The sequence below is a fragment of the Morchella importuna genome, assembly GCF_003444635.1.
Source record: "Morchella importuna strain M04M26 chromosome Unknown Morimp01GS005, whole genome shotgun sequence".
Lineage (NCBI taxonomy): Eukaryota > Fungi > Ascomycota > Pezizomycetes > Pezizales > Morchellaceae > Morchella > Morchella importuna.
Window position 1 is genome coordinate 790,156 of NW_025763402.1, and position 557,501 is coordinate 1,347,656.

Sequence of the window (557,501 nt, forward strand, 5' to 3'; positions counted from 1 at the left end):
TTCCGGTTGTCTCGGGATTCATATTCTTCTCCGCTACTGATGTGGTTGGGTGGTAGCAAACGATCTAACACCACTAATATGTGCAAGTAGAAAAGCTCCCCCCCCACCATCATGGCCGTTACCTCTTAGGGTATTCTTATCATATCAACCAAAAGAGAACCCTGGTCAATGCACAAAAGAACACATGACTTTGGCTTTACGTCTCCTGCTGCTATGGATTGGTCAATTTCATACAATTTATTATTGAGCAAGGGTTACCGATTAAGTGACCCATCCAATGAACGAAATGAGGAATCGACCTCACTAGGTGGAGGGAGAAATCATTGGAGATGTTCTCGATTTGGCACGCCTTTTTTAGTGATATGAATTTTCCATAGTGCATCCAATGTAACCTATCGTATGTCTTCCATATCATACTTACGGGATGACCTTGCATATTGTGGCAGCTAGATTTGAATGAGCCGAAGCTGAACCCCAATCGTCGACGTATCGGAGGTTCCCTGGTATCAAATCAGACCAGATTGCATCGCAGTTCAAGGGTTGGCCGAAAAACCTTTTCTTCAGACTGATTATTGGTGGTTTCCCCTTGTCCGTCTGGACGGAGAGAAATACGAATCCCCGGACGTGATGGACAAAAAAAGCGGTATCTTTGAGACTGACTAGTACTTTTCGGAATACATCATGTATGTATGTATGTATGTACCTAGGCCTCCATTCTCTGGGGATGTATTTGATCGTGATATCCGGCCATAATACCCCTCCACCAAATAATTCGCCGCTCCTCTCTATTTATTTACTACAGATTGATTACCGTGGATATTATTACAACTAATCCCTGATCTGCAGCAACAGCAGCGTTAGCAGCTGATCAAATTGTGAAAGAATACGAGACGAGGCTCGATGAGAACTTAATTTTGATCAATGCGTGAATGCCGTTTGCAGGATCGAAAACTGATACATCCTCGATGCCGCCGTTAGGGTATGTTAGCTAGCGCAAAAAAAGTTCACTGAGGATAAGAAAAAAGTCTGGGAGTAAGCAAGAAAGCAAGAAAGAAATCAATACATGCAGTACTGAATGTGCTAGAACCTGGCGGTCGCCCGCATAGTATCGCATATTAGAGCATGTCGAACACACAGACGTTGCGGGCCAAGACGAGCTGGTGGGGGATGTGAGACTTGAGTGCGAGTGAAACATTGATACATGTAGCTTACATACATCCTAGTTTCCCCGGCCGCAGAAGCTACAGTCGCTCACCTACTGATGGCGGATCCTGTCTGATGGTTCTGTTTGCAGTAATTTGCCCTTGGCGTCCAAAACCTAACTCTTTTACTGGCCTCAAATCCCTGACCGCCATCAGACAGGATCCGCCTTCACCCCGTGAGTGACTGTAGTCGCGTGGGAAAACGTTGCATACGAACGTAGAGGTTCAAGACATCAAGCAGTGCAAAAGAGAGAGAAAAAAGTTGTGGTGGTGGTGACCCAGCTGGTGGGGTGTGCCGTTACGTCGTGCGTTACCCTATGTAATTAAACAATTTTTTTTTTCTTCTTTGATTATTGTATCTTTTTTTTGATATATTATTTTGGCTCAAGCCGTTTTGTGGGAGCCCCTCCCTCATCAGCGGAATCAAGATGCTATCATCAAGTTTCCTTTTGATTGTGGGACCTTGTGGGACCTTGCATATGCAACGGACAATTGGGCCCGGTTGTCGGGTTCCCAGCTCTACGGCGCGGGAATGGCGTTTCTAAACACGAGGGAGGAATGTTTGCTGCCGGTTGTTGAAGTTCACAACGTACGTACCAAAGAATCTTGTCCAGTCCATTTGTTTGCCTGTATGTCGATGATATGATGATCATGATGATGCCGGCCTTGTAGCCCCAATTGTAGATGAAGTCGGAGTGGGGGAGATTTTGATTATGGAGGGGCTGGTTATTTGAGGATTCATCGAATCATTCTAGGCGTCTTATGACTCCAACAAGCCACCTACATCTCGATTCTGCTTTTGGTTTACCCGTCGTCTCTCTCTCATCTCTGTTTCTCACATCCTTGTCCCTTATGCCTCTATTTACATAGGAATATAAAACCGATGTTTTTTCATACTTAAATAGCTGGATCCGTGGAGCGATGATAAGCCTCTTCTCAGGGTACATCGGAAGCCATCTCTCTCCGAACGCTCCTCGCACTACCACCCGACACATATTTCCCCTCATCGTTAGCTTGGGTACTACAGCTGGAGCGTGTCATTCAAATTCCCAGTGTTTATAGAGCGGTCTTACGTTTCTATCCTCGTCTTTTTATCATTGTGATCACTGAACCTATATCTTAAACCATTTACCAGGTTTTAGCAACCCAAAGATATACGGAACAGTCTACATCTAAGAATCAGGAGATAGGTATCGAAGGTGTATTCGATGAAGTACTTAGTTGCTTATTGCTTACTGGCTGTAACAGGTTGCGTGCTCGTACGGCCTGTTTTGGGAATTTCTCCCACTTTCAGTTGATCATTGGAACGATACCTGCCAAACCTGGACTCCGCCAGTAAGCGCCTTTTAATCTACAATCCTGATACTATCTCCTCTTGGCGGTCCGAGAGCTGGGAGGGTTACGCCAGAAAGGTCTTACCATTTTCTATTTTTCTCACCCTCTTGTTCTTTTCTTTTCGTCTTCGTTCCACCTATTTCCTATTTATTTATTTTTCTGCCCCTTGTTAGCCCATGGTGGTGAATCGGTGGTGTCGGACGTTGCAAGGTTTCCTGTCTCCGGGCTCTTGCTTTTTTCTCGTGCATGCGTGATCCAGCGTTTTGAAGCGAACGCGGGGAAACGAGCTAGCCTATAGCTAGCGATATTAGGGCTCATATCAAGTCATTATCCATCCGAGAGAAGCGGAAAGGAAATGCCCATGGGACGCCCATGGATATCACCTCACAATTACCGGATAACGAGCGGGCCGTGCAAATGTGAGTCCCGCTACCGGAGCAATTGGATATCTTCGGTTGGTCTGTCAGACGTTGCCCGTCCAACAACCAACGTTGAATATTGATTTTAGTTCAAATCCCTGCTCACCATACCGAAAACGTGGTGTATATCACATTATTCCGGCTTCCATCTCGGTTCTACAGTCGATTGACGAAAATTCCATGACCCAACCAAGCTGTCGGTACTACCATTTTAAATTCAGGGGTCCTGGTTCTTTTGTTTCCAAGGGTTTCTCCTAAATTGACATCCCATGGCGGGCCGGTATGCTTCTTGTCAGGTGCCCCCGCGTATGCCCTCCGAACGGGGTACCTTTTTTTTATATCGGCGCAGAGCAAGTTTTCGACGACGTCTATGCCTCAAACGACGACAAAGTCAGAAACACAGACCTCACAATAACCTGTTGCCGTTACTGCAAGAGATTGATTTCGATTACACGCAGGTTTAAAGTGTGCGTTTGACAGATTTAGAGGGTCGTGTTTCCAAAAGAAAGACCCACAAGTAAGCGGAAAGGCACATTGCATTTCTGGGGACATTTTCCGCCCTAGTGCCAGTTCGATAGTTATGTTTCTCACTATCGTGTGTGGTAGCATCTCCTCATGGTCTTGAAAACTGCTCTCCCTCACTTCTGCCAGAAGATATAATAATGACAGGAATGGCCCATGGATGTGCTGCTTCGGAGCTTCATTTTCACTGGAAGAGATAACCCTGAGCTTTTAATTCCGAGAGATTTCTCAGTGATATCCTTTGTTATATTTATTTGTCCCCAAGGACCTTCCTTGCTCTGATCATTCCTGTACTTTGTCTTTTATCAATCTTTTTTTTTTGTTCAGCATCGGTTCTTTATTTCGTTCAAGCAATCCTCGAAACAGCGAGGAATGTTGCGCTGACGGTGGGCAATACTTTTTTGTAGGTGGAACGAGTTTTTTTCTGATGCGAAGAGGTCAAGTAGTGCGACGGACTAGAAGTCAAACCGGATCTCTTCGAGGCCAACAGGCAAATCACAACCAACAACAGCGACCAGGACGCCGCCGCAGAGCAAGCCAGTCAACTGTACAACTAGCTGAGTCCACCGAGCAAGTTCAGCCAGTAGAGGCACCAACAATTCCATTACGTCGATCTGCGCGCCTTAACCCAGGATCAGCCCAGTCACTTGCAAACAGAGCAGTCGAGGCCGAAGAAAGCAGACTTCAAAGTCGCCGGCGAATCCGCCTTCGTGAAACTCGTAACACTCGTAACTCGACTCACAACCTAGATCGCATCGACCCTCCTACCCCCACAATCATCGGCGAAGAAGAAATGGCAAGACGTTTCAATAACACCCACTCCCTCGACGGGTCTGGAAGAAGCTATTCTCTTCAAGTTGCCGTTCAACCACCAAGAGTTGCCCGGGCTGGTGCACCCCTGTACCCGCCTTTGGCGATACGGGTTCACATCTGTGATGTGGAAACTGGAGAGGAAATAAGTGGAGAAGATGAATTAAACAATCTTTTCGCTCAGGCCACTCTTTATGGCGAGAACATCAATTCGCCACCATTAGCGCCACCCGACATGTTTCTTCTTTCCGGACGACTTTCAATGTCTTTGGACCTATTGAATGATGCTCCTGGAGAATCCGATGAAGATGCTGCTCCCCTCAGTCGGCAGCAAGGTAGCTACGTCATTTTCCCTGATCTGGTTATAAACCGAACCGGACATTATCGCTTGGGTGTCAGCCTCTTCAAAGTTGGAGGAAGTAGACGTGGCAGATCCTCCGAAGACCCTCATGGAGGCGGGACATCCTTAGAGGAAGCAAAGAGCAATGTAATCATCGTGCAAGAAGACTCTGCACCCGTTGAAATAGGTAATCTTCAGATACCGTGCAGGTATAAGTTCCAGGCGCGCTAATAGCTTTGATTAGATCCCGAAGAGCAACAATTTTTGGAGCATATCAGAGATCGTGGCATTATGGTCCCATCGCCACCTTCGACATAGGTACTGAGTTGGGGTCAAGGTTTGCAGCTGGTATAATTGGATATCTTGGTAGTATTTGAATTATCCGTGAGATGCGAGTCCTGATGACCCTTGTAATGGCGCAAGTTGTGTACTTATGGATTATAAGATAAAGGGTATCATGTCGTTGTTTTTTTGGTTTCCTGTCGATGGTTCTTGTTTTTTGCCATAATTCATTTCATATATTTTTCAATTTTTACCCAATTCTTTTTACTTCTCTTAGAATTGGTTCGCCGCGAGGTGTCTGGAGTCGAAGAAAGGAGATTGTTGTTCCATCGAAGATTCCAGTCCGAGTTAGTAACATTTAGAATAAGCAATGGTGCATAAGAGTGGCAAATGCAAACCCTTGGGTATATTTCCCTTCATCGTCTGGTTTGTTATCTTCAAATGTTTGTTGATTTATTTATTTTGCTTTGTCGTTTGTTGTTGAAGAAATCATCTCCCGCTTTTCCTTGGCTGAGGTCTGCACGGGAGGTGCAAGCCTTTATGCAGATGCATCTGGCGTGATTGATCGATCATTTCGTTCCGTGTACGGGTATTTATATGTGTCTGGCCGTTATATCAGTTCGTTTCTTAAGGCCCTAGGATGTCGGGGTATATGCAGGTCTCGCAGGTTGCAGCGGAACTTAGGGTCATTCTTCCCGAGAGATTCTATGCAGTCAGAAACGTTTCCCTCCAAACAAATCAAGTAAGCAGCTCCTCCCCTTTCGTAAAAAAACAAATGGATGGATCGAAGCACAAGGCTCAAATAATCAAGGGAGAAACAGGGAGAGGCGGAACCGAAAGGGATCATGTGCGTGGCACAGCACATTATAACAATGTCAGCTGTCAGCTACGTAGGAATATCTCATGCGAGGTTTTTTTTTTTTTTTTTTTGTTTAATTCATTAATTGCATTCTCATGCGAGGTTGTGGGCGAGGTGATTCCTGTATTGGTACGGACGGGACAAAATGACTGGAAAAAAAACAAGACTCGGGGTAAGAGGAAAGATGGAGCGAGCGAGGGCTATACATTCGGCAAACACCGCATGTTGTATTGACCGACGACTTTATCTATTAAAAGGCAGGTTAATTTTCCACGGCTATATATATATACGGGGAAGTAGGTACATAGCAATATGAGGAGGAAGAATTAAGTCAGGTGCAGCTACCGGAGAATTTATACACAAAAGACATACCAGACTGGGCCCCGTGCATAAGATCCGGTTTCTGGAAGAGAGGTAGCGGAGACGTCCGTAAATGACACCGGGGTCTCGCAGCACTCAATGCTTAGGTGACCCCACTCAATTAGTATATCATGGTGTAGTTTACTTAACTTTCCCTATAGGAACATTGTTGGGACGGCAAATAATGTACTTATGGGGGGTAGTCATCCTTATGGAAAACGTAGATCAACCCAATAAATAGCCCTTCTTAGACCAGAGTCTGTATGCATATAAGGTATGTATTTCCACGCAGAGATGATATTTGTGCCTGTTCACCTGAGTTAGTTAGATGCTCGATCTCGAGCTCGTATCAAGGTTCCAAATAACTGCATTAAAATAATTATTGATGCAACCCTCAAGAGAGGAAGAAAAAGCCCTAATTAAGGTTGCTTTAGAACAGCCTCGGAAGACAAAACCACATTTCAAAAGACCTAACCAACTACAGTCGCTCACCTACTGACAGCGAATCCTGTCCGATGGTTCTGTTTGCAGTAATTTGCCCTTGGCGTCCAAAACCTAACTCTTTTACTGGCCTCAAATCCCTGACCGCCATCAGACAGGATCCGCCTTCACCCCGTGAGTGACTGTATGTAGTGAGTCTAGATGTTAGTGCATCATCCAGAAACATTAAATTGATATAAACAGTTTCGCCTGGTACATGAACCAACAAGGATCGAAATTGGGTTCGCTCGTGATTGTTAAATATTATCAATTGAACGCTCATGAGTGAAACGTGCCAAAAACAAGCGTCCACCTGGGCAACTGAAAAGTAAGGGGTTAGGCGTGGGGAAGCGTTAAGGTTGTGCGGGTTGTCTCAGAATTGTTTGCTTGTTGTTTTCTAGAAATCTAGACGGGACGAGATATTCCAACTAACCCTGTTGCTGATCCCCAGCCACTTTCGGGTTATTCCGAGTCTGATGTTACACATTGAATTCATGGACAGTGATGTAAGTACTCTCTGCTTGCTTTATCTTTGCCGGTGGCGTGTAAGAAAAACTTTTTTTGGGAGGTATCTTCGAACAAGAGTTGATGGGAATGTCGAATGTTGTTGAGTGATCCAGAGCAGAAGACCCTGCTGGCCTGGGGGGGGGGGGGGGGCGATAGATACATGTATGTCAACGTTAATTGTTAGTGAACCCTTAAACCCTTAATTCCGCCTAGTACTAGCGACATAAAGGGTCAAGGTACCATGAACTTGTAGAAAACTGTCACATCTAGCCGCCCATTCTGAGAGATCAATTGCGTAAGTCGAATCTCTGACCCCATAACACTTGTTGGCATTGCCTACCTGGGACCTGGTAGGGGAACATGATTCCGGACTGCCGGTGTACTGACCGGCATAAATAAAAAGGATATGCCTGTCCTATAGCCATGTACTCCTCGTGGATTTCAGACACAAAAGATAAGAATCTATTGGGTTTATAATTTTATATATACACATGTGGTACCTTACCCTGGAAAAAGAGACCCTCGATCCCAGAGGAAAACAAACACAGCGATGACGATGCATGCGGTTCACCGCAAAACCCCCGAACGCTACCTATCCGTATATGGCTAGCCTTTTTTCTTGATGCCTGAGAGCAGGGGTTCATAGATCAACTTCGGTTTTGGGTGTTCGCTGGAATCGGAGAATATTGTCAATCGGCGAATTGATGCAGCGTTTTATTTGGCAAAACTCAGTAGTAGCTGAGGTCCGCGAAGAATCATAAGATGTCACACGCACTAGATCCGCGAAAAGTGGTCGAACGCAGGAGATTGTATTCGGTGTTGTAAGATTGTAGTTATGAAAAGAGTGACATAGACTTAAGAAGGACAGATGACGTTTTGGGGAGAAGAAGAAGGTTCCTGGGCTGTTTTAGACATGTATGCATCCACCTGCTAGCGTCTTTTGCATGACGATTGTCTCCACTCGATGACCTGTCATACCTGTCAAACTACATGTAGCCCGTGTTGCATACAGGTCCCTGGGCTGGCGTCATGCACATTCTACATGCAGTTCTTATCACAACGAAATCCAACAGCCTGGGACTTCTTTTAGGTTGATGTAATCGTCGTTGCGACCGATCTAGCCCGTACCTTAAAGCTAAATATCTCTATTCTGCTTTCTGCTGGATCATACTTTTATGAATTCTGTTTTTGATCCTGCTCCTAGCTATAGCCCCGCAATGGGAGTAGCCTTCCGAGAGGGGTCTGACACATGTTTTAAACCGGAGTCACCGATGGAGGGCTGCTGGTGGAATATGATATGTCTTTGAAGATATCACGGAGAGGCCTTTGGAGGGCGGAGACCCAGGAAGATTCCTCGCCGGTTGCTTCTTCCCCGCTATATGCAACCAAATGTTAATTCACCCCGCTCACGACAAGCACCGTATCCGAACTTATGCGAAATCTTCTACTCTAACACACAATTCGCAATTGCTGGATTAACAATCTGCTAGGTCTCACATGCTTCGAAGTTGGTCTCCTCCACGGACTAAGGGGTCCTATGTAATATGCCCGAGGTTGCACAAAGTTTCACTGCCGAAACATACCCCCGCCGCGGCCTGGAGATCAAACGAAAGATATCAACGGGGATCTTGATAATGATACAATTACAGCCGCGGCCGGCCGGTATGGCCCATGACGGCAGAACCCGGAAGTTAGAGCCCACATACACACAGCCCTATTTACTCACATATACAGCACCTCTGCCTGCCATTTCAAAGCACAGCACATGCCAAAACCAAACGCCAGCACTCACAATCCCAAATATATTCCAAGCCTGTATAATACGTTACATGAGATATCATTGACTCACTCCACCCCAGCCATCCATCCATGCACCTCATCCCACCACCCCACCCACCACCCCGCCACCCCACCCTGTGATCATGATCACAAACCCTCACTCGCCCTCCGCCCACGTGCCAAAAAAGTTCATTTTAGTTGCAACATTTAAATTTTATTTTTTGTCCTTTAGCCATACCCATTTGCCACGTTCATTCAACAACGAGCAGCCCCTCATCCTCTGGCGGCCTCCTTCTACTTACTTACTGCTTTGTTAGATCTATGGTATCAAGCACATCGCAAAAAAAAAAAAAAAAAAAAAAAAAGAAAGAAAAGAGAAGGAAAAGGAAAAGAGACACTAAAAATACAAAATACAGCAAAATATTAAAAAAAAAAAAAAAAAGAAAAGAAAAGAAAAACGACAAATCCCCTCCCACAAGGTCATCCCCCATATATATATAGCTAGTATACAAACGTACATGTACCCAACACAACACAACACAAAACCACAAAGCCACAACCCGGCCTCAGCAACCCTTGAAACTAGACAACATAACCACAACCATCAATTAACTACATGTACGTGATCATGAGGTTTTTTTTGCTTGGTTTACATCTTTTTTTTGTGTGTGTGTTGTTGTGTTTCTCAAGTATATATGTAGTAATGACAAGTTACCCATAATGCATGAAAGTAAAGCAGCCATCCAATCCAATCCAATCCATCTAGCAGCATGCAGCAGCAACCAAACCAAACCGCCATACAAAAAAGTAGTAGTAGTAGTAGTAGTAGTTAAAAAAAAAAAGTTAAGAACCTCCCCTCTCAGGATCAGAAAAGAGAGAGAGAGAGGGGGGGGGGGGGGATGATAGCTTATTATATAGCCAGCCAGCGCAGGCAGCAGCCTGGACCAATGATGATGATATAGCACCGGCGCAACATACAGCCAACCGCCCCGCTTGCCCCCAAAAGCTACATAGCCGTGAAAATGTACAAAAGAAAGAACAAGTAAGAAGACTCGTAAAGCAGACAAGACCCCTCCCCTCCCTCCATCCCCCCCCCCCCCCCCCGGGTCTGGTTAATCGAAGAAGAAGGATAAGGTTTGGGAAAAAAGTAAAAAAGTAAAAAAGTAAAAAAAGAAGCACCAACCAACCAACCAACCGACCGACCGACAGACAGACATGCATGGAATGGAAACCCCGGCCCCCGTGAGGAAAAACGAAATGGTAATATGAAAAATGAAAATGAAATTGGGCGGGCTGAGGGGGGCTTGTGGGGGAGAAGAAGAAGAGGAAGGAAGCAATCTTGCTGTTGAAGGCTAGAGTGTGATGATGGTGATGATGATGTGCTTCCCCGGCTTCTTCTTGTCCCCTAGAAACCCCCTCCCGGCCCGGCTCGGGCCCGTATAGACCACAAATGCAAGTGCAAGAAAAGGAAAGGAAAGGAAAACCCCCGATTAAAAAAAAGAGAAAGAGAAAAAACACGTTATCCCCCATTCCAACACCCTCTGCCTCCCTCTCCCTTCATGCCCTCATCCCCGTCCACATCCTCCACATCTGGGCATAAAAAGCAGGGGGGAGCAGATTTAAAAAAGAGTAAAAAAAAAAAGAAAGAAGTCGTCAAAGAACGTAAAAAAAAGGATAAATGCCGAATCAATAAGTTTCCCCCACCCCAGTCAACTTCTTCCTCCTAACCCCTACCCCACCACCACCCACTCCTCCCGTCGCCGTCGCTCCCCCAGCACCAAACACCCCATGGCCACCATACCGCATCGCATCGTCACTCCCATCCGTACTACTGCTGATCCTCCTCGCGCCAAAGTTCCTCCTCGGCAGCCCGCTCGCCGGCTTCGGAATCGCGCTCGTGCCCAGCCCCAGATTCAAGCTCAGGTCCTTCCCCACCGTGTTCCTCCGTGCCGCCGGCGTGATGTGCGGGAGCTCTGTGCTCTTATTACCATTGCTGTTGTTGCTGTTATTGGTGTTGTGGTGGTGGTTAGTGGCTGCATAGCTATCTATACTCGCGCGATCCCTCCGGTTCCCGAACGCTGCCATGCCGAACTCGGCGTGGGTGCCCAGGCCCATTGTTGCTGCGCGGGTCGGGGGCGGCGCAGAGTTGCGGCTGGCGGGGCGGTGCGGCGGTCGCTCGGGGACTGACAGGCCCGTGGACGAGCAGGTGGTTGCGGATGCATTTGACGCCCTGCTGGCCGGACGCTCGATCATTCCGTTTCGCCCTCCGCCTGGTCGTTCCATTCTGCTGCCGGGGCGGTCGAGGGCTGCGCGGCTGGCTGGTCGCTCGGCGGCGCGGGAGGCGGGGCGGTCGGGCTTGGTGTAGGAGATGCGTGTGGGGCGGGTGAATGTGTCGCTGCCGGAGGTGGCGGATGATGTGGTGGAGGGTGAGCGGTGCTTCTTGGGCGAGCGGAGGATGATGCCGGTGCCGGCGGTTGGGATGAAGGAGCCGGAGTTGCGGGGGGTTTGGGCTTTGGGAGGGGTGTTGTTGACGGGGCCGGGAAGTTTGCTGCGGGCGTGGTGCACCCGCTGCTCTAGACGCTGCATCTGACCGATGAGGCCGCGGATCTGGTGTAGTGATCGTGAGGGCGGCAGTGGGATGGCGGTGTTGATGGCGGTGCTGAACGACGGCCCGCGGTTCTGGCGGGACTTGGGGAAGTGGCGGGGCCGGGGCGTGAGCGAGGGGTCGTTAGCGTTGGAGGTCGTGGTCGAGATCTCAGACATTGGTGGCGACGGCGGGGTCGGCGAGTGGTCCGACTGCGGCGTCGACGTGGACATTGCGGATGCCGTTGTGGGCGTGGTGGGCGAATGCGAGGTGACGGATGACGATGTCTCGGACATGGGGGACTGCAGGCTCGGCGGGGGCACATGATGCAGGCTGCCGTTTCCGTACCGCGCCGCCACGGCGAGCGTGTTGTTGAGCTTCTCCACCGTGATGTCCTGCTCGACCTTCATGTCTGATATCTCGTCCCTCAGGCGCTGCACCTCGATGCGTAGCCCCTCGCGCTCCTGCTCGCCCAGCCGGATCTCCTCCTCGAGCATGACCCCGCGCTCGATGCCCATGTTGTACTTTTGCTCGAGGTCCTCGAGCGAGGACTTTACGATGCGCTCCTGCCGCTCAAAGTCGTCGTTGGTGACCTCGATGTCGCGCAGCTTGAGCTGGATGGCCCGGTTCTGCTCGCGCAGCGTGGTGATCTCCTTCTGGAGAAGGTTCTGGGCCGAGTTGGCTTCGGCTTTGGATTGCTTGTACTTGCTCTGAACAAGGTAGGTTTCCCCCCGTCAGCTAAACCTGGAATTTGGCTGTTTTTGGGGGGAAACAAAAATTTTGGGTATGAAAAAGGGGAGTGAGTGAAGAAATCTATATATATATATATATATATATAAATTCCAAACACGCACACACACAGGACGTACCTTCCACTCTTCAACTTCGTACCGCAACGCCTCATTCTTGTTCCGCAGGTCCCGGTGCTGCTTCTCGCTCGCCTCGAGCTCCTTTTCGAGCTCCTGCTCGAGCTCCCGCGACGACGCTTGGAAGTCGGCTAGCTCCGACTCGAGCGTGTGGATCTGCGACTTGTAGAAGGCGAGTGCCTCCTGGACGTCACCGGATTCGGGGTCCTTGGACGGCATCCTTGGGTGGGGGGTTATCGTCTATTATGTATATTGTTGTATGTTGTATGGTGTATGTTGTAGGCTGCTAGTAGTCGTTCGTTAGAGGATCGTGAATCTATCTATGGTCGTGTATACGTGATGGTGTATGTGTAGTGTACTGTACGAGATGCCCCGATAGCGTAAGAGGGGGGGGGGGGGGTGTCGATGGTTTCGGCGGTGTTGCTGGTATTGGAGGTTGGTGATGGTGCTTGTGGTGGTGGTGGTGGTTGGTGGGTGTCGAGAAATGATGGAAGTGGTTACTGGTATGGGTATGGGTATGGGTAACGGTAACGGGGGTGGTGGTCGTTGGTGGTCGTGGTGGTGGTGGTTGTTGCCCAGTTAGATGTTTTGCCCCCCAAGCTAAGTTAAGTTCAGTTCACTTTCCCAGGGTTTCGGTCGGCAACAACTAGTTGGAGAGAGAGAGAGAGAGAGAGAGGGCCTGGGCGGCGGACGACTCGCAAGGAATTAGGGCGATGAGATGACGACGGCGGACCACGAACGACGTCGACGTTCCCGGCGGAGGGAGTTCCCACGGGCTTGTCTCGTCTCGTCTCGTCTCCTCCTATCGCTGTGCTGCAGCTATCTATTTTGCGGGGCCGGGGGGGGGGGGGGTGGGTGAGGTGGGTGAGGTGGGTGTGGTGGTATGTGTGACAGTGACAGCGGCGGCGGCGGCGGTCGACGTCGCTACAGTACTGGGGGAAGAGCGAGGGAGCGAGAGAGAGCCTAGGGACTGGACTGGACTGGACTGGTCGTCGATGGGAAGGGGGCAAGGAAGGGACCGGCGGTGAGTGGATTGGTGGGTTAGGGAGGGAGAGGGGGGTGTTGCTTCTATTCGGCCGTAGTTAGTGGTTTCCTCCCAGGTGGTGGTCGACGACGTCGGTCGGGTTCGCCGGTACGGTACGGTAGATGTTTGTCCGTCGTGAGTTGGCGGGGCTGTTAATTGTTTTGTTGTCTATGGGAACTGGAACTGGGAGTGGGCCTTTTGGTGGTTGTCAGGGGGGGTGGGTTTGTTTCGATTCATCTATCAATCTACCCTCGGTGCTGGTGGTGGTTGTGTTGGCGCTGCGATATTTACGATAGAGGGGATCGAGTCGACAGAGGAGATAGAGACAGCAGAACTTGCCTGCAGAATGAACCTCGTTTCTCTGCTCTTCTGTTCTCGATCCACCCCCGATCGGTGCTGTACGCTGCTCAGAAAACGTACACCACCACCATCACTACTGGCACCCACTTTACGCGATCATGATCATGAGCATGAGGATTTGGCAGCTATCGTATCTGCTCTAGCACCTACATGTAGCCAGCCAACCACAGCACGCGCGCCGCGCCCCGTATCATTTATATTGCACGGTGTTGCGGGCGGAGAATTCACACAAGCAGATAAACGCAAGCAGACAAAACGTACTCTACACAAGCAGACGGTTTGAGTAAAAGAGTAGATAGAGTAGTTAAGGCCGGTAAATAACGGTCGGTCCCTGGATTCAAGCATTCTCGTTCTTCTACATACATATGCAGCTTTATTTATTCCCATCCCAACCAGTCTTGTCTTGTGCTGTCTTCCAACTCTCCCCGACCCCGGCGCCTGCCCCCAGCTCGTGATCCAAAGAACGAAACGGGGGTGGGTGCATTAGGTAATCAATGATCATGGATTCACCGCCGATCACGCACCGCTTGCGGATTTCACGTGAGGGAAAAACATTTCTTTCTTCCTAGTTGAGTTGTCGGGGAGACGAACCTAGCGAACTCACGGTCCATCTCTCTACTTCTGCTCTAGTTAGTGCAGTGCTCTGTTCCTGCGCAAGTTAGGTGGAGGCCCTTGCAGAGGATGCGGCGGAGGGAAGATGAAGGTGGAGTCTGTGCTTTGCGGACTGGACTAGTTGGTAATAGGTAGTAAGAGGATGGATGCGGTATGTGCTACAGTTACGGATGGGGATGAGGTCGGGGGAGTGGAAGTGGAAATGGGAGTGGAAATGGAAGGGGGTGTCGGAGGCAGGGCTTGCTTACTTACAAACATTCAAACAACGAGAGAGAGGGGAAACAAAGGTTGGTAGCAGAAGATACAAACACCACAGGACACGCGCAGATGTAGATGTAGCAGCTATGATAATGATATAGGCAAAAGTGAGTTCACATACCACATCACATCCTCCATCACTCGCTCGCAGGGTATGACTCTTATCGTCGCTCTAATCAATCACACGTCCCATCTATCTGTCTGCCTGCCTTTTCTGCACTTCACCTTTTCACTACCAGACCACGCGGGACGGCTGAGACATCACATCCTTTCTTCCTTTCTTCCTCCAAGCGAATGAAATGCAATGTGCGGCTGTGCCAGGCAGGCAAGGCATAAGCCCCCCGCATATATGCGCAGGAAGAGGGGGACCGTAGATAACCCCAACTTCTAAGATTCAGCCTTATTGTATCAGTCCCGAACGAACTCGAAACTGAGTTTTGCAGTTTGACGACTCATTATATGTGAACCTTCCTCCTTGCTGCCAGGGCGCCAGTACATACATAGGTAGCTTCAGATCATACAAGGCTGTGTACCCACCACCAACCAGCCATATGCGGAAAAGGAAAGGGATCGTAGGGATCGCTCGCTCGCTAGAACAAGGTTACAGCCAAATGCAGGACCCGCGCAGCCATATGATATCATTTGCATAGGGCTATGTAGAGTATATATTGTATGGTGTTGTTGTTGCATTCAGTCGGTAGGTGAGGTGAGGTACGCCCAGTACAGTACACACCACACACCCCGCAAGGATAATAAAGAGCATTCTAGAGTAGCGAGAAGGCGTAGTTACTGACGGACTGCCACTGCTGCTTCGCCTTTGAATAATAAGTCTTGAGTCTTGAGTCTTGAGTCTTGGGGGGAGAGAGTCTTTATATATTGAACTCTGGGGTCTTTTGCCACTATTCTATTGCTCTGTCTACATACATACATACCTACGCAACTACTACTCTGCTGGGCCCCGACCTACTTTGCTTTTTCTTCTACTACTACTACTACTACCCCTCCCCCTCATCCCCCTCATCCTCCTCCCCATCCTCCTGCCAATCAACAGCTACTCTACCGCTTCTACCAATCAACTATCTCCAACTCCCACTTACTTACCTACCTACTTACTACTACTACTACTACTACTACACCATATCAACCGTTATCAACATGTCGGACCCTACCTCAAGCAAACCGCAACTACCGCAGGTGAACACACAGGTAAATCCACAGGCCCCGCCGCCCCCACAACCCCAGCAGCAGCAGCAGCAGCAACCTCCTCAACAGCAGCAACAGCAGCCCCAACAACCTCCTCCTCCACAGCAGCAGCAGCAGCAGCAGCAGCCGCAACTCCAACTCCAACAGCCGCCCCAGCAGCAGCAGCAGCAGCAGCAAGGAATCCCCTATCAGCAGCAGCAGCCATACGGCAGCGGTCCCCCCTCACCCAGCAATCTCGCCCCACAGGTACCATACCAGCAGCAGCCATACGGCAGCGGTCCCCCCTCACCCATCAACCTCGCCGCTCCCCAAACACCATACCAGCAGCAGCAATATGGGAGCGCGCCGCCCTCACCCAGTAACCTAGCGCCGCCCCCCACCGGCTCGCCACAACCCGGGTACGCCCAACCAGCCGGCTATTCACCCGCCCCGCAGCAAGCCGGCTACCCGCCCACCATGCAGCAGCCCGGCCCCCCCTCTCCGCAGGGCTACTACCAGGGCTATCCCCCCGCTGCCGCCCCGCAAGGATACCAAGTAAGTCCTCCTCACCCCGCACCGCCGGTATCAGCCACTAACCCACCGCAGTACCCCCCGCCACAGCAGCAGCAGCAATTCCCTACCTCCCCACAGGCACCCTACGGCTACCCCACGCAATACGCAAACTACCCCCCACAGCAATACCCCCCGCCGCAGCCCACCTACGGCTACCCCCCGCACTCCCCCAACCCCTACGACCCCGCCTGGCAGCAACCCGCCTACATCACACCCACCATCACCTACCCCGTCAGCGCCGGGTACACTGCGGACGAATGCGCGCCCCCGCACTACAATGCCCAGCCCGACGCCGACGTCATCGCGAAAGCGCTCACGCCCACCAGCGGCCTCGGAAACCGCGACGGCGAGGAGGCGCTCATCCACATCCTCCCGTTCCTGGCCCCGCCGCAGCTCGAGTCCATCCGGCAGCACATATTGGCCAAGAACGGCGTGCGCGTGGTGGACCTGGTGGATAAGGCGCTTAGTAATGACTTTCAGGACGTGGTGCGCGCGGTGGTGCTGGGCCCGCTGGCGTTCGATGCGTGGTTGCTGAAGCGTGCGATGGGCGGCGTGGGGTATAAGGCGGTGTATATGGATATGGTGCTGCTGGGTCGGCGTAACGGTGATATCAAGGCGATCGAGGCGGCGTACTACCGCGCGCATGGGAAGCACCTGGTGGAGTCGATTAAGAGCGAGCTGAGCGGGCCTGTCGAGGCGCTGTTCAGGAATGCGATTGAGGCCCGCAGGCAGGACGAGAATGCGCCCGTGGTGGAGGCGGCCGTGGAGAAGGATGTGGTCGAGCTGTATACGGCCATGGTCGGCAGCGTCGAGGCGCATGTGGTGGCGGAGATATTGGTCACGAGGAGTGATGCGCAGATTAGGAGGATTGTGGAGATGTATAATTCGAAGTATGGCGTGGGGAAGGAGAAGAAGCTGGAGGATGTCATTGTGAAGAAGTTTAAGGGCCATATGGAGGATGCGTTGCTGTATATTGTGCAGGGCGCGAATAATAGGGCGCTGAGGGATGCGAGGATGTTGGAGAGGACGATGAAGGGTGTTGGTATGTTGGCCCGATGTTTTGATATGCTTTTAGAGGATGCGGTGGCTAATTCGTTTTTTCGTGATATATAGGTACCAGGACGGAGGAGCTGACATACCGCCTTGCGATCCTGCACTGGGATAAGGCGCACCTTGAGGCCGTGAAGGCGGCGTATAAGGCTGAGTTCCCGAAGAGGACGGATCTGGTCGCGAGGGTGAAGGGAGACACGAGTGGGAATCATGGGAAGATGTTGGTCGCGTTGATCGCATAGTTTCCTTTCTTTGTGGGGGCTTTCTTTTGTTTGTTAATTTCTATTTCTATGGAGTTTTTGATACCTGGGTTAGACGGCTAGGTTCATAGGGGTTAGTTATGGGGTTTTCTCGTTTTTTTTTTGTGTGCTTGGTATCAATGGGTTGCCAAGGGGCGCGGGGGGAGGGGGGGGGGGAGGTCTCGTTTGTAGATATATAGCCGTTTTTTGTTTTACTTTATGTGCTTATTTTATTACCTATCCTGATATCGTAGTCTCAAACCTCTCTCGTAGTCATGGGTCGTGAATATTATAATTAATTGCTTATGTCAGCATGCAGGAAATAGTTAGGTAGTTGAGCGTTGCATCTCCACCCATCACTCGCTGGCTATCGTTCGCCGTTACCCTAATAATTGGTCGCATGCCAACCTTATTATATTTCTTTGCACATGTTTTCTCCAAAAGACCATTAATCAACCCTTATTCGGCTCTAGTTGGGCGCCAAATAAAAGGATTATGGCCGAAACAGGCCAAATTTAGGATCGTTCCTAACTTGATCTTCGTAAGTAATTGCTAGCTAGTGCGGTATGCCTAAATCACGTGCCACAAGGTGAGAATTAATTATAAGTACTAGATGGGGGCCTGTCGCGCCCCTCTAGCTCTTTCTTGCCCCCCTTCACTCTCCTGCACGCAAAAGAATTGATTCGACACGGAAAACCATCGGTTATATTACGAGTAGGAGAACGAAAGATTAGGCTGACGACGACGACGAGGGGCAACAGAGGTTTATATAACGCGGACCGATAGCGTATTGACATTTGATTTTTTTTTTTGGGTAAGTTGTGACGTACTGGCAGAGCTAGAGATCAATTTGGTACAGTTTTTATTCAAGTGAATTTATTTAATGAATACATGTAGGTGTTTTGGATACGGTTTACATACGAAATGGCCTCGGCGGACTCGTCTCGGGTTAATGATCATGTCTCAAGCGGCTCCTCCTCCGGCCAGGGCGCAGCGCCGCCAGCTCTGTTCGAGGTGGTGAAGGTATATCCTTCACGGGGTCCAATGACACAGTATCGGCTGGCCTCGGCGACAACGTTTACCTGCAGTCGCTGCCAGCGTCAGAAGACGGCGAAGCTCGTAGCGACGCGGAATGGTCAATGGGATGCCCTTTTGTGTAATGGTTGTTATGGCTTTATTATCTCGAGGGAGTGACGGTGTTGAGATATATTGGGGGGGGATATATCCCCGATCGCGAAGCGGAGTAGTACTACTGGAGGATTATTATGGAGGCGACGTCGGGAAGTGATTGTTTTTTTTTCTCTTTTTCTTTTGATTTTCTTTTCCCCTGTTGTTTTTATTTTTGTCAATTCGATCGGGCTACCCCCACCACTAGTACTCTTTATTTCTCCTTTAGTCTTCTTTTTTACTTGCGTTTATGTACTCCACTTTTGGGGACTATATACGAATAAAGCATCTTTACCGTCAGCGCAACTACACTAACCCGGAGGGAAGTGCCACGAGAGTGGATTTATGTACTTATCGTGAATTGTGGGGGGCCCCCTGGGCGTAGTGAAGGAGGGGGCGAAGCCACTTGTAGCCGGGGTAAGATTCTGTCCTTATATGTAGTTGCTGGAACGTGGAACGGTCGAAGTCCTAGCGCATATGAGTTAGTAAGCGGTCAGCGAGCGGAGGAGGAGGAGGAGGTTGGGGTGGAGTTTGGATCGGAGTGGAGGTGGAATGGAGGTTGGTGATGGTGGCCGTGGGTGGTGGCCCGGCGGAATGGAGGCGGAATTAATAGGGGCGCAGTGGAGTGGGGTGGAGTGTGAGCGGGTGCAGTGGGGTTGGGGGCTGTTGAGCGGGGATGCGGGGAGGTCGCAGATTTATAAGAAAGGGAATCGAGTTGGCCGGTTGTGAATTCGTTAAAGAAGTATATATATATATCTAGTATTGACGGGGGAAGAATTAAGGATCAATAGGTTCCTTTTATATGTAGCTAGCACTAGCTGCAGAGTCATATCATCACCGAGTCATTATGAATCTTAACACACATTGGTATTGGGAACAGATGCATATGGCAAAGGGCAACAGCTCAGGAGTGATGGTTAGATCAAGTCGGGACTTTAGAGCGCGTGCACCTGGGCTTTAATTAGCTATATATATTCTGCTCGCTAACCTGCCCGGTGTGTGTGCAGTCATGCGGTATCACTCGAGTTACATAGTTTATATATATATGTACCCGCCGGGGAATCGAATCGATGAGGCCGCCGGTGCGGCGCGGCGCGGCGAGTTTCCCCCTGAATTAAGCCCGCTCTGCCAACCGGCCAGCTGACAGCTGAGATCCGGGGCAGGATGTTGTGGTGTTTCGTAGTTAGCGCTCCCGGCCTCATCTCACACTCTGAAGCTTAAGGTCTTGGTGATCGATCCGCGACTGGGTAGGTATTTTAGTCAAAGACATGCAATATGTAGGTACGTACACGTCGTTACTCTACTCTCTTCTACTCTGCTCTACTCGATCTGCCTGTAGAATGGGTGGAAGGGTTGGCGGCGTGCGGGAAAGTGTCTCGGCCGTAATTAGTGTACCTACACTTCCTGTTGGTGGCTGCGCGCGCTTATTGGTTGGTACGCGGTGGTGAGATTGGCCGTCATTTTGTGGGTGTTTCAGATCGGCCGGCCGACCGGACGGGAGCTGGCCCTGGATGGATGGTGGATATTGGTTGGGTAACGTATGTACCTATTGGGGGAGGTATTTGGGCTTGGGGGTTTTGCATGTAATTGTATTTGAGATTTGAGATTGACATTGTCTACCTAGCTAGCTAGCTGATGGATTTGTTTTGTACTGCTATTGAAGGGTCGTTTCGGAATTCGGATATTAGTTGTATTCGCGAATCCGGGGATGACCCCCACGTGCACGCTGGTGGGTATTTATTTCAATGGGCGTGGAGTTTGGGGGGAAATCGAATGTTTACGTGGGGATATCAAGACTCAATGTTTGTCCAAAAACTCACAAAGGCGTAAAACTTCAGCATGGTGGGTTTTTTTTCTTTCTCTACCCGCATATTCTGAAAGATCTCAATGTAGGTCCTTGTATACTAACCACAGGTACGTCTGGCGTTGGTAATGTAGATCGATGAGCATGAGGTAGATTAGAAATAGGACTAGGTTTACGATTCTCAATATCCGTTCCAGCGCTCGTCCTGGCAGTATACTAGCGCGTCGGGACCACATAGGGCATATGTTAGAGCCATATAGCGATCCCATCCGCGGAAGCTTGTTTTTTGTATCATCGACTATCACTCGACGATTGTAGCAACTCCTGCTTGACCTGAGACTAAAAATATTCGTATTTCTAGCTATCAGTACTTCGGGGTTGGGGATAAGTGAGAAGACACCTTCGCCCAGCCTCCGCAAGCAGGTATTTTCTCACTTACCCCTACACCCAGAGTACTAGTACATGTTCTAGGTACGAAGGCGGGGTTGGAGTCTAAACACGTATGGCTACGCGCGGCGGGTGTGTCGTGTGGGGCCGGGAACAAAAAAGTGGATTTGTTTACCTGAGCAGGGGTCGAACGCCGGCCTCGCTAGCACCCTCGCTGTCGTACTTGTTTCCTTTCGAGGGCAGCCCCAACACATTCGACACTTATGCTACAGGACCTGGGTAGGGCTTTGTGCTGAGGGGATGGTAAAGACATAGCGTTCTACAGGTATATGTATACTATGTAAGATCTTGGCACACTACCAAGGTGATGTAAGTTGAATTCAAGTATTACTACATGTAATTTCAGCGCAACACCATCCAACATGGGCGAGTGGCTGGTCTGCTCGTGGTTAGACTGCACGTGCTCGTCGGGGTTAGACACTGAGTGTTTAACCAGGGTTGGGGGTAGCAATGCTCAATCAGAAATAAGTCTTTGCAGCGCCTTTTGTCTATCGAGCCTTGTGTTATTTCTTCTCTTTCTTTCTTTTCCTTTATTCCGGCGTGAGGTCGAGCGTTTAGACTGTCTATTTTGAAGCATAAATGTAGCGAACTGTGTCATTTATTGCAGAGCACTTATACCGAAAACAAACGGTGTAATTTTAGCTAGACCTTTTCCGTAATAAATAATATCGGCCATGATCCTGATGCATGCGTGAGGAGGTAAAAAATCTCCCCCGCCATCAGAAATTTCGAAACTCCAACACGAACAGCAGTACGGAACGTTAACACAGCCTATAACGTTTTATTCGGGCTGTTTCGTCTGTCTGGGGCCTGAGCGTATTTGGGGTGTACTATTATCTCGAGAATATTGCTCTGGCTCTTCTACTCTATTGCTTGCTTGGATGACTGGATGAGTATATGACGGACTTAAGGAGCGATAATCGGTAGAGGACACGAACGACACGCGTCGCTGGGAGGTTTGGCTGACCGATCCCTTGCTCACCTGTTGGCCAAAGGACAGGTCATAGTGGGCACCGTGTCCTTGGTAGCTAGTAGCTACATGGAGTGTGTTTTCGCCTATTTCCTTTTGTGTCTTGCTTTCTTTTTGTTCTATAGGCCTACTTTATCTCCATTCTTATACTATCACTCGAGCTTGTCTAGTTCACGAACAGAGCTTGAGCCCAGTTCTATCCTGTGATTCACAGATGACCAAAGTCTTATGCTGAACTCCAAAGCGCCTAATCCGGTACTCTACCGCACAGCACTCAAAGGAATTACCTACTAGCTCGTGTAGAAACAGGATTATTGTTGGCGGTGAGTTTTGTCGTATGGCAATCGAACTTAATTTGAACAGGGCTGACAGCGTCACAGTATATCACTCGGATGTAGTTACAGAGTGCTACATGCCAAGACCAAGGACAGACAACCACCAAGACGACCATGCAATACCGACTTTACAGTACAGTGAAATTTGTGGGGCGCCGAAATTTTAATCCTGGTTTACACGGTAGCATAGTGGCGGATGGGATTTAGCAGCAGTAGTGGGATGTTGGGGGTCAAATCCGGGCTAGGGTGCGTTTGAATTTAATCCCATAGGAGGCTTCCTTTTTTGCTTCTTGTGTCTATTCTGACTGCCCCCGGAGGGGGGGGGGGGGGGGAAGGGGTCTCCGTTAAACCTTTGACCTAAAAGGATGGTATGCTGATTGGAAATTGCTGGAATAGGGCTTCAACCGGATATTCACTTGAAGGATTTTTTCTTCTATTTTCAGCAGGTGGGGGCATCTAGACTCACCTCGAAGGATCGCTCCTAGATGACGCCAGAAACACCACAAATATCTCCTACCTATATTCAAAAGCATCTATAATGCATAATAAAATCCGGACAATTCGCACTGGCTCTCCACGCCCAAAAAGAACATACCTACACGCATATACACTAACCAGCCCCATTAATGCTCCTCTCCCTCCCCCTCGAAATCCTCTACGAAATCGCCAACACCCTCCCCTCCGCCCCCCTCCTCAACCTTCTCCTCTGCTCCCACACCCTCACCCGCCTCCTCCTCCCCATACACACCAACCTCCTCGCCACCCACGACAAAGACCACATCCCCGCCCTCTGCCGCGCCCTCATCACCGGCACCCTCCACCCCACCCTCCTCCGCCGCCTCCTCGCCCTCCCCACCCTCACCATCAATACCCGCTACCCCGGCCTCGCCACCTGGCGCTTCCCGCACCTCCCCACCCGCGACCCAACCCGGCGGCGGCACTGGTGGTGGACGCCCGGCGCAACAGCGCTCTATATGGCCGTGCAGCTGCGCGACGAGCGCCTCGTCCGGCTGCTGCTCGCGCACGGCGCAGACCCTACGATTAAGGCTGGGGGCCGGCGGAAGAATAGTCCGCTGTATGAGGCGGTTGTGCCGCGGGGGGCGGGGGCGGGGGGCGTGGGGTTGGTGTTGGCGAGGCTGTTGGTGGAGGCGGGGGCGGACGCGGCGGATTGGGTGGATAGGAGGAGGGGGAGGAGGCCGCTGTTGCATGTGGTGGTGGCGAGGGGGGATGTAAGTATGGTGAGGCTGCTGTTGGAGTATGGGGCGGATGTGGGTGCGAGGGAGGTGGTGGGGGGGAGGGAGAGGGGCGTGTGGGAGTTGGGGATTAGGTCGGGGGTTATGAGGAGAGTTGTGAGGGATGCTTTGGAAGACCGGGGAATGCTGGAGGTAGGTGGTGGTGGTGGTGATGGTGGTGGCGGGGCTAGGATGTTTGTGAGTTAGAAAGTAATATATGTAAATATATATATTATCATAATCAGTTACTAGATGGAATATATATGTATGTAGGCACGATTAACACAATAATGCACTATATATATAGCTACACATAGTAGTTAAAGCTGTGATTTCGTGAACTACTGAGCAAGTATATATCTAGTGTAAATATTTCACTCCATTAATACTTATAATAGCAGCCCTCGATATATACTAATAATTACTCGCTTGTCAAATAACTATGTATTTGCCCAACCAGCAAAACACACCAAAAATCGAGGTTTTCAACAACTCATAAAAAGTCCCATAATTATACCAAAACTACAACGACCGAGTATAGTATAATTTCGATAAGGGAGATTCATGCTTCAAATTCTTGGCCCAATTGAGATACTGGTAAAGGTGGAGAGGAAAGCAATAAAAGGACTTTTAAGACACCCTTCGCCTCGTTCTTTATGGATATGGCCTAAAAGTTGCCTGTAGAGTCTTTCAGGTGTCTAGATAAAAGATGAATAATTTCAGGGGAGATGGGAAAGATCTCGGGATTCTGTGTGTTTTGCTGGTTGCGCAAATACATACTTGATATATGCGAGTACATGTAACCACTAAACTGAATGCTGCATACGTGATATAAAGAAACCTAAAATCCCGAGGCTTCCCCCCCCCCCCCCGGGATCTATTAACGAGACCAGCTAACCGGCTTTCCGCAGCCCGATCGAGACCGCCCCGTACGTTAATTCTCGACAGGTGTTGATGCCTCCGAGTGATAATCTATGACGCCAACCATTTCTTAAGCCCGTCCGAGTAAAGAGACCCAAACGGCCCAAGAAACGAAATAGCCTCCAGATCCGGTCTTGCCTTATCTTGCTAGCCCCCATGTGCCGTCTTGTTTCCCCCAAATGTTTTGAGACTTACTCTTGGGACAACTACATTATGTAGTCACATAACCGTCACTGCTCATCATATCCCGGTTTCGACATCTATAGAGAAAGCTTTCTTGACCACCCACCCCCCCCCCCCCCCCACAGCTGTAGCACATATTTCTTCCATCCTTGTTATGTAGTATAGCTACAATACACGGCGGCGAGGACCTAGCTAGATGCATGGAAAAAAAAATGAAAAAAAAAAAGTAAGAAAAGAAGAAGAGAAAAAAAATCACCCACTCGACATCGATAAGTTGCAAAACGGAAAAAGGACAAAAAGTTCACAACACCGCCTATGGGCCTCGGTTGCTACGTCTTTCTACGTCCGGAAGGGGGGTTGAACGCTCACGAGTTCGGTACAGAGTGTGACCTCTATACCGCTGGGCCACGTCCAACCCCATGTTCACAATGATTCCTTTGCTGCTGTTAGCTGTATGGGGGGCTCGTACGTACGCTAGCTTGGGATCTTATCCTTATCAGGATCCGGATGGGCTCCACACTACTTTACAGCCGGGTCACTTTACCGTCGAAGCGGGTATTTCTATAAGCCTGATGCGCAGAAGGAACGCCTTATTATAGTCTTATGTCACAAATACGCCCAAATTTAGCCTGTTTTGGGCGTAATCGTGACCGGTACTTAGGATTAAGTACATTATATCACACTTTATTAAGGCTTTTCCTCGTACTAAGGGTCACAAATAGGTAAGAATTAGGGGAATCCGTAAGATCTAGTGGGACCTGGCGGCGCAAAATTAAGGTTTCGTGGATTAGGGTTAGGTACTTAGCAATATCACGCCGTCTATATATGCCTTCTGCATCTTCCCATCTCCATCTACCCCCACCCCCCACCCCCCGCCCCCTTCCCCCGTCCCCCTGCATCAGAGTTATCATCAAAACATGCGCTAATCAGTGAATTGAACAGCTAGTGTGGTCCACGAGGACGCTCGAGGCGAGGTTTAGGGGTGTCCTCGAGGTGCCTCGTCCTCGTTGGCCTCTGTCCTTGTCTGTCCTCGAGGTCCGGCACTGTGGTCCTCGAGGACGATAAAGCAATGACCCGATAAACCAAAAAGGTGATATTTCTCAAAATGAAGGTATACTTTATTCATGACCTCATCCGATTAGGGCATATTAAGTGTGTATTATAGCCAAGAATTGTCCTTGGAAGTCCTCGAGGCGAGGTCAGATATTGTCCTCGAGGTTCCTTGTCTTTTTGGAACACTGTCCTTGCGTGTCATCGAGGACCAGTCCTCGAGGCAAGGGCACAAGGACGCTCGTCCTCGTGAACCACACTGTCAACAGCGAATCCAGCAGCAGCAGCGAATCTAGCGCCAAATCCAGCACCAAATCCAGCACCAAATCGAGCATCAAATAGAGCACCAAATCGACGCCCAAATCGAGCGCCAAACCGAGCACCAAATTCAATCAATTGAGGTTAATGGGCAGGTAGGCAGGTAGACAGGTAGGCAGGTAGACAGGTAGGCAGGCAGGTAGGTAAGTATGCGGGGCAGGTAGGTAGGTAGGTAGATAGGTAGGCAGGTAGGCAGGTAGGTAGGTAGGCGGGTAGGCGGGACGTAGGCAGGTAGGTGGGTAGCCCGGGGGGGGCAGGCGGGGCAGGCGGGCGGCCATCGATGTATATAGTGTCAAATTAAGCCTTATCACATATCATAAGCCTTCGTTTTATTAAGGCCTTAAAAAATGATAGGTTTGGAAGGAACTTAAATCTTAATCTCAAATAAGCCTAATATCAGGATTATAGAAGTACCCGTCCCGACCCCTGCTTTAAGTGTGTAGGTAAAAAAATAATCGTTATATAAGGCTCAAATAATCATTAAATAATCGTTATGTAGTTGGTAATGCTTATTTTCTGACTAATTGCTTTAATAAGCTCTTGAATGAATAATCCTTAGTCCAGACCATGATTATTTGATATTAAAGGTTTATTTCTAGATAATAATTACATGTATGTACTTGTAGAGAAAATCTGAAAGCTTAAAGATAATCACTCACCTCCCACTCCAGCCTCCACGTCCGTCCCGTAGGGGTTGCATGCAATTAATGAATTAAATAAATTAAAAAAAATATATATATATAATATAAAAAAAAAACCCGCTCGACATTAATTTACAAAACAAGACAAAAAAGGAGCAAAAAGTTCACAACACCGCCTATAGGCCTCGGTTGTTACATCTTTCTACGTCCGGAAGGGGGGTTGAACGCTCACGAGTTCGGTATAGAGTGTGAGCTCTATACCGCTGGGCCACATCCAACCCCATGTTCACATTGATTCCTTTACTGCTTTTAGCTGTATGGGGGGCTCGTACGTACGTACGCTAAGCTTGGCGATTTCGTGGTGTTATCCTTATCAGCATGGCCTGGGGCCGGATGCGGATGGGCTCTACACTAGGCCCGTTTGGCAACGGGGTCGGTTTGTTAAACTTTTTAGGGTGGGGAATCGTGAACTTATTGGGAAAGTTTGGAATGTTTAGCAAGCCATTCTGTCTAGTCGATTCGCTCAATCAAAGTCTGAAACAAAAAAAAGCAGCTTTGAAACGATACGTTCCACTCCAGCCCAGCCACATTCGGTCAACTTAACTTAAATTACCAAACGGCAGGTAACCCACTGCAATGTTCTAGAGAGCAACTTGTCCTCTCCACATAGGTGGCCCTTTGGATATGTCTATTTCAATGCCTTAAGCTGCCAAGCGGGGCCTAACATACAAGTGTTACACACGTATAGCAAAGTACAAGTACCCACCGTGTGCTGGGACACTCTACACCCCACGCATAGACTAAGGTCTGCATCCAATTAATGAATTAAACCAAAAAAAAAAAAAAAAAAAAAAAAACTCTACACCCTACGCGCCCTGTACGGCTTCCAACACGCCAGCCCACTTACTCACAGGCATCTAGAATCTCAGGCCAAAACATTCGCAAGTCCTCAGAAGCAGGTGTGTTAACTGGGACGACGAAAAGCGTCTTCCACTCCGCCAGAAACTCAAATCCCATGAATGCCAAGACTGGTCGAGTGATAGTCTGTGAATGCAGGGTTTCTTTATGATGGCCATTCGTGGCCGGTGGGGGGCGGAAGTGTGGGGTGAAGGAGGTGTTGGGGTAGTTCTCTTTCGCTGCGCAGGAACTTCTATGATTGGGACTACATAGAGTATTTGCCACTGCTTTGCCATTTTCTGGGAAGTAGTAGAGTGCTTTAGTATTCCTGGCGAGTGTAATTACATGTAGTGGCTACTTATGTACGCGTTGGAAATAAAAGGTCACCCTTGTTGCAGACAGGCCCCGGTAGCTACTTATGGTGTAGTGCTTGGTCGTATAAGCACGCCGAGACTCGGCCTGTAGTTGTTGATGTCTGTCTAGAACTCGCGAAGTTGAACTATTCTATACCCTTAAGTACTTATTAACTTGCTAAGATCCTATCCGGCGAGGGGGGAACTTCCAGCCATACCTTTGTTAGAAGTCAAGGCTTATATAACTACATGTAGACGTGTCACCTAGACCTTTGTATGTATATATAAATTGATACTAGAGTAGACTTTTATCCTCCTTTGTAATGGAATCACCCATCCTATTACTACATGTAAGTATCGTGTCTTACTATAGGCCCCCGTCCTCTTCCCCCGCCTCTCTCCATTACATTTAATTTGCTCTTTCATTAAACATGCATGAGACATGTATGCAGTGTTCTATCACATAAAATACCTGTACTTACTTGAGATGATGATGTCAAGTACACCCGTGTCTAGATAGTTCCCGGAGTCCCCCACCATGGCAACGGGACTCTCACGACTGAATTTACCACGATCAGAGTAAACTTTTATACAAGACTGAGTAGGATAACTACATATAGAGAGAGTGTGTAGATTAAGGATATTCCAAAATTCTTTGTGAAGAAACACTACTTTGACCCCGTTGCTATTTGGGGGCTCCGGGAATTACTTAGACACGGGTGTACCTCACTACAAGTATGTACATGTAGGTACAGTACTATGCCGAGACCCCCCCCCCTCCTCCCCACCTTATCTCGAGTATCGATTTATCCTTGGCCATGGATCGCGGCGGACTTTGCCTCGGTCATCGTAAGCACATAGCAAGCCAGTGGTTGGCGTCCACTACATGTATCTAAATACCAACTAGCTACGAGTACTTACATACTAGGGTTTCTCCCCTTATCCGCTCTCTTGGTGCTAAGTATAAGATAAATATATGTAGAGAAAATCCGAAAGCTTAGAGACCCCCAATCCAGCCTCACCGTCCCGTAGGGGTTGCATGCAATTAATGAATTAAAAAATAAAAAAATAAAAAAACACCCGCTCGACATCAATAAGTTATACAAAAGAAGAACAAAAAGTTCACAACACCGCCTAAGCCTCGGTTGCTACATCTTTCTACGTCCGGTCCGGAGCGGGGTTGAACGCTCACGAGTTCGATATAGAGTGTGAGCTCTATACCGCTGGGCCACGTCCAACCCCATGTTCACATTGATTCCTTTGCTGCTGTTACCTCTATGGGGGGCTCGTACGTACGTACGCTACTAAGCTTGGCGATGTGTTATCCTTATCCTGATGGCTTGAAGAACAACGAGTGATACCCTATGACACGAACATCGATGAGGGGTAGTTTAGTGGAATAGGTGTTAAGACACGTTACAACGGCTAGGTGGTTGTGACCGGTCAAGTACATATATCTGTTAGTTTTGAGATGCTATAAAGTTAAGCTGCGGCATGCACCGACTTGATCCAATCATCATCCTCATCCACCCGAGAATTAAGAGCAATATAGCCTAGGCCTCTATACTAGACCTCATAATCAGATAACACAAACCTCGCTCACCAGCAGCCTGAAACCGACCATTGATATCCATGATCGACGTCGGTTGAATTTCGCTTGCTGCAACTACCATATATATACATTTGTGTGAGCGTTTATTTTGTACCCCATTTCTCTCTAGCTCTCTGCAAGTAATGGCAATGAAAGAAGGACATGTACAAGGAAACTATTGATAACGCCCCGACGCACTGTCTAGTAGTAACCCCATGAGGAAGAGAAAAAAAAAGGAAAATGAAGAGAAAAATATGAAGGAAAGAGGAGAGATGTGACGACCAACAACCGACTAACCAACATACATAGCACACAGGATACCGGACAGGACAAGATGGGATAGGATAGGATAGGACAATCGATGGTAGGTAGGAAAGGATGGTAAGAACAGATTATGAACCCACCCCGAAGAGCCACAGGTACCCGTTTTACTAACTACCTGCTTACCGAGCCCACCAGAGCCCACCAGAGCCAGTCGATCCAGAGCCTACAAAAAAAAAAAAAAAAAAAGAGAGAAAAAGAAAAAGAAAAAAACACACAAAGACTACAGTAACCGGGTCCGCCATTAGGGCCCACTATTCATTTTATCTATCCCCCCTCTTCCTTTTATCCCCCCCTTCCTCCCCCTGCTTTACAAAAGCGCCTTACTCCCCACACTCCACACCCCCGCCGCAGTCCCCACCATCATCGCACTCCACGCCATCGGCTTCAGCCCTCTCGTACTCTTAAACACGGCCCCACTCAGCACCCCGGCCAGCACACTATTCGCCGTATCATGCTTGCCCCTAACATTTCCGATCACCGAGTTGATGCCATTATACACCAGGGCCAGCACGCCCCCCGAGTTTCCGAGGAACGGCCCACGCCGCGTCATGCCATTGAGCACATAGTTGAGCTTCAACCTCGGAGGCGCGGCAGGAGGCGCCTTCTTGAGCCCCTCCATGAGTCCCCACATGCCACCAGCGGACAGGCCGAGGAGGTAGACTGTGCCCGTGCCGTAGCAGAGGTCGTCGGACCAGCCACGGGAGGGGAGGGCAGACGCGGAGAGCGGTGAGAGGGCGGTCTCGTCGAGGTCCAGGTAGGAGAGGGTTGATGAGAGGCCGGCAAGGGGGTGCAGGAGGGTGGGATCGAGGGCGGGGGTGAGGAAGGAGGAGACGTCGCTGGAGGTGCTGGGGTCGAAGGTGGGGGCGGCGGAGGCGGGGGAGCTGGTGAAGGAGGTGGTGGGCGCGATGTCGCCGGAGTCTGAGGGGTGGGAGGTGCTGGAGGAGGATGAGTGGGCGGGCGCGGGGGTGGATTTGCGGCCGGTGATGGCGTCCCAGATTGATGCCATTGTGCTCGTGGTGGTGTATTAGATGTAGATATGGAATTGAGTGTTCCTTTTTTATTTTATTTTTTAGCTGGCTTATCTGCCTGCCAAAGAGAGAGTGGGTGTGGCTATTATAGATATCTCGTATTGCAAGTGAGTGAGTGGTGGTGGTGATGATGATAATTGGAGGTGTGTGGCGATGGAGATGTGGGGGGGGGGGGGGTGATCGATAAACAGACCCTTCTTCTTCTTCTTCTTCTCGTTCGTCGTTCGTCGTCCTTGATCTCGGCCAGCTGCTTCGTCGTTGTGCTCGGGGTCGGGGTTCGGGGCGAAAGAGAAAAAAAAAAATCCCTTCACCCGGAAACAGCCGCCAAGCAATGCGGCTCTGTTACCCTGCTCTCTCTCTGCACGCCCCACCAAAGAGCAGCTTCACCCCGCCAGCCAGCCAGACACAACAGACAGCAGCAGAACGAGCAATTCTTCGATGGCAGCAGCAGAAACGACAAAGGCTCTGAGAGAGCTGATAGAGAACCACCAGCAGCCACAGGACGCACCGCTGAGTGAAGACGTGCTGAGGAGTGTGCGCGCCGTGCTGATCAAGATTAAGAAGCCACAGCCAGCAGCCACAAGCACAGACACAGAAGCTGGAAAAGACGTCAAGTACATCATTACCCCCCAATCCCCACAACCCCTCTCTCACTCCCACAAAAAAATAGAAAATAGAAAATAAAACTAACAACCACCTCCCTCCCTTCCTCCACAGCACCCCCGATACCAATACCAATACCGATACCAACATCTTCAGCACACTCCTACAAACCGCGCAAACACCAACCCTCACGCAGCCCCACCGCGCCCTCATCTGCGACGTCCTCAGCACCTACCTCATCCGCACACGCACACCGCCCTTCCTCCCCCTCCCTGCACATCCACCATCACCATCATCAGAGCAATGGCCGCACAAAGCAGCAGCAGTCGTGATAGCATACTTCGACGACGCGCAGTCGGCGCTGTCGAAAGCGCTCAAGGACCTTCTTGGCAACATCCTCGCCGCGCACCCCACCCCGGAACTGTTTGCGCAGCAGCTGGCGACGCAGCTGCTGGCTGCCGCGGGCGAGGGGAGGGGCAGGAAGGTGGGGTACTTTGTGCTTGAGACGCTGCTACGGAGGCGGCTGGTGAGCGGTGAGTTTGTGGTAGGGTTGGGCGGTGGTAGAGATTGGGATGGGGGGTTGGTGAAGGTGTTGTTGGGCGGTGTGGGGGACCGGACGGTGGCGCCGGTGATTGGGAAGGCGGTTGTGGCGCTGCTGGGGGCGCGGAGGAGTGAGATGGCTACGGCGGCGGGTGGGAGTGGTGATGATGAGGAGACTTGGGTGAACGAGTGGAGGGCGCCGTTGGAGTGGGCGATGGGCGTGGAGGCGCTGAGGGGGAATGTGCAGACGTATGTGCTTCCGGGGCTGTTTAGGCTTTCGCCTGCGGGGTTTAGGGGGTTTGTGGAGGGGCTGGGGTTGGCGCGGTTTTGTGGCCGGGAGGAGGAGGGGAGTGTGGTGGTGATGGAGGTTGAGGGCGAGGATGGCGAGGGGAGGGAGTTGATGAGTTTGCTGTGCTGTCTGAAGGTGGGGAAGGACCTGGGGTATGTTTCTGAAGAAACCGACGCCGAAGCCACAGAAGGGGCCAAAAAGAACCAAAGTACCCCCCCCCCCCCTAAATCTCAACTTCACGAATTACAGCTAACCACCCCGCTACCAGAATCCTCAAAGATCACCGTCCCCGCATCCTTCACCACCCCGCTCCTCTCACACCCACACCCGCACCTGCGCCTCGCCGCATTCACGCTTCTAACACACTCCCCCTCCCCCACAACCCCGCTCCCGTCCTCCGCCCTGGCAGCCATCAAGTCCGCCCTGCCCCACCTGCACACCGAGACCGACGCCGAGGTCCGCAACCTCACCACCCAGGCCATCCGCACGCTGCTCGAGCGCCTCGCGGCATCGTCATACCACATCACCAAGCAGTCCACGTCCAGCCTCCCCGCACACCCCTCCGCCGCCACTACCCTAACCGCAAAAATAAAAGAGATAAAGCACTTCGTACAATGGTACGTCCACCACCTAACCACGCAGCTTGCGCCGTCAGCGTCATACCAGCGCACCACAACGGCGCTAAAGCTGCTCACTACACTGCTGCTCTCGGGCCTTGGCTCTTCCTCCGCCTCTACCACGCCACCAGACCCAAAGAAGCACCTAAACTGGCCGCCGGCAATAACGACCGCAGTAACAATCTTCACGCCCGCGATGCGCCGCGCGCTGTCAGACGCACTCTTCAACCCGTTCGACGACGTGCGCGCCATGGCGGCCGACGTGCTGCTGCTCGCGCCGCCGCCCGACCACGGCGCCTTGGAGGCACTGTTCGCCGCCGGCGTGCAGCGGATGAATGCGACGGGGCGGGAGAGGGACGCGGATGGTGTTGCGAGGGTTGTTGTGTTGCTGTTTGAGGCTGGCGAGGAGGGGGAGGGGGGAGAGGTGGTGGTGGAGAGGGTGCTGGGCATGCTGGAGGAGTGTCTTGGTGTTGCGCGGCGGGACTTTAGTGCTGCGGTGAGGGGGCGGCCGGTGCATGGGTTGCTGGCGGGGTTGAGGATGGTGTTTGAGCGGCGCGGGGCGTGGGAGAGGGGTGTTGGGGGGAGGGGCGTGGTGGAGAGGGTGTTGAGCGTGTGTGGGGAGGTGTGGGCGCTGGTGAGGGGCGTGCTGTGCGTGGATAGCCCTGAGGGGTGTGTGCTGGGTGTCGGGGAGGAGGGGGAGGAGGATGAGGAGGTGAATGGGCAGACGGTGATGAGCTATTCGTGGAGGGCCGTGAAGGAGGCGAGGTTTGTTGGGCCCCTTCTTCTTTTTCTTTGCGTTTTTGGTTTTGGTTTTTGGCACCCCTTTTTGGCTGGTGTGCGTTTTATGAATGGTTGTGTGGTGGTGGGCTTTTGTGGCGCGTGTGATCATTACCCCTCTTTGCGTGCATCATGAGATATCACTCCGCCCCTTCCCCATTTCTTGCGACCAGATCATTGGCCCTGTTCACAACCCTCAATGTCCATCCCACCCCACCATCTCCCGCCCCTCCCCCAGAACCACAAACACCCACTAACTAACACCCCCACAGCTCCCTCCTCGCCACCCTCCTCTCCCACGCCCCCTACAACCCCACCACCCCCACCATCTCCCTCCTCCGCGCCACCGACTTCCCCCCCGCCGGCGCCCTCCTCCTCTCCCAACTCAGCCACATCCGCCACCGCGGCGCCTTCTCCGCCGTCTCCCCCTCCTTCACCACCCTCTGCACCACCTGCATTACCTCCCCGGACGCCACCCTCCACCCCCTCCCCGCCCAATGGCTCGCCTCAAACCTCCACCTCATCACAACCTCCTCCTCCAAGATCACCCGCCGCTCCGCCGGTCTCCCCTACCTCCTCATCGCAGTCCTGTCCTCCGAGCGCGACCCGACCCGCCCCCTCCTACAGTCCACCTTCGCGCACCTCGCCTCCATCGCCGCGCGGCCCGCGCCACCGTCGCGCGACGGCGACAAGATCGACCTCCCGCAGGTGCACGCGCTCAACTGCATCAAGCACCTCTTCACGGACGCGCGGCTGTCGGCCGCCATGTCGGCACACATCGGCGCCGCGCTTGCGCTCGCCGTCGGCTGCTTTGCGGCGCCGATCTGGGCGCTGCGCAACTGTGGGATTATGCTGTTCACGGCGCTGCTGAACCGGCTGTTTGGCATCCGGCGGAGCAGGAATGAGGATCGGTCTGCGTTTGATACGCGTGGGTTCTTTGGACGGTATCCGAGTGCGGAGAGGGTGTTGTTGGGGGGGTTGAAGGGGAATGTGGAGGCGCTGGATGGTGGTGGAGATGGGGGGGCAGGGGGGCTGGTGGAGATGGTGTATCCGGCGCTGTCGCTGGTGGCAAGGTTGGAGTATAGTGATGGGTTTGAGGGGGAGATGGCGGAGTTTGTTGGCTGCGTGAGGGTGGCGATGGGGTGTCGGGTGTGGAAGGTGCGTGAGATGGCGGCAAGGGCGTACGCGAGCCTTGTTGGCGGGCCTGAGTGGCGCTGTGTTATAGAACAGCTCTTGCGCGAGGCGGGGAGTCAAAGGATGGGCATGAATGGGGCCCATGGGCAGCTGTGTGCCGTGCGGGTACTGCTGGAGAGGAAGGCGCGCAGGGGGGAGGATTTGACCGCTGTTTGGGCGGCGATGGACGCAGTCTTTGAGGCGTTGGTGGTCGCGAATCGGTGTGCGGTGATCAAGGCTGTGTGTTTGCAGATCATCACGGATCATGGATTGGCGACTGGCGCGCTGGTGGAGGGTCATGGTGTGTAGCCCCTAAAACCTGCGTTTTGATCATTACCGGCCTTATTATCATTGACCCTGTTTGGTCTGCGATCGATATACTAACATACTCCCAGCTCTCCACGGAAAAGTTTTGAGCTACGCTAGCACTGCGGAAATAGCACTCGCCGAGATCAACAACGCCGGCATCGTCGGCCGCACGCTCTTCAAAACGCACCTGACCGCCTTCATGGTCACCAAAGCACTCCACCACCCCACCCCGACAGGCATCACCGAACTGCTAACCCTCCTCTCCAGCGCCGACGAAGAAGCCGCCCTCTCAACCACCTCCCACCTCCTCTCCTCACCCCGCCAGCTAGACCTAACCCCGTGCGAAGCCGCCCTCCTCGACGCCACCCTCTGGACCCTAATCACAGAACACCCCTGGCACCAGCTGCGCACAGCAGCACTCACCCTCCTCACCCGCTACGGCACCAGCACCGACACCGCCCTCGAGCCACACTGGCGCACCACCCTCGACCTTGCCACAACCCCGCCCACAGAGCCCTGTCAGCACGCGGCCCTGTCGGTCCTCGGCCTCCTCACCGCCCGCGTCTGGGCACACTACCAGCACCTCCCCAACAACGACGACGGCGCGCAGTGGGCCGAGTGGGCCCTCGCACAGCTCATCAAACTTGTCACTCCCGCAATCCACGAAGACCAGCCGTACCCGGCGCGGGAGGCCGCGCTGGCGGCGCTGAGGGCGCTGGCCCCGGTGCTAAGCTTCGACACGCTGGCGCAGTGGCGGTCGCGGCCGGTGGCGCTGCGCGGCGCGTATCTGGCACTGTATGAGCTGCTTAATGACGACGATGAGGAGCTGCGTGATGGGGCGGCGGAGGTCGTGTGTGGCCTTCTTCCCGCGGGGGCGGGGGCGCGGGTGGCGTATGTGCCACTGCGGGCGGGCGAGGCGCTGCTGGACGCGATGGTGGGCGTGTTTGGTGGGGAGGCGGAGTTTTTCGATGATGTTGTTGGGAGGGTGCGGGGTGGTGGTGGTGGTGGTGTTGATGTGGGCGGGGAGCTGGAGAGGTTGTTGGGTGCGGGGACGATACTGTTTGCGCGGGAGAGGCAGAACTTGTTTATTGATGGGAGTGAGGAGGCGCGGCGGTGGGGCGGGGCGTTGGCGGGGTTGGAGGTGCAGGAAGGGGGCGGTAGAGACTTTGTTCTTTGGACCGTGGGTGGGTTGGATGCTTTTGAGAAGAAGGTAAAGGAGAAGGGGAGCGAGGGGGCGTTGGGGTGGCTGGCGGATGAAGAGGTGTTTGTGCTGGCTGTGAGGGTGGTGGAGGGGGTGAGGGTTGTGAGGAGGTGGTGGGAGAGGGAGGAGGTCGAGGAGGTGTTGTGGGGGATGGTGGTGAGGGGGGCTGAAGCGCTGGTGGAGGCGTTGGGGGCGGTGGGGGGGCATGAGACGTTGAAGGGGGGGTTGAGGGAGATTCTGGATGGGTAGAGGGTGGTGGGGGTGGGGTGGAATTGCTGTATATAGTACCAACTAGATGTTAAGTAGATAGTAGATCCATTGCTTGCCGTAGTAGAAATTCTTGTATTATAATAGTACTATCTCTATATTCGTTTGTGCAAATGGGGATGATGGTAAAGAAGTGCAGAAAGGGGTATAATGGCACAGCTTTTTGGAATGCATACGTGCTCTGCAATAAGACATAACATAGTCCACTATATTCCAAAATGAAAAAAGAAAAGAAAAATGTACAAGTAGATGGCTGAGCTAGCTAGCATTCGAGTCGGCATCGGGGGGTCAATGGTTCCGTCTCATCTATGAGTTACCATCCACCAGATTAATTCATTGGTTGTATATTGGGCTCATGCAGTAGTACTAGATTAGTAGTACTTGTAGGCATGCACGAAGCTTCAAGAAAAGATTATCCTGTTCTAGTTTACTTTTTAAAAGTTGGAGTTAAAAAAAACGGAAAAGGTCTAAAATGACACAGCTTTCGGTAGACGTGCTCTACAATAACACATGAATGCAAGATGACACAGTTCGGTAATCCAAAATGAATACATCAATTAGTATACGAATTGGCTGAGCAATGATAATATCGAAGGGTCGGGGTTCAAGTTCGATCTTCATCTTGGCACACTGCCAAGCTAGCTCAAGTATCACTTTAGGCACAGCATCCACTATAGGCGGGTGGTCTAGTTGATAGACTGCTCGTCAACACCGAGCGTACCCAGGATACAACCAAACACATAAGGTCCTGGGCCCAAACCAGGGGTGGGGGTAGTAGCGCAAATTTCTCAATAAGTCGTTGCAGTACCTTTTGTACTTTTCTAGAAACTTTTGTTCTCTTTCTCTTTTCCCGATTGTCTTTGTACTCTCGGCGTGTCATCTTGCATCATGTGTTATTGCAGAGCATGCATACCGAAAACTGTGTCAGTTTAGGCCTTTTCCGTAAAAAAGATTGGTGACAAAAAGTATTCGTTTCTTTACCAGGGAATCGAACCCGATAAGGTGGGGAGGGGTGGGTGGTGGTCACGCGCGGTATAGTACTATACCTACATGTACCGTAAAATACTTGTAGTGATGTACTTGAGGATGATCACCATCACCGCAAGTAAATATTTCCGTGACAGAATACTGCATGCTTCATGTCTCATGTTCAGAATGTGATCGTAATGGAGAGAGGCGGAGGAAGATGGTGAAGCATAGGAAGACACGATAAGTGCATGCATGTAATAGGCCGATGGATGATTGTTATGTTCCCATTATGGAGGAGGATAAAGGCCTATCAATTTATACCTTTAAAGATCTGGATGACACGTCTAGTTAGGTTCTAGTACTAAGAACACCTTACAGAACACGTATCTATATACATATAGTATTCGTTTCCCAGAATATCAATGAGACCTCGCGCTCCACATTGTTTGTTGAAATACTTCTTCAGCATCTCGGTAGCACGTGGCAGAATTAAGGTTCGCTCCCACTATCTAAGAAAAATCCTAATTCAGTTTACTCTCTTCTCTTCTTCTCTCCTCTCTGCTCTCTCTTCTCTCCTCTTCTCTTCTGTTCGCAAGCCCCTACCCCGCAACGTATCCCTGACTTCGATCGATTAATTTATCGTACTCTAGCGGCCAAGGAGAGCAAGGTGAAGGATTAATACTCCCCTCTTTTTGATACCATCTCTATCGTGAGATTGCAAAGCAACATGGGCTGACTCTAGGGAAGCAGGTATCTTGTGCAGATGCAGCGGCTATATGGATATCCTCTCATGTTTAGAGAACGAGGTTACCGCATTAATTCGTTCGAACGGTCGGTCACACAAGACGTTGAAATTCCCGTATTTGGTTATTTGTCTTGAATACGCCCCCTAATCTTCCCTCATATTAGCTTGAAAAGGCAACTTCGACGTCTTGTGTGACCGGCCGTTCGAACGAATTAATGCGGTAGACCCAACGGCCAGGGTTCCACAGGGCATATCACACTAACGCATTCACCACACACGCTGATTGGTCACAACTAATAATTACTACCAACAAGGCCTAGCTAAGTGTAGCCATATATTCCAACTAATAAACCATCCAACTAATTCCCCTCCATGAAGGCCTTATGCTTCTCCCCCCACTCGCCTCCCCTCCACCTACTCAGCGCCGGCCTCCCCTCAATGACATCCCCCACCGCCCACGCAATCCTCTTCCTGTCCATCTCCTCCGTGACGTCATTATCCGGGCAGACCACATAGAACTCGCCCTTCTCCATCTTTATCGCCAGGCGCTCAGCGACCTGGTCGGCTGTCCAGGCGCCTGCAGGCTTGTCGGCCTTGCCGGCGCCGGTCATGCCGGTGAACGTCCAGCCGGGGACGAGGAGGTGCACGGAGATGGGAGTCTCCTTGAGGTCGAAGGAGAGGTGCTCGGTGAGTGTCTTGACGGCCGACTTGGACGAGTTGTAGCCTGGGTTGGAGGGGGGGTTGGTGATTCCTTGCTTGCCTGCGTGGGGTGGTTAGTGTTGAGCTAGCTGGTTGGATAGCTACCTGGGATGTGTGGGGGAGACTTACTGCCGAGGATGACGATTGAGCTCGGGGTCGAGTTCTTCTTGAGTGTTGGGAGGAACTCCGCAATTCCGTTCAAGACACCGAAGATATTGGTGTTATACAGCTATCCACCAACCCCGGTCAGCATCTTCCCACCAGCATCAGCAACCACCATACAGACTAAAACTCACCTTCTTAAAACTTTCCACATCCTCCCAGTCCGTCTTCGGCCCCACCCCCGCATTCAGCACCAAAAAGTCCACCTTTCCTCCAAACTTCTGGTTGACCTTCTCCTTGACACTCGCCCACGCGCCCCGATCGCCCACATCCATCGTGACAGTCTCTACATTCTCCTTCGGCGCCTCAAGGGTCCCCGCCGCCTCCTGCAGCAGCGGGCCATTGACGTCCGTCAGCACCATCTTGAGGTTATGCGCCGCACACAGGCGCGCAATCGCCAGTCCAATACCGGACGCGGCGCCGGTGATGACGGCGATGTTTGATGCGGCGAACACTGGGTGAGGCATAGTTTGTTTATAAGATTATATGGGTATTGTAGGCAATGGGTATATAATGGAGGGAGAGATGTGTTTTATTCGGAAACGAGGGCAGGAGAGGCGCTTCTATTTATTTTGCGCTTTTGTTTGGCGCGAGAAACTGACTAATAATTATCTCCTCTTGCCGGCGCTATCACCGTTACCTCCGGCCGCTGCACTGACTGGAGATCGGACATACCATACACAGGCCGGCGAGTGAGCACTTGTGATCTAGATCTCTTGGCTCGCGGTTGATGTGACGTGACGCGGGATGGCCTCAACTCGAACGTTCATTCGTGTGGATCCCGGGCATCATCATCAATTAAAAGACAAAAGGGTTAATGATAATCCCCGCCCCGAATAGCTTGGGGCCTGGGTCCAAGAGGTGAAAAGGAAAATTCGAGAACCGACCTTTGAGGAAAACTCCGATGAAACCCCGCGCCAAGGCTTGCTGAGAAAACACGTGCGCTGCTAGCTAGGAGGTAAAAGTAACGACACTCTAAGAGAAATCCTAGCGCGCAGCGCCGCCTACTGTACTAATCCACAGTTCCTTGCTCAACATCGACTTGAAATCATACAGTACCTGTATGCATACTACCTCAATACTAAAGTCACTCGATATATAAAGTGTCGCCCTTCCAATCCTTTCCAGTACGCTATCTTGACGACTACATGGGTTTAATTGGAAAAGATATGATCGAGGGCACATATTCTAAAAAGACATATCCCGGGGGCACGCGGTCGAGGACGTGTTTGTCGAATCCACAGTCTGTGGGGGTTATATAGTTTTTAACCTCGCAGTAGTAGAATCATCGTAAATGTGGATAAAGAAAAGAAAAGGCTGAAAAAAAAAAAGGTCATGAGAAAAGAAATCTCACAATTCGCATAAATATAAAACTAACTGCACGTGCGTAACATATAAAGAAAGTGCAACCTAACTCTCCGAATCGTAATTCCCACATATAAACCGAACCTGATACCAAAATATAAAAAGTAAATCCCACCAAATACATGACTGTATGAAACGTCAACATAAGGGTATCTGATAAGCCGACCTGCGACTTTGCCTGTCTTCAAAGACTCAACTCTTCGTTGAATAGTCCTGCATAGTGAACGATTTTGGTAGGTGGTCGTAGCCGCTTCATATATATGACGGATAGTACGTGCTTAAACGCTCGATAATATGAGATGGCCAGGCAAAATCGGCTGGAGTCTTTCCATCGTTATCTTTTGCCATAGGATCGAATCCCTTCTCCAGTAGCAGCGTGACTATTCTCTCTTCTCCGTATTCAGCTGCAACATGCAACGGAGTCCTTCCATTGTTATCTTTTGCCATGGGGTCGACTCCTTTCTCCAGCAGCTGCCTGACTATTGCCGCATTTTTGTATAGAGCTGGAGCATGCAGCAGAGTCCTCCACCGCTATCTTTTGCCGTGGGGTCGACTCCTTTCTCCAGCAGCAGCGTGACCATTTTCTCATGCTGGCACCAAGCTGCGCATGCAGCATGCAGCGGAGTCTTTCCATCGTTATCTTTTGCCATAGGGTCGACTCCTTTCTCCAGCAGTAGCGCGGCTGTTTCTTCTTCTCCGTATTCTACTGCAAGATGCAGTGGGGTCCTTCCATCGTTATCTTTTGCCATAGGATTAATTCTTTTGTCCTCTAGCAACAGTTTGGCCACTGCGTAGGATTCGGACCAAATTGCCACGTGTAACGGTGTTTCATTACCTTCATCCTTGGCGTTGATATTTAATCTTCTCCAATTCCAGATGTTGCTTGGCTGATCCAGCAAAAGTCTTACTATGGCCGGTTCCTCACTGTAAGCCGCCAGATGCAGCGGTGTATACTTCATCTCGCAAGTGCTAGAGTTGATGTCTCTCCCGCTATTTATCAACTTTCGGAGAAGACTAGGGATTCCGAATCTGCACGCGATATATACTGACAACAAAGGTTCATCACCAAGTTCCTTAACTGCTTCCAGCCACAAATTACGGACCGTGGAATTGTCATCAAAGAACGGACTTTTGAGGTCAAACACTTGATCAACAGTTTCCACGGATTGTTTGGCATGGGCTGTCCAAAACCTGATCGCATACGAGAGAAATGGATCATCTTCTGATGATGGGTAAGCTCAGGGTCGCTCAAAATAGTCCTTCTTTCGACTGTGAAGGGTGTCTTTTCCATGTAGTTGAAGCAGATGTTCGTGAGATCTTTTTCCGCCTCTCCTGGTGGGCACTGATACCAGGTTGGAGTGTCTCTGTCAAATTCTTGTAGCATAAAGTCTTTAGCAGACTGATGCACGAGGTTGATGACTCCATTCTGTTCATGTACCAGGGAACTATACACCCTAATAAAATCCTTCAAGGTTTGTTCGAACTCATTGACGGATTGACGGAGATCTGAGGCGAATGACAATGCAGTAGCCAGCCCTTTGATGTTGAGTGGTTGCTTTGCAAAGGTGACCCATATTAGGATTTGCTTTGCGTGCTGGTGCGAGGCTTCAGGGATTTCGTTCAACAGTCTCTGATATATGCCATTTAAATCACGCGGGAGTGTCTTCAATCTGGCTTTGATAGCCCCGCTGGTAACATCTTTTCTGAGCTCCTTCATAACCAAGGACACCCATAGAAACGTATTATCGGCCTTTGCTTTCAAGGTATTTCGTACTTCCTCGACATCCATATAAGGCTTCTCTTCACTTAGGTGTTCGATCTCAAAATCGATGAAACGGAAGACGTCGTTCTGAAGCTTCTCGGTTTTAAAGTCGAGGTCGATTTTGACGAATCGTGTTAAGGCTTCTCAGATAAGGGGATAGTTCCTGCTAGTAATAATAAGTTTCACAGAAACATCTTTCGGATATTGAAAAAGTCTCTTGTTGTGGTCGAGAAATAAAGTGCGAGAACTCTCGTCGCATTCATCAAGCCCATCGACAATGATGTACAGCATGGGCATATTTTGATCTTTCAGCATTCTAAGGAAAATTCTCCACAGGCCCAGGAATGACGTAAAAAGTTCTGCCCCGGTTGACTTATATTTTTCGTCATTTTCAATGTATTTGAGGAGTTCTGGGCGTCGTTGTAGCATCTGGAAGAGAACTGCTCTCATAATACATACTGCTATGTTTCGATTGCTGTTTTTGTTGTCACAGAAGAAATAGACCAAAATAGCGTCCGGGGTTTCCGCGGATGTGTTACTGGGTTGTAATTGGCTGTTGATACAGTCTATCAGGAAAATAGAGAAAACTGTCTTCCCTTTCCCGGGGCTGCCGGATAAGTGTAGGAGAGAAGACCCTGGGCTATTAAACCAAGAGTTATACTCCGGTGTGTTGAGAATCCATTCGCAAGTACCATCTGAACGTTTTCCTTTGTATGCAACAATTTCTTCCTTGTCGTCTGCTGGATCGGATAAATATAGTTCTTTCTTTACTTGGTCGACTATATTAATTAGACTTTGATATTCTTGCTAATAAACTAATAAATATGACAGAATTGCATATTGACTAACCCCTACTATTTGAATCTTCCCTTCGGTCGCTTGTCGCTTCTACCGCTTTTTGTCCCACTCCATGAGCACTTGCTACACAGTTTTGGCTACCGGGAGCACTGGTGGCAGCCCTATTCCGTTTCAACTCTTCCCTGATTCATCGTCTGATTTCATTCATGACCGTAATATATCCTTGATCGTTGTTGGGCACATTTGCTGTAAAGCGATTTGTCATGTATTAGTCAGTACAACACGTGATAACGTGGACAATCCCTTTGTAAAGGTGTTCACGGCGGAACAACCTTATAGCTAGCTCGCTTTTTTCTTTTTTCTTTTCTTCCTTTTTCATCATCCGTCGTTAGTATCGTCAGAGAAGTTTCATTTTGATTTCTCCCTGGCAATAAATAAGATTTTATTTATTTTGTTATCGAATCGTCGTAAAGCCGAAGACGAAAAGAAACAGAGACTGAACACAAATAAAAAAGAACCCGGCCAACATCGTTTGGATCACTGAATTTCGTCATATCCGTATGGTTTGCATATATGGGGTAATTCGAATACGCTGAAAGTATTGCAGAGTTCTTAGGAACAATCTATCGAAGGATAAACTTACGTCAGTTATGCATACAAAAATTAAAACGAAGCACAGGGTTGGCCTACCTCGCCAATGCCTTTGACAGGAAGCTCTTCGTAAAAACAAGTGATTTTTATTTTTCGACTGTCTGGAAGACCATTTACAACTCTGTGGAAGTCTTGCTGTATCCTAGACAGAGCTTCTGAGGCTGGTGTCAATGACATGAGAATGTCCTTGTTTATGTTTCTAAAGAGCTTTAGAAAGTTTGCGCCAATGATAGCCATTTCTGCCTGATTTGAACCGCCGTGGGGTGTACCAAGGAATGCGATAGCGGTTGTAGATCTGAGGATTTCCTTAATGTAGTCTTCATGGCTGGTATTTGAGTTCAATAAGCACTTGCATGTAGTAAACATAAATCAGCATGCCAAGTCCATAAAACGTAGAATTAAATAAACTAAAGGTAATAAGATTGTACTAACATCCTCGATGACTAGCCCCCCAAGACTGTGTCCAATAAATATTATCGGACACTCCATCTATCCTCGCTTTTAGTTACGAAATCCAGTCATGATGAAGCGATATATACTTACAGTGTCAGTACTCTCCCTTATGTTTCCAAGAGCTCCAGATAACGCCTTTGATCAAAGATGCGGTTCTGGGACGCGGGTTTCCAAAAATTCACTACATCTGCGTCGTAGCCAAAAGACATGATCCGGGCATTACTGATCGATTTAGGAAGCAAGTCTAATGGCCAAAAAACACTATCTCCATCGTTTTTGGGCTTTACCGTCCATGTCGAAACTCGATCGCCTGTTAAGCCATGGACAAACACAATGCTGATTCGACAATATATAGTATCAGTCAGGACCATATGGTTACAGCTCAACCTACCCGGAAAGAGAGCGTATCTATCCGAGCGAGATTACCATTTACTCAACTTTATCCTGTACAGGGTCTTCTAGTAAAATATGGCATCCGTATTTGTGACCCGTTGTATCGCTGAGACTGTTCTTATTAACAAAACGTAATTGGAAGTAAACCCTAGGTAAGGTATGAAACTCACCCAACCTCCGCTATAGCTTCCCTTACTGTTTCCTTCTTTTTCCTTTTCAATCTTCTAAAGAATGACATTGTTGCACCGGCCCTGTGAAATCGCCTAATTTTGAATAAGAAGAGATTTAACCATGCTGAAGATTGTAACTAGTTCGAAGTCGGGGGATCATCCAGGTTTATGAGAAAGGCTATCCGCTGCGCTGGCTACAAGGCTGAAGAGGGGGGGGATCAGTGATTGGTAGCATAGACAGGAGCTTGAGAGAGTGTTGGAATCGAACCAATGATACCAGTAAATTATGCGCCCAGTATTTCAAAACTCGAATAATCCAGCGAGACTTAGTAGCCTAGGCAGTATCAGGCTAAATGACTTTGCCACTGGAAGGAATACTGAAATATGGGATCCTGGAATTTGCGTATATCAGCTCACAGGATGATAATATATAGAGCTTGAGCTTGATCCACTGAAGAATAAGCTCCATATCTAACTAAATTATCATAGCCACCGTGGTTATGAAGCTTAGGATCCGTTTGGTTGCACCAAAATATCGTGATATTTGGGCTAATAAGGAGAGGGTATTAACATATCTAGTAACGAATGTTCTTTTTGGGGTCAAATATCACGATATTTGGGTGCAATCGAACGGGCCCTAATAAACGAAATCCAGAAGTCGCATCTTGTCTGTAATTAGTGACATGTGGAACTCTGTTATCCCATTTGTATCCCTCTTAAGGTTCTCTACCAACCAGAATAACAGTCAGTCGGTACCTATTCTTGGAAATCCTTTAGCAATTACGTTTGAGGATACAAAAAAAAACCCTTTGGTTCGCATGATGTAAGAAACCCCTATAACTATGTATGTACTGCACCATCTCCGATAAACCTAGATATGCAGCTGACAGTCCCCCAGTTTCCCACCTCTTTATGGATATTCTACAGAAATACCTATACACCCTCAAACTTTGAACATTGGCCGTACAAAAGCGACGAGACATCCCTGCTATATAAACAACAAAACGATTCATTGCTTTTTACCAATCAAATCCCAATCTACTCTACATAAAATCATGATGCCTGATCAGGGGCTGGCGTGATGGTATCTTCATCATCAACTAGTATCTCTGCAGGCTCTCCATCATCCTGCTCTGTCGGCTGAAGGAAGACCCCGCCACCACCACCACTAATCTCAGCCTCCGGATCACTTTCATCCATATCCTTGATAAGTTCGTTCCTCGGCTCGGTAAATGATAGCTCTACTGGCTGAGGCTCGACTGTGAGCAATGAAGTCATCTCAACGCCTAATTCTTCCGAATCGTCAGGCTTCAAGGGGGAATAGGCAGGTAGCTGCTCATCGAACACTTTGATGATTGAGCTTGGCTCTGTGTTCCAGAGATTTCCGTTCCCAACTTCATCGGAATAAATTGTCGAAAATCCACCGACTCCACCGCCCGACGACCTGCGAGTCCGGTCGTCGGATAGCCCACCTTCCCCCGCCCGGTTAGGGGACGCGTCACGTGAAGATTCTGTCTCATCAGCTGAGTCCTCAGAGGTACCTTCTAAAGCACTGATAAGTCGTTCGTAGTGCGGTCCTCCCAATGGATGACTAGCGCGGCGACGATAGAAAAGAAGATAAGCTGCCGGTGTGATGACCTTATCAGCGTCGAGAACCTCTCGTACGTTTGAATCTATTTCCGTTATTAGTATAAGTAAAATAGTTATAAAAGGAATCACTACTAAAAGTTATACGAACCATCACAGTAATACCACTTATCGTCAATCCAATTCTTGGCATAGGCCGTATAATGCCCGCCACCCAATCCACCATAGTGGTTGTCAACAGCGATCAGGTCGTAAATTAATCCATGATCCTCTTCTTTCAATCCAACCCGATTTGATAAATCAAGGCCTTCGACTGGGCAGTCAATCAAAACATCAATCTTGTCCCTGAAGTTCCTCGAGCTTGAGAATCGTTTGAGATGGATAACAAGAATATCAGGGCATTTCCACAGCTCAAACTTTTTCGTGGCTTGTTTATGGACTTTGCATCGTGGACAATACCAAGGATCCTCCTCCGAGAGAACTTCGTCCTTTGCAAATTCATCTAAGCAGTCCTCAAGATGTATACCCTTGTTTTTACGGTCCTCCCGACGTCGTCGCCGATTGTAGAGCTCTTGGTCATTGTAAACCGTTATGTTACCCCACATCGCCCTGCCACGGAGGTCGTCTTCATTCTTTCCCCCGAAGATAGCATCCCAGCCAGATCCAGTCCACTCGCAGATAAGCCCTTCGCCCCATCTGATAAGAGGGCTTTCGTCAAGTATAATAGGGCTGGGCGTTCTTGAAGGCGTCTTTAAAGCCTTAACAGAGGAGTTTGCGCTGCTGTTGCCATAGAAATTAGAGCCTATAACTGGCCCAAACGCAACATTGAATGATGATCTCGGAAAAGAGCTTTCCCCCTCATCATCACTAGCATCTTGCATCATATCTCCTTCGGGTTCAGGAGCGTCTTCAAAAGTATCGGTATCACTGACGCTTTCTGGATTAGAGTTTCCACCCGTTGAAAAGACAGTCGGCTTTCTCGGAGGAGGGGTGGGTGGGTTATCTGGGTATAGTCGTTCCCTAATATCAAGAGAAGCATCTAGCGATTGCCAACCAGTGAGCAATGACGCATCCCCTGATTTCTTTTTGCTGACCTTAACGTTGAAAAGTTCTTGCAATCCGGTTGGAAGGCCACGTCTATTGGTGTTCTTGGGGGGTCTGCCTTCGGCTTCATCAGCATTTTCTGAATCCTGAACAGAACCTGCGTCTTTCATGGATACATTGACAAATCCATCTTTATCATCCTCCTCTTGCTCATCATCGCCAGCCACCTTTTCCTTCGGCTCGTTCACCTCAACACCTTCATTCGCTTCCTCGTAGTCTTCAATGTCATCATATCTTTCTTGCACATGTTCGTAAAGATTCCGGCTGGTCAAAAGCTGGTATTTCTCGACAATCTTCGACATAATTGCGTCAAGATCCTTGGCCTCCTCTCTGTTGACTACAATGAAGAAAGGGAAGGCAAATCCTTCAAGATTCGTCGATCGACTAAATTGGCTCTCTTTGTATACCTTGTTAAATACCGGTACCAGCAACTTTTCGGTTTCTGGGGCGCCTGGTTGCGGCTCTTTCTCTTCGTCTTCAAACTGGTAACTTGAAGAACTGCCATAGTAGAGGGGTTTCTTGGGCTTTTTAGTTTTGCTAGGCCAGCTTGTAGGTATATCGTCGAGCTCATAGAGATAAGCGTCATCGTTATGCTGGATCTGATCAGCAACGGTGGCCGAATCGTCATAATGTTTGAAAAATCTGTTTTTGTAAACCTCGGACGCCATGATCTGATGTTTTCATACATTAGCAATTCATTCCCTCTTCAACCTAAGAAAAAAAGAGAGAACTCACCATCCGGGGGTCTACTCCCATCTTTTTCCCCACATATTCCTTAAGCGATTTTATGCTACCATTCTTATCCATCTCCACTGGGATTTTCAGAAGTTTCCCTTTGGAATCATCCTTTGGAACGAAGAAGATCTCTTTCGACCAAACATTCTCTACAGGTAACGGGAGGGTCAAGTCCATGAAGGGGTCGAATGTAATGCTGACTTTCTTGCAATCAGGGCAAACAAGAGTACTTTGGTACAGACCCCCGAAGAGGTCGGCGACAGCTGAGTCGTTTCGCTTCTTATATATATCCCAGTGTTCTGATGCAAGTTTCGCAATGGCCTCCATATCATCAACCATCTCGTCTGTAGATTCCGGCTTCTCAATATAAGGTTTCTTTTGAATACGGTTCAGATCCTCATGTAGGCCATCGAGGAGAAACGCGAGAAATTCCTGGGAATCCTGTTGCCCATATCCCTGAAATGATGGCCCAAATCTGCCGATGGTCGTCTTAAACTCTCTTGGAGCGAAGGATGCAGGGCATGTTGGTGAAAAAATATTCTTCAGTAGACTTGCATACGCTTTTGCAACTTTGCCATGATGCGCAAGTGGATTACCGGGGTTTAATTCTTTCTCATATTCATCCGCTTTTTGATTGATTATTAGTAAATTCTATCTTTCATCAAGTGGGTATAAAGGTGGCATACAAATAAAATATCGAGAAAGCTCCTTCACGCTCCTTAAGCACTGTAAAGCACTGTTCATGTAACAGGTGTTTCCGAGGTTGCTAAGGCCACATTTTCCCTGTGGCCTTCCCTCCCGCCTCCCCCTGATGACAGTGGCTTTCGACGGGGGGCTCTTAACACTACTTGCAGAGGGGCTTGAGCTCCTTGATGTAGTCTTTTTTTTGGATACCGGAGTAATAGCAGCGAGTTTCCCGTGACTTGTAACTGTCACTGTCTGGCCAAATCTAGTGGCTGGCTTAACATTTTTCTCGCTAATCCATCCACCTTCCGAGCTCTGCTCTTCAACAACAATAATCCCCCCGGCTCCAACGCCGGCAGTACTGAGGCGAAGGTTGCCGTTATAATTTGCGTCATTCGAAGAATCTGGGAGTGGTATAAGCTCCCGCTCACCCTCTTGCAAGTCTAAAAATTGTTGTAAATCTATGACCAGCTTCGCGAACATTCCTGGGCTTTTCCCTTTAGTGGGCTTCTTAGCCTCTTGCAGGATTGCTTTAGCCTTTTCTTCTGAAAAATTTACTTTCCATACTCTAATCCTTCTGCTAGGCTCCACATCCGCAAGCTTTTTAACCTTCTGGAGAAACTTCTGATATTTTCCGGCTTTCGTTGCCATGAACTCCTTCGGATATTGAGACTTCTCATTTTGTAAGATATCTTTCGTGATAGCTGCGCTAGGGTCTCGAAGTTTAAAAACGGTAAACTTGGGCGGATAGTATTCACATTGGAGGTTTGGCTCGTCACCCGGTTCCGAAGTATTTACCACTCGCCTTTTGATGACTGGCGAGCCTGGAGCAAGGCCATACCAAGAAACCAGTGAGTCCCAAACGTTTTCCGGGACAATTTCAAAATCCTCTCCATAAATGCCGGGTTTGATTGGGATCAACTCTTCTGACGGGAAAATTTCGTCATCTAGATTGCCTGCTAAACCACCAAGTTAATTTATGCCCATTTCTGCTGGTCGTTGGCTGGTCCCCCATGACAAACCAAAAAACTGAGTGATCTAGAAGAAGACATACTTTGATCAGGCTTTGCCTCCTGTGATGCTTCCACGAGATCCGAATTATCTATCGGACCTAGTTCCCCTTCATCATCCTCCTTTGACAAGGAATTGCCACCTTGATTCGATTGGATGAGCCTGTTCAACCACGGCCCAGAGATGATGTACCACACATCGCCTTCCACCATCTTGGGTTCTATCTTTGCTTGAAACACCAAGTTGAACATCTCCTCGGCTGACGGCCTAGGAGCCGAAGTGATCGAAGTTGCAGCTGTTGAAGGAGCAGCCATCTCAGATGAGCCAGTGAGCACATCTAACATATCCACGGAGACTCCTCTCCTTACTTCCGGGGTGTCCTCGTCCATGGGGTCAGCTGTGTCCTCGAGACTGTGGGGAGCGGGGGTCCTATTTGGGGCCTCTTCGGACTTTAGCCGTTTGGCGGGAGATTGGGACCGAGCAATGGTATCGGTGGACGACGATGTTTGTGCGGAAGGGTGGAGGAGGAGGGCAGGCGATTCTACGGGTGCGGGGGGGCAAGTTGCCGCGTCGCTTGAATCAGTATCCATATCTGTGGTGGAAGATGAAGAAGGGTTAGATTGTGATTGTGTGGTCAGTTGCCCCAGTTCATGAGGAGGAGGGGCGGCGGTATTGTGGCAAGCAGTAAGAAAAAAGAGAAGAGTATGGGAGTAGAGAGGATACGTCTAGAGTAAATAGATACCTAAACCAAACACACGCAGGGGAAGCGAACCTAAAATATCCCCTTGGGCTATCGTTGTGGTGGTAGTGATACCAGTGGTTGCTGGGGGGGCTGTAGTGGGGGTGGTGACGGGGATTGCTGGTGCCTGGGAGGAGGGGTTGACGCTAGCAGCCTCTGGGTACGTGAAAGGCGATGGCGGATGAGAAGTTTCACAAAAAGGCGAAGACGAAGAGGATGGGGATGATGAGGAAGAAGAGGAAGAATAGGTCGGGGTGGTGGTGTTATTGATGGAAAAAGAAGGCGAGCAGTCTTCTTCTGCTGCCGCCGCCTCCAGCTTTCGTTTCCGCGACGTGGTGGAGGAGGCTGAAGACGCCAGCTGCCCGCGTGGCTGCTGCGTGGAAGACGTTTTGACGATTGAAAATTGAGGAAACTTTGGTGTGTGTGGGGTGGGCAAACTGACTTCTACAATGGTTGTATGTAGATGGATAGGTGGGATGGTAGGTTGGCAGGTAGGTAGGTAGTGGGGCCTTAATATCTTACTTGCTACTCAGGTATTGAGCGAATGGGAGGCGCAAAGATAGGCGTATCGTATCGAACAGAGATGTGACGGCAGCAGCAAGAGAAGAAAAGAAAGTGAAAAAGAGGATATTCTAACAAGAAGGAAACCAAGGCAGAAGAACGTCACTAAATGTAGTGCTATGGAAGAAAGAAAGTGAGAAATGCACGGTCTACATGGTAATAATAAGCTTTCACCGCCCCCTCATAGAAAAAATACATGTACCCTACATACATCATACACACTTTCCCCAGGCGGCCCGTGGCCACTATGTTTGGCATACACGCACATACTTTCTTCCTCGTCCCTTCTATGAAAATTAATTGTCATCCTTCTCCTTCCTTCCTTCCCTTCATGGACCACAGCTTGGTAATTGATGTGGGTACAACCATGCCAAGCCAGATCCAACAAACCGACAAACCTCACTTACTGTTGGACACACAACAAACCTCCCCTTACTCACTCCAGTGTGCGCACAGAAGATATGTGTACCTACTGTACCTAGGTATCATATCATGTATCCAAGGGGCGTTTGCTAGTTGCATTCTCGGGTACAACTATTTCGAACCTCTTCAACCAGGGGAAACCGCGGCTGTGGCCGGAAGATCAACATAACCGGACACATGGGCCTTTCCGGTCAGCAAGCTAGCCTCTCATGTGTGTACAAATAAAAGTATAAGAGACGAAAGCATGTATGGATCGGGATCAAACGACACGATCATGTTCCTCACTGGTCCAGGGAGAAACCTGGGGTAGAGCAACCTCGAGAGTCACAGAGCACACATAGGTTGCACAAACCCTTACAAGGGTACACACACACAAAATCGCGTGGCCTTCACATCAATCCCTAGGATTCACTAGATGAGAGAAAATCATATATCTCAACAAGCAGCGATAACGTTGAGTTTGATAATTCACAACGGGGAAGATAAATTATGATGTGCTCAAATGCGCTAGTAACTGCAACAAATAATCACGGTATTCGCCGACTGTTAGTTGGATGTCTGAGGTGGCGCTAAGCAACGTTGGTATCACATCATGGAGGATCACTCGCCAAATTCAGCCGCAGAGAAAGATTACCGAAACAACACATCTCCACAATCCACAAAACTTAAAACAAGGGGAAGGAGAGAGATTTCGTCTCTGAAGGCTACGGTCTAGCTAGATATCTGCCGCGTACCCAACGAGATCAGACCTTAACATCCCCTCATCTCGATCAATCTACCATACTACACGGTTTCAGATCGACTATCAATAAACTTAGGCGCAGATAACTATATATCTAGGCTAAGCACCAGCGATAGGATACGAAAACTTAACTTGTGTCAAGGAGAAGATTCGAGAGAAAGCCAGTTCTTCGAAGGAATCAATCACCCAGTTTAACCACCCTTAGATAAATACTAGCCTGTCTTGAGAATTCCTCGGGAAACCTAGTCTTCGTTTCAGCGCGCGCATTACAAAAGAACGGTGATAGATGCGACGGGTGCGGAAAGCATCTGCGCAAGATGTCAAACATCCAAACTATATACCTGTCGAACAAGCGGAGAAATTCAACTTGATCCAGAGGTACCCGTGATATTAGGGTAAGTCAAGCCTTCAATATTAAAAGTTCTACGCTACAAATACTATGGCAGTTGGTACTATGTAGGGGCGAATGATCCAGAGCTCAGAAAAGGATATACTCAACCGCCACAGACCTGAAAGTGCGGCATCATCTGTATGGGCGAATAAGACAAGATACGGTTCAACTACTCATCTATTTAGATACCAGGCTAGCCATCACTCGACATCATTATATAAGTACCTTACCGTCGAAACGCATACAATTTGGAGCCTTATTCAGTCGGCTTATCCAGATCGTAGGCTCATAATAGCCTTATGAATCCAATAAGGTTCAAATAAGTATTATTTAAGCATGTTTTAAGGATGAAATAAGGCTTAAAAAAGGATTTTTGTACTGATAAAGCTATTGTGAGCCTACGTTCTGGATAAGCCGACTGAATAAGGCTTAAAATTGTATGCGTTTCGACGGTAAGGTATATCTTCAAAATACAAAGGCCACGCATTATCAGCACAATTGTCTATACTCCGAGATTTATGGACGATACAACGTCATTTAGGCCCATGGAGGTTTTCATGGCGTTTTATTCCAGCTTTGTACTATTCTATCGAAAGTGTTTATCCTAGATCAATGGTGGTTCAAACCTTATCATACGTGTGATCATGAGGCTGAGAAGGCCATATCATGCATCATAAGAGGCGGTGCATTCAATCACCACAACGTCATGAACCATCACTCGAGACAAATGCTACCAAAAAACATTTGATTGTGTAGCTCAAAACATAAAAAGCTACAGAAACGAATTATTGCTATCTTCCTTGCAATTGACCAGGCCCTAGGGTACATGAACAAACGCTACCTAAATCAAGCCGTCTAATTATAAATTGGATCCTAATATCAAAGGACCGCCCTGAAAACCACCTATTCCTCCCTCCCCTTCCTCTTCCTCAACTCTAACTCCACACTTGTATTGGGAACCTGGAAAATTCCCACCGTAGAGCTCTTCGGCCTCTCGACCATCCCTGGCTGGAAGCTAATCTCATAGTTGCAGAGTATATACGCCAACACGATCTTCATCTCCGCGACCGCAAAGAACCTCCCCGGACACGCACTCGCGCCATGGCCCCACGACAAAAACTCCACCGACGTGCTCACACACTGATTTCTCCCGCCGGCCATATCCACAAAGCGGAAGCCATCATAGACATCCGGCCTATCATAGCACGCTCCCGAGCGATTAGCGTGCATTACAGGCTCCGCAACCCACGACCCCCTCCCCACGCGGGTGCCATCGCTGAACGTGTGCGAGGTGATAACCTTCCGTGGGGTGACCGCAACATTAGTTGGGCTCATACGCAGTGTTTCACGGATGACGCTGTCAAGCCTCTTCATTCTTCCCAGTGCGCTGCCAGAGAGCCCGTCCTTAAGTGCCTCCTCAGCCTCCTCTCGCAGCAGCGGCTGGTAGTGCGGATGCACGCACAAGTCAAAGAGCACCTGCGTCAGCGTTCCCGCCGTCGTATGTATCGACGCCAGGTTCAGAAAGATGAGTGTAAACGCCATGTCCCGAAGGCTCGCACCCTTCGGTGCAGCCTCCAAGATCCACTGAAACGCATCATCCGGCTTCTCGCCCATCCCCCAAGTCCCCTGCCGCCGCCTCCGCTCCGCAAAGATCGGGTCCGTATATTTCAGAAATGCCCCCAACCTCCGATCTCCCCAGCGCATCCACCACGCCGCTACAGGCCTCACAAACCCCGGCAGCATCTCTAGCCGCCCCGCCGTCGCTATAATCCCCGTTGCGAGCGCCGTAGTTGCCGCCATGAACTTCGCATCCCTACACAGCTCCGCACCGACCAGCACGCGGTTCGTCGCCCCGCTTCGGATCTCGGCAGGAAATAAGGTTATCATTTCTCCCCGGCAGCATACAGGCCGTGGGTTACTCTCGAACTTAATGACAGTATTTACTATACATGTACTTTCCCGTCGCACGCTGAATCTCTATTCTGTCCAAACGTTCCACAGAACCTGACGAGTGATCACCCATGACACGGCTCCCCCGCCCCGCCGGGATCATGCAGCCTGGTCCTGGGCCCATAACCACATTCACTAGGTTTTGTGCACGCGAGTTTCAGGCCCTCAGCGCATCATATACTCTACCAGTATCTACAGCAGTAAAGACACACATAAATTGGCTACATCACGAGGTATCACTCGCCATGTGAGGCTATTCGATGTTCTGCTACCCATTGTTTAAGCGGCCAGTATCCGGTCTAGCTATGCTCTCCGCCCCGCTGTGTTTTAATAGAAGAAGACAAGCGGGCCCAAACCGCTACATCCCCAGCCTTTGCACAGGAAGATCGAAACCACTAGGATATACACTACCCCACTCCTAGCGAGCTGTATACAACAAGGCGAGACCGGGTTCCACGCAGCATACATACATACAAGTACCTGTCAACCCAAACCCAAGGTGCTAACTGATTGTAACCAATCCAACATTAATTAGCCTCCTCATTAGCCAGCTAGTGGACAGCCCACGAATTAACGGGGAGGAAAGTCACCGCCAATCCCCTGGCCCCGGCACACTTACGTATCTACGCTCTACCAGTTTCCAAGAAACACATACTACCAAGTACTTAATGTCTGTACGTACGAACATGTATCTAAATTGTCGATCCTTACGTGAGTTGGATCATGAGATATCACTCGTGTGTATTATGAGTGGTTGGAATGGGGGTACACGTAGGTTATAGATAATAAACTACATTTACGTCTGGTATATATGACTTAGAATGTATTCCTTTGCGGTTGATGGCTTTTGAAACTGCTTATGTTCGGGTGAGTGTTAACGTTTCCTTAAAATTTAGAGGGATTCTATGTTTTATTTAAGGTGTTCACTTGTTACTACAAGTACATGTACTTAATAAGAAAGGATAATTCTTTGGAACCCAGTTGATGTATAATATGTTTCGGCCTTGCTCATTTCGTTGGAAAATAGTTGATTAGGACCATGGGTTAATAATATAATATCACGTACTCTTGTAAACTACTATAAGGTTGTCGCGCTACTACTCCTCTTCAAATTAATGTAATCGACAAAAGCTACTATAAATTCCCTTCTGCAACGCTATGTGTTGACTCATCCTCTCAAATGGACCATTCAACCTCGCAAATACATGTGTTTCATCAGCTTCCCCACGTCACCCGTTGTTAATTTATTGTACCGGTATATATAGAATATTTGTAAATTAATATTTTTCTGTTTAGAGCTACCTATATTCAAATGTACTCTCATTACAAAAAAATTGCATTTAAATAACTGTAAGGTTGCATGCAATTAATGAATTAAACGAAAGAAAAAAAGGAAAAAAAGAAGAAAAGAAAAAAAAAACTCCGTTGACAGGACGTGAAAAAAAAAAAAAAAAACACGTGAACTCTTGCCGCTCAGCAATGCCGAAGTCTCTGCGCAGTTTATCGTAACTGGCAACCTTCTCTGAGAACGGCGGCGAACACGAAGGCTAGTGGGGGCCGGTAAGGCACCTCCCTATATACAGACCTTCACTCTCACTTAAAATGCATATAACTAACCCGTTAATGCCAGGTAACAAAAACCGCACAGAATCTAGGGAGCTTCTTTATCCCACAATAGGGCGTTTTCGCAGTAACCAGCAATCTCCTCCATGGAGGGGATCCTGACGAGGACCAGGGCGGGGTGGGTAAGGCAACTCCTTATATAGTCTCATAAACTGCGATATCTCCATTTGGCGACACCGGGACGGTGAGCCCCCTCACCTTGGCCCATGCAGGCTCCTCGTAGCTCTCCAACATATCCATTTTCCACTCGCCTACCCTTTCGAGCACTATATCCTTGACCCTTCTCTCCCACGGTGCACCCTGACAGCCAAAGCCCCTCCTCAGCATATCACTGAGCGGGTACGATCCCGCAAACTCCCAGTCCAGCACCCCAGCGATGCTTGTCCCGTTCATGAGGATGTTACTACCGTGCATGTCTCCGTGGATTAGCACAAACGGCTCGACGGAATCTGCCTTCTCAGAGAGACAGAATGCCATGCGCGCCTCCATTAGTGTAACGATAAAATCCATAAGTTTGATGATCTCCCTAGTGATCGGCTCCCCATGCTTAACGGTGCTTATACTAGTATAGTACTTCAACTCCTTGTCGTAACTGGCGAGAACATAGTCATTGATAGAGTCGTATGGGCCAATGTCATAACACTCATTGGTGTAAAGCTCCTTCTATATCGACACAACACACACCACATTAGCAACGACAAAAAAAGGACAGCCAAAGCTGGTAGCACATTCTACACACACATACCCTTCCTGGATCAGAAACTCTCGAATACTCCACAGCAGGACCAATTCTGCCTTCGCCTTCGAGTGTGATACCGCCAATCTTTTTAAACTCGGTGAAAATCTTTGCCATCACGACACTGGCCAAGTTATCGCAAGCAACCTCACGCTCTTCCTCAGAATACCTCGGCCACATGTACCTGAGCGTATTACCAGGGATGAATTCCATCGCGACGAACGGAACCCCAATAAGCGTATCACCGGCATCAAATGCATACACCTGTGGAACCGGAATACTCGGGACATGCTTGCGAATATACCTGAGAGTGGCAACCTCATTCACAAGACTAACCCTGATTCCCGAGCCTTCATCCAGCCCGCCTATCGGGACCCGAAAAACCATGCGTCTTGGCTTTCCCTGTGGAGGAGGAGGATGAAGTTAGCTTATCCAACATTCTGTGAGAGTATGGGATGTATCTATAAAACTCTATACTTACATCCGGCCCATTTGTGGTCAGAAGCCATATAATATTAAATCCACCTTTCTCCAGGAATTCAATGCTAGGATACTTCTCTACTCCAGTATACCCCGGCCAGCCGTAGGACCCACTGGTATCGCCCAACGTAGGGCGGAAATCACCGTCCGGCCCAGGGCGAAGCAGGCGAAGCAGCCTATATATGGCCGCTGTCGGTGCTGGAGGATTTTTTTCCCCGCCACCAGATTGATCGGAAGAGGATGAGCTGGATTGGGACTGGAGATGAGCCTGGGCCTGGGGGTAGGCCCGGGGCTGGGGGTGGGGGTAAGCCTGGAGGTCAGCTTGGAGCCGGAGGTCAGCTTGGAGCTGGAGGTCAGCTTGGAGCTGGAGGTCAGCTTGGATCTGGAGGTGAGCTTGGGGTTGGAGGTGAGCCTGGGGCTGGAGGTGAATTTGGGGCTGGGGGTGAGCCTGGGGCTGGAGGTGAATTTGGGGCTGGGGGTGAGCCTGGGGGTGAGGGTGAGCCTGGGGTTGGGGGTGAGCCTGGTGATAGCGTTGGATCCGCTGGACACGATACTCGAGGTCACGGAAAATTTGTTCCCGTTCCAGGCGGCGGATCTCCGTCTCGAGCCGAATCTGGTGGCGGGCCAAGTGAGCAGACGGGGAGAGGGTCTGAAGGCCACCGGGCAGGAAGGTTATATAATGGTCATTGGTGGGAATAAACTGCGAGGGGGTGCGGTTTCCCTGGCGGGAACTTTCGCCAGGGTGGGCCATTTTTCAGGCCTTTGAACCACCAATTCCCTCGTCAGATCAATGGGAAGATCAATTAATCTTGAAATGGAGATATAAAGGTGCCTTCTTACTAGGGACCGATCGTGGCAATCGGTATTGCCTGATGACAAGATTTAATGTTCTCCAAACAACAACATAAAAAATTAAAGAATGTTCTTCGTGCTGAGTGGTGGAATACAAGTGGGAGTTATGGGACTATTTAAACCCACTCGCTCACTTCGATGTAGTAGAGTTGACATCATGGATTATGGTTCGGAGAACATGCCAAGAATAGAATTGGTAATGATCATTTCCTCCAAAAACGAAGTTCCCCAACCACTCCCAACGGAAGAGGTCGCAAATGGCTTCTCATGACCTCTTTTTGCGTATTGGGTGACCGCATCCTCCGTGGGGATGTGTGAATTCTGCGAATATAGAGTCAAATCCCAAATATTCGACAGACTAGCGAGGAATTGCGGGAACTATTACGATAGATCGATCAAGGAAACAAATCTTGGATTTCGGTAGGCTGTGATATCTAACTATGTCATAGCTCGCCGGTGAGGGGGAAGGGGTTTCGTGAGAGGGGGAGGTGGTGGTTGGATTATAGCTGGTGACCTCTAGCGTTAGGCTTCGATCTAGCTGGCCTCTATAATTGTGCTTTGTGACTGGGTTTGTGTCAGCTTGAGTCTTGTCGCTGGGTCTTCTGTGTCTATTCACTAACTACTTGACTATATACTTTCCGACGCAAAGAGGTTATGTCATAACATGTTAAGCGACACTAGGATAGATGACCGGTAAGTGAGTTGTTCAAAGATTGATTGCAGAGGCTACGTCGTTGCTGTAAACATTAAGGGGAGTTAAAAGAAAGGTAAAAAAGTAAAAAAAAAAAAAAAAAAAGGTCGGAACTACATAGTTACAGCGTACTCCATCTAAGTGATGAGGAGGCTTAACCAATGAAATGTCTCTGCTCTGATTCGAGTATACGTACTTCAGGTGTCAGATCTAAGCAAGAGTTCAGAATAGATCTTAGTCCTACGGGATCGAATCGACTGATCAGGAGGAAAATAAAACAAAACCTTTGATGATGTGATGATAGGAGAAACTTTAAGAGAAAAGCGAGATCTAGCACAATAAATAGTCTAGCTAGCAAGGACACCGTGACCCTTGTGACTTGTCCTTTGTCACAAGCACTACAAAGTACATGTATGTATATAAATACCTCTCCGCTTACCTACAACGTATCTTCTTTGCAATTTAATCAAAAATATCCTCTTTTTTCTGTGGGGGGGCATGATATGGCCTTGGCGTCGGCCTAAGGCTAGCTCTGCGCGCTATATTTGTTATCGAATTGATCCCCAACTGCAATCTGACAGCTTTACCCCGTGAGTGAGCGTCCTACGAGTAGATCGAGATTTCCTATAAGCATATCTGGTCCTTGATTACTTACGGAGACGTAAAGTAAATTAAACGGCGGAGCGAGTTTTTGTAAAGTTACCTTAATATGGCTGTAACATATTGAGGATAGCTTGGAATGTTATGGGACAAGTATTGATGATGACTAGTGCAGCTGGCCTTATATTCAGTACATGCAGTCATGATATTGATTACCCGTGTGAGAAGGACTTCAGGTACGATCTCTACAAATGAACACCATGAGAGTTTAGCACATCATACCTTCCATATATGGTTAGTAATCATTATATTTAGTAAATATTGGCTTGGCCATTTAAGGAATAAGTTGAATCTACGAGTACATGTAGTTAGCTAGTACCTCCTGTGATCATCGAGTGTTAATCTTACAGCCTACTCACCGCGGTGCAAGAAAAGAGGTTACTTGTGATCCGGAGACGTACATAAACTTTGATACTTTACGTCTTTTGGGGGTAATGTCCCCCAATTGAGGACCCAGGTCATGAGCGATCGCGACATCTGAAGACTTTTCTGTAGTATTAATAGATGGTAGTACTAGTTAGTGACATGATCGATATCAAAATTTACTCTACTCTAACTCAATCGCACAATGACTTATCTATTTTGAACACTAGGGGGAAGCACCCACGCTAGTACACACCGCATAGATCCTCATATTTCACATACATATAGTTCGAAATCCACATGAATTGATTCCCGGGGACATTGGTATATCTAGATCTGAGAAAAAGCACAAAGGTCTAGAGACAGGCCCAGACACAAGGCAGACGAACCAGAACACCAAGGCTTGATTATCAGTACTAGAGCTAGCGCTGCAGCGCGGCCCAATGCAATTAATGATTTATCGATATCATTACATATAAATCCACCCGCCTTATGGGTACAAAAGTGACGCGTACGTACTCCCACCCATGGCCATAGGATTAATTTCCTATATATTCATATAGAACCCAGGGAGATTTCGGCGACGTGTATGTATCCACAGAGTGCGTACGTATATAGTCTCGTACCCCTCCCCTACTTAGCAGCAAGCTGCGTAGAGGGGCCGGCGACGAGCCTAATGCGTACGTACGTGAGAGTCTATAGAAAGCGGATACTTTACGTATACCTTCTCACAGTACTCCCTGGATATATACATGTACGTATATCCCGAGAATTACAGCTATAACACCATGCCTATAAGGTGACTTCCCCTCACTACCCCTCTAAGAGATACCTTCTGATTATCGGGAAAGTTGACTGCAGTAGTGTACTCACGGTCACCCCGGAGGGCTTTGTTCGAGGGGTGGTTTCTAAGTACTTTGGTCATGGAAATATTGAGTATCGAATCTCGATCATTAAGGTACTATATATATATACTACAGTCGAATCGCCCTACGTACAAGAATATCGACCTCTATAGTAAGGATAATCGTTTTCCAAGGAGTATGGCGTAACTAGAGGCCCATTGTTTTATATATTGAATTAAAGATAGTAAGTAAATGGCTTTTTTCTTGTTATAATTATAAGGATACACTTATCCCTTGCAATTGGACTCAAAATAGTGACCAAACTACATGTAGTACATGTAGACATGGTTATGTATGCTCAGCTGCTGAACGCAGCATACATGTAATTACCGTACTTCGTTCTCTTCCTGAAAGGTGGAGCCATTTCCTTGGAATATAGAACTCTGTAGCTAGCGTTTTATATAGTTTGCGGGAACTCAAGCATAGAACAAACAAGAACTGCGTTCAGTAGAAAATGGCTCCTTCGATTATTTCGATTGGGACTGATAGAGAAACGAGGGCAAGGGGTTCTTTTTTAGATATTAACCCTAACCCTGATAACCTTCCGTCCTATGTGTACCTACAACCTCGATCATTGTCAATCCTTCATCAAAGAATATGGCCTGAAAGACCTATAGGCCCCGACATGGGGGAGACATACTGGCCAAAATAATGAGCGAGAAGCTAAGATAGTTCAATCTGCAATTGTAGGCCGGCCAGAGCTCTAGAGCTCCAATCGATATCACACATGCCCAGGAGGAAAAAAAAAAAAACGGGCAATAAATACACAAAAAGTAATTCTTGGGGCCATCCGCCTCTTACCGTCTACAGGCTCTCACGGTTGAACCCATGACCTTCCGGTAAGGGACGGTCATGGTGGCTCAGGCTCAACCCACGCGGTGTAGCAAGACGAGGAGTCTACCACTAGACTACTCGCCGCATAACTGTCAATGGCCGGGAAGTAATACTTAAGGGAGTGAGGGTAGAGCGGGCTGGGTGGACACCTAACCCTGCAACCACGAACCTATATACGGGCCACCCACTTGTGCCCTTATAATTATAAAGGAGATTCGCCTGTAATGGATGAGACAAGACAGAGACAAGAGGGTAAAGGGACACCATTTAGCACCCGTCTGCCATAAGTATTCAGATGGAGAAGATGAAATAAGTGAGGGGAGAAAACGTATATGTTTAAGAGCTAGGCACATATATTTCTACGCTTTGCAGAACCACCAGTCGATCACCAGAGCTACATGTAGGCCAGATCATTAGCACATTATGTGTCAAACCCCCTTACAACAGCTACGTGGTTGTAACCAATGAAGATAAAGATATACTAATGTGTGTTTGCTTGGGAACTCTAAGTTAAGCTACGACGACCTGTTTCATCTCTATCACCATTCTTCTCATCCTTCAATCCTTCAATCCTTCAATTGATTAATCTCCAATCGTCCAAGCAATGGAGGGAAAGAGCCAGAGAAATCTTCTCGAGACCAATGCATGCACCTGACAGAAAGAACTTGATCACGAAAAACCCCAAAAGGATATGGATATAATACAGGAAAAGCTACTAGGACCCTGTCCCTGCGTCAAAAGAAGAACTGAGAAAAAAAGGTCAATATATACAAATTAGAGCTCCCTCCTCCCTATCTACTCCTCTGCCCCTTCGTCACTTCACCCACCCTCTCATCCCTCTTCCGCCATCTTGGTACCTCCCCCACCCTCGTATCCCTCCTCTGCCCTCCCGTCATCTCCCCCGCACCCCCATCCCTCCTCATCCTCCTCAGTATCACCCCCTCCGGACTCGCCGTCCCCACCACCTGCGCCCTCATCGACGCCTCCTTCTTCGCCCTCTCCCTCTTCTGCCTCTCCCCATCCTCCACCACAAACATCTCCTTCCCACACTCACACAGCCTCCTATTCGGCACTATATGCCTATCCCAGCCTATCCTAACCTCATACAGCCTCTTACCCCACGCCTTCTTCACCACCTTCATGATCTGCTCCAGATCCAAATACCCCAGCAGCGCCGCACCAAGCTGATTACTCTTCAGCGGCGTCTCCAGCGCATCCGCCGGCCGAAACACTGGCGCAAGCCGCACGCGGAGCGCGCGCTGAATCACCCGCGGGTCCACATACACGCCCTCCTCTCTCAGCCGGCGCGCCAGCTCAATACCCCACGTAAACACGGGGACGCAGCTGTTCCATTCTTTGTAGCGCTTCGGCAGGCGCCTCACAAACGCCGACGGGGGCCGCGGTATGAGCGGCATTTTCTCCGGGTTGTAGACACGGTACGTGAGGAAGCCCCACTCGACGATAGACTGGAAGAAATGATGGTCGAATATGATCCTGAGGGGGTTGTGGCGGCTGATGTCTGCCACCTCCGTGGGGCGGATCGGTGTTAGTTTCTTCTGGGCCGCTGGAGCGTCGGCGACGAGCTCCGCGACGGTCTGCGGGCGCGGTCTGGGCGGCGGGGTGATGGCGGTTGCGTAGCGGCGGCGGGTGTCGGGTGCGCGCGTGGGGTGGTACCAGTCCAGGAGTGCGAATGCGAGCGTCTCGATGTCCTCCAGGCGGCGCATCATGCCCAGGCGCTTGAAGATCTCTTCCCAGAGGTGGGGCTCGACCTTTGTGACCTCGCTGCGGAGGAGGGAGAAGAGCAGGCCCATGACGAGAAAGGTGTCGTCCTCGATGTACCATGGCTGGACATTTGGGTAGTGGCCGCGGCGGCGGGGGCGTAGGAGGGTCGAGATTAGTAGCTGGATGGAGGGCGTGGAGATCAGGGTCGAGGAGAGACGCATCTGCTCGAACCTGTGGAGGGCTTCCTGTAGGCGGCCGCGCGAAAGGTCCGACTGCAGGAGGACGTTGCTGAGCGCTGCGTCGGGCGGGCCGGGCAGGGGCCTGGACAGGAGCTCGTCGAAGGACTGCCAGTCTTTTGCTTTGATTAGGCTCTGGAGAGCTTTCGAGAGCTCGGCCATGTTCCGTGGGTGCCGGTACGCGGTGGGATCTCTATACATTGGAGATTGCTCTGGTTCATCTTCACTGACGTCCAGCGGCATGAGATCACCTTCGAGGATCTTGATGCCAATCTCGGTCAGCAGCCAGACCGCCTTGTCCTCCGCGATGTCGAACCTCTTCGCCGCCGCCTCGACCGTATGCCGGCCGACAGTCAGTCCCACGGCAAACGTGCACAGATACCGATACACATCCTCCTTGTCAATATTGTGCTTCGAGATGACCTGGGCCCAAAAGTGATCCCCCATGGCTTTCGTGTCAAACTCGTTCGACCGGGCCAGGATGAACCGCAGCGCCTCCATCTTGTCCGGGCGCGCAAGAATGATACTTGTCAGCGTGCTCTCCCTCATGGGCACGTTCATTTTTACAAACGAATACATAAGCTGGTGCAGCTCGTTGATGGTCCCGTACCTTGCCACCCACGACACCAGCTCGTCCGCCGCACTGGTATCCTCGGGCAGGTCGTCAAACGACAGACAGTGCTGGTGCCACCGCACGGCCTCAGGGTGCAGCGCAAGCTTACACAGCGACGGGATCATGGTGGTGTACACGCCCGCCGGCTTCTTTGTCGTTGCATGGATGATGCGCAGGTACGGGTGGGCGTCCGGGTTGAGGGCCAGCACCTCCGCAAACAGCTCAGGCAGCGATCTGGAGGCATGCCGCTTGCATAGGTTGTAGTGCCACTTTCTAGCCTTCACCGGGTCGGTGACGAGATAGCGACCGACAACAGCATCGTAGACGCCGTTCCAGGCCCTCCCGGCGCGGGTATCAAGCTCCTGTATATACCCCCACACAACATCCATGAATGCATCGTCCCTCGCGGCCGAGCGCAAAAACACATCCCACAGCTCATCCGCACTCGCCCCCTCCGTCGGCAGGTCCATCCTCCGCAGCCGCAGGCCATCCCAGATCTCGCGCACCCCCGCGTCTTCATACAGGCGGCGCCGGAATTTGAGCAGGATCTGCCAGAGCTTTATGTTCGTGCAGTACTCGGCCGTGTCCACCAGTCTGTTCTTGCCCAGCGACTCTGGCGGCGCAACAGACGACTCGTCGAGCAGCTGCGAGAAGCTGGCGATGCGCTCGTTGATCTGCTGCCACTGCTCAAACGACAACTCTGTGTCGGCCAGCGTGCGTATCACCTCCACCTCCGGGGGCGTCTTCTCCTTCTCCTCCTTCTCCTCCTCCTGTTGCTTCTGTCCCTTCTTTTGGGACTTGCCGCGGGGTTTGAAGTGCTTGTTGGTCTTCCGGAAGCCGTCCCAGTTGACTCGAGAGGGCTTCTTCCACCGCTCGTCGTTGATCATCTTGTTCTGCTTCCCGTCGCTGCTGCTGCCGCCGTTCCCGCTCACGCTACTTGCATAGGATCTCCAGCCATTAGTGCCAACTATGGCTGTAGTTGTAGTAGAAGTAGTAGTAGTAGTAGTAGTAATAATAGTGGTAGTGGTGGTGTTCCTCAGTAACGGCCGCGTGGGGAGGAGTGGTGGCCGCCGGGAGACGGTGCTCTGTATCGCGCGACGCATAAACGGTGACCTGAGCGACGGGGACGCATGCGTGCTACTCAAAGAGTGCCTGACTAATGAGAGTATATTAGCCAGCAATTAAACACTAGTTTGTTACGGCGAGGTCATTCCCCGGCGCTCTGTATCTGTATCTCTGTGTGTATATATAGGTGCGGAGAGGGGGGGGAGGGGGGTGGTGTCTGTAGAGGAATTGATTAATCTATTGGTGGTGGGCGATGGTGGCGGGGTTGGAGATATATATATTTTTTTCACAAACTCCCCCACGATAAAAAGAAAGTGCATGACTTATGTAATCATTGTGTAGTGGGGTCGCCAGAGCCTCAAGTTACCCAACCCACAAGCCAAACCAAACCAGACCAAACTCAACCTCACCTCCAACGTCAATTCTCACCACTCCCACCACTCACCCATCTCCCACCTCCCACCTCTCTCCAATCCCAACACAATGTTCGGTTTCCTCCGCCCCACGCAGCCACTGAGCGGCGGTCTCCTCTGGTACCCCCTCTCCTCTCCCTCCTCCCCGCCTGCACAAAAACCACCCACTAACCCCCCCACCACCAACAGGAAAATCCCCTGGCGCATGTCGAGCATGCAAAAGTACCGTCACCGCCAGCGCCTGCGCCGCGTGGACCGCCTCGTCGAGTGCGTCGACAATGCGCTCGCAAAGCAGGGCATGACTGCGGCGGCCGTCGAGCGGTGGAAGATGGAGATGCCGACGGAGGCCGAGATGGAGCCGCGCGACAAGTATACGCTGTTTGACCGCAATGCGAAGAAGTACCGGAAGGGGGTGCATAGTGAGTGGCTTACCTTTCTTGTGTTTTGTCTTGGTTGGGGGTGGTGTGGCGGTGGTGGTTGGCGGGGACGAGGGGCGGGGATGAGGGGGACGGGGGGTGAGACGGGATGGTTGTGACGGTGGCTAACGGGTGTGTGATTATCAACAGAGGTGCCGAAATGGACGCGGGTCAGTCAGAGGGTCAATCCACCGGGGTACTAGAGCGCGGTGGAGCTTTTCTTTTGTCTTCTTTTTTTCCTTTTTTTATATTTCTTCAATGCTGTATGTACATTGCATTACACTACATATGCCGGCTCTCCCCCCCTTTTTTTCTCTTCCATTGCCCTTTTTTTCATTTTTCCGGTTCGCCACGACTCGATTCGACTCAATGGCATGGCACAGCATGGCACGGCACACGTACAGCATGGGATGGGATGGGATGGGATATGCATGCTGCTCCTCCTCCACAGAAAGAAAGAAAAGAAAGGAACAACAGCGTTCCGAGATATGATATCCTCGGCCGGCACTCTACGCGGTGGTGGTGGTGGTGGCTGTTTCGGGGGTGTGCACTCGGCGGGAATGATTACTGTGCTGTGGGTAGGTAGGTGTATCGATGCCTATTTCGGATATATGGGATATGCGCGGAAGGCGATGGGAATTGGCGTATTGGCCCAGGGGAGAGTAGAGGAGATGTGGATGTGATGTGGCTGCTTGTTGGGGCGTGAATGGCGTTGAGAGTCTATGTGCTGTGCTGTGCTGTCTTTCTGGTGAACCGTGAATGGGGGAGTACCTAGAAGGGGAGTACGTGGTGGGTAGGTAGAGTAGGTATGTAGAGTTGAGTCAGTAGAGCAGAGCAGAGTACCTAGAGGTATTAGCAAAACGGAAACGGTAGAGTATCTACATACATGTAGATGTAGATCCGGAGTATGTAGATCTGTGGGGAGTAGGGATGGTAGTCTAGAGTAGAGTAGAGTACATACTCCACGGCTCATCACTCGAGCAGTGCACAGTAGAGCTCTATCAAACGGCCACTCTGTCAATCCCAAGTAGAGCAGATCAGAGCAGATCAGCATCTTCTCTGCTGCACATACCCAATTCCATCTATATATGTACTCCTACATACTCTACTCACACCTACCCAATTCCGCAATCTATATACTCTACTCTACTCTCGAGTATCTTCTAGAGCACTCTACGAATAGACACCTACATGCTGCCATGTACCCCAACATTACCCATCCACCAGCAGAGTACCTACAGTCTGCACTCCACATCTGCCTGCACACCACACCATCCTACTCTGGGCACTCTACTGTATTCTACCAGCTACTCTATTCTACCCACCTTGCTAAACTACACGTGGCGGGATGGATAATCCAGCTGCAGATCTTCCAGAACAGCACTCTTCTCTCCTCTCCTCTCCTCTACCAGCTATGTAAGCTACTCAACATACTCTACCCAAGTACTCTAATTACCCGCATACATACAATCTACCTAGGGTACTTACATGATACGGGGTAGATTCTCAAACGCCCACCGCACCCACCCCACCGCACCCATCCACCCCATCCCAAACCCAGCTCTCATCCCACGACAAAGCAAGAAAAAAGAAAGAAAAAAAAAGAAGGAAAAAAAAAGGGACCTCTTCCGGATCCACAGTCCTCATAGCGATAGGTCCACCACCAAACCAACCCATCCAGCACCAGCAGTACCCATCCAGCAGTACCTACCCACTAACCACCACCAGCGGTACCAGTACCAGTACCCATCCAGCTCTGGCTACTCTGCATACCACCAGATGCGCCGCCAGTCCAGACCGCAATCCCCCAGCACCAATGCAACCCCCAACCCAGGATTCAGTTCGCGGGTCGCGTCCCCGACCGTACCACCCCAAAACCGCCAATCCAGAATCTCGGCGGGCAGCCATTCGCTCGCCAGGGGGTGTGCAAGGCGGGCAGATCTGCAGTAAGGGCTGCACGTGAGATGAGGCCATGATGGAGTGTTGGTAGAGGAGGGGAGTTGAGAGGTGTCAATGACATGCCACGCCGGAAAGAAAAAAAAAAACACCTCAACCACCACCACTACGACCAACCACCACTAGTAGCTGGATGAGTGTGTGAGTGGGTGGGCGGTCGACGCAGCGTAGCGCCGGCGGGAACAATTGTTTCCGCCGTAGGTGAATGCCAGTGGGTGGTGATTCACCGGCTAGTATTGTAATGTGCCCAGGCCCAATGGGTGGATTGTGTTTGTGTTTGCAGTTTGGATAGCTAGCTAGCAAGCTAGTAGCTAGGCAGCTAGGTAAGCAGGTGAGCAAAACAAAAGTTAATATAATGAAACAACACAACACGGCGGTTGCGGTTGCGGTTATAATACGTGCGCATACAGAGCGGGGATTCCAGGAGGAGGAGGAGCTGGTAGGTGAGGTGAGGTGAGGTGAGTGCGTGAATTGAGGTATGTGAATACCTACGTCGGAGAGATATGTATGCGCAGGTTAGTGATATGACACAGTACCTCAAGGTCCAAGACAAACATCTGCAACATGTTCAAACAGCACCTCCCTACTTACCTACAAGACAAGACAAGACAAGACGACAGCAGTAACGCAATTAATTACAGATTAGTTACAATTACAATTACTCACAACGCTCCACCAAACAGCAGAAACAGCGTTTACGTAGTATCTAGAGGTACGGATGCAGATCAGCTACAGTACCTACATCAGTAGATATAGGCCATGCAAGGCCAAGCACCCATACAACTTCTATAAACCCCGAGCTCTGTTTCATGACGTTGATCTGGGCGGCGAGGTGGTACCTGTGTAACGGAGGCAGTAGAGTAACACCACACTACATATACTTTACATCTGCATTAAGGGTTTCTGGGCCATGTACCCCCAAAAAGCTACTGGAAATGATAGGGCCGCCCGAAAAACCGGATCACCGCCCCAAGCCTCGACATGTCACTCGCTGCCTAGGTATTTGTATTTACATATGTAACTAACATGATCACCGCCACCGGTCACCGTCACCCTGAAAGCTTAACTCCCCTCCATGATCCTCTGCCTACTCTAGAGCTAGAGCTATAGTACCTAGTGCTAATGTAAATCACCATGTAACTAGCAACCCAAGGCAAGCGCGCACAGAGCCCACAGCACGGTCCAAAAAGCTTAATAAAATAATAATAATAATAATAATAATTGATTGACATGACATCCATAACATTCATCAAAAAAACGTTAAGCGTTAAGCGTTAAAAGCGTGATCAGATCATTAATCCCACACCCGTGACTAAAAAAAAAAAAGAGATAAAACAAAGGCTACCAAACGAGCGACTCGAAAAAAAAAAAACAATCCCCAATCTTTTTTTTCCTCTCCGGTCTTTTCTCCCCGATTTTTTTTGTTTTCGAAAGGATTCCCCAGGCCCTCCTTCCCGGCTCTGTCCCCCTCTCCAAGCTGGTTTGGGGGGGGGGGGGGGGCCGTTCCAATATAATAGTAGTAGTAGTAAGTAAGTAGTAAGAAAGTACAAGCAACCCGCACCGCGAAGCCCATCTAGAGAGAAAAACACAAAGCCAAGATGCGTTCCAGGGCAGTTTCATTAAACTCCTTCCTTGCATTCTTTCTGCTGCGGCCACATATTGGAATATAAGAAAGTAAAATAAAATGTGGTTGATATCAAAAAACAGACCAAATCGTAAAACTCCCCCCCCACCCCCGCCCCCAAACCCTCTCGTCCCCCTCTTCAACCCTCGCACTATTGCTGAGGAATATCCAAAGAGGAAGAAAACGGGGAGGAGGATTGAGGGCGGGGGGAGAAAAAAAAAAAGTACACGAAAGGTATATCGGAAAGAAAAAACCCAGCCAGAAACCGCGCCCAACCCAGTACCCAGGTCCCCCGGGCTAAAGAAACCGCGTTCTTTTCGCCAAAAAACCGTAAGGAGAAAGTAAGAGAAGAAAGGGAAAAAATAAAGGCCGAAAAAAGATATAAAAACATAATAAACAAACACAGGAAGTGCCGCCAAGTCCTGTTTCCTTTTTTGCTTCCCCCTAGTAATAATAGTTGTAAAAAGCGAAGGGAAGGGAAGACAAGATAACCTTGCCGAAAAGAGGATTAATCGCCACCCCAAGGTGTCAAAATGAGTCAAGTATGAGTCCGATGATCTTATCGAACAAAGGAAAGAAAAAGAAAATATAAAACAAATACCAGCCGCCCAAAAACATAGGAGATATATAAGAACAGTCATATCGTCAAAAACCGGACATAAAAAAAAAGCGAGCAAACCCCGATGCTCTTCCTGTTTCCCTCATATAAATCATCCAACAGTCATAAAATCCTAAACTCTCTGGCGCTCATAACTCCTATGTGAATAATCCGCGCTGGTTGTCCGGCGATCATAGTGATCAGTTCCCCCACTCAGCTGAGCATGCAACTGCTGCTGCCTCTGCTGGACGTACTTGTATCCTATTGAATACTCAAAGTTCTCGTTCTTGTTTCCCACAGAGATTGTCCTCGGAGAGTGGCCACCATTAAGCGACAACTTGACCGGCACGCCCGCCGGGTACCTCATAGTGAACGGCTCATCCGAATCCAGAACAACCAGCTCCTCCCTTCCACTATCATGGCTGTACCCACTGCTTCCCGAGTCGCTGCTACGGTTGCTGTGGCTATTCTGCATCAAAGTCCCCGCATCCCTACGAGTGACAGCACTATGCTGATGATGCTCATAGTACCCACTGCTACGGTGATGGCTGTGGCCATGGCGTGATGAACGTGAAGGCGGCTCATCATCAATAGCACAAGTCTCCATCGAGCGAGAAAGCGACGACGGGAGTCTCGACGAGTGCGAGCCCGATCCCTGCGAGTTGCTGCTGTCCCTTCTCCTAATCGGCTGCGGCGTTGCCATTCTACGGCTCGATGTCTGAGCGGCCTGAGGATCTGACTGGGCCGGAGGAACGGAAACGCTTCTGCTGGGAACATCCTGGAACTGTGACTGGCTGTACCATGACGAGGGCCTCTCGGAACTGTGGACACGGTTACTTGAGCGGCGCTCGCGGTGCTGCGCTACCTGTGGGTGAGTGTATTCTGGCTGGGTGTAGTACTCGCTGGAGTCGAGCACAGCTGCACTTGCCGAGGCACGCATGCTACCTCTACGGCCCGTAAACGCGGGTGGAGGCGGCAGGGAGCTATACTCAGGCTGGTGGTAGCTGTCAGAATGGTAGCTGTCCGAGTGGTGGCTGTCCGAGTGGTAACTGGGCTCCTGGTAGTAGTTTGGTGCCGGTGGAACTGGGCTCTGGCTGTATGGGTCAGGAGTGTAAGAATGTCCATATGTAGCAGCAGATGCTGACGGAGGAGCATAGGGCGAGTAGTCGTATGAGTGGGATGAAGAATGCACAGATGTGTCTATCGGAGGAGGAGGATACATCGAGGACGAGTACGTTGGTGGGCATGTTGATGATGGGGCCGGCGCCGCTGGAACTGGTGATGAGGAGTGTCCAACATATCCAGAGCTGCTGTAGGTGGATTGCGACCACGATCCACTTGGGCTGTGCGAAGATGTTGTTGCTGAAGCGCCTGCAAAAGTCGACAATGGTCTCGGGGGAGGAGGCATCGCTGACTGTGTCGACGACCTTTCCCTTCTTGACGAACTTTCACGAGGATCAGTGGCATACGGAGCGTGGGTTGGGGCACTCTCGCTGTAACCATCGTACTTTGAATCGTACTTTGCATCGTACTTTGCATCGTACTTTGCATCGTACTTTGCATCGTACGTTGAATCGTACTTTGAATCGTACTTTGAATCGTACTTTGAATCGTACTTTGACGGATACGGGTAAGAAGCATACGAAGAAGACGAGGGCGATGAAGAGTACGTAGCATGGTACGGGTGCTCTGGGACACTAGCAGGCCAGGCACCACTGTTTCTACTTGGGGAGCTAGTCACAGGCTTTGAAGGCTTTCCACAATCCGCACAATCGCAATCATCCGCACCACCGGTCGACGTTGACGGCGAGCTCTCCCTGTATTCCCTCCTCACCGTGTTGTAGCTGCTTGGGATGTTCCGCGGGACGGTTCCCGCCGATGCCTGGGCACGAGAGAAGGACTTGCTTGAAGATCTAGTGAATGCCGGGAGTGCTGGATTTGATGGGGAGCGGCTGGGTCGAGCTTGGTTCCTTGATGGGGTACTTGGTGTTGCTGATTTGGGTGGAGGAGTCTCTCCTGGGGTGCTGGCCTCAGCGTGTGATGAGTATCCAGAATCCGACACATTTGTACTCTCTGGCTCATAGCTGGTTGAATCAGCAGATATCGAGTTTGACAAACCCGAAGCACGCTTTGTTGTTTGTCGTCTTGTCAGAGGGATGGCCTCAGACAGCTCCGAGTTGTAGTCCTCGACATAGGGTTCCTCATATACAGCCATTGGTAAAGATCTGAGCTATTGGAGCTAGTTCGATGGTAGATGAGAAGGGTTGCTGCTGCTGTGGGGGGGGGGAAAGGATAGAACTTTAATATTATACTAACTACGCGAGGTGGATGGGATAGGCTATTTTGATAAACTGATAACGGTGACTCGGTATCGGTATCGTCAACGATATCGATTAGAGATGCGAGGGGTGGGGGACGATGGATGGATATAATATGGTACACGGACGGCTGCTGCTGCTGCTGTAGTCGAGGTAGAAACAATGAATCCAAGCAATCAAACAAGCAGCCAGACCGATAAGGGAACGTATCGGTGATGTCTATGGGCGATGATTGAAGAGGGTGTGCTGTGTTTGGATATGGGTGGTGGGTTGGGTTGCAAGATCCAGTGAGAGCAAGCAGTTGGAGGGGGGGGTGGTGGAGGGGGATTGGACTAGTTATAAACGACGATGGGTCGCAGGAGGAAGATGGGATGTGGCTTCCTTAAGGACAGTAACCTTGGGGCTTCTGGAACTGGAAGGGGATTCCAACTGCAAGAAGAGGCGAAGGGGGATAGGTAAGGTAGGTAGTAATAATGGGGAGTAGTTTAGTGGGAGGGGAGAGAGGGTCTACAAAAGTAGTCGCTTAAAGATCCACCCAAAGAATTGACAGGGGTTATGGGGTGGGATTGGTAGTAGTAGTAACTCTAGGGTAGTAGTTGCAGTGGAAGGGCGGATACGGAGGGAATAGGAAGATGTGTGAGTGATGCATTCACTTGGAGGGAAAGCAGGAGAGGGGACGGAGGAGTAGTAGACAGTAAGAAGAGGAGGGGATAGGTTGTGAAAGAAAGTACGCATCACCTGCGGAAAAGTGACGACGATTGAAAAAAATTGTAGAACCAGACAAAGCAGGGCAGTTTTTTTTTCTCTTACTCTACATGCCCTTCATACATACGTGCGGGGACCGTGCGGGCACAGGTGGGTAATAAATCAATTAAAAGAGTCCAGTGATAATAATTTGCTGAGCAAAAAAAAGAGAGAAAGGTGGAGTGCTTGCTTCAAACTGCCTACTCTTGATGGCCTGCTTGATTTCACCAGTGGATGCGTTGTTTCGTTCACGCCCTTGTGTGTCTCTAGTCACTCGACAACCCAACCAGGGAACCGCTCCACGCCCAGCGTCCAATGGGATGTGGGGTAGTGCAGTTGAAAGGGTCTGGTTTCCCTTCCTCTTTTCGTGAGGACGGGGGTGTGGGGAGTGAGAACTAAAGACAGAGAGGGGAGGAAAAAAAAGTCTTGGATCGTCCACGAATCGGACAGTGGTAATTGAGGCTTGAACTGTGTGTGCTACATATCTCCCATGCGAATCCAGAAAACGGGGCTGCTTGCCTACATACCTTCCTTCCTGCTACTTTAGCTGTGTGGGTTGACCATCCACAGCAGACAGCAGAACTGCGCGCGGTTGTGTGGTTCAAGGCCGGTGAGACCAGAACAGGGAAAGTGCAAGGGAAAGTGCAACCTCAACCACCTCTCCTGCTGCTGGCCGGAGTACTTTCGAGACTTGTCCAAAACCGGGCCCTTGACGAGGTTTGAGAATGAGGGAACACGAAGAATATCAGCACACATAGTTGCAAGTGTTGCTGGGGTGGTTGTGGTTAAAAACGGTCTTGATGACGACGTTGAACTGGGGGGAGCGAGGGGATGGAAATGATAATTCACATTTAGTGACTGAGGTTTCTCATTCAATCGATTTTTACATACGGAAAGTCAAAAATAAAAAAATAAATTTTTTTAAGCGGCCCATAACCATTTTGAAAAAAGGGTAAAAATAAAATAATAAAACCCGTCGTGCAGCGCGTAAAATGGCCCATATGGCAAGTAAATTCTTCAGAAACGAGATCTCTCAACAAAAGGCAAAAGGACGCCCGGATGGGTGTGGGGGGTTGGGTTACCTACCTGCTCACGGCATCAGAAAGGAAATTTTCAGATGCAGTGGGAGATTATTCCTTCTCAGAACCGCATAGCTAATAATGGAGGCAGGCAGGCAGAAGTAGGTACGTACTTACATCGTACATACTAGGCGTAAGGTACTCTACGGTACATACAGTACTCTCTACAGGCGGTACCTGCCCTCATTGACATCCGCTGTCGACGTGGCAAGCGTCCGTTGGAATGGACCAGTCGGATACCCTTTATGATCATCGGCTTGTCCCTCCCCAGCTTTCATCCCCCCGTTTCCGTGACAACCACCTACTACCACCGCTTCGCAAGCCCGCCTTTGTCGCCCACCCCCCCCCCCCCCTCTTTCCCCTCCTCCTCCTACTCCTCCCCGAACTCAGCTCCTCAACTCTCAACTCGTTGGAGGGAGGGAGGGCGAGCTAGACCTCGTCAAACATTATCCATGTCATATGAGCAGTCAGCAGAGACGTCAAACTAGGACTAGGTTTATCTGACCCCCAGCAATCAACTGCCTGCGCACTCTCGCTCTCTTCCTACACACCCCAATTGATCCCGCTACGACAGTGAGAACCCAATATTTTTTTTGCCTCCCACGCGCCACATCCATCATAGCTCTCGACTTCAGACTGTTGCATGTAGATTGCAAAATTTTCTAATGCATTGACGCACAGTGCAGGGGAGGCACCCTTAAGGTTACATGCCAGTACATACTGTAGTGGTGGTGTGAAGATGCTGCAACACAGTAGAGTAAGTAGAATTGTAGAGGAGAGGAGGATATACCTACATAAGAAGCTACCAATCCATAGGGCATTGCAGAGCGACCAAAGAAAAGAAAGATATAGGAAAAATGAAGGGAAAAATCAATTTAATCCAACGAACCTCCCCCTCCTCCTCCGCTCCTCCACTCCCCATCCCCGCCCACCACCTGCCCTAAACAACCGCACGAGTAGCAAAAAACCCCCATAAGGTGACAAATGCGAGAAATAAACAAAAAATCCTCTCTACCTACATTACATACCTAAACGAAACGAATCACAGGGTAAGCCATGGTCCATCTCTCTCTCACTTCTCTCATGATGGCCGAGTTCCGAACACGACGAACCCTTCAGGGTGTTTCCTCGTTTGTTCGTCGAGATATCATTGGTCGCCCTAGCCAGTAAGTCGGATGAACACGGTGCAGCGAGCAAGCGCGGCCAGGCCGTTCCGTCGAAACTTGTTTGTGGGTTCTTTTTTGTTTATTCGTACTGGAACCAATAGTCATGAGACCTTCGGTGAGTAAGTGATAATCTGACGAGTATCATATCATCCACCATCCCCTCTCAACTACACCTACTGGACGAACGTCGAGAAAGACGTTTAACGTCTTCTTTTTTGGGGGGGTGGGCTTCGCTAATACCCGACACGCAAATGGGGTGAAATGCGGACTGTAGTCTATGATGTAGTATGCTGCCGTTATGTGCATAATTATAACTCTACCTACATAAAAAGCCCATGCTCTAGAGTAGAGTAGTTACTCTACATGAACTTACCGGTACCTACATAGAGTACCCAGAGTATGGTATGAATAAAACCTTCACACTATTATCCTCAAATCGGGCATATCAAATCCACCAATACTACACTCCCACCACACTGTGGCTGGAGTCGAACTCAAAGCCCCAAAATTAAATTAACTCCCCATCCATCCTACATGCCACATAGAGATTACAGATACTCTATGTCTCCACCGGGATACGGAACTCTATTTCACTCTCTCCCTAGCAGCTAGGCTCACTCACCACTCTCCGTCCCTCGCCTCACGAATTTCAAACACAACCCGCGATATTATCTCTCTCATGAGCAGGTGGCCGTTTGCACCCAACCCCACTAATTGGGGGCCGACCAATTAATAAATCCAAACCAGCAGAAAATGAAGATCTCTCCGAAACAATGAAATGAAGCTGCTACATACGGTACTGTAGCTACATGACACTTATATGGATCGCCGAGTCGCAGATCATTGAGATATACATACCCATGCCACCACCCAATCTCGCTCTACTTATCTAGAGTGCTCAACCCATCACAGTTAGTGCATTGCCATATCCCGCCAAACATCTGTAGGTGGTATAATATCCTTGGCATTGGCAGTCGTTCCTCTACCCTGTAAAACTTATCCTCCGAGGCAAGGGTGCGACCTCTATCCCCCCCACGCGTGCGGTTTCTATTATGAGAATGTTTGGTGGTCCGGAGGTTACAAATCGATGTGGAAGTGTGTGTGTGTGTGTGTGTGTGTTTCCATTTCTATTTGTATTCTGTAGAGTGGCTTGTACATGCACTTGTACCGGTACATCCCACAGATATATTTGTTTCGCAAAATAGGTTTAGGTTTATTCGTGGAACCCAACCAATTAAGCACACTCACCGGAAACAGAAGTTACAGAACAGAAACAATCTCTCGAGCGCCCCCGGCCGGATTCGGATATGTGTATCTATTTACTATTTACTGTATCATATCGGATCCAGACACTTTTTTAATTTCGTTTATTTGTTTACCACCAAACATGCCAGCCAACCAATCTCCGCCAGTGAAAAAGGAAATGTGACCTATGCAAGTTATACCAAGCTTCATGACATCTCATCTCTCCATCACGTCCTGCAAGATCGGCCGTTCAGATGGAAAGAAAGGGCTTCTGCTGCTGCTGCGGTTTGGTTTCTTATGTTTATCTTGATCAAGTGTCTATAACTACTGCCGTTAAGGCTTGTGACAATCATTGACGTCGTCGTTGTTGAGGGTCAATGACCGGTCTCCCGATTCTTGCAAGATACGGTTGGGGTACCGGTGCATATGTTCTATCTTGACGACATCTGTTCCTCGGAGGTCCGGTGGTGGTGGAGTGAGTATCAGGTATCTATCTACATGGTATACGTAGGTATAGTAGTTCGCCTCACGATACTTGTTATACGTTTTCGTAACCTCTGTCTCCACTCTCACAAGCCATGACAACGTCTCTCAAGTTACCAGTACCTACCCTGTCTGCGCCTGTTCAATAAACAATCACGCAACCCTGTCTCGCCTCTTCCAATTCTCTCTCGGCAAATGTGTAGCTACCATATCGATAAGGCAATAATGTTTCGTTCGGCCTCCGAAACACATTTTAACTCCGACACGCGATACGATACGAGTTCGCAATCTAATCCTACTCTCTATCTGCCCTTTCCCACATCATTAGTGCAAGAAGGAATGCAAAGTAAGCTTCTTCCTCTTCTTCCATCATCTCATCTCGGCCGAAGGCAAAGCAGAGAAAGCCCACCACACATATCAACCCGTAATGGCCCCGATCCGCAACATCTCCATCCCGCCTTTTTTACTCTGTCTCACTCTCCCACCCACTCCAGCATCCCCGCGGATGTTCCCCCCACAAACAAAGCAAACGCAAGAAAGAAAAAAACTTTCCGATCAGATCGGAACAGAGGCGGCCGTCCCACGAATCGCAGCCCTCATCCGACCCCCGGCGGCGCACACACACGCACGGGAAGCCGGGCGGGACGCGCGCGCGCATGATATTCCCCAAAAATCGCAGTCAGGTGACTGCATGGTTTGTTTGCTTGGTTATGTAAGGCTGATCCGATTTCCGATTAGATAAAAAGCGTTAGTAGGGCCGAAGCGGAAGCGATAACGCTAGCCAACTATTGAATGGTTTGGCTTGTAAGAAGTTAGAGTAACCTAACCTGACCTGACCAACCTCCAACCTCGACCCAGTTTCAACAACCACCTGCTGCACGCACTGTGATGAGATGGAAACATGGGGTCAGGGGCTGTATGGGGTATGGGATGGGGTTGAGGGAGAGGGAAAAAGAAGGATAAGGCGGAAACTGAGCTCAGGGCTCCCTAGGACAGGAAACTGTTGTATCTCAAGTAGGCAGAAAAAGGGCCCTCCCTCCCTGCGTCCCTCTATACTATGCATTTGTAGTAACCTCAATTAATTAATATTCACGATCATACTTACCGCCCCCAAAACCCCCCAAAAGCGGTCTTCTCGCCGCCTCGGTTGTTGAGTTTCCTTACATAAGGCGTGTAGCTGAGTAGAGTAACAGTAGGTAGAGTAGAGCCAAGTTATCTGTCCAGACCTCACCTCATGCTCACCACGTCAGTGACACGATCTACATTCCTCTCGTTCTCTCCCCCAGAACAAGAACAAGAACGAGAATCTGGATAGAACAGAACATGTCCTCCCCACGTTTCTGTTTCTGCCCTTCTCCGGACCCGTACGTCTTCCATGCATCCGGAGAGCCACTCTCCCTACTTACAGCCATCATTATCAATCCATGCAAGCTAGCTAGACCCTTTCTTTCTTTCGTCATGCTTACTTGCACCCAGCTACTGTACCTCTACTGCTGTCTCCCAATTGATTGATTGATACGCGCAGACGGCGGATCCCGACATTGGCCCCGGCCCAATTCTGCTTGTCCTCTAATCCTCTAATCCCCAAACTCTTCTGTAGATACCAATCTGTCCTGACTGACTTACTGAGGCCACTGGCTAGGTCCACAATTGCAATCAATTAACGCGGGCTTATGTAGGTCGTAGGTGTCCATTGTACCTTATTAAGCCATCCACATATCCCCAGCCTCCTCCATCAAAATCTCTCCCCTGAAAAAGGCAACGCAAAAAAGTAAAGATACCTACATACATACTCTTCTCTCTGCTCAAACTGCTCTGCTTGCTTAATTGCCCAGTGCCTGCCTGCCCGGCCTGGGTAGAGTAGAGTAGGTGATGAGTTGGCATCTCTCTTCGTCCATCCAACATGGAGAAACCCTGAGAGCCGCATCCATCCGCCTTCCCCCCCCCCCCCCCCCCCGGACCCATGAGCCAGCCGCCTTTCCAGAAGCGTTGCTCTAGCTACATCTATCTAGCTTGATAGCTCGCCATGTAGCCCTTGCAGGGCTCGCTCGCTCGCCACCCCGGACGCGGAGATGGCGGAAAAACCGGTCTTTGGATGTTTGTTGGTGTGGGTATGCTATGCCATGCACCGGGATGAATTGAGGCGAGCGACTCGAGAGATGATCTGATCTCACAGCCAGGAAACCAAACATTGATCTCCGGGCCGCTAGCTAGCTTCACTCCCCTCCATCTATCCATCTATCCATTCACCCATCAGTACTGCAAGAGGAGGACACCCCCCCCCCCCCCCTCTTCCCCTCCTCTCCCCGCGCGCGCAAACGCAACGCCTCCGCCGCCCGGCCGAGAATTCCCGGGTTGGGAGGTGGTTAGTAGTGTACGGATGTGAGATGGGCCATGTGAAATTAAACGACCCTTCGACGTGGTCCGAATGAGCTGCTGGCTAGCTAGGTGGGTAGCTGGTCAGTGAGTTAGTGACCGGTTTTTTTTCTTTCTAGCTGGCCATGGATGGTTTGTTGCATCACAGGGCTGTGTCTTGGGCGGTGGGTGGTGGATGAGTGAGTTATCGATAGGCTGTCATCGTCATCTGGTTTGCGGACTTGGTATTGGGTGTTTTCTACATAGTAAGGCTACATGATCAAAATTGAGTGGAAGAAGAATAGGCATAGAGACGTAGAGTTACAGTAGGTAGGCTCTAGAATAGGTAGATAGAGTAGGTACTCTAGAGGACCAGTGTTACCGGGTATCAGGCATTCCTCGTCTCCCCAATCTGGAGCGGAAATGTCTGGCTTCAGCTTTGCGTGACCGTGGTGCCCGGTTCTGTAGCTAGAGCCAGTGGACATATATCCAATTCCTACCAGAGTAGGCTACTGCTACAACAGCAATCCATCTACATCTACATCTACATCTACATCTACCATCTACCTGCGTGCAAATCCACTCCTGGGCTCCACTCCGTCATATCATTAATTGCAACACCGTCACCGTCACTGTCACGGGGTAGAGAACAGACACCCGGTACCGGCAACTCCAACACGCACGACAGCTGTCACATCACCAATTAACCCCCATATCTTCACTTTTGCTATTAGAATGTTCCGGATGGCGCCTGTGTCGTGTCCAGAGACGCAATTATGTCGTGCGTCTAGAAGACGCTACTCTGCGCTGCTGTACCAAGAGCGCGCGCGTGATTGATATCATATCGATAGCTCGGTAGTAGATCATTAAGTAGAGCAGAATAGGGCAGAGCAGACAGATGGAGCAAAGCAGATGGAGTAAGCGGCGAGCTATGTAGGTTAGCTGGCGGTCGTTGTTTCGCTATGCATATGAACGGCTTCATGTAGCGTAACGTCGTCTATTACTCTTCATCCTTCCAATTTCAAAAAGTGAAAGTGAGGTTTCATCAAGACAAGCATGTCAGTCAGCCCCACTAGAGTAGACAGACGTAGATGGTATGCATGTACGTACAGAACCACACTATCGTGGGGTCAACTTTATCTCCACCACAAATATGCCACCATGCCTTACCTTATCTCTGTGCTGTCCGGTCACCGACTGACGTACAGTGCAAACACTCACATTGGCTCTGCTGCTAGAGTACTGCTGCTGTCCTATGTAGCTAGCTACTTAACTGTAGAGTACGGTACTTGTACTAGCTGCTTACAATACCTCGTACTCTGTTAAACCTACTCCAGCACTCACTCCTTCGCTCACTCCCTCACCAGCACGCTACCAATCACGCCCTCGCAGAAAACCCCACAGCCTACAGGCCAGGCCAGCAGCCTGGCTAAATTCCCGTCACAACCAGCTAGCTAGGCGGGCAGCAGCGCAGCTCAGTATGTCGATGTCGCTCCCGATCTCATCTTTCTATGCGCGATCGCCGTCACTCAAATGAGTGACTGACTGACTCCATGTGACGTGGTAGAGTCTGATATGATACGCGGATACACTCGAGCACAACGAGTAGAGTAGACGACCCCGAGAGGTGAAATGAGGTGATGAGGGATACAGTCCGGATGTTTATTCTTAAGCTCCCTTCTTTTTTCTTTTTTTTGCTTTTCTGGCAGCGCCCCGCGAATTGTTTGTTTGGTTCCATGGTACGGCCCGGTTTCGCAGGAGTGATCTAGTTAGTGGCGGGGTTGCGGTTGGGTGACGCATGAGGCTCTGTTAACTGTGTGTGTGGGTGTGTGGGTGTGTGGTGTGTGCGACTCTGGAGGCCGGGGCTAGGGTCAGGCCGCTGTCATGTCGCCGCCGGCGCGGCCGGGTGGCTTTAGACTAGGCTAAGTCGTAACTTGACTACAGCAACATGTAGCACCCGCCTACAGCTCACGATGGCCGCCGGGGTTCGGGAAGAGGGGAGCGGGGAACATCCTAGTGGAAGCAGTATGTAGAAACATTTATTATGCAGACAAGCAAAAAATTGTGTGCACAGAATAAACACTTTCTCTCCAGACTGTTTGTTTCCCTTGAATTCTAGCTAGGCTCTAGACATGTAGGTAAGTATGTAGCTGCACCAGCTTCCATTCCCCGCACAGATCGAAACAATCGCTATATATCAAGCAAGCTTTGGGCCACCTGAAACATGACTGTGCTCAAATCCTCCACGCTGCTGTTCTCTTGCTCACAAAACAAACATGCCGATGCCCGGATAAAACAATATGTATGTACATGATGTATGTACCTGAGCATATGTAGAGACGTATCCAGCTAGCTAGAGAGTCAGTGTCGAGCACCTACGAACAATGATCGCGAACAACAGTAATTAAGAAGCACCGGATAAATGCCCAACCCAGATCCCCCGATCTCGAGCATCTGTCCAATAGGCCTCTACTCCACCGACTAACTCTACCAGGCTATTCTCCATCTTCATCTCCATCCTCCCATCCATCTTTCACATCTTGGAAAACGAGTGATCCTGTCTGGCGGGTTTGGTTACTCATCACCACCACCACCTCATGCATCACAAGAAATCACTCGGGTGGCTTTTTCAAAGATTTACCCGCACCGTCACTGCAGCCCTATGCTAAAATAGCCACCATAACCCCCCCCCCCCCTCTCTACCCCAGTACGCGGGCTCAGGCGCAGGAACGTCGACGCTCCACGATCTCCCAACGTTGCTGGATCGTACATTGCTGGCAGCGGCCGGACGCTGGGAATCAAACGTCCCGCTGCGCTGTTTATCGTGGTGAAAATCCCTCTCCTCCATATCTCCTCACCTCCTCACCACTACCACCACCTCCTCTTCTTCCTCCGCGCCGGCTCCTCACAGTCTCTCCGCACTGTCAAATACCCGTCCTCCCGTTCTAACGTCGTCCAGCTATGTAGCTAGCTGTAGAGCAGGCCGGTGTATAATATCCAAAGGCTAATGCCAGGCACCCCGGGAAGAGCAAACAAGAATAACGAATAAAACTAGATCAGATCTGAGATTTCCATGCGCTCCCGGAACGAGAGTGCGTGGCTATCGATCTTAGCTACATACTCTCTACCCCCCCCCCTGGTGTATTCTTCGCTTAACAGTGTGCCCGAGAAGATTTTTCCCATCACTTAGCTGGTGGCGGCGCTGCCAATTGATAGCTCTAGCTCCATGCCGGCAGCTCAGGTAGAGTAGCTACATACACACCTATCTTGGTGTCATAGAGCAGAGCCCTCCCGCATCTTCAACATGAGGATATCCAAAACTCCTCCTTGCCCTCCTCCCTTCTGGCTCCTGGCTCCTGCCCTGGCATGACTGTCGGTTGCAAGTACCTATTATCGCGCGCGCTCGGGACGAGAATCCTGGTTGCGGCGCCTGGAGGTAGTTACCGGGATGAATGTCTGGGGGAGACAGACGGTGACACTGTATTGGGTTTGAGCTTTTACCCCCTCCCCGGACGAGACGGGTGCGGAGTGTATGTCGGTGGTTAAGAAAACGGCAATATATCTACTACAACTGGCGTAGTGGAAGAACGGCCTTGGTCTAGAGTAGAGCTCCCGGCTCTTGGCGTATATAGTTTCTATGTAAAAAAAAAAGCTTCTTCGCAGAGCGTAGGAAATATGCCGGAGGCCCAGGTCTGGTGGAGCCGGGCCGGATGACAGTGTTAATGGTACATATGGTATAAGTTATAGATCGATGGCCAATGCTGATCTACCCGATCGAGTTATGAAACTTGGTTCCATCCTTATGTTCAACCTGAAGCACCATACGGCCACCTAGCTAGCTAGCAACACAGAGAATCCGGCCCGATGTGCTACACAGATAAGCAAACCCGCTCACAGAAGTTCTGAGACAGCTTCTCTGAAAGTGACAGTGCCAGGATATGCAGTGTTCCAGAATGTTCATGACAGCTGCCTCGGCAAAAAATTGGCCGTCTCACCGAGGATCTATAGGCCAAGGTTTCGTTTTTCCAAAGTGCCCTCAACCTAGAAATAAGCTTTGATTATACAGGGGATGTATACTCTCGGTACAATACGGAATGCCGTTCTTAATATCAGGGATCTTTTCACATGACCAATAGCAAGGCGAAGGGCAGTGTTCACAAAGAGTGGACATGAGAGTGAGACGTTGCACAGATGTCAGACTATGTAGAAATCAGCCCGAAGAACCAGCATGTTCCTGTTATTGAAATAGATATACCGACGCCATGAGCCCACGTGTTCCAAAGTCATCACAGGAATTGATGAAATGGCCGGACCAAACTAATAACCTTCTAGCGGAACGATATCGTGAGGTGACGAAAACTAGATTAAACGATAGGAACAGATGTCTATGTAGCTAGGATAGCTACAATACGGCACGAAAAAACAGGACGAACTATCTTCATGACGTGTCCTGTCTCACTCGCATGAGAGCCAGAGAACAGCGTACGCAGACAGAGTGATATATCATGACGCACCCAATCCACACTTCCTGTTAAGCGCATACCAGCGGGGCTCACTCGCTTCCAATAACTCGTTTATAGATATCTTAGCTCTGTGGGAACTGTGGTATTCCTCTCTCCACGGTGTCGCATATATATTCTCGACACTCGCCACAGCGAATCAATGCCGCATGGCGAATGATGAATGCACACATGTAATACAATACCCCTACCGTAAATATGCAGACACAAAAAAAAGGGTCCGTACCCCCTCTCCTCCTCCTTCGAGTAGCAGACACGTATTTTAACAATGTACTCCTGGTTTCGATATTATCGTGTGTCCGTGCAATCCTTGAGATTTTGTGAGGATCACAATTTATCACTCGGGCCTTCTCTCACCGAGTTCGGGCCTGCATATATCCGCTTACTAAAATTGGAGTTTTGAATAGCACTCCACGCTTTGACGTGCATTGAAAAGATAGCAAAGAATCTTTGCGTTCCACGAGACTTCTATCCCCCTGCAGCACTCTTCGCCGATAAGGCCTTGAACTCTAGGAGAGTTAGCTCCACTTAGTGGCAGACGAGCTAAGGCCTTGAATGAGAATTGGTGACGCATTTCAATGACGTGTAGAGTCCATAACCATATCGCGATAGTTCAATGCAGAAAGCATGGAAGTATCAGGCCATAGCAAGCGCCAAAATAAGGCCTAGTTAATTTCTTTCCGTCTGAGTTCATGTGGGGGTCAGTCTACCTACCATCACCATCTCCCAGACCACCCGCCTTCTCATGCGGTCCCAGCCCCAAACTCATACAGCTCTTACTTTAATTTCCATCTAGCGCTAATTCTCGCCCCGGCTCGTGGCGGTTCGGTCTTGTCTTTTTGGAGACTAGGCTCACTCTTATCTGAGTGATAGCATATGATCCAGCGCAGAAATAGTGAAATTTCAAACTGATCCCAGATTCGTTGCCGCCTTCCTTGACTTGAAAGCACGCTATCAGAATTAGTATATACCTACATATATTTTGCGTCCAATCGGGAACCCATGGTTACAGGTCGATCTAAGTATCTACGATTACCAAATATTGACGGGGTTTGAAACAGACTAAAGATAACCTCGATAAGACTCGTCTCATATAAGATTTAGTCTCATGGTTGGGATCCACTGTCTCGAGTCAAAGTCATGAGCCGGCTCGTCTCAAGGGGAACACTAGTACTGAATTCCATACGAGTGGTTGAGATTCTCAGTGAAGTAGCTATAAGGAATTTGATCAAGCCTAGCCAGACATTCAAGATGCGATAGGCAGTAAGGTCGGATCAGGACAGGTCTCGGTTAATGTAAGAGCTCGATCGATCGAGCCACAGTTATGGATGGCATCTCAATACAATACCACCCGGTAAGAGAGGAGAATTCGAGTGAGGAATATCATTTCCCATAGTACCAGTGACTAAGAGATACTTAGGTAAAGCGCAGATGGCTGGAACTAGTACAGTGGAGCTCCAAAGGTTTCAATCATAGCCCATCACTCGATGAATCTTGCCGGTGGTGACACATTTCTGGATATTTGTACTGTCGGCCGCAGCTAGCCCCATGTTTGGTGACACATCTAGAAACAAAGGGTTAACATCACATGAATTAAAGCGGTCAAAAGATTTGATCACCTAGCTAGTAAGAATGTAATTAAAGCCTTTGGTTTGTTCCTGTGCTAGTTACCTCAAGATAGTGTTGCTCTCTACAATATGGCAAAAAGAGAAAGACATATACTAGTTACTTCCCTGAAAAGCTAGAGACTTTGGTGATCTCGAATAGATCTTTTGGAAAAAGAGTGGAAGGTCTTGGTCCCCGGGAATAGCGGAGGTCCCAGCATCGATTCATAGGTTTGACAGTCTATAGCTCGGCTTGACGAGGAGTAAGAAAGTGCGTAACCTTCTGGTGTCATCGATGTTAATGGTGATGCACTGGTTTCGATGGTTGGAGGTGACTTGGTGGGGATTTTGAATAGTACTCGGTGTTATGAAGGTATCTGAATTGATGATGCTTGAATTCGAAGGGTGGGTCAGGTACGTCTCTATTGAATATAAACGGGGTACAAGAGCCCTTGAATTCTTCAAGGATAGTACGTAGTGAAAAGTACTGAGACGTAATCTAGCTTCGACATTTATGGCACCGTGGCCTTTTCCTCACCCAAACAGAATTTTTGAAGTGTTTCTCACCGATAAATCCCTTTACCTGCATCCTCTTAACTCACCACACATTATATATCCGAACAATACCCTACCTTCTGTCAACTGCCAATAGTACTGTACAGTCCAGAGCTACAATATACCAAATGTAGTAGCTACATACTATCAGATGTCAGGATAAAGCTCGGTCACTCCAAGGTCTGGATAAACCAAGGAGAGTCTCTGCGTATGGTGAATGCTACTGCATCATGACATTCAAAAGTTCTTTTAAATACCTCCTTTGTTGGAGCCTAATTACATAGGACTATCTATATACCAAGCGTACGTCCCTCGCTTTATTTATTGGTCTACTCTAGTAGATGGATAACAAATCTTTTTACTGTAGAGAGTTATTGAATGACACCCACAAGAGAGGACTAAAGAGGAAAGAAAGAACCTAATCAAACATTCTTCAAAGTTATCTATCGCTCGATATCTTTCTTACCATCTGCTCTTCTATGCAGGTAGCCAATCTTCTGATTTCTAGGGACATTGAATGCTGATCAAAAAGAGATAATAGTGAAAGTACAAATAGGTAAACTGAACAGAAGAGACAAAAGAAAAAGCACAAGTCATCCTAAAGCTTCATGGATGTGCCTATCAAGCGCCTATTTGATATTATCTACAAGAATTTATTATCTCCACAGCTGATCACTCGGTCGTCAGAAGCTCCACCAACGACCTCGTAACCTTTCCAGCATCGCCATCAATAGCCACCGCCCTCTCTCCATCCTCCAGATCCCACTCCACCGCCTCGCTCCCGCCCAATCCCACTCTCACCAGCTTGACCCGTCCCTCACCGACTGTCACCAGCCTCTCATCCTCCCACCTGATAACACCAGGCGTATTGAACCCCGCGCCCAACTCCAGCACCACCAACCCTTCCTTCAACGCGCGCCTCTTAAACTCCACATACCGCCTATTCGACTCCACGAATGGCACCTCCGTGAAGAAGCTCCCTCCACGCACACACAGGAACATCTCTCCTGCACAGTGCTTACACCTCGGGATGGCCTCCTCCCACCCGTCGATATCCTGTCTTATCGCATTCGCCACAGTATCCAGATACGGCATCGCCTTGTCAATAAACTCCTGCACCGGCCAGTACGCATCGGGCCGACACTTGCGCATGCACTGCAGAAGCTCATACGTCCCCTGCGGCGTCGCAATCCTGTCCGCGCTGAAGCCATTGCGAAAGAACAATCCATCGGCGTTCGACGTGCGTATAAACAGGTTTGCGCTCTTCTCGCCGCCCTCGCCATAGAGGGCTGTAATGAGCTTGCGCAAATGCGTGTACACGCTGTTGTCGACGCCGCAGGGGGCAGTCCAGCCCCGCACAAAGATGATGCTGCAGAAGTAGTAGCCCCACTTGGCTGCGGGCGACTCCCACTCGTCGTATCCGAAGAAGTCGTACAGACAGGTGAAGCCCTTCTCCCACATGCCCTGGAAGTTCTTGCGGAAGAGGTCGTGCGAGGTGAAGTCGAGGCCGTCGGAGGCGGAGAGGCCGGCGCCAGCGGTGATGAGGAGATTGGGTGCGGACTTGAGCCATTTTGCGGCGAGCTCTAGGGAGGGGGACGTAGTGGCGGGGGGTGTGAGGAGCGCCGGTGTGATTGTAGGCTTGGGGAGGAGGCTGTTGAGCTTGTCGATATACAGACTCAGGTCAGTGGCCGTAAAGACGTTGAACACGACACGGTCAATGCTGGTGGCCGGGTTCTTGTCGAGATACGCCAGCACTGTGTCGACAGCGACGTTCACTGCTTCCTCTGGAGGATATCCAAACAGGCCCGTACTTATACAGCAGAATGCCACGGACTTGCTCTCCCCCTCCCCGATCTGGAGGTCCTCCATGGCTTCCAGACAGCTCCAATAGCTCCCTTCCAGGTCCCTCTTCTCCTCCTCCGACACCCTCGGCACGCCCGCCGGCCTCTTTGGCACCTGCGGCCCCGCCGTATGCAGCACATACCTCGCCGGCAGCAGATACCCCCTCGTCACCTTGACCTTCCCATTCGGCTCCAGCTGTCCCTGCAATCCCATGATCTTCGCACAATCATCCCTCAGCCGCGGGCCCGCCGCATAATGGATGACATTATCGATACACATATGGCCAGGCGTGAAGCATCCCAGCATCCTCTCATTCGCCGCATTCACGATCGCCGTGACGCCGCTCAGGGCCGTGATGTCGCCGCGCCACAGCGCAATCTTCGGCCGCGCAGGCAGCACCACGGGAAGTGCGGCGACGGCCGTCAGCGCCTTCTTGCGGTTGATGTATTGCAGGGTGCGCTCGACGTCTACGAGCACATTGGCGGGCAGCGGCGGGTGCGGCTCGCGCACAGTGAGCAGCTGGCGCAGGAGGCTTGTCTTCTGGCTTAGGTCGATCTGCTTGATGTCGAGGGCTGCGGCGCGCTGGCCGTTGCGCCGGCGGTAGTCGCTCCAGAGGTGGGAGAGCGCCGAGTCGAGGGCTGCGGTGGCGGCGGTGCCGGTGGGGATGGGTGGTGGGGTGAAGGGGGTGGTGAGGGAGATGACGGAGCTATATTTTGAGAGGGGGAGGAGGCCCGGCATGGTGGGTGATGATCGTTTTGCGGGTTTGGGTGTGTGGTGGGGCTGCCTGCTGCTGCTGCGCTGCGGATCTTAGCTGTGTAGGGTAGGGGTATTGTAGGTGCGGTGCTACTATTGTACTTTTCTAGTAACTCTATAATTACTTATCGTGGTGCTCTGCTCTCTGAGATAGACCGTACTCTACTGCTCTCACCTAACTTTATAAAGTAGAAGTCCCTTTCTTATAAGACCCCACGTACCATACCGTACCCAGAGTAGAGGTTTGTATGCAGCCCGGCCCGGCCCTTATTGAAATCTCTATTTCAAAGCGTAGGTTTGGGATTATGATATCGCTTATTAATTGGATTGGTCGACACCGTCAGCATACATAGGCAGCTATCTGAGACCTTCTGAATATAAACGAAACAGGGCTTAGGGCTTGAAGCCTTTCTATGGAATACCCCTCCCCCTACCTTTTGAATAAACCGATTTATCGGGATCTAGGATATTGGATATTAGTCGGGCAAGGTTTAAGAGTTATATTGTAGATTTACTACATGTATGTACAGCGCCATGCCATAAGTCATGGGAAGGCGCGAGGTCGCAACGCCTGAACACAAAATCTTTCACCACCACCGATGGCGCCCAGAGACCATGTATCCCGCCAGACAGCTAGGAGGGAATGACCAGCCTCCCTGCTGTGGCAAAAAAACCGGAGTCTTACAACTCTGGTTGGAGGAGAATAGGGTAGATGTTCTGGAGGACTGGCTTGCCTATTCCATCCCATTGAACATGTTTGGGTGCACCTCAAGAAGCTTTACCATCAACAGTACCCCCATTTGGCATATGGTACTAGATCACCTTAAGTATTAAAGCCCCTCGTGGAGGAAGGTCTAATTCATTGCTGGGAACTGTTACCTGATGATTTATTTGGTAGCTAGTTGAGAGCATGCCTAGGAGAATAGTGCTGTTATAAAGGCAAGGGGTTGGTACACAAGATATTAAATGTCAAATTATTTTTATTTAGCTACTATTTAACAACTATACAAAAAACCAGCTCTCCAAAGAATCAATTGTGGTTGCTGGGTGGGTAGTCGTGGTGGCCCGGGAGGTTGCTACGCCGCGCCTTCCCATGGTTTATGGCCTAGAACTATACATGGATACTTTAGGTTGCAGTTCCTACCCTACTGTTAACACTGACCGTACGGATTAACCGCGATACAACTTCACAGAGAAGCATAATTATAAGGCCCCTCACAATATACGCCCTTATTACCTGCATGTAGCAACGGGTTTGTGTAGAAGCCCAAACAGCTGGGTTATGGGGTGGGGGAGTTTTGGCAAACCATTCCGAAAAGGCAGATAGTAACTCATTTTAGATATTTGAACTGGTGCTGTGGCATATTCTTCAATGGATGGTCAACCCCAAAGAAGTTTGAGATAACAAGCAACCTATCCTGACAGACATGTATTCATGTATTCAAGTCTAGTCTCTACATACACTACAACCCAGCTACATAAGCTACACGTATCCAGCCAGCTAGTCATAAGCAGAGACTCCTACCATCCCAAACCCGAGTGAGTTCTGATGACCCGAATATTACCACCACACCACAATCACGCGCCTACACAAGTAGCTATCAACATAATCATAATCACCACAAGCACCCCACACATCACGCAAATAACCCCCATGACTCAAATGCCGTAGTTTATGTAGAAATTCACCCTTTAATTCACCCCCGCTCCCTATACCCCCGCCGCCGCCGCCACCACCCGCTAGACTACCAGCGCCCCATATCATCCGTATAACTACAAAGCCATGAATAACCACATGATTTCGGACATAGCTCTGATAACTCACTACACGTCGAAGAGAGGAAGGAGGAAACCCAGAAAGAACAACCACAAAACCCTAGTTATGCATAACGACAAACATTCATGAGTTCTTCCAGCATGAACACATACACAAAGAGAGAGATAAACAAACCAAATGGCTAAAAGAAAGCTGTTTCACCCCAAGACCCGCCCCGCCCCAAGAAAGAAAAAAAGGAAAGAAAGAAAAGAAAAGAAAAGAAAAACCAAGTGTCCGAGAGTTTTATGCACAAGAAGGAGTCGGAAAATATCGACGGCATTGATAATCGACGGTAGATCACAAGATATAGGAAATTCAAGGAAGGAAAACGACAAGAAAAAACAGAAAACAACCCTACAAAAACCGCAACTCCCTCACACTACCCATATCTACTACCGCTACCAAGTCCTATCTACCGCCCCTTTCCTTGTGCACGTTCTCGAACGCCATCCTCATTCCAAAGCTCATCTGCCCCGGATCCATCGCCTCAATTCCCAATCCGCCGCCCTCACTGCCCCTTCTGGCCCTCACCCCCACGCCCGGCCGGTACGAGAAACTGCTCACGTCTGGGTCCAGCCCCGTCCTTCCGTCAACGCCGCCTACCACGCTCTCCAACGCGCCGCCGTAGTCCTCGTCGTCGTCGAGTGCGGCCGCGGCCGCTACCTCAGCAGCATATGCAGTCCGATACGGCGTGCAGTCGTAGGCCGATGGGAACAATGAGCTGCGGCGGTAGCTAGCCACTGAATCGCTCTTTTCCGACGAGCCTTGCTCCTCTGGCGCCGAGAATGAGGTCGGCGTCGCTGCTAGAAGGTCTGCGGAGTCTACCTTGCGCATTGGGGTAGAGTGTACTTGTGCTGCTCCTGATAATGGGGATCGACCGGGCTTTGGCGATGAGCGGGACCCAGCGATTGGAAGTGAGTTCTGGTGGTCGTTCTGGATGACGGGGAGCTTGGGGCTACGTGTTGAGGATGAGGACTTGGCTACGAATGCGGCGGGGCTATGACGGCTTATTGACATTGGCAGGCTTGTTGCGTTCGGGCTACGGCTTAATAGAAGGGTGTCGTCTTCGTCTTCCTCTTCTTCTTCGTCAATGGCAGTCCGTGAGTCTTTGCCTTTCCCTTTGAGAGAGTGGGTATCATCTTCGGGGAGGTCGTATTTTACGATGCTCCTTCTTCTAAACCGTCCACCGGGTGTGGGGACGAATCCGCTTTTAGGCGGCTCAATACCCATGCCGCCGTTCCACCCAAAGGTTGGCAGCGATGAGGCAATTGCCTGTACTTCTTTTTGTTGGCTAAGGAACGGCGATAGAGATAGAGAGGAGCTTAGGGAACCCCTACGAGCCCCTCCCGATCCCGCTCTAGGGAGCCCAAGACGGGGACCAGGCGATTTTCCAAAAGTCAGGATTGGATCTGAAGCGGACGCAGGGACTGAAGGGAATGTTGGTGTAAACGATGGGAGCATAGGGAATTTCGATGCCGTAAGGCGATCGTTCGTTTGTGGTAGCGCAGTATCTAATAGTGCCGAGTAATCTCGCTGTGGCGGGGAGTTATCCACAACTTCTGGTATTGTCTCGTCCAGATCAAAGAGAGCTTCTTCATCGTCATCATCACCGGCCCCATTAACTTCATCATCTTCTGAGTCGAATCCTGGCGCTGTTGGCTTGTTCCCATTCGTCGTATCCAGCCCGCCGGACACATTTTTGATACCCAGTCCACTGAATGCATCTCCACCCTGGACGATAGGTGCACTATTGTCGAGTTTCGTGGGCACAACCAGCTCATCACCTGTAGACCTCTCGCCTACATACTCTGTGACATTCTCCACCTGCTCTACTTTGCCAGCTGTCTCTTCAAATTCTTCCTGGTCTACTTCCTCAACATCTTCTCCCTCATATTCCACGAAGCCATCCTCATCATCAAACGGATAGTCTTCCTCCAAAGTCCAGTGGACCTTCGTAGACGGTGGTGGGCTACTGCGCGAAGGAACCGAGTTCTCGTCCTCGAACAGGAACGTAACCCGCTTCGGCGATTTTTGCTTCAACTTGTTGAGCGTACCCGTTGAACTTCCAGAAGAACTCTTTAGCGACGAAGCGAGGGGGTATGCCGGCGATGTGTTTCCTGTCCTCGACGGCGGACCTGGGATAGTTGCAAGCTTCGGCATGACAGGTTGTGGTAGCGAAGTCGGGCTATCCTGCGGAGGGCTCTGTCGAAAGAAGTTGTTATCAAGCAGTGGGAGGTATCTAGGAGTGAAGAGGCCCGCGGCTTGCAGTTCCTTTTCAAATGGCGGGGAGGTGGTAGCACTGCTGTCAGCGCTGTTTCCGTTCAGACCTGGCTGCTTCCGGTTGTCAGGGAGCTCGAGCTTCAGCGTGTCGTTGAGCTTCGAACCGCCGAGGTCTAGCGGGATCTGACACCCAGTGCCAGTGCCAACAGTTCCAGAAGTGCGTCCGACTTGTTCCTCATCACGGGTGAATCCTTTATCGTTACCAGAGAACGATGCTATAGTTGTTACTGCCGCCGCGGCAGCATGTGTCGTCGCATCCCCGCCATTCGTGCTCTGTAGTTGTTTCTGCTCTGCTCTCAGCCACCTCTCCAGTTGCCTGTACTCCTCCTCCTTTGCCGCCTTGAACGCCTCAATTTCCGCCTCAATTTCCCTTCGCTTCTGGTCGAGTCGTGCTAGGAGCTCGATTTCTGATGCGGGTAGAGAAGGATGATGAGGGGGGGAAGGGTACATTGGTTCTCGGGAATCGCCGGGGGGTGGGATCGGCGGGGCTTCTGCAGGGAAAGGGTTAATACCCAGGAGTTGGCTGACTGATGGAGGCGATGGCATTATGTATTTTCCCTGATTGATAAAGTTGGGGCTGTCGGTTGAGGGATGATCGTTGAGTTGAGGGTTGGCTGCTATCTTGGTACGTAGCACCCAACGTAGGCCCCAGACTTGACTTGACTGGCTATCGGGGTGAAAATGCAGCCAGCCTCGTCTGAGCGTATCGTAGAGTTCTGTAAGTAGAGAGCGCAGGGGGTGTGGGATGCAATTGAGATGAACAAAGTGGCGATGAGGAAGGAGAAGATCACCGGTGGTTTGGTGGGGAATCTGGTGGTATGGGCACGGTTGCGGAGAAACTCTTGTGTGGTGTGGGGGGGTTATTGTAGGAAAGGTTCGTTCGGCGCCAGGCTATTGCGTGCGAGTATTCCAACCCAAAGCCCCGCGAGAGGCAGGAGAGCGAGATTGAAGTGACAATGAGGTGACAGTGGTGAATTGAACGATTGATCAAAAGTATAGTAAGACAAAACAGCCAGAGAGAGGGGCTGAATTGAGTATATTCAGAGAAGATGAACGAAACCGAGAGAGAGACGTGGAAATCGTCTGCGAGATAGATAGATAGATACAAGAGTTGAACGAACGTTCTTCCCGTCTTCTCCGCAATGAAGTCAGAGTGACTAACACACAGGACAGAGCAGGATTGGACCAGCTCTTCTCCCGCCGCTCCTCTCTTCTACCTGTGCTGGTTGCTGTGGATTCCTGTCCTCTTCATGTCTATCTGTCTCTCATCCACTTACTGCAGTTGGTTACTCGAGTCGCATGGGTAAATTGGAATTCAGACGACCAATTCCAGCCAAGTACTGAGGCCCTTTTGTTCGAGTAACACCACTCACTGCCTATCTGTAGACTCGTACTCCTAGAGTAGAGCATGTAAGTGGGTTCTGTGCAATATCATGCATAACTACTTATACTCTAGGTATCAGAATTAGTATCTCCTACAAATATCGGGAGAATTGAACCCTCCCTACCATTCATCCATCAAGGGGAATAAGAAGACAAGAGTCAAGACAGTGCTGAGATGAGGTCATGAATAATCCGGCCCTAGATGTTATTGATCCCCAGAGCAAATGAAACCCTTGAAATGACCGTGCAGCAGAGAACAAGTGCACGCGAGCTTAGTTGGATAGACATTTCGTACCACCACAAGCCCTTACCAGTACACCACCAGCTGAGGAATTGAGCCTCAAGAGTCACCAAATGCTGTCCTACATGCATGTACCCACATATCAACCAACTAACGGTGGTCGTTCCCTGGCTTCTTCCCAGGGCAGAAGGCCGATATGCCTACAAACATCCCCCCACACTCAACAGCACCTACATAGGTATATCAAAACACAATATAGTCCCTACCTACATACACATGACATACAATACATACGGAGAGCGCTCACCGCAGAGATGCTCAGCCTGAAATACTACCTGGTTACATCTCACGATCATACCACTAAGGAGCAGACTGTGTGCTCTACCCTTAACTCCCCGGATAAAAGCACAGAGATGCATAGAAGAAAGGGAGAAAAACCCTCAAAAAAAGAAGCTTCCAAAATATGCGGAGAATTATCTTCCATGCGGCTCCCACGCAGAGAAAAGAAAAAAGTTTGAACCCGGTTGCTGCTCTAGGACCCAATAAGGTGAGACATGTCTCAGTATGTAGGTTTCTGGCTGTGAACAAACGCGTCTACCGAGAAACTGGTTGGTGAGGCTCTTAAGCTTGGTTCCAGGATAGCCGCGCGTGCGGCTGGAGTTCTGACCAAACTGCTGGAGCTCGACTTCTGGATGCAATGCCCTCAGCTTATATATGCTTCACGCAGAGCTGATACCAGAATGTGCACAATGTGCACAGTACAGTCATACTTCCGCAAACTCACATCACCTCGCCAAAACAAAGAGGTGTGGTGGTTACCCCGGATCTTATCTGATCTCCCCACATCTCCCCGAAGTACCGAAAATAGAACCACGTCGATCGGAGCTTATGTTCGCTTTATACCAAGGGTTCACTACTGTGATCTACACTTGGCGTAGTCACTCTGACGTTGGCTGCGCGGAGAGGACACCGATATTAGTATAGGATCAACAGGGTCACTAACAGAGTGAAGAAGGTAGAGGAGCTTTTGGGTTTCAAGCGGTGAGCTTCCTAACGACAGGATCGAAGGAGTGGGGTGTCGGGGCTGGGGGTATCGGGGTGTGCCTTTGAAACTACAGAGTTTTGGCGGTAAGGACGCGTAAGGTGAGTTTCAAAGGTGAACTCCGGACAGTATCCCGAAGGTTTCGCCGCTCCCCGTTGACTACCGGTTGTACTCTAGAGGGATGCGTTTTCCGGACCTGAGGAAGGAAGCCAATGATATTCTCGAGTGACAGTCTATGAGTAACTAAATGCTTGGTAGGTGCTTCCGGAGAGGATGACTTCAAGCCACGGGCCGAATTAACACTTATGGTGTCAGTACTTCAGAGAGGAGATATGTTGTCGATATTGAATTTTTGTCACTACATGTATTTACCAGTTGGGGCAAATGGAATGATCGATCTTGGGGTTCTATCAGTAACCACATATATCCATGGCTCCACGTACAGCTCCCCATCACCCCTTCCAGATAATTAACAGGTAACACCTACATGTAGTGTTCTCATCTTAGCTTTTAGCAAAGCTCTTTTCAAGGAGTACCCGAGTTGCGCTCCATCGTATATCGAATAATCCTACCAAGTGCAGCGGAGCATATCCAGGTCCGAGACGTTATATGATGCGAAAAGTTGAATTGTTGATGTGAAGGATATTTTATAACGAGGCACCGCGTTAACTACATGCAGATGTGGTGAAAATCTAGCCTCGTGCCCATATACTACAAGCAGCTTGACGTTTAGCATAGGACAAACCAACAGGGGATTCTAGTCTTCATGCCACATACGTGCAAGGATTATAATACCAGTACCACCTTTGCCTACCACTCATCAGCTTAAAGTTAGTCTTCGCTGTCTTTTCTTTTGCCCTCTAGCCTTAAAACCCCGCTAATTGTAAGGATCTGCAGTTTATTTCTTTCTGATAGCGATCATCATATGCATAATTGCATGAACCTTTGCACATACCCATTTTCTCCTATTCTCAGACATCATAAAAACAGGTCCACTACGTAGCTCACCCTTTACTGCATGTGCTTCTACCACCCGTTCGCCCGCCTGTCGTAATCGCAGTTGGTATAACTCCTTTAATATACTCTTGTCACTTCATGCAACCTCGTCAATCAGAGCCGCAGTTCATCAATCACTGGGACACGGGCTCAATACACGTACTAAGCTAATCGTAATGGATATGTAATACATGATATACTACATGTAGCTTATGAGTCCTCTCTCCGTGGAGCATATGTATGGTCTCAACACAGTCTTGTACCAACTGTCCCAATCAGGTAGCGAATATGTTTGATGGTTGAAGCGGGGAGGAGTTTGATCGCGAAGTTGAAGGCTATGTATAAGCCGCCCTGGATGTATCTTCTAGGCTCTCGTAGGATATGGTCTCTGCGCAAGATTGAAATCTACAGCGAGTGATAATACATGACGCTACGGATTAGATGCCGAAAGGCTAAAGATTTTTTGGTCTACGAACTCGGTATAGGTATGCTAAAGAAAGATATTTTACTGGCAAATTCATAAAGTAAAAAAACAAACATCTTAGAGCTATTAACACTTTTTTCGCTGCCCTGAATGCACTTCAAGGGCGAGTGATGGAGTATGATTGAGCCTTGGCAATTGACCCAAACGTTTCGGGTTTCCACCCAGGCCCTCTTGTTGGAGCATCGAGCACGTGGTACCAGAGGATTCATGATAAAAATACGCTGAAATTAAAGTGAGCTATGTGGCTGCTCTTATATATCTGGCTATAAATAGCAGTGTGGGGGCAAAAAAAAGACCTGAATTCACTAGTCCCGTGACTTACCTCTCTCTCTCAGTGTTGCATATCCTTCCAACTACAATGCTAAGAGATAGTCTTGATGTGACCTGGCATCTTCCCTAATAACATAGTAATTTCCTTCCAAGTATAGAACTGCAGGTGTGTACACAGCGTAGGACCTCGAAACCAGGGCAACACTTCAACACTTCAAAAAATCCCCAACTCTTCCGTACCAGCAACGCCGATACCCTCTGCAGCTTGTCCGAGATTTCCTTTTACTGTTCCCCGGACACAACACCACAAATTCCCAAACGCACATTTAAACGCACCAAAATCCCCCACAACACCAGCACAAAATGAGTAGCAAAACCCGACCTATCGACGAGTACCGTGCCAGAAAGCAGGCACTAGCAGTCAAGGAAGCCCTTCGGAAGGAACCCCCAGAGAAATCTCCCTGCCCCGTATTCTCCCTTGCCATCTCGGCTGGCCAGGCAGATTCGTGGAGCGCCCCCGAATCTGAACAGACAGTGGTCATGGGAGCAATCGACGACATTTGTCGTGAGATTGGGTGGGAGCTTGCGGGGGGCATGACCGCCCTAGATGCTGTGGAGAGTGTGGTTTACACACTGGAGAACCTGGGCTATTTCAACGCGGGGAAAGGCGCCACCAGAATAGACTCTGAATGCCCTCCGGTTGGTTTTCGAAGATTTGCTTGTTCTTTTACCTTTATTGGAGAAATATTAATGCTTTTTGTATGTTTATAGTGCAGTGCGGCCATAATAGGAGGAGGGCAGAGGGCAAAGGATATTCCTACAAAGCATGGGGTTGCTGTAGGTATCCAGTCGTTTAAGAATCCGATTCGTGTTGCACGAGCATTCTTGGATAAGGATCTTAGGGTTCGATTTGGCGAACAAGCAAATGAACTTGGCTGCAAGTCTGGATGCAGGAGAATGCCGGACAATTACTTTGTGGAGGCTGACGAAAACTGGCTGGATTCGACTACTGTAGAGTTATATCGTGCACCATATCTTCCAACCTTCTTGGAAGGAGTAGGTGTTGTCGCCATGGATAAATATGGGGATTTGGCAGCGGCTGTTTCGAGTGGTGGGCCTGCCGGAGAAGCTGGAGATCCTACAACTATGCCTGAAATTTGTGCGGGATTAATGTGCGATAATAATTGTGCAGTTGTCTGGTAAGTTACTCAGCCTTTATTTTTTGATAACGGAGTAACTTCTTTTGCTAACTGACACAGCGCTGGTACAAACGAGGACCTCATGGAGTACGAGCCAGGAAGAATAGTGTGCATGCTTAAGAGAGACCCAGCCGAAACCATCAAAGGAGCTGTTGACCAAGTCTTCGACTTTATGTTTGAAAAGGATTGCAACCCACATTCAATTATTGCCGTTGATAGGACCGGAGCAATAGAGATCCGCTCGAATGCCCGTGTCCATCTAGTCTCAACTTGTTCTAACCTTGCTGGTAGCTGGACTCGGATTCATGGGAACTCGAACCCAGTCACTCCTCATCACCTCATTAGATGTGACGCTTTTCTGGACGCGGGCTTCACGCGTTACCCAATCTGCGAGGGGCAAGTGGTGGCAACGTTGAAAGACTGTTCGAATCTTTCAGATTTAAACTACGCCCAATTTATGCAAACCATGGTCTCGATTTGGGGTATGTCATTGGCCCTTTCTGCTTCCTTAGGCGCCCCCTTCATTGGACTGGCCTGCAATGGTACCGGGACACTTTCACTCCTGCCATTTGAAGACAAGGGGGAAAGCTGGGCCAGAAAGCACTACGAACGAATGCAACGTGACCCCAACTCACCTTATCTAACCTCCAAGAAGGGCGACGATATATATTCAGCCGGGCTCACCGCTATGGTCCATAAGAAGCTGGGAGCCGCTGAACCCAAAGATTTCAGCTTCAAAGGAGAAATCGATGAAAATAACTACTATACTCAAGTCATCCGTGGCCAGGTCCCGCACCATCGAGTCTGGGAGGACCACGAACATGTTGCGTTCCTTGACCCACATGGCAGCAGTGTTGGAACGACTATTCTAGTCCCACGAAAACAGATCAAAGGTGATGTGTTTTCTATGAAGTCCGCCAATTTCGTCAGCTTGATGAAGGCCACTTACAATGTCATTCAACTCTTGAGAGATGGCCTGGAAGATGACAGGGTGGGTGTCTTTTTCGATGGATATGACGAGTTATTCGCCAGCGTTATTCTCATTCCTACGAGAGACCCCTTCAAAGAGAACTGTGCTCCGAGTCGAGTAGGGGAAGCCCAGTTTTACGATGTTCATCCAGGATATTTATCAACCCAGATTGGGCGGAGAATCCAGGGGTTTTCAGCCTTGACCGATTTAAAAGAAAACTATCTCTATCTAGAAGAGAACAAGAAGTATGAGAAGGATACGAAGAATGGGAAGAATGCAAAGGAGGGAAAGGAGGGAAAGGAGATGAAAGAGACAAAGGTGTCCCTTCTGAAGTCTCAGAGTAGGAAGGTTTCATCGTTGAGACTGGTAAGGAATAGTTTAAATCCCCGATCGATTACTGATACCAGGACTTAATCCGGAGAAGTTGTAACTGACGATGCGATTCGATGTCTAGTCTTGGCCTTTCAAGAAAACCAAGTAGATTTGCTGCTAGGTTTAATTAGCTATAACTTTAAGGATAATGTCACTGGTAAAGAAACTTTGATGCCACCTTAATTGACGAATATCCAAGGTTAGATTTAGTCTAGGAATAAGGGTTTCAAGGAATAGTATAATACATGCAGCTAGCTATTTCTATAGGATAAGATCAGTACCAACTCTCACCTTGGCCCCGCTCTCGTATCTAGTGACTTTGAACTCAGTCAAAAATACATGCCCTCAAGGAGGTCAGTCATTTCCTTGAGGGTGATTGTTTTCCTAAGCTAAATCAAATCTGATTTTAGGTGTGGGGATCTAAAAATCCCGCTACATGGCGCAAGTACCTAAGGATGTGACATCTTTCATTGTATTGAATATATAACGGTGAATAAAAGGAGTAGCGCTTCGATAAAAATCGTATAGGCATCTGCTTACTAAAAAAAAAATAGGGCAAACCGTATAATCGAGTGATGCCCCATGAACTTGACAAGCAAAACATGTCTTGATTAATTGTGGTGAGAGATAAGCGCTTGTTGGTTGATAAAGAATAGGCGTTCAAAATATAAGATTTAAAATATATCAACCTTTCAAGAATTGTTTTTTCATAAAATTGTCATGTTTCATTCTCGGGTGAACTGAAAAAAGCCCACTATTTGCGCTCTTTCTTAAATAACAACAGTGCAGTCCTCTTAATAAAACTGAGGAGATGCTTTTATGGAAACAGTTGAATTTTTTTCAATAATATGAGCCTCCACCTTTACCCGTACAGTGATTGGGTTGGTTATCTGACCACAATCTTTTCCACCTCTTCCTTAGCATTTTCCCAACTATCCAGGTTCTTACGGGCCCACTCAATGTGACATTTAGCGTATACAATCTGAATGGATATATTGTTAGTCTTGGTAAAAGACGATTGATAAAGATTGTAATTACCATCATTGCTCTCAAATCTTCTTCCTTTCCTCTCTGGAATCGCCTCAAATCTCTTAATACGCCTTTACTGGCATCTTTCACGTCTCCCTCGGCCACCTCTTTTGCAGCCTCGAGTTGACTTAGCTGTTCGCGCGTTTTCCCGATGTTGTCCCTTCTGGTTCTTTCAGGATCTACGTCAACAATTCCGTGGATCGCATAATTAAGCTTCCCGAACCCCTTCGCTAGAAATCCACTTCCGCCAGCTATACCACCTCCCATAATACCAATTCCACTGGATGTAGCAGAAGACGGAGCACTATAGGAAGAAGATTTTCTGTGAGCGTGTGAAGTCGATGATGATGCACCTGCAGAGGAAGATGATATGCTATTTCTAGACGGTCGGGTGGTTGATTTAGATCTCTGCGGGGGAGGCGAAGATTCCGAATGCGTAGGGGGGAAGTCACCAGAATCAATGCTTTCCACGTCATCACCTGAGAACCCACCATCTACGCTACCACCAGAACCTCTAGACTCTCCATTGGAAATATCGTCACCATGGAGATACTGTTCAATTCTTTTCGCTTCCTTTTCAGAGCGTTCAAGACTTTGTAGCAGTAGGCGTTTTTGCGTCAGTAAGTCTCGTGTCATTTCTTCTTGGACACGCTTTAGGAGTCTGTAACGGAGAACCTTTTGAACTACACCGGCAAACTGTGCTGACTCGCGGAGAGGCTCAGCAAAACCAGAGCCAAGGACCCTGGCAAGCTCTTCTGTTGCAATGTAAGAAGAGTCAACCGCTTGCCCAATTTTCTCAATTGAAGCAGCAAGATCGCCAGTTTCAGATAGCGAGAAAGCGTTGTAGCGAGCGCCAAGTTCACTATAGTCGAGAGAAAGTTCACTTAATCTTTTAAGAATACGGCGATTGACACGCTCAATAGAGCCAGTCAAAAGCGATTCGTATGTTCGGGTGGCAGCTTCATAGGTAGTAAAGTAAGGGTCAAGCTCTGATTCTGAGAGCGTGTGGTTGGGTGGCGGGAATTGTGAAAAAGCTTGACCTTCACGGGGGCCATGCGGTGTTGAGGGAGGAGAGCTTTGTTTGAGCCTGGCAGAAGCTGAGGGGATTGGGAGAAAGGCGTGCCCTGGTGAGGGGTTTGAGGGGTCGAGAGGCGGAGCTTTTAAATGTTGTTTCGGCAGATTAGAGATTGGGGGTGAGCTCAATACTTCGCTCTATATATATATTGTCCGAAGTTAGCAGTGCATTTCTGGCTAGGGAAAGTGTAAATACCCAGCTGGCATTAGAATCTAAGAACCTCTGAAAGACACTATCTTCCCGAATCTCACGCATTCTAGCGCAACGGTTCAAAAAGACCCCCAGCATACGTTTCCGGTGATCAATGATGTTAACATTTTCTTTAGCGCTCGTGGGTGCGGCTACATAGTCGGAGACTTGATGTTTCTCTGGTATGGGGGGTACGATAAGACAGGGATGTAGCAGGGCGAGATTCTTGCGAAGAGATTCGAATTCGGAGTAGCGACGACGAACTTCCAGGTCCTGTAGTGTTGGTCAGCTTGAAAATTTCAATCACACCCATGTGTCGATCGTGCCTCTTTTGAAAACTTATATCTTGGTGAGGGATGGAGTTTTGGAAGCTATCAAAACATACCCCGGTCCTAATTGTGTACACAATGTAACCACCACTTCCTTCCGAGTTCTTCCCCGCGTCGGCAATCTTGATAGCAACATCCTTATTTTCCATTAACATTTGTTCAACTCGAGAGCCATAGCCTGTGGGCTTTCTTTGTTGTCTATACTCCTCTTCTTCACCTTCATCGTCATCGTCGTCTTCTAGATTGTTCCGAGGTGGAAAGTCATCCTGAGAGTGTTCAGAGGGAGCCTGGTAGGTTAAGAAATCAGGCGGATCAGCACCGTGGGAGTCGTCTGAAGCTGCTGGAGATAGTCCAGGACGATGGAACGAAGAGGTAGATGACCGGCGATCATAGGAGAGGGGGTTATTGTCCTCCCACATTGCTAGTGAAGGGGTTGTCAAGGGAGAAGCGAGCGAACAGTCACAGTTGTATGTAGGTAGAGATAAACGATAAGCAGTGAGACACAGACTTTGAGAATAGCGTCTCTGAGCTCCTAGGAAGGATTTCTAGCAGCGATGAGGTGAGGTCTGTGATGTTAAAGATGTTGGTGATAGTGGGGGTGTTGAGGCTGTGGTTGTGGTGGTGACGTCGCTATGTAGAGCATAGGGGGGTTGAGGTAGGGATGCCGAAACCCGTGACAAGTGGTAAACGTACTGGTAAACCCACATCCTCATCGATCATCAGTTTAGATTTTTCGGCAAGCAAGATTACAGGTAGCCAATAGTGTTGGAAATCACTCCTTGCTCTCTTAATAATCCCATTCATGTCTAAAGTACATGTAGCCAGTATATTAAGCACCCAAACCATTTTACTACGTGAACATACATAAGGTTCACCGGCATCCCAAGAACAAAATTATATTAAAGATCTTCCTGACAGTATACATATACTCCAGTACATATTAGACATGAATGTATACAAATGGGATGTAACTACATGTACCGGTACATGTACATGTAGCCTAGACCATATGGGACTGAATAAGCCTTCTAGATTTCCCAGATTTATGAGCGTCTCGGAGTAAGGAGATGTCGACGCTTCGTTAGGCTAGCAGGCTTTGTTTGCTGTTTACATTGTAACTTTGGTAGTATCTATACTACATGTACTCTATTGCCATTCCATTAACATAAAAAATCCAGTTCCTACATGCCCAAACAACAACCACATATGTACGCGCCACATCTCTTCTTCCCGTACATCACCCCTGATCTTCTGTAAAATTCGGGTCATTTGTTTCATCTTCACTATCAACAACACTCTCCACTGTCGCTCTATACTTAGATTGCCCCATGGAAAAGTTTGCCATATGCACCTGCTCAGCTCTCTGCATACCCTGGAACTCATGTCCAGCACCTCGCATTCTTTGCGATTCCTCTGTTTTGACCCCACGACGCCTTATACCCCTAGTGTCAATCCGTTCAGGTAATGGATTTGCTATCCGTGGGGCAGCAATATTTTTGGGGTTTTGAGTAATTGTTACTGGAGGAATAAAGGGTTTTCCACGTGAATTGCTTACATGAGGCCCCCGAGAAACAGTACTGGCTGATGATTTTCCTGGATGATAATGTATTGTGACCTCTGAAGTGGAGACGTGATTTTCTCGACGGCCCTGCGAGTTGCCGTTTGAGGCTGACCCTGGTGAGTTTTGGGGTGGCCCATATGATATACCAACTGTGTTCGTATCTCTTAATCCTACTAACATAGGCGTTCTAGAAAGGGAAACAGCCTTACTGCCTATATTTCCGGGGAGTCTTGAGGATGCAATTTGATTGTCGTCGCGGACTGTGGTATCATCAAGAGATGGCGACGCGCAAATCACATCGTAGCCTAATGTCGAAGAGGAGGACATTGAGTTGGGGACAAAATGAGTTCCGATTTTTCCGGCCTCAAAGGATTCGATAGAGCTTGCTACTGGGCGATATACAGAATCTAGATCGTTGAGTTCAAATCTATCTCTAGATTCGCGACCTAGGATACCAGCTCCAAGGAGATAACCAGCCATACTGATAACAGAACTAGTATCTGAAGCTACAGGTGAGCCTAGGGGCCTGTAGTAAGGCTTTGAGGCAACAGATTCTGAAGATGAGCTGGAAGGCGAGTGATAATTTATGACTTCTTCTGAAGTATAAGTTGTGTTGACATTTGTTGGGGAGCTTTGCGAGTCTGCCCTAGAGCGATCGCTGATTCGAGTATTCATATGTGAGCTGGAAACCATAAAAACATGGGGAATGTTGTTTCGAAGAAGTGTTGGAGAGATTGCCCCCGAATCAAGTCTGATAGGGGAGTCTGAAGCGATATCGGGGTCACTTGCTCCTATGCTAGTGTTCAATGATATATCATCAGACCATTGGGGGCTTCTCTCTCGAGAATTAAGGTTGGTTGTGAGCGAGTTCGGTGATGGGTTTAGTATAGGTGTAGATTGACGGATTATGGAATTCATTACTAGTCCCACAGGCACTGGATCTTGCGCTATATCTATATCTCCAGAAGAACGGGGTGTGGTAGAAATTCTACTTTGACTGCTGTTTCGCCCAAAATCAACCAATGTGCCAGGGTGCTTTAGCTCAATCTTGGGCTCTATCGATTTAGCACCGCCCATAGTTCTTCGGGAAGTCTCAAATTCCTCTCTATCATGAATGGCGTTGTTAACATCGATAGATGTTCCATGTGTTTCCTCAAATGAGATCGCGCTGATGTTTTGGTAGATATTGAGTGGAAGAGGCATAGGTTCTATAAGGCGGGCAGAACTGGATGACGGGGGCGCGTTGATATCGGAAATGAAATGTCCTGGGGACGTAAACTTTGCAGAATCCAATCTCTCGGACGAATGAAACCTTCTATCCTCACGTTTGATGTCGTTCTCAGACACAAACTCCCGCAATGGCCGAGTCTTAGAAACAATTGATTTACGAGGTGGAATGTGGGATTTTTCTGGGTATGAGACATCAGAATTACTATCTTGGCTCGGCGTCTGTGATTGCAGGGTTCTTGTCCTCGAACGTTTTCGTGGCCGAGTTCGTGTGTAGCTCTGGCAAGGAACCGGATGATTATCGGAATCTGGTGGGCTTTCCTGAATGAACCGAGAGGGAACCGTGAGATCAAAAGGTGGTGAGTTTGTTTGTTTTCTTTGTATATATGGCGCCGGGCTAATTGAGTTGGTTTCTAACTTCAAGACTGGTGCCTCTGACCGCCTAGTTTTACTCCCCTTTTTGCGAGCTCTTCTAGCGCTGCATTCAGTCCCTAGTCTGGTGCCTCTGACCTTTGTCGCCCGTTGCCGGTATCTCCTTCCATGATCTTCCTGGAAGTCATTATACTGTTGACTTGATATTTCTTGACGATGTTGACTTCGACCTGTTCTCTCATTTGGGATTGTATTCATGGTATGCGTGCTCGTATCTTGATATCCGGGGTTACCTCGTGTCTGACTCTTGGGGCCACCTATGGTATCTATATCACTACTGCATTTCCCATGGGTGTTCCCATGTTCCGATATCGTACACCTGGCCAAATCGCCGCAAACGCTTGTACAGAAAGTTTCTTCGTCATTTGGACTCTCATGGTTACTGTTGGAAGATTTCTTAGTTCATCTGAAAAAGAAAATTCTTTCTTCCAAATAATGCATTACATAACTATGACAAATCTAGTCTTTAGGGGTGGATCAGGTCTTTACTAACCGTCTTCTTTTGTAGCAAACGCAGTAATATATACTGACAATCAAGCTGGGTAGTAGGATTCCAAAGATTATACCAAGGCTTATACTGACTGCACGCTTTGAGTCGGCATCGTAAGCCTCAGTGAGCTCACGAGGGAAAATATTGTAGGATAGGGTAGTAAAGCTAACTGAGCTAGGGAAACGGGTAGGTACAGGCATAAGTGGCATGTTCTGGGGATACCGGGGAGACGCAGGAGAGTCTTGTGATAAATCCCCAAATTGGAGAGGGAGTCCACTAAGGTACTAAGAAGTACTCCCGAAGTTATTAGGAAAGAGAGCAGGATGAAAGGAAATAAGGTGAAGTACTGCCAAATAATTCTTTTGGATAATGGCCTAAGAGGGAGGAAAATACGATCTCAACCAGTGTAGGATCTCTAGCTTTATACCACCTTTATGTGAATATAATCGATAAGACAAACAGAAATTCGGTCACGACGTGTCCCCAACACCTCCTGCCCCGCTCGATTCGATGCATTTCTTACTTTACGATCAGGGCTTCAACTTCCCGGCAACAGACATAGTGAGAAAAAACTTGTTCACAGCGTAGGTGTGTAGTGAGGATTGGTTGGTGAACGCAATAGGACTGTATAACAAGGGGAGGAGAAGCATTAGGTAAGTTCCCGCTTCCTTGGTGAATCAAGCGCTGTTTGTGGGATATTTAAGGCATAGGAAAGCACGTGGAATACTTGGGATGGTCATTGATCCTACAGAATGTTAGCTTTGCCCGCCCTATAGAGGGTACCGGTGAAATAAGGGAACTTGCAAAAACCTCGCTGAAGCTCCTGCCTGAGTCTGCACTTACAGCGTGACTTCCTGTGTTTGATGTTTAGGGTGCGTCTTGGACTCAGCGGTGCGAATGGAAAGGTTCTATCGTTTTTTAAGTTTCCTTTATCCCGCCTTTTCTGGTACCAAAGACAATTATCCTGAGGACAGATATTTCTGGCTTATCAAAATGGCCTAGCTAAACATGTGAGTACTTCACCACCAAAAGATATGTACTGCTAAAAAACTGTCAAATTAGAATCGACCACTAACGAAAACAGAACCATCACATTTTACTAGAGGTTTTCGAAACTCGCCCGATCAGAAAGATTATACCGACGGAAGTCTAACTCCATTTCTAGTGGTTGGGTAATATTTAAAACAAAAAGGTTTCCAAAGCGCTGCTATACAGATAAGAACGTAATTTTCTTAACCGGGTGGTATATATCAGTGTCAATGATGGAACATGCAAAGCAATGTAAGCATACGTATACGTTGTGTAAACAATGATGACAAAAATGCTTGAATCTAGGATAGCATAACATGAGCAAATTTGATGTAATTGTGAGTAATATATAGTTGCACTAAGCCCTATAGATTACCAGTTTCTCTTGCTAAGAAATTCTTTGGGTAGCTTGAAGTTTCTTTTAAACTCATCGTGCATATTTGAAACCATTTCTATGGAAGTCCACTAGTTATTGACCCCTATTTGGATACACCACCTCCGATCAGCTCATGCGTCCACCAAGTCTCACATGAGATTAATTCACAACATATTTCAGCTCACCCCGGACCATCCCTTCTTCTTAGCTTCTCAACGTAAGTGCTGCATTTCACTCTGTTATCATTCTAGGTGCCCTCATTATGGCTAGGCTCCTCGAGAGCTGCGTTACCTTGCCAGCACTCTCTAACATATCCCCCCTCCTCCGCTGGAACAGCACAAACGGTTTCCCCATATGCAGAGTGCCCATGCACTATGCTTATAGGAACCCCACGGCCATAAGATCCGGATGTATTAGAAAGCTCATCACGTGCGTGGATCTCTGCATCGCTTGTACCAGCTTGATTATCATTATCGTCGGGGAGTACCTGCACCGAAATATCCGTGGGGGTTTCTGCACCTAGTTCCGAGAACTGAGGTGTCTCAAAGGATGAAAATGAGCGAATTAGCCTGCGGGGGTTGCTGGAGATGGAGAAAGCAGGGCTCATTAGTGTTGTTTGCGCCAGTGGTGGGGTCTCTAACTGTTTTTCTTCTACTGAATCAGTAGATTTAGAGCGCAATGACTTGTCGAAGCTTGAGAGGCCTGTTATGAGAGAATATGAATTGTGAGATGTCTCTTCGATGGCCAAATCCTCTGCACAGGATCCCGAAGAAAAACCTTGCTCGACTCTATCAACGGAGGTCTCAAAACTTTGTTTTGAAGATCTTAGCTCTCTTTCATCAATGCTTCCTTGAGCATCCTCGGACAATGACAAAGAGATACTATTCCTTCGGTCCGAAGGGGAAGGAGAAAGGGATCTTCCAATCGATCTGGCTTGATCGTTGTTCGATATCTTCCGGGTAGCGGCGTTGGAAATATGTCCGTGGATTTCATGATGGCAGGTGAATCCAAAGTCCCGGATTGTTTCTTTTTCGAGGCCTCTTCTCGATAAGGAGCTAGAACTTGAAACCCTTCTCAAGCCGCAGGCCATCGCTTCTATTACCTCCGTATGCCTTTCGCCTTCATTTTCTACCTCTCGGCATACAGCACCACCACCGTCACTATAATCCTCGTTATTGTTTCCCCCTCCATTCTTCTCTTCATGATCAACCGTATCTAATCCTCTATGAGGTTTATTCATACGTAGCCAAAGTACGAAGCCTAACGCAATGAGAATAGCAGGCAAACCAATTGAACAAAATAGAAGGATGGCCTTCTGGCCAGAGTTCCACGAAGCCCATGGGCCAACTACTGGCTGTGAAGGCTCAAGAGCGTCTCCCATTGTTGGTTGGGGAGTGGGTAACCCTGATACCGTCTGAGAAAAGCCAACATGTCCTTCTGATACCGGGCCTTGGGTTGGGGAGTTGGTGCTTTTAGCGCCGGAAATATAAGTAGAAGGAAATTTTATAGAAGTGAGGGTGGTAAGCACAGGGACATGTGTTGCTTGATCCTCAGCAGTCGACGGGGCTCCTGTCAGAATCGACGACGTGCAGGACTCCGATGGAATAGGAAAGGTAGATAAGGATTCAGTATAAGATACCTCACCTGAATTCCTGCTTGCTGGCTTACGTGTTCGAGTTGAGGCTCTTGTGGCGCTGTGAGATTTACTCCAAGCAGTTTTCGAAACTCCGGTAGCTGCTTCGCTTGGTATGATCGTAGGAGTATTGTTGGGTTCGGATATCATTGATGCGGTATTTGTAATTACCGGCGCGGCTTCAGACCAATCCATACTCGTAGCCGTAGGATCTGAAGATAGAGATGAAAGAGGGCTACTTGAAAGGTTGTCACTAGGTAAAGAAGGCCTAGGTATACTGGACGATGAGGGGTTCTCAGTCAGTTATCGAGGATGGCCTGCGCAAGTATTATTTAGGATTCGAAAGGAAGGTGTTTGTGAAAGATTGCTCTCTGTCTTTTGTCTGCATGGATAGTATATAATTCGTTCCGAATATCTCACTACATAATATATATATAACGAGTTGGAAGTCACTGCTAGGTCGTAGAATGATGTATGAAGTTCCTCCGAATACGTATATACCCATGGAATTGTTCCATTGTGCATGTGGTTAATTCCCGTTTCTATGGAAAATGGATTAATAGAGTCGACAGAAGTCAGGGTGTTATTCAGGTAAGTAGGCTTGCTCCTTCTATTCATCTATCTTAATAAAAATCACGTGACAACCCTAACGAGTGACACTTTATGAAGAAGTTGTCACAAAGATCTTTGGTTGCGTAGATGAGCTTAAGGTCTACAAAATGTCAGATAATTCATGCTGAACCGTTTAGATTTTCGAATTTATTGATTTTAGAGCTAAATCCACATACTATCTACTATTTGTGAAGGTTCTGTGTTAATTACTCCAAGTTCTTCCGGATTATCACATACAATGAATAGGTTGGTTGAGATATGAATACTTTGTACCCAAAATGTTTGATCTCTGCTCACTATAAACGACTACTCATAGTGACGTACATCTAGTACAGCTAGGAGATCAAGAATTAAATTTCAGCATCTCCTGAAAGTTTTAATGAAATCTGGCTAGCAGAATCCTCCGGCCCTTATAACACTCTACTAGACGTGTTTCGTTTTGTGTGAATGATGTGGTATAATCCAATAGGTATATATAATAGAAATGATAGACTGAAAACCAGTTCTACAAACTAAGAGACCTACAAGTATACAATTGACTCATTTATAGGGACTGGACCGGGTCCTTCAATGGGCATTCAATGTAACCCCCCATCACTCCATGTCCAAACTCAGTATTAATGGCCGACAAAATGAGATGAAAAATTAAAGAACTACATAATTTCGCTCTAGCTGTGATTCTTAGGCTGATTGAGTCATCTTACCCATATTTTCGCTTGTGGTAAAGTACACGAGCAGTGCATCTGAGAATCATGATCATATAAGATCAATCATATGCACACTTGTACTCTACTGTATGTAAATTGCCTCAAGGAGGGACCGTCAAGCTAGATGATAGAAAGCCAATATCATAGGCGTACCAAGTAGTGGGAATTCATAGCTTTAACGGAAAAGATCTAGAATGACATAGTCTTTCGGTAGACGTGCTCTACAATAACACATGATGCAACATGATACAGCTTAGGGTTCTGCTTTATTTTGGCACACCACCAAGCTAGCTCAAGTATCACTTGCAGCGCAGTATCTATCATGGGCGAGTGGTCTAGTGGTTACTAGACTGCTCGTTGGGTAAGACACCGAGTGTTTGGACAAGGTCTTAAGTCCAAACCAGGGGTGGGGATAGTACCGAATACTTAGCAATGAGTCGGTAAAGTATCTTTTGTTCTTTTTTTATTCTACCTTTCTAGCGAAATAAATTATGAGGCTATTCTGATTTTGATTTCTCTAGGCGAGGAAGGGGTGGGTAAGGTATAATTTCCGGTTTAGATCATAGCGAACTGTAGTATTTTTCATCAAGTGTTATTGCAGAGCACCTACACCGAAATCTGTGTCACTTTAGACCTTTTCCATTAATGAGTCTCCCACTCTATTTTTTTCTTCTCTTATGTCAGATCAGAAATGAGTGTTGCATCGTGTTTGACCCAATGGCGAAGAACTGTAAACCCTTACCTAGAGCGAGATACAACGACCAAAAAAGCGGATGGATCTGGTTACCATCTCTGACAGAACACTGCAAGGTTAGGGTATGACTACAGTATTGCTATGGCATAATATTTAGGATCGCGATTTGATTCGGAAATTTTGCACAATTCCGTATTGGTACAGCAACTGTTACATCCTCTTTTTGGCATTGTAGCTAGATCGGCGTACATATGAAGGAGCTAGATTCGCCAGGGGAACGCTGTTTATATATATATGCGCAAATTAGTCTTTAGAGATTGTGAGGTAAGGTGGTTTGTCGTGACGATTGTCTGCGATTAAAGTTGGTTTCTACCAACTTGATATGGTGCCTCCTACTGGCTACATAAATCTTAAAAAACATAATGGACACCCTTTAGAACATACTTAAACAGCTCAGGCAGATTGGTTGCGTATTAGTTTCGAATGGATAGGTCAAGTTTGGCCAAATCCGGGTTCAAATAATGTAAATTGTACCCTCCTCTATACTGCTAGAGCGGTTGGCGCTGTAGTACCCTCGACTGCCTTCCCCTTCTTCCTAGCCCTCAACTTCCTGGCCTTCCTATCCCTCTTCTTCAGGGTGGTCATTCCCGACTTCGCCACCTCCGCATATCGTACATAAAAGGCCTCCAACTGCCCAGCTTCCACTACTGTGGAGAACTTTACTTTCTTCGCCTTTTCCTGGCCATCGGTAGCGCGTATGAGGAGCTGTAGGGGCGCGTCGGGATCTATGGGTGCAACGGGGGTTTTTGAGTCTTCAGAGAAAGGGATCAGAACTTTTTGCGTAATGTATACGGAGTTCTTCTCACTGGCGGAAGTGGACGTAAGGAGGGAGGTAAGTTGCGCGAAGAACTGCACGGTGTGTTAGTGGTTACGTTTCTTCTGGCCTGACGAGTAGCGGGGGGGAGTGCCGTGCCTCATCGTTGGAAAGACGTCCTTGAGGTGCCATGGTATGTGTATGCGTGAAATGGAATCCCCGAGGCGTGAATTGGTTAATTTGAACCGTTTAGCTTCAGCTGTGGGGATTGTTGAAGGGTTGGGGGGGGTTGAGGTGACGTTTAACGAAGGTTATCGTTATCTTATCTACTTAATCTAATCTCGCATTAGCCTGGTTACCAACTCTCGTTAGTGATACTGCATGATAATAGAGACTTTGCGCTGGCTGCAGCCCGTCACAGAAATGCCAAGAATTTTAGAGCCGGATCTCTATTTCACTTTGCGCTGTGAATGCAGCTGTTGCCACTAGTTGCGCAGCCTAGAAGTGTTCCTCGCCAAGCATTCCCTCCTACTCAAGACAAGTCTTGCAAATCACAACATTTGTTTAAATACCCCCAAAACATGTCAGTGATAGATATGCTTCCAGGCTATCTTGAGAATCAAAAATCTTTTAGATTAGACAAGTATTGGTCGAGCTGTGAGGAAAACACGGAGCGGAGGTCTAATTTGGGGATTTGGTTATTGCTCTGGCTTCAAAACAAGAGCTGGCTCTGCTGAATAATTTGGTCACAATGCCAAGTGCTACTAAAATGGAGCTGGCTCTCCCAACGCAAAGTCTCTAATTCACTTTTTTACTCGTATGTACCTGCTTATAAATACTTCTTTACTTCTTATAGAGATATTTGCCTTAAAAGAATATATTGAATATAGATTTTCGGTTCTGACCGTATCCTTACCGAGAGGCGACTGTAAACTCAACCTCAGCCTTACCATACCTTTGAGAATCTCCAATGGCCAGTTAACACTCGAACTGCTAGACTCGTGCACGTGGCCGGCCACGTGGGTGACCGCGCTTGGCAAATACCTTCAGACTTTGACATCGGATGAAGTGTTAACAGTTCTGTGTGGCTTTTACAGTGAATAAAAGGCAGCAGCTAGATGTATTAAGAAATTGATATTGAAAGGGATCTAGGAGCAGGTTTCGATTTATGACATCCTGTCATTGGGGAAGATGATCTTCAAAACTACGTAAACATTACTGTGGTTCTTAAAGAAGCGATGGCACTAGGTAAACTCATGTTTTCCAGCTTTCTGAAAGAGTGAGAAACCCCAGATCATGTAGAACCGCTCGGGATACTAAGCACATAATAAATCTATATAAATTAATTAATAATTTGCTGATTTCCTTTCTTACTTTTCATACATAGCTAGGCTCGTCTATAAGCCACTCAAATAATGAGCAATTTAGTTAAAGATGCTAAAAAAAAATACGCTTGATAGTATTGTCGTGGAAGTCCTTTTGTGGGGCTAGCTCTCACCTTAAGAAATCATCGGTGTTCGTACTTCTGGTGTTGCACGAAATACTAGTAAGGATAGCCGAGACACAGCCTATCACTCGGCTTTATGCACAGCTTAACCCGATTGGGCCAGGTATTATCAGAATATAAACCTAAACACCATAGTTCACTATAGCATGAGCGGTCCTAAGACTCAGAAAACCAGTGTTATTCTCTTTCAGGAGGAGCCCTGTAACATCTATATAAGTACGTACTAGATAAATAACGGCCATTGAGAGCACTTGGGTTCGATCGTGAGATCTCCTTATAGACGATATTATGGGGCCAGATCTTTATGTGTATGGGAATTAAAACTAACCAGAGACTCAATAGCTGTGACAACTTTGGAACCGTGGGATAGTGTAATTGATCCATCTACTGCATCCCTCCTGCAGCTCGCCACCTTCCTCTTAGCTACCCCACCCGAAAGTTCTAACTATACACGCAATTTTAAGTACAAGATCAAAAACAATACCTTGCTTTGACCACTGAACATACTAGTCATCGTCTGTGTAGTTGTCCTCTACCAAATCAGCAAACCACGCAAGGTTAAAGTACAACGAGTTCTGGCCATAGGGTCAATAGATGTACGTATATTAGCACATGCTGCATGTATCTTATCTGTATCCCATAGCCAGATATCTACTCTCAAGGCGAAGCAAACTGACAAGGCCGCATTTCCCTCATTATAGTCAAGCAATTTCCGTTTCATTTCAGCGCTCATTGCATTACCATTGTCCCCCACTACTACATGTAACTTGCCGTGCGTTAACATTGTGTTGCTGTCCATACGGAAGCGCGCATGTTTCACCGACGGGCAACCGCGCATACCAACAACCACCCAATGTAAAACGAAGCGAAAACGGCACTGTAAGCTTCCCCTAATAGCTTCAGGGGCTAATGTAGTCTCGGATGAATATTGTAGGAGGGAAAAGGCTATTTAGATCGTAGAGCTTCCCTCAAGCCATCCGTTGGCCCTCAAGCCAGTCTTTCCAAGAGAGAAAGAAAAAAAGCTTACTGCTGTTACGTCGCACCTCTTAGCTTTTAAACTTTCACATCGAGAAGTCAGAAAACATGCTAAGTTTCTCGTTACTGCCCGCCAATATCGCCTTTATCATTTTCACCCTGATTTTCACTTCACACAGCAGTGAGGCTACCTATGGAACAAATAATACCGAGTATCATGCGGAGAACTGCTACGAAACAGCCCCGGAATGCGTTGAGAGTTTTGATACGATGGTGGTCTGCGGGGTGAGGATACAAAACCCGATCAGTGCTTATCTCGACACATCATTCTTTACGACTACACAGTTGGAATGTCTATGTACAACACGTGGATACTCAAGAAACGCCATAATGTAGGATCACATGCCGTTCTTCAACTTTGACTTCACATCTTACCAGGTGGCCATCGACTGACATTGTATGAAAACAGCTGTGCTGAATGTTTTGGGTACAAGCCTAAAGGATGGACAGAATGGTGCGCAAAGTCAGAAATAAAATCGAAAGAGCTTCCAATGGGTACGGTTATTGGTGCAACAATAGGCGGGTGCTTCATAGCTTCCGGGGTTGCATTTACAGTCTATTTATGCGTACGAAAAAGAAGACAGGCAAGACGACAGAAAAGTGGTAAAACGGAAATGGATGAGCATGGGATAGTGAGACATCAAGACCCATCTGTGGAATTGGACGGAAGCGATAGCAGAGAAGAGTTGTGGTAGCCTTTGTTCTGAGCTACTTGGGTTGATCATCAACGTAGAGCATCTAATTTCGTGTGACATATTGTTGAGGCAAAGGCAATCCAGAGAAAATAAATACTCTAACAGGTGCCTGTAATGATACGTTTTAATACATATCTAGAGAGTTGTAGCATGTATAAATACCACTCACCTCGATAACTAGTGTGAATAATCTAGAAATCCTCTCGATAGTTTAATGATCAGGTCATACATGTTTTATCTTTCCTATCCCTGCTCTTCATTTTTTGCAAAAGACCGATACCAAGAATACAGCGATGCGCCTAGCAGTCGAGATAGCACTCTATCCTCACTACTACCCACCATTTGATCATGCACCCCCACACTACTCGAGCCCTATCACGTCTCTAAAACAGCGTGTGTCGGAGCTTTCCTGAAGTAATGCTAATGACACACTCATAATGCGGGATCCCACCTGTGCCAGATTTTGTGCTAGTAAATATGCTCCCGCAAAGGCACAATACCTCTGCAAGGTCCCAGTATTGATGCACACGATTGATCGGCGCGATTTTTTTCTGTATGGATACTAATTTTTGCAACGTTGCTGGCGATATCAGGGACACTGGACGCTGGCCTATCAAGAAATCCATGAAAAAAACACAAGATGTTGCCAATTGGTGCGACTATGGGAATAGTTGTCAGGGTTGTACCTATTATTAGTGGGAGGCGCTGCACCAGGTTCTGTATGGAGGAGATCTTGTGCTAAAGGGGTTTGGGGGGTGGGGGGTAATTCACAAAGGGTTATTGATTGGAGGGATATAAGATAAGTTTGGAGATATTGCTAGTGCGGTAGTTAGGGGCGAGAGTTTAGCTACACGGCAGACTTATCTCAATTAATCTTTAAGTCTCTTTGAGTATCATCAGATATATATAGGGTCTGTCAAAAAATAGATTCCAGTCATCTGGTTCCAGGAAATAGCTTGGGTAACCTTAATGACCCCAAGACCGCAGGTATAGGATTTCTTTGATTCAGTCAACGTTGCGGGGACATTTCATGAAGGTAGCCCCTCGGAACTGTTGGGCTACGTACTGAGGGCCACCCACTCACAGAAATCTTTCTTGTTTGGTTCACATCCGTATCCGTTATCGATCAGATAGCGATGAAGAATTCGCGGGGTAATTCACACACAAACATCCATCTTGTGGGGCCTTCTGCGCATTTGGTTAATGATATTCTTGACACGATGGCGGCTCTCTGTCTCCCTATCGGAAGAGTAAGCTTCATCATAAATCCTATATCCACAGAGCCTCTGTAATATTACTCTGGTATGATCACTGGTTAGGAAGGTAACGGTAAAGTGCTCCGCCATAACTGAAAGGTTGCATGCGAGTATGAACTAAACAAAAAAAAAGGTAACGGTAAACAAGGTTTGATAAGACACAGGCCTAATGATAGTGCTTTTTATCCTCGGGAGATCTCCAAAATCAAAGAATCTTCAGTACATGTACGTATGGTAGGGCGGGGTGAAAAAGCTGATGTAGGAGGCAGAGTGGGGATATGTGGTGTGGTTATTTGACTGGTTTGTCTGAAGGGTGGGCTAGGACTTGAGCGGGGCATACATGCCACAATTGGCCCGGGGAGGAGGGATGGGGGGGTGGGGGGGATGCAACTCCAACCACAACTGGACGGGGGATACATGTAAAACAGTAATGAAGGAACAAAAGGAGTAAATCAACATACGTGTACTTACATGTAGCCATCATGACCTCTAGGATACCATTCTCATCCTCAGCTGCAGGGGTGAGCATGAACCTGTGACCTGATAAAAGACTGACCCGATCTTCCACCTGCGTGAATGCTAACCCACCAGGCTATATCATTTTTTTGCACTTCCATCTAAGAATTAATCGTAAACATGCTGGGGTCAAAGTTAGATTAGATTTGACGAACGGCTAAGATCACCGAGCCTAGAAACGATACCATGTACTCAACAGCTAATAGAACCTTCAAATCTGATAGATGCTTATTGTATACATGTAGCTTTCCTTATGGAATGGTACATGTTGTTATTGGCGTGTAAGTATCAAAGGGCACTTCCTCAAGTCCATAGTCGACTCGCATAACTTTGATCTAACGTCCTGAATAAATCTTTTTAGAACAAAACCTTTTAAAAATACCATTTTTTTAATCACCAACACTTGTCTTTCACGATCTATGTGAGACACAGCAAGCTTTAAGGGCAAACATACTGTTAGATCGCGATTATGTCAGGATCTTCTTTTCTTCCTTCAGCCAGATAATAAAGACGGGAAGAGCAGACAAAAGAGCAGAAGTGGAACTACATCCCACCCGAGGAGTTATTTTCCTCTATAGCCAAACTGATGAAAGTATTCTACCCCGGGTCGTAAACGATACAACTCAGCTCCTAGATCATGTTTACAAGCCTTTTCAGCCGAAGATCTGATGGCCTTTAACACTTGTTTTTTGGAACTAGCTTCTTGGACAGACTGTTAGAGAAATAATGGAAGAATTTTCTACATTAACCGATCAGATATATATGACCTCGATCTAGTGATACATTCTTGGAGGTCTTGTGAAAGATGGCTTTCTCCCCAGAGCTCGAAGAAGCCTTCCCCTATTCCCTCTACCGAGCTCGGTGGACAAGAAAATAAAAACTTCTCGAGTATATATACTTGCGTTGCGATATTAACTCAAGATATTCGTTTCCCATAGTAAATTATCAAGTTTTCCGAGTGAGTTAAATATGATTCAAATGTACTTACGAAACGAAGCTTTGAAAGAAATGAGATTGATATAAATGGGATTGAAAAGCAAATTGCATTCTAAATACATAACAGAAACGAAAGAAATTGAAGAGACAAATTATTTTTACAAGCACATACATATGAAATCATATGGGGTTTCCGTCATAAACGCGCTGGAGCTGCCGGACGGAAAAAAGAAGAGTACGCATAACCGGGGTCGGGCGCTAAACACGGTTTCTGCGGGCTGTAAGATAACAAACTATATGTACTTGATCCGACTCCGAGAAAATGTAGACACATATCCTAGAGCGATGTACATACCAGTCATACCCATACCATTGTAACATGTACTTTCGACCACAACAATCACTGACTGGCTATCATTTTCACTTTTTAAGGTCAACTTTGCTTTTGGGCAGTCGGGAATTTTGTGACAAGAGTGCCGTCCCCCCAACAGCAGCGGCAGTCGAAATTAGTAGAAATTCTCAACGAGAATTGCCTTATACCATTGGATAGTGTGCAGCTACTGGGCTAGGATAGTTCATTGCACGAATGGAAGAACATGGACATATAACTTGATCAAGGTGATTAATATTCATCCTTTGCCATTCAACCCAAGTCTCTATCCCTCACCGACCAACTCTCTATCACCACCTCGCAGTACACCAAGAAGACATGAGGGAATTGGGAGAAATGTCGATGGGTTTGGTCCATTGGGCATTCATGTGCAGCTGAAGACAACGGTTAAAAGTACTAATGACTTTACAGACTCAGACTTGATTCAACTAGACCCATCCATCGTGTACACAGGTATCCGGATATGAGGTAAGTGATCGTCGGTCCTGTGAAAAAGAAATGGAGTCATTAATTATTGAGATTAGAAACTCAGTTCTCTGAATGAGTCAAATATAGACATGACCAAAGATCCTAAGCTGTCCACAGCCCCGAACCATGTACGACGAGCAACCATCTATACCCGAGAAACCATCAAACATATCTCCTCCTACTGTCTCTATTAGTCTTCGAGTCCCGGCGCCTTGATCAAGGATGATTCTCTAACCTTTTACACCCAAACAACTCCTATTGACCTCCAAGAGAGGTATATGCAGACTTTCCATGCTTCTAAGCTTTGGTAACTGGAGGATCTACAATAACGGTGACAGGTGGGCACGCCTGTATCTCCGGATCATTGTTATTTCTCTTCCTCATGATGGCTAAGGCAGCACAGGCACCGAGACCGATCATGGATCCCCAGATGAGAAGGATAATGAGGACGATAATGATGCTGATGACGAGGATGATAACGTGATTTCCCAGCATTTTGAGTGAAGAAGGGCGGGGTGGTAGCTGAGGCTGTTTGGGGGGTGATTATTAGGGATATCCGAGATTCGAGGCTCGAGTGTGGTCTTGGATGGTTGTAGCGTGTGGGAGGTGGGGGGTAGGTAAAGACCAGACCGGCTGACAATGTTGTTTCTGTGTACACTGGCCAGCTGGGTGTGCGCGTGCCAGTGACAGCGGTTGACAGCGGTTGACGTTGTGTAGCAGGGGCTTCTGCACTACGAGATAGGAGCATTCCAGATTAAGAAACTAGTTTCTGTAAGATATATCGATAGTTAATAGAGTTTCCATCGAGATCTTGCCCGAAACCTATAAATTTCGCCATGAACACCATCGAGTGATAATCTATGAACAACTGTGTCTCTTATACTACTATAAATTCAAATATATTTATTAACCTTAGAAGCTAGTGAATCTGAAGAGCGGTATCTGAATTTGAAGTAATCGAGTCATTGAGGCGCTATAGTCGGAGGTGAAGAACGCATTATCCAGCCACTAAATGTACCCTTTCCATGTAAAGGCAGAACCAAATCCTCCCGTACATTCCAGGTAACCTGACAGCATTAAATCTTATATTAAAGATGCACAATTACAGGTGAGATAGATTGAACGCTTAGCAAGGGGAATAACAAATTTAGGTTTCGTTAATGATGTCGGGGTCTCAAGCTCCTTTGACCAGGAATAGAGGCTGTTGGGAGCCGTCGAGAAGGCAGAGCGGGGATTCTAAGGGACTGGAAGGGCTGCTCCATGTTCTGTCTGTACAGCTGTTCGGGAGAGGGGTTCGAGGGTGTAGTAATTCCGGTACCATGGCGGTGGACGGTAGAGGCGTCTACCCTACTGCAGTCTCAGTAGGGAGATTTATCTCGGATTTTGATTATCCTTGGATATCAAAAAGTTAGGTATATTAAGTTTGATGTTTTACTTTACCAATATCTCCTAACTAGAATTCTTAGTATAGCAAGAGGTTGGGGGAATTTAAACGAGTACGTGGTTTTAATATAATCACACTCAAGTGACTGGGTGGGTGGGCGGTCCATTGTAAGTAAGTTCACACTAATGAAAGTTGGCGTCATAGCGATTTATGTTGTCCTTTCAACACCTTACCTTTTCCTTACCTTCACATTCACTCACAAATCATTCTCCTGCTTTCTGATCTTCGATCATCATCCTGAACATTCTCTCATTTTATTGTCTTCATCCTGAACCTTCTCTCGACGTTCTTTGTGAAAGCTGCTCATTATACTATTTCTCAGTTGGAGCTTAGACGCCCTGCTAGCTGTCCAAGAAGCTCTGTAGTCTTCAGACTCCGTTTTTAAACACTTTCGTCCATCAGGTACTCAAGACCCATTTATTCCTTTCCCAACGCAAACATATTCATCTATTCTTCACCGCTACTCCTATTTCACCGCCACCTAAAAACACACCCACTAACACCCCCTAGAACCACAAAGAAAAGATCAATGGCCCCACTACCCCCCACCTATCAGGACCCCAAGCTCGCAAAGCTCCCCTGGATGGTCTCCAGCGGTGTAGCCTTCGTCATTATCTTTGGCACACTAGCCATCATCAGCTGTATCTTGTGCGTAAGCTACTGGTACTACGTCAAATGCAAGAATTGGGATGCCTTCCATAAAAAGCTCAGCAAGCAGTGGCGGAACGTCAAATTGTGGTTCTGCTGCCAGTATGTTAGACATGTAAGTTTGCTTCCTTCATCCTTCCTTCCCAGCAAGAAATCAATTAAAATCTCCGTGTGATGCTAATAAAGTACCTGCACGGATAGCCGAAGCACCCGGAAAACGATTGTCATCTGTTCACCGGACCCGACAGGCTTTCCGGCAGACCAAATTGGAGCCTTGCAAACCCCTCAGGAAATGCTCCTGGTGAGAACGAGAATCGAGAGGCGTTGAGGAGGGCGGGACTTGTTGTTTGACCTGTGATGCTGGAAGCATCCATGAAGCTTCATTGTGGATGCTACATTTGGCACCACAAGGTGCTGGTTATTCGTTTCTTTAACTTTAGCTTTGTTTTTTCTGGCCATTTTTCTTTTTATCTGGAGATCCATCTAGCATGTCATGTCACTGTTATGTCAGAGGATGTCCTAGCTAGCTGGAGCTATCTTGCATGCGGTTTATAGCTGGAATACATTTGCTTATCTACTTTAGCAGCTCTCTTCTTCCTATAGTCATTTTAGCGTTTGAGGATAGAGGGAAGGATAAGCGACACGTACATGGAGCTAAGATGTATTTACAGAACTTCCGACGTTGCGAAGAAGGTTGATTGATTGTTCCGAGCAGTCATTGCACTAACTACATGTACATGTGTTGGAGGGGGAGACTGGTAATCTTGTTTTTTGTTGTATACAAAACAAGCTTGATCCAGGCCCGATACTACATGTATGTACATGTAGATAGAGTACATGATGGCTATTTTTTCCTCGGTTATTAAGCCCAATCATGAGATATCACTCGACAGAATATCCACTAACCTTTTTCGGACGAGAGACCACATACATATACGTTGTGTTATTATTGTTTGGTAATAGACGAACACTACATGTAGATGCAACACATATTAAATTAATCCCCCGAATTTTCATCTAGTTTCAATGATACAATGATTGATTTTTATTCAGGAGTGGGAGAGCCCCTAGTCTAATATACATGAGATCAAAAGAGCCCCCTTCCTTTCCACTACTTCGACGCCTGGAGGCCTAACGTACCCTAAGAGATATTGATCACAAGCATCACTTTGTACAATTGTTTAATCACCACTATCATAAATCACCACCCTCAAAGTACATTAACGATGAATGATAAACTCCAAGACCACGGACCCGTTTAAAGGATTTAAAATTTACTCAAATATATAGAGAACAGCCTCTACTAGGCTTCCTCTACTCTTTCCCACTTCCTCCTCTTAATACCAACGGTAGCCGTTCCTCCTTCCTGCCTGCGCATGCACACGCCGACGGACCATCTCAGCCCGGCTGTCCAGAAGCCTATGCTGGCTATCTAGCTCGTCAGCTTCATCCCACTTCGCTATCAGGAGCCCTAGTTCCACGAACTGGCACGGATCCGGGAGGAATCTGAAGGCGATGTGGTTAAAGCCCTTCCTGTCGCGCAGGCAGAGTCTAGCTCCTAGAGCAGTCCCCAACGAGGCCATCCGGACGATTGCCGTCTTGAGGCCAAAGTGCGTCATCGTCGGGTCCCTACCGACCACGCAGTACTCGACAGCAGGCATGATAGCCTTGCTCTGCCTACTGATCATGGACACCAGCTTCTCCCTATTGACCCAAGAGGGGAGCCCGGTGATTTCGAGGCATCTCGTGGCCCCCTCGGACTCCATCGCCATCACCACATTCGGCTTGATCGGCTCGTGGCCTCCCTTCCGTGACGGAATGACATCCACGAAGCTCCGTGGGATGTGGATGGAGCGTCCAGGAACGACTCCACCTCCCCAGCAGATTCCACGGTTCTGGTTGACAGCGTCTCGGTAACGAGCTGCATCATCTCGGGAGATAAAGTAGATCCCAACTACTGTTCGGCACTCGCCATCGTGGAAGTCGATGCGCTCGAGTGGTCCACCACCCAGGTGCGTGCCAAGCTCTGCAAGGGTGAGGTCCGGAGGGAGGTTCTTGATAAGAATGCCTCGACCGTGTGGCTCGACGGACTTCTTAGACCGGTTCTTCTTGCTCGACTGTACCGAAGACTTGACCGAAAGCTGGCGCGGAATAAATGGTGCGGCCGACGCAGAGAGGGTGGTGGTAGGAACAGTGGGGATAGCGGAGACATCGAGGTTGGAAGAGACGGTTGAGGAACTATCGGAGATCGAGGAGATCTCTGATTCAGAAGGAGCACCCCAAAGAGAGTCATTCGAGCGGTAACGTTGCACTCTGGTGTTCTTATCACCTCCATGTTCTGGTGGAGGAAATTGCTGGCTCGAACTGCTCCACATAGCTCTGCAGCTGTTAAACCGATCATTGACCGGCACAGATTCCTCCAATCTGTTGACCGCAGGAGTGAGATTGAGGGCAATCCCTGCTCATTATCGAGATCCTGGACTTTTACAACTGTTCGGTGAACAAGTTGATTCCATGCCGCCATTGGAAAGTCGCAGACTCTCAATGGCCGCCGATCAACCGACGTCAACAATAACCATGTGGGGTCGACGCTGGCAATCAGTCTGGCCACGTTGGGGGCGTTGTTAGCGATAAGGAGCTCTGCACTCACTTTGCCGAAGACTCCTTCTAACAGTTTTATCATATTTGGCTGGATGTCAAGCTGCTGTTGGATCGTCAAAGTGAATGGCCTAGGTGTCGCAACGTCAAACCTGTTGTAAACGGGGTTCGCGGGTATCTTTGAGGATGCTACAGGGACACTCGCGGCAGGTTGGTGCTGGGAGAGCTCAGCATATAGTTCAAGCTCTTTGTTGAGGTCGTCCAACGGACCTGGACTCTTCACTCGAGACCCTGACTGGTCTCTGCCGTGTGATTCACTGATGTACAGGAACTCCCCACCTTCTGCGTGGGATTGTGCGACGGATCTGGTGTGTTGAGAAGATGAATTCATATTCTTTATACCAGTGCAAAAATCAAAAATCGCAGTCCCGGCCTTAACACCATCGTTCCCAGATTTGTACTCAACAGCTCCACTCCCAGTTATACCTAGACTTGTGAACCCTGAATTGTGAACTTGTGAGACCGCATCAATTTTTGAGTAAGTATGACCGACGTTATTAGAGGAGCTTCCATTATTTCCGTATATTTCTTTAAGAATACTAAGTGCTTGTGGTTGAGATCCTAATTGTGGAGAAAATAATTGACTTTTGTAAATTCGTGAGGTTGAGATATCGACTTTCGGCAAGGAAATCCTAGGAGTTGAAATGGATTCGCTTGTTGAGGTGTCTTCTGAGTCGGAATTGTCAGGTACATCATTGCTGTAAATTTCTTTCGGCCCGATAGTCTTTGGTTGAAATTCCAGCCCCGTCGGACCTTCCTCAGCCTGTGAAGTTGCTATACCGACTCCCGCGGAGACCCTCTCGAGGGAACCAATATTGAATGTTTCATCAAGCAGTTGAGTTTCTCTAGGTTCGGTATTTGGCTTCTCGGAGAAGGGGTGATTTTGAACCCGGGGAGTACTTGAAGTGCTGATAACTGCACAGGTGGCTCCATTGGTTTCTTCGTTGTCCTCTGGAACGGTTCTCTCTAAGCTAGACTTAATAGGACCGTGTCCAATGGTGCTTCTACCATAGATGTGATCAACAAGTGTACTTCTTCTATCTTGGATATTAAAAAGCACTGAGTTTTGAGTCGGAGAATATGAATCATCGGTATAACTGCAAGTGTCTGGCGTAATCTCGAGTTTGGTTTGAAGAATATTTCTAACATAACTAGAATTATTTAAATCATGCCTAAGACCACGATTGCCCTGGGTTTCATGAAGTGGTTTGTTTTCTGCCTCCGGAATCTTTGACTCCTGCGAGAATGGTGAGATTTGAGACCGTATATGAGAATTCTCAATATAAGTGTGTGTGTCTTCCGTAATCTCAAAACTGTATTGGCCTCCAAAAGTAGGTTTCACAAGACCAGTCTTTCGAGCATCGTGACCAAGAACGTTTTGGCTAGAATTGTACGCGCCAGAATTGAGTCTACCATCGTTGTTGGTGTAGGATCCGCCGAGAGAACTGCTTTCTTTCCCATAGACTTTTAAGTTGTCCAAGCCCGTTGGAGCTTCGGTTGGTCTAGTCGAATCTTCGATGTCGTTCTGGACGTCTGTTATCGTTTGTTTGGCTCCAAGAACATTTTCGACCGGACTAAACTTGCTGGAATGATCCTTAGAACCACTGCTACTGTCATGTTCATTGATTGGCCTTCGTGTCTCTTGGAATTTTGGATCATCTAAGAGCGCTGGTATTTGAATCTGTGTGTTTGAATTAACAATTTCGGTGTGGGTGTCTGGCATAAATTGTTTAGCTTCAAAAACAGTTTTAGCAAGGCTAGACTTTTTAGTATCAAATGGCCATGTGTTTAGTTTGGTTTGAAGTTCAAAATTCTGTAAAAGGGTTGTGCTTGAGGTCCTTGGAATACGAGGTCCTGAATACGTGCAAATACCGTCTCGGTGTTGATCAGAAATCGATTTGCCAAACCTTTGTTTACCCAGATCACCACCGCCAACTTGTTCGCCTTTACTTCCTTCTCCTGTAAGGTAAGTATCTATCTCTGGAAGCCTAGACCGTGAAGCAGAATCATTGTTTTTCATGTAGATGCGCAGTGGTGTTTCGAAATCCCTTCCGGATCCAGAAGTGTTTTTACAAGAACTAGGCTTATCAGACCTGTTTTTAGCATTGCCGCTACCGTATACTTGCTCCGGTGGCTTGAGATCGTCCGTCCGAGGGGCATATTCATCCAAAACTGTAAACTGTGGATCAAAAATCTCGACTCCAGCGAAAAGAACCTGCTTTTTGGCTGCAGTGACATTATCTCTCGAAGCTCTGGACGGAACAATCGTACAACCGGAACCTTCGCCGATTTTCGCCCGAATATTGGTTTTGTCCATCCCACCTACGACAAGAACTAGAGACCTTCCCGAGATCGGACTATCCTGTGGTACAAGGAGCTTAAAAGGGGGCTAGTAACTAGCTTGGAGAGAGTTTATGTGTGTAACAATGTGCAGCACAGGAGAGAGTAGTACGGAAAGAGGTTGATGTACGGAGGGAAAACTAAGGGACGGTGGGGATTAGACTGTCTGCATGGACCGGTCATAAATGTAGGTGTACGTGTGGCGTGGTGGCGCTAGTTTCGACTACCACTAGTACACCTCAGGCCGTGTCAGTTGGGTTAATTTGGTGTGTGTTTTCGCCAATCCGGTATAACAAATATACCAAAAGTAGCTAAGCTTCACTAACTCCTGTTTAGTAGTTTACATATTGATTTATACACGAGATTGGTTAACTCGAGAGCAACAGAGCTCATCACTCAGTGGATATTTTCCAATAAGTGCATTTATTCGCATATAGAGCAATAACTGAGAGGACCGTGTACTTAGTACATTTTTTGGAATGTGATTCTTAGTTGATTCCATCGACTGCATACATGTACATGTATTATTACTGACATTATAAGATTTGATCTATACTGAAAATGTGACGTATAATAATATTTGGAATTGATTCCGTTATATGGGTTAACTCAAGCTTCATGCAGCATCCATGGTACCCACATACACCCTACGAAAATTCCCTCTAACCTAATTGATAATCTACCCGTAACCTTAAACGATAGCAACTAGGGTATTGTATCCCGCGAAGAGCCATTCTCGGTGGTGGATACATATATATAAGGACAAGATAAATGTATTCTTTTTATCCTTGATATCCTCTCGAAGGATATATAGACTGCCTCAGCTCATCAGAAATGTTGAAGAAGTTGAAGGATACGATCAAAGACATCGTAGGAAACCAATACGCCAGCCAGAATCAGCGAGTGATATATCATGACGACGATCAACAACGAACAATTTGTGAGTCGAAGCAATTCCTGCTATTAGTGACCACATGCAGGCTATTTAATTTCTATTTCATGAGTAAAATAACGTGCTAGTACGTGTTTGGGCGAGGGGGGCTGCCCTAACCCCATACTGTCAGATATCTGCATTGAGCCCAGGCAGTCATAGGCCCACACTGAAGGAACATCCATTCTTCCCTCTTGACTTCGTTCGTCACACTCTTTTCCCCATCTTCCTCATCCCACACACCCGTTCACATCATCTACCTCATCCCCACCCGTCTCTCCTTCATCCATATTCCGTTCTAATCCATTCTATTTCTGCTCCATCTCGGAAATGACACAAATGTCGAAAGGAAACAAGTACACGATTCCACGTCGTAGGATCTCCAATAATCGTTCAGCGTATACTGCCCCAGGAATTACCCCTACCCCACCAGGTAGAAATCCAGGCATCGTCTTCGTTCCAGCTGGTGCTAGTGCTGTTCAGACGTATCTTCAGCCAAGTGAAACAAGCACTCCCGTACAGGGTTCATCTGCTGCTAACAAAGACGTACCTAAAGCATCTATCAGAATGATTCTAAAGCGTTCGAATTCTCCTTCCTCCAAACCAGCGGAAATCTCTACACGCGGGTCATCAGGGGATATATTGCTACAGGATATTATGAAGGAGATGCATACTCACTCGCTGGAGCAGAATGAAACACCCCATGTGTCTCCGGATCTTTCGGTTCCATTGAACCATGACATTTCTTTTCATCCTTTTGAGTCCAAGCTCTGGGTCAATTTTTACAAGGCTCCGCCTCTACCAGCCGAAGATGAGAAGTGGCCAGATTTTAGAACCAGGAACAATGCTATGCTAAGTGAGTCCCCTATCAGTCTCCGAATTAGCTCTCTGTGCAAATATTAACATGTATGAAAATTCAAGATGCACCAATTCTAGCAAGGTCTGACATGTTACCTGATCAATTGTTCGAGCATATGAACCCAAAGGGTCCCACACATGCACCAGTCAAGGTCGAAACCCAAGTAAAGCATGCTGCACCCGTCAGATCGTTTAGAATGCAGCCGCTTGTAAACCCACTACTGCAAAAGCCTTCCCGTGTGTCACCAAAAAAGTCCAGCGAAGTGCGGGGTAGTGCCCAAGCTTGGAAACCCCCACCAGCGTTTGTCCCAGGCGTACCATTCCAGGCAGTCACCACCAATCCTACGACAACCCAGGAAAAGCTTTCTACTCCTCAACTCGGCAGAGAAGTTGGAAATAGCACAGCAGGCTCCATACATATCGCTGATATCGATCCAGCTATATGGCGTGCAAAGTCTTCTTCTACTCAGGCAGCTCCCATGGAGCCTTACCCTGAGAGCCACTCCAATCCACCAGCTCCAAAGCATTCTAGGAGCGGTGTGAGAAACCGGCCCGCGGCAACCCCAGATGTTTCTGTACCGATGCGAGGTATCCCATCAATGCCGATGATGGGGCCTGACGATCAAAACTTCCAGATTGAGCCGCGCGTCTCCGCGAACCCCAACTGGACGTCGGGTTACTATCCACCACTTTTCCAGCAGCAAGGGGTGGTGAGAAATAGCCCTGAACAATACTTGCATCCCGCCAATCTAATTGGTTCATCCCCAAATACATCAAGAAACAGATCAGCCTCCAATGCCGCTCCAGTCCTCCTCACCTCTACTCGTGGCGTCTACATTCGAGGTTTGCCAGCCAATATCACTCGAAGCCAGCTCTGTGCCAATATTCGAGGTGGTGCTATCGAACGCTTCACCCTCCTCACTGTAGACGATAAGCTTGACGCTGCAGTCTTCTTCATTACGACTGAAGCTGCTAAGGCTTACAAGCAGTTTACCAATGGCGTCGGGGGAATTTGGTGGAACCCCAAGGACCATCACAACTCCTTTCCTTCTTTCACTGCATTTATCGGCCCTGAATGCTGCGGCTACGACAGGCTCTCCGACTCTGTCAGAAAGGCAGTGGATAACGAAAACGCAACCAGATGCGTTGTTGCTTTTGGGATCCCTGAGATTTTGAGCATCGAGGGCATCATCCAACGTTTGCAAAGAGCTATCCATCCACACAAGGTCGAGATCGAATCGTTCACCGATACCACGGCTGTGGTTGGACCTGGTGGGCCCGAGCATAAGAGGATGACGATTATCAGGTTCACAAGCATCACGATGGCCTTGAGGGCAAGGAGGTACTTTAAGGAGACGTCTATGTTCCAAGGCATGACAGTGCATTTTGCCCCAGATGAGTGTGCTGGGCCATTGAGCGAACTCTCCGTGAAGTGGAACAAGGAGCTCCATACGTCAAACTTGATGCGTCCATCAAGACGCAACTTACACGGAGAATTCGCTGTTGGGATGAACGAGCTGGCTAGTCGGATGGATGGAGCCGGAGGAAGAAAAAAAAGAGCCTAAGCAATCCTTTGCTTATCCTTCACTTTTCAACGAGCCTTATTCCCTGCTCTTGATAGTTAGAGCTATTGTATTCCTATGATTAAAAGGTTATTGTTTTCATTTACTTTTATCCGTTGTTTTTCACAATAACTAAGGTTCAAATTTTCTCTAATTTCTTCATATTCTTACTTCCTCGTTTGATCTTACTTGCTCGTTTGATTTGGGCTTGTTCTAATTGTTTTACTAATCTTCTTCATCTCTTCTCCTCTTCTTAGGCCTTCTTACAGCTGGCCCGTTTCTCTTATCTCTATGGCTTCCTTTAAACTTTCCCTACCTTTTTTTTTGCTACTTTTTCCACCAGGTCCTCAAGTTTCTCATTTTTAACTATAATGTCATCTTTTCGTCTTCTTGAGTTTCGACCCAGCATTTACTAAAAGTCTTTCAAACTATATTAGCGAGCGTATATATATTTTTTTCTTTTTTTGTTAGGTAACTAGGACTGATATTGAAGGAGAGTGGGACGATGACGAGTGTAAATGTTAATGGCATAATGTTCATAGAGCGGGATGGAAAATGATATCAATTATGTCTCTAAGATTCCGAAGAAAATACGCAATTTTACTAGGGGAGCTCAGCAGAGCACCGGAAAAGGACCGGAAAAGGCATCGTAACTATATTCATACTCCAGATAATTCTTAAGTGCTACGCACATATCATGATCAAAGAACGATGTATAATCTAGCAATCATAATTCATCGAGTTACTCTACAATTCAAACAAACGCCAGCTCAACTTCATATTTGATTCGATTTGATATCCTGATCTCTAGGCCTTCCAGCTACATTATGATATATCATCAGTTAAGGAATGAAGTAATTCAGTGCAACGAAGCCAGCAATAACTTTCCGAGTAAAGCCGAACATTAACCACCGAAAGCATCCAATACTTTCCAGCTTTTGAACATAGATTACTGAACGAAGACTCTAGTACGATAGTAAGGAATGCTTGTACCTATAGTCACAATTGGGCGAGTCATAGATACAAACTTAGACATTACAATAATCATACTACCATGATCTCTTTACTAAATAGAATTTCCCTTGAACATAATGTGCTTTTCTCCTGTGCTCTTATTGCTTGGATGCCTTGAGCCGACTTAGTTTGAGAAGGCTGCATGGTGCCTCGGCGCATCCGTCTCGATAGGAGGTGACTTTCCGTCTGCCTCATAGTGAGGCGAGCCACATGGGGCGCGCACGGGAGCCTCGGATATTTAGCAACGCTCCACTGCAGTTCGAAGGTGAATAGACCCGTATATCTTTCCGGCTGTGTGCATGATTATAACGAAAGCTCATGACTCTCCGTGTACACCGAGTAGCGTTACACCATTCTCCCCTCATGCTCAGTGACATGCTTCTTGCAACCCAACTAGTGAGGAGGGTCTATTATAATGCTCTGAAGCGCGTTCTTTCATTGATCGCCGGTGCTAATGACTTCTCATTTCGTTTATAGGATAGAGGTCTGTGTAGCATTGCGCCAAGATAATGTGCACTTAAATACGTTTTTAAGGCCGTTTTCAAGGGATTATTGCAAAAAAGCAATTAAGCATAGATTCATGCGCGAGTGACAGTGTGTGACCAGGACACATGTTACCCGGCTTGAACCACACATCAACTGCAAATGCAATCTCATAATTTTATTGAAACGTGCACTGGCTTCTTTCCATCGAAGATATGTTTGCCAGATTCAGTTCGTCGAGTATATGTGTCCTATACCAGACTGTAGCCAAAGCTGATAATCGTATTAACATACAGCGCTATAAACCACATATACACACAATGGATCCGGATGCTTACATGAAATGATAAAGCAATTCAACCTTTCACAGCTCAAGAAACGCTAAGCGTCATACGTGTATCCCCTAGAGGGCATACAGTATATTTTTCCTGTCCCTAACCATGAGGGCCCTGGCATCCCTGTAACGCCAGTTAGTCTTAACTCTTCCCGCCAGAGATGCACACAGTGCTAGTACTACCACCTGCCACCAGGTAAACACGTACAAGCAGGTGAACACCCAAATTTCAAGCAATTATCCTCCCAACCTCAAAATCAAACCCAACTATTTCCATCTACTCACAAAACGCTCATCAAGATGTGCACTGTCACACCCACCATCTATACCTGCGGTAAGTCCTTCCTTCTCAAGATCCCACCGAGAAGCCTCCAACTAACACATATTCCTAGGATACCAGAGAAAAAAGTTCTTGCCCTGTTATGCGTGGATAAATGTGTATGGACTGCTAGGTGTGAAATGTCCTTACCATTGCATCGAAGGTACCATATTGGATGACGAGTCATGCTTGAGTAAGTTATATATAGTCCTACTAGCAACGAACTTGAATGGCGGCGCTGACGTGTAGGTATAGGATCTTCCTGTGTATGGCTTTCGGATCGGAAGAGGTGCATGAACCATTTTGCCAGTTGAGGAGGTCGAACGCTTCTGTGGTTCACTGCGCGACAGGTCCTAGATTTTTATGATGGAGATAATAAAGATCGTGGTCTTTTCCCTCTAGCGTTAGTTCTATTTTGATGAAATGATGAGCTCACCAGATTATTAAATATTATGTTATCGAACTAGAGCTATTCATCAGATATAGGTATCTACTTTGAGAAAAATGCTAGCACGTTGAAGGAACAAGCAGTGCTCAGCCGCTGTATCTCCTCATTCAACTTTTGAATGTTTCGCAGGCCAGTGGATTACCCATTAACACCCTCTCGTTATATGAAGGTCGGATTCTAGTAATTATTCTTAGCCTAAACACCAACCGTGGTAAGTGGTCTGCATAGAGCCTTAAAGCATTGAGAAACGGTTCTGCCCTGTTCATAAAGATGAGAATTCTCTGTATCTTTGACAAGTGATAGTTGATGTATGAAGCTCTGTTGGTTTCTCCGTAGACTTAACTTCTCTTCATGGTCTTTGTTTTGGATAGTGAATTTAATGGGTTTCTCATAGTCTCGTACCCAGCCCGTTACTTGCAGCCCTGCAGCTGGAAGCATGGAAGTAGACGGGTTGGGGACGAGCCTAGGTTTTTCATTGTTCAGACCCAACTCGACCCATTCTGAACATGTTACTACAATCTGTACTCTCAATTTCCGCCTGTTAGTTTTTTTCTAGAATAGATGTAGCTATATGTGTTCTGTGCTGGGTTCAGGGTGTGCAAGAGCTATTCGACAGAGGTTTTCAATTGTGTCCCTCTGTATGACACTTGTTAGCAATTAATTAATACCCTTGCGTGCCAAAAGATGAGCTGGCAACACCCAGAACGTGAGTAGGTAAAGATGATTTGTGGATTTTTCTGAGCATTGTAAGCGACAAAGAGGTTGACTTGAGCCCAGGTGGCTGCTAGGCAGTGCAGACTGCGGCCCTTGGCGCTAGTGAAGACTGTGGACCTTGGCCTGTCTTATTGAGGTAAGACCGAATGGGATGGAGATACATAAATCTTACACAGGAAGATGTATTACAATTAATTTATTGCAATTAAAATTTCTCACTCTTTTACTTTATCTACTTATGGTGCGCCCACGCTTAAAGGTAGCGGATCGCGACGAAATGACAATGGCTTATAACTTTGTGACGAAAAATCGTAAAAAAAAAGCGTAATGATAGAACTCTAGTACTAGTGATGAAATTTAGTTCTATGTTTGCAGAATTTTAATATCTGTCTGGGTTGTAAAGCCTTAGGAAGTTGAAATTGTGTATCTTTGTATGTAAAATGCGCCAAGACTGAACAAGTGGAACAGCATTATACCCATTTATACCCCCAGAAAAGCAAACCTGACTGATCCGTGGCAGTAATGCAGCAGAATGGCTAGAAATGGGCCCTCTTATTGGCCCATGAGGCCCTATTGCAGCCACAATTGTTCCACTTCCGTATGCCACATATCACCTTTAAGAGTGTGCGCACCATACATATTACACCCCGCAGCAAAACGACTAGAACTGTTGCTTATAGAGTGGCTACTGGAGTGGATGATAAAGATATCTTCCCGCCCATTGATTGTAGATAAGATCTAGAGAAATAAAGAGATCTATGAGTCAAGGTCACTCTGTCTCGGCGTCTGCTTTAAGGGTGGGCGGCATTTTTTCATTTGTCTCGCTCATGTAGGCCTGTGATTGTGATCCCGACAGCTCGAGTATAGGTACCCGGGCCCTTTGTATGTACCTACATGTATGTGTACCTACATGTACAGCAATAGGTAATAAGTGATGGAACGCCCTGAGAGTACAAACACTTAATATTAGTGGCGTTTACCAAACAGGTATCGAATCGCTGTGCTCAATCACTTATTACCTACCCTGTACATAATGGTATCGAATTAATTAACATGGACTCTTAATACGCCAGATAATACGGAACACTATGTGTACTCCCTACCCCCAACTTAAGATATAACAAATATCTGTCCCGATTCAATTTATGGCCCTTTGGGTTTCATTCCCCTAACGTGCTGTTACTTCAAATTGTGAGATTTTTAATTAAACAACGTACACTCCATTTCATCGCTAGACCGCTGCAATCGTTCAGCCTATTCTACACATTCTCGACCATAGATAAACCAAAGGCCAACGTCCCCTGATGGCCCCAAAGCTTTCGTTTTGTAAGATTGTCCCTAGGTCCCTAGGTTCAACGCAAAAAAAACGAGGACAAACCAATATTGTACATGGCCAAATGGCAAGAAGAATTAACGCTGTAGAAGATCAAACTAGCTAGAAGTTAATTCTATTTTCTCCAATATCTCCTAAGCTTTAAACACTCACCTTAAAACCAACCGTACATAAAATCTCCTTGAGCCCACCCATTATACGCTTGATCTTCAAACCATGGACGCATTGCTGGTTCGTTAATGTCGACAGAGCCGGGTAGAATGATATCTAGATCTGTGGACACTGATGTTTCATCCCTTGAACTCTCCAACATCGCCACAATGGTAGTAACGAAGTTGTTCCGCTGGTTTAAAAGAGGTGACCTGTTAAGACGAACCCGCCTGTTCTTCAGGTCCTCCAAGAGGGAGGTATCCCCCATAAGGGAGTGTATCAAGGCTGTATGGTTATACCTACACGCAAGGTGCAAGATATTCTTATCATTGCGCATCTCTTCGTGGCCAACGATCCAAAGAAGGATCTCATACCGCTAGTCTAGGGTAACTTTCGAGCTAGAATTCCCACCTGCAATTTTCTCACGCATGTAGCGAAGTACAGCCTCATCACAGGCGCTTCGACCCCAGATATTGCGCGTGGTGAAGAGGGAATGGGATGGATAGTTGGTTAATATTTTAATCATGTCCAGTCGTCCTTCATGGATTGCTACATGAAGCGGGGTCCGCCCCCGGATGTCCAGGTCTGTTATCCAAGCCCCCGCTTCTAAAGCGCGCTCGAATTGCTGCATATCACCTCCCATGATAGCATAGTGGAGGATTCCACCCCATTCCTGGGCACGTCCTCCGGCGAAAAGCTTAATTTTGAAAGGGTTCCGGAGAATTTCATTAAGAATTTCTTTGGCGGGATTGGACGGGTTTAGAAAAACGCAAAAGTCTTGGGCCGCGTAATGCTCTGCAAGAAAGTTTGTGACCACCCAAGCGGTTTCGGATCCCTCCATGATGACCCTACGTAATAGCTCCTCATCCTTGGCAAGAGCTGCCTGATAAACCTTGTTGATCAGCTTTATGTGATTAACATCCGTCTCGAACTGTTGGACTATATATTAGATTCCGAGTCACAATGCAACAAATTTAAAGGAAGGACTTCGAAGATTAATTGCCCACCTCTATAACACTTGGACGCTTTTTTTCGGCACCTCCTAGACTATCTAAGAAGTACCGGCTGGAGCTGTCTCCGAATAACCTCACCCTCCAGCATAAACGACAGCTACAATCTGCATTAACAATCAACCCTCCAGGGTTGACTGGGTTGTCTGACAGGCTATTCTCAGCGCCGAAACCGATTCCTTCCGACCCTATCATTATGAGAGCGGTATGTCTACCGCGCAAACTGTTAATAAATTTAATCATTTACGTCCTTAGTCACGATTTAAGGTTACGAGACTCGGATCTAGTTATTAGAATCATATTGGCCCTCGGTCAAGAAATGAAGTCATTACCAGATTTAATACATACAGTTTTGACGTGAAATACTAATATAATTAACAGTGCGCTGAGAAGAAAGAAGCCTTCTGACAAGGAAAAAAGACTCCTGCGGACGAAAAAAAAAAACGAATAAAGATTAGTCAAACAAAAACATAAACAAGGGAACATATCCTGAGACCAATGACCTCGAGATGGTTGAGGGTCTTTACAAAGTATGAGTATCTTACGATGATTAAAGAGCTCAGAAAGGCAGCTCTTCTCGGACAGAAGTAGGAGAAACGGACCCTCACTCGCCAACGAGCCAAAATATTGAAGCACGCCTAACTCGAGATGCTCTTTCTTGGCAGAAAGTATCCCTACAGCTGCAGAAATAGATCTTTTACAAGTCTAGAAGGAAAGAACATTCCAGGTCAACCATTGATCAAGAGAAACATGTGGGCCCAGAGTGACAATTTACGTTTTGGTACCAGAGAAAGTTACGTTCTAAGACTGGCTGACAACTATTCGTTGCAAAAGGACCTTAAATAAAGGCCTCTGTTGAGAAATCAATATTTAAGCGTACGAGGCCTATCATGAAACGTTAGTCAAGGTCAAGCTTACATTTTCTTGGACTTAATTTCTCAACTCACTTGAGGGAAATGGAAACACAGAGTTTGAAGGGGAAATCAGGGCGGGGTAGAGAAGTAGGTCGGGCGTGGGTTCGAACGCTTCGATGAGAGGGAGAGTATTTTGTTAATTGCGGTGTATCGGTGACCTCGTACCCAGTCTAGTATTTTGTGGTTTCTGTGCCAAGACTTTCTGGGGATGGGATCGAGCTCAGTGTATCGGGACTTTTCAAACGAAATTTCGGGGAACGGTTTAATTGTGTGGTTCATATGTTTGTGGGGTTGGGCAAGTACGACTAATCAATATTTGTGACGCTGAAACGGAATAGGGCTTGAACCACGATGGGTTCTGCAAGTAATGACACTTTTTCTTTAAGAGCCTCGACGACATAAGCAACTCTAGGTCTCTCACCCTTCCATTTCCTATCAGAGAAATATCTGGACTTTGAGAAATACACTTTTGGAAAATCTTTGATACAGTCAATTTTTTACGAAAATTATTATTAAAGCTTCTTTTAGCGGTAAATTCTAGCGTGGAATCACAGTTTTAGGAATCGAATCCTCGGGCCTTATACACTGTAGTTATGATAAAATTTACGCAGTTTTCGTCGCATGAGAAAACTCACACTTGGCCGGTTAATTTTTCTCTCTTGGTATACGTTCAAATGCTGGAAAATTTCAAGAGCTAGTCTAGAAACAAGTTTACTCCTCCTTAGAAAGACTGAGGGGCGCCACATCAAAGAAGAATCGCTAGTTTATAGCAGCACCTCTCATCAGCTACCAGCGATCGACAGGCTAATGGAGTTAACACCGCGACGCATACGTGGCGGGTAGTAAGTGCTGCGTCGGAACCACCCAAAAGTGGCCATACCCCTCTATATTTTGGTGAGAATCTTAAAACACCGGCGTTATGGTTCCTGTGCACCGTGCATATGGACAGGGATAATGGTCGCGAGTGCGACATAGTGGATCACTCGAGCTATGAGTGTTGCAACCATAGGGCTACGCAGCGGATTGGTGCATCATGAAACCTCTAGCGCGAGGTTTGGAAATGGAAGGTTAGGCTAGAAGATCCGATCCGCTAAGTGGCGTGCTTTTTGACGAACTAGACGAGGGTGAAGGGGGCCAGTTAAGAGGATTAAGACGTTAATATTGCAGAATGTCAGTACTAAATTCAACCATTCCTAATTCTCACCTTATCGAAATATGTCAAGGTTAGTGGGTGGTCAGTTTTCCCACAACGTAGTGAAGGACCCGTCTCGAGGGAGGCCTGGTTAGGTTGGGTGAGTGCCTTTCTGCCCCGGAATGCAATCCCGTGCCCTCCCGCTAAGCGAAAAAAAAAAAGGCTTCATATTTTTTTCTTCTGCTCCTATCTCTTTCACGGTGATCAAATTAAAAGAAATTGAAAAGATTGAAAAGAATGCAGACTAGTGTCCTTCCATATTTGGCTTCGTTCAATGTCGGGTACTCCTACAAACATAGTTCTTATCACCAATAAATAAATATAACCCCAGATGAAGGAGCAAAATTCGCACCTCCACACGCACTAAACACCCGGTCGCGAGTAACCAACATTGCTCCGGCAATACAAAAACTGTGAGAATCGAGTGATATTTCATGATCTGACCTGCACAACCCACTACGGCCACAACTACCACCAGAACCTACTGAGAGCCCACCCTGCGGGCTCCAATAATATCAGCACCCACCAACCACAATACAACAGCCAGGACCACCAATCAACTCAGACAATCAAGCGAATACAACACTACCTGCAGAGCTCATCTAGGACCGCGCGAGCTGCGCATCCTACGATACTTCATGGCCTCGGGCCAGGCGGACTACATCCTATTGGGCCAATCGACAACCGGACCATACAATCGCCTTTTACATGTTGATAATGAGTTAAGGATGTCTAGATGACTGACTCTCTCGCATTTTGGCATTTAGCTCATAGATGGGACTTTATTGCTTGCCTCGGGGCGAGGAAATTCAGATGGGTTGACTATCAAGACCAGCAGTATCTCCCCGTACCATAATAAGGATGGAATAAAAGGTGCATCAAACTGGAACCCAGATCCCGATAAGGCATTCACTCATACCCGCGGCGCGATAGCGACACTAGCTAGCCTCAGACCTGCCTGCGTGCTCTGGGCGCGAGAGGGTTCGAAGGAGGGGTAAATAGTTGGTGCCAGAGGTGGATGTACCGCCGGGGATAGAGGAGATGTTAGCGACAGTGGGAGTCGGGCCTCTGATCGTGAAGATTATGGGTGCTTCGTCTGCTGGCTGTATTTCTGATCCTCTTCTTCGATCTCGTGAGTCGATGTGGGCTTGAAGAGCATATTCATGAGTTCTGCGCTATATTCATCATGCCAATGGTTGGAATAAATCTATCCAGGAGAGATATAGTAATAGCATTTAGCTATATTGAGGCAGGTGGAATAAGGGGCTTTATTAATACTCCTCGCTGGAGATATCGATTCTCGCTATTACGTCGAGGCGCAGGGGATGTTCTAATATAAAACGAGGTCCCCTCACTAATTTTCCGGGTTGACGATCGTGATCGACACGGTAGGCGCTCTGCAAGATGCAATACCAAAGCCATTATGCAGACCTCCTCGGGTTCCTGCAGCATGCAATAGGTAGTCAAGGGCTGACAAAGGGGTTTGGAAACTTGAAGCGAGGGGAAAGATGGGTTGATGGTGTTTCTATCTACTGCAAGCAGCTCCACGCCGAATTCTCAACGACACTCATCTACCCGGAGATCATGGTCATATATCAGATGGGATGAACACCCGTGCACAATGGATATAGTTGGGATCTCTGGTAATGATTCAGTTCAGATCTATTGTTGAGATGTCCGTGCAGCCGTTGTCTTGAAATTATGATGAGGAGGCCTGGGATAATTAGAGGGGTGAGGTTGAAATTGAGGGTTTGTTTGGCGCTACGTTAGTGGCCGTAGGGCTAGGGATAAAACATCTCTTCTATCGAACGTTCTATCGACCCCTGTATCAATGCTTAACATTGGCGAGGGTATGGTGGGAATCCGGGGAACTATTCGGCAGCTAAGCCAACTAGATGGTTACTTTACGGGTATTTTAGACATGTGTCTGCTGGTGATCTCAGATCGTCTGGAGTAGAGTGCCTCCAGAGAACCGAATGTTGTTTGCAGACGCAGTCAAACTGGATTTACCCAGGTCCTGGGTGAAGGAGGAAGACGAATGGAACGGACACAAGGGGCCAACGTGGTATGTACATGACAAGGGAATGATGAGAGTATTGGGTTAGTATTCATTTATTCAGTCGGAGATCCACGCGTATAACCGAGCCACGATCGCCATCATCTCGGAGTGATGAGAATCCTTCTCTCTCTCGACATCTCCACATCTCCTCTGCCCTATCATCACCGGTTGTCGACAAACATCCAATTCACCTCCCCATCCATCATCTGTTCATCGTTGTCACTATACTCACTTTTGAAAACTTTTGTTCAGGGTTAGGGTCGCTCGCAGTAATTGATACGTCACGTTCTGTTGAGCCGCAACACCACCACCACCACTCCAAGTCGAAGACTCGATCACGAGTTCGCCGGGTCCACGGGTTCGCGTCTCTCAAACTACGACCTTCTACTAAGCTCATCCACCAACCATCTACCCTCCATAATGAGCACAGTACGTCTCCTCCGAATCCCTCTCCACCGGAGCAACCCCCCCAACTGATCACTTCCTGCTAGACAAAAGGGACACTATACCTCCAGCGCCTTGAGCAGGCGCGGTGCAACGGCCAGTGGGATGAAATCCCCGAACTTGCCAGAAAGGTTCAAAAACATGCACCCGGCCGAAAATGTACCTCCTCACGCCCCTCCCTCCCTCCCGTCTTCTGGGAAAACAGAAACTGATTCAGAACGCCAGGCCTTGCCTTGACAGCAGCTACGGAAGCAAAGATCCATCAGCTACTTCCCCCACCATTACCTCATGAGTCACCGTCAACAATCGTCTCTTATATCGTTTCTTTGGACGCACTGCAGGATACGCTGCAGCAGGAGCTGAACCGAACTCCGGAAGCGGCAATAAGGTTGCCATCGCCAGCGGGAGGTGGGCCTAGCTCGGTCGCGACGGCGGATGATATAGTGGAAGCAAGGGTGACGGTTGCCTGGGCCTGTATGTTGAAGGGGGAATGGGAAGATGTGATTAGGGTTATTCCGGGGGCCCGGGAAGTGTCGGAGGAGTTTGTGGGCGTGGGGAAGGTGAAGGATGGGTACATTGAGATTGCGAGGATCAAGTCGCTGGTTTTACAAGGTGCGTAGCAGTGGTGATGAAGCGATGGAACCAAAAAAATTTCCTTTCTTCTCTGGGCCGTTCACCCTGTGTGCTGGAATGTAATATCTGTCCTGGCTGGACGATCTCGGGAGTTTGTTTTGTGGCTTTGTCGATACCTGGAGATGGTTCAGACAGCAGGTACGGACTGTGGTGGCTGGTGGGGGGCTATTTTGGATGTCTTTGTGGTATTGACTTGCTCTCGTAGGAATCGCTCTATCACATACAAACCCCAAAGATCTCTCGATTCCATTGCAGCTCTATAAAACCGCAATTCGCCAGGCAGCTACTCTCCCCACAGCATTACGTGCTTCACCATCAACTACAGAGTGGACTGAGCGAGCACTCTCCCATGCTGCACTCACGACATATCGATGCTGGTTGGAAAATAACTCTCCAGATATTCCTCTACCGCCAGCAACTGTTTGTCATACCACCCCACGGAAGCATGAGAAGCCCCGAGGCGAGTGGAAAACGGACTCAGAACAAGCGACACCATTATTAACACCCACTGTGGAGGATGCGGAATCAATACGTGCGGCGATCGAGAAGTCACAGGTCGATGAAGCAACTGTTTCGGGTGCATTCAAAGCGTTTCACAGATTCGTTTCCGATCTCCCTGGACAGAAGCAACCAACTCTCACATCCCCTAGCCAAGGAAGCGACCCGCTCAAAAATGCAGAAAGACGAGAAGTGTATCGCCATCACTTTCGTTTTCTTTCGGTGCTGTTATTACCACTCACCCATCCAGATGCACCTTATCCCAGAGTACCCCTCAACGGCTCTGAAAACGCCTCTACATTATCCCTAGCTCCTCCTCCTGCTCAACCAGCCGGCGCCCCTTCTCAGGTCCGCAATGAGTTGAATTTAGTACAAAACATCTATGAGGCCTACTTATTGAACACATATTCCTTTCCGGCTGCCGCCACCTTTCATCAACCCATTGGCGAGTTTGTCGATATTGTCTGCGAAAACTGGCGGGTCGCTGGGGGATCGGGTCTGGATGCCGAGGCTGTAAGTGAGTGTCTATACCGTGCCGCCACAAAGACGTTCCATTCGCCGCGAATTCTAAGGCACTTGTTTTACGTCCTCATATCGATGGGAAACTTGGCCGATGCTGTCCTTTCGCTCGAAACGTATCTGGATTTGAGCGAGAATGCGGCCGAGAGAATTGCGAAGGGAAAAATTGAGAAGGATATTGACTCCCCTGCTATGGTTCTTACGACTGCAGCCGACGGGATAAGAATGCTCACAAAGTATCTTGGAGAAGGCGCAAAGGCCTTGAAAATTGCGGGAAGGTGTGAGAAGTGGACACGCGATTGGAAGGTGAGGGATCCTTTGGTTCTTGGGATTGTGTATCGGGGTATTGGAACTGCGAATGCAGCGTGGGCGCGGCAGACAGTCATGGGCGAGGAAAGGAGCGAGATTCTTTTGTTCGCAAAGAAGGCTTTTGAGAAGAGCTTGAAAAGCGATCCTGAAGATGTGGACGCTTATTACGGTATCGCAACGGTTTATGCCGACCTTGGCGATGCCACTGCTGCAGTAAAAAATTTGCGAAAGGCTTTGAAACGAATTGGGAATACTAGAAGGGAGCGGGGGAGAAAAGCTGCCGTTGGTCATGCCCTTTCAGTTCTGCTCTCTGCGCAGGAAGGGTTCGAAGAGGCAGAAAAGATATGTGCGAAGGCTTTGGTTCTTCTGTCCCCGTCAGACCCTACCACATTAAGCGTAGACGAGAAAACGCTTGCACTGGAGCTACAAATGACAAGAATGGCACTCCAAGAAGCCACTTCAGGGCCATTGTCTGCTGTTGGGGGTGCTGAAGCTCTCTTGACACTTTATAACCGTCTTTTCCCACCACCTCTTGTTCCGCCGACATCCGAATTCTCCTCAGAGCCTCCGTCGACCGCTAAATCAAGCCGTAGACCCTCCACTGCTTCCCGCATCAGCAGAATATTCACCATGAAGCCCACATATGAGAAGCAGTATTCCATCTCTGCGAATGACCTCTCTACTACGCCAGCACCACTTGGATGCATCCCTCCAACACGCCCCGGGACTGGCAGGCCAGATTCCAGCAAATCGCAGTCCGTTCGCGTCCGCCAGAGATCTACATATCGCGGTGCGCCGCGAATTCGGGTTACAGCAACCGAGCCGATAGAAAGCATCCCACCGTCCTTGGCGGAGATCCAAGCTGCGGAAAGAAGCCGCAAGGGTAGGAGGTACTCGGTGAGTGGTGGAACCATCAGAAGGTCAAAAAGTGTCAAGAGTACATACTCGGTGGTTGGCACAAGCGTCGAAGATGAAATCCCCCCATTGCCTAGTAGCACCGATATTTCATCGCCGGCAACACCGACGACGAGTAGCGGCGGGGACGAAAAGAAGGAGGGCGCGATGTTCAGCGTGCTGAAGAGTAAGCTGCAGAGAGTCCACAGCAATGGCACCTTCTCTCCCAGCGGCAGCTTCACACCCAGTCGCAGTGGTACCAGCGGAACTTTCACTGGAAACGGGAGCGGGACATTCACGCCCAAGACAACAGGGACTGCCACGCCAGTCTCCGTCTATGACGAGAAACCGCAAAAGAACCTCCCAAACAACCTCCCCCGCTCCGCACTTCCAAATCCCATTGCACCAATCCCCGCCACAGAAACACCTACTCCTACTCGTAACATCTCTCGCCCCGTGTACCTCCCGGAGCCCATCCTCCAAGAAGCAGCTGAGCGCCACCGCTCAGAAGACACACTCCGAACTGTCTGGCTCTTCATGGCCGCCCTGTACCGCCGCTGCGGCTGGGCCAGTGACGCTCGGGATGCCGTTGAAGAGGCAGCCCTCATCGGCACTCCTTCCTCCAGCGATGCCCCAAAGGAAGGCGGCTTTGGCGCCCGCATCGGCACATGGGGTGGCTGGGGCGAGCTGCAAGGTGAAGGGGCTGTCAACGTGGAGAGAGCGCTACAAGCTCTCGAGAATAAAGATGTGTTCAACGCACAGCGCTACTTCGAGGCCGCGCTGGCGGCCGACATCAACTGTCCTGGCGCGATTGTTGGGCTCTCGCAGCTCCTGCTTGGGCTCATTCCTGCTGAAGAGGCGCCGGTGGGGAGGAAGGAGACGGTGCCGTTGAAGTCATTGAGGGAGCTGGAGGAGGAGGCGGTCATGAGGGCGGCGAAGCAGTCGAGGGCGGTGACGCTGTTGAGGGCGTGTACGGAGAGTCCGAGGGGGTGGGGGTGTGCGGAGGCGTGGTATTCTTTGGCGGAGGCACTGGAGAGGGAGGGGGATGTGGAGGGGGCGAAGAGGGCACTGTGGAGGGTGGTGGGGATTGAGGATGCGAGAGGCGTGAGGGATGGGAGGGTGGAGGTGCTGTAAAATGGGTGCTTGCATGGGTTTTGGGTTCGGGTTGGGAGTTTTAGATGGGTGGTGTTTTTTCATTTTATTTTTTCCTTTACTTTTTTTTTCTCTACCTCTTTTTTTCACCTTTTAGTAGTTTCCCTATAAGTTTTTTTTAGTTCTTTTCTTTATCTTTTTTTCTTTTGTACTGCAGGTAATTAGTTAGGTAATTACGGGAATAAATGGGTTAAAAAGGGTGATGCGCGCGGTATCTGTAGTTATGTGGCTTTTTTTGCTCTTTCTTCGTAAAGGTGTAAATATTATGGCATGGTGTGTAGAATAAGATAATAGAGCTCCTGTACTACCCTACCCTGGTCAATGAGATATTTGAGGTAACTCACGATCGGATTTCCCTCCCCCCCCCCCCCCCCCGCAGTTTCTAGTAATTGCTATTTACTTTGGTGCAATCGATCCTCGAGGCGCTCATGCTGACCATTCTGTGCATATATTAATACTGTACTAGATTCATTGAGCTAGTATAAGCAGAGCATATGTACTTAGATATAGAGGAAATACAAGCCGGCATTTATGTTCGCATTTTTGCCTATTCCAGAGCTAGAGAAAAAATCATTTTTATGTTTTTTTGATCACTGACGTCTCTAACATGATAACCAGGATTGTATTAGCGTCAAAGAACATTCTCGGTGATTCACAGGTCATCACTCGTATTTTAGCGTGATGTAATTTTCAGCATATTAACCATATCAACTACCGCTAACTAGATCCCTGGCTATATTGATCCCCAGACAGAACACTTGGTACCTAACTCGCTATTAACTACAGGTATTATTTCAACAGTGGGCGGAAATATCTGTATAGTTACGCCCTGAGAGATAATAATCGATTTTGGTTCCGGCCTGAAGGTCCAGGGGATCGATAGACATATGTAAAGAGCTATAGTTATATGAGAGAGTGGGTTGATGCGCGTTCCACTATATATACCAGACTGTGTCTATGCGAATTCCTAGTTGTCCTTATTCAAATCGAAGCCTCATAGTCAATACATTAACATCCACAAATACCGTTACTAAACTAATAATTTACAAGCGTATAGTAAATAGTTATAGTTATCTGTTAGGTTCGAAGGGTGAATCCCATGTTAATTCGACTTGATGGAGACTGCTCAGAAATCGATGATTTGGGGGGTGGGGTGGATGGAAGTAGGCGCATCACGCTCAATCACTCGCAACATACAGCTCCTGACGCTCCAGTAATCCATAATACTTGCGAACAAGTTCATACCATCCATCGCCGTAGCCTAGTGGTTACGGTATCGCCCAAAAGGGCAAAGGTCGGTCGTTTGACCCGGGATACCTCTCCTTTTGCTGCTCCGAGACTCAGAGGGTTGGTCGCGGCTACATAGGCGACCCCTACCACGCCCACCCCGTTGCTCTGCCCTACACTCTACCTGCCTGATTCCAAGAAAATCAACCAATCATAATACTTCCTGATCACAAGGAGGAAGATTATACTATTTAGACACCGTCAGTATCTCATCACTTCGCCAATATTACTAATTCGTACAGAACCAAACAAGGCGGCAAATGCGCTTCATTCAGCACCGTCGCCTCCAAAGCATAACCAGTACTACCCCTGGTAAGCGTACATAGTACATACGACACAAGCCACAACACCAGCCGCAAATACTTGGTAGCCGGGGAAACCAGCTTACACGCACCTCCACCTGAACACCTCCTCCGCAGAACAAGAAACTTAGGAAAACATCTTCGTTGTAACTCATCTCTTTACCTCTTTGATCGGCTTCACCCACCATTAACATCTGTTCGTGCGAGGGATGCGGGCAGAGCAGGCCTACATACAACAAAACTATCCAACCTCCATACCATTTGACAGATTTTCAGGGCCATAAGAAATGAAAAACTATCCTATACGTATACGTCCTGAGATTGCGCCCACGTCCGGGCTCGGTAATCCAGATGCAAATTCCCGAATTTCAGAGTCTGCATTTATGACTAGGTCTATGCGCAGCCTCCGTGATGGCACATGGAGTCTAAAAGAATCGTCATTAACAGAGGTACGTAAGCTTTATGAAGAAATTTTTAAAGTCTAAGCTCACCTAAAGTCTATTAGCCTAAGAATAGGCGTGCACTCCAAGTACTTCTAGAAGAACCATGGGTAGGTAAGCTTCGTAACCAAAATTTCCAAAGTCCAAACTCATCTAAAGTCTATCAGAATATGCCTCCATCTACATCTCTGCATGACCCCCCGGCGCGCCCAGACGAACCAACGCTGCACGAGCCACACAGGCTTGGTAACGAAAGTTTTCCATGCCAAAAATTATTGAATGATGCCCGCCCCCAGTGCCCTCCTGCTAAGGGATTTGATTATTACAAGTTAGAAACCGAGTTCTATGATGACCATGTGGTACAGAAGACGTATCGATGGGAAGTTGAAAGTAGTAAAAGAATTTGGGAAAAATGGACATGGAAGCGTCTCTGGGTCATTGGGGCTGGGGCAAGTGGTGAGATCTGGCTTGAGGAGGAACAGAAATTGGGGGGATTCAGGGCGGTCAAAAAAATGCCCCGGCGATTAAAACCGGATTTCACTCGAGAGCTGCTGGCCTTCGTTAAGTTAAGAGAGGTAAGTGTTCTTGCATGCGGGATCTATTCGCAGGTCTCAAAGGTCATGATTTTTCAACCGAAGGTAACCTGTATCACCTAGCACCCTCACCTATTCGTGCAATTTATTGGCTGGTACGAAAGTAGAGACACTATATTTCTCGCCATGGAATATATTGGGTACGGAAACTTGGCGGAATATATGAGGAGACAAAGCAAGATGGTAGATTTCGAAGTGAAGGAAATCACGAAACAAATCTTGGAGGGGCTGGAGGTCCTTCATGGGAAAGGAATTTGCCATCGTGATTTGAAGCCTGAGGTGTGTGATCATGACTCTGCCCTGAATAACTATAAACCTTTATCAAGGCTGGGTTACAACCTTATAGAGATGCTGATGTGAAGTTGATAGAATGTTCTGATGGCTTCTATTCATCCTATTTGGGTCAAAATTACCGACTTCGGGATATCGAAGCGGACAAAAGACACTCTCCTACGGACTAGTTGTGGAACCAGTGGATATCTTGCACCTGAACTCCTGGGGATATTTCCTGGAAAAAGAACATTCACCCACGCACTTGACATATGGTCATTAGGCACCATGGTCTACGAAATGTGCACTTCAATCAAGCCGTTTCATTGTTTGGAAGATTGTGCTGAGACTAACGCAAGTGTTGACACTGGCTTAGAGAATTTCATAGAAGAGCCCTTGATTGACATGGAGTCGCTTATCGAATATTGTAAAGGATCCATAGACCTTCCAAGTAAAGCCCTAGAAGAAGTTAAAATGAGTGTAGAAGGCATAAGCTTTATCAAAAGCCTTCTAACTGGAATACCGGAAGACCGAGCAACTGCAGACTGTGCCCTTAAAAGCCCATGGCTGAAGGGTTACACTGGTTATTGGCTGAAGCTCCTGGAAGCCGAATTTTCAAGTCTCGGTGCAAATTTGGATCCAGCGAGGAGAGAAGACCTACTATTACGGAAAGCCGGTAAAGTGGAAATCATGAAATATTTATCAACTACGCCGGTGAAGGTATTCCCAACATTGTTACGGGAAGCCGTAGGGAAGGGACATAACATAGCTACCACCTTGCTCCTGCGATCTCAAAGTTGCAAATCGATAGACCCATTAACCCGTGGAATATTATTCAGCTCAGCAGCAAAGGCGGGACATCTGGATGTAATGAATACGCTCGTGCATTACGGGATGGACATTGGTGCTCTTATTGGCGGTGAGACCGTTTTGGGTTGGTTATTTAGGTTCCGAAACAACAAAATGATCGAGATTCTTTTGAAAAACCAACGCGCAGGAGCTCGAACAATCTTGCAAGCCGCAGCCGAGGGCGGATTTATTGATTATGTCACATTTCTAATAGACGACTATTACGATGTGAATGAACCAGCTGCAGATAATGGAGGTCGAACAGCGCTACAGGCAGCTGCTGGAGCAGGACACATGGATATTGTGGAGATATTGCTGGATAGGCGTGCCGATATAAATGCTGCAGCAGCAGGAGAAAACGGGCGGACAGCGCTACAAGCGGCTGCGGAAGGTGGACATTTTAGTATTGTCAAGCTACTATTGAAAAAAGGGGCCATTGCGAATGCCCCACCTGGATCATATAAAGGCTTGGAAGCCCTCGAAGCGGCAAAGATTTGTGGGAATCCTCTGATTATTAAATTGATTCAAGGTAATCTATTTAGACTTTGAACTCTTTAACTCTTCGTGGTCGTTCTCTAACAACGGCGTTCAAGAGTCATATCCAAAGGACTCATATCCAAAGGACTCATATCCGAAGGACTCATATCCGAAGGACTCATATCTGAAGGACTCATATCCATATTACTGACCTTGAGCATGTTTGGTATCCTCCCAAATTCACCAAAAGTTAATTGTTATATTAGGAGATTTAAGGTCTAATACTTAATTACGGTAGGAAGGCTCCTCCTACTCCCGAGCATACACGTATATACACCAATACCAAGGCGACTGTATTCTGAACTCCTTGAATGGCTTGATGGAAATAATCATAAGTGCAGACAAGGAAGACCATTTTCCATTTTTCTTTTTTACGTTCTATCTTTTTTTCTTTCTTCTTTTTATTTCTCCTTCTTCCCCACCCCTCCCCAATTCTCCCCCTCTTTCCTTTCACATGCTATATATAAGTACCGTTTGGCTGCATGTTGGGGGAGGGGGTCCGGAATAAACTCGTGGTTTGAATTTCAAAACATTGAAATTCAATCTAGGGCCCATTCAGCGGTTCTTGCTATTTGGTTGACCGAAAACGGAGTTATGAAAAGCGAAACGGCCGGAGGTTATTCCATTAATGTCATACAACTTTACCCACCAAACTCCGTTTTAATTATAGAGATAAGTAGAAGAAGAAGCTCTCAGCTGAGTTGGTTATATATATTGCTTCTCAAGGCTATAGTACAGAGATTGTCTATCGAACGTAGGTACAAACCAAGTTAAGGGGAGTAGTCTTACTTAGATCAATCAACAATATGCATGCAACTTTAACGGCTTACCGGACGGCTACCTGAGCAAACCTCAAGACCAATGATATAGAAAGTAGTTTTCTTCACGAACAAAACGCAATTGCCATTTCATTATCTTCGCCGATCATATATATGCAACCCAAGAGCAGGCTTGAATGAAGAGATTTACTTTAATTTTGATCATTATGTACCGAGTTATTTTTTTCCCCACAGCTAGCTTCGTAAGACTCATTCCATCAGTCCCGCTCCACATAAAACCTCATTCACATCCCAACCAACCCCTAGCAAAGATGAACAAAATTAAGCAAAGAAGATGCCACAAGCAAGCCCACAAACTACAAGACAAACAAGGACGTTGACATCGTCTCAATAAACCAAAGTATGACGCCCGAAAAGAAGCTGGGTATGGCACTTAGGCCTTCTTCATCTGTCTCTTGGCGGCTTTTCTTCCCTCCTTTTCTCGCTCCTTCTCAAGGAACTTCTTCTGGTCCTCGGCGCTCATGTTCCTTAGCTTCTCCTCACGCTCCTTCTTCTTCCCCTCATCACGCTTCATCATGCGCTCCTCAGCCTTTTCCTCATCAGCGATCTTTTGGAGCTTACGAATCTCCTCGTCACGAACGGACTTGACCTTTCGGAGAACTTCAGGACGGAAATGGGCGGTAAGGACAAGGTGATCGACGAGACGGATAAAAGCGGATATAAGTGCAGGGATCGCAGCAGCAGACTTCTCAGAAGAGGGAAGAGTAAGCTTGAGGGAGATGCGCTTCTTGGGGACGGTTTCTTTGAGTCTATCGATATTGTTAGAATGATTATCCCGAAGTGCAGATTTTAGGAAAACTCACTCCATGGGCTTGTCAACAGGTTGGTCGGTGACGATCAAGTACTCCAAAACATCCTGGCAGTCAATGACGGCATCCTTAAGCTCCTTGAACAAAACAGTGTCGCCAATCTCCTTGCTCTCGCTCATAACCGCAAGCCAGCTCGGAAGACCTTCCCAATCCTTAGTAGTGGTCAAAGAGAGATCATAACGTTCGTCGCGCCATCTCTTCATGTCACGCTTGTTCACAAGGGCCCAGACGAAATTGTCAAATTTGCTGTTGTGTCCACCGCCCTGCTTGCCAGCATCCTGTCCGTCGAAGGGAGAGATCGTGATGGTAGCACTGTCAGTCGGGTCGGGGACGCTATCGAGGAAGAAGGAAAACAACAGTTCGCCGATCCAGGCAACGGGGTTGTTACGGCGCTGAAGCTTGATGGTGGTGTGCATAAAGGCGATGTTCTGACGTCCGGAGGCATATGAGATGAACTCGAGCGCATGGTTTTCCTTGATGGCCAACTCGGGGTTGAAATCCTTTGCGACACCCAATTCACCGGTAGGACTAGTGTTGATCGTGTTCGCCCTTGGGATCTGGTTGAACCCAACGTATGCGAACTCTTGTGTCAGGACCGGCGTGATTGAAGAAATAAATTTCTTTGCAATTGCTCGGTTGCGGCGGGTACCCCAGACATGAGTACCAATGACGAAGAGCAACAGCAGCGCAACGTAGCCTTCAAACTTGAAGTCGCTGAGCTCAGCACGCTCCCACACTACGTACCAAGGGCCATTGGACACCGGGAGACCAGTTGGCGAAGATGCAATTGATGACACAGGAGATACCGATGCGGCAGCAACTGGTGAGGGTGTTGCCACAGATGGGGTTGCGAAGTCTGCGAAGTCTAATGTGGGGTTAGCTTAAGGCCAGATTGCGATGCACGAAACAAAATCCACGGCGAATTGAAGAGTAGAACGACACCTCCCCCATCAAATTGAATTGCTAGAGTAAGGAATTTAAACATACCGTCATCAGACGCAACCACAGGAGCCTGATCCTTTCCACCTCCGAAGAGTGAACCAACGAATTCCGCCATGATTAAAAAGTACCAATTGCGATGAAGAACAGAAAAGAGCCTCTATCGAGGAAAGAAGAAAGAAGGGGATGAAGGACAGAGGAGAGGGAGAAAAAGGGAGTTGTTGTTGAGTTGGCGTCGAATAGAGGTGGAAGATAGAAGAAGGCAGAGTGGCAGGGATTCCGCCCAGGTAGGTAAACGTCGTTCTAACCAGGAGGTGAGGTCTGTCCTTTCCCCGGGTTCACAGTTTTAACCGGGGGAAGAAGTGTTGAGCCGCCAACCCTTCTCCACGCCTACGCCCCACGTGCAGGGACTAGACAACCGAGTGAGAGGGTGTGTGTGGCGCAACCCAACCCACCGGCCATCACCTCAAATTGCGTGCACCAGAGACATGGTCCATGCATAGATCCACTTTCAACGACCGCAGATGTCAAAGGGTTCTAAACAAAGTGTTTGGGGGCGCACAATATAGAAACAGTTTGGTCAGAAAATCTACCTGCCAACTGCCCGGGCATCCTGTGACATGCGCAGTGTGACCTGTTGGATTTCTCTCCATCTTTGAACATACAGCTTAAAAAGAAAGAAATGACATGGGTGCTCGATTGATTTGAGACCTTATTACGCTTTATATACTCATATAGCTTCTTGATGATACTCAATTTCAATCAATGCTACCATTTGACCAAACACACAGCCCAAACCTCGAACTTCTTCAACCCCCCCCGTCCAGGCCAGACAGCTCAAATAAGGAATTCCAAACTTTCCATTCTCTCTCAACACCTTATTTTAATCAATTCTCAGTCCACATTCATGGAAATCCAGTCCCACAAGCCAAGAAACGCAGGCATTGAGACCTTATATCAAATATCTATTCCGACGACCCACTCGCCAAGCACAATATCAAAAAGCCATCTACACCAAGTATCGGATTTAAAACCGCTTCTATTCACCTAAGTACTCACTGCTATACAGAACGCCCCCCCTCTCTAACCCCCTTACCCCTTACCCCCTCCCTCCCCCATGTTCTTTCCGCCATCCCTCTAGAAAAAGGTCTTCTTTCCCTACACCCGCAATCCCCCATCAGCGCCCATCCCCCCCCCCCCCGAAACAACCACCCCACGAGTAAGGGACAACTTACAGCAACCATCCTCGACATGCCCCACACACTGCCGGTGACGCCGAGGCCCATCATGATGAAGTACGGGGTGAGCAAGTACTTGCTCCTCGGGGTCTACACAACCACCACCCATCACCACACCCATTAGCCCACACCCTCACACACCTCACACCTCACACACCCATACACCACAGGCAGAAGGAAGGGTAGAACGAACCTTAACCCACTGGCGCAACCCGTCGTGTCTCTGGAACAGGCGCTGGTAGTGCGTCACGCGGTTCTCGCGGTAGAGGAAACTTTTTTTTTACCCGCCCGAAAGTTAGCCGACTGCTCCGCAGCAACAAGGGGGGAGGGCGGGGAATGCGTACGCCATTGCGAATAAGTGTGTGTTTTTTGGTGAGCGGAGAGGTTGTATGTGCGGGTTGCGATGATGATGATGGAAGTGAAGGCGAGTGGTTGTAGTGGTTGTGGGGGTTGCGGGAATGGTTCGATCAGGAATCGGATGGTTCGGTCGGATTCTCCCACTCCACTCCACTCCACATGCCCGGGGGTGGTGGGTAGGGCTCGTTGCTGAGTCAGCATTGCTACTAACTAGCACTTATCAGATCTCAACACTACCTACCACAGACCGACCGACCGAACACAGTCTACAGATCTACAGAGAGAGAGCTTGCTTCCGGCCCGCAGCAGCAGCACCACAGAAAAGATGAGTTTCTACTTCGCCATCGTCGGCACAAAGGACAACCCGCTGTACGAAGCCGAGTTCGGCACGTCCAAGCAAGGCGGTGACGGGGTCGCACGCGTATGTCCCCGCCCCCTCCCTTCCCCCAAACCCCTCCAGTGGAATAGTAGAAGAGGAGGAGTGGAAGATGCTAATGGCGGGAGGTCTACAGTTCCGCGAAGAGCAACGCCCAATGAACCAGTTCATCGTGCACTCCTCGCTCGACATCATCGAGGAGGTGCAGTGGGCCAGCAGCACCATGTATATGAAGTGCGTCGACCGCTTCAACAACCTGTTTGTGTCGTGCTTTTTGACCGCTGGCAGTACGTTTCCCCAGAAAGAGGTCTGATAGGAGAGGGAGGGGGAGGCTAATTGGGGATGATGTGTGTGTGTGTGCACACAGATATCAAGTTCCTCCTGCTGCACGACACAAAGGCCGACGACGCCATCCGCCAGTTCTTCACGGACGCCTACGAGCTGTACGCAAAGACGCTCATGAACCCGTTCTATGAAGTCGACATGCGCATCGTGAGCTTGGTCTTTGATGCGCGCATCAGGAATGCGGCGAGGAAGTATCTGTAGGCTACTTGTTTACTCTAGATTAGGAGGGGTTTGGGGGGGGGGGGGGGGAGGGAGGCAGAGGGCAGAGGGCAATTGCTGGCTGTATGTGTGTAGGCAGGCGTTATGGGTGCTTGTTATTTTATTGGATTTTTTACTTTTGCTGTTGGCTTTTGAACCTTGCGCTTCTATAGTACATAGGAATTTTTTACTCTAATACAGTGCAATTATATCGTATCATATGGCGGTTTTTTTTTTCTTCTTTCTTTTTCTTTTTCTTCTTTTCTTTTCTTTTTTCTTCTTTTTCTATTGTGCGCTGATATTTATGCGTGTGTAATGATTCCTTCACCGGTTTTTCGGATAGGTAGAGGGGGAGAGAGGGGGAGGGGTTGAACTGGGGGCGGGGCTTGTTGGGGTTTGATATCATGGGCAGGGCAGGACAGGGCAGGCAGCGAGCGGCCCTTGCATGACATCTTCTGCCTAGCTAGAATGACAGCCCATGTGTATCTCACCTGGCTAGTATACCTGGATACCTCTTCCTCCAACGTGGGCTCCCTCACCAGGTCACAAAGGAAGGGCCCTCCCCTACATTGGTATAGTAGTAGTACAATCGGAAAGTAGAACGTGGCTGGGTGGGTCACCGCGAATCAAGCCACGGCCGTCACGGCGGCCGTCACGCTACATCCAACATGATCTGTAGCTGTGCCTTGGAAATTTCGCATACAGACGGCCGTTCTCGGGAGTCTGAAGCCTCAGTTTTTTAGGTTTCAGATAATCTGGCGTCCCTCCCCTTCACATTTCTGCGTTGACGTAGGGAGGCGGTGAGCGAGCGAGCGTGCCCTCGGTACCGTAGGTGTGGTTGTTTCAAAGGTTCCCCCTCCCTGGGTCGAGTATGCCGTCATTTCATCGGAGAGAGGGAGGGGAAGGGGGAATCCTATCGATTGCGTGGTGGTGCCCGTCAGGTACCCAACCCTTTATGCGAGTGGGTCCGAGGAGAGGAGGGTCACGATCGAGGACGGACGAACGAACGTGCAGAGGCTCATGCTGTGCAGCTGGATGCTTTTTTTTTCTCACATCGTGCGCAGTGGATCAATCATAGCAAGGGAGGGAGAGGGGGGGGGGTTTCACGAATCACAGCCATCTATGTATGTATTTTACGAGGAACCCTCTAGAGTAGAGCAGAGAGAGAAAAGCTACATGTATTGTATGCTCCTCCACACAACACCCCCCAGAGACCTTTCTCTCTCTCTCTCTCCGCCAGTGTTTGGGCGATACGTCACACACCCCTGCCAAGGGCCCTGTGCCACCCGTCACCGCAGCAACCATCAACAAACAACGACTCGCAACAACAACCACACGTTAACCGCCGACTGCCAACCTCCTGCATTTGGATTGACTGACACTCACTCACTTCACTACGACAACACGAGTGTCTGTCTGTCTGCATTCCTCTACCTAACTCACTCACTCTCACTCACTCACCTACTCGCCCACCCCGACCCCCACCCCCACCCCGACCCCTCATTCTTCACGATATCACGATAACGAATTCTTTTCACGCACCTAAGACAACTCTCTCCCCCACCCTCCCAGCTGCATTTCGCCAATCATGGCACCCGTAGTCTCCACCCTATCCGGTCGTGCAGACAGCTCCCTCCACGAGCTCCTGGCCCGTATCGACGGCGATGTCTCCACTCTCACGGCCCGTGCCCTCTCGGCCTTCAACGAGCTCCTCTCACACGACAGCCCCCTCTCCGCCCGTTCCGACCTCGCCCCCGCTCCAACCTTGAGCCCCGCAACAACGGCCCCTATGTCCACCCTAAATCCATGAGCGCCGGCGTCCTCGTCATCTTCTCTCTCCTTGGCGCCTCCATCGGCCTCCTCGTGCTCTGGCTCTTCGTCATGAAGGGCGGCTTCATCTGGAAGCCCACCGACTGGGAAGACTACAAGTCGTCCGTGCTCCGCCGCCCCGGTGAGCGTCCCGACGACGCAATCACCGTCTTCTCCGATGGCTCGACGCGCCGTGCTGGCGGCAGCACAGCTGGCGCACGAACGGTCGTCCTCGGCGAGCTCGACACAACATACACAAAGTCGCACGTCCACAAGACCTTTGGCCCGCGCCCAATGGGAAAGAAGAAGACATCGGTGTGGGGCAGGGGCGAAGGAAGTATCTGGGGGCGCCTGCGCGGTGGTGGCCTGAACGACAACGATACGGTGGTTATGCGTGAGAAGGAGATGCGACAGGTTAGTGGTGGTGGGCACAGCTTCGTGGATAAGCAGGAGCCTGCGAGGCCGAGGGGTTGGAAGCCGGAGGACTCGGATCTCTCGGGATATCCAGACCTGGGACGCGGCGAGACGACAGTGCGCCATCCGGCAAAGGTGCGGCACTCGAAGTCAAGGGCGGCGGCGTCGGCGGCGCCTGCGAGCAGGCCGGGTCGGGTCAAGTCGACAAGGACACAGAAGCCTCCGCCTCAGCCAAAGAGGATCCCATCGCCAGAGGAGGAATATACAAGCTCGGATACCGATACGGAGAGTGACACCGAGAGCGAGTCTGACAGCGACGATGACAGCATTGACCAGAGTCAGCTCGGGATGGCGAAAGGAAACAAGACCTACGCTCACCCGCTGCCGATGGAGAACATTCTTGCTGGGAGGTCGCAGGCGCCGATTGAGCGCAATGGAGGTGGCGCAGGCGGGACCTATGGTAGTGGTGTACCGGTTGGCCATTTGGTGCCTATTGGTCCTAGAGCGCTTGTGCATGGTGGTAGTAGGGAGGTCGTGAGAGCTGGTAGGGGATACAGGAAGGGGAGCGAGGGGAGCTTGTCGAGCATGGATAGCATTGGCAGCAGCAGGGTTTAGGCAGCTAGATAAACGCCTTATGATTAATGAGGGAATGGGTTTCTTTTGTATGGCGAGATTGATATCCTCTTGTGCTTTTGCTTCTTTCTCTCTTATTGGGTTTTGCTCTGTATGTGTGAACATGTCGGCTTGGCATTTATACCTTTTTTTATATTTTTTCTTTGTGTCTTTCCTTCGGGCTTATGGGCAGGCGGGTTTATTTTTCTTATCTGGCAGCGGGGGTTGACACCAAAAAAAAATTAGCATACATATGTATGATTCCAAGTGCATTATTATGTTTTGCGGAAGGTTTGGCACGGTTGGTCCCAGGATCCCTGCAGGGTGATTTGGTTAGCGTAGACCGAGTGAGAAACTATGAAGAAGGGTCTCTCCAATGATAAATGCCTACCCGAAAATAAAGAGTGGTCTCAAAATAAACTAAAAGTCGAATCGTTTCGAATAAAGTGAGATTATAACGAAGGCTAATGCTCATATGAATCGACTCATGTAATTTGAACCCTCTCGTAGAACCCGAGTTATGTGGCGGCGAGTACCGTTAAAGTCTGGAATACCCTGAGACCACTAGATGGACAATACAAGGAACAACCAATAGCGTGTAAAAGAAACATGGCGCCTAGAGATAAACCACAGAGTGAAAACCACAGAACAACAAACCAGATGGAGTTGTTCCTCCTCGTAGCCCTGGGGTGTGGTGGTACGGCCGTGCACGAGTGTACTAGATCAATTCGTGGTATCTGGTACTGCATGATTGATTGATAAATGCTGGGTCTGTATCGGATCAGATACCAAATAAAACGATAGAGGTACAGGAGAGAATTTGACTTTAAATAGTAGATCTACCACGCTAGTGGTGGATGACAACTGGTCTCTCTCCCTACAAACACCGTGGTATCTCTCGGAGTGGATGCCTTAACTTGGAAGGCCAGCGTTGATCATGACGTTGGCTTTTTCCAAACAGAAGACGTATATGTGCCAGTTCCTCTCTTTCTTCATCGGAATACCTTCGTGCCCCTGAAGAAACTACATGTACATGTAGCCTCTTGTTTTGTTTGATGCATAAAAAAAAAAAAAAGAATAACTCTCCTGAGGGTTGATTTGACTGACTGACAAGGACATCCTAGTTATAATTATTGCTGGTGCGGTCTGCCCGGAGGTAGTGGCCCCCGAGCCAATTATCACTTGTCCTAAGAAAAACAAGTCACATACTACACCACTTTAATTCCATACCGTCTTTCTCGCCTTGATTGCTTTGTATAGTGTGTACGGCTCCTAGACGGCTGACTCATGTGTGTACCTGTCGGGGGGCCCTATCAATCGAGTTACATCCTGGCCAGAATGTGCAGGGTGTATTTTAAAGGTCGCATCAGGCCTTCTAGCGGCATTTGATACGTACATGGCCTCTCCATCCGTGTTTAGTGGGCCCAATTCGCCGATCTTTTTGGTGTTTAATTGAAAATATGCACGTATCTCTTTCCCTTATCTAAGAACTTATGTATCTATATCTGGCCTGAGTGCATATATCATATCATGTGATTTCTAGACTCAGGTAACTGAGCTGTACGGTACATGTATGCAGCCCATTTGGCCTGTGCCGGTGAACAGCCACCTTACGAATAAGGCGGACCAGTGGAGCCAGATGGGCAGATTCTCCTACCGAATTGTGGGGTAATGCAGGGGCGCGGCTCGCTGCATTTACCGATCATGCAGTTGATGGAACCGATGAGTGTAGAAAGAGATTGTGATGAGCCAAAGCTTACTTTTTTTTAGCCTTGTACGCTCTCAGCGGTAGATGTTAGAAACGGAAACAAGGCTGAACATCGGGATCCGGAGGGCATGTCTTACGTTCCTAACATGCTGTCCTACACTTCCTCACAGGTGAAATTCAGCTTACACTGACCTTGATCCTCCAAACAACATCCAATTGGTCCTGAAAACAAAGGGACGCGACATCTTTCATGGTGAATTTCACAACTCAGCGGACGATATCCAAGCCCCAGCAATCAAGCCTCCATCCTTCTTTCTGATGGAAAGTTACCCACTTCATCGGTGCCAGCAGTGAGTATCCTCATCATAGGGATCCCACGTACACGAAGTCTGCCCTAGAGTATATGATTGAACACACACCCACATAACAAACGCAATAAACCATCGACATTCGAGTATAGCTAGACCCCAGGCCTGTGCTTGGGCTGGATGACCGGTGCACCTGGCAACGGCTAGCACGGCCACCGAATCCGCACTGCATGTGAAATTGAAGATCTCCTATACGCATATGTGAGTTAGCTCTGGGATGACACGGTGAGTACGCTGGGGAGAGAGTATTCACTGGCCTGATGTTCTATGCATCGAATCGCCAACACTGCAACGGTCTGCTCCCCAACAAACAATCATGTTTAAATGGCTTGCGCCATCACAGCTAAAGAATATTGAGGCTTGGACTTAGGTAATTGGTTCTATCGATACTCCAGGCGAATATATGGTGTTGTACTTCACATGGTATCACTCGCTATCAAAATATTCGTTATCCTTTCTTCTACGGCGGGGTACCTGGATCACATAGCTGGGTGATACTCACTACACACCTGTATAACTAATTCTCCACTAGCCCACGACTGATTACGTGTAGCTCTACAAACTTACAGTCCAGGTGTCAATGTTACCCCCAACGGAAGTTCTTCGCTGGCTGATCTGCTCGCATCAGGGGAGCGTGCATATTGTTTTTTTCTCAGTCCTGATGCACAAAAACAGGATTCAACTCATATTTTTCGATACAGGGGTCAACTACATACCCTCGATAGGCACCGTTACACTTGAATAAAAAAGCAATTAACGTATTTCAAAACTGAAGGGGTAGCAGAGTTAACACTTATAGTTTCAACACTGCGCATTGCATATATCAGCTTGACAACTCATGACTATGTATTCAACAATTTTTCTACGCGTCTTATTACTTGGCCCTATGAGTAGTTGTTTATGGTGCATTCTGCCGTGTGCAACCCCCCCCCCCCCCAATCCGTCTCTCCCGAGCACATAAAATTTATACTGATGCTGACATTTAGTGATATTTACTGAACTGATAGCCGCGCGGCGCGAACTGTTAAAATTATTTCATAAAACCTATAATATGGAAACACACTGTCCAGAATCCTTTCCCTAAAAGGGGTATAGCTATCTCTCTAACAGCATTATTTCTTTTATCCGGAAATGCAAAAAACATTGTTTCGGGCGAAATCAAAACAAATATCTTACCAAGTCCTCATAAATTCCTCCTATCAAACGACCTTCTAGCGGATTCACAGGACACAGGTACAATGAATTGACTCTAGATGGCTGCACCCGGCCGGCGCTTCCCTCAAAGATTGATACACACTAGTGATAATACCTTCACTCTTAAGTCCGATGGCAGTACCTACGTAAACTGAGCGTGTTCTTGGCAATCAGAGAAGCTGGGGCTGACGACTAGCGCGTATGAAACATCTGGAGTATCAGCATCTTGACTGCATACTACTTACTTAAGGCCAGTAGAGTACGGCTCTTTGGGCGATAAGCTAATACAGATGCGCTCGTATTCTGGGGTGGGTGATGCATGCAAGTCAAGGGGGAGCGATTTTTGAACAGATGCTCTAGATTTACTCTTTACTCAGGCATCAACATCATCATCATCATCATCATCATAGTTCGAGTTATCTGATGGAGACAAGCACGGTGGCAAACAAAATGGGGTTAAAGAAAGGTACCTAAGTACTCATCCTGCAGGGGTTCACCAAGCGCGGCAGTCAATCTGGCATCATCTAGAGTATGTATTCTGGTACTAGAGCACCTAGAATCATTAGTTGTTGTTTTTCATTGCGAAAAAAGAGCTTGTCTGCATCTTATATTTGAGTGCTCTACTTGTTTACCACGAAAAGAACCAGAAAATGCAGTTGCTCAGGGCAAGGATTATTTGTATGGAGTGGCCGTCACTTGCATTTTCTGGTTCTTTTCGTACTCTATGCGTTGGGAATAAGCAAGTTCTCAACTTTTTCAACCTCGGCTCAGCCAGCTCCGCTGCTTCAGCCCCCAGCTTCGGTACCAGGTGCAAAGAGCTCGGTCGTACTACTACCTTTGAACCAGCGAACTCAAGTATGGTAGCGTAAAAAAAATAAAAAAAGAGAGGGAGCAACGAGGAGATCAGGTGCCCACCCTTTCCTGCAAGGGTACCTCTATCCAACAGTAGAGGTTAAAACGTCAAAATGGTACATACCGTTGGAGAATTAAAATGCTGGATCGCTAGAGGGTGTATGACCCAATTAACCTATCATGGAAAACAACGGGTGCTTGTCGAATCCTGCACGATTATCGTGCCGGATCCAAGGCAAGAGCCGGTGAAGTGAGTAGTGATGGGGGTTGAATTTAGAACACGCGGCACAGGGATCAGAGGAGCCTCAAGATCGTTGTTCCTCCCCTACTCGCTGCTGTGTTGAACGTATCAAAAGAGATTCACAGGCTGGACGCAGAGGAGGGGAGATGCAGCAGAGGATGAGAAAAAAGACATTGGCCCGAATTGAAAGGATCGCGGACACTCTTTAATTTACACGAGTTATCGAGTTCCCAGCAGCATGTATGATGTGCAACGTGGAAGTGTTTCGTTTTAGGTATGTCCGTCCGGGACCTCTCGACTGCTCATTCTCCAGATAGGTACCATGGTATCTACGTCGGTGCCTCAATTCAATTGAATCGAGATTTTGACCCGCGACAACTGTATTTCCGGCGTCCTGCTTAGACCTCATGCGGTTAATCCTAGGCAGGTACTTTTGAGCACAGGAGTAGGATTCAGAGAGGCTCATGGAACTTGGATCTTTGGCGAGAAAGTCGTGCAAGCAATCAAAACTTTTCGGGGTTCACAACATATCATGCAGTGAAATCAGATTCAAGGTCACTGGTGCGGCTGGAGCGCATGAAATTTTCCATGACTTGCGGCTCTGCGAGTACAATACCAAAGTAGGTACTTCAATATCAGTTCCCTTTTCAATAATATATTTTCACGCAGGATTAGAGTAGGTAACCCAATCTATCCTCACAGCGCATCTGGTGTTGAGTCAGAAATCCTTGAACGGAGCTTGTCACGCTGCAGGTTGCTGTACTGTCACGCCGGATAGTACCTAATAGGTACTTACCATATCCATACATGTTTGTGCGAATACCTAGACACTCTCTACGTAAATACATTTACATACATACCTAAACGACGATGGAATCCTATTTTGAAATTAACGGCCTCTCCTCGAACCAGATCCTCAATTCCAAGCAAATGGTTCAATTGAGTTTGTTTCACTTGTCCACGCCGCACACGAGCAATCAGTTACATAACGTTGATTCTAGCCGATGAAGCAATGATAAGCAAATTCACACCGGTCATCCCACTCTATCTGGTGTTGAACCCCAGATAGGGACTGATGTCACACACACTGCACTGAAGATGTTTCTTTTTCAGAGTTTTCAGCCTTGCGCTATCCAATAGTCAAATGGGGACTAGTCTAGACAAGGATATGGATATACTACATTGCGTGAGTCACTCTTTACTCTACATGAGCACTCAGATGCATGTGGGTAGGTACTTTATGTACTGACCTTAATAAAGTACATACCAAGTGTCCCATGGACTTCTTGGCTCGGATATGGGCAAGTATTCTCTCCCTGTGTCTTTATTTTAGCAGAATAAGAAGGTAGTAGTGTGTTGAGTGGAGTGTGGTGATTGACCCGGTCTATCCAGTAACCCTGCCAAACTCAATCTATTCGCTGGCTTCCAGAAGGATTCCATCATAGGCAATAAGTAAAGTGAGAGGCCTTAAAAATAGGTAGGGGAGTATGTAATATTATGCTTGTCTGGGGACTAGCTGTGCATAAGTCGCACTTATCTAAGGTCACGGCAATGAGTGTGGGAGCTAACAATTAATCACAAGGCAAATCACCGGAGAATATTGGCACCCCTCCCCCATGATACGAGAGGCCCGGACAGAGCTGGCAATCAGTATAATAACTTCGGCCTCTCCCCTCCCCCAAACCGTTTTTATCCTCATATCACTACAACTCAATCAACTTACCAACTCCTCAGTTCCGAGCTATCAATTCGAAAAGAAACACTCAAACGTTCTCAACCTCCTCTCCCAAACCAAACCAAAACCAATAACCAGCAATGCCTGCCTCTACTACCTCCTCCCAGCCAATGCCACTTGCCCCAATCAACACCACTGGGCTCAGGACACGTTCAGATTCAAACGGCATGGGGTCTCCCACATCCCTCATGTCTAACTTCTCCTCTGGCTCTCCTCTCACAACGGTCTTCACGGAAAGCTCCCAGATCTCCGGCGAAGAGCCCTCCTCAATAGCCGCCTCAATCGCTCCCCTCCTCACCTCGAGCGAAGCGCCAAAGACTACCCGCCCTCACACTCTCCACCACACCCAGACAACCGAGTCCCGCAGAAGCACCGAGTCTGTCGACTCTCAGGCAAGATCCCTAAGGTTCAACGACTTCAGCCGTGGACGTCACAGCAACTTGTGGCTCTTCCGCGGTTTGTCGGTGAGAGGAACATTGAGGAAGATCGTTTCGAAGAATTAAAACAAAAAAACAAAAAACAAAAGCACCTTTCTTTTGGTTGCTTTGCGCGAGACGATACGATAAGATACGACACGATACGACACGATGAGCACTTGTAACGATAAGACGACGATGCCAACGGCCGTTTGACCACGGTTCTGCTACTACATTGCGTGGAGTTTTTTGCGATTTTTTGGGTTTAATTCTTTTTTTTTACTACTTATTTTTACGATCGCTTTTGGTTTCGAGCTTTTCCTTTTTAGTTTTGTTCTCGCGCTAGGGTTTTCCGCTTGAGTTTGAAGATACCTTGTAGTATTATTGTCATGATATGGGTTATTTAGGGTGTGGAGTTTTTCGTTTTTTTTTACCTTCCTTTTCGTCATGTGGCCCCCTGGGAAAGGGCACGATGCCTACGCAGTTTCTTTTGTCCGTTTATGAGTTGGGGGGGAAGACCTACGAGCGTGGGTGGGTGGCCGGAGGATGGAGGGGCGGACTGATAAAGCTTAATTGGCTAGAATCGGGTTATAGCACAGGGTTAAACTGTAGCTTCTCGCTAGGAATTCAATTAAAACATTTTCTTACTGCACTCATAACCAGTTCATCTGTATGCGTGTCCAAATCCAAGAAGACCCTCCCAAAAACCCAAGATCCAGCACACCACGGACACACACTCACACACACACCTATATCCACATCATATCACCCCTCCTCATAAATAATACTCACCCACCACCACCATATGGCCATACTTACACTACATCATGTATTATGCAGCTCCCCTGCAAGCTCTGCATAAGTTAACTTAGAGTAACTTGTGCGCACTCTGTTAACATGTCGATAAAGTACATGTACTTAATGCAATTCGCACCAACAACTACCACGCTGCCTGCACATATACCGCCAAAACTCGAATAATTCGTTATCTCCTGACAGGGCTTTATCTCCGTATTTGGGCTCGGCGGACCGAAAAAGGGCATATATGTGCGGATCGTAATGCATGATCCACAGAGGCTTCTAGAAATCAGTTGCACTTTCAAAAGGGACCCGTTCAAGAACTTCTGTTCCCGCTGAGGATCTATCAAGTGAGTCCATTCAAAAACCGCTATGGAGAAGTCTTCAACTAATGTTTTGCATCCGTTGTCTTCTAAAATACAAAATACCAAACCCGGCCCGAAACCAAAACCCATTCAACAACGAAAGTTGACAACAAAGGACTTGAAGACGATAGTACGACCTGAGAGGAGTTGGAGTCAAAAGCAAAAAATCCGAGTGTTGGTCTTCCTTAGCCATCACCGTATCCCTTTAAGCAATGGGGAATACAGAAGGCCGACCCAACAGGAGGCATCAGATGTATATGGTGTACCTCAAACAACTATTAGCGAGTGGGTGAGGAAGCAAGGGGGTATTGAGAAACTTGGTGGCACGAGTATTATACGAAGTGCCCGTACTCTTGAGGGAGTGATATGTAGGTGGCCTGAACTTGAAAGCCGTCTATATAATCTGTTCCTAGAGAAGCGAGCAGTAGGACAACCTATCCGCCGTGGTTGGTTCAGGTTACACGCCAATGTTCTATTTAGAGAGATTTATCCTAACGCTAGTACCTCCATTTTCCGATTTTCGAATGGATGGTTTGAAGCGTTCCTAGGCCGGTACCGCATTAGTCTTCGGTGCATAACTAAGAAAGCTCAAAAGGTACCTGAAGACTATAGACGGCTTATAGTCAGTTGGCTTCAATTCAACCGGCGTAACTCTCAACTTCTTGGGGGTTCATGGATGGAGACTGTTCTAAATAGAGAACTTGGCCGTTTCCAGCTCAGCAATATCTGCAACCTCGATGAAACGCCTCTACCCTTCGAGTATCTTAGCGGTAAAACGTATAATCCAGTCGGTGATCGTACAGTTTGGGTAAAAGAAACAAGGAATGGTTGGGACAAGCGGCAAGCTAGTCTGGTATTATGCATCTTTGCAGACGGGGTGAATAGAATTCCTCCTATGATCATCTTTCACGGTAAAGGCATAAGTCAACGTTTAATCAACGAATCCAAAGAGTACCATCCGGGTGTGATTGTAGAGTTTAATCAAGAAGCATATATTACAGACACTTTATTCCTCAAATACATTGACACCTACTTATTACCAGCACTAGAAGGTAGGCCATCGTTATTCGCTCTCGATATGTGTAAATCCCACAAAACTACGGCAGTACTCGATAAGCTACATCAAAACAATATTGTACCCAGCATAATTCCAGCCGGGTGCACTAGCTTAGTGCAACCCCTTGATGTCTCCATCAACAAACCGTTAAAAGACAAAATCCGGGATTTGACAGACGAAGCGATCATTGAACACAGTTCCACTTTTGAGAAATGGACTACAGCACAAAGACGTGTTCTCACTACATGGTGTGTAGGCGATGCGTGGTATGGGTTCTGTATTGAAAAACAACAGTTAGTAAAAAAAGTATTTAGGAAGGTTGGGCTATCACTCCCGGTTGATGGCAGTGCAGATCACGAACTTGACATCAAAGGGTTCGCTGGTCTTGAAATAGGTGACTGTAGAAGGTCTTATACTAATACAGTAAAAGAATGTACATATGCGGAAGTTAGTAGACAGTATGATGATAGTGAAGCCATTGAATTCATTGCGGATGGGGAATAACATGTACCTACATACATTGATCAGCTATAAAGATCGTCATTTATACCCTTTTTCGGTCCGCCGAGCCTAGATGCGGAGATAACGAATTATTCGAGTTTTGGCGGTACTTACAGTACCGCCGACTGATCGACCGCCCACTCTACTGCGCCATATACCTGTGATATTGCACTTTGTACCACCCACCAATAACCACCACAACAGCCTTACAGCCTTACAGCACTCAGCTACCTACCTACCTAGCTAGGCAGCAGCAGCAGAGAACACGCATAATATGTCAATAGTGATAGATATCGGTGTAATATAAAAAAATTATATATAGCATTTGATAAATCTTTTTTATCCCTCATTCACTACAACCCACAGCCCACATGCACAACCTGAGTCGAAAGAAAAAACGTTCAAAATCCTTACAGTACCCCCCCCCCCCCAATACCGCCGGGTGGGGGGGCTCTATATATTCAATAAAATAAAAATAAAAAAAGGGAATTCCCTATGTGCATACCGCGCACAAAAAAACACAGAAACACAGAAACGCAAAAGTGAAGAAGTGAAGAAGTAGAAGAAGGAGAGAAAGAAAGAAAAAGAATGCCGCAATCAACCGTAAAAGTGTATATTTACGATTCCACAACAATAACGACTCGAGGCAGAGAGATCGAGAGGGGGGGGGGGGGGGAGGCATCAAACGCTCGGAACCCCAACAACATCTCTAATCTGCGGCTGAGTCTTGAGCGCCCAAACATACACGATGCACCACTGCACCATCGACACGATCCACCCCGTCAACTGCACCAAGTCAGCACTCACTCACTCACCCCCCAACCAAAGCCAAAACAAAGGGCAAAAAACCCAAAGGGCAAAAGAAAAAAAACATACCTTCTCCCTCCACGTATGAAAGTACACCCCGTCATCAACAACATCCACCACCACACGGCCAACAACCCCACCACACCCCCCGTCCGCCACCCCCTCCACCCACGCACCCCACGCAGCACCGGCATCACCTCACTCCACAGAAACAAACTCGCATGCGTCAGCAGGAACGTATGCCCACTCAGATCATGGCCGCCGCGCCACCGCCCGCCCGCCAGCTTACACGCCGCGCTCGTCGCGGCAAGCACCTTCTCGCCCAGCACCTCCTTCACGGCGCCGGGGTCGCGCATGACGGCGCGGCACGCCCCGCCCGTGAGCGTGAAGGTGCGGTCCATGATTGGCGCGCCAAAGAACCACTGCGTGACGGCCACCCACCAGAGTGTGCGAGGGCGTAGCGCAGCAGGGCTTGTGGCCGCGAGGGGGAGCGCAGCCGCGTGAGGTGCAGGGCAAAGACGAGGGTGGTCCAGAGCCAGCCGTATTTGACGAAGAAGATGTTTGCAAAGTTGGATTTGCGCGAGAAGTAGGAGTCGGTTGAGGCGGTGTCGGGGGAGAGGGTGCTGTAGACGGAGCCGAGGAGAAGGGTGGCGGGGTAGACGGATGCGGTGAAGAGGTCGATGCCTGTGGGGATGAGGGAGCGCCATGCTGGCGGGGTGGGGGGGTGGTGTTGTAGCCGTTGGGCTCGCTGTGGCCGTTGGATCGTTGTATCCGTTGGAGTCGTGTTTCTCCTTGGGCAGGTGCGGGGCGGAGGGCGTGGGGGGCGGGGGGTCCATGGTTGTTTGTATTCTATGCTGCTATATTGCTATGCTGGGGCCGTGGGCATGAACGGTGATCTCTACGGCTGTGTTATACTGCTGATGCTGTAGATGCGTAGCTGCGTAGACGAAGGTGTAGATGTAGATGTGCGGTGAGTTGGAATTGATGGAGAGGTCAGAAGGGGATGATGACCTCTATCAGTCCTCAGTCAGTCAGTCAGTCTGTCTGTCTGTCTGCTCAGTCGTCGTCGAGGTCACGTCAAGCTTGGTATTGACGAACGAAGAAAGACACCACGGGGAACCTTACGTCAGGGGCTGTGGCTTGAGTCAGAGACAACCAACCAGGCTGTCTGTGGCGGTGCGTTACACGAACCGGGCACCGAACAGCACGGCCCCACGTTCTAGAATGCTACCCAATCAACCAATCAATATAAACCCCCAACCAGCCCAGCTAGGTAGCTACCTAGCTACTATGGCTAGCCGTGTGTGGAGAGGATAGGATATCAATTTATCCCAGAGATCCACCCAAGCAAAGGGAGGAAGATGGGTGTGGGGGGGGGAAAGGGAGGGAGGGATCGTTCCAAGATCGTGCTCCGATACAGAAGCACAGTTCAGTACGTACATTCGTCGGGTACTTGGTCCATACTCGCGATAACTACTCCCTATCACTCAGTACTCAGTCTGTCACTCGCACGCTCACTCGCTCACTCTGCCGTGACGGTGTACATACTCTAAGTCTAGAGGACGCCCTTTTAAAAGGCTCTTCTTCGCGCTGCACCACACAGTAAACTGCTCCCAGCCAGACCCCCAGATCCCGTTCGTTCTCTTCTCCCCGCTGCTGCTGCGACAGACAGACAACGTGGTTCCTCTGTCTACATGTACCTACCTACACAGCTTCTAGACTTCAATTCCACTCTGCCCAGGAGTCCTCGTAGCCAGAGCTAGCTAGCTGTATCCCGATCATTACCAACAATCTACAAATAACAATTCCAAATCTCCCCCGCTCCCCTCTCTTTTTTATTAGTGCGTGCATTGTTGGAAGCCCCCCCCCCCCCCCCAAGGGCCAAAGAACCGCACACCATTCGGTATTGCCGTTGTTGCTCCACGATAGGCGCAGACGACAAGAGAGTTTACGCTGCGCCTCCCCAGAAAAAAAAAAAAAAAAGCAAGAAGCCCTGCATTCTATGCGCCAACCAACTAGAGTAGATGACGAAGAGATGATTGGGCGTCCTTGAGAATAGCCGGCAGCGTGTCTATAAACATTCGCAATGCCCATCATGTTCTGTTAAAATAAACGAGAAACTATCATTGACCTTGGCGCGCGCGCACATCAACAAGTCGACATCAACACAAGTATTTATTTGCATATCATCATCATAGAATCATTTCCCCCGTGAGAAACCTGAAGCATACATCATATATAATCTACATTGCTTCCTACCGCTATTGGCCGACATCGATCCTCCTCCTGCCCTGATTATTTACTTAGGTCTCTCTTCCCCTTAAACGCTTCACCGAAACCGTTAGCGCAGTGACGTTTACTTTTTTCTCTGGCCGGTAACGATACCGATACGGAAAAACCCTTCTTCACAACGCTCCCTTCCCTTCCCCCTGCCGTTGATCGATTAGGAGTGACCGACACCCCCGGTAGCAATAATAATAATAATACCCCCGACTTACCTGTATCACGTCCTATCCTACTCCTCATAACCTCACAACCCCCCCCCCCCCACAACCAACCCCATCCACCCTATCATTCACTCATACTTCTACTGAAAATCTATCTTTAAATCCGAAACTTTATTTTTTTTTCTTCTACCCTATTTCACGCACTTTACCCTTGTGCGCGCGTGCGATAGCCAGACGTACTCACCCCGGCCCCCCTTCACAACAAACATGTCAAATCTCGCCGTAATACCGCGGACGCTCCGGCACTGCCGCAGTTCACCACTCGTCACAGCACGGCCCGGAGCCGTCCTGGCAGCACGTCGATTCCCGCAGCTGCAGCAGCAGAATAGATGGCTGGCCTCTAACACTGGCGCTGTAACAGGAGGTGGGAGTGACTACCAGCTCGGCCCCGCAAACACTGTACAGCCGCAGCCCGGCACCCAAGTTGTTGGCGCGATTAATGATAGTGGTAGAGGTGGTAGTGGGAGTGGCGGTGGTGATGGTGGTGGGAGCAGTGGGAGCAGTGGGAGCAGTGGGAGCAGTGGGAGCGGTGGGAACGGTGGGAACGGTGGGAGCGGCGGACAGAAACATAAAGGACATGATTGGAGCGGTACGGCGTGGAAGGTCTTTGAGGCCGCGGCAACCACAGGAATGAGTCTGGGTGTTTTGGGGTGAGTGGGATATAGATGGTGGAGCGAATGGTATGGGGGCGGTTTTACTGACAGAGCGGATCGATCGACTACAGACTCGCAGGATACGGCTACCACAGGTACTACAAGAGTATCGTGCTCCAGAAGATTGATACGCGTTCAACCTGGGCCATGACCCAGCACTGAGTATGGCAACGGCGTGCGCAGACAAGGATGATGAACAACCTTGGTAATATATTGAGATATCCTATTCCCACCTTGAAGCGGGCTAACAAGCCCGGCCATAGGATCGTGCTCCCGCAGCAGAAAAAGATCAACAGGATCATAGGCGGTGACCCACGCGGACGCTATTACCTCCTCGTCGGAGAAAAGGTGAGACGCGCCCCAGCCCCAGAAAACCCACATTTCGCCGGGACCTCCCTCCGGTGAGATATAAAAAACTATGCAACTAACACATGTGCCCCAGGGGACCGGAAAAACATCCATGCTCCTCGCGGCCATGCACAAAGTCGAAGGCGATTCCTGCTCCATGATGGAAGCCCACGCCGACCCCGAAATTTTCCGTCTGCGCCTCGGAAAGGCCCTCGATTTCGAATTCCACGAGGACTATATCGGCTCCCTCTTCTCCATCCGCGGCCCCGCGACACCACCGCTCTCCTCGACATTGAGCGCGCGCTCAACAAGCTTGAGAAGGTGGCCATCAACCGGCGCAAGGCCGAGGGTGAAAAGTCAAAGCCGCTGGTCATGATCATAAACAGCATGCCATCTGCTGCGCAATGACGAGAACGGGCGAGACTTGCTGGAGCTTCTGCAGCAGAAGGCGGAGGCATGGGCGGCGAGTCAGCTGATCACGATGATATTGAACAGTGATGATTACTGGGTGTATGAGAGGCTGAAGCAGTACGGGTCGCGGATGGAGCTGATCTCGGTCAAGGATCTACCGAGATCGCAGGCGATCGCGGCACTCAAGAATTATAGGATGAAATATAGGAAGGAGGAGCCGCCGAAGCAGGATATCTCGAGCAGGTGTATGATCTTGTCGGCGGGCGTCTTGCCTTTCTGAATAAGGTTGCTAGGGAACGCGATATGATTGCAAAGTGCAAAGAAATCTGCCAGGACGAGAAGACGTGGCTGTTGAACAAGTGTGGTCTGCTTGGGATGGACATGGACGATGATGTGATGGACCACAGAAGTTTGCGTCCCTCAGCCATGGTGCTTGTGAGGCATTTGGTGGAGAAGGAGAAGGAGGACGCGAAGAAGGCGGAGAACGCTGGACATGATCATGGAATACATGGGCATAAGCTGCCGGAGTTGGAGCTGTATAAAGCCAGGCAGGTCATGACAAGGGCCGAGTTTATCGAAGAGTTTGACCACATCAACATCTTCACCATCGACTGCGACAGCAAGGTTAGGGCCGATAGCGTACCCATGATGAATGCGTTTAGAGAGGTGGTGGCCGAAGAGGGATTTGATGAGTACTTGGAAGATACGCTGCAGAGAATCAGTGATATCGAGAGTTTGGGCAGAACGAGGGAGATCACAATAAAGGTAAGACTGAACCCCAATTTGGTATTATACAACTATGCGAGACCGGGGACTGACCTGGGTTATTTTAGGATCTTTGGCATGGCGGGAAGTACAATATGACGGTTAAGAACCATAAGGGCCAAACTGAAAAGACCATTTCCTGGGACGTGACACCCGGTGACAGAGACGCGGAAAATCGGATGATTAGTTCTCTGGTTAACTTGATTTCTATCTCGCCGACAAGCTCGCGGCGGTTGTAAATATATCCCTCCCACCTGCACATACCACGCATTTGGAGAAACTGGTTCTGTTTCTTGTATTATCTTTCCCGGCTTACATTTTATTTTTATTTCCGTACGGCACTCACTGGACTCTGGCTGTCCATTTTCCTTTTTCCATTTATCATATATATCAAAATACCTGGGGCGCTTTGATTGTTTTTTTTTATTCTCCTGATTTGATTTGGAACCATGGATAGTCTACCCGATCCAGAAATTTCCTTTGTCCTTTGTTATCTGCATTGCGACGGTATGGTGGTGGCTGTCATCGTCTTTTTATATCTTTCCTTTATTTTTATTTTGTCTAGGGTTCTTTTTTTGTCTTGTACTCTACTTTAGAGGTGGTTGGCGGTGATAAGTAGACACCGCAGTATTGGCTATCAAATTTATCGACTTAGAGCCCGGACGGACGGTGTAGGAGTTAATTCGACGGGGGTGTCTTTGGTGTTGATTCCATGAGGAGGTTCGGAGGGGACAGCCTTAAATACTCCCCTAGCTTCCCCTTAGTGCCATGCTGTTATCACGTCTTCGCCACGATATCCTTAACCTCTTTTACACACATAACTATAACTACATACATGTAGGCAGAAGCTGAGAGATTTTTTACTTAAACTAAGTATATTTCTACTCATCACAATTGTAAGATATCTACAGCCTTGAAATGAGATAGACACTACACTGTTGGTTGGTTACCAGCGGTCCCAGATTCTCCTGGCCTAGTCGTTACGCCCCAAACATGTTGCTTCAGGATGTATCACTCGGCCGCCAAGACATCTTCGTTGCAGCCCATAGCGACCTAGAATAGAACTCAACTTCTCGCGAATGAAGTTTATAATCCGCTTCTTTGAGTAAACAGATTTAGAGAAACGAAGGCTATATTTCTTTTCGCAATTGAACAACTTTGACGGCTGTCATCGTGGTTGTAATTAGTGCTAACAGTACCATAGGATGATAGAGGGTTTTTAGCTTTTTAGCTGTACGAATTGGACAAAACACGCGCTCCCGATTGGTTGAACAGTGCATGGGTTTCTGTTCAGAGTGCTCGAATTCGTTCAGCTAAAATCCTCTAATGTCAATGCCGCCTCTAAGCACTATAATACTGAGTACTCTGGTCGTAAGAAAACAAACTGGTATGCCATTTGTCAGTAAGGTGTTTTTATTATTAGAAGTATCGTACAACAGTGCAGTTTTATAATTTCTACAAGAACTCCGATCCAAACTAGAGCCATAGCTTCGATTTTACTTTCTATCTTTACTTCAGCAAGAGAGACCTTCTCTATCTATGGTTATGATGATATCCAGCGGTGTAATTTGTATAAACAATTGCTGTTGAGTTGAACTCAGTACTCACCGAGTCTTCTTCTCTGGTTCATCCTGAATAGGCAGCTAGAGGCTTCTCCGAGTGAAATGGTTCAATTAGGAATGGGCCGCAGTTAATCTTTGCCGATAAGTTATGGCTTTGATGAGGCAGAATTCTAGAAGATATTGATGTTATTTATTGTCCGACGCATATCAGTTGACGTCTTGCGCAATTGCCTGCAGGTGCAGTATGTATGCATTGACGACTCGCATCCCATCCACGAAATCTGTAGGGTACCGTACCTACTCTAAGTAGAGTAGAGTATGGCACACCCCCAATTTTTGGTGGGGCAACTCAAAAAGATCCGGATCCCGTTTTGGTTTTTCCGCTTTTGGATCCCCGCTGTGCTCGCCGGGCAATTGAATTACCGAACTCTCGGTAATTCTCGCGGGGGAGAGGAGAAGAGAGCCGGATGTTTTTTTTTTTCCTTGGTGCATCTTTCGCCCGACCATGGCCCTAAAAAGTGTGCGAAAAAAAAGTCTTTGGAAGGTTGCCATGCATGGATGGGTGTTGCCGGTTGCCCCACAGAACGGAAAAAAAAAAAAATCTCACTTCTATCATCATCTCAACACCCCCTCGTCATCCATCCCGAGGAAACCTTTTTTTTTCAAAACATTCACGAGGCAAACAATAGATTTTTGTTTTTTCTTCGAATTTCCTTTTTTTCTTAATTTTTCCCCCTTACTTCACCCACCAGACGGCTCTGATAAGCTTCAGTTAGTCGCTTGTTTGTGGAAAGAATCTCATCCGGTCGTGCCATTCCTGGTTTACTGTAAATTTGACAACCATCAGTCATCATGGCTCCCTCAAAGGATCCCGTTGCTGAGATTCGTGAGTATTCTTTTATTCTATGACTTTGAAAATAAGATATAGATTATGCCTGACAAATTGGGGGTGCCTGTGCTAATTGTGGGATGTTGTCATCATTGCGGGATAGAAAATGAAGTCGCCAACGAGACCACTGCTGAAGTTATCCAGCAGGAGACCGAAAATGTTCAGGAGGAGGCCGCGGCGGAGGAGCAGTCTCAGGATTGTAAGATTCCAACCTCCTATTCGTGATTGAAATATCTCTCCCCATCACTCAATTGCTCGCCAAGTTTGTGGGGTTCATAGAGTGTCAAGTTCAAGTGGGGGTGCTAGGCATTGTGCACGGATGATACTTCTCTTTTCAATAGGGTATTTTCTTGCAAGATTGCTAATTTTGCGATGACGGTAGTGTTTCAATTAACGGTTAAGCTTCCGCACAAGCCTCATAAGATCAACATCATGGTACGTCATTGACATTTGGGCTCAAGAGATTTATCACTCCCAAATATTATATTTACAAAGATTCCTAACTGCGAATGCTTCTATTATCGTTCAGGTCTCCCCCTCAGAGCAAGTCCAGGATATCCGACAGACTATTGTTGAGCTCCAGGGACATTCCAATACACTTGCTTCCATCTTGAACACAATGGCACCAGAATCAGCGACTTCGTTGAGCTCACCGATGTCCCTGGCATTGGGCCCGACTCTGAGCTCGTTCTCGTTGAGGACCCATACACCGAAAAGGAGGCTAGGATGCATATTCTGCGGATACGGGAATTGATCGGTGCAGCTGCCCCCCGTGTAGACGTTGTTCACGGCATCCAGGCAGGGCTTTCTCTATTCGACGGGCTCAGCCAAGGCGAAGATGCGCAGGATGCAAAGGGCAAGAAGGCCGAGGACGCTCGTCACCCAATGTCCGACTACGATTTCGATGCTCCGGCTTCTCTAGACCACTTTCTCCCTAAAGTCGACCCTACCCCTCCACTAAAGTGCATTAAGGGTATGTGCCTTTCATCGTGGAACCCTCCACCACACAACCTTAGACAGCGCGGCCACCTCTTGTACCTTCAGGTAACCACAAATGAGGGAGAGCAATTCCAGATTTCCGCCCATGTTTCTGGGTTCTACGTAAACAAATGCACAAACAACAAGTTTGACCCTACACCAAAGACTTCCCCGAAGTTGCAAAGCGCCCATTCGCTCATCACCCTCTTGAGCATGATTTCCCCATCTTTTGAGAAGGATTTCGCTACGTTTCAAGAGTGGAACAGCCGTAAGGACCCATTAATCACATACCCTCCCACCAATGCCATCCCAGCTTCTCCGTGGTTGGTTCCGGGGCAAAACACATCCAGCCACCAGGCCGACCAAGCCCGCCCACAAGAGACATACCTCATCTCAGGAACCGAGAGCGGCGACTCCCTCCGCGATTTCAACGAGGAGTTCCAGTCGACCCGTGAACTGCCCCGTGAGACCGTCCAGGACCGTGTTTTCCGCGAGCGCCTTCTCTCAAAGTTGTTCGCCGACTATACAGATGCTGCCGTCCGCGGCGCAGTTGCGATCGCAAGGGGAGAGCTTGCGCCATTGAACCCAACGGAAGGAAGGGATGCGCAGATCTACGTCCATAACAACATCTTCTTCTCCCACGGTAGTGATGGAGTCGGCACTTTTGCCAGCGAGGGTGGTGATGAGGCAGCAAGAGTTGCGACTGGAAAGGATGTTATGGGTGTTAAGGCTGTTAATGGACTCGACATCCCCGGCCTGCAGACCCCCGGAACTGTTGTTGTTGACTACATGGGACGCCGATTGGTGGCCCAGAGCATTGTTCCCGGTATCTTCCGCCCCAGGGAAGAGGGACAGTCGCAGATCGATTACGGTGGTGTAGAGGGTAAGGACGTTGTTGCGTCTAATGAGATCTTTGTCCCGTTGTTTGAGAAGATGAGCCAGGCTATGCGGGTGAAGAAGCACACTGTTTGGGATAAGGAGCAGAAGAGCCATGAGCTTGTCGCTTCCGTGGAGACCAAGGGATTGTTGGGAACTGATGGAAGGAAATACGTGCTCGATTTGTACAGGATTACCCCGTTGGATATCGACTTTATTGAAAAGTATTGGAAGGGCGTTGAGGGCGTTACTGAGGGTGGCTACCCGCACAGAATGGCCGTACTGAGGCCGGAGCTTGTGGAGGCTTTCTGGAAGGTGAAGATGAGAGAGTATGTCTCAGCAGAGTTGGAGAAGCGAAAGAAGACCAAGGAAGATGCTACCGCAGTTGAGGGAGCCGCCAAGGAAGAGGCCAAGCAGGAGGCCAAGGAGCCATCTGGAGAGGCTGCAAAGGAGGAGGCCAAGGAGGAGACTCCCGTAGAGGGCGAGGTCAGTGACCGGAATGCAAGAAATGATCAAAATCAAGGCTAACGGACATAAGCAGGCCGCCAAGGAAGGCGAGGAGGAATCCAAGGAGGTTGCGGAGAAGAAGCCCGAGGAGGCTCAGGAAACCATTGACATCTCTGGTTTTGACTTCGCGCTTAACCCTGATGTCATGTCCGGACAGGTTCCCCAGACCGATGAGGAGAAGGCGCAGATGGAGAAGGATGAGAAGGATGTCCGAGACGCATGCGCATTCTTGCAGGAGAAGATCATCCCACGCCTGGTATACCCCCAAATACACGACCATCAAAATCCCACTGCTAATCTTCCATAGATTGAGGACCTCAAGGAAGGCGAGGTCGGCTCCCCCATGGACGGTCACTCGCTCACCCGCCTTATGCACAAGCGCGGTATCAACGTCCGCTACCTTGGAACTATTGCCAAGCTCGCGCTTGAACAGGGCAACAAGCTTATCTCTATCCAAATCATTTCCATCCAGGAAATGGTTGCTAGAGCTTGCAAGTACATTCTCAACGGTCTCCTCCGTGGCCTGCCTAACCCTCTTGCACCTTTCTGCATTTCTCACTTCCTCAACTGCCTTCTCGGAGCTGAGCACAACCCTAACCCTAAGGTTGTTAAGGATGATGGTCTATGGAAATTGTACCATGATGCCGATTTCAGCTTTGAGCAGCTTAACATCCAGGATCTCCGTGCCTCAATTGAGAAGGAGGTTCAGAAGAGGTACCGCTTTGAACTTGAGGCAGGATGGGAAACCAAGATTAAGCCTCTCCAAATGCTCCGTGAAATTGCTCTCAAGTTGGGTCTTCAGATGAGAATTAAAGACTACCAGTTTGGCTCCGTAAAGGAAGGCGAGGCTGCTAAGCCTAAAGAGGAGCCTACTCCTACAAATGGCAATGGAAAGTCTGGCAAGGGCAAGAAGAAGTCTCCCGCAGCATCGGTTGCCGACTTTACTGAGGTTTCGAAGAGTGGATCAACCTTCGAGCCTGATGACTTGATGAACATTGTCCCAATTGTTAAAGACTCTGCGTCCAAGAGCCAGTTGGCTGAGGAGGCCCTTGAAGCCGGCCGTATCTCTCTCATCCAGGACCACAAGGACATTGGTCAGGAATTGCTTCTTGAGTCGCTCTCTCTACATGAGCAAATCTATGGAGTTTTGCACCCTGAGGTCGCCCGTGTATACAACACTCTCTCAATGCTGTACTACCAGCTCGATGAGAAGGCCGCTGCCGTAGAGCTTGCAAGGAAGGCAGTCATTGTTTCTGAGCGCACTCTTGGTGTCGATTCAGCAGAGACTATCCTCAACTACCTCAACTTGGGATTGTTCGAGCATGCCAGCGGTAACACTAAGACCGCTCTGGCCTACATCAAGCACGCCTTTGGATTCTGGAGAGTCATCTATGGCGATTCCCACCCAGACTCTGTCACCACCATGAACAATGTCGCTGTCATGCTCCAAGCTCTCAAGTACTACACCGATTCCCGCAAGTGGTTCGAGGCATCACTCAAGGTCTGCGAAAACATCTTCGGAAAGTCTTCACCGCACACTGCCACTCTTTGCTTCCAGCTTGCCCAAGCTCTTGCCCTCGACAACGACTCCAAGGGTGCTGTCAGCAAGATGCGTGATGCCTACAACGTCTTCCTCGCACAGCTCGGACCTAAGGACCGCAACACAAAGGAGGCTGAGAACTGGCTCGAGCAACTCACACAGAACGCTGTGACTCTTGCGAGACAGGCGAAGGATCTTCAGGAACGCCGCAAACGTATGTTGCAGATGACACCACGCGTCACGATGTCTGCAAAGCCCCAGCCACAGGTTGGCCAGAGCTCTCTGGGGATGCCGGAATCGACCACCACCGCGACCAGCAGGTCAGGAATGGACTCGAGGAGTATTGACGATTTGTTGAAGTTCATTGAGGGTTCTGAGGGCCCGAAGCAGAAGAAGAGACAGGGCAAGACCAACCCTAAGAGGCGCGGGGGTGGTGGAGGCAGTGCTTCTAGAACATGATAAGTAGCTTTTTCTTTTATTTCGATATCTTTCATCTATGTTATTTTCTTTGCTCGGCGAAACCAAAATAAATCTTTCTTTTGTTTTGTTTTTCTTTAATCGGATCTGATGGATGGTGACGGATGGGTTTTGACTGTAATTTTATTTCTTTACGGATAAAAGTTGCAAACGAAAAGCATGCTTTAACGGAGGGGGGAAATTTATACGGGACCGTTCGTTGGGCTTGTAAGTTCTTGTCACTGTAGGAAACTCTCTGTATGGGTGAGAATTTACAGGGCAATTGATTTTTATGTTTTCTGTTGGTTTTCTGTTTCCCTTTTTTTGTTTCTTGTTTCTTGTTTCTTATCCCTTTCGAGTTGATTTTGGCATCTCTTCTCAACCCGCTTTCCTACTGTAAATAGATGTACAAAAAGTTATCATACTAGGGAATTTGAAGAGGGAGACAATACGGGAAAATATCTACCGACAGAGGTGCAGATCCAGCAGTAGTAACTCCATTTGAAATACGGATGGTATCAATTGGGACGCGTATCCGAGACCTCCTTTCTTTCTCGAGAGCCGTGTAAAAGTTTTTTTGATGACTTTACATCTCTTGCAATTGATTGCGCATGCGCTGTACAGGGAGGAGATGTAGATGTATTTCTAACCGCCCATATTCACTCTTCCAGAACGTCCATCGCTCGCACAGCTCTCCTTCCCCCCCTTGAGATCAATTTGCCAAGGGTATCGTTTAGGCATAGGCATAGCTACTGTAGATAGCTCTAGAAAGTAGCTTCCTTCCCTTCAGCTTCAGCTTCAGCTACAGCTTCGAAAAATTACCTGTTGTATACAGTCGACGAGTAGCTGCCGTACCGCGTATACTCCACAAGCCCAGCCAGGGTAGGGGTTCCGTTCGTTCGTTCGTTCGTTCGCTCGCTGTGCCACCCGAATTGCAGTCTCCGTCGTCGGTCTGTCCATCTAGCGACTTTCCTGTTTTGCACATGCACGGACAGACGCTCTCGTCTCCGGTCCCTGAGAAGGACTGGTGAAACCCATTTCATCACGGCCGACGCCGGAGAGAACTTAGAGAAGTGGTAAACTACATGATCATGCAGGCACCGTAAAAAAAAAAAAAAAAAGTTCCGCTTGGATCCGTTCAAAGCAGCTACTATATTGCATGCACGCGCGGGGGGCGGTCGTGTCGTCGGTTGGTTCCCCGGTAAAATCCCTAGAAACTAGAGTGGAGGTTGAATTCAGGTACCACCGTACCACAGATGAATATGGAGAAATCAGCAAGGGCGATCAGGAACGGCATATGGAGCACATGATCCAGGGGAACCTAAGTGGCTGCGCTGGCAGATAGATAGAGTAGGTGATTATGAGATGAGATGGGATATTGTTTTTGTTTTTGAATCCAGTAGGATCCTCGGCCCCGATGGGACAATCTGCCTGAGGGGCAGATCTATTCTATCGTTACCAGGTATATGGACGTTGGAAGTAACTTTTATTTTTGTTGCCTCTCGATCTCGCAACACATGCAATTGAAACTTGAAACCCCATTGGATTGCCACATGTATGTAGGGTAGGGTACACGGTCTTCCCTATCTCATATCATGATCTTAACGAAACGAAATAACGGTCGCTTCAGATTGCACCTGCAAAGGGGGCTCGGTGCATGATAGATGCCTATCAAAAACCCACAATACACCCACACAGATATAAAAAGTGTGGCTGCAGAGAGGGGCGGCATACTGGGCGTAATTTAACGTGTTGATGATGCAGGGGAAGCTCTATCACACCGCTCCGCTCACCTGGCACTGGGACTTGGCGGCTTTTTGGTTGCTGTTTAGCGCTGCTATGTATGTACCTCTCAAGTACCTGTATGGATGGGCAACAATAACGAGTTCTATTTCTGCTCTTTTGTTTGGACAAGGGACCAAATTGCCCGTATCCTTAGGGTCTGCTTCCAATCTCGGCTTCCATGTTTTTTCCTCAGTGTATAGCTCGTAGTTGAAGGTACTTCATGTACCCTACTCAAAAATAGAGTAGAATGGCAGGCAAGAGCTAGAGAGGAACCTCGAAGCAGGCAGGCAGGTGTGAAAGGAAACCTTGGTATTGTTCAGGGTATTCAGCGAGGTCCTCAGCACGGACGAGGGGCTCTTCCCGAAATTGTTCAAGAGTGTGCCTGATACTTGTTGATCTAGGAGGTGAATAGATGAACCAACTGCGCACAGCGTGGATGTTCATTAAGGATGGACATTAAACTACTCCCGGAATGGAAACATCCCCCTTTCTCACCAAGAGCCCACCAAGAACCCATGTCGGCGGGCACGTTGGAGAGACACTGTGGAATTGGTGGAGTTGTGTAGTGTGCAGAGAATGGTATAAGGAGCCGCTGTTTCCCCCTCCATAAATGACTTCCTTTCTTCTTTACCCACAGCATCCTATCTTGCATAGTCATTCATTCCAGTCGCTCTTTTAGCACACACGATCATTACCACGTTTTTCGCACCTTATCCTACTTAATTACCACTTCACTTTTTAAAGAATCTATTTACCTTTTTAAAGAACCAAATCAATAAACATGCGTTTCTCCGCCATTGCCGTTTCCGCCGCCGTCTTCGGTGTTGCCATGGCTGTCCCCGCCGTTGTCTACGAGACTGAGGTCGTCACCATCACCTCTTGCGCTCCCGAGAAGACCAACTGCCCGCTCGTGCTACCGCCACCTCCGCCGAGGTTGTCCCGACCGTTGCCCCCGTCGAGTCCGTCCCGGTCTACACCTCGGCCCCGGTTCGCCTCCTCCCCAGCTGTCGAGCCTGTCGCATCTGTCCCAGCTGCCGGATCATCTGCCCCAGTTGAGTCCGTCACCATCCCGGCCAGCTCCACCGTCGCTGCCGTTGAGACCCCCGCTGTCAGCTCCCCAGCTGCCGGAACCGGCTCTGTCTCTGCCCCGGCTGCTGTCCCCACCTCTGCCACCGGAACCGTCAAGGCCCACGAGTCAATTCCCTCCCGTTCCCTTGAGCACTGGTGTCTACTCATGGACCCCCTCAGCCTCTGCTGGCCTTCCTTCAGCTGCCCTCAACACCTCAACCCCGGTTGTTCCTTCATCTCCTAGCGCCAGCGCTGTCCAGGACACCTTCGAGGGCGCTGCTGCCGCCAAGGGCTTCTCCTTCGCTGCTGTGGCCCTCGCCGCCGCTGCCTACGTCCTTGTTTAAAGAGATAGAGAGCTTTTTTCCGTCTACCGTTCTGACGATGGATTGATGACTTTTCTTCTGTAGCATAGCAAGAGATGACTGGAAAAAAAATACACTTTTTTTTAGTCCTGCCTGGTGTAATCTCTAATTCTATATTTTTCATGTGGCGGCGTTGTACTTCATTGTTTTCCTCCCCCTAGGTGGGAAGTGGTGGCGTGTTTGTACATGTGTTCTTTTTTATTTTTCTCTAGATTCTTTTTGTGAAAGGGTTTTTTTTATAGGTTGCTGGTGTAGTTCGGTGGAAATCATAAACTTTATCAAACTATTAGAGCCTGTACCTACCTGCTTGCTTGTGGCTGTGAATAAGCATATCCTCCTGTGGAGTGAATTGTTTTACCAACTTGATGTTGACCAATTGATTGATTAACTCTGTGAATAGGGAGCTTAAGGAACTGCTTAGCTAGTTGCCAGAGATATCCGCTGTACTAGCAACTACTAGCAAGCAACTGATTGATCGCCCGACAAGTTCCCAGTCCGGCGCGTGCCGTTTGTTTGAGGTTTACTAGCCGGATCCCAGTCGGTGTGCCTTAATATCGAACCCTTGTTGTTACGCGTCACCGTTTATCACTCTTGGCGAAGGACGGGTAAGGACAACAGCGGATTGGCGTGTCACGTTTGGAAGGTGCATCCTGAGCAATGGCGATTCGCAAAGGGTCCCAGGACCGAATCTCGGGGCATTGGAGCGTATGGGTACTCGATTGTGTGTATATGTGCTCAAGGGATGGGGAAACACAGGCCTGGCCAGCTTGGTTGTTGTTGTGCGATGGGAGTGCATATGTTCGATTTCCTCTCGTAAACAAAACGGATCCACGACCCGGATCCTCCGTCAAGGGTGGTGGTGCCTCCAGAATTACTGATGATGAGAGAAACTGGCCCCAGGGGCGCATATCCAGCCAATTCTTTGGAAGCAGTCTGGAAAAAAAAATTTGCAAAGTCAGCAAAATCAACAGGACACAGCGTTAAACGTCCTGCAAAGTAAGCAAAGTGTACTTGGGAATACGGATACTAAAGCCATACCAATTATAAACCGAGATGAAAAAGTGGTGATCACTGATCAAAATGGACAAATCAATTAATGTATTACCTCAGGGTGAGCACTTCATGGTGATGCCTTTCTGGTCCTTCTCCCGGTGCCTTTCCTCTATGATGACCTCTCGATTCTGATGTTGCTTCAACCATTGAGATGCCCTTTTTTGTGATGATGTTGATGAGTTGTACTACATTTCATCGGGCCATGGATTAAGACTTTCGGAATCAGACCTCCTTAAGCTTAGATGCCTCTGCGTTGCAAAGAAGAGATCTCTCCTGAGATTTCACCGTGCATATGATGTTTGCTCGAAGGTATTTCAGAAACGCGTAGCAGTCATGATGTATAGGTATACGTAGCTCATCAAACGAAACAGAATACATATACGCAAGCCTCCACTAATCCCCACGGGCCATATGGGCCACCTAATCAATCAAGCCCAAGTCATGTGATGTAAAGCCACAGCCTGAAACATCATATCCTCTGTAGAAACACATATGCACATACATGTATGCATTGCGCAACAAGGCCTCGAGAATGTGCCTACATGAACGATTGGGGAGGTGGAGCTTATCTCACCACGAACCTCACTCAGCACTACCAGTCCCTTCCACACAGCTCCAAAACAAGCTTATCGCCAAATTTGATAATGGTTTTGTGTGATTTTACAATCACCGGCAGTCAGTTTCGTGTGGTCCATGCACGAGCTGCCGAGACGAGACGACTGAAAGATTCCCGTGCCTTAATTAAGTAAGCTCTAGACCTAGGTCCTTTTCTACTTTCAACTCCGAAATCTCCAAAAGGTCCTCCCCTTCACAAGCTGCCCTCCCCACGTCCCCACCCCCTCCAGCCAGCCGAGGAGTTACAAGCCGAGCAGTTTGTGTTCCCCGGGCGCGCGCGTGCGTGCGTGGTGATCAGGTTATAAAACTTTTCACGGGAAGCTAGGCCATGGCCATGAGCCAACCATAGCTACATATATGTATACGAGACCTCTAGGTAGGTTTTTCAAACATTTTGTGCGGAACTATTGGGCGGGGGGTGGTAGATTAGTTAGTGATACGCGGGTGTGGGGGTACGTTACCTTCTTAACTTTTCGTTGTTAGCTGAGATCAGCGTTACAACAAAAAATGAAGTGCCCTCTTTTTTTTTTTTTTTTTTTTCCTCGTACGTCGTCGGTGAGGAATTATGTATTAGCTGACACTAAAAGCAAAAAAAAAAAAAAAGGGTTTAAGTGCGCGTCGAGTGATATCTCATGCTTCTCATTCATGGCCACTCACTGCCGCTTAATTACAATATTATATCCAGTTCCTAGTTTGACCAAAAAGTATGGTACGTATTAACACATATCTATCAGAGTAATGAGCGTGTAGATCACATACAAGTGGTTACCTATCTACAACAATAAACTGCGTATCTGCAATTACCCCCCCACCTCCACCCCCCCCCCCCCCGGGGGGGGGGGGGGGTGTGCAGCGGGTGAAAAAACGAAACAATGTCCACAACCGGTGATTAAATAGTATCTTATATCTACACATTACTACAGCTAACTATAATATTTATATTACATATCTCCGAAGCTTGAAACTGGATGTAATGCGGTCCTCTCATTTGGGTGGGAGGGGGGGCCAAATCCCACATTTCTCTGGGGTCGAGAATGTTCTTGATCTCAGAGACGAGATAGGACGGCTGTGTGCATATGTACATAGGATCGTTGAATGCGGTGAGCACCCGGGCGGAAGCAGTTGCAATCTAAATATACAAATCTAGGTAGTTATGGGCGTTGGACGTGGATTGGCTGTATATGTAGTTGAAAAGAGAATACGAGATTGAAGGTCAACTCATTTACAGTAGTGTAAAGTTATATAGCCCATGATGATAACCCCAAATAGGTTTAAGATGAGTTCAGGCAGTCGACTTTCAGCTGGATCTGTCGCGGAGCATAATGGGATTTAATCGACGGCAATTTTGACCAAAGAGGGGAGAATACATTGATCTCAAGACGCTTTATTCCTATTATTCAAGACGAAAGGTCCAAGGCAGTGACATGTAGGTAGACAAATTTCCTTTGAGATAACGATCACAGGTTATCACTCGGACAGTAAATGACTGCGTGACATTGTAGTAGTAAGCGCCCTGTAAACGCCCTCACACCCCTTGAGAAAGATCCAACAACAGACTGCCACAAAAACAAGATCACCCACCTCGGCGCTTCTAGAAAAGCCAATCATCTTCTCCTGCTATGAAATATGATGTTCTCGTCCCGGAGGTCGTTCTACGCATTACCAATCGCCGGAATGACATAGTTCCGTGATTGATAGTTTGAAACCGAACTCTCCGCGGGAGATCATCTATGTAGTAATCCTGGAGTACATGTGCGTACATGAACGGGATGTTTACCAAAACCGGGTGGGTGGGGGTTAGGGTTAATTCAGTATGCATATTCCACTCTGGTATGAGTTCCACCAGTGCATGGTGAATGAATACGCATCACGAAGCACCGCCCCCCACTCCTCCCGGGCCTGCCTCAAACGGCTATCGTCGTGGAAAGGATGGAGTTTTCGTGGGACGAGTTGTAAGTCCAGGAAGAAGAGATTTACTGGGCTGGTCACGGGTTATTCGCCACCGCCATGCCTGCACCCCGCTCTCTTTTTTATTTATTTGATTTAATATTTTGTCGTAACGGCGATGACAGCAGCGAGTTATTTTGAGGCGTCTAATATAACTCCACTTCTACCCCCACAAGCCTGAAGATTTTTTTTTGATGAGAAAAACCACGACAGTAGCCGAGAGCTTTGGCTGTTGGGGGTTGATCTCGCACAAGGCTACCACCAATTTAAGACTTTTTGCAACGATACGCAATCCCGCGCAAATTTCAAAGGGGAATAGCCTTGTTTCTCAAAATATATCAGACTCAAAAACATGTTTGTCCAATTAAAGCGGTATCAAGATGTATCATGGCATTTACCAGAGCCAGGACGACCGTGCATGAATCCTTGTGTAGATAGATGTAAGTCAGTTGAATGATAGGCGGCCTATTCTTCCGTTTCTTTCTTTCTTTTCTTCTTTTTTTATAAAGCGGAACATTTAGAGTTTCATTGGAAGTTTACGTATTAACCGTTTGGGCGTTGCCGGTCTTTCCTTACCCTGGGTCGTGGGGAGGGCCCTTGACGAAGAAGCGGGTTACCTAATCGTCAGACTCAAACCTGTATTCTCGGCTGATCTCATGGATGATAAGCTTTTATTGCTGAAGGCAGGTGTGCGGTCGAATGTAGGCCTCCTCTCTTGCCTTTTCTGGAGCATGCAACTCTAAATATGCGAGCGAGGTAACACGTGCGAAGTGCGGCCAACAAGAAGGCTCTGGATCCCCCACGAAGCAATTGAGAGTATATGGAGATTGACGTGTAGCTAGAAGCAATCAGGCTCTAGGTAGATAGGCGGAAACAATGATAGTAGCTCAACTGCGAATTTGTGATTGGAGCTCCAGTTCATGAACACTGATTTGAAGATGATGATGAAGAGAAAGCAAATGATGATGGGGTGGGGTGCGTATACCGTGTGGAGTAGGACACTGTGAAGGGTTGGTTAAGGGTATGTGTCACAAACGATCTACTAACATAGAGTTGTCAGAGGAATACTCCAATCAGAATTAATCCATACCCGCTCCTCGAGGTTAACCCCGAGAGTCGGAGTATCAACAGTACCTGAGAAGCCAATCCTTCATGAGAGGAATGTAGCCTACAGCTACATGCCGGCAGATACTTTGATTTGTTCAATTGCATGGGGATTCTTGAACATGAACCGCGGGGGGTGTCAGGTAGGCAGACAAACAAATAAACATGTTTCCTTTCCTTTCCTTTCCTTTCCTGCCTTTCCTTTCTTTTTTCTTCTGCCCCCCCCCCCCCCAAAAAAAAAAAAAATAATACGTGAATGACATGCTAACGTGAAAAACCAACCAGTAATTCTGCTCTCTGTTCATTCTACATGAACAGCTGATCATGCTATATCCCGTTGGGATACGCTTTTGAATAGTAAAGTTCATTGGCAATTCTCACAACTCTCTCCGTTGGGCGTCTGTGCAGTATCATGTCCAACGCAGGTTATGTTAGGGCTCGGCTCATTCAACTCCTACCCTCTAATTTCAGATAGTCATGTTTTTTAGATATCTATCCGCTCGAAAATACCGGTGGAGCGGAGGCGAGTACGGCTGTGGGCTAGACCTGTATATTGCGGTCAACATAAATGCCGACAGTGGGGTGTTACCTGGTAGTCACACGAAATCACTCGCCGTGTAGTAACCCCATCGGCCCAACATGTCACCCCACAAGCCGAGGCCAATGGATGAATACGTCACAAAGGCCGGGTTTCTGTTGGTAGCCAGCCGACAACTAGCACAAAGCTTCACCCTTTCTAGACATTTCACTACCCCCAAACTCTTGCGGAAGCAAAAGAAAATAAAGACTATTTCTTTTGCAAGGACAGGGAAGCGAGGGGGGGAAACTCGCGGTACGAAAGGAGGTGAACGGACGGTACGGGAGGACAATTCGAAGGTGTGCCGGCTGACGTGCAGGTCTTTCTTCTTTCTTTTTTGCTTCTATGTTTCTTCCCTTCATCCCTTTGACCATCTCTCGCGCGTATGAGATAGGTACCTTCTTTGCAGCCACCGAGACATCCAACAATGAGGATTATGGGACCCCTTGCGCCTTCTCTTGGACGAGAGATCGGGTGTGGTGGGTGTTTATCGTACTGATCGGATTAGATCGGACTTTTAAACTGGACGGAAAGACCATGTGGCCAGGCGAAGTTTAATGTTACTATTTTCTTTTCTTTCTGCCCTGAAGAGCTACAGGTCAAGTGCCCGCTGACTACTGCTTTATATCGGAATCTCTAATGATTTGCCATGATCATTCAGCTAGACAGTTCGGGAACTGAAATAATTAACATAGAGTAGTTTGAAGATGATGTCATCGGGGCTTCTAAACTGCCACCCATCTAACTATATCGGTCCTAGATCTAAGGTTTTGTGTTAATTGATTCCTTCCTAGTCGGATCCAAGGTGGGCGACAATTGAAATCCGACGACGAGCTGGCCAGAATTCAGATGAATTGGGGTTATACCAGTCGAGGTCGTCATACAAATACGTACTCGTACTACATCTCTGCATTGTATTGGCCCCCCTCGTCCAGCGCCCCACGCCGTTTTACACCCGTTGTTTGCTTGTGGGTACATGTAGTTTAAGGATCAGGCTATTTATCTTCAAGATAAGATGGTATGCCCCATTTGGTTTCTATCCCTGTGGCAACCCGTTAAACTCCCACGCACTGGTCTCAAGGATCGGGGAATCGCAGAGCGCACATACGCAAGTGAGGGTACCCCCAAACAATTATCCGAGTCCTTCTTTCCTCCTTATTCTAGGACCGGGTATCCGAGTGAACATTATTCTAATTCCAATTCCAATCTGACACGAACAGGATCGAAGCAATGGTACACTTGGTATAATTTCTGTCCAAAATATAACCTACATGTATCCAAATAGTAGTTGGATGCCGATAATTTCGACAAATGAGATCAAGCAGTTGTTTGCATATGCGTCCCGGAGACATTTCTGTGTATGCGCGAGCCAATTGGCCCAAGATATGACTACAGTCTTTCACCTAGGACAAAGCTGGATACACAAAGACTCAAGGAACTTCATCGCGCTCTATGTGAGTAGAATGTACGAGATCCCACGGCACATATTTTCATCCCCTTCACAGATCCTGCCCAAAGCACACCCTTCATTTCCTTCGTCTACGTTTCTTTTTGCACGTTTCTCTTATTCCAAGTAATATAGAGTATATAGCCGTTTCTAACCACCAAGTCGCGTGCTCTAGAAAGTCGACATGAAGCTCGCTTTTGAGAACTTCCGACTTTCTCCCCGTTGCTCGTAATCTCATCCCTGACCGGACCCTAACAAGGTTCCAACGTCAACAACCCCCATTTTTTTCCCCCCTACTAATCCAACGGCGTCCCTTGAAGATCCCCCACACAACACAACAATTCTAGTCGGTAACCGTTTTCAGTTAGAGGTGCAAGGTCCAAACTTTCCCCAGCAAGCCGACTGGCGGAGCGGGCGAACCACCCACTGGTGAATAAATAAATTATTATTTGAGCCACCCCCCCCAAGAAAAAAAGAATATGGGGTGAGAAAGATAGATCCAACGACGGAAACGAAGATTCTAGGGGTCTCATATCTAGGTGCCTACCAGCGCACACGCCGATACGTTAGGAGAATTACAGTGCGGTTTTAGTAATCAATCAATCTCCACGATGTATCTGGCGGGTATGCTACTCTAAAAGTGGGCTCCCCATGTACGTATGTACGATGGGACAACTCTGTTGAATCGAGCATTCGGTTGCATGCATTCATTTCTGCGGCCACGCGAGAACTGGGAGGGACTCCTTGTGGATTGTGTTGTAGGGGGGGAGGGGGCATGCAGAGACAAGCACCTATTTGAGATTGAGGTTGATTTGGTGATCCCAAAAGTAACCCAATTGTTTCCATAGTGGTAGTTGCGCCAGTCGATCATAGGTTGATTCGTACTCTTAGCAACTGTTGATTCGCACAGTCCATGTACCACCGTTTTTCCTTTTCCTTCTACCTACGGGATATTTTTTTCCTGCTCACCTCCCGAACAAAGGAATCCAGCCAGGATGAAGAGAGAAGGGAACGGAAGAGAGAGAGGGGGGGGGGGGGGGGGGGGTGGAGAAAGAGGGAGATCATGGATGGGGGACCTCTCCCCCAATCTTTCTTTTCCCTTATCGCAGCCAATCCAATACGGCAGTTGTGGGAAAAGGGAAGGAGACCGCACCCCCCCAAGTACCATTATGTATGTATATGTAGGTACCTAGAGTATTCTCTCATGTAGGTAGGTACTCACCTCGAACTTATGTAACCTAACCTTCCACGTACGTACGCATCGAGGGAAGGAGAGATCATAACGACTTGATCTAATCTGAGATCCTTCCCGGGCCCGCCTCTTGGCTGCCAGAGATGTTTACATCATTAGGCAGGTTGGAGATTGGTTATTTGGGGTGTCGGGTTGGGGAAATGGGTTAGGTTACATGTAACTAGTTAGTTGGGTCTGGATACTGTGTAGAGAGACGAGCCCACAGCGAAGAAAGGAAGTGGAAGCAAAAAAGCAAAAGTCGAGCCCGACAAACTCAGGTTTTAACGTGGGATGAGTCCTCCTAGGTACTCTATGTACTCTCGCCGCTCCCTTGCCTTAGCTAGCCCCATCCTGAGCTTCTGTCTCGTTCTTGTTTTTTTTCTCACTGCTCTTTTCTGTGGTCGCCCCACGGGTCATCCCGTTACGGTGGTGGGTGGTTGTGCGCATGGGGGTCACTCCCACATTCTTTTACGACATTCCGAATAGCAGGCGGAAAAGAAAATAAACAGCCCGAGGGGGGGTCCAGTCCAGTTCTGGCTGGTCTTTTTCTTTGCTTCTACTGCATGATGATAATATTCATACTCTCGGCTTATGGGATTTGCATTTTGTCGCCCACCATCATCTACATAGAGTATGTGACATTTTTCCCCACGCTAGGATAGATGATGCTGTAGTACTCGCGGCAGGCATGAAGAACCTGAACATAAAAACGCGCTAGCAGGGGTCAAAGTGGTTGTTACCAGAAAAACGATGTTCAGGTTCTTCATGCCTACCGCGAGTAGTATGTACCCTATGGAGTGTAGGGTGGTGGCAGATGCTGTAACTGTAGGTAGTACCCACCATTTTCCGAGAGTACTACACACCTACCTTCCTACCTAGCCTATCTTCCGTGATCTAAGAAGGGGTCCCCACTTCTTCCCATCCTATCCAATCCTAATGTAATTGTAGGTGGGGAAAGAGGGAGAGTAAGTATTATTATATCTTACCTCCCTCTCCCTCCCCGCCTCTCATCCCTTGTTTTTTGGTTTTTTGGTTTTCAAGACCTGGTTGGCGCTATCTATCAGTTTGCTCAGCCCAAAGCAAGGGAGATAAAGACCTAGAGTTCCAAGATAAATACCCGGAGGAAGGAACCCTGAGCCTGAACCCGAGATCGAGGAGATAAATATTACATCAAAATACCAACTCGAGTCAGTCAGTCAGTTATTCAGTCGAGTCAGTATAATACCATTATCCTGTATTTGGATATATATATATCGACCTCATATCGATAAATATAAGAACTGGCCTCCACCCACCCACCCACCTACCTGGATACGCATTGCCATACCTACCTCATCTCACATACTCATATATCTACCTACCTGCAACACATTAGCACTTTACTTCACTTCACTTAAGCTTCACAATACATACTCACCGCAAAGATGAACACTCTAAATACAATCAATCCCCATTACCACATGCCGCACCGCGCACCGGTGCCCGCACCCTTCCCGGCCTACCCAATCACCCACATGCCACGCCGTATGCTTCCCACTGGTGACTGCGGCTTTGTTGTCTACTGCGCGGACCCTCTCCCACCTTTCGTCTTCAACGCGGCCCAATCAGTGCGCTGCCAGTGCCGTAGTTACTGGCCAAACCCGCACACACCCGACCTGTGCGCTTGTGGGCATCACGCTTGTTATCACTCAAATACACAGCAGCAGAGTACTACTACAGTCCCTCCAGCACCAACCCCAGCACCTCCAGCACCTAGCAGCCCGAGCAGCGTGTTAACAATGGGCGCAGTTGCAAACCTGATGAAGCGGATATCGCGGCTAGAGCAGGAGCTCGAGGCACAGCGGGAGCGAGAGTTGAAGAGGGATTCGCAGTCACGGTCACGGTCGGGGCCCGAGATGAAAGAGGTTGTATGTGGGCTGCGCGGTATCGACGAGAAAGTTGATGAGCTGCTGGAGCGGATGGACGAAGCCGAAGAGCGTTTGAGCGGCACAGAACGGATTGGGGTTGAGTTTGAGGGGAGATTAAATGAATTGGAGGTTAGGGCAGACGAGATTGAGGATGATGTTACAGGTTTAGTGAGGCAGGATGAGGAGGATGAGGAGGATGAAGAGCGAGAAAGGTTGGAGAAGAAGGAAACGAGGAGAAATATGGAAATAGATGCAGAGTCAGAGTCGGACTCGGAGTCAGAGACTGGAAGGAATGCGGCGGTAAAGGTGGAGCCAGTGACCGCAACGTCGACTGGGGGGAGGATTGCTGAGAAGATTGCCGAGAAGATTGTTGATACAAAGGCGGCGGCGGCGGCGACAACAGCAGCCAAGGGTGCGGCGATAACAACCGCGTGCATTATCCTGGCACAGCCGCCATTCAACAAGACATTCTCCCTGAAGCGCCGGAGTTCTGACAGTAACCTCCTTCTCGTCGAGCACTCGAGCCATCCGGCGGCCAAACGGATACGGTGCCAGTCTAGCGGCGGCAGTATTTCCGCGTAGGCTCTCTCGCCTTCTTCCTCATTGTTTTTTTTTATATTTCTTTATGGAGTCGTGAAATGTAAACCAGGGCAGGCGTTTTGTTTTTGGTGTATTTTTTTTTTTTTTTTTTTAGCTAGCCTACTATTTACCATATCATTGTGTATTTTATCTTTATGGAGTAGGGGGGGCGTTTCTTATGGGAGCGTGGGTTTTTTGTTTTTTTGTTTACATTTTTTTATAAGCTTGTGTAGCTTTCAGATTACCTGTTATCACTCGGAGTTTGAATAGGTGGTAGTGGTCTATTTTTTTTTGGTTCCATGATGATCCATGATTTTTGTATCTATCTCATTGTTACCACCCCCCTCCTCGATCACATCATCATCCACAGTAGCAATATCGGGAGATAGAGAAAGGAAAGGAATCCAAAGATAATTGCTTTTGAGAGCCTTGAAGAAAGAAATAAAGCAAATCCCTTGGCCATGATGGTTCCGTATCAGGTGTGGTGTGATGTGGTGTGGTGTGGTAAGGTATTCCGTCCCCCCCTCCGCCCCTTCCCAGAAAAGAAGGAAAGAAAGGTTCACCCCCAAGGTGCTGCTTTGCGGGTGTGCAGCGATAGGGCAATCAGTCAGAGTGAGGGTGATGAGCAGTGAAGGGCTGAAAAGGCCCGAAGTGAAGTTATGATGGCAGTTGGACAAAATACATGTAAGGCCACATGCCAGCCAGGGCAAAGTGTCCAGACGTGCGTGTTGACACGGTTTCGCCATTCTTCGTGAGTGACGGCGGTGTCGATTATTTGGCATCTCTTGATCAACACAGCAACATCAACCAGCAACGCAAATATTGGTAACGAGTGATACCCCATGATCCGCAACACCATCCCCGTGTTTGTCTCACATTGCCGCCCACGCGCCAGGTAATTTTCCGGAACTACGTTGGCTGTCTACCTACTCTAGATCAACAAAGCAAAGCAAAGCGTCTGTCAGAGATATCGATTCCGGGCTCTGAAACCGACCTTCGGGATTTGGGTATTATATTAATTGCAACATCGACCCCCCCCCCCCCCAACCCGCGCCGGCCGGCCGTCCAACCCTTCTTCACGTGTATGTGTGTAAAAAGTACCATAGGTAGATAATAGCTAGGTTGAAATAAACCCCGCGGTATTTCGTAAATTTTATTCTAGCTTCTGGCTCTTTTTATTATTCCATTGTGATATAGGTATTAACCCGTGGTTTTCGTTTCGTAATCTACCAGCAAGGGGGGGGTGAATACAACAATGGGGGTGGTACATAGCTGGTACAAGTAGGTGAGTAGAGAAGGACTGTAGGAAATACAGATATATGGTTTTGGGGGCTAGCGTAACGTTGTGGTTACGTTACAAAGTAGATACAGAGTAGAGCAGATCAGCATGCGCAGGCAGTGAGGTAAGTGAGTACCAGCCAGCTAGAACAGAGAGAGAGAGAGACAGACGGCGCCAGATTGAAATCAAGCATTCACAGCCCGTCCCCATCGCACGCCCCCTTCCCTAACCACATGTAGCCACACCCCCCATCGTCTTGCACTTCACCTCCTCCACAACCACAATTGGACCACAACCACTCACTAAAAACACAAGCATCAGCCAAACCCGCACCCGCACTCACTAGACAGCACCCCAAAATATCCCCCACCACCACCTCCCACAACCAACACCAAAAAATAACCCACGTTTTCTTACCACCAGCGAGTAATTCCGGCCCCAGTTCCCCGGTCTTAGAGGGAGCCGGGGGGGGGGGGGGGGGGGTGGGGGGGTGGTTGTTCTAGTTCTAGAGTAAGATGTAAGTACTTCCATGTAGGTAGTCGTAGAGAGAGAAGATCTGAGAGTCCACAAGCGCCCGGAATTCCTATTCTAGAGCTAGTTGTTCCCCCCACTGAACTGGACTGATCAGTGGTCTAAGCTTTCACACAGATACACACATCCAGAGACACACGCACAAATATTCACAACCCCCCCCCCCCCCCCCTCTTAACCCTCTCTCTCCCCCCCACTTGTTTCTCCGTGCTTGCGCCGAACGGTAGATGATAGGTATTGCCAGACCCCCTGAAACTTCCACTGGCTGAACTGGAACTACACGTGCAAAAAGCACAGACTAACTCTGCCCTCACCTACTCTATGACCGCGGTCCATCGATATGATCCTCTCACGCCCACCCTCACCCTCGCTCATCAGCGGTATCAGTATCAGCCTCACCCGGCCGCTCCAAAATAGACAAACAACCTCGAGCTCCCTCACTAGCCAGCAAGCCAAAATAAGGAAAAATAAAATATCAAAAAACCACAGACCCGATTCTCTGGCCTCTCTCACTCCACGATGTCCACCCGCCCGTCCGTCCGGGGTACTCCAACCCACAATCACCCCCCCCCCCTTCCTCCTATCCCCGGCGGAGATAAAGAAGTACCTAACTACCTGTCACGCTACGAGCTAATCTAAAAGTCCTCCGGTTCGATTTGCAATCGGGCCGGGTGGATGGGGGAGAACAATTGATATCATTACTATCCCGGCCCGGGGGGCGGAGGTGGGAGGTGAGGGAAATAACGCAGGTTTTTTTTTTCCTTTCTGTGCGGAGTCTATGTAGGTATCTACATACATGGGATGAACCTTTAACTTGTCGATAAACCAAATAGCCAGAAATATGGGGTGCGCGTAGATGTGGTAAGTGGTGATGTGTTGAAGTGGCCCCCCGGCTGGCCCGGGCGGAAATACATACGGTTCTAGTAGGGAGAGGTCACATCTCAAAGTGCAAAGACCATCTTGACAGTGGATAGAGCAGACAGGTACACGCATATATCGAGGTGATATATCGAGGTGAGGTAGAGTACATAATCCACTCACTCGTCGCCCTTCCATCATGCATAGCACTCTGCTCTAATCCCTTCTATATACACATATGCGTAATTAACTACCAAGGGAAGGGGCAAGAACAGACGTTCAGCAGAAGAAAAGCAGTTGTGTCACATCGCACAAACTGTATGCTATCTAGATAACCAGATGATCTTGACGAAAAAAAATAAAAAACCGCTCTCCCTCGATCCAATCAGAACCAACAGCTACAGACGACAAGTGCTGATATCACATCGTCATCCAGGCTCCTGGTCACATCATATCACTTCCATCTGCTTGCTCCACCTAAATACTCTACCATGGGCATGTTCTGTTTTGTGCCTACATACATTCTACATACATCCTACATACATTCTACATCGTATCTCGCATCCCCACCCCCCATTTCCTCATATCCGGAAAAACTCCCCACCCCACTAAATTCGCTGCATATGCACCCCATGGTTGTTATTTTTACATACTTCACTAAAGAATTCGTTTTTTGTTTTATTTTTCTTGCTAGACGAGACGGGACGAGACGAGACGATGAATTGATTGAAACGAGACGGTAGAGTTCCCTGGAACTTTTACCCACCCACTCCCGGAAACTCAAACAGAGGCAGCCAGAGGTAGGCAACCCCTGGGATTTTTCCTTTTCCATTTCCTTTTTTCCCCAGAGATACACGGGCAGACAAGAAAAAGAAGACAAAAAGATAGAAGACCCAATACCCATGCAACCCCGGTCCCCTGAAACCCCCAAAACAAACCGTAGGTACCGATAAAAAGATAGAGAATGATCATGGGGCAAAAAATTCCCCGAAACAAAGGTTATCCATACAATCGTTAACTGGTTGAGTAGAAGGAAGCGTAAGTAGAAGAACCAGAGACTATATGGTCAATAGTTAAAGCCTACCACCGAGTAAAGATATAAAAGAAAGTAAGTAAGGAAAGAACTGTGGTATAGTAAGGAAAGAACTGCGGCATGGTAAGGAATGGACAGTGGTATAAGTTAACTTGAAATCGACTAGAAGAGAAACCAGCACAAAATTGGAACGGTATGACAGACAACAAACCCGTTTTGTTTTTTTCCATTCCCCCCGCATGATAACGCCATATTCAACCCTACTCAGAATAAAGAAGGAAAATGTTCAGAAGGAAGGACCAAACTACAACCTACATAAATAGGCATGAATAAGTAAAAATATATAATCCCCCAACTCTAAGAAAGAGCGGAGGTAAGAAAGCGGTTTTCTACGCCTTTCCTTGGATAGCTATATGAACCGCTAAGCCGTGAGAATGGGTAGGGAGGCTCGAGAAGCAATGAACATCCACCGGATATTTTGTTACGATGCCCGATTGCGGTAAATGTTCACGATCTCTCGAGGAACACCAACTGTTAATGCGTTTAACAATATAGGCCACCACAAATCATTTAAGATCTGTCAGTTTTCTATGCGCCCCAATCACTCTCGGCTATTCGCCCGTTCATGTGGAATTTGCCAATCTTTTCAAAACCTCTGTACGTACGTAATATCCCACTGATCAGTTTTGCTATCCATCGGGGTCTGTGCCAAAAAATACGAAGACTCGCAACATACCGTGTCAAATCAATGCCGTGCAGATCACCCATGCCATCTTCATCTTCATCCTCTTCCCTCAAATCAGGTACAAGCTGGGGTCCAGCTCCCAGCCGGAATCCTTTTCCCCTTTCCTTCAACGGACTTGCCAGTTCCCTAACACGATGCTCCTTATCATCCCGCCCAACAGCAGGCGGCGGCGAGGAACTGTGCAGGTCCTTCAGAGGACTATAGTCGCTGGGTTTAGCTGGCGTCGACCCGAAATGTATATACTTCCAGAACGGCGCCGGAGAGCTCGTGGGCAGGTATGAACTGGGAAGCTGTCCAGTAGAAGGCGGTGCGAGACGTGGGTGCTGCCTCTGAGGTGCGGGAGTCATAGCGGTCACTGCTGGATTATCATCGGCATATTGAGAGTTTTGTGATGGAGAAGGTGGTATATAATTGATGTCCCCGCGAACTGGTGAATCATGATGATGATGGTTTTGCACTGATGAAATCATCTCGTTTATGTTTGCGGGCTGTATAAGACTTGCACGGCGGGCATGATGTGAGTCTTTGGTGTCAACTAGTGGCTTATCAAGACTGCGAAGAGCCGGAAGAGTTGGCAGCCTGGACCCACGATCGGGGGTATACGCCTCAAGTGGTGCAACACGATATGAGGTGATGGGCGGAGGCGTGACAGATCGTGGAGATCGTTTGATAGTGGGGTACTTCATATTAAGATCCTGGGAGTCTTCAAGTCTCAATCCTTGGGAGGAACTCTGGGCAGGCGGCTGCCCTATTGATTGCTGCAATTGCGACGAGGCGGTCTTTACATTTAGATTGGGTTTAGGAGAGGATGGTGAATTTGGAACAGAATTCTGGCGACCAGGCCCAGCTTTAGGTGGTTTTTGGAGCTTCTTTATATATTCATCACGATGTTCTGGGAGAAGCTCCCATTTCATCCCTTTGCCCGGCTCATCGGTACGACGAGGGATTTTCCTAAAGGCTTTGTTGAGTGATAGATTATGACGAATTGAATTCTATATAATTATATTTAGTACGCTAACTTTATTGGGGATATGATATAACTTACCTGCCAACCCGTATTTGAATGACGATAAAATGCATACTTATCCTGAATATGGTGGTAAATACTCGACAAAGTCAATTGTTCCCCCTCACTTGAGAGGATCGCTTGTGCAATCATTAAAGCATAACTAAAGGGCGGCTTAACATCTTTCATCGCGTCACTTGCATAATCGACATCTTCAGTACTCTCGAGAACAAGGCCGCGATGGTATGATGGAATATTCTCCCGCTTGACCGCAACATCAGGCATCGAGACTGGATCAGTCGAAATTGACGGCAAGACCAGCTGGGATGATGAAGGTCTAGCATTTTGGGAAGAAGATAAAGCTGAAGTGTCATAACAGGATTCACCTGTCTGTGTTGGAAGGGGTGTTGGATCGTCCTCGAGGGGGAATTGCAACACTTTTAAACGACGGAGAACTGATGGGGCGATATTGATAGCAGTGTCCGGAAGAACAAACATCATCTGCACACCACCAATTTCGATGATATTTCCACTGCGGAGTACTATCGTCGAGTCCTTTTTGTAACACTCGTCATCCACTTTAAGTCCATTCCTTCCAATTACTTGCAATCGCCAGCTATATCCGTTTTGATCATAGCTAATTGTAGCGTGGTTTCTTGATACCAACTTGCTTGGTCCCAAGTCGATATGGACAACCTCATCAGGTTTCGCATGAGGGGGGGGTGTAGGTGACCCAGCGGCGCCAGCACCGATGGCACGAACATCTGGCGGACGGCCAATGCGGATAACCAATTCCTTTACATAGTAGGTCCACGTAGCACCAGCAACTTTTGCGTACGCAGTTATTCCTTGAGTATTTTGGCGGAAGTTCTCATCATTGGCGTATTGGAGAGCCACCATTGGATTGGGATCTGGCATCGCTAAAGATGCAATAACGGCATTCACATGGTCGGTTTGTAAGAGAGGGGTGGTTTCCTGGATCTCTTGCGGTTCCTGAACCTATGGGTAGATTGTCAGTCAATATGAACCAGTACGTCATAATCATTGTCTCACACCAGGTTACAGGTATTTTGTTTGTTTGAGGATGAAGATCATGATGATCCGTCTAGTTTGATCGGCAGGTTGAAACGTGGGGTAATGAAAGTGAATACCTTGCGTCTCTTGTTCCGCGGTCGCGATGGAGAAGAATCTGGCATTTCATGATCTGGCGTAGAACCGGCGCGCCGAGCCCGAGTCCGACGGTTAGTCGAAGGTGGCATCGCAGGTACGCAACCTTTGCCTATTGATGGGAGAGGGGAGGGGAAGAAGTTGATGCTTCTTGGGGGGCTCAACGTGTGTCTCTGTAGTCGTAGTGCATGGGTTAGTGGGCTTTGCATAACTCGTGACATTCAATTCATAGCCAGGATAAGTCGATAACGTTGCCACTTTATGCGAAGGGATGCAGACCAAGTGCAGTAGCACCGATATCGGCAGCAATAGCAGAAGCACGGCGACATCAAATGAGTACCACGAGGTAGTGAATGACGATAAGGGATAAGAAAAGTGTATGTGCGTACATACCGACGAGGTTTATCTTTATATTATTTATATGCTAGTTATCTTGAAGTGGGGGAGGGGTTGTGGGGTTGTGGGATCCACAGCTTGGTGCAGCAGAGTGTCAAAGCGGGCGATGAGATGAGGTGCGCGAGTGTGCTGTTTTCGGGCGGCGGCGGGGAGTTGGTGGTGGTGGTGGTGGTGGTGGTGGTAGTGATGGTGGTGGTGGTTGAGTAGTCGTTGTCGTCTTGTGTACCGTCGTAGGTGGGCAAAGGCTGACTGCACAGTATTACACCGTGATGGGCGGCGGACGCGGTGTTTGAAGTGGGCGAGTCGATGCGGCGAGTGGCGTCGCAGCTGGCTGCCACAAAAATGTTCCGCAACGCCAAGACTCCTTGTCAATTATTATAATTATGGAGCTTTCTTTTACTCACTAACTTGGTACTTTACAATCTTCTCAGAGGAAATGAGAATAGTTGTTCTTGGAGGTTATTTCCATGTCTTGTTCAGGCAATTAGTTGTACAATTGTATAGCATCCCTATTTTTAGCTTGGAGCGTTATGTTACGATATGTTACGTAGTGTCTGTACCTACGCTCCAACAACTACATAACTGTACCTACTGCTGTGCTGCGAAGAACCCCCAAGCCGAAAACTGCGCGCAAATTCCAGACCTTGCGCATTCCGCACTTAATACAAGCACTCCTTTGCCTTGCTCCATGCCCATCGCCCCCCAAGAATCCACACAACACACAACTCAACGGAAAAAAAGAAAGGAAGGAGAAACAAACGACAAATTGCGTCATTCGAACTGCGCCGCCCATAACGGCATAGCGTGGAGCGTGGTTACGCCAACCGAAACGATTGACAGGCGTGTCACGGGTATGTACGGATCATCCGCTGGTGGAAAAAAGATTTTCCACCCCACAAGGGCACGGACTTCTTGACTCTTGAGGTGCAAAACAAAGCAAAAAAACGTTCACCAAAACGTTTGTTGACCCTGTTAGTGACATGTGGCCAAGCTTGAAAGCGTGCTAACTGAGACTAGGATGTGTATAAGTGTTTTCAGGTGAACTTTTTAGGTCTTCAAAGGGCTTTTGACCAGTGCACCTACAACACTTTACTCCTCCAGCCTCCCCACAGAATTTACGGCTGTTCCCCTAATATCAAGAGACCAGCTGTAAACCGCCAGGTTCAAAGCGAATATTAAGCTGAAGTTGCAATGTCTTTCACGTTTCTTCTCTAGCGTCGGCTCGGCTTAGGCTCTGTTCGAACGGGCGTGGTATTCAATACTGTGGTAAATCCGGTTGCATGGAATTATGCTTTGAGATAAAACCAAGTATTCGCCAAAGACAAAAGTGTTCGGATGGAGCTGAGGTATTATTAGGCAGAGGCATGAATAGACGAGAGATGCAACGGGAAATAAATACCTTCAGAGGTATTTGTTAAACCATGGTATTTTGTGATGTATTCATGGTATCAAAACCAATAATTTTGGCCATCCGAACACTCAAATACTACGTTGATTTACACCTTCCTACACCATGGTATTGACGTCCGTCCGAACAGAGCAAATTTATCGATACTTTATTGGCCACAAGCTTCGTTGGAAAGGAAATCAGCATCACAAAAGCCAGGGGCGTACATACTCTAGATCTTTCTATCTATAGCCTTTCTATCGACTGTCAATAAAGATTCGTCGCTGGAATGGGAAATCAGTCACAGAGATGGAGATCTTGCAAAGGGAAGAAAAGAGAAAAAGAAAGAAAGAAAGAAAAAAGAGAAAGAGAAAAAAAGAAAAAGGGGGGGGGGATTCTTTGGTTTCTATCCAGGCATGAAGGTCGATTATAATGGAAATTGTGGATTTAGCGGATGATGAACTGAATCACAGAGCCCTTGATCTCCGAGCATCAGTAGAAACTCCTTACTAGGTTAGGGGCTGATGGTCTTTTGAATCCTAGGAAGAATGACTACGAGCACTGGTGCTCCCCATGAGAATAAGAACGAGATTGTTTTCATCGAATTCAACACTTACTATCATTTCAACAATGCTTTTTATCAAACTTGAGTCATCAGAATTACTCATCTCTATAGATCTAGCTATTTATATACTACCTGCATCGAAACGTCGCACAGAACAGAAACGGTGCTTCAAGCTGTTGCTTCTCGCGGTGGTTTCGGGGGTGTTATGCTATAGGTACTGTTTAAAAGATAGATTCTAAAGAGGGCTAGAGTTGGGAAAGATTGCACGGCTTGTTTGTCGCGTCCTCGATCCCGCGACCTCTGCTTCAAAGAATCGGGGGGTATTCAGAAAACATGCACATTAAATTGAGAAAATTATCGTCCGAGTGCAGGCACTAAAACGAATGTCGATCATAGCCTATCACTCACATAAAGGTTGCGGCCTATAGGAACAAATATTACGAGTTTGGGCTCAAAACATGATGCAAGACGAGCACATTCCTTGGGATCGCTTTCAAAAGGAATAGGAACACACTAAATGTATGTGGGCCCTCGACGAGCTCTCTGCCCTTCAGTCAAATTTCACCTCAGTCAACGAAATACTTTTATTTGGCCAACATTGTTCTTATGCCAACTAAAATTTTTAGGTTAGCCTCCTACTTTCCTTGTAAAAATAGTTTTCCTATATGTCGATCCTTTCTCTTTTACATTTACTTAGGGCCCGTCGGCCCGTATACACGCACTCTTAAATATGACTGGATAGATTTAATTACGGACCGTTTACTGAATATATATAGACGTCCCCTTAGATTTTATCCGTACACCGCTACCGAGAAGAAGAGCAAATACACATACCTACCATACCTATCATACTTAATAATATCTCGGTCAACATCGAGACTACTCTAATTCTAGAGAATCCCGAGATTCTGGTTCTGGTTCTGTCCCTGCGGGCTGCGCGGTTCCGGAAGTGGCAGTATCATATTTAAGAGAGAAACCAATCGCCGATTGGTCTCGTCATAGCACATACCTGAGTGAGTGAATGTGTGTGCTCTAGCTATATTGATGGGAATATATTAGGAACTTGGCCCCTCGCACTGACACTCCAGCCTTGATAAGGAGTCGATACGCGCCAATAAAGTTCTTAGAATCATAGCTGGTCTATTCGTGCAAAGATTCTATCGTGTGGCGGTAGTAAATATTGAGGAAAATTATTTCCAAGGCCAGATAAACAAGAATATTTTTCATGGGACGCACAATGCCGCCACTATTCTTCGTTATTGGTACTCGATGCAGGAGCTGAATTTTACTGCACACACGAGTTGCTATATACTGACTCGTGGTCAGCCATTCACCACTTTCAATCTCTGGGCACAGATATGCATGTCGTGAAGATGATGTTATTATGTGTCGAGTCTAACACAAATAATAAAACAAGCCAGATTTTAGATCACAAATATCTCGTTTACAACTCCAATATCTGATTACTACATTCAGCTCAGAGTCTCGATCCGATCGACACCCGCCCTCTCTTTCGCTCTCTAAAGCTTACCATTCTTATAAACTTCTAATCTGAAAACCAGCCGTACGGTAACTAATAAAAGAAAAGGTTCGGGACACCTGGCCAATGAAGAGAAGCTTCAAAGTCGGTAACGCGTTCAAATACTACAGAGGAAGGTGTAATGACATTTGGGAAATAGCCGAGACAAGTGTGTATACGTACTCAGTTGCTACCCCCGGTAATTATCTACTAATGCCAGGCGTGATAGTCAGAGGACTAAATTGTTGACTTGACCTCTCCCGACCTCTTACATTCCATGCCTTCTTCGCTGGCAAAGACGACTTCGAGTTGGTCGACATGCACGGCATAGCCTCCTTGACAGAAACGCAATACATATGGGAGTGTTGGCCAAGGAAAGTCATTAAATTGGTAGAGTAATAGGCGAAATGTTACTGCATGATCCAAGTTGTCTTGGTGCCAACACAGAATTTCTTTTTTAAAAGAAAAAGCGTACGTACTCCCAAGTGTGTACGCTTGATAGGACCCCCACTCACTGTTACCTAAGTCGCCAAAAGGAATTGACCTGGGTCAGTGAGTTACTATATTCCTCGCTATCGATCAATGCAGCATTGTGGCGTTTACAGAAAGATCCCCAGGGTGGTGGAAATTAAGAAATGGCAGAGGAAGGTGGGGGCAGAAGGTAAAATCAGATGCCGGTACATGATTGGATTGGACTGGATATTCCTCCGGAATCTCGGAGATCTCGGGCCTTCAATTGTGTGTCGATCAAAATGTTCACGACGGTTCTTCTGCATAAATCCGACTAGGGAGGAAGTCGACTTAGAGAGCACCAAAAAAATCTTTTGGGGGATACTGGCGTGATGATCCTTTCCTTGAGGGAGAGTGATAGATGGAGTAGGAGCTTCCATGCGTATGTATATGCACCGGTTGTCAAATCCGGTACACATGAGGGTATCCACCGGTTGAGGTTAAGATATTGGGTACATGTGGTGTCAGAGAGGCACTTTGAGCTTGCTCCATTTTCATTGACATGCAGGTATGAAGGCGGGTAGATGGTAGATCGACACGGAAGTCTAGACATCCTACGTTCTCTGCCGGTTTACGTTTGTTCTGTATGGGGTCTATCAAGTGCATAACAAGTACTCGCGTGTAGGGGAAAGAACTAGAAAATGCAAATGCGTATTTTGTATGGCAGATCAGCGCCACTCCATATAAATAATCCCTGTTTCGTCACTTGCATTTTCTGGTTCTTTATGCTGTACGCGAGTACATGTACTAAAGGCATGTGGCTAGGTACCAGCTGTTATATACATCTACTGATGTGTTATGTATTTAAAGATCACATGAGCTATATACGATGTAAGCAACTAACGATTTGGAGGTCTGCGTGTTTTATTACAAGGCGTTGTGAAAAGTCATTCAGCTTAGTACCTGAACAAGCTGTACTCACTCGGAAGAAATTTTCCGTTTGTCATGGAGTAGTAAGAAAGCCACAGTGTTTCTCAGAGGTTTTGCTTACTCTAAGTATCAAATTACAAAGTTAAGACTCCATTAAGAGGATACTCCCGTAACAGATATCGTAAACCGCCCCGAAGTGAAACCTTCATGGTTTCCTCCCCCGCAAAAGTATTTATCCGGGGAAGGAGAAACTAGCCTAGCGTCGGGAACGTAGCTGTCTCATATACAGATTATCTGATAGCCGGACGACGTCCGTAACTTGAGACACGAACGGGTGTCCCGAGTGTATTTCGCATGTATACCTAACTCAGGGCCGAATCATTGTTCTCCGGGTTGATCATCTAGTTTTTCCTACAATGGGTCAAGAGACAAAATGCTTCGCATAAGCACCCCTACATGCAGCTGTGCTCCTCCGGATGAACAGAAAAACACGTCAATCCGTCCTGCAGAGCTCGGAATAACCTTAACTCATGCGCATGGTTTTTCCGAGCCGGGTATCGCAAGACATGTTGTCTCTTCTGTTTTGGAACAGAAGGCGTTTCCGAGATGAAAGGTCGTATGTAGCAGGGGTTGACGTTTTGAGGCTGAGTACATCTTCTAGTAGAGGGATGATGACGAAAGAGAGCATATATGGGTACCGTGGGATTCTGTTTTGCAGCTACAGGGTTACTCACTGTATCCGCTGGTTCAGGTATCGTTTGAGTATAGCTTGCAAGGTTAGCCACGGATGGGTGTGTTTGTGCACCGCGGTTGAACTTGAGTTAAAGTGCCTCCGCCGTAGGGTAACTTGTATAACCACGAGTAGAGCTGCGCCAATGTTCTGTTCTACATGATAAGCGCAATATAACCCCCCCCCCCCCCTCTGTGACGTAGCAGCGGCAGTGGTTTAATCAAAAGTAGGTAAAGCCACCAGCTACAGTGATTCCCTGGTATGTATCAGGATATTATATGCCAAGTATGTATGCCTAGAAAAGTAGAGTAGAGCAAACGCAGAGAGATCACCCGCCCCCGGTACACTTCATGCACTCCTCAGTCGATGAATTCAGTGACCTACATGCAAATCGAGTCTTCCTCCTCGCCCATATGAACTGGTTCAAGTCACGGAAAAGTGTGTCCTCGCACATCTCCGAGAAGAACTCCGTACTGGTACATGCAGGGGACTGTTAGCTCCAACGCCAAAAAAAACCCAACATCTACCGTACACGGTACACACTTAGCTGGCATGTGAGACATCGCCAGATACCTTAGTAGTCTGGTTAACGTTCTTCTTTCTTGGCCTTCTGGAAGCAAGGGTACGGGGAATGGTCGGGAAAACCAGCAGATCCGGCGTGTTCCGGGATCGTGAAGACGTTGGGTTGAAAAGGCTTGGCTTAGCTGCATTGGAGAGTGTGATCCCTGCAAGCTAGTATGATCCCAGGAACGTGGGGGCTGCTAAACCCTAACCTAGAAGACGATTGTTTTATGCCTACATATATTTTAGATGCATGGGTTTTTCTTGCTCAAGCGTTTCTAAATGTTCTTGTAGGCAACTGAGTAATTTCAGATGTATTTACAAAGATAGTGCCACCCTGAAAAGCCACCTCCCCATGGGTCCATCCGAAACAGAACCATCCTAACAATCTTATATGAGGGACCACTCGTTGAATGTGGACCCTTCTTTGGTTGCCAAGCGACAGTCTAGCCGATATCAGGAGGCATCAGGTATTAATAATTATGACGAGTGATATCTCATGATACAGTTCCCTTGGCAATCTCGCCAGGCTCCATACATGGACTTGGCAACAATTTAGCGAGCTTTAATATCCCGAGATTGATAATTACCCCTCAAGCGGTTCAGCGCGGGGAATAATCATCGAGATCATAGCATTTTGTCCTCGTATCGTGCGAGTCACATCGGCCGAGAAATGGGTTCCTGCGCACTTCTTCTGTTTATTACACTGCATCTCCCTATTCAACCATTGAACTAAAGGGGAGCCAAGGTGATAATATATTATCAATCGTATGATGGTGATGCCGCCCAGGAAAGTACTTTTAGATAAATCAAAATCTCTTAAGCCGTATTTGTTACCCGTTGCATGTAGCCGTACGTCTATTTCAGGAGAGAACCCGCATGTCTTGACGGCTTGGGGCATACGCGTCCCAAATTTTGCTTTTTTCCCCTCCTTCTCTTCACTTTACTCGTCGCGATATCGGTCCGCGATTTCGCATTTGTTTTGAGACCCTGAATTTCTAAGTGAGGTAGTACGGCATAATTTTTGGCTAGACCGAAGAGGGTGATTTTTGCCCGCGCCAGTGCCTATGAGGTCAACATGCTGCTAATGGAATTGCTTTTTTTCTATTTCATGCTGATTATGTGAGAATTTGAAAGGACCGCCAACTTCTAGTGATTGGATGAACAAGATGGCATCGATAATTATGTTGGTGATCGCGAGCAAGACAAACATGTGCATAGCCTCGGGAGTCGGACTCGGCAGTGGGATCACCGGTCGGGATTTCGGCGTGGGGTATGAATTTGCGAGACCTGTGGCAGAGGTTGAAGAGAGTTACCCGTTTGGCTTGGCATGTGCACTTCTCTAACACCAGTCAACACTTTGAAGGTATGAAAAAAGACAGATAAGATAACTAACACGCATGATTTATTGCCAGTTTTCGTCCTGATCGATTGCGGACTTTGAACCATTGTTAACGACCGACGAAGTGATAGAGACATGAGTTGTGGAGCTACTAAGAGGGTGAAAGTCGAGATGGAAGTCTTAGACTCGTGAGGGACGGTGAAGTGTAGTCATGACGAAGAGGTATTATTTGTGAGGACAGGTGTCCCGTGGGTTTAATTAGCTTATGCCTCGTTGTCGATTGTCTGGGGCCAAAGATGAGAAACACGAAGGCCTTTGAGACTCGCATGGACATGTCACCTCATATCAGCGCTAGTGTTCCACATATATATAACGCTCATTTGGCAAACAAGCATCGAGTCACTAATGGCATGTCAGGGCGTGTCAATCCCCCTCATCCCTTTTAGTTTTAGTAACCAGTCATAATATCACAGAACGCCAAAGTAGCTCCTTGATTATTGATATCGAGGCATGTAGGCACCTTTCCTATAGGCCTAGCGGATATCACTTCTAATGGCGATTATAAGATCTAAGACAGAACAAGCCGAGTATGGGTACCATTGCATGATCGGATAGTAACTGGCCGACATCAGAGATATTTTTTGGGATACGGAAGAGGGTCTCGATGCTCCGCCCCCCTCTTTCGTCCTTTGTGGTTAGGCGTAGGGGGCTCGTACACCCAAGTGGTCAATGTCAGGCTTCATTTGAGACTAACGGGCCGGTGGGCAAAAGCTTAGCCAACACAAGCGAAGGGCCAAGCAACCCGTCTAAACATGGAAAAGGTCCCAGTAGAGTGGAACCATGTGCGGAGTGAAGTGGAGGGGTGAGCAAAAGGGCTCGGAGGATCATTACAGCCTACAGGAGCTGAGCTGAAAGTCGTCGTAATGTGATGCTGTGATGACGAGGCCTGTCCAAATACCAGGTCCTTGAAACTGCTCACTGCTCATATTATTTAGACACTTAGGCAGAGTTTTATTGCTCCCTGAATTGGCCAACTACATTAAGTGTTTTAAGGGAAACGACCACTGATGTTTTGGAGATCGGTCGGTAGTACTTGGATGGATATGGCGGTTTCAATACCCGAGACCGAGGTTTGGATCAAATACCGCTTCGCCCCAATACTTAGGGGGTATAAATGCGCATTGTTATATTACTTGGGCACACGCAGAAGGCTTGTTTGATACCAGATCTGCGGTCGGTGTGTTTAACCATACCGCATTGATCCATGCTCGTGTGATGTGAAAAAGCTTGACTTTCTTATCAACTGCAGACTGCATGAAAGTGCAGAAACGGCTGCGAGTGACTCTCATGGGTTGTCTGATGAGCACACTCTACAACAAGTAATTGGGACACCTGTACCATATACTATTCTAATAATGTCAATAGATCATTTTTGTATCTCTAGAGGTGCAAGTACATACGGTAATATTAACATCACCATTCACGCATCGCCTAGGGGTGATCTGTCTGGCGTAGTAGTGAAAGATATTGGGCGCTAGTTCGGCCAGAACACCGTCCTGGACCTGAGAAGTTGCGTGTCACACCCACTAGACTACTGCAAACCCAGCAAAAAAAATGAGGGACTTTCCTGCTTTGCCAATTAGGCACTTGAGACGAGACTAAACTGCCGTCTCACATCGGTGGTCTTCCACATTTTAGGTTTTCTCGATTCAAAAACCCCGCAGGACGCGCGCAGGTGGCCCTTACATGCCCTTCTTTCCACTGGGCTCCTGAGATACACGTATTTACACACAGTGCACAGTAGGTGACGGCCGTGATTTTGTTGACCTATTTGCATCAGCCCTGAACCAACTACCAACTTTGAAGCAACATTCTCCAAAAGAAATTAGAGCCCGGGGTTAAGAGCACACGCCGGCCGAAGGTGATCGGGGTTTGGAGCTTACCGAACGGTGACAAAGACGGTCGATATTGTTTTAGGCTGATCCGCTGTATCAGCCGTAGATTACATGCAGCTACAGTCGCGGCAGGCGTTGACAAGCTTTCAGGCGCAGCGGTTTTCTCGCGTGGGGCATGGGTTCCCCCCATGCCATGGAAACGGGATACCTCCTCAAATCGATTAATCGGTTCTTGGGACTCACAACGATCCCAAGTAACTCCTGTTCATCAATGAGACATAGACGAAATCTTAGATGTTTATCGAGAGGGTCGATTGACTTTCAAACTGTACCTGCAACTCTTACTGATGCAACCATAATTGACATCTTAAACGCCACACGTGATGGACACTGTTCACTGCATTGTGCCCTCCATATGCTGTGTGATGTGATGTCATGACCTCCGTAAAATAGACCAAACGGCGGAAGAAATGTTCCTTTGCGTAACCCCAATTATATCGCCAGGTAAATTACGTCAAAGAATTTCCTTTTCGCCGGGAGGAACTAGGATTTAAAAGCTTACTTGGAGGAAATTTTTCTGATTCGGGGAAGTTTGCGAGAAAAGAGATTATTCCTGCTTGTTTCCAATACGAGATTTACGGAGATGCCCTAAGCGGGAGAAACCGATGCGTTCTGAGTTCTATTGCCGTTATGGGGACCTCAACGAGGTACAAGGTTCTTCTGTTTAGAAATCCGCCAGACGCCACCATTTAGTGCTGCATTCACACCCTTTGGTGGAACTACAATCGACGAAGTCCTGTGGTTGGGAGGGTCGAAGCGAAAATTACGCACTGGAAAGGGTTGCAGAAAGGCTCTCTTCTTGGTTCCCCCCATCCCCCCTCTCAGTTGCATCAAAAGGGGGCAGATGACTGGATTCATAAGTGAGTTTTCTTTCATTTCTTGCTGAATTCAAGCTTTTATTTCTTGGGAGCTTTCCAGAACATAACGAAGCAATTTTCATAGACATGGCGAAGGTAATGATCCAATTCTTTGCATGCCGTGAGACTTCCCTTCGCGGGAGGGGTTGCCACATCTATCGATGGGCGATAAGATTGATTGCCGCTTGTCACTTGGAACATGCATGGTCTCCAACCGGACCTGTTGTGACAAGCTCTAGAAAGTAAGAAAGACAAGACTTCTGTACGGTACTGTAGTCTTTCTCTACTTTACCTTATCCTATTATAAGGTAAAGACCCCTGTAACCACTATGAATCGCTTGGTGGTCGACCGATGGATGGCGGAGGTATTCTAATCCCAAATCTGCCTTGTGGGTCCCTTCTTTTTCCACTTCGAGACAAAATAGTGAGAACCTCCAAGACGCCATGGAGGTTCAGTGGATAACCTGTCCTGTCCATCAGGTTCAGTGGATGACCTGTCCTGTCATCAAAGGTGTGACCCAAGGCCAGATTGAAAAAAGACCCTCGTTCAGACTCTCCAGACATCACGAATTCAGTCTTGGGTTTGTCTCTATTTTCCGACCGCAGCACTGGGCACGGCTACCTAGGGAGGGCAAAAAAAAAAAAAAAAAAAAAAAAAAAAAAAGGATAGCGTACGTCAGAATCCGGGATTTGAATTATTGCTCCCTACACTTTGACTTACCTGCACACAGAAAGGTCGTACATACATAGACCAACAGCAGAAGGGCATAATAATAGTCAAGCTTTTGATCTGACGCAAAACAAAGCCCGCCAGAGAAAAAGGCACTGCCACCCCACCATACCTTCCAGAGCATTATCCCCTGCTCTCTTCCTAGTACTCAACTCTTCACAAAACCCCCCTCTTTTCGAACAATATCCCTTTGTCTGTGAAGATACATCCAGGACAATCGGTTTTCGTTGCTTTTATCACTCTCGTTATTGTTGCTGGTGCTGGATGCAAATCAATTTGGACGAGCTGAGCGCGAGAAAGCTGTTCGTTATGGATATGTCTTCGACTTCACATTTGGGATCCACCCACTCGTCGCCCGAGTCCTTTGACGATGATACTGCAATGATGGGAACTGCCAATTGGCAACATATGCCCCCTCCTCCACAAACGGCGCCGCCTTCAGTGGCAGGAAGCAGTGCGACATCATCGGTACCTACCAAGGCGCCACTACCATTACAGAAACGTAGAAGGGTTACTCGAGCATGCGATGAGTGTCGGCGGAAGAAGATTAAGTGCGACGGGAAACAGCCATGTACACACTGTACGGTCTACAGCTATGGTTTGTGAATTTTCCTATGTTGCCCCCCGTTTCCGGGACGAAGTAGAGCAAGAACTCCTGTTTGACCTGTCATACAACCTTGACCCTTAGCTGTACTGGCAAACTGGCAGCCGCAAAAGAACCCTCCACTGATTCTTGCTTCTTGGTACCTTTTAGAATGCACATATGACCAACCCTCAAACCGGAGACGAAACCCCGCTCCACAGTACATCGAGGCATTAGAGAACCGACTTCAACGGACCGAAGCACTGTTGAAGGCAGTACTGCCAGACATCGATGTGAACCACCCAAACTTCGATCTCAATAAGGTTCTACCGCAAATACAGGAGGCCGCAACGGTCCGCACAGCAAGACTCGGAATCAATAACAGCACAAATGATAACGGCATCGGGACAGAAAAGGATTCTCTTCTTGAATCTATGGTAGAAGCAGCAGGGCGTTTAGATATCGATGAGAGTGGACATATGGACTTCCATGGTCACTCATCGGGTATGGCCTTCCTGGCACATTTAAATAACCAATTCGGCGATCTACTAGGCGAGGATGTCAAAGCCTTGAAAAAGATGCGCTCTACTGCTTTCCCCGCATTTTTTGATTCCCCGCAATCATCTATCAGCTCATCCCCAGAGGCAAGCGCGGCAATAACAGCTATGTTGCCAAAGAAGGAGGTTGCTCTTGTTTTGGTGGATACATGTCTAGACGATGCTTGTATTCTTATGCGATTTGTCCACAGGCCGACATTCAATGAACTGATGGACCAAATTTACCAGACAGAACCTGGAAATTACACTGAAAACCAACTTAGCTTTCTACCATTACTATATTTGACATTGGCGGTAGGATGTATCTTTGTCAACGACATGTCTATATACGGGGTTGAGAGCCCGGTTGCTGAAGGGTGAGTCAATTCCGAAACCAGCAATGCACATGTTTTCTAATCAAGCTATTTTTTTCATACAGAACCAAATATTTTAGTGCTGGTCGCCGTATGATTGAAATAACTGATTGTCGCGATATCCATTCCATCCAGACCGTCCTCATGATGGTTGTGTTTCTGCAATCATCTGCTAGGATGTCAACATGTTATTCTTTTGTCGGCATTGCGCTTTCCGCTTCTGTAAGGCTAGGCCTTCATCGATCTTTACCAGGAACAAGCTTTAGTCCTATAGAAAGGGAAATCCGTAAAAGAATATTCTGGACTGTACGGAAAATGGATACATATGTCGGAGCTCTGCTGGGGCTTCCGAAAGGTATTGCAGACGAGGATATAGATCAAGAAATGCCCGCTGAAGTGGATGACGAGTATATTACCGAGAAGGAAATATTACCACAGCCAGAAGGAGTTATGCCTGCGATGGCTGCTGCAAATGCTCATGCTAAATTACTGAAGATTATGGGAAAATTGGTTAAATATATTTATCCCTTGAAGGGAGTTGAGGCTAGCGTGACTGGTAGAAGATTTGGATACAGTGTTAGCTACTCAAAAGTTCATGAAATTGAAAAGGACCTTGGGGATTGGCTAGACGCTCTTCCGATGCAACTAAGACCCGGAGGGGATACGCCGCAAAGTCTACTTAAGTAAGTAATCGCTTTTTTACTAATGACTCATCAATCTAATAACTCTCTCTAGGGCCCAATTTCTTCTTAAGATGGCATTTGCTCACGTGCAAATGATGCTATATCGCCCGTTTTTGCACTATATCTCTCGACCAAAGAACAGAGGTTGCGATGAGCGACCTTACGCCAGTGCCGCCGCATGCGTTAATGTTTCGCGCAAAATTGTTCACACAGCAGATGAAATGAGAAAAAAGGGCATCTTGAATGGCGCTTATTGGTTCAGCATGTACACCACTTTCTTTTCCGTCATCACAATGCTGTACTACGTCCTTGAAAATTCCACCGATGTAACATCGTTGGCAATACTGAGGGATGCGGAGATTGGACGAGATTTATTATTAGGTCTTAAGGAACGAAGCCTAGCTGCAAAGAGGTGTTCGATTGCTCTACAAGTATGTGACGTCCTTTAATGTGCATGATTCAAGTACTGACATTTTCTAGCCTTTATTTGACAAAGTCCCCCAAAAGATCAAACCAGATCTAGAAAAAGCGAGCCTAGCCAAGAAAAAGCGGGCTAGAGCGGGGTCAAAATCTGGGGATGCCGATCAGTCTACCACTTGGAGCAATACCTCCCGGACGGTCTCGCCTGACGTTTCGGATTCACCTCAAAGCAGGCGCTCAAGAACCTTTCCCGGATCCCCGGATATAGACATGAGACGCCAAACGACACCTATGCAAATTCAACGAACAGCGGCTCTAACTCAGACTCCAGAAGACTTAAATCGTCGAAGCTCATATGAAGTATTTACAACTGCCGAGACTTTCCCTTCTACTCATAGCACTCCAGATCCACAGCCAGTGTCTTTCCAGGCACATCTTTCCGGGAGTGGACTGCCAGATCTCAACGCTTTAATGTTTCCCTCGCCGGACCCTTTTAACTATAACTACGCACACACTATGGGCCAGCAACAGTATACAAAGACGGAACGTATGCAGCAAGACAGCCCTTCATCCCCTGAAAGCATGTTTGGTGCAAACGGGTCACAGGGAAACCCATACGACAGTTTAGAGGTCCAACTGTTTGGCCCTTTACCCCCATACCTTCTACAGGGTCAACCCCAATCAGTTTCGTCGGATGTTCCGACGACAGGGGGTGAACGACCAACACAACACATTGAAGTTGGTGATAGCCGCCCAGTACCAAATAGCGGTATTCCAGGACAGGCTTTCATGTCAGGAACTGCGGGAGGTGCTATGAATCTGGATAGTTTTTTTGGCGACGAGTATGAGTGGGATGATGTCCTAATGCAGCAATCAACATATCGTGTGCAACCAGACTTGAAGGAGCAATATTAAAGGTCGTGACTGGATTCTCGGCATATGCATTGGATGATTGAGCACTTTCCTTTCATTTTCCACGTGGGCTTAGTTGCTTTGGCATTGTACTCTCATTTGTTTATTTCCTCTCAGGATCTTACCATTTGCATTATAACGGGTCACTGGCGCTATTTGGATTGAGATTTCTTATGGGGCGAGGTGTACCCCATCAACGTTACATTCCACCTTTTTTTGGTTTCATTATCTTTTCTCTTGCTGATTTGGAAATTTCCAAACGGTGGTACTATATTGCTTTCTTTTCTCGGTTTGTTTTGTTTCTTCTTTTAAACTCACTACTCACTATTAGGGCGACATACTAAATATTTGGGGAAAGGGTTTTTCGTCATTTTTTCTTTCTTTCTGAATATCGCTACATTAATGCCTTTTTTTCCTTTTCTTTCGTTTTCGGGGTCATAAATGGGTTTTCTTCGTTGTTGATAGTTTACAGATGTGGCTACAGAGAGGCTTGTTTCCTCCATCGTTTATTTATTTTTATTTTTATTTGTCTTAAAATCTATGCATGGTGCTTGTTTGATATGGGGTTGGTTGTATGAGTTACAGAATCATGTTTTGCATGGAAGGTCAAAACGGAAATAAAAGAACTTTGTTTGAAAGCATCTATCACTACAGATGTGTATGTACTGCCTATAGCTTAATTCGAGTACATATAACTAGTTATGCGAGGTTCGGCTCCCATTTGGTACGATTACAAATGCAAACATGGATGGCGAAAATTTGAGCTTTTTTTACGAAGGTGGCAGGCAAGTAGTATACGCGTGGGGGCGGTGAGCCTCTAAGGCAATTGCAAATAGGCTGGTCAAAATCGTGTGACATCGTTCGTATATCACAAACACTAATAAATAAGCGTCTATTATAATAGCCATCTACCGCATTACCATGCCGAGGCCTGATCAAGTAAATAGTTGATTAGTAGCAAACGATTCACGCAGCTCCTAGGTTAGCAGCCTATGTACGTTAGTTAGTACACAACTTACCCCAAAGCTGTCCTGTTACCGAGTGCCTGGGAGTACATGTAACCATTCCTCCCCAAAAGAGCAAACGTAACAAAGGGCACTATGATGTGATACATATTGAGTCAGCTAAAAATCACTCGGCAGCTTTAGGTCCCGAAGATTCCCAGGCCCAATAATAGTTAGTATTGAGAAACAGTTCCTGGGTGATACAAACGCATAGACATTCTGCGTGATTTAACTGATAGCGGGCTCGTCTAACGCCTCGACCTCAGCCTGCAAAGGCTCCAAATTGGCAGAAGCAAGCATCCCGAACCGGATTTCGGACTCCCCAGGTCCGAGTTGTCGGTAATTGGGTTAGGGTTACTTATTAAGGACTATCCCTGAACATCAAATCTTGGCAGGGGCCTTTTCCTTAGGTAAGCCATACGCCAGAAACCGAGTGATCGATAGTGCGAATAATCCTACCGCTGTATACAGTAAGTTTAATTATCAAAACTTACTAGATACGAGAACAGACTATTCTAATCTAGGGAACGGGGTTGGTAAGGCCTCTTGAGGTAGAAGCAAGGTGCTAGGTGCGTAGGACGGCACCTGTATTTTATGAGCAAACGCCTTCACGGGGGTATGGCTGTCGTGTGGGGGTATGGCTGTCGTGTGGGGTTATGGGTTAACTAGATACAAGTATGTGGGGGATAAAAAGTCTTACACTATCTTAGCTTTCTTTGAAAATGCATACCCCCCGAAACTTTACTTTATTCATCTGGCCAGTTTCTCATTAGAATTGCAAACAGCTTCAATACACCCACTAATACAGATGTATTTGCCCTACTTGAGCATTTCGGGTATCTTGAATTAATGCACACACCCCGCCTTCTCGTTGCTCCACCCTCGCTTTCGCCTATCCTAAGAATTCTGAACAAAAAGGGCTAAAAGTAGAGATGCCTCGTAATCATCATACTCGTTCCACTACATCACAAAGAAAAGCAATGAATAGAGAGAAGAATCCCAGGAAATAGAGAAAGAAAGAAAATATTGCAGCTAAACGTACAGTTACCCTCGAATGACCCAGTGATTCAGCGCGCAAACAAAATGTTGCAAATTTGGAATAAAACAGAAATCAAAAGAAAAGAAAAGAAAAGAAAAGAAAAGAAAGAATGAAGAAATACCACCGTTAGTCCTAATCACTTCACATCATCTCCACTTCCACAGGTGTTCTTCTCCTTTCACTTGTTGAATCAGATCTTGCAGGTGAGATGCTCAATCCTTTAACTCCTTCAACGACGCCACCTAAACGTCCTGCAACTCCCGTAACGCCCACACCTATTCCGGCTGCAAGTCCACTACTCGTCGCAACTCCAGAATCCGCAGCTCCACCGATCGAACCTGCACTCCCTGCTGTACCAGCTGCAGCTCCCGTACCTGCCTCACCAGGTGATATAGGAGTACGAGACCTCTCCTCCATTCCCATAACTCCAATATTCAGCGCGTTCTCACTACCATTCATTTCCCCATTATCTCTACCCCACACCTCTTCCCACCATCTAACCGCTCCTCCACTTCTTGGAAACAACACCCTCCCACCACCGACATCTCGCTCTCTCTCAACCCCATCAGCACCGGGATCATAAAGAGGGTTAGCAAACTGGTTCCGTCTCGCCAGAAAGTAATCCCAAACACTTCTAGTACGCTCCTTAACCCGTGCATCAGCGCGTTCCTTATCGCTGTTGAACAAAAACGTTCCATATTGACACGAGTAAAGGTGGTACAATAACCGTCGGAGGAATCGCTCATTGTATTCAAATCTGGTTGGATTTTGATACAGAAGTTGATAGGTTGCATCCAAGAACTGCTGAAACATTGGAGATACCTCTTTTGGCTTTGTAACGTGTATAGGGGTGGATGCAAGGTTTGCAAGTTTGGTCTTACGATCAATGTTTAAAGAATCAGGATCACTGTCGTTATTATCGGTAGCAGAGGAAGAAGAACGGTTGACGGTATTAAAGAAGTTTTTGGCCTGCCCAAAGCCCTTTTCGAGAGCTTCTCCGAACCCCCCAGTAGGGGTGAAAGAACCGATGCTGGTAGTGCGCTGGAGCGGGTCCTCATCGGCAAGAGAGCCCTCTTCAACTGTGGGTGGTGCATTTCGGTTGGTTTCGACAAACCATTTATCACATCCAAGGAAGCCGCAACGGTCACGGAAACGATGACCAAAACTAACCCAATCCTTCTCCACAAGAGCGATAAAGCCATCGATGGTACGAAAATAGGGGTCTAAGCATATCTGTGCGAGTGAGCTTAGTTGAGAGGTTCGATCCCACCCATCGGAACAGTGAATAAGAACATGGCTATGCTCGACTGCAATCTGACGGACAATAATTGAAGTCCCATCAAGCATAAGACCGATATGTTTAAGCCAACCGGATCGCACGAGGAGCTCCTTATTAGGGCTTAGTGGGGATATATCAAAATCCTTGATCGCATCTACAACTCTTGCTAGTGAATCTCGCATAACATGTATATTGTCGATACCGAGATAAGTTTTGGTACAGGGAGGCGAGGAGCAATGTCGGTAATTGTCCATATTTTCACTACCCATTCCAACGGCTTGCATGGCGTAGGCGTTAACTGTTGGGCGAGCATCGACTATGAGGTTGTGTTGCTGTGCTCCGTAAACACGTCCTTCTGCAACTACCGGCTCCGAAGTTATGGAATCCACACCATTATCTACGGAGGATGAGCTGGAGAGGTTGGTCGAGGAACCGTTGGGGGATGGGGTAGACGTGGTGAGGTATGCGGGGGTTTGTGACGCATTTTGAGGCTGCGACGACGCGAATATAGCTGCGACAAGCTTTTCATCTTGAATGCTGCGATTTCCGCGGACTCCAGTCAAGGGCTGTGCACAACGAGTTATTGAGCAGTTATTGAGGGGATGCAGGTATCTATGCCCTTATTTGTTAGTCTTCTGTTCGCTCCAAGTGATAGAAGAAAAGAGGTATAAATACGTTAGTACGGGTATCCGGGCACGAGATCGATAGTTTTTGGCGTGAGACAGTGTCGTATCACTTATAGTTGCTGGGACTACCAATAATTGAGGATATGTCGGTGAAAACTATAGATGTTAAACCATAAGCTAGCTGGTGGGTTGAGAGGCTAGGAAGTATAGTAAAATATCGATAGCAACAAAGCTTACGATTGAAGCCCCGGGGGGGGGGGGGGCGTTACTCACAGCGTAGTCTTTATTAATCCTTGAGATCCTCCAGCCTTTACACTTATCCGTACCAACCCCCATTCTTTCATATTCCTTCCGTGGATCGTAAGCTGCCCATCCATTGTGCTTTCTTTCTGGGGACCCAGGGGTATAGAAGAAAGCATAGAGCTTCTCCACACTCTTCACAACTGACAAAGACTTTATGCTCTCGAAGACTTCTCTACACTCCCTATCCGTACGAAACTGCAACATTAAGAACATGAAATCACGATTTCTAAGTCTAATGTGAGCCTGTGAACCGGCACTCGGGGGATTGCGGTAAACATTGGCGATAATAGGATATGTTATCCATATCTCGGTAGGCCGTGTATTTGATTCTTCATCAGGATTTGCTCGGAAGATGAGGTGATGAGGGGTGAGGTGGATTGTTCCAACGGTGGGTTGACCACGGTGTAGGATTGTCACCTCTTCGACCTTTGTGGGTATCTAATAGTTAGCTTCAAAGCCGGTAAAACATAGAGAGTAAAGGGCAAGGGTAGAATACTTTAGCGACCCGGATATGCTCCATGTGTCGCGGGTGTTAAGAGCTCAAGGGTGCGGGGTTGGGGCCAAAGAGAATGAGGATGGATGTAGAGGGTTGAGATGTGAATCGTAGGTGTTTTGTTGAGGTGGCTTTGGATTTTTGGGGCTGACAGGAAAGTACGGGAGTGCCTTCTCTGCTTATGCCTTTTCGAATCTGTCATGAGCTACCAAAACAACTATCTCGAATAAAACACAAGTTGTTGAATATAACAAATACTATTATAATCATTTCCCAGAATACCTATATCTATCGCCGGCCGAGAAGCTCTACATGTACCTATCTCTCTCTCGCCCTACCGTATCACTGTGCTGTTGGCAACAACAGCCCGCCATACATACCTCATCTTGTCCCCAGTCAGTGGTCGGTAGCGCCACACACGTGACTGAGCAAGGCCATTCCCATTTTGGTGAAGCCGTTCGAATCTGGGGTTAGGAATCATGTATCCCGCGCGGCACAGTACGGGACAGTATGTACCACAGAAATTCCAGAGCAAGATAGAGCTGAGCAATAGTGACAGGGAAGGATGCAGTGATAGAGGAGTGTGAAAAGAATAGGACGCTACATATATACATGTTTAAACAAATATCGCACCCACTGCCTTTTCTCCCGTCGACATTTTTCCATCTTTCCCGGATTTTGTTTCCACCCAATGTTTATTCGTTTATTACCCCTTGGGGAAACTGTTCACGTTAAATTCTTGTTGTGATGACATGACGACCCTGATTAGCTCGTTCTTCTACGTCACACAATTCGTCCAACACCTCCAACACTTCCTACAGCCTTCTCTCTCAAATCCCCATCCTCTCCCTTATCTTCTGTCACCACCACCATCATCGTCACCTCAACCACAACCACCATAATTCCAAGCTTTTCCTAACTACTTGATCTCTCAAGCTATGCCGTCCACTCTACGTGCTGCCTCAGACGCGATCCCGACGCGCCTTAAACCTCCTCTACTAGTTCTCATGAACCTCGTCCTTTCCACAGCCTTCTCCTATTTCGCGTCTCCCTGGATATATAAGGATGTCACCGCGATCCAACGCCCCATGACCTCTCTCAGCGACTATATGGGCCTTGTAGGATGGCGAATCATCGAGCTTATGTGCCACTGGGTCGGCGGCTGGGATGGTACAACGCTCGCCCTACAGTTTAAATTGGTTACTGACCCGATTGCGCAAAACAGCGACCCAAGCAGCTTCCCTAGTAATGCTCTCTCTCGCGCCATCCATGCATTACATGCACACCTTCCAACCGTCACATTCCCCTTTGATACCAACCCTTGCAGTTGTCGCGGCAGGAGATCTTCTAAGTCTTTATCTACCACTCTTATTTCTTCGCCAGAGCCCCCCGGATTCGAAGTCAACTCCCGCAAAGAAAGAGAATAAGATCTTTGACACAACAAGACTCCTAACCACGCTATTAACAAGTACACTCTATCAATTAGTGCTTCACTCTACAGGCAAGAAGTTTCTCGTGGGCTGGCTGATCAGCTCCGGATGGGATATTGAAAGCGTTGTGCGCGTGCATGATGCCCCCGAGGGGGTGCTGCTGGCAAGATCTCTTCTGATGATTCCAATCGGATGGGCTGCATCAGAAATAATCTTCTACTCTCCTAACGATGCCACGGACTCCGCGATCACTACATATCCACCAGTGGAGAAGAATGAAGGGCCAGGAGAAGAAGCGACGGGTGTTTGGGCCTATATCCTTCGTCTGTGGCTGAAGTCACTTTCGCCCCGAGGCCGAAAGATCGTGAAGCGGACTCTGTTGGTTGCGGCCTACCAAGGTGTTAGCGCAACTGTAGCTTTGGCTGGGACAGTAAAGGGAGGGGATTTCAAGGGCGCTATGGGTATTAGCGGGGTTTGGACCCTCGCGACCGTCCTTGTAGGGGCTATTTTGGGATGGGTCGGAAATGTTTAAGAAAATAATATAAAGCATTGTTGAGGATATGTAGATGTTTCTTAGGATTGTCATTGGAATTCAGAAGGCGCAGAAGACAGTGATGAAGGTGGGGGGGAATGCTAATCTGGAGGATGGGAACGGGGCGAGGCGTTGACATTGATTGAGATGAGATCAATCTGCTTATTGTTTTTTTTTATCTTATTATCTTTTATTCCTTTTCTACTTACTCATCGGGTTATTTTCTTTCTTTGTTATCCAGCTAGTTACTTCTCCTTTGTCAACGCAGGAAATGGGGTAGGGATCAGGGATGGGGTGGGTGGCAGGTGCCGAAAAAGTGTGTATTCCCTCTTGTATGTGTCTGTTGCTAGTCAAAGTCAGTCAATTGAGGATTTGCGATACTATCATTGTAGTTTTGTATCTATTCTGGATCTAGATGGAAGAGGAGTTCGGGTCGTGGTTATTGAGTAGATTATGTACTTGATGTTAGTGTAGTATGGCATTTGATAATGCCTCGAGTACTAGAAGTTGAGTATTGACTATTGCCGGCGTGGGGCCGCAAACCATGCGTCATCGCATAGTAGAGTACCATTCTTTTTCCCGTAGTTAACGTTTCCTGCAGAAGATATGCCAACAATTGAATCCCGGGAATTTGCTTACTGACTGCATAAGCAAGTAGTCTCGTGCCCTGCCAATCTGCGGTTCCCCACATATGCATATACTTCTGAGAAGTCGACGCCGGATTGTGCCTTTGCTTCCTTTAAATATCCGGCTCTGTAGAGTAAGCTCCGCTGGGGATGGCTAATTGGCCAGCCAGGTGCGCGTTTGCTACTGTTTTTGGCACGCCCGGATTAATTTACCACTTCCGAATGAGAGTCGAAAGCTCGGCGGGGGCGGATCAATATCAGGTTCTGTTTAGGCACCAATTTTTTTTTCTGCGGGGTAGTTCAATACTTCTCTCCGGTTTGTCAGTTACTAGGGGTAATAATATGATAGCTCATCTGCCACTGTCAGTGGTTGAATGCACATTAGGCTCTGCCAATGTGAATGGCCAACAGGCCCCTTCAAAGAAAGAAAGAAAGCCCTTCTTTGTACCAGGGGAAAACGGCTTTCACGATAAAAATCCCAAGGCCAGGGAAAAAAGCAAGGGCGTGCCTTTTACGCAAGGTTCCTGCATCTGTCCGATCCGGGACTAAAATGATGTCTTTTGGCAGGACCCAGTTTCGGTTCTCCTCTGCCCTTTTTTTTTTATCCTTCCCGGAGCTCCGTTACCCGTGGGGGCTCAAAGGTGCGATGGGATGGGATTGAAGATGTTTTTTTTTTATAATTTGCATGATAGAGGTGGTGGGGTGGGCGAGGGAGTTAGGTTATCGAGCTATCTATCGAAGCTTCCCCGGATAGCAACACGATAGCGCAAGTCAGACCCCACTGCAGTTTTTCCTCCGTTCAGAACTTTCCTTGGAGGAGCATGGCCATGGCAGGAGGAGGAGGATGAGGGACAAGAGGAGTCAAACAAACCTCGTGATGAGTTTGTTCCCCCGCGTGCGCCTCTTTCCACTCCCTTCCCTCACGTGGGGCTCTCTCTCCACTTTCCCGACGTTCAACGCTGCATCCCCAATTTCACCCGTTGTTGCGTTGCAGCAACAGCAGCAAGTAGGTAAGAGAGCGTGTTATGTAGGTTGTTATAGTTCTGGCTCTAGGTACTGTAGGACAGGATGTTCTTAATCCTTACAATCAAGACAGTAAAGTAAATCAATCAATCAGTCAATCAATCAACCTGCCCCCTCTCTCTTCTCCGTCCGGCTCTCACGTCATCGGCAGATAAGGCCCTACCATCCGAGCTTCTTCTTCCCCTTCTTTTTCTTCTCTCTCTCTAGTCTTTTTATCTTTCTTACTTCTACAGTCTACTTGAGTGAACAAGCGAATCCGAACAAGTGACAGGTGACTGCAGCAGACTTGTACCCGGGTTTTCCATCGGTCTTCTGTGTCCCAAAACCTCAAGTCCTACCTCCTACCATACCAACTGCTTGCTTGCTCCTCGGATTCCCGCCGAGGTTACCTCCAGATACCTCTCCGCGCTCAGACACATTACTAGCTACAGTAGAGAACCGTTGCATTACTACAAAAGGCAGAATAAAGAACGATTGATCCCTTAACCGGATCGCTCCGCACTTCCTCAGCCCCGCAGCTACATTCCGAGCCGGGAGAAATAATAGTAAATACAGTTCTGGTTTCATAACCACACCTCACTTCAGGTCACGATAACGATTCGTTGCTACCGATTACCAGGATACAACTACTCGACGGCAACACGCAGACAAGAAAGACACCACCCTCCGTTCTAGAGTGCACTTCTCATTTCTACAACACCTGACCCGTTTCCGGAGAGATAGGGACCAAGAGGGAAAACAGGAAACTCAGTTGATCAGAGGAACGGCTTAAAAGCACGCGTTACCGTTCAAGTGGACCAAGAGAGCAAGCAAGACAGACTTCAATAAGCTTAACAATCAGCTACAGCATAGAACAAAATGGGCCTCGCATACAACGTTTACCTCAACTCAAGTCGTATCTACGGATGCAAAGACTGTAAAACACATCTCTCAAACCACGACGATATCATCAGCAGGGTATGTCGCTCCCCAGCTAGTTAGCTAGTTCTAGTTCTAAAGCTCGCATGAAAGCTAACCTAGCTCGCTTGCTCCTACAGAACTTTCGTGGTCAACATGGAAAAGCGTATCTTTTTAATACGGTCGTAAACATCAAAGAGGCCGAACCGGTGGAGCGAAACATGACGACTGGTCGCCACATCGTGCGTGATATTTCATGCAAGCAATGCAAGGTCATCGTCGGCTGGAAATATGACAAAGCCTACGAGACCCCCGAGAAGTACAAGGAAGGGAAGTTCATCCTGGAGGCAGAGCTTCTGGTGACTGTGCGTTAAGCGGTTTGAGATTTGCGTATGGGAGGAGCTGGTCGGGTGACATAGCGGGTAACAGGAGGAGACCTAGACGGTATTTCTTCCCTTTTTTATACGCCTTTGCCGGTAAGACACATTATTGTGAGAGATTCTATTCACTCTTTCATGGATCAATTTTATTTTACTGTCTTTTCTTTTGTGATTTTGTGTTAGTGGGGGGTTTCTTGGAATTGCAATTTTCTTTTTTTACTGGGAGGTTCATCTACTAGGAGTGCCGGGTTTGGTGAAGGGGGGTTATGATGGGTGTTCAATGGTGCAAAGATATCTTCTACACTCTCCCCTTTATCCATTTTCTTTCTTTCTCTTTCCTTCATGAACCATATAACTCCTATGTGTTATTTTGATTTTGATGTTTTCTTAAGGAGTTGCTGCGGTTTTCTTCCTTTCCTTTTCTTTACAACTGTTTCATTGGTGGGAGTTTACTGTTCTTTGGGGATCGGGCCATCATATTCAAGATCCGAAGCAGAGCTTGCTACAACGAGTGCTGTGACTGGTTTTAGACATCTGGCCCTGAGAAAATGCAGGCCAGAGAGAGAGAGTGGTGTGAGTGAAGAGTCGTGCGTGGTTCTCGGGTTCTATCTACCCTCCCCTCTTATTATTATTCGTCCGCATTCTTTTTATCCAGAGTCCCCTTTTATTAAATTAAATTTGCAGATATGTTCATAAACTCGGACTCTCCTGGTGTCAGCGCGCCCAATACTTTTGTGGTAGAGATAGAGAGGTGTTGCTAAGAATATATGAGATGGAGATCTATCAGATATTGTCTTGCCGAAGCCTTGGAATAGCCGATCTAGTGGATCTGTTCTGCCCCTCATCATGAACAGACTACCCCGCTATCAGGACTCTTGAATTATGCAAACGGACAGAGGGGACCATACATAAACACCCATATGCAGAAGTCCCTTCCTACAATATGAACCAGCCTTCCCAGAAATAGGACTAGGATAGTTAATTCTACCGGGACAATCACCACTACTTATCTAGCGCAAGAATCACGCAGAGTATAGACCTCTTACAGTCCGTTACTGATCTGGGAATAGAGGCGGCGTAACATCGCTTCCCGCTAGTAGTGTGCAGCGGTGTAAAGGTTATAGATGTAGCGCGAGGGGTATGTATGATCGTGGGGGGGGGGGGGTAGTCATACTGTGAAATGGCCCGGATAATACTATCTATAGGGGTCGCTTGTGAGAGGTTCAGGATAAGATTTTGAAGGAGCTGCAATACTGGTACCTTATCTCTGACTACATGTATCCATGTGACGAGATTGGGATTCTCTTTCATGTGCTGTAGGATTTGTCAGTTATTACTGCGCTAGGCTATTGTCATGAATTATCACTCGCTTACATTTAAGCGCGTTACGTATGAGTATTGATTGATTGATTACTTTATTAATTGTATGTCACGCATGAGTAGAAACCACGGAGTCTTTACTATCGTTATCGAGGCAACCCCCCCCTCTCCTATCCTTTCCCATCCTCGCTCGCAACTACCATTACCGTCGGTGACGTCTTCCGTAAAACATCTTACAGAAGCACCTAGCAAGAGACACAGCTGCAAATAGAGAGCGCCTACACATTGTTCATGGGTTTTGGGGAACCCCCATAACAGCAACCGCAACCAGTCCAGGATCACGAGATATCACTCTCACCACAACGGCTCCACCAGATCCGCTACAATCGGCAAACCCATAGCTAGGCCTACGCTATGCTCACCTTCTATAAGCCATAGAGCGTCCAGAACGTTTAGGGCGACCGGATCGAAGATTGTGGTTGAAGGAAGTGTGTGATTACTTATTCTTGGTAATAATGAGAAGATCTCTAGAAGTAGTAGATTCATGGTCCTGGCCCAAGCACTAAGAGCCCCTTCCGTCAGCGGGCCAAATCCTATACCAGGCCTATCAGCCAGTCGGTGAAGTCCCTGTAGTGGACGTAACCAGTATTGTAAGGTTGTGTTCTTAGGAGATAACTACGATACTGGGAGAGGAAGCCCCCCACTACTACGACGCGGGAGGGGGATAGGTAAACAGTCACGCAGTGTCTATCAACAGATAAAGAGTAGTAAGAATTTCACCCTCCACTAACTTACAGGATAACCTCAAGTCTATCTCTTCTCCAGTCCCCAGTTAGTGAGCGTCACACAATATCACTCGGTACATCTTGCCTATGATTTTTTTTTTTTTGTTTAATTCATTAATTGCATGCAACCTTACAGTTATGGCAATATCCCCTGAACTACCCAATCTCCTCCCCCTCCTCTCGCGTTTGCCTGACATAGGAGATATATAAAAGTAAAAGTCCTGAACTATTCCTCGTCTCTAGCGTCTTTCAATGTCCCCCACCCGTATCCCAGTTCTCTTCTTTCCTCTTCCGCGTTATCATCCTGTCCGCTCCTCTCATGTCTCCATAAAGCGGGTCTATACACCTACGCTGGGTGCGGAGGAATGGGGTTTCTTTATCTTGGGAGAAGTGTAGAGCATGGTCTACTGTTTTGACAGTTATTTATCACCCATGCTTGGTCTGTGGGATATCGTATCTAAAGATGACCACCGAAACGCAAAAAAACCGAATGCAATCGATATGACAAGTATTATGTTCCATTAATAACATAACCACAACTATTCGAAACCGACAAATATAGTTTTTAAAGCTCATCGAGCCTACCGTCCTTCATAGGTTGATAATACCTCCTAAGAACAGTAACTAAACTCCAAACTACAACACAAACAAAACATAGCATCAAGAAAACATGAAGACGAAAATAAGTCTATTCTAGGTATCTACTTACTCCTAATCCCGCTATTACTTTAAATTTCTCTTGCCTAGTCCACCTGCAACACCCATCCCCACCATCCCAGCCACAATTGGCGGCGAGCTCCCCACTTTCGCAACGTTATAAGTACTTGACCTACCCAGCCCCACGCCACTTGGCCCCAGCGCGCCTAATACATCTACCGGTCCACCAGTTCCTACTGCCAGCGGCGTTGTTGGCGCTCCAAACTTTCCAATCCTACCAAGCCCCAGCACACTCCAATACGTATGCTCCCTACGCTCCTTGACCTCCTTTCCGAGGCCGTCCTCGCGCTCTACATCAGTCTCATACTCAACCCTGACCGAAACGGGCACCTGTACCAGATAATCGTCCTCGGTCGGTGAGTCCTTGCCTCCGGCCTCATCGGTCGTATACTCGCTCGGCAGCAGCGGGGGCACTATCTCGATCACGACGGTGGTCCAGTTGCGGCCTGCGTCCCAGACAGTCCCGGTATTACCGGTCTTCTTGCCCTTGCGTGTGTTCTTGCCTCCTGTGGCGGCATCCCCGGTCCCGAGCGCTTCATCCCATATGTCACTGTTGGCGCCGACCTCAAAGTCTGGGCAGAGAATTGTCACGGTGGTGCCGAAGCGCCCCGGGGTCCGCTGTGGTGTTGCCAGTGTCACATTAATCGCGTCGAACAGTGGGTTCGTCACCGTGAGCAGGAACTGGTGTGTCGTTAGCGGTGTCAGAGAGTTGTAACTCACACTCCCTGGATCAAGCCGCGAGATAGACAGCGATGGGATATAGTTCATTGCCACGAGCTTTATGCGGAATCGCGTGGTGGTGACTTTGCTCTCTGGCTTAACCAGAATATGACGACAAGCTCTGCAGCGCTTAGAGCGCTTCGTCCGTAGAAGTACCGCAAGCGGGCGGACGTCCTGCGTGAATAGCGGGCCGGGGACACCTTGGTTGAGTCGCTGCGCGGTGCTGGTGGTGCCGGCAAAGCCTTGTTTACGCAGCTGCGCGATTGTGGTGTCCTCGTTCTGGATCTCGAGCGTGTGATCCATTTCGCTCCACTCGGACTTGCGGTCTCGTCCGATCAGTGGTTTCGAGATTCCAGACCCGCCGCTGAACGAGCGGGGTTTTGGGCCCCCGACGGTGAGAGAAGTGGAAGAGTATAGCCCTATCAGCCGTGAAAGAGCGTTTGAAGAGCCAAACTCGTCTGTGCCGGTAGAGGCGCGCTGAGAGGCGTAATGGACCTTGAGACGCTGGTACATCTCTGCTGTTGTCGGGGGTGCGCGAGGCGCATCGTTGGGTGGGAGGGATATTGTAGGCGTGATGCTGATGGTAGGAAAGTAGGAGTCCGATGGTGCTGATGGCGCAGGAGTTACTGATGGCGTAGAGACAGTCTTGAGCTTCTGTGCAAGCTGTGTAGTGATTGAGGTAGGTTTTTCGAACTCAATGCCAATCTCGGAGGAGCTCCAGTGGCAGTGGGGGCAGAGGAGGACGTATGGGCCGCTTTGGTCGTCACGGGTGGAGGCGACGACGAGAGAGGCAAAACAAATGGGGCAGGAGAAGCAGTTACGGGTGCAGCTATGTATCCGAGTAAGCATGGCCCAGATCTATGGGAGAAAGAGTCAGCCAGAGGGGTACATACCGGTTTCCATCAGACTTGATGGCGGAGCTGGGGACCTCGAAGAGACAGCTCGGACAGAAGTAGCAGACAATCTCGTCATGCACGCATCTGGGGCACCGTATCTGGTTGCAATCCTCGCAATAAAGCAAGCTTTCGAGTGGGAATAGACTGAAGTTGCTCCTGGCCGACCTGGGGTCAAACCGCTCCTCCTCCTCCGACTCTTCTTCTTCCGCCGCTTTATGGGATCGGGATTTCTTTTTGGCAGGCTTAGGGGTAATAGAGATTGAATCGGCGCATGGACATGATATGTGGATTGTGGGGAACACCATGGTGGCCTTGGTCTGTATTTGGTATAGGTATCAGAGAGCACCTGGACTTCTTGAGGTTGACGTGGGGTGAGGCTCTGGGATCCGTGCCCTTGGTGCATATATCGGCTTGGCGGTGAGCTTATTCGTTATTCGTGCAGGCTAGCTGCATGCAGGAAACAGTTTGTGCAATTCTGTGAGAAAAACTCGAATGTCTGGTATGTAGTATGGATTAGTATTGAACCACTGCCAGAATATGAGTGCGAGATGCTAAGATCACATGCGCCATATATGCACTTACGTGGGAGAGAGTGACACAGTTGGTAACGTTAATTAACCGTAAAGCAAGGTTGCTCAATTCAAGTGTGGTAATATCTGCTATGCATTCCTATAAAGCGAATACCTCCGAGTCGATGAGAGATGATATCACCTTTCGGCAGTTATAGCTAGACCGACTCAAACTCAAGTCAGAGAGGAAACAGAAAGACATAAACATCGGTTGGCCATGTGCTAGAAAATGTGAGAATAGTAAACTTAGAGATTCAATCTTTTAGACAGTGAGATTATGTGGTTGTACTCTAGTTGACATCCTGGGCGAAAATATATGACGCCACCTATCATAACTTCAATATTCTACTTAGTACATGTAGATATATACATGCCTGTAAACTAATTAACCACCCTCCCGAGCCTATATACGGTTAAAGCGTTGAGCTGCTCATTGTTCACTGCGTATACGTGCTGCTGTAGGCTTGTACTTAGTGTAACTACTGGAGGAGCTGGAGGATTTTCTTTTTGATGTTAATTGATGAGATCCTTTTCTAGGGGGTGTTGAGGGCTCTCCAATGTTGGAAATGTTAATTTTCGGGGCCCAATTTACATACAAAATTAAGGTTTCCTTTAGACTCCGATATGACAATAAAGCTTATAATGGGTTTTTAGACTCCGAAAGTTAAGGTTTATTTTGACCCCGATATTTCAATTCAGGCAAATTTGCACTCGGGCAGGAAGAGCTAGAGGGTGTCAGGATTACTTCCCGACATTTGTCAGAAAATCAGTGCTCCAGATCCTACAATGCGCAGTGATCTGCTCGTAAGCGATGGGTACAAGACTACATGCACATATGTAGTGCTACTGGTGCCAGCATGTGACTTTTAACAAAATATTTGATTAAAGTTCGAGGTAACGATTAGTACGTTAGTAGGCTGTCGATAACAACCATCCCCGCTCTCTTTCTCTCAGTATCACCATATGCGCATATCAAACTGCTTATCACTTCAGTATAAAATTACAAATTACTGTCCTGCACGTTTCAACTTTCGGAGAGTTTTTCCAATACACTACACTGGCTGAATTGGCGATCAGGAAAAATTCCGAAGTTTACAATGTTCTGGTGCGACGTGTGGGACGAGTGATGGGGTGTGACGTTACAGATCACAGGGGTGCGGCCGGAAAAAAAGCGGCGAAAGTGAAGACTGTGCTACGGTCTTTGAGGAGAGTCCATTGCCATCTACTTTATCGGAGTTTCCAGGGGTGGACGAGAATAGTAATCGTGGACTACACCCTTCTACATAAGACGTATATTCTTTTTTCCGCATGAGATATCACTCGAGAAGAGTTTCCGTGAAATAATGGGAATAGTTGCGTCTCACTAACAGTTTATGGCTAGTGTAGATTTGGTTCATTTTGGCAAAATAACCACCAACAAACAGTTCTCCGTGGCGCAATTGGCTAGCGCGTTCGACTGTTATTTATCCCATCTGTGGGATTTGTTGCAATCGAGAGGTTGACAGTTCAAGCCTGTCCGGGGAAGTCATTTAGAAGAAACATCTAGACCCAGTGGCATCCATCTTTTTTTTTTTTTGGCTTTGAAAGATACTTTAGTTTGATTTGATTTTTACTAAATATTTTTGTCTTCTTTAGGTCCCGAGTCATGGTCTACATATCTGCCCTGTGATACACTCAAAAAAAAAAAAAAAGTTCGCTTATTGCGATGCCTTTTAAACTGCAGAATTAGGACTATTGAGTACTTTATAATGCTAATGGATATAAAGGACAACTTGGAATTCACGCTAGCCCCGAAAAACAGCGGACAACAATTCACAGAGCTTTCCTCTAGATCCACGACCCTCTCTTTTATTTCTGCGAACCACTGTCGACTTCTCATCACCATTAACGCCTCGCCTCGCCTCGCCAAGCGTATGGTGCGGCTATACATGCATTTATATAAGTTAGGGCTTCATTTTACCTACTACTTACTTACATCATGTATTCACATTCATCAGTATTTCTATATCAAGGCCGTTCCCGTGATTCGCAGAGCGGAGATTACTACTGGTCGATCCATCACAATCTTCATCCAACAGAACCTTAGAGTTTAGGCGCCGTGTGTTGTAGCTCATCAATAAGTGAGACTGAATTGGAATTTCTGTTTGTCTGGTGCGGTTTTATCCGAGTTTTCAATGGCGGGGTGGCTTCAGGACGTCATGATGGTATGTCTCCCCTTCAAACCTCTTCCCCAATTGTAACGAAACAGAGACTCATGCACTTTGAGGTAACAAGCCCTATGGGTCTTTTGATTGGCGGTTAGGAATTTTTGGTCGGGTAGACTTGCTTCATGAAATATCACCCGGCTGCAACTTTTGCCGCTAGCCGTGGCTAATGATAAATCTTGGCTGTTTTACAAATTTAGTAGAAGTTTGGTGCGAGTACATACTTGTGTAGGTGTTTCTGCAGTGAAACTGTGGAGAGGTTGAGGTAAATGGTTTGGCGGGATTATGAGTCTGGGATTGGCGGGGATGTTCGCCTACAGATCGAGATGGTGGAGTGGAGTAGATAACCGCCATTGATATACTGGAGATATCTGGATTTGCGTACGTATATACCAACATATTAGCCTCGAGAGGGAGAGAGACTTAAGCATAGTACAATTCAATACGTCAATTGTTTCTTCTAAGTCTGCTAATAGCATTATCAACAATAGGACCAAATTAGCCCCCATTATAGGATTACGTGTCAACCTATTTCATTCAAGCGGGTTGTCACGCTATCGAGATTGGAGTTTTTCTCCCCTCTAGGTTGATATATTGCAGCCAATAGTATTGTTCACTGGTACCGTGGCAGTTGATGAATTGGCAAATAGATCCCCTGTCTACCGCGCGCTTTGTTATATGACACTCTCCATATATGTCTACCCGCAGCAATTAACAGAGATAACTAACAAAGGCTTCTCTATCTAGGTAATTAGCAGCACTATCAGCATATGTACTGTATAAACCCTGAAGCGCCTGGGCCTGGACATTCGGAATTGCGCAATGGATGACAACGATATTGTCAGCCAGGCTAGTAGGGAAGGTACAGATCAGAAACCAGCTGTGTTATATTTCATCAGTTGTATATGAAATCCGCACACCTTGGGATCAAGGTGGCGTTTTTTTTTTTTTTTTTTTTTTTTTTTTTTGTTTCCTTCCTCTGCAGTGGTATAAAACCCGTGGGGGCGTTTCCGATCCCTGATACATATCGCCAGAAATTACCTTTCCACGTAACTAGATATACCCCGTCTCGACATGCAACTCTTATTTCGTAGCCGAAGAAGAGTGGGTCGGATACCCGGCACGGTGGTTGGTGATTGATGCGCCTAGCAGGGACTCTTGACAGCCGCGCGGTCCAGGGGAAAGGAGGAAGGGGGAAAGATCGCTGACGACGAGGAGGAGTAGGTAGGAGGATTAGGAGTGAGACATTGGTAGATCTATCTCATCGTGCCTCGGGACGGTGTCCGTCAGGTAGAACATGGCGGCCGTTTATCACTGCCAAAGGAATGAACGAAAGTTGTGTCTTTTCCGGTAGGTTTAAGAGTTGCTGAGAGATCTGCGACGCTCGGAAGCTGCCGAACGAAACGCTGTAGGTCCTCCACCCTCCTTTGCCTGGTACTGCTTTGATCATTGATCGACTCTCCCTGCTCATCTTTAGTGATACAGTGGGCTGGAAACCTTTTTTTTTATCTGCAAAGAAGATCTTCAGTTCTTCTTATAGAAGGAAAGGCAAAAATTGTAGGTTCTATTTCGGTAATTCAAAATAAGTGCAGGAAGATCGTGCTCAGGCACAAACCGGTCAACATACCTACCGGTAGCACGATGGAAGGATGGCGGATGGGCGGATGAAGGCTTTGACCGAAGAGAACAGTAGCAAGAAGCAAATCGCTTACTACCATACACCCGCTCCATCAGCTTGTAAGTGTTTCGGAAAATAAACAAGGCTTCCAATAAGGTGGCGGCTCTAACGCGCTGACGACATAGAATGCGCAAAATCCACATTTTCAAGAGTGCTGGTGTCTGTCTAGAATTCCGAAACTGCGGGCGCCAAGTGACTTGACTGGTTCGGTTCGGTTATCTCGGTACCTTACATGGAGGTTGTGTGGTGTTTGGTTTTTTCCGCTTGGTTTCGAATTAATTGGGGGGGGAGGGGGGAAGAGAGTGGAGGTGCTCAGATCTTTAACACCACTCTACTAGCTGCAGCAGCCAAGTTTCATTCAGACGGACTGGTAATGACAGCTCGTCCAATTAATCAGATTGATTGTCTACTGCCTATCCAAAGAAGCTAATAGCGAGCAGGCAAGCCACCGCCGGGCAGGCAGAGCAGGGTTGTAGGCAGCCAGGCGTCTCGCTAGTGTTTGGAAATGCTGGGAACCGACGGCCATTCGCAGGGCCTTCTTCTTCGATTCCTTTTGCGTATGTCGTAGGTACCCATACCCAGCTCAAAGGTTTGATGTTCTACGCTGGAGTGCTCCCGAACATGCAAAAAAGTAATACTTCGCTTTCTCTCACGTTGTTAATTGCATGCACACCACCAACCACTGCTATCCGGCCCAATGGGGACGCATGGCCGCTGTCTAACAACTGCAGGCACATTGTTATGCACCTTACCCCCCAGAGTGCATATTCAAAATATCAAAGTGAATGTAAAGCTTAAGGTCCTCTCTTGCGAATGAAACCACATGTACTTGCATACCCTGGTGGGAGTTTATTTATGGCCAAATCAATGAGAGCGTAATGAACCAGTAAAGTAATACCCACGTCTTTTTTTATGGCAAGTGGTAAGTATAGTGGTCAGGGCTGCGCCTAATAACTGCAGTTTCTTACTGACCGGTACTTGGTTGGCTTGCTTCACCGCACCCCGGGACGGTAGTGAATCCCTGCAAACCAAAGGTTGCTTGCTCCCCCCGGTCCCAGTTATTTGTTTGTCGTAGCAAGCTTCTTGACGTCCACTATGCACATGTACTACTGGCCGCCCAATTAATCTACATCTTACTACACTCACTCACGGTACTGGCTACTTTGGCCCCCCCCCGCTCAAGAGTCTGACTTATTACCGTGTCCTTCCCTCTCTCTGTCCTTCCCTTTTCTTCTTTTCTTCTCACCACTTGCTCTCGCTCATCTTCACTTGTGGAGAATTAAACCTTTACGGCTTACTTAACCAGCAGTTCAAGTCGGCGCGGGGCGCATTAACATCCACTCTTTTTTTATTATCTATATTCTTATCCTTATCCTGTTTTTGCAGCTGGTCCGCCCATCTAACTAGATCGATTCATTACTATTTTGCTGGCAAACATGATTAACAACTTTGTTCCTCGATCTTTTGGAGCTCTTGCAGCTTCCGGGCTACTGTTTGCATCAGCTGCCGTGGCATCTTCAGCAGGAGTTCCTCCAGCTGGCGAAGATAGCGGGGAGCTTGTGTACGTTCTCACCCTAGCTATAGGCCCCCCACATATAGAGGTTTTCTAACCACACAAACATTAAACAGAAATATCGAATTCGGAAAATGGATGCTCGTAGCCCTCGGGGCTTTCGCCGGAATTCCATTAATCTACCGTCTTGTATCAGTTGTATATTGCCAGATTCGTCTCATGGCCTCACTGGGTCTCGAAAATCAAACCTATTTCTCCAGCCACAAGCACGAATGGGTCTCCTGGCTCAAGATTAACATCCTCTACGCCCCCTTCTGGAAGAACCGACACAATAGAGAACTACAGATTTCACGGGCTCTCGACATTGGTACTCTCCCAACTAGGTTCGAGTCGTTCTTTTTGATTGGATATGTGGTCGGCAACATTGTCTTCTCGCTGCATAAGATCGACTGGGACGGCCAGACGACTGCCATCCTTGGTGAGATCAGGAACAGGACAGGTGTGCTATCTACCATCAACTTGGTACCGCTTTTTTTGCTGGCTGGGAGGAACAACCCGTTGATTCAGTTGATGGGCATCTCATTCGACACATACAATTTGGTACACAGATGGCTGGGTAGGATCGTGGTAACGGAGGCATTCGCACATTCAGCGTGCTGGGCTGCCGCCAAGGTTATGAATGGCGGTTGGGCACCGGTGGGTGCGGCAATTCAAGGGAGTGTGTTCATCCAGATGGGATTCGTCGGAACTTGTGCGTTCGTCTTCCTGATGTGCCATTCACCCTCGTCACTTCGCCATGCATTCTACGAGACCTTCTTGTTCTTGCATATTGTTGCAGCTGCGGTGGCTTTGGGTGGATTGTGGATGCATCTCGACTACAAGAAGTACAGATGGCTCGTATACGTCAAGATTGCCATCGCCCTCTGGGTGTTTGACCGCAGTGTCCGTCTCTTCAGAATCATCTACCGCAATATCGGAAAGCGTATGACCACTGCCACCGTTGAGATTCTACCTGGCGAGGCCATCCGTGTCACTCTCGTAAGCTTCCACCTAAAACCCTTTCAAAATATCATTTCCACCCGCTAACTAATCTGCAGAAACTCGCCCGCCCGTGGAAATTCCGCCCCGGCCAGCATGTATACCTCTATGTCCCCTCGGTCGGCCTTTGGACCTCGCACCCCTTCACGATCGCATGGGGCGAGCAGCTCCAGCAGAATCACAAGATTGATGATGAGCGTCTCTCGTTCCATAGACAGGACCTGATGCATATTGGCGAGAAGACTATGTCACTGGTGATTCGTAGGAGAACAGGGTTCACAAATGCACTTTTCAACAAGGCGGACAGAACACCAAACAAGGTTATAACGTTGAAGGCACTAGCTGAGGGGCCTTACGGAAAGGTGGATAGTCTTGCGAGTTACGGGACGGTGGTTTTGGTTGCCGGAGGAGTCGGAATTACACACCCCGTTCCTCATATCAGAGAGTTGGTGGAGGGATATGCGAAGGGCACTGTAGCGACGAAGAGGATTGTATTGGTGTGGGTTGTTCAGAGTCCTGGTAAGTCTTTTTGTGTGGTGGAGCATGCGTTATCACTCGTTACTGACTTGGCGTTGCAGAGCATCTGGAGTGGATTCGTCCCTGGATGACAGATATCCTTGCGATGGAAAGACGCCGCGAGGTCCTTGAGATCCAGCTGTTCGTCACCAGACCAAGCTCAACTAAGGCTATCCACAGCCCTTCAGCAACTGTACAGATGTTCCCAGGCAGACGTAAGTTTCTCTAACTATCCCCTCACCAGGCGCTAACTTATTATTCTTAGCCAACATCGACACTATTCTCGATCGTGAGATCGACCGCCGCATGGGCACAATGGGTGTAACAGTCTGCGGAAGTGGCTCGCTGAGCGACGACGTCCGCAGAGCTGTACGTGCAAAGATGGATATCGCCAATATCGACTTTATCGAAGAGGCTTTCTCTTGGTAAAAAGCATGTTCGGAGGAGGCAGAAAGATATCTATGGAGTGATTTTTCTTCATTTTCTTTTTCGCTGGTGCGGATCTGCTTTTCCTTTTCCTTCTTTTTCTTCAATTTTTCACATTTTAAACCCCTCACACTCCTTTTTTTCCGAGGTGTAATGATTTGGGCTGGGATGGGAGTTTTCATGAGTGTTTGTGTACATTTACATTTCTTCTCAACGTATTGTACTCATATATTCCCATCATTAAACCTATTCTCTGTATTGAATTTTTGTTTCTTACTGCCATTTTTTCCCTGTCATTTTCTTCTTTTCTATCTTTTCTACATATAAAATCACAGCGCTAGTGCAGCATCTTCTGTTACGATCAATGGTTTTGATATACCACTGTTATTTTCTCATATTCTTCTGTCTCTGGGTATTATAGGGTTGGCGGATTGTTTATTTGCGAATTATCAAGAAGGGGGACACAGCTACGTCGGGGTTTCTAGTTTAAACTTTTTACACGAGAAAAATAGGGCTACGCATCACCCCCGACTGACCTGGTTCCCCCCTTTTTTCCACGTTTATATAGAGTAGATAGCAGCAGAATTAGAATTTCGGGATACTGCTCGGAATGTTCTGTTAGCTGGGGAAAGCATGTGCTGAACTCAATATCCATGTGGCAATTAACTTCTTCCCCCTTACCCCCAGATAGATGGCCGGGCCCCCCTATCATGAAGCACGCGAGAAAGAAAGACCTGGAAAGAAGAAGAAATTTTACTCTACATTACTCTCGTTAGGAATACCCTGCATGCAATGTACCTCTTTTCCCAAAATAATATATCCCCAGCGAGGGGGGGAAATAAATACTAATCACCTTCCCGATCAACCAAGCTTTTCCGCCCATAGGAGAAACCCGAAGGAGGGGGAAAAAAAGATTAATAGTAGTAGGCCTAGATATCTGCGTTTCGGAATAAGTTTTTTCTGTCTTGTTTTTTTCTCGGCTCGGCCGCGGGGGACAGGGATTGCTGGGGTGGAGGGTATATGTAGATAAAGGGTCGCCGAGATTAGGCACTTTATGATATTGTGGGTACTCGGCTCGGGGGTGGTCAATGTGTTTCTTTTGATTGATTGTGGGAAGGGAGGGGGCGTATAGATTAAGGTGTTTTGCAGATGTAGATTTGGGAGGTTGGTTACAGTTAGGTGTTTTTTCTAGAATGTTTGGTCTGCAGTGGTATCGATACATCACGTAAGAGTTAGCCTGATGGGGTTTTTAATAATTGCATGTATAATCTACGGAAAAGGTCTAGAATGAAACACTTTCCGGTACGCTTGATGCAGAGCAACACATAATGCAAAATGACACACTTCTAGCTGCGGTCCAAAACGACACAGTTAATTCAAAACTTCGGGCTCTTTTAGAAGAACCCGTTGACGAACCATTACTAAAATTCTAAACTAGAGGGCCTTTTTGAGCCGTTAATAGTACATAACCTATCAACACAAAACTCGGCACTGTTAGGAGTACCCGTTGACGAACTATTATTATAGCTCTGCTGGCAAAACAAATGGAAGACGGCAAGATTCCGGAAGTCATTACTTGTAACTACATGTAAGATATCCATCATATGATGTAGCTTGGACTTTATTTCGCGAAAGGGGATAAATTCTTCTAAAAGAGCCCGATGTTTTGAACTATGTCAATTTGGATCGTAGAAGTGTCATTTTGCATTATGTGTTGCTCTGCATCAAGTATACCAGAAAGTGTCATTTTAGACCTTTTCCGTTTTAATAATAATTATAATCTAATCATATCATATCAGCATATCAGCCTGCTACAATCATCTGAACCGAATTACCCCGATAGCTAGCGTTGTTTCAATGGTGTACAATATTTGGATACTTTTCACTTTTGGTAAACACTTGTATTATCGGTGTCTCACCGGCCGTGCAGCCAGCGGCCGGAACGTGCGTAGCAGTGTGGTATCTATAGTAATCATGGAATATCACTCTACGGCAACCACAGCTACATTGTTTACAATTACTCATCAAAGCAGGGAATTTATACATGAAGGAAAATGTAAGGCTTTGTTTGCATGGTTGGCATGGCCCGTGTGGCAGCTTGGAAATGCTGACAGAGCGCAATGAGCCACCGTCGGGCGGGCATCATCCTGTCGCCTAGCCCAGGGATAGGGGTGGTATGGGTGTCATGAGGTGGCGCTGGGATCCGGCGGGTGGGCAGATTGGAATTTGGGATTGCCACGCCCACGATGCGGTTGCTGTCCTGGTTGCTGATGTTGCGATTGTGCACCCCCGGCCCTGGACCCGGCAGGAAAGGCCGCGACGAAGTGATATTTGGAAACTGACAACCCCGAAACCGCCAACTACAACATCATGTAATATTGGAAACGCAGGGTGAGAAGAAAAGAAAGAAAAAAAGAATATGTATATATACAATCCAACCCGGAGTAAGCTACAGCCAAAGAGAATGAACAGATAGGAGAGAGAGAGGGGTACATTTAGTTAGAGAGAGATGACGGGGGTGTAGAAATGAAACTTTTTTTCAAGATCTAGGTAACCACTGATGCGAAGCGGCGGGGAACAAACACCAGGCCAGCCAGAACCAGAGCCAGAGCCAGAACCACCAGAGCCAAACAAGATCAAGTCGGAGGGGGGAAACATCTTTTTGATAATTACTATTATCGGCCCAGGTCCTATATCTATGCGGGCAGCGCAACCTTCGAGCTATCTGACGGCAACTACACACATCACACACATCACCAGTCAGCACACATTCTCCAAACCAGCGGGAACAGGATCAACAAACCGGCGGGTTCTGCGGCTGGTTGTTTCCAGCCATGACTCTGTTCAATCCGATACCAACACCCTCAATCACCGCCAGCAAGCAAGCACACCCAATGGCCGAGTTCCTCGCCGCCTTGACACCGCCTCTCACTGCCAGTGCGCCTCCTGTGAAGAATCCCGCAATGACTACAATCCCCCACAACCATACAATCAGCACACCGCACTGGGCAGAAACAAAACAACAAATAGCGGTTAATACGCACTGGCGTTGTAAGGGTCCTCCTTCTGCCGCACGCCCTTGACGGCACAATCAAATGTCGAGAACAGTCCTCCCCAAACACCAAAGTTGCCGCCGAGCACGGGGGCGCGGGCCTTAATTGCAGTGAGGGCACCGATGCGGCGTTCGCCCTGTTTCTATGTTAATATGGGTATTGAATTGATCGCCACTGGCCTTCCCTTCTCCGGGGGAGAGAAGAGGAGGATGGGACATACGGTTGGTGAATTCCGGAAACCCTTTACACCGTGCCAGATAGCACCACCGACTGCCTATACCTCGCGCAAAGCCTGTTAGTACTCATAAACCTAAAGCCAAGATCACTCGAATGCACCGGTAGTGGGTAGTAGGTAGGTAGTGAGTGATAGAGAAACATACACCCATGGAAAAAGCGCCTCCAAAGTCATTGAGAATAACCCACGGGCACGGGTCGCGAGTGTGATCCATGATAATTTGTAGATGTCAAAAACAAATTAAAAAATCTAGTTATATAGCTGTCGGGGGTGTATTGCTCTCGGCGGCGTCGGCGGAAAGGTTTCTATCGGAGGTGTCGTTGGGAGAGAGAGAGGCTGCGGAATAAAGCTTTGCTTGAAAAAATGATGGCGGTTGCGGGCTTGGCGGAGATCCTGGGTGTTAGCCGAGGAGGGGCAGGAATGCGCCGGGTTGGTGGGGCGGGATGGGGAATACGCGTGTGGGATGAGCGGTACGGTGGGAGTGGTGGTTGCGAGATTTAAATATCGTGTTTGGGTTTATAGGTTTTATAAGTTTTGTATTAAAGTGGCGTGACAAGCCAAAGTAGGTTCTACTTGTGCTGTCACCTCGGAGCGCTTAGGTTTTGGATTTTGAGGACTATTGCGAGTGTCAACATGCAATAATTGACAAGCGAACCCACACATGCCCAAACAAACAGCTTCTTTCTCGCTTTTATATTTTCCTAGTCCTGAAATATCTTGTGAATTCTGCCATGAATTTGAAACAACCTTCCCAGTCCTTACCATGAAACTATGACCGGTAGTGTGTTGATTCATGTATTATCACTCGATTGAATACAGAGCCTATTTTCGAAACATCTGACACGTACTATCAGGTATTGACAGTTGGACTTAAAATTCCATCTATAAAGGTTAAATAATAGGTACAAACGAGAAGGAAGGGCTGGCGATCTTAAGTCGCTCATAAAATCCGCCCAAGTCCTCCCCACCTACTTCCAGCGAAATGGGCGTCCTAAAGAGTCCTACAGTAGTAACATTACTATTAACCGACGATGTAACCTCTGTCGTTATGCGGTAACAAAATTGGGAAGGCTACAAGTTTGCTTATCTGCAGCTGTCTCACGTTAGAATCGATAGTCTCTTAAAAACGATGGAGCATGGAGTGGGAAAGATCTTATCCAAACCTCAAACACCATCGACAGAGAAATCAAGTATGCAATATGTTTCATCGATTCCTCGATGATCCATCTCAAGATCAGTGAAAAGGGCTCAAGCCCAAAAGGACTGTCGGCGAGAACATGGCTGACTAGAGGCCCTTGGATATACTCGTCTCCTGTAACCGCTGATTGCCTGGTGGAAGTGGGGAGTGTATGCTCTCAACCCTTGAGGCTCATACCCTCTACCTCCGAGAGTGGGGTGGTGTTCAAAGAAGATAGACGGGCACTACCAGGAAAGTAAACAAAATGCTTGAATACCTGGTGGTACAGGTGGGGAGCATTTGCAAACCGCCGCTGTGGTGAGGTACGCCGACGACAGTGAACGCAGTGTTATCTCATTTATGTAGATTCAGTGATGTTCTGATGGTTGATAGCTGCTGCTGCTTGTCGTGTGCGGCGAGGTAACAACTGGTAGTTAGCAATTAATAGGGCTCTCCTTGCTGCTTGATCAATTGATTCTGAGTTACCTCACCACTCGACTCTCCATTATATATATCGAGATAATATGCAGCACGCAGCACATCAGGACATCGGTGGGTAACCAACAAGTAAGGAGCGGGTAACAAAAAGATTATCTCTGTGCCTATAACGCTGACAACATTCCAAGCATCACTTCTCACCTCTTTTCTCTCCTCTTCCACTACACGCACACCCCCCCCCCCCCTCTCCCGCTCTCAACTTCATGCGGGAGATGCGTTATTGATAGTGCTTAATGGCTCCACAATCTCTGATAATACCCCCCCTCGTCTCACCCTACATTCCATTCACAAGTTTGTTTCCTGTTTCCTTACTGTCCCCCCTCGTACCCGACCCTGTGTGTTTTATACGAGGACCCGAGGAAAAATCTGTATGAGAAAGTTTCTCCAGTTTCTCATCCCTTATCCCCCCATCAAAATTCCCTTAAGGTTCTGTCTCTATACGCTTCTCTTTCTCCTCGGGCTCTGGCTTGGACCGAGGGGCTGAGAAAAGAAATTGTGTTCATGGAAGACATTCCCGTCCCCTCAAAATCGCTAGTTTGGAGACTTTCTTGCCTTTTCCCGTGGACCTTGGAGTTTTCACACCGAGAGAATTGGCGGGGGGCTTTGTTTGAAGGTTTGTGGTCTCCCAACTTATTCTCTCCCCCCCCCTTTTCCCCCTCCCAATGGCTAATCTCTATCCTCATGGTTCATCTTTAGCACTGTCCTACCCTTTCTGTCGCTTAAAGGCACCTAGAGTGGAATTATCGCTGAGTCTCACGTATATGCGGACTCGTGATGTTTTCATCTGCGGCCGGGCCGCTACACGATGCAACTTGCGAAATCTTGACAATCCTCTACCGCGAGCCCACATTCCGCGTTAGTCTAGCACACAAATCAAACCATTCAACAAAGGTTTTATAAGCACTCACTCAACTCCATACGTTTCAAATGAGAACTAAACCCACACACCAGAAGAGAGCATACCCCGAGTGATATTCCATGATTTAGATGGAGGATACATGCAAACAATTATTCTGAGAAAATGGCCAATTGGCGCAAATCCCAGCCCAAACTACTAATTGGGAGATGGATTTATGACGGATCATCATCCACAAACGACCAATGCGCGCCTGGCCGTGGGCTAACTTTACCGGAGGGGAAGCACCAATCTCTCTCTTACCCTAGAGATAGAATATTTATGTCTATTCCGCTCCTTTTCTGATACGGTCTAAATATCTACCAGGCTTAGTCCTACTTACAATGGAATGCATAGCCATATACCTCTTGTTCTGCTGAACCTCTCCGCGATTGTATCAAGTCCCCATATTCAGGTTGTTCAGCCAGCAGGCTCGAGACGATGATATGTCACAAGAGATAATGTTCTCTACCGTCTCAGTTGGAAAAAAAAAGATAGGCATGCACTGGTTTGCTTGGAAATGTTAACTCCTTGGAAGCTACCGAGTGATACTTTATAATTAAACTAACAAGAAATTCGTTTACCTTATAAGTACTCTAGGATCGCATCACATGACCACATGGTAGCAGAATTCACCAGTCTTATCTTCACGCCTTATATTAATAGACTTATTGATGCTTAGGTACTTTGGAGGTTTTTGGCGCGAATGTACGGACATAACCGCCACACCTTACAAGAGGGGAAAAGCCAAAAGACCCCATATATAGTAAACATATTTCTCTGGATTTAGAACCTTGCGTGGACGGTATATATATGGAACAATATTGAGCTACGCTATTATCCCCGCCGGTATAATATGGTCACAGCGCGAGGACCAATATTTGGGATAGAGATCTATCTCGCCAAATATCCTGTTGAAAACCTGCCACCGGATATGTGGTCGATCGATACTCTCCTCTGCGCACTTACGCAAGGCTTGGCTCCCCGCATGAGTCACAGACGTTATTCTAGCCTTATCCAAGAAACTCCTCGGGCAGACAAATCTAGTCAAAACAATTTGTGAGGAGCTGATGATACGTATGAGACTTTATTTTATTGAGGACGTTGACGCATTGTCTAGTTGATATAAGAATATGGTACGAGAGTGATCGCTATCACTTAGACAATCTACCGATTCCGCCGTATTTTGATTGATAATAGCATCAATTATGTGTTACTATAGCGGCCTATCTATCAACCGCATCTTTTTTCGCCAATATTTGGATATAGAGGGTGCTTGCCAGAGGCGCGCCATCTGTAAAAATTATTGGCGAATAACTACGGCTAGAATTATATTTCAACATAGGGGTACATGGTTTAACCCATTTGCTGCAAACACGCTTTGGCAGGACGGAAAAACCTCGAGCCATGCTTGACTTCCCGATTAAATTGAATTCCGGCCACACTTTCTCAATAAACTAGAGAATTAATGAATTAAACAAAAAAAAATTTCAATAAACTGGAGATCATCAATAACTGTCCATCTAGAGTGAGTATCTGAAAAGATAAGAGGATTTCTGGTTATTAGAGCTTGACAGTGGATGACTGTGCTCTAGCTTTATACTTTTATGGGTTAATATCCTAGGTCTTCAATTCCTACCTAGGACTCTATTTTAACTTCCTCTGCCCATGCCTTTAATGTGCTGTCAATCGAGAGGTCCAATTGAGGAAACTCGGATTAAGAAAGAGGCTCTCGGGGCCTTAATCATCCCGCAGGCGCAGGCACTTAGTGCAGCTCTTGATTCTTCCCCTCAGAACAGGGGCTTGGGGGGGCATCTATCATAAACAGCATAATATTCCCTGCCCCCCTCAGGAACGATTTCTATCAATTTCCATTAAACAGTAGAAAACCATAATTGCTATAGTATATATATAAATAATAGAGAACGTCTATAGCGCCCAGTCCTTGGTACCAAGCGGGCATTTATAGGAGTATAGTCGCATCCGCCGAAACAAACAGAGCTACATAGATAGAGGTTTCTTTTATCATGCTTACCAACTTACCAAGACCTCTGGATACATCACACCTACCGACTTACACATTCTTTCCATATAACTACATGTATTCCTTCTACGTTACATTTTACCTAACTTACACTACAGTTTGCATGATACTCTACCTGGCTTACGATACCGTTTTATCTACCAATTTACAACTTGACCATTGGAAATATACCCAAGCAGAATCTGTTAATAGATATCCCACCCATCTTGGGGTCTCAAGAACCGAAGGCTTGAGATTTACAGTTGCGAATTGATCCGGTATAATACGAGCATGATTTTATTTCACCGGGTATCCGTTACGATACTACTTAGGTTCCTACTTTGGTCATTCTAGATGTTGAGAGCTATCCGATGGGTTTCTGCACATGACCTTATTTTAGGCCAACTATGATCCTCCTCGCCGGAAGAGATCTAAGTATAGAGACTAGGGGAGTGAAAATCCGAGTGAGATATTATGAAAGGATACTAGATAAACACATATTTCCGGAGAACATAACACGTTAGGCGCAGATTTTCTCCCACGGGGGTCTTCTGACCTTGATCCTTGATAGGAAACCAACAGGATCGACTGCACATACATTAACTGCGAATCACCAATCCGGCGATATAGTCACCGTACATATATCGATTCGAATCCGGCATGCTATCAACTACACCATCTCTAAACACAAGATCTCCAGGGTTAGGGCTGGCCAACCAAAGGAAGCAATCATCTCCAGTCACTCGCTTTAAATAATTATTTAGCCGGCTCAATCTAGCTATTTTCTATGCGTCTAACCGCAATCAATCTTGAATATTAAAGCCATATATGCACAGTTGTACAAGGATTCTCCCCGCCAACTATCCCCCCTGGGGCAAGAGTCTAGAGTATGTGCTCTGGAAGTAGATGCATACCGGTCCCACGTCATCCATTCGCACCTAGAGTTACTGGTTCTGGAACCGAGGTGTCTTGCCTTCCCCATCGCATCACTCGCTCACTGACTTGGGCGGATGGCGCCCTGACAGCGAGGTCGAAAGAAGCAAAAAAGAATAGAAGAGGAAAAAGAAAAGGTGATACCAGCGTTACTCATTCCCCATCGGGAAGGGGAGCATGGACCTCCTCCTTCCTTCGCCATCAGTATCGCGACATCAGTTTTTTTTTCCTGGCAACCTCTCGGAGTATGTTCGCAAAAAATTTCTTTATCTCTCCAGCCCCCCCTTTATTGTGCAGCGATAATAAACAACACATACCTTTACAATGTGCTCATCACCTCTACCTATGTACCTTATTTTGCATGCATGCAATAAACTCGCCTTGGAGGGCACGGCTCGGAAAGGGTAAAAACGAAAACTCTCCCTCGTGCGTTCTATGCTGTTTATGTAACTGCGGGCATATGTATTGCGGCCGCGGGGGAAGAGGATCCCCGACCAATTACTAAAAGGGCTGAAAGAACTGGGGGAGCCTTGCAGCCTGCTCTTCTGTCGAAAAACCGCTGTTCCTGGCTGATGCTGCTGCAGGGTGTTCTGGAACAACCTAATGCCGGATAACCAGCGAACCATCAACCATGCCCCAGTCGAGTAGCCTCAGCCGTCAAAACGTTGAACCTCTGAAAGTAAGTCAACGCGTTCGCGCGCCTCCCTTAATATGCGAGTCACGTGTAAGGATAAACAGTGGAACAGAGTAAGTCCCCATGCACTAGATAGATCATAAACATCATTAAGTTATGGCTTTTGACAAACAAGGAACTATTTTTTTATATCGTAACATGGTGTACTACACAGCTCTTCTACAAACCAGTAGTCATCCTAAGTTTGTGTATACTATTTTTACCTCTCCACCCCCTTCGATCGCCCCCCGCCTCGCTCCGCCCAGTCGTCAATTTACCCCACCACTCAAGAGCACCAGGTATTCCCCCATTTAAGGAAAGACACTAGGAAAACGACGCTCTCGTACAAAAAATACAGAAAAAAGCAAAGGATATATGAAGCCCAGTACATATCATAAAAAACCAACCGTACTGGGTTGAAATAAAGACTGCCAAATAACAAAACCGGCCATGAAGAAACAGAATGCAGAAAAAAATCAACGCTGATAAAAAAAAGACGGGGAAAGAAAAAAAAGAAGTACAATAAACCAGCAGCAAGCAGCTAAGATTTTTTTTAAGAAAAAAAAAAAAAAGAGAAAACACAACCATCAAGATCAAAGTAGGTTAAACAAAACCAGCTCGAAAAAATCGCCATTATGCCCCATCTCGCTTCAAATTCGCCGCTATCAAATAGAGAAAAGTAATGACAACAAATGAGATATAAAAAAGGATTGAGAGGGAGGACGGGAGAGGGAGGTAGACATACTCACTAAACTATGAGTATCTGTGGAAAAAGTAAAAATAAAAAGTCCCTCGCCCTCATGATGTGAACGAAATAGCTCGATGTGTAAAAAGAAATTGCTCCTTCAACCCTGGAAAATGATAAAACAAAACCCCTAACCGGTGCCCCAAAATGAAAGAAAGGAAATAGGAAAAAATTGTAGTTGGATGGAAAAGCACCTACGAACCCCAGGTCTATCAACAAATACGCTATCCCAACGTATGCAAGGTCCTCTCAAGCACTCTTCACACAGTGATGCAGCCAGGGATTGCTTTATTAGCAGATGACACAGCATAAAGGGCTCTTCTCCTTCTTCCTCTTCCTCTTCTCTTCCTTCTTTTCTCGCTCCAGGTCGTTGGTTGTTGTAGTCGTTGACGACTGTTCCGGTACTTGGGGTGAGGACACTGCACTCGAAAAGCCAGTTGATTGTTGTGCGTTGCCGTTAACCTAATTAATGTCAATAATCTAAGTTCAAGTTCCGGGTGTAACACTATCCAGAAAGCACTCACACTAGGCATCGCTTTGTAACCGGCATCCTGCCGGTTATTTTTGGGTTCATCCACTGGAGGAGTAGGCGCCTTTAATGGCCACTCCTCTTTCTTCTGCTCTAGAGAATCTCCTTGGGAGGTTGTACGTCTGTGCCGAGCTCTCTCGACCTCATCGTTCCCATGAACCCTCAGTGGTCTCAGATCTCTATCATAGACATCTGCAGGCTCACCATCCCTTTCCCATTGCTCCTGCTGCATCCGCTTTGCAACAGTTGGGATGATCTGCTGATCTGGGGGGAGACTTGGATCGGGTTTGTACGTCTGTAACGACCAAGGTGGCGGCCCTTCGGGATGATGTTTCCTAGTCGACTCTCCCGTACCGCCATTGCCGATGTGCGTAGCATACGATGCCGCCGTGCCAGGACGATTGAATAGCTGTGGATTCGATCGAGTTCTCTGTTTGAGCGAAGAGTTGTTGCGAGCCTTGCGGGGCGAGCCGCCAGGTGATGTGGGGTTGCGGGAAGAGTTCTTAGGGTTCGAAATGGTTCCGGGTTGCGGTAACACTGTCATCGGGTCATCGAGCAAGAAAGCTGATCCTGCAGAGTGAGACCGTTTGCGGGAACGGATGAAGGTGTTTGTGAGGCTAGCTCTTTCATCATCGGATCCGTTCGGTGTCGAGTTTCGCAATAGAGGGGCGCTACGTTCCAAAAACTGCTGAGGTATAGGGAAAGGAGAAGAGGTCGGTACAGGTATTCGGGAGTGCGAAGCGCCTCGACAGAACTGGCGGTGAGGTGACATTTCTTGTTGAAAAGCACGGTCGGCGGCTTGTTCTTCAGGTGTCCTTAGATCGTTGCTGACTTCGTTGGGGTTGTTGTAGATATGTTCATCCTCGCCTTCGATGGGTGGGGGCGATGAGATTCGTTGCTTCTTTTGGTCCCTAGAACTTTCGTTCTCGTTGCCCCGTTGAGCTGTGCTGCTTGATGCCCTAGAGCGTGAAACGGTTATGCCGGCTCGCTGCAGCTCTTGGTTTTCTATCTTCTCAAGCTTGTCCTTGTCAATCCACCGCGAAGTCCCAGAATCTACCTTTGAGTTGTAGGCAGTGCGTCCGCCTGCGTCGTTCGCCTCGATCTTGGCAAGTTTGTCTCTATCAATCCACTTTGAAGAATCTGGGTCGTCTTTGTCCAGCGTATCACTATTGATCCATTTAGAAGATTCTGGATCGTCCCTTTCCAACTTGTCCCTGTGAATCCACTTTGATTCCCGTTCCTTCTTCTCCCTCTTGTCCTTCTTCTCCTTCTTCTCCTTCTTCTCCTTCTTCTCCTTCTTCTCCCTCTTTTCCAACTTATCCTTATGGATCCACTTGGAAGAATCAGGCTCATCGAACCCTCCCCCACTGACAAACCTTGGAAACAGTTCAGCCCCTCTCTGTGGTTCAAACGAGTCAGGGCTTACTGCGCCGGGTGTCGTCATTCTTCCATTACCGCCGCCTCCTCCACCATAGAGATCATACACCGAATCGCCGTCATGATTCGACGAAATGGTTGAACCCTGGCGTTTCAACATTGGCCCATTTGTGGCTGATAATAGATCGGGAGTTGCGGATCTGCTGTAACCTTCGCCTCGTGATGGGGGCTGCTGCTGCATATACCGGTAATCGTTGACGTGATTCTGCGCGGAGGACGAATGTACATCAACAGGCAAGAAAGACTTAGCCTGCTGCACGTGATCGTAGTCATTTATTGGCCGATCATTCATAAAGTGATCATCGGAACCGGTTCGATGAGGCATTGAAGAGCTTGCTGAACTTCCTCGGAACGTGAGATCCGGAGTATCGGCCTGTAGAAAAAAATATATCAGTGGGCTGGGTTAGGGAGAAAAAAACACGAAAACCAACGCGTGTTTCGTTTCGGTCGTCCTCAGGGAGGAGGAAAGCGGCAGGAGACGTACCCCATCTATAGGAACACTAAAGTCCCAGTCACCCCCTAGAGCTGACCTGCCATGGGATGACGAAGGGGGAGTCAGGGTGGCGGTAGACACAGCAGCCATTATGAGAGCGAACTATTCTCTGCAGACCCAGCACAGGGGCTGCAGAAGGAGATGGGGGGGTGGATCCCAGATAAATCAAGACTGGGGGCGAAGGAGAAGGCGTATGCGGGGAGCGGGAAAGTAGAGATGTCGGAGGGGAAAGATTTGGGGGGGGGGGTATGAAAATGAGGCGGACGAGAGAATGGTAGGAGGAACGGGGTGAATTTGGCTATGGCATTAGCTGGGGGATGGAGGACTCCGATACACTGACTGGCTAGACAACTAACTGACTGGCTGCAGTTACGTGGGACGGAGATGCGAGCGAGAAAAGGAAATGAACACAGAGAGGGAGGGAGTTAAGAAAGAAGTTGTCGTGAACAAGCAGTAGTAGCAGTAGCAGTAGCCTGAATACGATTCAAACTACAACTGGAAGTGGAACTTCAAAACTCAAAAAATCCGAGCACCGCAAGAACAATAATAACAGAACAACCAACGATAGCCAGTGGCTCTACTACTCACGCAATCACCCAAAGATCTTGCCGGAAAATAGATATCAGAAAAATAAAATAAAATATGTAATGTACCGTATGTGATGGGGCAGAGAATTAAAATAGGAATCGAACGAAAGGAAATGTGCGGGTGAGAGCCACAGAACGAAAGCCGAGTAGCAGCAGCGGAAGGCAAAGGCTGCAAGTGGAGCGGCGTTCAGAACCACAAGGGGAGAAAGGGAGTCCACAAACGAATAGAAAGAACAGAAATGAACAGGTACTACTGTAACCTAGATCTTGCTTTGCTTGTCCGAGTCCTGAGTGTGTCGCGAGTTGTAAGGCTTTTGGGGCTGCACGATGCGAGGTGCCCAACAACGAATGGGGATGGAAGTTCAAGGAAGGCTCAGCTGCAGGGTTTCCCACGACCCTCGTACTGGATGGGAGTTGAATGTTCTTCACAAGTGCCAGTGCCCGCCGCCTGTTGGTGCCAATCACCGCGGTCGTCTTAGCCTGCTTTGGCCAATCAGATTTCACATCAGCGCTTACTAACCCGGTTTGCCCTGGTGTGGGGTTATGGGGTCTGTGCGTTTGTTGTCAGGCACTCACCATATCAGGCATCAGGGAGCATCAGAAGAGGGCATCAGGGCATCAGTGAGAGTGGCTGGTAAACTGGTAAACCCGTAATGGTAGTTAACGGCGTCCCGTACCCCCGGGTTTTCCGGCTTAACTACTCCATGTATGTATTTTCAACAAACTCAACATCCTACTTGTTGAACTGCACCGCCCGGACGTGTGTATCATGCACGTACTAAAGAAAAGACAAGTGTCTTTGGCCAGCCTCTGGTTTTTTCAACGCATGTTTCTTGGTGGTCCTGAAACATCAGCCCCACTACCAAGAAATACACTTATCGGGCAGTGTGGTGTGCAGAATCCCCAATTTCAAATTTCTGGCACTCTTATCCAGCGAGGTTGATCCAGATAAATGAGTCAACTTCATCCATCATCCAATCCTTTTGTCTCTATCGTTCATCTAGCATCTATCATCGAACCGAATATGGATCCATCCCATCTATCCGGTACTGTGTCTTCCCAATAGACGGGAGATCTCGAGCCACAGTCAGTTACACTGCAAGTTAGACAGAAAGGAGCGAGTGATCTCTGATGATCTCTGGCGTATCTTCCAGTGGCTTAGAGGCAAGCATAGTTGTCGTTAGATAAATAAGCTCCTCTTCCCTCTCTAAAACACCACCTTCGAGCTTTTTTCTCAATACTCATGGTGCTTACAAACTTTAATACATACACAGCTCTCTCTCTCCAGACGAATATTAAAGGGATTCGTATCCAGTATCATTTCCCGGGGAAGGAATCTCCGGGATATTCTCGCTAGATAGTTGCATGATGGCAAGAGGGCACGAGGACATTTCTTGGTAAATTACATCCGAAGTTGCAAGGATATTATTGGAAGCGCTCCCATGAAACAGATCACCAGGAGCGCTAAGAAATTTCGATCAAACTTTTACTCACGACACAAATATTCGAATCAAGTTCACCCAGATGGAGAATATAAATCATAAAGAGTTGGCCGAAATTCTCTTGAAGGACTGTGAAAGCTATGAGGAGACAAAAATAAATGTTCAAGACACGAGGATCGACGCACCAACATCACTCCCAGCTGTATTAGTATATGGCGATTGAGGTTTAATCTTATTACGTTGGAAGGGGTATCGGGTAGTGGAATGGCGTTTGATTTTGATGTCGCAGAAACAAATACAATACGACCCATATGCCGAGGGAGATAAGACTCCTACCGTCGCCACACATATTGGCACGGAACAGAACTACCTATCATTTCCATGTTTGAAATTCTTCTTAACTAACATGATTACAGATAAAAATATTAATACAGCCACAGAAACGTGTGACGTTCGTGGCTCGCGTTTTGTGCCATGCCAGCAACCTCTTGATTAACTGTCCACCGCTAAACTCAAGTTCGGCACATTGGCTTGAAGTATGATATATGCATTTACCATCGCCACTCTTTCGTTTGTTGAGGGAGCTATGCATTGAAATTCCGGGAATCAACTATTGCAATAAGAAGCTTCAGCCACCTCCGACGATACAACAATATTATGCAGGGCACACATGGCCCATTTATTTATCACTGCTCATATTTCTATTCAACCTTAAGTTATCTACTAAATCTCATTGATTCATATCGATTGACGGTTGATAAAAAAAGACGTAAACAAATAGAGCTATTCCGAAAGCATATCCACTAGAGAGAGCCGGAAACGATAAACCCAATCAGGACTATCAATATTACGAGGTTCAAACCCGATTACGATGTTTGGTTACCCTTCAGGACCCGAACAAAGCCTGACCACATTTAAAGGCTTCCTGGGGTTGTGTTTATGAAAACCACTACCCTGGAAGAGCACTTGGGACAATTAGCGAAGGCATTCATGGCATATAATTTATCTCTTCTATTGTATTCTATTCTAGCGAACGAGCTATGAGCTTTTAATCTTTACGAGTCTGTTCACAGTTCACCGGTGCTATTGGAGTCATTCAATATCACTCGACCCCCATTAGCATACGATATTTGATATTCGCTATTATTTACCTTTACGCAGAAACATATCAATTACAAGTCCCTCGAGTATAAATAACTTCGAATAAAGGTTCTACCTTGCGACCTTGCTCTATGGTTGCCGTCCTTGGGGCCATCGAGTCTGTATAGTATCCCAATGTATTCAATGCGACGATGGGTCAACGACGAAAAATTTAGTTGGCGAGGAATTCTACTTCAGCGTCATTTTAAGTTATTATATCTGGCGAAGTGGCAGTATTTTAAGAAAGCAGCCAAGCTACGACAAATCAATTAGCTAGCTGTAGGTTCCGGCAAGGCTAAAGGCTGATTTGATGTAGCACACCCGTGTTCACAAATCCAAATTTTCAAAACCTTATTTTCCAATAGAGGGGTAATTTTACAGGCAACCCACCCCCCTCCTTGACCGTCGAAAATACCCGCGGAGGGCGATGTGTCGCATCAGGTGAAGGTGGTGCCGCATTCTGGTTCTGGCTTAGGAAACGACAAATTTCTACAAAAGGTTAATTCACCCTTACAAGACTCACTTAATTCGAGTCTTTACATCTGCCTCAATGTATCTCAGGATACGTTTAGTTTTTCGCCTCGCTGGTCACTGCAAGAAGTGTCAGAAGGGAATCACCGAGTGATCGTACATGACAGAGCAACTCTGGTAAATAAAGAAAATGAGAAAAAAAACCCACTCCGCGGTAATATCCTATCATTATCGATGAGCCATCATGTGCACGAACCATCCACACATAACCGAGTAACCTCTTGAGATTCCGAGTCTGGAAGTCAGAACGGCCCGCGCCGATGTCTATAGCTCCGCACGGAACTTGCGCTAACTAACCGGGGGCGGCCCGTAGAACCCCAGTTAAGTTCCGCCCGACCATGGTCTACTTACGTCTAACATCAACAAGATTTCCCGCCTCCCCTCTGTGTTCAACGGCTTCCTTATAGGACCTAGGAGAGGAGACGCTCTTAAACCATTTTAAAAGAAAGAAAGACTTATCAATCTGTTGATACATAAAAACGATAGCCTTAGGCCCCCCAGATGGGTTCGACACACTTCACCGATTATCAACCTAGGAGTTGAACGTTATTATCGACTGTTTACCGCGGCGAAGCGAATATCGGCGATCGAAGCGCTTGCTACAGAGTTACCAAACATGGGGAATCCATCCGTGTATCTGCCATCCCCACGAGCAGTGTGCGTCCAACCCCACCAAGTCCATCCGGTGATCATGTATCCATCTGTTCCCCAAAGGTTTTCCCCGCAGGTAGTACTCCAGTCTATCAGGTGGGGTCTGTCCGAGAGATTTCTAGGGACCGATTATCGCCCCGCTATGCGTCTATTCCGATATAGAGCCTCATAAATCTACAATCGGCCCGCATCCCGCTGCAGGGTCCAAATTCTCCAATCCTGACATGGCCCTCTTATTTCTGTCTACTTTCTTCTGAAAAGAACACGTCGTAAAACGGAAAATTCTTTTCTGACACCCCCTCATCCCATCCCCCCCGTTCCCGCTCCCGCGTTTCGGTAATTTATCTCTGGAGCAATCTATCACCCACTCCCCCTCCTTCCTTCCCCGTGCGTGGCCGTTCCTAACCAACTGATAAGATGATGATGTCGCCCATCGAATTCCACTCTGTGCATGCCCTGTCATCTGCCGCCGCCCATTTGTGTCACTGGCCCCATACACGAATGCGTGAGTGGGAAACAAAGGTGGGGTAGCGATCGTGGGTGCTCGTGGCGATATTCTTTCCACCTTTTTTTTTTTAGATTACTTTCCCTTCCTCTCGGAGGATATACTTGGACTGAAGCCGGGGAGACACATGGCTACAAACTAGATTAAGGAGGAGGAGGAGTGGCAGGTTTTTTCTCTTCTTTTTTTTTCCCACTCGGTCAGGAGGGGGGGAGGCAGGCAGGCAGGCGGGTCAACACATGTATTTCCTACATGTGTTAACTGCACAGCTGCTACCTACTAGTTGACAGGGCAGGTGATTATGGTCTGCCTGACAAGTAAACCCCACCACACACCTGCTTGCTCCTCCACCATCGAACTCCGCCGGCACCATCAAACGATTTCACTTTGAAAAGGTTTTACAGGCCCCAGCAAAAAAGCAAAGGAGCACGTGTGTCCCCTACCTAATCGATAAAGGAGAAGAAGGAGACAAAGAGGAGGAGTGTGAGTGGGAGTGGGAGTGGGAGGGAGGGGGAAAAGAATGATTAGATAGTTATACCTAAAAAAGAATAAACACCCGTAAATCACATATTTCGCCCATAGCCATAAAAATAAAAAAAATTGCATCATAGGAACGACAAACACCCCACATCACCACTTCCTCTTCTTCACTTCCCCGCCATATCTTTTTTACAATCGGTTCGGTCCCTAATAGCCTAGCTCTTTAAACAATATAAAAAGAAAGCTAAGCAATTTTCCATTTAAAGAGGAGAGTGAAGAGAGAGAGAGAGAGGAAACACCACATGGAAAAAATGTAGCTTAAACCGAGAAGAGAATAAGGGCTTTAAAAGTGATAATTTTTGGTTCCATAACTGTCCGTAGACACTTTCGCCTGTAATTTCCCAGTTAAAAAAAAAAGTAAAAAAAAAAAAAAAAAGCAGCCCGAAACCCCGAATAGCAAAAAGAGAAAAAAATATCGTTTCCAACCACCGGTACACACTGACACATTAAGATCTAGGTATGCAGGTTATGAAAACCGGATAAAAGAATTACTGCAGTTTTCAAACCCATACTGTCAGATATAATAATGGCAATGGACACTTTATTGCCCAGAAAATAGCTAGAAAAGAGACAGTGAACTAAGTTAATTCAATCCCCAATATTTTTGCCCACTTTGAAAAATCAAAAAAACGCCTATTCGTGACCAGGGCTCCCCTGGGCAGACCTCCTAATCTTCTCGGCCTCCAAGTTCTCGTAAAGCAGGTAAAGAGCCTTTTCATTCGCAGAAGGGGTTCCGATGAGTGTGAACAGCCTCTCGCCACTCTCGTCGTGGGCGGCTTTAGCAATACTGATCTTTGCTCCAGAGCTCCTACGGATTTCCTGGATCCTGGATCCTGCACGCCCAATGATGCAACCAACCATATCGGCAGGGATGGAGATGTTCTGAGTTTGATACTCTTCTCCATCCTCAGAAACCATAGGTTGGCTGGGCGCTGAGGGAGAGCGGTCCGAGGTACGCATAGACGTGGGAGCTCCAGTGCGGCGGTAAGAGCTGTCCGAGAAGTCGGCGCCGTTTCCAGTGCGAGTGTAAGAGCCTCTGCTTCCGCGCTCCTGGTACCTATCACCTCCCATACCACCGTTGCCGGACCTCATCCGTCCTCCTGTACCAGTACCTCCTTCAAGCTCAGAGCCTTGAGAACGAACCAAGGGATCGTACAAAATTGTTCCATTCCCTCTCTGCCAGTCGTCAACGAGGCACTTTCCGATTTCCCAGATTGCGAGACGGATGGAGTTGGCGTCACCCTGAACCTCGACGATACGCTCAGTTGATTGCGGGAGCATCTCCTTTGATGCAACCATGCGTGCACCGGAAACATCTTGGATGTGCTTGATTTTGAAACCCTTCTGACCGATGATGGTGCCCATGTGGTTGTGGGAAATAAGCAGACGAATGGCTACAGAGAGATCTTTGTGTCAGTGTTTTCCAGGGGTAAAATGTTTGTTCCTGACAGAAGGAATGTTTAAAGGGAGAGGTCAAAACATACGATGCTGTCCAGCAGGCACAGAGGTGCTCATCGTGCTGCTCAACGGGCTCTCCAACAAAGTGGCAGCAACCATGGCATACGCCCTGGAAACTCCCTCCAGTGCTCCAGTGACAGTAAGAACTCTGTCGTGGACGCCAGGCACCACCTTGCTGACACCAGCTTTCACACCAGTCTCATCTCTGAGATCAGCAACGTGCTTCCCAGCCTTGCCGATGATGACACCGGCTTCTTTAGAGGAAACGATGGCGCGGAGAGTTAGTGTTTCCTGGGCGTACTCGTCCTCGGTACGGATCCTTCCTTCGTCATCGTCATCATTCACGTTGAGGTCACGGAAGGAGTTCTCAAAGAGAGAATCGTCTGCAGTGGCTTCTCTATCCTCGTTAGACATAGTTGGTCAATGCGGGGTTGCTGCTTTGCTTGTTGAAGTGGTAAGGTGGGGCAAGAAGGTAATTGGATTGATGACGGAGGCCGGTGGAGGTGGAGGTGGGGGGGAGTAGAGGGTAGAGGGGTGGGGGGGTTTGTTGAAGAAACGGAAAAGAGGAGGAGGGGAGAGGGGAGGAGAGGTGAGGTGAGAGGAGAGGTGGGAGGAGAGGAGAGGAGAGATGGGAGAGATGGATGGTGGGGTTGTTTTTGGTGGAGATCGAGATGATGAAAGTGGGTGAAGAAGAGTGGAGGGGTGAGGGAAGAGAGAGAAGAGGAAGAAAACCAAAGTGGGAAGATGGTCTAGTTAGCTAGCGGATGCGTAGGCGAGAGAGCGAGAGAGAGAGAGAGAAAAAAAAAATAACTGCTGCCAACCCATAATTCACCCTACGAGTACAAGGGTGTTTCGCTTGGAGAAAGCACTTGAAACGACTAAATTGGCCAATCAGATTGCTTTTTGGGCTTAGTAAATCGACATCCGCTGCCAAGCAGTGGTAGGGATAGGTGCCACAGGACGGCCCAGACAGCTCACGAACCCAACATCATAGGTCGATTGTTGTAACCACCTGCATACATATCACGAATACCTGGCCCAGAGATTGCAATGGCTATCGAGCCTTCCATTCGTTCTGTTCGCACAGGTCCGTTGGGATGCCCATAGTCAATGCATCCCGCATCCGTCAGAGTTTTTGGTGTCTTTTGGGTCACCTGATGTCCGAATGCCCACCTCCTCCCTCTGAACATCCCACACACATTCACTCACTTCAGCACCTACGGCCCTTTGTTGATGGACGAAGCTTAAAAACAAGGCCCCCCCCCCTCCCTAGAACCGTTGCAGATCATGATCGTCGGCTTGTTTTCTGGAAGGCCGGATCTCGCAAAGCTCTGCCCCGGCTGGCTGGCTGGATCCTCAGATCCGAGAAGAAAAAAACCAAGTTGTCCCCTTATCCTCAAAGTAAATTCCTAGAATACCAGGAACCACATTTCCGGAATCAAAAAGAAACTAAAATTCCAAATGATGCACTGAATTCCACCTCCTGGAGATGGAAATGATCTACGGGGGAAAATATCGTCTCATACTATTAATTATTAAATCAATGAACGAGACCAGTTCACCACTGATTGCCCCGAAAGAAAAGATCATGGAACAGCTGAAGTTGAGATGACCCTGGTTGCAGGATTCTCTCGCTGTCCTCTGGTATTGGGGTTTTACCTTTGATTCAACTCCTGCAATTGGTCTTTTATGGCGTGCCTACTCTATCCAGAGTGCCGGGGTCTCGATCCTCCAATTAAGAACCTTGTCATATTCGACGATGTCTGATTTTTTCTACGAACGTCGTTGAACGTGCATACCAACCATCATGACGTCGGAGGAAATGTAGGAAGTAGGTAAAATTAAAAAGCACGTCATCGATTCCATCAAAGTGGTTTCATAAAACACACTCATCACAGCTGAAGAAAAAAAAAAACCATACATGTAACAAAGCATAACACGTTTACCCCCCCCCCCCTTCCTCCCCCCCACGTCCCTCAGTGTAAGGTCCATTTAAGCTTTCTTTTTGTTTCATCCAGAACGCCGATCGCGGTACATCCCGCTGTTTGGCCCCCCCCCCGGTCCCCCCGGTCTACGGCCTTTGTTGTTATGTACCACCGCGACCTGCATAATGCTCTAAGGAATCTACTCTAGATTCTGTTTTATCCGGGGAGGCATGCTTTTTTGCTTTTCAGCTCTTTCAGCGAGTAGGTTGGGAGCCATGTGCGTAAGCCTCTAAAACTCTGGCATGTAGACTCGTTACTTGAGTCTTGGCAGACCAGTGCTGGATTGACAGCAGCTGTTGTGCTTGTAGAGCATTGAGATATTACCTACTCTATGAAACCTCGTCCTGTAAGAGTACATGCGGTCTATCTGGAGCATAGACAGAGTACCAAGATGCTCTACACACGTGTGTGGGCGGGCATTCCACCGGTACCGTGCAGTCTTTATGGTTCGTGAGGGTTTGAAACCTCACCAAGGAGGCCGGCCCTACATGAGCAGGACACAACGGCCATCCCCAGTCTCGGGTTAATTACACTCTGGAAAAGTTTCTAAAATGGTTTGTGTCGTCTCGATCCTATGAACTTCACACGGTTGTTTATTGTGTTGGCTTGGCGAAACGTTGGGAACGTAGCCTCAATCATGTGTTGTCACTCGGTTTCGTCCATGGTACCATATGAAGTCCTGATTGATTGATTGATTGATTACTTCATTTAATTGTATGCAACCCAGAGGTTATGACAATATCTGACGGATCCAATTCCACAAAACAGTACCAATAACACAAACAAAACAAATAACAATACTAACAGCGAAACCATAAAGAAGTTCGTAACAATCTCTCCCTTGCTTCACCCTATCTCGTCTTTTCCATATGCAATCTGTTGTCTATCCTTCCCTCAGATCTCCCCATCCCATTTCTAATTGCCTCGGTTCACTTCGTATATCACTGTCTCCCCTCTCCAATTGGTGCTTCCATCGTAGGAACTATCTGAAGTCCTGTAGAGAGCTCCGCGGCCGCTGTTGTTGTGCTGTTCTTTTTATATTAGAAAATTCCACATGTCTTTATAGATCACTAGTTATGCCTTCAAATACATGCATGTGTGTAGGTTATATCCGACCAAGAGCTTGCTCCGACAGGTTGATAATTCATTTAATTGTATGCAGCCGTAAGCTATGACAATCTGACATACCAGAATAATAGAGTCAGTGCGTTTGGAAATATATTTGGGTTGTATTTACCGGAGTATAAATGTGTTTTTAAAGCAAATGCATTTAACGAGATTTTTGGATCGTTTGGGCTACCACTATTGCAATCGCTTTAAACATGGGTTTATGAAATACGGGAAAAGTGGAATTTTAGAAGACACATTTGCACTCGGCACAATCCCCTGTCTATCCCATAGGCTCATCTCGGATAGGCAGTGGAGGGTACTACAACTGTTTGGATTTACAAAATGCAATTCTGGACGATTGTGTTTTTCATGTCATCAAATGCATTTGCTTCGACTAACCACGTTTACAAACACCCGTATGATCCAAACGCACTTAAAAAAATAACACGACAAGTACATAAAAATGAGAATGAACAAGATGAAATGCATAGCAATAAATAAAATGAAAATCCTTCTGTAACACTCTGCCCTTTGCTCAACCAATTTGTCCCCTCCCTGTATCCATCCTCTTTATCGTTCCTCCCTGAAGTCCGGATGGTTTTTGCGATGGGGATGCCTGTCTAGGCAGCCCACAGTAGCTTTTCCACGGTATCGTGTTGGCCATTTGCTTCTGCTGACAGCTGCAGGTCATGTCTGTATTTGAAATTCAGATTTAAATATTAGAAATCATGTAAGATTAATCACTCAAATGCATGTAAGCCGTACAATCCCGAGGAAATCTGCGTGGGAATCGCGCGTCTATTCGAGCAGAGTAAGAAACTCCTCAACCGCGCCGAGGAAGCTAGCGACTAGACTATTCCCTCTATGTAAGAACATTCGCACTTGGCATCCATACCACAAACTGCGCACCCCTGCATACACCTCAGCACTAAGGCGTCATCCCCGAACAAGCCAACCGACCTAGCCACCCACGCACATCGGCGAGCGCCTCTGGGGTGCGTGCGTCTCCCATCGGCGAGGACGTTTGTGGACAGGGAGAGCAGGGCCTAGGCCCCCCCCGACGGCAGGTCTAAAACACACAGAGACGCCGAACACGGTCCACCCCGGAACCCCCACTAGCTAGCACTCACTGCCTGACATAATCAGATTCCACCCCACCATCACCACACACAAAACGTCATCCATCGCCGTCGTTGCCAAATCTCATCAAAAACCGGTCGGCGAACTTGACAACTCTCTCTCTCTCTCTCTCCATCACTCATCTCCCCACTTATACCTATATATACCCAGCATCATCAACTAGAATAGTAGAGAGTTCGACCAGTTCTTCCTGCTCGAACACTCGCCGCACACACCGCTCTTCAAAATAACTTCGATATTCAGACGTCTTTTCGGAAGCTCGCAGCCGACAATGGTTTCCGCAGCTACTAAGCAGAAGGTGCAGGGCATCATCGATAGCAACCCCGTTGGTATGCTTCCTTCCCTCCATCTCCATCTTTCCCTCTCTACCTCCTGCTTTATCACTGCTTTTGATCATTTTGGAGGTCATAGTCATCGTCAACGTTGCTTACCCGAGGATAATGTATAGCCGTGTTCAGTAAATCATACTGCCCCTACTGTCGGGCCACAAAGGAAACCCTCACCAGCCTCGGCGCAAAGTTCCATGTCCTTGAGCTCGACCAGATTGGTATGTGCCTCCCTTATCATATCTCTTCAGTGCCCCTCATCCCTCCCCCCCCTTCCCTCCGCCTCCGAGAATAAGATACTGTGTAACTAACCAACCACCTACTTCAAATCCAACAGACGACGGAGCCGAGATCCAGGATGCACTCCAGGAGTTGACCGGCCAGCGCACCGTCCCACAGAACTTCATTGGGCAGGAATTCATTGGTGGTAACTCGGACCTGCAGGCTCGTAAGGGCGAGCTGCCGAAGCTGTTGAAGGCGGCCGGCGCTGTTTAGATGATGGGTTTCTTTTTTTCCTTTTCGGATAGATAGCTTTGTGATGGCTTGATTGGAATTGAAAGAAATTGATTTGCTTAATGAGGAACGAGTGGTTTGAGTGATTGTGATTGTGATTGTGATTTGATTGTGACAAGTTTGATTTTTAGAGGCCTGGGAGTGTGGGGGCTGGGAGGTGTCATGGTATCACCGATGACTACAGTAGACACATCCGGGCGGTTGTTTCTCGCGGGATGTCAATGATCATGTTGACCACTTACACCCACTAAGGTTTGTGGAAACAGACACAACCGGAGGCTTTAGGAGGGTTATTTTGGGACACCTCGTGGAACGGGAGTAGACACAGTAATATTCAAATATCAGAGCAAAGGAGTCATTGGGATCCCATACAGGGCTTATGAGAGAGAGAGAGTTCTAGTAACCCGATTCCGAAACCAACTTTGCGGAATAGAAACAGTTATATAAAAGGTTCCGGCATGGCTAACTGGGGAGCAGCTATGTTTATTTACATCCTCATACTATGATCTTAGCGGGGTGGAATCGTTGCTGTTTCGAGTTGGTTCATGATTTAGATTAGTAGGTAAATGGGGGTGTGAACGTGTAGAGCGTCGATATATGAGGGCTGTCCTGTGATGTTTCTGGTCAATGATTCCCACCATCACAGGGGAATTTATAAGCTTTTTTGATATCGGCCTGCCCACGGTCTAAATCATTCTTTCCAATGGCATTGTATCTTCTTGGGCGGTCAGTAGTTGGTCGATTCAAGTGAGTTTGTCAGTTTCAATGATTGACACCTCCGGGCCGTCGTTGTGGAATGTTTACTGAGAATTGGAGTCTCTGAAGATAAGCAAAACCCAGCTATCATGATGCACGCCAAGGCTCTACCCAACACCACCCGGCTCTCTTCCTCCTCACCTTCACCTCAACTTTCCAACATCCCAACACCACAATTGAAACCCTCACGATACCCACAACAATGTTCACCCCACGCCCCCTCCTCCGCTCCCTCCCCCGCGGCCTCCGCCTTACCCCCCTCCCACGCACGCTCACCACCGCGCCCCGCCGTCCCCCCACACCCCACACCTACACACACCCCACCCCCGCCTCCATCCGCTCCGACCTCGCCGCGCACAAGCGTCGCCAAACCACGCTCATCGTCTGCGCAGCACTGTCCATGTCCGCACTCTGGTTCCTCGCCACCTCCATCGACATCGACCTCGCGCACAAGACCGAGTCCCCCCCCGGCACCACCCCGGCCATCAAGCCCGGCACCCCCGTGATCCTGCACAGCGCCGCCGAGAAGGCTGCCGGCGTGGAGCTGGTCCCCAGCGGCACGACCAGCGTCCCGGCCTTCCCAAAGACGCTGAGACTGGGGGGGACGGAGTATGCGCTTGTCGGCTTGGGGATCAGGACGGTCAGCTTTCTGGGCATCGAGGTGTATGTCGTTGGCGTGTATGTGGCGGCCGGTGATCTGGCGACGGTGCAGGCGGCGCTGGCGCGGCGCGTGGGCGAGGGGGTGACGGCGGCGACGGAGGGAGAGAGGGATGTGTTGAGGGGGGAGTTGGCGGTGGAGGGGGAGGCGTTCTGGCAGGGGTTGTTGGTGGGCGCCGAGGGGGCGCCGGGGGTCAGGTCGGTGTTGAGGATTGTGCCGACTAGGAATACCGGTATGTATCTGTTTTCTCTGGGTGGGCGGGAGGCAATTGCAGGCGTGCTAACAAGCAAAACAGACTACCAGCACCTCCGCGACGGCTGGATCCGCGGCATCCAGTCCCGCACCAGCAAGAACGCCGCCTACGACGACGAAGCCTTCTCGCACGCGCTCACGTCGTTCAAGCAGGCATTCGGGCAGAAGAAGTCCGTGCCCAAGCAAAAGACGCTCCTCCTCGTGCGCGACGCCCACGGCGGCCTCGAGTGTCTCTTCGACCCCACGGGACGCAACGACGGGCGCGTCGGCGGCGACGCCGACAAGGACGCCGTTGTGGTGCTGGGGAGCGTCGCGGATGGCAGGCTGTCGACGGCGCTGTGGATGTGCTATGTGGGCGCGGGGAAGGTGGCGAGTGAGCCTGCTAGGAAGAGCGTGGTGGAGGGGTTGCTGGCGCTTGTGGAGAGGCCGGTGGGGACTGTGGGGGGTGGGATGGCGTAGTGGGTGGGCGTGTTTTTTGCTTTTGTATTGTATTGTTTGGTAGAGGGAGGGAGGGAGGGAGGGAGGGAGGATTCGAGAAAGGAAAATTTTTTATTTCATCCCGGTATTGGTGGGAAGGAATTGATGGTGGGAGACTGTAATTGAGTTTTTAGTTTGCGGTCCTGCATGGTAGTTGTAGTTGTAAAGTCAATCATTTCCAGTGAAATCAATCATTGCCGGCACCCAACCACATTTATGCTTCACACCTGAGAATTGCCTACATATAGCCAACACCACCCCACAACCACAGTCTAAAACCTAAAACATATCAATGATTTTTAGCTTACCCCCCCCCCCCCATACATCCGGAACCACAATCCACAATCTAGATCTCAGCATCGTACATATAGTTTCTCTTACCTTGCATGACCAAGGTATTTACAGCCATAGCGGCTGGTATTATATCGTCAGTAGAGTAGTGCGCTATTATATACCAAACTCCATTACCAGGTGTATATATCTACAAAGCCCACTACTCCACCGTGCCATACACACCGCCGAAAACCCAATAACTGATCAATCGATCATTGACACCCCACTGATCGCAGCTATTACAAGCATAAGTACAGGAACAGAACTGTAACTCCAGTAACAACCGTATCGTATCTCAACTAGTCTTGATTTTGATTTCTCATTACTCAACTCTACTTCAGACTCTCCATGCATAAAACTCATTGCATTTCGTTTTTTCCCTTTTTTGCCCCCCCTTTAGAATTTTTCCCCCATGAATCGACCGACCATCTATCTATGATGCCCTTATAATCTCTAGAGTAAAAAAAGCAGAAGAAAGACAGACAGAAAAAAACATAATCGTGAGAAGAGAAACACAAAGCACACACACACACAACCACCCCAATTAATAGGAGCTATTTCTACTACTTTGAAGAAAAAAAACAATATATAACCAGGCTCAACTCACCCCGAGGAGCCCTCCCCCTCCCCCCCTCCCCCCTCCCCCCAACCCACCCCCACCTCTAATCCAGATCAAAATCCCCCACCTCCCCACCCTGCTCCTGCTGCGCCTTCAGCACCCTATCCAGCCCATCCAGCACCCTCTGAATATCCTTGACAACGCCCTTCCTGCGCGCCCTCACCTCGGGCTCACTGCTCTCCACCGAGTCGAGCTTCAGCAGCTCGCCCATCATCGTCTCCGACAGCCGCCTGTGCACGTCGGCGCGCTTCGCCGCGTCCGCCGGCGGGCTATTCACAAACTCCTCCATGAGCGGCAGCAGGTTCGCTACGATGCCGTCCCACACGGCGTCAATCTTCTGCATGGGCGTCAGCACGGGCTTGTTCTGCACCTCTGGCGTCACCGCGCCCGAGCCCGCACCACCACCACGGGCCTTGGCGCCCGACTTTTTCTTTTTCTTCTTTGACTTTTCCGCGCTGCCCGGGTCTGTGGCGTCGGTGGTGGTGGTGGTGGCGGCGGGGATGGGCGCGGAGGAGCCCATGCAGAGGATCTTTGCGGCGGTGGAGATGCCGAGCGAGGCGAGCGTTGCCGTGTCGTCCTTGAGGTTCTTTCCGGCGCAGAGGAGCGAGATGCGGGTTGGGTCTGCGGCGATGTGGCTGCTGCAGTCGGTACGGAGGTCACCGACCGTGAGGGTGCCACCCGTGATGGCGTTGGCGGCGTACGTGAGCGTGAACTCGTCCTTGCCGTGCTTGATGGTGATGGTGTCTGAGGTGCGGTTGGGGTCCGGAGAGGCGTCGCCCGAGATGATGGGCGTGGCGCCACCGCCGGCGACGCGGGCAAAGAAGCGGCGCATGAGGAGGAGGAGGAGGGTTGAGGTGAGACCGAGGCCGAGGAGGACCTGCGGGAGGAGGTCGGTTAGGGGCTTGGGGGGGATGTTGGGCTGGAGAGTGAGCTGGAGGGAGGTGAGGAGTTGGTCGAGGGGGTCTAGATGACCGAGGTAGGGGGAGAGGAGGGACTGGAGAGGGCTTGAGGACGCCAGCTTGGTGGTGAGGAGGAGGAGGAGGAGGAGGAGGAGGAGGAGGAGGAGGAGATATAGCGAGAGAGTAAGCGTGTGAGAGAGTGAGGGTGTGAGAGGGTGTGTGGTGAGTGGAGGGATATTATTTCCTTCTGTCCTGTGATGGATGGATGGATGGATGGATGGATGGATGGATGGATGGAGGATGGAGGATGTTGTGAGGAAGAGGCTACGTTGTTTCCCTTCAGCGAGTGTCTTTTCCTGCCAGCTGCACGCGCAGGAGAGGAGAGGTGTTTTCTTTTCCCGCGCATTTGTTCCGAGCTAGGCCGTGACGGGACGTGGGCTAGGGGTCGGTGTGCAGGGATTGCTGGGGGAGAGAAAGCGAGAGTGTGAATCTCGAGGAGAGGAAACAGACAGGCCCTCGAAGAGAGAGCCAGAGACAGCTCCATGCCCTCCCTGGGCAAGAGAGATAGTGACTTGCCGGTACCTGCTGTAGGTACAAAGAATACTGCACCCTTCTAGAAAGTGTAGGGTCCCCGCCCAGCTGCAGCGGTGTCTTTAGCCGATTGGCCCACACAGCGTCAATGATCGCTTTGCACTTAAAACGGGCTTACAGCAATTGTCACAATGCAGACACAGGAAACATCTACAGCGGGACGATGCTTGACCAAGGATATATTGTGCACACGATAGCTCTATGAATACCCTCAGCAGCCAGCTACAGCCCCACGAAGGGAACTCGAATCACCACTAACTAAAGAAAACCACCCGAGCTCTCACAAGGAACAAACCAAACAGAGATCTGAGAGCTGTCTACAAGTATATCATCAGAGTAAAGAACCACCCATGCTCTTCCACTAGACGTTCTCTACTACGAGTGGAAATGCATCAAGAAATCCATCATCAAAAGCTTAAATTGGGGTGAGAGCACAATCAAATTTGATGAATAAATAAAATTAAAATATAATGCTAACTTAATAAGTACACAGAAATATTTAATTCCGCGATGGAAAACCCACAGAAAAGGGGGGATTTAAATAGGACCTGCGGGATTGTCAGTTTGCAAAAGACATAGGAAACGCATACAAAAAGGACGTACCCCTCCCTGTAAGCACATTTATATGTGCATTTTCTCAAAGTTTTATGTGGAAAATATGTTAATCAGTGGATTTCCACTCATAGTAGAGTGGGCCACCAGGCAAGGGCCAGAAATATACTCTCACTGAAAGTTGAGGCCCTAGGACAGTTTTTTTTAGGGCCAGTCCACTGCATTAGTCTAAGCTACTAGTTAGCAATCTTCATGACCATAACTGGATAACAGAACTGTCGTCTTACTTTAGTCCCTCTGCCCACCAACACAGGAATAAATCCAATACTGAAGAATCCAACATGAGTGTAGCAATTGCACACCCACCGAGAGCTACACCCATGAATTCTTCATCTGTATCCTCGGCATGCTCTACCCCCCTTGGAAACGATGCCGGAGCAGCATACTCCGGGGGTAGCCAGCCCTCTTGGTCGACGAGGCCTCCCGGGGGGGGAGGTCTAGACAACTCATGTCTCTCTTACTTAAATTCCTGGGGTTCCGCCATCACAGGCGTTTTTATAGTTGCATGCCTATAATACTAGTGTCAGCTCAATTGCTTATTTGCTTTAATTTAACCTTTGTAATTTCTAAATCACCTACAGGATGGAAAACATCTCTCTCTACCTCCTGGGGTTTCCACCAATTGTACCTCCTCCTCAGCTGATTTCTGTCTGTTTGATTTCTGCCTGTTTTGCGGGAGGCGGTGGAGGTAAGCGGGAAGTTCAAGGCCGGGGCTTAGTGCGATATTGCCATAACTATAAGGTTACACGCAATTAATGAATTAATCAAAAAAAAGAAAGAAAAGAGAAAAAACTACCTTCTCCTCAGAACCTCCCCAATATGCGGGAGTGATGTTGGGGAGACAACTCCGATCTCTTTTATTTGTGGAGAGCAAACAAGAATGCCAACTAATATTGGGCCCGATGCCTATATAGTCACATGTTGCATTTATACCGAGGACCGGCAGCAATAGGTCGGGCTGCAAATGCTCTCCTTTGTGGAAGCTGCAGTGGTGCCCCGATATTTCTTGATGTCTAGGAAGAAAAAACGATTAGTACCGGCACTTGCTAATCACTAATGATATAGACATACTAGCAGAAATAGATGTTGATGGGCCAAAAGCAAACCCCAAGCCAATCGCGTGGCTCAATTTGGAAGTATCCACAAAAGCATGGGTGGCATGCGCTCTATGCCTTGAGTGTTAGCAAATATATATATCAACACCAAGTTCTGCACGAATTATACTTACCAAACCCCCAACCCGAGCGTTACCAGGGCCGCCCATGACGTAAATTGCGTTGACTACATTCCCCACCCAGCACCTGCCTAGCTATTTAGCAAAGCCCTTTCGATTCCCGTTTTGGCTTTGGATATAATTACAACTTACATAATTGCTTCCCAAACTGGTCACAGCAATCTGGCAAGTAGCTTTTTCTCCTAATAGACGGGACGCTCATTAGCATCGTGCACCATAATCACCTGCCGAAAATCAATGTTCACCATAGAAATAAACTTACTGTTCACCCGGACAGACCCTCTGACTATGTAGCTTTGCTTTTACCAAAACAATAGTGCCCCAATGACGCCGCCACTAATCAAAATACCGGCATTTATTGTAACCCACCCCGTAGTACCACTACTTGGATGGTCTAACAGGGGTGAAGCCGTTCCTAATAGCCACGAAGAACTACTCGTCAGCAACTAAACACTCTGTTACAATTGGGGTGAGAAAAAAAAGAGAAAAAGAGAAAGAAAAAAAAATAAGAAAACACTGACTTCTCATATGCCGTGGCCGGCAGAGCACCACAGATTGAGCCTCCCTTCTGAGCCCGGCGGCATGATGTTTCCCCGGGGATCTTGCAGCACCCTATGCCCTTGCTGCACCCACGCAAGCAGAACATCCTCCCCTTTGAGCCAGGTGGAGCGATGTTACTTTCGGGGGTCTTGCAGGGACTCAAAAGCGAGAGGAAAGGAAAGAAAGAGAGAAGGAACGCGAGGAGAGGAAGAAGAAGAGTCGAGGGGCAAACAGACAGAAATAACCTGGTTGTTTGCAGAAGCAGCAACGCCCCTGCTTTTCCTCCGACGTTTGTTAAAAACTGGGAGGTTGAGGAGGAAAGAGAGGCTGGGCTCAAGAGACTCCTGGGACCCCCCCGGGGGACCGATGGAGTGTGTACATATTTAATACCACTACATGTAGACCCCCAGGTGCAAGATAGCGATCATGAAGAAAAGAGGGGAGAGTGGGTGTAGAAAGCTTTACACAAAATATATTTATTGCATGCGAATACTAGCGGGATCACCATGTCCCACTCGGCTACGTATTCCTCATCATAAGCACGCACTCACTTACGCAATTAAGTGTAACCTACTCGAAGAAACTCAAATACAATTGAATCTACAGCCGTGAGCAATGTGAATAAGGTTCCGAGTCAATCTATAGAACCCTGACTAGCGCCACTCATTGAGGATAAGCGGTTTATCCAAGCGTCGTGACACCAACGCCGAGTGAGAGCCCATGACTGTTTCAAATGCTCAATTTAGACCTACAGTCGACTCTCGTTACAGTGATGAGGTCGGGACCGGGAAGTGGCATCCTTATAAAGAGAGTATCACTATAACAAGTACAGGGTTAGGTTTTTTCGAAAATGTAATTAAATTTCTAACTAGCTACTAGGGATGGGAAAAGACCCGGTTGGTAGGTGAAAAAAAGTCTGTGAGTTTTTGCTGAGGTTGCCGTAACAGTTGCTCTTTTCTTTTATCTTCCAACACCCTTCTCGCATTGGTTAGCCCAGTTAAGACAGCTGAGACCGAATCAGAGTCCTCAGATTGCAAGAAGTAAAGCTCTAGTTGTTTGAGGTGTTCAAAGGCAGCGGGTGTTGTGACTTTGAGCTGAGGTATTTCTTCAGGCTTTTCAGGCTCATCCGAGTCGGCTTCCTCCCAAATTAGTTGCTCCTCCTTGTTGATTGGGAGATAATGGTTCAAGATGCTAGGCTAATATAAATGTTAGATAAAGAATTACTAGTAGCTGCCGAGTATTTTTTACCTCTATTTGATTCAACTCATCATCCACCCGTTCTTCAATTGGATTGAAAAATTCATCAAGGTTAATATCATCTCCGAGAGGTAAATGATTCACCCCTTGTAGGAATTCCATATCCTGTTGTACTTCCGCTATAATAGCTTCAATTTCCGCCCCTTCTACGTTCAACAGTGGTTCAGGGTTGTCTCCTTCATGTCGTAGTTGAATAGGACCGAAAAATTTGACGGTGCTTTTTGTAAAACAGTTGAAGATAGTAGATGGTTTAAGGTCGGTATTCCATGCCTCCACAGCCCAACGGATAGCTTGTAAAAGTGTTGCTTTAGGTATCTTTCCTCCCTCAGGTGTTCTTTCAACCTCTCGGACTAGATGTCTTATTTGATGCCGTTTCGTATGAGCTTTCCAAGCCTGTATAATCCCTTGATCGAGCGGTTGCCAAACTGATGTAGTGTTCGCCGGGAGCCAGACAATTAGAGTATTTTCTAATGCTTTTTCACCTCCAATAAGTCTAACTCCTAACTCGTGGGCTGAAAAATTATCCATCAATAATACCACTTTCCGTCCTCTCATTTTACGATCGAACCAATGCAAATACTCCACCATAATATCATGCTTCATCCAGGCTGTCTCGTTGAAGCGATAGACAGCACCTAAAGAGTCTCTATTGATATTTTTGAGGCACCTCGGGTTTTCAGCTCTACCAATAATCCAAGGCGGTAGCTTATGAGATCCAGTACCATTGCACGTTAGTGCAACAGTAATCCTGAGTTTATCTTTTTTTTCACCCTCCATTGAAGTTGTAGAGAGCCGCCTATCAGGCTGCATTCGGAAGAAATATCCAGTTTCGTCGAAATTGTAAATATCTTGTAGGTGGTAATCTTCTAATAATTGACGTATGCTATTCATTTCATCGAGAGCAAGAACACAATGGTGTCGAAGTGCATCACTCGCCTCCCCATGTTGGACGATCTGTTTGACTGAATGCCTCTTTTTCCAGATTGTAAGCCACCCGTCAGAGAATTTAGGTGCTTCCTCTCCTATAAAAGCACTTAGTACATATCCTATGTCATCAACATAGACACCGTGCCTACGTACCTGGATAAATCAGAGGAAAAAATTCCGCTGCTTTTTCTTTAATGACCAGCCCGGTGATCGTTACACGACCTTGCATGCGCATGTGCCATTCAAAAAGGGCATCGTCTAGTTTAGGCCAGTATACAGCTCTCCTCCTCTTGCTGACAGCCTGCGGAGCAGAAAGTGATTGCCCTAAGAGATCTGCAGAACGCTTGGAAAGGATTGTGCTAACCCCCGCTTGGGATATTTTTTTACCATTGTGCGTCTCAGCGAACCAGCTGGCAATCTCCCTCCAACCTGGACGCTTTCCATTTTGTATATATTCTTGATTGTTTCTTTCACATATAGCTTGCTTTTCCGCTTCGGAAAAGTACTGTCTCTTTTCCTTTTTCTTTACCCCCTCCATGTTGATGTTAGGTTATGATTTTCCAGATGTCCGTGAAATTTTTTTATGTGAACCACGCCAAGACTACTCTTGATATAAGGATACCCATACAATTTATCACTAAATACCTAATGATATCCTTATAACAAAATATCACTAATACCCCATACTAAAAAAGGGGGACCGGCAACCATCATCCTTATAAGAAGACTATCACTATATCGGGTATCACTATAACGAGAGTCGACTGTATAACCGACCTGATCTACAGTACAGTTCTAACCTTTGAAGCCTCCATATACTCTCTGCGCCACAAAAATTTACGCGCAAGGCCAAACACTGGTATTTCCCTTAAAACAAACATCAAACACAAAGAAAAAAGAACGCCAATTGACAATAACTAAAATAAAAAGAAAAACCCAAGTCCGAACCATCCTAACCACAAACACGATATACAACCCATACGGTCCCCTATAATCTAAGGCTCATCGCCCCAGTCTTCGTCCAACTCATCGATAAGCTGGTTTTCATCTTCTACTGAGCTCCTGCCGCCGCCAATCCGATCACCGCCAACGGTCCGTGCGCCAAAGCCACTGCCGCCTACACGGCCGTATCCAGAGTTTGAGCGCGAGCGCCGGAACGAGGATGGTAGGGGGAGGCATTCGATGAATTTGGTCCAGACTGTGTTGGCTGTGCTCTATAGGAGATGTATTAGCGAGTGTACATTGCTGGTGATTGATGATATAGGAAAATGCAGTATGCATGAAAAATGGATGCGAAAACAAAAACAAAAAAAGAGCTACGAGTGTATATGTGTGAAATATATAGTGATATCTATGCAAAAAATAAAAAGGAAAAAAGGAAAAGAAAAGAAAGGAAAAAGTAAAGCTATCCAGCAGCTCTACTTGGGCAAAGTCCCACTCGGCGGCGGCGGCGTCGCGGAAAACAAATGCAAAACATTGAATGGTAGCAAGAAACGCACCCATATGAACCCAATAGCGCCTGCCCACGCATGATAGTGTGGAATCTGTCTCCACCCTCGCGCATGCATCACACTTCTCTGATACATGCAACCACCTGCGCAATAGACTATTGCCGCAACAAGCCCACTAACAAAATCGTTAGCTATCAACCCTCATCTCTAGTAGATAGACATAAACTCACATGATGCCAAATACACTAACTGGTCCCAGCGCCTGGATCTTCACTGTCGGGCACGCGCTTGCCGTCCTGACCTCGAAGAAGTACGCACATTCGTTCGCTTGACCCACAAACGAGACAGCTGCCTTCTGCAGCATATCCCGGTCACACATCAAGCTCATCAATGTTGACTTCCGTAGCTTCGGGGCATCAGGGCAGGGTGAGCCGTCGGTGTACTCGATAACGAGCTTCCTCCCTCTGAAGTGGAGGTCTGTGGATACGCTCCTAGTGACGTCAGCTGAGACATACCTCCAGATAAGCGAGATCGTGCAGCACAAACCCGATGGAATACATTTCTCCGTCTTTCTCGTAGAACGCACTAACGTTCTTCTTCGCATCTCCCTTGATGCCTTCCACCTGCGTCACGTCTGCCAGCACCGGTGCGCATATGTTGATTGTGAAATTGGCGTTGTAGTCGAGGCCCTTGGCCACCCAGTCCGTATCCGCAGACTTCTTCTCCGTCGTCCGGATCAGTGGACGGAGATCGAAGAAGTTCCCGGAGGTGGGCGACGTCGCGGTGCATGGGGGGTCACTGTTTCCAGGTGTCTCGGGGGCTGTCGGGGCATCTGCAGCTGCTGAAACCTGGACGAGTGCTGAAAATAGCGCAAACAGCGCGGGAGAGGTTGACCAGAACCTCATGATTGGTGATATTGATTTCAAAGAAACGAAACTGAGATGTTGGGGGGGGGGGGAACTCAGCTGTGACGTTTGCGAGGGAAGCTGCCGACGAGGTGGCCTCTTTGTTACCCGGCTTGGAAGTGGGAGAGAGCTTACGCCACGCGGGTTAGGGTTCATGCAGGCACAGGGCGTCGCGTGCATGAAAAGGAACTGGGGGGGGTTGCACACGCTCTCGCCCATCCCGTACACCCCGCAGCACCTCGACAGAATCCAAGGTCAAGAAGCGGGTGCTTCTGCATGTCCGAGAACAGCAACAACAATTGGGTGGGCCAAAAGTAACTCTGGAGCCTCATCTGCCTCAAAAGAGTGGCCAAGAGACGACAGGACGCTACATACGGAGAGTGATTAACTAACGATCGCTGCAGAAACCTCGCCTACGCCGCCAACTTGCTGACTGGGTTCGGGATCCTATTGCTCATGTTCTCAACAAGTTTACTGTGCACCCCGTGCTAGCTGCTATCACGAAATTGGATTATCCTGTGAGAAATATCATGAAGCACCTAGGAACTGGGGAATATTGGCTGCCTAGGCTACCTACATGTACATATCAGTCTTAGGGATACCAAAGGGATATCAATATTCAGAGAGAGAATCCACGTGCATGTCTGGTTCGGATAAGACCATAGCAGAGAAAGAATTTCCCCACCAACACGTCTTGTTACCGTCTCCTCAGGCGTCACACTGTGGCCGATACAGACTCAATTGATGGCTGGCGACTCCGTCGGTTGCGCCTTGTTTCAAAGTAAAAGGGCAAGCAAGAGAAATTAGGCTTGGTTCTAACTTCTGAAAGACACAGCACAGTCTTGTGCACGTGGTGCAGTACGACAGACAGACAGACGGACGCTGAGTCTAACCTTGTCTCTCCCCACGACCAAACAACATTACACCGTCCCCCTCCTCCTCTCTCCAGTACTCACTGTCGCTGACTCTACCCCGCCGCTCACAACTGCCACTGCCAGGACGCTCCTCGGTCTTTGTTGCCCGCGAGTGACGGTTCGTGCAGCAGGGGCAGCAGCAGCAGCAGCAGCAGCAGGCTGTTCTCGCAACCCTAACCCCGGCCAGCGCCCCCACGCCCTAAGGCCTGTTCGGGCTAGGCAATTCCCACCACATCGTTCACACATCAACAACCGCAGCGACAAGCCATCTCACGTCTCTCCCGAAGGACTCGGCCCTAATCTCGAGCCTTTACCCCGCGCTGCAGCTCAGGCACAGACTGAAGACAGGACAGCCCCCCCCATCAACTACGAGGAGCATATTCTTATTCTTAATCACCTTTCTCAGCTTCAACTCATCTCCTTTCTCTCCCCCCCCACCCCTCACACACACTCACACACACACACATACATACACATAAATACTGAACACTCCCCCCCACATTCTTACGCCTTCCACTCCATCTCTCATCCAGATATGTCAGACGTTGGTTCCTTGGTAGCATTGCTCCCCCACGAATCCGAGGACACGGAAGAGGATCCAGAAACACATGCAACTGCCCGGGAGTTCGTCGACTGTAATCCTCACGTCTCCGTCAATTTGCCTCTTCTTCTTCTAACCGCCGCTAACCCAGTGGACTAGACACGGAATACCTTCCCAGCGACATTCGCCGCTCCATCGAACTCCTACAATCCCTCCACGAACAATATGACTACTACACAGCCCAGCTCCAAACACTCACAAAGGAGTTTAGGACTCTCCAGGCGGAGCTTCCCGTATCCAATGGTTTTGCTCGCACGGTAACGGACAAGGAGCTGGAGTTGCGACTGAGGATCTCCCGCGCCATGAACGCCGCCCTCCGAGCGCGTCAGGAAAGCACAGCGGAGTCCATAAAAATGCACCAGAACGTATACGTTCCCCCCCTTCCCCCTGCTGAGCTCTACTGATTCCATCTAGGTCGATCGCCACTACTCCCGAGCCGTCGCGATACGGTCCAAATTAGACGAGATCACGATACCTTCCCGCGACCCCACTCCCGTGTCGCCGCGAAAGCCCCGAGTCAAGGAGAAGCCCGACGACCAGCACTACAAAATCACACTCCGCCTCAACAATGAGCGGACACCAGCCCAGACAGCACGCGGCGGAGGACGTCGCCGCAACTACAATCCCACCCCACGCTCGCGACAACCCCCCCCGACTCCCGCCAACAACGAAGATGACTGGGAGGATATGCCGGACACTGTCGCGAAGCCAAAAAAGAAGAAACCTACCGCTGGTACTATCAAACGTGGCCCTAAACCTCCTACGGACCCTCCGTTCTCTGGTGGCGCACAGGCACGGTATGAAGACGGCACTCCGATTCCAAGCCATCTTCTCCCATGGAACAGACTCACCAATGAGGAATTGGCGCGCCTGCGGAAACGCATGAAGAAGAATGCCGGCTGGACCCCCAGTGTCACCATGATCATCCGCGAGCTTGAGTCACTAGGTAGAGGGCCAAAGCACAAGGATATGTTCACAGATCAGACGGAAGGCCACCTCGGCGAGGACTTCCTAAAAATCTATGGGCCTGAAGACGGCGGAATCGGGGACCCCGAAAAGATCGCACCCGACGACGGCGAGGGCGTTCGCGAGAATAAGGGCATGCGTCTCAACCGTGCAAAGAAACGAAAACGAGAAGAGGAACGGAAGGAAAAGGAACGCGAAGCGGAGCGAGAGCGCCAAGAGCGCGAAGCAGAAGCAGAGAATGTCAGAAAGGCCGAGGAGGAAGAGCGCAAGGAGAAAGAACGCCTAATGAGAGAAGCTCGTGAGCGCGCTGCGCGCGAGGCCGCAGAACGGGAGGCCGCCGCCGCTGCAGCAGTCGAGAGAGAGCGTCTTGCCCGTGAAGCACGCGAGGAAAAGCTCCGCGAGGAAAAGGCCCGTGAGAAGGCAGCAGTCAAGGAAAAAGAACGTGCCGCCGCAATCGTGGCTGCCAGCAGCCGCAAGATGCGTAGCGCATCCATCAGCACCGGGACTACTGCTTCCACGAGTACCACTACTGCGTCTGTAGAGGCCTCCTCCACCGAGGATGCAGACGAGGACATGCCCGATGTGGACGCCGACGCACCTCTACCACGGCGTCTTGGCCGCCCCCCGAAGAACCCCCCCACGTTCAAGCCTGGACATAAGCGTGCCGCATCGACCACCACCCCCGCCGGAGCGGACCCCAAGCGGTCCAAACGCGACCTGGCCGCGCCTGCGCCCGCGGCCGCCCCCACAACCGCGAGGAAAAAGGGCCTGATGGGAAGGGGAACAAGGAAGAAGCCCACCACCCCCGGAGACGAGGAAGGGGCCGAGGAGGAATGGGTGGATGACGACGAAGAAGATCTTAATAGGTATTGTCTCTGCGATGAGGTTTCGAGAGGGACTATGGTCGCTTGCGAGAACTCTCAGGTTAGTTTTGTGGTGTTGGTTTATTTCGTGATTTTTTTTATCTCCTTCTCGCGTGCCCGGCCGACTCTCCCCTGCTACTACTATCAATGATACCCCTCCTCACCCCTTCTCACCTTCCCTCCCTTTAGCCCTAGCATTACACATCTATCAGCCCTGAGCATGATACCACTACACCACACGTTGCGTGCGTACTTGTTTACCACACTCTACCTGAGAGTCCGTCAAAAGGAGGAAAACTAACAGCAGGGGCTCGCACCCGTAGTGTCCGAAAGTCTGGTTCCATATCGAGTGCGTCGGCCTGAAAGAAGAAGAGGCGACCACAAAGGCAAAGTGGTTTTGTCCCCTCTGCTCTGAAAATAGCGGAAAGCGGGGTGCTGGGAAGAGGAGAACGGGTAAGAAGGTTTGATCCGTTTGAGTCATTGGGGCGGGATCTAATTGTATTATCCTTCCCTCTCCCAACCCTTCCTCTTCTTAGCCCCCCTTCCACGTTACTCCTATTTTTTTACTCCTATTACTCGGGTCGTGGTTCCCCACCTACCACTTCGGCCACGACTTCCTCCGGACCTCCGGACTTTGTTGCTTTGATCCGACTTCTAATCCCCCTTCCCCCCTTGGACTTCTTTTACATATCTCTATCTTGGACTCTTTTTTCATGCTACTTTACGTGTAGCACTGGATCTCTTTTTTTCTTCTTCTCTCTTTCTCTCTTACTTTTGTTAGGACTTGACATTTGGACATTGGTGTGTTGTTTTACTCTTTTTATTTTGTTTTATTCTTTATTTTTATCTTCAAGGACAAGGTTTCGGTTTCTTCTTCTTCTTCTTTTTCTTCTTTTTTTTTTCGTTTCTTCTACGGGAATGGGTAATGGGGTCAGTTCTTTGCCGTTCTTCTGTTTTTTTTTTTTTTTTGCTATGGTAAGGGTTTAGGTTTTTTATATCTTATTTTTTGATCTGTGTATTATCTACTTCTTTTTTTTCTTCTTTTTTTCTTCCTTTCTTTCTTACTGGGCGCGGGCGGGCGGGTAAGCGAGGGTTGAGTTGATTGATGATGGCTTGATGCTGTCCTTTCCTTGACTTACTTCTGCTGATATATTCTCTGGTGGACTGGGACTTTTTTTTTTCGATGAGTAATTGGAGTGGGCGAGCGAGAATGTATGACTGGCTATTTAGGCGGGTGCGACATGTTGGGACTAGTAATCGGCCCAGAGGGGCGTTTTATGGCTATGGGCCCTTTCTGATAGTTTTTGCACTGGAGAGGAAATCTGAATGCAAAGAAAGACTAAATGAACGCAAGGGATTGTAAAACGCTATCCACATCAAGCACCACGAAGGTTTACATGAGTCTTCTGCATACAAGTGCCAGTACATAAGTTATTGAAAATTATTGAAAAGTACTTAGACTTTCACAAGTACATATAATTTGTGATACTAGCTTGAATATCCATAGACCAACACATCATAGCCATAAGAATACATCTGACTACATGTACAGGCCCTACAAACAGCACATGAAATTTCTGCTCGTATCGGATACAAAGTGGCACTAGAATGCCATTGTGCAAGTATACAAAACCAATACTATAGACCTGCCTCTCAGGTAGAAGCATAGCGGTTCGCCCACCCTCTGAGACCTTCAGCAATATCAATCTTTAAATATGCTCTGTAATACCTCATTTCCATCGCATAGTCCATAGCTGTCATCCCACGAAGGTCCTGAATACTAGTGTCTATGCCTCGCTCCAACAACGCTCCGATACTTGGCTCAGCATTGCCGCCCTTGATTACAGCGTGGTGAAGTGCTGTTCGCCCATACCGTTTACAGAGTGCGTTTATGCCTGCTCCTCCATCCAACAGAGCGTGAATTGTCAAGACACAGCCATCAATAGCGGCCTGCTTAAGTGCAGTGTAGCCTCGCCATCCCATAAAGTCCGGATCCGCGCCCATATTCAATAGAAAAGCGGCTACAGTTGGCTCATGGTCACAAGATGCATGCTGGAGTGAAGTCGCCCCGATATAATCCAGGCTATCGACTTTGCCATCCAAAAACATCTCGAGAAAGTCAAGTTTTCGCTCTATTATGGCGTATCTAAGAGGGCTAGGCACGTATACCACCAACGGAGAACTTACATATGAATCTGTACCACACACAAATAGTAGATCCAGGGCAGCCGGCTCGGTCGTGAAACTGTGTGGATCAGCGCCATGTTCCAGGAGGAGTTTGGCTATCTCGTTCTTGTTTTTCTGTATAGTTATAAAGAGCGGTGAGAATTCCCTATAACCCACTGAGTATCGACCGACTCGCGATAGAGTGTTGACATTAGGACCAAACCCGAGGATCAATTTGACCATATTTATTGAGCGATAATGCACAGCAGCGTGGAGCGGCGTGAATCGGTGCTGAAGGTACCTTCTGCTCATAATCGCTCCAGCATTTAGAAGGCCTCGACATGTTTCAAACGACCCCTTCCTCACCGCCCAGAAGAGTGGCGTCTGTCCCATATTGTCTCGAGTATCTATCCCTATTCCCATCTCTAAAAATTTGCTGAATAGATCACCACGCCCCAAAACCATCGCCCAGTATAGTGGCGAACGCCCGTAAGCACTGTCAACTAGAACGGAACGATGGTAATATTTTATGAGGAAGACTGCGACCCTATCTATACTTGCGGTCTTCGTAAGAAGTTCATTTAGCTTTGAGACTTGACTATTAGTATACGGATATTTGATCTCAGAGCGCCGATCTTCGAGCAATATACAGATATTCTCTACGTTCTGAGTAATAGCTGATAAATAGAGAGCCATGATGAGGTTTCCACCCTTCTGGGCAAATCTCCTGAGGAGAATCGGCTTTAGAAGTACGAATAGGCTACGGTTAACGCAGGCAAACCGATTGAAATCACCGGCAGTAGATAAAAGAAAAGAAATCTCGATAACGAGCTCATTGGGGAGTTCGCTGAACGACATGTTGCGTGGTATATGGGGGATATGTATATACATAGTACGAGGAGGAAAGCAACAAGACCTGTACTCTCTTAGTATATTATTTCTTCACGCGAGGCCACCTGTTTTTTTTATTCACACGAAAATGGCGTAGGAGACCATCAGAACACGTAATACTGCTATCCTCAAGGCCACAATTAGAGCCTTGAACTCTTTTGACCTTTCTGTACCTTTTGAATGAATTGCCATTTCTCGAGGCAAAGGCCTTAATCCTGCTCCACGGAAATGCTTGAGCTGCAAATACTGGTGCGATTCTGATGAAAAATTCTCCCCCTGGGCATAGACCCAGCAATATCCGCAAAACTCCATGCTCATCTAGCGTGGACAAAGTTAAAACCCCCTACTCCCGTACTGATTTTTAATTAAGCGTACATACATTTCCTACAATATTTTTGCCTCATCATCAGCAAACCCGTCGAGACGTGGCCATTGGAAACTTAGGCAATACCTAGCTAATCCGATCTAAATGGTGTGATAGGCCAAGACTACACATATTCTGTCTTCGTTGCGCGAGTGTGGTATCATATCCGAGGACGGCCGCATATTAATGCAATCTCTTCATTCTCTGAGTAATGGCCTAAGATAATGAGAACATACATGTAGGTAGCTTTTTTCTGAATGAAATGATCTCGAGTGAAATGTCATACTCAATTAATATGCATTATTAACATCAAATTAACTAGGTACCTACATGTAGTTATACCCGCCGAGGCCTTATCGGAACATCAAGCAATTCATAGGGACCCGGGTATACAATAGCGAGATGCTTTGTAATCATTTCACCATTTATCACCCGCAATCGCCAATCCAACCAGCAAATATCCCGGCTTCAATAATCCTGATCCGCTAGCACCTGGCCGGGATTTATACAGCCGACATAGAGTTTAACTCGTTTCTATAATTGGAATACATCATATATATGTAAAGCATAAAAAAATGAAATCCTTTGTTTGGATCGATTTGTGTGGCGGTGTCGAGTGACAACTGGTGAACATGCAAAGTACCTCTCGTGGTTCCCAGAGCGCTCTTCCGATAGGCTGACAAAATACAAAAAGTGCTCAAGCATGACAATGACTATCCAATCAACTCCAATGCTCCAATGTGCGCACATATATTGTCAAGGGTTACAGTCATGACGTGAATAATAATACTCTATGCTGCAAGGGCGGCATCACAGCATATAGGCCGTGGCACTGCATCTACAAATAAGATTAAATCCACCAAAAGAGGTAGTTGTAGATCAACTTTGATGATGCTCTTGGCTCTCCTCCGTTGTTTCTATGTGGATGAAACCTGTGTTTCCTTGCGGCGATATCGAGCCACTCAGGTAAGTATCCGTTTCCTCAACCCTCGTCTCCATCTTTGGGTCCGTCTCATTGATAGGCGGCGTATAAAAGATGAGGCGGACACGCTTGGCAATGTCTCTTATGTCGGTGGAATGTCACATCTACTACAATTTGATGATAATGACATCGGCCGAGAGTATCCTCTTTGACCACTAAATGTTTGACTACATTGATCTAGGTATACAACTTGGACACATACAATAACTAAACATAATGAATACCTAACAGTTATCTCTTCAATAAGCACTATGCAGTACTTCAAGCCACTAGATATATCACCACCAACCAACATCCCACAACCCCACCAAACGCCCACATCCTAGGGCAAAGGAAACTGCAGCATGGGCCCATACGTCATTTCCCATCATCCAGCACCAGTCAAAGCTCTTCCTCGACCGGCAAAAGAAACCAAAGAAGAATTCGGTCTAAACGGATATCGATCTCTCTATCACTCCCGACGAATATCGCGACCAAAGCAAAAGGCTCTTTTTCTCCACCCTCCTCATGCTCATATTCATATTCCTCCTCCCCAGTCGCCCAACAATAGTTCTGAAAATAGCCCTGCCAGCAAATCCACATGTATTTATCATTATTACAATAACATTCCTCAACGAACTTAATTGCACAAGCAGAATTAATGTGTTGGCTCGCCAACGTCTGGAGCGGTTGCAATCGACATTTACACACGTGCTGAACAAGGCGCACCACCACCACCTCCTCCACCACCGGGCATGCACTATCACTTATGCTTCGAACCACTCAGGATGCCCGAGGAAACGGCACACGATCGATTACATCAGATCCTTGTTTTTATTGTCAAGCGGGCCTCTGGCTTTCCCCGGGCACTAAACTAAACGTACATAATCGCTTGCTTGTCCAACTAAATTCTCATGATTTGGGATGACCTTGCAATTTTCGTGGAGGATGGATGGATTATATGGATGGACGGATGGATTGATTGTCAGTGCTTCAGCTTCAATCTACCTACTCTACTCAGTACTGCATGGGCCAATTGGAAATAACGGGTACGAATCTTCTAACGAAAAGAAGCCCTAGTAATATTGAACGACATATGTAGGTCCGGCGAGCCCATAACTGTATGCTCCTCCGGTGAAAAAACCAGTTGGAGGTTTCCCATAGGTATTCCCATAGGTATTGCTAAATTTCAGTCACCTGGCTGACCGTCGCAACGTACTTCACAACATCATATCCACCTTCCCTCTCTGGAAGGACAAATTTAAGGTGAGTTAGGCAGAAACTGACCAATGAGCCAATAGATACTCCCTTCCCCACGAAATTCAAAGATGCATGATGATATTCTATCCAGCCCAATCATGCCTTAAACGACCTATCCTAATGATCCTAATGTCCTTAAATCCTAATATCCTGATATCCTGTCCTGTATTCCCTATATATGCATCCATCCAGCACCATAATTTAAAAGCAGAACAAAAAAGAAAAAAAGAAAAGAACACAGGTTGTCCCCAAAATCTTTTTAATCACAGGATTACAAATTCCACCTCTTCTTCTCGAAACCCAAAAACCATAAAGTACAACACAAACACGCACCTATGGGTATATATATAAAAAAAAAGGGCTACAGCACATACATCTCACAGCAAGCGAAAAACAATAAAAATAGAAACCCAATGCACAATAAATGTCAAAAAATAAAAAAGTACCATATACTTTAGCATCCTTTATACTTTTTGATCGAAAAAAAAGAGGGCATGCCTGCTAGGCCTATAGCAAGTACATGTAGCTATTTAGCTTAAGCTTTTAGTAACAGCTAGCTCCCCCCGCCCTCCCCCCACATGTGCACAATGACATGTTAAGAATCCTACAAGGAATCTAAAACCCAAAGTGATGGGTGAGAAACAAAGAAAGAAGGAAAGAAAAAAAATGGTGGCTAAAAAGAAAATAAAAAAAGAAAGGGAGATATTGGTCGCCATGATCTAGCTACATATCTGGAAACAGGTGGGTGTGGTAGTAGTAGTACAAGATCAACAAACTCCAGATCGCATGTTAATGAAAGAAAAATGACTGACCTGACCGAGGGGCCAAAAAAGAAACCTATAACACGAAGAGGAAGAGAAAGATGCAATAATAATAAAAAAGTGACATACAGGCCCAGGGCGAGTTGCTCTCTGTAGGCACAAGCAGGCAGTAACAAAGACCTCAAAAATGTACAACGAAGTATAAATGGGGGAAGAAGAAAAAAACGTGACGCCGAATTCTGAAGACATTAAAGGTTACATAACTATAGTAAAGAAAGATGGTAGCAGTACTGGCCTATCCAAGAAGGTTGGACTCTACAGGCGAATCGAAAAAGGTATCATAAAAGAGAGTGAGAGAAAGATAAAAAGAAAAAATAACACTCAGAGGGACATTCGCAATCGGGGCACAAATTCTTCCATGCATTTCCCCAACCTGCCAGCTAACTTTTCAACATTAGACGATACAAAAAAGGTACCTTATTACACTATATCCTCAGTAAACCGCGAGGCTCGTGAACCATCATGTGATGGCAATGATCTACCCACTCCGTCCTTGCCAGCGCTCCCGACACTGACTGTACTCAATTGTCTGGGGAACGGCGGTGGTCTGGGAAGCTTGTCTGTAGATTCGTTATCACTCTCCACGGGCTCTTCCTGTATTCGAGGTGGCGGAGGCGCCATCGAGCTGCCTATATGTGGCGGCATATGAGTTGATGGCGGTGTAGGTGGTACCGCCGAAGAAAAGTTCATAGGAGCAGTTGAGCCGGTTGGTGATGTTGAGCTAGCCGTCATTGACGAATATCTCGAGGGTCCTACTACACTGGGTGTTGAAGCTACTGTTATTCCATCATCATCAGGGTAATATGAAGATCCTCCCGCAGACCGCGTGGAGCCATATCCAGGGCGCGGGCCACCAAGGACTGGTGCCAATTTCCTGCCAGAGACCTTATAGAAGCCCACTTCTGACGTTGAGGGTACTGTGGGTGTGTCGGAAGATTGACTGGCACGAGGTGTTCGTGGGCTCCTAAAAAATGACCCAGCTAGGGCAAAAGGAGCCGCCCCAGACCTTTGCATCATCTGATCCCCCTCGGCCCCTTCTAGCGGGCCACCATACCCTGCGTCATCTCTTTGTTGTGCAGCAACGGCTCTCTTGTGTCGTCGTAATAAATATAATATGGCTACCAGTATGAACGCAATTCCCGCTACACCCCCCAGAACGCCTCCAAGAAGACTTGGGCTTACAGGGGGGCTATTATCAGAAGGTGTAGTTGTTGATGTCGGAACTGCAGATGCAGAAGTACTACTTGTCGGTGCTACATATCCACCACCACCTCCACCTCCAGTTATGTCAGTCCCGGATCCTAGTAAAGACGTCGCGAGCGACTCGGAAGAAGTGGTTGAAGTGGCTGTGCTGTTTAAGCTACCTGATGAGACGGAAGATGTGGATGTTCGGGTGGAGCTGTTACCAGTGCTTGAGGAAGAACTCAATTCTCGTGTGCTTGTTGAGTACGTGTAAACAATAACAGTACCATCAACAGTAACTGTTGACTCACTACTAGGCTGCGATGAGGTAAGGGTAGTTGAACCTGTGGACCTAGTATTACCTACAAAAATAGTATTAGAACCTCCTCAAGACACTAGGGCCTACGCAGGGTCCCATTGACTTACTTGTTGTAGTTCCATTATTTCTTGATGTTTGCGATGTCAAGTAGGAAGTGATCGTCGTATAAGGGCGGGTAGTTGAAGAACCTGTATTTTGAGGCCGAGGTGTAATTGATGATAATGATGACGTTGAACTTGTTGTAGGTGGGATGGACATCCCAGCGGATGTTTCCGCTGGCGACGGAGGAGGAGAATTCGTACTCGAGATTGTCAGCAGCGTAGTCGAGGATATATCTGTAAGGAGGCTCGTTAATGGAGTCGAAGCCAAGGAAGTATCCGATAAAGCGCTTGTTGATGACCCTATCGAATTCAGGGCCGTCGACAATATCGAGTTCGAAACTATTGAAGCATCGGAGGCCCCTTCCAGAATGTCAGAAAATTTCGAAACCACGGAATCCAGAAGTCCTACAGCTACCGCACCTATTGATGATGAACCGCTTTCCACCTGTCGGGGTTGCAGTCGTGAGGGACGTGTGTAGGCCAAGTTTTCCCGAACCTGCTCAATAATCCTGATTTTCTCAATTGCTTGGTGATATTCCAACTCCCCTTCCAACAATCCTCCTTCTCCGCCGTGGCCCCCATAATCCCGCCGCAAATCCTCATCATCATCTGTAGTTTTCCCAGCTCTTACGCCGATCCCGCCAATGCCCTCTCCGTCATCCACCGTAACCCTCCCAGCCGAAACTCCCATCTCCTTTCCCCCCAGCCTTAAACAAATGTAACCTCGTACGAGAACTGGGACACAGATTGCCGACCGACGGGAAATGATTTTTTTGTTTGAAAAAAAAGTCGTTTGTATTCGTGATTTCCGTCAAACAGATTATTGATCCCCAAAAGTTCCCCAACCAGATTCTATTATTAATGGCTAAATGAAGATGAAGCGTTGTTCCAGTAGCGCCTCCCCCTAAGAAAGTTGTTGTAGGACTTTTTTTGCCGAATAAGATACAATACACACAGAATAATTGAGTTGGCAATCAGCAAGAATAAAGAACAGAGAGTGAAGAAAACTAAAAGTTGAATAGTTGATCTTCCTTTTTTTTGTGTTGAGTAGTAGTAGTAGCAGTAGATAAGACAGAAATAGTTGATTATCAAAAAAATAAATGAATTATTCTTTAGTAAAATTGGCGTCTTATTTTTTACCCCGAGTGATAGTTGTAGTAGCGGGTAGGTAGTTATTGCAAGTGCCTAGGAGCGGGCGCGAGGTCGCTGTGATATCCGAGTCGGTACTCCGGTATGATGTCGAATGGTTATGTATTGAGTTGCAGTAGTTGGAATTCGAAAAGAGTGAACGGGTTGTTTCCTTTTGGCTGCCGGGAACTAGCTGTTGGACGATAGAAAAAGCGAACGTGAACCTTGTCAGTGGGCTCTGACTTGGAGGGTAGTAGTATGTAGGCAGTAGGTAGTAGTAGGAGAGAGAAAGAGAAGGGAGGATGATAATGATGCAGAGCGGGATGCATTAGCAACAAGCGGGTGGTATTGGCAACGAACCGTGAATTGGCGATGCATGTACGTACAATGCAATCCAGTGAAAGGGTATTGGTATGGTATGGGGGCTGTTGGGCGGGAAGGGGCCCTAAGTTGAGTTGAGTTAAAAAGAGAGGCTGAGAGGCTTATCCGACAGCGTGGCTGGCAGTGAGTCCTTCTCTGAGGTCTATCACAAACACCCGATCTCCTTGTACCGGACAGAAGTCCCCGTAACGGACGGTCACTGGGATATGAAGCGAGCGAAAGGAAGCGAAAAAAACGAGGGAGGAAGAGGGAGAAAAAGAAGAGAGGAGGGGATGAGGGGGTGGGGGGGGGGGTGAGTAAGTTAACAAGCAAATATGTTAAAAAAGGGTGGTGAGAGAAGTGAGTAGGTTGTAACGAGTGAGCGGGAGAGATGTGTGTGAACGAACGAACGAACGTACGGGGGGGGGGGGGGCAGCACCAGACGGAGTGTGAACAAGCAGCGGCAGCGTGACGGCGACAGGGACAGGCAGGAGATGGGACGAAAAAAGATAGTCGAGGGGGGGGCCTCTGAACAGGGGGCAATTGGTGCTGCTGTTAATAATGCTGCCGTGCACTGTATGCCTGTGCTTGCTTGCTTGCTGCTTGCTTGCTATGCTGAGTCGGGGAGGAGAGACTGTGACCGTGGTGTTTGTTGTTCTTGAACGACGCAAGCAGCGACCCGTCCCAATGTATTTAGAGTCAGTCTACGTAACTCTACTACAGAGCCAAAATTAAACCAGATCAATGGAGATCGAAAGCCAGAAGAAACGAAATTTCGAAACACCACAACTTTATAGAAGACTACACTCTTAAGAAACCTTTGTCAAACAAGATAATACTGTTACTGGGGGTCTCAAACTTTTAACGTGTCTATCTGTACCTGCTGCAAGTGTGGGGAAAATCTGCACAAATCCTGTCTTTCTTGTTGGGCTGAGCCCGGTCTCGTCAATAATACTGTAATTAATTGGGTTGGAAATTTAGCGTTTTCTTTTGCGGCCGCGATCATCCGTTGTCACTCTGTAATAAATATGTAATCCCTTCAATTGCCTATGATCGATGACGGCTGAGTGCCTGGGATTTGGGGGTGGAAGGGAACGCATGAGGCATGAAATAGGAGTTAGTACTCTCAACATTCAAGATTGAGACGAACCGACCGTTCCCCATGTCAAGCAGCAGGCTCGATAATGTTCCTTAGATTACAGCACTTCAGGTATGTAGGTACAATCATGTAGCCTACATGTACTCTACCCTCGTAGACTCGTAGAATAGAGTACTTACCCTATGTATCTCTGGCTGTACACAGATTTTGAAATTCCCAATAGGCGGCACCGTGCGCAGCAACAGCAGGTGCATGTACCTCCAGAAGTACTACTCGTCTATGCCTTTGCTTTACTCTTGAGTACGTCTAGGTACTGATGTCGTTAAAAACCCAGCTACCTGCCTATGTATCATGTACGTATGGTACACCGTTCAAAATTTATTGTCCATCTTTGATCTTTTGCTCTGGCTCGTCTATAATATTATGCACCTACCATCCACTCACCTGCAAGCCACCTCCGCACCGCACCCGGGATAGCGCTCGCCCAACCGCAATTTCCTCTGCGCGCGGCGACGTGTGTGGTGTGTGTGTGCAGCAGCACAACCCCCCTGGGATGTGTGGTGTGTGTTCGAAAATAGATTTTTTTTTCTCTTTCATTAAACTTTTGGCGCTAACGACGCTCCCAGAAGCTCCACCCCTGGCCGCCCAGTCCGCATCGAGTCTGCGGTTGCGTATCGAGCGAGGAAATCAGCCAGCCATGGCCCATGGGGTGTTCGTGAATTCAATTCATATTGCAGTCAGCTACAAACAGTACCTATATCCTACCTGCACTTATGAACGTTTGCTACATACTTGAGATTCATCTTCTTTTTGCTCATTGACGTCCCCATTAACGTCCCCTGAGTGGCAAAGTAATTATCAGTAGCTAACTAGTACTCTCCCAATCCATTCATTCCTCACGTCCTCACTCGTCCACTTCTCTTGTTGCCAATTCCGCCCCCCAGCCAATTGCAAATCGATACCCGAGCCTCAAGCAAGGTCCCGTTAAGAAACCAAACCAAACCAAACCAAACCCGCTTTTTTGCCCTTGAAAGTTGAAACCTCCGTCCGTTGCCGGCCGCAATGCAAGGAACACCAACCCTTCCCCTGTTCCATAGAAACAGGAAGGTACCTTTTTTTGCACCTGGGCGCCCTATCTACAACTCTACATGCCTACTCTAACTCTGCCTCGCTCGCATAGAGGTTTCTCGAAGGAAAAGAATCAGATTGTTTCCGTGTTTCAATAAAAACCACCGCCCTGTAGCCATGAGTGGTCGGGTCGTGAGACTTTTAGAGAGCGCCCTCGCTTCGTTTCGGCTGGATTGGGCGCGCTCCTCGACCGAATCCGGGCGTGTGAGACATTTCGAAACAGGGGGTTGGTGTTCGCTTTCGGTTCGGTTCAGCGTGGCGAGCGAGGGAGGCGAGTGACGATGTGTGAATTGGAGTACATGTATGTATGTTGTACCTACATGCCATCCCCACTGCTGAGTTTAGGTAGCTGGGTAATGATTGCTGTAGCAACTTGACATCAAAGTGCACTTTTCATTCGGGATGGGATGCAGATAAGATAGTGAAGATAGTGGAGTGGGTACCTGACCTGATCGAGGGCTGAGATCTGGTGACGCGACAAGACAAAAGATAACTGGATGTGTGTACCCAGCGAGAACCACTGCGCATGCCTTGTCTCTGCTTTAGAGTACTCGTACAGGAGAGGTACCTTCTCACCTCGCCGCTGCAGAAGAGTAATTTGGCCACCCTAGAGCACAAGTATCTACGGTTTACTCTGCCTAAGCGGGCATAGGAACCCAGAGCCACGAATAGCTCACTCGCTGGCCAGCCTTATCTCTCTACTCCGCATCTCCGTATCCCGGAACTGCCAAACCCAATAAGCTACATACATGTTGTCATTACAAGAAGAATCTCCCAAACTCCCCGAAGACTGATCGAGTAGATACTCTACAAACTAGAGTACTGCATACATCGCACTATGGAGCTCGTGAGTCGTCATACATCAATAGACACGGATATCTCCGCTCCTGCATGCAAACCCACCAAAAATGTGACCATGTATGTTCCTTCGTCGATCTCGTGCCGCCTATAAATACAATAATACACTTCACCTTTTCCATCCCATCGTTGAAAGAAAGAAGAAAAGAAGATCGATTTCGAGCTCTTTCTCCGGGCGGGCGTGCGGGGAGGAGACATGACCCGGAAGCACTGCGGTTTTGGAAGGTAGGGCTGTTGATCGCACCTATGTTCGGAGACAGTGGACACCTGGTATATTTTTTCTTGGACCGACGGAAAGAAAGAGGTCCTCCCTCGCATCGGTGGTGGTAGTTATCCGGCCATGGATAGGAAAAAGCTTAGACAGTCTCACCACACACCCCCACCCCTCCGTTCGGGTCAGGTGCGCGTGCGAGTGACTGTCCATGAATGTTAGGCAGCATTGATCACGGATCATCACTCGCGGTGGTTGATCATGATGTTCGCGAATCAATCATTAGCCCCCTTTATTGCCAATGGCTCCACGAGAGGCTTTAGGATCGTTAAACAAATCGTTGACGAGCGAATCTCTGTCCATTGAAAAAGATGGCCCCGTGTCGTCATCGTACGCGCGTCATGCGAATGATGTAGAAGTGGCTAGTTTTCCATGCGAATTAGTATATATATCTAAGCCTCGTTGCCGGGTCTTCTTCTTTCACGTTGTTTGCGCTCTGGAGAAACGTTTCCATCCCCTCCACTCATCTACTCTCTCTCCATATCCCTATCCCCGCTGACCATGTTTTTTTGGTGCCTCGTCATCGCCTCACGAATCAATTATGATACCATCAATTTTCTAAACTCTAGCTCGAATTATAGAAAGATAGGATAGCTCTGGACCGATCGATGGTGCCGATGGCTTGCAAGCTGCGTCCCTTCAGGTGAGCGCCTCAACTCCAGCTAGTCTATTTAAGACTAGTGCCGCCACATACTGCTCTAAATATCTTGACTTTTGAGAGCGAACGAGGGAACTGATGTAGAGCCTCGTGGCATCGCATGGTCGATGCACCATGTTTTCTAGTTCTTACTTACCGATGCAGGCTATGTGCAGGCTGCATACCTGTTTTGCCGTATCAGCTCAACTTGAATAATTTAACTCAAGGCAGGTACGACCCACGAGACTATGGAAATTGATGGCATACACCTACTCTATATGGTTTTAGTTTAGAGTATCGACACGATATAGAATATCTGGGATTTCTAGGTCCTATGCGACCATGGGTATCTAAAAATAGGGTCCCGACGCTGAGGTTGATATTTTGTGGTTAGGGGGTTCGGATTTTAGCAGACGGTATCTCGCTATTTCAGACATTTAACGGCGTTTTGAGACTTTGGTGTCTGCTTTGGACTGGTCTTGAAAGAGGATGAACTTAAGTCTTGAGGTGTTAAAGTTCTCGGATGTTGAAGTTCCAAAAGTTGAAGCTACATGTAGCTACCTGTGAAACGATCAAAAGTTAAAATTATCGAACACTTTGGGACAGCTAGAACTACTCGATCAGCATCTCTACCGCTCACTCGATAATGTAGAATAACAAACCAGTACCTTGTTAAATTGATAAGTCTGCGACTGCAAACTAAAGTGGAAGCTTATTTGTCACCTTGATCGATATGTCGGTGCGGCGGGATGTGGTGCTTGTCAATTTCGGCCCGTCGAGCAGCTGTAGGGGTTGGGCAGGTCGTTTTTAAGTCGGAGCGGAATCAGAATCTCAGTGTTGTCTGTGGGCCGGGCCGAGAATTCAAGGTATTCTGTATGACGAGCCAGCCTATGTTTTATTTCCGTGATTGGATAGCAGCTGTGCATTGGAGATTAGAGTAGTGCCAGGTGACTTATCGGGAGTGAATATGAAGAGGGAGACAATTAGAGGCCCGGATTATCGATTGGTCTGCAGAGTGATCCATGAGGCCGCGTGGCTATTAACACTTTGCATTTCGATACGTATGCACAAGTACTCTAAAAGTATCTGTATCAAGGGGAGAACGCAAGAGTTAGCCGGTTTGGGCATAAACTTCTATGACACGCATGACACTGTTCTAAGTACTGAGGATAAATGATCATCCCGGGTCTCGAGTTATATTTCCAGCAAAAACCTCAAATTACGCAGTATGATAAGAACCGGACAACTCGAAATGCTCTTAGCCTTCCGACGCATATGCATCGCCACGATATAAAACACCTATGACATATGTCAAGTCACGGGGGTCATGCATCTTCTTATCGCTGTATACTGGATGAATCGATGCTTTGATAAACTCGGGGTGGTGGCTTCTATAACAGGAACTATCGACCGCTGGATGCCTATTGATAGTTTATATCTGCTTTAAAGCTTTCGGCGCTCATAGAATCACCCCTCTTTTCTTAAGTAGAGCAAGGTATTTCTTTGAATCGGACGCACCTCGAGGCAGCCTCTTCTGCTTCCCCCCGCCTCCGTGTACCACATTAAAACATCACCACACAAATCCTCAACCTTCACTGGACACTGGAATATTCAAATACACAAGTCTAAGCGTATCAGTTGACACCTTATGCATTTTGATCCACTTATATAGGATGAGACGCGTGATCTACGAACCCCACCATCTCACCTCAAGGCGCCTTCAAAATTATAATACCGTCATCATCATCGCCGCAGTGCAATGGCAGACGTAATTGAAGCTATTTTTTCCAATTGGACGGCTTTTTTTTTGATCACTCGGGTCTGTACTTACGCATTTGTTGCACCCTGCACCAAATATTCTGCATTTCAATCATTGACCTTGGCGCGGGCTCACGGCCCACCCTCGAAAGTCGAGCCGACTCTGTGCTACGTTAATTTTGACCCGATATCGCCGCGGCGAATGTTTAGTAACATCCAACACGGCATGCTATAGTTATCTTAATTTCTTTGATGAATACGAGAAAGTCATGGATCCCGACATTACATCCACATGCGGTAATATTCGTCTAATAATAGACATTACTCAGTATACTTCGTGCCAAGACTTTTAGGAAATTAGTGATTCGGGTGCTGCAATTGTGTATGAGAGTTTATGAGGGCTCTGCTGACGGTTTTTATGCTTAAAGTTCTTTGACAAATCCGAATTACTGTCTATTGCCAGGTTATTTCAGTGGGGATCTGGTTTAGGGTAAAATGCTTCTTTAGCATAGAAGCGGTCCGGGGTTCGATTCCCGCGTCTCCATAGAGTTTTCCTTGAGGGTTGGTGTGGAGGATTTCATTGATAGTCTTTGTCCGGGTAATATCAAGGAAAGCGTTTGTGGTTTGTGGTTGGTTGAGATGGTCGGCGAACCGCATTTTTGGGAAAGACACACAACTCAAGATCTGTAGTTTGATAGAGTAGAATGGCGCGAAAGAAATGAGGAACGGTCCCCATGTTTATATCATACCCGTTGTTCCTTGTTCCTGTATCAAAAATACCTGACTCACATCACGAGCTGAAATCACCCCGAGTGACCACCCATGACCGGGCCGAAACGAAACCTACATCAACCAACCCGTGAGCGCCAAGGTTTCGCATGTACCCAAGTACCCTCATGTACTTACTCTGTCCTCAGTCAGCTCGCCAGCACCCGTCCTATTCCCGATAAACTCGTGTAGGATCGGAGTATTCAGGTGGACGAGGCGCGAGGGATGTCACCCGGTGTTGAGAATAATAAAATAATAAAACCCCGAGTTAATGTCAACTGTGGCTGGTGAGCTTTTTGACCTTCTTTTTTACCTTGTCTATGTACACGGGTGACTGTATCGGAATGGGATGGAATGGAATGGAAATGAGGCCCTTTTTAAGGGTGTGGGTAGAGGGATATCTGGATGCGGGATAGAGACATTTCGCGGTGGTACAAAGTGTGAACGTGAGGGTTTTCTATGTACATGTGTTAAATGGGTTATGGCTAGATGCGCTATTGTCCTCTTTCGAGATTTTGAAGTTTGTATTAAAAATAATGCCAAGGCTAACTGTATATATCTAACAATGAGATATATGTGAACGCCATATTTATGTGTGAGCTAAGGTTTGGTGCCAAGACTATGAGCATAAGTAATAGCCTAATACACTACTTTGGGCGTGTTGTCAACACATAAGAAAACCTTTATAATGAGATCGTAGCCGAAAGACGTCATGTTACCTTAACAGACCTCAACCATCTATTTGCAGCGGGTGATAATCCGTGAAGTTAACCATCTACATCTCCAACAGCATTGCAATCGGTAGGAGCAACAATTATTCGAGGGCATGGTATCTTTGGGTATCTTAAAGCTACATGTATCTAATCGAGGGTAATAGTTTCCCCCAATCTGTCATAAACCATCACTAGTTCTGAATAATGAAAGAAACCATGAATTCCATATTCGCTTGAAAAAAAAAAAGAAAGCCAGGATATTTTCTCTAATGATCCGATTTAACTATATTTATTTTTCTCCCAATAGTCCAAAGAAAACACCCGATTTAACCGCTGTACTCCTGAATGTTTCCAATGTTCTTGCCAAGGAGAGCCATGGGCACGATACCAGAAACGTGGCACTCTGGTCCATAGACATGCATGTCCAGCTTCAGCTCCTGTCCAACAGCCTTGATGTTCTTCAATCCTTCTTGGTAGTTGGGACCAGCACGACGGACCCAGATCTGAACCTTGTGCTCAATGAACACGGGAGCAAATTCACGAAGGGCGCGAATAACACCCTTGAAAGTAGATGCGACGTTCTATAGTAAAAATGTTAGCCTTGCAAAAGGGTACCGGAATATGGGGAAGGCTTACTGTGAAGTTAGCAATACCACCACCAATAAAGAGAACACGGCCTTCAGGGTGAATAGGGGCGCGCAACATAAGGTCGAAGACAGTGCGGGCATAGAGGTATGTCTGTCCCTCAGTAGGGGCACCAGAGTATTCTCCGTAGTTAGCCAACTCGCTGGAGAAACCGGATGAGGCAATGGCGTCGGCGTAAACGACTGATGCACCACCACCGGCAACGAGAGTCCATACTCGTCCGACGGGGTTAAGGACGGTCAGCTTAAGAGAAGCACCGGTCTTAGCATCAAGGGATGCAATGTAACTAATAACAAGTTAATCTCCGTTGTTGGATTTTAGATTTTTTTAAGAGGACAATGACTTACGCTTCCTCCTTGGTCAGCTCACGGCCGAATGGCGCTGGGAATTCCATTGGTGGGCCAGCATCGATAGAAACAGTGTCATTTCCAACAGGTCTCAGCCCTAAAGCAGCAGGGCTTCTGGCAATAGCCCACTTAGCACCGCACTCGAACTCGGCAGTTTGATCAAGTTTTGCTGCCAAGTCCAAGAAGTGGACCTGAGCAGAGGTTTTATCCTCGTTAGGAATAACGACCAAGGGGTTGATCTCAAGGTAACTATAAAGTTAAGTTTAGAATTATATCAATAGTCTGTGGCTATAGGGAAACTGACGTGAACTGGCAGTCGACGTAGACAGCGTAAAGCCTTGTGATGAAGTCTACAAGAACGTTGTGCACACCTGAAGGAACGTTCTTCAGAAGGGTCTGAGCAATAACCTCATTTGATGGGTATCTAGAATAATGAGTTAGTAAAAATAAAGATAATGCGCAGATTCTGGTAGTAAAACTAACTGTGACAGATCAACAGGAATCAAAAGCTTCTCAGCCTTCTCATCGACATCACCAACATCTACACCTCCCTCGTGAGTGAAGAGGATCCAGTCACCCTATATAGCGCACGTTAGTAGTTGTTTAGTTGTTTGTTTCGGGTATGATAATAAATCATCACCACTTTTTGGCAACAGAAAGCCACCAAAAAACTTCTAGAAAACAAGACAAATGAGGAAAAGACAAATATATAAAAATGTAGATCGAGGCCATTTATGTCGGATAATTAAACTGAAAGAAGCCCGATAAGCGAGAAAACGGCTGCAATGCAGGGTCTCATACAGGGGAGTGATGGTGCAGTCTTCCGAAGAAATCGCCGTTGGAAGGGAGACATCCGCTCGACCGAGAATACATAAAGCTTTTAAGCTCCCGCGATCCAACGGCAACCCAACCACCACCAACAACAAAACATGCAAAACACGAAATACGACGCCATGCCATATACGAAAAATAGAACGGAAAGGACGGTGTTTGGTGGGAGGAATAAGGGGACAAGGGGGGAACTAAAAACTAACCTCTCTGACTGAGTGAATGTTGATATAGTATTCCTCTTCAGACTTGTGTGGGCAGAATGGCTCAACCAAGAATGTCCTTAGGTAGCCCTTGACAGTCTCAACCTGAACCTCTTTCCCGGCCTTCTCCTCGATCCAAGCACGTGCCTCAGCCCAAGTCTTGTTCAAAGTCAACAATCCGGCCTTTCCACGTCTCTTGATTAGCTGATCTGGCTTCGCAACGAATTTGGCACCCTGCTCAAGCAGCCATGGGTACTGCTGTTCGGCGGCATCGCAGACAGCGGAGGGAGATGATCCCTCGCCAAAGAACAGAGAAGCAAGCTTTGGTGGAGCATTGTGAGGGGGAGGAGGGAGAGTTGAGGGAGCAATGACAGCAGAACGGGTGAGGTGGTAGTTGAGGATGGCCTTCCCGTCGGCCTCGTGGATGGATTTAGCAGACATTGTGAGGTGGTGGATAAAATGACAAAGGCAACGGGAAAGAGAAAGATGGAGATGGAGATGGAGATGGAAATAGAGGTGATGGAATTGAATTGGAGATTGAAGAGGGGGAAGAGGAGGAGGAAACAGGTCAATTGATGAAGTTCAGGAGAGGTGTGGGGTTGGCGGGCTGGTCTTGAGTCTTTGAGAAAACGGGAGGGGTGTGTGAAGCAACAGCCTACCCTTGGGGAAACACGGGACTTCGGTTGAGAGCTGCAGAGACAGCAAACTGCAGTTACGCCGATTCAATTCGTTGGGCTTCGAGTTTTTTTCCCGCGGCCCCCCAAATTGAACGAGTTGGGGACAGGGAAACTATCCCCACTACTTTGGTCAGATAATTAAGCTGGGTCTCGGTATGTTCCCATTTCGGGGTAAACTTATGCTCATATGGGTCTGGTGTACCAACCCCGAGTAAGCCCACCATTAGCCCACCTGGGACCCTCTTACCCCACTATAGCTATTTTGGGCTAGGATCGGCATGTTAGTGCGTTAAAGCCACACCTACGCCACGATAGAACCCCCGCGTTATCACACCAAAACGAGTTATTTGTCGTTTAGCTCAGGGTGTTTTACGGGTCCCAACAGAACACAGTGATTTTTGGAATGTAGCGCAAGCCTTGCAGGTCCCAGGTTCGCCAGACGCTTCGGTTCCAATGTCCCCAACGATCTGGGCTTGGATTCAACAGCCGAAAAAGAAGAAAGACTCCCTCACGTCCCCGACCTCGTTCCTATTTCTCCGTTCTTTCCATTCACTCCATTCTCCATCCTACTCTTCTTCTCATCTTGTCCCTCGTCTTTCTCCACCTCATTGTCCTGGCATACATCTTGTGAGTTCTGGCATTCAAAACTCCATCCACTTCCTCCCCGCACCTTCACTGACTTCGAGGCTACAACCAGTCTACTATCTAATTCTTCACACCACCCCATCATTCCCACCTCCTTCTTTGACTTGTTAAAACGAATTGAATTGGTGAGTTGAGAATCTCCCCGCTTCCCCGTTTGAGTTTCTGTGAGGTGTTCGGACTTGCATGAGATCAAGTGAGGGGTTCAGCTGGAAAGCTTGAGGGGAGTAAAGACGAGTGGGTGTGTATGCAGTGCATTGTTGTACTTGCATTGGGTGTTCTTTCTGGTTGCAATTGCACGCTAGATTGGCCTTGCTATCACCCCACCTCACTCCTATTTCTCACCATTGCTTGCTCTTTTTCAATTCCATCCATTATCTACACCAAGCTTCAATTCATCTCTTCAACCTTCGCCATTGATTTTGCTGACCCTTCCAATCTTAAGATTTGAGCTTTCGAGATGTCTGCTGCAACTCTCGCTCCCCCCTCTGCTGATGGCAAGCAAGCCTCTGCAAATGACAACATTCGCCGTTTCACTGCTCCCTCCCGTCCGAGATCTCCCCAAGCAGAGCACACTCTTTTCCACCCCAAAACTCGTGCTTTTGTCTATGGACTGCAGCCCAAAGCATGCCAGGGAATGCTGGATTTCGACTTTATTTGTAGGTGTCTTAACCTTGATGAATAGCTTAGAGCACGTGATGAATTGAGATGGGTTTCTATCATTTTCAGCGCTGCACTTGATGGAGAAGTATTCTTACACTATTTCACTCGATAGGCAAGCGTTCAACCCCCAGTGTAGCTGGTATCATCTACCCATTCGGAGGACAATTCGTTTCAAAGATGTACTGGGGAACTTCTGAGACCCTTCTCCCCGTCTACCAGGCCGTGGACAAGGCTTGTGAAAAGCACCCCGAAGTTGACACTGTAAGGTTTCTCGGAGAAGCAGCAACCATCGTGCATATTGTCTAACATGAGTAGGTCGTGAACTTTGCCAGTTCTCGTTCAGTGTACAGCTCCACCTTGGAATTGATGGCGAAGCCACAAATCAAGACCATTGCCATCATTGCTGAGGGTGTTCCGGAGAGACGTGCCCGTGAGATTATGCACATTGCCCAGCAAAAGGGGATTACTATCATTGGACCTGCAACCGTTGGTGGTATCAAGCCCGGTTCATTCAAGATTGGTAACACTGGTGGTATGATGGACAACATTGTCGCATCTAAACTCTACCGCCCCGGATCTGTCGGATACGTCTCCAAGTCTGGTGGTATGTCCAACGAGCTGAACAACATCATTTCTACAACCACAAATGGTGTCTACGAGGGTGTTGCCATTGGAGGAGATAGATACCCAGGAACCACTTTCATTGAGCACTTGTTGAGGTAAGCTCTTATTGTTGACCCGAACCCGGCGATAGATTCGTTACTAACAAGCAGTTTAGATACGAAGCTGATCCTCAGTGCAAAATCCTTGTTCTTCTTGGTGAGGTCGGAGGTGTAGAAGAGTACCGTGTTATCGAGGCTGTCAAGTCCGGTGCCATCACCAAGCCCATCGTTGCCTGGGCCATCGGAACCTGTGCCTCTATGTTCAAGACTGAGGTGCAGTTCGGACATGCCGGTTCATTTGCCAACTCACAGCTCGAGACCGCTGCCACCAAGAACGCTGCTATGCGTGAAGCTGGTTTCCATGTTCCCGAGACTTTCGAAGACTTCCCCCAGACTTTGAGGGAGGTTTACGAGGGACTCGTCGCTGCTGGAACCATTGTTCCCCAGCCAGAGCCTATCCCACCAAAGATCCCCATCGATTACTCATGGGCCCAGGAGCTCGGTCTTGTCCGTAAGCCAGCTGCCTTCATCTCCACCATCTCCGACGATCGTGGTCAGGAGCTCTTGTACGCTGGTATGCCCATCTCAGATGTCTTCAGGGAAGAGATTGGTATCGGAGGTGTTATGTCTCTGCTGTGGTTCCGTCGCCGCCTGCCAGACTATGCTTCTAAGTTCTTGGAGATGGTTTTGATGTTGACAGCTGATCACGGTCCCGCCGTCTCTGGTGCCATGAACACCATCATTACTACCAGAGCTGGAAAGGACTTGATCTCCGCTTTGGTCTCTGGTCTGTTGACCATCGGAGAGAGGTTCGGTGGTGCTCTTGATGGAGCTGCCGCTGAATTCACCGGCGCTTTCGACAAGGGCTTGAGCCCCAGAGACTTTGTTGACACCATGAGGAAGCAGAACAAGCTCAGTAAGTCTTTATGTCTAGTATTTGATTGCGCATGATGCTAATCGGTTTGAAGTTCCTGGTATCGGTCACAAGGTCAAGTCCCGAAACAACCCCGATCTCCGTGTGGAGCTTGTTAAGGAGTTCGTCTTGAAGCGATTCCCATCACACAAGCTCTTGGACTACGCCCTTGCCGTCGAGTCCGTCACCACAAGCAAGAAGGACAACTTGATTCTCAACGTCGACGGATGTGTTGCTGTCTGCTTCGTTGATCTCATCCGAAACTGCGGTGCCTTCTCCGCAGAGGAGGCCGAAGACTACCTGAGAGTGAGTCACCCAGTTTATTATACATGTCCGCTGGAAGCCTACTAACACGATTACAGATGGGTGTGCTCAACGGTCTCTTTGTCCTCGGACGTTCCATTGGTTTGATTGCCCATTACCTTGACCAGAAGAGACTCAGGACCGGTCTCTACAGGCATCCTTGGGATGACATTACCTACCTGCTCCCCAACCTCCAAGGAAACGCCCCCGGAAACGAGGGCAGAGTGGAGGTTACTCTTTAAATTAAAACTGAAGAAAAAAAGGAACAAAAAAAATATGGATATACTCAGTAGACAAAAGTGGGAATGTCGAAACGTCTTTTTTCTTTTCATGGTTCTAGAGCGTTGAAGGGCAGGAATGGAATTATGTTATTGTGAACACATCATTTGTGAATTTTTATACCTGATACACCACCACAGCGTGGATCGTGGTTTTTGTTTGAATATTCTGTGACTCCCGAAGAAGAATGAATGAATGCCGCGACATTGAGCCATTGAGCCATTGTGCTATGTATTTACTGTCCATGTATCACGCGCCAGGTCTCATCGAGGAATCGACGATTCTTGTTCAGCTAGATAAAACAGGTATGCTGACTGCGTGCTGATGTTCACCGCTGTGTGGGGGGGTTCTCTCTGAGTGTTTTATGTGAGAGCTCCTGAGACCATTGGCAAGACACCCGAATGGCCTGCTGCTGCTCTTCCCAAGGCCAATCGCGAGTCTTTGATGCCTGTTATGCGGTTCCAAACCGCGTTGCAGAGCACCAGTCGCAGTTGGCTGGCTGTACGTATCTGTCTGTACCTACTGTAGTCATCTGTCGTCAAGCGTAGATCGCCCTGTTACACGATCTGAGCCCGTGCGCGAGGAGTGAGTGGTGAGTCGCAACAGCAGCCAACAACAGCTGCGAGTCATCCTGCAGTCCACCCCACCATACATAACGATCATATGTCACGCAGAGCAGCACCCCGCACCACATACCACAACCTCGCAAAGACAATCATCAATCGCACCGCAACATTCACAACAACGCCAGCACAACCAATGTCTGAAACCCCACCAGCACAAGTCCCCACCCGCGGTCGCGGCGGCGGTCGTGGAGGTCGTGGAGGTCGTGGTGGTAGCCGTGGAGGTCGTGGAGGAGGCGGCGGCGGTAACAACGAGGACCGCACAATCTCAAAGGCGCTCAGTCTCACGCTCCGCCACGCCGCCGAGAAGGAGGGGCTGAAGCTGCGCAGTGATGGGTATGCTAATGCTGCGGAACTGGTGAGTTGCGAGCGCTCTTCTCGGAGTATATTGAGATATGGGGAAAGGGCGGAAAGGACCGAACTGAACTGACCGGTGTGGGTGTGTGGTATAGCTCGCGATGCCGAAATTCAAGAAGCTAGGCCTGACGTTCCCGCGGCTGCAGCAGATCGTAAAGGACAATGACAAGCAGCGATACACGCTCGTTCTCGCATCGACCGTGCAGCCCGCCGACGGCCCTGTCATTCCCGCCGCCGCCGGAGGCGAAGCTGCCGCAGAGATAGTTGCAGGGCTCAGCATCACCGAAGCCCCATCCTCCGCCGCAGCAACCGAAGCCGCCGCCTCCGACCCCTCCCAATACCTGATCCGCGCCAACCAGGGCCACTCCATCAGTCTCTCCTCCGAGTCGCTACAGCTCACGCCGCTCGACCCGGCCACGCTGTCGGTGGCCGTGCACGGCACCTTCTACGGCGCGTACGAGGCGATCGTGGCCTCTGGCCACCTCTCGCGCATGGGGCGCAACCACATCCACCTTGCTGCGGCCGAGACGGGGGTGATCTCGGGGATGCGTGCGGATGCGGAGGTGCTCGTGTTTGTTGATGTTGTGCGCGCGGTGGAGGAGGGGGGGCTTTCGTTTTGGATGAGTGCTAATGGGGTGGTGTTGACGGAGGGGGATGAGAAGGGGTGCCTGGATTTGAGGTTTGCGGTGAAGATTGTGGATCGGAGGGGGGAGTTGGGGGTGTTGTGGGAGGGGGGGAGGGTGGTGAGGGAGTTGCCGGAGGAGTTGAGGGGGCGGCCGGCGCCGAGGGGGAAGGGGAGGGGTGGGAGGGGTGGGAGGGGCGGTAGGGGGAGAGGTGGGAGGGGAGGGGACGGGGTGGTGGTGCAGCGGAGGTGGTGGAGGAGAGGGTTGATGCGGGGGATCCATAGGCGTGGGAGGTAGTTAGGCTGGCGCGGGATGGAGGCGCTTCGTAAGTTAAATCATATGCGAGCACTCGGAAAAAGCTGTTGATTTGGTTTTTCTTTCTTTCTTGTTCTTGTCGGTGCTTGCGGAGTTGCTCGGGTGTATAGTTTAGAAACTGTGAATAGACATCGTTGACCCTATTGGGGTAAGCATTGCTACTTAGCTAGTAGCTTCGAAAATTGAACATGCATATTGTTGTTCTGCCATTGGTTTTCTCTCTCTTTTTTTCTTTCTGTCCTGGCTCTAAATACCATCCTCTGTTGACTGAGATAGTCAATACTGTATGCTGCTATCCAGATTGCCGTTCGCCTAACTGTGACAATATTTAATTCACTGCCCACAAGTAAAAGGCACTTCTTGTCCAGACCCCGGAGCGCTAGATATATCGAAACGAGCGACACATCAAATGGATATATCCCCAATACCTCCTGGCTGTCGTTCAATCCTACGCTGTCTAAGTACTGCGATGATAGTGCTTGTTTGTTGCATGCTGCTTAATCCAACTACCACTGCAAGCCCGCAATACCTGTTACCCACACTGCGCTGCGCGTATCATGAAAAGTCACTCGCCTGCCGAACAGGCTACATGTAACTACATGTACTCTCACGTCCCGTGCCATATTAGCCAATAATAGCCCGGGCGGTCGTGAGTGCTGCATAAGGAAGCTATATGCGCACCTATATCTCGTCCGCAGCTTTACTTTGTATAGCTTATTTTAAACTTTGTTTTTTGAGCTTGAAGAACTTGTTCTCGTTCTTGAATGCTTTGCTTCTTTAGGATCCGGACGTGGGCGCCCAATATTCTCGGTATGCGGGATGTAGTACACATAGTATCATACCATCCACAGAAGACCATTTATCCGGCGCTCTCGCATTCGTACTCGTCAATCCGTATATATGTCGTTTCAAGCTTAACCATGTCGACATCATCTCCCGTACATAGACGCACGGGCCAAGTGCCGAAGCGGTGGTAAAGCAAAAACAAAAACAAAAAAAACCCTTGGCTGCGGTACGTAGAAAAAGAGTTTGGTGGGAGGAGAGGAAGGGGCAGGTATGGGGATCTAGATTATGTAGAGTTTGGGGTTCTCGAATCTCAAACCCAATATTGTTCCCAAAGGATTCTAGCGCGCCCACCTAGCTCCCCCGGCAGCTTTGCGGCCGAACATAAGGCCATTTTGACGATCTTCTGGAAGGGAAGGGTCCGAAGGGTGGGAAAAAAAGGAAACATCTCAGGGACAGCCGCGCCAAGTGTTGTTGTCTGACCAATCGCAGGTCGTTTCCCTGGCTGCACTTTATTTACTTATCCGAACTGGGGCACGCGCCAGCCAGGGGGGGAAGGACCGGGGATACATATAAGTTCAACAATCGACCCCAGATAACGTATTCTGTCCACTTCACCACCACAACAACAACACTTTCTTTCTCTCGTCTCACGTCAATTGGGTGTCTCCTCGTCTCTATCACATCGTAACAGCAACAGTAGAAGCAACAATGGCGATAGACGGACTCGAGTACGAGTTCGGTGGCCCGTAAGAAAACACAACCCCCCTTAAGCTATTTAGAGCAATTGAGCTTCTTTTTCTAACACCCGGATAGTATAGGAGCTTTGGGAGTAACGCTCGGCACACCGTTCGTCACATATGCGCTCTACTTTACGTGCAATGAGGGCGGATGCCCCAACCCTGCCCTCCTTTCGGACCCCATCGGCCACTTCAAGACTGAGGTATGGCCGGGCTGGTCGGGGCTTTTCTCGTCCAAAGTGACAGCCTATTACGCTGCATACTGGTTCGGACTTGTCGCGCTGCAGTACATTCTTCCCGGGAAAACCGTTTTGGGGACTGTGTTGAAGGACGGCACGAGGCTGAAGTACAAACTCAATGGTAATTTTGCATGACCTCCGGACTCAATTGGAGGCCTTTAGCCAACTGACTGTCCGTAGGTTTCGAATCCTTCATGCTGGTACTCAGCTACTGCGGCGCCATGACGTACATGGAAGGCTTCGACTGGTGGCTATGGGCCTTCATCTGGGACAACTTCCTCCAACTCATCACCGGCACGCTCCTCTTCGCGATCGCCATGTCCGTCTACTGCTACACCTCCTCCTTCTTCACCGGCGAGTCCCTCGCCACAAACACCGGCAACATCCTCTACGACTGGTTCATCGGGCGGCCCCTCAACCCACGCATCCACAACCTCGACCTCAAGTCCTTCTGCGAGCTCCGCCCCGGAATGATCATGTGGCCAATCCTCAACTTTGCCTTCCTCGCCCACCAATACAACACCCACGGGTACGTGTCCGACTCGATGCTCCTGGTCAACGTCTTCCAGTTCTGGTACGTCTTTGACGCGCTCTATAACGAGCCCGCGGTCCTGACAACAATGGACATCACCACCGATGGATTCGGGTTCATGCTGGCGTTCGGCGACCTGTGCTGGGTGCCACTTACGTACTGTCTGCAGGCCAGGTATCTCGCCAGCCACCCTGTCGACCTAGGGTACTTGGGTCTTGCCGGAGTCCTGGCAGTACAGGGTGCAGGATACTACATCTTCCGCAACGCAAACAGCACGAAGAACAGCTTCCGTACGAACCCGAAAGACCCTAAGGTGAAGGATATCAAGTACATCGAGACAAAGTCGGGCTCGAAGTTGATGGTTTCCGGGTGGTGGGGCGTCTCGAGACACATCAACTACCTTGGGGACTGGATCATGGCGTGGGCGTGGTGTCTGCCGACGGGATTCGGAACCCCGATCACGTACTTTTATGTAGCGTATTTTGCGGTGCTACTGCTGCATAGGGAGAGGAGGGATGAAGCCAAGTGTAAGGCGAAGTATGGCGAGGACTGGAAGAGGTATACGGAGATTGTGAAGTATAGGATTATTCCTGGGATCTATTAGGTTAGATCGAGGATGTTCTTGTAAGGGGAGGAGGAGGAGGAGGGAGAGAGTAGAGATGTAGAGCCTACGATGTGTATAATAGATAGCGAGAGCGTTATTGAACAAATATTTACTGGGCTAAAAGCTGAATTCTTGGAGCTGTAAATGATAATATGGTGTGAGGAAAAAGCTTGCCGATGCTGTCATCCTGTGGCCGGAGGATGAATGATCTTAATATTAGCAGTTGCCTTATCAACCAGGGCGAACTCATACAATCACCCTGTAGTCATCATTTCCCCCTTCGCCGGATACACAGGGGAAGCAAGCAGTCAACCCAAAAACGAGTCTATATTACCTATAGCTATGTTGGTGATGTATGTTTCAGATCTATAGAAGAATATACGAGGTTCTAGGCAAGGTTAATGGGGCGAAGTGTTCATATCCTGCGACTACGTATACATACCGATGCCGCAAAAACTATGCACAGTCTGGCCGGGCGATTCACCTCCTGGCAATCTCATCGTCTCATGAACTCGGCAGCATTGGGGACAAACGGAATATATCCCCCCGTCCACGGAGCTTTTATTTTTGAGTATTAATTTACTTAAGACTCAACTAACTCGGGCCACCAGACTCACATTCCACCTGTGCTAGAAGGTGGAGGTTGCAATTGGCTCTCCAGATGTGGGTGAGTTTCAATTGGTCATTCACAAACTGTAAGAGCTCTCCGGTTGCATCCAATTAATTAGGCAACGAACAAACTGCAATTAAAGAGCTTAGTGAGACACCGGCAAGTTAGTCTGGCTATGAATGTGGTTTGAGTTGGTTAACTTTTAAGACTAGCTCACAACTATTTGGAACCCATGGCTACGTTACAGCCGTTTTCATAAAATCAGGCCCGGCTGAGCGTCGTAGTTCGGGGTGTGAATCTTCAGTCGATTACCTCTCTAAGTAGTTCCCATAGCTTCAAAAGGCAATCCTGCAGAAAGTTTAAAATTCAGACACCCAAACCGGTACCCCAAACTATCTAATGAAGTAATCATGCTTAGCTTTGCAAGATTCGCACTATGGGTTACGACCCTCAATCGGGCATAATGAAAACGAGTGTAATATGTGGCTACATGTAGAGAATAATAGGCCGAGTGATATATCATGACTCTGTACTAGTATGCTAGCGCTACATACAGTCATATTTATCCCTTAAGGCTATTAATACATATAGATGATTTTTTTTGACTTTAACGGGTATGAAAGTGCGATAACGTACGTACGTACACCCCCTTCCACGGGTTCGAAGGCTGATACTGCCCCTCTTTATAAGTTAAAGAAAGCGTAGTTGAAAAAGCCCTTGTTTGTGGTTTGACACCATTTTTGATCATGATGTTCTACCAGCTACTTGTACGTGTGTTGTTCGAATTTATATGTTTCATGAATTGGTCAATTTTTCTTGTCGTCCGAGCCGGGAACAATCTCCCGAGGTAGCCTGTCAGTACACCATATATAGCTATAAGCTTATCGTGAAATAACATATATATGTATTGGAATCTCACCAGCCCAAGATCAATCCGACTATTAACTATAATTGAAAATTTCCCATTTCGCAACTGCAGCTGTGGTTCTTGCTTTATAATGTTTCATATCTATTCCTTTTATCGACTTGCAGATGATTCCACGGACTTCGGACAAAAGTTGAGGGAGAGGGTCACATAGATCCTTGTGACTAGACAACGCTTTGGACGGGGGGATTTCGATCTGGAGACTTTCGATTCCATTGAACATCTTTTTGATGCTCCCCACATTAGAATGATCAAAATTTTCAGCGACACCGAGAAATAAAAACCCTTTCATCAGGCTACCAAGAACCAGTGCATCACAACTTGAGTCATATGGTGTCCTCTTGCACATGCCCTTTGATCCCCAAGGGATTAAGTACCGTTCCCGGCAAGAAAACAGAGCTTGAGTCATAGATTTGATGCACCCTATTCTCTTTTCCTTTATCGCACCTAGTTAAAGTGATTTTTATATATGGTTAGGCTTATAAAATCTTGATATTTCTAAGATATGCATGAAGAGATAACTTACTCACGATAGGCTCTGGTAACATAAGCATATCTAAACAAATGCCCACCCCAATCGCTAAACCCCCAGGAACAGAGGTCGAGCCATATCCCTCGAATATGAATTTCCATGAAAGATCCTTGAACACATCATATACATCAAAGACCCAGGCTATAAATAACCACCGCTCATATCCTTCGGTATCGGCACGACGTTTCCATGGTGCTACCCATATGTCTACCCACGGCGATACCCCAGCGGCACAGTCATATTTATCACATACGACTGCTAAGCTGTGTAATTTCTCGAAACTTAGCTTCCTGGGTACACGGTCATTTTGGCAGTGCAGAGCTAGGAGAATAATGCCCATAGCCTCTGGGCAATCCTCATCAAGGGTAAGATGATAGAGCAGAGAGCTACCGGCTTTTTCCCGAAGTTCACAGGCTTCTTTGAAGGACGAAGAGGTACCAAGCATCACGCGGAATACCGGCGACGCAACGCAGAGCACTTGAGAGGCAACTCTAAGAGTTGCAAGGCCCATCGAGGATGTCATCTCGATTATGATATCGCCCTGAGAAGCGATCTCTATAGCCGCGGTGCGTTGCAGGTTTTTCGGGTTTTTCGGGTTTTTCGGGTTTTTCGGGGGTTTCGGGGGTTTCGGGGTTTCGGTGTAATTTCAGCCACTTAGTTAATTTCAAGGGTTAGCCACCACTAACATTGATGAGGTACATTTTGGAACACAGTAAACTTACTTGTATCTTTGTAGGGTAATATTTGTGGAGAAGATTGCAGAGGATAGTGGGTTACAGCCCATATGCATGAGCGGGGTAAAGCTCTAGAGTATATTGGATGCCTTAATGCGTAGAGTAGGTAAAGTATTAGTCACGTGGCCGTAACCACAAGCAAGTATTGAAATACATTCTGTCATGTATCATCACTCGGCGTTCAGGCCCGACAGAAAATTAGGCATCCGAACAATATTGTGCAGCCTTAATCAATTGGTATGCCTTGATCGTTGATTTTTGGTTGCCTAAGAAAGAACCAGATAATCCAGCGATTAGCTCAAGGCATCCAAAGGGCCTAGCTGGGGTTTAAACCAATGCCGACGTGGTATTTGGACTTACATGTTAGTAACATTCGAGTCGTGGTGGGTTACATGTACCACAGAGCGGCCTAGTTTCTAGTCGCCGCACTTCTCCACATGACATCTTCTTAGTGGAATACAGATTCTATAGATTAGACGATTATAAGGCATCCCATAATTTCGTTACATTGAAGCTTCTATCTTATTCCAGACACTTCGCTTCTTTAAACTGAGGAGAAATTGTTCGTTATAAGAGAGCTCGCTTGCCTGGCCAACTTATATAGAATATGTCCCGAGCTCTAGTTAGCTCTCCAAATACATTTTCTTGAGGCTCTTCGTTACACCCACTGGCCCTTTCCCTTGGCAAGGTTGTGGAACCTCAAGATCCTGCAAGCCTCCCGCTGTGCGTCAACCCTTACAACAGCAAAAACCCCACTACACATTATTACTTCCATCAATCCTACACCCCCTCTAGTTCCCATTAATTTCCCTCAACATGGCGTTCTACCTTGAGGTAACGAAGCTACGCCGATGGCCTTACAACAAGCTCACCAAGGCTGATCAACATGTTGTTGCTCGGTTTTTTGATTCTGAGCCGTTTTTTGCCCATGGTTGGGATATGTAAGTTTCCCACCTTCTAGGTCTTTTTTTATATAGGTTTTTCTCACACTCATGCAGTTATCATTATGAGACAAGTTCCAACAATTTCTATTTGATACATTTCAACCAGATATTGGAATTCTTTGCTCAAATAACCGCCGAAACGGGCCTTACTGCTTTCAAAAACGTCTCACCGAGCAATGTTGCCTTTCGCATCGACCCTGACAGCGGAGGCGAGCCTTACTTTGCGGGGACAATTGGAAGCAAAGAAGACTTTGACCGGCTTAAGGGATTGACTCTTTTTGATAACGGCGGTTTCGGGAGTGGGGCAGGCTCCCAGGATAAAATAGACAAAAAGCTTAGGCAGAGGGAAAAGAGCAGAAAAAACTTTGATGGATGGAGAGCGCAAGTCAAATCCGCCATTAGCTATCTTGGATTTGACGAAGATGCTGTTGAAGATAATATCAAACCAGTGTTTGTGAGTGTTGATGTCGAATCTCATGAATACAACCACAATGCCATCACGGAGGTTGGTATTTCGATTCTTGATACTGCTCGACTCCCGCCCAGAGATACTCAGTACACTATCAATACCAACGATGACAAAAACCACCCAAATTACCTACCACCAAAAAACAACATCCCTACTATTCCTAGCTCTAGGGCTGAGGAGATTCTAGGGCTTGTTGAATCTCACCACTTCCGGATAAGCGAGAACCGACATCTCCGTAATGGTAATTTTGTCAACGACAATGCAGACAACTTCAATTTCGGGACTTCTGAATATATGCCCCTTAAAGAGGCTCCTGCCGTGATTGCGAATTGTTTTCGTCATAAAGATGAGCACGAAAAAAGGAGGAGGATTGTTCTTGTTGGGCATGACACCAAGACAGATATTGACTACCTGAGAAAGCTTGGATATAAGGTTACAAATATCGCTGATTTGGAAATCATGGATACGGTTTCTATGTGGAAAGCTGTTAAGTGGGAAAATCAGGGTAGAGGTTTGAGTAGTCTCCTGATGGAGTTGGGACTGGAGGCATGGAATTTACATAACGCCGGTATGTTATTCACGTATTTTTCGCTCTTCCGGTTTAATATATACAATACTCTTGATCATTTTTCTAACAATCTGTTTATGCATTTTAGGCAATGATGCGGCGTATACCCTCCAGGCTGTCATAAAAATAGCTGAAAAGGGCCTTACAGACATTCAGCCGGAAGAGCCCGATTCCCAAACAACTTCTACCCACAAAACTCGTATCATCGTTCGGGCTGAGGACATCCAGATAGGGGTCGAGGATAACGACGAGGAGGCAAGCACACGTCCTATAGGCTGGAAAGTCGCTAAGGAAGGAAAGGGGAAAGCCGCACTGAAACCAGCTCCACCTTCGGTCAAGATCCCAGCTTACCATAATAATAGTGAGAGCGAGGCAAGCCCATTGAGTGTAGATGGCGACGGGTGGTGAACATTTCTTTCCTTTTTTCATTGCAATTCTTATTCATTTTGGCTGTCAGTCTGTCTCACCTCTCAATTTAAAGCCGTTCCCTCATTTAAAGGTCACGTTTAGTAATTTGTAAGGACATAGAGTTAAATAAAAGTAACATAGCTGGCGGCAGAGATAATCTTTTAATTGGGCAAGTCCACGTTAAACTTATATCATAATCTACCCTAATAGGTAATGATATCAAGCGAGTGATAGTTGGTGACTCATAATTAGATCAAAACGTTAATATTATCCTCACCTACTACTCACTCGATTGCTTGCACCTACGATCTCAGAAGAAGAAAAGGCCAATATAACATTTCCCAATATTGCTATATCTTAGACAGGGAGTACGGCCGTTGTAACACAATCTCGGTAGTAAACTTCAATCTTTGATAATCGGGTTTTGATGGTATAGTTTTTGATATTGTGATATTGGGGATTCTAGCAGAATTTTCAAAATAACTTCTGGTGATGATTGTCTCGATACCATAACAAACGCACTGCGACCGAACGGGCCCCTAGGCTTGTGCGATATACAATAACAGTCAATTATATCTTACGACGCCTACCTCACCAGCCCTGTCAATCGTGGGGGGCTATCGTGGAGCTTTTGGTATAGTATAAGACCGAGCTAGTGAAAGAAATTTCATAAAATAACCGCTTTTCTTGAACAGATGTCTGGAGTTGGTTATTGCGCGATAGGATCTAGATCTAGCACTGAACGGTCTGAACCTTACGACCAAGGCTTACCACTGATGTTAGATATATTAAGATGCGAGAAATGGCTAAATAACAAACTAAAGTTCGCACTACCATCGGTAAACTCGGCTATAGCCTTATCATAATAAGTGTATGTAACTTGTTTCTCTCACATTCAGTATTTATCATAGGTAATGAAGGTTTGATGTTGGTTGGCACAAATCATTACGTTTTAGCTAGGTTGCGGTCAGGCTAGAAGGTCGCTAGCCCATTAAACAGCATATTGTTATCGAAGCTGTTAATGAATACGCATTAACCATAGAGAATGATATACACTATTATATATGTGTGTGCACCTCCCAACTACAATGCTGACATGTTAAGTGCAATAGTTACATGTTACACCATAACTACATGTAGCTTACCTTGTTGGGATTCAATAGCGTTGGGGACTAGAGTAATGAGCTTTATCAATTGTAAATAAAGACCACAATTCGACATCCCTCCCGTATGCATGAATTTCGAATGCATGGCGCATCATGCTTCTAAAACTCTTGTTACATATTTGAAGCTAAGCCTTAATGGTGATTAAAGAAGGCATCAGGGACCCGAAGATGCAAGTATGAAACTCCTTAGCTAAGTTGTAGATGAGCTAGTGTAGAGCGAATCAGAAGCTGCTGCCCACAACGGGGCCGTTTAAATCGTGAGTGTATGTATGTACCGGTACCGGATTTATGGAACTACACACATGAACGGAACTCGGGGATTCCCCCGCATTAGGTACGTAGAGTAGGTTAAAGAGCCAAAATCCTAAATGTGGCTACGATTCCAATTATAGTTCATGTTTTCCTCCTTGTCGGTACTCTGGAGTAGTGAATGTGATCGTCGTTCTAGCGCCTCTTTAGGTTGGCATATTCCACCATGTCTTAACCAATGGCCTTTGCACGTTTCCGACGTTACGCGAAACAGGGATATCATTGACCCATGAGAACTGGTAATCATAAATTTGCGGGAAAAAGTGCGTATCCAGAGAGGTGTGAGCACTCCACTTCACTGCGTGTATGCGCAACGGAGTCTTACGTAACCCTCGCACTTTCCAATACTGGGCAATTTGGAAACAGCTTCCACCATAGCCAAGCAGACACGCTCGTGCACCTTATGCACGTGGGTTACAAAGTACTCGGGTACAAGGGTTAGAACCAGAACATGCCATGAGGTTATTTGTATGGCAGAGCAGCGCCACTCCATACAAATAATCCAAGTCTCTTCACTTGCATGTTCTGGTTCTTATTGCTACACCCGAATAGACGTTCGTGAGGATCTTAAGTTTGAGCTTCCTTGTCCAGATGCCTATCATGTAAGCCGCCTTGCGGGTCCGGGGGGGGGAAACATGGTATGTAAACACCAAAAGACCAACCACGTGTTGGATGCAGATCGCACCAAAATTAGCTGGATGATGATGAACGCAACAAAACGTTTTTAATAATACCTATCGTTTCCATTTCTTCCATCATATCCTAGAGGTAAGAAGATGGAACTGTAAACTTAGTTATTCGGGGGTGAATATACACATAAGCACGGATTTCCCATTCTTGAATAGGGCTTAAACTATCCCTTCGTCTGGCAAAAGATGCTTCCCACCCCCGAAAAAGCAAATTTTATATGTGGCTTTACTAACAGATCCTGTTATCTCTCTTATCAAATAATAGATCTCCCATACAAATCTAGTTCCTGTGTTATATAGTAGGCAGCATTGCCAAACGAAGGGATACCAACCTAGTTTGGGCTGAGGATAAACCAATTATTGACAAACGTTCAACATGCAAATGCTCAACTATAAAAGCGTATGCATGTCGGTTTAGGTCATGGGGTAACCTTACCTTAAGCCTGAGCTCCGGCAATGGATCTGAAAACGCACCAAAGCAAGAAAACTTGATGTGTTGTTACAAGCCGAGCAGTGACAAGCCCAAAGAAGGACAAAGTGTTACAAGCTCAGAACAGTTAAAATCGACGAGTTTTGGCAGAGTTACTCTAGAGTATGCAGAGTATGCAGAGTACCTACACTTCTTCCATCACGCCCAATTGATCACGCAAATACATATTGGATTTTAGCAAGAGGGCTCGAAAATCACTACCGATTCTCAAAGGTGCGCTTGCGTAGCATTGTTTAGTCTGTATGTACTCTAGGTTCTATTGCGGACTTAACTGGTCCTACTCTGGAGCAACTATCCATTGGAAGCAACTACCTACTGCATAATGGTCCATGCACGCAAGTGTTGGAGAGCATAACTCCCCATGCATCGAAACTGAGGTGGAATCCTGTTCTCAGCATGCATTTCACAATTGGTTTCAGCACAATTGGCCCCTGAATATAGGTACATTCGGTGCAAGCTTGAAATTAAGCGGAAGTTCTTGGCAGTATATGTGTTCAAATTTATGCACATTTTTGCTTACGCTAAACTCACGAGATTATGGATAACATTTTAGCATATATATATGTGATGAACAATGGCGATTATATGTAGCTAGCACAAAGGTCACAAAGCCATGGTGATGGTTAAATGTGTTTGGACCTTTTTTCGAGACAGCCCGTCGTCGACGTGGCCACCATTGTCTGCTTGAGCGGTGGTGGTTGTCACGAGAAGCTGCAGGTACAGCCGACAGCGTGACTATCTTTTCGCCCAACCAGGAAACTTCAACGCCACCGGTCCTCCCAATCATTGTCCTAGTGGTCGTACTACATTTCACGCTGAATATACCAGGAAACTCGCCCTCTGCTGTGTGCATGTTCTGTACCAGCTGAACCATGCCCCAGTTTATGTGGGTTAGATCTTGACTGGAGTGTCTTCCCGAGTAGAAGCTGATAGAGCATCCTGCAAAAGCCTCATGTTTCTATCAAATGGTGGTTTAGCAATTACATGAAATTGTATCGATCATTATCCAATATCAGGCTCACACATGATCCCTGGAGTGATATCAGATGCATTAGCATCTTCATGGATTTGACCCGTGCTACCATCACGAACCCTAATCTAAAGAGCCCAAGTTTGGTATCTTCGTTCGATAAACATTCTGTTTATCTGTGAAGCCCTTTCATGAATCCGCCAATGTGATTGTGACTGCTTATTGTACCCATTAACGAAGTGCAATGCGGAAGATTCCGGACTAGCAACTGTGTGGTCACCCGGTCGTACCCGGTAACTTCAGGGTTCAACGACATAGTTCAAACATCTCAAACATCCGTTTACTCCATGTGTGAAATGATCAGCAGCTCTCTTGACTTCCGGCCATCCACTACCCCACGTACTTATCAGATATCATCATCTCATTATTCCGATGTGACTGCCCGCGATCACTGAGATCATGATTCTATGATACACTCCCACTAGAAGCGGGTATTTGCTTGATCCTAACCAAAACACCAGCATCCGCGGTAACTAAAAAGTCCCATGAAGAACCCCTCCTCCCTCCCCACATTCCGCCCCCCGCACGAAAATAGTTGGAACAACTGTAGTTCGACTTTATCCGCTACCCGTAATCATCACCGTAACATCGTACGTCTTGGCCCCCGTTCAACTAAGAAACAGAAGACATGAATAGTGAAGAGAGATTCAAAAACATCAAAAGAGATAGGAAATAAAAAGAAATGAAAAAACTCAAGCCCGAATGGCATCCAACAAGATCAGTCAAGATCTGCTGAAATCCACCTACCCCCTTCTGTCCCTCCTCATTTGAGACAGAAAAGCGCATTAAAAAAAACCTTCCCGCAGAAGATCAAGTTAATGACTCCACAGTACCTTTTTTTTGTGTTCTTTTGTTCTTTTGTTCTTTTTTTTCTTCCCTTTTCTCATGTTGCCTTTGCCAGCTCTTATCGTAAACCCCAACCACCCCCCCCCCCCCCCAATCCCCTCGACATAGCAATACAACATGATTAAAAACAATAAGAGGCGCCATAAACCGAAGATGACAAGTTGGGAGAACCTAATCACCCAACTTTGCAAACGGCATTCTGCTAACGAACGCCTGTGAGCCATATCATAGAAATATCTTCAGACCTTCAAGAAAATTAAACAGAATAACCAAAGCCGTCCATGCCGGAAATAAAAGACTAAAAGTGGATAATTATGAAAGATAAAAGAAGAGAGGAGATAAAAATGAAATAATAAAAACGCCCAAACAAACCCGCCAGAACCGCCTACCAATGTCTAAAAAAGTGAAATCCCAAAGATGCAACGCCCTGATAACAATCAAATAGAACTGAGCTTAACCAACGCCTCAACTGCTTCTCTCTCCTCTCGTGCCCTCAACGCCGCCGTGGAGTCGTCGTATCCGTTCGAACTGTAGAAGCTAGAAGCTTTTGCCTGCCATGTTGGCATAGATCCGTAACCAACAGCTGGACTCCCAGCAAACCCGCTCAAAAAACCATCTGATGTTACGGGGGAACCAGCTTGTCGTCGAAGCATCGCAGCACCCATTTGAGCCCAATCCTCTTCATCAGTCATATCCGCATCCTCTTCCTCTGATGCTTGTTCGTCAAGGGACATCATATCAGCTTCGTTCTCATCTTGCTCCATGGTATCAGGATCTTCTGAAAGATCTGATGCCTCCTCTTCTGACTGCACGAATATTCCAGATTCGCCGGTGTAGCTGGTGGAATGGTTCATAGATGTGGCCGATAGAAAGCCATTTGATCGGAACATTCCATTAGACTTGGCCCCATATGTTGAAACCGAGGTTGATAGCACTGAGGTAGCTGGTGAAAGCCCCCTTGATGAAGTTCCCTCACGATCCCTTGGCAGATCGTCCTTCAGCCTAGCATCCCACCGGCCCCAGCCAACTTTCTCGAAAATAACGTCCCCATTTACACCCCCAGCTTCACCCTCACTGCCACTGACGCCCCCTCGTCCCTCCAGAGCACCAACAACAAGCCTCCTCTGCTTTGCTGGAGGAATAGTGCTAAATCCCGGAATGTTTGAGATTAGATGTGCTGTTACATGACGAATAGCTAAAGGGCCATGTTGGAGCAAGATCCCAGGCAAATGGTACTTGGCCAAGAGAGCAGGGGTGATTGCTCCAGCAGCTTCTGAGAGCTGTGGCCCCAGGTTGTGGCTTTCGGTCGTAGGGAGCTTAGAAACGCCACCAACACCTATGTCGGAGACGTCAACATCCGAGTCTGTTACACCCTGACGATCGCCTACGCTGCAGCTCTGTTTGAACCTGTGAACCGGAGCAAGGGAAGGCGAGATCGAGGTCGGCGGAGTTGGGAGGTGGTATTTCGCGTCAACATGGTCCGGATGAGGGAACGCGTTGTTGCTGGAGACAGTAGCATCACCGCCACGGCGGAGGCGGGAGCTTAAGTTGGAGATGGTGATGGCCGCTGGAATGGAAACGGTGGTAGAAGTAGCCATGATTGCAAAAGGTAGTGTTATTTGCTGTTTGAGGATCTGTAACAAATTTTCACAGGTCAGTGTTTCGATTCTTATACATTCCTCGTGAGTCACATGGCAAGCAAGCCCACAAAGGTTCCCGCAGAGGTTCCCACAAAGGTCCCCTTTAGGAGGGTAGGGCAACACAGGATAAATATTGCCAGTGACAGAGAAATCAGCTAAACGCTGAAGATGGGTGAAAAAAGCTTACATGGACTAGCGACGTGAGAAGTATTATCACTCAGTAGTGAAATGAAGTATATAGATATTGTTGGACGTACTGGAGCGAGGAGGAGGAACTTCTTTGAGGAGAAGAAAAGCAGAAGGAAGGAAGAAAGGAAAGCTCAAGGCAAGGGCAACGTTAAAAGTGGAAATCTGGACTGGGAGAAATAAGTAATTATTATTGCATGTAAGGACAGGCCTACGGGCACTGGCCGCCGCACTGGTGATACGGGCGTGCCAGGGCTTCAGCAAGTGTCTCGGCTTTGCTCTTTGGGCGCGGGGGTGCCGCATCGCAGCATCATTTGCGGCCTTTTGTTGGGCCTGCTGTACACGCAAAGAGACACTACAAATGCACACACACGAGAGAATGCTTGTCTTGGATGGACACCAGAACGGAATCCGGGATGAAGAGATATGTATCCCCAATCTATGGGTTGGATGAATCCAAGGGTAAAATATGTTGGAGCCACCTCGAAACAATCAACAGAAGAACACCGGGAAAATTGCGGAAATGTATGGAAGAAAGGGGCCGAAATGCCTCGGCCATTGATGCGAAGAGCATCTAAGTATGTGTCCCTAAGTACGTGCCATGTACATGTAGGTACATGTACTTGCTTTCACAACATCTCTTATCGAACAAGATGCGGGTGGGTGGATGCACAGCGGTTGGTGATCGGTTCAGGCGTTGGCATGCGCAATTTTACGAGAAGTAGTTGTCTGTCTACATACAGGGGGAGCTGGAGAGTCTCATGAGAGAAAGGGGGGCATCTGAATAGAAGTCCCCAAAAGACTATTTGATGAACTAAAACAAAGGTGAATGGTTTGAAACGGAACTTTGTTTGTCCTCAGTTGTGTTTGGGGCAAAAAAGTGTGCGTGTGTGTGTGTGTGAGTTTGGTGTGTTCTTCTAAGCTGTCAGATTACTTGTGTGGTCATCGTTACTGAATTCTCGCCTACTAATCTTTATCTAACTACTAAGAGCGGCTAGCTATTGACTGACTACCCGCCTCTAATATCTTAGGCCACTAACTTGTGACTGCTTCTTGTTGAGCAGATATCAGCACTTCACAGCTTCATAGGTGAGAGACATGTCAAAAATTAGATGTCGACAGCAGTCACAAAATTTTACCGAGTGCCGAAAATGATGTCGTTGTTAAAGTTCCATCTAAACCGAAATCACATTTGATCTGCGTACCGCTGCAGGCACCAAAACAAATGGAACCTGAGTAGTAAACAACCCAAGGACAAGGTACGTAGTTGGTAATACAAGAAATCACGAGACGAACAAAGGGCCAGATAATAATTACAAAGCAAGGAACTACCCCGAGGTCATGAAACGGGGTATTCAAGACTACGTTATCGTGACGATGCTACTTCACGATTAAAGAAGCTCTTTAAAGATCAAATTGCTGCGAGTCGGAGAGTTGTGAACGTAACGGCCACGTGAGATATCAAATGGCGGTCATTGATCGTTCCAAGGATAGATAGAAGCCGTAACAGCGTTAGATCCCGAGCAACTCGTCTTCCAAGTTTACTATTTTGTTTCTGGTTACATGGATCGACAGTGTCAACCACTAGATTGGTGGTTTTTGGGTAAATGTGCGAGAAAATCCGGGACTCACCTCCGCAGAACGTGCACTGCCATATCTTACAGGGGGCAATAATCTGACGTCGTTGGTAATAATAAATCGGATTTTCTTGGGATGATGTCTTTTATAATTTCTCAGATGTTTTGATGCTTTTGAACTCGACTTTTGCACGTACCAGCCATGGCCAGGAGTTTTGACAGTTCTTGACTGGAGCGAACGGCCGGCGTTGGTTATTTAGAGTATCAAAACGACTTCAGTATGTTATCCAGCATGCGCCGGGATATGGTATTCTCAGCTGCTCAAAGTTCATTGACAGTGAATCAACCTGTCACTGTTGGAATATATACCAAGAGATACATATGTATATGCGGATCGGCGCATCGAATTCTGTATCGTCATTTATCAAATTCCGATTGTGACAAAAATAAACATGCTTTTTCCTGCAGTCATAATCTTTATCTCCTGTCGCTTTGTTTCCCATCGAGATGGGGATGTTCGGCTGCACTTCCCGATCTGGAAGAATTTTGTTTCCTTGCAGGCATGAAAAGTTAGATCCGGTCAGTCATGAAGCATCACTCGGCGACGACCTTATCACTGTCGTGGTTTGCTTAACTTTACTAGCGGTATCTCCACCTAAGCCTTTAAATTCTTGAATGAATCAAGGACAAAGATAGGGAGTAACCCTCCGCTTCCGAGGACCTACAAGAGCATTTAGTTTAACACTCTATGTGCCATATCGAGTGATAATCTATGCGTCAAATATGCCGTGCCTCAATTTACAGTATCATATTTAGATGGGTTGAGTAACTTTGCCTTAGGGTGATATGAGGTTTTGAATACACCAGAAATAGACCTGGCCACCTGTAGTAAAGCGATTCATCGGAGAATCATTGCTAGTGATGAAATGAGTTTCAGTACTTTTGCCGCCGTCGAGTTTGAAAGTGTGCTTGTGATTGATTGAATGATGCATTTTAACAGGGAGCTTTAGATTTTTTGGATTAAATTAATGCGTTAAGGCCATGATGATGATGATGGAAGTGGCAATTCTGGTGTAATTCAAGAGGTGAGTCGGCTTGAACTTAGGGTTCGTTGAAATGGATCTCGCCATTCGCCGAGGCGTAACGATTTGGGCCTTTCTCTACTTAAGCTCGAAGAGGATAGCTGTAAAGCTTGAACCAAGCGGTCTGTTAGGACCAAGTAAGAAAACGAGCGTCTAGTCGTCCTTATCCCTTCGTGCGTTTTCAGGACGGGGCGCTATGTGGAGTTTATCCCCGCAAAGAGGTCTTTCGCCGGCCAGTAAACTCAACCCCAGCCCCATGTACCTGTTTGGCTGTGAAGTCGCTGTTTGAGAGTCCTTCTTTACTTACTCTGAAGAGTCTAGAGTATGTGGTTAGTTAGATTTACTAACTATTACCATGCCGTCGTAAGCCTGGTAGGTCTTCATCTGTAGAACGCACGAAGGGGCCGTTCATATTTTAGTAATACGATCCTTATCCAGGGGCGATCATCGGGTTGTGTCACCCAGCTTGGGTATAAAATCTGCTCAAGCAGATACTTGTGGTTGCAAATATCCAAGCGACTAGACTCCTTTTCCAGCAAAAACAGGACTTAATCTATCCACACCCTAGACTTTCACTGGCATGACCCGGCTTTCAAGCAGCACCTGTCAGAAATCAATTCACTTTTCTCAAAGAATTGGCAGTCGTTTCTTTTTCCTTTGATCGAAAACTAAAGGGAGGTTCCCAATTAAAAACCTATCCGCAAAAAAGTGGAAACATGACTCTCTGTCGGCGGGTGTTCCCGGTTGGGAAGAACTACGCCAATAACTTTGGATGAGGAGGGGAATAGGGAGATGAATGTGGTGAGGTGCAAACTTCATGTATATAGGGAGATTGAGATAGATATGTGTTTAAGGAAGAATAACATTACGTTAGACATAGAAGAAGGCATAGATAAGGAAGAGAGAGTGGAGGATAAGAATAATAAGTGGGAGTGGGATTAGTGGGAGTGGGATTAGTGGGAGTGATGTGGGTGAGGGTGAGTTTAGTGGGAGTGAGATGAGGTAAGATGATCGATAGAGGGGATGAAGTGGGTTGACTTCAAGAAAGAGAAGATGCATGCAGATGAAGGTGGTACTGTAGAAGCGGCTCATGGCCATAACCCGCCATGGAACGGCCCGACCCATTGCACTAGTAGCTCCCAGAACCCCTACAGGGCTGCCCAGCCGCCACCATAACAGTAAAGACTGAGAATTGTTCTAGCCTCGTAAACCCCGCCATCAACAAAACGTCATTACATCGCAGGAGTTGTTCTTTACTCGCCATTTATGGATAACAGCCCTTCCTCGCTGAAAATAAACCTTTATACTCAAAACATCAGATTATCTTAAAGAATAAGTACCATAATCCAGGCGGAGCGTATAACCTTAACTGCGGTATAGAGCACGTTACTAATATCTACCAATTACTATGTAGAGGGCCTTTTACAGTAAATAGTGGTCTGATTTCAAGACTTCTATCGCAGCTCTCCCACAAAACTAAGGCACAAGACTAGGTAAAGCCAACGACCAATTCCGGATGTCGAGGGACGTAGGCCAGAGATCAGTGGAGCTCAAAACTCGTATTCTTGATCTTACTGGTAAATCCAGGTTCTGCTTTCAAGTCGGTATACGGGAGGCTACGCACGTATATGTGTCGCTGATAGATTCTATTATCTTCAAGTATATCTAAGCATCGCGCTTATAGTATGAAGAGGAGCAGTAATTCGACTATACCTTCTGGTGATTCGCCCTCTATACGCTCTTGGTATATAGAGTTATTAGTACGATGTCGAACCCTCAATCAGTAAACATCTACTTCCCAATATTGAGTTATTTGTTTACTAATTAACCATATTACTAGCAACACGAGAAAAAACCAAAGTAGAAATTTAAAAACTACTTTGACCAGCACAATCAAAGGCTTCACAAAAACAGTCAAGTGATACAAGAACACAAACTTCAAACACCACATCGACCCCGACGGGACTCGAACCCACAATCTTTGCCAATCTCGGGATTTAGCCGGAAAGCAATGCGTTAGCCATTACGCTACGGAGCCAGTGATAATAACTACCTATTTTGATTATATAATTATTAAAATATTTCACGCTTGTATCGAAGTAAAACAAACCAATGCGACAACAAAATCCAAGGGAACGTACATATAGTTTCATACACTATAACCCTTGCCTGGTGTAAGTGATATCTCATGACTGTGGAATAAGATGTTTCGTCTCAACAGGCTTTGGTGTTGATATTGGAGGCCTTGGAAGGGTTCTACGTATAGGTACCCGTATATTTATATCAAAAGTGCTTCTGAATCAGTGATGAATACGTCAAATCGGTTTTCCCTATTTGTGCTTTTTCTTATCTGAATATCGCCGCGTCATGCAAGTATCAACGGCATTGAGCGTTTCTACTAATGTTACAAAAAAAACCGGTAATGGGTCCCTTGTGACCCAAGTGGAAAATCTGTGCAAGCTTCAATAGGGGTATCTGACTCGGGAGTAAAGGCAGCTCTGTTGATTTCGACTCGATCTCTATTGGTAGTTATAATGAATTGTCAATTTGCAGCTGAAACTGGTAATCCTATATAGGTAGCTCTGCCGGAACTTTTCAAGCTCTACTGAGACTTATCAAGAGGCATGCAAGCACCTCTCCCATACGCCCTTTTTCTCTATCTAATATGCACTCATTTATGCTGATTCCAAATAAAGTTCTCTTCAGAGCAAATGCCCAGACTCACGTGCATTGCGGCTCTCCTCTCGGATCAACTTCCCAACATAGGATAGCTCCAGGGACACCAGGGATTCCGACCAAGCTGCAAGCACTGTCAACAGGCAGAGCAGAGATAGCGGTGCTATGGGCTGCGATTTGCTTGCCCGATCTCTCCTCCAGAGGTGACGCCATTCCCCAGATCCCCCATCCGCATGTCTCATCGACATCTGTCCTTAAAACTCTACAAAACCCCCCTTCTTAGCCCCCATCAAGAATCTCTTAACAGTCAGTAGAGCAGCAAATTCAGGATGTCCGCATTACCCCAGATATCCCATCTCGAGGAAATCACTTCCTACAGCCACACCATTGCGCCCTACCTACACCAGCTCTCCCTCGCCCATGTCCTCCCACTTCTACGCCGTGAAGTGTCGCCGACAGAATGGTATCTGTCCACGAACCCGCTCATCTCGGGGGTGACCTTCGCACTGTTTATAGCTAGCGTGGTTCTGGTCGCAAGTGAGCTTAACAGAAACTACTCCCAGATCGATAGGCTGTGGAGTCTGTTGCCCGCGATCTATATCGGCCACTTTGCCCTGTATGCACGCCTGTCCGGATTGAACACCGAGCGACTAGATACACTACTCATGTTTGGGTGCCTATGGGGTGCGCGGTTGACATTCAACTACTGGCGCAAGGGCGGATATAATATGGGCTCTGAGGACTACCGGTGGTTGGTTTCCAAACCGCAAGATAAAATTCTCCAGAGCCATATAGCTAACACACCAGCAGGAATACCGTCAAAGCGAACATCCCCCCTATCGCCTTCTTTGCACTCAATGTGATTTTCATCTCGTTCTACCAGTCATTCCTCCTCCTCTCCGTCGCCGCCCCCTCATACGTCATCCTTCTATCCTCTTTCCTACCCGAGGCTGTTCTCCCACACTGGGCCATGCCGGATCTTCTATTCTCGCGCGGTCTCCTCCTTGCGCTCATCGCCGAGACCTTCGCCGACCAGCAGCAATGGGCTTTCCAGACCGCCAAGGCGTCCTATCGCGCTACTGGCGTGGTCCCTCCCAAGTTCGAAAAGGAGGATCTGGACCGCGGATTTGTAGTCACAGGGCTGTGGTCGTTTAGTCGGCACCCGAACTTCGCGGCCGAGCAGATGGTCTGGGTGGGTGTGTATCTATGGAGCTGCTGGGTCGGTGATGTGATGTGGTATTGGGGCGCTATTGGGGCTGCCAACTACTGCCTGCTCTTCCAGGCAAGTACTTTACTTACGGAGTGGATCACAGCGGGGAAGTATAAGGAGTACAAGGAGTACCAGATGAGGGTCAACAAGTTCTTGCCCGGGTGGAGAACACTGATCGGTGGTGATGAGCTCAAGGGCAATAAAGAGCTATAATAGAGCTCATAGCAAGCACACTAGATTCAGTCTGAAGTTTGTAGAGCAAGGAGGTTGGGTAGAAGGTGTGTACTAGTAACGATCTGTAATACCATCTGTATAACTATCATGCATTTCATAATCTCGGGTCCCCATCTATCTCACAAGAAGAAGTAAAAGTCAAAAGAAATCCCTCCCCAGTAGTAACAAAAAAAAAAACACAAGTGTGTAGCCTCCCACCGGCCTCACCAAAACAGAGTGACATCCCATGATCCAACGCCCCACAACCCAATCCAATCCAACCCAACCCTTACCCTACCACACCTCCAACCCCAACCCACACGACAAAGAGATCCCAACAACTCATTCCCTCCCGGGACCCCAATTCCAAATTCCCATCCCCCGACTCTCTTCCCTTTCCACCTTTTCCCCATATCATACCTATCGAGAAAAAAAATCGTGTGTGTGCCAGCCAGCCAGCCAGCCAGCCAGGCAGTCAGCCACGTACATGCATGAAAGGGTGGGGCCGGGGAGGGTCCAGATTCAAATTTTTTGGCCCAACCAGAAAATTACCACTTGCACGGACAGGCAAGGATTGGGGGGGTGTTTAGGCGGGGAGTGCGGTTGGGCCCGCGGGTAGAGGAGGTGGGTTCTTTTTTTTTTTGGCAGTGGATGGATGGTGGATGGGAGAGCGCGCGGGGGGTTGGTATGGGGGGTTGGTGGTACAGGCTGTTAATGGTTCTTGGAGGGCATGGTATCGAAATATGAGTAAAGTAATCTACTATTCTACAGCTGCCATTGGAGGTCTTACTGCCAGTAGGGTGCGTGTACCCTACAGTATCAAAGCTACGCACTGAGCGTGTCCTCGAATCTTCGGATGAACCGGTGGGTTGGCGGTGATTCGAGTGATATCTTGTGACTAAACACCAATCACAATGAAACAGCTAATAAGTGGCTATCGAGAAGGGGGTCATTGGCTTCTTGATATATAAATCCAGTGCGAAACATGCGTCTCTAATTATATACAACCAACAAAAAGCAGCATTCACGAGTAAGAGCAAGAACGTTGAAACCTCATAGAAGGATTCTCTTTGCAAATCCGAGCAAGGCTGGGGATGACGGGGCAGATTCAATGCCATTTATAGTACATGTAACAAAGCAAACTTCTCAAACTAAAGGTAAAGAAAGTAAGGTATTTTTGCACAGAAGCAAAAAGAAAAAGGAAACATGTAACGTGACTGACTGTACCAACCCGTAGCCCAGCAACCAGTAAGTTAGTTTCTTAAAGCATAACTCAAAAAAAGTCCGCAACACCCGGTCCCCACCCATGCAAAGTAAAGAAGTAGTAGATATCCGCCCAGAACCAGTTAACAAAAAAAAAAAAAAAAAGGTAAAGCAAAAAGCCAAAGCAGGCGAAAGAAAACAAATGGTAACAACCAAGATCAAAAAATAAAATCTAGGGGGGTAAGTAGAAAGAGGAGAATTTGCCATAAGAAACGTTTATCAGTGGGCACTATACAACATACTATCTTTCAAGTCTGTAAAAAAAAAAAAAAAAAGGAAAAAGGAAAAGACAAAGCAGATTAGGGATTCTCTAGAACGTCGAGGTCCTGCATCCCCGTGCTGAAATCTAGAACCAAAGTGCGATTGTCCTGACTGGTGCTGATGATGCGCCTGTAGTCCGCCTTGGCAGACAGGATCCACGTTGAGTGGAACCTCTGAATGTCGAGAATAAGCTTCCCCGTGTCCAAGTCCCAAACTTTCACGCTCTGCATTCGACAGGTCAGCTTTCAAATCCCGTATTGAAATAAACAAATCAAATGCGGGGTGTGGGGGGGGGGGAGGAGGGTGGCGTATCACAAACCTGATCATAGGATCCCGAAACAATCCTCCTATTCCGGGAATCCAAATGGAGCGTTCGAACCAATAGCGAATGCCCCTGTAATACCCTAAGGCACTCGCCATTGGTCGCGTCCCAGACCCTGATGTCCTGATCATTTCCACCGCTCACAATCGTCTTCGCATCCTCGCTGAACTGCACGCATGCAAGGCCCCTATTGTGGCCCGTGAAATCACGGACGCATTTTCCAGTGTCCACATTCCACAATTTGATGAGTGCATCGCCCGAGGCGCTGACAATGAGGTTTCCGCGGATGGCGATCGCATTCACGGGGCCCCTGTGGCCCGTGAGCTGGCGGAGAAGCCTCCCCGTCTTGCGGTCCCAGATGCAGATGGTGGTGTCCTTGGAGCATGAGACGATATGTTTCTTATCGAAACACACATCCAGAACGCCAGCCGTGTGGGCGCTAAGCCGCATGACCGACGTACAGGAAGGCAGCGACCAAACGATGCAGGTGTGATCGGATGAACCAGAGACCAGAATCTCGTCGTCAAACTGGAGGCACAAGACCGAGGCGTGGTGGTAGTCTGAGGAGCTTGTGCGCGGGGCGACCATGTCATTGGATGCCACCGCCGCTGCCGTTTCCCCAAACGCGGAATTCCGGGCGCCTTGTCCCAGGACCTTGAGACACTCGCCTGTCGCAATGTCCCATATCCTGATGGTCTTGTCGCGCGAGCCTGTGATGATCTTCTTTCTGAAACCGACAATCAGTACGGCGGGATTGGGGGGATTGGAGGGAAAACCCGTTTTTGGGGCAGACATACTCGTCAAATTGCACACAGTAAACGCTATCTGTGTGTCCCTTCAAATATTTGGCAGTAACCTGACCCTTTTGCCACCTATGATTGAGCTCCTGTCTGACCTTAAACATCTTCTTCCAATTGTTTCCTGGCCGCGACCTCCATGGCCCATGCTCGTCTCTGAACACGTTACGCCAAACATGGCGGTCGCGTGCAGCGTTCAACCACTGGTGCGATACAGATTCGCAATTCACCAAACTCTGGTGGTCGAGGAAGGACAGGATATGTGCAGTAATCTCCGACGGCAGGATCTTTACAAAGTCTATTTGGTTCGTTTCCCCCAGTCGTAAGCATAAACGATCACTCACAGTGGAGGGGAGGGCAGTATGTATGTATGTATGTATGTAGCAGTAGTATCAGGGTCGTCCTCCGTTGTGCGACAACCACATTAAACAACAACGGACGACGGCCGACGACAACAACAGACGGTAACACTAGATTTTTATTTACGAACCTTTCCTAACAGCCGTAGTGTCCTGTGAGTAGAAGCACTCCTCATTATCCTTTTCGTCAATACCGATGCCGCTCTCTCCGTCTCCCAATGTAATTTTCGATTTCCTTTCTTTCATACCGTGGTGGATCACGCCGGCCGAGTTTTCATTCCCGGAGGAGAAGGAAGGGAGGAGGAGGAAGAGGAGGAGAGCCGGAGGAGTGGGAGGCCCTTTGAAATAGTCTTCGAACACTGTTACTGGTTCGCCTAATGGGGTGAGAGCAGAAGGTCTCTAGTCTCGAAGCGGAAGCAGCGTCAGTGACGTGGGCTGCGGTCTCATGTCGAATCTCGGGGACAGTTGAAAAAGGGAGCGACATGTAGGACGGGAGCTTTGACCGGGTTGCTGGACGAGACGAAGCAGCAGCAGAAGCAGCAGCAGCATGAGTAGCAGGGGCGCCGAGCATGTTGTATGTAGGCATTATTCTATGAATCGTAGAAGCGCCGAGCTATATTATTATTCTATTGAAGGTAAATGGAAAGAAAAATTAAAAAGTCTCCTTGAAACGCGCGCGCCGTGGGAGTTGTGTTTAGTGGTGATTGATAGCGGATCCGAAGAAGGGAAAAAATAAAGAAATATAGAAAGCGACGGGGATACCCGATATTGGAAAGAGATGGGCCGGTTTAAAGAAAGTGCAGAAGCCCACGAGACTACTTGTTAGAGAAGCAGGATCACGAAGACAGGCCTGATGCGGAATGACGGTGCGGTGAACGAGAGGGGTAGCAGGTAGCTTTTTCCTAAAGGAATGCTGGGATGGGGGAAGCTATCAATAATAGAATGGGGTGTGACGGTCACGTCTTGAGGTTTTGGATGGGTGGTTGGGTTTTATTTTTTTGTGGTGGTGGTTGTCGTTGTGATGGTGGGAAGATGAGGAAGTTGATATCAATCAGGGAGCACAAGTCGGATTGTAAATAATGTGGAGGCAGGCAATCGAATCCCTGAAGTAAATGCTGGGTTGGGGGGCAGTGGATGAACCAGCTGATGTATGTATGTATGTATGTATGCCCCAAAATATTTAATAGTGGGGGAAAGAAAAGGATGCGGGGAAGATTTTAATGTTGTAGATACGAAAAAGGGCAGTTATAGGTCCCGGGCCAAACCAGGGACAGTTCTCGAGCTATCAGGAGAAGGCGGAGGTTTTAGATGGTTGATGGGATGGGATGAAGGGAGAGAGGTGGAGGGATGTCTATGTATGTACTACATGTATGCGTATGTAGCTTTGTAGAGGAGCAGCAGCAGCACTGGCAAAGTAAAGGTAAGGGATCTATGAGACTACTACTACCACTACTACATGTGCTCCCATAGGTACGGGGTTCGAAGGAGGCAAACTTCATCAGTGGTTTGCTGTTCTCTTTCCTTTCTAATTTAGTTTTGGCGATATCTTTTTCCGTGAGGCGCGTCTATCAATTGAATATGCTGCATGCCTGCATACATGGTAGGGGATTGGATTGGATGGATGGACGTGGGGAGAGGAAAATAGGGAAGAAAAAAAAGGGTCCACACAAATAGAGGTTCGTGGGGAGCGAGAAAGCCCGGTGGTGGCGGAGGGTACTCTACCTACTCTACTCTACATTACTGTGGTCTGTAGGGAAACAACTTGCAAATCAGAGACAGCTTATGGTTAGCTACATAGCGTAAGCAGCCCAGAGCAGTCAAGTCAAGCTAGCTACCTTTACTTGGGGCCAGTTGGTTGGTTGCATGGAACAGAAGACAGCTGCCCTTCTTCTCTTTCTGTTTCTGTTGTTTCCAAATGTCAAGAGACCCACTCCTCTCCATCCTGGCAGTTTTGCAACTCCCTTCCTCGCCCGCGTGAGTGCTTTCGGTGCTACAGAAGCAGAAGTCAAGAGAGAGAGAGAGACACCTACCGACAATCCCTACCTACAATTCACCTCTACGAGTCTCTATTTGCCTCCCACACCTAACCGAAGGGACCCTGACCACACACCCTGCCTTCTTACCTGCAGCGCAGTTGACCTTTAGTCTTCTTCCTTAACTCCCCATCCTATCACGACCCATCATCCACCACCACCACCCACAAAAAAAAACAAAAAAGAAAGCATCGAAAATCTCTGGGCGCTGGATTTAAACAACATCTGCATATCAAAAAAGTAAAACCACAAAAATAAAGAAAATCTTTTTTTTCGCCATACCGCTGCTGCTACTTTTTACAGCCACCTCCCCAGTCGAGACCAGTAAGATCAACACAAAAAAAAGTTTAAAAAAACAAAATAAAGGGCGGAAACATGATCTGCCTTCAGTGCATTAAACTGTGCTGCCCCGCCTCAATTTTTTTTCTCCTCTGCCCCAACCGATCCTTAACGCGGGGGAGAGAAGGCAAGACAGAGACAGAGAGCTACACCCACATACGCTCCGCATAGAGGTGGATACTCACAACCGCAAATCTCCTCCTCCCACCGAAGAGGAAACATTCCGGAGGGCTACTCTAGATCAGCTAGCTAGCAAGCTACTGCTAGCTAGCAGCCAGTCATCTTGTTGACCGAGAAAATGTAATACCGGTCGGTACCTGCAGACTTTGAGTTTCTTGTTGGTTTTGTTGGTTTCCCTTTCCCCCACCAGCAAGCTTGTCATGAGCTTCTGCGATCAGGTACAAAGGTTCAAAGAAAACAAAAGAAAGAACATCTCAAAAGCCTGCCAAGCTCTGATGCTCTGCTCTGCTTCCCCCCCCCCCCCCCCAAACATGATACGATGACCCCAGAAAACTAAACCCCAAAGCCCGAAAGTATGCTCTACCGGCGCCGCATCGAACAACCCTCCCCAAAAATGCTCCCCCGCGATTTTATAACGGCCTATCTCTTCTCGACATGTAAAGACCGAAGAGAATTAAACGAATAATTGACGAATGGGCTAATGACGTACATACATAGACCATAATGCATACATAGGCTAAACTCACTCGAATTTACTGTTACTACACCTTCTGGTTTTGTTTTTTTCTGTCTTTTTATGTTATTTCCCCGAAGCTTTCGTGATACTTAGGTAATAAACCCATGAGCCGAGTCTTACGCGCAAAACCCCAGAGATTAAGAAGCAAAGCAAGTGCAAGCCCGGTCAAGGTCTTAATAACTCGGGAGTTGAACTTTCCTATGTCTCTACGTTGCGTTGAGTTGAATTGTGAGCGAGCCCCAAGTCCAAGCCCAAACACTCTTTACTCTGCTCTAGAACTCTAGAACACGACTCACAATTCCAGAGGCGTTGATCACGAAATGAAACCTCACAAACAGGACGCGAACCGTAATTCCATCATCTCAACCCGTCGCCTCGACCGCCTCGAGCGCAATCCAGAACTCGCGCTTTTTTCTTTTCTTCTTTTCTCCGGGATGTCGAACGCGGCGGCAAGTAGAGCGAGAGTACTATCGTTCACGGGGTATTGGCGGACACGGATTGCAGGCAAAACTTGGCTTGGCTGTCTCTTTTTTGGTTTGTTCGTCAACACCCAGTGCCCGTCAATACCCCGTGAACGACAGTACTCGTAAACGAGTAGAGTGATAAACGAACGAGCGGCCCAGGTCCCCCCCGGTGAGCCGTGCGTCGAAACCACCTAACCAAGCAAGCTAAGGTAAGGCAAGGCAAGCAAGGAAGGCAGGGAAGGGAAAGGAAGGGTTAGGGGAAGCTAGACTTTCTGGCTGCCGTTGGGATTTAATTTATTGAAAACTGTCCGGCCGTTGCATGCAGTTGCGCCGATCCCCCACCGCTGGTGCTGACGGGGGGGGTGGAGTGAGTAGAGCAGAGGAGAGTACCTGGGGGGTACATGTGTGTTTGTATAGTCTTACGGGTGAGGTAAAGGTAAAGTGGGATACATGTTGGTAGATACTCTATACTAGGAGGCATAACAGACAAACAGACAAACAAAACCTTCTTTATATTACCGCCAAAACTCGAAAAATTGGCTATCTCCGGCCAGGGATTATCACTCGAGTGATTGGTTGAATGGCATCGATCTGCATCAGAAGTTTCCCATACAAGTAATTTTGATCTCTGGAAGCTAGCCAATTTTTCGAGTTATAGCAGTAGATGAGAGATAAACCATTACCACCAACAAGGATTCTGTCGACTGTGTAATTAAGGCACTCCATTATGGTTAGAGACCACAAGAATCCCAGGTATCGGCATCGGGGTCGGATATCGGAACCACTGTAGCTAGGGGCACTCTACATCCACTTACTGTGCCTGCTCTACCTCCTCTGCCTGCCTGCCTCTTGTTTACTCTTTCCTATCTAAACAAACCCACGCCAGATCGGGCACGGGTTTGTGTGTACATGCCTAGACAAACTATCTGTGCAGCTAGACGTAGCCGCCTCATGTACGCACGGCACATCTATCCCCCATCGGACTCGGGGAAAAAGGCTCGGAACGGCCCCTATGGTTCCGGCGCTATGTCTGGCGTGACGTGACGGCTCATAGGTGATCACTCGGACTGAGGTGGTGCCCACTGCAATGTCACGGTAGATGGGAGAACGCGCGTCGTGAAGGGCATGACTCAGATATGACTGGAATAGGATCATTGGGTTTTTTTTTGATTAGCTGACCCAGTGAGGCCTGTGACGGTGTCGTATGGATGACTGTGCTCAGGAAGTGGGGTGACTTGTGTATATACGATGGAGATGTATACTTATTTATTACTATCCTTCGGATCCGGGCCAAAGAGATTTTGATACTTTGGGAAAAGTTACTCTTTCAGTATAGATTTTAGAAGTAATAATTGTTTGGCTTTGTTTGCTCGCGCAGCGAGCTTAGTTTTTGTCCAAGACACACGTGTACACACTTAGCAGAGGTCGTGGGCTGGCCCGTCTTTGAGAGTTCAAGAACTCATGATGGCACTGCGAAATAAGAGTAACGGGGCACGCACTGGACAGTTAAGATCAAACTCTTCAACAACACAGAGCAGGCTACCACATGGCCGACCAATACTGCGTGACATGCGTAGTCCTGCTGGGACGAGTGACTCGATTGGCAGAGATCTAGATGCCACCGAGATAATAACTAACGTTCCAGCACAGGCCTGTCAATATATATATATATGTGCCAACTTAAGCATAATTAATTTAGAGTACGTACCTCGTCACGTCATATCATATCACCCGGTACTCTTGACTAGTTGATTAATTGATCCATTCGCAATCTCGGCTATGGAGCGTCCCCACCCAGAAGGTAGTATTAATTAATATATCGACAGATCGGACACCTATATATAGCCAATAAACTGAGAATAAGATATGCATACCCGCAGCAGGTAACAAGCACCCGAGAAACGTCTTAATGTACAATTACCATTGGGGTAGCTCAGTAGTAGTCAAAAATACACCAAAACCTTGCAGCTGCATTTTCGGGTACTTCAGGCCTGTCGCGAGTATATCTCGAGGGCACGAAGCATATATAATCCCCCAGAAAAATCTGGTCTGATGGACTATTTTCTAGGATGATCTTTGAAGTAAAGTAGAGGGCTAAGAACATAAGGATATTGTATTAACTGATGATTGGAAGCAAGGAGATTGGGAGGAGGCTCCCTCTTTATAGGTACAGTTTAGAGAACACCATGGCGCTAAGACAAAAGTATAGATAGTTTAGAACCACATAACGAAACTTCAACAACAAATACCGCCCATACGGTGCTAATAAGTATAGCGATGCATATGACCTACATGTACTAGTGTGGTGAAGTTGTGGATGCGATTAACGAGGAGGATTAGTTTATAAATTTGTGAGCCAGAGTGGATGAGGTGACAGTTTAAGATTAGATCGATCAAGAGTGGAGGGTGCGGTTATTTCATATAAGTTGTGGGGATAAGGTGGCTGGTGGTTTGTAGGATGGTTCTTTGGGGGGCTTCGAGGGCGGTATATCAGTTGGGTATCTCTAGAAAATTGTTAATGTCCGAAAGCTGTAGTTTTAGCAGGAAATTAGCAGGAAATTAGCAGAGATATCAGAGTAAGAGTGATGAAACATACTAATAATTATCCCAAGGGTATACTAGTCTTCTTCAAAAATAAGAACAAAAGCTGAACCGCTATGTCTCACAACAGCAGCACAATCTAGTATATCAGTACGTTATATAAACGTAAGGGTATAGTTCCTTCGGGGTCTTGTCTCCCATTACTCCACCTATGGATTGAAGATCCTCGATTGGACAGATCTTGTTACCGAGTGATTGTTCGTGACGCAGCAACAATGATAATCTTGTAGCATCACACGAAACCCATGGAAGGGTATTAGTGATGCAAACGATTAAAATCTCTGGGGGTACCTCTAGATCTGCGGGCACGAGTTATACTAATTGAAATTAGAACTGGATCTAAGTGTAACTTTTTTCTGGTTTGATAATCAGATGCTTGATTTCGACCTTGATACACAAGAGGCCGTTGTGTCGGACTAAGGGTCGTAGCATTCTGCTATTCAATTCTGCCATATTCTAGCATTTATAAGGGAAGAAAATTCGAATACATGTGAATGTCTCATCGAGCTATAATCACAGAATATCACTCATTTATATTTCCATACACTTTGTCGTGTTATGACCGTTCTTTCCATGCAACGCGTCCACAACGTCATGTGCGCGATGGCGGGGGTATACGCGTATATCCCGTCTATATCTACGTAGTGTTACTGTCTTGTATATTACACAAGACCGTTGGGTGCTACAAACACATGCCTGAGTCTGTCACAATTCCATAAAGTCTAACCCAGAGAACAGAGTAATAGCACATAGTGCCTTGCTACTATATGCTCAATCTGCAGAACTCCATATGTAAACCTCAGTCTTCTTGAACACCTTCCGCTTATGCATTGCATGGCATCTCTCAAGCCTTTTCTCCTCCTTCTTCTCCTCCTCCTCCTCCTCCTCCTCCTCCTTCTTCTCTTGTACATGTACTGATGTTACCTCAGTCATTAATATCCATTTATGCGCTCGTACCCGAAATTGACCTGTTCGACCTCAGTTATATGGCCCACAATTTAAAGGCTAATATTTACATACGCGCGAGGCAATATGATCGCTTGTTCTTTTGATATTAGGCCAGCAAAGCGATATCTGCATGTGGTTGGCCTTAATCCACGTGTAATTGTAACCCTGATTAACTACTTGTAGGTATATCGAGTGATGGGGTGTCTACCAGTGGTTAGTACTAGAAAGCTGATCATGAACATGATCAGAATCCTTGAGGATGTTTATGATTCGAAAAGGCATTTCTAGCTCCATAGTGTATAAAACCTTATAAGCTCTTTCTCAACGTATTAAGAGCAAATTGGTGGCACTCGTCCTCGCCCGTAGGTACATACATGTATGTATGTATGTAGGACGGGAAGGTCCATCAACACCCATTGTGATAATAGGTCTCCGCGGTGTAAATCCCATTTACACTAGCCAGGCTATATCCAAATTCTGGTCCGAGGTAATTTCATTCCCTGCTGGGTCGAGATGTGTCTTTTTCATCACAGCAAATAGATTCTCGCCATCTCTTCATGCATAGGCGGGCTGGAAACTGGACCAATTTCAGCCCAGGTGGCGTTGTGGGAAGATTATGGGCACAATATAGCACTCTACTGTAACCCTTGAACTTTCAGCTGAGAACAAGGCCAAGGATCCGTGGAATATTTCCATCTTTTCAATAAAATGGTTTATTTATCATCCATCGTGCCAAATGTATTTGGTTTATCCGACATCGGCGCTGGCTATCCTTGCATGAAGTTGCAGCTCATAGATCTACACTGCTTTCGGAAAGTTTTCGGCCCGGATACCAAACCCAAGATCCCAAGAATCTAGGTTGCATAGTCGGTGCCGAATCGTGACGCGGCCGAAGGCAGGGCACGCCCCCGTTGACTTGAGTGCAGACTCGAGTGCAGACTCGAGTGCAGACTTGAATGCAGGACAGAACTGTCATGCTCGGTGCCCAGGTGACTGGCAGATAAGTGCTAGGTTGCACGCGCCTGCCCTCGATAGTTTCCTCACCGAGTCAGACATTATGAAAGCATAAATGATCCATGGAAGGCTCTAGAGTCCGGTGTAGATCTTGGTCTTATGATTCGATATTGCGCTTCAACGCCTTAAGTCTTGAAGATCCTAGAGTCCAGGCTGCATATCGATCCTCACCGTGTAGGCTGCCACAGAAACCAAGGTGGTCGCCTTGGTTTAGGGTAAGAGACCCCGCACCATACGCATTTGATAGAACACGCAACACACATTGGCATAATATATCGACTTGATATATGTATCCCGTACGGATGCAAGTGAAGATATCGATCGAGACCTATAGTTTCGTAGTCCAGATAAAATCTCCGATGAAGATTACAACAAACTTGTTTTCAGTGCCTCTATGATACCTCGTTCGGGGTTGTAATATATCTCGTCCTTCGTCACTGGTTCACACAAGGTTGTTGCGGAAAAGATAAGGCGTGTCACGGCAGATAGAAAGTGCAGCAGAGTATGATCATGCATACCAGGAACATGGGAGCCGCTTAAGTATGTCGCGATATGCAAGATGTTCGTGGAACCGAGTTGTTTGACACATAGACTATCATGCAGTTCGGTTTTTCGAGGTCTTTCAAGGCCCTGAGTCTGGAGAGCTCCGGGGCTGCGGGGCAACGGATTGACTTGCAAGTTTTTGTTAGCATAGCTGGGTTAAACTTGGCAAACTCCTAGCGGAAGATCATCACGATCTTGAAGCCATAAGGCTGCATTCACTGTATGTCACTCGTCCGCAGTTAAAGTGGAGCACCCTTCTCATCCGATATTAGCTTTAACTTTCCTCGTCCTATCCTTTGTATAACTACCGAGAGGCTCGTCTCAGCTTCAAACTTTCCATAAAAGCTTGGTAATGAAATTGCAAGCCACTCCCCACATGGCGTACTCTATTTAAATTGTCGTCTTCAGAGCCCAGCGCCGGTCATATGATAATATGAGGACCGTAAGGCTATCGCTTCCCTAATTTTCGGGCCTCGGTATCAAACTCCAAGCAGCGCTCTTTGAACCCAGAAACAAAAAGTCCAAACCTTTGGATACCAGGCGCTTTATAGGGCGAAGACATCCACTAGCATCGAGGTTTCCTTCGGCCAACTAGGTTGTTGTGGTAACTACAATACTTGAGGGATCTGGTGACTGATGGATGTGTCTGCGAGAGATGGTCCCTTCTTTGGTCAATGTAAATGGCAGCTAGAATAGATGTGCTACGCGTCCTATATGACACACATCTTATTGTCGTAGCCCCTTATGCATTTCTCAATATCACTGCAACCGCGCGCTGTCTGCTTAACGTTGGCTCCGTGCCACAGAGTGGTCTGGTCCAAACCTTAAAATAAAAGCCACCAGTGCCATCATCTTCAAATGTGCAGAGCTAGAAAAAATTGGGAATTATAGAAATTCTTACAGCCGAATCCAATGATCCCGAACTCTATTTCATGAATTGTAAGCTTGTGAATGCCGGATGGTATATTCTGTTTCTCTGATTCGTCAAAATGTGGTTGGGAAACATGGTACATGAAATCGTAAGACAGGCTGAAACACATGCGGCGCTTATCCAGCATCCAAAAGTCAGGGGCACCCGAGCGCCTCGAACAGTGAGGCTCGTTGGATGAGGGGAAAGAAGAGCGGGACAGGGAGGCCAAAAACGCTGCTCATGCCTGGATCTCGATTTTCCGACACACCGAAAACTTGAAGCGTGTCTAACTGGAACCTTGATATCTTATGCTTTCCAAGTCCCAAGATCCCGCCAAAGGCGAAAATCCCTAAGCTATGCAGCCTCACTGCCTATAGCTGCATTAATCAATGACCAGGCAACTGGCGCTGAGCAGAACAGGTCAAATGATATTTGGGAGCAGAACGGGATCAGTGATTGAGGGCGTAATGAATACAAGACTTCGATTTATCACTGCCGGAGATGTAGATAACAGGCAAGCATCGCTAGGTGTTCAGTAAAAGGCCAAGAAGGAATCCCACGTATGGAGAGTGGTAAATTGACGAGTTTGACGAACTTGATATGTGAACGAATAGCTGCCTGTACGTAAAATCGAGTTATCAACATGTGCATACAAGAGTTTTATTTTTCTCGGACAGTATGATACACACAAGAGTACGTAGAGTGTATGCAGCGGCGGGGGGTAAGGAGTTCGTAGAGCGGGCTGCAGCGTGCTCCTCCCCCATCAGGAGATGGGTGTTGATATGGCTGGTCTTGTCCTCTCTAGCCGCAGTCTCCACCCCTCCACCTTTATCCTTCCGACGCCCCTCCTCGCCTCTTTTGCTCCCAACACTGGGATTTGCTATTGTTCGTCGAACAAAAAAATAAAATACTATCCATCTAGTAGGTTAGGTCAATAGATATCCCAGCGGATATCCGGCGCCGTAAAAAATTCACTCGTTCACTCGCTCGCTCGCTCGCTCGTTTGCTCGTTTGTTCAACACCAACCCAGTTAATTTGCGGCATCTTTGAATTTCAGCCATCAGCCAGGCCCATCACCACATATTCACCGCATATCTTACGGTGTCCGCGGCTTCTTTCCTTCTACAACTTGTCTACTTATTTCTAGCTCCCCTGCACCTCTTCTTTGCCTTTGCCTCTGTCTCTAGCATAAGCATAACTGCATTAGTCCCCCACCTTGGCCGCTCAGACAGAGCTCACATCCCATCATCCCCACGATAGCATTAACCGAGACACGTCGTCCTGACTTCACGGCAGTCCCACCGACCAAAGGCAAGATAAATAGTCTGAACGACCCAACTCTCGTTTCACAACTTCCTGATAGATAGTTTTTCGCCTTTATTATTGTAGAAATCGAAGTTTTCGCCCACGTCATCGTAAGCTACCATTCAATAATTAGCAGGAATAAAAGTGCGACTTTGCTCACTGTTAACTTATTCGACTTTTCTTCTCTAACTGATCTGTCTTTGTAGTTCTAGGCTTTATACCAAGAGCCACACTTTTCTTCTTCCATTTCCCCGCACTGCCGTATATCACCTTGAGGCCGCCCGGGATACCGATCTCTCCCTCTCTGTTACAAATATATTCTTTACATCATGTCCACAGCACAAGTCCCACTCCTGCGAGCACCGGTTCCCTCCCGTGGTCCTCCTCGCCTCGGGCTTTCAATCCCGGGATCTCCAAATAATGTACCTCAACAGCCCATCCCCCAGCTCAATACTCAAGTCAACAATGGATACTCTGCACCGATTCTTGGACCTCCTCAGCCCAGACGTGGCCCACCTAAGCTAAGTCTGGCAACCCCCGGTAACCCAGCCCCTCTTTCGATACGACCTGTTCAGCAGCAGCAACGCTCATCATCATATGCAAGCCCCGTGGCTGGAGCAAATCAGCAGTATGCGGCTTTGGGTTTTGCTATGACGTTGAAGAAACAGGTGCGGAATTCACCCGATACGAGCGGGATGGGTAGTGAATCCGCGATTCTTGGAGGGACAGGAGGAACGGGTCGCAGAGGAAGCATTGACTGGGAAAACGAAAACTTGGATGCAGATGATCTGGATGATGAAGGGTGGAGGAGCGCTAGTTTAAATGATAGAATTATAGAACTGGGAAGTCTTGGTGAAGGAGCTGGCGGAGCTGTGACGCGGTGTAAATTAAAGGGCGGAAAAAACAGTTTTTGCCATGAAGGTATGCCCCGCATTCCTCGGAAGCCATATCGGGCCGCTATCTGAAACATCTAACTGACATGGAACACCTGGATTAGATCATTACCACGGATCCCAACCCCGAGGTCAAGAAGCAAATCTTCCGAGAGCTCAGTTTCAACAAGGAATGCTCATCACCGTATATTTGCAAATACCATGGTGCATTTATGGACGTCTCCTCAGCAACCATCTCGATCATCATGGAATTTTGTGAAGGTGGCAGCTTGGATAGTATCTACAGAGAGGTGAAGAAACTCGAGGGTAGGACTGGAGAAAAGGTTTTGGGAAAGATCGCAGAGGGCGTGTTGGAGGGACTAACATACTTAAGTGGAAGAAAGATTATCCACAGAGGTTTGTGACTCTATATGGGAATTGCATGTCTATTCGCTAACCTATGATAAAGATATCAAACCCTCGAACATCCTTCTTTGTAGAAATGGGCAAGTAAAACTATGTGACTTCGGTGTTTCCGGTGAACTTATCGGCTCTAAAGGCAATGCTGATACCTTCATTGGTACATCATATTACATGGCTGTACGTTTACCTTCGCTACTACACAGCTCGAAATGACGTTTACTAACTCCCTGATTTAGCCTGAGAGAATTCAAGGGCACTCTTACACCATTACCTCCGACGTTTGGTCTCTTGGGGTTACCCTACTTGAGGTTGCTCAGCACCGTTTCCCATTTGGAAATGAAGCCGACAGTGGTGGGCGTGCTGGTTTGATCGATCTCCTCACATATATCGTCCGACAGCCAATCCCAGAACTCAAAGATGAACCTCATCTCGGAATCAAGTGGAGTGACAATTTCAAATACTTTATCCGTTGTTGGTATGTTTACCCTGTGTTCTATTCTTGATTTTCTTCTTTTTCCCCCCCCAATACTAACTTGATTTTCACAGTCTCGAGAAAGATACTGCGAGACGAGCTAGTCCATGGAGGATGTTAGAACATCCTTGGATTATCGAGATGAAAAACAAGCGTGTCAACATGGCCCATTTCCTGGGGCAAGTCTGGGACTGGAAATGAGTTAATCGACTCAGATAAGTGGGGTGTAGGTTGATATGGTCACCGTATCGCCCAGAGGAATCTTTTTTTTTTTTTTTTGAGTATGGCTGGAAAAGTTTGGGTTCGCATAAACTTCCTTATTGAGGCATCATGCATTTATTTCGTCACGAAGTCTACTCTAAGCAATTCGTGATACTTTTATTCGGCACTGCATTTGGCACTAACCTGCTTGTTTTCTGTTTATTTTCCTATTTATTTCCTTACCTCCTTTCCTTTTCCTCTTATTTTATATTATGGTTTTGGCCTTTTGTTGTGGTGGGGACCTGCATACAAGCCTTGTTATCTTGGCTTTTCTTTTGTGGGGAACCTTGCAGCACTTGGCGTGATATCTTATCGCTCTGAGGACCTTTGTGGTTACAGAGAGAGAGGTGGGCTGCTTGGCACGAGGGTCAAGGGCGTTATCTAGACCTTATTCCCTTGGTAAGGCACAACCGCATGCCTCTATCGCAGTTGCAGTTAATTGCAGCTCGCATTTACTTCGCTTTTCTCTTTGCGTTTTCTCTTGGAGTTATGGTAATCCGTTGTGGTGGGTCCATGGCGGTTGGTATCTTTTTTTCTTTCTGTCTTCATTTGATGTTTAACGTTCTCAATAAATAACTAGGAAATTTATATAAGTTTTGTTTCTAGTAAAAATAAATTATTTTGGATACCCAACTCAATTGCCTTCGCTTCAATAATCTTATCGAGTTAAGATCCTGGAAGTCAATTATTCACAGGAAGTTTCTCCGTAACCCGGATTACCGCGTTATTGTATTCGGGAAACGGATCCTCAATTATGTGAAAGAAAAAAGAAAAACTCTAAAGCCTACTCTTTGATTCCGAATTCTCTATCAACGAAGAAATCGTTGATCATCTAGACTCGTCTCTTCCAAGGCTCGATGAGCCCGAGTAACTGGATCAACGGGAGGCTAGTGATATCCGATGCAATCCTTGGAAATCTGCGCCCCAACGCTTATTTTGTAGCTTGGGATGGAATGTGGGTTTACCAGCCAGGTGATTGTATGGAAGACCATTTCCCTATCATGTGATAATAGGGATTTCGAGTCTCGGCATCACTAGCTAGTAGGTTCTAACGGTTTTATATTTTTTCTTAGCAAATGCTATTACCACGTGTGCGGAGGTGGGCCGAACTGCAATCCTTCGTCCTGGCGAGAAATTGGCAGCCAAGCCAGAATACTCGCCGACCTCTAACTTCCCCCTTTCGTTTGTCTTTAGCTAGTATCAATCGCAACCTGCACACAGAGTTGTTGATGATATGCCTAAGAAGTTATTCGGCGGAAACCAATTTCGAACTAGGTATGTGCGTATAAGTGGTTATGGATTCATAGTTTTACCTGAGGATAACAGATATGGTGAGGTAGTTAGTAGTGTAGACCCACATATCATAGATACTTTCCGTCTAGCTTGGGTCTCTAAACACACTCTCTTCATTATCATCATCTCAAGACTCGCCCAGCCAATCATTTGAACGCCAATATTCAGTCATAAAGGAAGTCTATCTGCTCTTTCTCCCATAAGCAATCATTTCGACTATTCTTCGGAAGCTCCCAACAAGCCCACTTAAATATATAGTGCTTGGTTGATGATTTATGAAGAACATCTGCTCAAAAAGTACGGTGAGCAGCCCCAAATCCGATGTTTTCTTCCTTCATTAGGTTTCTCGGATTGGGGAGGTGTTCGAATAGCTACTATGTAGCCAGCAAAGGTATTAGACATGAGCGCATGGCCGTCTAAGGAATCCTTCAATAATCATGGTCGCACACCGTTAGTTCCCCCGCCCCACCGCTTTGCAGCGTATCTTATTCTAGCTGAGTTGGCCGCGCTAATACGACCCCCTATGCCAGTCAGGAAGTACTATGGTTTATCAGTTAAAGTATTTTGAGTACCGAATTAAGGCTCCGCCACGGCGCCCCGATTCCTCTGCCTGTAGAGTACTTAGAGCCTTAGAAGTGCCTGTAGGATGATCATTCTGTGATGTTGTTGGATATTGTCTGCATCAATTTAATGTCAATTTCAAGCTGCGAAACTCTCTTGGGTTACCTCTGCCCCCTAAGCACCGGAAAGGAATATCTCATGCCCTCGGGTTGCAGGCTTACAGGAGGGTATTGTCTGGAACTGCATGTGTTATCATTATTAATACTGTTTTGACAGGCGCTTAGATGGTAAAGTCAAAAGTCAATATTTACACGAGAAGGAGGAACACTTCCAAAGCGGATTATTGTTTAAAAGCCCCCGGCTTCCAAAAAACCAATACTTAGCATCAATACACCTTGCACTATATTACGGGGATTCGAGAATCTGTAAGGCAGGAGTGCGCTTCAAACAACCGTGTGAGCCATACCAATGGATGTAATACAAGACGCCCACGCTCTGGATCCTTCATACCACACAACTACTACTGGATATTGTCTTATCAAACCGGTTATATGTGGTTTTAAAGCAAGCACAAGAAAACAGGTCAACTACATGTATGTATTATAGGCCACACCCCCGGCTCGGCTCATGGGAATACCGTTTTTCATAAATTGACAAAACGCTTTTATCTTTATTAGGATTTATGAGGCGACTTATACAATGAAAAAAAATTCATATATATTCTGGCATATCACAAGAGTATCTGGCTTGTTATTGGCCGGAATTCCAAGGAAATTATGTTTTCTCTAACGAAGGCCTTGGCTTCATCGAGTGATCTTATATGATGCTTGGCTTTCATGGGTCCACTCAATATAATTTCGGATATATCGCAGGTCCTTGTGGCAGTTGATAAATACAATATACAAGCCTCAAAATATTTAGTAAAGGGATACTGTACTCTATAGTGCTACTATAAGGTAGTCGGTCTTGGGTTCTGTTCCTCTTTATTAGCCAATAGCCTATCGGCATTTACCCGTCAATTAATCACTACCTGAGTAGTAGTAAAGAAACCCAAAAACTGCTAATATATCTAGAGAAAATTTCCCCTCTAATACTATCATCCAGATATATTGATTTTATGTACTACCTACCCCGATTGGACTGCCGAACCTAATACATACTCGATGGGTCCCTGCAAGGTTGTTACGACTTACTTTACTGAATAGGCGCATGCGTACTCGTATTTCCTACTCTTTTTGCGCTTCAGAGGCCTCGCGAGTAGGCACAATAAAGGTGCATGGAAAAAGTAATCACGCAATAATTCAAAAAAGATGTGATAGCCAAGAGAGGAGGCACTACCAATGATGTAGACATGGCTTGGAAGAGTGCTATTGCTTGGCTGCCAAGCATTAATTGAATATGTAGTGATATCTCATGATCGAACATTTGAAGCCACAGCGCTTTCTTGCATTCATGCAATAAGTTCTATGCCGTAGTGCTGCCTCAAATCGATAAGTGAGTCATGTGTCGACTAGTGTAGGCAGACGATGCTGTAACCGAGAAGGGGTTGATGGTGCAGTGTAAAATTGACCGTTTGTAGTCATGTTTTGTGTTTATGATTCGCTCGTTAACTAGGCTGCGCGAAGGTCGGATTGAAAATGTCAAGTGTGCGTAAGACGTGCTTCATAAATTATTGAAAAGGTGTCTGAATCGCCGCACAGTTGATTGCTCGGGGCATAACATGATTCGGGAGAAGTTATTAGCGGCGCCAGTGAGGTCACTCTGGACTAGAGTACAACGGCTTGCCAGAGTTGCATTAATGTGCTGCCAGCCGGGAGAATGAATCACATTCAACAGGTTAATGGTAGAGACGGATACACCCATGTGGAGATGTCTGTAAAGTGGCCATGACAGAAGATACATGTATCTATGATGCCAAGGATTCTAGTATCGTGATATCTCATGATCCAGGTGTTCAAGGTCTGTGTATGCAGATATTTGAAGCACTCTTTGACCTGGTTATTCCAAGCTGAGCCTCATTTTAATTTAACTTCAGGAATCTTCTGAAAAGTGACGCCCTTTCGCTATAGCTCACTCAATACAACCGCGATACGGCCGCGGAAACTTTAATAATGCCATGCCAATGTCGATGACGACGCTGATACATGCGATTTGGAGCCAACAGAGTGGAGACGGGATACCCCGAAAAGAGCGGTGGTGTCCAAGCGACGTGATGAGAGAGTCTGACGGACTGACAGTTCCGCGAGTCGGCGGAATGGAATGCATCTCCCCAGCGAGTCAAGCCAGCGACCGTGGGCCAGCATCTCGACCCACAGCATCTCGACTAAAACGGAAATACGAGCCAAGAAAAATTTTCCCACTGGCTCGGCGACGTGGGATCTTGCTGCTGCTGGTGCTTTTATTCCTCTTTGCCCTAACCCCTGCCTTTGATTGTCGGCAACCCCGCCAAGATACCCATTAAAGATGTATGAGTAGTTACATGTGACGAGAATTCATTATTGTTGAGAGCAAGGAAGTCAAGCGGAGTGGGTGAAAGGTGTTTCTGTTTTTCCTTTTTCTCCCTTTCTTTATTTTTCTCTTCGTTTCCCTCGTGGTCGGTATCTTCTCTCTCTGTATCTATCTGTCTACATATCAAGTTTTGTCACAGCACAGAGCACAACAACAACGGGGAGAATGGAAACGATTCCACTCCATTTTTTTTTACCTCGTTTCGTAAAAACAGAACAAGAAAAGATAACCTTGCACTGCCTCCTTATTTCGACAGGATAAATTGAGTGCTCACGCATGTTTGGCGGCAGCAGGCGGTCGAGGGGCTCAACGACCGAATCAGAGTGCTCGCACGGCTTGGCAGGACACCGCCAAGTCATGCCAAGTCACGCCAAGGATAACGCCAAGTATTCTGGAGCCGGAATAGTATTAGATGCCAATAGTATTAGGCTTGGACAGTGGCACACCCCAATCTCCAACGCCATCTGCTTCCACACAAGGCTCATGGGGCAGCAAAGTGAACAGAACGTTCACAACCTATTTCCCCCTCTCTTTCTGAGATTGATTTGTTATGCTATGCTATGCTGGGTGTATGTAGAATCTATGTATGTAAGAAGAGTGTGTAGAGGTACTGTACTCTACCAGTGCGTGGTCTGTTCGGGGGCTACTAATACATGTACTCTACTCCCTCAGTTCTCTTAGTTTAGTCTTTACTAAAAACTGTTGCATTAGAAGTGAAATTCCCTTTCTCGTGCCTGCCCCCCCCCCCACTCCCTCGTGGATTTGAGCCCGCCACACTTCTTCCTCTAGAGTTCACACCCACACACCACTACTACTCTACTACCTACCATCCCCCATATCCAATCCATCATCATCGTCCTTCCCGTTGCTTGTTAATCGGGACACTGCCCTGCCCGCCTTCTTAATCAAGCCCTCCTCCATTACTCATTAACAGCTGCTCTTCCTTTCCTCATCCTCTTCTTGTAGTTTTATTCACAACCTCCCCCACTTTATCAAACCAAAAAAGGCCCCAAACATATCCCTAAGTATTCCTCCTTCATACAGAGGGACCCCGCAGCAACCATAGATTCCATTCACTCCATCCTCGACCAGTTCGTGTCGAATCTTCCTCCCAACTCCTCTTCTACATCTCAGCAGCAGCAGCAACTGCCTGCGGCGCCCACTTCTGCTCCGCAACAGCAACCACAGCAGCAACAGCAGCAACCACAGCAGCAGCAGCAGCAGCAGCAGCAACCACAGCAACCGCAGCAACAAGCTTCCCCCGGATCTTCCAAGCTGGCTGTCCCACAAAGCCCCGCGACGGCAGCGCCCGTCGCTCCGAGTACTCCATCTATTCCGGCAAAGGAGGAGACAAACCTCGGCTGCCAATGGAACGGGTGCCAGGAAAAGTTCGATTCGCCAGAGGAGCTATATGTATGTTGACCCCGCAATGCTGTTTCGAAATTAGCAGTAGTGAAGTTGTACTGTGTCGATTAGGGAGAGGAAGACGTGTTGTCGTGTTTTTGTCTTGGGAGTTTATAGAGGCTGGGCATTTTTTTCGTGTTGAGGGGCTTTCGCTGACGTGACTACCAACTCATCAAAGAACCATTTATGCGATATCCACGTCGGTCGCAAGTCAACTAACAACCTATGCTTAACTTGCGCATGGGGCACCTGCCGAACAACAACCGTAAAGCGCGACCATATCACTTCCCACATTCGTGTACATGTGCCGCTTAAACCGCACAAATGTGAGTTTTGCGGTAAAGCTTTTAAGCGACCGCAGGATTTGAAGAAGCATGTGAAGGTAGGGGCGCTCTTTCGCTGGACTTCCGCAGTCACTTTTTTTGTCTACACTTTCAAATCTTTCCGGGTTCTCCGCTGACATCGCTTTATCGGCGCCATGTTCCACAGACACATGCGGACGACTCTGTCCTGCTCCGCAGTCCGGAGCCGGATGGTACGGGCAGACGCGCATCGGGCGTTCATCAGGCTCGCGTGGGTGCACCTTTTGCTTCAAACGGGTATGATCGTGGGAGCTCATTGCTTTCTTTACAGGGAGATAATGTACACTCTCCGTACACAACTAGTGCCGGTATGCAACGTGAGTGATCTTTCATGTCGCAGAAAAAGAGAGCAAATGACTGATATAAATCATAGCCCTCGCAGCTACAGCCGCGCAGGCGTATTATGGAAGTATGCATCCCCAACCTCTTAATTTTGGTACACATCCTCATTTTGTGTCAGGCCTTGGGGCGTATTATCCGGCTCCGAACGGCGCACCGAATCCAGGAGTTTATTATTACCCCACCCCCCAACCCGCGCCTCAACAGGACGGAATGAACCAGCAGCAGCAACCTGGTGGCGAGAGCAAAAAGCGAGCATTTGATGGCGTAGATCAATTCTTCGAGGACGCCAAAAGGCACAAAATCCAGCCGGTTTATGATGGCAACATGGCACAGCGCCTATCTGCTTTACAACAATTCGTGCCTACCACCTCTGGAGAGACTGTTGACTTTAACGGACACCATGCTGCAACCGTTACTGCCCCCGCTGCTGGCCAAAGCCAATACACGCTCCCATCTCTGCGTACCAAGCAGGACCTCATTGATGCTGACCATTTCCTGACCCAGCTCTCAGCCAATGTATATGAAAGCCCTGCCGCTGCAGCGGCCGCCGGCGTCCCCACTGGAAGTCATTTCACTCAGCCTTACCGCAATAACCAGCCGACTTCCCCGCATGGTACTCAGACACAGCAGCATAGTCCTAACCACACACCTGGTCACGATAACGCACCTGCCGCAGCGGCGATTATGCAAGCCTCAAACTCAACTAGCTCGGGCGGTACCTCCGCTCTGACGCCTCCAACATCAAACTACACTACTTCTCACTCGCCTAACCAGCATACAACACCTCCGTCTTCATCGCCACAATCTGCAACATCTATGTACCCCAGTCTCCCGGCTATCCCCACTAGTGGCGAGGCATACCCCGCACCTGTCTCAACAGCTCCAGCATCATCCCTTGGTCCTACTTTCGAATCAGAGCAAAGGCGTAGAATCAGCGTCGGTGTTTTGCAAAGAGCAAAACCAGTTCAAGCGGACCAGGATGTGGATATGGATAGAGATGACAATGCGGACAAGAAGAGCGAAGTATCTGATAGCCTAATTGACCCAGAACTCGGTGCCTTGTCGGCGGAGGTTTCTGCTCCAACAGCCCCCGAAGACCCTGCAAAGGAATGGGAAAAGAACATCGAATTACTCTCAAACCTTAGGGATTATGTTAAGAACCTGCTGCAAGAGGAAGAAAAGAAGGAACTCACGGAGCAGGATCAGGTGATGACCGACCAAGATGGTGGTGTCAACGCAGAACCTGGTCAGGAAGGTGTCGACAACGGAGGAGCCGAAAAAACCGAGGAGCAAACTGATGAGCAGGCTCTCTACCCAGTGCTCAGAGCAGTAGCTGTTGCCTAGGTCTGCAAATAACAGGGCTGGAAATATTGCATCCCCCAAAAAATCATGGGTATTGGGGGGGGGGGTAAAGTTGGGTTGCGAGAGAGAGAGTAAGGGTTATTTTTTTTCAACTGTTGTGGTCTCTTTTGTTGGGATAGGTTGTAACGTTTCCTCGATTTTTCTTCTTATTGTTCTACTAAGTATTATTGGTCTATGTGTGTTCCGTACTTTCACTTCTTACCTCATGTCCTTCTCTTGCCATCTTGAAAAAGAAAAAGGGTGTAACCTTACTGTCTCTGTTCAGAAGGGGGTCTACTTCTTGTCTCTGTCTCTATGATGAATGTTTTGGTGTGGCTTCTATTGTCTTGGGTTGCTGTTGCGATGGTATTTCCATTGATATGTCTTGTCTTGTCGATTTGCCTTCACCCCAGCTATCCTGGCAAGTAAAAATTATATAGGTGGTGGTGATGGTGGGATAAATGGGAGGTGTTTCAAATTTTCATGAATTCTTACATTGGAAGCTTCTTGGTCTTGGGATTAGGGTGATTTCATTTTGAAGGGGGAAAAAGAGAGATATGTTAATACAATGGCAATGATCACGAACATTGCTGCTGGGCTAACAGTGGCTACTGGCAACCTTCCCTCAACCCCTATTATTACTTCAAAACAAGCTACTGGGTAGAGGTAGGCTCAGAATGTGCACAAAAAGCTCCCGAATCAAAGTCAGCCTTGCCATGCCAATCAGATTTAAAGTCGTCGTCAGTGTGCTTTGAGATTGTGCAACGTTCTGGTGTCTGAACGCTCCACTTGTCTTCATCCGATCTCTTAGCTGTGGCTTGGTACGGTTGAAATCACTCGGTCCTCCCATTCCATCTGCCAAATTATGCTTGGCCCCAAGCCAAACCAAGCAAAAACCAAGACTTCAGCCCTTGATGACCTGCCGTTTGAGCGATAAAGGACTGTATGGGTATACGTACTCATGTATTTTAGGAGAAATCTGGTATCGTCTCGTGCCTCCATTACGAGAGATTGGTGGGATAGATAAATCTGAGGTCTGGGGGGAGGTTTTGAAGCGTTGTCATTTGAATGGCGGCTGTCTTAGGGAACCACAAACCAGTTCTGGTTTGCGTCCGATTAGAGTATTGAGACCTTTCCTGAAGAGAGTTCCCCCTTTAAGCTTGTGTGAAGTAGAGTAGGTAGGTAGGTTACATGTCAATATCCATATGGAACATGGAACATGCCGTCCACAAGGCCCTGTCGACCGGCTAGACTCGTGGAGTACGTTTAAGTTGACCTCACTTCACTTCACACCCAAATATTCTGATACGCGCCAAGTCCCCGAGTAGGTCAGGCTTTCCCGAAATTTTAGAGTTTTGATCCGGTTTTGATCCCCGCAGGACCGACAGTCGGCAAGGACCCGGCCTCCACGCTGCATGGATCATCGCTAGTAGTTAAGGTAGGGTAGGTAGATAGCTGTGGAGTACCGAAGAGAGCCGCCGAGACCACATACTCCCTTTTGTGCAAAAAAAAAGTTCCTTCGATCCAGTGTGGCCAGTATATAAAAACCCCTGGAAATAAATTTTCCCAACTTGACGTAAGGATGAGTACCAGTCAAGGACCGATCCAAGTGGTCACTGAAACAGGAACGGGAATTAGCATGGCGAGCTCTTCAACATCGTTTAATGGGGTGTCTGGGAAGAATTGGGGAGAAGGTAGTCATGGGCAGGTATGTGCTGTTGTCTTATGCTTATGTTTTGATAGCAGCGCTAATGAATGGAACGATGGCATAGTCGCAGGCGCGATTGAAAGAACAACCACCGCAGCACACTGCGCACACAAATCGATTGTCTACAACTATGTCGAGAGGCTCCATTGGTGGCGGGACAGCATCAACAAAAAAGACAATGTGGTTGGGAAGAGGAATGGTCAATGACATTAGGAGGAGGGCGCCATACTACTGGTCGGATTGGACCGACGCGTGGGATTATAGGATTATCCCTAGTACGAGTAAGTGACAACGCCCAATATGGAACTATCATGGGTTTAATGCTTACAATCTGGTGATGTAGTTTATATGTTTTTTGCAAAGTAATGACTCGCATTCCTAAGAGAACGACTCTAGAAACAAAAATCCAAACGGTTCACTCACTAATCACTGAAAATTGAAATATAAAGTGTTTTACCAGCTCTTGCTTTTTCGTTTGACATGTGGGTCATAAATATATCATTGGTTCAAGTAGTGGTTGAATTATCATTGACACCTTTATCCGGTATTAGGTTCGAAAAGACCGATATGTCATATGGCGTAAATGAGGTATTGCTTGCTTCTGTACTCGGCGCTGTAGTGTTTTCATTCTTGGCTGCGCAGCCATTGTGTATTGTGGGTGTTACTGGTCCTATCACAGTATTCAACTAGTAAGTTTCCATTTGATCATGGTATAGGTTGGGACATTTTAATAACTTTTTGGGTAGCACTGTTTACGATATTGTGACCCCAAGGTATTTCTAGTCCAAAAAAAAAAAGATATCGAACCAGCATCAAATAACATCATAAACAGGGGAATTCCATACTTCAAGTTTATGTGCTGGATTTGTCTGTGAGTATCCCATGCAAACTCCCGGCCTGTCAGCTGAGCTCAACTAAAACTATGATCAGGTGGTCAATGGTCATGCACATTATACTTGCCATTACCAACGCCTGCAATGCGGTCAAATGGGTTACTCGCTTCTCCTGCGACATCTTCGGGTAGGTGCTCTATCTTTATACCCATCCGAGTGCGTACTTATCGTGTCTGTCTCTTAGATTCTATGTTGCCTTTATCTATCTCCAAAAGGGAATCCAGATTTTGACGCTCCAATGGCATGCAAGTGACGCTGCTGCTCATCTGTCCATCTCTATCTCATTACTTGTGTTAATGATTGGGTACGGTTGTGGAGTTATTGGGGATAGCAATCTTTTCAAACAGCCAGTCAGGACGTTCTTGAAAGACTATGGCACGCCTCTAACTGTCATATTCTTTACGGGATATCAGTTTATCGGAAAAATGGCGGATGTTAAATTGGAGCAACTTCCAATCTCGAAGGCATTTCATCCGACAATTGACAGGTCATGGGTGGTTGACTTTTGGAATATTGAAGTTGGCCATGTATTTTTGGCAGTTCCGTAAGCGTGCCTAGATTACAGCGGAAAGCTAGGCTTGGGAATTCGCTGACAGGCGTTGCAGATTCGCGATTTTGTTGACTATCCTGTTCTACTTTGATCATAACGTTTCTAGTCTTATTTGCCAGGGCAGTGAGTTTCCGTTGAAAAAGCCAGCTGGTTTTCACTGGGATATCTTCATTCTCGGAATTACCACCGGTGTCTCTGGTATCCTGGGACTCCCGGCTCCGAACGGTCTTATTCCTCAGGCACCATTCCACACTACGTCTCTCTGTGTTACTCGAAAGAGGGTGGACGATGCAGAGGAACACAAGGGCAAGACTGAAACTGTGATTGACCATGTTGTTGAGCAGAGGGTCAGCAATCTCTTGCAGGGATTAATGATATTGGGGGTCATGACTGGACCGCTGTTAATTGTTCTTGCGTTGATTCCGCAAGCTGTGTTAGCTGGATTGTTCTTTGTTATGGGTATTCAGGCGTTGGAAGAGGTATATCTATTTTTTTCTCAATTCCCGGAAGCTTGAAGCTAATTGTATTAAAGAACGGAATGACACTCAAAATCGCCTATCTTCTGAAGGATCGTGCGTTGACCCATGGTGGGGATCCGTTGAATAGATGCAGAAAGGGAGCGGTTTGGGCGTTCGTGGCCATTGAACTCGTAGGATTTGGAGCAACATTCGCAATTACACAGACAATTGCTGCTATTGGGTATGCGTTGACTTGGTAGTTGAAATTGAGGAATGAGCTGATGGTTATATAGGTTCCCAGTGTTCATTTTTCTTCTTATTCCTATGAGGACAAATCTCCTACCAAGATACTTCACCGCCGAAGAACTGGGGATTTTGGACGCACCGACTGCATCACCGTTTACCCTGGAGTCAGCCGGTGGTAGCTATGGTGACTACCCAGAGAGTGTTGATATCAGCCCCCAGGATTCTGAGACAATCGATACCGGTGCCCTCTCAGATAGTGATGAGAGTGTCATGGAAAGGGGGGATTCGATGAGACTGGAAAGGAGAAGGCCTTCCGCTGTGAGACCTGGCAATGAAGTTGAGATTGAGGAAGGGCCACAGCATAGACGGGCACGGAGGTGAAAAAAATATTAGATGTAATTCATTTTGATCAGGTGAAATTAGGATTGTAATAAGGGACGGGGGTAAATTAGAGTATGTATGTAGCTACACGACCACGAATTAGATATCACGAATTGAACTGCTGCGAGTTTACTATCATATCGAAAATGAGATATACATGCACATGCACAGGCATAGGTACAAAATGCTTCTTCATAACCCCATCTGGATTGACAGGAGAATAGAGTAGAACGTGGGGCTCGTTTCCAAGGGTTACCAAGGATCCTTCGTCTTGGCAATTAAACAACATTGTTATGCAAGTGGGGGAACGGATCGCAACCAGAGCTCTCTCTTCTCCTGCAGGTTCAACCACCTCCGCAACGCAACCTTCTCGCTCCATCATCAGCACCTTTCATTTGCTTCCACTGTGCTTAACCTCTGCACCTCTCTTGCATACCCGTCAAATAGCTAACACACTCTTCTATCTACCTAACTAATTAATTCTGACATCATGGGTGAATCAAGGTACGAAAACACCAGAATAAAGAAATCCCCAATCCCCGCCCCTGTTCAACGGCCCTGTTCAATAAACTCCCCCGCTTCCACGTTTTTTTGCGGCTCCACTGACATCGCTGTAGACAAGAACTCCTTAACTGGGTAAACAACCTTTTGCAGCTTAACATCACCCGTATAGAGCAATGTGGAACTGGGTATTCTCCTGATCCCTCCCGTTTGGGACTTGCCTTGACTGGCACAAGCGAGTCACTTAGAACTGACAGCTACCTTCTGGAATAGTGCCGCCCTGTGCCAGATCATGGATTCGATTTATGGTTAGTAAAGCTCTCGAACGACGGCGGATTTAAAGTTCGAAGGGGGTTGAACTAAAGATCAAACAGGGGATGTGCCTATGTCGAAAGTCAAGTTCAACGTTAACACCGAATACGCGTACCTACAAAACTACAAGATCCTCACGAGTACGTGTTTGCCCCCTTTACTTAGCAAATATGGCTTGCGTTATACGCGTGGCTTTTTCTGACTCCGACCCTGCGTTCTCCTTAGATGTTTTTACGTCGCATCAGATCGAGAGGCCAATCCCGGTCGAGCGTCTAGTCAAGTGTAAATTTCAAGATAATCTCGAGTTTTTGCAGTGGACGAAGCGGTATTGGGATCAGTTTTATCCCGGCGGAGACTATGATGCGGTCGGTCGTAGGGCGAAAGCGGGTACAATGGGGGCAGGACCGCCTGCGCCTGCTGCTAGGTCAAATGCAGCAGTAAAGCGTGGAACTACGCCAACTGTTGGAGGAGCTGCCCGTACCAGGACTCCCCTTGGCGGCGCTAACAGCGCTGCCCTCCAACAAGAAGTCGCCTCGTTGAAGGAGAATGTTACCGGCCTCGAGAGGGAAAGGGATTTTTACTTCAGTAAACTGAGAGACATCGAGTTGCTGGTTCAGCGCGCAGTTGAGGAAACTCCGGAGATTGAACAGGATGAGGACGGCCTTGTCAGGCACATCCAAGCTATTTTGTACTCGACAGAGGTAGAAGACACTTCCGATCATAAACCACAAACAAATGCTAATATTGAGAAGGATGGCTTTGAGATACCTGATGCGGTTGAAGAAGACGCTGAAACCTTCTAAATGATTCGCCCATTCGAAAAATTCCACTACTATAACTTCAGTGTGTTTTGTTTAAAACCTCGTGGGTACCTAGTTGATCGTTTTCGGAGGTTATGCGTTCTTGTTTCATTTTTTCCAGCCCCTTCATACCAGTTTGTTACTTCTGTTACTTTACTACCTTGTATTCTCAAAAACCCTTCAATTCTACGTTGTGATCGGTTTCTATTTTTCTTTTGCGTTATTCATCCTGGGATTTAGGGTAAAAGCGTGGCTTGGTTGATTTTCTAAGCGTTTGGTCTGTCTTTGGGCATGGAGGATGTGTCCGATACTGGACCATGGTCAGTATAATGGGGGATACATAGATGGGTGAGGTGGAGGAAAGCCATAGCCATAGGCGTGTTCCTGTATTGAAAACACGCAACAAAAAAAAACGGGAAAACAAAAAGAAAAGCACAAACAAATTTCATCTATATATTACGAATGTTTGTAGAGTTATTATGGTTTAGAATTATAAGTGTATATTGCATTCGGAGATTTCCATGGTATTATGACCAAGGATTCAAGAAACGTGACTAGTGAAGCGGCACTCCGGACACCTCAACCATTCGCTCAGTGTCTTAGGACACGACAACTCACCCAAACCCTAAAATTCAATATCCCCAAGCTCCCTCCCAAACGCAGGATCTTTTCGTGCAGGGTGTATGAGCACCCTAGAACAGACTTACAGATAACAGACACAGCACAATGTCACTATTCACAGGAATTCTCCAGAGCCAAGCTCCCCCGAAGCAAGATGCGACCTCAACCATCCAGACACTATGCCTGCGATTATCAACAAGTACGTTATTGGAAGACCGGAGAGCGGCGATTCAAGGGCTGCGCAGCTTTGCGAGGGAGTACAAAGAGACTGTTGCATCAGGGGGATTGAGAGGGTTGATTGGGACATTGAGCAAGGATGCGGAAGACGTCGACACTATCAAAGTAGTGTTGGAAACACTGCTGTTGCTGTTTGTTAAAGATGAATCAAATGTTAGTTCTATCATAGCCGGGTTTCTTTTTTCATGATAGTTATGAGGGAGCTGCGTGGTGGGGTGAGCTTGTGGGTCAGAGAAGCTAGAGCAGGACTGGAGGGTGGAACCTACAGCATGTACTGACCATCGTGTGCAGCCGGAATCTTCAGAAGATATAGCATTGTGGCTCACCGATGAGTTCACTCAGGTTCGCGACCCAAGATTGAGTTTGGGTCTCAGTGAGCTGATTTATGGATGCAGAAGCAAGAAAATATCACGGTGCTGATCGATCTCCTACAAGATAGTGATTTCTACATCCGTCTGTACACGCTACAGCTTCTGGTCGCAATTCTTAATAATCGACCATCAAGAACTCAAGAATGTATCCTCACAGCTCCACTGGGGATTTCCCGCCTTGTCTCAATTCTTGACGATAAGCGGGATGCAGTCAGAAATGGTACCCCCCACTGCCTCGTATATAGATTATAGTCTCTAATATCTTATAGAGGGTATCTTGTTGATAATAAACCTTTCCTCTGGTCATACTGATATCCAGAAGCTCATTGCCTTTGAGAATGCTTTTGAAAAGGCCTTCTATATAATCGACTCTGAAGGTGGTATTGACGGTGGTATCGTAGCGCAAGACTGCCTACAGCTGCTCTCAAATTTACTGTCGTATAATGTGTCCAATCAGAGCTTTTTCAGAGAGACCGGCTGTGTTCCTAAGCTAGCAAAGCTGTTTGAGTTCGACCAAAGAGATGTAGCACCGTACGCAAAAGACCAGAGGGACACTAATGTTCAATATGCGACGAGGGTTGTGAGATTATTCGTTGTTCCAGGGGGGTTGGGGACTGCCGCAAACCAAATGGCGTTTTTCAATGCGGGGATCTTGCACTTGATGCTGATAATCGCATTTTCCGCTTTTAGCGATTATCCAACCCGGGCCGAGGTAATGGGAATCCTGAAAATAATTTTGGAGGATTCGTAGCACTGATCAGAATCGAATTCAGGCCTTGAAAGCAGTTGCCGATTTGATTCGCGAAAACGACGTCCTCCAAGAGAACTTTGCACAAATGAAGGTTACTTATCTTGATCCCACCGTTCCACCTGAGGTTCAGATACAGCAGTTCAAACCGGATGATATGTGCTATGTTATTGAGGGTCTACTGGACCTAGCATTATTGACTTCATCAATCAATGCGTTTGATGCAAGATTGGCTGCCTGCCGGTGTCTTGAATCCTACTTCGCTGGGAATCAACCAGTGCGATTGCATTTCCTGAATCACGCCATTAATCTACATATGAATGGAGACCCATCTGCGAATATCCTCACATGTCTGATAAACCTCGACTCGGATTCTCGCGGCGATCCGTATCGTGTCTGGCTTGCAAGTGTCATCTTTTTGCATCTTGTCTATGATGACGGGGAAGCTAAGGCACTTGCAACTTCTGTCACTGAAGGCGATGCTGAGGCTGGCGAAGAGGTTGTTTCGGCGATCCAGAGTATATCTGCCAATTTGGTTGCTGCTTTGGAACACAACTATGACCCGCGAATAATCGTTGGTTATCTGATGCTATTGTGCGTGTGGCTATATGAAGATTCGCCAGCAGTTGATGACTTCTTAACGGAAGGATCAAGTGTACAGTCGTTGGTCTCGGCGGTGAAGCAGAGTAGTAATTCGAATGTGTTGGTGCAAGGGTTGTGTGCATTCTTCTTGGGGATTTTGTATGAATTCAGTCATAAGGATTCGCCCATCCCCCGGTAAGAGCTCTAAATAATCAATGTTTTGGGAATGTTTATGTTGACTTGGATTTGTAGAGCCACACTACATCCTATATTAGCTAGTCGTATGGGGCGAGATCATTACCTTAATAAAGTCACAAAGCTGCGAGAAAATCCTCGTGTACGGGACTTTGAAGTTTTTATGGAAGTCCCCATGAGCAGAAGGGGAAGCGGGCTTCCAGATGTTTTTTTCGATCACACCTTTATCGATTTTCTAAAGGATAACTATAGTCGAATACTACGAGCCATTGACAAAGACCCATCGGAAGCACACACAGGCTCGAATGGCAAATCAAACGGAATTTCTGCAGAAATGCTGGAATCGCTCAAAACACAGCTTGAAGAGAAAGAGGAAGAGCTTTCACAACTGCAGACAACAATTTTGAGCCTCGAGCAGCGAGTAACGCAAGAACAACACGAGGTACAAAGAACAAAAGAGGTAGCTACAGCAGAACTGCATCGACAGAGGGAAGCAACAGAAGTGTTACGGCGGAAACATGAAGCCGACGCTACCGCTGCTGCTGAGCGAAATAGAGCTGCTGTTGCGGAAATCCAGCGTATCAGATGGGAGACAGAGCAAGCAGCACGGGAGAACATGGCATTGAAGAGGCGAGTAAGCGAGCTCGAAAATGAGTTGAAAAGAAGGGTGGCAGAGCTAGATGGCCAACTGAAGAGGAAAGTAGCGGAGATGGAGAGCCTGATGAAGAAGAAAACCGCGGAACTAGAGGCTGAGATTGATAAGACAAAGAGGGAGACGAATTTACAGCTTAGGATGGCGACCGAAGACCACCAAGCCGCAATTTCTGAAGTAGAGAATCGAGTTAAGAGAGCAGAGATGGCTCTTAATGAAGCACAGATTAAGGAGAGGGAAGCGGCGACCAGGGCACAGACAGCTGAAGCGGCAGTCGCGGCTGCAGAGAGTAGAACCAAAGAAGCTGTGGAAAACGTACATGCTGCGGACCAAGCGGTTAAGGCAGCCAACGACACAGCTAAGGCTGCCGAGGAAAGGGCTATGGCGGCAGAAGAGACGGCCAGATCGGCCGAAGAAAAAGTTAAGACAGCATCAGATGCATCCAGGGCAGCCAACGAGAAAGTGACAGCTGCAGAGGAGTACCTAAGACTCTCAGAAGAAAAGGTAAGGCTTTTAGAAGAGAGTAAGCAGGTATTGGAAGAGAAAGTGGCTGCGATGATGGAGAAAGTCAGAGCTGCAGAGGGGTTGGCGGAATCGTTGGAGGAAGGAATGAAGGAGAAATTCCGGATTGCAGAGGAGTCAGCGAAATCGTTGGAGGAAGAAATGAAGGAGAAGCTAAAGGCATCAGAAGAAGTCATAACCGCAGCCAACTCAAAGGCAGCTACTGCCGAGGAGCGCCTACAGACCGCAGAGGAGAATAAGAGGATTGCAGAAGAGGAGCTCAAGGCGGTAGAGGAGAAAACCAATATTGCACAGGAGAAAGCACAGGCCGCAGAAGAGGAAGCCAGAGTTGCAAAAGAAAAAGCAGTGGCTGCAGAAGAGAGAGCAATAGCTGCAGAAGAGAAGATTAAAGTCTTGGAAGAGAGCGCAAAGTCCGGCGACGGAAAGGCCCAGGAACGACTCCACGCCGCAGAAAACACGGCAAAAACGGTGACCGAGAAGATCAAAGCCATCGAGGACCAACTTAAGTCTTCGGAAGAGGAGAAGAAGAAGGCGGATGAAGAAGCCAAGAAGGCTCGGGCAAACGCGACAGAAGCGGAGCAGAGGATCAGCACGGCAGAGGAGCAGGCCAAGACTGCCAAAAAGGAGAAGGATGATGTCCAGACACAACTGGAGGACCTTCTCATGGTGCTAACAGATCTCGAGGAGAAGCGGAAGAATGATAAGGTATGTCTAAGGTACCGGGCGTCATAGGTCGTTTACTAATTATTTACTGCGCAGGAACGGTTGAAAGCCTTGGGACAGGAGGTTTCAGACGATGAAGATGATGACGATGAAGAAGGCGACGATGAGGATGAGTAGATTGGGAGACTGCAGTGGATAGTGGGGTGGGGCGGGTATGCTTTGTGAGACATGTAAAAACTGTAAATAATACCAGAAGAGTTATTCGGCGTTTGTGTCGAGTGATATTTCGTGTATATGTTGAAAATATGTAGGCGATCAGAATATGTTTCTGTTCCTTCCGGCCTACGGGGGGTTCCAGAGTGAACCCAGTGATCAATTCTCATCAAAGGTTGTCTGGTTAAGATTCACCGAGTGATAGTCTGTGTTGGAAACCCAATGACGCGGCCTCGGACCCCCGTAAAAGAAAAAAAATTATTCAGATCAGATACACGATTCCTTTTCTGATTTCAAAAACGCTTGAACTTTCGAACCACCATGATCCGCATCTAACTTTTCTTTAGAAGCAAAAAAGCAGTGGAACAAAACTATTCAAAGATGGTATATATATACATGACCCTATAACCTACGCCATAACCCTTCCATTCATCCTCAATTCTCATTTTAATTTTGATTCAATAAGAAATAGCGTACACACTCCCTACAAAAACAAGCTCCATCTATTTCCCAATCTTAAGGTCAATTTTGCTCACGATCCAGCTTAGCGTGAACATGGCCATCAATGCACTGAACATGACAAACGGCTTCCTCAAAGCTTCGCTCTGGGGTAGATGGTAGCTGACAACAAGCTCTTTGCGATGCTGCTCATCTACTACGTTGACAGCAGTGAGCTTCACGGCGGTGCGGCCGATTGTGTCCATAAATGTCTTGTGGAGATACCTTTCCTCCTTGACAAGAGGAATGGGAGAGACGTATTTCACATTACTGGACCTCTATTAGTTTATCTCTTTTGGATGAGTAATGAGCAGGGATAGCTTACGTGGCGCCTTCAGGCAACACAATAGTAACCTCAAGATCTTTGTAGGTGACAGCTTCCTTTGGACCCTCCAGGAAAGGAACCTTGAGAACAAAATCCTCGCCGTTCTTGTGTCCACGGACAAAGTCACGGAGATCGTGGTTCCATCCGGTGACGAAGGTATAGTTCCATCCACCGAAAACTGGGTAACGAGGCTTGAGCTCGAGGTTTGCTTCACGCATGTTTGAGCGGAAGCGGGAAGTAGACACATTGCCGATTTCGTCAGTGAAGTAAGGGTCCTTCGCGCCAACACTTAGAGGGAAAGTGAGCTGCTTGATGGCGGTAGTGGGGGGGTTGTAGTAGTTCGTTGCAGCCCATGCGACACGGGAGAATTGGTCTTTGAGCCTTTTTTTATTTGTTAGCATCTTTGGTGGCGGTTTAGCTGTTCGACAGGACTACATACTTAGCGCCGTTGTTTGTCATCCAGTAACGTTCCTCGATGGCGAGGTTACCACCCCAATGGGACACCTCGATGAGCCTCTCCATACGATCCATCTTAATCACCGGGTTGGTATACTCGAATCGAAGAGTGACTTCTTCACCAGCGTTACCAGCCTCAACAACAGAGTAGGGTCCGAAAGTAAACTGATTACCAGACTTGGTAGGGTCTTCGGTTCCATCAGCCTTGGGCTCGAGCTTGGTAAAGTCAGGAACTTCATTGCTAGCAAGTTTCAATTTGGTCTTCTGCTTCTCGGTCGTGTACGCGGACAAAGCGTATTGATTACCGGTCCATTGTAGGAACTGCTTCTCGACTTGGGTGACTTGCGCAGGAACTGGGACAAGTATATCCGTAGCTGCTAAACTGATTTGAAGAGTGATGGAGTGTCCAGCAGGGACATCAGGTTCGAAGAGAATACGGTAGTATTGTAAAGAACTATGTTATCGATAATTAGAGCTGTAACTCTCCCCACCATTACTATTTTGCTTCTCACTCACCTATCATCATTATACTTCACAGGAGTAACTACAAACTCCTCTCCCGAACCCTTCTTATTTCTAGCTTCCACATAACTCAGCTTCGGCAATGTGGCCTTATCCACCGGCAGATAGAACTCGTTCTGCGGCTGTTTCGAGATATTCTCGACGACCGCAGCAATGATCTCGCGCGCGTATGGCTTTGTGAGGTCAATTGTTCTCAACAGATTACTCTGTTTGAACACCCGTGGAGGCGTGAAGTCCGCCGGAAGAACAAGTTGTTCTGCAGCAGCTGCCAAAGTCGCAAATAGCGACACTAAAGCGCCCCAATTGTGAAGCGAGCGCATTGTGTGAACTGATATTTGCGGGGGATATGTTTTTGATTTAGCGTGAGTTTGTTGGGCTTTTTTTTCGTTAAACGGAATGCTCCAACGGATGGAAGCTGTCTGTGTGGAAGGCCAGTTTCACTTATTTAGGAGAGCTTTGTGAGGTTACGAGACGTGTTGCGAAGCGGAACGAGGCAAACCCCTGCACGGCGTATTATGGAGAACGCCAATACAAGACAAAAGAGGTGCGAGTGATGGCTGATGGTGCCGATATACCGACCAACCAAGTAGTTATCATGAGCTTCTTGATTTTTCGATATTATTCCGCATCTAGTCATGCTCTTCTACTTCTGTGAAAGTTACAACGTAACGAGTCGTAAATTCAACCTTGACCGCTCTTGGGAAATTTAAGTAATACATAAACTGTTGTGTTACACACAGTGGCCGTGGGATCGAAGGCCGAGGAAGATTTTTATCTCCAATTATTTTTGGATAGGAATGTGTAAAGGTGAGGGGCTTGAGAAGACTAGTAATATTTTTGGCCATGAGGGTTTAGGTTAAAGCACCTTGATATCACAAGGAATCCCGCTATTGGAAACTTTGAGTCCTCGTGAGAAAGCTCTGCCAGTCGCTATATCAATTCTCCAATAAATGGTCTACAATGACCGAGAAACATGACACTGTAATACTTTCGGGGCATCCACATTTACTTCCCCGAAAATGGCTCTGCTCCTCAACTCTTGAGTCTAGCCCGGCGGGGAGGTAGTTTGACGTGTGTGTTGTTGCATTGGGAGAACAAATTATAAGAGCTTGGCTCAGTTACTATACCTCTAGGCGCCGATTTACACTTACATGTATCTCTCCATCTACTAGACTAGGTTTAAGAGCTTAGAACCCTACTTCTTACCTTATCTAAGAATCAAGCTCGCCCGGTTGTATTTCAAAACCTGGGCCGCCATTTGTGGCCACTACAAGACCACCCACCCATCTTCTCAGATCGGCACAATAATGGCTCAGCAATACCGCAAAACACTACCCACCGGGGAATTGGTTCATCTAGGAGGGGATATCTCACCAGCTGATGTGCACCAGGCCGGCCCTTTGAGCTTCAGCTGGAATTCTTTTGTGACCCTCCTTCTCTTTACCTAAGGCTCTGTTATTTCTACGGTAGTTCCTGGATATTATTGGTAAACAGGGGGAAAGAACCAAATGGCGGAGACAGTACCTTTCATCCACTCGCATAGCTATGTCTACGAACTTAGGTTCTTCAGCATCACCGCCTCTTTAGCGGTATATTTACCCTGAACTGGTTAAATACAGTCTCATTGTACCAAGTCATAGCTTAGTGATAGGATTTGAAGTAGGCATGCTGGCTGGAGCAGCTGTTCAAGTGTACGAGCCATAAATATCATCTTATCAATGAAGGAGAGGGAGATGTACCCGCGACCAAAAGATTAGCCTTATAAGCTTGTGGGAAGCATACAAGCTCCGTGTCTGTTCATTTCACTACCGGTAGCATACGAAAGTCATATCTTTCACCACCGACACCACCCATAGTAGTTATAGTGGAGGTAAAAGTGAAGCTTACACGTGTATAGCCACTGTATGACAACCAAAGTGTCTACTAAAACTAGAGATGTGGAGAGCTCCTCACCTGGATCACCCGAGAAAGCGAGATTATGAGCTAGGCTGTCGGGGGAATAGAGAGTATTTATTAAGTGTCAAATCCGAGAATTGACACCTTGAAAATGACGGTTGCGGGAGGCAACATTGACAGTTCCCCTCACTCACACAAGGAGGTATGATGGGAGAAACTTTGTAGATAAATAATTCTTCACGCTTACTAGGAAATACGCTCGCAGGATGTGAACTATACGCAGTATAGAAAACATCTCCAGGCGTATGCTATATCCCCACCTCGAGAAATAGGTCAAAATTGACGGTTTCGGCAACCACCTTTTAATGTGGCGAAGTGTAAATTGCCGGTTTTGACACTTGATAAATACTCTCTAATAACGAGCTGTGAGTGATGGTTAGCGCCACGTCTTGGCATTTCCCGTAATGTTACATGATGGCCCCCGGGCCCCACACGCCCGCTCGGGCCAAACATTGAATGCGACACATCAATCGCTCGGACTCATCTCCTGTACCCGGAATCGGTGCTGTTAAATCGTATTGAGTGTTGCGTGCTTCATGAGCTAAGATTCGTAGAGCGAGTGATAGATTATGATCCATGATATCTATTACGATAGAGCTGCCGCGGTCATCTATATCTATCTACCAAACTAACTGACAACGTCCAGGGAGCCGCTGGCAGACAAAGAGTCTTTTCTCTGCGGCAGAGATAGACGGAAGATTGCTATTTTATAAAGTCTCCACTAAACCGTTGCCATCCATCAACCACTACACTGTAATACAACAAAACCAATCTAGTTAGCATCCTTTACTTTAGTAACGGCCTTTTTTCTCGTATGTTCCATCGCTGCTTCATTCCCGGGGAGTCCTAGGCCTCGATGATTCGTCTCTACAGTTTCCGGAACAGTTATTGTGAAGAAAGTCATGGAAAACCCACTTTTACAAAAAAAGATTCTACCGGAAACTGTAGTACATTGCGAAGACTAGCCGTAGGACAAGCTCTATAGTCCCGCTTTGAACGTTCCCCGGTACTCGCAGTGCGGGCTTACAATACCTACATGTACCTATCACCAACATTTGATAATCCAGTAATGTGTTGGGCGGGGTAGCCCCCCAGCCTCAGAGACAAGCACAGTCAAGGCCAGGTCCGCCAGCAGCAAACCCGCCCAGAGAGGTTAGTCCCGTAAACAGTGTTTTATGGTGAATTCGAATTAGGGATAAACGGTTCTTGGCACAAATTACACGCCTCCGCTTAATTTGGATGATGCCCCACCGTCCGAGTGACAGGGGATGACGGGGGTGGGGAAAAAAAGGCGACCAGCGATCCAATTCAACCGGCCGAACCTTTGGGGGATAGAACGAGTAGCCTGGCCTCTGGATGGACGGAAAACAAACACCGAAGTACATATTTACAGAAGTGGGTTACTAGGTTTTTTTTTTAAAAAAAATATATGTACTCATCGCATGGTATCATAAGAATATTTTTCAGCGAAAAGCAAAAGAACCAAACACTCATAACTCCCTTTTCAGAAAGAAAGAAAATAAAAATAAAAAAAGGAAAGGAAAAGGCCCCAATTCCAAACCCAAATCCTATTTCACTCCAATTCCATCTATAAAATAAGATATCCGTCCTCCCCCCCAAACCACCAACAGCTAGGGCAGTCAACCAAAAAGAAGAAAAAAAACACAATCAATATATATAAAATTCAAAGCCCCAACTTTTAGTTTAGTTCCAGAATTCTAAAAGTCGACCATGGTGGGTTGAAGATGCCTGCCACAAGGGGAAACGGTAAAAAAAAGGAAGAAAAAACACGCCCCCCTACTGGTTGCTTCCAAAGGAAGTTGAAGACGAAAGCTGAAAAAATAATTGCGTACGCAACCACATTACACACAAGGAAAAAAGGCGATAAATAAGTAAAAATATATGGAAAATCATTAATCCGGTCTTCCGCATTTCTTATCTGGTATTTCCACCAGATATCGTCACAAAAAACAAAAAAACTTGTACCTAGAAATACCCAAACCTAGATTTGACTAAAAGCCGAAACCTGGTGGGAAGCCCTGGGGACCACCCCTTCGCCTGCCGCCGCCTGGGAATCCTCCTGCGCCGCCTGGACCACCAAAAGAGAAGCCACCACCACCCCCGCCCATGTTATTCATCATGTTGAACAAAACATCTATTGAAATTGTCAGTTCATGCTCTCAACATGAAAACGGTGGAATTGAAGTGACACGTACTAGGATCAATGTTCATTCCTCCCATTCCTCCCCCCCCACCACCAAACATATCATCCTCCTGAAGATCTATGCCAGAGTCATATCGCTCCCGTTTTTGAGGGTCTGAGAGAGTTTCGTATGCCTCACCAACATCTACAATACAATTGTCAACTATTAAACCTAGAATATACGAGGGAAGGGCGAATCTAGCTTACCCTTGAATTTTTCGGCGGCATCCGGGTTATCAGGGTTCTTATCAGGATGGTGCAGGATCGCCATCTTTCTGTATGCCTTCTTAATATCTGCCTCGTTCGCATCCTTATCAACACCCAGAATCTTGTAGTAATCCTTTCTCTTGCTCTTCTTCAGTTCCAACTCTGCTTCGCGGATCTCCCGCTTAATGTTGTTATCTGTCGGGTTGGCTTCGGCAAAGTTCTTGAGCTCGCGGACAGCCTCTTCCCAGTTACCCAACTGACCAAATGCTTTGGCACGTGTTCGGCGGGCCTTGTGGTAGGTAGGGTCAAGCTTCAATGCGTCATCACAATCCGCAATGGCTTCTTTCCACATTCCGAGCTTGAGAAAAGTGTCAATAACTTCTCAAGATAAGAAAAAGATGCTCTATAAAAAGAATTACCTTGCTGTGAGTGAGGGCGCGATTCCCATACAACTTGGAATTGGTTCCCTTGTTGTCTGGATCCACTGCCAAAGCCTCTGAGTACAATTCCTTGGCGGCATTGAGGTCATTCTTCTTGAAAGCTTCGTTACCGAGCTCCTTCTTCTTCTCCAGTTCCCTCGCCCGCTTCAAGTATATCCTCGCCGTTTTCATATCAGGGTCGCACCTCAACGCCTCCTGGAAGTGTGCAGCCGCCTTCGGGTTCTCGCCCTGGGCGTACAGGATACGCCCCCTGAGCACAAGAGCATCTGGGTCCTGGGGATTCTGGCGAAGCAGCGACATAGCCACGTTCTGTGCTTCAAACAGAGAGCTCTGTGTGTTCATCCTCAAGTTTGCCTCCCCACGAAGCATCTTCCACTTCTTTGGTGGCTCCACGCCCATTCCCAGACCGGACTCTGCTCGGTCGAGGGCGAACAACGTCATGGAGCCGCCCGTGCCAGAGGCCACAGATTGCTCAGCACTAGTAAGGTGTTGTAGCATCTGTTGCGCAGGAGCCCTATCCTTTGTGCTCGCCGGGGGGTTCATTCTGTCGTATGTCTCCAGGGCGTCAGCCGGCCTACCCAGCGCGACCTGGATTCTTGCCATTCGCAGAAGAGTCTTTGGCTGGTCCGGCTGGTGGCGGTCGGCCATCGTGCAGTCGTCGAGAGCCTGCTTGAACTTCCCGGCCGACATGTAGGCCGCCGCCCTGTTTGACAGGAAGGTTGCATTCTCGGGTTCGCACTCGATTGCCTTTGTGTACTGCTCGATGGCCTTGATATACTCCTTCTGCTTGAAGAATTTGTTACCAGCCTGCTTGTAATTCTCGCCGTCTAGCTCAACCTTGGGTGGGTCCGGTGGGAGCGCGTGTGTGCCATTCACGCCGTTTGTGGTGGTGAGAGGCTTGGGGGTCTCTGCTGGGGCCGGTGGTGTTGCTGGTGCTTCCGCTGCAGGTGTCACGGGGGGTTCGGAATCAATGTCCATAGCAGACATATTGGCAAGTTTCTTTTCTTTTTCTTTTCTAGAAAAAGATTTTATATAGAGTTGATCTGTTGATTTATTTCTTTTTCTTCCCTTACTTGCTTTCTTTTTGGCTCCTGGTCACGGGACCGACGATGTCCGAGAGCGAATCGAGTAGAGCGAGCGAGTGAGTAGTGGCTCAAAGATAACACGGTTGTAGCAGAAAAGACAGTTTCAGAAACCACTTTCCACTACTAAAAAGAAACCGAGTGAGGGTGAGTATCGGATAAGGTATTTAAGGCAGGCCTAGGTAAGGATAGGAGCGATAACCAGGATGAGGAAGACGTAGTAGTGTGAGTGTGTATTTAAACTCAAGAAAAGAAAACGACTAAGAGACCACCCTGCAATAAAATTGTAGACCTTTCCTTCAGACGATAGCGAGACGGGGCGACACAATAGAAAGGGAAAAAAAGAGGAGGGGTACAGGTTGTGGTTGTGGTTAGTGGTAGTGGTTGTCGGCAATTGGCAAACAAACGCTGTTGAATAGAACAAACGTGATGGGGGTGAGGGGAGGCTCGGTCTTGTAGACGCGGGGAAAGGAAAGGAAAGATAGCTGAGGGGAAAGGAAAAAGAGGAGAGGGAAAGCGGGAGCGAGTGAGAAAGAGAAGAAAAGAGAAAGAAAAAAAGAAAGAGGAAAGTCGGACCCAGCAGCAGGCACCAAAGGGAAGTAGAAGGTAGGAGAAAAAAGTGAGCCTTTTGGTTGTTCCAGAGAAAAAAACGCCCGGGTCGTGGAATGTTCTAGCAACTTTTCTAAACCTACCCCCCTCTAAGCCTTACATTGAACAAGCCTCACTTTGACTTTCCCTTCCCCCAGCTAACAACCAGCAACCACCTCCGCGACTCTCCCTCAACCACAACTACAACCCCCCCTTGCCTCAGGGTTTTACATACAAAACTGCTTCAACTCCCCCGATTGAGGTACAATTGCATGCAGATCAACTAAATAAATCCTAATTGAACTCAATCCTTTTTAAACCAAGTCTTTCTCCTTTTATTTTTACTCTTGTCTAGAGCAGCTAGCCCCCAAAAAAATATTACTAGGAAAAAGTACAGCATCATTCATTGAAGTTGATCATGATCAAGAAAGCATGTGAGACGGAAGGAGAAAAAGATGTAAAAAAGTAAAAAAGTAGAAATTCCACTCAGAGATCAACTATTAATGAAATAACTAAGGAAGTAAGAAAAAGATACATAGAAATCCAGGTTAGTACTCTACAGAAAAGAAAAGAAAACGAAAGCCAAATAATCAAAACACCTTGAAACCCCGCCAATGAATGACCCTGACCCTGACCCTGAATGACCCTACCCGTCTTTTTTTTGTGAACCCAACAATCCCCAAATATCCCATGATAACCGTAACGAAAGAAGAAAAAGAAAAACAAAAAAGAAGAGCCAAATTCATTTTTCTACCCAGCAGACCTGACCAGACCAAACCTCAAAGGAAAACGACCGTTAAAATGCAAAAAAAGATGCAGAGCAATAAACAATAAGAAAACCGATGATAATCGGAAAGCCGGCTTTCGCTAAAAGAAACTCCGATAAAAAGAAAACCCCCCTTAATTCCATCTCGAATGGTTAAAATAGAAAAAAAAATCCGTAAATTGAAAAATCTAATAGTGGTGGTGATGGCGCTGGCGTTGCACCTCAACCTTGACATTCATCGTATCCTGTCTCGTTTTGGCTGCCGCTGCTGCAGCGGCTGCGGCAGCTTTCCCTTGACTGCTCTCCCTTCGTCGCTTTGGCGCATCCTTGATCTTTGGGTGTGTATGGCACTGGAAGAAACCCGAACCGTTAGCAAAAGGGGTCTCAGTGTTTCAATTGGACGGGAGATCAAAGCTTACCTTGTACGCATGTCTGAACCAAGTGGTCCCCTTCTTCTTATTGCTCACAAGCGCCACCCAGTCATTGCAGCTATGGCACAGGCCCTCCCAGACATCCATATTGCCCTCCATCCTCCTGACTGACTTTGGCTCCACGAAGCGCTGTCCCGTCGCCGCGCTGATGCCATGGGTGAATGACTTATCATACCAGAAGGCCGAGTTCTTGAGCACTAGCCACCTCTTACAGATACCACACCAGCCCTCACGCTTATTGCCATGCCCGCGGACCCAGCGTGGTGTGTAGAGGTCACCCTCGAACCTGAGGTCCTGCTCATGCGGCTTCATCTCCGGGTCCTCAGGGTTCATGTCCTCCGCCGGCGGTGGGATCTGCTCCTCCTGCAGCGAGGCATAGAGATCTGGGGGGTCGGTGAAGTCGGCGTAGTGGCTGCGGTAGTGCTCCGCTGCGTTGGACTGCAGCATCTTGACGAACAGGTGATTTGGCATCTGTGGCTGGCAGCCCAAATCATCTACATATGGGCCCTGCTGCTGTTGCTGCTGTTGCTGCTGGACATATCCACCGCCGCGCGAGAAGTTGTGGTTATGTGAGGCGAGGAGCATCTGCTGCGGGGGGTGGGGCGGGCATTGCGCGGATCCGCAAGTCGGCGATGAGTATGTGGGTGATGAGTATGTGGGCGACGAGTGGTGCGAATTGCTTGAGTGGAAGTTCTGGACCTGGCAGGGATCGAGCTGGGTGACAATGTATGGCGATGAGGTTTGCGAATTTGGCAGGAAGGAGCCTGTGGACCACCTCTTGTTTGCGTCTCGCCCTACTGTTGAGTATGGGGCTGCTCGCATGCTGGTCCTTGATGGTGAGGGCGAGGCACGCCCACGGCTTCCACTCCTAATCCTATTGCCGTTGGGTGACATTACGGGCGAGAGGGGGGTTGTGCTGGTGGACATTGTGAATGTTGATCTGTGGGTGTAGTCGGATATGATTGACTCTGGGTATGGCGAGGTCTCGTAGGGGGAGGTCTCATATGGCGAGTTGTCGAAAAACATGTCAGTGGCAGACAACAAGGCCGCCTGGTCTGCGCTGGACATTGAGATTGTGTCTGAGAAGCGGCGGGCAACGTTGGTATTCAAGCTCAGGGCATCACCGACTTGTTGTGGTGAGAAATGATAGTGAGGGTCGAGGAGGTTAGTGCTGTTACTGCCGCTACTTCCATAGCTGGACCCCATGCGATCCACATCAGTATCCAAGTTGTACTCGCCGACGACGCCTCTAGGACGGCTCCAATCGTTGCCTATTATTAATCGTTAGTATAAAAAACTTAAAGATGCTATGGGATTTTGAGTGCGACTTACTATTCATATCGTATTGAGACAGATCCACAGGACTGGTTCCAAGGCTATGACTCTCAGAGGGGATCAAGCAAGTTGGGTCCCAAGCAGGTACGGCAGTAGAACAGTCTTCTGGAAGTGAAGAATATGGAAAGCTAGTTTCATGAACTGTTGCAGGTCTGTTGCCATTTGTACGAGGTGTCGGCGGCCACAGAGCGAAAGAGTCAGGCAGAGGGGAAGCCATTGCTGGCTGAAATGATCTCGGATAGCTGTCACTCAGGTTCTGGGGTCTGAGGTGAGTGTGTTGTGCGAAAGCGTTCTTTGGCATATTGTGTTGTCTGTTCATGGTTTATCACCAACATCAGTCACCTGCGCTAGTATGTGAATATAGGATGGGGGGTGGGGTGTGTGTGTGCGAAGGGAATTCTTCGACTAAAAAAGAAAGGGAAAAACCAGTAGAGACATACTGCGCAAGAATTGAATCCATTTGAGTCAAGGCGTGCATCTAGTTACTCCTCGCCGTGTGAGAAAGTAGTACAAGGATATACAACTAAAGATGCGGATACCCGTCAGCGCCATTGTAATTTGGATGTTGAGGTTGTTTCCCAGGTCTCATTGTACGGGTCGCATCACCGCAACGAGTACCAAGGGCCGAGGAAGCAAGGGGAAAGGCGAACAACTCACTGTATAAAGTATACAAAAGGAACTAGTTATAAAGTAAAACAAGAAACCAGGACCGGCCAGGAGATTGTATGATGTGTATAAACCCGATAGCTCAGCGTCAAGTGAATTATTAAGTATTAGACGGATGTGGTACTAGGTTGTTGTAGTAGTGGTGGTGGTTGAATAGTAGTAGTAGTAGTTGAAATCGTAGTAGTCGTAGTCGTAGGAGTCGACGTCGTAGTAGTAGTAGAAATAGTAGTAGTAGTAGTAGTGAGTGAGTAGTAGTAGTGAGTGAGTAGTAGTTGTCAACAACCTATACTGCAGCTGAGAGACAAGGAATATCGCTGTAGAACAAGACTCCAGCAGCTCGGGATATTCGAATGATATATGAGAAATCCAGTTTCTCAATTGCGAGTGATCTTGGAACGGGAAGACCCGGGGCGAATTAAAGATTTAAGTCTAAAATATAAATCGTAAAACGTATATAAAGGAAAAACGAAGGAAAAAAGAGAGAAAAAGGAAAACAAATAAAAAATATATATCGAAACGAAACGGAGATGAGAGCCCTGACGAGTCAAAAAAATATATCGGATGGGATGGAGTGGGGGAGGGGGTCGGGAATTATATTGTAGGTTAGATGTAACGGTCCTTTTTTTTTCTGTTCCAGGGACACTTTCTTGTGTGGGGTGGGTGGGGGAGCGAGTGGTAGGGTAGGGGTCGAACGAGGGGACCAGAGACTCTCTTCTTGGATGGGCAGACCAGTAGTAAAGCACCCCGCCAGTACGCGCGCTGTCGCCTCTACATATGTACGACTTGCTTCAGGTTCTTCCATCGTTCTTCAAACACCCCTCCGGCGCACCACCACCAGCACCACCCCCCGGCCATGGCTTTCCCTCTGCCCTCTCTGTCTGGTTCCCCCTGCAACAACCTTACCTTGCAGTTTGCAAGGTCCCCCTCCGTCCCGATTGGTACGTGGGTTAAACTTGGTAGCAGGCGTCTATGCTCTCGCTATTTTTTTTCTGCTAACCGAACATTCTGGAGCCGCTGGAAAAGAAAAGAAAATAAAAAAACAATCGAGGCTCTTTTTCCTCCCCTCCCAACTCCATCCCAGCCGGATGTCCCCGGAGCCTCCATCAGGAACCAGGGTATGCTTCTGCTTCTTCTTCATCTACTGAGAAGGGATCATATTGAGCCGCGAGCGTGGCTGGGTCGATTTTTGCGCAGCATCTCTCACTCTCTCTGCTATTTTTTTATTTCGTGTTTGTAGTCAGTCTGCAGTCTGCAAGCTATCTTCAATCCCGGGACTTTGGGTAAAAAAAAAAAAAAAAAATCCCATCATCATTGCAATGACGAGGGTTCCTCAGATGCAAGGTACACGGTTACAGTGGTTGACTGACAGCTCTCTGCTGCGCTGCCCAATAATCATGATCCCAAAAAAGAATATCCCACATGTAGAACTCCACCAGCAAGCAATGCCCTTGTATTCTAAATGCTCCCCACTATTACCACAACTTCTGTAACAGATCGACTTTGTGGTCGTGAGTCTATAGAACATTTCGGAGAAATAATAAAGAATTCCGCAGTAAGTCAGTACTGACAGACAAAAAAAGAAAGAAAGAAGAAAAAAGCCCATGCAACGGCCTGACGTGAACAAAATTCCGCAGGCTTCTCCTCCTCCTCCTGCTGCCTAGTTAATTCTCCATCGTTTTTTTCTCACCTGCACTGTGGCTTGCTTGCAGCTAAGATTGAAATGGCAGCAACTTCTCACTCCACCCATGTCTACGCCTTACTGCCCAAAGCTACTAGTCACTCTTGAGATTCCCAGAAGCAGGCACCGTCTCACGGGCACCACCACCACCACCACGACAGGATATTTGGTGTTGCTGCTAAAGGTGTGCCATCGACGTACTGACTGACACCCACATGAAACGCTCACGGAGGCCCTGGAATAGGTAGGGCGGGTTTGAGACTATTTCAAAACAGCCGCGGAGTGAGGTGAGGTGCCTGCTTCGGTGAAAGTTGGGATGATGGTGGTGGGGTGTGTGTGTAAGTGCGTGTGTGTAAATGTGTGTGTAAGTGCGTGTGTGTAAGTGTCTGAGTGTGTGTGTGAAAAAAAGTATTTGCGGCCATGGAGGGATTCAAGGGAAGCCCGTCCATGGCCCCAAAAGAAGAAGAAGCATGTAAGAAAAGACAACAGCAACATAAACCTTCATGTTAGTGCTCATAAGTGTTGACTAGCTAGCTGCGCATGCATCTATGCTTGGGTTTTGGGGTGTAATGTAGAGGAGGTACATGATACGATTTTGATGTACCTACTCCGCTCCCAGTATCACATCTATGTAGCTACATGTAGGTACGTACTGTCATTATCCCAATGTTACTCTTGCAATTCGTCATTTACCAGATACATAATGAAACACGGCCCAGAGTATATACAATCCGGACCTGATAATTTTACTTTGAAGGTAAGTACCCGTCTCCAGTACGTAGGAATATGTATGTAGGAGTATCTAGGAGTACAGTATTCTTCACGATGATGAAAGACCGGGGGCTGGGGGGAGGGGGAAGTCCAGTTGCAAATTCGAGATCAGTACTTAGTGGATCAGTACATGTAGGTACAATGCAGTACCAGAAAAGTACTCCAGCTACATGTCTCTACTAAATGCCATGTAACCAAAAAAAGGCCCAAAGAGGCAGGCGCTCTCTTTAGCATTTCGCCAAGCACGGCCGCCCATTGGCTGCACAACGACCGACTTGTCACTTTTTACACACCACACACACTTCTTTCTCTCTCTTCCTCTGCCTCTACTGTATCCCAAATTTGGCGAAGTGGCACAACAGCAACAGCAACAAAAGATCCAATTCTGGATCTGTAATTAGCGGGATCCAGTCCCCCCATGCCCGATGCGGGTCTTTTCCGGCCGTGCATATCATCCCGCAGAGGTTTATTTGGAGAGGTGAGCTAGGGCCATCCACCAACTGCCTGCCATCCCATCCTATTCCTGTGTGTTCTGTTGTTACCATAAATAGATATATTTAGAACAACAGACAGATTTGGACATTTGGACAGACCACAAGTTAATTATGTGCCATTCTTGTTTCCTTTTCAACCGCAAAACCCTTCCTATCCAGCCATATTAATCAACCGCCGAGACACACACGCAAAAGCCACATGCTGCATCCACTCTATCAGCAAAAAAGAAAACCCCCCCTCCCTCCACTCCACCCCCCATCATCCTAGGCGGCAATCGTGCAGAAACGGGAAAACGTGCGGAAGAACAAGAGTTATTGTTCTATACATAGAGATAAACATAGATCACCCACCAACTCACCCATGGGCCATGTATGTCTTGTCTGTCCCACTCCGCACGCACCACCAGGAAATGGTCTCCCGGCCCCATGGTTATTTTTTTCTATTCTTTGTCCTGCCAGCCATGGCTGGCCCAACGCGCGGGGTAGGGTAAAGCTCAACCGACTGCCGAAGACCAAAGGACAGAAAACAGCCGCCCCCAGGCGCCTACCGTCAGTCAGTCAGTCAGCGTCACATATCACAGCCCAACTGGTTTCCCCAAATAACAACGTCGGGGGGGATTCTTGCAAAAAGTACCCTAATCTACATTAGACCGTACGTATCTTTTTTTTCAATATTCAGCCCTTTTGAAATGCAGGTAGCCGTCATAGTCACGCATCTCTCTCGATGAATGAGGATGTTCCTTTTTTTCCTTCTTTTCTTCTCGCTCGATTCTTCCGCATGAATGCGCCCAGCCTTTAGCACACCCGAGATATGAGATGTCTGGCTAGTGGACGATTGATGCACGCAACCTGAACCCCGTTCGGCGTTTTTATTTGCTTTACTTTCGCTAGAGGCAGGCAGGCAGGCAGGCAGGTACCTGGTTTTCGCCTAACATCCGAAGTGTCTCTGTTGTGGCTTCCGTCATCGTTTCAAGCGGAAGTGGTTGATCTTGATCAAAGTGCTCCCGCCAACTCTGGTTAGTGCTAGAGTAAGGTACTGTACCGGCCCGTACTTAGCTCCCGCAAGGGGGGACAGGCGTGAGCGAGGGTGGCTTGTCTGTCTATCGCTAGTGACTCCATCATATTCTACATCACACATCATACTCGTCCACAGCCAGCCAGGATATTAGTAGTATCATCGTATTAGTTACTAGAGGAGATCAGTAAATAGGATGCCAAATAGACAGACTTGGACAGTGCACTGTAGCAAGTAGAGTAGATGATGATTCTTAGCGTACATCATCCTACCCTGGATCCCACCGCAAGCCATGATACGGTGATCACTGAGCAGTGTCTACATGTATGTAGTTTCTCTGACCTTTGAGCCGCATACATGTACCTGCATCTCTTTCTCCACCACCACCACCCCACCACCCTGGCCCTGGTACTTTAACGATCTTTTTTTGGTTCCTCGTTTCTTAAGTTCTCTATCGTTTGTACCTTTTCGACCACATGCGTCTGACGCATTGCGGCCCCCCTCCTCAAGAGAGAGATCCCACTTCCCCGATAAGAAAATGTACGCAACCCAGGATCTCAACTAGAGTCCGCATTATCCCACCTGTCTTTCCGCGATCAATGCTACCCAGGTATACGTAGTATATCCCATCCCAATGCGGGCTTCATCCTCCGCTGCTCCACGATTGGGCAAAAAGCACACAAAACCCTAGTTAGTATACAGCCGTTTATCCAGTCGCCGCCCCGCCATCGATCCTAAACATATCCCAAATCCCAATCCCGTTTCTCGAGTCGTCCCCTCGCCGCACAAAAAAACGCTTTGACCACCTTGAATGGTAAACTAATCGAGTTAACGTCATTCGCTTCATGAGACACTGAGATCTGTTATTTTAAAACTCTGAAACTGGGACCCGTCCGATTCGGTTTCCGTGGGAATGGATGGTGGTGGCTGGCCGATTGATTAATACCTTGCTTGACATGATACTTTGATACTTACACACCCCTGGAGGGGTTTACCTAAGCCACACAGTGCTGATGAGGATGAGGATGATGAGAATGAAGATGAGGATGTAGAGGGAGCAGTATCTATGTCTCTAGCTCTGTGTGGTTTAGTAGTAGGTTTTGTATTGTACTGGATTTCGCTGCGCACGTTTGTGCCCACGCCCGCCGTGGCTCGGTCTGGTATTTACTGTAGGCACATATATACTTAGTCTGTAAGGCAGATCAAGTACCTCCATGTAAGTACATGTATTTACGTCCAACAGTAAACCAGAAACGAAACACCATGTACATACCAAACCAAACCCATACCGGCCGCGCCGGCCTCTCCATCTCCAAACCACTCCAGCCAACCCCAAAGCCCTCCGCCAGATCTCCCCCATAATCTCGTAAACCGCCCTATCATAAGCTACGGAGCCACTAACCCATCTCCATCTCTATCTCCGTCGTGCCATCTACAGGTATTGTAGCTTCATGTACCCACCCCATTCATTTCTCTGCAGCCCAGATTCTAACCAAAACATAAACTGTTATGCCATTTTACGTCCCCCCACCCCCCAAACCCTGGTCCCTATACTCTACTAACCCACATATCTACATACATATCTTCAGCCTCACTCACTCACTTCATCACCTTAACCCTATGCTACCTACCTACCCTAATCCACCATAATCCACCTTACCTACATGTACTCACCTACCCTGCAGTGCTCAATGCCATATGACTGCATCACCCACTGTCCCGCACGCCAGCGTCGACGGTTCTCGAGAAAGAAAGAACGAACTAAAAATTGCTATAATTATGGCCATGGCCAGGCCCCGTGATTGCTGATGGCTTTAACGGTGCCCTATACTTCTAACGTGCTACTCTATCCTGCTCTGCAGCGCATAACGCGGCGAGCGCATTGGAGAGGTTAGTTTTAGGGCACTAGAGGTATGTACCTATTGTACATGTATGTAGCTATCTAGAGCACATGGAGCTATCTAGAGCATCGACTTCTGGGCCTAGGTACTAGGCAGTTTATCCTCTAGCCAAGCGAGCAAAGTACCGTGATACCCACCACTACGAGATCGAGGGCGCATAACCATAGCGGCCCGAAAACAGCGAATAACCCCACCCGGCGCATACAGAGGGTCCTGTTCTAGACCCGGCCCTGCTATTTCCTGTATAGGCGCGATAAGCGGGTGCTGAAACACTGCTATGTCGTTCTTGAGCTCTCTCTCTCCCTCCCTCTCGCTCGCGCCTAGACCGGGTGGGGAGTGATTAGTTGCCGTGAGAACACGTTGGTTGAAACGAAGTGAAATAGCGCTCATTCGGTTTTTGGTTGTGTGGTTGTGGTTGTGGTTACGGTTGTAGGGGTTGTACGGGTTGGGTTGTGCGCCAGAAAAAGAGTGTGAGTGTAGATGGACAGGTACGCGCAATTGCGATGGCGACATACTCTGACAGCTGTCCACCCAGCGGTTGTTGAAATCGTGGGTTGTGCTTTTTGAAAACGCAAAAAAAAAAAAAAAAAAAAAAAAAAACAAACAACCGCACTATTGCAAATCGTAGTCAAAAATTGCACTCCCGAAAATATCAGGCGCTCCGCTCGTCACTGCGCTTGCAATTGAGTTGCCTGCCTGTGTGCATGCTCACCTACATGTACATACTGTACCTAGCGCAGTTCTCACCAGCAAGCGCCAAACTCGTGATGTTACTGTTATGTGTACTTCCTACTCTATCTCCCTACATAGAGTACTCGCGCGGCCGGTTTGAAGCAGCTGTGGCGAATGATCTGGCAACAACTAAGAGCTCATGTTTTTGCAGTATTCAGATCAATTACCTTTTTTTGTCTGAGCTTCAATCCGGCAGTTGTTAGCATCCAGGTCCATAGGGTTAGGTAAATAACATAACCACCGGCCCTCCAAGACCAGAAGCCAATGCCAAGCCCTTGCTAACCCGTTCCATCTAGCATCTACTAACCAGCGAGTGAGAGAACATGACGCACACAAGCCAAAGATGTTTATTGTCACCAACGCCCTTCCTTCCTTCCTTCCTTCCTTCCCCACCTTTCCTTTTTCCCCCATGATATAGTTAGATACAATCTATTATTACAACCCAGCAGGTTTAAACAAACACACATAGAAAAATGAAGAGAAAAAAAAACACAGGAAATCATGCTACACACGCACACATGCACAAGTGACAAAAGAACGAATGCAAGACCGCACACACACACCAACAAACAAACAAAACAAGATATCTCTCTCCCGCCCCCCGCCCCCCGCCCCCCGCCCCCCACTATCCCCCTATCAAATCAACGCCACCCTCCCCTCCTTCTCACAACTGCCACAATACTCCACCAGCCACGCCACCTCCTCGCCCTCCACCTCGCCCCCCAGCATCTCTCTCGCCTGCGCACACCTGCCCATCTCCTCCTTGACCCAGTTGCTCCACTCGCCCCAGAGCAGCTCGCGCTCCAGCGTATTCACGACGCGCATGGCGACGAGGAGGTCGTGGCGGTACGAGCCGAGGTGCTGGCGGCCCTGGCGCAGCCGGCGCGCGGTGGCGCGCGCCGACGGCGACGAGAAGTCGAGCGTGGCGGTGGCGGCGGGCGCGTCCATGTCGGTGCTTTCGGACAGGCTGCGGAAGGCTGCATGGCTGTTTGGGTTTGGGGGAAGAGTGTTAGTGTGGGTGCTTCGTTAGGGTTCATGCTGCCGCTCCCGCTGCTCCAATGCCGTGAGGAAGGGAGGGAGGGGATCAGGAATGATCTGGGAATGTCTCCCGGACCAACCCAACGGTGCGGGATGCGGCAGCAACCTCAAATGACGGGAAGGGGAAAGCAAAAACAAAACAAAAAAGCAAGAAAGGAAAGAATGTAATACTAACCATTGGCTCTCCCCCTCCACCACCCAGCTCATCGTCCCATTACTCACAACCTCCTCCAGATCCCTCAGATACACGGCCCTACTCATAATCCCATTCGGCGCGACACCAACCTCCTCCAGCCACCTCGCGGCCCTCTTCTCATTCCAGTAACTGACGACCGCGCCTCGGCCCACGACCGCATTCCACACCACGCTCACCAGCAGCACCAGCAGTATGACGCGCTGCGCCGACACCACCTCCCAGGCCTTTCCAACGCCCGCGGCCGTCCACATGATGACGCTGCTGGCCGCGCTCTCGAGGAACGAGAGCGCCGTCTCGGCCATCATGCGCGTGAGCCGCCGCTGCTGGATGGGCAGCTTGGGAGCTCTGGGGTCCAACTCCGATGCGAGAGGGCCCGAGCCTCCACCGGGTCGGATGAAGGGGTTGTTGTTGTTGCTGTTGGCCTCGTCGGTTGGCTGCTCCCCTCCTACGTCGCCAAATAGCCGCACGGCCGTCTTGGTGCGGCCCTCGTTGGTGCCGAGTTTCCGCACTTGGTCTGCGACAATGTCACCCAGGTCCAGTGCGTCGAGGTCGAGGTCGTCGAGGGCCTGGCGCTGGATAATGCCTGCACGAAAACGTTATTAAAACCCGTACCCGTACGTACGCCGATCTAAGACAAGAGGGGGGATGCTGCATGATCTTTTTTGTGGCCATGTAGAGGCGAGCTCCCCAATTTCCCCAGTACCCTGATTGGTGTCTAATCCCCGCCGCCGCCATCCACCAACCAGACTACGAGAGAAATCGAGCTTGCTCTACTCTACATACCCGCAGACAGGACAGACAGGGCCAACTCCATTTTCCAGTAAACCCGATTGGCACCCCCCCCCCCCCCCCAGCCAATCACGTTACTAGAAAATGGAGCTCGCAGAGCCTTCCCTTCCTTACCAACAACCTCCGAATAGGCATGTATACCGCTCACGTGCATGTGTGGGCAAAAAGTGGACTTTACCATCATTGGCCCCCCTCCCCCATCCCACGTGACCGATATACATATTCCGAACTTGCTCTAGGGACCAACAACAACGCACACACACACAAAAAAGACTTACCTTTCGAAATCGCCGGCGCATTCGACCACTCGACGCCCGTCCAGATGGAGAGCTTACACTTGCTCTTAGCCACATGCGCAATGACAATTTTGGTCACGAGCATGAAGCGCTCGCGGTGCGGGAGATGCCATGGTGTTTTGCGGTCCGCGACTACGTAGACCCTTTTTTTTTGTTAGTAAAAACTTGCCACATTGAAGAGAGGGTGGGGAAGAAGGGGGGGGGGGGGGGGCAAACAGGTGGTCGTCTTGCAGCTCGATGGTCTGGTAGTCGTTTACTTTGCTTTTCTTCCGCCCGCCTGTGGAGTAGAGTGGAGAGATTAGTTTATAAGTCAAGTCTGTATATGTAGTCGTAACCGTAAAAGAAGGAAGGAAGGAAGGAAGGAGGGAAGGAAGAAAGGAGGACTATACCAATTAGCCCATTGTAGTCAATCTCGTACCCAAACTCCCTGCGCGTCTGCCCCGTCTCTGAGGTTCTCCACGGGCTCTGCAGAATATCTACACCCAACCAAAACGTCAGCACCACATCCCAACCCCACGCCCACGCCCGCACTCAAGAAAAGAAAAGAAGAAGGAAAAAAACCCACGCTGCGCCCTCCTCTCAAAGTACAGCCTCTGCCACACCCAACTCCGGTCCCCAAACATAACATGAAACAGCGCCTTCGGCGACACCTCAAACTCCCTCTCAAACGCCACGCGCGCCATCCCCCTCGGCCTATAATCGATCGGCATCGCGGGCAACCTCACCCTCGTCACCTCCTTCACCCTGCCATCAATGCCCCTCTGCGTCACCATCACCTCCCCCTTCTCCTCGCCCAGATCCTCCCAACTCTCCGTATCCGCCCCGCGATGGTGCTCCTCCCCCGCCTCCTCCTCCCTCTCCAGCGCCACCAGCGCCGTCAGCGCCGCGCCATTCCCCATCCCCTCGCCGCCCCCCTCCACGGCCTCATGGCGCGCCTTGACGAGCAGCAGCAAGCGGCGCTGCAGCAGCCGCACGGGCTCCAGATACACCTTGACGAGCACGCGCTCGTCCTCGCCCGTGTCCTCGAGCACGCTCCCCGTGTCGTCGGGGTCCGGGTGCAGGTGCAGAAACAAATGGTCGCAGTCGCGCCCCGCCGCCGCCGTCACCCCCGTGATGTGCGTCAGCGACACCACGCTCGTAAACACCAGCCCGAGGTAGTGGCTGTAGAAGTAGACGCGCTTCGCAGTGACGTAGCAGCGGCCCGGCAGCTCCTGCGTGGCGCTGGCGGCCCAGGTCGCGCGGAACACGAGCAGCACGATCTCATCGCCGCCGCGCATCGGGAAGAGCGTGCGGAAGTGGGCGTCCTGCGCGACGAGCTCGGTCGGGTAGGAGGGCGGGTATGTGCCCTCTGCGGGGGCGGCGGAGGAGGCGCCGTGCGCGTGGGAGAGCCCGATGTCGGTGTCGAGGGACTGGGTCTTGCGGTGGCCCTTGAAGAGGTCGGCGGGGTGGGTGGGGTTCATTGCGGGGCCTGAGGTCACGGCGGCGGCCTTGGAGAGCATGACGGGTGCGGGGGTGTTTGCGAGGGTTGTTGGGGCGAGGGTTGTGGTTGTGTCGCCGAAGCGAGTTGTGTCGCCGGAGGGGTGGAAGGGGAGGGCGTTGTGGGATGCGGAGATGAGGGCGCTGAAGCCGGCGCCGGAGACGGTCTGGAGCGGGGTGGCGGGGCTGGGGGAGGGGCTGAGCGAGCGGTCGTTGGTGGGGGGCTTGCGCCCAATGTCGAGCTTCTGGGCGATCTTCTCGCGGGTGTTGGACGGGATGGGGGTGGCGTCCGAGCTGGAGATGTCGATTGAGGTTGCGCGGGTGGTGGTGTCGACGGGCATGGTGTTTGCCCCGACCAGGCGCATGTCGTCGTCGTCGTTGCGGCGGACATGCAGGTGCCGGGGGAGATGCAAGGCGCCGAGGGTGTGGCTGTCTTTGTTTGTCGATACTGCGGCCGATGCCATTGTCCCGTCGTGGCCCTTTGTGATATATGCTGGCTCCGCCGCCGGGATTGCTGCAGACGGGGGAATGATCGAGAAGGCCTGAGTGTTGCTCGTGCTCGTAGCATTCTCGACCGCCGTCCGCTTCGCCTGCTCAAACACCGCCAGCCACTGCATCAGCTCCACCTGCGTCTCTGCCTGCAGCAGCACAGTGGTATCCTTCGTCTTGACCTCGAAGCAGAACCGCCGCTCCTCCTGGAACGCCGGCTTGATATTGCACAAGAGGACGCCAATCTTCTCGCTCTCCTCCATCGCACCGTCCTTGAAGCCCTGCACAAGCCACCCAAACACGCCGTCCTTGACAAAGAACCACCGCCGGATCCACGACGTCCGCGCCCCCGGCTTCCCCGCCAGAACCCGCATAAACAGCCAGCCCTGCTTGACGCTGGGCGTCTTCTCGCCCTCCTTCTCCTCCGGCACGTTCGGCCGGCTCGTCAGGTACGGCACCGTGCTCACCGCATACTCCTCGAGATCGCGCGCGGGCTGCCAGTCGCGCTTCGCACGGTCCTCGAGCTCCTTGCGCGCGCTGACGAGCTCCTTGCGGAACATCTGCTCGGAGGCCTCCATGCCCTCCGACCATGCGCGCACGCGGTCGATCTCGGCCGCGTGGCGCTCCATGGTCGAGGTGCCGTCGCGGCGGATGCGTTGCTGCTCGCGCGACTGGTCAGAGAAGATCTTGACGAGGACTCTGTCGAGCGCCGCACGGAACGTTGGTGCGGCCACGCAGAAGTCGAGGCAGCTGCGGATGTAGAGCTTTCGGGCCTCGTAGACCTGGAATGCATCCTCACGGAGGGATGACGGTTCTTTCGTTTTGCTCTGGGTGGAGTAGCGGCTGAGAAGTAGGTCGTATCGGCTTTGTGTGGTTTCGAGGGTGCGTCGGATTTCCTATGGCATGTCAATGACTGTAGATACAACTTTCTGTATAGCTAGCCTGTAGTAGTGTAGTATGTAATAGTATTAGTGATGGGTAGGGTTAGGGGTGGCAAGTACCTTGAAACTCTTTAGATCCCGCTTCTGGAATGCCAGCAGCGGCTCCACGACGCTTGCCTCCGTCTTCTGTGCGCCCGCCATGACCGCGCCCCAGAAGCTCTTTGACCCCTCGGCGTACCGCGTGAGTGCCAAGAGGGTGTAGTCGTGGTCCATCATGCTCTCCGAGAGTCCGACAGGGTTTCCGGCGGTGATGTATGTATTAATTAGGCCCTCGAGTGCTATATATTTTTTTTGTAAGATTAGCTCTCCCGAAAAAAACAATCCCGGCACTCCCGGGGGGTAGGAAGCTGAAAATACCGCTGACACCGGCGCTGAGACGGGTGGTCGCCTTGATGTACTCCTCGAGCCAGGCCTCGACGAGTGTGACCTGCTCGGCATAGTGGACGACGGTGCCGCGGAAGGTGGGGGAGTCGAGGGCGGCTTCGCGGAGAGTGACGGGTCTGGTCTGCTGTTAGTAACGTACTGGCTGGATCCTTGACCGGGGTGGTGGTGGTGGTGGTGGTGGTGGGAGAGAGGAACATACATTAGTGAAATCGGCCTGTTTAGCATCGTAGGTGCTGGCTGGGCACCACGAGAGGTGTACTATGTATGTGTATGTATGTATTTGTGAAGATCTGTGGTGTTCAGGGGAGATCGTGGGAGGTAGAGAGCTGGGTACTCGGTTTGCTAGCTATAGTATTGTAGTGGGGGGGGGGGGGGGGTGTTGCAGACGTATGGGGCGAATAGGAGAGAGATGTCTCTTTCTGAAGCTCACAGGGTCTGCAGGTAGCACTCTAGTAGAAACCGAGGGTGTGAGGGAGTGAATAGAAGGTGGTGGGGGAGTAGCTGTTGTAGTCGATCCTTCTCGAGTATATTATCGTGAGAGAGAACTATTCAAGCAGAGCAGACAGACAGACAGACAGACAGACTGACAGACAGAGATATTCCGAGCAGTCTCGCTCCAGCGTTGTACAAACAGGAACAGGGCAGCTGCGTAGTCCCCAGGGATCAACCCTGCTTGAAGCGGGCCAGGATAGGACTAGCCCGTCAGACCCAAAGTGAGAGCTCTATTTGTGGCGGTCCTTCACCACATGCGCCACGTGGGGAGAGCCACACACCGGTGGGCGTGTGAGACGTGAGCGAGTGACGATACGCAGCACAGCAGGGAGGAACAAGAGAGCCAATAGACACACGACAGTCGTCTCACAACGGGAATAAGCAATCTGGGAGAGGATATGATACAATCAAGAGAGTGCAGACGAAGCAGAGGATAAAGCGGTAGAATCGCCTGCAGTGGGGGAAACCCGTCGGCCGTGAAAGATAACGGACGAGTGATAGATTGAGAGTGTGAGAGCGCTGGATCTCGGTATCTCTGTGTAGCCTGTGTTAACGTTCCATCGTCTGGATAGAATGCTCCTAACCTTCTCCTCCTCCTCCTCCTCCTCCTCCTCCTCTCGACAGGATTATAAAACCCACCATTACAGGGAAACACCTCTCCCTCTCTCTCCCTCTGGTTGACCTATCTCCATCTCCAATCTCTCTAGTCTCCCCAGTTTCAAGAATTCCGTTCCAGAGATCCAGTTCCACCCAAAACCAAGACCCAGACACTGACACACACACACACACGCTCTCTCTCTCTCTCACTCGCTCACACATCCCAGCCAGCCCGCTACCAAGAACGACTCCACCACTCAGACAGCTGATCTCATCTCGAGTAATCACACGAACCTCTCGCCCAACCAGCCATCTTTCCCAGATTTCCTTCCCCCAAACGTCGATCACTGCGGAATCCGCACGTAACTTCCTTCCTTCCTCCCTTCTTTCCTTCCTTCCATCATCCCTTCCCTCCTTCTCCACCCCCCTTCCTTCCTTCTATCCTCCCTATCTCGACATCATATCATCTACATAGATAGATAGATACAGCACAATAGAAATACAATACCTGGACTGGGGATAACAAAGACATTCACTTGCGCCTCTGTCATACGTCGGTCTACACCTACATCTACACCTACTTCTATAGCCCACGATACATACCCCCCAAGCATTCCCTCTCTGACAGGCCTGCCCTCGGTCTCACAGTCTCACCCACGCCTCACCACCCACCGCGTGCCTGAACCCCCCCCCCCCCCATCAAACACCACTCCCGCCTCACCTCACCTCACTCCAGACACACAATGTCTCCCTCCCTCCAGCTCTCGATCCCCACAACCTCCCTTGCCACCTCTCCCGGCAAGCCCCACACCCTCTACCACATCAACCTCCGCCTCCCCCTCCGCACGCTCACCGTCGCCAAGCGCTACAACGACTTCCTCACCCTACACTCCCAACTCACCTCCACCGTCGGGTCCCCCCCGCCCCTCAACCCGCCCCCAAAGTCCTACTTCACACGCACAATCTCCAACCCAGCCCTCACGGAGAACCGCCGCATTGAGCTCGAAGCCTACCTCAACGCCATCCTCACGAGCCCCGACGACCGCTGGCGCTCCTCCCCGCCATGGCGCACCTTCCTCACCCTCCCCAGCAACTGGTCCGCCAGCAGCAGCAGCAGCACCTCCCTCCCGCCCACCCCCACCATCGCCAACCACCCCATCACCGACCCCGCCCACTGGCTCGACACCCACCGCGAGGTCAAAACGCTCCTCCACGACGCCCGCATGTTCCTGGCCAAGCGCGACCAGGCCGCCAGCGCAAACGACCAATACGAGGCCTCGGCGGGCGCCAAGCGCTGCCTCGTGCGCTCATCGACGCTCATCGCCGCGCTCGACACGGCCCTCAGGGACGGGCGCATGGGCAGCAACAACAAGGAGGGGGGCGGCGGCGAGCTGCTCGACGGCGAGATCCGCCGCCGCCGGGACCTGGTTGCCGCGGCGCGCAAGGAGCGCGACGGGCTGGAGTCGCTCGCAAACTCGATGGCGAGTCGGCGGGTGCCGGCCGCGGCCGATAACGACCGTGGGGCGCTGTTCGTGGGCGCGACGACGACGGCAGGAGGGCGGCCGAGGGTGGGTGGCGGGAGGGTGCTGGGCGCGCCGCTGCCAGAGACGGATAAGACGCGCGAGCTGGATAATGGCGGGCTGGTGCTGCTGAATGAGCAGTACATGCGCGAGCAGGATAAGGCCGTCGAGGGCCTGCTGGGGAATGTGACGCGGATGAAGGAGATTGGGATGGCGATTGGGGGGGAGATTGAGGTGCAGAACCGCATGTTGGCGAGTCTGGACCAGGATGTGGATAAGGTGGATAAGAAGATGAGGATCGCGAAGAAGAGGGTTAATGGCATCTCGTAGGGGCTGTTTTTTTTTTTACTCTTCTTCTTGACTGTGTGAGGGGTGGTGCGTTGGGGGGGGGGGGGGGGACTTCTTCTGCTTCTTTCTTCTTCTTGTGGGCGGTTCTGTTTTTTTCTTCCCGCGGGGGCTTCCTGATGGCTGTGGGCCGAGCTAGGGACTCGAAGGGCTGTATGATTTAGCGGGCGCAAGTTTATTGTCGTTCCTTTTCCTCTTTCCTTTGCGCTTTTTGATGACTTCTTTTCCTCCTCTTGTCACGGTTTCATGGAGCGGTCTGTTTTTTTTAATGATCTTTATACTCTTCTCTTCTCTTTGGCTTTCTTCCTACTACTTCTACTACTACTTACTACTTACTACACTTTTGGCTTTCTTCTTCTAGCTAAACAGCTTCCTTTTAAAATCTTTGTACTATTAACGCATGCGCTGTATCTGTACTTACCTACCCTGCCATGATCATAACCAACGGCAAAAAATGATATATAACGACTTTCTCCATCATGAAGAACCTCCCTCTCCCCGCTCTCTCCTCCGTAACCCCAAAGCAGACAGACAAGCAGACAGACAGACAGACAGGTAGTAGGAGGTCTCGCATCCAATAACACACCTCCACACGCACGCGAGCGAGCAACGCAAAGAGACGTGGCATGAAACGTTACTCGGGGCCAATGATGCGGCTGTGGCTTGCCTTGCATGCGGTGCGGTGGTGATGTGATGTGGGTCATGGGGTGTCACTCGCGTTGTGGGTTTCGGCGGTTGTTAATTCGTTCATTGTATCGCGGTTTGCAGTGGGTGGAGTTGATCCATCGGCCTCCCCTCCCATCATAGCCCCACTGACTACTACTACCGCCTATGTATGTAGTTCCGATAGTATACTAGCCGCCGCCGGTTTGGTGTTTACTCGCCCGGCCGCGGGGGGGTCCTTCTTGCTATTAATTATATACATATACCACATCAACTGACGGGTTTTGACCAACAGCAGCTACTATGTATGTATATACTTGTAGCTAGCTATCAACCAAGATCAATGGCTAGCATGGCCCTAACATGTATCGTCCCGCACGACTCGTATTGTCTGTGATGTTGGTTATATGGAGGAGCGAGTGCGGCGTATCATGGGGGGTGCCACCCGTGGTGGGGTGGGGGGTGGTGGTGGGTCTGTAGGAAGGGGGTGTTGGTATTGGGGTCATGGGATGTCACTCGCTCTGCGGGTTGGGTTCGTGGGGTATAGAATGGGAGTTAGGGTTTTGGGGTTGGGTTTGGTGGGTGGGTGTGAAGGGCTGGGCGGTGGTAGGTGTAAGGAGTACCTTGTTGGGGAATGGCACCGGTTGCGGATAGGTTTGGGGGGGGGGGGGGGGGGGCGGGTTGATAAACACGGCGAAGCTCTCATATTATAGCTTGTAAAGCTACTGGTGCTTATGATCAGTGCTGAGAGTTCGTTCCGGTAGCAAGGTAAAGCGGAAGACGTATTAGTAACTTCATGGCTGCGAATAATCAGAATAGACAGAGTGTAAGAGGCGAGAGGATTTGGATTACTATGTGCTTTGAGGGACCCCGAAATACCTGTCTTTAGATTGATAGACCAGGCAGCGTGAGGTTTCTGATAGGTCCCACGCAGTTTGAGCAGGACTGTCTAGCCCCCCGAAGACGTCAAATCTACAAGTCGGGGAGGAAGTTGACGGTCGGTGATACCTACTCGTACTGGCGAGCATCATGGCAGCCATTGAATTCTACTGCTGTTCTTGCCCTCTCTGTACAAAACCACCAAAATTATTCTCTAGCTCTGTGTACCCTCGAAACAAGTCTAAGAAGCTACGTACAGTTCAAGACTATAGACACCGATGCTTCGTGATACTTACTTCTCTCAGGTCGCCAACACATCTAATCGGTTTCCATCTTGAGTTGTGCATTAATCTAGAGTAGATCTGCTCTTTGGAGGCTAGTTTCCAACACTCCTCCCCCTCCCCCTCCTCCTCCTCCTCCTCCTCCTCACTCGCTCCGTCACTAGCTACATGTAGTGCCACCCCTAAATCAAATGCCTTTCCAGACATCCATATAGCTATTTCACCCTGGCTGGTAGTTAGGCACTTACTGGTCAGACCCTGTCTGTACATGTGGTCAGCACCACTGCATTTGTCGTCTCCCCTACTGCTTCCTCCGGTCACGCTTCCCCCATTTCCAGCACAGGTTAAGACTATCATTGACCACCCAAACCCATGGTTCCCGGCACCGCACGCTGATCCTCCCTCCACCCCCGGCTAGACCAACCCAATCCGCACAGCTCACCCCAATCCTCTCCCACCCCACGGCACTTCCCGCCAACTCTAATCCGACCACATCTCACCCACCACCTACCCACCCACCTACCCACACCACCTCCACCTCCACCTCCACCCACAATGGCGACCAACAACAGCACCACCACCACAGCAGCACCACCACCGCCGCCGACAAAGAACCTCTACATCTGCATCGAATGCTCGTACCCCGTGCAGTCGCTCTACACCGCCTACTCCTCGGCCGACGACCGGTCGCTGGGCCGCGGCGTGCGCCTCACGCAGTGTCCGCGCTGCAAGCGCTTCGCCGACAAGTATGTGGAGCATGACTTTGTCGTGCTGTTTATTGATCTCGTGTTGATTAAGCCGCAGGTATGGGCCCATTCGTTATACTCGGAGGAGATTGAGGGGGGGGGGGGGGGCGCGGGATAAGGATAGGGATGGGGGATGGATAGGATAGGATAGGATAGGAGAGAGCTGATGGCGCGAGGGTGGTGGTGGTGGTGTATAGGTATATAGACATCTGCTGTTCAACCGTCTCGGCCGGCAGGACGACAAGTTTGAAGTATGTAGCGCAGCGGCTCTCCTCTCTACAAGTACAATGCAGCATAGAAAGATACACAAATGCTAAACTAACTACTCATAGCCGTCCATAATACGACTCGGGATACTACTGCTCCTCTTCGACGTATACCTGACATGGGCGCGCATCGAGAAGGAAATCCCCCAAGACCCATTCAACACCTTCGGCATCCTCACAAAGCAGCCAATCGTAGTCCAATACATGTTCTTCCGTACCACTCCCCCTCCCTCTCAACAAGTAACCCAGGCGGCACAACACAAGCTAACCCACCCACAGTCCTCCTCTGCCTCACCGAATCGCTCCTCTTCCACCTAACCATCCGCCTCCTCTCGCGCTTCCTCCTCGGCTTCACGCGCCCCAACTCGGTCTCGACCGCGCTGCTCGTCTCGTCGTGCACAAAGCTCTTCCCCATCCTCATGGTCATCTGGGAGTACGACGTGCCCGCCGCCGCCAAGTCCGTCGGCTGGGCCGTCGTCGTCAACAACGTCGAGGCGCTGCGCATCCTGCTCGGCGTCGACTATGTGAGGGCCGCGGGACTGGCGGGCGCGGGCGCGGTGGTCAGGGCCACGGCGAGTCAGGGCATACTGGCGTGGACGGGCTTGCTGGGGAGGGAGAGTAAGTGGGGTGTTATTGGCCTGGAGGAGTGGGTGGCGAGGTTGGGGTTGGGGAAGTAGGTTTGTGGAGTGTTGTAGGTGGCGATGGGTTGGTGGGGGGTTAATTATTTGGTAATGGATGGGTCGAGTTAGAGAACTTGATAATGACTTGCGGTTTGTGTGGCGTTTAATGCCATTAAATGATAAACTACTAGGGCGTTCAGTAAAAGGTCGTGGAAGCAACACCACGAACCCACGAACCCATCCAAATGTAGCAATGACAACAAGAATCTTTAGTGAAATAGCAAATAGATACGTGATAAATTAACCTTGAAATAGATTTCCTCCCTTCTGTTGAAACATTGATTTAGTTGGACCGCGTCACGTCAACTTTAGTGTTCGCCCCGTTGCTTCCTTGTTTTCACGACCTTTTACTGAACGCCCTAGTAGAGGTCCCTATTTTAATCAGGGGCAGAAATACATCCGAGAAAATAAGCCCGCTCATTGACTGGTAGCTATGAATTGAAAAGATAAGTGAGTCCACGGTAAATGAGAGCCCCATGCCTGTTTTTACGGCAGTTGTAAGGTCTGAAAAGTGGGCGAGATTGTTATATCTCCAGCTCTGTGCTGTACCGCTGGCCCGAATAAGTAGCCGAGTTGCACCGTATCACTCGGGGGGGGGGGGGGGGGGGGCCGCTAGACCTTATTGCAGAGCAACATTAGCTGCGCATACATACTCGTATACCAGGGTAAGAGCCAAAAAATGCAAGTGACGGAAACAGTAATGATTTGTATGAGAGATCACCGCCACCCTATACAAATAATCCTTGCCCTGAGCAACTGCATTTTCTGGTTCTTTTCGTGGTAAACGAGTACATACACTCACGTGTATGGAGGAGTGTCAAGTTCTCCCGGGCTATATTGTATGTACTAACCGGATGATTCCAGATATCGGCCGATAATCGGCCGATAAAAGGCCTTGTCCTATCCGGTGATACAGCTATCAATGTTGTCTTTACGGGTCTTCTGAATCGCTTGATCTAGTCGTAGTAGCCCGGGTATAGCACATGTAAACATATTAGCTAGTCTAGTTTAAAGGCTTGAGCAAGCTATTGAAGTGTTCAAAACCGGGAGTAAGAATGATTGCTTCTGGACCACCAGGTAAAAAGAATGTCCTGCACCCAGCTCCCGGTTTTAAACTGAGATTGTAATAAAACTATTATAGGAGTCTAGGCTTGACTTGACTTGATCAGATTAAGGTTAACGAACTCAACAGGTCTAGAAGTGTAATTAATGAATTAAACAACAACAACAAAAAAAAAAAAAACAGGTCTAGAAGCGGATGAGCATATCGAAGCGTTTGCCTAACTTTTTGGTTGCCGGCGTATTCCTCAAATCGAGGTTTATGTTAGTAGGTTATCTAAGTGTTTAGATTATCTGCATTGATTATGATGAATAAAGGGACTCCTTTCGACAAATCTAAATTTTCCCTTGAAAATTATATTCATGAGGTATCACTCGATGCTTAGACTAGGGGCTGTGACAGTGGTAAAGAATTTGTGTAGCCACAGATGAGCTAGGCGTAGGGGGAAATAGGGAACAAATCCCGTCTTTTGACACCCAACCTAGCTTCACAATGATATTGAAGGCCGTTTCCTTTTGTTTTTCGCTTGCTTTTCGTTTGGTTCGGTGTTGTCCAAGTTAAACTCATGGCTTGGCGACGTAGTAGTAACTATTCCACCAAGGTACTTTCATTCATTCTGTTGATTTATTCATCCCTGTTCGACCTTTTAGACGCGGCACCCACTTCTGCTCGTGGCACATGCCCGCACCTAGCTTCCGCTCCTCTGCTTCTGGTACTAGGATGTAGCCATTTGCTGTATGTATGCAGCCGGGGAATAGGATGAGCACGTGGCAAAAGCAGAACTACGCCTGAGGGCCATGCAGGGCATGCACAGGTATTGAGGGCTTCGGGGCCGGCCAAAGCAGAGATAGAGGTCGGGCTGGTCCTGTAGCCGCAGCGGTGCAGAAATGGCCGGATCAATTCAACAACCCCCGTCAACATACATACCCGCCGTATCACCGATCTGCCTGGCAACCCAGGTACATAGCTGACTTATGAAACCAGCAATATTACGCGTCTATTAGGGACTATGCCCGCACCCCCGAGATCAGCATTCTATTTCAGAAGAAGAAGAAGCTTTGACGAGATCTGAATCTATGTTTGTTGAATGGATATACGGCATTATATTATGCTATCTGAATAGCGTTAATGTTTGAGTGTAGCAAATTCCCGCGCGGCCTCACACATCCTCACGCCATCCTGAGTGTTTCAACAACATCCACACTAACCACATTCCAGGAATCTAATCCATAAGGAGCCGGGCAAGACTATTGGACAGTAGGATAATAGCGCATTCTAGAGCGATAAGCTCTGTTGTCGATTCATAAGCTGCCCAAGCGTCGTTATGAGGGGACGATGTTTGATATCAAGCCATGATAAATTATGTCGGCCGCCGCCTTCTTTATTCAAATGCGGCCTAAACCAGTACCTACATCTGTCAGGCCCAGTTTCTCGGAATCCGAGGCTTAAAGACAGGTCAGGGTCTGATAGTTTGTATGACCGAGTTCAAGGTCACAGCCTCGGCGCCTCGGGCCCAGAATTTTCTATTACTAACCAGATGGTCGGAAAGAAAGAAAGAGGTCCAACCTTAATATCCTCTCATTTCAGCTCTGCGGATGTGTATCAAACATCATTAAACCCCTTCCACGGCACTTCAACTTCAGTCCTTCAGTCACATCCTCACAGCCCCTCTTCACCCCCCCCCCCCCCCCAAATCGGTAGTATTCTTATCTACCCCTTTATCTAGATCTCATCGACCGATCGTACCTCACCTCAGGCTCGCCTATGTATTGTGGCTGCAGGCCGCGGGTTTTTTTCACATCCGAAATATCCGATTCATATTTCATCACTCGAACTCAGGTCAGATCCTAGGTCACGTCAAGCATAGTTATTAAAGTTATTACCCCGCGCCGTGGCGGCTGTTATCAGAGACCCCTGCTTGACAGACAGAAACGATATGGCCAAGACTTGGTGCCGAGATACCGAAGTGAGACTCATTCTCAAGATGCCCAACTGCTGGATCTGCGGAGATGCATGTCGGTCAGTTGTGTGCAGTGAGAAAAAGCTGTTTGAGGGCGGTATGCATGCAGTGCTACTATAACTTAAGGTTGGGGCTCATATTCGCCAGAGTACCGGCCTTCAGTCTGCCTAAAGTAGTTATCGCAACCAGAGCATTAACAGAAGCCTCGTGTTCGTATAGAATTTGAGGCTTTTCTTTAATTAATTTTTAACTCATGGTCCTCTAAGAGCTTCTTTGGCTAAAGTGCTCTCTTATACGAAAACTTATATGAGCGCCTAGAGTTACGATTTCATCGACTTGATCAAGCTTTTATGACAAGTGCCAGATACGGGAATCTAAGAATGGTTAGCTCGAAAGGCCATAAACTTAAGCTTAAACAGGAGCACAGGTGGGAGTCACGAGCCGCAAAATTACAAATCCTGTTTTCTTCTTTCCAGCTAGGACTGGGTACCAATATATGTCAGGGTGACGCATCGGCTTTCAATAGTAATAGTTTGAGACAGGGAAATCATCAAGCGAGACATACACTTCATCAGGCATGATTTTCGCTACTAATTATTATTGATTAGTAGTATTTTCCGAAAAGGTTTACCAAGCGATGCATGCGGGCTCTATCAACTGACTATGTCCGTGGGAGAAGTCAAGTACCGAGGGGGTATTCATCATTTTTGATGTCTATTATTGTACGATGTAGTCCATAGTCTACGCTATGACAGCTGTGGGGTATCACAACGTCGAATATACTTTAAAGCCGGTGCGGTTGAGAGCCTGGCCAGGCTTGGGATTAAGAACTCAAGATTTGCATGTAGAGAAAGTCGTGTAGGATATTGACGATTGAGCGGTGGTTTATTCAGAAGTTGAAGAGGGTCCAGGATCGAAAATAAGAGACGACTCACTATGTAACAGTGAGCGGATATTACATCCGGGCAAGATATACTACTCACTGGAAGGCCAGGTAACTACTCTAATAGGAGATCAGATATCAAATTTATGGCTCCAAGTGGCTCGAGAGCAGTAAACGTTAAACCGTGTGGCCGACAAAAGTAAATCGCTAATATTATCCACGAGGGGAGTCCCATGGGCGAATTACCCTTCACCACCATGAAGGGCCTATCCCTCCTTCATGCATTCTTCATTATCCCATGAACCGTAGAAGCCTGAGGTTCCAATTGGGTACTTTGCAACTCTAACCTCGATAAAAACACAAAAACGATATAATCCAGCCCTGTTCACTAATAACAAAGAAGCGGGAAAGTTTATCAACCGATCCCAATAAGAGCTCCTAATATAGTACTCACGAAGCTGGTGTTGCTGTGAATTTAAGAAAGGTCACTTTATTTCAAGTGGGACCCAATCGGGTCCTTAACTCGGTTGCTACGGTTGATGGGATAACAAGTCCCATATAGATATTTGCATGCGCTAATAAACATTCAAACAAAAACAAAACAAATGAAAATCAATGAAAGGTCTATAATTCATCGTGAACCCTCTCAACTTCAATGCCCGCCTCCTCCCGTAAACTATCCTCTACTACAGGGTCATACTCCATTATCCTCGATTTGGGGTTCCGTCCCTCCTCTTGTGATGGATTAGTGTGTTCAGGGTCGTAATCCATTCGCCGGGAGTTGGGGTTTTTGCCTTGAGATTCTTCGACCGCCTGTGCATTGGCACGGTTTTCTTCTTCTTGGTCATATTCCATTCTCCTCGATTTAGGGTTTTTGTCTCTGTGGGACGGTTCCTCGGCGGATTGCGCAACAACTGTTTCTTCTGGTTCGTAGTCCATTCTTCTTGACTTCATGTTCCGTGGCTCCGATTCTCTTTGAACACTTTCCGGGAGAGAATCCTCGTCATTAATTTCGCCCTTTTCTGATTCTGGTATATCATGCACATCTCCATCGCCATTACTAGCCGATGGAGCTTCTTCAAAATCTATGATCTTCTCGACCTTCTCTCTCATTGACTCTTCCCTCATCGACCCTTGCATGGCCTCAGAAGCTTCCGGCATGGATGATGCCGTTGACGATGGTACTCGTACCAGCAGGCTTTCCGGAATCCCCTTAACCTCCACAGTCGGTGTTGCGCCCACAAACCCGCTCTCATCAAGCCCGGCCCCCCGTCGTATCTCGGCAACCCCGCCATCACCGCCCGACCCAATAACCCATGCCACACATGATAGGCCCCACCACGCCAATCTCAATGGCATGCCAAAGAACAGATAGATCGGTCCCCATAGGAGCCGACGAATCAATATCCAAATAAGAATACTAACGAGAACATAGATAGCATGTTCAAAGTACCATCTATCACTTTTGTTCTTCTTGATTAAGTCTGAAATCAGCACTCTCGACGACGCAACAATATCGTCGAAAGCGCTGTACCGGGACGACAGATCTGTCAGTGCAGCGGTGGATGCATGCAGCGTTTCTGTCGCAAACGCCGAGCGCGAGAGCTCCGACTGTAACAACGTATGTGTACGCCGAAGCGCAACAGTGACATCGGTCGACGCACCGACCAGCAAGTCCGCCTGTGTCAGGCTTTTATTCCGCCGCTTGCCCTCTGGCGTTGAGCGGCCCGACCCACCGCCGCTAAGTAGCCGTTCCCGCTCACGCTGCGCGGTCATCTCAGCGAGCCGCTTCGATGCGAGCTGGGCCTTTCGGTATTGGAGGCGTGCACTATGATCACCTTGAATCAGGCCTGTTTATTCCCAGCGCTCACCCCACTGCTAAGTTAAGCTTACATTTTCATATCCTCCGTCAGCTTGTGAATCTTTGAGCTCAGCGCTGCTGCATTCGGCGAGTTGCCGTCGCCGATTTCATCGTCGACCTGTGTTGAGAGTAGCTCAAGCTCCTGGTCGGCGTCTTTCAGGGATTGATGGATCACGTTAGATAGTTCGAGGCGTGCAGCGTCGGTTCCGGCACCCCCGAGCTTTGAGAGTCGGGATATGAGGAGCATGCACTGTTTTTTGGGGGGCGACCTGTTGTTAGCTATTGCTACTAATGCCACGTTTCAATAATCCAAGATAGAAGACTGACTTCTCGGTGAGCATCGGTTAGGGAGGCTATTCGTTGGGAGATTTCAAGAATTGTCATTGTAGATATCCGGTGAAGAAGAAGCTACGGTGTAGAATGTAGAATTCTGATCGGAATGAAGATTAATTTACACGGTGGGATGGAGAGGTCCCAGAAAGACGTTGTGTTAGAGTTGTTTGCACGTGGCCTGTGCGCTAGCTAGCTCTTGGCTGGGGGTTGAGAAATGGGTTGGTGGTGACGTCGACACGACACACAACACAGCCAACAAAACAGCGAGTGCGAACCAGTGAACCCGGTGAGAGTGTCCCTGCCAATGGCGCACCTCTGCGTACAGCACACAGTACTCTACGGTAGGTACATGTGTGTAAATATTTGCAAGCAATCACATAAACCAACCACACCACATTCCAATGAGTAGAGCACATAGGCGAGCGTTACATGATTGAAATCAGATCTTTCATAATACTACATGTATTTCAATTGGAGAATCAAATACCCAAATCCTAAAACTTCCTCATTCCTCCTGGCCCTGTCGTCTGATCCTGTCCCATCTTTTTGATCTTCTCGCTACTCTCCACATAAGCGCCTCTTGCGTCCTGCCACACACCTCTTCCCATGGTGTTCAAACAATAGTCCACAATCCCCTTCAACTCCCGCTTACTCTCATTCTCAAGTCTTGTTTGTTCTTTCTCCACCCCTTCGCCCTTCTCTCCCTTTCTGAGCCTTTGGTCCAAGTCTTGCACCTCCGAAATGAACTTCTCCGCCTTTCCACCCTTGACACCTTCTCCCTTACCCCATACCTTCTCCATCACCTCAGTGTCGCTCACGTCTTTATACCATGCCCGGGCATTGTCATAATCACCCTCAATGCGATGCAACACCCGTGGAGGAACATCCCTTCGGCGGCAGGCAAGGACTGCATTTTACGCACGAGGAAGTGTGCAGATGGGAGGTCATAATTGAGGATATGAAGAGCAGCCTCGAGAGCAGGATGCACACGGAGAGAGGAAATTGGGTCAGCAAGCGAGGGTGTATGTGGTTTTGGCGGATGCAGAAGAGGAGGCCTGAAAGAGAGCGTCTTTGCGTAGAGTTCGTCGAAGGCTGAGCTTCGAGTCTGAGTTTCAGTAGAGGACATTTTGTGGAGTGTTTGGAATCTCAATGAGGAGAGGTTCGAAGCCGATGCATTTCGTGAGCTTTGGGGATTAGAGGCAGCGGAGGAGGAGTGATATATCAGACCACCTGAGTGGTGATGTCATTTTGTTGAAGTGGAAGCCGGACAGTGCTAAAGGTCTAGTATTCACCATGGCTCAGTTGCTCCGATCCAGATATTCCGGCCCTAATTGGTGGCGATAGTTAATGTTGCGGTCGAAGTAAGTAGTGTATAATTATTGCAATATCGATCATTGACCCAAAGGAACCCAAATTCTTGGAAGAGAAGCCAAGGCTAACACTAGCGCCGAAGCACCATGAGTATCAAAGCCATAATCGTCAAAAACCACGGATTCTGCAATACTATTGTTTAAAGTAATTATATCCGTAACTCTGTAATTAGTTTAAAGGGGGCTCGTGGGGCACGTTCGGGGGTCGGAGGCCGCTTCTCCGAGGTATGTCTTGGGATCAGTCCTGAATCAAACACTGAGGAACTGATCATGATTGGCTAATTGCTAAGATGAAAGTATAGCCAAAAAATGCGAGGATGACTCCTCCACTCGCAATTGCAAGACGTTTTCAGACCGGCCTGAGTCGGAGTATCTCCAAGGCCGGAGGCTTACGTAGGCTTGTAGATTAGCGAGCTTGCTCAGTGCCGAGAAATAGTGGCGCAAATACGAGCTGAATCCAGTCATTCGCAGAGTCAAATAGAGACTAGATCAGGGATTTCTTTTGAGGCTGTCTGTTGGATCGGCTATACCGATTAGTTTTTCAAATTGGTGTGTGTTCGTGTTCTTTAGAGTGTATGTGATGGGAAAGAAGGAGATATGACAGGTGACGGTTACCAAAGCTTGATATATACTGTACTCCCTCCCATAGGTCTCCATAACCTTAACAGGGTGTCTTTCGGTGTGTCACAAAGTCACATACTGCGCGGTAGCGTTTTCCTGGGTTTATATTCATCTTTACCTGTGCGGTAAATTGCAATTTAAAAGAGCGAGTGATATGCCATGAAACAGAACGATCCGCTGGCCAGGGTAAAATGACTCAGAAAACTCTGCAATGACTAAAACCAATTGGTCGGTCAAGCTGCAGTATTGCTCTAGATCTCTATCAAGCGCATGCAGATCTTAACTCCGTTGGCTGCTCAATGTCAATCGAGATGACACATTTTATTCTATATACCTAGTAGATATTCCCCCTCACCCTTACCTTAGCAGATTATCTGATCAGAGCTACCCAATACGAGTATATAATATATTTTCCAAAATGACCTGTCGCCGAACTATATAGATCAGATAAAAGGCAAGGCTTGAACACCAGATACTGTGGAGGTAAGTCGGGTGTTACAATATCTCCGGGATAGTACGGCGATTGAATCGGAAGTCCGTATTCATAAAAATCCGCATGAGTCATGCAAGCCAGTTTCTGCAGTAATGCAGGTCACACTGTACAGTGCGATACGCAAGGCAAACGGTGCCATGTTGTGACGGGCTATCATTGGTAGGGTACAGCGGGAAACGGAATAATTCAATATTACAGTACAGTGAAAGTAAGCTTAAGTTAATGTGGGTAGAAGCTGGCCTGAAAAGAAATACAAAAACCATGGCCATGAGGTGGGGATAGGCTGGTTGACGAATTGAAAGGAAAGAAAACTTGGACTTAACATTCCTGTAAATACCAAGTATGATTTACGCCTACAGACTGCGCTGGATTATGCAAGGCCGGCTAGACATTCATGCAGATACCTGGAAGAATAAATATTTTAGCCATATCTATACAATTATTCACCTAGTTTTAGGACTAGTAACATACCTTCTGGTGCCTCTCAACCGCGCGCTTCCAAAATTCTTCCAACATCTGATGATACTCGTTTACTGCTTCAAACTGCAGACAATGTCCCACACCATCAAAGACCCTTTTCTGGACGCCTCCCATGATACCCTGTACAATTACATCCGAATGTTTATGCTCAATTAATGCATCCTTGGTTCCCGTGGCCACTAATATATCGGGGATTTTTTCGCCGAGCACCTTCAGTCGTTCGGGGCCAAAGTAATGCCAGCTCACAGCAAGCCCTTGAAGAAGTGTTCCTGCGTAGACAGGAGCCTGCAGCTTCTCCATACGCCAGAGATCCTCGGCAACGAAGCGGTCACCGTTAGTGGGGAATTCACCAAGTTCGTCGGGTGCGAGGAGCCATTCGGGCGAGAAGATATTCGCTTTAGCAGCTTCGAGACGCTCAACAAGTGGTTTAGGTCGGATCATCTCGATACGGCGGGCAATATGTGTGAGCCATGGCTAGTGTGAGGAATTGAGGAATTAGTCCAGTATAGAGACTCAACGGAGAAGAGCTTCGTATTATTGCATCGTATGAGGAATATTCACGACCTACAAGTGTGGAGACTAGGCTTGAGGCTGTGCTCTGGAGAGTGAGAGAGGCGATACGTTGTGGTATAAGATACGCCCTAACCCCCACTGCTCGTTAAATTGCAAATACTTAAGCCAGTCCCGAGGATTTGGTCCCTGGGCACAATATACGAGGAGGCATACAATTCTTGGGAAATCATCCCTGTGAGAATAGTGGATAGAAATAAGCTTGCGTGTTCCATATAGATAGATAGCCCTAATTAATGAGAAAGTAATGTTTACTACTCACCTCCCATGGAGACACCGACCACATGGAGCTGGCGAGCCTTGGTCCAGCCTATGTGGTCCAAAATATCGATAACATCTTTGGCCATTTCACTGGTGGAGTATTTGACAAGTGGTTTGTCACTGTCGCCAACACCTGAGGGTTGCATTGACCATTTTAGATAATTGTTCCTCAGGTATCCCACCCCCTAACACAAGAAAACAGAGACAGCTGCAGTCTTTGTTTGGGAAAAAACTGCAGCATCGAGTCAAAGGGCTGATAGTAATATTACTTTACTGACCCCGATTATCAAATACCAATGATGTGTATTTGTCACCATGTTTATGTCCACTACATGTAGTAAGATATTAGTACTGTTACTCATAGTTTCACAAGGACACAAGCAAAAATAAGGCCCGAATAAGACCTACAAATATTTTATTTGCTGCAGTAGCGAGAAAAAGCAACCAGGAGGGGAAACAGTTAGAGAGTTCCGTTTCAATCTAAATAAGTTGGTTGCCCAATCAAGGAATCTCTTACACGATACCACGCAATTTTGGGAGCGTTTAGCCCCATTATCCACTACACAAGCAATCAGCAAAATTGATCTAAAGGACCCCAATCAACGACAATCGACAAGACAAACGAGGGCACAGCCCGCTAATCATTCCCGCTATCACATAAAAATGACAATAATTGCGAGGATGTACCACAAGATGAACGGGACCCGTCCCGTGGACTTCATACGCAATTGCCATCGGACCGCCAGCCCTGTCAATCGCAACTGGTGCATTCCCTTGACGATCTGGGGTGTGGAACTCCAAGACCGTGGGGAAGGCCGGATGAGCCAAAATCTCCTCGATAGTCAACGGTTTGCTCATCGTACTTAAACCTAGGTTCAGTTGTTCTGGTAGTGTTTCGATGCCACAAAGGGAAGGGGTGATTCAAGGTAGAGGCCCAGAGGGAACAGCAGCATTCAGGAACCAAAAAATGCTAGAAACCCGGGAAAGACAGCACCTATTTTTGATGGTTGATATCGAGAGGCTTGTCAGGGGTGAGAAGTGCAAACTCCAGAGGGGCTCAACCACCCGTCGGTGAGAACAGTCAATTCGGCGACGAAGCCGAAAACGAATACGAGACAGACAGCTTGCCTAGGAATATTTCACTGACTAAGCTACGTACAAATATTTATCTATTCTACATGTTCTCGTCCGACTAGATGATGCCTAATCGGCCGAAAGAAATCACTCGCTCGCGTATCGCAATCGACGTCCTGGGTTTTCTGCGCGGCCACTGCGGCGGGACCTACTCTGCTTTACTACATATGACCATGCTTACTATTATATAATACGAGAGTCATCACACACACAAATAGAGACATGTATGTACCTATAGTACGACTCAACTCCTTCAATCTATAAAGAGATGCTATTGTAGTAGTAGTGATGTGGGAGTAAAATGCTTAAAACAATGTCATATTAGATATCAAATGTGCATATGTGATGTTGATCGGGTTTTCCATCGCATTCCGTATAGATCTAGCGATAGTGACTAGGTACAGGATTCTATGCAGTAGGCATCTTGTGTGGGACAAGAACAGAAATGTGGTACCCAAATGTTAAAACATTGAAGGGGCCCGGGGGGGGGGGGGGGGCCAGTGTCTCTGTACTGAGACTATCCGCATGCGAGCAGCAGCTAATAGTAGGTTCCAAAGTACCTGAAAACGAGATTCTGAACGCGTAAGCTAATCTCGAGAACGTATTTATGAATTGAGGCTGAGGGCATGGCAGGAGGAAAGTGGAGAGTCTGTAACTTGTAGAGTGCCCAGTCTGGGGAAAGAGAAAGAGTTAAGTAACAATTGTAGTTTGCCCTAGGTCAAAGCTCAATCCATGGACTTGGCATGTTTCTGCCAGGAGCGGAGGTGTCAACTTCTTAAAGGACAAGCTTGAAAGGTGCAGAGTGAAAAGAGGAATAGGATTTATTTAACTCACCCTTTCTGAACATCCTCCCGAACTTTCTTTACCATTCAACCAGCATATTCGACTCAGTTTATTCCTTGCTAAGGTATCACAGGGTGTGGTAGAGTAAAAAAGGCGGGATTGTAGTTGTTCCGGCGCGCGCAGACAAGGGACTCCGAGGCTCCGGGGCCGGACTCACACGACAGGGCCTGCAAGTTGCAACAGCCTGCAACAGTCTGCTAGCCCACATACCATTAGTCAGGGCCGTACTTGCACTTTTTGCCTGTAAGTTGTGAGCCTGTGACTTCATTAGCTTTCAGCCAGCCAAAGAGCAAGCATTTACCTCGTTCGAGGAAACCTTCCGCTTTACAATCACTCCTTCCTGCATCACACTTGCAGGTACCCTTCCCTCTACCCCCAACGTAACTTAGAACTACCCTAAAAAAGCCCTCTTTGTGCTCTATTCTTCTATTTCTAATTATCTCCGAGTCGTCAAAAACCCTATACCTCCCACCCCCCACCCACTCACTTGTCTAATCTCCTCCCCGCAAACAGACTAGAACACCAAAGAAGCTCTATCGTCTTTTTCTTTTTCTTTTTCTTTTCCCTTTCCTTCTGTTGCTACGGTACTTGGTATCCGCTCACATGTGCCGCTGCCATTGCAGTACATATTAATCACACTCCTATTCGGATTAGTTACCAGTCTTCTTTACATACATATCATCATCGGATCAGATCCTTAACACTATCCGCCGCCACCCCATAGAACATTTTCTACTACTCTTACTTTACATCCGGACGGAAAGGGAAGCAAAAAAAAAATAATAATCTCATGGCTGCTCACAGCATTGTGAATCTCTCCCCGTCACCAACCACTTCTCCAACATTTCTCGGCAACGGAGGTGCGCCTATCCCCGCCGCTATGTTTAATCCCGGACACGCTTCGTCCGACGATGGAGGAACCGATCCGAAACGCAGGAGGATTGCAAGAGCTTGTGATATGTGTAGGAAGAAAAAAGTTCGCATGTTCTCTTGTCCTAGACTCCCACATCATCGGATAATGGTGGCAAACTTTAAATTACTCAAGCTTATTGTTATGTTCTGGAATAGATCAAATGTGATGGTAAACTACCGTCGTGTACACATTGTGTGAACTACAAAACAGAATGTGTCTTTACCTTGGTTGAGAAGAAAAGAAATCCCCCCAAAGGGTTGGTCAAGTCTTGAGTTCCTCATTCGAGCTCGACCGCTGACATATGACAGCGCAAAATATATTGAAGGATTAGAAAATCGGCTTGGAAGGATGGAGTCTCTCCTCAAGTTATCCGGTTTGTTGCCAGAGGGTGATGGGAAGACGGATCTGGGGGATTTGGAACGCCGTTTACAAGATCAGGTACAGCAACAACAGGCTGCTAGCCAGAATGGATCCGTATGTACACCCACTGTTGGAAGGTCGTCGTCAGAATCAATGCGGGAGACTCCGACCTCGTCCTCGATGCACTCAGTTACAAATTCCCCCGCAATCTCTAAAGAGGAGGATGAAGTGGAAGCCTTGTCGGATCAGATGTGTTCTTTAGTCACGAATAATTGTGGAGAGACACGATTCATTGGTATATACTACCGAAATGCTGCTATTTTTCGTGTTTAAGACGGCTGAATGGATTTTCTAACCAAGGTCTTGTTCAAGGTTCCTCATCGGGATTTTCGATATTTTCACCAAAGGGAATTCAATGGGTAAATGAAAAAACAGGTGACAAGAGTTTTCAGCAAATGATCATGGAGGCCACGTCGGCAGACTCAAAATGGTCTATGTGGAAGCAGGATATATTCGGCCCTCTGTTTGAACACCGAGGGGAGAATGAGTTGCCAACCAAAGAGGTAGCATCTGCGCTTGTACAAGGTGAGACCTTTTTTTATTTTATAATTCGTTCAAATGTATTTGCTTGTTTTGTTTTGGGAATTGCGTCCTCATTGCTTCTTCTGTCAACTAGACTTTTTCCGGTATTTCAATGTTTGCTTTCCGCTTTTTCATAAACCCACTTTCGATGCTTTATTTGAACGACACTATTCGGAGACCCCTCCACCGAAAGACTCCGGATGGTATGCGGCTTTCAATATGGTACTTGCGATTGCGTTGCGAATTCAGATTTCACATCCCGGACTACCGGACGAAGATACTGCTACCTCCCATGTACAAGAGTCATGGCAATTTTTTCAGAATGCAGCTTCTGTTCTTACTGAATTACTTTTGAAGAACACTGATTTAGTCAGCATACAAGCTATATTAGGGATGGTACTATTCAAACTCTTTCTTATCAGCGTGATGGGGGTATATCTTTTATAATATTGGCTGATCTGTTTCCTCTTTAGGCTCTTTACTTGCAGGGGACTGCTAATCCACAACCTTCCTATTTCCTCATTGCCGCGGCAGTGCGGATATCGAATAGCATTGGCATGCATCGAAGAGGTAACTCGTTTGGATTGAATTCCGTCGAGGTCGAGCAACGTCGGCGGGTTTTTTGGATCATGTATCTCCTGGATAAAGACATGGCACTCCGCTCTGGACGTCCCCCGTGTATCAATGACGATGACATCTCCGTTGAATTACCCGACGAAGACCCCGCCGATGATATTGGCAATATCATGCTCAAGAACGGCAAAGACAAGTGTAACCTCTTTAGACTCATGGCCACATTTTCGGTCATTGAGAGCAAAGTCTATATGCAGCTCTATTCCGCCAAGGCTGCTAGGCAATCTGATGGAGAGCTACTGAATACTATCGGAGATCTTGACAAGGAGCTTGAGGAATGGAAGGAGAGTGTGCCACTGGAGTATAGGCCGGATAGTGAAATTGATCTTAACCAGGGACCGTTGGTGCTTCATCTAGTCATGTTACACTTTGCGTACTACAACTGTCTCACAACAATTCATCGCATGTCGATACATCATGGCTACTGGTCCAGCAGGCTTTCAAATTACGCTATAGCTGGCCTAAGTGCACGTCCACTCAATCCGCGTGTCTTCTCGAGTGCAGCGCTCTGTGTGGCTGCGGCTAGGTCGTCGATTCACTTGATCAAGTATATTAACAGACGTGATTATCCTTGCATATGGTAAGTGTTTTCATTTTAGCTCGTCTTCATGCAAGAGAGTATATCGTTATAATTTTGATTCACTTATACATATAGGATGTTATGCAGGTTGATCATGTACTATCCCGTATCGGCACTCGTAACCCTCTTCGCCAATGTCCTTCAGAACCCACAGGATGCCCGCGCAAGGAGTGATCTGAGACTTATGAATGTAGTTGTGGAGTTTTTACAGACTGTGCAAAAGGAAGATGATAGCAACAAGCAAGACACTGCATCCGTACAGCGGATGCTTGCGGTCTGCGGCGAATTCCATCGAATTGCCAAACTAGTGTTAGACAAGGCGGAGAGTGAGAATGTTAGTAGGAGGAAGAGGAAGAATGATGACTCCAGGCATAGTGTCTCGTATCCACACAAGCGCGATGCATCGAGCTCCCCTAGAACAAATATACCGCAGGCTACATCACCAAGGACCGAGACTGCGTCGCCCCCTACTAGTGTATTGAACCCAGAGATAAATTCTCAGGTATTTTTACACTACCCTGATAATTACCTCCTTTTTAACATTCCACTAACTCAAAAATCAGCTCTTTGGAGATTATCCAACCGCCTTTTCCCCTTCGAACCCTCTCTCATGGCTCAACGAGATGAATACCCCCGCATCAACCTTTCCCGTTTCTCCAAACGCGGGTCATGTAGGTTTAGATACACAAGGCCTGCCGCAAATGTCAGGTAACTCGTTCCAACAGCCGTTCGTACCGCAGGATTTGTGGCAGATGCCGATGACATTTGAGTGGGACTGGGCGGACGTGAATACTCAAGTCCCCTGGGGACATGATGGTACTAGCGGATTGTAGTATATGTGGAGATCCGAGGGAGAGAAAGGTATTGCGTGGATAGAGCGATGCCGACCAAAAATTTCCATGTGTTTGTTTGATTTGCATCGGAGTATCGGGTTTGGGGCATTTTTTTCCAAACATCTTTTGGTTTTCTTTATTACATCTCCCTACCCCCCTTTCTTTTTCTACCCCACTCTTGTCGATAAGGCATGCTTGCACGCATGGGACAGCTTTACTCCACTCACTGGGAGCAAAAAACTCTACTCAGGTAATGTGCAAATAGTTAATCTTCTCTCCCCTGCGGCTGAGGGGTAAAGAGAATGGATGGAGGAAACGTATGTATTATGGGACGGGTGATATGTTTGGACGATTCTACATCAACAGCGATGATTCTTTTACAACGATCGATATTATTATATTAGGCAGGTTTGGTTTGGTTGGGTCGGGTACGGGTATTTTAGTTGTTTTTCTTCTTTCTTTAAATCCACTTTCTTTTGTTCTTTAATGGCATGTGGTACATATACGATCGCGATGTATTTATGTACGTTTTGTAGTGGTGTAAACTGTTCTGGAGTTTATCGGGGTCATCTTTTTTTAGGCATAAATACTCTGCTCTAGTGTAAACTATCATCAATTTTCTCTCATTTCCTGTTTCTCGGACGATACGGGCGATAGGGGGCCAGAAGGTTTGGGTGGTTCTCGGGCGATAGAGATTTGCAAGGGAGGTCAAATATAGCCATTGCCGCTCCCTCAGTGGGTCTGGGTACCCCAATCATTGGCTGTCACTCGACACATTTTAAAAGGAAGCGCTGAGGCCTAGTTTAATTCAACCCCCACTTGAATTCGGGAACTCCAAGATGTGAGACAAAAACGGTTCTGATTCACAGCGACATGGGTGGTCCCCGATGCCCAGTCACGATGGTATCTTTTAATGATGCCTTGATACCTACTAGTATGGAGATACGGTTCCTTTAACACCGCTTCGCACTAGGCCCTATCCGACTGCGGGGCGAGATCGCTTACTAATCCCGGCGTGGGGTGACGAAAAATGCCTTCTTACGCAACTCCCGACCGACACCGGATTTCCGCTGCAGCTTCCAACCACACCGCCACCCCACACAACAACCTCCATCATCCACATCTCATTCATCCATCTCATCTCATCCTCACAACCACCCCGCCTATACCCCGTATTACATCAATCCGCCCCTTGCAGGGCTCAGTTCGTCACAGCAATGCTTCCGCGATCCCGAATTCTCGCGAGGCATTCGGCGGCGCCGACTCGAGCGTTGCTTCAGCGGTCCTCAAAACTCTGTCTTCGTACGCCGGGGCTGGTAACTCCTCTAAGTGTTTACGGCGGTATTGCAGTGCGGAGGTCGTATGCTACTGTAAACAAGGGACCTGGGCAGGGTGGTGATAACAAGGACAAGAAGGCCCCCGGTTCCTCGAAAGTGCCCCCGATATCAGAATTCAAGCCGGAGCAGTGGGATAAACTTCACCCCGAGCATCAGAAGTTGGTGGCTTTAATTATTCGCGATCCCGAAGCGACGTGGAACAGCTGGCCCATAGATCAGAGGAAGGCGTTCATCTCAATGGTTGAGGATGCGAGCAAAAAGGCGGAGAAACTCTCCAACTTACCGTGGATGCCGAAGGTTGTTAAGGATATGGCATCTCTTTTCGGCTTGAGTGCGGGGCCCCAGAACATGCAGCAAAACAAGGAGGCAGGCCAGAAGCAAAGCAAGGAGGAATCAGAGAGTAAGGGGGAAGAAGAGAGCGGAAAAGAGAAACAGGAACACCGAGGGAAGGAGGGGGAAGCCGAAGGAAAGGGTGCTGACGGAAAAATGTCATTTGGGCTTCCTAATGATGGCAAAGGTGGGCCCCGAGAGTTCAAGCTCGATTTCACCAACCTCCTTGCCACAGCTGTTATTTCGTTATTTGTATATCAGTTTCTTGTTCCAGGCCAGGAAGCTAGGGAGATTACCTGGCAGGAATTCCGGAACACTTTCTTTGACAAGGGTCTTGTCGAGAAGTTAACTGTCGTGAACCGCAGCCGCGTGAAGGTCAATCTTAACAGGGCGGCTACTGCCCAGATGTACCCTGACTCACCCGCCGCTGGAAACCCACAATTCTACTATTACTTCAGCATTGGTTCCGTGGAAGCTTTCGAACGACGATTAGATGATGCGCAGAAGGAATTGGGTATTCCTAGCTCCGAACGAATACCCGTGGCTTACAAAGACGAAATCTCTTGGACAGGAACTGTTCTATCATTTGCCCCTACACTTCTTGTAATAGGATCTATCTTCTGGTTATCACGCCGTGCTTCTGGTGGTGCTGGTGGGCAGAGCGGTATCTTTGGAATCGGCAAGTCCAGAGCTAAACTTTTCAACCAAGAAACCGATATCAAGACAAAATTTAAGGATGTAGCTGGTATGGACGAGGCAAAGGTGGAGATTATGGAATTCGTTTCATTCCTCAAGCAACCCGAGCGCTTCCAGAAGCTTGGTGCCAAGATTCCCCGCGGTGCTATCTTATCGGGTCCTCCCGGTACCGGTAAGACCCTTCTTGCCAAGGCGACTGCTGGAGAGGCTCAGGTTCCTTTCTTCTCTGTGTCCGGCTCTGAGTTTGTTGAAATGTTTGTTGGTGTTGGTCCTTCTCGTGTCCGTGACCTGTTCGCGAAAGCAAGGAAGAACGCACCTTGCATTATCTTCGTCGACGAAATCGATGCTATTGGAAAATCCCGTGCAAAGTCTAATTTTGGCGGTGGTAATGATGAAAGGGAATCCACACTCAACCAGCTTCTTACAGAAATGGATGGGTTCAACACCACCGAACAAGTTGTTGTTTTGGCGGGCACTAACCGCGCCGATGTGTTGGACAAGGCATTGATGAGACCTGGACGATTTGATAGACACATTACCATCGATCGCCCGACAATGGATGGAAGAAAACAGATCTTCCTCGTCCATCTAAAGAAGATTGTGACCTCGGAGGACATGGATTATCTTAGCGGCCGACTGGCTGCTCTTACCCCCGGATTTTCTGGAGCCGATATTGCCAACTGTGTTAATGAAGCTGCGCTTATCGGTACGTTGTTCATCCTTATCCGAGGCAAGGGTTTCACGTGCTAATCTGATCCTAGCCGCTCGAGGAAACGCCGAAACTGTGGCCATGACGCACTTTGAACAGGCTATTGAACGTGTTATCGGTGGCCTTGAGAAGAAGTCACTTGTCCTCAACCCGGAGGAGAAGAAGACAGTTGCTTATCACGAGGTATGACCTTGTGGAAACCAAACCCTTTATTTTACATTGCATGACTCGCTGACTTGACTCAGGCCGGCCATGCTGTGTGTGGTTGGTTTTTAAAATATGCCGATCCGCTTCTCAAGGTCTCTATCATTCCTCGTGGTCAAGGTGCACTTGGTTACGCTCAATATCTTCCTCCGGGAGAACAATATCTCATGTCTATGTCGCAACTAATGGACCGCATGGCAATGACCCTGGGAGGCCGTGTTTCCGAGGAGATACATTTTGATACAGTAACTTCTGGGGCCTCTGACGATTTCAACAAGGTCAACCGTATGGCATCTGCCATGGTTACAAAATGGGGAATGAGCAAGGATATTGGTTTTGTCTACTATGATGATGATGAGGGTCAGAGACTTCAGAAGCCATTTTCAGAGGAGACAGCACGCCGGATCGACAAAGAAGTAAAGAAACTTATTGACGAAGCCTATGTCAAGTGTAAAACACTCTTGACAGAGAAGAAAGAACTTGTGGGGTTGATTGCGGAGGAACTTTTGAGGAAGGAAGTATTGGGGAGAGAAGATATGATCAGGATTTTGGGCAAGAGGCCGTTTGAAGAGAACAAAGATTTTGAGAAGTTTTTCAATAAAGCACATCAAGTCAGCTCACCACCGTAAGTAAAATACATAACTCCAGATCAAGTATCTTACTAGACCGTACTGACAGTAGGAATACAGCCCATTCCCAGAAGATCAGGCCCCACCTGTAGTCAACGACTCCGGCCAAGCTCCCACACCCCCATCATAAATAAACCCTACTCAAATATTATTTCATTGTACTTTTTACTCTTTTTTTCGACATTGACTGGCTGGTGATTTTTTGTATATAAATGTGACATAACCCTTTCTCAGCTGCTATCAAGTCAACTAAGCACCACTCAATTCTTCAATTTCTCGATTCCTTTTCTCGGTTTTTATTGCATCTTTTTCCCGGGAGAGAATCTATGGGCTTGATATATTATTGCATGTGCGTGTGTTTAGAGGGTTTACCGGGGGCGAAGGAGGAACTGTGGGCATGGAGTTGATAGAAAAAAAAAATGTGTCGTGAGCTTCAACAATGATTAATGGATTTATGCGTTTGATTGAGAGATATCCTAGAACAAGTTAAAAAGCAAGTTGAAGAAACTCTTCTGAAGACTCATGTTCCAAATCCCCGGGGAAGTGTGTCAACTTCGGAAAGTGTTTTGGTATGGAGACCAGTGCATTCGGCAGTCTCAGACCTTGGGTGGGGTATTAATTCCCATTTGTTGGATAAGCCTTGGGGTCGACACACCGGCTCCCCCCAAGGTGTTTCGAGCCTTGAAACCTTGTTGGCATTATCTAGATACAGTCATTTCTTAGCTGATGCATTACTATCCGCGGAGGCAGTCAATGCCAGCCAGCCAAAAAATTCAAATCTGCATTAACGACCCAGCAAAAGACCCAGCAAAAGACCCAATCATCGTTGCAGCAAACTTACAAATTATTACGTGTTTTAGTGCTTATGAATCTACACATTTGATAAAGATTCTTATCTTATTATATAATTATATGTAATTGTGTCTTAAATAACCTGCGGAGAAATATGTTTTAGTCATGCAGGCCAGCGCCCACAGAGGTCTTATAGGACCAGATATTACCCCTAATCCTCTGGATAAGGTTAAAACATTAAAAGATAATATGGTGTGAGAGGCCTGGGGGGGGGGGGGGGGGGGGCGACCTTGTCATCCCTGTTCACACCAGTTTGGTATTGTAGCCCTTACAGTCATAAAGTCGAGTTAAAGCTAGGTGAGGCTCTCCAACGCTCGTCTCTCGGAGCTAATGAAGGAATTGACTGAAGTGGTGTGTACAGGGTTGGCGGGGTCCCTCTTGCACCATACCTTAAACTTTTATTTATGCTCCGATATGGGGGGGCATTGGATGAGGTGGGAGGATCCTGAAAATCAATATAGGTGTCTATTCGATCACGTAAATTTGTTTTACTGACTGGTCTAGATCTACGAATATGTACATGTATGTATATATACACTTCTATGACTAACACTGGGCTGGCCTCTCGCTGCAGCTGATACCGTTAGGAACACTTCGGTTATCTACTTATTGCATGGAAAGATGAGTCGATATCAATGTTTCAAATTAATGGTCAGCTAGTAGTCAGAAAGTGATATCAGATAATCAGATCGGGTGCGAGAGCTAGAGACCTCAACCCCACATTTAGCCCCGGTCACTCTCCTACATGAAGAGTAAGAAACATTCTTTCCAGTTTAGTAATATGGTATGAATATGAGTCAGAAGATTAAGCTGCTAGCTTGACTGACTCTAAGAACAGAAGCATGATTTGTAATAGGGTCGTGGGGACGTTGATTTAATTTAAGTCAATAGATTAATGATCGATATTACATGATGATATTCTTTTATTCATTGAATGAAGCGAAAATTTTATGGACAAGTTATATTTGAGGCTTCTCTATTAAAACTATAAACAGCCCAAGTCCCTTCTACGCGGACCAGTCTATCTCACTCCAAGAGACTTGATTCTTTAGTTTATAAACTTCCCGATGCGTGAAGAAGCTCGTGTGGTATATATTAGGACAAGGTCTTGTTACCTATAGCTGCAGCCAGCTATAGTGTGTGTCTTTCTTTTCCTTATTTCCCTATTTCTAGTGGTGGGTATAAATATGAGTACTTCACTGGTGCTAATTAGATATCGTCATAAAACATATGCGCAGTTCCAGAAAGCAGTCGAATATGCTTTATTCGCATATTGAAACATCATCATATTATTTAATTTGAGGCTTACAAGTGATTCATTACGAAGTGCTAGTTAGATCAAATAACTTGGCCCCCTGAATGTTGTTGCTTCCCTTTATATTATATATATTCATGTCTTTTGACAACCCTTGATTAATACAATACTAGTGTAAACATATTAAATATCTTCGATAACTCAAGCGATGATATCTTATGATACACTGATCACGATAACGATGGGGCCCGGGGGAGAAGGTAGAATTAAAACGGAAACTATATATTCAAGCTATGGGTACGGTATATACTATATATATATAACCCTTGCCTGTTTGCTATACGTTTCTTAAGTTTCTATATATCGTCGTGTATGTATTGCTGCAACAAAACTAAAACCATATGTGCCTCAAACCACCTGCAAGATCCTTATAAAAAACAAAAATCATTTGAAGGTGGAGTTAAGGTTGGCATGGGAATTCGATTTTTTTTTGGTGGATAAGAGATAATTAATTGTATTATGCCGGTAGTGAACCACATTGTTGGCCGATATGATATATTTATATTTATATACAATACATGTATCTATTATATAGAGACTGTATATACTGAGCATGATGTCCTGCTGTCTAGACTGCAAGTGGGCCGGACCAAGCCCGTATTTCAACTAATCTGAGGTGACTGTTAACGTTACAGTCGTCTCTAGGTCAACGACGAAACCAGTTCGATGGCGAATAGGCCAATCGAAGCCAACAAAAGCCAACAAAAGCGCCCCGACCCTTTTTGCTTTGACTAACTATCAGCCCAAAAAGTAGCCACTCGTCATCGAGCCGGGTTTGTCGTTGACCCAGAAACGACTGTAGAATTGATTTTTCGTGAGACTGGTAGTAGTAGTCATGACCTACATGTAGTGATTCACCATGGTACTACCGACGGTGTGCAGCTGTTGTAGGGTTATAAAAATAACCGATCACCCCACGACAACGCGTTAACGTCAAAATCCACTTCAGGTCAGAATAACTCAACAACCAGGAGAGCAATTGAATAATTTTAAGTCCCCTAAACGGAGTTACCCCTCTGACCTCGAATGTCTTGATCTGGGGTTTCTTCGCTGGTTGCTATGAGTCTCACATATGTTTCACAACCCGCAAATAGGCGACATCCGAACCGCCACCCCTTTGTATGGCGTAAGAGGTGTGAATAGGATACTTGTTTACCATAAAAAGAACTAGTTGCTTAGGATTATTTGTATGGAGTGGCTAGCTTCTAGAGATCAAAATTACTTGTGTGGGAAACTTCTGATGTAGATCGATGCCATTCAACCAATCACTCGAGCGATAATCCCTGGCCGGAGATAGCCAATTTTTCGAGTTTTGGCGGTATCCCTGTTTCCGTCACTTGCATTTTCTAGTTCTTTTCGTAGTAAACGGGTATATATTGATCCTGAGTGCTCCCGTCTTGACGACACAACAGACCTCACTTTAGGTTGTTTCCGGGTTACCTCGACGACGTACCTGCTGATCAAAGTAGCCAACCAACATCCCAGTATCCTGCTGCAGGCAGCTGTGGTATATAACAGATATATATGTTGGTGTAACAGCTAGAAATGGCAGAAGTACTTGCACTAACCTCTGCGATCATCGCAATAATCAAAATCACTGCGGACGTAACGAAGCTAGCGTATCAGTATATAAACGACATCCAGAAGGCGCCCGAATCTATTAGGATATTCTTGAGTGAAATTCAATCGCTCACTCAAGTTCTGAATCTCTTAGAGGAACATTGTAAGAAAAACCCCCATCTAAGCGCAATCCAGATGCTCGAGGGGCCATTGAATGAATGCGTAACGGAAATGAAAATGCTTGCAAAAAATCTCGAACCGAAGAATAGTGCTAGCTGGTGGAAAAGAAGCATTGTTAGATTGAAGTGGCCGCTGAAAGACGGAGAGATGTCGGAGTATTTGTCGAGGATCGAGCGGTTCAAAACTACAATTATATTGGCAATAGGGACAGCAAACCAGTAAGTTTTTAACACTATAGTTATTCCGATCTGTGTTATATTGGGCCAAGGACGCATGAAAATTAATAATATCTTTACCCAAAAAGATCTCAACAGGCGGCTATTATGCACGGTATGCGATATGTGATCGAGAATAATAGCCCCATAGAGGCGAAAGCCCTGATTGGTAAGAGTAATTTTCATATTTTTAACCAATCCCAATCTATAAGTCCTCGAAGATTTTGGGCTTTACTTTTATCAATCACGAATGGGGGGTCAGCTAAACAATCGCTAACGCGCTACATTGGCATGTACTATTTATCAGAACTAGAAAAGCGAGAACTGATCCTCCGATGGTTATTCTCGAAAGCATTTGACCAGAGACATACCGAAATCAGTAAGAGAAGGCAAGAAAACATTGGCCAGTGGCTACTAGAGTCACAGGAATTCGAGAATTGGACCAATGATACGGATTCACGACTGCTGTGGGTTCATGGCCTGGGTGAGTGCTTCTATGTACAAAAGTCTTCTGAATATCTACAAGTATTAACTCAACACAGCTGGATCAGGCAAAACTTTTATGACGTGTGTTATTGACTGAGACCCGTAGATAACTCCCAAGCTAATTATACATATATATATGGACTTTAGATCTTTCATAATCGACCGCCTTCAAACTTCACAAGAAGTCTATGGAGTAGCCTATGTTTATTTCGATTACAAAGACCAAGACCAACAGAAAATTACGTCCGTGCTTGAAAGCCTAGGGAAGCAGTTGGCCCATCAAACGCACCAATATTTACCTAAAGAGCTTGAGTATCTATACGACGAACTTTCGTACCAGCAGCAGCGACCCTCTCTCGAGCAACTATACCAGATCCTCCTTAAACTTACAAGCTGTTTTGATAAAACTTTCATTATCTGTGATTCCTTGGATGAATATCAAGGCCGGCGAAAGGAACTCTTGCTGCTATTCCATCGAATGGAAGGGAACGGTATCAGGTTGTTCTTAACTAGCCGCGAGAATTGCAATGATGTAAAAGAGTCCTTTCAAAATTCGGCGAAGATCAAGTTTTGCGCAAGTGATAAGGATTTAGCGAGCTATATTGAACTAGAAGTAAGAGGTCTTGACGTGCCCGCGGTATATAAACCTCGGGTTGTCTCCGAGCTTACCACTTGTTCCAACGGAATGTGCGTAATCCTCTAAAGAAAAACAATTTCTTACGCATATATATACATGTACTTATAATCTCATTAGGTTCCTGCTTGCCCACTTCCACATAAAACACCTATATGAGCAGAACGGAAAAGATCAAATTCTCAAACAACTCGAATACCTCAAAACTACCAGTATAGACAACCCCCTCGACTTCACCTATAACCGTCTAGCGACTGCTCTCCGTCACCAAGCTCCGAAATCTGTCGATTTGGGACTCAACGTTCTCATATGGCTTGTTAAAGCCCGACGAACACTCAAAGTGCGAGAGCTACAATTGGCAGTCTCCATGCATATGAGACATCGAAGAGGCAAACACTTTTACGAAAAAGACCTGCCTGATAGGAATACAATAGTCGGTGCCTGCGCCAATCTCGTGACGATTGATAAGAATGATACCATCAAGCTTGTTCACTACACCGTCCAGGAATTTCTAATTAACAATTCGATACTCCCCACGGATGCGGACTGGAGGATTGTTCTTGCCTGTACTTCTTATCTCTCACTCGACGTATTTGCGCAGGGTCCATGTGTTACCAACGGTGCTTTAGATTCACGACGAGAACTATATCCCTTTCACAAATATGCTTCGGAGAATCTATCACATCACCTGAAGCACTACGATGAAGTTCGGACAACAGATATCGTTCTCAGTTTCTTCAAAGAGTCGGGGTGTGTAAATTCATACCTCCAGGCGCTTCATTGCAGCGCGCCGCCATCTAGCACTGAAAAAGCACCATATTATCATACTCAATACCCTAAGCAGCAAACATCGCTCCACATTGCAGCTACTCTCGGACATCTCTTTGTGACCCAGAAGTTACTACAGAAAAACAGCACTAAAATTAACGCTCCCAATGACGACGGAAAAACACCGACGCTAATAGCCGCGATAGAAGGTCATGATAAAATAGTAGATCTTCTGCTCAAAAGGGGAGCTGACCCCTCGATCCCAGATAAACATGGTATTACCCCGCTGCATGCATCGATATTTCACGACCAAAAATCTATGTTTATGCTATTACTCGATAAAGGTGTCGATCCAACTATTGCAGACCGTAGAGGTTGTACGCCACTTTATTGGGCAGCTTCTCGGGGGCTGGAAAGGGAAAGTCGTATTCTGATCGAGAAGGGTGCAGACGTTAAGGATGGAGACGACAAAGGAAGGATGGCGCTACACGTTGCCGCTTTACATGGGCACGGATCAGTAGTGCAGTTATTACTCGAGAATGGGGCCAAAACATCAGTTGTTGATAAAGCTGGGAATACGCCACTTCACATGGCGGCAGAGTGTGGTCATTTGGATATAATCCAGTTACTCTTGGATAAGGGTGCTGATATCACTGCTGTAACGAATGAGGGGAATACTGTGCTACACAGCGCAGCAGCTGGAGGGGAGGAGAAGGCGATATTAGCTATACTCCAGATGCGTAATATTCGCATTTCTGATGTGAATAATAAAGGACGCACACCATTGCACCTAGCAGCGTCCACAGGACGTGAAAAGATAGTAAAATTACTTCTTGAACGTGGTGGCAATGTCTCAAGTGTAGACAAGGCGGGGTGGACAGCCCTTCATCATGCAGCCGAAAAGGGACACGACGCAGTGGTTCGGATCCTGCTTGAAAATCACGGCAATCCATCCTCTGCAGGTAAAGATGGGGCCACTGTACTTCATCGAGCAGTTATATATAAATCAACTGTTAAACTATTGCTAGAGAAAGGCGCCGATATCACAAAGGCGGACAATCGTGGACGGACGGTGCTACACTGGGCATGTTCTTTAGAAGCGTTAGGTCTAGATCATGTAGTCGCGTTACTCTTGGAGAGAAATGCGAGCTTGTCACACGCAGATGATGAGGGACGTACAGCACTGCATTTTGCAGCGTTTTTGGGCCATAAAACTATAGTTCAATTGTTGAGAAAAGCGGGTGCCGATATCTCGGCTGAGGATAATAGGGGGCAGACAGCATATCAGGTAGCTGTGGCAAAAAAACATGATGTGTCAATCATTGAACTTTTGAAGCCCTCAGTAGGCCGTAACGACCGAGAAATCTATGCGACTAGATGAGTCCTCACTTGGAGGATAGTGTAGTTAGTAGGTATCCTGGTTTTAACGCATTAGGTCATGATATAGGGAGTAATAGAATGTAAGAGGGACTTGGCGGATGGTGATTCAAATTGTTTGTAGTTTATGTGGATATATCAGGTTCAATTGGTTGAGTTTATGAGTATTTGTTTGGATATCCGGCTCATATTCTATTCTATACTCTACGCTCATTCTCATGCGTAATGGATGATTTCAAGGAAAGAATTTGTAGTTGAAAGCAAAGAAATGGGAGGAGAAGGCTGAAATTGTGTTTGAACCGATTAATAAGTACAATTTTAAAGAGATAGAGCTACTAGAATCAGCCGTGTAAACTGGTTTATTCTCATTGTTGACACAGTGGTGCAAGCCACAAATCATGCATTTGAGCCGACGCGGTATTCGATGGACGGTGCCAGTTTGAAGCCCGTTTTGTCTCGAGCTTAATTATACAATAGACTTCATTAGCATGCAATTTAGTCCCATGAGCCCCAGAACCTATATGGTCAATTCAAAACTCCACATCAATAATACGTGTGTCTATTGAGCACAACCCCACTCATTTCTGGTTGTATAGAGAAAAGGGGCGTCTCATACAGATGGAAAACGATCGCTCTCTATATCTAAAAAGCTTACTTACCGGCGCCGGTTGTTGCAGAACCGATCAACTTCCCTAAAATCCCGCGGATTCGGATCTCGGAACCCGTCCTGCTGGTAACAATTCACGAAGGTCACAGCCAACCAAGCTCCTGCATAGACTGTGGGTCACCCAAGGTCCGCCCCCCAATGCTTGTTCTTACCCCACAAGATCATCACTGTAACTCCGGTGATTGGTCTCCGACCTCCAGTCCCGGTGGCTTCGGCGATCTCGGGGTCCGAGGGATCACAGTACATCACTCGGATAAGTGCTTTCAGGGCTGTGCGCTGCTGGGCCGGATTATTCGGGGTTAGGTGGAAGCCGAGTTTATAGCATCAATGAGCAGGTGATAACTCTCCTATTCCTTGATGTACGATGATGTGAGGCTTCAATGAGCGCTTACGTTGTGGGTCGATAGATATCGGATAGGACCGGGACACTGATCCTCTTAGGGAATTGGTCGAGGCGGTTTAGGGACATGAGAAGGTGACAAGTTGCAGTCATGGCTGCCAGCAAGTGGCGTGATCCCTAAACAGCAGAGAAATTTATCGTTCGATCATGATCAATTAACGTCAGGGTGTAGATTCACTTATTTGCTTCACCTGCTTGCATTGAGAATCCAGAACCTCTCAATAGAGAATATTCCAATAATACGGGATTTCCCATATACTGGGGCTTCTTTGAGCTCATACGATTCTCGAATGGTTCAAGGGTCTAGAATCGGGCCATGAGCTGGGTCAGCACGTACTCTATATACACGCGCTACGGCTGAACAAATCCGTAAATAAGGGCCGAGTCAGGCTCAGCACTGACCCTTACCTGTCGGTTCATATGCAGGTGGCGATGAGCTTAGGCCGAGTAAGTACTCGTAAATTCATGACGTTTCCGGACGCGACTGCTATTGCATACCATACAAAAAAGCGCCAAATCCACCTTTTTGTATGTCATGCAATATTGGTCGTGTTCGGAAACGCTATGAAGCTACGAATACATGTACTTACCAGACTTGATAATCCCTGAAAGAACTAGTATACAATTAAGAGAAGAGACCATCATCCGTTCCTGTATCCTGAAGCTATTGGGCAGATAATTGAGGAGGATACTGCCATGTTGATAGGTTAGTTGACGTACGAAAGCTACAGAATATTTGTAACTGATACTTCTGCTGCTGATAATGGTGACGAGGACGATAGTAGCCACTAGTGCAATTATCTATAGACAGGCGCTGCAGGCTACGATATAGCCATAAACCGACAGGAGAGAGAGCAGTAGAATGAGTTGATGAGGATGAGGATGTTGATATTGACGTTAACGTACAGAGAAAAAGAGAGGTCGCCCACAGCGAAGACTGTGATTTCGCGAGGCTAAGTTTCACTAGGTGAGGTTTTAGTCTAAGGTAAAGTTTAAGTCCAAAGTACAATTGTGTAGTGCAAGCCCAAGATTACGTACAGTCAAAAGTTTTATGTGAATTACGTACAGACATTTAACTAAACGACTTTAAAAAATCGATCTCATTCTCGGTTTTCCATGAACTTCTTATAGGTCAGGGTCACCTACTCCTGTGTAAAACTCAGACCTTTCAAGTTGAAGAAGTGGCTAAGTAATAACCCGATCTGCTATAGGCTACATATATGTACTGCACGATTCACCTCTGTAGAACGTACATCACTAAAAAAAAGGGGGGGGGGGGGGTGTAATAGGTACTGTATCATGTATATCAATTATACGGGATTTTGCAAAACCGAATTAAATCGGGACCCCAACCACCACACCGCAGCAATACCGTAAGCTTGCAGTATTCTACTAGGTGTAATATTAGATCCACCCGCTTTTAATACTGTACTATATATACTAAGAATCTCATCAACATACATCTACATATCTCATCCATTACTCTATTGCATATATATTGCTTTAACTCGACTACATGTATATGATAGCTAGCAATCTTTTAGACCAGTGTAACACCGATACTTTGGTCCAATAAATGAATTATCAATCAATCAATCGATAGTCTGGTTCACGTGCATAGGGTGATCTACCGGCCCGGCCCCCCGAGTGATATTTCATGAGTTTTTTATTTTTTTTATTTTTTTATCTCACTAATTGTATGACTAAATATTCATTGGTTCATAAAACTTGGATCTAAACAAAGGTCATTATAATATCATACCTCTTGTTGAACGAGCTAATATATATCTAGTCGTAGAAGTGGGTGTGCTTTTGTACTACGAGTTAGAAGTCCTCAGGTGTTAAGTTATGATCATTGATTCCGGTTATAACATCCTTGAGCTGGTATATACCAGAAGTAATTTATGAGTTCATAACGACAACAATGTTAATCGGTAGGTATTAGTAGTCTTTCCGGGCAGCACATTAATCTCTGAGTGGTCCAGACTTAAATCTCGGATCAAGAAGTATAGAGCGTTGACATTCGGTATCATTTCCTATATCATCATGAGCCCGGCCAGGTGGGGTTAATTTATGTTTCCCTAGTTCCTTGGTCTCTATTGTTTTCGCTGCAATTAAGCTTCTTACCATTAATAGAAAGTTTTTGACGATTTGATAAACTTGGTAAGGCAAGTGAAAGAAATAAAAGACGCTATAATCGTCGAGGCGAGTTACAGCGCTATGCGCTTCACCTATGCGTCTGCAGTCCTTATCAGCTTACATATTGACGAAGGAGAGCTTCTACATATATCTAATGTATATCTCCCAATAATATACTTTTTTTGTATGAAATTCGCCGGGTGGGTATGGTAGTTGGGTATGTACAAGCAATCAACCCTTACCATGATGTTTCTACAGGATATAGAAGCGTTTCACGGCTCAAAGAACGTGTACACAACTGAATAAGCTGCTAATTGGGGAATGGGACACCTCACATCGGGCTTTATAAGAATGGCTTGGTACGTTTAAAAACATCCAGTAGGGGTGTTCTGTGGTTTCAGTTGCTACAGTACAATCGTTTAATTACAAATCCCACCAGTTGATAAATAGGGGGACATACATGTAATTATGGCAAAGAACAGGCAAGACATAGTAAAATTGCGAGATATCCGGATTCTTTTGGTTTGTATTGGCCCAGAATTCTCTGTTTATCAACTGAGAGTATATACTATTCGTCAAACGACGGCAAACGACTGTATATATATACGTATACATGTGGAGGAGGGTTTGGGTATTAATCATTACCACCCCCCCCCCCCCAGTATGGCTTCCCAAACTCAACCCACAAAGGTAGGTACATCAAGATCGAGTTTGGCCCCAATGAATTTGATTCAATACTGTTTCCGGTTATGTCCGGCCATATGAGGTAAACCACGAATATGTTTACTTGTTCCCTTATGCATATGCGTATTCCCAAACACGGAATTCACCGCCGGTCAGTCCAGATCTAGATCTTCAAACTATCTAGCCCTGGTTCAATTAGCTAACTTAGTCATGATAGATGGCATATTTCGCACCTAACTATTCACGAATTTTCGCCGCTCGGTGAGCGTTCCGGTAGCGCAATAAGTATACCGGCGGTGAAAGGTGATATTCTTGTACTATGAGGGGACAATGGCAATATAGTATCCCATCGATACGTCCACCTAGGCCGGTTGGCCAATTCGGCGAGTAAAACGTAATTCTTGAAACCCGTGATATTGCCCCATGAGCGCCTACATGTTCGTTTTTCAGCACGTGGACAGGATCGATCACGAAAAATCGATTACATTATACTTGATTACACAAGAAATTTTGAATATCCGGAGTGTCGATGTATCTTACACAGTCAATCATAAGATAAATGTGTACACTCATGGGCCTAGCTTGAGAAACAGAAATCCCTTTATATTTGCTGGGAAACAGACGTTTTGCAAAATTGATCTACTCTTACAGATTCCTATTAGTCCAAGTTCCCCGCCCACTAAAAGCTCTTTTTCATGAAACACGATCGATTTGTGTGATGTGCAGTTAAATAAGTTCTGTGAAACAAGACCAGGTTTCGGGTTTCTGTTCGGTTGGATGTCGAGTGATACATCATGTCACTAACAAACATATGTGTCGATCTGGTGGAATCGAAGTTTTGGGTTTCTGCCTATTATTCCTTCTTCACCTAGCCCGAGACCAGAAGTAGGCGGATTCATCAAGCAAGCGAGGTTCCGGGTCGCTTAAGTCAAAAAAACGGTAAACACGCAGATGTATACGTTTCGGGGTATAAATCTTTGCGTTTGTAGAATGACACGTTTGAACCTCTCAACACACCCCGGCCAGCGCTATCAACTTCATACCCATGACACCACATGTGTATCTACCCTACACTAGAGTATTATACATTTACTCTACCTAGTAGCATCTCCAATGAATGCCGAGGGTGCCTAAGCCCACCGCCAGGGGTTCCACTCTCTATGGAGGGCGTTTATCATGGATACCCTAACCGTTCATGGAGAGACATACGTCCTGCAATTTCTATTCATTCCAGCAGCTTCCATCCCGAATCCCTATTGATCAATGCAAGGTTTATTTATGGCTTACCGTTTAGAATTATGACACTCTCATTATGTCATTTTTTGAACCTTCGTCGATCAAAAAAATCAATTATACATATCGTTGTACAATATGTATCGACGAGTCGCGCCGGAGATTCAGCCATATCAGGAGAAGCCCCACATACATTGACGAAACCCGCCATAGAAAGTTTTTCCAGGTTTCATTGCGCTGTCAAATCGGAATCCTGGAGAGCTTCATTGGTGTTTCAGGAGCTAACTATGTTTACAGCATTATTCGAGTATGTACTCTCACATATACATAATATCCTTTACGGGACGTGACTGCGCACTGTTCATACAGAGCCCCTAATATTCTACACTAGGACGTTGAATTAAGGTGTAAGACACAAGCCTTCTCTCGCATGTGCAAGCAAGTTGGCTCGAGCTTCCTCCCCCAACTAGGAGCTCGTCCTGGCCTGGTTAGAAATACAGCTGGGTTACTTACTCAGCTTTGATGGTGAAATTCTTCAAGTCAACGACAACTTGGTCTGATATACAATTCTTTATTTCAACGTCTAATCATGAGCTTCGTGGTATCATCTCAAATCAACCTTCCCTTCCGACTACCGAAGGACCGACCGACCCGAGCAATGCTGATGTGTCCCCATCCTGAGAAAAAAGAAAAGGAGAATGTGTAGTTGAACTGGTCACATAAGTAACTAGATGGTTTCACGATAACTGCCGGCCTCCTGAGAAGACGGCATTCATTTGAGGCCTATGGAATTATGAGACGCTTCGTATAATGATCGGTCAGCTGCCTCCTGGGGAGAAGCCTCATGTAGAGCACTCTACAATCTCTCGGTTCAGCTCATATTCGAATCTTGAAACGCTATGTCGGTCAAAATCTTAAAGAAAGAAGGGTCCTGTCGAGGTACGGACAGGCACCTCACTCAGGAAAGCCATAAATTTCAACCATTGGCCTAGAGGGTTTTCAAGATTTTGATTAGGTCGATGGCCCTGTTGAGATGTCGTGTTACTTCTGTGGTGACGACTGGATGCATGGAAATATATGTATCGAGACCTAGGAATCTTTGCAAGAAGCTACAATCGAGTTAATGCACTTCTACCATGCATTAATTATACATGTACACTTTTTTTCTTGGCTGGCGACTCAGTCACGAGATTAGTGGCTAGAGGTTCGTTGGATTCTATCTGCAGGAGGTAGGAACCAAAGGTACATTGCTTCGGAGTGGACATCGGGGTGGGGGAGATTAACTAAGGGAGTGAGGATGGGGGGGATGGGAAGGATGGGCACACAAGATGCTGTTTTCCAAACTGCTGTCAACGTCTCGTTGGCTACGAATCAGAGGTGAGTGGTGAAAGGAAAGGTGAGACCTATGTAGAGTACTGACTAATCGACATGGCTTAGTACTCAATTGGGAACGACGGAGCGGCAAGAGCCACAAGAGGCTTCGTTCATTGTTCGTTCATTACGTTTTTCATCCTTTTCTTGGGATGTACGTACTCTAGCTCTAAGCCTAGATTTCTTCAACGTTAACGGGAATTAGAAAGTATCACCACCCAGTATGCACTATGCATATACAATACTGTATGTACCCCGCAAGAAAATTTGCCCTATGAGGTTGACTCTGGAAAATATCCAGCATTTTTGAGTGGGAGGCATGGGTGGGTAACTTTTGCGGTATTTTATTTCCCTCGTCTGTGGTTTGCTAGTGCAATTTTATCAAGCCAGGGACGGTTATGACATGGCCGGTAAGACGTCCGTGAGCTAACTAAGGAAGCCTTATGGAATTTATGCAAGCTACCAATATTTTTGGCTGTGGTAAAGTAAAGTGAAGTTGGGGAAAGAAGGGTCTGGATGAACCCGCTCCGAACAGCCGCTGTATGCCCGGGTGCCAAGACTTTACGGTTCTCCAAATCAAGCGAGGGACAGAACATGCAAGAGCCATAAGTAAAACCGGTACATATACAAGTATTGTGCAGACCAAAAGAACACAGTCTTCGCCACCAACGAGTTTTCCATGATTGCGTTGCCATGGAGAGGCCTGGCTACTCACGAAGGATGCTACTCGAAAAACTTGGCCACTACTTAACCACTTATGGAGCTTGCAACTACTGACTGGATTGGACAAGACAAGGATTTGTAGATTTGTAGGTAAGTCCTTGTTGGTCGAGCTCCCTTCAAGTTTTTTCGCGTTAAACTTACGCTGATTCGTTGTCAGTCATGGATGGGCACTCGGCAACGATCCCGCTGCGCTACTCAACTGGCCGTTCTCCAAAACCTACATATGTAACTAAATTCTAGACAGCCTACCTTTTACGGCAGGAGTAGCCTTGCTTATGAGTGCTGATATCCGAGCGTTGTGCCAAAGGACCACCACTGATTTAGGATGGAACCAATACAAGAATTGAGGTGGAAACTGCTCTGGTTGTGTTCATGATAAGGCCTGACGTGGTGCGGATAAAGGAACGCCAAATCAGCGTCAAAGCAGTCGTGATAGAAAGAAATTTTTATGTCTTGCTGCATCAAAAGCTGAAGAGGAGGGAAAGTTTGAACATAATGAGTAAGTCCGGCATATGATGCAGACGAAAGGATAAACACAAACAGGGTTGCAAACATTATTTCATGAGTGAATTGGGACGGTGAGTAGGAATTATACAAAGCTTATTATTATCGAGAGCTATTCTAGTTCATTTTAGTTAATCTTAAATGTAGAAACGCGCATAATACGCTAGAAGAGCAATGCCCATTAAGGCGTGCGGGGAATTTCTGTTGTTTTTAATATAGCATAAGGAGGACTGATTCGCAGCTCGCTGATCATGAGCCGCTTCGCGAGGACGACGACGACGTTTGATAAAGTACGCCGGTTGACTTTATCCGTACCACGTCAATAAGCTAAGTACGACATTGGCGGTTTACGAAAAAAGCAAATCAAAAAGTCACTCTTCTTCTCTTCCTCATCTCAAATCATTGGCCTCGAAAAGATACTGGGGCCAATTAAACGCCAATAGCCAACCAATGCATACGAAAAAAAATAAAACTTCTTCCCATAGATATAGGTACTAGCGGGTAGTCTATATGATACATATCTATACCTCCATAGGTTTCTTCACGAGCGAGCATCCAGGGTGCAAACAAAAACGCCCTATTGCTCTCAGTTCCACTCTCTAGGTGGCCTCGCTCACGCTCCTGAACATCAATTACAAATCGGACCCGACCCTGCTGCGCTGGCTTGACGGGCCTCCAAGTCTCAATCAAAACCTTCGAGAAAGAGAATCAATTGCATGAAAGAAAAAAAAAACTCCAGGGAAAGGTCTTTGAGGCTTGCAGTATGTGCGTATGAAAATCCCACACCTGCCGTGCATGCGCTGTACAAGTATGTGTGGAATTTCCGACCAAGCTCCCAGGCGGCCCTGCTTAGCTTGTATGCACGGAAATCAATGCTGCATATATGCACATAAACAGATGACTCGTTTGCAAGATTCTTTGAAATAGAATATTTTTTGCAATACTAATTTTAACAAAGAAAGAAAAGAAGCGAAAGTACCGTGAAGACCTAAAGCCGAAAATAGCATATGGAAGCAAGAAAAGAGAAGCAGAAACATAATGAACATGAAATTCAGAAAACCTCTTTAAAAAATTGAAATCTTTCCCCAAACCCAAGTATAGAAAACCAAAGAATATATTTGAAAGAAAAAAATACTAGAAACTATACCCCTGTAACATTTATCGCTCGCAAATCGTCCGTAGAAAAGTCGTAAACCGTAAACCGTCCGTATCGTAGATAGCCTTCTTATCGGACTGAGACAGTCTGACCCAGGGTCCTCGATCGCATTCTCGGGAACAGCCTCCGTAGACTAATCGTCCGCTTTTCCTTTGGCAGAGGTACCAATGTCAGCATCTCCAGATCCATTGTTTTGAGCTTTCTCTCTATGAAGAACAAATGCCACCTTCGACTCTGGGGATTTATTTAGAACTGTCTCTTCGAGAATCTCCCTCGACTTATTGTCGTTGACCTTCTTTGCTACCACTGCTGGAACTTCAACTTTGGCGACAGGCGCTGGGGCCTCGGCCTTCTTGGCGACAGGTGCTGGAGCGGGTTGCAACGTCATAGCCGGCATCTCCTGGGTTGGTGTCTGCGGTTGGGTCGATGACGGTGATGGCGCTACTGTCTCTTCGTCCCAATCCTCGTTCTCCCACTGTGTACCGGAATCTCTCATCTGGGGAGCCTCAGTTTGCGCCTGTGTAGTGCTATAAATGACAGTTGGCTCGGGTTCTGTCTGTGCTGTCGTGGTGCTGTAGGCGACAACGGGTGCCACAGGCGCCGCGGGTGTTGCTACAGGAGCTATCACAAGTGCTGCTTGGCGCTCAATTGGCTTTGTCTCGATCCTATTGACATCAACCGCTGCTGAGTTACCATTATCCGTTTGCGTTTCATTAGTACTGGTGCCCTTTGCAAGAATGTTCGCAATGAAAGCTGGTGGAAGGCCTCTGAGTTCTTCTAACTTTGCGTGTGGATCCTTGTAAATAGTCAGTATACCGCGCAAAGCTGTTTGCAATGTCAGCTCAAGAATCCGCGCAACATACCCAATCTTCCTGCGATGGAATTCCAGCGGCGCTAGGGAACTTCTCATCGCTAGCAGACAACCAATGTGGCCCAGTCCTCCTGATGGGGGCTGGTGTAATTGGCAAAGGTGGACGCTCGTTCACAACAATATCTGAATCATACTTGGTTGCAACACGGGGAGCCGTTTCTGATGGCTGGAAATCTTTACGGTGACGCTTCAAATCAGAGACATAATCCTGAATCCCTGGGACTGAGTCCCACTGGTTCTTCCTGGTGTAGTCTTTCCAATCTTCGTGGTCGTCGACAATCTCCTCCACAGCTTCTTCCTCCTCTTCCGGTGCCTCCTCATCCTCATCCAAGTCCGGGATTTCGTCAGCAAAAACACGGCTGGTCCGCCTTGGCTTCTTCTCCCAAGGGAAGATTGGCTTTATGTCATCCTCCGGGGCCTTAACCTCGACTTGTGGTCGTGCACGTTCCTTGAAGACTGGGGGTGGAGTTGGAGCAGATACAGTCCTGCGTTGCTCAGGCTGCTTGTCCCATTCATTCATATAGTTCATGAAAGGCAAATGACGGGCCTCTGGTGCAGAACGAGCTGGAGGCGCAGACCTATAGAAAAATCAGTATCACTCATCATTATGTAATAAATGTATCACCCACTTAGCGGGGTCCCAACTATGTGCGGGCTCGCTATAAACAACTGATCCTTGTTGAGATCCTTCCATACGTCCATCATATTTGTGGGGTAGGCGTTCAGAGATTGGTGCCCCAGAATCTGTGAATTCCTGGACCAAGAAGCTTTGGGGACCGGTCTCAAAGTATTTCGCTTGTGGTACTGGTCCGTGTGGTGTCATGACAGAGTCCGGGAAAGCTCCATAAAATGGCTTCTGTTGAGGTTGGGGTTGAGCATTGACCAGAGGGGCTTCCGCACGCTGAACTTTGGAAGACGGAACAATAGACCTAACAGGGACAAACTTTGACTTTGGTGGAGCAGCGGCATATCTAGAATCATTACGTGGGGTGAAGAGGGAACCCTGGTCGTAATCACTCTCACCAGGCCACACACGGGTGGCAACCTTTGTGGACTTGGGAATAGGAGCAGTCATTACTGGTTCAGCGTGCTTTTGCGGCTGCGGCGGGTGGAAAGGCTCGGTCTTGTGCTGCTGTTGCTTTTGTTGCTGCTGCTGCTGCTGTTGTTGTTGCTGCCAGGGCTGCTGTTGCTGATGCTGCTGCTGCTGTGGTTGGTGGAAATGCTGGACGTGCTGCTGCTCCTGGTGCTTGTGTTCGTGTTCCTGGTGTTGTTGTTGCTGTTGTTGGAAAGGTTGGGCACTGTATTGCTGCTGATGCTGATGCTGGAAACCTTCAGGGCCAGATGCGATCTCTGGATGCTTCCCTATTTCCTCTTGCTGTCCTCCAGAAACAAATGGCGCTCCAGAGTACACTTGCTGGAAGTGGTTATAATTTCCATTCGCAGTTCCATGTGGTCTTCCGGTCTTAGCATCTTCCAGGACTGGCCTGAAATGCTTGTCCCAGACCGCCCACCATTGTCCCAAAAGTTGGTCGTACGGTGTACCGGTTTGCTGAGACGATGAAGACCTTCCTATCGTCCATGGCTTTCCTGCTCCGATGAAATGGGCCAGGCTGACCTGAGAGCCATAGTGGCGGAACGCAGGGACATATCTGCCAATATTGGTTAGTGAATGAATTTATTGGTGGGGTAATGAAGAGGACAAGTACTGATAAGATGCCGAAGGCGTGCAGTTGTACGTGAACGAAAGGCGATGAAAGTTTCTGAAGTATGTGTTGAATAGTCCCTGGTCGGCACCTTTGAAAAGGGTCAGCTGTGGGGCAGTAAGCTGCAGGTTCAAAGCATACCATCAAAAGAAACACCACGCCCGGCCAACTGCAGGAGAGAAAAGTAAGTTCCAGCATCGGGTTTGAGGAGCATAACACCCTAATTTATAATGAGCTATAATATCCGAGACATTGATTAAAACAAAACATACGCTATTAAAACAGTCTGGCCAGCCGATATCAGGAGCAGCCTAAGAAAGTGTTAGCGTATTGACACCTTAAGCCTTTGAATTAGGGCCAGGGCGTACAGCGAAATCTGTTTCTATGTCGAATAGCTCATCCGGAGCTCTCAAAGCAACGACATCAGCGTCAACGAACACACACTTCCTGAATTGAGTCTGTTTCCAAACATTGATCTTTGTGAAAGCTGCATTGAGGTCCAGACGATCCATGAGATCGAGATTTGCCGGAGTCTCGTTGAAAATAGGGTCTACAGGTATTACATATTCATAAAGACGCTGTTGTAAGGGATTAGATTAGTATTGGTGAGACGGAGAGGCTCGAGGGCGAGATTTGATTTGCTATTCACCTTCAGCTCTGTAACTGTAGCAGGTGTCACACCTGACAAAGTGACCATTACGGCCAGCTTCTTTTTAGTGCCGCCATCACGAAGGGAGTGTGCTAGTACTTGAGCACCTATGATAAAAAAGAGAAAGTGAGCTATCAGACAGGATTGGATAGGAATGAGAAATGCCTACCTGGGAGGTAGTTGTCGTTCAGAAGCAACTGGAAACAAAATACGTCACAGTCAGCCACTTGAACTCAACGATACGAGAGGAATGCAATCTCTATGGGAAGAATTGAATAGTTGATGATAGTAAATAAAATAGGAAAAAACAGAATAGAATTCTCACAGTGCAGTAGACGTCCTCTGTAGCCATGGTGAGTAATTTGATTTTTGATGATGCTCACTGATGGACACTGATGGACACTTGCTTGCTGAATGAATGGAAAAAAAACGATGAGAGGAACGGCGGCGAAGAGACAGATAAAAGGGGTTTGAGGGGCGACTAGCAGTGGAGATGGCGAGCGAATAGCAGGGCGGGAAACACAAAGGATACGGGACGGGCCAAACAGCCCTCAGCGATTCTGCGGAGAGGCTCTCTATGCGTGTTGCTTCACTCCACTGTCGCTCTATCGCTCTATCGACCTCCTCGCTATGCACTGCGTGAACAGCAGCGATACACAACAATTATTCCCCCGCTATTATTTGCTGGCTATGCGTGCAGCTCCTGCTTGAGATAGATAGATTACTGTGGCAGACTTCCTGCTTGCCTGCCTGCTGCCTGCTTTTTTTTTTCCTGCTTGGTGCGCGATATCCTTCCTCCTAGTGCAGATCTGTTGGTGGGGGGCTAGGAAACACGGACTTCAAACCAGACCACTAAGCCTGCTCGAAACGAGAAACGGACAAGAAAGTACAGCCCATCCAAGTTCTAACGTTCGCAGCATGTTTTGACGTCGAAACCCGCAGATCCCTCCCCCGAGAGGCAGCATAAATGTGTCTGACGTTACGCACGTGCAGCGCCGAGAGCCTAAGCAAAAGCAAGCGAGCATTGAAGCGTTGGAGTGGAACCTTCCCGCTTGTCCCAACCCAAACAGTAAAAGAAAAAAAAAACTTCTGGTTTTGAGGCGTACAGTCAGATAAGTTTCTCCACTCTGTGAATACCAGGCCAGTGAGAATCCGAGAAGTACTTTCGCATCCTTCTGCATCATTGATTCCCACTAGGCTTCGAATATCTTCGGAAACATCGACCGTCTCTCCCGGCTAATACCTATCAAAACCCCGGACGGGGAAACATTGTTGCTCTCCTTTCCGGATATAAGAACCTATCAATTAACCGTGGACGAGTGAACGATCGATCGAGAGACCTTTAGCCACACCGAACAAAATTATGGATTGGAAAAGCCTCTCATAACGGAATTGCCCCGGCTCGGGCCGTAAAAATAACAGCTTTGGCGAGGAGGATGAGCTTCTCTCGGTATCGGGAGAGTGGAGCAGTATCGGAAAATCGAGTTTTCAACTACTCCAAGAATAGAACCGGTGTCATATTAGATTATGGATCTACTAGGCAGTGGCATTCTAATTTCTTGAGTCTAAACTCTGGGAAGTGATAGGACATGGCTTATTCCCACGCTAATTTTTAGATGCTCAGAAAGTCCTTGCCCATAGTCATCACACACATATCAGCAAAAAAATTAAGGCCCTCAGACCTGTCCACCCTACGAGTCTACTCTAGAGTACTAGTATCTACTAGCTAGGTAGGATTTCTTTCGTCACTTGGGTTTTTAGTTGGACTAAGGCTTCCTTGTAACGTGGGGATCCCCTCACTTTTGTGGAGGTTGGAGATTTCCCCTCCTGGCAGTCATAAACATGAACAATGATTTCGATGTTTAACGGGAACAACGGCTCGGAAAATCAAGCACGAGCGATCTTGAGGAATATTTCGAGACCGCACAGCGAAAACGCAATAGCTGTTGAAAACGTGTAGAAAAAGCATAAAAACTGGCGCAGGGGAAAAAAAGGGACAGGAACCACCAATGACAAACATTAGTGAAATCTGAATGTTGATGCTCTTCTGGGGGTAGATCCTCTGGCCCGACTGGTGTATCTGCTTCAAACCCTAACCCTGATGCATTTCTTGGGATGAAACCAATTGGAAATTGGCCCGTAACTGTTGTTTTTTTGGAAACGGCATTTCATGCGGTCCCTCCAAGAATCTTGCATGCAGGCCGTTTGAGGGAAAGAGAGCTCGGCCATCTCGCCACGTCCGCCTCAGTGGCACTCATCCGGTGCAATACTCCTTAAGTTCACCGGAATTTGTTGTACCCCTTCCTTCATGACAGCCAAAATATTTGTGCAGGGCATCAAGGCAAGGGAAATTTGTCGGCGGGTTTAGCACCTGCATTCATTACGAATGGATACGCGGCTAGGATCATCGGTTTTCCACGTGAAATTGCAACCGTGGAAAGACTCAGAGGGTGCAGTGAACGAGTGGTGGATAGATATGTTTCATGCATCGCGTTACAATATGGATCTAGCAGAATTCGAAAAAGCCACTACTGCTAATAAGGTACAATAACTCACTTAAGCGCCAACGGGCCAGCTTTCTAACAATTCATGGGTTATCATATCTCAATACCACACGTCATTTATGCGTTGGGATGGACATAAAATCCAGCTCCATTTCTTCTTGAACGTCGATTCCTTATCTATAGGTCAATAGAGTGGAGGGGTTTCTTATCGATAGGTCAGAAATATCGAACTTTCTCACCGACACCGGGAAAAGAGCCAAGAATCATTGGTCTTACAATAAAGCCTGAGATGTCTGTCTCCTCTGAGGTGCTGAATCTATGTACGAAGGCACATACATTTATTCCTAAAGGAGGGGTCTACTCTGTAGCCGATATTTTGAATTTTCTTATTCCGGGTACCGGGAGAAGTCAGCGGGGATATTTTTACTTCCGATTATGGCTATTGTACCCTATCCATTAAGTTTTGAGCTCTTCGTCGAATCAACTTTATACGAGTCAGCCTCGAACAACCGTTACAATCTGCAGTAACTATCATTTTACGGCGGTAATACAGTCTTACCAGGATTACTATATCTCTGGAAAGTAGAGTACTCGCTTTATTCAGGTGGAAAAGCCGGGCAATTGCTCCTCATCTGATACGAGGGTTATCTGCCGGAGGGGAGTGAGAATTTGTGAGGGATAATAATCTCAAGATATCATATCTAGGTTACGAGCAGCCGTCGGTGACAGCTTGGGACAGCATCTACATGTCTAGTCTGTAATAAATTTTTGATTTATAGACTAGATGGAGATCGTTGCAGAATGTCTCATGTAGAAGTGCTTCACTCAGCTCTTGCTAATCTAAGCTCTGAGCAGACCTTATTTTCCCGAACCAATCATTGCACGGATATACTCACGCGGCAGTGGTTTCATTCTAGATACATGTTACATGGCTAGCTAGATCTTCCGCCGAAATGCTCAGTTCACTCCTGGGAACGAGCGGGGTGATGATGAGGGGAAGTACTTTTTTCCGTTTCGTTAAAGCAGATATCTCTAAACGGGTTTTGGGTACGCCACTATTCCCTGCTCCCGGGACCCTGAGAAAAAGCATGAGTGAGTTTCTCACTTTGAAGATTTTGGCGATCTTTCATGTGAGAGCCTGTAGTTGTCCCGAGAAAGCTTGAAAGCTCAAATTAATTACATACTTCAGTACTCTAGAGTACGTACATTGAAGATCGCTGATGGTAACTCGGAGAAGTATGAATAAAAACACAAGATCGAGTACCTAACAAAAGAGAATTTACCGATCAAGCTCCTTAGGCGTGATCTAGCTACTAAAGTGCCCAGAGAGTCCAAGAAAGCCACAGAACATTCTCTGCAAAGGACACACGACAATAATAACCCCAACGGCGAACTGCCAGTAACTGGATGACGAATGCGCGTACTTATGAACCGGACTGCTTTTGAGATGGCATAAACTGTGAGGAGTTGCAATGCAGGAAGGGAAGAGGTTTACAGCGTCCGAGCGAAATATCGGAGTACCATAAAAAAAAAGCCGCCCACACGCGCCGAGTGATGCATTGTAAACCAAACCACAACAGCCCTACACATCGTCAGCTACCTGCTGGATCAGCGATGGCGGGTCCAAAGCACCCACCACTTCGAGAAAGCCCTTGCAGAACGTTTTCGGCCAGCAATGCTTATTTGATTGTTTCCTACTCAGCTTGTCGGTTGGCGTACATTGGTCTCAAAACAAATGTGTATGTCGCGCCGAGACATGCGTTATCAGGCACCTCTTTTCGTGCCACAGATAAGAAACATAGCCCAAGGGCAGGTGTGTGTTTATGATTTACAAGAAACACTGAGTTGTTTCATGACATCTACGATCGTTTAACAAACAAATCAGAAACCGATCGCGGGATAATATAGTGGACGGAACAAACTCCCAATTCTAAAACAGGAATCTTGGGGTTTAAGACATGAGGTGGGGTTAACCGTCAGAAAGTTCATAACCCCCACGAACCCGCAAAAGAAAAGAGAGGGGGGGGGGCTTAGACTTGCTACCCTACGAAAACTGGGGAGCTGTAAAAACACCATTCAAATTAGGTAGATTTTCGCGCCGAGTTCAAAAAAGCTTGATTAATTTTTTCACAAGATTCTGTTACTGCCGTTGTCACGCTTGAGCCCCTGGAGCTCCCACATAGCGAGATTACTCGCGGTCTCGAAGGCCAGGTTATCAGAGCCCTAGGGACCTCTTGGCATGTGAAACCTGGGCTCACAGATCATTGACAGCTTATCCAAGTGAATCAATATCGAACAAAAAACAGCCACAGTAGTCTTAGGTACATAGAATCGCATTCAAATAGTCTCACCTTGCTTGCTTGGCCTTCACGATTGACTACCACGTCTGCGATATTTCTACCCTTAAATCTCAACTGCCGAGCGGTAAGGCTTCTCGGGGAATATTGTTGAAACTACATGTATCATATTCGTTACATATAGTACCTAGGGCTACCTCGGTGCATATGATCTCTTGGCCATTGCCTTGTGTAGATCTCTGTCCCTGCAAGTAACGGGGTTCGGGCGATTGCTACAGAAGCTTCGATAGAGGTATAGGATATATATCAGATCGGAAAGAGGGTCGGCAATCTTTTACTCTGAATGATTGTAGCTACAGGACGTTTAGTGGCGCCGCGTGAACTATTTTCCGGCCGTTTATTCATTTACTCGTCCGCCAATGGCAGATATATACAGCTTTTGAGGTTAGGACCTTTAGGTTTTTTCCTAGTTTTTGAGATTCCCGCCATCACTCGATCAACAGCATATATATTATCGAAGTGGATGCAGTGTAGGAGTATATAACAAAGCCTATTATGTGCCCATATTCTAATGAAATCTGAGTGCATGATATATATAAGACTTTTTCTTGTGCAATTCCATTACTTAAGCAGCAGTAAGAAGACAAAAAAACCATAACACACACTCTAGACAATACGTAACCCCAGGCGGCATACCCCCCCAAAGCGTTTAACGGCATTGGGGGGCGTCATAGACAGGAACTCCAAATATCCCACGCCCTTATATAATAGCTCATGGATAGCCATAGCATCTAGTGGTAAATAAATCTCGCCACCCCGCGGGGCAAAAAAGAAACAACCTCAAGGGACCCTAGAGATCGCGCCTAATATAACAATCAAGACAAATCTGCGCAGCAACTCCTCCACGTTCGCCTTAAAAAAAAAAAAAAGCGGCTCGAGCGAGCTGATTGGCCCACGGGTGAAACCTCGTGCTCGAGTGATATTTCATGAAGGGAATATACCCGGCCATATGTAAACCATATTGGAGGAGCTCTGCGCATACTGGAACATATGTACTGGAGATAGATAACTGGGTCCCGTTGTCTCGTTTTTTGGGATCCTAAACTTGATTTACTGTTTTTTGTGCTCCGGTTAGTGATGGGCACAAGCGGCAAGACGAGAGACCGTCGGACGGCCTGAGGCTGATGTATGTCTCAAGGCCAGACAAAACTCGGGGGAAAAAAAAAGACTGAGACATAAAAATCCGGAAGGTTTGTTCTTGAGACATCTATGTGCTGTCGGAGCTTTCGATAGTTCGTAGGGTTAGTAGATACAGGGTTAGGGTTCCTATTAAGTAGATGACCAATCAGGCTAATCCGCGCGACGTTTGAGTTTAACCAAAAGAACATAGCGTCTTTGAGTACTCTAGAGATAGATTAGCCTCGTCCTTTGATTTAACCCGCCAAGACTCCTGTAGTAGGTATATATACCTAACCCTATGTTGGGTGGAATGAACCAAAAGCTATCACCCCGCTTTGGTATAATCGTCTTGGCCGGTTATTCAAATACGTTTTCTTCTCAATATCCCAGGTCCGGGTATTGTGCGAACGAACATTATTTCATATGAGACGAAGAGAGTCAAATTTCTTAGACCATTATATTACAGCTATCTACAACAATAGGAGGGTAGGCCCAGCTGCAGGCCATCAGAGTGACAAAACACATAGTGTGAATTTTCTAAAAACATGGGCACTAGGTATTTTCCATAGCTTCATCAGGTAATCCTACCGAGACTTTAACTTAAGATACCTCAAGGGGATACACCCCGAGTTCCCCAACGGCGTGACTTTACTTAACTTTGCAAGAATCGTTAATCAATGCGTTATTTTCTTCGCGTGGCTGGCCGGCCTAGTATTATGAAAACAGCTGTAATGCCATGGGCTTAAGCTTATTACAAAGGTTCACAAGACTTTATATAAGAATAAAAAGTATCTGAATACTGACAATAAGTCACGGTATAACCACAAATTGGGCAATAGTGGTGCTGAAAGTTGGTTAACCAAATCCTGTGCGCACGTACGTACGTGCTTATCGATCATGTCAGTACAATTTAGTAGCTCTACTTACAGCTACCTCAGTCCTCTAAACCTACAGTACCCAAACTAAACAGTATGTTTTCGTGTATCTATATCCATTCCATATAAATCTATGTTTGAAGACAGTGATATACAGTTAAAAACCGCGCGGGGGTTGTCCCAAGCCCCTGACATCACCACACTAGCGTCTCCCAACGAGTGATATCTCATGATTATATCTAACTTCATGAATTCAGTCAAGTCAGCCAAGGCCGAGGCACCCCTACAATTAGAACATCAACACCCACAACACAGCAAAGCACATCACACAGAACAGCACAACACAGCAATTGCAAGAAAAAAAAATCGATAATCAATTCATTTAAATCACTAGCACTTTCACGCCATCCACATACTACTAGCCATCAACGAAACCCCCATGCCCGCCACACGCACACAACACAACACACACGACAAACCCTAAGAAGATTTCAAAATCAACATGCAAAGCAAAGCAAAGCAAAAAGACGCAAAAAGTGATTGTCAATTCGTATCCATTTTTTAAATCCCCTTCCTCCACAACCACATCCACATCCAAGTTCCAGCCTCCTGCAGCACCGCACGCACACTACCATTTTTTGTCACTCCATTTTCTCCCACTTTAGGTGCCAAAAATTATAACCTGAAAAAAAAAAAACACAACAGCCGAAAACGAAAACACATGACAAAATGGAAAAATGATTAGTCTTTTTTTTTGCAAAAAAATGTGATGAGTTATAGGAAAACTAAAATTTCCAGCACACGATGGGCAGAACATGTGCCATATCAAGTTTTTCGTTTTCATCGCTATTAACCATAAGCTTTAACGGTAGTGAGGCGGGGGCGGCGGTGGGGGAGGCTGGTCGTTTGATGGAGGTGGTGGCGGCGGAGGGGGAGGTGGGGGAGGTGGTGGTGCGAGAGAAGATGGGGGTGGGGGCGGCGGGTTGCCAGGAGGCGGTGGTGGGATCGAGACATAAGAGGAGGGTGGGGGAGGTGGGGGAGCCCCGTATGCACCAGGCTAGTCATCAAGTCAGTATTAAGCATCTCCGAGTGATAGAACGGGCAAAACTTACAGGAGCACCATATGCCCCAGATCCATAGCTCATCCCAGGAGCTGCACCGGGGGCACCAGAAGCCCATGGAGGAGCTGCAGAGGTCGAAGGAGGAGGGGGGATGCCGCCATGGTGAGGTGCAGCCCATGGTGCAGCCCCACCAGAGGGTCCAGTTGGAGGTCCATGACCGCCTTGTTGCCAAGGCGGAAGGCTGCTGGGCCCTGAAGGTGCGTTGGGCGGAGGCGCGTGTCCTTCGGGACCACCATGTCCACCACGACCGCCACCGCCGCCACCACCTCCACGGCCCATCTGCCATGGTGCAGGACCACCAGTAGGACCACGTTGCCAAGGCTTGAGAGCGCGGCCATCTGGACCCAGCTCTTCCGGCTGGCTTTGACCTCCATATCCTCCTTGACCGCTGTAACTATCGCGGCCACCGTAGCCACCATCGGAGCCGGTTGGACCAGCTTCGATGCGGCCTTGTTGAGCGGAACCTCCGATTGCAGCAGGTGCTCCACCCGAGAGTTCTTGCATAAGTTGCTATATGATGTTAATATCAGGCGTGGCATAAAATGGAAAGAATACTACTCACCTCGTACTCTCTGTCAACAGCATCTCCCTGTCCCAAGCCTGCAGCTCCAGGCCTTCCTCCTTGGCCTGGGGCACCGGGTCTACGGTCATCATTGCGCCAATTCGCGCCTCTCTGGCGGTCGGGACAATCCCTGGCCATATGCCCAGCATTCCCACAAACTCTACAGATGATATTTGCAGTGAAATTCCTTTGTTCGGGGCAGTCGTATTTACGATGACCGATTTGACCACCTGCATAGATTTGTTAGTCTTGACTTGTTGGGGAGGCCAGATCATGTGTCACGGGCCGACTTACAGTTCTGACAGGCTTGGTTCTCATCGTCTCGCAAAGTTCCGTTGAGTGCTGCAAGCTCTCTAAGCTGGTTACGCTTGAGCTCATTTTGCCCCTCAGGAATCGATGCAGCCTAACAGCAAAGTCAGTTCGCCAAATCCGATTAAGAAACACACACGCTACCAGGAGTTCACACATACCGTTTCAATAATAGTATTAATCAACTTCTTGGCTTTGTTAACCTTGTCTTCAGTATCGGCCATAATCAAACAATGAAGATCTTCTTCTTGGTTAGAGGTGTGAGCAGCGTCGGAGCGGCCCTTTCCTTCCTTGACGGATCCCTTCCCACGGATGGCGATTTTGGCGCCGGATTCAGTTTCCATTTTCTTCAGGGTGTTGCCACGAGGCCCAATTAGGAGACCAACTATTAGTATCACAAGGAAAAGTTCCTAGAGGTTAGCTATTTGATTCCCTGTAAAAAAAAGTGTTATATGTGTGTGAAGGCTGTGTGATAGTTGTAAGGCAAAGCAATGAAGCCGTTCGATGGGAACTTTAGGGTTAAAGACACCACCGGGGCGGGTTCATTCTTTTTCTTTTTTTCTTTTTTATAAAAATTGGGTTGATAGTAATATAGCAAAATTGTTAGGAGGGGAGTTAGTATACTAAAGTTAATTTCTGGATAATCATTAACCGGCACATAAATCTTCTCTTGAGTCTTTGTGGGTCTTCTGTAGTCACTTGGTGGGTGATAGTTTGGGATGGCTTTCATGGCCTTGTCGACCAACTTGTGACGCTCGTCCTCCAACCGTTTGCGGTACCGGTATTCCCTTGTGTTGACACGACGACCAAAGTTGTCGTACTGCGGCGGCGGTGAAGGCGACCTACGCCGGATCAGTAACCCGAAGCACACACACACACCACACGCCCGCACAAATAAAAAGTCGCGAGCGGGGGGGGGGGATAAAAAGTTTCATACCGATCACCATCTGCGGGGACAACATCGTTAATCCGAAGCTTCTGTGAGATTTCCTCAATACGCAAGTGCAACGCATAAGCCTCGAGCTGCTCATTAGTCATAGTAGCAAAGATGGCGGTGGGCAATCCCATCAATCCCGCCGCCTTGTTATCCGTTTGGTCGCCCCATCTGTTCTTCTTCTTGCGCTTCTTTGGGCCGTCAGGGTCGGCTGGTTATACGTATCAAAGTTAATATCTACAACATATTTCACAAAAAAAAGGACACAACCAAAAAAAAAAAAAATTGACCAACCTCGAACAGGCGACCTCCCACGTTTGAGATCTACCAATCCGGTCCCAGGGTCCCGGGGGGAGTACTCTCGCTCTCTCTCGCGCTCCCGCTCCCGCGGTTCCTGCTGGGCTGAAGCTGGGGCGGGAGACTCGCTGCCACCGTCACCGCCAAAGCGACGGCGGTTCCCAAGGGGGATGTTGTTAGTTCCGGTGATACCACCACCGCCTCCGCGATAAGACATAGCTGCTAAAGAGGTAAGAAAGGGGGGGGGGGGGGTGTGTTATTTGGGTGTTGAGGGGAGATGGCCTTCGTGTGTAGGAACCGAGGCTGGGGGGGGGGGTCGAAAAAACGCGTTCGCGAGAGCGGAGAAGGGAGAGAGGATTGATGGTTGATGATGGATGGCTGGATGGATCGATGGATTGGCCCTGGTGGCAATTGCTTATGTGAGCAAGGTCTCTCCCTCCCTCCCATTCGGTGCTAGCTGTTTGTTTTGTGCGAGCACAGTGCACGTGGATGTTTCACGAGTTGTTGTTGCAACGTATGAGGGTTTTTGTGGACTGGTTTGATATCATTGGAGCGATATATATGTAGGAGCTCGAGGAGCATTGTGCTTTTGGTTTTTTTCTATCAGCTGGCCCGCTCTGTGCGCGGTGATATTGACCAATTCGATATTTTCGCGTGGGCACAGCATTCTATCACTCGAAGCAAAACTCATAGTAGGGGTCAATGATCGTTTATCCTGAATACCTAGCAAATGTATAGAAAACCTGTTACTTTCAACTACAATGGGTTGGATTTCTGTCATAGTAGCGGGTTTCGACACTAATGCACCAAAGCTCAGTAGAGTTGAATAGATACCGCCCGAGTGGGGGTTTTTGCATGTACTATCCGGCATTCTATCTGGTCAATCGAGCCAAATCCAGTCATCCTCGGATAGCTATCGCGTTATGTGCCAAATTCAAACCTCAGATATAGACGGCTTCCCTGGCCACCCGGACACCCCCCTCACTCGGACAGTTGAGATAGAAGAGAGCATATCAACGTTTTAAGTGGCTTCTGTACCTCTTCTTCCCCACCGATCATCATTGACTGTCCGAGTGAAGGGGGTGTCCGATCGAGTGGCTAGGGAAGCAGTCTATTCCTAATATAAGCGTTTCTAGAAGGCCTCTCCACCTACAGTGTCCTCGTGATATATACAAAAGAAATTATGAGTTGAGAAGTGAACAGGTGTTATCAAGGAAGATGCAATTTATCATAATATAGGATTGCTTAGCGAATATAGACCCCCCACTCTTTGCGGATTGTAAAGTCATGTTGATACATCATAGTAACTATCACGTGGAATCACACTCACACCAAATCACTCGATCACACACGCTCAACCACTACATTCATACTCAATCACTCGTACCCAACTTAGCCACTCTGCTCAATCAATCGGTTTTCGCATCATGAGTGTTCATCCGTAACAATTAAACCATTGGTCTAATCCAGTATTCCTACTAATGGTTGAAGTGTTAGGGTTACTGGAGATCTAGATGGTATGATTTAGAAGCGATTGAAGAATAGTTTTCGCTTTTGGAACCATTGCATGATTAGGTATTTACATAAATACACCCTAAAAAAGTAAACGTATTTGATATCGTATACATAAGAAAGCCCAGCCCGAACTTTTATCGATAGTAGCAGCAAAAAACAGAAATAAAGAAAAGAGAAGGGGAAAAAAATGTATAAAGAGCAAGAAAAAGCACAGCAAACACCGAAAATTACTTCAATATCCCCCCACCATCTAACTAAACTCAAAAAAGTCATCCTCCTCCACCACCTCCTCCTCCTTCTCCTCCTCATCCACCGCCTCCCTCTTCCTCTTCCCCCCGACCTTCTCCTTCTTCACACCCTCCATCTCCTCCTCCTCCGCCTCCTCCCGACTCCCCAGCGTCCCCATCTCCATCTGCCTCTCAATCCCCCTCTTAATCACCTCCCTCTTCTCCACAACCTTCGGGTCTCCCGTCGCGTCCCGAAACAGCGAAATATACTTCTCCCCCCGCGGATAAAACACCGTATAGTTGACCTCCACCTCCGCCTCATGTATCGCCTTCTCCAGCGCCTCATCGCTCTCACTCGAGTCCCGCCGGCGCCTCACCAGCCGCGCCAGCTTCCTTGAGGCCTTTTTACGCTCTGTCACACATCTCCACATTAGCCCCCGTACCCACCACCCCACAACACCGCAACAGCCACAGGCGGGAGAAGAAATACATACCGAAAAAGCGCACCATCCGGTACTTCTCGACCATCTTCCCCTCGCGCGCAGCCACCTTCGCCGCGGCCAGCTCGTGCGTGAAGGCGTCGAGCGCGCGCTCGCTGTCGAGGCGCACGTCGGCGGGGAGCGTCGTCTTCTTGGCGAGGAAGCGTGTCAGGTCGCGGATCTTCTTTTTGAGCGTGTGGATGGAGGTGGCGGCGGTGGTGGGGGTCGTCAGCTTGGTGGTGTGGGGGGCGCCGGGCTTGCGGCGCTTGTGGGGGCGGCGGGAGGGGTGGGTTGTGTCTGCCATTTGGGTTGTGGGTTGTGGGTTGTATGTAGTTGGGGTTGTAGTTAGTTTTTTTTTGGGGGGGGAGGGGGTTGGTGGTGGGTTTGGTTTTTTGGGAGAGAGAGAGTACTCTAGAGAGATAATTTTCGAGGTGGGGTGGGTTAGGGCTGCAGGGTGTGTGGGCGGCCCTTATCAGCGGGGGCTTGGCGGCAACAACGTCAATCATCAATTGATTGATAAACATTGCAGCTGCGGGCGGGTCGTGTGCGTGCCAGCCAACAACGACGACGACGGAGGGCGTTGTTAATAATATCCACTCGGTGCTCTCGCCCACTCAGTGCACTCTCACTCTCTCTCGATTGCTTCCACTCACTCACTGCTGCGGGCTGCTGCTTCACACGCTCTCACCCGCTCACCTCACACATCCTCACACACACACCCACTCATCTTCTGCTCTGCACACAGTACCTTACATACCTGCATACATACATACATACATCTGGCCACTCACATTCCCCTCTTTGCTCACCCCGCAATCCCTCCCCACACTCCACTCCACTTCACTTCTTCCCTCTCGTTGTGCTGCATCTCGCACTCATCTCATCTCACTCCACTCCACACTCCACACATCCATCCACCCAACCATCCATCCAACCAGTCCCAATGGCCATGGTGAATTGAACTTCACAGCTAAACCATTAATACACACCTAATATACACCCATACCCACCCACCCACACCCAGCAGCACGGTAGCACAATAAACATATACCACCCCGCAACAATGAACAGCTCCGTCAGCATCCGCTGGTCGCCGCACTCGACGCCCGACAACCAGCGCTTCCTAAAGATCAACTCCACGCAGCAGGAGCTGTGCCTGTATGATCTCGCCCACGAGGTTTGCCCTCCTGGCCTAATCTATATTGTTCTGCAGTAGTTGTTGTTGTTGTTGTTGGGTGGGAGAGTACGCGCTGACTGCGGGGTTTTATATACATCTATAGAAGGGCAATAAGGGGACGGCGCCGCAGTGCAGGCTGGTGTCGAAGCACTCAAAGGTGCCGTATATTCGTGTACGTACTGCTACTATTACTACTACTACATACTGCTATTACTGTGGGGTGCAATTGAGGAATGTCTTGGATCTAATTTGTGTGTTCGCAATGTATTATATAGTGTTTCGACTGGTCGCCCACGCAGGAAGGTATATATCTACATCTACATCTACATCTATCTACCTCCCTACCTACACACACCCTATCTATCCTCCATCTCTCCTCCTCCCAATCTACAAACTCTGACCCTTGCAGACCTCGTCTCCGTCGGCCAATCTTCCGGCGAAACGCTCCTCTACCGCCTCAGCACCCGCGCCTCCATCCCCCTCCGCGTCAAGCACCAGCGCTCCTGCAACAGCGTTTCCTTCAACAGCAGCGGCGCGCTGCTCGCCACCGCGCTCGACAAGGTCCGCAACGACTTCTGCCTCAACATCTGGGACATTGCCGCCTCGCACCTCTCCGCCAACCAGGGCGGAATCGCGCGCCCCTCCTGGCAGCTCGCCAGCAGCGAGGCAATCCCCAGCGTCCGCTTCCTGCGCAAGGACCCAGATGTCCTCATCTGCGGCGTCAGCTACCGCTGGATCCGCTGCTATGACATCAGAAGTGCCCCCTCCCCCCTCCCCCTCCCCGGAGCGCCTCCCACCGCTGACAGTTGATGAGTAGAATCCCCCGTGACAACAGTCTTTGCAGTTCCGCACCGCTGCGCCCACGGCCTCAGCCTCGACCTCGACTCAAACTACTTCGCCTCTCACAGCGACGACGGCGTCATCGCCGTGTGGGACCGGCGACACATCAGCTACGGCGGCCCCGCGTACGAGCCGCGCCCTGCCCTCCTCTTCAACCGCGCCGAGGAGTACGGGCGGCAGGGCAGCCCCATCGCATCGCTGCGCTACAGCAACACCAAGCCAGGGACCTTCGCGGTGCTGAATACCAGCGGCGGCCTGAGGATATACGACACGGGCAAGATCGCCGACGGCGACCCGCCGCTGGGGCAGGGGCTCTTTGGGCCCGGTGTCATTGCGGGGGTGCAGACGAGCGGGCGCAAGGGGTGGAGGGACAGCGCGGCGAGTCTGCTGGATGGGGCGCGTATGAATGGCGGTGGTGGGACGAACTCGGGCGCGCGGACGCCGAACCTCAGGGTTGAGCCCGGGGAGACGCTGTTCGTCACGCGCATCAAGGACATCCAGACGACGCCCGTACGGACGGCGAAGAACGACCGCCGCATTGTGTCGTTCGACTGGATGAGCGACTGCGGGTCCGAGGACATCCGCACCATCTGCCTGCGCAACGACGGCACCCCCGTGGTGATGTCGTGTTCTGGGAGTGGGACGAGTCTGGCTTTCGGGTCGCGCAACGGCCTGCTGATCACGCATGGGAAGGACCTGAAGGTGCTGCCCAGCCCGAGCACGGCGCCGAGCCTGCCGGCGGAGACAGACGCCGAAGAGGCGAGTGTCGACTCGCCGGTGGGGTCGCCGCCGGGCGCGGGCATGCGCCTGGGCATGCATGAGGGGCGGCGCCTGGGGCGGTCCAACTCGATCGCGCGGCCCGAGGACTTCCTCTACGACGCGGCCGAGATGCTGAAGAACGACATCTGCGTGATCATGCGGCGGCGGGTCGAGGCGGGCTACGAGATGGACTGCGCAAAGAACATCACACTCGTCCCCGAGGAGCCCGAGCTGCAAGAGATGTGGCAGTGGCTGCAGGGCGCCACGGAGGCCGCTGCCGGCGGCGGCATGGTCGGTGGCATCCTCGACCTGAGCTACATGGGCGTGCTCGGCATCTGGAACAACGGCACGGGGCTGGGGACGTCGGCGATCACGAACCTGGCCACGCGGAACCTGTCCTCCCCGCCGCGCACACCCACACAGGCCGACTGGACGGCCGCCATCGCAGAGATCAACCGGCGTGCCAAGCGCTCGCCGTTTACGGGGCGCACAAAATTCCCCGAGCAGCGCCGGTTGGCGCTGGCCATTTCGGGGTGGGACTTTGCGCCGTCGGAGCTAGAGGCACAGCTTTCGCGCCTGGAGGCAGCGGGTGAGTTTGCAAAGGCGGCCGGGTGGGCGCTTTTCCACGGCGAGACGGAGAGATGCATTGCGACGCTGGGCCGCGGGGGGCAGCAGATGAAGATCATGTCGACCGCGGTGGCGGGGTACTATTCGCATGCCACGTCGTCGGCGGCGGGGGCGACAGCGACAGCGACGGCGGAGAGCGTGAAGAACGCGGGGATCTGGAAGGAGCTGTGTCGCGCGATGAGCGTGGAGCTGGATGAGCCTTACTTGCGCGCTGTGTTTGCGTATGTGGCGAATGGCGAGTGGCGGGATGTGTTGGACGATGTGGGGCTGCCGATCCGTGAGCGGCTGGGGATTGCGTTAAGGTGGTTGGAGGATGCGGAGCTGACGGTGTATTTGGGCGGGTTGGCGGAGAGGGTGGTGGGGGATGGGGATGTGGATGGTGTTGTGCTGACGGGCGTGGGGGGGAAGATCGGAGAGCTGTTGCAGGTGTATGTTAATCGCAAGGGGGATGTGCAGACGGCGAGTCTGGTGGCGGGGCTGGCGGTGCCGAGGTATGATGAGGATGAGAGGGTGGGGTATTGGGTTGAGAGGTATGTGTGCTGTCTGCTTTCTGGAGGAGGTGGTTATTGGCGGGGTGTGTGTGTGTGCGGTGATCATTGACAGTGTGTGTGTGTGTAGTTATCGGCAGCTGCTCAATAGCTGGCGCCTCTTCCATGCACGCGCGAAATTCGACGTGGCGCGCGGGAAGCACTCGCGGAACCGGGCGGGCGTTATGACGGTGCCGGAGGTGCAGAGGCAGGTCTATGTGAGGTGTACATACTGCGACCGGGTACTTCCCCCTCCCCCCTTCCCTTGTCCCCCCTTGTCCCCACCACTAACATACCCCTTGCCCCACAGAACATATCCTACGGCGCGCCCACCCCCACCGCCAAACCCGCCGGCACCTCCAAGCCGCACATGAACCCGCGCGAAATCACCCAAGCGCCAACCTCACTCGCAGGCGTCAACGCAGCAACCAAAGCGACGGTGTGTCCGCAGTGCAAGAAGAGCCTTCCGCGGTGCGCAGTGTGTCTGCTGAACCTCGGCACCAAGTACTACAAGAAGAGCGCCGAGGGCGGGGTGGTGCGGGGCGCGGAGGACGGCAAGAGTAGTGATCCCGGAGGCGAGTTTGATCGCTGGTTTAATTTTTGCTTGTCGTGTAATCATGGTATGCATTCGGGGCATGCGAGGGAGTGGTTTGCGAGGCATGTGTTGTGTCCGGTGCCGGAGTGTGATTGTCGGTGTAAGATGTAGGGTTGGGGGCGGGGGCCCGGGGGGGGGGGGGGGTAGGTAAGATATGAGTGAGCTGTAGGAAGGACCTGGCTGGGGGGTTGTGGGGAGGATGGGTTTGTTTGGATTTGGTAGTTTTATTGTTATAGGCGTTTTTTTCTTTCTTTTTTCTTTTTTGTATTTCTCTGTGTTTATGTGACGTTAATGGAGGGGGATGTAGGGTTTACTGTATTACTTATTTATTATATTTTTTCTTCTTATCCTCTTCTTATCCTCGTGTTTTTTCCTTCTTTTTTTTTTCATTATTATCTTTATTGTGTTATATTTACTTACCACTGGCTGGAGGAGTCGAGCTGTCTGTTGCAATTGGGTGATTGAGTTTCTTGTAGCGTTGAGTGCTCAGCAGTTCGAATCGAAGAGGCGATAAAGACCAGGGAACGAGGAGGTGTAGAGGTAGATTCCAATCCTTTACCCGCCCATGTGCGTGCCCAGCTTGTGCGGGGACATATATACATGTATCCATATCGACCAGGAACAACCGTGATTGCGTGCGTTGGCGCACAAATGATGATGTGAGACGAGATGGAATGTGAGTGATAATGCATGACGCGTGGGTGGGCCCGCCCGCACGTGACTCGCCGCATAACTAACGTCAACGCTTAAACTTACAAAAGCTAAAATATAGTTTCGGGGGGGCAGGGTTCTAGTCTAGGGGTAGATATAAAGTTCAGCTCCCCCCCCCCCTCATGGGTGTTAGATCATTGACCCCTGATAATATTTTAGGTTGAGTTGGGTTGGTTGCTAACGTCACAGGGCCCGAATGATCATTGACACTTGGCTATTAACATCACAGAAGAGAGATAGAGCCGAACGAGACCGTCATCAATTCGTTAAAATCTACACACTACCATTGGCACTACCAACGATCTACGCTACAAACACCTCCATCCCATCCCATCCCAACCCTCCCCATCCCGAAATGCAATCCATGGTATACGTATCCCACACTCCCTTCCTCCTCCTTGGCCCACAAACACTACCTACCCCCGACCAGAGCTCATCACCGCGGCGTCGGCCTCAACTGACAATCCGGACACCCCACCAACAACTCCTGACTACAATCCGGGAAAAAATACACCCCATCCGGCCCATGCTCCCTCAGCCCCCTCTCGCCCAGCGCCTTCTTCGCCGCATCAAACCACACCTCGCCCACCCTCGGCGCCCACACCCTCCTCCCATACGCACTGCCCCTCCTCCCACCACCACTTCCCCCCAGCGCACGGCCAACAAGCTTCGCCTCCATCTCGACACGCTCGTCCTGCATGTCGCTCATAAACTGCTTCCGCAGCCTTCCGCTCGCGCTCGGCACGTCGGCGGCAAAGAACTCGACGCAGCGCTGCAGCGGCATGGTGCACCGCAGGATCAGGGCGACCTGCTCGTCGTTCTGGTTGTGCGGCGGCTCGGGGGAGAGAGAGAGGCGGAGCAGGTTGACGAGGAAGTGCATGGCGTGGTGCGTGCTGATGAGCGTGCTGTTGTCGAAGGTGCCGATGATGCTGGATTGGATGGTTGTGTAGGTGTTTGTTAGGTCCAGCGGGGAGGGCGGCGTGTGGTAGTCGTCGCTGTTTTCGGCGGCGGTGACGGCTTGGGAGGCTTCTAGGCGGAGGCGGGAGTAGGTTAGGAAGTGGAGGACCTAGATGGGGGGGTTGGTTAGCTTGTGCAATTGGGGGGGTACTTACTACCCGGGGGTAGGAGGTAGGAGGGTGGGGGTGCTATATGGCGGGCTTACATAGTACCTATCACCACAAACACATCAGTCAACAGCTACCCCAAAGAAAAAAGCGAGAGTCAAAACAAATCATTGCCACTCACAACTGCTTCGTCAACCTCCTCTGCACCGCCCTAATCGCCAACTCCTTCTTCCCCTCCGCCTCCCTCCTCGCCCTCCGATCCAACGAGAACTCCCCCGACCCCCCGCCCCTCCCGCCACAAAACATCGGCGTCAGCGCCTTGTCACACAGATAGTACGCCAGCTGCGAGCACGTGACATGGCGCCTCTCGAGGCCGTAAAAGTACTGGACCGTGGCGCGCCGGGTGCCGTCGCCCGTGCGCGACCGCGGCGGATAGAAGAGCTGCGAGAGCAGCGTGAGGTAGGACCCGGGGAGCAGCCACTGCGTGACGATGATGTGCTCGTGCGTGTCGACGAGGTCGCGGAAGGCGCGCGAGACGCGGCGGAGCGTTATTACGTCGCGCCAGGTTGTGCGGCTGATGATTGCGATGAGGAGCTCGGTGGGGAGCAGGTCGAAGTACGTGTGCGTGAGGGAGGCGCTGGGAGTGCCGCCGGGGCTCATGGGGCCATTGCTGTTGGCGCTGCTGTGGTGTAAGTTTATGCGGTTTTGGCTTTGGCTGGGGCGGTGGTGGTGGTGATGATGGGAGCTGCTGGAGGGGGTGTGACGTGAGACATATGAAATGGTAGGGTAGGGTAGGTAGGGTTCTGTGGTTCGGGATGTACATATGTGTGTGTGTATACAGGTCTGTCTGTCTGGAGTGGGGGCGGGTATCTATCTATATATCCGGGGAAATGAAGTGGGGGATGATCATGAGGGGGGGGGGGGGATCTCCACCCAGGTAGGTATGTATGTGGGGTATCCCTTTTGTTCACCAACAAGACAGAACAGAGATCAGATCCATTGGGCAGCTTTCGAATTCTTATCTCTCCAGCTAGCCTGCTGGCGCAGATCCCCCTCCCTCATATCACACACCACACACGCACAGCACACAGACACAGAGAGACACAGAGACACAGAGAGACACAGAGACACAGGCAGAGGCAGAAAAAAACAACGAGACACAAAAGTTACAGCTAGTGTACATACCTCGGAGGTTTCGTCTTCTGGAGGAACTGCAGGCGCGCCCTCTCGACCGCCCGCAGCACGCCCCGGGCTTTACCCTCGAAGCCATCCCCGCGGCGGCTCTCGGTCGGCGAGCCAAACATCGGTGTGCTGGGATGGATGGATGGATGGATGGGCAGGGTTATGTTATGTAGTATGTAGATGGGTAGGTAAGGTAGGCAGCAGTGAGTATGTAGGTTAGGCAGTAAGTAGTAGGTATGTAGTAAGGTAGTGAGGTAGAGAGGAATGGAGGCTAGTAGGAGGTTGGTTGATCGATTGGGAATACTACAGTCAGGTCCAGGTCCAGGTCCAGGTTCGGGCGAAGGGTAACAATTGAACAGGCAGGTAAGTTAACGGCAATATACGGCGCCAGTCAGGTCTCGCGGGTTACAAATAAAGAAAGGGGGCTTCTCGGCCTCGGGATCAAGGTTCGGTAGAAATGGGGGAGGGGTGGGGGAGGGATAGTATGAGTGAGTGAGTGTGTGAGAGTGTGTGAGAGTGAGAGAGTAGGAGTGTGGGCTGGGATGACATATAATTATTTGTTGCCCTTCCCCCTTCCCTTCCCTTCCCCCTTCTCCTTCTTTTTCTTTTTGGTGTGAAGGAAAAAAAAAAACAAACCAGGTGCAGACAGAATGCAGAAGTTGGAAGAGCTCACAGTTGAGCACTCCACTCACCACCACCACTCACCACAACCATGCGGGAATCTATCTTTGGCGACAAATGACGGGCGTTGCCCCCGCTGCCGCCAAGCTGGGATCTGTCTGTATGTATGCCAAGAATATTCTGAGCTTACATGATGGGAGGTTGCGGGACAACAGCTCTGGAGAGGTTACATAATTCACCGAGGTAGTGGTGATATGGAGATATACTGTACTTGCTGGAGAAGAAGATTTACGAGAGGAGTGGTGTATCTACAATCTATGTTAACTGCAGTGGTGTTTGTTGATGTTCACTCCTGAGTACGAGCACGAGCTAGTACTAGTAGCACCCACCAGCTCGAAGTGGGGCAAACAAAGACACGACAGCGCTCCCGAGGAGCACCATGCCGGCCTCCCCCCTACACGGGCCAAAGCTCCATGATACCCCCCCCCCCCCTCATGCCCATCCTCCCCTAGGTGCTCCAATACCAATCCCCAAAGTGTCGCTCTTCACACACAAGCTCAAGTGAAACCCCCCTAGCTTGCCCAAAGCTGTCTCGCCAAGCTGCCAAACCAGCTACCCGGGTACATCACCATCACCGAGCTCATGCAAGTCCCGCCAGTGCTGAGTCAGACATGTCAATGATAGTTATCCCACCTCGCAGTACTCGCACACAAGCAGCACAAGTAGATATAGAGCACAATACCTACCCAAAAGTAGAGGAGCGAAGACACCCGGAATATATATACCCACCGCCCACCACCTTACTATACACTCTACTAATTATCCCTCCACATGCCGCGACTCCCGGGCGACACCTTCCTAGTCCAGCCGAGGGCTCCGGCCGTTTATGTTGTTAATTAATGCACATCCATCTTCTCCCGGTTTTGTGTAGATCTGCACTGTGTATCAAGTAAGCTCGATCTAAAAGCACAATTAATTGCAAGGGAAAGGGAAAGAGCTTAATATAGAATGTCAACCTCAACATTGTGTGTTTTGTAGGTTTTGGGAGCATCTTTGCGGATGCTTCTCATGTCATGGGGTGCTTTTTGTACCTTTTTGCACCTGTAGCTAGTAAATACAATACGTATGCATATGATGCAAGGGGGGTCAGGTGAATACTCTATAGCTTTATTCAAAGAGTATACTATACTATCATTGATCTTCTCGAGTGAAGCAGCCGACGACGGTATGGGCCAAAGTGACGCAAACAGTATCTCACCACGTACGGATGAAGATAATATTGGGCTTGCCTCTTGCTATTTTTACCAATTGAAGCGGAACCACATCTGAGCCGATACCCGGCCGATATCACCACCATCTTGCCGTGGCCTCGTATTTCTGCAGAGCTACAAACCGCTCGAGTGGTTGATTAGAGTATATGATTCTCCAGCTAGCTAGCTAGCTGCTGTTTGGCCTCGGAGCTCTAATATATGACCTGTTCGATCATATAGTCTCAATTGCTCAAGGTTCAATCGATGGGATTTAAACTTGTTCCGGGATACCCAAGGTACAGCATCCATGCCGTAACAGGGTACTTGATCTGGTCTAAAGGAAGACCTCCAATATAATATTCCACTGCCAGCTACGGTCTTGACTGCAATATGGTCATGGATAAGTACTCATATTATCAATTGCCACATTTCATCATAGGTATCACCTGCATAGCTGCATCGTACAACACCAGCCCCAGAAAATTCAAATTAATAGGGAATCAACCCTTCATGTAAGTACCTTCAGGAGAATGTCAAAGAAAGATTAAATAAACCCTAGGCCATGCGAAATAACGGTTCTAACGTCGTGAACTGGCATGGTGTACAGAACAGAAGTAACATCCTCCCGTCCGGCCCACCTGAAGCTGAGACCTAACGTTGGTCCAGCCAAGTCAGAAATAAAAGAGAACAGCCCTTTTAGGGCTCCATTGGACAATAAACTTGATTTTATGATAACGGTTGGTGCTAGCTGGACTGCATGCATGTGTCCGATATTGACATTGTGTAAACAGGTGATCCCGAAAGCCATCGTGGATCTATACAATTATCTTACTACTTTGAGGTTGGCTAGGAACACTGGTCCTATGCGGGAGCTAATTTTTCGATTGATCTTGGCCCGCCTCGAGACTTCAGCTCTCGTATCCCAATCAGTAGAAAATCCGGTTTATTTTCATAAAGAATTGCCGGGGGCAGATTGTTATAAAGCCCACGTTAAACGCTCTGTTGGTTCACTCACTCACTTCATCAGCAAGCCCCTCACACTCACTATAACACCAATTACTCTAAAAGCAATTAGCCATCATGTTGTACACCCTCTCAACTATCCTCCTGCTCACTGCCTCTGTTTTCTCAGCTCCCGTCGCTGAGAAACGTCAAGCTGCAACAGTCCTCAGGACCATCACGCCCAACTACCTTGTACCCCTCTCACAATCCGAGCCTTCCCGCGTATTCGGTTCTCAATATACCGGTGAAGTTTCCTGGACTCCAAATGCAGCGACCGAAATCACCACAATCGTTGGCTTTGATATCCCTACCGTCGCTGGTGCCAATTCCTGCTATCTTCGTTTTGCCCTTCCAACAACGCCATCTGGCTTTGCATGGAGCGTTGAAGGCGCAGGTATCATGAATTATTATAGTCTGGATCGGATTGTCAACCCTGCCACAGATTCATGGAACACCAGGCCTGGAAGAGTTGCACAGCTAGGAACTGTTACTGTGAGTTGACTTCCAATGCACTAATTTCTGCAGATTGGGGGCTAATGATGAGCAGGTTAATCGAGCAGGTGGTGAGGCGACGTTCGCGGGAGTAGCGTTAGATTGCCAGGCATTATTTAATGCGCAGAGAGTCGATTGGGAGTTTACGGCTGCGCATGTCGGAGATGTAAAGAATCGGGTGGAGACATTCCGTATGAGCACCATTATTTCTTAGCCCTCGATTCTGTTTTTGACTAAGATGAGCTGCTAATCGCGACCGTGTGCGTTTACAGAGACTGCGAGTGGCCAAGGATGGTATTTGGAGTTTGCACGGGTTTAAATGCAGCCTTTTGTTAGGTCTAACAGACTATAATTGGTGTCGAGGCAGTAATGACACGTTTGTGAGGAGGATACGACGTCGTGATTCACAGGAATCTAACGGTAGTAAGACCGCAATATATGCCTAGTAGCTAGTACCACAATCCCTTAAAAATTTATTTAATTTATATCCACTCAATAAGCAAGGCAGGGTGCTGTAGCAAAACCAACCTATTTAGAGTGTTTCTGGCTGCACTCAAGTAATATCAAGTAACCAAGTCGTACTATTGAAGATTCCACAGGATTTTCTTTTGAATCTGGAATACAACTAACGACCGAAACAACAGGAGCTAGGTTCTCAGTATGGCCTGTATATCTTGACTGGCTTGAGATTGTCTGTACGTAGCCCGGCCTGTCGAGTATATATGCCCCAAAAGAACCGTAGAAGGGAGTAAAGTCTGGCCGATGAGTTAGACATTTAACTTGATGAGGATCGCGGTGAATCATGTATATTATCTTGATAGTAACCAAATTTGGAGAAGCTTGAAGGTTGATGGGGAAACTTCGAAGGGTCTAAGGTTCAACCACGCACGACGTTGATGACGTTACTGGAAGTCAATTATAGCAAGCTAGCTAGGGTGTTCTCGTAATCTTTGACCCTAGCAACGCCTTGAATTCAACTCACTTCCATGTGGTGCACCTGTGTACATGTTATCAATTCTCTTCCTTAATATATCTTTGATCGAATCCTTGATGGCTGTATTTACTATCCGACAAGCTTCACCCATCTCCACGCCCATTAACTTGCCACGCCACTTCATAAATATAATCTTCTAGCTCAGTTACATGAACCCTATAAGTTCATATATATGCATATATTCCATTTCATCTTTGCCTTACTATTCTTTCGCGTTATTACTGTCAACTTATATTGTCTTGCTGAGTTTGGATTCCGGCCGGCTAAGACCCTTTTGTCTTACAGGCGCACGATCGAAATCTTTATTCTGGAAACATCAATCTTGCGATCGCAATGGCGCTTCAATAAATCCGGCACAAAAACGTTTTACTACAAAGCGAGACACTCTCTCATTTCCGAGGAATCTACGTTCAGCGCGGCTTTCAACGGCGTGAATAAAACCAGCAACTATAAGTCAGGCCACTGCTACAGAGGAATGGGGGCCGACATTCCCCATACGTAACATAAGGTTATACCGTACTACACCGTACCCCAAACGTTGCACAGATCTACTATAAACAACGCATTAATATCAAGTTCCACATGACTACTTGGGTCTCTGCTGTTGTGTCCAGCGTTACCATGGAGTATAAATATTAAGCCGGGTAGGCCGATCGAGGCTGGCAAATATCCACTGTAACGTTCCAGACGCTGGTTTAAGTCTAGTAAATCGTCCGACTCCGGCCCAATACAGAAAGTGGAGACCGGATATTCACTTCCACCTCCTGGAGCTTCGGCCTTAAAGTAATATATATTATTCTGCCGGATGCAGATATACATGCTCCCGAGTGATATCCTGTGAGTGGGTCAAGGCAAGTTTGAAACCATCATATACCAATCTGGTGTACAATGTACCGGCCCAGAATAATTCATACGTTTCTAAGCTTTAATTCAGCGCGTGATGTAATAACTGATCGGGCTGATTGATGTGTCCAGCTGCAGGTTCACGGTTGAAAACTCATAGACATCGAGGTGATCTCAGTAAAGGATATCGTGCTAATGCAAACCAAAAAAATATATATAAAGAGCCATTCATGTAATATCTCTCCTTTCTTCACCACGACTCAGGTCTTCCTTCTACCTCTACCTCTACAACTGTATCTACATATCATATTTACCCGCCTACAAAATCCACCAAGATGCATTTGTTCCATGCCCTCCTTGCCTGTGCCGTCGCTGTCACTGTCTCTGCTACCCCTGTTCCGGATGATGGCGGTCCCAACTATCTCCCCCACAGGACCCTTTTCCCCAACTACATCGTTCCTATCAATCAATCCAATCCCACTTTTACTGGCGGTACAAAGTACGAGGCCGAGATAAAATACACTGGCAGATCCGATCAAATTCGGTCTATGAGTAAGAAAACCGGATCCCCTAAATATTTAATTGAGAGTAGACTCTAACAAAGATTATTGGATAAGTTGGATGGGACATCCCCGCCGGTGGCCCTAAAAACTGCATAATCAAGCTTGAATTGTCTCAGGAGCCTGGCCAGCCCCAGAACACTTGGAAGGCTACTGGCGGTGGTAGAATGAATGTTTATATTCTTTCAGACTCCCCACCTATCAATTATAGAACAATTAGTTGGGATAACAGGCCTGCCAGGTCTCCTCCAGTACCGCAATGGTCGGTCGCAGTAAGTTACAACGCCCTTATGAAACTATATATATGTTGGAGATAGTGGTTAACTTTGCACTCAAGCAACCTATCTCTGGCGGAAAAGCGGCTATTACTGGTGCGAGTATACCATGCCCAGAAGGAAGACTTTTCGTTGAACTTACATCCGACGAACAATCGCTTTTATATCTCAAGTGGTTTGGTAAGTTCCCATTCTCATGCACCTCGCCCTATTGATACGATTCTAATTGTAAGGGTCTTTTTTTTAGAACTAACGCAACCTCGTAATGGTATCACACTTGAGATGAGCAACTCGTAAGTAGAATTACGATAACTCACTCGATGCTTCATCGGCGATGCTTTGAGTTCTCTCTGGTAATGATCATGACACTGGTATGAAGTATGGTAGTTTAAGTTGTTGTTTTCTGAAATGATCCTGTGTGCGGGGTTGGGATTTTGTTATGGTTATTATGAGTTTTGAGCAATAAAAATGGGAGTAATATCCCGTGATTGGTGATGAAATTTCTATGTCCATTAGTTGGTTACATAATTCTTGGAACAGCTATAGAACAGTCTTTATTTTAAAGAGGATTATAAAGCTGAAAACGCTCACCTCGCCTTTCAAACCAGAATGATGTGCCCATAATTCAAACTAAAACCTTATAATAAGATCAATCTAGTTTTCAGCTCCAATCAGACGGTCCAATTAAGTCAGCCCGTCAGATTGGGCGCAGGTACGTATAACGGCAGCCATTAATTTATGCCGGTGATAACGTTCTGCGCACCCAAAGTTCTAAGTTAACAAATGTCCAATTGAACCAACGAAGCAGCGAAGCAGCGAACTTTATCCACCCATCAGGCCTATCCCTTATGCTGTAAAAGCCGCCACCGGCTTTGCCAAGTATCATGTCTCGATTCTCTGACTTGCATCTGATGTTGCCGTGTCTCATCTTGGTAACATTTAAGTTACAGCTTATAATTAAGGGATGAACGCGTGTATACGTACATGTAGCTATGGTACGAGATTCCTCAAATGGGGTTCATTATCAGGGCCTAAGTAGGGACAAGGAACAAACATTCTATGCGCAAGCTCAATGTCTGAAGAATACTACATGAGCTACATGTAGGACTGCGATCCATCAGTCAATTACTGAAGGTATACGCGTAGAGAACTCAAATTTAAGTTATATACGAGTTTTAGGCCAAGACTGTTTGTAGCACGCACTAGTTCCTAGGTTATAGATCCCGATAAAGTTAACAGATAAATTTACGAAAAATATCTAAAATAGCACACTTTCTGGTATACTTGATGCAGAGCAACACATAACGCAAAATGACACACTTCTATGATCCAAATTTACACAGTTCAAAACATCGGGCTCTTTTAGAAAAACTCATCTTCTTTCACAAGTACTAATGACTTCTGGAATCTTGCCGTCTTCCGTTTTTTTTTTTTTTTTGCCAGCAAAACTATAATAATATAGTTCGTCAACGCGCGGGTACTCCTAACAGCGCTAAATTTTGTGTTGATAGGTTACTATCAACAGCTCAAAAAGGCCCTCCAGCCCAGAAGTTTAGTAATAGTTCGCCAACGGGTTCTTCTAAAAGAGCCCAAAGTTTTGAACATGCCATTTTGGACCGCAGAAGTGTATCGTTATGCATTATATAAATATGTGTTTCTCTACATCAAGTATACCAGAAAGTGTGTCATTTTAGTTCTTTTCCGTACATTTTAATATATGGTCTGTAACCATACCCTAATGTACTATCTGTATCTCAGAATGAAAGTCAGTTGGTCGGGTGAATAAAATCAAGCTATTAAACGTGATTCAAAGTCTGAATTATGTAGGATCAGGCAGCGGATAAGCACGAGAGATCACTCGGCGTTGTATCAAGTCACCTCTCCAAGACCAAAAGCGCAATTAAGAAGGCCCAACAACCCTTCTCACTCCATGCAGTACTCATCATCCTCTGTATCTGAATCTTAGACACCTAAATAAGTAGATTACAGTTGTTAAGTAGCCTATGCACGATATGATCCGATTGCTACCTAGAATAAGATGCTTTATGCGACTCCGAATGTTTAGTTCAATGGTCTTTTCTTCAGTTACCAATTACCAATAGCTTTTTTTTTTCTTTTCGGGCGCAGATTTTTATTAAGAAGCAATTAAGGATAGAAGTCATGATCATCTACATGTATGTTGATACTGTACTGTATACAAGCCTCAAGGAGGTATGTGTAATTCCTATTCAAAAATGATAGGACAGCAACCTAAACCACACCAAGAAATTTAATATTTCAGCAACACTTCTTGGTGCGTAGAATCTCTAGGAGAATGCAAATCAGCACTTAGATTAAAAAATAAATCATTAGTGTATCAGTAGTAAAGAATCTCGTACGGTTATTGTTGGAATTCAAATACCTTTAAACTTTCAGACTTGCTACGCACACACAATTCGAAATTATTGGACCAAAGCCTGGGGGTGGGTAGTATAGACACTCCATAACCTATGTTGTTAATTTCAAGGTCTATCTATTGGTGGTGGTGCCGGGGCAGAGCTGCAAAAAGTCGAAATTTTGGTGTGCTTTGGGCGTTGTCCCATCATTTTTGGGCTGGAAGTTACAAGCATGTAGGTCTATCTCTCTAACCCTAACCCATTTTGATGCAAATTATGGATCATGTATAGAAAATCTCAAATGAGGCATTTCCGCCAAGGAACATTGCAATCTTGTTAAAATCAACTAAGATCTATAATATATAGATGTACTTTTTCTAGCTTTTATAAGTACATGTAGCGTATATCAATATGTGGGGTGCATGATAAAAAAAAGTTTGCATCCCCGCGTACCTACCCTTGATGACACAGCAAAAAAAGTTATTACAACCTCCACCACGTTTCCCGGTCCAACTCAATATCTACAGACAACAACAACCTCATATTTTCTCTACCAAGCCCTCGCGTATACACACTTCCACACCGTACGCCCGACCCGTACGTCCGACATTCCAGTCGCCACCGAATAAATTTCATAGCCATTTCAAACCCCACGCTGCCAAAATGAGTACAACCGGTATGATAAATAACCAGTCAAAGACCCCTCAAACGGCTCTAACGAAGTTTGGAATGCAGTCGATAAGATCAAGGCCATTGAAGATGAAATGGGTTAGTTAGCCAATGCTCCCGTTCCGCTTCTGTGGAGTGTGATATTGACAGCGGGTCGTACAGCCAAAACCCAGAAGAATAAGGCCACTTCCTTGTGAGTGCACTCAATTAAAAGAGCTCTCGGCGTTCGAATTACAGCTACGGCAATTAACACCGGGAACACAGTCATTTGGGTCAACTAAAGGCGAAGCTTGCTAAGTTACGAAAGGAGCTTGTCACCCCCTCCAGCGGAGGCGGAGGTGCCGGAGGTGAGGCTCTTTTTCTACTAATCCAAAGGGGACTCCGGATTACTTATTACTTTGCATAGTTGGTTTCGATGTTGCGAGAACCGGTGTCGCCAGTGTGTATGTGCCACCTTCAACGAATCATTGCGGGGCACTGCTCCAGAGAGGATATCGGCTTACGACTATTTTGCAGGGGTTTTATTGGTACTTTATTTCAACATATTCGCATCTTTTCCAGCTGATCAAAAGACGGAATTGCTTATGAGGCGCAGGATTCCCTTCGGTCGGCAAGAGTACATTGCTCAATCTTCTAACCGGCACGCATTCCGAAGCGGCTGCTTATGAATTTACTACTGTATGATATATTTCTTGGGGAAGAGTAATGGTTGGTGCATTGAGAGCTACGCTAACAGCTACATACAGCTTACCACGGTACCGGGATGTGTGATGTATAACGGTGCCAAAATCCAAATGTTGGATTTGCCAGGTATTATCCAAGGTGCAAAGGACGGGAAAGGTCGTGGTCGTCAGGTTATTGCTGTTGCCAAAACCTGCAACCTAATCTTCATTGTCCTCGATGTCAACAAGCCATTGACGGACAAGAAGCTCATTGAGGCCGAGTTGGAGGGCTTTGGGATCAGGGTCAACAAGTCACCGCCAAATATCGTCTTTCGTAAGAAGGACAAAGGTGGTATAGCTGTTACTAATACAGTGCCACTTACCCATCTAGACGCAGATGTATGCCCCAGTAAATTCGTGAGGAGAGACAATATGCTTATTTCTTTTTTGCAGGAAATTCGGGCTGTTATGCAGGAGTACAAGATCAGCTCGGCTGATATTGCGTTCCGATGTGATGCGACGGTAGATGATCTCATCGATGTTATCGAAGAAAAGAGTCGACGATATATACCCGTTATCTATGCTCTTAACAAGATTGACGCTATCTCAATTGAGGAACTCGATTTGCTCTACAGGATTCCCAATTCGGTTCCCATATCTTCTGAAAGAGCCAGTTTTCCCCACCTTCATTCATATTAACTTTGTTCCAAAGCTGACTTTGAGGAACTAAAGGGATGGAATGTTGATGAGCTTCTCGAAATGATGTGAGGGAGAAGAACACTCACGTTTTTGGAGAAACTACTAATCAAAAGCTGTAGGTGGGAGAAGCTTAACTTAAGGCGAATTTACACGAAACCTAAAGGCCAATCCCCAGATTATTCATCGCCGGTCGTACTTAGGGCGAACGCGTGCACTGTTGAAGACTTTGTTGGTTTACCCCTTTTCGTATTCGGCTATTTATTGGCTGATTAGGCGCTGATGTTTTCCGCAGTGTAAATCGATACACAAAACCATCGTTGATACTTTCAAGGTTGCAATTGTTTACGGCTCAAGTGTCAAACATCAGCCACAAAGAGTTGGATTGAGTCACGTTCTGGAGGATGAGGATGTTGTATGTTTCTCTGCGGGATTTCCCATCCTCGGTATGTTTCCAGATTGGCTAACCCACTACCTCCCCCATCGCCTAGGTTACAATCTTGAAAAAGTGAATGGCATTCGCTTTCGAATTATTGGGTAAGGAAGTATGACTAGTAACCATTCCGGGCCGGATGATTCTCGGGGGGCAACATGGATGAGGAAGGACATAGGATGATGGGCCGGTAAAAGATCCGTTGCAGTAACTAAAACAGTTAGACAGTTCTTGCCTGGTTGACGTTCACCCGCCAAAAGCAATATCAAAACATCCTTTTCCACACAACTATTCACGTGTGATACCGCATCCATCAGTTATCTAGGCAAAACTGACCAAAGGGAAATCGAACTCCCTCAACACATGTGGGGATGTCGGCAGGGGTGACTATTATGAACAGCGTATTACAAAATCTCCTTTCCCCTCTCTTCTTTCTCCACTCGAACCACCAGGTTAAAGCATCCACGAATCAAAAAAGTCCCGAGAGTTTGGGAGCCAATAATGATTATTCTTGTTGGACCTCTGAGGAGGACAAAGCACCATTGCTTCCTTTACAGGGCGGCTTTTACCCGCAAGGCGCAAGAATAGCAAGAGCAAAGAGGCTAAGGAAGTTGGTAACTTCGTAAGCGACCGTTGATTTCCCTCTAGAATCACGATCTTCCGTGTGATGAAACATTAACTGTGAACGTGTCCCATTTATCATACTTTAAAGTACACAGACAGGTGGGTGGGTGGGTGGGTGGGCGTGTCTTTTGTCGAGGAGGCCAAGAGAAAAAAAAGATAATGGCAAAAAAATGAGATGGGATACCTCCACATGCGATGGCGCTTGCAAGACGAAGCATACGAGAAATGGAGATAGTAATACTGTTTCTTGATCCTCTTTCAAATCCCCCTGTCTGTGTTGCAATCTGTAGGCCATAAAGCTTCCCGGATTCCCGAAAGATGCAAAGAACATTCTACCGCCGGGAAGAAGTCCAGAGGGACAATGTCGGACGAGAGTCTAGGGAAGCTTCCTTTTACCGGAAAGATGGTTGCCGGTCGCAGTCCGTACCCAAGTCAGGGAGAGCGAGACAGGCATTGTACGGAGTTCCAAATTCCAACCAAGCCTCGTCTCCCTTTCCCCTCCCGAGGCCCGGCCTGTCAAAAGGATGGATTATCGATTGGTTATGGTGGTTGATTTTGATTTACCGTATGACGATGAACCCTGTCTGAGTTTCTCAAACCCAATCCTAGCCAGTTTTTCTGCGCTTAAGGGGTTTTTTTCCCTCTTCGCGTTCAGCCGGGTCATGGCCGCAGCCCCCGCCGCGTTAGTCTAAGTAAGCGAGAGAAAAAGTGTTAGTTTTCTGATTTCGTCTAACATGTTATCTATCGAGCGATCCAGTCGACAGCTTCTTTTTTTTCTCTCCCCTTCTTGGTTATTTCCCATGTTGTTATTGTTGTGCGAGGACTCCTCGAAATAACCGAGATAGGCAGTATCCGTGAGTGTTTGTGTGTTTATCCCTATATTTTTTTTATTGCCCTTCCTGGATTTTTTATTGGTTATTTCGATTTCTCTCTGTCTCTGTCATATATATCCCATCCCATCCAATCCCATCACTATCTATTCCCCGGTGATTACATCTGCTTTGTTACCTATAACCTGTTATTTCTTACCTGCTGCTTCTGTGATATGGATACGATATTGTATGGATCATACAGTGTTGATGGGATAGGGATAGGGATACATATATCATCATGTAGTGATAATAGGGATAGGGATAGGGATAGGGATTGAAATTGAACGAATGGGTTGGGGGAAGAAAGAAGATTCAGAGTTTCTCCCGCAGCAGCATACTGCGCCGGTCGGTCGGGCAAGAGATGCGTTCCTGAGGCTTAATTGCATGGCTGGCTGGTTGGCTGCATGACTTCTTCCCATCCCATCCCATCCACCACATCCCATCCATCCCATCCCATCCCATCCCATCCATCCCATCCACATCCCACCCTATCCCATCCCTTCCTATCCTATCCCAACTTGTCCCATCCAGGTTGACCAGGTTGCTCAAATAAAAAAAAAATATCTCCCCGTTCCCTCCCTTACACACACATGCACACGCGCGCTCTGCATCCCCTATGCGGAGAAAAAAACTTACTTGTGCGTATTAGGTCTGTAGTTCTCTTCCGGGAGTGAATACATACACAAATAATTATAAGTTTGCTACATAAGGGGAGAAGGGGCTGTTACTGCCGATGGAAGGAGAGAAAGACTGATATGATGGATGAGGTTGGAGATGAGGATGGGTGATCAAAATTACTATTGATTGATTCCCCATGCCTAGACCTAGATAGACCTAGGACCCAGTAGGTAGGTCTTGGTCTTCAAAAAAATAAAAAAAATAAAAAGGAATAAACAAATCTCAGGGTTCATACTGAACTGACCGCCTCCACAGCCACTCCTCAGTTTACTACTACGCAGAGGTTGGTTAAGCTAGGCACGGGATCCCCACCCCCCTCCCCCAAAATCCTCAGTTCGCTTCACTTCCGGTCCAGTCCAGAAGCTATCTGCTCGTTCGCTCGTTGCTTGTTGTCGACCGCCCGCCTGTCTCTGCTGGTCCTCATACATAGCTCTTCTCTTATGCAATGGACGGTGTGCACAACCCGCATGACGACTTTGTCAACTCGCAATGGGTTGAGATTGGGATGCAGCAGCACCAGCAGCACCATAACCATCATGGACAGCAGCACCAGCACCAGCAGCAGCAGCAACAACCTGCTCCCATACATCCCCAGCAGCAACACCACCAGCATCATCAGCACCACCCTTCTCATGACTTTGGTGCCTACGGCTTCGTGGAGTCACCGGGATTCGTCCCCCAGGACCAGCAGTTCAGGCTTCAGGCACCTCCTGTCCCGATAGCTCCCAACTACTTGGGTTTGTCCCATTGGGGCCAAAATATGGTTCCCCCAGCTGCTTCGCACGCCCAGTTTATGCCGTCGCCTGCAATTGCTCCTCCCCCGGGTTCGGCGCCCTTGCCAAACAGCGTGTCGGCACATACTACTCAGTCGACTTCAAGCCCGAGGAGAACATTGACCGACGCGGATAGGCGGAGAATGTGTATCTTTCACGAAGAGCACCCGAATGTCAAGCAGACTGAGATCGGAGGTATGGGAAAAAACTCTCGCGTTTTTTTTATTTTTTTTTCCTTTTTCATGCACCCCACACACCCCTTCATACTTTTCCCCTATGTTTCGAAACGAAATATGCTGACCTTGACCCTTTCTTGGCATTAGCAATGTTTGGGGTTGAAAGAAGGTAATATCACGCGCGAAAAAAAAATTCATAATAAAACATCAGACGAAAAGCGGCTTAGCTAATCATTCCTCTTGTGCAGTACTGTTTCCAAGGTTCTTCGACAAAAAGAGAAATATCTCTTCCCTGACGATGGGAGTAGATCGCCAGTCAAACGTTCTAAAGGGAAATTCCCCGATATCGAACGAGCATTGGCAGTATGGGCGAAAAACACGCGGAAGCAAGGCGTTGCTCTAACAGATATGATGATACGGGAGAAGGCGAAATTCTTTGCGTCGAGTGTTGGGATCTCAGACAGCCAGTTCAAAGCAAATAGTGCGGGGTGGCTGGAGAAGTTCAAACACAAAAACAACCTGCATGCAAATGGCCGGGGAAGATCGGAAAGCGACGTGACAGGTGCGGGAAGAGCTGCATCAATAGGATTGCTCGGGTCGCCGAGACAGGGACACGCGAGGACGGAGTCGACACCGATGTTCAAGCAGGAGGGCGTCGGCCCTCTTGGCTCGCCGTTGATGCGGGAGTCTAAGAGTACGGATAGTAACCATACTGAGTCTCCAGAATCCTATATGGAATTCGGTGGGTTTAAGCATCAGATGCAAACACCAGGTTCGGCCAGCACTGCTACCTCCATGTCAAGTATGTTTACCGACACAGGCTCATCCTTTACAGGTCCCGCTTCACCAACCTCGCCATTCTTTTCTCCAGACGCTAGAGGGGAAAGGCTCACCAGCCCTGGATACCCCCCGCATGTTCGAATTCCAGGTGTACAACGACCAAGGTCACAAACATTTCATGGTCTTGACTCGACATATATATCACCACCACCCTCATCGGAGCCTCTCACTCCCAAGATGATAGGTCAAACCTCCCTCCAACCTTCGTCACTAGCTTCACCGCAGGATATGCCGCATGACACGCCGGCCTCATCCCACACCACGATATCAGGGCAGAGCGCGCCGCAGACGCCTATGGGTCCGCCTAGCAGAGAGGATGCCTGTAGGGCACTGGAAGTCGTCATGTCGTTCATGCGGCAGCAACCCGTGGGGTCCATGTATTCGGACGACTATGTACTTGTAGGGAAATTGCTAGGCAGAATTGGCCTGGATGGTGGGCCAATCGACGAAAACCATGCCGGGTTCCCCGGGATTGCGCCCTGAGAATGTGCCGTGTCTCGTGGGGAAGTCTTTTTCTTTTTTTTTTATTATTTGTTTTGGCTTATAAAATTTTGTTCATTTTCCTCTTCCTTCCCAGGGTATTTTTTATATTCCCTTTTTATTTTTTATTTGTCTCAAATACCACTACTCTTTTCAGATATTCTATTCAGCGCTATTGCTCCTAATTGTGTTGCGTTTCTTTTTGGCATGCGAACAACTTCAAGGGAGAGTACGCTTTTCGTTTTGAACTTGCATTACATCTTCCTTCTCTTTTATAATTGCGGGGATTCTTCTATACCCTTTTGACCACGTGTGCTACTTAATCACGTTTCTCTATGTTACTATCCTACGGATCCTATTTAAGATTAGACTGCTAGATTGTGGTCGATCACTTATTTGTCTCGTCCTCCTTCAAGCTTTGTTATTTACGGCTGGTACTACTATCACTACTACTTTTCTACTGTTTTAGCACTATTCCTTTTATTTTATGGTATTATTTCCCTTTGGCGTAAGATATAATTGCTGATGGCTGGCTTTTTGTTGGTTGGTGCTTAGCTTTGGTTACCTCTATCTTTGTTCACTGATTGGGAATCGCATGGTTTGAATTTCGTTTCGTTCGTTCTGTATATATTTAGATACCCTTCCTCATCATCTCCACCTCACGTTTCTTCCCTCGAGAGTATGCGTGTGTTTGGCTGCAGTACTTTTACTCTTTCTTTAATTTCCTAACCCGCCAGCCCGCTCTGCTAGCTTACATCTTGGCCCGTCGATGCTACTTATCGAACGTTTCATTTACTATTTTTTATTACCTTAAGCTCCCCCCACCCCCCCCCCCCCCGCGCTCTTATTAGTTTTCTCTACTCTACCTCTACTCTACTTTTTGTACTGTGATCGATTACTTGTTGTTGTTACTACTATTGTCGTCATCGCCTTCGAATTCGTCTTCTTCGTTGTTGTTAACTTGCCGTTTTCTGTACGTTGTTGGGATGGGATGGGTTAATTGGTCGTTAGTTACACTTTCGCTTTTTTTGCGGTGGTTCTTTTTTTTTGTCTTCTTTTTCTATAGGGAAGTTAGGGTCGAATATTTGCAGAATCTAATCAAGAGAGATATATATATAAAAAAAAAAGAGAGAGCAATCGTTTCGATATCAGTGTCCCTTTCTGTTCCTCATTTTTTAGTAATTACAATGTTACCCCCCCCCCCCCCCACCTCTCCCTCCCGCCTAAGGGCCGTGCAATGTGAGGGGAGAGATGGGGCGACACCAAACGGATTAGGAAATTGACACCTAGTACCAAACCTTGCCTTTCCTTTCCCTTCAACCCCGTGCGCACTGTCACATGTAGAGTAACCCATATCATGCATTCACCCGTCGGACTGCCAAAAACATCCACGGCCGGCAAGGAGCAGAGAGTGTGATCGTTTCGAGCTGAGCCCATGGGGGGAAAGAGAAAAAAATATTGCATGTGCGGGATGGGAGAAGGAACTGATGTGGCCGGCCGGTCGGACGCCGATCGGGGTCGGGGCTTTGGAGAGTGCAAGCCGGATTTGGCATGAGGAAATGAGGGTGGTCGTTGTGCGTGTCGTACGTCGGGTTGTGGGGGTGGGGGTGTTGGTCACGGTGTATCACTCGGGGAGCTTTGAATAGTTAATTTGGTTGCTTTGGGATTTGATACTTGAAAGTTTCCTTGTTCACCCCTGCCACCCCTCTGCGTATTGTACCTGCATGAACTCTCGTTGGACATTCTTGGGTAAAAAAGTTCAAAAAAAAGATTTAGACAACCTGTTGCAACCAAGGATATCTTAACTGAAGTTGTCGGTGCCATGAATCGAACATGGGTCCTCTCGGAACAGACAAACAGGGGTAAACCCATGTTACCACAACGAGAAGTACTAACCACTATACTACACCGACATGTCTAATCATGGCAACCAATACAATAATATTCAACTTTCATTATTTGTATCATGAACTATCACTCACTCCTGCAACCGAAAGGATAAAAAGACAATGATACTTCGCACAGATTTTTGTAATCGCCCACACAAAACAGTCACATCTTGGCCGATTGGAATATCTCCAGGAAAAATAGCCTTCATGCACTCGCCCCTCGGTTGACTAAAAGTTTAATACCCAAGGTTTTGAGACAGGCAAATAAAATGAGACCGTCAAATTCCAGTCCTGGGATCAGATGTTATAGATGATGCGATGTCCGATGCCCTGAGGTCACAAGTTTTGCCATGCGAATACAGCTACTTGCGTTTTTCGTGCGGCCCATTATTTTGAGCAGGATAGCATCTCGTAGGCGACCTGGGGCCTGTCTGATCCGAAGATCATTTGTACTCGATGCATGACGAATTAAGCTTTTCCCAGTTAGCATCTAAGAATTCCAAGACTTTAAGCCTTCTTTCCCTTCTTCTCCTCCCCCTCCTCCCCCTCCTCCCCCTCGTATCTCCGTCTAATTCTCTTCATCTCCTCCCCCTCCCCCTCCCCCTCCCCCTTCCTCTCTCTCTCTCTCTTTCCACTTCCTTTTTTCCATTCTCCCCTCCTCCCTTCCCTCTTTCTCTCATCTCTTATCCGCTTATCCTGCTTCTCATCATGTTTGTTGATGCTTCAACCCGTCTCATCATCACCCCAACCAGCATCTCGCTGCCCACTGGTTGAAGCACCAGTCTGCAGCATGAACACCGAGCAAAACATCGGCCCCCGTCAAGGTGTTATATCTCCATAGGCTTTTTGATTTAAATCGTTTGGGTTTCTAACAGATAGTATGACAGACCACTACTTATTATTATTCCAGAGGGGCTTCATATGGAAAGAAAGTTCGATCGAGGTATTATCCACCACCCATTGAATATCTCATTTTTCTAACTATGTATTAAGTTGCCGGCAAGGCTGGGCAGTGGGACAACACTCGAGAGCAATCTCGTTATTGGATACTACTGCCTTGCTGGCCCCTTGCAGCTGAGGTTATTGTCCAGGATACGTTATTCCTGTAGGGCAGTTGTACTGGGCCCATGGGCTTGCTGCTGCTATATAAGAGCAGCAGCCCACAAGGTTGTATGGAACATAACGTTCCCTACCCTTCCCCGACATCTCGGGGCTTGTCGGATGCCCTCGCCAGAAGTGGCATATGCTGTATATGCCAAAATCCCCGAAAACCGGTTCTTCCGCCTTGGGGGGTCTCTTGCATACAGTACCAAGCAGGAAATTGAAAATCTCAAGTATTCTGCCTTGGGTCTCCAGGAAATCCAATGACCACTGCATTCGTCCGTCCTGGGATCTCAAATAAGTCGGAAATTTAATCGACTTACAGCAAAACACGGAGGCCGACCTTCTACCGTGCTTGCTTCTAGCAGAAGATATTGTCGACAAGTAATTTTGGAGCTTCCAAAATAGTGAGAGAGCATTTCCCTCTTTATTCTAGTTCTGACCTGTACTAATGGGTGTGGTGAAGATTGATGTCCTTGTTGACGTCACATACGCCCACATCATGTATGTGGAGCGTAAATAATTGCTTTGATGTATTTTGCGTGCAATGAGGGTAAGAATATTCTCTTATGTATCCTGACTTGTACTAATAGGTGTTACGTAGAAAAATAGGATGGACTCTAACATCGAAAGACTGTTATGTGTCTCTGGGGGGCCAAAACGATAAGGACAACAAGGTAAGAAGGTCTTCTCTGTTATACGTATTTTGATTTGTGCTAATAGTCGAGCCGTGAATAGCTTACCGCTTGTGCACCGTGACTGGCACCCCACACGCAACCTCTTGTAGGGCGATTATACTGTGGGCTATAAGCCATTTAGTCTTAATTTTCAAGCCGCCGGCCAGAAATTTAATGCGCTTATAGTATGTAGCCTTCCTTGCTTAAAAGAAAAAGTCCTAATCATTATTAGAGAATACAACTTCTTTACACTACGTTCTTCCTGGAACTAGAATCAAGGCCGCAATACAAATTCTTAGAGTATCTGCTGGGTTTGTTCCGCAATACAAATTCTTAGAGTTATCTGCTGGGCTTGTTGGGCCAAAAAAGGAAAGCGGGCACAATTTTTTGTTAGAGATAGAATCGTAATAATAAACCATAAAACAGCTGCGATACCTTGCTTTCTATAATATCATTGTGACCGAACGTCAATCCTTTTTACGCCAAGTTAATCAATGCCTTCTAATAGTATAATGGTGGGTTTTTGGCTGCGCGAGCGTGGTAAAGTATTCTGTGCTGGTAACTCGTGCGATTGTAGCTCTTTCTTCCGATTGGCTAGCTAGGCTGTCATCGTCCTTCTAGGTAATTGTGCGACTAGTTAGTGGTGCCAAAATGAACCCATAGAATACCTCAAGGTCAATAAATATATTTGAAAATAGATACATACTCCGAAAACCTTTTTCGAACGCCGGCAAGAAACCTCCTACGATACCAGCTAGATTCCATCATGCAAGGAGCTCGGGCATCATCGCCATCCGCGATCATGACGTCCCGAAAATCACCACTTGACGTAGGGTACATCTCCCGCCGCACCGCCTCCCATAATTAGTCCAAAACCCTGCTCTTGACCCCGGCCCCGAAGAAAAACGTGTCCCATCAGTCCTTTCCCCTACCTACCCTACCCGCTGCCGCCAAGACCATTAGCCGAAGGTCACGCGCCGTTCTTTCGGGTCAATCGCTTTAAATTCCGCTCAGGGCGCCGATTGGGAGTCCCAGGGAACACGCACGGATAGCCCCGTTGGCGGTTTCGGGCAATAAGAAGACCCGGCAGTTTCTCGTGCAGTGCAGCGCGGCTTGAGTCGAGTTGGGAGGGTGGCAGGTGAGACATGCAGCGTTTGGGCCGTTGGGTGGCTGGCTGATATGATGGTTAGCTTTAGCGATAGAGAACGATATGATAAGTGTGGTATTAATGGGGATAGAGTCGAACAAGACAGCTCACGAACTTCTATGGCGCTCACTATCGAAGAGTATGCACATATTGACTCAAGAAGCACATAGTTTGCTGTCTTTTGGCTGGGTCGTGGAGCTACATGTATTCTTGGTTGACGGTATCCCAGGAATGTTACTCGATCTGCCTTGGGATGTGTTGCTCATCGATTACCCCGGTTTACCGTGTTTGTTGTGGTTCCTGGATTAGCTCGCTCATGGAATGTCACTCGTGCCAAGCCCCAAGAGTGAAGATCGATCCTGAAAAGCACAGAACTGGTTTTTTTGTTTTGTTTTTTGTTTAATTCATTAATTGCATGCAAGCACAGAACTGGTGGGGTAAGTAAGAGCCGGGGTCAGAGTCATTATTCTCTTGTATGACTATGTGCTTGTACTTACGGGGCTTCAATTGCTATTAGATAACGCGTCGAGTGGACGAGCTGGCTACGTGACATATATTACTAGCTAAGAAGATCCACCAGGGTCATGATATATCGATAACATTCGGCTAGCTTCGTAAATACTATTAATTCCAGCTCCTAGAGATACCGACCGCAAGATTTGTTCAAAGTTGTTTCCGAAATACTTTTCCCGATAAGAAATCTACGTACAATAGGTGATCTACATACTGGTATGACGCACATTTGTTATTTTGTGTAGGAGTAAATAGTACGGCCATATATGCATACTTGTAATCACAGTGATTCCGACCACGTGCACATTCCCCAGATACCGTAGGCCTGGTACGGTACGTCTTTCAATCCTATAACCCCAACAAATCCCCTGTATGGCCAAATCGACAATTGTCCAGCTTAGAGCGGATAACGAGTGACAGGTGGTGATCAAATTTAACGCAACGCATCTAGACAAGGCTATGTCATGTAGCTAGATATACACATGACCGGCGAGCTTTAATAGCTGGGGATGTCAAGCCACAATGCCCCGCGCAGTAGTGGTTTCTCTGCCCAATAGAAAGCCATGGCACAACATAAATATTACCAAATACATACGACCCGGACTCTTATGAGTGGTCCATGTGTCTACATGTAGGTACTTGACGAGTTATTTCTACATACCCTTCTCATGATCATGGGTCACAAGTCTCCTAGCTCCCCAGCCTTCTCTCTCCTCGGTAACTCGATCTCTAGCATATCGAGTAACCTATGCCTAAAGTTAACTCCTCAATTCAACTACTCTAATCAGTCTCGTTGACTAGGTCGGAACGAGTAAGCTTTAGATATATCTGCAAGAAAATACAGAAGTCATAAGGTTTTAGTTGCTGCGCGTCCCAACAGATGGGACTCTATTGAGTTGTGCACAAACCAGCCATTTATGTAATTAAGGTAATACTCATTCAAGTTTCGAAAAGATTTGCGGCCGGAAAACGGATCCTGAATGAGTTGCAATCTATTGGTCAAAATGAACCATTCAGTCAAGACGGTCGTTTCCAACTTCCAACTTCGCCTTCTTCTCAACCCACCTTGGGGCCCGACGACCACGAAGGATCTGCTGACACGACAGTAGAGGACATCATAGCCAGTCAGTGCTATCAATTGCAGTAAATTAAGTTCGATATAATTTACTATATGAGGCTTAACCAGTAAAACTACAAGCCGAGTCTGGCCGACGCTATCCGTCTAAGTTCCGTGCGCCGCCCAGAAAACAAACCGACTAAAAGGAAATAAAACGAAAATAACGCCAGGAAACCAAGACTGAGAGGAGCATTATCGTGAAAATGTAAAAGAAAGAAAAGAGAAAAAAAGGAAAGGATATGTTGAGTTAGATAAAGAAAAAAGAGCCGGGTCAATCGCGATTATTCGTTTCGTGTACTCGAAACGGGAGAGAATTAAAACAGCCATAGAGAGCGGTTATGAACCCAAAGTTATCCCTTGCCGGAGGAACTGGTTCCACTGATTTTACAGGTCGATCAACAGCTCGCGCCCTTGATCTTTTCAATTTTCCCCTGAACTGAGTAGTAGTTGCTCATTTGAACTTTGTTCTTCTTTCCTGTTTTAGGGCAGAAACAGTAACAACCACCTAGATTGAGCGTTAGCAAGAAAAATTTGATTACAGTATTGGGACAGAATTACGTTTTTCAGCCCATGGAGGGGTGTAAAGGTGTAGTGATACGGCGATGTTTTCTGGGTCTGGGTTTTCAACACGATGAAGGCCAATCTGAATGAACAGTTAGTAAATAGGTATGGGTAAGGATATGTGAATGTGGAAAAAACGTACATCGTCCGAGATATAGGTAACCTCGTCAGTACCATAGACAGTAACCTTCTCGACCTTTAAAGGCTGATCTACAGCAACTTCCGAAGGAATTTCGTATAGTGTTTCTTGGAGCTTTCCCTTAAGTATCTAAATAGAATTGTTCGTTAGGACAATGCGTTTAATTGAGTCCGAAGGCTAGGTCAGTTTACCTTCATGATACAATGCGCATCTGCGTGATCATGCACAGGACTGCCCTTCCCGGGAGTCCACACAAGAATCAATAAATTGGCCTTTCCATTCCCGTGGTCAACAAAGTTTCGTGTGTAGTTCCTGCTCAAATCTTCTAGCGCGAACCCTCCCCAATGGGATTCATCGGAGGTGTATCGCTCCATGACCCTGATCAAATCTTTAACATCGACATCGGCGCTGTTGATACCGGAGGACGGGCCAAGAACCCGCTTGATATCCTCGACTAGGTTTTCGAACTCATTGAGAGGTCTATCCGTATCGAACTTTAGACACATGCATTTTTTGATGGGTTGGGTATAAGCTTCGGTGATGACAGTATCGGGAGGGGTTTGCTGAACTGCTGATGGAGCCATTGTTGAAGATAATTTTGCGGTAATAATTAATATAATGGTTATGGAGTTTTGGAATTGTTAGAGAGTAGGATGATGTGGATAGACAATCTGTAGCTATCTCTTTAAGTAAAGGTGGGTAGAGTGTGCTAAATATAATGGATGTTGAGACTCTCAACACGGTTATCTTGAACGGCGGTTATCTTCGGGCAACCTTGGTAGCTCTGTGCTGTCCAAGATGTAGTAGTTATCTTTCCCCTTTCCCAGTGCCCACGAAGATATCACAGCGCTGTGCGTTGACCTCAGAACTTGGTAATTTGTCTCGCGAAGGGTTTTTTAGGGTCGACGTAGCCGCATCGGACGGCTACGTTACCAGAACTGTTCGGGTAAAGATAGCTGGCAGGGTAGGCAGATCAATCACACGGAGGCTCTCACTTGTGGACGTGTTATCAGGTTTCTATGATAGACAAGAGTAGATACGTACAGCGCCATACATCAGTTGGAGACTGGAGGCTGGTGGTAGAATATCGCAGTACATGTAGGTACCCCGGGTGACCTCGCTGATGGGACCAGCTCTCAGCTCTTCCTTCTCCACAATTTCCAAAACGCGTTAGAGGTATAGCGGGTACACATCACAGGACCTTTTCGAGTCTTGGACCTCAACTCCTAAGCTACAACTCAGGGGAGGCGCGAGCACTTCAATTAGATGAATAGTAGATAATCTACTATTCACGCCTGCATGGCCCTGCCTTTCCTAGCAGCTGCATGACATTGCAGCGCCTATCCATCTCGTTGGTAGAGTTGCTGTACTCATTGGTAGAGTACCCTTCTCTGGATCAGACCCCACGGTTTGACTCGGCTATCATACACACTGTAAGTTCGTTATCGATTATCTATGCAATCAGGGCCCCTTGATAGAGCCATGATAGCTAACTGATAGATAAGTGAGACATGTAGTTGGAGCTCTTTCTTTCGGCAGCGGAGGCTTCATAAATGTCTGTACGGGTAAAGTTGGTTTTGACTCCGAGGCTTGGCGCATGTCATGTGATCACCGCTGTGTCTCTTGGCGCACGAGGAAGTCCATGACGTTCAACAAATCTAATGACGGGAAAAATCACGAAAGGGGCTTTTAAGTTCACGATTTGCTCCAAATGATCAAAAGCGCCGGGTGTTGGTGTTTAATGCCATCATCAGGTATTTTGCCTATCTACAGATCTGTTTCATGATTAGGGTCAGCTAACAAAATGCTATGCATGCCGGTGTAATACCAAGCTGAAAACGAATTGTTATGGTAACACCATTATGCATGTTATTATAAGAGGGATACATGCTCAAAGTGCCGTGATTCATCTACAACGACGACATGAGAGACACTGCTCTGCAATAATATGTTATGTAACTGCCATGGCGTCGCGCTTATCGAGTGAGAAGGAGTGATTTAAACTGCCACCTTAGCCCCCGTTGGCTGCCAGCTGCGTAGGTACATAAGCAAGTTTAAAGGTCGACTCACGCTGTCTAAACACATTTGACTAAAGAGCTCAAATGCGGACGGTTAAGGTGCGGCCACGGGACTACTCATAATTCTCTGTGGAATTAATTTCAGGCACATATCTAATATGTGCTATATCTACTGACAAGAGCGGGCAAGCCACTAGCAACCTCTAGAAGGGAGATGAACTTTGCCCTCTGCGGGGTTCCTAGGAAATCGAGTTAGGTTTGTCCGCTCTCGCCAGTTAATGCGGTATAAAATCATTTCTCAAGAGCTCCTAGAAAAGATCTCAAAAGGAACTGACACGTCTCTACCAGTAGGTAGATAAAATCCAATAACTAAGGTATATAATGGATAATATTTTATATTCTTACCGTCTAATACTCAAAATAGCACGTGACCTTACTAACTGCGAGTGCTAACTCATGATTGTCTTTGCTATCTTCGAATCGCTTAAATATAAAGTAGCGGCACTAAGATATGATACTAAGGCTTAATAAAGCGACCGACGAGTGACTTATACAGTTACTTGAAAGCTCCAGAACTTGCTATGGATATGGTTGGCGCACATTTTAACATAGCCAGAAAGTGCTGATAATCGCCTTACTGAGAGTAGAGGAAGAGTCAAATAGGTACATATAGAAATGTGCTTATTATATTAAGCGGTAGCAATAAAAACATAAAGCACACTATTTCAAGTATGGGAGACGAGGTACGGGATTAAACTATGGTAGTTTATTGCTTACAGCTAATTTCATAATATCTAGATAAAACACATAAAGACATCGCATAAGTTCCTCGTAACAACAGTTGGTCTTTTTTCTGGGAAATTCCAGTTGTAGCAGTGGACATTTTGAAGCGTGTGGTATTCTGAAACGAATGCCTACATTTCGGGGTGCACTAGGGTCGTCCACGAGGACGAGTCCATGTCCCCGATTACCAGCATGGACTTGCGAGTAATGGCATAAAAGAACAAGTACACGTAGTCTCGAGGGCTCGAGGGCCCACGAGGGTAATTCTTGGCAATTAGACCCTGGAATCGTCCTCGAGAACAATGGTATTGGACGCCGAGGTCAGACGAGGAAAGCGGTCCATGAAGACGAGGTGCCTCGAGGACACTCTCAAACCTCGCCTCAAGCGTCCTCATGGACTACACTGCCCGTAGGACATCGCTTCATATGGTACGGGGGTGTAGCTGGGCGTTTTTCCGCAACTGTTGCCCATTAAACAGGAAGGGGGTGTCCGATCTGTCGACAGACCTCGAATCGTGGGTGTATCCTTTTAATTCCATTCCCTAAGCTGGGTTGAACTTTGCTAGGTCGAAATGTCCCACTGTGGGTAGCATCCTAATTGAAAAGCGGGGGAAGGGGGGGGGGAGGGGGTTATATACACTGAGCAAATTTGTCTTCATGAGTCAGCTGTACTATGCTAAGTACATGTAGGTTACAAGGTGGCCTTGATCCGAGAGAACGTACTTGGTAGGGAACACACTAAAAGCAGACACTTTTAACATTCACAGATTTCCTTGCTTCGAATTCTGAATTCTTGCATGCAATTGCTGGTGGTTCAATTCCAGAATTCAATACACTTGTGGTTGCAGTCAACCCGTACGACAAAAGTCTTGATTTTCCTTTTCGTCTTGTACTAATTCTTTTCGAAAACTTACGAAGACTAAATTATCATTCCCCTGAAGGCCGTTATTTTAAGCCGAATTGTTCATATTTAAGAGGCAATTGAATCAGAATAGTCCATGAAAAGAGATTAGGTCACTTTAAACTGCTATAATATGCCTCCCATATCTTGGCGCGTTGTCAAAATTTAAAGAAGGTTGAAATATTTCGCATTCTATGGATTTTTTTTTTTTTTACCAGTAACTACCGTGTAAGCTAAAAAAGAAAAAAAAGGGCACGAAAAAGATTTATGGTGGGGTCATGCAAATCAACCTTATACCATCAACCACGAAAAAACTTCATGCCCCACGTTTACTATCGATACCCAACAACATATATATAACGAAATTAATTGATAAAGATCCAGAGACGTAGAAATAATAAAGCTACTGATAAATTCATATTAATTTTTCAAATTGTAGGATCAATGTACCTATAATGGCCGGTCTCAAAATCCAGGGTCAGGTATTGTGATATTATCGGCCTCAGCCTTCCCACTCGTACTCAGAGCTGCCTCGCATCACACCGTTCTTGAGGGGAAAAACAGTGGTTAGGGTTGAGTGGCTGGTAGCGCCTGGCCTCAACTACGAGCTACAGCGAAAGCTTGCTATAACGGTACTTTCTATAAGAGTAATCTCTCTATAACGGTAGCACTTCTCGGTCCTTTTTGCCTGGCTTTCAGCACCAGCACCTCCTATATAAGGGTAATCTCTCTATAACGGTACCAAATTCCGGTCCCGAGCGTACCGTTATAGCAAGCTTTCGCTGTAGCCTATAATGATGTAGAAAAATTATTCATCTGCCCTAATACATCTGCCCTAATATAGCCGTTTGTGCCAAGACCATGTGAGCAGTTGGAAATCTGGCTATAAAAGCACGGTTTTCCCCCATACCCTCTTCCTTTTTCCTTGTGGGGCCGGGTCTAGTTTCTATGGCTGAGACGGATACTCGTTTCGATCTTCGGACGAGATCCAAGGTAGGCTACATCTGCCTGAAACCACCCTCTCATTCCACTATCCCACCCTCCACATGCTTATGGGTCTAGATCTATGGCTGAGACGGAGACTCGTTTCGATTTTCGGGCGAGCTCCAAGGTAGGACACATCTGCTCAGCGTGTGGAGACGGAGAACTGGGTGGGGGAATTCGCTCTTGGTTGTATAGCGAGGAGTTGATTCCCTCTAATATTTGGGGTTTTGGTTTTAATTGGTTCTCTGGGGCTTTGAGTGCTTTGGCTTTTGGGTCTTTTGGGTCTTTTGGGTCTTTTGGGTCTTTTGGGTCTTTTGGGTCTTTTGGGTCTTTTGGCTTTTTTGGGTTTGGCTTTTTTTTGGCTTTTGGCTTGGGCTTTGGGTTTAATCGTGGGCTTCTTTTCTCGTGGGAACTTGGATGTGGCCTTCATCGTTTGGCTCTTAAATTTCCTTTTGTCTTGATTTATGTACTTAGAACTCTTGTAAATTTAAAATTATATCATCTCTATAACCTAGAGTTCTAGTCCTACAAATTTCGTGGGCATAAATCGAGGGCTATATTTTGGTTTACAGCCTCTACTATCTCCCTTACTTTCTTCTTAAGTGATATGACGAAAAATTTAGATAGCAGAATTTTTTTAATCTGCAATCCAGAAAATGCCAAGATTGATAAATTTTTTCTGGCCCACCAAGGTACATAGAATGGATGAACGATTTTTCGTCTGTTTTTGCGCCAAGTTCAATATTTAGCCATGGTCTAGTTCGAGCTAGACAAGTAATCATTTTGGGTGCATTCACAACGTCGGGGTGTATTAATTATTCAGGCACATGACCTGGCCTACCTACAAGTAACGCCTGGTTCGAGACAGGTATTATAGCACTGATTGGGCATTACCAAAATATGCACGGCGATGTCTTAGGACAGAAATTATTGACCCAGAGGTTTATTTCGAGTAAATCTAGTACTATCAACGCAGAATCTGTTTCTATAGGGTAAAGGACCCGAAGACATGCGCAACAAAGTGTTCTGCGTTTCCTTCATGAAGTATCACTCGATGTACGCTCACTTTAGATGAATGCGACTTACCTTATTTTGGGGGAGGAATTGACCTGCAAAATGCACAAATTTGAGAAACTAAAAATGTCAAGGCTGTGTACACGTATCTGCTGCAGCTGTAAAAACAGATATTCGTAGTGGAAATTTCTTGACTTCCCTTTTTTAAGGTGGAAAACGAGGGTAGGAGTCTAGAGCCAAGATAGTTTTCACTTTCAACTACTAAAGAAGCTAGCTCCAGGCAAAAAAAGGTTTTTTCGACTGTTATCATAGAAAGGGGAGTTTTGAAATTTTTTTCAATAAACTCACTATTTAAATCAAGCGTTTCCCCGTGTTTATTCCCGTTTACCCATCGCTTCCAAAATTTATCGCCCGACACAGCATCTCGATAAATTCCAATCCCTCCTACAAACTCCCAAAGCCTTCAATCTCCCTCCAATCTTTCTCTTCAAACATCATGTTCGGATTCGTCAAAATCGTTGCCATTGGCCTCGCCATTGTCGGTCTCGCAGCTGGCACTCCCATTGCTGAGAACATCGAAAACTCCGTTGGCAACTTCAACTCCACCATCCTCGAGAAGCGCATGGAGTATCTCAAATGCGAAACCACCGATGGGTCCCCCTTCACAGATGATGTTGAAGAAGCCGCCGCTACTATCGATCGTAGACCCTTCTGCTGCCAGGACTCTGCCAGCAACTGCAATGACCTCATCACCAAGGAGAGGAGTGCTGCCGTCTCCATCTGCGCCTCTGCCCAGCTCCCGAACACCTGCCCCCCCTGTGACGACGTTGCAGCTTACATCCGCAAGATCGCCTCTGCCTGTGCCTGGATGGACCCTGTCTTCAGCCGCAAACGCTCTGGAGGCTGGATCCAGAACGTCGGCAAACGCCCCGAATACCGCATCGTTGTCTGGCACAGTCGCCCCGGCAGCTAGATGGCATCTTCGGCTTTCGATTCTGGCTTTCTTGGATGTTATGGGATCCATGGGGGCAATCTTCAATTCGTCTCCCCTATTTCCTACTTCTTTCATTTCGTCAGCAACTTCTGTAATCTAACTTTCAATCAAAACTTTTGAAAGTTACTAAATTGTCTTCTTTTTCTTCTTCTTTTGTGACTCAAGCCAATTAGTGATTGTGACATTGAACCATTGTAACCGAAAAAGAAAAAATAAAAAAGTGATAGAAGGTGATAATCGAGTGAACCATTAGCAATATTACCCCGCGCTCTGTTGTTCACTTTGTTCTTCTTGACCCCACTACACCATAAAGACTCTGTCCCGGATCCCCTGTGCACGAGTAGAGTTTAGATATAAAGCTGCCACTCCTTATGTAGTATCCCCCCAACGTACCAACCAACTACATGCTCTACCATCTCCAAAGTGCGAGATAGACTCTAATCATTAACACGCCCTCTTCGTGGCTAAACCTCTCTTTGTATCTAGGCACCGGCCCACAAATGTTTTCTGCGCCTATGGTTAGAACTACGATAGACATCGACGCTTAACATAAATCTTCAGCGCTAGTCATAGTTATACCAATCTCCCACAAGCTCGGGTCTCTTCCGCAGGATGTTTTCGAGCCTTGTGGCAGGCGGCACCACAGGCGAAACCCCAGGCGAAACCCCGAGGCCCGCGCAATAAACCCTAACCCTATCGAGTGATCGTCTATGATTTAAGTAGAGCGAATTTTCTACTCTCTCGTTTTTTTTGTCTCGTATATAGTTATAGTTCTTAATTGAAGTAGAACTCGTCTGATAAAGAAACGCTGATTGGTATCTGTTTTAAACCTTGCGGTCACAATTCGTCAGAGTTATTATTGTCTGTGTCTCTAGCCTTGAGGTATTCGGGGATGCGCCAGCTCGAGACATATAAAGCAAGGGCATACAATGGCCACGATAAGCCTCGCCTCGTACCTCTTCAATAGACGAAAACAGTATGTGCTTCGTGGGCTATGATACCCTCGAAATAAGTCTTGTTATAGAAGACTGCCCACCTAGCAATTAATGCCTACGCTGCAACTCAAAATTTCAGCAACAGCCGTGAGATTTGGAATAGCTTTAAGTATTAGGAAGTTTTACTAATATCTTATTTGTGGTTTTCGGTAAATAAATCTTCATTTAAACATGAAACCAGGGTCTATTAACTCCTTGAGAGTCGCCTATAATCTTCACACGGACTTCTGAGTCTCGTCCTGGGGTCACTGAGTCGATTATGGATGCGGCTTAGCACACGAGTGCGACGGTTAGTCGCGGTGGCTACACCAGTAAGAACATAAAGTGGAGGGTTAAGGAGATCAAGTATGACATCAGGATATTTATGACCACCATGAGACCTGTGGAAAACGAGGAAAGCCTTTATCAGCAGGTATTCAAGAATTGGTTAAATGGGGTAATAGAGTTGACGCACACAAAATACCATGGTAGTTATAATCATTTGCAAGTCATCAATGAGATCAAGATAGATACTGAAGCTAGAAATCGGGCCATGGGAGTGTTAGAGTTCGCCAAGTGGGTTGATGCTGGTTCTCAGTAGCTAGTGTTAGCTGTTTACCGGCTTGCTTGGGAGACTCTAGGCGTTGATTAAGTGTGAGCTCTGATTTGGGTCACAGGTTGATCCCGTGGTGGAATCTCGCGTTGAGGGTCTGGTTTCTAAGATCCAACCGGAAAGTACGGTGTAGTATTTGGGGGTCCGTCGTGACATGAGGGGGATAGTGATATATGCCACATAGTGCCGAATTAGATTTGACCACATTTATGCTTCGCTGGCTAGTAGTTACGTTTAATGTCAGGGTGAAATGTACGAGTTTCAGTCTCATGCTTTAGTAGGACTCATGCTTATGTGTACTCTTGCGTATTAAGATTTCTACAAAGTACTTAAATGTTTAGACGTTGAATTTATGTTCTCTGATTTGCTTTCCTCCATTCAGATCCACAGTTACCGCAGCTACGCAGCGCAGTCCACCATAAATTGTCATCCAAGCCATATGAAACTTCCCGCACCAATTAATCGCCAAACCCACCAAGCCCCAACCATCCGTTTTCGAAAAGGTAGAGAGAGATCTAGAACAAGCAACATAACTAGAATTAGTCTATTTCTTTCACTAGCTATCACTCAACGTATACGTACCAACTTCATATTTCCACGTAAAACAAAAAAAGATGTTTCTAGATCAATCTTTGTTGCTCTCGGTCCTCCGCTCCTTGATCTCCTCCAACTTGCCCTTGATCTTGATAGACAACTTCTTGATAGGTCCCACGCTTTTCGCAAGGCACGATGTACAGTGGCTGCTGGGGTCTTTCATGTTGGGTGAATCAATGTACTCATGGGGTTCGACCTCGCAGCTCTTGTGGGTGGACTTGCGGATGCGCTCTGTGTGCCCGCAGCCGTAGGTGATGGTCATGTAGATGCACATTGTGAGATTGTGGATGGATGAGTGTGTGTAGATGTGTTTAGATGAGGTTTGGAGGGTTTTATAGAGACGAGTGGGGGCTCAATTGTGGCTCGAGGTTGGGCAATTAAGGTTCTGGGTATGTCTTGGTAGTGGCTAAATGGTGCGTAAGGTGGGTTTTTTTTGGCCTTGAAACTCGTATGTTACTTAACTAACCATCAAAACAACTACATGCACATCTTGGGGAATGTTTCTGTGGTTTCATTTTTGTGAGTGCACATTCTACAGATGACCAGCCTTACGAAGAAACCCGATAACGAGCACCGAATGAAAACGAAGTACCAGATCCCGGGATAAATAAGATATAGGACGAATTATTGGGAGCTTCTCGACCCTGCTCAATTATGCTCGCTCACTGTGTACAGAATCTTATAACCAACCCCACGCAGATATCGATACAAAGTCCTTACCGCGGGCGCAGGAATGGTTCTATTAGCTGCAAGCTACCTACAACCAAGCCCCCGGGGTCCCTTTCCTGTTCAAACTAGGGGCTCAAGTAGCTTTTGGCCGCCGTGTTGAAGCGGAAAGCAAGCTGAGCTAATATACGGGGTTGGGATGCTGTGGTATATTGTCGTTGGTTTCTCCCCAAAGCGGGAATGTTGTTACTGGATTAACTAGAGCTTACGATACCGTTGTGGATATGAACCGTAACACATCTCAAGGTAGCTATAAAACCCTTTCCTCAGCTATTCTGCCTTAGTAAACTGAAGCACACAAGACATTAAAACAATCATAAGCACGATTCAGGTACAGCAAAATTGTGATATTGTATTTAGTTATTTAGACGTTGAATACACCCCCCCCCCCCCGTTTTTTTGCATCAGATACACAGCTCATTAACATTCAGTCATATTACCAGCCAATTCCTAATAGCAGTCAGCTCTGAATCCCGCCGACACAATTGTAACCGACGAACCAGGAACACCCAACGCATCTTCACAGCCCATCACTCGAAGACATCCACCCTAGCGCGCAACCTTCCTCCAAAGACTCAGCCGCCGATCTCATTATTGCGCAACACCTACCATCTACCCGCCCACCGACGCTCACATCTCTCCATCATGTGCGTTCTGGACTTGGCTCTCCCCCTCCTTAAGCGTGAGAAGCCTTTCCTCCTCCTTGACACTAGTGACAGGCCTTCTTTCCTCCTTCTTCTTGGCCATGATCGGCGCCTGCATCCTGCCCAGGCTCGACTTCCAGCAGGAAGGCTTTGCGGTAGCGCAAGTGGCACAATGGCCGGGGTCGCGTAGATGGGCGGAGTCAACGTACTCGTGGTGGTGGATCTCGCAGGTGCTGTGGGTGGACTTGCGGATGCGCTGGGTGTGGGCGCAGGCGTAGGTGATTGTGAGCCAGGTGCACATTGTGGGTGTTTGGGGGTAGATGAGGGTGTTTGTGGGGGTTATTGGAGGGGTTTTTGGAAAGGGGGGGGGGGGGGAGGACGAGGTAGATGGAAGGATGTCTATGGATGTCAAACGGTTATGACTGTGTGAAGATGGATGGAGGCCGGTGGATGGGGGGGTGATAAAAACGAACGAGCCCGATGGCGAGGTTCTAGCTTGCTTTCTATTGATTGGAGTATGAAGTACGTTAAAACAGAACCTTAGGCCGACGCTGGATTATTTAATTTTTAAGTAATGCCAAGCTAGCAAGAGCTTATATAAAATCCGCCGTCGTAAGATCTACGTATGTCCTTATCTCTCTGCTTAACTAATTTGAAAATAAGCAGTATTTGACTTTTTTCCCGCCTATATATGGCATAGCACTAAGTAGAGTAGCGAAAAGCTTATTTGCTATAAGGGTATATACGCTCCGGATCATAAATCTCTACCTTTATAGCTAGGCCGGAGATTACTAGACCCCCTTTTAGACTTATTTGTATTCATTCCTTTTACTAGTATGGTCCACGAGGACTCGGCTTGAGCCAATAGCTCAAGCCTCACAAGTCAAGAGAGTCACAAGCCCAAGCTGGCTCAAGTCCATTTGAAATGCGGCTTGAGACGTTGCTGTACCAACCCACACACCCATACACCCACGCTAACATCTCACAAATTCTTACCCATCCTTACCAATTCTTGCTCGTCCTGATACGAAAAACTAGGGGGAAACGGCTGAGCTAGAGCCTAGAGGGGATGATATATCAGAGAGTGGGGGTGTCAGTTCTCTAAGAAGAGGGGAGTGGGAACAGTTGTATGAATACATGTAGTCAAAAATAAATTACGGCAAATCCTCTTTCAGCTCGAGACAAGCTTTTCACCGGCCGGACAAGCTTTTCCTTTCAACCCTCAAGGCGGCTCGAGACATGTCTAAGGCTCGTGGACTACACTGAAGAGCTTCTTACTACACTGGTCATAAGGGCGGTATTCTCTTTTTTTTTTTTTTTTACCCTCTTTTTCTTAGCCGGCCTTATCCCATGGACCGTAACTGGTTTTGCACGGGATTCCGTGCAGATTTGGTATGCTTTGATTAGTTCTACCTTAAGTAGAGCGGCAGGTAAATTGAAGACAGTTGTATGCTCATATCTAGAAGTCTCAAGAAATATAGAAATAATTTTTTTCTAATCTAGATACGACTTCTTGATCTGTACATGTAGTTCTGACCGAATAAATTGAAAACCTCATATATAGGTTTACACTTGAAAACTCCAAAAAAAAAGTGGGAATGTAGATACTTATCCACTTTATCTATATGAATTTTCTGATGCATATGTTATTACTAGACCGCGCTTGATAACTGATCCCTGTCTTGTTTGTATTTATTTCGATTTTATTGGTCCCAGTGTAGCATAAAAATAAAAAGACACCGAAAGCTGGTGGGTCTGGGATCCGTTGCCATGTCCTGAAATATTTATCTCCGTGCAAATCCTGTCACCCTGTCCTGTACATATATATATATATATATATATATATATTTTACGTCCATTTCTATGCATTTAATCAACCATGGTACAAACCAATGAATAAATACAGCAAAAAAAAAAATGCTAACTCAAGTGCAATAGAGGCACTATTATCTGGTAATCATCTTCTTCTGCAGGTTTCAGGCCCGCGGGGGGGGGGGGGGGTGGGCATAAAGGAACCAATCTCTATAGAGTTACAGCAGTTGGGGGGGGGGGGGGGGTAATTTATGTGACAAATTTGCACCGGATCTCGTGCAGAATCGCTCATGGGATAACGAGTGAGAATACCTGACGCGAGTGATTGCCGATGAAGAAGGCATCTCTATCTTAGATGCTTGCAAGCAGCAAATCAAAGTCATTAATACAACACAATTCTAACTTTTCCATCCTCGATACATGCACGTATATATATATATATATATATCATGAGGTTTACACACACAAACCCTAACTACACCTCTACTCGATCTACTACTACACCGTCAACTGCAATGCCGTCGGAACAGGACAGGTCGGAAGTGCAAATCATTAATTCATATATAATTATTAGGGTATTACCTGCCGCCAACTACCTGCACACAGCTAGCTCCCAAACAAACAAACACAAACACAAAAGCCCAAGTCTCACCCCCAACCAACCAACGCCATCTACATGTATCTATCCATTTACCTATTGATCTACCCATCGATCTACACCCCACCCACCACTCCTCCCCCCTCCTCCTTCTCCTTCGCCTTCGCCTTCTCCTCCCCACCCCCACCACCAACTCCGGCACCAACCTCCCCACCAGCAAGTCCAGCACCGCATACCACAAATGCCTATTCACCTCCTTATCACCCCACACATCCACGCACCACTCACCCACCCACCTCCTCCTCTCCTCCCTCCCCTTCTCCCCCTCCCCACCACCAACCCAAACCCCCACGCCCCCTCCGGCACCCTCTCAGCAACCACATCCACCGCCCGCCCCTCACCTCCTCCACCCCACCACCTCCCCCCCTCCTCCCACCCCCATCGGTGCATTCCCGGGAAAAAGCACACCCCTCACCCCCCTCAGCACCTCCGCAACCCCCGCGCCACCCCCCAACACACCCGCCACCTTCTCGCCAATCAGCCCGTCCACCACCGCACCCACTCTCCCCAGCCCCTGTCCCTGCCCCTGTCCCAGGGTGAATGGCCGAAGCAGAAGACACAGCACACCCCACAGCCACGGCTGCAGATGCGGCATGCCGAGGTAGATGGGCAGCAGCGGCACGGCCGCCATCGCGAGAAACGGCTTTGCGCGCGGTGATGGCGCGGGAGGCGTGTGCAGCGTGTGCAGCAGGGAGATGGCGAGGGTTTTGAGGACGGAGAGGAGCAGGAGGAGGGTGGTGAGGGTGGAGTCGAGCGTGGGGGGGATGGGGATGTGGATTGCGGGTGGCTGTTCTTGTTGCTGTTTTTGCTGCAGTGGTTTCGGTTCCCCCTCCTCCTGCGGCTGCGGAGGTGGGGGTGGAGGAGATGTAGCGGAAGAAGCAGCAGCAGCAGCAGCAGCATCACGCCGCTCCAACAAACTCACAACCAGCCCATACATCATCCGCGGCTCACTCATCCTCTCCACCACCCCGCCCACCACCAGCGCCGCCAGCAGGTCGCGCATAAACGTCCGCGCACACAGACTCGGCAGCTTCTCCACCGGCAGCAGCGCGTCCAGCAGCGCGTGCGCAAGCAGCTTATTATACTCCGCCGCCGCCGCCGCCCCGCCAGACAGGGCCGGGTGCGGCTGCAGGTTGTGGAACAGCTGCGCGGGGGTGTGGTGGCTTGTTGTTCCTGCCCGCGCGTGCGAGAGGCGGTGGTCAGTTATGTGGCGCGTTATGAGCGCCGGGAGGTCGTCGAGGAGGAGGAGGGGTATGTCGATCTGTGTTTTGTTTTGTAGTTAGTGTCTGTTAGCCCCCAAGCAGCAGGGGGGGGGGGGGGTACGTTATGGATACGGCGCTCAATCTCGCGAACGACGGCGGCAACGACGGTGATGAGCTCGGCGATGAGGTCGCGGTCGCTGCTGATGGGGGTGTACCATGTGTCGATGTAGTCACGGCAGAGGATTGCGAGGAGGGCGTAGAGCTGGAGGTCGATTGCGGGGTGGTGGGTGATGGGGGGAGGAGGGCGGAGAGTGGTTGGGTGGGGGGCGCGTGGGCGCAGAGGACGCGGCGGATGAGGGAGTGGGTGGGGGCGTCGAGGAGGAGGTCGGGCTGCGGGGGAGGGGGAGGGGGTGAGGGGGTGGTGGGGGGGTCTGGTGGTGCGGTGGGCGGGGAGGGCGGTTTGGAGCTGTGGAAGGTGATGGACATTGTGAGTGCGGTGCAGGATTGCTAGCTGGGGGTGTGTTAGCGGGCCAGCGCAGGAGATAGATCAGAGTAGCTGGTTATTACCGTTTGCTTGTAATTATCATCATATCATGCCCAGATGCCAATGATCAAACGGCGGGTTAGGTACCCAGAGCGCAGTCGTTCAAAAAAAAAAGGCTTGTTGCTATGCTGAGGTGAGGTTGTGTGAGGTGGACAGACAGACAGGGTTAGGTTAAGTTCCCGCCCGCGACCTTGCTTGGCCCAACTTGGCTGCAGCCAATTGAAACGAGCTCACGAAGGCCAGGCGGACAGTCTAGCATTTCTAGACTCGAGTAGCTAGGCTATCCAGAGCAGAGTCTCTGAATCGTAGAGGAGTCCGCCCTCTGTAAAGATTCTGATTCACTGGACTGCCACTGCCAGGGACACTCACGCGAGAGAGAGGCCAAAAACGATCCTCACGAGGGCACGCCGACAGGGACTCAGACCCTTGACTCTTCTTTCCCACCACATTCTTAATTATTTATTTCCTTTGCACACTTTCACTTTTCACTTTCACAGGCCCTGCATATATGGCCGAGCCGACCGACCGACCGACCGACACGATTTTTGTTTGTTTGTGCACGCCGGGCCCTTGCAAACAAATGCCACCCTACATATGCTAGATTAGGTGTGTGCATGTGTGCATGTGTGTGGAATGGGAATGTGGTGTGTCGGGTGAGCAGTCGGATACACTAAGAGGAGAAGGAGGGGTGAGCCGTGACAGGCGCGTGCATGGGGAACAGCAGCGGGGAAAAGAAAGGGTTATCGATAAGATCGATGTGAGGGGGAGGGGTGGCTTGGCGGGACACGCGACAGTGCTCTGGCTTTGGGTTTTTATTTCACTTGGGACTTGGAGGTGGAGGTGAAGGAGGGGGAGAGGGAGGGGGAGAGGGAGAGGGAGAGGAATAGGAGCAGAGAGGGAGAGGAATAGAAGCGGAGAGAGACTATGCTGTCACTGTCTGAACTGAGGTCCGAGGATCTTGAGAGGTAGCTGTGTACTCGACTGGACTGGCTGGACTGGGCTTACCTCCATGTAAAGTAGAGGACTGGCTTACCCCACTTACCCCCCTCTCCTCCTGCCCAGCACAGCACACACACCCCCAGCACACCCCCAGCACACCCCCAGCACACCCTCTTCTTCTTCCTGCTGGCTGATTGATATCTCACCTGCCTCCGCGCCCTTCTGATCGCCGTTTTTTGCATTTTCTTTTTCTCCGCTCGTTTTTTTTGGACCCGTTGAGGAATGCTCATACATGCACAGATTGAGTAGATAGATAGTGGACCTGCTGCCTGCCTTCTTCTTTTTCTTCTTCTTTTTCTTCTGTTGTTCTTCTTCCGATCTTCTGGAAACACACTCACACTTCAGACTCGACTCGACACACACTAGCTATATAGCCTCGACACTTCACTCCTCACCCCGCAGTAGACAGCACACAATGCCCACCCGCCGCCGCCGTCTCCTCGACCGCCTCTCGCGCATCAGCTCCTCCCCACAGCTCACCACGCCCTCCCCCCTCGCCCCTCCTCTCCCCCCCACCCTCACCCCGCACCACGCCTCCTCCACCCTCACACTCACAATCCCCACCCCGCACCCCTCCCAAACCGTCCAAATCCCCTACGGCACCGACGGCGAGTCCCTCCAAATCACCATCCCCATCCCCCCACCCCCGCGGCGCGACCTCTGGACGCCCCTCCCCCCCGAACTCAAACTCCACATCCTCCGCCACCTCTCCACCCCCGACCTCCTCCGCACCGCCGCCACCTCCCGCGACTTCCACACCCTCACCCGCGACGGCCAGCTCTGGTCAACCCTCGACACAACAACCTACTACACGCGCATCCCCGCCGCCCAGCTCGCCTCCCTCATCACCACCGCCGGCCCCTTCATCCGCCACCTCAACCTCCGCGGCTGCCACCAGCTCGCGGCAGACTGGCGCCAAGACGCAGCATACTACGTCCCGCACAACCTCCACACCGCCGTCCTCGAGGGCGCGCAGCCCTCCAAAGCAGCACTCGGCTACATCGTCCACCACAACACAAACCTCGTCCGCCTCGACATCGCCGGCTGCCGCGCGCTCACGTACAGCGTCGCACGCCTCATCGCACAGTCGCTCCCCGCGCTGCAGGCCGCAGACATCAGCTGGTGCACCGGCCTCGAGCCGCGGGGGCTTCGCAGAATCGTGGAGGGATGCACGGCGCTGCGCGAGCTTCGCGCGTGTGGTGTGAACGGCTTCGATGACACTGCTGTCATGGCCGCTATACATGCGGCGAATCGACTCACGACGCTCAACATGAACAGCTGTGCGGCGCTCTCGGACGATGCTATCCGGACGCTGTGTCTAGGCCCATACCACCACCACGGCAGCGGGGGTGCGGGGGCGCCGCCCCCGCCACGGAAGCTGGTGCGGTTGTCGGTGTCGGCGTGTCCGAGGCTCACGGACGCGGCGCTGCACGTGCTTGCGGCGCACGCGCCGCACTTGGAGGGGTTTGAGGCGGCGGGCAACACGGGGCTGACAGACGCTGGGTTGGTCGCGCTGTTCGGGGGTGCAAAGGCGCTCTCGCACGTTGATCTCGAGGGGTGCGTATCCGTCAGCGACGCCTCGCTGACGGCGCTGTCGCGGGCCGGGCGGGTCGTGTATCTCAATGTCGGCGGGTGCGGCGAGGTTGGCGATGTTGGCGTCGTCGACGTTCTACGTCGGTGTGGGGGCGTGAGGGCTGTTGAGGTTGATGGGACGGCGGTGACGGACCGGGTGCTTGATGAGGCTGTGCGGGCGGTGCGGTATCGCGGGGTTGGGGAGGTGGCGGTGGCGGTGTATGATTGTGCGGGGGTGACGTGGGAGGGGTGAGGGGGGTTATGGCGCAGAACTCGGGGGGTGTGGGGGGGAGGGTGAAGGTGAAGTGCTATTTTGGGTGGCAGGCGGTGGTGGATACGCATTGGGAGCGGTGTGGGAGGGGGGAGGTGGCGGAGGCGGAGAAGGTGGAGAGGGCGTGGGCGGTGTTTATGGGTGGCGGGGAGGAGGGCGGGAGGAGGAGGAGACGGAGAGTGGGCGCGTGGATGTGGGAGGCCGGGGGTGGGATGGGGGTTGAGAGGAGGGGGAGGGGGCGGTGTGTGATTTGTTAGGGTGTGGGGGTGTGGAGGTGGTTGGTTGTTTTGTTTCGTTCTTTTCGTTCTTTCATTCTTGGGTTTTGGGTTTTTCTCTTCTTTCTCTTTCTTTCTTTCTTTCTTTTGTCGTGTGGTGTGGAGTAGTGTTTTCTCTGGTGCGGTTCTCCTCCTTTTGGTTCGGTTTGGTTCGGTTCGGTACTTTGGTGCGTGTGCGTGTGCGCTCTCTGTATGTATTTCTCTCTCTCTCTCTCTCCCTCTCCGGTCTTCCCTCTGGCCTTCTCATCATCATGAGTTTTCTTTTTCTATGTAACGTGACCGAGTGATGATCCATGATCCATGATCCAATTCACTAGGGTTGGGTGGCGTATTTGGTTTTTTTTTTGTGTATGCTAGGAGTGTACGTGTTAGATAGCCTGTCTGTTTGTAGGTTTGTAGTGGGGGGGGGGGGGTGAAATATAGGGATTTGGCTTGACTTTACGGTGTGTGCTGTGTGCAGTGTGCGGTTGTGAGTGAGTGAGGGCGGTTGTGGATGAGTGAGGGTGGGAGGGAGGGTGGTTGTGGTTGTGTGATGATGAGAGCGTGAGTGTGATGGTGAATGTGTGTGGTTATTATTGTGGGGGTTGTGAAGTAAATTGTGAGTATGTATGATGGTGAGTATGATGGTGGTTAAGTTATGGCCTGGTGATGAGCGGCCGGTGCATGTAGCTGTGTAGTCTCGTACCCAGCCCGTTACTTGCAGCAAGCTGCCGTGCCCTGTAAGCAGACGGATTGCATGGGGACGAGCCTACATGTAGTGTAGACTGCAAGACTACATAGACCGTACCGCAGTAGCATCCACCAACCCAGCTAGGCACAGGATTGTATTAAAAACCAATATATTGACAACCCCTACGCATACATGTTTCAGTGCCTGCCCGTCTCCAGAGCCGACCAGCCTGCACAACCCCGTCACGTCACCCACGGGAGTCACTACTTAATTACATGTAGGTACTGGGGAGGGCTGATGAATTAGAGGAGCGACGACACATTGAGGAAGACAATCTAAACCGTTGGTAGGGCCTAGCTAGGTCTCATTCCCGGATCCTGCACGAGACCTACAAGCTAGTCTAGCGCAGTGGGCACAAAAAAAAAAAGTCAAAAAAAGTTCCCAACCCTCATCCCCTGCGGCGGGCCGAATCACCTCTGGAAAGTAAGTAATGATCTCAGCATGGGTAACGTATCATGGATGCACGCATATCAAGACATAGACAGGTGTTGAGGCAATGACCTCAATTAGTACCGCACTGCTTGATGGGCTATTTAGGTTATGTAACTTTGAGGGCATGCGTTGTAGCTCATGCACTAGCGTAAAGCTTAATATGCGGCACCAGCCAGGCCAGGCCGACGTCAAGAGAAGAGAATTGGGGTTGATTGGGTTGGCAATTGGATTGGGTTCTATATATATATATTCCGACCAGCCCGGATCTACATAAGTAGTTGGATTTTATGCCCGTGGCAGTACTGTTGTGGCCCGGCCGGAGGGACTATATATATATATGGGCTATATACATGTATGGACTAGTCGGCACTACTACATGGAAGGTTCCCACATAAGTACATGTACCTTTGTTGCTGGAGCGGGATTGAGATTAATTTAGTTACGTTTACTAATTCCACAACCTGACATGCATGACTCAAAAAAAAAACGAGACACAATGCCGAAACCACAAGAACTGTGGATCATGCTATGGGAATCAAAGCTACCAACAAAGCGTTTCCTTAAACTAAAATTGCTTGATGGATCTTTGTACTATACTACATGTAGTACTAATATAAAAAAAAAAAAACATCCTTTCCCCTTCGTTCTCGATCTCTAACAAAGGCCAGTGAAGAAACATTAGTTTAACAACCGGATGAAACACATTCCCCCAACCTACCCATCAATTCATTAATCAGGTAGTCTTTAGAGCAGTAGAGGAGGATGAATAAGGTCTATAAATTGTTGTGCATGTATGAGAACTGAAGGCCCTCATTATAGGCTTAAAAGATAAAATGGCTCCAATTGTAAGATAAAAGTACAGATAATTCAGAGCCACATCGGCATCGGTAACGAACATGAGTAGATCCCGCCAGCTAGCTAAACCAGAGCCACAGGTATATAAACCCCCTAACTAACCATGTCACGTCACAAAAAACCTCCCAAAGTCTACCTTTAACCTCTCTATACCATGGCCACCTGCCCCATTCCTTCCCAAGCATCAACCCACATACACATTCAGTCCGAAGTGATATCCACAAACACAGCGTTCGTAAACATCTTATTACCCCTTGAGCTCTGCTCTTTTCTATCCAGCTTACCATTAACCCTCTTCTCCTCATTCCTAGGGGCTGGCGTAAAGAGACTCTGCCCACCAGATGCACCCTCGCTTCTCGGCTTAAAGAGACCCTTTCCAGTAGATACTGTTTCACTCTTCGGCTTAAAGAGGCTGTCTAACCTCGCTTCGCTCTTCAGAAAGATACTCTTTCCCGTAAACACTGCCCCGTTCTTCGGTTTCCCGATATTCCCATCACAAGCACCATTAGGTCCTGCCCCCCTCACCACTGGAGGCAGCACAGCATTCACCACCAGCGACTGCACAGGACCCACCCTCGTGTTCTCCTTCTTGATGTGCCCCTCGCCGGTAATCTTTTCTTTCTTGATGACAGGCTGCATCAAGGCCCCTGGCTCCCTTTGTTCCGCCTTGATTCCGGGCTCGGTCTTCATTGTGGGCGGCAATTTTCTCTTCTTCTTGATAATGAAGACCTTGGGCATCTCCGGCTTCTTATTTACAATGGGGGGCTGGGTAGGCTTCAGAACATACTGCAGCATCTGTCGGGGATTTGGGACCACAGGGTCTGGGGGAGTGTATTTTGGTTCCTCATCATCCTCGTATCTGTCTAGCTGTACGTGAATAGTTATTTAGTACAGCAGGACAAAAGGATTTAGGAGATATTGCTCACACCATATTCCACCTCCGGGAGTAGGTATTTCCCCGAGCACGTTTTGGACGGCATAGGCTTGAAAATATTGTCGCTCGTCGGTCCCGTGGTCATGATCTCAGGGGCTTTTATTGGTGCCATGTTTTGCTTTGGCTGAGGCTTGTAGCCGTAGACGTATGGGTATTTGGTCATGTCTATCTCGGTTCCTCCTAGGGTGCCAGGGAACGCCTCGGATTTGGAGTCGAAGCATCCCATTGCCTTGCTAGCATCTACATTAACTGAGAAGCACCCGGAAGACATAAAATTTAGGAAGATACTAGGGCTCATACAATTGGGAGTATCGGGGGTGATTGTACCACAGCTTATGGGCCTGGTAAAGGGTATCGTTGATGAAGTCATTGATGCAGATGACCTCAACCCCACGAGAGGGGCTCTTGACACTTATTTTCACCAGGGCCACTGCCTGCATTACCTTTTCCTCCCACCATGCACTGGGGATGGGTGTTTTGCACAAGTGTTTCAGTATCTACATAAATTACCTGCAATCAGTATCATTGGCCCCGTCACACTTAGACAACGTCAACAAACTTACATGCAACTCCTCCAACAGCTCCATCGCCGCCACCTTTCCAAACTGCCGCACTACGAACGCCTTAATCTCATCGTGGCTCCACACCGGTTCCATCAGCCCCTCCGCCCACGGGTACGCCCGTATCTCACTCACCGTCCCTAACACCGCCGCCCGCCCGCCCTGCGCACTGTACAGCGCTGCGATAATCCCCACGTGGTGGAACTCGTCCACGCACACTCTGTTTACTGGCCGCTTACCACCGTTGGCGGGTTGCGACTGCGCATGCCCGACAGGGCGGAAATTGGGCTGGTGACGGTTGCGCTCCCAGAAGGAGCCGGTGTCATGGTTGAAAGGGACTCTGGGGACGCTGAAGGCACTAAAGTGGGTGTGGAGTCTACGCTGGAGGGTGGCGGCGCGGTAGCCAGTGGTGGTGTGCGTGCAGAAGAGACAGCCGATGGCTTTCCAGCGGCTGTGGTCGGGGGTTGCCATTGTGTGGGTTGGTGAATGGGTCTCTTGTGGCAGAGGGCAGTGTTAGATGAATATCGGTGGGTGAGAGGAGGATGTTTGGGGGTTTTTATATTCGATTAATGCCATGTTTAGATATTCTGGGCCTTTGGATACCGATGATGTAGTCTCTCTAGGTATCTGGATATGGCGAGGAGTTTTAAGGGTTCGAGGGGCTATACATGACTCCTGTGTACTAGATTGCACCACCAGTGCCGTGCATGACCTCCAGCACGGGATCGAAAAAATGGAAAAACAAAACCGCACCAACACCAGGGAACGCCGAACGAAACCTCCGGTTTTGACCAGTATCGCCGAGGGGAATTAACGCCCCCCCCCCCCCCCCCTTCCGCGGGCCACTTAGATATACTGCTAGCTACCGTGTTCGAGTAGATTCTACAGCAGCAATTGCAATTCTATCTCCACCATGATGGTCCTAGGTCTAGTAGGTCCTTCCGAACGATAGCCAGCGCAATGCCAGTATACTGAAGTGTTGGCAATGGGCGAGTCAGCGCCTACATTAATATGGTTAGAATAATTCTTCAAGCACCATGTAGAACCATAGTCGGCCAGCCAGTGCTCCTCATTAAAATCGGGAATTCTATAAGACTCTCACAAGCACTCGAAGCGGCTCAGAATTAAGCCTGCTATAAATATAGCCTTGGTAATTTATATACAGCAAACCCGAGGTCTATGTGGTTGGTTCCATCCTACATGGATGATGTGCATGAGTGGGGCTTAGAGAAACAGCTAGACGTTATCGGCGGCCGCATGTGGGGAACGAACAAGAGAAACTTCTACTTTCTGAGACGGTCTTTAGAGCAAGAGATAATCGATGAGTTGAGGTCTACTGTATGTAGGAACTGATGATCAAAACAAAGAAAGAGGGGTCCGGAGAGAAGGCCTCTCTTGAAAGGTATAGTTCAATGTTAGAGGTCAAAATGGTACCAAGACATAGTAGTACAGATAGCTTGAAGCCACATCCAAACCGCATAATAAAGCGTTGACAAAAACGCGACTGTGCCCGCAATGACTTGCCAGAAATAAAAACTTCTTCTCGCTGCTCAACGTCACCGCACAACCGACACGCCGGCATCTAGGGATATTCGGTTGCCTACACGTACTCAGCCACTCGGATGCGAGTTGGTTAACGCATGTCTAGCTGCTGTCCAGATATATGTAGGTGGCCGTCACCCGCCCTCTGAATAACTGGAAATCTCGAGGGCATATTCTGCCTCCCACCGCTTCTGCGGAGTGCCATTACATATGAATGTGATCTGGTATCCTCTGGTATTAAAATATATATATCGAAGTTCAACGACAACTCATCAAATCCCAGATGAGCTTGGTGTCGTTCTACTAAGATCTTAAACCCAAAAGGCTCAAGTCCCGGATCTTTCTAGTTGCTTCATTCCAAATTTTTCAAGTTACTAGGACCTTTTAATTAAGGTATCGCATATACGCTTTGGGGTGTAACTGCTATCTACTGATCTCTTGATAGAAGGCTGGGGCCAGTGTGCCAGCGGCTTTCAAATAACGGAGCTGGAGAATTGTGGCTGTTTCTTCTGTAGCAATTTCCTCCGTCCCTGCATGAAAGGAATATCATAATTCATTCAAAGAAACCGCAGTAGCTAAACAAGTCAAATAAACCCGATTCGACACCTCCGGGAGGCCGCCCGCAAGCAACCGCAATAGGAAGAAGAAAAAAAAAGGGGGGGGGGGGGGGGGGAAGCAGAGAAAATCATCAAAGTCTCAACATGGAGTACCCAATTTCACCCCGAAACGCCCTACCAACCCAACAGGCTAGCCACATCTATTTCCTTCCCTCAACCATAATACCTAACCCCACATTAGCACTCAAGCCGCACGCCGCACACCCCACCACCCACCCCCAGGGCAACACTCACAATGATACCCCTCCTGCGTCTTAATCGCCGGGTTCGTATAGATGGGCTTATCACACGTCGACACCGGCAGCGCATACGCCGCATCCTCAAACGCCTTCAACAAGCTCCCACGGATCTTCCAGCCCAGCGACCCGCCCTGTCGCGCCTTATCCTCACTCAGCTCCCTCGCCACCGCATCGAACTTCTCGCCGTTCGCCAGGCGCTCGAGTACCGTCTCCATTTTTGAGTGCTTCTCGCAGAGGATGTGGCGCACGTTGAGGGAGTTTGCGGACTTGAGCTTGTCGTCCTTAAGCTTGCCGCCTTTCGAGGAGGAGCCGGAGGAGGAGTCTTTTTTGGTGTCCTTTTTGGTGTCCTTGGCTGCGGCTTTGGGGGTGGATTTACCCATGGTTGGTTGTGTACGAGGCGGGGTTTTTTTTTGGGGGGGGGGGTGCGTGGAGGTGTATTTTAGATCTATGGCGAGCTAATGGGTTATCCGGGCACTGAGTGGTCTGTTGTCAGCTTGGGTCTGTGATGTTGATAGAGTAACCCTAGCCCAGTGAAATGTAGACAGGGTAACTATCGTATTGGTACTGCAGTAATAATTCGCCGGCGGCACTAGGATTCATCTTCTCAGACTGCTAACATTCGATCATATCATCCGTACGCTGCAACATGTAGAGGATTTGAAAATTTGCGATTTCGTCAATTATACTCACTCAATGGTTGAAAGAGTGATCAGTGCCAACCGGTATTGGTTTAAATTCTTAGACATAAATATTCACTGTCTTAGCCGTGTACACGTGTTTATATATATATAGCAAGCTAGTAAATACCACTTTCTCGTACGCCTTTACAATCCACCACCGGTCCTTTAACCTGGCCATAACCATAGTTGATCATGATGTATACGTAGTTTGGAGAGATGACTTTTAGAGAGTTGTTAAAAAGCAGCTATTACCTGCCAGATCAATCATTTCCAATATGATAGAATTAATTAGACAAGTCTTTAATCGGCATTCCTATTTCATGTTCTTCCAACCAATCAACCGCAAGTGTCGCTAAATCTATTAATGGGAACTCAAAAGTTCGTATATATATTTCTGCATCTGGGAGCGCACGACGACACATTGATGAAGAGCCTAACGCAGAAGAAACGGATAGTGGGGCGGAAACCTCATTCTCAGACTATACAAGTCCCGTACGAGACCTAGTCTATAGAGTGGGTACGTACAAAAAGACAAAAAGTTCCCAACCCTCATCCCCTGCGGCGGGGTTTCAGGCTGGTAATCTTCTGCTGAATCACTCTGGCAGTGATCTCAGCACAGGTTGAACGCACGCATATTAGGACAGACAGTTATTGAGCCAGTGACTCAATACCGCTGGGCTATTCAACCCGATGCTTGATGTGCTTGTTTGGGTAGCTTTCAGGGCATACGTTGGGCTCTCTTAGCGTAAAGTTTGAATACTTCATCTTAGGCGGCGCTACTTCTTGTAGGAGAAGAGAACCTAAACCAAGTCGCTCTTAGGTTGGATTAAGTCTAATCTCGTACCCATCCCCTGCTTAGCAGCAAGCTGCTCACTCCGCTGGAAGGATTGAACCAGGGGGGTTGGGGACGAGCCTAGGTTAGGTCCTGTACTTCAACCGACCCGGATAGATATTATAAATCTCATGTCCGTGTAGTACTATTGAGGCCCGGCCGGAGCGGCTATGGAAAGGAGAGGGGTTAATTTATATGTCATCATGGGTGGTCACTCGTTTGGCTTGGCGTGTACTGGTCGAGGCATCGATCGCTTCATGTCCAGCTCGTCCTTTCTGTGTTTTTTTATGGGTTACAGTCTATTCTACCTGATACTTGAGGGGCCGGTGCCAAGATTAACAGTGACCCCTAACCCTATTGATGTTAGCCACTCCTTCACCGCACCCCACTCTCTCTACCCTTCATCTTATCTCTATCTTCACCCACCCAACTTTCCATCTCGATCGTTCTCTAACCTTTATCATGCCAGGCCGGTCCCCCGCGCTCCCTCTGCTTCTAGGTCCAACTCCACTATCTGTATGCTCTCATACTTGTGTCACTTTCCCTGCTGTTCTCACCCCAGGATTGCTCCACCTGCCCACCCCCAACCCTTCCCCCGAGGCTTCATTCGCTCCTCCATCAGTTTTTATCCTCGATACCTATTGCATCCCTCGCTACACCAAATTCTCTATCTTCATCTATTTCTTACCCTGTTCCCCTTCACCCCTCATCTTCATCACACTTCACTACATGAACTCATCACTCACCCTTTTATCCACACCCTTGCTTTATGCCCTTGCATCCGGTCTTCGTCTCGCGCCACCCTCCCCTAGTCTCGTGCCTAGCCTGTGGTGTGATTCTTTAACGAGTTGGTAAAAGCCTGCGCATAAAACTACCTCTCTCCCTATATCCCGCTCATCGTCCACACATCTTTCCGCATCCTTTGGCTTCCCCTGTGTTATGTTTATTCATCATTTCATTGCTGATTACTTGCCCCGCCTCGATCCTCCACATTCTTTACCGGTTTTTTTTTTAACTTCACGATATATACCACGCAGGAGGCGTCGATACAACTTCCTGGACCTTTCATTTACCTCATGCATCAATCCGACACGAGGGTCTCAAGCCAGTGCTGGTACCTGGAGTGCAGCAATCAGGGCACTGTGGTCACTTTTGCAAGCAAAAGAATCATCTATGCATCTAGCCTTGTTTGGTGGGAGTTTCGGGTTGACAGATGTGATAAATTTTCTGAGATGGTGAGAGAAGTTCGCACCATCACAAAAATTTCACCATACTTATCGGCTTGTAATAGTCCGATCAAGTGGGGCTAGGTGCGCAGAGGCTTTCTTGTTTGCGGAGTTCCTTTTTTGCTCTTTGCTCGAGGTGTAAGTGCATTCTATCCGGAAGTTTTCTGCATATATAACTATCGGTACAGAAATCATTTGTTTATCGGACAGTAGAAATTATAAATCATACACTTTACCAAAGCACAATTGTCTCTCGAATACAATGATTTAGGGCTATCGGAGTATATCAACACCTGGAAGAAGACATCCCGCGAACAAGAAAGCATCTGTGAACCTAGTCACATCTCAATGGACGTATCCATAGTCACATTTTAACCGATAAGACAATATAAGAATGAAGGATGAGTATCAATTAAGAATGTGAAGAGGTGTCTCGGCAAAGTCAATTGATGATTAGAGTTGACAGGCTGCCAACACCCACACATGCTAACCAATCTAGGCAAACAAAATATTGAATTGTTTGAAGAATAATAAACGTAGCAGAAATTTTTTCTCTGAAATGGGACGATGGCAGAAAGCGAAAGGGCGGACCAAGGCCAACCCCTTGCCTCGGATCATACGAAATCACTCGCTGTGTCTTGGCAGTTTCGATCTCGGCAAGGTTCGCACCATAAACATCCGGATAGGTAGAACATGCCTTCCTAGGTTAAATTTTGGTGGGTAGATGGCTTATATCATCTATGGAGCCTGTCACTTAACTCACCTCAACACGCTAACAGCCGATAGTTTCGAATCGTCGAGATCCCTATCGCTGCCCAGCGCACTAGGGGCTCTAAAAGAGTATTTTAAAAGTGTGCAAAGGGTTAATAATCCAGGACACTCCCTATTCGGAGAGAGATGTCATCAGGAGTAATTCGGCGTATTCCTCTAGACTGAAAGGGTTCAGGCCATATTACACAACTAACGTAGCCACTCTACGTATCGAAGATCAAAGAGAATACTCTTACGGTATCATTCGATGGGATTCAAGCCTTTTATGCTACTCTCTGCATTTTCCGCATAGACAATTGCAAGCTCAATATCCCCCAATGCATTGGCAAAAATGGAGCATAAGTTGATACCGAGTCCGAAAGCTAGGATATAACACCAACACTTCATAGCAAAACAATACGCCCATTGGTTGAATTTAAGGCAAAGAAGCAGATCTAGAAAAATACCCCTGTCCCTAGTCATGGGGTAATGTAACTGAGTTCTGGCGGCGCTTCCTCGACACCATCCACACACAACGTTATTTCAAGACTCAAATAGAGTAAAACACTTCACCCCAGAAAAAACTAGCGGAAATGGTAACAATAGGCACCAATCCCTGGATACTTTTCATACAACATGCTCACATAGGGGCTTGGTGACATGGATATCGGTTGGCACACTTACTAGACAATTCAACTGGAGTCAAAAGCTGCAATATCTCTTCCATTGCAGAAATACCTCTACTCCTGCATAAGGTTTCGGCAATCTATACAACTTCGTTATTTGATTCATTCACGAGTTATCACTCGACGCTCTATCTTGCACATGTAGTTTAACTATGAGCCCTTCGTCCTTCGCCTTAAGGGCAAATCAAGCAACCAGCCCAGGTGGGCTCAGCTTCGATTATAAAACAGAAAGGGAATTTTTAATCTTCTAGGACCCTTCACGAAATAATCTCCTGGCTCGCTTTCATTTATAATTGGCTTAGGCAGGAATTGTTTATATTTTATGCTCGAATAGCTGCAAACAAAACTTCGGAAAAATTCGTTACAACCACAGTAGGAAATACTAAAGGTTATATAGCAGAATACAGCAAAAAGTAATAACCCCACAAACAGGTGTGAGCCGAGGAGATTGGATATGTATAGCGTGAAATTGTGGGAAGATGGATCAAACCGTACGGATAAAAGAGGAAGCAGTAAGAAAACAATAACAAACAGAAAAAGGAATTAAGAAGAGACAACAACAGATAAGTCCTTCGCTGCGGCTACCGCCTCCAAGAGAAAGGAAAGGAATACGAGGCAAGAGGATACTGTGTTTAGATTCTGAATCAAACAGGGTAACAGGTGCGTAAGAGCCACGTTTTAATTAAGCGCCTTGTGTTATCGAGTCATGAGGCCGCATATAGTACTCATTGGACCACGTATGTACTCATGCGCTGCATCCGGTGCTGAGAGAGATTTACCCTACATTGACTCTACCACGACAATGACTACGTACATGTAGGATTTTACACTGCCATGACGACTTTCCATGATTGACATTTGTGTAGAATACGAGTTCAGTTAAGGGTTGGGCAACGACGCTCGACCATTGTGGGTTAGGTTTATGTGGCCGTTTCGTGTCCTTCTGCTTTAGGCATCATCATGAGAAATCACTCGGCTCATTTGATCGTCCGTATCAGGCGGAACCCTGTTTAGCATAACGATTTTTCGTCCCTAGAGTCTATTATAAATCGGCTTGCTTTATTCATAGTTGTTGTGTGCTTGTAAAATCTAGTCGCATTTGGATAATCTTGCTTCTTGGGCGTTGGGAGCTCAAGTACCATCATTGCATCCTTGAAGGGCGTTGTGTTTTTATCGATAGACCCATGACCCAAGAAGTAATACCCGCAGACAAAAAATGTGTCTGCTAAACCTCCCCATGCTGTAGCCCTAGAGAATAAGGTGCCGCAAGAGGTATGATAGGCGTCGCATAGTATACTTGTACCGTCTTTTCCCAATATGGCGTTGCCTCAGTCCTAGGTTTGAATCGGTATTGAGCGGGATATGATATTCGAAGCAGTCCGTACTGCAATGCATTGGTTACTGTGCATGTGTTACTGTGATTCCTTTCGTTAATACATGTATTTGCACTATTCTATGAACCGTCATGTCTCATTGCTGTGGCTTCAAGAATACCACGGCAATGGAATAGGATGGAAGATGCCGGCATGGTGATATATTGCTACTGCGTGGGTGCAATTCCAGTAGTACACCTCTGAAGCACTATGTATTTGTGACAGAAATGCGCTGTTTGCCTATAACACTGCATTAATAGAGTACATCTCCCGGATTCAGCATCTCCAACCACGTACCCGTCCAGCAGTTTATCGATGGCCGGTTTACGATGATCGCTCCAATATGTACTCTAACACTTGGGAGTCAGAATTTCCTGTTGCGCCAACACCACGCACAGGTAGGTGATCAGGCACGGTACAGCTTGGAGGTGTCCCTACCAAACATCCCTACCTACCAAACATCTCCCACGTCGTTGTTCCGTACCACCAGGATCAAATGCAAGCCCACCAACCAACCAATCAACCCACCCCGCTAGTGCCACCCCAGCCTCTGACTCAACGCCTCTACGCCATCCCGCATGCAGGCATGTAAGCGACACCTCACGTGTGCCACTCAACACGTCTCCCTCGCAATTCCCACGACGCGTCCACCCGTCGCAGCCTTTAAAGGTCCCCTTTCTTTCCTCTGCCCGAAGAGAGAGAAAAAAAAGACTCAAAAAAAGCAATGGCCGACAAACAAACCACCATCTACGTGATCGATCTCGGAAAGTCCATGGGCGAGGGGCCCAAGAACGGGAGGACGGAGACGGATCTAGAGTATGTGCTGAAATACGTGTGGGACAAGATCACGTCAACGGTATGGCACTGTCCTGTTCCTGGCGTTTTCTTGAGATGGGATTGGGTGCTGATTTTTTGGGTGGGGGTCTAGATTGCGAATGGGAGGAAGACGGATACGATTGGGATTGTGGGGTTTCGCACCGATGGTGGGTCTTTGGGTTATCGTCCTTGGTGGAGGCCGAGCTAATGGGGTGCGAGCGCTTTAGGAACTAATAATGAGATGGTCGAGGAGGATGATAGTTACGAAAATGTCTCGGTCATGAGCCCGGTGAAACAGTATGTTTGGCTGCGGTCTTCTCTACCCCCGGTTATAGAGCTGATGAACGGGCAGGTTCCTTTTACCGGACCTGAGAGAGATGCAGGAGAAGCTTGTTCCTAGTAGGGTGGATGTGGGAGATGGCATCTCGGCGCTCTGTATCGGGATACAGCTGATCATGCTTCACTGTAAACGACTTAAATTCATCCGGAATATCTGCTTGGTCACGAATGGTAGAGGATCTTTCGATATGGATGAGGTTGAACAGATCAAGGAACAGATAAAAGCCGAGGGTATCAATCTTACTATTCTGTAGGTTTTTGGTTGAGTAGGATTGGGGAATTGGCTGCTGATAGTGACTAGAGGTGTGGACTTTGATGACGAGGATTTTGGATTCAAGGAGGAGGATAAACCCCCAAAGAAGGTAGTGTTCTTGTTGGTTGGGCTAGGCTGTTTGAAGTTGTACTAAGTCTAACATCAACAGGCCAAAGTCGAAGAGTCTCTGAAAAAGCTATGCGAGGATGTTGGTGGCGTATTCGGAACCATACAAGAAGCAATTGAGGAGCTTGGTAACCCTCGTCTCAAGAAGACTCGACCAGTAGCCTCATTCAAAGGTGACCTCACTCTTGGAGATCCTGCTCAATACCCAAACGCTGTCACCATCAATGTTGAGCGTTATCCCCGCACAATGGTCGCCAAGCCCATCAGCGCTAGCTCTTACATCATGAAAGCGGAGGCTAGGGAAGGCGAAGAAGCAGACGTCAGCCTGGAAGCAGTCAGACAAGCCAGGGCATACCAGGTTGACGATCACGATGCAGCTGGCGGGAAGATGGATGTTGATAGAGATCAAATGGAAAAGGGATACACTTATGGCAAAGAGGTTGTGCCAATTAGTAGTACAGATGAGACAGTAACGCTTTTTGAAACAGAGCCAGGGCTGCAGATTGTTGGCTTTATTCCAGTAGAAAATGTAAGGCGCCTGACTCGATTTGGTAGAATCTCGACTAACCACCGTTACTCAGTATAAACGGTACTTCAGCATGTCAAGTACCAATGCTATCGTTGGAGCAAAGGGAAACCCGAAAGCTGCAATGGCATTGTCATCTTTGATTCATGCTCTTTTTGAGCTTGATTCTTATGCACTGGCGAGGCTTGTCAAGAAGAAAGATACACAGCCATTGATGGTTGTCTTGGCACCTTTTATTGATGCTGAGTTTGAATGCCTGATCGATGTCGAGGTAGGTCTAAATGGCTTTTATTTACAAGATTTCAAAGGCTTATTCTAGAATAGGTACCCTTTGCCGAAGATGTCAGAGCATACAAGTTCCCGCCTCTGGATAGAGTTAAGACTGTTTCAGGAAAGGTACTTGATAAGCATCGATATATCCCCACACCGGATATGGATAAATATATGAGTGATTATGTGGATAGCATGGATTTATCCAACTTTGGTGAAGACGAGGAAGGGAATCCATCAGAGTATATCACTGTGGAAGACACATATTCCCCTATCGTCCACCGTATCAACCAAGTCGTTCGCTGGCGCGCAATACACCCCAACGAACCAATCCCACCTCCTTACGAAGTTTTGCTCAAGTATTCCAAGGTTCCCGAAGGCCTGTTGGAAAAGATAGAAGATCCCCTTGGCAAGCTCATTGCAGCTTGTGATATCAAGGTAGTTGATCCTAAGGTTACTGGTAAACGAGGCCGTCGTGAACAGCCAGCACCTAAATCTGGTCTCGACATTGAAGCACTCCTCAACGAAGACGAACCCAGCTCAACCTCCGACGCCCCTAAAAAGCCTAAAAAGATTTCCGCCACCAATGCGATTCCAGAGTTCAAGCAGCGGTTTACGCAGACTGACGATCTGGATGAACTTATATCCGCAGGGCAGGAAATGCTGGAAATCATCAAGGGACTCATCACCCACAGTTTGGCAGACACAAATTACGCACGTGCATGTGAGATGCTGAAGGTTATAAGAGATGCATTTACAGAATTCGATGAGCCGGAGGTGTATAATGATATTATAAAAGAGTTGAAGAGGGCCATCTATGCGGAGGAGCTGGATGGTGATAGGGTCGATATGTGGAGAGAGGTGAGGGTTAATAAGTTGGGGCTCGTAACGGCTAAAGAAGGTAATGGAAGAGGTGTCGAAGACGATGAAGCAAAGGCGTTCTTATGGACATGAGTCCTAAGCAGCTAGCCATGGAGTTATCTAGTCGGGAGTTCAAGAATTTAAGTTCATTGTCGTTTGTGGCGATGTATGTGTCAACCAACGCCTCTAGCTGAGCAACTACCCTTATTTTCCGCTGTAATATTGTTTCTTCTTTGCTCTTCCATCAAACCGTGGCAAGCATCTATGTGCATATAAGGAAGCTTGATGGCTACCTTCTACATGAGTATTTTCGGAACTCCAAATTTGAAACCAATGTTCTTCTTGCCAAGCATCCATCTTTGAAATTATAAGAAAATCGTAGCTTGATGCCCTTAAAGACGGAAGGTGCAACCCCGCAACCGTGAATAATAGTCACCGCAAGCGGTTTGCTTGGACTCGTCCACAGCGATAAAACCTCCTCATTTGCTCGGGCTTTAGGGCTCTTTAACTACATGTAGTGTCCTCATCTAGGTTAAGTACTGTCCAAGCAATCCCGGTGACTGTCCATGACTACAGTAATGTAGGTATTTACAATAACGATGGATCCATGGAGATGGTCTCGCTGACAATTTAGTTCCTCAATTGGTCTCTTATAGAACACGGGAGAATTGGGGGATGCGAACGCAGACGTACACAACCTGTAATGAGAACCCTCATTTAAATTCAAACACTCGGATCCCACATCTAATCCGAGGCGGACAAGGCCACCATGACTCTTTTTCAACTCGGACTCATAGACGCCCTGGACCCCTTTCACGTGATATGAGGTCATTGAGCAATGAGGTTCAGGAGAAGGGGGACGCCGCGCAGGCACCGGCAGCGGGCACGACCACCTCGCCCCCCGCCTCGTCCACCTCCGCCGCAGGCACATTCGTACTATTCTTGGTGGTTGCTATGGAACCACCTCCGTTGCCGCCAAGAGATGTGCCTGGTCTGGGGTGTGTAAACAAACATCCCACGGCGCTAGCAAGGGGCTCAGGTTCCGGAGGCGCTCCACTTCAGTCCACTGGTTGAAATCCACATCACTGGAAGTGTCCAGCTCATCAGGAAAAAACGCATCGATATGTGTTGCGCTGTTCTTGGGAGGGAGTGGAAGTGCAAGATGGGAGGGAGAGTGGATAAAGGGTGGATAAAGTAGGAGCCAGACCCCGGTTTTTTTTTGTGTTTGTAGATCTACCATCTAAAGAAAGATTTATTTTTTGTTTGACGAGATATATCCGCTGCACCGACGATACTTTTACGAATTGTTTTTTTGGGGGTCAATTGTGAGAGATGACTCGTCTGAGGTCTACTACGGTTGGGATGAGAAGAAGTGCTCGAACGGGGCTTTCACCCGTCATGGTGGGGACTAGCACGGGTTTTGGCGTTATGATTTCTGTGAGAGTTGTTTTTTTTTCCTCTTTTTTTTCTTTCTCTTTCCACCTTCCCCGGGCTCTGCCTTTCTTCCGTTTTGTTTTCCGCTTCTTTTTTTTCCCCTTCATCATCACAGGAACCTGACTGTTTCCCTCACACCCTCATTTGTTTACACCCCGCTGTCTACCTATTTTTTGTTCTGCTGCTGCTTCTGCTGCAGCCTGCCCTCACATCCCTGCAGTGTTTTGACTTGCCCTGCCCGTTGCCCAGTTTGTGTTCTTGTGGCAACCACGGTTGCTCCCCTACTTTCCTTCACATCCATCACCCACACCCCAAACCCAACAACAACCCATAACCCCTTCACTCCGCCTCACTTCACTTCACCTCAACTTCTTCATCAACCACACCCCCCCCCCCCCCGTCCCGTTGCTAATCCCCTATCCCTCATATCTTCCCACAGCAACCGACGCTTTCCCGCATCACCGAACAATCCTCAAGACTCAACGCTATCATCGAGCAGTCAACAGCCACAACCACTATCTCCACCCCTGAAGAGGAAGAATTAGAAGTTGCAGCCTCACAGTCCGATAATCACAACAGCAACCACCGTCACCACCGCATCAGTGGTGAAACCTCACTTTTCCTGTCTCCACGGCCACCTGCCACCACTCCTTTACCACTACTACAACCTCCTCCTCCTTCCGACACTCCAGCGACTCCCTCATATCTGTCGCTTGAGCAGGTTCTCAAAATTAACCCATCTCCAAAGACACCGCCAATGTCAAAGTCCAAAATGCCTAGTGCCACTTCTACAACTGGTCGCTTCTCCACCCGCAGCAAGACGGGCCCCATTACACCCATGAAGGGAGGGTTCGATGTTCCGGAGGGGAAAGGCGGCTTTGGGTTCACAAGTGGGCTCACAATGACTGGAAAGAAGATAATGGATGGATTTTCGGGAATGAACCCCAGCACTCCGGATGCTCCTGCTCCCCCCACGCCAATGATTCTTGAGACCCCGCCGATAGCAGAGAGCAGCGAGGCGGATGAACAGGGCAGGGGATCCTCGGTGGAGGCGGGGAGGCCGAAGCGCAAGAAGCGATTCAGCGAAATCCACCGTGAGCAGTTTGCAAAGATGGACAGCATTGCGTCACACTACGCCGCTAAACGTACCCCCACCACAACCCCCAATGCTCCGAAAATTATCGCCCCAGAAGTCACCCCCAAGAACGCATTGATCCAAACCCCCGATATGGGGCTCAAGAACCTTAAGCGCGCTAAGTGCCAATCGGTGCTCGGCGAGCGGGAACCCCCCTCTTCCCCGTCGCCTCAGAAGCGCAGGCCTGACGAAGTCAACCCATCCGGTCGCGCGGAGGATCGCAGCCCGGTAAAGCGACAGCGTCTCAATGCTGCCGCCCCGACACTCTCGTCCAAGCCAACCAAGATCGCCCGCTTCGCCGGCATAAGCGGCGCCTCCAGCACTCCGATGAAGCGTGCCATGTTTACACCAGGCGGCCAATCAAGTGCGCTTAACCCTCAGAAATACACTCTCCCTAGGCCAGTCCCATCGCTCAATCTCACACCCTCAACCACGTTTGCGACACCCGGCCGACTCCGAAGCACTAGCACCCGCAAGCCCCCCGGAACAACTAGCAGACTCAACACGATGATCAACTTTGCCGAGGCTTCTGCCGCAACACCAATGAAGACACCCAGTGGTGCCTCCGGTTTCACATTCCGCGCCGGCCGTGGGCCGTCGGGTCTCGGTTTTAACACTCTCACTGAGATGCATGACAGGAAGGCCGCTGCGGCCGCGGGGATGTTGATGTTTGGGAGCAGGATGGGAACTCCGAAGGTCACCGAAAACGATCCTGTGGGCGTTGAGGATCCGTTTGCCACGAGCCCAATGCAGTGGGATGCGACAACTCCCGTCAATAACAAGCGGAAGATGGAGAGCGACCAGAGCTCGGACGAAGAGATGCTTGGTCAAACTGTACAAAAAAAGAGGCCAAGGGGCGGCGAGGAGGAAGAAAGAAAGAAAAGGTTGGACTTCCTGGCGACCCCCAGGAAGAGAATTGCGGGTGATGGAGATAGATTAGGGAGGCGAGGCCTGGGGGGCAGAGGGTAATTTATAAATTTCTTCATCTTTATTTTTAGTATAGTTTTATTTTATTTTTTGTTGATTGTTTTGATGGTGGTTTGTTGACTGTTGTTGTTTTGATGAGGAGGTTGAGGGGTGTTATGATGCATCAGTGGCATGTGAGATGATTCGAAGAGCAACTTGTATAAGAGCAGAGCAGAGGTCGTTGATCATTAGGTACTTACATCACATTACAGAGGCTAAGCAGATTGCTAGCTATCTGGCCATGAGCGGCATATTTTCCCTTTTTTATCTCCTTGTCTTTCGTTTCTTCTCTTTTCTTCTTTTCCATCATGAGATTCTTATTACTTTTTCTTTACTTTCTTTTTCTCTCTTTATTTCCTTACAATCAACCTCCCTCCCTCTCTCTCTCTACCTCTCTTCTATCTCTTTGTCTTTGTTTCCTACCTTTTTATATTTCCCTCTCTCTCTCTCCTTTTTTGCATCGTGTCTTACTACCTGGGGTGTGGTCTGGGGGCGTTATAAACTGAAATTCGAAAGTTTTTTTTTTTTTTATAAAAGAAACTCGACTACTCGGTCATTGCGGTTTTTTGATTTCCGGATTGTTCTTTATGAGATGATTGTCCCTTTTTTTTTGGTCTTTTTTTTTCCCCCCTTTCTTCCGCGAAAAAAGGTTACATAGTTGATCCCGTGAACCCTCCCCCACAGCCTGGCAGTTTACATACAAATGAATGTACAATAAAAATAAATTTGCGAATTCGAGCATTTGTAGTTTATCTCATGAGGGGGAAAACAAACACAAAACGGGCGGCTTGCGATTGATTTTTTAGTTTTTAGCGTCGATCGTGTATTGTTTATACCCCTCTTTTAAAAAAGGGTATCGATTGATTGACAGCTAGGTAGTTACGTAGTTTGTTTTATCGATAACTTTTTCCAATCCTATTGCGTTGCGTTGCCGATATCGATAAGTCTGTCAAATCTCCGGTGGTGCATGTGTGTGGGTGGGGGTGGGGTTTTGCTTGCAGGATCGCTGGATACCCGATATCGATAACATGCCATGGCAAGCCTCGCCTAATTTGTGTATGTTTCGCCGGTGCGGCTAGTGCCGGGGGCGGCCGGCGGCCGGCGGCCATGGGGTTGTGTAAGATTAAGTGAGTCATGGGCTGTCACTCGGTTTTGGTTTGGATGGAGGTTTTTGGGGTTTTTGGGCGGTTTGATTTTGGGGGACTTTTCATGTCGGCGCTTGAATGTTCTGTTTGATCTATGGCTATATACTAAGCACCATGTACTTAACCGGACTCTTTGTCTTTTTCCGTTGGTCGAGGCACGTAACTATCTCGTTTGTTCTGCTCTTCGGCAGACAAGGATGTCAGTTCCAGGCCGGGAAAGTTAGAGAGATGGGAAGATATGGAAGACTTATTTTTGGTCAGAGCATGGTGTTCCTTACTGTGGCTCGGTGGATGAATAAAATGTGGGGAAAGGCTACATGGGAAGAATGGGAGATAAAAATTAGGCATATCCAAGTCGACTAACTATTGGAGAGCTTAGCAGTCGTTACACCATAGTTTACGCCGGCCCAGACGACCCAAACCAGATCTATAGACTGTCAATCGCTACTGTGGAATCACGTAATAAGAGTACATATAAAAATGTGACATGAGTGGATCGACGGCATCCTTGTAATGCATAAAACCTAATCTAGAGATTTTTGACTGCATGAAATGACAAAGTACAGATGCCGATGCTTTGCGTTTTGGTAGTATAGAATTCTAAAAAGAAAAACTCGCCACGTGGAGACCGTTCTTTTTGACGCGGTTTATCTCTTCTAAGAACGCCTAGCCTAGGCCTTCTAACATCAATGGACAGTATATTTCCTATTAATTTACTCTTTAGTAAACAGTATTCAATTAACTACTTTGATAATTGTGACGGTATATTTATAATGGACGAAGTGTGAGGTTTTATATTAGATAGTTTGTAGATATATACTAAGATCTGTTAGTGTTTAGTATAGATCTAATATTCAGTATAGATCTAGTAATAAGCGGTAAGAATACACTCAAATACATTGCGATCACCTCCTAATTACCACCGGCACCTTAGCAGCTTGGAGTCAATAATTGAATTGCTACATGCAGAATTACGTCTTCTACTAGTTAGTCGTTGGTAATGATAGAACCGGCTACATTCTCACACCTGAACTGAATACTACATGTATGGAACAAGCTTGCAAGGTAAATTTGGGGGCTAACACTAATACTTGATGTTTTGGGCGGGGCGGTAACACATTTGCTGTGAAAAAGGAGAGCCCCCGACTACACTTGTAAGTTCTAGCCTTGGTCATTGATCACTGCCATGCGTTACATTCACTAAATAGCTTAATCTTGTCCCAACGTTAAGGATAAGTTACCTTGCATGGTGACTAATATAAAAACCACAGTACTTTTTATAGTATTAAAGGCTTGAAACGGCCTAAGCAGACGTAGTGCATATACTATGAATTAAACAAAAACAAAAACAAAATAGTGCTTATACTTTATCGGGCAAGAAATATCCTGCTCTCCCCATCAAAAGAACCCTAACTATAATATATTGTGCTTTTGGTTGTCATTAAAGCCCCAAGGATCTCCAGCCCTCTATCCCAGTGGTAAACAGACTATCTGAACGGTTATGCGCGTAAGGCCAAGAAAGCTACAGCCGCTTCATTACTTTGATTGACTATATGTAGTCAAAAACACCAACAACAGCCCTTCAGAATAGCCTTTAGGAACACCCGCATCCCTCGTTTTAAAGTTGTTATACTTTGCGTATTTACCCATTGATATCTCTGTACATATAAGGGGGACTTCGGGACATTGTGCATAACTACGGCCGATCATTGACCTCTCTTCTTTGTTTAGTCATCGCTTTTATGATATCAGGGGGGTGATAAGTAAACAAAAACAATCTGTAGGCACTTATCTCGCATCCGGTCGGCCACTGAACGCCCGAAGTCCCACCAGGCTTGACAGAACAAGATAAACAGCCGGGGGTCGCTTTGTTCGGCTACAGCTATCATTGACGCTGCTCACGTGATATGATGCAATAATGAAGTAAATTACTCCAAAAGGCTCTGAATAATTATAATATAGTTAATAATTACTTCCGTGTCATACTGTAAATATAAGAGGTATATTTTGATTATCTCGTGTGTATTTCGGGAGGCTCTCACCCCTGCATGATCGCATCGGCAAGAGTCCGGTGTTGACCCTCGTGATGTCTCAGATGCGATAGCAACAACCTCTCAACTCTCCGGACAAAGCCACCTTCCTTCTCTTCTTCCTCTCCCCATCATCAGCACCCACAGCTGGTCCTCCCCCCATAACAACTCCAAAACACCCACTTGACTCTCGACGAGTCTCCGCCATACTCTCACCAATAGCAGCTCGCAATCATGGCAAGCAAAGCAGTCATCGCGTTGCTAGTCACTGGTGTAAGCCACCTCTCCCCGGTCTCGGCACTGATAAGGGAATGCCTCAGTACTGACAGCTCCACAGATGCTCGCGACAGGTGTCGCGAATACCCTCTTGACGAAATACCAGGACATGCAGTGCGTCCGCAACTGCGACGATCCAAACCCTGCGAAACGCCATGTATTCGAGCAGCCAGTTATGCAGACGTAAGTTGCCCTACCCCCCGGTCCCCTGAAACTCGGGTAGCCGCGGAAACAGAGGGCTACAGGAGCTAACAGACGTTTCATAAACAGTCTCCAGATGTTTATCGGTGAGATGGGCTGCTGGTTGATCGTTGGTTGTTTCTCGCTCTCAAAGATGTTTGTCGAGCACCGCCGTCAGCGCGCCGGGTATGAGCCTGTCGCTGGAGGCGACGAACCCACCCACCATGTCTCGCCCGCTGTTAAGCCGCTCGTGAAGAATGCCGATGGCCGTACCCCCATCACTGGATTGAAGGTCTTCCTCCTCGCCATCCCGGCGTGCTGTGATATTGCCGGAACGACGCTCATGAACGTTGGTTTCCTCTTTGTTGCCGCGTCAATCTACCAAATGACCCGTGGAGCCCTTGTTCTCTTTGTCGGTCTTTTCTCTGTCCTCTTCTTGAAGCGCCACCTCCGTCCCTTCCAGTGGTTCGCGTTGTTTGTCGTCGTTCTCGGTGTTGGAATCGTCGGTCTTGCTGGAGCCCTATTCAAGGAGAAGGAACTAGTCCCCAAACTCCACGACGATGCCCTGGTTGAAGAAGACGCCTCCAGCGCTGCGCTCAGAACCATCATCGGTATCCTCCTCATCGCCGGTGCTCAGATCTTCACCGCAACCCAGTTCGTAACCGAGGAATGGATTCTCGAGAACTATGCCCTTGAGCCATTGAAGGTTGTCGGCTGGGAGGGTATTTTTGGCTTCATTGTCACCGTCGTTGGAATGGTTGTCCTCCATATTACCATTGGTAGCCACCCCGAGGGCCAGTACGGATACTTTGACGCCGTTGAGGGACTCCGCCAGATCACCAGCTACCGCGCTGTTGCGTTTTCTTCCGTCGCGATTATGGTCTCGATTGGTGGCTTCAACTTCTTCGGTATCAGTGTTACAAGGAGCATCAGCGCCACTGCCAGGAGTATCATCGATACTTGCAGGACCTTGTTCATCTGGATCTTCAGCTTGGCACTCCATTGGGAGACCTTCAAGCCCCTCCAAGTTCTTGGATTCGCCTTGTTGGTCTACGGAACCTTCTTGTTCAATGGTAAATAGACTCCATCCCACCTCACTCAATCTCGGTAAATAGCTAACACACAAAACAGAGCTCGTCCGTCCCCCAATGGCCGCCTGCCTCGGGAAGCGCATCCTCACCCAGCACGACGGCACAATCGACGAAGAGGGCCGCCAGGAGCTTCTCCCAGAGCACCCGGTTGAACATAACTAGAGCATAAACTAGATCTCTCTTATTCTCATACAAGACTTATGTAGTGTAAGATAGGGCGGCGGATACTGTTACGATACCTAGTAGTGATGGGCGAGCAGAGGCGGATCGTTGGGACCTGCTTATTTTTTTCTCGCTTTTTTTTATTTTTTTGATATGGCAATGGTGTGTTTCTGTTTTTACCGGCGTGGGTAATGTCTGGCTTGTTGGTTGTGCTTTGGAATGGAACTTTCTTGCGCTCCTTTATTTGTTGGTTTTGTTGCGATGGGAAACTTGCTTGGGAATATGTTTAGGGGTGTGGTTTTTATGTGTTGCTGCTATTATTACTAGTGGTGATGGGGACGGGAGTGAGGGGGGGATAGAGAATATAGAAATTTCTACGTTCCGATTATTATGGCCGTTGTGTCCTTTGTGACTCTGAAAATGCGCCGTTCGAAGTGGGCGAAAGGGGCGAGTGATAGTTCGTGCTTATACCAACTCGGGTGTTGGTGTGTGTCGAGTGATGGGCTGTGAACCAACAAAATCTATTTTGGACACAACTTATACTCTTTCCCTGTAGATATGTAAAAATTATCCTGCGGCCGGCAGCATCGTAAGTTCTACCATAATTATCGACAAAGCCGATCATATCCCCTGTCTAGCTCACTCCCAGCTCGGATAAATAATGGTCTACCGTAGGAAATTTGGGGACGTGGAGTAAAGCTTCTTTTCCCACTTTGTTTTTTGAGAGTAGGCTTTGTCTAACAGACTTGATCAAGATTTGGATTTCTCACTAATTAATTTTTCCCGTGTACTCTGAGGTGTCAACACCATGGTATAAGCCGTCTCAGGATAGTGGGTCTAGAACTATAGTTGAGACTATAGTTAGTCATAGTTATACTCTACTCGTGATAGGTTGGTAGGTTGGCTAGCTAGGCTTTAGCTTATGCCCCGAGCTGCGATAATTGGGCTTAAAGGGTCGTTCGTCCTGTCCTGATCCCTCCATCTTCTTTACGCCTAGGTGAATCTCTATCTTGAAGCAAAAGGGACATACATACATATGTATTCAGCGTTTTCGTCTTGGCTCCAAAAGAACGGTGAACTAGCCGGCTATCCACTCTAAAATGTCTGTAGTTCAAGCTGTTAGTGGGGGCGGGGTCGGGATTAAAAAAAAAAAAAAGCGCGCGTCGATGGGACAATGGCTTTGGATAAATTTCACTTTTTACTATCACCCGATAGGTGCTTCGATCTCCCGCCCGTAAAAGCTAAATTAACCGCACCTCAAAAAAACACCGTTGGCTGATAAGCCACCACACCGCCCTCCCTTTTCAAACCCCGTTCGTAGCACCTCCACAGGCATGAGCCGCCGCTAAGAGATCCAGAGTGCCCGCAGATCGATCCCCCACCCGGGGGTATGAGAGCAGGGGCCTTCCCGGCTACGTCTTTGCCATAGATTCCTATCGTCAACTCAAGCCCAAAAAGATGCCCAGAATTTATTCTACTGCTGCCCCGGTTTGGGGAATACGCAGAAGTTGACAAGACTCAAGGGTAAAGATGAGCATAAAAAGAGAGAAGGGGGATAGCCTTTCTTCCTATAGTACAGCGATCAAAGGTCAAGGTCACTAACTAGCTAACCATGTAATTATCGGGAGAACACCCACAGTAGGTGTAAAGATGCTGCTCGCCTGGCGCCGTAGTACTTACTCATATAGCGTGCTTAAGCTTAGCGGCCGTGTGTGAACAGTTGTGTATTGCACTTTCGTCGGTGGGAAAGAGATGGAAGATCAGTGGCAGCAGATGATAGCTAGCGAGTTCATTTCGTCTCTACGTGCTCGTGACGCAGTTGAGCCTAGAATCCGGCGATGTTATTACCTATAGATAATTTTACGGTATCCGGTAGGCGAGGTTGCGTACCAAAGACTAAAGAGGGAGCCAATGATCGAACTGCCACTTTATCTCTGCATCACAGTCTATCACTCGCTGCACAATTTATAACGGAAAAGAGTTGTCTTTTCTTTTCTATAAAATGGAAGATCGCTAGATTATCCCGCAAAAAAATACAAAACAGATGAAAAAGCGGAACAAAAAATGCAATGAAAACCCCCAAAAGATGATAAACGGAAAGAAAAAAAACAATGTCATATAATAAAACCCCTCAACTCCCTCTCACATTCTTTACTCTGCTTTTCCAGACCCCCTAAACATGCCCTACTATCTCGATACAAACAAAAAGAGAAATCGCCTATCCTAGACACATACAAGAGATTGATCGCACTTAAGCGATGAAGGGAACAGCCCTCTTCTTGATGCTATATCATTCGAACTCTGTTAGTGTCTATGAAATTATTAAGAATTGTATAAGTCTGATGCTTACCTGTGCAAGATGACTTCCTCATCATCACCACCATCACCAGCTGCCTCATCGTCGGCCTCAGCAGCTGCCTCGTCATCGGCCTCACCACCGGCACTCTCATCATCACCGCCGGCAGATTCGTTGTCGGAGCTATCAGCGACTCCCTCGTCGGCAGGAGCTTCACTTGCACCACCAGCAGGAGCGGTGGGTGCAGCTGCCTCCTTGTCGTCAATTTCACCTTGCTCGTCGGCGATGCTCTCAGCTTCCTCGTTGTCCTCGAAGAATTCGTCGTCACCACCAGTGCTCTCATCATCACCTCCAGTGCTCTCATCATCACCTCCAGTGCTCTCATCATCACCACCGGTGCTCTCGTCATCGCCACCGGTGCTCTCGTCATCGCCACCGGTGCTCTCGTCATCGCCACCAGCACTCTCATCATCACCGCCGGTAGGAGCAGCCTCTTCGTCAGCACTATCGGGAGCAGACTCGTCATCTGGAATAACTTCATCACCATCGGCGGGAGCATCAATTGCCTGAGTGACTCCCTCATCGGCAGGGGCTTCGACAGACTCGTCGGCGGGGGCCTCTCCAACGAACTCATCGGCGGGTGCCTCTCCAACGAACTCATCGGCGGGAGCTTCAACGGATTCGTCGGCGGGGGCCTCTCCTACAAATTCATCGGCGGGGGCTTCTCCGGTGGATTCATCTGCAGGGGCTTCTCCAACTGACTCGTCCGCAGGGGCCTCACCAACAAATTCATCAGCGGGAGCCTCGACTGACTCGTCCGCGGGAGCTTCAATTGACTCATCGGCGGGGGCATCGACAGACTCATCGGCAGGGGCTTCAACTGACTCGTCGGCGGGGGCCTCTCCAACGAACTCATCGGCGGGTGCCTCTCCAACAAACTCATCGGCAGGTGCTTCACCAACAAACTCATCAGCGGGGGCCTCGACAGACTCGTCGGCAGGCGCATCAACAGATTCATCGGCAGGAGCCTCGACAGACTCATCGGCAGGGGCATCGACAGACTCATCGGCAGGAGCCTCTACAGACTCGTCGGCAGGAGCATCGACGGACTCGTCGGCAGGAGCCTCGACAGACTCATCGGCGGGAGCCTCACCAACAAACTCATCCGCAGGGGCCTCTCCAGCATATTCGTCGGCAGGAGCCTCTACAGACTCGTCGGCAGGAGCATCGACGGACTCGTCGGCAGGAGCCTCTACAGACTCATCGGCGGGTGCTTCAACAGACTCATCGGCGGGAGCCTCGCCAACAAACTCATCAGCGGGTGCTTCGCCGGCATACTCGTCGGCAGGCGCGTCTACAGACTCGTCTGAAGGAGCTTCAACGGACTCGTCGGCAGGCGCCTCGCCAGCATACTCATCGGCGGGTGCTTCGACCGACTCGTCGGCAGGCGCATCAGATGTACCGACAAATTCGTCGGCGGGAGCGTCTAGAACAGACTCGTCGGCAGGCGCAGCATAGTTAACACTTGATCCGCTTGAGGTAGTATAAGATCGAACTGCTAGGTTGTTTGATCGGGCCTCTAGGCTTGTAGGAAGCGCGTTGGTTGAAGAGGCAGCGAGCAAGAGGAAAACACCTGAAACAAGATATTGACGCATTGCGAATGCTTTTCAAAAGAATGTGTTATATAAAAAAAAGGAATATGAAAAATGAAACGACTGTGGTAACCGGATTGGTAAAAAAGTATTGGTAAAAAGGATATAATCAAAGGAGCGTAAGAAGGTAAGAAGAACACCAGGTTCTTTGTATAAAGATAAAAAGGAAGGTAAGGCTTTGAAGAAAAGCCGGAATGAGTGACTTGATCTGTGAGAGTGATGAGGAAGGAAAGAAACATGATGGGCACGAATCCACAAGCTCTTATATCTATCCTCTGTGACCAGTAGTCGGTGAGCCCACCCAATATAGTAATACCCGGTCGATGCCGGACTTGAATGATGACTTTGATTCTTGTCTTGGTGCGAGGCCCTAAGCTACCGTACGGTGTGCAATCGAAGCTAGTTTGCCTGTGGCTTGGTAATTACCCAACTCATGGCATGTGTATCAGATTGCTAACGCTAAGCCGATGAGTGAGAAGAGACAGCACAATTGTGACCGACCGATGGTGGGATCTTCTGAAGATAATTCCGACAGAAGAAATTAGCATGCCGCTTGATGGCACAACGATATTCGGGGGTGTTTGGTCGGATGCACTAGGAAGTAGTAATAAAGTACATGTAGCCCTGCCCTGTCCTGCCCCGGTGAAGTTGTCCAATAAGCCCCACACCAATTCCACGAATAGTACTTTGTTTAGCGAAACGTCCATGTACTCCGCCTACGAATATGTAAACAGCAGATGATTAATAATTAGAAGCTCTTTCTGTGCAGGAAATTGATTCCCCTAATAAAGCAGAGAACTGTTATTGATGTTGGGGTGAGGTTAGTTGGTGGAACGTTGTGGTTACTATAAATAGATGTGGCTGGAAACGCCACATCCACCGACTTCCAGACTATGTATGTACCACCTGCTGCGCAACTTGGCACTACACGCGGAAAACTGTCAACCGGAAAGTTAATGGTGTGCAGATTACCATGTCATGAATGAAATCCCATAACAGTCGAAGTAGCCTACGATTATGGCGTCCCAGTATCAGCAAACAACATAGAATCTTATCACCGGTTTCATGGGCCTACCGCAACCAGCGCCCTTAAACATATCTCACCTTCCCCACACAGCTACCCCCATGCCACCGGAGGTTTGCAGCTCCACCGACCACTGGTGGTTTTTTCTCTGCGCGAAGCTTTTTCTTAGGATCGTTCACTTAGTCAGTGTTTAAAAATGATCGCTTGCCTTCTTTTGGAGTCGTTAACGTCCTTAGCCTCCTTCCTTTCATCTTGATAATTCCAACTCAGGACCATCTGCCAAAACCTTACACCTGCATTGATAAAACAACTATGCTTTTACGAGCCCTGACTATCCTCAACTTTATGTTTATTTCATTGGCCCTAGCTGCCCCTTATCAACGCATACAACCCGACAATCCCCAGCAGGAGCGGGAAGTTATACGAGTAACGCAATCGAGCAAAACCATATTGGATTCATTGCCCGATCGGTTGGTATCTCACCCCTCAATTAGATCGGTCCCTGAAGTTAACTTTGATAGGCAATTAGATAATATCCAAAACCACGGGACAACCGCAAAAGGCCCGAGGGGACTTCCGGGAGTGTAGGGGCAGGTCTCAAGGGGAGGATGGGGGGGGGGGGGGGGTGTGCCAACCGAGAAAACAAGCTTCAAGGCTTCTAGATCAACCATGGTTCTAGAGAGATAAAGGCATATGGAGTTCAAATTATGACGCTAAAAAAGTCTTTGGTTGCTGCATGCTCATGCTTCCAAAGAAATACATCTGAAACTTGATTTTGTAAATATTCCACCGGCATTTATGGCACGTCGAGCCGGCGAATACGTGGTTAATGCCCCACAATCACTTGTATAATTTATGTTTTATCTTGTTTTTATTTTTCTATTATGGCAGAAATTTATAGTGAAGATCGAGTTTGAGACTTGGGCCGAGTTTTGGCGGCTTTGTTTGACTTGGTATATATGACGTAAAGTACCGCTATTCAAGTATCGCAAATCAGTTAGCTGAATATATGCTTGTCTGTCTTGAATGATATTCTAGAAAGAATAGAGTATGTTGCTATGCAACAAGGGACATACCCTATCTTACCGGTGATTTTTCGGTAAAAAAAACACCTATTTTTAGAACAAACATAACTATACCGGGGGATCAGTATTAGAGGGTGGGGTCGGAAATCTGTCAAGTTGAATGCAGGGGTCTGTGTAGGGATACGATAAAAGAAAAGCTTGGGATCGAGTGAGACGCCGTGAGTAAGGTAAATAACTTTGAACCTTGGAGTGCGTCCCTAATTCTGATAAGACCGTTTGAAGTGGGAGAGAATCAAGATATCTCGACTTCGAGGTGTTGGTCGTACGCTTTGGAGGTTCCTTCAGGTCCTTCGGGATTGATAAGTGTAAGCTGGTAATTTCAAAAAGGCAAAAAACAATGTAGGTTTCGAGAACGACCACAAAAAGCAAGGATATCTAGACTATAGCTGTCTGTAACTATCAATGGAAATACCACCGCTTGTAGCTACCACCGAAGTAGGACCTTATTCTTTTCGGATAGTCGATATCGCTGAATAACCGAAGCATGATTAATTACATGGCGATAAATAACTCTGTCGTGCAATCTACCTCTTGTGAATCGGGCGTGTTCTAGCCGTAGCTATAGATAAGGGATTGGAAACCGTCAGCAGAAGGAGCAGTTGATAAGCTGGCTATGGGTGTGGCAGTTGTGACATCCTCAATTTATGATTGTGTCGAGACCCGTGAGATATGTAATTGCAAGTGTCGATCTTTGATAGGTTAAGCGGTAGATTAACTTGTAAGTAAACGGTGATAGTTGATAAATCCGCCGGTTTGACAGTCGGAAACTCTTTCATAAACTGACTCTGAGGTGATGGATAACAGTGGGGGGTTGAAGTCACGCATGGAGGTAATATTAAGCTTAGCAACTACGTGTTATCTTATCGCAAAATGTTGGTCAAAGTCTTAAAGAGGGTTACGTCACGAGACAAGATTGTTAAGCAGCAAACATAACAATCATAGTCTATCACTCGCATTCTGACGGCGGCCCCCCATATTGAAATGATCCCTTATCGGGTAGCATATAGGCCCATAGAGAGCTCGCTAAGTGTGAGTTGACTTCACAGCCGCAACAAACCCATCTTCTCATTCAACACCCAAAATAAGGTTCACTCAACCACCTACATTTGTTATGCTTCAGTCTATAGATCTACTTACACTTCGAGGCGGAATGCGGGGAAGAGCCGCAGCACACGCGACGACCTAGGCGCAATATTTCATCAACCTCTCGCATTAGAATTTTACCAGCTCTTGAGCATTATATCCTCTCCCTATTACTATCCCATTCCACCTCAACCCGCATCTTCTTAACATTCTAACTGATCTCAAATCATCGCTAGGAGTACCGCCATTCACGAAGGCTGTCTGAGACAATGGCTCTCCAACAAACGCCCTAGGATAGCTGAGGATAGGACTTTTACGGTCCTGCTATCTGAGATCGAAAACCAATGAATTCTTCTTACGCTACCCCTGACATCATTCATGGTTTAGATCAGCTCCACAACGTGTAACACATATCTTTTGAATTTTTGCTGGTTTCTCAGCACTCATACCACTTTACTTCACTCCCTAGATAGACACGAAAAAAATTTCTTTTGGGCTTAGTCCGCAAGTATCACCACTTCCCTTGTACAGCAAGAAAATGTCAATACCGATTTGGTTTTCACCTCGAGATCACCCCTGTTTTGAAACAGTCAATTTGCATTCAACAGTAGATCCTGGCCGCGAAACACTTATGAGAACCTCGAAGGCATGTCTAATACCTCAAAGCTGAAGCATCCGCTTTTTGTCGTGCCTTATTTCAAACGAGCTTACGAACTAATACTACAAGTTAAGAATTTGCCTGTGGTACAAGCGGTTGAAGACTGAGCCGTGGCAAATTGGTTTTGCCGCTTGCATCAAACTTGAGGAGTTTCTCAGCCTTCGCCATTGAAAATTTCTCCTTCCTAATCTGTGGAGCTCGGATCCGCCAGAGCGGCAGCGGCGAGGATCTGGACAGCGAAACCAGGGGCACCAAACAAAGTGCTTCTAGGTGATTTCATACATTAGGAGTTTTCTTTTTCAAAGCGGTGGCTTTCGCCACAGAAACTTTCCAACACTTCAACAATCCTTACTCCAACCTCTCGGCTCCGGGCGGACGTCCATAATACTCTACCGACCGACCGACGCAGCAGTTACCGCGGTCCAAGGGGGGCCCAGAATTGCCTAGACGATTAAAGGTCTACCTGAAAAAAGAGAAAACAGTGTTCAATTCAGAATCATACTACATACAATATTATGCAAGTTTCATTACTCTAGAAGATAATCTCACCTATTTTTATCACTGGGGGATATCAATTTTGTCAAATCTAGATATCTCTCTGCCGATCAACCCAGGATCAGCTTCAATCATCCATCTAAACGGGCTCCTGAAGTTACCAGATCCAGAGCCCCTGATTTCGCAATCGAGTGAGATTTCATGATTGAATCTCCTTCGAGATGGTTGGATCAAAGGCACTGTATGTATTCACGCTACAGCAACCAACCAATATCACGCCATATGTATCAAGTCAACGGTCGCCGGTCGGTAGTTAAGCCGCAAATGTCAAAAGTGGCACCAACAGGAAGGGAGAAAAAGGCGCAAACCCCTCCTTTAACACGCCAGGACTAGAACACAAGCCGTTACCCCACAAAAACATGCAAGCCAACGCCCAGGAGAGGGAGGGGAAGGAAAGAAATGGGGGCAACAAATATCTCAAACGGTGTTCGTCGTCTTCTCAGCTGGAAAATTTAAACTGTTCAATTCCATACTCGCCATCTATCTCAAGCGGGCATCTAGCTGGACTGCAAAATAAACAACAGGATCCCAGCCAATCAACCACCAAACAGTGAGAAGGGCCATACCAAAAGTGACCAACTTTAGCGAAAGCAGCATTGAAAACGTTCTCTCTCCATGAGCTAGAATACTAATTTAGTAGACAGGTACCAATTCTCTTACCCTCACCCCTCGACACCAGGATTTCCTCATCCCTACAAGTTTCCCGTCATTTAGGCCACGCCCGCAGCTTATCCCGCCTGCATCCATCTGCACGCGTAGTCAACGGGTATCTACTCTAGTGTTTCTTTTTTGCTTTTATCTCTCCAGCTGTACGGCTCAACATGCCGTCCTTGAAGCAGAAAGACCATATCAGCAGAGTTATTATGTCCCACGGCAATCAGCACTAATCCACTTCGGCCAAAGCCCCGCCCGCCGAACCAGCGTTTTCCCTCCCTCCCCTTCACTACCTACATACGCGATCCTCGGTTGAAATTCGTCTAGGGTTTATGTATGGTGGTGGTACCTACTCTGGAGTAGGTAGGGAGCTCCTCACCGCATCACAGCACCAGAGGAGCAAGGCACAGGTTTTTTTTCCTTTTTTTTTTTTTTTGCGAGGGGTTGGAGACACAGGTAAAGTACTCTAGACCTAGGGCTATGAGCCATGGCCCATGGATGAGTGCGTCGGAGAAATCTCTTCACCCTGGATGGATCTATGCTTGTTCGCCTGTTTCCGATCTGCCCGCCGGTAATTGATTATGATCTTCGCCTCGTACGAGTGTGATGATGATTGATGGGCTGGTTCATACATCATCATCATCATGGTGGGTGTACGTAGGATCGAAGAGCCTAGGTTCAACATCAAGGAAAGGGAGAAAACTGGTGGAAAACATTGGCGGGGAACTCCGACGAATGACTCCATGTGGCCTATGCGCTCGTATTTTTCGTATTTTGTGATGAGATTGATTTATGCGAGGAAGCTGATCTTGGAGGGCCAAAAATTTCGTTTTCTTGTCTGGTTTCCACACGATGCATAATGCAATGTTTAAAATACCTTGATTTTAGTGTAGCTAATTATCCATTCCTTATGTCCTTTGTTTTAGCAAGAGACAATTCTTGTGCTACAGCCTGCAATAATTTCATGCGGTCGAATTCATGTAGTCTGCTCCTTTGAGAAAAGCAACCCTTTCTCTCCTTGCCAAAGTCGTCTGTTCCTGCGTATTGTAATAATAGAAACCCTCCTCTAAGACAAACATCTCGACAAGGCTTAACACACCGGCAATTACAAGCCATTTCTGTGTTTCTTACACGCGTTTGAACCCTTTTTAAAAGCAAAGGAAAAGAAAGCAAAAGAAAATCTAATTGAACGCACTCTCTGCCCCAACGACGCCTCCGACGTTCCTTCTATATTGACCGAAACAAGCCAGCCAAGAAAACGGCCCTGACGATCCTCCGCAAATTACCTCCGACAACAACGCGGCGACAACGAGGACGACTGACCGACCGACCACGGCTAAATAAGACTATCTTGCGGGACGCTCCCGTAGCCCCCCATACCCCCCAGTATTTCGTCGTCCTTATTGACCCTCCTCATGGTAACTCTAGAACCCTCCGCGAATGATGAAACTGCACTTGACCTTCTTCTTTCAGCATCGTGATACTGTTTCTGTTGCTCTTCCCGGATTTCCCTCTGTTGCTCGGGACCCATTCCCGCGGCCCATGGGTTGCCGGGCCCGAGACTAGGAACATCTATATCTAGTTTCCTGGGATCATCTAAGGTGATCTTTCGTTTCCTTTGGGCAGCTGCTATCTTACTAGTACTGTCAGGAGAAGGCTTCTTTTCTTCGAGACCCGGTATCAACACTCCCGAGTTTCTGCTAGATGAGTTTTTTGTAGAGGTGATCACTTTGGGCTTGGCTAGGTTCATATGACTATGTTTATGCCTAAGTGAGCCCTTGCGTTCTGGGATTAGTACACTTTCCCGGGGTGCCGTGAACGCACGTCCTGCGATTTGGTAGCCTCGTCCAGTGCCGTACTTTTCTCCGAAAGCCTCGGCCACCTGTAAAAGATGATTCGGCATTATATCAAGCGAGTTCTACATGTGTTAGAGTATCTGGAATGGAGTAATTAATAAAATAGACGAATAATTTGAAACAAACCATATGAATAATAGTTAGAGGTAGCTGACACCTTATGGTTTTCCTAAATATTAATATTACCAAATTAGTTAATCACATCAACGCAAAAAGCAATGCATACTTGTAAAAGCACAGAATAGTAAGCTACGCACGCCGCAAGAGTGCACACGGCAACATCTACAAAATACTTAACCTCAAAGAACCGACCCATCTTCACAGATAGTTGGTTTCTTGGTATTTCGATCTCACAGGTCACAACATCCAACTGATTACCCTTAACACCTTTCCAACGCCTCCCTACATTCAACTCAGACTGCGCAAGTGTCTTATGCTCGATCCAGCTGGGAACCCTAAGATGTCCAGCAGATTTATTTTCTGCCAATGCTACGGTCTGCGCACGTGAACTCAGTGGGGTTCAAGAGTGGAGAAATGAAAAATATGTAAAGAATAAGGAAAAAGCAAACAAAAAAGCAAAGCTATTAGCAAAGTGGGAACAAATCTGGACTCACATTTTTATAAGCTAGTATATGCCGCCTTAGCTTCAATCGGATTGTATTAACCCTCCTACGTGTATTGTTCACGATGTTCACGTCGACGTATGCCACGGTTCCAGAAACCCACACCGCACGATGCAAGCCTGCCGTGACCTTCAACGTGTCATACCCTCCCCACCTCAGCGGGCCCTCTTCAGTGGTTAGTAGCGGGGTTTCCAGGGGTAACAGAGCTCTTTCAGGATCTAAGGCTGAGATCACGCGAATGTCCCTGCAACAGCGGACTATATTCTTTCTACCGTTGACGGTATACATTACGGTCCTAGAATTATAAATTCAACTCCCGCCTTGTTTTGTTTGTTTTTGCTTGGTCTTTTTTTCTTCTTCTTTAGGTGAGAGGGGAAATAAATAAAACACAAGGCTAGAATTTCATACCCATGAATGATATATCGTATCCGAGCTCTGACAGATTGGAATGGACCGGGACCAACGTTCAGCGGTAGGTTCAGGCGAAAGGGAAGAAAGGACCGCGAAGGTTTCACTTTCCAGAATGTTTTCTGATCAAAATCTGTAGGAAGAAGAATAGCTGGCGGTGGTGGATGCTCATCATCTATAAGTTCACTGGCGATGCTCATAAAGATTGTTTTGCGGAAAAATGAGATTTCTACGTATCAGGTAAATATATTGCATTCAAGATGTTTTGGAGGGATTTAGAACAATAGTACTTGCCTTCAACTCCAACTATATCGATCCCTACACGGCCCAATCTGATATCATCTAGACGTGTCCCACGTATATGGATATTGAGCCTACCATCCACACAGCCGCCACCTACATATAACGGCGAGCTTGTAGCCATGTTCATGGTAACCCTGGGGTTGAATATTACCGGGTAGTCTAGCAATTCCAGCGGAGGAATCGGACGAACAAATGTCTTGGCAATAGGTGGTGGATTCGTTTCCTCCGTAGGGGCAGATTCCCCGTCAAATTGTCCCGAGAGAGGACGGGTAGGTGCCGTGTTCCCGAAGCCACGATTGTTTTCATGACTTACTCGGCCAGTTCCGACTCGGTTTGTGTGACGTGCGGACTGCCGTAAAGGCGTCTGCGAGCGGTCCAAAATGTTTTCTGGGGTAATAGTTTGTCGTTCAGAAGCTTCTTTAATATCATTTAGTGGGACTGCCCCGCGATTAAACGTTTCTTCGAGATTAGGAACGTAGATCATAGAATTGAGATCCGCAGGCATTGCGTGACCGAATGATGCCCGGTGACCGATACTTGGGGGTTGGTTTTGCTGTGGGGCATCTGGCGGCAACCAAAGTCAGATATGCCAGGGCCAAGCGTTCCATATAGGAAAAAATATCCCACCTGAACCAGCTTCTCCCAAAGAAGTTGCACCTCTCCGGCGGCTAGGACCTGATGAAGATTTTTTATTCTCAGAATAAAAGGCGAATAAAAGGACGAGTAATAGCCCGAGGTCGTACCAGAACGATACCTTCGACGATATTCTGAGTCACCAATCCGGGGTTGGCTCCTCCATGTTCCAGTCTCGACATTTTGTGAAGCTGAGATTTTTAACCATGATTATTACACTCAGTGAGTTGTTGTGGGATGAAGACAAGTGAATTGAATTTGGCGGGACAAACCTAGGGGAGGTTGAATTATCACTTTCAGCTCTGACGAAGCGATAGGTTTCTCACTCTTTTTAGCTACCAAAGTGACGTGATCGATCAAGCGTGCGGCATATTCGTACCTGGACGCGCCTGAGCATCCCTAGATAGAATTGGACCTGGATCAACCTCTGTCAGGAGAGGAGAAGGCTGAGGAATAAATGCACGGCTCTGGATTCACCAATCATGTGAGTTATGGACGTGGGATGAATGTGCATTATTTCTTGCTTTCCCAGGCTCACTGTGTAGGAGAATTTTCATTATTATGTACCTCTGCTGACGAAAACGACATATATGAAGTCTTAGACGAGGCGAGCGCGCGTGGGGGTTCGGTTCCTGATAGTCGGTGGGAAGTTTGATGACGAAGAGATAGGTATGGATGAGTGGGGGTCAGAAGTCCCCCAAAAGGTTTTACTAGGGTTGTTAATGAAGTTAGTAGGCAACGTACCAACCAGACTCAGGGAACAACGAATAAATTGGGAAGACCCTGGATATATTGCTTCATAGCAGTTAGATATTTTTTGTAGCTGCTGAACGATAAAAGAACTGGTCTATCAAAGCACAAGGCACTAAACATCAAGAACCCAGCAACAGTGGCACCAGTATCGGAGAAATCTTCATATTTATTCTAGATTATATATGGTGTATTGTACAGTATCAATTAAAGTACAATATAATTTATTGATTACATTACAAGGCACTTTGCGTAGGAATTACTTGGGACTTGGGATGGAAGGAGGGAAAATACTCCCCGCGGAGAAGCAAACAAAGGGCAAAAAAGGAAATGCAGATCGAGATGAAACTTTGCCCGTTGCGTTGCATCACACATCACACGGCTTCAACCGGTGTAGACACCTGCTGCGGTGGGAAGGGGGACTGAGACGACATGAAAAATGCGGGGAAAGATCCTAGCACAACACAGGAGCAGTTCCCATGGGCCACCATTACAGGGCAAGCCCTATTTTGATTCAGTTTTGTCCCTGGAATGTCGTGTCTTCTTGCTGATCCACCATTTTCGGGGGGCGGCTCTGCTTGTTAGTTTCGACAAGGTTTGGTCGATTTTCTGAGTAGGGTCCAGGGAACCGGGACTAAACCAGTGGAGGCTGGTGAGCGGAGACTGCATCGTGCACCCTGCTCTCCAGTTTTAGAGCAGCATCGAGCATCTGCGCGGAACAGAAAGAAGGCTTTGCGTCCCTGGAGAGAAGAAGGGGGGGGTTGGTTGGAAAAAAATGATCTTTTTCTGGCTAGTATCGGAGGTGGCCGTCACTCGTGACCCTGCCTGAGGCGACGAGGCCTCATTGACCAATCAAGGTAGCACCACTCGCATTCTGCCGGAAGCGTTTGCCGTTTTCTGTCGTTGGGTGTTTTTTCTCTCTTTTGCACAAAATTTTTTTTTGACCGGAGACAAAGCCTGAGGGGGGCTGGCTTGCTCTGACTCGACTCCCGAGAGGGCAGAGAGAGGGCAATAGGTAGATCAGAGAAAGGTAATTGTAGGTGGACAGGGACGAAGTGAGGGAATGGGGAAGAAAGAAGGCGAAGAAGGTGAAGGTGTGAGAAAGAATCAAATGCATGTGCGGTAACTTGGCCTTGGTGTGTGTGGCACGACGTGAGTGATGGATGGATATGGATGGGCGGACAGGTGAAGAAAATGAAGAAATACTGGGATCATTCCTTCCTTCACTCAATCTCACTCACTCACGCACTCGATGGGAGCTAGAAGAGTGGAAAGGCAGACCGGTAGGTAGAACAGGTACAGGAAGATGTACTAACGTACTCTAGATCCCCATGAACTATGCTAAGTTGGTGGTCAGTAGACTGTCTTGTCTGTACCGTGACTGTCTGTGCCAAAGATACTTCGACCCAACCCAACCTTCTGACATGGTCTTTGTGTTCCAATTGTCGTTCCAGGTCGCTTTTTTGATTGCTTTTTCCTCCCTTCACCTCTCCCTCCTCCCTCTCGCAAAAGAAGTTTTGACTTCTTTTTTATGTTTGCGCAGCTGCCCGCGACCCCACGTTTTGCCGCTACCGAATTAGACTGGCAGCCTGCGAATTGAAATTGCATAAGCAGTCCTTTTCCCCACTTTTTTTTCTCGCTGCACATCATCGTCGTTCCTCTCCCCCTGCTGTTCCTCTGCCTTGGCTAGCTCCGACGGTCCTGTTCCCACCCATCACTAGTGCTGTTCCCTGTCTCAAGGATTTCTGTCAACCAACCATCACAACTGCCCTCCTCTCCAAAAAAAAAGCTTCATAACCAGCATCCCTCTACCTCCTCAAGCTTTCGACTCTTTTCCCATCCAGCAGTAAGCCAGCCAACCAACTAGTATCAGTCTCCAAAATCGACAACCCCTCCGAATCGCAATGGCAGCTGTCAAGACCTCACCTCCTCACTCTTCAGCTTCCTCTGCCTCGTCGCCAGAAGCGACCACGGCAGAGCAGGCTCAGTTCCCGACTCAGAAAAGGAAGGGTGGGAGGAAACCGGTATACGCAACGCAGGAAGAGAGGAAGATGCGAAACAGAGCTGCTCAAGCAGGTACGGTCCTTATCTTTATACTTTGAATTCTCCAACAACAGTTGGCTACGTCCCAGTTCCGATGTGTCATCGAAAGTGTGGGTCTGCATTTATTTTTAACGTTTCTATTGACACATCGAAATAGCCTTCCGCGAAAGACGAACCGAATATATCAAACACTTGGAAGCAACCATCAAACATCATGAAGAAACATTATCAAGTCTTCAGCAGTCATCCCGCAATGCTGCTGATGAGGTACTGATGCTTCGTTATAAGAATTCTCTGCTCGAGAGAATTCTCCTTGAGAAGGGCATTGATGTCACCGCGGAGTTACGGGCATTCGCCCAATATGACGACACAGGTAGACCTCAAGCTGCGCCGCAGCAAACAATGCCTCAGTCCCTCTCTAGACAACAACCAATCCAACAACACCCTGCCCTTCGACCCATACATGGAGGACCGATCATCCAAAAGCGTCCGTCTATCAACCCTCCGCCTGAGGCCCTTTACATTAAAACCAGCCCACTTCTCAGGCCAAACCACTCGCGAACAACCTCACCGTCCATCGCTATTCCAACACCTCCAGACCAATCATTCCAGATTCCCCACAGCACAGTAACTACTCCTACTGCACCACAGGACTTTCCTCATCCAGGAATTCCAATGGGTCAAAATTTTTACCCTTCACCATTCCAATCACATATGGAAGAGCTCGGCAAGCTACCCCGTGTACTTCCCATCCTTCATTTCTCTGTTATGAAAGAGCCCGGCCATCCTAGATTGATCAATGTGTGTGTGTGTAGACCAGGAATACGACGCCGAGCTTCTCGAAAGCAATAACGACGATACCCAGTCACTCGATAACGAGGGTCAGCGGACTCCAAACACTCCAGTGAACGATATGGGTAATTGCATGGGCATGCCGCAGCAGCAGCCGCAGCAACACCAGCAAGGAATCTTTAGTAATGTTAGAGGCTTCGAATATTCCCTCGATTCGATGTTTGCATCGGATCCGACTCCGAATAGCACAGGCGGTCTAACGGATGGTTCATTAAAGCAGTACAATCTCGGATACGGTTACAGATAAATCCAGCATGGATTATACATCAGTACTATATGGATATCAGGTAGGTTCTCCTTTTTCTCGGAGGTTTGCGTCCTACTAATCATGGTTACACAGTGACGCGGTATCCCTTTGTGTTATATGGTCTCAACGTATATTGTTTTCTTCACTTCGGAATTTCGGTTGTAATGCTATCGTTTTTACGACATTTCCAAGATCCTTCGAGTACAAAAGTTTTCCTGCTGTATCGAGTTTCGACCTTTTTAATCTCGGGAGCTTTCCGTCTTTTACGGAACTGTACCATAATCTTTGGCCGAAACTACACTCCGATCTAACCAACTCGGCCGACTCTACTCGATCGATCCAGCAGGTGGTTTCTTCTATTTGTTGTCCTTATTTAGGGAGGTGTTTTTTTGGATTGTCGACTGCAGGGTTGGTGAGGCGTATCTGGTTCTTTTTTGTTCTTTTTATGTTTCCTACTTTTTCATGGACTTCTCAACGGACACGGCGAGTTTTAAGCCGAGGCGGTCTTATTCTTTGGAAAACTCACAAAAAAAAAGGTGTTTTTGTTTTTTTGAATCCTTTTCTTTCCCCCAGCGGAATTAGCGAAAAAAAGTTTGTTTACTCGTATTGCATTGCGATTGTACTTATTGTTATTGTAACATTGTTTGAGGCTGGATAACTCCATGTGGGAATACATGTACCAGATATCACGATTTTTCTCCGTTGGGTTCAATTTCTTTGCATTGACACTGACCTGCCTTTGAGATTTGATTTCACACCTCGAGCGTACTCATATACTGACTACGAAACAGCTGGAAGATATGGGAGAGTGGGGATTGGGCAAGAGTTATCAGGGTATTAAGGTCGAAGGGTTGGGACTCATGATTGGATGAATGACTACGACGACGGGTGCGGAAATAATAGGTGGACCGGCTTGTTGGCTGCTAAAAGTCATGGGATGGGAGACAGTACTGTGATGGCCAGTCACTGGTTTTGACGATTGGGAATAAAGGCTTTGGGGAGGACACCGCCAGCAAAACCGATCTTCGATTTTTCAACAAGGATACGTACAAAGTTTGGCGAAGGGATATAGGGGCAATGATCATTAATAGGATGATACGGAAGGGGATGCCTACCAACAAGCCCGTTAGCTTTTTCGGACACCGGGCATGTCCGATCTTCTACGTTCCTTCTACGCCACAAAGAGTACAAGCCAATTAGCTCCCAGATGCTACAGGGCTGCGTTGAAGTTTCAGTGGTGGTGTAGGTGGTGGAGAAGGTCATTTCTGTGGCGTTTCTATCACCTGCTGTTTACATGTGACTGACCCCGGGGATTTTCGAATAAGCTTTGGAGTGTGGTTGGGGTTGCGATGCGATGTATCATAAGAAAACCCATTTATTGACCTGGTTATTATCATTATCTTGGCGTTCCACAACCATGGATTGCATGATCATCACATGGGGGAGGGGTGGTGGAAAGCTACATAAGTGACTACCTAGCTAGAGTACTACTTACATACATGTACAGCTATCGGTAGAATTGTTGCGGAGACAGGGGCCGACGATCACGCCGAGAGCAGGGCAATTTTTCAACGCCACACCTCCGCAATAATTCTACCGATAGCTGTATGTTCCCACGTCATCAAAGTCGCTCGAGTGACATCTCATGACGGCCCCCAACATCAAAAGAAAGGAAAGAAAAGCCGCACAGCTGTTTCAGAAAATCTCCAAATCAGGGCACCCACATTGGCTGCTATTTCCAGTCCGTGCGCATGGAATGCGTGCGTAGAAAAACCTTATCTCTCTCCCCCGGCCCGCCTCGTAATTATCTCCGCGGTCTTAGTAGTAAGATCCACCATAAACCTGCGCCGTCGGCGCCTTGGCGGCTGGTGTAATGATCTAACTCTTCTTCTTTCCTTTCTTTCCTTCCTTTCCTGCCCTCCCTGACGCTGTCCCGCCCACCTGGTGGCCCGATAAAAACCAACAACACCTCCGTACATACATCTAGGCAGAGAAGCAGATCTGACTTTTCTTTTTCTTTTCTTTTTTCTCTTCCGTCTTGTTCCACTTCAATTTCACCTATTTCCCGCTTCTTCCTTCTTCTTTCTTCCCGTGGGTCTAGAATATCGGGATCTGGGGTATTAAATAGGACTGGATCTCCCTCCACCGCACACTCCCCCCGCCTCGCCTCCCCCCACCAACACCACCAGACCAGATCATGGCATCATCCATCGACTGCTGCGGAGATGAGGGGTGGTTTTGGTTTTTAGGTACGTACAGCCATCATGGGCCAGTCAGTCCGTTAGCCATGCCATACCTGCCCATTAATTCGCAAGCCCGTTTTTATTTTCTCTTCAGGGATCATCTTACTTACATTGATGATGTACATGATGTATACATGATGTGCCAGTAGACAGGGGTTGGATTAGTTGATTACTTTTCTTTCCCTTTCCTTTCCTTCTGGACTGCAGCGCAGCAGATCTTGGCCGGTGGGACCGGACCCCATAGGGGTGCTTTATCCTCCGCACGTTGCGCTGCGTGTGCGCGGTTTCGTAACTCAACCTCGGTGGTTAGCAAAATAACCGGGCCTCCGAGTCGTCGAAAAAATCTCTCAGGGCCTGTGTTACGGTGGCCTTCTTCTTCTTCTTCTGCCTCTGCCTCTACGGTGCGGTGTGGAAACATATGGAATGGATGGATGGCCGCGTAAACACCCAATCTCAACAACCCCCTCAACCTCAACCCTCAACCCCCAAACAGCTCTCGGCAACGAGATGGTTTCGTGCTGGTCGGCGTCTTCTTTTTTACACAGTCCCCTCCCCTCACCCCCGGCCGCCCCCTATCGTCTCGGTCGTCTCTACTCTATCGAGCGCACGACAGGACGTTCCCACAACCACAATTTAACCGCCCTCGTCCCTTTTGCGCAGCTGACTCCTCTCCCCTCGCAGTGCTGCACCTCTATTTAATTTAAACTACCTACTACAGCCAATATATGGAACCGACTCTTACCTTTCCCCCAGTCCACTCGCTAACTACCCAATATCCGACCAGCTGTAGTCAACTACAGGGTTAGGGTTCCACGTTACGGGTAGGGCTTTCGTCTCATCACTCGGTCGGAGCTATTTTTGGAACCCGCCACTACGCGGGTAAGTGCGGCGCGGGTGCTGTCAGTTTAAACATTACGGGTGGTAAAGGGGTGCGGGTCGCGGCTGAGCCCGCTCCTGCGGTTAGGCGAGGAGGTTAAGTAGTGGTGGCGGCCCGCCGCGCCCGGGGGGCGATGGGTGATGGGAGTGCAGACGGGCCGGTGATCAGCGGTATGGTTGATCTTTAGCAGGGAACTCGCTCATGCCGCTGTCGTCCGCTTGGCCCGTGGAGGGCTGTCTTGAGCTGTAGTGGTATAGGACGTCGATCTTCATGGAGCTATAGCTAGCTACCTCCCTAGCTCTTTACAGCTACAGCTAATACATACCTTCGAGGAACGTTATGTAAATGTTAGTAGATGGAGGTGTTCGTACTCTGTGCTTTCGAGCATATCAGTAGTCTTGTCGACACTTTATTAGACTGTGCTTTCGTTATTTAGACTACATGTGTATATATCAATCTGAAATCTGAGTTGCTCCCAGCAAACTTCCGTCCGTATGGCGTATTGGAAAAAGCAGGCCTGAAAATACTCCAAGGTTCGACAGGGCCCAAAAGAACACTGTCTCGCTTGTAATAGGAGCCCTTTCTATGGCGTCTTGACTTTCGAGGATGGACCATGTCCGAGTATGTATCCCGTCAACTGTAGCAACCGAGTTAAGGACCCAATTGGGTCTCACTTGGAATAAAGTGACCTTTCTTAAATTCACAGCAGCACCAGCTTCGTGAGTACTGTATTAAGAGCTCTTATTGGGATCGCTCGATAAACTTTCCCGCTTATTTGTTATTAGTGAGCAGGGCTGAACTATATCGCCCCTGTGCTTTTATCGAGGTTGGAGTTGCAAAGTACCCAACTGGAACCTCAGGCCTCTACGGTTTATGGGATACCCCAATTTTGTAATATAATTGTTATGCAGGAAAGGCGATGGGCGGTACGTAGTCAACTCCCCCCTTGCCCCTATTCACATGAACAACATCACAGATCATGCAATAAATGAACTATCAATCGATCAATCAATCAGAAGCAATATATACGACTACCGTATTATTCCGCTGGCTCTACCAGCTCTAAAAACGTGTCGGAAATGTGTATGTAAAAGCATCACTATTTATTGTGCGCGAAATAGCCTGTGGTACCGTGCTATATGCATCGAGTAATGCATCGGAAATGCATCCTAGTCCGTAGCTACGACTTTCCCGGGGCCGATTAAACCCAACCGATTAAACTTTTACTCGCTAATATCCACGTATTGTTTTATAATTATCCAGGCAATAGCCCAAGAGGGCGACGATTTACCTGACGACTTTACTGATTCATCTGCGGAGAGAGAACAACATTACTAACGTTTTCCCTGACGAGTTTTACCTTAATACTTGGTGGTTGTTTTCTGTGTGAATGACTTTGCATACGACTATACAGATGAGTTTGCTGACGAGTTCGCAGCAGAGCCCACACCCGCAATTATCTGCTTACGACATTCCCGCCCACTTTACAAACGAGTTTACTGAGGACTTTGCCTGCAGCGTGGTGCTGACAACGATTTGACTAACAATATATCCCACGATATATCCAACGACATTCCTGCACCAGGCAAACGGAGTCTACGAATTGATTTACAACTTCATTGACGACTTGTTAAATCGGATATCTATATCATATCCTGGTTACCACTTTACTAACCACTTTACGAACGAGATAGCTGACGAAATATGTATACCGCAAAATCAGGATACGAATTGACTAACAATTATACTGATGAGTTACTTGATGACATTACTGTGAAGCAAAGCAATAGCATTTTCCGGTATACGATTTTACTTGCGATTTTACTAACAATAAAGTCAACGAGTTTCCAACAAGACCGTCCTCTCTGTTCATGACTTTACGAACTACTTTACCGATGCTTTACCAAAGGTAATATCAGGCAGCGGGCACGATTTTACTAACGATTAACCATACGATTAAACTGAGGATTTAGTTTGAAGATTATTATTACTCGTGCACGATTTTATCAACAATTTTATTAACATTTAAACATACAATTTGTGCAAACGATTTCACTAACGGTTACACCTACAATTTTGTTCACAAAATTTAATATTATTTTGGAGGACCATTCACCTCTACGCACTTGACGAATTTATTAACACCTTTTTATTCCTTGCACTTTAAATTGCTCTACGAATTCTCCAACACCTTTCCGTACCCTTTCCCCAGACGATTAAATAAATCGCCTAGCTAAAAGTATAATACTTTACCAGCACTATAATTAACAATTATAGCAACAACATTACCTCCTTGTGCTAACACTAGCGCCCTTTAAATCCCGCGCCAGTCCATCTTGATAAAAACCACCTCTTTCAAACATAATAGCCAATTTTTTAAGAAAACCTTATGTTGCAATATACCCTTGTATATGTGTTTCTCATACCCGCCGAAATTAGTTAGGCGTTTCCGGCACCCCATGTCCGTACGCTAGCGTTCTAAATATATTAGTTCCGATCTTAGCTTTTTTTGTGACCTTTCCGGCAGGGTCCGCCTCTGCAGGCCTTTTCAATGGCGTGTTTATCGCCTGAATCTCGGCTTCAATGATGTCGCCTTTCTTTGCAAGAGCAGGCACTTGCCTCAGCACGTTGTACGCAAGCATGTTTGTCATAGCTCTAGCCTTCCCTTACACGGAAGGAGGCCCAGTACCTTGGGTAACAGCAGTGCTAACTCTTGCGCCGACTCCCATTGGCCCTGTCAAAGGCTGATACAGACTGTTGGCATTGCCTACGGTGGAGTTGTTGTAAACCTCCTTTGCAGTCGTGAAGTCTCTTATGGTGCGAGTGCGATGCGCCATAGCTGGGGGGGGCATGGCAGCGCCCTCAGCTTGGATCTTCCACAACGGCGGACCACGACTGGACGCCCCACGAATCACTTGCGATTGAGAAGAGCTAGTGTGGTGCTGTGGAGTCTCATAGCCTGCAGTGCGTATCTGTGTAGACGAGATACCAAAGGCAGGTCTCCTAGCTGACTTTCTCGGGATAGCTGGTGGGTTCTGGTTCACGGCAGGTGTACCAAAAGGATCATCAAGTCCTAGAATCTTCTCGATAGCAAAGCCATCCTCCTTGGCATAATCCTGGGTGGGGATTAGACTCTGTGTAGATAGCCTAAGTTGAGCAGCTCTTGGCATCAAGCCACGCCTAATCTGTGTAGAAGCTGTTGGAACATGTGTCAATGTGCCCTGTGTAGTAGGGGCTTGTGTTAGGGTGTGAAGACCCTGTGGCTGAGCAGGAGGGGGCATCAACGTCCTACGCTCATTCTCCTCAACAGGCTCAGGCTGAGCAGAGGGAGGGGTAGGGTCCGGCATAGTGCCAAGTGTACTCAGTGGTACTTGAGTAGAGTACTGCTTTTGAGTAGATGTGTCTTTCGTTTTGGCCTTGGTTGTTGTCTTTTTACCAGGGATCTGTGGCATTGGTTCGGTATTGTTGGTTACACTATCACTGACACCTGTCAGCTTCCACGATCAGTGGACAAGTGGCAGTAGGGGGTTGATACTTAAGCTCCTCCTTTCCGTCATCCTTCTTCTTCCTCTTGTAAGTTCTCTTTGGCTTCTCAACCACCTCATTTGAATCACCGGCTGCCGCTTTCTTAGCAGCGGCAGCACTCTGATGGCCTTTTGCAGTGGATGTAACCTTCTCTTCCATGTCTTTAGTTTTCTTCTCAGAAGGAGCCTTGTTTTTACTGCCTTTAGGTCTGACACGGCGTTTAGCTGGTACATTGGTAGGAGCGGTTGGTGCCGGGTTGGTAGAAGTTGGAATCTCCGGTGACAAGGGAATAGGCTCCGACTTATCAGCAATTGAATTGGCAGCAGCAACCGGAGCAGGAGGAGCCACTGGCATTTGAGATTCAATGGGCATCACTGGTTTTGGATACGGTGTTTTTGGTGCTGCGTAGTAAACAGAGTCATCCCCACTCATGTAATCAGCATCAGAGTGTACCCACATGACCGGCACATCCTTGGTCTTCTTGACTGCAGCCAGAAACCTCTTGTACTTGTCTTCGTCATCAAGGAGGTTCTGGGGACCAAGCGAAGCTGAAAACCGGTACCAGGTGTCCTGATCATTCCACTTTGCTCGAAACTGTTTATATGATAGCGAAAGGGAGTAAACAACCTTGCTATTATTGACAAGAATAAAATACTCCCCACTTGACTTGGATGGGGGCTCTTTGTTAGCAGCATTGGGAGGCGGAGTAAACCGTTGAGCAATCCTCTTTCTAATAGCTGGAGGGATACTGTCAACCGGTGCCTGTGTTGCCCCAGTATTCATTACGTTGAGGACAACAGGGGCCATTTCTTTGGCTTTGGTTGCTGGTCTTTGCTCGTCTTCATCGTCATTGTCATCCAAAATGGGTTCTTCAACTGTCTCAGCTGGTTTGCTCAGCCATGGTGACTTTCTAGCCGTCTTTGGATGACTCTCCTTGGATGGTTTAGCAGCGTTGCTGCTTGTAGGCTGCTTCGACGAACCCTGTGTTTGTTTAGCCTTAGCTGCCACTGGTTTCTTCTGTGCTGCTGCTGGGGCCGATGATGTATGTGCACAGACAGGCCCGGTGTCGACTGATACTTCCTGCTCTGTTCTTTCAGGCCTCAGTGCGGTAGTTGAACGTTCAGGGAGGGCATGAGATGCATGAGATGATTCACTTTCCTTACCCTTACTCTTACGCTTCCCGCTGTAGAGTCCGTGTTTAATGGGTCTTCCCTTTCGAACAGTCCCCCCGTTATGGACAATGAGCATGTTCTTGAGCCTGTTTTTGTTTCTCCGTTTGTTCTTGGTGAGAGATATTATGATGGTCAAGATGATGTGATCGGGGTAGTTGTACTCGGCGAGAGCATGTTTAACTTTGTCAATGAGAATCTGCCTGGTGGCTTTAGTCTTAACATCAGTCCATTTCGAACCAATGATAAACTGCATCGGTTTAGCCTCGAGAGCCTCTCTGGCAATGGCCCGTTGACGTTTGTACTCCTCGCGGTCTTTGAGGTTGTTATATACGCCGATCCCCATCTGTTCTATCAACGGGGTTTTGCTTTCTGCCACATCTAATAGATCATCAATTGCCTTCTGGTTCTGTGGAACAAAGTCACCGATAGCAGCACCTTCACCATCACTAGACCCATGGACAGATTCATCTTCGATAGTATCGTCATCATCATCCTCTTCGCCCCCAGTTTCATCAGCAACAAGTTGTTCTGCGAATGAACGTTTCTTGGTAATCCGCTGTCTTTCATTTGATTTGGCAACAGCAGGAGTAGGCTTGCTGGTCCTGGCTACTTTGTATTTGGCTGCATCATTATTGGCTTGCTCTTTTTCCTTCCATTTCTTGAACTCTGCGAAGAGAAGCATGTCGTTTGGAGCAAGAGCATGACTGACATCACCCATTGACTATACGCAGAGAGTTAGTTATAGTATGTTAGATGAGAGTGGATGGAAAGACCTCCATCGTATATGTGGTGTTTTGAGTTTTGATATACTATTTTGGTGGACGGTCCTTTTGTGTGTAAGGTGGGGGAGGGGAAGACACACAGCCGGCAGTATGAGTGGTGTGTATTGACCAGGTCGCCAGATGTGCAGGTAGACTTTGTATACATGTATGCAGGATCGAGCTAGCGATTTTCGTGTTGTGTAACATTTTGATACTCAACGTCCGGTATTCATGGGAATAGAAAAGATCATCATTATCATTTTCACGCGATGTCAGACGGTTTACCACAACGATGGACCCCGGGAGAGAAACGTCTTTGCTACTGTGATTTACTTGATGGGCTACCTCACCGTGTCTTGAGGAGCGTATGGTTCCAGCACCGGCGTCAGCAGGCGTTGAGAAATGAGCAGGAAGAGCCCAATGCAATCAATGTCAGTATCATACAGTGCACATATCACGCTGCTAACCATTTGATAGTCTCCTAGCCCACAGGCATCAAATCACATTGATATCATTCAATCTCAGCCTGATAACCAGCAAGCTCTTGACCTACTGCTCAACTCACCAGTATTCATTGACAGAGGTATCGATGATCATGGACTATCTGTGGGGGCTTCACCAGTATTCAACGATAATATGGGACCCTTGTTAGAAGACGACAGACCCATGGGTAATCCGCCACGACGCCGAGGACGTAGCGTACGCACCATAATTCAGAGAGAGCCTGCTCCTGCCATGAGAAGACCTCTAGCACCGAGGGATAATGGTGATCATCGTGATAACATATCGCCACCCCCATCAATACTTCGTAATGAATCTCCACAACATAACATACAAGAACACTCCCAAGAGCCACTGGAACCCAACACATGTGTACAGGAGGAGGCCGAGTCTGTAAGGATTATGAGTCAAGAGCATGCTTCGACCCAGTTGGTTGTGCCCGACTCCCAAAACAGTGGGATATACAACCGTGAATGGTCAATTACAGTTGATCAGGCATATGGCCATGGTGAGGAAGAAGTCATACAAGAAACACAGCCAGACCCAGCGGAGCTTTCAGAAGACGAGGCAACACTGGATCATATGTCTCCGGTTGATATATATGCAGCGGCTGACAACTCAGCAGATGACCCAGGCAGTGAGCCAAGCTCTTCTGATAGTAGTGATGTGCCTGGTACCCCACCTACCCTTCCAAATCACGAGATGCCAGACGAAAACCTTCCAAATCTGGACGATGAGGTGGAGTCTCTACATATGTGGGAAAATGACCCCGATGACTCTGAGGATCCAGATGATTCGAATGACAGCATTGACGAAGAAGACTTAGAAGACAGCGAGGATGAAGACCCACAAATACTGACAGACTTCCAATATAGTGCTATTCCGAACATCACACTCTCAGAACCGATCTTGAAACATATAACATTGATGAAGGTCCGCATGGACGGCAACGTAGCTATGGACACCCACAAGCAATACATCAGGGCTGTGAAGGACTTTGTAGCAATCTCGGATGAAGCCACTGCCAGAAGAGAGCTGGGACTGATTACAGAGATCCACCACGTCCGATACGATGTTTGTCGAAATAACTGCCTGTGTTTTGCCGAATATCCCAATGCAACGAACTGTCCAATCTGCAAGGCTGACAGGCTCGATGCCAAAGGGAAGCCATATAAGACCTTTGATTACATCCCACTCATACACCGTCTACTACTCATGTATAGTGACTCAGAATATGTCCGAACAAGTGTGGCTTACAAGTCGTCATTTCCACCGGCGAACGAGAACGAGCGAGAGTCCACGAGAGATTACTGGGACAGTCTCCTTTTCTCTACACTCAAATCAACGAGAGATATATGGACTGATCACAGAGACGTAGGCTTTATATTCAGTACGGATGGATCGTCTTTGTTCAAAGTAAGGCTGTGCCGCCCTCTGGTGTTCAGTTACTAACGACTATGACGCTAGATTGGGCAATATGATGTATGGCCTTTACTCCTGGTTAACCTCAACATTCCTCCAGCAGAGAGGGTTCTGAAGAAGAACCTGATCCTGTGCGGGATCATACCAGGTCCCGGTAACCCCAAGGATATCAGCTCGTTCCTTAGGCCGTTGGTGGATGAGTTTGTGACTCTGCAGGCTGGTGTCAAAGGGTGGGATGGGCTGCGTAAGGAAGCATTCCAGCTACGCGCTCATATTGCACTGATCTCTGGCGACACGATGGCTATGGCCAAGCTAATGAAGTGGACGGGACCAAACAGCTACCGCTACTGCAAGTTCTGTGCCATCTACGGCATCAGCGAAGGCCACATATACTGCCCACTCGAGCCCCCGCGGGACCGTGCTGCTGTACCGGAACAGGAGCCATCGCAGGGAGAGCCATCATCTGGACAGGCACAGCCAGGCCCCTCATCCAACAAGCGGAAGCGCAAGCCTAGGGCAGCAAAAAAGAGCGGCCACTACCCAGAAAAGTCTTGGGATCCACGCACATTGCCGGTGTGGACTGATGAAGAGATGAGGCAGACCCATAAGGCCGTAGAGGATAAGAACATCGCTTGGGGTAAGCTCATGGGCACTAATGGGGAGCCAATATTCAGTTGCTTGAAATCTATCGTGTACCCTTGGTGTTTCACGCCTGATGTGATGCACCTGCTCGACGAGAACACACCCCGGCTTTATCTTGCCCACTGGATGGGCATATACCGGGACAAGGAAACCACTGCTTTGTTCAAAAGACAGGGGATGGAGGATGATAGAGACTTTAATAATTCACAAGCACGTTCTAACGCGAATATAGACTCTCAGGAGCACGATGAACTATTGCAACAGGGTTCGCAGGCCGGTTCCCAATCCCACTCGCAGGCAATACCCAGAAGTCAAAGTGACGTCCAGTCCCAGTCGCAGGCAGGATCCTTAAAACAGAGGCTGCTTCGGGGCAGATGGGTGGTGAGCTTCAATGCCGCCGCTGATGATCACAGTGAATCATATATCCTTCCAAAGAAGGCTTGGGACAGGATCGGTGCAGAGATCGCAGATTCGAGAGCGTCTATCCCGACGGCGTTTGGCAAAGCATTTAGGGACATCAAGTACCATGCAAGTTATAAAGCGACAGAGCTCATGAACTTCATGCACCTAATATCCCCAATCGTGCTGAATCAACGACTTCCGGCTGAATACTATGAGCACTGGCACCACTTTGTCCTCGCAACAGAGAAGTCTCGTCACTACAAGCTAACGATGGCCGATATCGATGAGATGGAGGAGGATATGATACGGGTCGTGACTGACTACGAGCGGCTGTACTACCAGTATAAGACAGCAAGGATATCAAGCTGCACGACCCAGGTGCATGGTGTTCTTCATTTATCCACCGCAATGAAGGTTTGCGGGCCGAACCCCATCTACCACCAGTATCCCATGGAGAGGACTGTGTGCACAATCAAAGCAATGTGCCATAGTCGCTCAGCCGCGAACCGCAATCTATCGCTGCAGCTCTTGGAGCGTGAGAGAATCAAACACTTGCCGTTCATCGCCATTGTAGGTCATCCCCTCTGGAAATGCTTTTGATTACTAACCAGTGTACAGCTTCCGGAAGGCTTCAATGACATGGAAGACAAACGATTGTTTGGCTTTGCGGAGAAGGACAAAGTGGCGTACCCTGTGCAGTACCCAGACTGCTTGCTGATGGGACCAAAGGAGAAACGGAGGCTCAACCAGTACGAAAGGGCAAGTCTTCGGCAGTTTATTGCTGAAAAGCTGGGCGTCCCAGTTCGTGCAGTGGACAGCACGGCCCTGCTGTCTGATATCATGGTGCTTTGGGGCAGGGCCATCGCAGGGAGAATCCTGAACCATGCAAGTGAATACGAAGTCGTGGGCTCCAAGATATCCAACTCCAAGACTGGGGTAGCAACCAACAGGCGCAATGACTCCTGGGTCCGCTACATACTGTCAGATGAGAATGACAACGATACATCATACTTTGGAAGGGTCATGCATTACCTGCAGTACGTGGTGTCCGAGATACCCAATTCTGCTGAACTGGGCCGAGATGGAACTGGGGAGCCTGTTCATCAGGAACCCGAGCCTTACATGCTTGCGTACATCTAACGCCTTGATGTAGGCAGAGTAAAGAAACTGAAGCTGGCCTACCAGATGGACTCTTCTAGGATCAAGAAAGAGTATGTCGATCTGAGGGACGTGCAAGAGCTTGTGGGCGTGATTCAGTCTCGTGGCAAGGAGTTCATGGTGTCCAGAAGCTCTTGCTTCTGGCCAAAGAAGGGTTTCGGTTGGAACGAACACATAGAGAACAGGTTTCTGTTTCCTGGGGGGAGTAGTGGAGGATTAACATGGTACGTCAGGCTAGTACTAGCGGGCGGGCATCAAGCTAGCCACCAATATGGCTAGCATGGGATTCAGAAAATCGTAAGTAAATGTAGCAGGAAAGTCGTCAGGAATCTTGGCGATCGCATTAAGGGGTTGTAAAATTACAAGTAAATGTGTTCGCAAATTCGTAAGTGATTGTCTGAACTAATTACTCAGTCTAGTCATCCATAAACTGTGGGTAAAGGTGTTGGAAACTCGTCGTCGTAGTTAACAGAAATTGAGTGTGGTCCCGCAAGAAAAAGTGGTCGGGAATATTGTTTGTAAAATAGCAAGTAAAGTCGTTTGCTGAAAAATGGCGGACCAAGACAAAACGATAACCAAGAACATCGTAGGTAAAATCATAGGTAAAATCGTAGTGAAAGTCGTAGCTAATTCAATGTAGATTTTCACCGGAAAAAATTAACGGTAAAGTCGTACGGAAGGTCGTACGGAAGGTGGTACGGAAGGTCGTACGGAAGGTCGTACGGAAGGTCGTACGGAAGGTCGTACGGAAGGTCGTACGGAAGGTCATACGGAAAGTCGTAACTTGTGTTTTAAATTTTGAGACAAAATCATCAGCAAAATCGTAAGTAAACTCGTACACGATTAATGACTAATTTTTGATAGAAAACATCGCGGGATAAATCGCGAATAAAATCGTCATGAATGCAGTCGGTAAAGTCGTCCCTATCCGACAAGACAGAAAACGACGCCGGAAAAGTCATCAGTGAAATCTTGAGTAAAGTCGTTAGTAATATCGTTAATAGAAAATAATGCAGAAAGCACCACAGGATAAGTCGTCAATGTAGTCGTTAACATAAGTGCAAGTAAACTCGTCATCTGGATTTACATCGTGAGAAAGTTGTTGGATATATCGTATCTCAAATCGTTGATATAGTCGTTATCCGCAATGAGCTGTCGAGAAAATAGTTAGACAAGTCGTGAGTGATTTTGTTTGTAAATTCGTTGCCCGAAACTGGGCTTTGACTAAAGTGGTAGAGTATGTTCTCAGTAAAGTCGTTGTCCGAGTTTTGACGGAACGGAAAAGCGTTGAGTATGTAGTTAGTCAATGTATCCGTAAAATCGTCGCCAGTAATAAATCTGATAGGTAACTTGAATGGCGTCACGATATTCCCCACAGATCGTGCTGATGAAGATGTCTCTTCCGAGAAAGTGGAAAATCGTTTGCTTTATCGTTCACAAATTAAAGATATTGGTGAAGTCGTTATCTGTTCCAAAGGAGGGAAGACATGCCCGTCATATGTCGTCAATATATGTGCTGGTAAATTCGTTTACCGTTTACATGTATGGCGGAGTCACGAGATATATTGTTCACAAAGTCGTGGATAATGTCATTGTCAGTAGTTAACACTAGTGCGTTATATCGTCAGTGATTGCGTTGTCAAACTCCTTGACACTTTACGGGGGTAAGAAAGTTGTACAGTATTGTGTTGGACAAAGTAACGGTCAAGTCGTTATCCGAGGTTCACCGGATGAAAACACCTCAGGTTATATCGTTTGTAATTGTGTTATTAAATACGTCGCCTACTTTTTACATTTGGGATATATCGTCAACTATTTCGTATACAAAGTCGTTGATTGGTGTAAAGTGGTCAGCAAAGTCGTACCTACAGTAATGGCGCGGCAGGAGATAATGTGTGAGCAAAGTCGTGGGTAAAGGTCACTGAAATGGATCGATATTGTGTTGTAAATGCATCGATCGGGTAGGTTTTGGGCAGGCGTCGTCAGCTAATGCATCAACCGTTGCATTAAACGCAGATGTTTGTATGGGCAATGTGTTGGAAATGCATCGTTCGATGCATTTCCTGTCGTGGTAGAGTGGAAGAGACCGGTTCCTTCTGATGGATGTGGGCAAAATTACGGCGTGAGCTACCCAAATCGACACTAGTTTCTGTGGCCTACGCCATGAAGCGAGTGGTCTCTTCCAGTGGAATAATACGGTAATGAGTTAAACAATCAAAAAATCAACACCATAGCTCCCCCCAATTACCATAACTGTAAGGTTGCATTCAATTAATGAATTAAACTAAAAAAACCCTAGTACAGAGTCCGAGTGATAACACATGATTCAGCAATAACCACCAACGCACCCCCATCAATCAGTGTTGGACTCATCATCACTACTACATGTTCTCCCAGGACCTAAATACACTTCAATATTGCCTGTATGAAATGACGGAGAAAATAACGGGTAGCTAGGGTTGGTTAGGGTTAAGTGGGGTTAATTAGGATTAGTTATCGCTAGGGCTAGTTAGGGTTGATCAAAGCTATTTGGCTTGCACTGTAGAATACTCCCTATATGGCCAGCCTCTTCTCATATAGAGTCTATGTACCCAGGTGATATTGGAATGTGTGCTCGGATAAGACAGCTGCACATTGTTTATTGTGTCGATCATTGACACCCACACGTACACACTAGATGTAGATCACTTCTGAATAAAGTTTAAAGAATTGGTTCTCGGGTTGATAACGATAAAATAAATAGAGAGAGAGAGAGAGAAGAAAGGAGATAGAGTGCCGGACGGATAGGAATTAGATTTGTGCTGGGTGGGTTTGTACTAATTATTAATATTTACGTAATATTTATGAGTATTGGGTTTATATTGAAAAGTATATTTACAACTACCGGATATCGAATATCTAATGTTAGATTTTTATTTGCGGACCTCAAATATATACATGTATTGCGGGTTGTCAAAAAATAATGGGACGCAACGGGGCAACGAATACAGCAATGACAACCCAACCCCGCCACCAACGAACGACAGTACTAACGAAAATACATTTTGGGTCTCCAGTAGTTCTTATTACCACTTATCCTGCTTGTGGTCTCTTTGTGGTCGGTCGTGGTTGAGAGATTATTACGTTGCAATGAAGCCTGTTGCGTCCCATTATTTTTGACAACCCACAATACCTACAATGCTCAAGTCTAGCACAGGCCACCATGCAATGCTGAAATACATTATTAATGTGTCAGGATCGTGCAAATCCTTCAACTCTTTCCTCGAAAAAGTTAATCGGCCTATCCTAATAGCAGAGCGGCCAAAATAAAGACATCTTGACATGTTATTATTTCTATAAATATGCGGTCCAGTTCCTACCTTATTGTGCTGCTTAATCCCGGGTTGATTACCGGTTAGAGCTACCCTCAGTAGCTTGAGAATATGGACCAATCGCCGGTTTCCCAGCTCCATTTTTGGGGGACGGGGGCCGGCGAAGCTATAGTTGGTGCGCTTATGATGGGTTAGGGTTAATTTTCCGCAGACTCTTTTTTGTATATAGATATAGTTTGTTTGATTGTATCTAGGTAGCATTTTTTTCTTTCCGTTTTTTAGATTAGTAGATAAATAAACAACGCATTGATTGCTTTAGGTGGGATGTAGACTGGGGTGTAGTTCGTCGTCGGGTCAACGTTACACTATGTAGTTTCGATGTGGCTCTATGACCAAGGATTAAATATCTGTACTTTGCCTCTAGAAGAACACGTTCTATAACGACCAGACCCGTCTCACTTTGTTCTGTGTTTTATATAGCTTATACGCGATAGAGTATTCCGTCGGCTCTCCTCTGGCCAAATATCACCCCCAGACTGAAGATATTTAGTCTTCTCATCCACATGTCTGGGGATCAAGCCCAATAATTCCGTATGGTTTCTAGTAAAGAGATAAGTTAACTAGAATCCCCTGCTTGCCTCCAGCTAATGAACTAATATATGGCAATATTAATCGTTGTCTCTATACTCAGTTCCTTAAAATCGATCTTGGCTCCCGATCCCCTCGGTGTCAAGGCCCCACCAGCGCCCAATAACCAGGAATATTCTAGCAGCAGATTGGCCGTCACCACCTACGTAGTACATAGTACTGTTACAACCACAACTCTAGTCCTGGTCACCTAATCTCACGAGTTAGTAGCCTTACCTCGGATACCTTAGTTCTATATATATGGCTAGCTATAGCTAGCAAACCTACTATACATACTCTGAAACCTAAGGTAGTGCTATGAGGATGCATATATGGGTTAGGGTTGTGATCGCAATCCGGCAACGGCCCAAATCACATGCCAGATGTAGGGCGGATCACCTCTTCTCACACTCGATGACTCAGCATGCCAGCTGTAAACCAGGTCTTCTGTGAATATCACCCCACGACCATCGGTATGGCTGCTGAGTGGTTCTAAGTCGGAGTTGTTGAGGCCAACTATTTCAAAATCCTGTGCACACTCTATATCTCATCTATCGACTCTATCTGCCCAGTCCCTACCAGAAGCAACCAAGTCACTCCACATCACAGCCTATCACTCGAACCTACCCAGCCCCCCATCCAACACCGACGCTGGTACCGGTCGACATGACTTTATATACTGGCCCCGCCTCCCCTCTTTTACCTCCACGCGATGATGCACAGAGCGAATAAGCTGACCCGTGAGGCGAACTGGATGATCGTCGTTATCTGAACGCCGTATTGAAAACCCAGCTACATAAAATTTAAAACCGCGCTCGCCCCCAACCCTCCCGAAAAATAAAAATGGGAACCAAAAAAAAGAAAAGAAAGGAAGAAACAGCTCAAACTAAAACGTCAATCAACGTTTTGAATCGAGATGATCCAAGGATGGATGGGGGGGTGAAACGTCATTATTGTGCTCTCTCTTCGATTTCCGGGTTTTTTTTTATACACATTCCCCCAGCCCCCAACACCACACACCCAGAACCCCTTCCAAGAAAATAGCCTGAGCGCGAAAAACAAAAACAAAAAATAGAGAATATGAGAACATATATTTTTTTTGTACAGAGTAATAGTATTTTAGTCATTATTTATCATCATATCGTATCGTAATTTTCGGCCATGGCCCGTTGGTACATCAGAGCATGTACTAAAAACCCAAAGATAAAAAAAGGAAACAAAATAAAATGAACACCTGCCGTCCTTTAAACGAAGAGGAGGCAGATCAGAAGAAGTAAAGTAGATGTAAAAAGAAGAAAAAATGCTTTCCCAAACCACACGCTAGACTCCAAGAATATGCCCCAAAAAGAAATGAGCCAAGATTGGACCGCGAATCAAATAGAAAGGCGGCGGAAGGCCTACCCCTCGCAATCCCCAGTCCTCCCAAGAAAGAAGAAAATATGTAATAATAATAATACCCAACAGACCCCGCTTGGATAAGTAAACCATTCCCCCCTCCTCGTTCACTATCCATAGCAAGCTGAAGTAAGGAAAAAATGCAAAAGTGAGCCGCCGAGTGCTGTTCTAGACCGAACCCTTTTCTCCACTTGATGCCAGAAACCGAAGAAAAAATGAATGCAATGAAAATAAAAGAATATAAACCACCCCAAAAAAGAAGTTTTAGCAAAGAAGCTCCCCATGAGTGAGAGTTTTTCCAAAACTAAGGTCTAAACATGCTGTCCATGACTTTCCGTGCGAAACCTCCCATCTCACCACCTTCCCTCAACATCTCATCGAACCCGTCCAAGACTCTGACCGCATGGAACATCTTGGCCACATATGTAGTGATGTTTTCCCTAAGGATAGCGGTTTCGTTATCTCTTGCGTAGCTGTTTCCGCCTCGGTATGCACTACCAGTGATACTGCTGACGTTGCTGAGTCTGCTGTTGCTCCTACGCTCAATCATTGCCAAGCCATCGCCGACCTCCGATGTATGTCCGAAGGCAGAGGTTGCGCCCTCGCGCTTCTCGACAACAGAGCCCGCCACTCCCGTGAGGTCGCTTGGTGGATATCCGCTGCCGGAGCCGCCGCCGTAGACATATCCGTGGGTGTATCCACCGCTAGGGCTTCGCTCCCTGTCAATCATCCCGTTGCTGCCAACTGACGACCCCATCCCACTATCCCTCTTTTTGCTGGTTGTGCTTTCGGGAAGCTCCTCAAAAGCGAATCTGATTAATCGTAATAACCTGCTTCCTGGAGGGCTGCTGCTGGAGAGGTCGAGGAGCTCATTCGTGAGGTGGACTCGGATAAGACTCTTGAGCTGCGCAATTCCGAATTTGTCAGCCATAAGAAATAGGGCATATTTCTGCTCGTCGAGTTCTTCATCTTCGTCCATCATGTCGACATTGTCATAAGTGTTCATGTATTCATAGGAGTCTTCTGTCGGGGGTTGAGCATCAGTAAAGGAGCTCCCGACCGTCGAGGCAGAATCGTCCAATCCACGAGGAGGTATATTAGGAGGGGAGCGCGGAGAGAGATGCAGACCATCCGGAGAACTAGACTTCTTTGTCGTGATCATGGGCGAACCAGGAATCCCGTGGTTCTCGATCGAAGCGAGAGGATACTCCCCCGTGTACAAAAACTCCAATAAAGCCTCAAATATCTTGGGATCTTCATCCGGCAAGGTAATTCTTCCTTCCCTCGATTCCCTAAATCCGGGCCTCAGTGCAGCTTCAAACCATTCACTTCTTGTCGCAAGGATCGCTTTGTGCCCGTGAACGATTTGTTTGTTGGGTCCGACTACCAATTCCAAGTCCGAGAACTTTCGGTTATTTATCAAAGTTCGAAGGTTCTTTCCTACCGGATCTACAACAGCTACACCACTAGCCTTCTGGTCCCAGTAACTTGCTGGAGTAGATGCTGCACGGGCAGCAGCATGGTTGGCGCCAATCATGGAACCACCGAGCAAGGACCCAGTCATACTAGGACTGAGAGGCCTTCGCATCTTCTCGCCGTCAGGATGGTACCGTAGACGACAGACAATGTCAATCGTGCGTCTTGAATTCACCACAGGGTCCCGGAGTAGAATGCTGTTGTCGAGTAGTCCGGGGAAGCCCCATGATAGCTGGTTCTCGCGGTAGACAGCAACTGTGCTTTTGTCCTTAAGCTGTCGGCCTTCCGAGTTAAGGATGACAAATTGGAGATATCTAATGTCACGAGTCCATGTTCGCTCTTGAAGCTCATTGTCGGTCATGACAACGTAGAGGAAGATCCCGTAGACACGGTTGCCGTTGGCATCCACGTTCTGCTGGAACAGCATGCGCCAGACCCAACCATCTGGATGACCGAAGTTTTGGGAATATCTGTAATAATCAGTTTATAAGTCCTTGGTTGGGTTTAAACTTGGGCTTGTAGCATACGTCTCGAAATCGGCGGATAGATCGACATTTCGCCATCGATACTATTAAGCAAAGGAGTTAACTTTATCTACCTCCGGAATAAGCAAGTTCGCAAGACATACCACCCAAGTAACGTATTCCGAAGAAACAGAGTTGATCTCCAAGGTCATTGGAGACAACGGAATATGAACTATTGAAGCTGCCATATCTGTAGTTTCTGGTTTACTCAGATTTAATCTTTTAGGACGATGCTGTTTTGATCGGCTTGTTGATATCCGTTGAGTCTGGCGGAACTTCTTGGAGATTGAGCGACTGGAAATCAGTTTGGGAGATCTAAGAGACAACGCAGGCGTGACTCTTGATGATCGGTAGGGATTATTATTTAAGATCCGGTGATGGATACAAGTATATATGCTGGTACGTAGGGTACTACTGAGGTTTAACTTCTAGCAAGGTAGGGAATTAGAGCCCAGATCAACGATAACAAAATAGCTGCGTCCGAGGAGCAACATCAAGAAGAGGTCAGATATATACCAATGGGTGGCAACTTGGGGCAAATCTATGTATGTCTCAGAGGCAGATGGGTGATGACGAGTGGTAGATACTATTGTATGTGTCCACACGTTTGTAGCACACACGATTCGATCAGAGTGGTTTGTTTTAAAATTTGTCCTCTGTGTTTGGGTCACCAGGGTTGGCTAGATGCGACTATCAAAGGGAAGAAAATATAAAAAAGGCAAGGAGACGTGTTGTGTGGGTGTGTGTGGGGTAGTAGCGGGTACACCTAGATTGCCTCCGGTTGTGTATCTTTCTTATTTCCCAATAAGTTCCCGGGAATGTGGAAGCAGAGAAAGCTGATGTACCAAGGACCAACTGATGACAGCGGGAGGAGGGGAGCTGAGTGGTGAATAGATTTAATGAGAGGGGTGTGTAAAGGAGGGGGATGGTGGAAAAAGGGAAGAATGAGGGGCACAGGCAGGAATTGACAGCGAGATGTACTCAAAAGCTGAGAAAGCTATGTAGATAGGTAGGATCTGTATTAGAGGAGGGGGGTGGGGAGGCGGCGTCGGAGGGGGAAGAAGGAAAGAAGGGAAGATGGATGGGTAGCGGCGATACAGACAGATAGACAGTAAGAGAGCGTAAAGTAGAATATCATGTAGAGCTGCCAGATCGCCGGCCACGCTGGCCAGCGAAGCCAAAGAGAAAAAAGACTGCCATGCTGTTGTTGTTACTGTATGTACATGGGACATCCCAATCCCCAATCCAAATGATCCCCTCTTGCCTTGTCGTCCAATGGTAGTTGCAGAATCCAATGGCGCGGCGTCTAATTTGCCTCACAGACGTCTCGCCCTGTCAGGATGAGAGATACATAGAGGAGTAATTCTAATTCGAGAGGCTGATTTATCTCTTCTGGCCGTATTCGCACTCTGCTCCCTATGCCAGTCGCTCTCGCTTTCCCATCCATTATCCTTTCTCAATATCTAAACGGAGTTAATCGGGACGCCAGTGAGGAAAAGGAGGGGCGGTGAGAGGCCAGTGAGTCTCATCTGCTTCTGCTTCCTGCTGCTTCTGCCATGCTTCCTGCTGCTTCCTGTGTGCTGCTTGCTGCTTCTGCTGCTTCTGCTGCTGCTTCTCTCACTCTCACTGCTTCTGCTGCTGCTTGTCGCTGCTTGCTGCTGCTGCATACGTGTTCAGGCGTCTGTGTGTGTGCTGTGTGTGCAAGCTATGGAGCGAGAAGCAGCGTGTAGGTCAGAGGGGGTTCGATGTATGTAGTAATTCTGCGTTGTCGCAACCTCCCCACCTAAGCCCCTCCATTGCTCTCTCGGCCTTTCCCCTTTTCGCCTCGGGTGCTCTCGCTGACAGGCGTGTTGTTGTGTGCACCCCCCAACCGAATTGAGGCTGCAGGAAGTGGGTATCCCGCTCTACTTGCGATTCGCCAGGCGAGATGGCCAGCTGTACACACTCTCTTGTTTAAGCAATTTTTTCCAAGTTTGCACGGCTACTCGGCGTCCATCATGGAAAATTGGAAATACTTTGGGACCGAGAGTTGAAATCAGTTTGTTTCTTATGGGTTCGTTTCTCTTGGTATTCTTAGTATGGAAGCAGTCAACAGGCTGTATCCTGGTTAATGGTAATTTACATGCTCCAAACGTACCAATTGGACCACTCAGAACTCCTCATTGGCTTCTGGCATCTGTCTGCACATTCCCAAAGCTACAATTACTACTTCTAAGTTTCTAGAGAAAGTCGAGTGTTCTACAAACTTTGCTTTTCAGAGGTCACGCACTCGTACATTTGGTCCGAGTGATCCTATAGGCTCACCAATCTTCGGAAGAGCACACGAGGGTTCAGAAATCCTGGGAACTGGTCCAGTCTAAAAGTCTTGATAGCTCCGTGGCCCCCCTGCCATACACAACCTCCCACGACCACTGGCATCCCTCCCTCCCAACGGAAATGGAAAATTCTTCAAGGTGACGAACTGACGAAATCAATTTTCAAAATAACTACCTCGTTACATCATATTGAGAGAACAGCTCATCTCCCTTCTCTCGGAGAAACCAAGAGCTTGCCTTCCGGCCTCGTGGCTACTGTTTACTTACTCCAATTCAGATATATGCTATGCTATGCTATGCAATAGTAAAAAGACTACTCTAATCTACATGTGTTTACGCAGCTGCAGAACAAGTATTTCGAATACTTCAGGTGGGTGAACCAGCCAGCGAGTCAGTGACTGGTGCTGCATAAAAAAGTCAATCAATCATTGAATCTTGATATCCCCATGGCCGGCACGTGCACACAGCCCGCTCCTCGGCCTTCTCAACAGCAGCAAAAAATACCTACCACCACCTCACACATATCACATCATTCACGACGCAGGGACCACCCCGCATCTCGCTGCTGCTGCGGCGACGGCGCCGGCGAAGATCTGTCGCAGACACGTCGCTGCTGTATGTAGTGTCGGTATCGCAGCCCCAAGTTTTTTCTCACTGTCTGAGGGGAAAAAATAAATAAAAAAGCTTCCGTCCAATCTTCAGAAGGGCGATCTTGCTCTAACTGCCGATCTCATCAGTCTTTTCCTGGCAGGTTTGCATGACATGCTGTGCCAGCACCGTCATCTCATCTGATATGAGGTCTCCCCCCCGGCCGGAACCCTTCTTTCTTTGTTCTTTCTATTTTTTCCCCTCCCCTCCCCGTCCGTTTTAAGCTCCGAAACACTGCACTGGTGAGGCGGGGCCCGGAATTCTTACGGAGTAGAAGAGAAGAGAGAGAAGAATGATCGAAGGTTGTAAGCCACAATCGTCAATTCTTATCAAAGTGCTTCCTAGATGACGCAGAGGCGCATATGATGTACACGCTGCAATAGAGTACTGCACGTATAATAATGTCATGAGAACCTACGACAAAATATTTATCATCCGATGGAATTGATAAAAGTGGCCGTAGAAAACCTATGATAGACTGACATTATGGAACTCTACGTTCACTATGGTTCCATCCTGGAATTTCAATTGCCATTCTGGCGTGAGCATGTGGTTGCCTATAATATCAATCAGACAGCCTTACCCATCCAGGGAGGTCGACACCTAGCCTATCTACTTTCTACTCATATCGATACAACCCAAAACATGCAACATCAAACATCACTCACAGCCCTACGTCCGATTTTCAGCCCTCTTTCCCCTCTTTTCTCCTCCGAACCCACCTATGATAAACCCTCCCTTCTCCTCCCTCCTCCCACCTGCTTACCTGCATGTTATATCGCCACAATCACCAAAATCACCTGACCTTAGCGACTCCAAACTCAAATCTCTCAGACAAGGTTCCCCCAATCTCCAATTTTCATAAGTGAAACAAGTTTAATCAACACCAAACGTTGCATTGCAAAAGCAAAAAAACAAAAACAAAACTGCCAACGCATACAACGTCCCGCCGCCCTCCCTCCCCTCCCCACCCCCTCTCTCAGCCCGATTTCGTTTTTCCTGGCAGTCAATGACATCAGGGCCCATGCAAACAGAGGAACACAAAGGTTATTTATCTTTCGTTTATTTATTTATTTTATTTTTAAATATAGTAGTAGGGTACCAACCGACCGTAAATAAGAAGAGGGTGGGCCCTAGATAGCTAGCTATCGAGATCGATCCTTATCGTCGTCGCCGGACGGTCCGGCGCGCGCGGATCATCCGTGAAAGTTATAAAAAGGAGAGAGGAAAAAAGAAAGTTAAGGAAACAGGGAACAAGAAAGAAGAAACCACCCAGAGTACCTACAAAAGAAAAAGAAAGAAGAAAAAACGGACAAGAGATAATCAATCGCAGGGAATAAAACCGCTCCGATCCCAAAGTCCACCGACCCAACATCAACGACAACTAAAAAATTGCAGTCAGGCCAAAAGAAGCCACAACCAAAAAACCAAACCTCAAAATTTATACAATGCATACGCAGTATATCCCACTTTTCCTCACGGGAGGGTTTTAGCTGGATAAATTGGCCAGTGACTTGAGGATTAGGGTGGAACTCTCTTTGTCCCGAAGGATGCGAGATTTCTACCTAGATTGATCGAGTTACCGACCCAATTTGTGCACCTAAAACTGGAACCCCCCGACCCCTCCAATCACCCAAAGACCCATTATTCCTCCATCCTGCCAAAGACACCGTCCTCCTCCTCGTCGCTCCCACGTCTCCCACCCCACCCCCCGACCTCACTCCCACTCTCTTCCAGATCCACCATGCTCACATCGCCCTCGTCCTCTTCTTCCTCCTCCTCCCTCTTCACCTCGTTTACCCGTCCCAACAAGCTCCCTACTACAAGTGATGGCTGTGGGCTTCCAATTGTCCTAAACGAGCAACTTAGTAGCTCAATTGCGGACGCCAGCGCCTCATCTTCCGAGGGCGTAATCCTCGTTCTCTGCCTCGGCGTCGTGTGCTTCTGCACGAAATGGCTCGGGAAGCCAGTAGCATTCGGGGCGGTGGAAGAGCGCGGATATGATCCGGAGAGGCGTTTTCCAGGTTTGCCGGCGCCGTTGCGGATACCGCGTGGGGTTGGGCTGCCAATGTCTGAGTGCGGTGGGGGCGTGGTGTCTTCCGAGGAAGATGATGAGCTGTCGTGGTCGGCGCCGGAGTTGGAAGCTGGGGGCGTGGTGCTCGGGTTCATGGAAACAAGGATAGAGGCAGCTTCGAGGAGCTGTACTTGCTGATGTTTGGATATTAGGAGCTTAGAGGTGTAAGACCATTCAGGCGTGTGTTCCCATCTATATCATAGGGCGTAAGTAAAATTGACCTCATTTTTCATGTTTTTGCGGGTGATGTGCTGTGTTGGGCATAGGTCAATAATAATGGGGGTAAGGGGGGGGGACAATTGTTCGAAGAAGAAATTCCCAGTGTCATTAATAGCATATCCACTATGTAAAGAAAGCTGGGGGTAGTATATGTTGGGACCAGACCAGACCAGGCCAAGGAAAAAAGTAAAAAAACCAAGTGTGGGGTAGGAGTGATTAATTGCAGCAAAGAGCAATGATAATAATTCCGGTTCTTGCGAACCAACCCAAAGAAGTATATAACAGAAACAACACGGATGAGGAAATGGAGGGGGAGCACAAACAAATGTTTCGTCAAACAAGAACTATGTTTATACCCCTTCCCACACTTGTCACACTTTAGTTCGCTCCCACTCCTCGCCCTGCTGCCCCCGGGTGCGCCTCCTAGCACTAGATGTGCACCCTCACTCGCTCTACGTCTCCCACCCGCGCTTTTCATTGCATCTGGTCCATATCCCTCAGCAATTGCACTATCACCGCTACCATTTTCCAGACTCCCTGTCTTCCTCGGGAACTGCAGGTTCTCCTCTGCTGATGCTATATTGCTGTTGCTGTTACCACCGCTGAGCGTCCGGCCCGGGACTACTGTTGAAGTGGGAAGGCTGCTCGGCGGGCTAGGGTATCCGCTATTGCCTAATACCGGTGTCTTGCCCGCTTTACCAGGACTCTGAGCGAGCCCAGTCGGGGCCGGGAGCGAGAATGGTATTTCGGCGGCGGCCTCCTTGACTGCTTGGACTACGGCGGCCATGTTGGCTGCTCCGGCAGTCGATGACATACTCTTCCGTCGCGTTACGCGGTGAGAATTTACAGAGCCTATCGAGTGGGTTCTGTGGTGAGGGGTTTTGATAGGGAGGACACTTGCTGTTGGAGAGGGAGGAAGGCGTGATGGAAATCGTGGGGATACGGAAGACGACGAATCCTTTAATTTTTGTCACAGATCAGATGAGCTTTCTTTCCCAACAATGATAATAATAATAATGATAAAAACAATAGCAAAAAAATGAGTGTAAAGAGAATTTTTTTTATTATGCTTTTAAGGGGGTGTGGGTGTGGGTGTGTGGGAAGGAAGGAGGGGGAGCGTCAGGTAGGAAGCAGATAGACAGACAGGATTGATGAGATGGGGGTGGATGGGTTGGAGCTACCTTTGTGGAGGCCATCATGGAGCACTGCGGTCGACGGTCCCGGTCACCAGGCTTCTGCGCTTTCTCCAACCAACTACGAGCTTTTTAATTTTAAGAAAGGTGAATGGGATTAGGCGCGAGACTAGGCGGAGCTCCTCCTTGTTTTTTGCTTTTCCTTTCCTTCCTGGATTCGTGTAACTAGCAGCGAGCTTTCAAGAAGAAGTGAATCTTTGCTTGCTTGCTTTGGTTGCCCTCTTTTTATTATTGAGTTATTATTTTTTTTTCTTTCCTTTTATTTTCTATCCCTTATTTCTTTCTGCCTCGTTGCGATGTGCTTGTGTGTGTGTGATCTTCCCCCAGGTGCTTACTCGCAAATAATACTGAGCTGAGCAAATATACCCCTGCCGATGAAACCCAAAACAAGCTGCCTGTAGCTATCTTTCGACGTTGATTTCGGTTGTTGTAGTAGCAATAGTAGATAATTCCGGTAAGGTAAGGTAAGGTAAGCTGCTGGCCAGAATGGAAATATATATATAAGTGCCGCGTCGATTGATTTTGTTTGTCGTACGCACGAATGTATGTAGCAGTAGTAGAAGTGTAGAAGCAATAGAAGAAGGGGGAAGAAGGATCCCAGGAGCTGGAAAAAAAGTAATCCAGAAAAAATCTCAGACCCTCCACAAAGAATTCACTATCGGATCCGGACGCCTAGAACGTAACCGTCGTTCGCTCAAAGCGGAAAGCGCCTGGTTGAATTGGACGTGGTGTTTCAATTCCCTTGTGTAACCTTGTCGGGATGGATGAAGGTTGTCTGTCTGTCCGATGCTTCCTAGCTAGATGGGAGGTCTTGTTTATATGAAGATGAAGGAAGAAGATGCAATGCAATGGGGGGGGATGTATTTTATGATAGTGATGAGGATTGATGATGGTGATGAGGGAAATGAGGGAGAGGGAAGGAAGGAATGCAGGAAGAATAGTAATAATAATATCAATAAGGAAAAGAAGAGAAGATCCGAGGTAATAGTAGAGTGAGCGAGAGTGAGATTGGTCGAGTGAGTGAGTGCACCGAGTAGGAACAAAATGGCAAGAAGAGAGAAAAGAAGAAGAGAGAGCAGGAGGAGAAAAAGGTGCTGGATGATGGGATAATGAACGGAGCTGGGAAGCCGGGGTACGGTATGAGTGAAGAAAGAGATCGAATGCGGATCCAAGAAGGGAGGGATGCGCGGCGAACACGTTCACGATTCCAGTCAGACTGGACTTCTGCCTGTGTCCAAGAAATTTTTTTTTCTTATTCATGGCATGGTATGGTGCACTCACGTATCGTATCGTCAAGGGTCGGTTACTCATACAGAAATTCAATCTTGTGCGATCACGAGGCTGATAATTTTTTTTGTTTCCCAGCTCCTAGCTTCTCAAATTCCATCTAGGACTTGGTAGAGCTTTGGGGGGGGGGGGGGGGTATTTTTTTCCTGCTCTGCTTCTGCATATGTTCAATTGAGAAGCGGAAGCTTCTCAATTCCGTGGTTCCTACAGGAGAGCGTCCCTGGCTGGTCTGGCTGGCTGAAGGAAAAAAAAACAGGTCCTCCAACCAAACTTCGTCCATAACCTTTTCGTTCCTCTTCCCCACGACAAGGCAGAGAAAAAAAGACTCAAATTTTGAAAAAAGTGCACACACTTCCTTCAACCCATGCACGTAAGGCCGAGAACAGGAACCAGCTCGAATCGAAGGGAGGACACCTACCTTACTTACCTTACCTTACCTACCCCACCTTTTCCCTCATGCTGCTTGCTGCTGCTGCTGCTGCTGCTGCTGCTCCCAGGAACAAATCAGATGATCCGAGCAATCGATCATTCAACCCTTTTTTTTTTTCCTGACGAGAGGGGGAAAAAAGAATGAAAAAGCTTTCTTTTCCTTTGTTCTGCTTTCCCCATCTTTTTTTCTTTTATGATCACCCGTACTCTAGCTGGTGATCATGTCGTATCGTTTCGGCTCGCTTTCTTTTCTTTCTAATTAAACCCGGTAGATCGGTGCAGCCCGGCAGAAACCCAGCTTCGGAACTGACAGCTAGGTAATTAAAGGGCTCTGAAGGAACGAGATACCCCCCCCCCCCCAAGCTAGCACAGTCAACCAAGACTTCGGGGCTTGGAAGACAGAACCTGGAAAGCTATTGATTGCTCTTGAGTACGGGACGGACAGACACCCGGGGGTGTTTCTCAGTAAGATCTTTGGGGGCTCAGTCCGGTTCCGTATATTTCAAAGCATTGAGAGGCCCTGAAGTGCTCTGGCGGTGATTGATACTCCTCCGTAACAGTCAAACTCTAGGTACTCAAAACCTTTGAACCTGGGGGACGATGATTTAGGAGTGGCTCGTGGTTCGTGCTTCTGGTGTTTTACCTAAACCCACCAACACATCGATAGATGTCTATCACATCACATCAACCCGAACAGGAGCTCTAGTTAGCTAAGCGAAAATCGAAAACGCCTCCATGAACAAAAAAACTTCAGGTTCCTGTGCCTATGACGATCCCAGAAGCTTATACTTTTTTTTAAACCAACGCACGAGCTAGCTTTAACACTAACACAGCACCCAAGAGTGGGAGATCCGACGATTGCAAACAAAACTGCCTTCGTGCCCCGTACCGGAAACTTTACCTATCTATCTGCGTGTGATGCTGCACTCTACTCTAGCTGTGTCCCCGGGAGAATAATAATATCACAGTGCACCGATGATCCCCAATTCTTCCGAACTTTTTTTTATTTCTGACATGATGGATGTCGCAATTTAGTATTTTTTTTGGTCTTTATCAGCGCCCACTTTATGAACGGAAGCTGCACAGCACAGGGCTTAGTTATCTAGATCTTGCTGCGCGGAGGAGCTAGCCGTACGTACGTACGTACGTACGGACGGAAAGGCTGCAAAACAAGCTGTCAAAACGGCCGGCAACGGCAGAGGGGTTGTTTTTTGGGTAGCGGAGTGGGAACGATGTCATGGGTAGGGTGGGTTGGGTAAGGTCGGGTTAGGTTTATGGGTAAACAGCAAAACATCATATTCCCGGTGCCGGCGGGGGTAAAACAAAACCATCATAGATAAACAATCTCAAACGGACGCACATCAATTGCACAATCTGGAGAACTAAGCTGGAGCAAGTAAACCAAAGGGCAGATCTTCAATCTCGACGGATGAAACGAAACATTTTTTTTGTGTATTCTGATGAAGAAAAAAATGTTGCCTGAGTTGATCATGAGTGAGACTTACACAACCCAACCCACTGCCGGTGCGGTTCAGAATCGTTTCCACCCCCGCATGCAGGCAGCCAGCCTACGATTATCCATGTCAAGTACATGCATCATGCAGCGTAGCGATTGCCTGCTCTGCCCTGTATGATCAGCAAGATTACCCGTGGGAGATAGATAAAAAGTTTTTTATGGCGAGATGATGTGAGTAAACAACAGCTTAAAATTTTATTTTTCTTCTCCCCCGGTCCTGGAGATGGTTTATGTCTGGTGATGAGAAGTCCGACACAGGCGGCACCATGCCACTGCTAGATGGGATGGATAGACTCGACATATATGATACGATTTGGTTTTAAAGGGTCTAGAGCTGTGATGTGGCTTTAATTCCTTCAATATGACTCGAGGGGTGTGGAAGGGGATGGAACTGGTACACGTTGACGTCCCGGACACGATAATGCGCTGCAAAAGCCTCTAGGGCTGGGGATTTGTAAATTACTGTGACAAAGCAAATATCTATCAGCGGTGTCTTAGGGCCGAGCTAGAGAGTGATTGAACTCATGGATGTGGAATTGATGTGATTTCTTCCGGTATTGGCACAGTCGTGGTACATTACTTTGAAACCTTGAATACAAAAAAAAGAGACTTCAAAGTTTCTCTGAAACACGGGGGAACGTTCCTTAATTCTCAAGGAAAATCCTCTATTGCCGTATATCACGAGAAGAGAGTTAAGGGGAAAGAAAATCTTAAGAAACAATAAAAGGCACAATCGCCCAGTCAATTCGACACTGTAAAGAAGTTCACGAACAAAAAAAAAAGTCCGCTATCACACAATTGGGGTTAATTAGAGACCCCCCCCTCCGTCCCACTCTACAACCCTGCCTCCCTCCACCCAAGCTCAGGGTCTGCTTTCTCCCCATTCTTCATGTGCGCCTGCCTGGGCTTCTGTAACGTCTGCTCCACATCCGCCTTAACTTTCGCTTCTTCGGCCTTTGCCCACTCCGCCTCCGCCTTCTCGACACCCTCAATTTGTTGCGGTGCATCAGCAGCATAGTTTCCCGCGCCACCCCGACCTCGCCATATCCGTACGGACTGAGCATGCTCGGCCGGCGGCTCGGGCGTTGGCGCTTCAGATTGGTCGGAGAGAACGCCGCCGGCGAGTTCTGAGGGAACGAACCAGTTACCGGCGCCGCCGCGGCCCCTGCGGATTGTAAGCAGCCGCTAGCCAAAGTAAAGCAAATATTGCGGACAGCTGGCTAGCTGGCAAAAAACAAAAGGGAATTTAAGGAAGGCCGGCCTGGGGAGTTATGTACTCGGTCGGCTCTACTTACATGTGCTTGTACCCTGCCGGAGGACCAGGCGGGGATGTCTCTTCGACGCCAACGTCGTTATGCGCAGTTTTGGGCTCTTGGGCCTCGATATCCTCCTCCTACATATTTGTTAGTCCGTTGAATTGGATATTCATCTGCTCCGCCTGTCTGCCTGCAGTAGGGTACTACTCTAGCTAGCTACATGTATGTAGCTAATGGCGGGGTTGCTCTACTGTACCTTTTTCTCGAGTTCGGTTTGGGTGAAAGTGTTGCCCGCACCCCCGCGGCCCATTCTGACGTATCCGGACATGGTGATTTTCTTTTCTTCTTTTACTTCTGCTTTGTGGTTTGGTTTACTGGACTTCTCGCTCAAGGTGGGAGGGAGGTCTCGTAGCTGTAAGTGGATGGACGAGTTGACAAAGGACCTGACTATCTGGCTGGTTGGTTCGAGGACAAGTCGTGGGAGTACTACAGCTTGGTTGTTAAGGCAAGGTGTGATGCTTTGAGGTGGGGCACCTCAACTGACACGGCATTACATAGTAACGCCTGCGCTGCATGCGAATTCTATGAAATTGAATCGCAGATAGGGCGATATCGGGGTTTACTACTGCCCAGTCCCAGGCGTACGTATTTCTCCTGGCTGGGCGGTGAGATCTACATTCATTCAATTGAGAGTACCCCCACGGGCACCGCCGAACTGGCCCCAGCGCAGGTTCGCTAATGTAGTCTCATGCACTTGTACTCCACTTTACCTATCTGGAGTAGAGTAAATGAGTAGGCGGACCCTCCTCTGTGTGAGGGAGGAAGGGAGATCTTGATGTGAGACAAGCATCTGGCGCTCCACGATCGTTGCGGTCTCGGAATAAAAATAAAAAATGTTGAAAAGATCACGAGGGAGAGACAGAAGGGAGCTGAGTGCATACGTACGTATTGACTGTCCTAGAAGTATTTACATCCAGGCGACGTCCCTACATGATCATAATGTGTGCAGTACAGTATGGTCGCTATCGTACTCATATCCTACCACATATCTACACTATACTGTTGTCAGGACCCTGGCTATCCAATAATTCCTCCTCGGACCTTCTGAAAACTCCAATCCAATTTAATAATACTATTAACTATTCACATTTCATTTCTCTCTCACCTTTCACCTCTCACCTTGCGCCCTACATGTTCCCCACTACTTGCCAACGAGGCTCCAGGTTTTTTTTTTCTCCCACGAGTGCGGGGTTGAACTTTTTTTTGTTTTCCTTTACCTGGTAAAGCTGACTCTCCAATCGGAACCGCAGGGTGCGGCCCGCTTTTTGTTACGGACTGCACTGGTTTCCTTGTGAGCGAGCACGCGCGATTAAAACGACGTCGACGTCTACGTCAAAGCTCTGCTTTGCTTGGATCGGACGTGTGTTCCGTCCGGCGTTGGAGGTTTACGTTCCACACGGGACTTGGCCCGGGGCGGCTGAGAGAGAAGTGTGATATCGCCGTCGTTGGCGGGGAGGTAGGAGAGATCTTTTCTTTTCTCTTTCTCTAAGGCTGGCCGGTACCAAAAAAATGATCGAGAGAAATGTTCCGATTCATGATCGGAGTCAATGTGGCACTGTCACATAACTAGCACGGGCCCCTTGGCGGGTGTAGACTCGCAATGTAGAGAGGATGGGGGTGAACTTTTCGGTCGACAAGTTTACTTTTTTGATACGGTGTTCTGATACGACGACAGTTGACCGAGAGCCGGGAATATAGCCTGTATTCTGCTGCCCGATCAATTGGGCCGAGTACTGCCTGCTTAGGTTGTCGACAGAGTTTCAAGTAGGGGAGCGGATTGAGCTTTGTTAGGTTTGTTACGTTACGTTGAGGGGGAGCTGGGAATTACTAACACATGGCTCCATGGGCTTTGGGATGTGCTCGATGCGAACGCTGACTTGCTGGCCCTTTGATTGGGCACGGCGACATTGCAAATTTTCGGACTTTGCTGGCCAGAGGGAGTGGACAGATATCGCTCTGTTTGTGGAATGTCCGGTGGACATTCGATCATTGACCGTGTCTTCGAGGCCTCGTATTGGGAACATACACTAATACAGATTCGATGCCATACTCTCCGGTTTTTTTTAAAAAGCTAACCAACTAATTAATTGAAAACCTGAACATGGAACTATCTTATATCGGCTTGGCTTGGTAACCTTCTGTATATGCCAGGGTTAGGTTTGAGTTAACCCTTGTCTTCATAGAGGATCGGTTTATTTATTTATGATTCTCCCTACATGTAGCTAGAGCATCATAATGGGCTCGATCTTCAGGGATATTGCATGCACATAACTCTATTCACTTTCAGCTGCCTGCTCTTCATGCACGCTTCCCCGTACTTTTACGTATGGGATCTTGGAACCCGGTAGACAGTAGTAATCTCAAATCGCATCCCAAGTTAAGGACGAAACCTGTTCTACTGACGTCGAGGTCTGAGATCTATGTCTAGGAAATTTATGGTACTGCCACTTCTAGATGTATATATCATGATAGAGCGAAGTTAGTATCGGGGAATGCTTGTCATTTCCCCCTACTATATATCTCTAGATGTAGGTAAATGTTTAAA

The 557,501-nt window shown here is 47.8% G+C and overlaps 125 protein-coding genes across 125 annotated transcripts; 63 read left to right on the forward strand and 62 right to left on the reverse strand.

Annotated features, from left to right (window-relative positions):
* Window positions 1-2,909: 2,909 nt before the first annotated feature.
* On the forward strand, window positions 2,910-4,946 carry LAJ45_02752 (uncharacterized protein; the record flags this gene model as incomplete). The annotated part of the gene is made up of 5 exons (XM_046112343.1): window positions 2,910-2,956; window positions 3,046-3,156; window positions 3,845-3,864; window positions 3,925-4,815; window positions 4,873-4,946. The coding sequence occupies 5 exons, from the start codon at window positions 2,910-2,912 to the stop codon at window positions 4,944-4,946; spliced, it is 1,143 nt and encodes a 380-aa protein (XP_045974469.1).
* Window positions 4,947-10,581: 5,635 nt separating this feature from the next.
* Window positions 10,582-12,564, reverse strand: LAJ45_02753 (uncharacterized protein; the record flags this gene model as incomplete). The annotated part of the gene is made up of 2 exons (XM_046112344.1): window positions 10,582-12,189; window positions 12,349-12,564. 2 exons carry the CDS (start codon window positions 12,562-12,564, stop codon window positions 10,582-10,584), a joined length of 1,824 nt encoding a protein of 607 aa, XP_045974470.1.
* Window positions 12,565-15,754: 3,190 nt separating this feature from the next.
* On the forward strand, window positions 15,755-17,646 carry LAJ45_02754 (uncharacterized protein; the record flags this gene model as incomplete). Its single annotated transcript, XM_046112345.1, has 2 exons — window positions 15,755-17,396; window positions 17,468-17,646. The coding sequence occupies 2 exons, from the start codon at window positions 15,755-15,757 to the stop codon at window positions 17,644-17,646; spliced, it is 1,821 nt and encodes a 606-aa protein (XP_045974471.1).
* Window positions 17,647-18,209: 563 nt separating this feature from the next.
* Window positions 18,210-18,837, forward strand: LAJ45_02755 (uncharacterized protein; the record flags this gene model as incomplete). The annotated part of the gene is made up of 3 exons (XM_046112346.1): window positions 18,210-18,232; window positions 18,430-18,457; window positions 18,541-18,837. 3 exons carry the CDS (start codon window positions 18,210-18,212, stop codon window positions 18,835-18,837), a joined length of 348 nt encoding a protein of 115 aa, XP_045974472.1.
* An 11,346-nt stretch (window positions 18,838-30,183) lies between these two features.
* LAJ45_02756 (uncharacterized protein) lies at window positions 30,184-30,882 on the reverse strand (the record flags this gene model as incomplete). Its single annotated transcript, XM_046112347.1, has 1 exon — window positions 30,184-30,882. The coding sequence occupies one exon, from the start codon at window positions 30,880-30,882 to the stop codon at window positions 30,184-30,186; it is 699 nt and encodes a 232-aa protein (XP_045974473.1).
* A 460-nt stretch (window positions 30,883-31,342) lies between these two features.
* LAJ45_02757 (uncharacterized protein) lies at window positions 31,343-36,662 on the forward strand (the record flags this gene model as incomplete). Its single annotated transcript, XM_046112348.1, has 6 exons — window positions 31,343-31,518; window positions 31,622-32,544; window positions 32,605-33,718; window positions 34,003-34,658; window positions 34,956-35,204; window positions 35,299-36,662. The coding sequence occupies 6 exons, from the start codon at window positions 31,343-31,345 to the stop codon at window positions 36,660-36,662; spliced, it is 4,482 nt and encodes a 1,493-aa protein (XP_045974474.1).
* Window positions 36,663-38,753: 2,091 nt separating this feature from the next.
* Window positions 38,754-39,722, reverse strand: LAJ45_02758 (uncharacterized protein; the record flags this gene model as incomplete). Its single annotated transcript, XM_046112349.1, has 3 exons — window positions 38,754-39,154; window positions 39,223-39,322; window positions 39,390-39,722. The coding sequence occupies 3 exons, from the start codon at window positions 39,720-39,722 to the stop codon at window positions 38,754-38,756; spliced, it is 834 nt and encodes a 277-aa protein (XP_045974475.1).
* Window positions 39,723-41,099: 1,377 nt separating this feature from the next.
* On the reverse strand, window positions 41,100-44,915 carry LAJ45_02759 (uncharacterized protein; the record flags this gene model as incomplete). The annotated part of the gene is made up of 11 exons (XM_046112350.1): window positions 41,100-41,649; window positions 41,724-42,522; window positions 43,075-43,161; window positions 43,232-43,362; window positions 43,772-43,803; window positions 43,871-44,179; window positions 44,264-44,320; window positions 44,375-44,419; window positions 44,572-44,620; window positions 44,718-44,789; window positions 44,848-44,915. The coding sequence occupies 11 exons, from the start codon at window positions 44,913-44,915 to the stop codon at window positions 41,100-41,102; spliced, it is 2,199 nt and encodes a 732-aa protein (XP_045974476.1).
* Window positions 44,916-45,900: 985 nt separating this feature from the next.
* On the reverse strand, window positions 45,901-51,536 carry LAJ45_02760 (uncharacterized protein; the record flags this gene model as incomplete). The annotated part of the gene is made up of 7 exons (XM_046112351.1): window positions 45,901-46,520; window positions 46,586-48,209; window positions 48,274-48,899; window positions 48,960-49,913; window positions 50,012-50,560; window positions 50,741-51,080; window positions 51,480-51,536. The coding sequence occupies 7 exons, from the start codon at window positions 51,534-51,536 to the stop codon at window positions 45,901-45,903; spliced, it is 4,770 nt and encodes a 1,589-aa protein (XP_045974477.1).
* Window positions 51,537-53,727: 2,191 nt separating this feature from the next.
* Window positions 53,728-54,711, reverse strand: LAJ45_02761 (uncharacterized protein; the record flags this gene model as incomplete). Its single annotated transcript, XM_046112352.1, has 1 exon — window positions 53,728-54,711. One exon carries the CDS (start codon window positions 54,709-54,711, stop codon window positions 53,728-53,730), a length of 984 nt encoding a protein of 327 aa, XP_045974478.1.
* Window positions 54,712-56,532: 1,821 nt separating this feature from the next.
* Window positions 56,533-58,364, reverse strand: LAJ45_02762 (uncharacterized protein; the record flags this gene model as incomplete). The annotated part of the gene is made up of 3 exons (XM_046112353.1): window positions 56,533-57,060; window positions 57,143-57,535; window positions 57,615-58,364. The coding sequence occupies 3 exons, from the start codon at window positions 58,362-58,364 to the stop codon at window positions 56,533-56,535; spliced, it is 1,671 nt and encodes a 556-aa protein (XP_045974479.1).
* A 4,345-nt stretch (window positions 58,365-62,709) lies between these two features.
* Window positions 62,710-65,592, reverse strand: LAJ45_02763 (uncharacterized protein; the record flags this gene model as incomplete). The annotated part of the gene is made up of 1 exon (XM_046112354.1): window positions 62,710-65,592. One exon carries the CDS (start codon window positions 65,590-65,592, stop codon window positions 62,710-62,712), a length of 2,883 nt encoding a protein of 960 aa, XP_045974480.1.
* A 445-nt stretch (window positions 65,593-66,037) lies between these two features.
* On the forward strand, window positions 66,038-66,586 carry LAJ45_02764 (uncharacterized protein; the record flags this gene model as incomplete). Its single annotated transcript, XM_046112355.1, has 3 exons — window positions 66,038-66,087; window positions 66,157-66,386; window positions 66,534-66,586. 3 exons carry the CDS (start codon window positions 66,038-66,040, stop codon window positions 66,584-66,586), a joined length of 333 nt encoding a protein of 110 aa, XP_045974481.1.
* A 4,108-nt stretch (window positions 66,587-70,694) lies between these two features.
* On the reverse strand, window positions 70,695-72,776 carry LAJ45_02765 (uncharacterized protein; the record flags this gene model as incomplete). The annotated part of the gene is made up of 1 exon (XM_046112356.1): window positions 70,695-72,776. The coding sequence occupies one exon, from the start codon at window positions 72,774-72,776 to the stop codon at window positions 70,695-70,697; it is 2,082 nt and encodes a 693-aa protein (XP_045974482.1).
* Window positions 72,777-87,302: 14,526 nt separating this feature from the next.
* LAJ45_02766 (uncharacterized protein) lies at window positions 87,303-89,210 on the reverse strand (the record flags this gene model as incomplete). The annotated part of the gene is made up of 1 exon (XM_046112357.1): window positions 87,303-89,210. One exon carries the CDS (start codon window positions 89,208-89,210, stop codon window positions 87,303-87,305), a length of 1,908 nt encoding a protein of 635 aa, XP_045974483.1.
* LAJ45_02767 (uncharacterized protein) lies at window positions 87,939-88,217 on the forward strand (the record flags this gene model as incomplete). The annotated part of the gene is made up of 1 exon (XM_046112358.1): window positions 87,939-88,217. The coding sequence occupies one exon, from the start codon at window positions 87,939-87,941 to the stop codon at window positions 88,215-88,217; it is 279 nt and encodes a 92-aa protein (XP_045974484.1).
* A 2,239-nt stretch (window positions 89,211-91,449) lies between the features above and the next one.
* LAJ45_02768 (uncharacterized protein) lies at window positions 91,450-93,867 on the reverse strand (the record flags this gene model as incomplete). The annotated part of the gene is made up of 1 exon (XM_046112359.1): window positions 91,450-93,867. One exon carries the CDS (start codon window positions 93,865-93,867, stop codon window positions 91,450-91,452), a length of 2,418 nt encoding a protein of 805 aa, XP_045974485.1.
* A 1,541-nt stretch (window positions 93,868-95,408) lies between these two features.
* Window positions 95,409-96,203, forward strand: LAJ45_02769 (uncharacterized protein; the record flags this gene model as incomplete). Its single annotated transcript, XM_046112360.1, has 5 exons — window positions 95,409-95,492; window positions 95,710-95,835; window positions 95,958-95,986; window positions 96,064-96,088; window positions 96,165-96,203. The coding sequence occupies 5 exons, from the start codon at window positions 95,409-95,411 to the stop codon at window positions 96,201-96,203; spliced, it is 303 nt and encodes a 100-aa protein (XP_045974486.1).
* A 31-nt stretch (window positions 96,204-96,234) lies between these two features.
* On the forward strand, window positions 96,235-96,553 carry LAJ45_02770 (uncharacterized protein; the record flags this gene model as incomplete). The annotated part of the gene is made up of 3 exons (XM_046112361.1): window positions 96,235-96,241; window positions 96,303-96,426; window positions 96,481-96,553. The coding sequence occupies 3 exons, from the start codon at window positions 96,235-96,237 to the stop codon at window positions 96,551-96,553; spliced, it is 204 nt and encodes a 67-aa protein (XP_045974487.1).
* Window positions 96,554-98,100: 1,547 nt separating this feature from the next.
* LAJ45_02771 (uncharacterized protein) lies at window positions 98,101-100,320 on the forward strand (the record flags this gene model as incomplete). Its single annotated transcript, XM_046112362.1, has 4 exons — window positions 98,101-98,436; window positions 98,509-98,936; window positions 98,997-99,927; window positions 100,028-100,108. The coding sequence occupies 4 exons, from the start codon at window positions 98,101-98,103 to the stop codon at window positions 100,106-100,108; spliced, it is 1,776 nt and encodes a 591-aa protein (XP_045974488.1).
* Window positions 100,321-101,164: 844 nt separating this feature from the next.
* Window positions 101,165-103,319, reverse strand: LAJ45_02772 (uncharacterized protein; the record flags this gene model as incomplete). Its single annotated transcript, XM_046112363.1, has 4 exons — window positions 101,165-101,260; window positions 101,317-102,519; window positions 102,578-102,844; window positions 102,957-103,319. 4 exons carry the CDS (start codon window positions 103,317-103,319, stop codon window positions 101,165-101,167), a joined length of 1,929 nt encoding a protein of 642 aa, XP_045974489.1.
* Window positions 103,320-104,137: 818 nt separating this feature from the next.
* On the reverse strand, window positions 104,138-106,318 carry LAJ45_02773 (uncharacterized protein; the record flags this gene model as incomplete). Its single annotated transcript, XM_046112364.1, has 1 exon — window positions 104,138-106,318. One exon carries the CDS (start codon window positions 106,316-106,318, stop codon window positions 104,138-104,140), a length of 2,181 nt encoding a protein of 726 aa, XP_045974490.1.
* A 1,944-nt stretch (window positions 106,319-108,262) lies between these two features.
* LAJ45_02774 (uncharacterized protein) lies at window positions 108,263-109,396 on the reverse strand (the record flags this gene model as incomplete). Its single annotated transcript, XM_046112365.1, has 1 exon — window positions 108,263-109,396. The coding sequence occupies one exon, from the start codon at window positions 109,394-109,396 to the stop codon at window positions 108,263-108,265; it is 1,134 nt and encodes a 377-aa protein (XP_045974491.1).
* Window positions 109,397-112,201: 2,805 nt separating this feature from the next.
* On the reverse strand, window positions 112,202-112,667 carry LAJ45_02775 (uncharacterized protein; the record flags this gene model as incomplete). The annotated part of the gene is made up of 2 exons (XM_046112366.1): window positions 112,202-112,570; window positions 112,635-112,667. 2 exons carry the CDS (start codon window positions 112,665-112,667, stop codon window positions 112,202-112,204), a joined length of 402 nt encoding a protein of 133 aa, XP_045974492.1.
* An 8,585-nt stretch (window positions 112,668-121,252) lies between these two features.
* LAJ45_02776 (uncharacterized protein) lies at window positions 121,253-121,722 on the forward strand (the record flags this gene model as incomplete). The annotated part of the gene is made up of 2 exons (XM_046112367.1): window positions 121,253-121,486; window positions 121,573-121,722. 2 exons carry the CDS (start codon window positions 121,253-121,255, stop codon window positions 121,720-121,722), a joined length of 384 nt encoding a protein of 127 aa, XP_045974493.1.
* A 986-nt stretch (window positions 121,723-122,708) lies between these two features.
* Window positions 122,709-126,346, reverse strand: LAJ45_02777 (uncharacterized protein; the record flags this gene model as incomplete). The annotated part of the gene is made up of 2 exons (XM_046112368.1): window positions 122,709-123,750; window positions 123,804-126,346. The coding sequence occupies 2 exons, from the start codon at window positions 126,344-126,346 to the stop codon at window positions 122,709-122,711; spliced, it is 3,585 nt and encodes a 1,194-aa protein (XP_045974494.1).
* Window positions 126,347-127,639: 1,293 nt separating this feature from the next.
* Window positions 127,640-129,723, forward strand: LAJ45_02778 (uncharacterized protein; the record flags this gene model as incomplete). Its single annotated transcript, XM_046112369.1, has 2 exons — window positions 127,640-128,156; window positions 128,222-129,723. The coding sequence occupies 2 exons, from the start codon at window positions 127,640-127,642 to the stop codon at window positions 129,721-129,723; spliced, it is 2,019 nt and encodes a 672-aa protein (XP_045974495.1).
* Window positions 129,724-131,851: 2,128 nt separating this feature from the next.
* LAJ45_02779 (uncharacterized protein) lies at window positions 131,852-132,184 on the forward strand (the record flags this gene model as incomplete). Its single annotated transcript, XM_046112370.1, has 3 exons — window positions 131,852-131,885; window positions 131,944-132,063; window positions 132,126-132,184. 3 exons carry the CDS (start codon window positions 131,852-131,854, stop codon window positions 132,182-132,184), a joined length of 213 nt encoding a protein of 70 aa, XP_045974496.1.
* A 2,335-nt stretch (window positions 132,185-134,519) lies between these two features.
* On the reverse strand, window positions 134,520-135,720 carry LAJ45_02780 (uncharacterized protein; the record flags this gene model as incomplete). The annotated part of the gene is made up of 3 exons (XM_046112371.1): window positions 134,520-134,891; window positions 134,958-135,454; window positions 135,630-135,720. 3 exons carry the CDS (start codon window positions 135,718-135,720, stop codon window positions 134,520-134,522), a joined length of 960 nt encoding a protein of 319 aa, XP_045974497.1.
* A 4,390-nt stretch (window positions 135,721-140,110) lies between these two features.
* On the forward strand, window positions 140,111-144,121 carry LAJ45_02781 (uncharacterized protein; the record flags this gene model as incomplete). The annotated part of the gene is made up of 5 exons (XM_046112372.1): window positions 140,111-140,119; window positions 140,182-140,293; window positions 140,360-140,746; window positions 140,903-140,905; window positions 140,973-144,121. 5 exons carry the CDS (start codon window positions 140,111-140,113, stop codon window positions 144,119-144,121), a joined length of 3,660 nt encoding a protein of 1,219 aa, XP_045974498.1.
* A 1,894-nt stretch (window positions 144,122-146,015) lies between these two features.
* On the forward strand, window positions 146,016-148,568 carry LAJ45_02782 (uncharacterized protein; the record flags this gene model as incomplete). The annotated part of the gene is made up of 6 exons (XM_046112373.1): window positions 146,016-146,177; window positions 146,234-146,278; window positions 146,336-146,743; window positions 146,825-147,040; window positions 147,131-148,409; window positions 148,474-148,568. The coding sequence occupies 6 exons, from the start codon at window positions 146,016-146,018 to the stop codon at window positions 148,566-148,568; spliced, it is 2,205 nt and encodes a 734-aa protein (XP_045974499.1).
* Window positions 148,569-149,629: 1,061 nt separating this feature from the next.
* On the reverse strand, window positions 149,630-151,122 carry LAJ45_02783 (uncharacterized protein; the record flags this gene model as incomplete). The annotated part of the gene is made up of 3 exons (XM_046112374.1): window positions 149,630-150,005; window positions 150,060-150,930; window positions 151,053-151,122. The coding sequence occupies 3 exons, from the start codon at window positions 151,120-151,122 to the stop codon at window positions 149,630-149,632; spliced, it is 1,317 nt and encodes a 438-aa protein (XP_045974500.1).
* Window positions 151,123-152,924: 1,802 nt separating this feature from the next.
* Window positions 152,925-153,521, forward strand: LAJ45_02784 (uncharacterized protein; the record flags this gene model as incomplete). Its single annotated transcript, XM_046112375.1, has 3 exons — window positions 152,925-153,020; window positions 153,112-153,262; window positions 153,343-153,521. 3 exons carry the CDS (start codon window positions 152,925-152,927, stop codon window positions 153,519-153,521), a joined length of 426 nt encoding a protein of 141 aa, XP_045974501.1.
* Window positions 153,522-155,106: 1,585 nt separating this feature from the next.
* On the forward strand, window positions 155,107-156,356 carry LAJ45_02785 (uncharacterized protein; the record flags this gene model as incomplete). The annotated part of the gene is made up of 2 exons (XM_046112376.1): window positions 155,107-155,184; window positions 155,244-156,356. 2 exons carry the CDS (start codon window positions 155,107-155,109, stop codon window positions 156,354-156,356), a joined length of 1,191 nt encoding a protein of 396 aa, XP_045974502.1.
* Window positions 156,357-162,531: 6,175 nt separating this feature from the next.
* LAJ45_02786 (uncharacterized protein) lies at window positions 162,532-162,954 on the forward strand (the record flags this gene model as incomplete). The annotated part of the gene is made up of 1 exon (XM_046112377.1): window positions 162,532-162,954. One exon carries the CDS (start codon window positions 162,532-162,534, stop codon window positions 162,952-162,954), a length of 423 nt encoding a protein of 140 aa, XP_045974503.1.
* A 3,416-nt stretch (window positions 162,955-166,370) lies between these two features.
* Window positions 166,371-167,231, reverse strand: LAJ45_02787 (uncharacterized protein; the record flags this gene model as incomplete). The annotated part of the gene is made up of 2 exons (XM_046112378.1): window positions 166,371-166,374; window positions 166,465-167,231. 2 exons carry the CDS (start codon window positions 167,229-167,231, stop codon window positions 166,371-166,373), a joined length of 771 nt encoding a protein of 256 aa, XP_045974504.1.
* Window positions 167,232-169,109: 1,878 nt separating this feature from the next.
* Window positions 169,110-170,594, forward strand: LAJ45_02788 (uncharacterized protein; the record flags this gene model as incomplete). Its single annotated transcript, XM_046112379.1, has 5 exons — window positions 169,110-169,552; window positions 169,627-169,650; window positions 169,819-169,903; window positions 169,998-170,259; window positions 170,326-170,594. The coding sequence occupies 5 exons, from the start codon at window positions 169,110-169,112 to the stop codon at window positions 170,592-170,594; spliced, it is 1,083 nt and encodes a 360-aa protein (XP_045974505.1).
* Window positions 170,595-170,617: 23 nt separating this feature from the next.
* Window positions 170,618-171,318, forward strand: LAJ45_02789 (uncharacterized protein; the record flags this gene model as incomplete). Its single annotated transcript, XM_046112380.1, has 2 exons — window positions 170,618-171,079; window positions 171,148-171,318. 2 exons carry the CDS (start codon window positions 170,618-170,620, stop codon window positions 171,316-171,318), a joined length of 633 nt encoding a protein of 210 aa, XP_045974506.1.
* Window positions 171,319-173,493: 2,175 nt separating this feature from the next.
* LAJ45_02790 (uncharacterized protein) lies at window positions 173,494-177,890 on the forward strand (the record flags this gene model as incomplete). The annotated part of the gene is made up of 5 exons (XM_046112381.1): window positions 173,494-173,527; window positions 173,634-173,729; window positions 174,114-175,870; window positions 175,923-176,147; window positions 176,199-177,890. The coding sequence occupies 5 exons, from the start codon at window positions 173,494-173,496 to the stop codon at window positions 177,888-177,890; spliced, it is 3,804 nt and encodes a 1,267-aa protein (XP_045974507.1).
* A 2,563-nt stretch (window positions 177,891-180,453) lies between these two features.
* On the forward strand, window positions 180,454-181,084 carry LAJ45_02791 (uncharacterized protein; the record flags this gene model as incomplete). Its single annotated transcript, XM_046112382.1, has 2 exons — window positions 180,454-180,896; window positions 180,985-181,084. 2 exons carry the CDS (start codon window positions 180,454-180,456, stop codon window positions 181,082-181,084), a joined length of 543 nt encoding a protein of 180 aa, XP_045974508.1.
* A 6,329-nt stretch (window positions 181,085-187,413) lies between these two features.
* Window positions 187,414-188,077, forward strand: LAJ45_02792 (uncharacterized protein; the record flags this gene model as incomplete). The annotated part of the gene is made up of 3 exons (XM_046112383.1): window positions 187,414-187,416; window positions 187,619-187,852; window positions 188,021-188,077. 3 exons carry the CDS (start codon window positions 187,414-187,416, stop codon window positions 188,075-188,077), a joined length of 294 nt encoding a protein of 97 aa, XP_045974509.1.
* Window positions 188,078-190,500: 2,423 nt separating this feature from the next.
* LAJ45_02793 (uncharacterized protein) lies at window positions 190,501-191,565 on the forward strand (the record flags this gene model as incomplete). Its single annotated transcript, XM_046112384.1, has 1 exon — window positions 190,501-191,565. One exon carries the CDS (start codon window positions 190,501-190,503, stop codon window positions 191,563-191,565), a length of 1,065 nt encoding a protein of 354 aa, XP_045974510.1.
* Window positions 191,566-195,851: 4,286 nt separating this feature from the next.
* Window positions 195,852-198,273, reverse strand: LAJ45_02794 (uncharacterized protein; the record flags this gene model as incomplete). The annotated part of the gene is made up of 4 exons (XM_046112385.1): window positions 195,852-195,918; window positions 196,000-197,000; window positions 197,054-198,013; window positions 198,166-198,273. The coding sequence occupies 4 exons, from the start codon at window positions 198,271-198,273 to the stop codon at window positions 195,852-195,854; spliced, it is 2,136 nt and encodes a 711-aa protein (XP_045974511.1).
* Window positions 198,274-207,360: 9,087 nt separating this feature from the next.
* LAJ45_02795 (uncharacterized protein) lies at window positions 207,361-208,322 on the reverse strand (the record flags this gene model as incomplete). Its single annotated transcript, XM_046112386.1, has 4 exons — window positions 207,361-207,465; window positions 207,522-207,623; window positions 208,078-208,217; window positions 208,289-208,322. The coding sequence occupies 4 exons, from the start codon at window positions 208,320-208,322 to the stop codon at window positions 207,361-207,363; spliced, it is 381 nt and encodes a 126-aa protein (XP_045974512.1).
* A 995-nt stretch (window positions 208,323-209,317) lies between these two features.
* On the forward strand, window positions 209,318-209,623 carry LAJ45_02796 (uncharacterized protein; the record flags this gene model as incomplete). Its single annotated transcript, XM_046112387.1, has 2 exons — window positions 209,318-209,544; window positions 209,605-209,623. The coding sequence occupies 2 exons, from the start codon at window positions 209,318-209,320 to the stop codon at window positions 209,621-209,623; spliced, it is 246 nt and encodes an 81-aa protein (XP_045974513.1).
* Window positions 209,624-209,912: 289 nt separating this feature from the next.
* Window positions 209,913-213,114, forward strand: LAJ45_02797 (uncharacterized protein; the record flags this gene model as incomplete). Its single annotated transcript, XM_046112388.1, has 5 exons — window positions 209,913-210,201; window positions 210,358-211,099; window positions 211,162-211,779; window positions 211,832-212,210; window positions 212,260-213,114. 5 exons carry the CDS (start codon window positions 209,913-209,915, stop codon window positions 213,112-213,114), a joined length of 2,883 nt encoding a protein of 960 aa, XP_045974514.1.
* A 2,181-nt stretch (window positions 213,115-215,295) lies between these two features.
* On the reverse strand, window positions 215,296-217,882 carry LAJ45_02798 (uncharacterized protein; the record flags this gene model as incomplete). Its single annotated transcript, XM_046112389.1, has 4 exons — window positions 215,296-217,045; window positions 217,109-217,215; window positions 217,333-217,788; window positions 217,859-217,882. The coding sequence occupies 4 exons, from the start codon at window positions 217,880-217,882 to the stop codon at window positions 215,296-215,298; spliced, it is 2,337 nt and encodes a 778-aa protein (XP_045974515.1).
* A 911-nt stretch (window positions 217,883-218,793) lies between these two features.
* Window positions 218,794-219,817, forward strand: LAJ45_02799 (uncharacterized protein; the record flags this gene model as incomplete). The annotated part of the gene is made up of 2 exons (XM_046112390.1): window positions 218,794-219,025; window positions 219,081-219,817. 2 exons carry the CDS (start codon window positions 218,794-218,796, stop codon window positions 219,815-219,817), a joined length of 969 nt encoding a protein of 322 aa, XP_045974516.1.
* Window positions 219,818-222,324: 2,507 nt separating this feature from the next.
* Window positions 222,325-223,504, forward strand: LAJ45_02800 (uncharacterized protein; the record flags this gene model as incomplete). Its single annotated transcript, XM_046112391.1, has 4 exons — window positions 222,325-222,423; window positions 222,504-222,728; window positions 222,783-222,807; window positions 223,428-223,504. The coding sequence occupies 4 exons, from the start codon at window positions 222,325-222,327 to the stop codon at window positions 223,502-223,504; spliced, it is 426 nt and encodes a 141-aa protein (XP_045974517.1).
* Window positions 223,505-225,571: 2,067 nt separating this feature from the next.
* On the reverse strand, window positions 225,572-227,486 carry LAJ45_02801 (uncharacterized protein; the record flags this gene model as incomplete). Its single annotated transcript, XM_046112392.1, has 2 exons — window positions 225,572-227,114; window positions 227,179-227,486. The coding sequence occupies 2 exons, from the start codon at window positions 227,484-227,486 to the stop codon at window positions 225,572-225,574; spliced, it is 1,851 nt and encodes a 616-aa protein (XP_045974518.1).
* A 3,729-nt stretch (window positions 227,487-231,215) lies between these two features.
* LAJ45_02802 (uncharacterized protein) lies at window positions 231,216-231,775 on the reverse strand (the record flags this gene model as incomplete). Its single annotated transcript, XM_046112393.1, has 2 exons — window positions 231,216-231,417; window positions 231,582-231,775. 2 exons carry the CDS (start codon window positions 231,773-231,775, stop codon window positions 231,216-231,218), a joined length of 396 nt encoding a protein of 131 aa, XP_045974519.1.
* A 1,293-nt stretch (window positions 231,776-233,068) lies between these two features.
* On the forward strand, window positions 233,069-235,128 carry LAJ45_02803 (uncharacterized protein; the record flags this gene model as incomplete). The annotated part of the gene is made up of 5 exons (XM_046112394.1): window positions 233,069-233,193; window positions 233,262-234,183; window positions 234,243-234,702; window positions 234,762-234,914; window positions 234,965-235,128. 5 exons carry the CDS (start codon window positions 233,069-233,071, stop codon window positions 235,126-235,128), a joined length of 1,824 nt encoding a protein of 607 aa, XP_045974520.1.
* A 2,693-nt stretch (window positions 235,129-237,821) lies between these two features.
* Window positions 237,822-238,627, reverse strand: LAJ45_02804 (uncharacterized protein; the record flags this gene model as incomplete). The annotated part of the gene is made up of 5 exons (XM_046112395.1): window positions 237,822-237,860; window positions 237,929-238,092; window positions 238,170-238,314; window positions 238,399-238,452; window positions 238,559-238,627. 5 exons carry the CDS (start codon window positions 238,625-238,627, stop codon window positions 237,822-237,824), a joined length of 471 nt encoding a protein of 156 aa, XP_045974521.1.
* Window positions 238,628-245,648: 7,021 nt separating this feature from the next.
* On the reverse strand, window positions 245,649-247,906 carry LAJ45_02805 (uncharacterized protein; the record flags this gene model as incomplete). Its single annotated transcript, XM_046112396.1, has 3 exons — window positions 245,649-245,819; window positions 245,882-247,696; window positions 247,808-247,906. 3 exons carry the CDS (start codon window positions 247,904-247,906, stop codon window positions 245,649-245,651), a joined length of 2,085 nt encoding a protein of 694 aa, XP_045974522.1.
* Window positions 247,907-253,842: 5,936 nt separating this feature from the next.
* LAJ45_02806 (uncharacterized protein) lies at window positions 253,843-255,081 on the reverse strand (the record flags this gene model as incomplete). The annotated part of the gene is made up of 2 exons (XM_046112397.1): window positions 253,843-254,603; window positions 254,694-255,081. The coding sequence occupies 2 exons, from the start codon at window positions 255,079-255,081 to the stop codon at window positions 253,843-253,845; spliced, it is 1,149 nt and encodes a 382-aa protein (XP_045974523.1).
* Window positions 255,082-259,173: 4,092 nt separating this feature from the next.
* Window positions 259,174-259,723, forward strand: LAJ45_02807 (uncharacterized protein; the record flags this gene model as incomplete). Its single annotated transcript, XM_046112398.1, has 3 exons — window positions 259,174-259,231; window positions 259,351-259,449; window positions 259,566-259,723. The coding sequence occupies 3 exons, from the start codon at window positions 259,174-259,176 to the stop codon at window positions 259,721-259,723; spliced, it is 315 nt and encodes a 104-aa protein (XP_045974524.1).
* Window positions 259,724-260,699: 976 nt separating this feature from the next.
* On the forward strand, window positions 260,700-261,866 carry LAJ45_02808 (uncharacterized protein; the record flags this gene model as incomplete). The annotated part of the gene is made up of 2 exons (XM_046112399.1): window positions 260,700-261,387; window positions 261,451-261,866. 2 exons carry the CDS (start codon window positions 260,700-260,702, stop codon window positions 261,864-261,866), a joined length of 1,104 nt encoding a protein of 367 aa, XP_045974525.1.
* A 1,013-nt stretch (window positions 261,867-262,879) lies between these two features.
* LAJ45_02809 (uncharacterized protein) lies at window positions 262,880-264,141 on the reverse strand (the record flags this gene model as incomplete). The annotated part of the gene is made up of 2 exons (XM_046112400.1): window positions 262,880-263,830; window positions 264,064-264,141. The coding sequence occupies 2 exons, from the start codon at window positions 264,139-264,141 to the stop codon at window positions 262,880-262,882; spliced, it is 1,029 nt and encodes a 342-aa protein (XP_045974526.1).
* A 3,446-nt stretch (window positions 264,142-267,587) lies between these two features.
* Window positions 267,588-269,434, reverse strand: LAJ45_02810 (uncharacterized protein; the record flags this gene model as incomplete). Its single annotated transcript, XM_046112401.1, has 3 exons — window positions 267,588-267,908; window positions 267,961-268,991; window positions 269,050-269,434. 3 exons carry the CDS (start codon window positions 269,432-269,434, stop codon window positions 267,588-267,590), a joined length of 1,737 nt encoding a protein of 578 aa, XP_045974527.1.
* Window positions 269,435-269,891: 457 nt separating this feature from the next.
* LAJ45_02811 (uncharacterized protein) lies at window positions 269,892-271,252 on the reverse strand (the record flags this gene model as incomplete). Its single annotated transcript, XM_046112402.1, has 4 exons — window positions 269,892-270,110; window positions 270,396-270,522; window positions 270,578-270,838; window positions 270,894-271,252. 4 exons carry the CDS (start codon window positions 271,250-271,252, stop codon window positions 269,892-269,894), a joined length of 966 nt encoding a protein of 321 aa, XP_045974528.1.
* A 1,449-nt stretch (window positions 271,253-272,701) lies between these two features.
* On the forward strand, window positions 272,702-275,063 carry LAJ45_02812 (uncharacterized protein; the record flags this gene model as incomplete). The annotated part of the gene is made up of 4 exons (XM_046112403.1): window positions 272,702-272,801; window positions 272,867-273,132; window positions 273,182-274,657; window positions 274,920-275,063. 4 exons carry the CDS (start codon window positions 272,702-272,704, stop codon window positions 275,061-275,063), a joined length of 1,986 nt encoding a protein of 661 aa, XP_045974529.1.
* Window positions 275,064-276,249: 1,186 nt separating this feature from the next.
* LAJ45_02813 (uncharacterized protein) lies at window positions 276,250-277,620 on the reverse strand (the record flags this gene model as incomplete). The annotated part of the gene is made up of 1 exon (XM_046112404.1): window positions 276,250-277,155. The coding sequence occupies one exon, from the start codon at window positions 277,153-277,155 to the stop codon at window positions 276,250-276,252; it is 906 nt and encodes a 301-aa protein (XP_045974530.1).
* Window positions 277,621-281,479: 3,859 nt separating this feature from the next.
* LAJ45_02814 (uncharacterized protein) lies at window positions 281,480-283,352 on the reverse strand (the record flags this gene model as incomplete). Its single annotated transcript, XM_046112405.1, has 6 exons — window positions 281,480-282,330; window positions 282,466-282,603; window positions 282,668-282,687; window positions 282,749-283,021; window positions 283,071-283,072; window positions 283,158-283,352. 6 exons carry the CDS (start codon window positions 283,350-283,352, stop codon window positions 281,480-281,482), a joined length of 1,479 nt encoding a protein of 492 aa, XP_045974531.1.
* Window positions 283,353-283,790: 438 nt separating this feature from the next.
* LAJ45_02815 (uncharacterized protein) lies at window positions 283,791-284,167 on the reverse strand (the record flags this gene model as incomplete). Its single annotated transcript, XM_046112406.1, has 2 exons — window positions 283,791-283,982; window positions 284,150-284,167. 2 exons carry the CDS (start codon window positions 284,165-284,167, stop codon window positions 283,791-283,793), a joined length of 210 nt encoding a protein of 69 aa, XP_045974532.1.
* A 7,540-nt stretch (window positions 284,168-291,707) lies between these two features.
* Window positions 291,708-293,845, reverse strand: LAJ45_02816 (uncharacterized protein; the record flags this gene model as incomplete). Its single annotated transcript, XM_046112407.1, has 6 exons — window positions 291,708-291,962; window positions 292,018-292,312; window positions 292,374-292,622; window positions 292,678-292,797; window positions 292,857-292,951; window positions 293,408-293,845. The coding sequence occupies 6 exons, from the start codon at window positions 293,843-293,845 to the stop codon at window positions 291,708-291,710; spliced, it is 1,452 nt and encodes a 483-aa protein (XP_045974533.1).
* A 514-nt stretch (window positions 293,846-294,359) lies between these two features.
* Window positions 294,360-295,174, forward strand: LAJ45_02817 (uncharacterized protein; the record flags this gene model as incomplete). Its single annotated transcript, XM_046112408.1, has 4 exons — window positions 294,360-294,365; window positions 294,491-294,708; window positions 294,779-294,851; window positions 295,169-295,174. The coding sequence occupies 4 exons, from the start codon at window positions 294,360-294,362 to the stop codon at window positions 295,172-295,174; spliced, it is 303 nt and encodes a 100-aa protein (XP_045974534.1).
* Window positions 295,175-295,183: 9 nt separating this feature from the next.
* Window positions 295,184-297,506, forward strand: LAJ45_02818 (uncharacterized protein; the record flags this gene model as incomplete). The annotated part of the gene is made up of 6 exons (XM_046112409.1): window positions 295,184-295,382; window positions 295,499-295,647; window positions 295,702-296,105; window positions 296,165-296,964; window positions 297,017-297,267; window positions 297,324-297,506. 6 exons carry the CDS (start codon window positions 295,184-295,186, stop codon window positions 297,504-297,506), a joined length of 1,986 nt encoding a protein of 661 aa, XP_045974535.1.
* Window positions 297,507-298,206: 700 nt separating this feature from the next.
* LAJ45_02819 (uncharacterized protein) lies at window positions 298,207-299,443 on the forward strand (the record flags this gene model as incomplete). The annotated part of the gene is made up of 2 exons (XM_046112410.1): window positions 298,207-298,524; window positions 298,619-299,443. 2 exons carry the CDS (start codon window positions 298,207-298,209, stop codon window positions 299,441-299,443), a joined length of 1,143 nt encoding a protein of 380 aa, XP_045974536.1.
* Window positions 299,444-300,955: 1,512 nt separating this feature from the next.
* LAJ45_02820 (uncharacterized protein) lies at window positions 300,956-302,359 on the forward strand (the record flags this gene model as incomplete). Its single annotated transcript, XM_046112411.1, has 3 exons — window positions 300,956-300,993; window positions 301,061-301,344; window positions 301,404-302,359. 3 exons carry the CDS (start codon window positions 300,956-300,958, stop codon window positions 302,357-302,359), a joined length of 1,278 nt encoding a protein of 425 aa, XP_045974537.1.
* A 1,416-nt stretch (window positions 302,360-303,775) lies between these two features.
* Window positions 303,776-304,949, reverse strand: LAJ45_02821 (uncharacterized protein; the record flags this gene model as incomplete). Its single annotated transcript, XM_046112412.1, has 5 exons — window positions 303,776-303,821; window positions 303,889-303,907; window positions 304,023-304,117; window positions 304,179-304,341; window positions 304,421-304,949. 5 exons carry the CDS (start codon window positions 304,947-304,949, stop codon window positions 303,776-303,778), a joined length of 852 nt encoding a protein of 283 aa, XP_045974538.1.
* A 1,027-nt stretch (window positions 304,950-305,976) lies between these two features.
* On the forward strand, window positions 305,977-307,549 carry LAJ45_02822 (uncharacterized protein; the record flags this gene model as incomplete). Its single annotated transcript, XM_046112413.1, has 3 exons — window positions 305,977-306,101; window positions 306,159-307,141; window positions 307,230-307,549. The coding sequence occupies 3 exons, from the start codon at window positions 305,977-305,979 to the stop codon at window positions 307,547-307,549; spliced, it is 1,428 nt and encodes a 475-aa protein (XP_045974539.1).
* A 4,967-nt stretch (window positions 307,550-312,516) lies between these two features.
* On the reverse strand, window positions 312,517-314,208 carry LAJ45_02823 (uncharacterized protein; the record flags this gene model as incomplete). The annotated part of the gene is made up of 3 exons (XM_046112414.1): window positions 312,517-313,713; window positions 313,907-313,911; window positions 313,977-314,208. 3 exons carry the CDS (start codon window positions 314,206-314,208, stop codon window positions 312,517-312,519), a joined length of 1,434 nt encoding a protein of 477 aa, XP_045974540.1.
* Window positions 314,209-319,569: 5,361 nt separating this feature from the next.
* On the forward strand, window positions 319,570-320,663 carry LAJ45_02824 (uncharacterized protein; the record flags this gene model as incomplete). The annotated part of the gene is made up of 2 exons (XM_046112415.1): window positions 319,570-319,991; window positions 320,051-320,663. 2 exons carry the CDS (start codon window positions 319,570-319,572, stop codon window positions 320,661-320,663), a joined length of 1,035 nt encoding a protein of 344 aa, XP_045974541.1.
* Window positions 320,664-322,225: 1,562 nt separating this feature from the next.
* LAJ45_02825 (uncharacterized protein) lies at window positions 322,226-324,236 on the reverse strand (the record flags this gene model as incomplete). Its single annotated transcript, XM_046112416.1, has 5 exons — window positions 322,226-322,411; window positions 322,507-323,236; window positions 323,307-323,604; window positions 323,797-324,064; window positions 324,129-324,236. 5 exons carry the CDS (start codon window positions 324,234-324,236, stop codon window positions 322,226-322,228), a joined length of 1,590 nt encoding a protein of 529 aa, XP_045974542.1.
* Window positions 324,237-330,570: 6,334 nt separating this feature from the next.
* LAJ45_02826 (uncharacterized protein) lies at window positions 330,571-331,041 on the reverse strand (the record flags this gene model as incomplete). Its single annotated transcript, XM_046112417.1, has 4 exons — window positions 330,571-330,701; window positions 330,757-330,767; window positions 330,820-330,888; window positions 330,956-331,041. 4 exons carry the CDS (start codon window positions 331,039-331,041, stop codon window positions 330,571-330,573), a joined length of 297 nt encoding a protein of 98 aa, XP_045974543.1.
* A 2,943-nt stretch (window positions 331,042-333,984) lies between these two features.
* LAJ45_02827 (uncharacterized protein) lies at window positions 333,985-336,487 on the forward strand (the record flags this gene model as incomplete). Its single annotated transcript, XM_046112418.1, has 10 exons — window positions 333,985-334,099; window positions 334,475-334,525; window positions 334,604-334,663; window positions 334,726-334,884; window positions 334,979-335,321; window positions 335,413-335,440; window positions 335,517-335,808; window positions 335,861-335,991; window positions 336,051-336,289; window positions 336,361-336,487. The coding sequence occupies 10 exons, from the start codon at window positions 333,985-333,987 to the stop codon at window positions 336,485-336,487; spliced, it is 1,545 nt and encodes a 514-aa protein (XP_045974544.1).
* A 4,698-nt stretch (window positions 336,488-341,185) lies between these two features.
* On the forward strand, window positions 341,186-344,361 carry LAJ45_02828 (uncharacterized protein; the record flags this gene model as incomplete). The annotated part of the gene is made up of 7 exons (XM_046112419.1): window positions 341,186-341,416; window positions 341,954-342,322; window positions 342,492-342,695; window positions 342,803-342,886; window positions 342,947-342,992; window positions 343,049-343,084; window positions 343,136-344,361. 7 exons carry the CDS (start codon window positions 341,186-341,188, stop codon window positions 344,359-344,361), a joined length of 2,196 nt encoding a protein of 731 aa, XP_045974545.1.
* A 1,579-nt stretch (window positions 344,362-345,940) lies between these two features.
* On the forward strand, window positions 345,941-348,594 carry LAJ45_02829 (uncharacterized protein; the record flags this gene model as incomplete). Its single annotated transcript, XM_046112420.1, has 12 exons — window positions 345,941-346,066; window positions 346,131-346,347; window positions 346,410-346,428; window positions 346,516-346,548; window positions 346,618-346,755; window positions 346,813-346,839; window positions 346,899-346,937; window positions 346,997-347,086; window positions 347,144-347,503; window positions 347,565-347,988; window positions 348,042-348,208; window positions 348,261-348,594. 12 exons carry the CDS (start codon window positions 345,941-345,943, stop codon window positions 348,592-348,594), a joined length of 1,974 nt encoding a protein of 657 aa, XP_045974546.1.
* A 490-nt stretch (window positions 348,595-349,084) lies between these two features.
* Window positions 349,085-350,210, forward strand: LAJ45_02830 (uncharacterized protein; the record flags this gene model as incomplete). The annotated part of the gene is made up of 6 exons (XM_046112421.1): window positions 349,085-349,098; window positions 349,212-349,283; window positions 349,369-349,403; window positions 349,470-349,547; window positions 349,633-350,108; window positions 350,160-350,210. The coding sequence occupies 6 exons, from the start codon at window positions 349,085-349,087 to the stop codon at window positions 350,208-350,210; spliced, it is 726 nt and encodes a 241-aa protein (XP_045974547.1).
* Window positions 350,211-350,933: 723 nt separating this feature from the next.
* LAJ45_02831 (uncharacterized protein) lies at window positions 350,934-354,975 on the forward strand (the record flags this gene model as incomplete). Its single annotated transcript, XM_046112422.1, has 7 exons — window positions 350,934-351,218; window positions 351,357-351,407; window positions 351,461-351,656; window positions 351,706-352,148; window positions 352,210-352,961; window positions 353,019-354,840; window positions 354,895-354,975. 7 exons carry the CDS (start codon window positions 350,934-350,936, stop codon window positions 354,973-354,975), a joined length of 3,630 nt encoding a protein of 1,209 aa, XP_045974548.1.
* Window positions 354,976-355,514: 539 nt separating this feature from the next.
* On the reverse strand, window positions 355,515-357,132 carry LAJ45_02832 (uncharacterized protein; the record flags this gene model as incomplete). Its single annotated transcript, XM_046112423.1, has 4 exons — window positions 355,515-355,779; window positions 355,835-356,215; window positions 356,274-356,744; window positions 356,807-357,132. 4 exons carry the CDS (start codon window positions 357,130-357,132, stop codon window positions 355,515-355,517), a joined length of 1,443 nt encoding a protein of 480 aa, XP_045974549.1.
* Window positions 357,133-360,780: 3,648 nt separating this feature from the next.
* LAJ45_02833 (uncharacterized protein) lies at window positions 360,781-362,605 on the reverse strand (the record flags this gene model as incomplete). Its single annotated transcript, XM_046112424.1, has 4 exons — window positions 360,781-360,923; window positions 360,985-361,116; window positions 361,179-361,536; window positions 361,598-362,605. 4 exons carry the CDS (start codon window positions 362,603-362,605, stop codon window positions 360,781-360,783), a joined length of 1,641 nt encoding a protein of 546 aa, XP_045974550.1.
* Window positions 362,606-364,242: 1,637 nt separating this feature from the next.
* On the reverse strand, window positions 364,243-366,280 carry LAJ45_02834 (uncharacterized protein; the record flags this gene model as incomplete). Its single annotated transcript, XM_046112425.1, has 4 exons — window positions 364,243-364,404; window positions 364,474-365,756; window positions 365,818-366,131; window positions 366,261-366,280. The coding sequence occupies 4 exons, from the start codon at window positions 366,278-366,280 to the stop codon at window positions 364,243-364,245; spliced, it is 1,779 nt and encodes a 592-aa protein (XP_045974551.1).
* Window positions 366,281-372,277: 5,997 nt separating this feature from the next.
* Window positions 372,278-372,735, reverse strand: LAJ45_02835 (uncharacterized protein; the record flags this gene model as incomplete). Its single annotated transcript, XM_046112426.1, has 2 exons — window positions 372,278-372,300; window positions 372,483-372,735. The coding sequence occupies 2 exons, from the start codon at window positions 372,733-372,735 to the stop codon at window positions 372,278-372,280; spliced, it is 276 nt and encodes a 91-aa protein (XP_045974552.1).
* Window positions 372,736-373,713: 978 nt separating this feature from the next.
* LAJ45_02836 (uncharacterized protein) lies at window positions 373,714-378,911 on the reverse strand (the record flags this gene model as incomplete). Its single annotated transcript, XM_046112427.1, has 9 exons — window positions 373,714-374,062; window positions 374,291-374,894; window positions 375,379-375,539; window positions 375,613-375,673; window positions 375,786-375,872; window positions 375,962-378,257; window positions 378,363-378,580; window positions 378,660-378,802; window positions 378,886-378,911. 9 exons carry the CDS (start codon window positions 378,909-378,911, stop codon window positions 373,714-373,716), a joined length of 3,945 nt encoding a protein of 1,314 aa, XP_045974553.1.
* A 1,607-nt stretch (window positions 378,912-380,518) lies between these two features.
* LAJ45_02837 (uncharacterized protein) lies at window positions 380,519-381,625 on the forward strand (the record flags this gene model as incomplete). Its single annotated transcript, XM_046112428.1, has 1 exon — window positions 380,519-381,625. The coding sequence occupies one exon, from the start codon at window positions 380,519-380,521 to the stop codon at window positions 381,623-381,625; it is 1,107 nt and encodes a 368-aa protein (XP_045974554.1).
* Window positions 381,626-384,018: 2,393 nt separating this feature from the next.
* Window positions 384,019-385,152, forward strand: LAJ45_02838 (uncharacterized protein; the record flags this gene model as incomplete). The annotated part of the gene is made up of 4 exons (XM_046112429.1): window positions 384,019-384,267; window positions 384,407-384,460; window positions 384,542-384,689; window positions 384,755-385,152. The coding sequence occupies 4 exons, from the start codon at window positions 384,019-384,021 to the stop codon at window positions 385,150-385,152; spliced, it is 849 nt and encodes a 282-aa protein (XP_045974555.1).
* A 4,530-nt stretch (window positions 385,153-389,682) lies between these two features.
* Window positions 389,683-391,303, reverse strand: LAJ45_02839 (uncharacterized protein; the record flags this gene model as incomplete). The annotated part of the gene is made up of 3 exons (XM_046112430.1): window positions 389,683-390,886; window positions 390,952-391,169; window positions 391,247-391,303. The coding sequence occupies 3 exons, from the start codon at window positions 391,301-391,303 to the stop codon at window positions 389,683-389,685; spliced, it is 1,479 nt and encodes a 492-aa protein (XP_045974556.1).
* Window positions 391,304-391,746: 443 nt separating this feature from the next.
* LAJ45_02840 (uncharacterized protein) lies at window positions 391,747-392,378 on the reverse strand (the record flags this gene model as incomplete). The annotated part of the gene is made up of 2 exons (XM_046112431.1): window positions 391,747-392,106; window positions 392,175-392,378. 2 exons carry the CDS (start codon window positions 392,376-392,378, stop codon window positions 391,747-391,749), a joined length of 564 nt encoding a protein of 187 aa, XP_045974557.1.
* A 1,750-nt stretch (window positions 392,379-394,128) lies between these two features.
* LAJ45_02841 (uncharacterized protein) lies at window positions 394,129-395,905 on the reverse strand (the record flags this gene model as incomplete). Its single annotated transcript, XM_046112432.1, has 9 exons — window positions 394,129-394,140; window positions 394,208-394,690; window positions 394,785-394,857; window positions 394,943-394,961; window positions 395,049-395,180; window positions 395,326-395,375; window positions 395,456-395,469; window positions 395,565-395,606; window positions 395,735-395,905. The coding sequence occupies 9 exons, from the start codon at window positions 395,903-395,905 to the stop codon at window positions 394,129-394,131; spliced, it is 996 nt and encodes a 331-aa protein (XP_045974558.1).
* Window positions 395,906-397,814: 1,909 nt separating this feature from the next.
* On the forward strand, window positions 397,815-400,925 carry LAJ45_02842 (uncharacterized protein; the record flags this gene model as incomplete). The annotated part of the gene is made up of 8 exons (XM_046112433.1): window positions 397,815-398,000; window positions 398,093-398,193; window positions 398,246-398,592; window positions 398,658-398,882; window positions 398,974-399,275; window positions 399,353-400,092; window positions 400,180-400,594; window positions 400,656-400,925. 8 exons carry the CDS (start codon window positions 397,815-397,817, stop codon window positions 400,923-400,925), a joined length of 2,586 nt encoding a protein of 861 aa, XP_045974559.1.
* A 1,217-nt stretch (window positions 400,926-402,142) lies between these two features.
* LAJ45_02843 (uncharacterized protein) lies at window positions 402,143-404,960 on the forward strand (the record flags this gene model as incomplete). Its single annotated transcript, XM_046112434.1, has 4 exons — window positions 402,143-403,994; window positions 404,050-404,180; window positions 404,243-404,826; window positions 404,891-404,960. 4 exons carry the CDS (start codon window positions 402,143-402,145, stop codon window positions 404,958-404,960), a joined length of 2,637 nt encoding a protein of 878 aa, XP_045974560.1.
* Window positions 404,961-408,542: 3,582 nt separating this feature from the next.
* On the forward strand, window positions 408,543-412,221 carry LAJ45_02844 (uncharacterized protein; the record flags this gene model as incomplete). The annotated part of the gene is made up of 8 exons (XM_046112435.1): window positions 408,543-408,955; window positions 409,042-409,121; window positions 409,260-409,436; window positions 409,495-409,519; window positions 409,586-410,125; window positions 410,193-410,284; window positions 410,939-411,115; window positions 411,185-412,221. 8 exons carry the CDS (start codon window positions 408,543-408,545, stop codon window positions 412,219-412,221), a joined length of 2,541 nt encoding a protein of 846 aa, XP_045974561.1.
* A 6,434-nt stretch (window positions 412,222-418,655) lies between these two features.
* On the forward strand, window positions 418,656-419,753 carry LAJ45_02845 (uncharacterized protein; the record flags this gene model as incomplete). The annotated part of the gene is made up of 5 exons (XM_046112436.1): window positions 418,656-418,717; window positions 418,778-418,829; window positions 419,503-419,524; window positions 419,592-419,659; window positions 419,742-419,753. The coding sequence occupies 5 exons, from the start codon at window positions 418,656-418,658 to the stop codon at window positions 419,751-419,753; spliced, it is 216 nt and encodes a 71-aa protein (XP_045974562.1).
* Window positions 419,754-421,163: 1,410 nt separating this feature from the next.
* On the reverse strand, window positions 421,164-424,669 carry LAJ45_02846 (uncharacterized protein; the record flags this gene model as incomplete). The annotated part of the gene is made up of 11 exons (XM_046112437.1): window positions 421,164-421,244; window positions 421,321-421,890; window positions 421,958-422,543; window positions 422,595-423,614; window positions 423,672-423,759; window positions 423,810-423,888; window positions 423,941-423,979; window positions 424,037-424,246; window positions 424,318-424,424; window positions 424,487-424,514; window positions 424,643-424,669. 11 exons carry the CDS (start codon window positions 424,667-424,669, stop codon window positions 421,164-421,166), a joined length of 2,835 nt encoding a protein of 944 aa, XP_045974563.1.
* Window positions 424,670-432,034: 7,365 nt separating this feature from the next.
* LAJ45_02847 (uncharacterized protein) lies at window positions 432,035-434,612 on the reverse strand (the record flags this gene model as incomplete). The annotated part of the gene is made up of 8 exons (XM_046112438.1): window positions 432,035-432,229; window positions 432,285-432,803; window positions 432,856-433,085; window positions 433,150-433,258; window positions 433,326-433,549; window positions 433,789-434,006; window positions 434,102-434,309; window positions 434,393-434,612. The coding sequence occupies 8 exons, from the start codon at window positions 434,610-434,612 to the stop codon at window positions 432,035-432,037; spliced, it is 1,923 nt and encodes a 640-aa protein (XP_045974564.1).
* A 1,548-nt stretch (window positions 434,613-436,160) lies between these two features.
* Window positions 436,161-436,920, reverse strand: LAJ45_02848 (uncharacterized protein; the record flags this gene model as incomplete). Its single annotated transcript, XM_046112439.1, has 2 exons — window positions 436,161-436,549; window positions 436,632-436,920. The coding sequence occupies 2 exons, from the start codon at window positions 436,918-436,920 to the stop codon at window positions 436,161-436,163; spliced, it is 678 nt and encodes a 225-aa protein (XP_045974565.1).
* Window positions 436,921-437,679: 759 nt separating this feature from the next.
* On the forward strand, window positions 437,680-441,252 carry LAJ45_02849 (uncharacterized protein; the record flags this gene model as incomplete). Its single annotated transcript, XM_046112440.1, has 7 exons — window positions 437,680-437,793; window positions 437,897-437,965; window positions 438,069-438,096; window positions 438,203-438,550; window positions 438,611-440,549; window positions 440,638-440,788; window positions 440,857-441,252. 7 exons carry the CDS (start codon window positions 437,680-437,682, stop codon window positions 441,250-441,252), a joined length of 3,045 nt encoding a protein of 1,014 aa, XP_045974566.1.
* Window positions 441,253-442,288: 1,036 nt separating this feature from the next.
* Window positions 442,289-444,220, reverse strand: LAJ45_02850 (uncharacterized protein; the record flags this gene model as incomplete). The annotated part of the gene is made up of 4 exons (XM_046112441.1): window positions 442,289-442,918; window positions 443,015-443,021; window positions 443,098-443,595; window positions 444,102-444,220. 4 exons carry the CDS (start codon window positions 444,218-444,220, stop codon window positions 442,289-442,291), a joined length of 1,254 nt encoding a protein of 417 aa, XP_045974567.1.
* A 2,345-nt stretch (window positions 444,221-446,565) lies between these two features.
* LAJ45_02851 (uncharacterized protein) lies at window positions 446,566-447,782 on the forward strand (the record flags this gene model as incomplete). The annotated part of the gene is made up of 5 exons (XM_046112442.1): window positions 446,566-446,706; window positions 446,761-446,974; window positions 447,045-447,463; window positions 447,519-447,654; window positions 447,736-447,782. 5 exons carry the CDS (start codon window positions 446,566-446,568, stop codon window positions 447,780-447,782), a joined length of 957 nt encoding a protein of 318 aa, XP_045974568.1.
* A 1,853-nt stretch (window positions 447,783-449,635) lies between these two features.
* On the forward strand, window positions 449,636-450,350 carry LAJ45_02852 (uncharacterized protein; the record flags this gene model as incomplete). The annotated part of the gene is made up of 3 exons (XM_046112443.1): window positions 449,636-449,852; window positions 449,918-450,132; window positions 450,198-450,350. 3 exons carry the CDS (start codon window positions 449,636-449,638, stop codon window positions 450,348-450,350), a joined length of 585 nt encoding a protein of 194 aa, XP_045974569.1.
* Window positions 450,351-453,173: 2,823 nt separating this feature from the next.
* LAJ45_02853 (uncharacterized protein) lies at window positions 453,174-455,213 on the forward strand (the record flags this gene model as incomplete). Its single annotated transcript, XM_046112444.1, has 14 exons — window positions 453,174-453,186; window positions 453,246-453,278; window positions 453,342-453,372; window positions 453,444-453,526; window positions 453,586-453,622; window positions 453,696-453,706; window positions 453,775-453,857; window positions 453,926-454,240; window positions 454,295-454,510; window positions 454,574-454,605; window positions 454,660-454,768; window positions 454,833-454,952; window positions 455,029-455,045; window positions 455,195-455,213. The coding sequence occupies 14 exons, from the start codon at window positions 453,174-453,176 to the stop codon at window positions 455,211-455,213; spliced, it is 1,119 nt and encodes a 372-aa protein (XP_045974570.1).
* Window positions 455,214-457,589: 2,376 nt separating this feature from the next.
* Window positions 457,590-459,416, forward strand: LAJ45_02854 (uncharacterized protein; the record flags this gene model as incomplete). The annotated part of the gene is made up of 4 exons (XM_046112445.1): window positions 457,590-458,112; window positions 458,241-458,262; window positions 458,342-458,865; window positions 458,929-459,416. The coding sequence occupies 4 exons, from the start codon at window positions 457,590-457,592 to the stop codon at window positions 459,414-459,416; spliced, it is 1,557 nt and encodes a 518-aa protein (XP_045974571.1).
* A 6,836-nt stretch (window positions 459,417-466,252) lies between these two features.
* On the reverse strand, window positions 466,253-467,141 carry LAJ45_02855 (uncharacterized protein; the record flags this gene model as incomplete). The annotated part of the gene is made up of 4 exons (XM_046112446.1): window positions 466,253-466,362; window positions 466,416-466,500; window positions 466,561-466,686; window positions 466,749-467,141. 4 exons carry the CDS (start codon window positions 467,139-467,141, stop codon window positions 466,253-466,255), a joined length of 714 nt encoding a protein of 237 aa, XP_045974572.1.
* A 5,612-nt stretch (window positions 467,142-472,753) lies between these two features.
* LAJ45_02856 (uncharacterized protein) lies at window positions 472,754-473,230 on the forward strand (the record flags this gene model as incomplete). Its single annotated transcript, XM_046112447.1, has 1 exon — window positions 472,754-473,230. The coding sequence occupies one exon, from the start codon at window positions 472,754-472,756 to the stop codon at window positions 473,228-473,230; it is 477 nt and encodes a 158-aa protein (XP_045974573.1).
* Window positions 473,231-475,463: 2,233 nt separating this feature from the next.
* On the reverse strand, window positions 475,464-475,706 carry LAJ45_02857 (uncharacterized protein; the record flags this gene model as incomplete). Its single annotated transcript, XM_046112448.1, has 1 exon — window positions 475,464-475,706. The coding sequence occupies one exon, from the start codon at window positions 475,704-475,706 to the stop codon at window positions 475,464-475,466; it is 243 nt and encodes an 80-aa protein (XP_045974574.1).
* Window positions 475,707-476,788: 1,082 nt separating this feature from the next.
* On the reverse strand, window positions 476,789-477,103 carry LAJ45_02858 (uncharacterized protein; the record flags this gene model as incomplete). Its single annotated transcript, XM_046112449.1, has 1 exon — window positions 476,789-477,103. The coding sequence occupies one exon, from the start codon at window positions 477,101-477,103 to the stop codon at window positions 476,789-476,791; it is 315 nt and encodes a 104-aa protein (XP_045974575.1).
* A 2,225-nt stretch (window positions 477,104-479,328) lies between these two features.
* LAJ45_02859 (uncharacterized protein) lies at window positions 479,329-480,960 on the reverse strand (the record flags this gene model as incomplete). Its single annotated transcript, XM_046112450.1, has 4 exons — window positions 479,329-479,457; window positions 479,688-480,533; window positions 480,596-480,736; window positions 480,820-480,960. 4 exons carry the CDS (start codon window positions 480,958-480,960, stop codon window positions 479,329-479,331), a joined length of 1,257 nt encoding a protein of 418 aa, XP_045974576.1.
* A 1,472-nt stretch (window positions 480,961-482,432) lies between these two features.
* LAJ45_02860 (uncharacterized protein) lies at window positions 482,433-483,842 on the forward strand (the record flags this gene model as incomplete). The annotated part of the gene is made up of 1 exon (XM_046112451.1): window positions 482,433-483,842. The coding sequence occupies one exon, from the start codon at window positions 482,433-482,435 to the stop codon at window positions 483,840-483,842; it is 1,410 nt and encodes a 469-aa protein (XP_045974577.1).
* A 2,511-nt stretch (window positions 483,843-486,353) lies between these two features.
* LAJ45_02861 (uncharacterized protein) lies at window positions 486,354-488,117 on the reverse strand (the record flags this gene model as incomplete). Its single annotated transcript, XM_046112452.1, has 4 exons — window positions 486,354-487,019; window positions 487,079-487,319; window positions 487,414-487,583; window positions 487,650-488,117. 4 exons carry the CDS (start codon window positions 488,115-488,117, stop codon window positions 486,354-486,356), a joined length of 1,545 nt encoding a protein of 514 aa, XP_045974578.1.
* Window positions 488,118-489,945: 1,828 nt separating this feature from the next.
* Window positions 489,946-490,424, reverse strand: LAJ45_02862 (uncharacterized protein; the record flags this gene model as incomplete). Its single annotated transcript, XM_046112453.1, has 2 exons — window positions 489,946-489,971; window positions 490,040-490,424. The coding sequence occupies 2 exons, from the start codon at window positions 490,422-490,424 to the stop codon at window positions 489,946-489,948; spliced, it is 411 nt and encodes a 136-aa protein (XP_045974579.1).
* Window positions 490,425-496,315: 5,891 nt separating this feature from the next.
* On the forward strand, window positions 496,316-498,875 carry LAJ45_02863 (uncharacterized protein; the record flags this gene model as incomplete). Its single annotated transcript, XM_046112454.1, has 8 exons — window positions 496,316-496,447; window positions 496,520-496,574; window positions 496,635-496,704; window positions 496,760-496,996; window positions 497,048-497,108; window positions 497,169-497,654; window positions 497,707-497,922; window positions 497,976-498,875. The coding sequence occupies 8 exons, from the start codon at window positions 496,316-496,318 to the stop codon at window positions 498,873-498,875; spliced, it is 2,157 nt and encodes a 718-aa protein (XP_045974580.1).
* Window positions 498,876-499,604: 729 nt separating this feature from the next.
* On the forward strand, window positions 499,605-499,856 carry LAJ45_02864 (uncharacterized protein; the record flags this gene model as incomplete). The annotated part of the gene is made up of 1 exon (XM_046112455.1): window positions 499,605-499,856. One exon carries the CDS (start codon window positions 499,605-499,607, stop codon window positions 499,854-499,856), a length of 252 nt encoding a protein of 83 aa, XP_045974581.1.
* A 324-nt stretch (window positions 499,857-500,180) lies between these two features.
* LAJ45_02865 (uncharacterized protein) lies at window positions 500,181-502,320 on the forward strand (the record flags this gene model as incomplete). The annotated part of the gene is made up of 2 exons (XM_046112456.1): window positions 500,181-500,219; window positions 500,656-502,320. The coding sequence occupies 2 exons, from the start codon at window positions 500,181-500,183 to the stop codon at window positions 502,318-502,320; spliced, it is 1,704 nt and encodes a 567-aa protein (XP_045974582.1).
* Window positions 502,321-505,726: 3,406 nt separating this feature from the next.
* Window positions 505,727-507,201, forward strand: LAJ45_02866 (uncharacterized protein; the record flags this gene model as incomplete). Its single annotated transcript, XM_046112457.1, has 4 exons — window positions 505,727-505,765; window positions 505,830-505,951; window positions 506,039-507,021; window positions 507,080-507,201. The coding sequence occupies 4 exons, from the start codon at window positions 505,727-505,729 to the stop codon at window positions 507,199-507,201; spliced, it is 1,266 nt and encodes a 421-aa protein (XP_045974583.1).
* Window positions 507,202-509,452: 2,251 nt separating this feature from the next.
* Window positions 509,453-511,152, reverse strand: LAJ45_02867 (uncharacterized protein; the record flags this gene model as incomplete). Its single annotated transcript, XM_046112458.1, has 2 exons — window positions 509,453-509,486; window positions 509,552-511,152. The coding sequence occupies 2 exons, from the start codon at window positions 511,150-511,152 to the stop codon at window positions 509,453-509,455; spliced, it is 1,635 nt and encodes a 544-aa protein (XP_045974584.1).
* An 852-nt stretch (window positions 511,153-512,004) lies between these two features.
* Window positions 512,005-512,761, forward strand: LAJ45_02868 (uncharacterized protein; the record flags this gene model as incomplete). The annotated part of the gene is made up of 5 exons (XM_046112459.1): window positions 512,005-512,044; window positions 512,117-512,124; window positions 512,267-512,355; window positions 512,410-512,643; window positions 512,695-512,761. 5 exons carry the CDS (start codon window positions 512,005-512,007, stop codon window positions 512,759-512,761), a joined length of 438 nt encoding a protein of 145 aa, XP_045974585.1.
* Window positions 512,762-515,913: 3,152 nt separating this feature from the next.
* LAJ45_02869 (uncharacterized protein) lies at window positions 515,914-516,441 on the forward strand (the record flags this gene model as incomplete). The annotated part of the gene is made up of 4 exons (XM_046112460.1): window positions 515,914-515,980; window positions 516,087-516,104; window positions 516,199-516,320; window positions 516,394-516,441. The coding sequence occupies 4 exons, from the start codon at window positions 515,914-515,916 to the stop codon at window positions 516,439-516,441; spliced, it is 255 nt and encodes an 84-aa protein (XP_045974586.1).
* Window positions 516,442-517,954: 1,513 nt separating this feature from the next.
* On the reverse strand, window positions 517,955-520,832 carry LAJ45_02870 (uncharacterized protein; the record flags this gene model as incomplete). The annotated part of the gene is made up of 15 exons (XM_046112461.1): window positions 517,955-517,962; window positions 518,033-518,126; window positions 518,191-518,233; window positions 518,322-518,560; window positions 518,679-518,982; window positions 519,096-519,324; window positions 519,390-519,427; window positions 519,481-519,491; window positions 519,550-519,962; window positions 520,026-520,073; window positions 520,142-520,222; window positions 520,304-520,333; window positions 520,411-520,498; window positions 520,599-520,741; window positions 520,814-520,832. The coding sequence occupies 15 exons, from the start codon at window positions 520,830-520,832 to the stop codon at window positions 517,955-517,957; spliced, it is 1,788 nt and encodes a 595-aa protein (XP_045974587.1).
* A 1,853-nt stretch (window positions 520,833-522,685) lies between these two features.
* LAJ45_02871 (uncharacterized protein) lies at window positions 522,686-523,923 on the forward strand (the record flags this gene model as incomplete). Its single annotated transcript, XM_046112462.1, has 4 exons — window positions 522,686-522,857; window positions 522,982-523,551; window positions 523,640-523,803; window positions 523,894-523,923. The coding sequence occupies 4 exons, from the start codon at window positions 522,686-522,688 to the stop codon at window positions 523,921-523,923; spliced, it is 936 nt and encodes a 311-aa protein (XP_045974588.1).
* Window positions 523,924-529,478: 5,555 nt separating this feature from the next.
* On the reverse strand, window positions 529,479-532,458 carry LAJ45_02872 (uncharacterized protein; the record flags this gene model as incomplete). The annotated part of the gene is made up of 3 exons (XM_046112463.1): window positions 529,479-529,657; window positions 529,733-530,517; window positions 530,579-532,458. 3 exons carry the CDS (start codon window positions 532,456-532,458, stop codon window positions 529,479-529,481), a joined length of 2,844 nt encoding a protein of 947 aa, XP_045974589.1.
* A 312-nt stretch (window positions 532,459-532,770) lies between these two features.
* On the forward strand, window positions 532,771-536,608 carry LAJ45_02873 (uncharacterized protein; the record flags this gene model as incomplete). The annotated part of the gene is made up of 4 exons (XM_046112464.1): window positions 532,771-532,932; window positions 532,979-534,376; window positions 534,470-536,038; window positions 536,087-536,608. The coding sequence occupies 4 exons, from the start codon at window positions 532,771-532,773 to the stop codon at window positions 536,606-536,608; spliced, it is 3,651 nt and encodes a 1,216-aa protein (XP_045974590.1).
* Window positions 536,609-542,263: 5,655 nt separating this feature from the next.
* Window positions 542,264-544,147, reverse strand: LAJ45_02874 (uncharacterized protein; the record flags this gene model as incomplete). Its single annotated transcript, XM_046112465.1, has 3 exons — window positions 542,264-543,905; window positions 543,963-544,003; window positions 544,064-544,147. 3 exons carry the CDS (start codon window positions 544,145-544,147, stop codon window positions 542,264-542,266), a joined length of 1,767 nt encoding a protein of 588 aa, XP_045974591.1.
* A 4,419-nt stretch (window positions 544,148-548,566) lies between these two features.
* LAJ45_02875 (uncharacterized protein) lies at window positions 548,567-550,411 on the reverse strand (the record flags this gene model as incomplete). Its single annotated transcript, XM_046112466.1, has 3 exons — window positions 548,567-549,188; window positions 549,539-550,173; window positions 550,397-550,411. 3 exons carry the CDS (start codon window positions 550,409-550,411, stop codon window positions 548,567-548,569), a joined length of 1,272 nt encoding a protein of 423 aa, XP_045974592.1.
* A 4,063-nt stretch (window positions 550,412-554,474) lies between these two features.
* Window positions 554,475-555,224, reverse strand: LAJ45_02876 (uncharacterized protein; the record flags this gene model as incomplete). The annotated part of the gene is made up of 3 exons (XM_046112467.1): window positions 554,475-554,805; window positions 554,936-555,033; window positions 555,153-555,224. 3 exons carry the CDS (start codon window positions 555,222-555,224, stop codon window positions 554,475-554,477), a joined length of 501 nt encoding a protein of 166 aa, XP_045974593.1.
* Window positions 555,225-557,501: the final 2,277 nt, after the last annotated feature.